Source organism: Callithrix jacchus, chromosome 18 (genome assembly GCF_049354715.1).
Source record: "Callithrix jacchus isolate 240 chromosome 18, calJac240_pri, whole genome shotgun sequence".
Taxonomy (NCBI): Eukaryota; Metazoa; Chordata; class Mammalia; order Primates; family Cebidae; genus Callithrix; species Callithrix jacchus.
The window spans coordinates 44,643,609-45,131,469 of record NC_133519.1 but is presented as its reverse complement, the minus strand read 5'-3'; the positions used below and the strand labels follow the sequence as shown (position 1 = coordinate 45,131,469).

Below are 487,861 nucleotides of genomic sequence, written 5' to 3'. Positions count from 1 at the left end.
ATTATATTCCCGTTTCTTCCAGATTATTTTAATTCAATTGATCTGGGCCATATAGACCCAAAATAAATTCTGTAATCTGACCATACATGATAGTGTTTTACTAAATGTTGAAATTTAGAAGCTACATAATACACCATCTTTGCACCCAAGAAAATCAGAATCTAGAAGGGGAAATACATGCTTAAGCCAATAATTAAATTCCAGGGTGATATACATAGCAGTAGAAGTAATACGTGAACAGAGGAGAGACTTATGAACTCTGAAGACATAAGGGAATGCTTCACAGAGGCAGGTGACTCCAAGCAATGCGGCTAAGGCGGTAGTAGGCCTTTATATAGTCAAGGAAGGCAGAGATTCCTGATAGACGGAACGCCATGCGCAAAGGATTTAAGCATGGAGCCACAAGGTTCGTGGAGGCTGCAGGTGACTCAATGCTGCTAAAGCAGGAACTGGTTAGGTTGATGCGGGTGAGCTGTGAGAGATGGAAGATGGAAAGGCAGGTGGGTGGAAGCCACGAAGCATCTTATCTGTCGTTCTCGGTTGGAATGTAGATTTTTTTTCTATGAGAGAAGAAACCGGCCGGGCGCGGTGGCTCACGCCTGTAATCCCAGCACTTTGGGAAGCCGAGGCGGGCGGATCACGAGGTCAGGAGATGGAGACCATCCTGGCCAACACGGTGAAACCCCGTCTCTACTAAAAACACAAAAAACGAGCCGGGCGTCATGGTGCGCGCCTGTAGTCCCTGCTACTCGGGAGGCTGAGGCGGGAGAACCGCTTGAAACCGGAAACCGGAAGTTGCTGCGAGCTCGGATCCCGCCGCTGCACTCCAGCTTGGCGGGGGAGCGAGACTCCGTCTCAAAAAAAAAAAAAAAAAAAAAGGGAGAGAAGAAACCATAAAAGGAAGGGGTTTGGTCACTGTAAAGCATGGATTCTGGAGGTAGGAAGACAAAAGTCAGCAGGGCCAGCTACGAGGCTATTGTCCGGAAGAAACGTGTGGAGAGGCTGAACAAAATCAGTGGAGATGGAGAACAGGATGGACGTGCACCAGGCGGACATGCACCTGAGCAGAGAAGCATCTAGGATGATGGGTAAGTTGCTGGCTCTCGGGATGAGCTACCGCGCTGGGCTGCTTACCCTGGAGGAAGAACACACACTGCATGTCAGCCCTTTTTGTTCTCTGTACTGTTCCATTCTGTTAGAAAGTCTGACCTCAGAAGCCTCGTGCTTCCTCAGGCAGTTCACTTTCAGTGTTGTAGCTCAACACAGTGTTTTTCTGTATAAGAAATACAGGCTCATATACTGCGGAGGCAGCCAGCAACAACCCAGGGCAGCTGCAAGTGGCAGGTCTCGGAACTGTAGTGGTGTAATTAAATCGCAGCACGCCGTAGCTTGTGAAGTGACTTTTCACGTAGTCTCCTTATGCAGGGACTGATCCAGAGAATCAAAATGTTGGTGGCACGGGATGAGCATGATTTGTTATACGGATGCCCCAAAGCTGAATCAGTGTTATTTTATGCTAAGCAGTTTTATTAACATTCTAGGTAAGTGATTGGTTCTATGCCTCAGATACGTCTAAGCATTCTGTGAGGGTAAGTAGGTGCCACCCAGAAATAGGCCATAAAACTAGTTTCCTGGTAAAACTCATACAAGAATGGGCTGATGTAAACTTTATATTTTTTCCCATTTTAAATTCTTAAATACCATCTTTTTTAACAAGTAGAATCTGGGTTACTGTGTCCTAGAAAAGCCTAATGGTAGTCTTCCTTAGCTGGGATGCGCCATCTGTTCACTCTCATAACTCACTTTATTTTCCCCTCAGTAAATCTCATGGGTATTGTCGTTTCTACCTAGTCACTAGAAGTACTTTTACTTATCTGCCAAAGTTATCCGGATGTTTTAAATGTTCTTCTAATACATTCCAGGGTTTATTTTGGGGTTTTCTTTTCTTCCTCTTGATAGTATTTTTTTTCTTTTTTAAAATCATGTTCTCCGTGGTCAGCTTTCTCATCTATCATTCTACATGGAGTGTAGATTACACACCCATCACCATTGCACAATGTATATCAGCTTCCCTTCTCTTTATAATTATTATTTTCATTCTTGACACATTCCTCAAGGCTTCATTTATAACAGTGCTTCCCTGAAGAGTTTACATTTCTGTCAAGGAGCGCAGAATACCTCACTTTTCCCTAGTGAAACTCAAGAATATTTATCTGTGATCCCATGAGCACCATCCTTGCACATAGCACTTAGCAGCGACGTCGGTTCCAACACCTCATCCTTCACCTCCCCTCTCTGCCCTGCCACATACGTGAATTCCAGATGCGCCTCCCCTTCACCCCCCATATGTTTCATCTGTTCCCAATGTGATCCAGATGCCTTGTATTTTCTTCCAGGGAAATGGAGGATCTTTATAAGCTGTCCCCCGTGAGTCATTTTTCTGCCTTTACATCCAAGTCTGTTGTATTTTTCCCCAATGTGCCACGGGTGCATATGGCTCTTCTTCCTCCCAGCACAGATGTACACTTCCTTCACCTTCTGTTCTCTGATCATTGCTGTTTTATGTGCCCCGGGTACACCTTTTCACCTCACATGCTGCCCAGCTGTGTTATATTTTCTCATTGCTAGCATCCATCAATATTGCTGCCTTTAAGGGAGCAAGTTGCTTCTCTTGCTTTAGATGAACAAGAGACATTTCTATTTCTCTTAGTTTAAGTATGTCTGACTTTTTTTCCTAATGCGTGTTATATGGATTTACTCTTCTGTACTGTGAGGGTTCCCCATAATCTCGACCATTCCAGTGGGAATATGAAGTGCTGTGACTTTCTTTTGAAACAGAATCTGGGGTCATCAAATGCCTTTTCATTTCTATTTATTATTGTGTTAAGAAAACACTGGTTCAGAGTTTGCTAAGAGCAAGGCCTAGAGCTACAGCCTATGCTCATCAGGATGAAGAAGACATAGTTAATGGGTTAATTGTAATATACAGAATAATCTCATCTGTAAGCTTTCAGGTAAATAGGAAAAAATTCTTATACAGTTTGTTTTGTGTCAATCAGAACACACAAAAAAGAGCTCTATATGTCTACAATGTATGCAAAGTATATAGGTATTCCTCATCATAAACTCGCTCTTCTGACTTTCTCAGGTCGTACCCTTGTTTAATTGTACTGAGTTGTCCTCCTTCCCAGGATTCCATGAAGACCTGCTTCTTCAGCATCCCTCAATTCAATTGTTCGCACATTAGTGTGACAGAGCAATGCTAGAGTGATACGATGACTCCCTCATATTGAGCACATTTGTTTGGTCTGCTCTGAGTGTTGCTTACAGTTTGTTTTTAAATAACCAAAATGCTTACTTTTCATCCTCCCTGATATACCTTATGAGTCATTGTCTGCATAAGAATTACAGCATATAAATTGCATCCATTGACTTTTCTGTCTCCCAGTCAGGTCTTCTACCCAGGTACTTCAGTTCATAATAATTAGACCTGGGAACGCTGCAACTTTTCCCTTCTGCTGCAGAAAATATCTACGAACAATTATCATTATCCCCCACAGTGCTATTAGGGGAATTGTTCTTCTTTTTAAATATTAAGTCTTTATGGATCCTGCTCCCATGTCAGCTTTGATCCATTTATTTGGTTTTGAGCTGACTAAAATCTCTGTATTATCTTCACTGTCCCCCTGCTTAATTATCCTGTGTCCTTCAGAGAGTGAAACCTTTAGTCTTTTTTCTATTTGAAGACTAAACTAGTACATTGTTCATGTTTTTAATATTCATCCTTCCTTGAAATATTTATAGGATGAATAATAAAATAAATGTTTGAAGGATGAATATTAAAAACATGAGCAATGTACTAGTTCAGTACATACTGTGTACTAGGCAATGTTATGGGCCCGATATGACAATAGTGAACAGAAGTTCCCACCTTTATAAATCTTACATCTTAGGCAGAAAGACAGGAACAAATTAATAAGTAAAATGCAGTTTACCGTACTGAGAATGAGAAGTGCTTGTGGGGAAAAAAGCTCAGCAAGAAATAGTGATAAGGAATGTGTAGATGTATACAATGGCATGTGTGTGTTAAATGGGGCCCAGGGAAGGCCTCTTTGAGGAGGTCACAAGTTGAGGAGTGAGTCGGCCCTGATGGTGTCGGAATGGAGTACCTCAGGTGAAGGGAATAGGAATTCAAAGGCTCTAACCTGGAACTATGAACTGATGTACTTGGGGAACTTGGAGAAAGTCCATGGGACTGGAGTGCATTGTGAGGAGGAGAGTACTAGGGTGAGTAAGGAGCGGTAACAGGGTTCAGATGAAGGAGAGCCGTGTCGGGCATTTTAAGTTTCACAAACCTCGCTGAGTGAGGCCTTTCCCCAAATGCAATCTTTATTTCTCATAGGTCCCAGAGGCATTGATACTTATTTCCTTTTTCTAAGGACCTCTGATTTTCCCCAGTGGCCTACACCTCCCTCCCTCTCTTTTCCTTCTCTCTTATGCAGCTCCCTCCTTCCCTCCCTCCCTTCCTTCTTCCCTTCCTCCTTTCCTGCCTTTTCCTTCCTTTCTTCCTTCCTTCCTTCTTTCTTCTTCCTTTTTTCTCTTTCTATTTTTCCCCACAGTTTATCCCACAAAACATGGCACCTAATCCTCATTTATAAATGTTTCCTCTCATCTGCAAAGATGATGCACCCCCAGGATATCAATTTTTCTAAAAACATTGCATTTCTTACTTATTTTTGAGTCACAAGAGGACATGGACGTTCAAATGTTTGCTGCAGAAATGAGAGGAAAGGGTGTTACCTCTTTCTCCACTTCAGGACCATTCTCTGTGATTTCCAGCCGTTTCCTTTCTTCCTTGGCTCTTTTATGGCTTTAGGTGCAACAGAGATCCAGTGTTCTCCTTGTGTACTTATGTTCCATTTATCCTTTTTTCTTTCCTTTTTTTTAAGTTGGCTTCTCCAGAGAAGCATACCTTTTTGCTCGCTCTTCTCAGAAGGTCGCCTTTGATCTCTGAACCTGCCAGGGGCAGCGTAGCTCACTACCTTGACTCTGTCTTTGCTTCCCTTTGGCACCCTTTCACCTCAGAGGCATGACAAATTGTATGCAACTGACTTTTTATGTATCCTCAATTGTGTGCTGCTTTCTGTTAGCTCTCTAATGGAGTACAAGGTGAGTGTAGAATCCTCGACCTACAGAACTGGAAAGGATTCCATGTAGTCCAGTATTACTTGATAACCGAAGAAAAAATAGTGTTTTCCTCTTTGCCCCACATTTAAAAAGGAAGAGGGTGTGGACTCACAGCCGTGCTGTTGTTTTTCTCATGTACATTTGCTTTAGGTGCTGTTTATTCCTCCAAGGAAGAGGAAGAGTGGTGTGATTGTAAACTCACCCTAGGTGCACCGTCAGTGTCTTTCCCATCTACTATCCAAAAGATAGTTGAAATCCCAGTTTCTCTATGAAAGCTTTCGGAATAACTCCAGGCTTTTACGATTTGACCTTCTCTGAACTGCTTTATTCCATGTGGTTGATGTTACTGACTTGACATTAACCCATACTGTCTAACACGTACATTGTTTATATTATTCTTGTTTCTTCTAGATTGATAGCTATCTCCTAGGGACATATCTTCTCTCTCTTTCTTTTGGTGCTCACCACAACACTTTAAAGCAATGGTTTTCTCAAAGTAAGTATTTAATAGTATATTTTAAAAATGTTCACATAAGCATGAGCATTTTACCCAATTTACAATTATTATTATTGTTATTTTTTTGAGATGGAATCTTATTTTGTCACCCAGGCTGGAGTGCAATGGTGCCATCTTGGCTTAACTGCAACCTCTGTCTCACATGTTTAAGTGACTTTCCTGTCTCAGCCTCCCGAGTAGCTGGGACAGTTGCCCACCACCATACCTGGCCAAGTCTTGTATTTTTAGTAGAGACAGGATTTCACCATGTTGGCAAGGCTGCTCTTGAACACCCAACCTCAAGTGATTCACCCGTCTCAGCCTCACAGAGAGCTGAGATTATAGGCATGAGCCACCGTACCAGGCCCTAAATTATTTTATTTACCCTATTGAAAACTTTGATGTTCCATGTTTAGGTACAGTTCAGATGTGCTGAACTCTTTCTTCCTTTTTGGGGAAGAATATTCATCACTGTTGACCCAGAGAAATTAACTTTGATCTCTTGTTGTATTTTCTATGTATTTACTTTTCTTCAAACATTTCCTAGGCAGTTGTTTCTCTTCATAACTAAATTAAACCAACTATTGCCTCAACATTTTTTCTTTGTCTGCTTAACTTTCCTCTTCCATACCATTATACACAGACAAAGACAGCGTTTGCTGCTCACAGGCCTTGATTCTGCAAATACCAATCTAATCATTTGTCTTCCACCTAAACAAAAATGTTTATTCCATAATATTTTTCATATCTAATACAAAAGTGATATATATATATTTTTGTATACAATTTAAAACACATCACCTAGTAAATAGCCAGACATGCAATAAGTTTCCTAGAGTTAATTATGGGGTGTGTGTGTATGTGTGTGTGTGAGAGTATATTGTGTTTCTCTTCATGAATGTATAATATACATACTGTCTTCTAACTCATTCTTTTCATGGTTTTAAATTGTACTCTAACATCTTTATTATGTTGTGATAGTACTAAAATAATGTTTTACTTTTTACCAGATTCAATATTTAGAAAATATATAAATAAGGCAAAATAAAAATTGCCTATAGCTAATTGCCCACAATGATCACTGTTTACAATTTCATCCATGCAACATATTGTGAACTCCATTACATGTCATTATATATTTTCCACTATGTCATTTTTCATATCTGTACAATATTCTTTCCTAGGTATATTGAGTGAGTTTAAAAATCAACTTGATTATTGAATACTCATTTCCAGTGATCTTCTCTTACAATTCTGCAATTTGCCTCACTGAAGGAAATTTTTGTTTCACATTCCTTGTTTCTTACTTAGGATAAATTCCCATCTTGAATTATATTTCTGGGCAAGGATGTGTGCTGCCACATTGTCTTCCAGAAGGCGATACTTCCATTTACATGTCACTCAGGTATATGTGAGTGACCATTTACATGAGATCTTGATATTACAGAGTTTTTCATGTTTTTACTTTTAGTTTTTCCAAATTGGTAGGCATAATAGGCTATCACATCATTTTTTAACTTTATATTTCCTGAAAATAATAATGAAGTTAAACTTTCCTGAAGGATAGCTTTCCTAGTTTGCTATAAATTTGCCTTTTATATTTCTTTGTGGTGATTTTTGATATGCAAACATTTTATTTAACCACGTACGGATTTATTGTTACATATAAGCTGGGGTGTTCTGTACCTGAGTCCAGAAAAACATTTACTATGCTTTCTTTTAATTACATTTTTAATATTTAAATATTTACCAAATTTGGAAGTGAATTGAGTGTTTGATATGAGGTAAGAAGATTTTGCTCTTCTCAGAATGGTCCCAACTGCATTTTTCTTTTTCTTTTCTTTCTTTCTTTTTTTTTTTTTTGAGACGGAGTCTCATTCTGTTGCCAGGCTGGAGTACAGTGATGCGATCTCAGCTCATTGCAGCCTCGGCCTCCTGAGTAGCTGGGATTACAGGCACGCGCCACCATGCCCTGCTAATTTTTTGTATTTTTAGTAGAGATGGGGTTTCACCATGTTGACCAGGATGGTCTCGATCTCTTGACCTTGTGATCTGCCCACCTCAGCCTCCCAAAGTGCTGGGATTACAGGTGTGAGCCACTGTGCCCAGCCTTCAAACTGCACTTTTTCTTAACTAATCTGTTATTAGTCACAGATTTGAAGTTTATTTTGTAGAATACTTACATGCATACAAGATACTTCTTTTAGGTTTACATAGCTTTATTTATTTTCACCTTTATATATATATATATATATATATATATATATATATATATATATACGTAAATATATATATATATATACACATACATATTTATATATTTTTGTATTTTTAGTAGAGACGGGGTTTCACCATGTTGACCAGGATGGTCTCGATCTCTTGACCGAGGCCCGCCTCAGCATACCAAAGTGCTGGGATTACAGGCTTAAGCCACCGCGCCCGGCCTTTCCCCTTTATATTTTACTTATTTAACTTATTTCAACTTTCTTCATTTGATCCCTGGCTGGATTTATTTTTTCTTATCCAGGATATAGCTGCATTCCTTTTTTGGCATTTATATAGGGAAATCTTTCTTCTCCTGCCCTCCTGCCCACCCTTTATCTTACCCTTAAGCTGTATTGTTTGGCTCCAAAATGTGAAGATACTGTGATTTTCTACCAAAGTAATTTAATGAGAATGCTTGCCTTCTGTGTGACTATTATTTCAACATCTCCTTACGCTCTTATCTTTCCCTGCATTGGCCAGAGATGATTTTTCTAAAATTCATTTTCTGCTGTGTCACTAACCCACTTCCCTTGTAATCCTGAAACAACATGTTGGCTTCCTGTGCATCTCAGATTTTTGTTTAGTTTTGGCGTTGGTCTTACCTTAGGCATCTTCTCTCTGCCCACACTGAGTGTCACCTTCACTGTCTTTGGGTCCAATGCACTGTGTACCATCTCGGGGACTCAGGCATGTTCAGGCTCCTGCCGTGTCCATATTACATGTGTTATAATCTCTTTCTTCACCTTATATGTAATGTAATTTCTTTGACACGTGCTTCATAGTAACTCAGTTCTCATTTGGGGCAGTCTGAGTGCCATATTTTTGTCAGCGGATGATTTATTCCCTTTGTGTGTCATCTGTTATTTAAGTCTTGTACTTAAATGTACCCCGAGGTTATCACTGACCCTGTTTATGTGTCTCAGATGCTTTACTTTGTCTCAGTTTCAACCTCACGTGTATCGACAGTCTTGTTCCTTTGTCCTAAGTAGCTCACCAGTTTTCAGATACTTTTTTATACTTTTGAGACAGATTTTTTGTTCTTTACACAGTTGCTTACTTTTCATCTCCCCCTTCAGCAAATGATTTGTTTTTGCCTTTACGTTCTTGTTATTTTATCTTTTCATTTACTTGTTCTTCTGTATTATGAACTCTCATATTTCACATCTCAGTGTCTCCGTATTCAGTGCCTCTTGTAGCATTTGTATCTTCGGAGCATGGTTTTGTTCCGTAACCCTTCACATGTTGTTACAGCAAAGTCAGATAATCTTCACAGTAACAAATGATTCACTTTGTTTTTTAGAACTACAGTAAATACTCTTTTTATATTCAGTTTTTAAAGTGATAGTCTGTCTGCTCTTCTATTTGTATCTCATATCCTTTTATTTTGCTTCAATTTTAATTTCAGGGGTCTTTCATCTTTTGCCTTCCTTATTTATGGATTCTGTATTTTCTTCTTTTAAATGCTTGAAACATACTCTTTATCCAATAGATTCTAAATATATTATTTTCTTCTTAAATACTAAGTTACCTTGGTGATTAAAAAAGAATCATTTAGTCAATGATTGTTAAAAAGTTATTTACTGATCTGTATACCAAAAACTCAAAGGATACAGAGTAAGTGTTGGGGGAAGACCAGTAAGGGCTAGGTCATCCAGGGAAGACTAGAAGGACTAAACATTTTAGCAAACCTTAAAGGATTCATAGGGTTTGGACCCTGAAAAAGATGAGAAAAGAGCAAGCACTACAATCTTATGGTTCAGACAGAACAATTCAGCTGTAGAGACAGAACAGACCAAACTGCAGCAATTCAAAGGCAGTCAGACATTAACAGTCACCAGCATATCAAGTTTCATTTGTTTTCCGTTGGGAGATAGAAAAAAAAGGGAGATGAAAAATGAACTGAAAAACAATCCTTAGAACTAACTCTCCATGAGCAGAGTTCATTAAAGAATTGTAGTAATATGTCCCAAATGCTTAAAGAGCTACAGCCTCCCTTCTGTTATCACCATTTTTCTTAATTTCTAAATTGTTTTTGCCATATTTCCACTTTTTAATCTATTATTTTCAAGCCATCACTGATCGATCGGTAAGTCAATAAATAGAATTCAGTAATATGTACATGGTATTACAGAGATAAGAATGACTACTTTCAAGGAGATTTTAACCTCATGTAGCAGCAAATAATTGCACCTCTAATTTTCAGAAGGTAAAGAGTATTAAATGAAGTGATGAAATAGAGGGAAGCTCTAAAGCTGCAGGAATCCGATACATATAAAAATAAGTGATGATGGAATTAGTCATTTTAAAATGACAGAAATTGAGCTGGACCTTGAAGGGTACAGATCAATAAGATAGAAGAGGTCTTAGCTCTTGAAGTCAGTGATTAGGATGATGTTCTTTTTTAAGTGATAATCAGATACTGGGTCTGTACTACATGCCAGGCTAAAGACTTTTACACACTGAGATACAATGGTGAACAAGACAGGCACTATTTGCTCAAATGAGGTTTACATGCCTTGGGGAGAGCTACTCAATAAAGAAACAAACTGGTAAACGAAGAAGTTGATATTACATAGTGGAAGGTTTATAAAGAAACTAGTGTGATGTGGCAGAGAGGGAGACTGGGAAAGGAGGCTAATTATTTTGGGTAGTCAATAGCTGCCTCTTAATGTGAGTCAGTCACATAAAGATGTGGGGCAGTATTCTCTCCAAACAAGGGGAGAAGCATATTGGTAGAACTTAGGGCAGAAATGAGAGTGGTAGGAAATGAGATCTGAGAGGTAGATTTGGGTAAACCATGCAGAGCCTTGCTGGCGGTGATGAGGTATGATGAGGTGCTTTTTGGTAATTGGGTATGTTTCTTTGTGAAGTGTTTGTTCAAACTTTTTGCCTGTTTTTTTATTTTTTAATTGTGATTTTCAAATAATTATCCTGTTTGAGTTTTGGGTCACTTCTTAAATCTGAAGCTGTATATCTTTTACCAGTTTTATAAAATTTTATCAGGCAAAGTTTTTTTGAATATTGCTTCTTTCTAATTAATATTCCTCTGTCCTTCTGGAACTGCAAGTGCATCTATGTTAGACCTATTCACCTTGTCCCCATGTGTCTCTTAAACCCTTTTTCTATGTTTTCTACCCTCTTATCTTTTGTACTTTAGTTTTTTTTCTATCAAATTTTAAATTCATTTTATTAGTCCTGTATCCTTCCTGCTATTTTATTTATTGCATTTTTTTTTATTTGTGTGATTTTTCTCATTTGATTATTTTTCTTATGGATTTTAGTTCTCCATTGAACTGCTCGAATTTTTCCCCAATTTTCCTGAATCATATTAAATAGCAACTTTAATATATATTTGCTTAAATTTATGTAGTTATTTAAAAGTGTATGTATGTTTTCTGTTTCTTTTTCTAACTTATGGTCATTTAGCCTACTTCTTGGTATGCTTGGTCATTTTTTACTGAATAGTAGACATGATGTGTTGACAATTTAAAAATCTCTGGGTAACACTTTCCTCCATTGAAGAGCGTTTAATTTTATTTTATTCAAGTGAAGAGACGGCAATCTGACCATCTTTAGCCAAGTCAAGTCCCTTTTGAGTTTGCCTTGTTTATAGAGTATAGCCCTTTAAGGGTTTTCGCTGAATGTCTGGGCTGCCTACTGTAGCCCCTTTCATGAGCCCCTTTCCAGCATTGAGAAACTACTGATATTTGTTTGATTTTTAGTCTCTTACAGTTGTTTGCCACTTTATTTTTTTTTTTTTTTTTGGAAACTGTCCTTGTATATGTGAAATTTTAAACCCAGCAAATGCTTCTAAGGGCCATTTCATATTGATTATTTGTTTCACTTATTTGTGGTTCTTTTTTTTTCAGCACATTGAGTTCTCAATACCTGCCTATTTTAAAGCTCTTAATTAATTTTTTCTCTGAGGTCAGTGAGATGGTTCCAAACTATTAGGCAACTTTTTTTTTTCTGGTATGCCCCTGTGACTAGCGCTTCAAAGTAACAGATGTTTCTGAAGCTCTCACTCACAGTGGAATTTCTAGTGTCTTTTTTTCACTCTTTGAGTCTTCAAACAGCCGTTTTGTGTTTTGTTTTGTTTATTCCAAAGGGTGTGTTAGTCTAGTAGTAGCTGCTTCACCATACCTAGAAGCAGAGACCCCTCCCTTTTTGTCTTTTCAAATAATAGTGTTATCTACACTACTTAGTATTCTACCACATTTGACATTGAACTCCTAAAGAACTTTGGGTACAGACATGTATCTGTGTGACCAAGAGAGCTCATAGCACTGGACACTTACTTGCAGAGCAGGAGAGGAATCTGGCCTGAGCACTAACTCCTGCCTTTTCTCTTGTACTGACAGGAAACTCATTTGGGTCAGTATTATGAAAGCCATTTGTTTACCTATTAGTCACAAAATATGTAATCATTCAGGTTCATTATCAAAGCAGATAGTTGCACATTAAAACTGTTGTTTCATGATAGGTGATGAACATATACATCCTTCTTCAAATTTTTATTTTCTAGGATAGGATGGTATAAATAGATTATTCAATTAATACTGGATGCCTGGAAATCCCAGGAAGCAACAGCATGAACAACGGCCTGGAGGAAGATACAGCTTTGCACATTTATAGAGTCCAAGAAGGCCAGTGTATCTGAAGAGTAGAATGTTGAAAGAGGCAGCAGAAGCAATGAATAGAGTTCGGGGCTTTATAAACCAATTTGAGGAGATTGGACTTTGACATCAAGCCAATGGGAAACCATTTAAATTATTTAAACAAGATTTAAATTTTAAAGTGATGACTGTGTTTCTATGTAATAAATGGAATAGAACAGGAAAGAAGAAAGGAGTCAATGTAGGAGGCTATTAGCAGTGTGGTTTATGGTGACATCAGCATAGGTAGTAAAAAAGGATTGTACTCAGAACCCACTTTGGAGGCATAAGTGGCTTGGTAATTGACAGTGTGGGTGAACGGGAGGGATGACACTCATCTTGTGGCCTGGGCAATGGGGGATTGGTGGGGGCATGTCATCACTAAAAGAGAAGATACTAAGGCAGAAGCATGTTTTCAAGAGACAATGATAAATCCAGTTTTCAGCAGGCTGGGTTTTAGTCACCTCTGAGATATTCAAGTCAGGATGTCCAGCAGTCGATTAGGTGTATGTTTCTGTGGTTTGGAGAAAGACCTGGACTATGGATACATATTTAGAGTCATCTTCACAGAGATGTTAACTGAAGTCATGGAGGGAGAGAGGAGTGTTTTGGGCAGTGTAAAGGAGTTAAGGTCGAGGAATAAGGAGAGACAAAACTCTAAGAAACGCCAACATTGCAGGCATGATTGCTTTTTAAGGGTAAGAAGCAAAAAGTAAGAAAGAGCGAGAGTCAGGGGGTATCAAGACTGCAGCGTGATGGACTCTGAGAGCAGAGACTCTCAGGAAGAAGGTTCTGTCTCGTTTCGAAAGCTGGAATGTGTCAAGAAGTGTCAAAAACTGTGAAGGGTTGACGGTTGTACCTACTTGCAAGTTAACAGATTAGTCAGCCAGAGTTTCAAGGATACTAACCACAGACATGAGATTCTGGAGCCAGAGCCAAAGAACTGTATTATTTGTGGCTGAGCAGGTTCAAGTAGCACAGGGGCAGTAAAGCGTGAGCCTGAGTGAGTGCTGCATACACAGAGAGCTTGCATCATGCTCTACAGCTGTGAACTTAGGAAATCCTAGTCTTTTACATTTTTCTGCAAGCAAAGATACCCATATTTGCCTGGGAGGGGGATATCTTCATTATATGGGACTGTAAATAACAGATTCCCTCTCAAAGGAGTCCCTACGTTCCAAGAAGATTCCATGTACAAAAATCCTTGAAATTACATTCCAGAACAAAAGGCTATCAGTGCCTCTGCTTTCATGATGTGCAAAAACATGGAGTCTCTGGAGAATTATCTCCCAAGGAAGGATAAAAATAATTACAGCAGAAACTAATATCTTTTCCACATATATTTTGTGCTGTACACTGTACTAATTATCTTTTCTCTAATTTACATGTCAAAACAACTCTATTAGATAAGTTCCTTAATTATTTCCATTTTACGGATGAAATCAAATACTGAAAGATTAACAAATTTGCCCACAGTCACACAGCTAGCAAGTGGTGAAGCCACAATCTGAACTCAGATACTTTGACCTCTAATCTCTATCATGTCCTGACTCATACTTTAAACAAAAAGCATATAAGACATGTTCATTGGCTGCAGCAAAATAATGGTCATTGGTGACCACACTGAAAGTCATTTCAGTGCAGTGACAGGAGCAGGATGGAGCTGGTGAGGTGGCTCAAGCCTGTAATCCCAGCACTTTGGGAGGCTGAGGCGGGTGGATCATGAGATCAGGAGTTCAAAGTCTGACCAACTTGTCTCTACTAAAAATACAAAAATTATCTGGGCATGGTGGCGTGTGCCTGTAATCCCAGCTACTCAGGAGGATGAGGCAGGAGAATTGACTGAACCTGGGAGGCAGAGGTTGTGGTGAGCCAAGAGAGTGCCACTGCACTCCAGCCTGGGAGAGAGTGAGACTTCATCTAAAAAAAAATAGGAGCAGGATGAAGATTGGAGTAAATTGAAAAATGATTGGGAGCAGCATAAACTGAGATAGGGAACATAAAAAAACTCATTCAAAATCTTTGATTGTGTAGGTAAGGTGGCAACAAAAATATCAAGAAATTATTATTTTTATTATTTTTCTTTTGAGACAGAGTTTCGCTCTTGTTACCCAGGCTGGAGTGCAATGGCATGATCTTGGCTCACTGCAACCTCCACCTCCTGGGTTCAGGAAATTCTCCTGCCTCAGCCTCCTGAGTAGCTGGGATTACAGGCACACGCCACCGTGCCCAGCTAATTTTTTGTATTTTTAATAGAGACGGGGTTTCACCATGTTGACCGGGATGGTCTTGATCTTTTGACCTCGTGATCCACCCGCCTCGGCCTCCCAAAGTGCTGGGATTACAGGCGTGAGCCACCGTACCCGGCCAAGAAACTATTTTTTAAAAAGTATTTGAAGGTATTTTTGCCTGCTTATACGTGGGAATGTCAATTAAGAAAGGAGAAAGGTAATAAGGGGTGCGGAAGAGGGTTATTGATGATACTGCAAGAGACAAGGTCAAAGAGAACGGAGTGGTGTGCACACGTGGGGAGAGAGCAGAGCCACCTCCTCCGTGATTACAGGCAGGTTTTGTAGTTGTGCAGGGAGAGATTAGGTGGATCCTGTTTTGTGGCTTCTCTTTGATCTGTGAGGCGGAAGGTGAGATTTGCTGCTGAGGTTAAAATGCAGCTGACTGAAGGAAGTGGTCTAAATTTTAAGACCAGAGCAGCTTTCTGTGATGGAGAGGGCAGCTGGTCAAGGAGTTTAATGTGAGTTTCTTTAGCAGTGCTGATTTGCCAGGAGGAGAAGAATAGGGGAAATCGGGATATGGAAACATAGTGGATGTGAATGGGCCGTGAAATCGAAGCCAGGCAGGAAAAGAAGTGAAGAAAGAAGTGAAGGCAGGAGGAAGCTAGTAGATAAGAAAAAGGCTGAGAGTGGTCCATAGACTCTATTTTTCGTTTTTTAAACATTATTTATTTATTTAGCATTATTTAAAATGGTGGGTGATGTGGGAAGCTATCCCAACGTGATCATGCAGTGGCGTAATCATAGCTCACTGCAGCCTTGTCCTCTTGGGCTCACGAGATCCTCCCACCTAAGACTGCAGGTGTGTGTAATCACACCCAGCTAATTTTTGACTTTTTTATAGAGACAGGATCTTGCTGTGTTGACTGGGCTGGTCTCAAAGTTCTGGACACAAGCAGTCATCTGCACTGGCCTCCCAAAGTGCTGGAATTACAGACATGAGCCACTGGCCCAGCAGAGCTCTAAATTCCGGTAAGACAAACGCTGGTGTGGTGAAGCAATTGAGTGTCCTTTTTTTTAAACAATTAAATTATGTCTCATGTGGCATCAAATGCTATAATCTCTGTCTCTTTACATCACATCAATCTCTGTGACCAGAGACATGAGAATTTGAGTATTAAGCTCCTGAATCTTTTTTTTCACTGAACAGATGTTGACAGTGGACAGTGCCTACCACAGGCAAAGATAAAGTAGCACGTGAGGTTGCCAGGAAGAAACCACAGCCAGGACAGACCCCCTAAATTATAGGAAGCTCTCTTCTAAAGGAAGGAAGGTTTCCAAGAAAAAGAAAATATGTGTTCTTAGGGAGTATTAAAGCGCTGGTGTTGGAAAACTGTGAAGCACACCTGTTCTCAGGACGGGCATGAAATCCAGCGTTGCTGTTGGTAAAGTCTCTCTGGAAATGAGGGTTGTTTTCATTTGCCCTTACCCTCGTCTTCTGTGATTCTTTCCATATCTTTGTAATTACCTTCCTTAGGTACTGCCTTAAACTAAAACTTAAGAGAGGATACTTGACAAGCTTTATCTATAGCATTTGATTATATCATGAACACATCCTCTTGAAATTTGCTATTGTAATTTCCCTTACCTGCTCTTCTTCAACATTTTGAGTGGTTCTTTTTCAGTCTCCTCAATAACCTTCTCTTTCTCTACTTACCGAGTGAGATTTGGTGTGCCCATCTTAATCACTAGTCGTTACAGAGAATATTGCTAATTGCTTACTCATGTCTATTGCATTCCTTTATGCTAGTTGCCTATCTGTTTTCCTCTTCCTCCTTAGTAAGGGAACTTCTGTGTTTATCTGGGTTCATTGTTCAACAGGCTTAAAAATTACTTGTCCTCTCTTGCAGCTAGATGTGACCATGTGGCAAGGGTAGCCAACTATCCTGATTTGCCTAAAAGTGAGGAATTTTCTGGGATGTGAGACTTTCAGTAATGCAACTGGAAAAATCCTAGGCAAACCTAAATGAATTGGTCACCTTACATGTGACTAACATCTAGCTAATATTATGTGAAGGAAGTGGAGTGTGGGTTAGGTTTCTCTTTTTAAAATAGATTTTATGGTGTACATTGGATCCTTGAATAATGTGGGAGTTAGGGGCACCTGGTTCTTGAATTTCTCTTCTTTACATCTCACATCCAATTTATGGTCAATGTCTCTTAATAGTATATATAAAGTCTGACCTTTTAACTCTAAACTTATATTGGTTTAGCTTCTCATGATGTCTCTCCTAGATCAATACATTGTCTCAGATATTTATAAAGTATACACTATTATTGAGAGTGACATCCAGAATCATCTTTTTGAACACATCTCTGATCACATTCCTTCCTAAAATAAAATCCCCATTATTGCCTTCAGGGTATAATCTAAAATCAATAGCTGGGTCTATGGTGTGCTTCGGAGTTGCCCTGTTCTACCTCTGCCATATCATCTTGGGCCAATCCATCATGTGGATACTGGCACTCAACAGTTCCAGTCCACAAATGCTACTAGTACTGTTGTCTTATATAGGACAAACACAGTGTCTTTTAAGCACGCCGGGTACTCTCTCATTGCAGGGCCATTGTGCATGCAGCTTCTTCTGTTCGGAACAGCCTCTTCCCCTCTGTGATCAAATGCTCAAACACAGGTTTCCAGACTTTCTTGGTTCATGACACCTTTAGTGACAGCGTCCATAGGTGCTCATATATATTAACGTACTAACAACCCAGTTGCTACTTAAAAGAAATATACTTATGTTAAAAAAATACTTTATGTTTCCTTCTTAAATAATCACCATTACTTATCAATGGGATATGTTCTTCTGTTGGGTGTTACAGAATTTCTCAAAGTTTAGCATTGGATTGGGCCTTCCCACCCTCATTTCTCATTCTACAATGATTTTTGCATGGTAACAGCTTTTCATCCAGAAACCACAGAAAACCCAGCTCTACAAAGATACTCTATCATCAAAAAACAAACAAACAAACAAACAAAAAATAAATACTATAAACCAGTGTTAAAACTGTGAAATCCCTTGAGGTCGTAGTTCATATGCTGCCTGATATTGCTCTCTTTTCCCAGCAATTTAAAAGCATCTCATGATTCTCCAGAGAGTTTTCTGCAGTGCCCTGGAGTTCCTTGGCACATAGTTCGGGAACCATGATGCTAAAAGAATGGCACTGAAAATAGTGCCGTGGGAATTTATTATTTCATTAAAACTGTATTGTCTCACAAAGAGCTCTACTGATTGTTATGTTCAACAAATGGTCATTGGTAAGTTATTGTGAGCTAAGAGTCTTTTTGTGTAAGATTCATCTTAGACTTTATTGTTAAGTCTAAAACTTTCTGTGTTACATGGTATTGGAGTTTAAAGGATGGATTGTGTGTGTCAGATTAATGAGGAAGTCTAAAATTAAGACTAAAAATAAAAACAAAAAAATTCCTCCCTTACCTGACTATATAGCATTGCAATAAATATTGAAGCATACCACCTAGATTTCCCCCTCAGGTTAGAAACATGCATTCATCAGATGCTGGGAGTATTGGCTGCTGATAGATGGTGGGAACTGCACTTGGTCAAGATGAGCTGTTTTGCACAGAATTATGTTTTTTCTCTGAAGGCAGCCTATGTCTGAGGACTATTCAACATGGCCGTACAAAGACCCAGTTTCCTTGTCTAAATTGGAACATCTCTGAGGAGCCATTGCTTCCCCACAGCTCCCCAAGGGACTGGTTTGCACCTCCGTCAAACTGTACACAGTTCAATCTCTTCCTCTGCCTCATCTTGCTTCCCTAGTTTACTCAGGTTTTGGTCCCAAGAGTGCTCCTCAGCAAACTTGTTGCTCACAAATCTCCACCTTATGGTGGTGGTAGAGTAAGACAAAACCTTACCTAAGACAAAATCATGTCAGCTGTCTTCTACTCAGTGTTAAATTACTTATAAACATACCCTGCTGAAATGTTTTTGGGTTGGTAATTTATTTGAGTTTACACTGCTCTATTAAGAAGTCATTACACTGTATTAAGTACAAACTCTTAAGAACAATACATTGAACGATGTCTTAATTCCCTGATAAATTTTTCATATATATTTTTCATATTATAATAAGGCAAAAATTAAAAAGAAAAGAAAGAGCATGACATTTAGCTTCTGACACACCTCCCCTTACCAATAAAATTAACACATACATTTCAAGATATGGGAAAACCTTGTATTTCCAGGAATTGTGGTTCACATGTTTTGTATCCATACTTTTTTAACATTTAAAAATAATAATTGTAAAGTTCTTGTTTCCAGTGAACAAATTGTCTTCACTATATTTTATTGCATGCAGATACATTCATAAATACAAATGTGACAAGTTTTTCTTTCTCATTTTATTGCCTCTCCAGCGACACAACACAATGACTTTACTAAATTGACGCAACTCAGTCTTCTGAGAAGTTGAATATATATAAATTCAGGATTTAAAAATTTCAGCATATTGATTTTTTTAATGATGAAACCATCAGGAATGTAGTAAATAGCAAAGGCTTCACGGTCTCAGTCACTGTTAAAAAAAGGGCAACAGAAAGCTTGGTAATGGTGCGCAACGTGGAGAATGGCAGAAGGTTGGATTCAGCCTTGGAGCTGCATGATTCAGGGTGGAGGGGGCATCATTCGTTAGTGGAACATCCTCTGCCAATATTGGAGGGATCTTGAGTCATTTTGCAATAGTTCCAGGCTCACATAACACAGTTTTTAGAGAGTTAGTGCTCTTACATGAGTCTGGCATTTTTGGATGGGTTAATACCATGAGCAAAAAGGTAAGATGACCCTGGTTCCACAAAACATATTTTAAAATTATATCTCTGCTGTTTAGTTTTACAGTGCTTGTGGAAGAGATAAAAAAGTTGCTCCAATCACTCATTCAAGGGTAAAGTCACTTTTAAAAAATTGACAATGTATCTGTTTCAATTTTATCTGCATTTGAGTCAATTTTAGAAGAACCACATTCAAGATAATAGTTGAAAGATAACCATTACAAAAATGTAAATTTATATTTGCCAAAAGGTGGTGCTCATTTATCTGTTAGAATTATTTAGGGAGATGTAAAAACAACATTGTTTTCATGAATCTGAAGGTATGAAACCTGGGGCTGTGGAATCATGGCAATATGCTTGCATTTTACCATATTGCATTTGAAATGTAAACAACTTAATTGAAAAGATATGCTCCTGGAGATGTGTTATTAAACAGTAGCCTATCACAAGAGTGTTAACATGCCAAATTAAGACCTGTAAATAAGGGTAAGATTCTGCAACCATTTTACTATCTTCCATTACAACAGCAATGCTGGAATGAAAGTATCAGAAAGACAAAAAGGAAATAGTAAAATGATACATCAGAGGCACATTTTACATGATAGTTTGAAAGTCAGAATTTCTTTTTTATTTATTTTTATTTTACTTTAAGTTCTTGGATACATGTGCTGAATATGCAGGTTTGTTGCTAGGTATAATGTGCCATGGTGGTTTGCTGCACCTATCAACCAGTCATCTAGGTTTTAAGCTCCACATGCATTAGGTATTTGTCCTAATGCTCTCCCTCCCCTTTCTCCCCAGCCTGCAACAGGCCCTGAGGTGTGATGTCCACCTTCCTATGTCCATGTGTTCTCATTGTTCAACTCTCACTTTGGAGTGAGAACACGTGGTGTTTGGTTTTCTGTTCCTGTGTTTGTTTACTGAGGTTGATGGTTTACAGCTTCATCCATGTCCCTACAAAGGACATGACCTCATTCTTTTTTATGGCTGCATAGTATACCATGCTATATATATGCCACATTTTCTTTATCCAATCTATCATTGATGGGCATTTGGGTTGGTGCCGAGTCTTTGCTATCGTAATAGTGCTGCAGTAAACATACATGTGCATATGTCTTTATAGTAGAAGGATTTATAATCTTTTGGATAAATACCCAGTAATGGGATTGCTGGGTCAAATGATATTTTTGGTTTTAGTTCCTTGAGGAATCACCACACTGTCTTCCACAATGGTTGAACTAATTTACACTCCCATCAACAGTGTAAAAGCGTTCCTATTTCTCCACATCCTCTCTCCAGCATCTGTTGTTTCCTGACTTTTTAATGATCACCATTCTAACTGGTGTGAGATGATATCTCATTGTAGTTTTGATTTACATTTCTGTGATAACCAGCGATGATGAGCTTTTTATCATGTTTGTTGACTGCATAAATGTCTTCTTTTGAGAAGCATCTGTTTATATCCTTCGCCCACTTTTTGATTGGGTTGTTTATTTTTTTCTTGTAAATTTATTTAAGTTTCTTGTAGATATTCTTTGTAAATATTAGACCTTTGTCAGAAAAATAGATTGCAAATATATTCTCCCATTTTGTAGATTGCCTGTTCACTCTGATGATAGTTTCCTTTTGCTGTGCAGAAACTCTTTAGTTTAATTAGATCCCATTTGTCAATTTTAGCTTTTGTTGCCATTGCTTTTGGTGTTTTAGTCATGAAATCTTTGCCCATGCTTCTGTCCTGAATGGTATTTCCTAGGTTTTCTTCTAGGGTTTTTATGGCTTTAGGTTTTACATTTAAATCTTTACTCCAACTTGAGTTAACTTTTGTATAAGGTGTAAGGGGTCCAGTTTCTGTTTTCCTCATACGACTAGCCAGTTTTCCCAGAACTATTTATTAAATAAGGAATTCTTTCTTCATTGCTTATTTTTGTCAGGTTTGTCAAAGATCAGATGGTTATAGATGCGTGGTGTTATTTCTGAGGCCTCTGCTCTGTTTCATTGGCCTGTAGATCTGTTTTGGTATCAGTACCATGCTGTTTTGATTACTGTAGCCTTGTAGTGTAGTTTGAAGTCAGGTTGTGTGATGCCACCAGCTTTGTTCTTTTTGCTTAGTATTGTCTTGTCTATATGGGCTCTTTTTGGGTCCATATGAAATTTGAAGCACTTTCTTTCTAGCTCTGCAAAAAAGGGGGTAGCTTGATGGGAATAGCATTGAATCTGTAAATTCCTTTGGGCAGTATGGCTATTTTCACAATATTGATTCTTCTTATCCATAAGCATGGAATGCTTTTCCATTTGTTTGTGTCCTTTCTTATTTCCTCGAGCAGTAGTTTGTAGTTCTCCTTGAAGAGGTCCTTCACGTGCCTTATAAGTTGTATTTTATTTTCTTTGTAGCAATTGTGAATGGGAGTTCACTCATGATTTGGCTCTCTGCTTGTTTATTATTGGTGTATAGGAATGTGATTTTTTCACATTGATTTAGTATCCTGAGACTTTGTTGAAGTTATTTATCAGCTTAAGGAGATTTTCGTCTGAGACAGTGGGGTTTTCTAAATATACAATCTTGTCATCTGCAGACAGAGACAATTTGACTCCTCTTTTCCTATTTGAATACGCTTTATTTCTTCCTCTTGCCTGATTGCTCTGGCCAGAACTCCCAATACTATGTTGAATGGGAGTGGTGAGAGGGGGCATCTTTGTCTTGTGCTGGTTTTCAAAGGGAATGCTTCCAGCTTTTGTCCATTCAGTATGACATTGGCTATGAAACTCAGAATTTCATTGTTTTGCTAGGTAATCATGAAGATTGGGCCTTCTATGTCTGCATAAGATGTGTCACTTAGCATCTCCACCAACAATTATTGAGCATCTACTCTATACCAGGCACTGTGATAAATATTTTACATTCAGGATTTTACTTTATCCTTACAGTAGTTGTAGGAAGTATTATTCTTATCAAATCCATGTCATAAAGGAGAAGTGAAGCTAGTGATGACCTCATAGAGGTTGGTTATGGTAGTAACAGTTGGAGACAGTATTTGAACCTAAGCTATCTAATTCCAAAGCTCACTGTCTTTGGAATGCTATCATACCAGGTCTGTAAATATTTTGTTTAAAATTTGAATCTCAATTTATAGAATATGTTATTTTAATTTTCTCATTGTCTATCCTGTGTGTAGTTAATTACTTTTCATAAACACATTTCAAAGGGTAGCCCTATGTCTCAGAGTCCTACACTGTTGAACAGAATGCCAGTAATGCCACCCACTAGTGGTGTCATCTTGGACTGATTTCTATATCTGGAAAATAATAGTGCTTACTTTAAGGACTGTTGTGAGACGTAGAAATAATACATTTATAGTGTTTATACCCAGTAAGTACTCAGTATATGGAAATCATTATTTTCAGAAAGAATCTAACAAAATTGTAATTTTTATTCTACAGACAAACTCTAGGTCATCAGTAAGAAAAGAAAGGTCTGTGCAGAAAATTACTAGAGCAAACATTCACCCTTCAAGTAAAATTAGAACATATATTTTTGTATAGGTATGTTTAACTTGCTGAAAATTCTTTAAATATATAACTTTAGAATTATCTCTATAAAGATGACTTTACATTGCAAAATAATTCTTTACTGAAAAATTCATCAAATGATGCATTTTGAAGTTGCAATTTGTTTTAATGCATTCATAATATAATACAAGTGACATGTTTTGTAAAGTAATTACATGAAATGAAAGTTAAAATGATTATTCCAAATCATCAAATCCTAGTATTTTCATTATCAAATCATTGATTATTTCCAACTTTATGGTATTAATTATTCTGCATATTTATTTTATGCATAAAGTTCTAGATTAGTTTATTTCCTGAGGCTTGTGACATTTCTGAATCAAAACCTTACTGAATTTAAATGATTATCTTGGAAATGAGTACACAGTAAACTTTGTAAGTGAAGGCTATACATACAGTTGAGGTAGGTCGTTTTGTATATTTCCTATTTTGAATAATATTAGATTTAATTTAAACCATATACATATTCCCAAATACCTAATTATGGCTATTTCCAGTGAGATTTTTTTTCAAGTACAATTTCAATTTGAAAGTGCCCCAAAGTCATAACACAAATCTGTGTTAAAAAACTCTTGAGTCCCTTGGTGAATCTACTTTAACGTGTCACCTCCTGTGTTTTATTATGTGGATTAGCCTTTAAAAATGAAGAACAGCTGGCTTTTACCTGATGCATAACATCCTCCCATCTTCTTCTTCAGGCTGAATAACCCCAATTCCCTTAGCCTCTCATTTTAAATCCTATTTTCTAGCATTTAAATCACTCTGTTGATCAACCTGGCCCTCTTCAAATTTGCTCACCTCTCTGTTATGCTAAGTAGTCATAATTCATTAACTGGTTATCAATCAGTAATAAAGCAGCTGTCACTCACTCTGTTCCCTGCTGTAAGGGAATGGCCCAACAGAAGGAAGGCCACTCACACATACAAACAGTTGTATCCACCTATGCTTGGGATGCTTGTTATTTGTTTATATTTTTATGTATCAACTTAAAGATTTGTGTATTGTGCACTATATGCCAAGCCTTTGTCACTCTTTAGCAGACTCTTATTAGCATCTACAGTGTTCCTTGGCTGGTGATGATGGTGACATAGGGGTAAGCAATGCAGACTTTTTCACCAGGTGCTTATAGTCTAGTATGGGAGTCATATGATAAGTGAATATAAATAAAATGTAATTATTATCAAAATAAAATATTATACAAATAAAATATTAACAGTGTTAAAAAGAAAAATAAAGCACTTAAAAATGGAAGCAAATTTAGGTGCAGGGGATGTAATGATAAATAAGAAGTCAAGGGTGTTTATGTCAGCTGGGAGATAAAAGTTTGATTCTATAATAATGTAATAATAATGACACTGATTGATAAAAGCTAATGTTTATTGAGAGCTTACTAGGTAATCATGCATTATATCAACCAGCATATGCATTATCTCATTTGATTATCACAAAGTTTTTACAAAGCAGGTATTATTGCTAGTCCAATTTTTCTAATGCTAAGACTGAGGCTTAAACAATTTGGGTAACTTTCTAAAGTCATCCAATGATTAATTGGCAAGGCCTGAAGCAAAACCGGGTTTTTATGACTGCAGAGATTAATTTCTTATCCTCTATTTGGTCAATTAGGTTAATATACATTACATATTCTATATATATGTACACACATGTACATACATACAAATCCATATTCAGGCCCAAAGCCATATTGAGATACTTAGCTGCTTCGGTTATACAAATAATTTGGTCTTCGTAGGAAGGTTAATAATTTTGTATTCTATCAAATTGATATTCTAAAGATACTAGTTTAACATTTATTTGTGGGAAAGTTAAACACTATTAGGATAAGAGTGGAAAAGGAAATTCTCTGCTTTTTCTGTAATTCTGAGAAACAACATTCAACAAATCAAAAGCTTTGTCTTCCTGTGAGAAAATTCACTCTCCCTAGAAGGATATTTTGTGATGTTTTTATTGCTCAAGAATTTACTTGGGGTTCTCAACCCATAACTAAATTCCCAGTAACTTCAAAATATTCCTTTCAGCACTGTTAGCATGCTCCTGGGATTTTTAAACAAGACTTTCCTGTTCAGGAATCATATCAGCTTAACACAACTTTTTGTTTGCTTGTTTTTCTAACAGTATCTCTTGATCATGGCAATTTGACTAGGTGCTCTTCTCCTTAATCCAGAAACTTCAGAAACCAGTGTTGGGATGCATCAGGTGCAAACTGGGGCAGAAACAAAGGGCATAAAATCTTGAATCTGCTGAAGTCTTCTCTTTACTTAGGGTATTATACATCCCATGACACAGGTTCTAATTCCCTGGAGAATTAAAAAAAGAAACATGGAGAAAAATTCAAGCTTTTATAATTGGGCTGCCCAAGCTCTCAGTTAGATTATACACACACTAATCATGAAATTATTCACAAGTGGGTGTTTTTCTTAAGTTATGAAACTGTAGCCTAAGCATATGATTCAGTTAGTTTCATTATCACTCTAGTGTGTTTGACATAGGGCTATGTAAAGAAATATGTATTCTAGAGAACTATTCTAAGATGATCTCTCCCATTGGCCATTGATGATTGCATTTAAATAATGGAAAATGACAAGATTAAGTAAAAGGCCAGAAGCTACCATCATCCCCTGCTTCCTAGTTCACCCTCAGAGGTCACGGACTTCATTCCACTTTCACTTTCTATCTTTTTGCTTGTTAATTGTCTTCAGAAGGAACTGTGCTCTTTACATAATTGCTGTTACAGCCTTCCCGCTCCCGTCCAGATCCCTTTCTTCCCCCATAGCATCTCCTCATCCATACACTTTACTACACACACTGAGAGATGAGCTTCATTTGAAAGAAAAAGTGGTGCTTCTCTTTGATAGGATGGCTGTCAGTGAAAATGCTCTTCTCTCACTCTGCTCCTAGTCTTGCTCCTGTTCCCAGGAACAATGCCCCTCCTTGGACACTCTGCATTCATAAATTGGGCTTGGCTTATTTGAGATTAGTAGCCCTCTTCTGGCTAAGTTTATGATATTCTGCTCTCTTTCTGTAAGAGACAGTCAGGCTCATTATGTTGAAATAATGTTTGCTGCTTAAAAGTTCTCACATAGAACCTTGAGCTCTTTAGGGAAAAGCTACTGTATAAATCCAATAAAAAATGAATAAATGCATAATAAAAGGCTGGTCAATGCTGAGTATAGTGAGAATTTTTTTCCTACTATGCAAGAGACATTGTAAATTACAATTTTCCAAAAGTGTGGTAGCTTATTAAAAGAAAGAAGATTATCAGATATTTCCCTTCTCTCCTGAGAATAAATGAAGAAGAAATAAGTTTAAATTGCAGAAGAAGGAATTTGGGTTAGATACAGTTTGTTTCTATGGGGCTGTTACATTTAAGCAGCTCTGGTCGGTATGCCAGGGTCATTAAAAATCAGCTGAAGAACAAATGGACCTGCAAATAATGCATGATTCTCATTTCCACAAACTGATTTCCACGCTATGGAAACATTCTTCATTTGCTGTGTGACTTTGTGGATGAGGTAAACACGACTATGTCAAATTGAGAGTGTCATTCCCAACCCACGAGATGAGGTCACATTGTGCTACAGACACAAGCTTGGCAATCAGAAAACAAACAAACGCAGCCCATGTATCCCAGATCCAGTTCAACTTTGTGAGCTTTGGCAACTTGTTTGTCCTCTCAATGCCTCAGTTTTCTCAACTCCAAGCTGGAGAAATATCTCCTACCTATTAAGATCATTAAGCAATTTAAGTGTAAAATGCCTGGCATAGTGGGTAACACATATCCAGCTCCCATACCTGAGGCCAGCATGTAAAAGAATATCTTCAGTAAACAATTCATAAAATGGTATGCAAATAGTCAGGCTGGAAGATCTAGTAGTCCAGGGCATCACGGTGACTACATGTGCTGATAGCTTTGGAACTTCAATTCCTAAAAATCCTTTCCTAGAGTTTGAACATAGATGAACTATCAACAATATTTCTCAGGAGGATTTTATATTCTGATGCTAGTGTGCCGCTTCCAGTTTCATATGTATCATCAATTGGATTTAGAACCAATAAAAGTGAGATTTATGATTAGGCATTTATCTGGATTTTCTTTTATAAACATTCAAATTAAACAAAAAGGCACAAACACATCAAGGCAAAATAAAGACAAAGAGAGAGGAGTTAACCAAAGAAGTCTACCTTCTAAAAACTGAAAAGCAGATGATGCAGGCTGACAGAGTCAGGAGACATGAGAAATCTAACCTTATGTTGCTGGGGATAAGGCAGAAATTGGAAAAAAGCAAGTTTCCTTTGCGGAAGCAGACAACTCCAGAAGACTCTTAAATTTGAGTGATCAGTTACCTGCAGAAGCAGACGTACAAGCTGAGGCTGGAACTGGGGTGCATGATCTGTCTTTAAATTTCCAGATTCCCCTCCCTCGCTTGGCATAGTCAGCTGATTCTGTCTTTCCCACTGGCAGAAACCTGAAGTTTTACTGCCTAGAAAGGTAAAATCACAAGCGTGTTGCCCTTGAGTCACTAGACCCATTAGCAGGTGGAGGTGAGACTTGCTATTAAAAGTAACAGCTTTATTTTATTATATTCGTTTGGAAAAGTATCTTATTTTATTAATTAGAGAAAATAAACATGGAGATTTACTCTGGCAGGCAACCCTAAGGTATTTTTATCTTTCTTTTAGAATGATGAAAAAATCAGAAGTTTGAGGTACAAAAACACTGAATTTTCCATCTAAGGCCATCCCTTTATTACATCCCTTTGTTACTATGAGCAAGAGCCCTAACATTGGTATTTTAATGAGATCTTCAAAGGGTACTGAGGCATAACCTTTAAAGGGGGAATAAACACCAGGAGCCAATACTTCACAAGCATCTTAGGACAACTCAGACAGGAGTAACTTGGGAGGATATCCCAGGATTCTCAAGAGTAGACGGGTGGTCTCTTAAATTCTACATTTGCCAGTAACCTTGCAGAATTTGAAAACCTTCTAGTAATTTTTCGAAAGTCTTATAATAACCGATGTCACCCAAGAAGATTTAGAGAAATGGAACATTGCTAACCAAGAATTGTCATAAGGGATCTTCTCTTTTTATCTTCTTTTTTTTTAATGCTGAAATGTCCCTTCCAAAGATATTTTACAAACCTCGAGGCCACGTTTGTCATTTCTGCTTCACTTCATTAATATAGTACATCCATCAGTCAATCAGTCAACAAACATCATTAAATTCTTTCTCTTTGACAGGCTGTAAAGGGTGTTGCTGACTAATATTTGTTCCTTCTCCACTAAGAAATCAGAGTCTAGTGCAAGTAGTTAGATAAGATGATGATTAAGAGCGTATGACATATAGTTTGATAGAAATAGGCAGAAAAAGGCCAGGCGTGGTGGCTCACACCTGTAATACCAGCACTTTGGGAGCCCAGGGCCTCCACTCCAGCCTGGGCAACAGAGTGAGACTCTGTCTCCAAAAACAAAACCACACACACACACACACACACACACACACACACACACACGAAATAGGCAGAAAATGTAACTGAACCTCAGCTTATGAATTGGTATAGGTTTGTCTGGTTAATAATAGTCTGGTTCTTCCTGGAAAAGCCTGGTTCACTTTTCCTTCCTTTCTTTAGGTAATCAGAGCGTAAGACAAGGTGGTCCAATGACTGTGGCAGACGGATTTGCAGTTTTCTTCATGCCTCTTTTTAAAATCTTTTTTTCAACTTTTATTTTAGGATCAAGGGGGTACGTTTACATGTCTGTGACATGGGTAGATTGTGTATCATGGAGTTTGGTATACAAAATAATTTGTCCGTTAGGTAGCGAGCATAGTACCTGACAGGTAGTTTTTTGACTCTTATCCCCTCCTACCCTCCCCAGTAGGCCTCAGGGTCTGTTGTACTCAATGTTTAGCTCCCACTTGTAAGTGAGAACATGTGGTACTTCGGTTTCTGCTCCTGCATCCATCTGCTTGGGATAATGGCCTCCAGCTACATCCATGTTGCTGCAAAGGATGCGATTTCAATTTTTATGTTTGTGTAGTATTTCATGTTGTATATTTATCACATTTCCTTTTTCCGGTTCACCGTTGGTGGGCATCTAATTAACTTTCATTTTAGATTCAGGGAGTACATGTACAGGTTTGTTACTTGGGTCTGTTGCATGCTGCTGAGGTTTGGCATACAAATGATGCCCTCACCCAGGTACTGAGCATAGTACCCAGCAGTTAGTTTTGTAACCCTTGGCCCCCCTCTTCCTCCACTAATAGTCCCCAGCATCTATTGTTGCAGTCTTTATGTTCATGAGTACCCAATGTTAAGCTCCCACTTTTAAGTGAGAACATGCAGTAGTTTTGTGTTCCTGTGTTAATTTGCATAGGATAATGGCCTCCAGCAAGCAGAAGATGTAATATAAATTTACTCACATGAAGATAAGACTCCATCCTGCTTCATCCTACTTTTACTCCTCTCTTCTTTCCTTGGAAGTGGATAGTTTATTTTGTTATCCTTGCCTCCTTCTTCACTCTTCACTTCAGTATTGAAACCAAGGAAATTTTAAAGATTCCTTGATTGAGTAAAATAATTGGCCCCAGGTAATACCAAAAGTCCCACTAAGATCACCTTAGAGCTAATATCTTCAAACTTGCCTGTGTTTTAGAATATCCCAGGGCAAGATTTTAAGTATCCTGATGCTTATATCATACCTCAAATCAGTTGAGTCACAGTATCTGGACTGGGACCAATGTATTGATCTTTTTTAAGCACTCAGAAGCCCAAGGGTGAGGCCCATTAGTCAAGAAACCTGGTCCTCATACAGTTGTTGCTTTGTTTTGAGTGCCTCTGTCATTGTCACTAAGGATTTGAAGAAACCTTTAACGTGAAAGAAAGAGACAAAGAAAGAAAAAAATGAGAACACGAAATGCATAGAAATGATGCAGAAAAGAGACACTCCAGCATCTCCAATGAATTTTTAAAATAAAGATACTGAACATATGAAAAAAGAACAGATTGCTTCACAAAAGACAGAATGTAAGAACTTCAGCTCTTTTCTACTATAAAATGTGTAAAGGTCACATTGTTTAACACATTATAAGATAGATCTCCACCCTTGACATCTTCAGCCTCGTCACTCTGCAGACTTGTGGCTCTTAGCTCTGGCAACCCTGGATGCTCATCTACCCGCTCCCTAGTTCCACAGTCCAGGTTATTTCTGACCTTGAACCTTGCTGTCTGATGTTCCTTTTGTGTGAATAAGTCCTCTTCTTATCCAGAAAACAGCACAGATTTCACTTCTGGTAGCATTCTTTTTCTCTCAAGTTAGAATTAGATTAGAAATCTATAATAATATGTATTATGTAATATAATAATAATAATAATGTATTATTTTTTTGTTATGATTTACGTCTATAACATGGAGATTAAAACCACGACACAGGATCAGAAAACCAAATACTGCATGTTCTCACTCATAAGTGGGAATTGAACAATGAGAACACATGGACACAGGGAGAGGAACATCAAACACCAGGTCCTGTCTAGGGGTGGGGGGTTAGGGGAGGGATAGCATGAAAAGAAATACCTAATGCAGATGACGGGTTGATGGGTGCAGCAAACCACTATGGCGCGTGTATACCTATGTAACAAACCTGCACGTTCTGCACATGTACCCCAGAACTTAAAGCATAAACAAACAGAAACCACAATTATGGAGTCAGATGGATCTTGGGCCCAGCATTTGTAGTATTTGAAATCGGGGTGTTCTTGAGCAAGCAACCTCCTTCATTTTTCTGAGCATCGGTTTCTTCATTTCTAAATGAAGCTAATAGTAAGAATAGTGCCTGTATTGCAAGGTCGTAGTGTGTACAAAATCCAGTTACCGTCCACATCACTTGGTACACAGTAAACACACACAGTGTTCGGGCCCATCTGAAAACCAGGTGTTGGGGTTTTTCCATACCACTATGGTGGTCTGTCTCTCTAAGTGAAGTTTAGTTAGAAGATAAAGCAACAAACAACAGTTACCGTAATAACCTTCTTTTAACTGTTTTTTTTCTCTTTATAATCTTAATATAACAATCCAGATTCTCTCTGACACAGTGTGAGTATAAATTTTCCTTATAAACATCTGCTATTGGTCTATACTTCCCACTAGAACACAATCCACCTGAGGGCAGAGACTGCCTCGTGGACCTTTTTGCTTTATTAGTCTTTTACCACAGTCATAGCACCTGAAATTGTTGATTGAATAAAGAGTCTGAAAACTACTGTAAGTGATGGGTGGAATAAGAGGATGCCCCACTCTCTTTAAAGTCGTTTTGTTTGTGCATGTATTATTTATTTAAAAATATGTAAGGAACATAAGTTTGCTCACATACCTTTTTAAGTTAACACAGTAATTTTAATATAATTTTTTCTTTTAGTTGAAAAATGCAGTTATAAAAGTTCTCAGACTCAGTATTCAATATTTACATTACAGAGTCCAATAATATGCATGTGGACTTATGTGCTAGGGCTAAGGGGAGTTGTGTGCTAGGATAGCATTTCTTTGACATGCATATGAGTCGCCTAGGGATCTTGTTACAGAACAGGTTTCAATTCAGCAGGCCTGAGAGTCTGCGTCTCTAAGCAGCTTCCAGATTACGCGTATCCTTCTAATTTAGGAATCATATCTTGAAGAGCAAGGTTCTAGATTTTTTAAATCCCTTATGAAACATAAAAAACAAAGCAAATAGATTGCAAATTCTAATCATGACATGAGAATAGAGAAAAGAAACAGTAAAAACAGAAACTAAAATGGCAAGTAAATAACATTGTAAAGTTTCTATAACCCTTGCTGATACTATATGCAAATAATAATCACAGCATGAGAAACTCCTTTCTCTCTTAGTGACTGGTAATTGCAAGCTAACTTTATTCATTGGTGTTGTTAAACTAACAGATGACTGTATTTTTAAAAATTTCTTTAGATGTCATAGTAAAATTTAGACAACTTATTTTCTGACATAGTTGTTTATGATACATATATTTGATTGTCATAGGAATTCTATTTTATTACAAATGACCGTGTTAAAATTATAATGATGAAATATCTAGTCCTGGAGAATCGGGTATTTGCTTAAATTATGAATCATTTACAGTTAATGTACCATATGTAGATTTATTCTTAATTGCAGTAATGAGAAACAGCGATGTGTATAGGTTTACAAAACAGGATTTAATTTTTATTTCTAGATAAAAAATATCATCATAGATTAGTTCCTATTAAGACAATTCAGTATATCCAAAATCAGGCACAAAAAATTAATAGTTAATGTTTTTAAAGTACTTTGCAAATAACAATTTTTATCGTGCTGTCATAAATTGTGTATGTATTACACAGTGGTGACACTTAGAATATGTTTGCTAGACGATAAAGTAGCATTTTGTTTTGTATTGGAGAACATCAATAGAAAAACATTGGAGTATTTTACTGCTTAAAATTTGAATTAGTTTCACAGGAATTAAGTGAACTTAATAAGCTTAAATGTCTCGTAGAAATGATTCAACAAATCAGGAAGCAAATGTCTCCTCTGATGTAAAAAGATAATTTCAAATAATGTTTAATGAATTGAAGAGAAATTACACTATTTTCTCCAGCAAAGATGCTGCTAAGTTTCTAGGCTTGTTTTCTACTTGCCCTCAGCATTTTTTACATCTGTTCCTTTTCACTAACTCCTCGCAACAAAGCAGCAGCAGGTGTGCTAGATTATACATGTGTACTTGCCATTTGAGAGCATGTGCGTACTCTCTTTCCCTCAAAGGTTACTATTTAGATCCAAATAGAATTTGGGTCAAAAAATGTATGGCTTTCAAAGGTTTGTATTTATTGCTTCAAATTCCAAAAACTTAATATTTTTTTTCTAAGTAGTTTTATCAGTGATAGCTTTGGGGACTAATTTTTGTGTTGGTTGATTTTTCTTTTTTCCCTCTTTTCAATTTTATTATTTTTACTACAGCATTCAGGTCCACACTATTCACTTCCAGGCTTCACTCGGCTGAAGGACTTACCTCATTCAGAATAGACTCAGAGACTTGAGTTTGAAGAATAATTATATACATTTTTTTGTTTTTCAAGTCTTAGAACAGCAAAAATGCAAGTCTTAACATCATGTAATTTACTTGTCAGGGAGTGTCTTGAGTTCTCATTCCAAACTCTATTTATGTAGGTGTAATCCTAGTACTAGTTGTCTGGATTTTTCAGTTGAGCAGAAGCAGCACATTCAGATAAACTTTGGCATGGGAGAAGTCCTAAGAACAGGCACATTGACAACAAGGAAAGAATGCTGTAACACATGACAAAAACAGAGTGAAAGAGAAATAAGTGTAAAAATAATTGTAGAAAAATTTCAAGAAAGCGTAACTCCAAATGTCAACAGAACTCAAAAACACCTCAGTGACATGTTGTAAATAATGGTCATAATTTTATCAAAAAGGCAGATAAAATTAAACTCAGTGCACTCTGATTAAGAAGATAGGGTGGTAATAGTTTGGAAATAAAAACCTGATTTGATTATTTCAGGTATCAAGTATATGTTCTCATCTGGAACAAAGTATCTCCTAACAAAGTCAGAGTACCGAAATGCCTATAGCTGTACGAGCCACAGCCCCTGATGTGCCCACAGTCTACTGAGACATGTAAAACATAATGGTGTGACATGTGAAACTATAAGTACACACAAAATATGGTTTTAACATAGAGGAGAGAATGGTTGAGTCAGTTGGGAGTAGGGAGGACTTTACATAGGAGAAATTATTAAATTGAGTCTTGAAGGAATAATAGACAGTTACCAAGAAAGAAAGGGCTACAAAATATGGTGGTTTTAATAAAGCTTTATATAAATATCCTTCCTTGATTTTCTTTCTGCTTTGAGTCAATTATCCATCACTCCATGGAGAATTAGGACTATTATAGCAGAAAGAAGTAAAAGGAGATTACCCCATAAATGATAGTTCAGATATGCATGCCTCCATCCAGCTACTCACCTGTCCATCATCCATCCATTTATTCATCCATTATCATTATGCGCCTACTTTGAAAGGAAAACCATCACGCCGAGGTAGATTCAGTTGGTGTTGTTCAGATGGGGAGCTGACATGAAAATCTGACAAGGTGCATTGCCGGAAAAGGCTAACATGCCCAAGACGATAGGTCAGTGTTTGGAGGGAACAGGTGAGGAGGTTTACCTTCAATACAAAGAGATGGCTTTCGTCTGAATTCATGCCACTGTCATCCAAATGATGCCAGCCATGAGATCTGAGAAACTTTAATAACTATTCTGCCATCATGAAAGTTCTTCCTGTGAAATCTACTTTTCATTCCTCAGGTTTTTTTCCCGTTATATTCAAGGCTTTGCCAAATCCCAACAGAAAAACTCCCGTTTTAAGAGGTCTAGACCATTCCATAACCCCCACTAAACTATAAAATGATGCTCCTATTAATCTAGAAGCACAGGTGGCAGTCTAAATGAGAATGAATCCAGCATCTGTACTTGGATCAATTCAAAAATTTGTCTTCAACTGACGGCTTAAAAATCAAAGCTCTATTTAATACATAGCTTCTAGTTATTCTTTTTTTTACAATGATTCTTAAAAAAAATTAACAATTTTTCATAGGTTACTGGGGTACAGGTGGTGTTTGGCTGCGTAAGTTCTTTAGTGGTGATTTTGTGAGATTTTGGGGCACCCACCACCTGAGCAGGACACACTGCACCCTATTTGTGGTCTTTTATCCCTTGCCTCCTCAGTCTTCCCCCCAATTCCCCAAAGTCTATTGTATCATTCTTACACCTTTGTGTCCTCACTGTTTAGCTCTCACATACCAGTGAGAACATACGATGTTTGCTTTTTCCCTCCTGAGTTACAAAACTTAGACATATCAGCAAGACCTCCATGTTCTCCACTTCTGTCTCTTAGTAGATGCTCCTCTGGGCTCCCACAGCAATTTGTGTATACTCTTATTAAAAATGAGAATTGATCACATTGTAAAATAACTGTTGATTTATGTATCTGAATTTCTCCCAAATTATAAAATCTCCCCAGAAAAGACCAAATCTTACTTGACCTTAGATCCTTAACACCTAGCTTTGTACTGGTCATAAAGTGGGCTTTAAAAACATGATTGTTCAAACATTGCATGTTCTCACTTATTTGTGGAATCCAAAAATTAAAACAATTGAATTCATGGGCATAGAGAGTAGAAGGATGGTTACCAGAGGCTGAGAAGGGTAGTGGGGGGCTGGAGAGGAGGTGGGAATGGTTAATGGGTACAAAAAAAAAACCGGAAAGAATGAATAAGACATACTATCTGATGGCACAAAAGTGTGACTATCATCAGTAATAACTTAACTGTACATTGTAAAATAACTGAAAAGGTATAAGTGGACTATTCGTTACACAAAGGATAAATTCTTGAGGGGACGGATAATCCATTCTCTATGATGTGATTACCTTACATTGCATGCCTGTATCAAAACATCTACCCCACAGGTATATACACCTACTATGTAGCCACAAAAATTATAAATTAAAACATTAACAAAATAAAATAAAAACGTGATTGTAAAATAACTAAGGCATGTAGTAAGAATAGCATGTCTGAAGGAAGGATGGGGTGAAGGCACAGGTGTCACAGAACAGCAGTAGTGGCCATTTGCTGGAAAGGACACTGGTGGGAAATAATGTCAGAAAAAGATTATAGGCCAAGGCATGAAAAGCCTTTGGAACTACAGTTAGGAGGTAGGGCATTTTCAAGGAAAGAATCATAAAGTTTTTTTAGGCCAAAAGTGACATGAATATGTTGATATTTTAGAAAGTTAACTAGCAGCACTGCAGATGATGAGTTCACATGGGATGAGGCTTAAGAATGAGAATGGTCAGAGCCTGTACTAAAGTAATGACAATGAAAATAGAAAAAAGGTGATTATGTCATAGCTCTTCACAAAGTGGAGTTGACAACGCTGGTGTGGTGAGTTAGTCCTAGACCCATCTGTAGACCTGATGATGCAATAGGAAAAATAGCACAGATGGATGTAACTGGGATGCAGAGTACAAGTGTTTATATAGTAACATGGCAAGCACTTGGGTGCGGTTCTGGTTCCTCCACTAGCCAAATACCATAGGTCATCCTCCACTCTGGGATTTTCCAATTGGTGGGTTTTTATAAAAATTTATTCCAAGGGGCTTGCATTGACCATCTTTTGCACAAATCTAGGAGGCATTAAGCAGGCTATCAGGCAGTTGTGTGTATGTGCTTGAGTCCCTAAACTTGTCTGTAACATCTGGACTTTCATTGCTTGTCTAATTGATAAAGTGACGGAGTATAAACTTAAACTTGGTCTTAGTGGTCTGTCTCTCCATTTCTTGTGGACTGGCTGGCCAAGCTCACCAGTACGTAATTACACAGAGGTTGTGAGGAAGACAGAAGAACTGGTAACAGCACCCATGTTCCTAATATAGATGACTTGTAGCTCCATTAATTAGAATGAGGCAGGAATGTAGGAAAAGGGACAGATTATGGAGGGATGTATACATTCTGTTTTTGATATATTAACCTTGAAGGAGTTGAAATATCCAGGAGATCTCCAGTTTAAAACTCTCGTAAGTGGAGCAATGATGAAAGTTCCACTCTGGACAGTTTTGTTTGTTTTCTTGAGGGGGCTTCTCCAAGCATAAATGTTATTTAAATTCCTAAATCCTTCTCAGCGTGCTTTCTGTCTTGCTGTATCTTTGGCCCATTTTCAACTGGAGATTAAAATTAAGCTGAGTAACATATTCTGATCACTGTTATGATTAGCACCTAAATTTGAAGACTGAAACTTTCTCCATGGGAGCTAAAGAAACAGTGACAGTGGCTACTGAGAAGGCAGCATTTGAGGAAATGACTGAAGAAAAGCTGGAGGTAATAATTGTAAAATAGCTGCTAGAGTATTCCCTTTGCAGACTGTTTATACCATGTTGTCTCTAATGATGTGTGGGATGAAGAATTTCTAACAAAAGGCTGCATAAGCATCTTCCTTTTAGATCTAAAGAAAAGCTGCAATTTCTACCTGAAACCTGCTGTTACAGGTTTGTTGCTGAGGAAGATAGTTCCAAGTCTTTAAATGCTGGGATATATAAAGACATGTGATTGTCTTTCTTTTCTGTTTAGACCTTGGCTCTCATGCCTCACCAGAAGATAATGGGAAACTAATGCAGCTGAACAAAGATGATTGACATCAAAGGCCAGTCAGAGCCCATGGTAGTAATAGAACTTCTTAAACTGCCTACAGCAGAGATGAAAGCAAGCTCCACACAGACAGGAACCAGAGTTTCTGATGTTTTTCTGGGACTGCAGAGTGTGAGTTGCTTTCCACAGTGTTAGATTGTCTCTCTGTAGGCAACTTAACACTCTGATGCCTCTAATAAAAATTGTTCTCTCTGTTTCTCTAAAACAAATGAATATAGTCAACTATAAGTTTGCTGCTGCGTCTAAAATTAGGAAAATTAGACCGTTTGGTTGGGTACTAAGAAAAATAGATAATGGCTGATTTTATCTGGCTCCCAAAAGGCATGAAGGGTAAGAGTTACAAACTCAATGGGCAGAGCATTTTCCTCCCTTAATGATTTGTTTTTAATAGGCAGATGTCCTGGTAACAAACTCAGAAAGAATTTAACTTGAAGCTAAAAAGTCACTTGGAGACCACTAAGCGCCCACCAGTATTTTAAAACATTTGTTAAACTTCATTAATACACTGGAGAGCAGTAAAAAAAAAAAATCCTGTGAGCAAATGCTGGAGGAAAAAGATTTCTCAGATATTCAAAGAAGGGGATATATAACACCTGTTTAAAAGTTCCTAGCACTTATCACAGCTTCTGCCAATCAGTAGCTAGGGTAACCAACATCTAGTCTGCCCAAGACTTTCTCGGTTTTAGCACAGAATCCCACATCTGGAGAACTGCCTCAGACCTGGGCGAACTGGGATGGTTGGTCACCACAAAACAGAATGCTTGTTGGCTGTAAGGATAAACAAAAGAAGAATCGTGCTCATTAATTTTGTAAATTCCTTCTTCAGGTGCCATATGATAAGCGCATTCCCTCAATGAGTTTATCACATAAAAAGCTACATTTGAATCACAAACCTCGTTCATGTAATCATTTTTTACCATGTGAGCAGACCTATGGGGTGGGGTGGGGGGCAGTCAGAGGTTAATTGGTGAAAGTGGAAACAGAACAAGGGTCATTGGAAGAATTTAATGTTGACGACATTTAGCTAAAATAGTCTGACACATGCGGTTCACCACCCCACCAGTGAGACCAGAAATTCTTGAAGTCCTTGGCAAAAGCTTCTCTCAGAAGGCAGAGAGCACTGGCAAATTATGTGTCAGAGACTCTTTATGCCTTCATGTTGCTGTTCCCTATCTCTCTTCTCCCTTTGTTCTCTCTTCATATATGTGAATTTGTTAAATCTGCGTTTGTCTTGGTATGAAAGCTATATTGTATTTTTAAGGGATTCACTTATCTTTTCTTTATAGATCTTCCTCCAGTGATTCACTCATTTCTTCACTTAATTATTTGTTCATCGAATACTTCCTGAGCTTCTACACTGTGCAAGGCATTATCTGGGTATTGGGATACCACGGTAAGCAATCTAGGAGTACAGAGCTCCAAGCCAAGGAAACGGCAAGTGCAATGTTCTGAGAGAGGACCTGGCCTTTTGAGTCCCATGAAAGGCAAAGTGGCCATTATGGCCAGAATCGAGTGAGAGAGGAGAGGAGGAGCAGAAGGTGAGATGGGAACTGACGGGATGCAAGCATAAGCAGAAGGTGAATGGTATGAAGTCCTACTGGCTGCTTCAGTCATTCAAAAGACACTTGCCTCTTTTCTGAGTGACTTTGGGAGGTTTGACAGAGGAACATATGAGCTAGTACACCTTTTAACAGTATCTTCTGGGTGCTGTGTTGAAAATAAGCTGAAGAGACACTAGGCAGAGGCAGGAAAACCAGTCAGGAGGCTTTTACAGCAGTCCAGGCAAGGTAAATGAATTCCTTTGGAAAAAGGATAATAGGCAGTAGAGGTGGTGATGGATTCTGATAGTAGTGATGTAGGATTTGCTATGGGATTGCAGGTGAATATAGATAGATAAACAGGAAGTAGTGAGGTCAGAGTCCTTGGCCTGAGCATCAAAAAAATAGACATTTACTTTCATAACCATATAAACCCTAAATGCAACTGTGCCCCATTGCCGTGATTTCTCATCATCTGATCCATTGTTTTCTGTTTCTGCATTGTAATGTTCAGTGGACAACACAATTTCCTTATTTCTAAATTCTTGGGAAGGGGGGCGGTCACATCAGTATAGACTCTAAGAACTTGCAAAGTAGCCAGATATTTTAATGTTAATTTCTGGATTAAAAAAGCGAAAAGTTTGGCCTTCACATTATAGGAAGCTGTGCTGACTCCTAACTTAACTTGTGTATTGTGCCCTGTAGTATTAGACATATATTACTTTTAAGCCAAGCCAACAGAACATTTTATTCTTTCAAGTTCAGCAATCAATTGTTTTATTTTAAATTTTATGTTTCCAAACACATCCTCAGGTTTGTCTTTGTGATTTGTTGATTGTGTGAAATTTCACCTGTAAAAATGTTTGTTGAGACAGCCGAAAGAGAAAAACCCCAAAACCCACAAACAAACATTCTATAATCCAACTCAGAATGTATTCAAAGCTTAGAAAATTTCCTCTTACCTATACGTCTGACAATGTAATTACCTCTAAGGAGAGTCTGGAGGTGTAGTTTTGTTTCCTCTTGATTATTATTTATGTAAAATACCATATTGAATAAATGCCATGAGAAATGGCACACTGAAGAGGTACTAACCATCAGGAAGATAATTAATTGAATAATGCACTATAGAGCTTTGTGTAATAAAAAATACCCCATCCCTGATGATTACAGTGAAGCTTTAACTCTTAAGCCCTATACGGGCCAGGCACAGTGGCTCACACCTGTAATCCTAGCACTTTGGGAGGCCAAGGTTGGCAGATCACTTGAGGCTAGGAGTTTGAGAGCAGTGTGGCCAACATAATGAAACCCCTTCTCTATAAAAAATACAAAAATTAGCCAGGTGTGGTGGAAGGTGCCTATAGCCCACCCACATGGGAGACTGAGGCATGAGAATCACTTGAACCTGAAAGGTGGAGGTTGTAGTGAACTGATATCACGCCACTGCACTCCAGCCTGTGCAACAGAGCAAGACTCTCTCAGAAAAAGAAAAGCACTCTACAAACACTTTACATATTCTATACATATTGTTTTTAAGGTTGTTGAACTTGGTGAAGCCCTCTAGGAATTCAAAACTTACATAATCAGGCTGAATAGTTTGTTTTTTAAAAAATGAAACAGAATCTTCAATAGACTTCTTGTAAATTAAGCCGCTACCTGTAATGAAGGATACATTCAAACTCTTCAGAAAGTGAAGTCAAATTGTGTATTTTTAAAGATGTGAAAGCATGTATTACAGTCTTGGAGAAATAAAATCATAAACAGATTCTATCTTTCTTAAAATAGTGGCTTAAAATTTCTTAGGATGGAATTTTAAGTAGCAATAAAATAAGAGGTGAAAGGTCTCTGAAGTATGAAGCACAGGACACAGAACTGCAATCCTCATTCACACAACTTACGCAAGAAAATTCTAACAATTTGCCTCTACTACATGAATTTGTTAATTTTTCTTACTTAACAAATTTGACTGCTACAAGTGTCTGAAAATGGTCACAATCTATTTTATATTTTAGCGTCTTTTTAGTAGGCAGTTCAGATACTCAGTGAAATCATTTGTGACGTGGTCCTATGGTGATCCTGAAGACTAGATGGCGTTTGGTTTGCTTGTTTGCTTTGTATTCAGTGTGTTATGAAACGAATTTAGTTGTGGGACACAGATTTAACAACGAAGCACTCAGTTTATTCAGTTATTAATGATCTATATTTGTTGATGCCAACAAAACGGACTAGAAAATATAATCACTTGCTATTTCACTGTTTGTAGTACCTGAGATCCTTACTGTTTTAGCATCAAGGCGATACCTTAAATGCCAATTTTGGGAGGTGCTTACCAGTGAAATCTATATTACCTCTGGGCTCCAGAACGTGTCTTCTTAACCTTTAACGTGTCTTAGACCCCTTTGACAGTCTTGTAAAGTCTGTGGGCCCTTTACAAGAACGGTATTTTTAAATGTGTAGGATGAAAAACACAAGACCGCAAAGGAAATCAAACATTGAGATTCATTTCTGTCCACAGAGCCTTTGGGACCCCACATTGAAATTACTTGCTTTAGCACAACATGTGGAAAAAACTGGAACCTGCCATTACATGTAAGGGGAAGAATTCCCTAGAGAAAAAGCGTTTACTTCTGTCTCTAGGTTTAACTTCCACGAGGAGGATAACCAATGCTGATACTAGTTTTGCATAAATTCAAGGAGAGATGTTGGTGTTTCAGTCAACACTTAGGGATGGTGAGGAATATCAACAAAGACAAAATTTTTATTATAGAATAATTATTTTCACTCTTGAAGACAAAACATGTTGCCTCCTAAATTTTTGTTAATCGGTACCAACCCCTTGGAATTTTTGTTTTACAGTTTAATACACGTGAATTGGCCTTAAAAGTACTGAAACTGGGGAAAAGTAGTGGATGTTCCATCTTTCTATTTGACATATTATAATTAGTTTACTCAGCAATTAGTTTACTATGTAGATTGTATCAAGCTAAATGAGAGAAAATGCTGAAAGGAAGATGATGTTTCTCTATATTATGCAGTTGTCAAATTAGCTTAATCATCTGTGCCTAAAGCAGCATTGTTTCTGGAATTTTATAAAGTCTGAATTTATTCAATCGATAACTACTTACCCTGATGGAATCAGATTATTTAATATTGTGCGTTTAAGGCACCAAAATAAGAATGCATTTGGGAAAAATATATCTGGATTATTCCGTTCTTCTTGTCTCTCTTCTCTGAAATGAAGCACCAGAATTTATTTTTTGGTTCCTAATTTGGTTCTATCTTAGTTTTTTCCCCTTTTCTGCCACTTTCTTACCTTAGTATAGATCATTCGTTCTCTTTGTAAGAATTCCTAGCATTAACAATTCTTTCAGACTCAACTCATCCTCTAATTAAACTGGATGTCCCTTAATGCTAACTTGCCAAGCTGTCCTTGATCATCATTTCTAAGGAATAAGAGATTACAAAAATTTTTTGTACATGACAATCTAGGATGACAACAGAAGTTGTAAATCTGGTTATATGACATGAACCTCACCAAAGTGAAAGTCCAAGCAAAATTTTCTCACTTACGATTTTGACTTTTGGAAGATGGCTGTTTGTTAGGAAAATTCTGAAAAAAGAATAAGTTCTCATTGATTTGCTCTCTGTGAAAAAACATTTCACAGGGGAAAATAAGTTCGGTTGAATGTCCTGAAGGCTAGATCCCTCATTCAGACCTTGCTGGCTTCTGTCTTTAGTTCATCTTGGCATATCACAATGCAAATGGGCAAAATAATGATGACAGATGGGCATAGGAACAATCATGCCAAAACTCCAGCCTGCATATTACATTTGAAGAGCTAATAAGAAGTTTTTACCCAAGAACATTCATGTGGCAATGTTAGGCAATAGCTTGTATGTTTGAGTTGACCTAGCTCAGAGGAGTTAAAAAATATATCAAATTGTACAATTTGGACTAACATAATAAATTATAATTTTCAGAAAATAATGGTACTAGGATAATCTTAAATCATTAAAGGACAATTAAATGATGCCATGAAGGCAGGTATTTATTAACTTCTGCTTGATGGAGATTTGTAAGACATGCCCAAATGATTGTAAGGTTTAGATTAATGTTCTGTCAAGTAGATCAAAGAGAAGCATTTACAAGGCTGAATCACACTGAGAAACAATGGAGGAGTCTATTTAGTTATTTTTTTGGTCTGGGTTATCTCTCAAAAGTTAACAGATATTTTTATAATGCATACTCAGGGATTATGGCAGAAAGTTTGCATACCATTCTTACAGAATATGCAATTATGGAAGGTGTATTTCTCATTTTTAAGTGAACTTGCTGTTCTAATGTAATTAGTTTAACACTCAAGATCTCAATAATCAGAACATAGAATGTAAATGAAGATAGCTGGAAAACATTGTTCTTGTAAGAAAGGAATCAATCAAGAGAATCATAAAAAAATTAACTTACAGAAAATGTATGCCGTGTCACTGGGTAACTTAGCTGTAGGTAAAAGGATGACTGTTTTGCTAAAGATTGAGAATTGTAACATTTGCTGTTCTTTTAACCATAAATTATTTTTTCTGCATGCCTGACTTTGTAATCAGAATGCGCCAGAATGCTATTTACATGTGCCATCATTTGCAAAAGCAGAAACACATTCAGGGCATCAAAGTTGATGATACATAAAGTAAAGGTGCTTGCTGCTTTCCTGAAACTTTGTTATTTAAGTGAAATACTGACTAAGATGAATTGTGCTACTCTAAAGTTACGTTAGTCCATGCACAATTGGACAACTTTCAGTTACCTCATCGTTGAAGCTTCCCTTGAATAGGACTAGTTATTAACACTGGCTGCACACTGAGATAAAACTACATTTTTAATCTTAAAATACTCACGGTGTATAAAGTACCACTGCGGTTAGAGCGTTTCAGGTTCCCTACTGCTCAAGTTCAGTTTGTCAGCACCATGAAAAATCTAGTCTTTGTAAATTCCTGCTTATGGCCTTAGGAGAATATAGGAGAAATGCTGGCTATTTACATGGGTAGTGCATATTTAATTTAGTCCCCGTCGTTATTATACCCATGCCTCCAAAATGCAAATGTCTTTTATGAGGATAACGCAGGCCATTATTTTTGTGCAAAAGATTCATTTCTTTCTAGAAGAATGGGGAAAAAAGAAAGCCTAAATGATCACAATGGGGATTTAGGGAAGTAATTGCAAGTAGAGGAACTACTTTTGAACTGCCTCTCTGACTCAAAAATTGATCATCTATCAATTCAATAACAAGAATTCATTAGGGTTACTGTGAGTTAAAATGTGCAGTGAAATTACTATTCTTCAAATGGGCAGTCTCTATTCTTTGTTTTCATTTGGTCAAAAATAAAGGGAAGCAGATAATTAACCTGTCATGTAGAATAAAACTCTACAAAAATTAAATGAGATAAAAGCACTTTTAGGTTTTGCTGCTCTTTTGGTTCCATCACAAGAAAATGCTCTCTTAAAGCTGTAGAAATGAAAGTATTTTTAATTCTGTAGGACTCCAGGAATAGCCATTACAAGCCTGAGGCTTTAAGGTGAACATCAAATTGAACATTAGAAGCATACTAGGATCTTTTATCATTATAAAGTGATTCAGTGAAGAGTTGAAAAAAGGGAAACATATCACAGGTGGAAGTATGCACATGTACTACAAGTGGCTACACTGTCACGAAATTAGGCTTTTACATTCAGGAAGGATTTTTACAATGTTTTTAGAAATCAGAGGCAGCTAGGAAACTGTATATCATTGATCATATCTGAATCCAGAAGACAAAGAATTGGGGCATAAAAATTTAACTGTTGAGATTTCCATGCTCTGTGGAGAATAGAATGTGCTGATTGTAATGTATTGATCCTGGTTCTTTGTATGCAATCTAATATTCTTTTGAATTCCCATGTGGGAGATGCTTGAGAGTACAGAGAAAGATAAAAATCTTGAGATGACTTTATATCAGTAGTCCAATGGAAATATTAAATAAAGTGGGTAGATTATCATGATAAAGAGCAAAAGCCAACAAGTGACAATTTTATCTTAAAAAAGTAATGTTGTTATATAATATTTTGAAGGTAGGTACTTTATTGGGCTGTGCTTACCTTAGGCAAATCTCACCACATTTTTAGTATGATTCTAATACTTACAAAGCTTCCAAATTTGATTTCTTTTCTTCAAGTATCTTTATAATAGGAAACAAGATAGCACAGGAGAAATTGCCATTCCTCTAAATTTACTGTATCTTTCATTATAAAATTTAAAAGCTGTAATTTTTCTTTATAACTAAATCATTGAGGGATTTGGTGAGAACCTAAGCATAATAGACAAATAGGAACTTAGATGATGGCCATGCCGTAATCTGAGAAACCCACCAAAATAACATTTAATATCAACATCATCATAATTTGGAGCTAAAAATATATTTTTGAATAAACTTGGTAGCTACTAAGATGGTTAAAATGTCAGCTTGTGGAACTATCCACACTTTCTACAGTAACAGAAGGTGAATGAATTTGTAGTTCTTATGTGTGTTTTTAATTTGTTTGGTCAACACAATTACATGCCTTTTGTCCAAACGTAACATTAAGAACCATACTATTGCAGAGAACAATTAATCTAATATTATTATCTCAGAAGGGACCCAAGGCTATGGAATTGTTGTGCTGCAATTATTGACTTGAAAAAAATTATACATAATCTCTATATTAGATTGTATCTATTGATCTATTTTTAAATTTACTCTTTTTCTTTTCATTTTCTCTCTACTATTAAACACAACCAGTGACATTTTTATTTCAGAGATTGCAGTTTTCAGTTCTATTATTTTCATCTGGTTCATTTTTATATTTTCTATCTCTCTGCTTAGATTTCCCATCTTTTTATTCATCAGAACAATAATTCCCTTTATATCATTGAATTTAGCTATAAAAACTATTTTAAATTTTTGTTAATTTTAATATTTGGTTCTTCTCAGGGTTCATCTTCATTTATTGTATTTTCTCTTGAAAATGTAGAATATTTTCCTGTATTTTATCCTGAACATGGTTATAGTGATTTTTGTGTAGGAACAGAATTGTGTTACATTCATTGAAGAGTCTTAATTTTTGTTTTAATCAGCATTTAATATGGTTGCATTTAAACTTCAAACTAACTCTGTCTCTTGGAAGGGAATGCAAATCAAAGTTCCGATCTTTTATCCTTGACTGGGTGTATTAGTCTGTTCTCACATTGCTATAAAGAAATACCTGAGACTGGATAATTTATAAACAAAAGAGGTTTAATTAGCTCACCTTTCTGCATGCTGTACAGGAAGCATGGCAGCTTCTGCTTCTGGGGAGGCCTCAGGAAGCTTCCAACCATGGCAGAAGGCAAAGTGGAAGCAGGTATCTTACCTGGCAGGAGCAGGAGCGAGAGAGAAAGTGAGAAGGAAGGAGCTCCACAGTTTTAAACAAACAGGTCTCAGGAGAGCTCCTCACTATTGTGAGAACAGCACCAAGGGGATACATGAGAGAAACCCCTCTGTGATTCAATCACCTCCCACCAGGCCCCACCTCTCCCCAACATTGAAGATTACAATTTGACATGAGATTTGGGAGGGGATGCAGATCCAAAGATATCACTTTGAATTTAGATCAGACATACATAGTTCCACAGTCAAAAAAACGGTTTTGGCAAATTTTATAAATAGAATTTATACTACCCCTCCTTGCCTCACTTTTCTGGAACTTTTCTAAGACTTTCCAGTGATTGTGGTTATTATGCAGTCTGTCACTTGGCTCGTAAGGCCAGAAAGACTGAGGATTTGCTATGAGACTGCTATGGTTTGAAGGTTTGTTTCCTCCAAAACGCATGTTGAAATTTAATTGCCATTGAAATGATATTGGGAGGTAAGACCTTTAGGAGGTGTTATGTCACGAGGGCAGAGCCCTCATGAATGAACGAATGCTGTTATCATGGGGGTGGATTTGTTATTGCAGAAGTGGGTTTGCTCTCTCTTGCTTTCCCATAGTGTCTCTCTCTCGTGCCCTTCTGTGATAAGATGCCTTCCACCATTTTAGGACTTAACAAGGAGGGCCTTACCAGGTACTGGTTTCACAGTCTTAGGCTTCCCAGCCTTCAGAATTATGAGCCAATAAATTCTGTTCATTGTAAATTACCCCATCTGTGCTGTTGTTACAGAAGCACAAGAATGGACTAAACACAATCTTAGCTGTCCTGCACGATGTCAACCGCAATCTTCCTTCTGGCTATAATTATTACCTTCATAACTTAAATCTTTATGAGCAAGTCCACATGGGATTTGTAAACCATAGCTAATAAGTTACTTTTAAATACTGAATTTGTAGGAACCATGGTATTTTAAAAGTGACAATGGTTTATCTAAAAATACAACAATAACTAATATAGCTAATTCTCTAAACTCCTAAGAATTCTGAAGTTGGATTAATTTGTATGGTTAATTTTCTAAAAATAACAGTGGAGTGGATTATTAATAGTTAAATCTTGGTCAGTGATCTATGGCTGAATAGTTGTGTGTTTAATTATGATGATTCAGCAGAACAGAAGGATAGATGACTACTAGAATGATTTCTCCTACCTCTTGATTCTGAAAACAGGTTTGCCTAATTAGATATTTTCTCTTGAAGGTTAGCTGTATGCTATCAATAGACCTGAAAAAGCTTAGCAACAATACTTACCTTGGTTTGAATTCCAGGTGTTGAAGAAGTTAGTAAGCCTTTCTGCCCTCAGTTTCTTTTATAAGCAAATTGGAATTCTAACCTTTATGTGGCAGGATTTTAGAATGATGTATATAATATAGATTTTTAAATGATGTATATAATATAGTGACTATGACAATGCTTAGCACTTACTATCACTGAATTTTATTTTTGTATACTTCTTGCCTCTTCTGGATAGAGATTAATTACAATGAATAATTTAGGCAGTCAATAATTATTACTGAAAAAATGAATGAAAGTGCTTTAAATTTCGTATTTTGTTCAATCTCCCACATATTCAAAAGGGATTAAAAATTACTAAAAGCAGAATTTGTTAATCCTATAATTTTAGACTTATGTCTCCCAAAGTTTTATTCTTAGTATTTTTTTAGTACTATTTTGTAGTCCCAGTAGTTTTTCTTCCTCTATCACATTCCATGATTAATGTGGCTTATAAATTAGAATCTCAAATGAACAAAAATTAATACTAACTTCAGTTTCAGTTATGTGTAATTCTAAGGGCCAAAAGAAATGAGTAACTTTTGGAATAAAGCAAAAGACTTTCTCAACTAGGATAAGTTCCTTCAAGTAAGTATTATTTATTGAGGTAATATTTTGTCTTTTCCTGTACTACATTTTAAAAATCCTATATTGAAATATAATTGAATACCAAAAACTGCACATATTTAGTGCATTAAATTTGATGAGTTTGGACATATGCATACACTTGTGAAACCATCAACCATCACCATAATTAAAATAATAGACACACATACTAATTCTAAAAGTTTTATTTTGCCTTTTTACTTATTTTTTAAAAAGAACACTCAACATTAGATCTACCTTCTTAACAAATTTTTGGATGTGCAATAGGTACTGTAAATACAATACATTAGTTAACTTAAATGGGAAGTTGTGGTTCAATAGGTATAACTAAACCTTTAAACCCACTGAACCACAGGTCTCCATTTTGTTCTTCCCCATCATGTGGCAACCACCAATCTATTCTCTGCTTCTGTAGATAGAGATTTAAATGCATGACCTGAAACTGTAAAACTTCTACAAGAAGACATAAAAGAAAAGCTTCTTGACATTAGTCTCGGCAATGATTTCTTGGATATGACATCAAAAGCACAGGTAATAAAAGCAAAAATGGACAAGTGGGACTAAACCAAATGAAAAAGTTCTGCACAGCCATGGAAGCAATTAACAGAATGAAAGGAAAACTGCAGAATGGGAGAAATATTTGCAAACCATATATATAAGTGGAAATTATCTTAAAAATATATAAAAACATTAATAATTTATTAACAAAAAAGCAAATAACCTGATTATTTAAATGGGTAAATAGCTTGAATAGACATTTCTCTCAAGAAGACATACAAATGGCCAACAGGTATATGAAAAAGATGTTCAGCATGACTAATCCTCAGCGAAATATCAATCAGAATCACAGTAAGATATTACCTCACACCTGTTGATGGCTATTATTTAAAAATGTATTAACGAGGATGTAGAAAAATTAGAATCCTTGAACACTCTTGGTGTGAATATAAAATGGTGCAGCCACTGTAAAGGTTCCTCAAAAGATTAAAAGCAGGACCACAATAGGATTCAGCAATCTCACTTCTGGATATTTATTCAAAAGAATTTAAATCATCTCAAAGAGAAATCTGTATTCTCATGCTTGTTGCTACATTATTTATAATAGCTATGATATAGTAGAAACCCAAGTGTCCTTCAAGAGATGAATGGATAAAGAAAATGTATGCTTGTATAATGGAGCATTATTCAACCTTAAACAGATGGAAATCCTACCATTTGTGATAACATGGATGAGCCTGGAGGACCTTATACTAGGTAAAACAATCCAGTCACTGGAGGGCAAATACTGCATGATGCCACTTATATGAGATACCTAAAATGTGTGACATGTCTTTATGTTTGAGAGAAAGTGACTGGGTTTTTCACCAATACAGCAGCATCAGAAATTGATTTCATGATGGTATTTAATTTCATGTTTGAGTTTATAAATATGAATGTTGAATAAGGCCATTTATAGATTGTTCTGATTGACTGGTACATTCTTTACCACTTTCCAAAGCACTTTCTAATATATTCATTACTTTTTCTTTATGTAAAGAGACACCCTACAGAAACCAGTGGGTTGTTTTCCCACTACTAAATCTGAAAGTGTTATGTAATTAACTCAAAAGCAGACATTTCACAAATATGCTTAATTGAGATCTTTTTACTTGAACTATTTATTTATATGCTGCTGTACTTAGCGGAACATGCAGCTTTTAATCATGAGCCTGAGATTAATTACAAAAATAGTTTGACATCTTGACTCCTTTTAGTAAGGTTTCAAGAAACTGTCGTTTGATTTTAAAGTATAAGTCATGAAATGTAAAATGTCTCTCTGGACACTAGATTTTTCTTTTCTGTAAAAATGTGTGGTATTTGTGGGAAGATGTGCCCTGTCTCATCAGTCAACATTATTTTAGACTGAGTCCTTGCTTTTTCCTGGGTGACACATATGCCAATTATCCAGAGGAATTCAATTCTCTTCCAGCTACTTCCAGTTCTTATTTATAGGTTTGACTCTCTGACAGACCATTTCTAAATATGCAGCTCGTAGTCTAGAAATGTCATCCTCACCTTTGCAAGACAAACAATTTTGATAAACACTGCATCTGTAGCTTCAGAAGTAGTCTGAACATGGAGAACACAAATGGCATGGGTTTTCTATTTAATTATATTTTGTGATTAAGATACTGTTGAAACATAAACACACAAATGAAAATACTAGTGATTGAACCTATTTATGGCCCTAAAATTGTATGTTATTTTCACCTCTGGAAACACTCACATTTTGTAGTAATAACTATTTGCACTCAAAATAGATTTTTTAAAATCTTACATTGTCAAACTGCAACCATCAGTCTGAATGGTGAGGTAGATAAGTGTTATATTCACTTCTTAAGGGTTTATAGTAAAGCCACTGCAGAATGCCAAGATAACCAATAAAAAATAACAGGAATCCATCAAAATGGATGCCCACTGACCACATAGCAGACATAGACTACTTTATTTCCTTGATCCATTTTCATAGATTTGACTGAACTGACTTCAGATTTGAGATACAGGTTTTAGTCTGTGATCATATATGCATGTGACAATGAGGTTCTGAGAACTTTGCTGACCTCTGTTAATTTCACCAACCATATAATAAAACTTTAAGTAGAAATGGAGAAAACCAGACATTCTCATCACTCTTTTATGTACCAATATAGAATCAGAATACCCTTAGGATGTCTATATTATTGTTTGTATAGACTTAGTGTTGATATTTAAATGCTTATACAGTATTATGGAATGTCATTTCAATGGGATAATTATAAAGAAATGTTTTTAAAAAATTTTTTTGCTGAAACTTACGTAGTGTTTCTGTAAGTTTGTGCCATGCACTATTTGAACATCTGGAAAATTTTATTTAATCTTCACAAAACTCAAAAACTGTAGATTGATAGATGTTACTATTTTTCCCATTTTACAGAAGAGGAAAAGATATAGAGCAGTTAAGTAATTTTCCCAAAGTTACACATTAGTTAACTCTTAGAATCATGGTTCTAACATAAAAGTTGCACATTGGTTAACTCCTAAAATCATGATTTAACACAAAAAAACTATTGTTAGGTTTACTAAGAAAAGCAAAACTATTGTTAGGTTTACTAAGAATGGTTTTGATAATGAAGCATCATTAAAGTACTCTCAACTTATTTTCATATTCTTACATATGTGTAGACAAGATAGTAAATATATGATTTGGCTTTTACCTTTCTAAAAAATTAAAAATAATTCATCTAGGATAAACATCATCAAGATAGCCAAATAGAGTTATGTGGTACTAGTTTCCCCAACAAAAGACACCAAAATAATGAATAAACAAATATATTTCCATGGAATAAATGAGGAAATATACTGTTCAATCACAGGAGCAACAAAATCTCTGGGGAACATGGAACCCAGGATAGCACCATAGAGAGGGCGTTAGAACCACCTACCTCTGCAACAGTCTGTTCCTTTGGCATCAGCTCAGGGTAAGGGCAGCTGCTTCCTACAGGATAATAGTAAGCTGGAGATCCCCCAGGAGTCCCCGTTTCTGCAACAGATTGAAAACTGTTAAACATCAGTGAAAGAAATTGAAGAGACACAAATGGAAAGATATCCCTTGTGCAGAGACTGGAAATTAATATTGTTAAATTGGTCATACTACCCAAAGTAATCTACGGATTTAATAAAATCCCTATCAAAATCTAAATGGCATTCTTAAGATCAACAGAAATAATCCTAAAATTCATATGGAACCACAAAAGACCCTGAACAGGCAAAGCAACTCTGAGCAAAAAGAACAAAGCTGGTGACATAAAATTACCTGATTTCAAAATATACTACCAAGTTATGGTAACCAAAAGAGTATGTTATTGGCATAAAAATAGGCGTATAGACCAATGGAATAGAATAGAAAGCCTAGAAATAAATTCATGCACATACAGTCAACTGATTTTCAACAAAGGCGGCAAGAAAATATATTTGAGAAAAGTCTCAGTAAATAGTGCTGGGAAAATTAAATATCCATATGCAGAAGAATGAGATTAAACACCCCTACTCTCACCATATACAAAAATCACCTCAATATGGATTACAGGTTTAAATGTAAACCCAAAACTATGAAACTGCTGGAAGAAAATGTAGAGGAAACACTTCATAGTATTAAACTGAGCAAGAATTTTTTACATCATGCCTCAAAAGCACAAGCAACAAAATCAAAATAGACCCATGGGGTTATATCAAACTAAAAAGCTTCTGCACAGCAAAGGAAACAGAGTGAAGAGACAACCTACTGAAATGGGAGAAAATATTTGCAAACTATATATCTGACAAGGGCTTAATATTCAGGATATATAAGAAACTCAAAAAAATTAATAGCAAAAGACCAAATAATCTGATTTTAAATGAGCTAAAAGATCTGAATAGACTTTTCTCAAAAGAAGACATATAAATTTCCAATAGGTATATGGAACAAGTTCAACATAATTAATCAGGAAAATACAAATAAAAACTATAATACGATACTGCCTCATTCCTGTTGGAGTGGCTATTATCAGAAAGACAAAAGAAAGCAAGTATTTTGCATGTGAAGAAAAGGGAAGACTTAACATTGTCGGTGAGATTGTAAATGGTACTACCATTATGGAAAACAATATGGCAGTTCCTCAAGAAATTAAAAATAGAACTACCCTATGATCCAGTGATCCTGCTACTGGGTAGACATCCTAAGGAAATGAAATTAAAATGTTGAAGAGATATCTTCACTCTCATATTTATTGCAGCATACTTTATAATAGCCAAGATATGGAACCAACCTCAGTATCCAACAATGGGTGAATAGATGAAGAATGTTATATATATACACAATGGAATACTATTCCGTTATAAAAAAGAATGGAATCCTGTCGTTTATGACAACAATGGATGAACCTGGAGGATGTCATATTAAGTGAAATAAGGCAGGCACAGAAAGACAAATACCACATTAGAATCTAAACACAAAAGCAAAAGTTTCATTTTATAGAAGCAGAGAGTAGAATAGTAGCTACTAGACATGGGAGAAGAGGGAGGGAGGATGGGAAATATTGGTTAGCAGCCATAAATTTACAAGTACATGGAAAAAATAAGTTCTGGTGTTTTATTGCAGAATAGGGTGATGATGAGTTAATAGTAAGGTATTATATATCACAAAATAGCTAGAAGACAGGCTCTGGAATGTTCTTACCACAGGAAATAATAAATGCATGAAGCGATGGATATATTAACCAGCCTGATTTGATTATTATATAATATATATATATATTTAAAAACATAACATTTTATTCCAGAAATATGTACAATCACAATGTGTAAATTTAAAAATAAAAAAATAAACTGAATAGAAAAACTAATTTGAATAAACACGCACATTTTTATTTCACTCATTCAGAAATAATTCTTCTACTTCTAAAAATAAAACCCTAAAGTCATTTTGGATTAAAAAAATGAGTAAAATCAGCATATTAGATCTTATAAGTTACCTACAAAGAGACATCTAGCTTACCTTTAAGTATTAAAACATTTGAGGGGGAAAAAATAAATGAATTAGAAGAAAGGGCCAAGGACAAAGGTTGGAACTAGCATGTCTTGTTATCTTGTATTTGTTAAGCTCCTTGTATGTACATTCTGATTTAATCTTCAATTAAATTATTGGCAGAAGAAATATTATCCCTAGTTCACAAAATAGCAACTTGGGACTCAAGGTGATTAACTGTATCATCCAAAGTTACAGAGCTAGAACATGGCAAAGCTTTGAACATGTTTGACAAAGTCCACAATTATGTCCCACTTAACCTCCAATGAAAGACAACATACATATAGTTCAACAGCAAATGTAAGCTCTTCTCTAGAGCTAAATTTTCCATGATATTTATCTTATGGATCTTCATGTAAGCCATAATGCATATAAAAGTGAACACCTTTGGCTAATCTCTTATAAAGACTAGTATGTAGCAATTACAATGAATGGTTCTTATGCCTAACCTTGATAAGTGCAGTTATATTAAATTATTAGGTCAAGATATACATCTGTCTGAGCAGTATGTGTAGGAGAAAGAATCATGAGGGAAACATAAAGAATACAATTTCTCTAAAATGACCCAAAAAATCACTGGGGATAAGGTACAGTTGAAAAGCCTATTGAAGGATGAATGAGACTTCAGATACCAGATAGCTAGAGAAAACATTCAGAGGAGAAAAGAAATGAAATACGAACAGCTAAGACAAAGCCATTCCAATATAAAAATTTAAATGATTAGTACCATTTTGAACATATTTTATATATTAATTACTTAACATATATGACTTTTTTTTAATTTATTTTTTAGGTAGGCTCTCCCTCTCTCTGTCACCCAGGCTGGAGTGCAGTGGCTCTATCTTGGCTCACAACCTCTGCCTCCCAGATTCAAGCGATTCTCTTGCCTCAGCCTCCTGAGTATCTGGGATTACAGGCATGTACCACCATGCCCTCCTAATTTTTTTATTTTTAGTAGAGACAGGGGTTTTGCCATGATGGCCAGGCTAGTTTCAAACTCCTGACCTCAAATGATCTGCCTGCCTCAGCTTCCCAAACTGCTGGGATTACAGGTGCGAGCCACCACTCTCTGCCAACATATATGCCTTCTAATTTTTGCAACTTCCCTTAATGCTAGATATCATTATCACCATTTTATGAAAGGGGAAACTAAGACTCAGAAACACTGTTAACTGAACATAGGAATGAGGTGATAAATTATTAAAACATGGAAGTACATAGCAACTGATTGGAGGTCATAAGGTGGAGCAAGAGCTAACTAGGGGTGATAATTCTAATATTAACATTTATGTTTTGCTCATGGTGTTCTAACCATGGTACATAACATTTCTTATTTAAACCTTCATGGACCTTCGAGGGGGCTATTAAGTTCACCACTGATGTTTATATAAAAAAGTTGAGTCTCAGAGAAATTAGCAAATTGCTCAATTCATTAATTTAATAGCATAGATCCTTTGAAATTATATAATTTTTATGCAGATTTGCTTATGTGCATTTTCTGGGGAAAGAGTATGTAGCTTATGTCAGCTTCTCAAAGGAGTTCATGATGCCAAAGAGAGGTTAAGAACCACTGTGCATTGATGCAGAGAGGCCGATAGTCTGGCAGAGTTCATAAGAGGAGAGCTTCTGAGCAGCATGGCTACCTGGTAGGCTCTGCAGATTGTCTACATTGATGAAGATTGAGCAAATAGATAAATATGTTAAAATAATGGGACGCTGGCTTTTCACTGTTGGAGAAGGAAGTTACATATATGAAAGAGTGAAAGCTAAAATGAACCCTATAATGTTGAAATGGAATTAGTGGTATTGGTGTGAACGTGATTTTCAACATGTAGAGATAGCTAGAGATATGAATATAGATGTATATGTACATGTATGTGTGTATATATAAATGTATGTATGTGTATACATATGTGTGTGTGTGTGTGTGTGTGTGTGTGTATTTTTAGCGCTGATCACCCCAGTAGCAATGACCATAACACAGACAAAGAAGGACTAAGAAAGTCCCACATCCAGTAATTGGGCAAAATGAGGGCTGAACCAACATAATTGGACTCCTTGTATTTCACTATTCAGCTACAATGTTATAGAAGTTAAGGGAGTCGTGGCCAGTGAGTGAAAAAAAATTACAAAAAATTTTTACCTCCTTAAAAAAAAAGACACTCTTTTCCCAAGTACTCCAATAAAACCATTTTGTCATAATGTTAAATCTTTTGATTTTTTACAGTATTGCCTCAAACCTATCACTTACAAATATTTTCCTAGGCTACTCTCTATTGTCAACTACTCCTTGAAATATAAAAGTGTACATTTTAAAGGTTAAACTAATTTAAATAAACACTTCTGACCATGAATATAATCATAAAAATTAAGCACTATATTTACAAAACTTACAAAAATGTAAGAAATCTGGTAACTGCTTTACATAAATTATCTCAATTAATTGTCGCAACAACACTCTGAATTCAGATACTGTTACTGTCACCACTTTGGTGATGATGAATCTCAGATTTAGAAAGTTGTTAAATAAGTTGCCTCAATGATTTGTGTTAGAAGACTTGATATATTACAGTGGATTACTGTGGACTCATATACATTTATCACAGGATCACAGATGTGTGTTGCTCCGATTCAAATTTCCGGAATACCCATGAAGAGGAGACTAAGGTGAAAGATACCTGTTTTTGAAAAACGAAGCCTTTTGTGGCAAGTGACTGTATGACCTGCTATTATAGTCCATTTCACCCTAAACAGAGGGAATTTTGTGGTATTATAGAGAACTATTTTGAAGAACTTAAGGATAGTTCAACATTAAAGCACATATCAACATTTGCTTTCAGACTTATTTTTTGCTTTCTAGACATTGTGTCGCACTGTCCAAAAAAAGATGTATTTTATCATACAGAGATAGGCCTAGAGCTAATGTGCTCCACACATCTGTCACTGACACAGGAACTAGTCAATTGGCAGAAATGTTAGTGAACTAAAAACAAGGCTTAGAAACGCTTTCAAGAGATCAACAGCACTGAACTTGCTGAGAAAGGTGTGGAAGTATAAGCCCCAAATGACTCAACTGAAATCCCTGTAGAGATTTGAAGCAACTGTAGTCAGAAATACAAAGTAGAAGCAGTGGAAAACAGGAAAGATGAAAGGCAAATGGTAGCATAAAGCAAACAGAGCCAAATTTGAGATCAAAAGTGTATCGTTCAATTGCAGGTGAAGAGGAAAATAGAGTGCCTCAGGTTTGATCATAATAGGGCATTTAACATGACACAAATCCCTGAATAGACAGAGATATTGAGATAGTTGAGATAGTAGGGTTTTTTTTTTTAAATATACAATGTTTACCTTATTTAAATAATCTAATATTTCTTATTTTATATGAAATTGGATGGGGAGAACAGTTTAAAGCCTATCTATGGGTATAAAATGAAAGAAATCTGTAAAATCTACATTATTAAAACATGGCTATGCCAAGAGGAGTCTGAGCTAAAAAGGTAATTCTTCATAATTGATTAACGTTTAGAAAAGTATTATTAAAACACCTTGTAATCTTCATAACTGTGAATGATAGTAGACAAAATTGTATATTTTTTAAATTGGAGACTATATTTTTTAAGAGCAGTTTTAGGTTCACAGTAAAATGGAAAGGAAGGTACAGAAATTTCCCATATTCCCCAACCCTACACATGCACAGCCTTACTCATTATCAATAACCTCCATAGGAGTGGTGCCTATAGAGACACATCACTATCACCCCAAATCCACGGTGTACAGAGTTCATTGTCAATTTCATGCATTCTGTGGGTTGGGACAAATGTATAATAACATGTATCTACCATTATAGTACCATACACTGTATTTTCACTGTTCTAAAAATTCCATCTGCTCCTCCTATTTATCCCTCCCCACTGTCTCACCAAACCCTGAAAAGCAGTGATTTTTTTTCCCACTGTCTCTGTAGTTTTGCCTTTTTAAGGATGTAATGTAGTTGGGAAAATACAGTATGTAGTCTTTTCTAATTGACTTCCTTCACTAAGTAGTATGCATTTAAATTCCTCCTTGTTTTATTATGGCTGGGTAGCTCATTTATTTTTAGCATGGAGTAATATTTCATTGCCTGGATGTATCACAGTCTGTCTGTTCATCTACTGATATCTTGACTGCTTCCAAATTTGAGCACTTATGCATAAAGCTGCTGTAAACATCTGTGTGCAGGTTTTTGTGAGGACATATGTTTTCAATTCTTTTAGGTAAATACTAAGAGTGCAATTACTGGATTCTTTGAGGAGGTTTAGTTTTGTGAGAAACTAACGTCCAAGGACTTTGCACCGTTTTGCATTCCCATAGGCAATGAATGCGAGTTCCTGCTGTTCAGCATCATTGTCAGCATTTGCTGTTGTCAAGGTCTGGATTTTGTCCATTTTGATCTCTGTGTAGTGGTACCTCACTGTTGTTTTAATTCCTTCCTTCCTTCTTCCCTTCCTCCCTTCCTTTCTTTTCTTCTTTCCTTTCCTTTACCCTCCCTCCCTTTCTTTTCTTTTTTCTTTCTTTTTACATGTGAATGTCGTTATTCTAGCACCATTTGTTTAAGAGGATCTTTGCTCTATTGTTTTGCCTTTGTTCTTTTGTCAAAGACAAATTGATTATATCTGTACAAGTCTGTTTCTGGGCTCTCTATTCTGTTCCATAGATCTGTTTATCTTTTGCCAGCATAACACTGATATGGCTAAAGTAGGGTAGTGTCAGTCCTCCGACGTTTTTTAAATTCTCTTTCCCCATTGTTTTGGCTATCCTGGGTCTTTTGCTTCTCTATAGAAACTTTAGAATCAGTTTGTTGATATTTACAAAATAACTTGCTGGTATTTTGATTGGAAATTACGTTGAATCTATACATCAAGATGGGAAGGATTGACATATTGACAATGTTGACTCTTCCTATCTGTGAACATAGACAGTCTCTCCATTTATTTAGTTCTTGGATTTCCTTCATCAGAGTTTTGTAATTTTCCTTACTTAGATCTTATACATATTTTATTTGATTTATACATAAGTATTTCATTTTGGGTGGTGTCAATGTAGATGGTATTGTGTTTTTAATTTCAAATTTCATTTCTTCATTGCTAGAATTTAGGTAAGTTATCAATTTTTCTATATTAACCTTATGTCTTGCAACCTTGATATAATCACTTCTTAGGTTTTTTTATTTTTAATTTTCGTGGGTATATGCCATATATATTTATGGGGTACATGAGAGATTTTGATGCAGGCATGCAATATAAAATAAGCACATGAAGACTGGGGTATCCATCCCCTGAAGCATTTGTCTATTGAGTTGCAAACAATCCAATCATACTCTATGTGACTTAAAAATTTACAGTTAAATTATTATTGACTATAGTCACCATGCTGTACTAGCAAATACCAGGTCTTATTCATTCTTTCTAACTATATTTTGTGCTCATTAACCATCCCTACCTCCCCACTAGACCCTCACTATCCTTCCCAGCCTCTGGTAACCATTTTCTACTATGTCCATGAATTCAATTGTTTTGATATTTAGATCCCACAAATAAGTGAGAACATGCGATGTTTGCCTTTATGTTCCTTCCTGACTTATTTCACTTAACCTAATGATCACAAATTCCATCCATGTTTTTGCAAATGACTGGATCTCATTATTATTTATGGCTGAGCATATTCCCTTGTGTATATGTATCACATTTTTCTTCATCCACCTGTCTGTTGATGAACATTTAGGCCACTTCCAAATCTTAGTTACTGTAAACAGTACTGCAACAAATATAGGAGTGCAGATAACTCTTTGATATACGGATTTCCTTTCTTTTGAGTATATACCCAGCAGTGGGATTGTGGGGTTATATTGTCGCTCAATTTTTAGTTTCATGAGGAAGCTACAAACTGTTCTTCATAGTGGTGGTACTAACTTACATTCCCAGCAACAGTGTACAAGCGTTCCTTTTTCTCCACATCCTCTCCAGCACATGTTATTGCCTGTGTTTTGGACAAAAGCCATTTTAACTGTGGTGAGATAATATGCCGTCATAGTTTTAATTTGCATTTCTCTGATGATCAGTGATGTTGAGCACCTTTTTATATGTCTTTGTGCAATTTGTGTGTCTTCTTTTGAGAAATGTCTATTCAAATCTTTGCCCATTTCGATTGGATTTTTAGATATTTTCTTGTAGAGTTGTTTGAGATCCTTGTATATTCTAGTTATTAATCCCTTGTCAGATGGGTAGTTTGCAAATGCTTTGCTGATTGTAACCTTTGCTGTGCAGAAGCTCTTTCACTTGGCTTGATTCCATTTGTTCATTTTTGCTTAGGTTGCCTGTGCTTGTAGGTAATGAGATCAGAGCATCTCAAGAAATGTTTGCCCAGACAAATGCCTTGAAGATTTTCCCCAATGTTTTTTGAAAGCAAGAAAAAAGGCAAATCAAGAAGTATTACGTTCACTTTTAATTTTACTGCATTAGCTAGGACTTGCGGTACAACGGTAAAAAACAAAGTGATGAGAGAGAGTGCACCCTTGCCTCTTCCCAGTCTTAAAGGGGAAGCTTCCAGTTTCTTATCATTGAATATGTTATTAGCTACACTTTGTGTGTGTGTGTGTGTAAATATTTTTTATCAAGATGAGAAAGTTCATCTCTCCTCCTAGTTTCCTGAGAACTTTTATTACTAATGGCTGTTGGATTTTGTCAAATGCTTTTTCTGTATTTGTTGATATGATCATGTGGGTTTTTTTGTAACCTCTATATATAATGAATGGCATTAACTGATTTTCAAATATTGAAGCAGTTGTGCATACCTGTACAAGTGTATATATTTCTGTACTTGTATTGATTGATTCTGGCATTTTTTAATACATTGTCAGATTGAATTTACTTACAATTTAATACATTTGTCGGGTTCAAACTAACATTTCGTTGAAGACTTTTGCATCTATGTTCATGACAGATACTGGTCTGTAGTTTTATTGTCTTCCAAGGCCTTTGTTTTCGTTATTAGGTTAATACTGGACTCATAGAATGAGTTAGGAAATACTCTCTGCTTCTGTCTTCTGAAAGAGTTTGTCAAAAATTGGTATAATTTATTTTTTAAATGTTTGGTAAAATTTACCAATAAACGGATCTGTAATTTGCGCTTTCCATTTTGGAAGGTTATTAATTATTGATTCAATTTCTTTAACAGACATAGGCCTACTCAAATTGTGTATTTCTTCTTATGTGAGTTTTAAAAGATTGTGTTTTTCAACAAATTTGTCAATTTGATCTTGGTTAACAAATTTGTGGGCATAGAGTTGTTCATCGTGTTACTATATTATCCTGTTTGTGTCCATGGAATGTCTAGTGATGCTCCCTGTTTCATTTCTGATTTAAGTCCTGTAGTGATGTTCTCTCTTTTGTGTTTGATATTACTAATTTTTGTCCTCTATCTCTCTTTTAGTTAGCATAGCCAGAGGCATACCAATTTTATAGATCTTTTCAAAGAACAAGCTTTTGTTTTTATTGACTTTCTTTCTTAATTTTCTGTTTCCAATTTCACTGATTCCTGGTCTAATTTTTATTATTTCTTTTTTTCTGTTCATTTTGAGAACCTGACTCAGCTCCTGGAAGTAAAACACAAAAATTTGTACACCTCACCCCATCCCCATAACTTAATCCTCCTGGAGTTTTTAACCCTCTGACTTGTCCACACTGAGCCTCCAGAAATTTGTCTGTTACAGTTTAGGTTTTTCTGTCCTCGAACTAGTTCTTGTGGTATTTTTGCTTGTGAGTCTCTGCTTTCATAAGCCATGACTCCCTGTGTTAATCACCAGTTTATCTCTCTTATCTTGAGGGCAGTGGATTGCCCTGTGTCCTCACCTCCCTTACAAGTACAAGAATTGTTAATTTAGCAGTCTCTTCATCTACTTTTTGTCAGGGCAGAGTGGCAACATCCACGCTCCTTATATGCACAACTGGAAACTGACAGTCTAGTTGTATATTTTTTTAAAATTGCTTTTCTATCTTCCCTACTTCTCAAGAATGTTTCCTGTGAGTGTCTGTGTGCCAGCTTTTCCTGGCACAGGACTCTGATGCTATCTGAACTCCAAATTATGGCTTATGAACCTGACCATACTGCCATGGTTTGGATATGGTTTGTTTGGCCCTGCCAAGTCTTATGTGGCTATTGATCCCCAGTGTTGGAGGTGGGGCCTGATGGGATGTGGCTGAGTCATGGGAGTGGATTCCTCATGAATGGCTTGTGCTGTCCTCACAGTAACGAGTGAGTTCTCACTTTTCTAGTTCCCATAAGAGGTCTCTTGAGAGCTGGTCATTAAAAAGAGACTGTCATCGAACTCTTGCTTCCCCTCATCGCACTCTTGCTTCCACCCTCTTGTCATGTGATCTCTGCATGCTGGCTGTCCTTTGTCTTTTGCCATGAGTGGAAGCAACCTGATGCCCTCACCTGAAGCAAGTGTTGGTGCCATGCTTTTTGTGTAGCCTGCAAAACCATGAGCCAAATAAGCCTGTTTTTTAAAAATGTAAAAATAAATTACCCAGCTTCAGGTATTCCTTTATAGTGATACAAGACACATACCATGCCAAAAGTTCTTTTTTAAATTTTTTTGTTTCTCCTTATAAAGAAATTAGGTCTTAAAATCAACCAGATCTAATTAGAAACTCATTATTATTATTGGTTTATTCCTATGATTAGAGTAGGTAATGTAATGTTTCTGGGTCTTCTTTTTTTATTTGGAAATTAAAATTAAAATGTCCACCTTTTCAAGTTTTTTTTTGGATTAATTAGAGTACATATCAAAACCTTGGTATATTATGTGGTATGTACTGGATTTCAGTTAATATTAGACAATAATGATAATGAGATTAGGCCATAATTTGATGATCTCGTGTTAGAAGAAATATACATTGTACAAATTTATACTGAATTGTCAATGATTTATTTCAATGGTCATTTACACTTCAAAAAAATAGAAATTTTTTTATCCAATTAAATCATTGATATATTTTTAAGAATATTTAGGAGGATCTTTTTAATGTTCTGAGTAAAACTTAGTTACAACATATATGTTTCAACTACCTTTAATATAGATAAATTATATAAACAGATAAATTATAAGCATGCAGTATATATAATGGTAAATCTGGATCTGACTGGATTTCTCTCTCTTCTTCCCTCAGGAACAAGTATAAAGACTCCAACGAACATATTAGAAAATTAAATGTGTAGGTATTTTAAATTCCTGGATATGGGAACTCTAATAACCTCCTCCATATATTTACATCCTTGAAAACAAAAAAGTATAAGGCAAAATTATATAGTTATAATTATATAGTTTGTTCTCTACCAAAATGTTAAAAGATGCCCTTACTCTACATTCCATCAGGTTAATATAAATTTTAGTAACATGACCAAAATATAGCAAGGTAAAGTTTCTAAGATGCCAAGATGCTGAAAAGAAAGAGAGGGTCCATTTATAATTAATGCACAATGAATGCATATGTATTAACTAAACAAGAAAGAATGAATAATAGCATTCACACTGATATTATCTTCCTTCCTTCCTTCCTTCCTTCCTTCCTTCCTTCCTTCCTTCCTTCCTTCCTTCCTTCTTTCCTTCTTTCCTTCCTTCCTTCCTCCTTCCCTCCCTCCCTCTCATTCTTCCCCCTTTTCCTCTCTTATTAATTGATGCTGTTGACATTTTCTCTTTTTGAAACATATCACATGTTCCATATGCAGTTTACAAATTAGTAGTAGCAAAAGTGGTAATCTGCTTCACATCCTACCTACCCAGGATAAAACATAGTTAATTGCCTGTATATCAGGAGCTTCTATGTGCCTTTGTGTAATCATATTGACACCTGTCTCCTTCTTTTATTTGTACTGTTTCTAACTATGTACATATCCTTAGTAGCATAACAGTTAATTTTGAAAAACACATGGCAAAGAAAAACCTAGTTACAAAAGGGAATGACAATATCACAGCTATTAAAGGACTGTTAAAAGAGTCCAGGAGAAGGTAAGCTGAGCAGAGTCTCTGGATCATAGTGTGACTTAATCACCTTTGAAAGTTTCGAAGAACTTCTAGGAAAGTCAGTGTGTAAGGACATAAAAAGGTCCTCAGAAACATATAACTTAGTAAAATTGGGACATATAACTAGAATATGTGCCAAGTATTGAGCAGTGGTTTGTAGTTCTCCTTGAAGAGGTCCTTTACATCCTTTGTTAGTTGTATTCCTAGGTATTTTATTCTTTGTAGAAATTGTGACTGAGAGTTCGCTCATGTTTGGCTCTCTGTTTGTCTGTTATTGATGTATAGGAATGCTTGTGGTTTTTGCACATTGATTTTGTATCCTGAGATTTTGCTGAAGTTGCTTATCAGTTTAAGAAGGTTTTGTGCTGACACAATGAGGTCTTCTAAATATACGATCATATTGTCTGCAAATAAAGACAATTTGACTTCCTCTTTTCCTAATTGAATACCCTTTATTTCTTTTTCTTGCCTGATTGCTCTGGCTAGAACTCCCAATACTATATTGAATAGGAGAGGTGAGAGAGGGCATCCTTGTCTAGTGCCAGTTTTCAAAGGGAATGCTTCCAGTTTTTGCCCGTTCAATATGATACTGGCTGTGGGTTTGTCGTAAATAGCTTTTATTATTTTGGCATATGTTCCATCAATACCTACCTTTTTTTTTAGCATAATGGGCTGTTGAATTTTGTCAAAGGCCTTCTCTGTGTCTATTGAGATAATCGTGGTTTTCCTCTTTGTTTCTGTTGATGTGATGGATTACGTTTATAGACTTGTGTATGTTGAACCAGCCTTGTATCCCCAGGATGAAGCCTACTTGATCGTGATGGTTGAACTTTTTGATGTGCTGTTGGATTCAGTTTGCCAGTATTTGATTGAAGAGTTTTGCATCTTTGTTCATCATGGATATTGGTCTGAAGTTTTCTTTTTCAGTTGTGTCTCTGCTAGGTTTTGGGATCAGGATGATGTTGGCTTCATAAAATAAGTTAGGGAGGATTCCCTCTTTTTGTATTGTTTGGAATAATTTCAGAAGGAATGGTACCAGCCCCTCTTTGTATGTCTGGTAGAATTTGGCCGTGAACCCGTCTGGACCTGGACTTTTTTCTGAAACCCAAAGCTGATCAACGGTCTGGTTTTTAGTAATATTTGCTCTCATCTTTCCTCATACAAAGCCTTAGGAAAAGAGGGCTATAGTGCAAGTTACATATCTGCAATGATTTATTCTTATGATATTAGATAAAGAAATAAAAAATGACTCAGAACGGTCTACCATCATAAACACCATAAGGGGATAGATATTTGAGATGGAGTGTGTGATTAAGTTTAAACATGGGTTAGGGAGAGAGCAGATTAATATAATTCTCTTACAGCTGGTAACAGATGACTTTTGAGAAGTCCATATCTGAGTAATGAAAAAGGAGTCTCTAGTCAATGGTGAGATAATAAGTAAAGGAAAGAGGCAGTAGCCATGTCTGGCACATTCAAGATACTTAACAATGGAAAAGAAGATAAATTCACACTTAGAAAATTTGGTGCCAGACATTGTCTGTGTGAATTCAAATGTGTTCTGACAAATAAATGTTTTATATATTACTGACAAAAATAAAATCTGGTTTTAAATGCTCAGCAGCTGCAAACCTAATGCTTCTGCTTCAGTAATTCTCTAGTCCTTCTCAAGTTTTCTTTAATCCTTTTCCCTTTAAACATTTATATGTTTTTAAAAAGGCATGTTAATATATGTAGCCACATCAGAATGGTAGGAAGGAAAAGTCAGAAATTCCTACTGGCTTTATATTGCAATGTTAGTTTGCCCAGATTTTTCATGCTGCTTAATGAAGCATCGATTTAGAAGACTAATGAGAACATTTGTAATTTGGGCTTGACATTACTATGCTAAAGTTGACTACTTAATTATCAAATTAATCTTATGATTATAACCATAGTATTGCACAATGTTTAAGATGTAAACATTTGGGACTTGTAACTATAAAAATGCTTAATATCTCTAACCTGTTCCAATGTGTAAATAGCTATCAAATTTAAAAGGTCTAAGAAACATGCCAACAGCTATAAAATAAATATATAACCTTGATATGGTGCTACAGTGTGTACAGCACCATTGCCTTAGTAATATTATTTGCTGTTGGATCTCAGTTGTGTTGCTGAAAACTCAGTGATGTCTCAACAACAGCTGGTTTGGGTCATGAGGTGATAACAGGAAGATTTCATGGCAGTTATGGTAAGGACAGCTTTCATGAAAGCTTGCTGCCAGAAGTTAGCAAACCCATAATGACTTGTTAACAGTTGGAATTTACTATCCTATTATTAAAGAGGAAGAAAAAAACCACACACACAAAAAGCCCAAGCAAACACCAACAAAAACTCTTAATTTGCTGAAGATTCTGTAGACAAGCCTGTATAATGATGTCAAAACAATAATGGAACCAAAGAATGTTTTTTCTTCTTTCTTCTTCCTTTTTTTTTCTTTCTTTCTTCTTCCTTTTTAAGTTTAATTGAAGCCTGAATTATCACAGACAGATTTTTACCTTCTTTTCCTTAATCTTTTAGCCTAATTAATTCTGTCACTAAGTCTTGTCACATTAGTTAGTCAGCTGATTATTTCCACCATCAAGAGGCTGTATATTAATGCATTTTCTTTGCATTTTTACCCCTTTTATTTTTAGGTGATTAAATGATTGTATGTATTTTTGGAATACAATGTGATATTTCTATAAGCGTGTACAATGTATAATGATCGAATCATGGTAATCAGCACATCCGTCACCTCAAAACATACACACGGGGGTCCAAAGTGGCTCCCACCGGAGGTCATGGCGCTCGCGAAGGCGAGGTCATCTGTTCAAGGCTAACCTGAGCAACCTCATAAACTCAAACTGATTGGCAAAAAAAAACATACACACAGGCCAACATTTATCATTCCTTTTTGTTGCGAACATTCAAGACCCTCTCTTCTAGCTTTTTGAAAATATACAACAAATTATAACTAACCATATCTACCTTCTGTTGTTGAGCACCATAACTCATTCCTCCTATCTAGCAGTAATTTTTTATCTGTTAACCAACCTCTCCTCATTTCCCCTCCTAACTACCCTTCCTGGCCTCTAATACCCACAATTCAATTCCTTACTTCTATGAGCTCAGATTTTTTCATCTCCCATGTATGAATGAGAATATGCAATATTTATCTTTTTGTGCCTGACTTACCTCACTTATATATTCCAGGCTATCCATGTTGTCACAACACAGGATTTCATTCCTTTATATGACTATATATATATATATATATATATATATATTCCTTTTATGACTATATGCACACACACACACACATACACACAATGGTATACTATTAAACCATAAATGATATATGTGTGTGTCTGTGTATGTGTGTATATATAATATATTCATATTTTCTTTATCCATTCATTTGTTTATGGACATTTAGATTGATTTTGTATCTTAGCTATTGTGAATAGTGCTGCAATAAACATGGGGTGCTGGTACCCTATTTATATACTGATTTCCTTTCCTTTGGATAAATACCCAGTAGTGGGATTTCTGTATTATATGATACTTCTATTTTTATTTTTTGAAAAACTTTCATAATATATTCCCTAATAATAGTACTAATTTACATTCCCACAAAAAGTTTGTGAATTCTTCCTTCTCTGCTTTCTAACCAGCATTTGTTACTTTTTGTCTTTTGAATAATAGACATTCTACTTGGGATAAGATATCTCATTGTAGTTTTGATTTACATTTTCCTATGATTACTAATATCAAGCATTTTTTTTCATATCCCTGTTGGTTCTTTGCATGTCTTCTTCTGAGAGATGTCTATGCAGTTTCTTTGTCCAGTTTTTAATAGTATTATTAGTTTGCTCACTGTTGAGTTGTTTGAGTTCTTTATATATTCTGGATACTAGTTCCTTCTCAGATGAATAGTTTGCAAGTATTTTCTCCCATACTACAAGTTGTCTCTTTATTGCATTGCTCCTTTTGCTGTGCAGAAGCTTTTCATTTTAATATAGTACCATGTGTCTATTTACATCTTTGTTGCTGTGCTTTTGAAATCTTAGTCTTAAAATCTTTGCCTAGATAAACATCCTGAAGAAATTCTTGTGTGTCTTTTTCTAATAGTTTTAAGTTTTTGGATTTTACATTTAAGTCTTTAATTCATTTTTATTGGATTTTTTATCTAAGGTAAGAGATAGAAAAACAGTTTTATTTTTCTGTGTATGAATGACCAGCTTTCCAGCATCATTTATTAAAAAGACTGTCTTTTTCCCAGTGCATATTCTTGATGGCCTTTATTGAAAGTCAGTTGGCTATAAATATGTGGATTTATTTTGGGGATTCTTTATTCTGTCCATTGGTCTATGTGTCTGTTTTCATATGAGTATCATGCTGTTTTGATTATTATAACTTTGTAATATATTTTGAAGTCAGTTAGTGTTATGCCTCCAGCTTTGTTCTTTTTGTTTAGGATTGGTTTGGCTATATGAGATTTTTGTTATTCCATATGAATTTTAGGATTGTTATTTCTATTTCTGTGAAAAATGTCATTGGTATTTTGATAGGAATAACACTGAATCTCTATATTGTTTTGGGTAGTAAGGACATTTTATCAATATTAATTCTTCTACTCCATGAGCATCAGATCTTTGCATTTGTCTGAATCCTTTTCAATTTCTTTCATTAGTGTTTTCCAATTTTCATTATAGAGGTCTTTCACTTCCCTGGTTACATTTATTCTTAGGTTTTTTTTTGTAGTTATTGTAAATAGGATTGCTTTCTTGATTTTCTTTTTAACTAGTTTGTTTTTGGTGTATAGAAATTTGATTGATTTTGATATGTCAATTTTATATCTTGCAACTTTAATGAATGTTTATCAGTTCTAACAGTTTCTAATGAATATGTTTATCAGGGATAATAGTTTTTTGCTGGAATAATATATATATTTTATATAAATAATTATATAATAAAATCTGCAAAGACAATTTGACTTTCTCTTGTCCACTTTGGATACATTCTTAGCTTAGCAATATTGTAAGGTTAACATTTGTAACTTTATTTACAAGACAGTGCACAAAATAAGAATTCTATTAATGTTTGACTCTTTGATGATTTGATGTTTCCTGGAATCCCCTGTTCTTCTTTTCTTTTGTTGGCTAACTCCTATACCTCCTCCAAGACTACAAAGTTCAAGACTTTCTCTTTTCCGCAGTTCTGTTTGTCCTGAGAATGCTTCAGAATATTTGTTTATATATTTCTTGACTTAAATTTGTAAATTCTTATTTTGATATATATTTAGTTTTAATTTTTACTTTATATTTAATTTTATAATGTCTAAAAATCTTTTATGTAATTTTATTTTTTTAAATGTAAAACATACATGGTTTGAAATTATAAAAATTTAAAAATGTTTGCTCAGAGAAGTTTCAATCTTACCTCTATGGCTTCCACCCCATTCCTTTCTCAATCTCACATCTTATACAGTTTACCGTTTTTTATGTTTCTGATTTATCAGTATAGTGCTTCGATGTGCAAAAATAAGCAATACATTAAAATATTATTTTCTTCTCTTTCTTACACAAGGAGTAGCACTCTATACATTCTGTTTTGTACTTTGATTTTAAAATTTAGCTGTGTATGTTTTTATTCTGTTTTTTATTGAAATGGGGTCTTGCTACAGATGAGATCTTGCTTAAGTTGTACTGGAATTCCTGGCATCACGTGATTCTCCCATCTCAGCCTACCAATTATCTGGGATTAAAGGTGTGTGCCACCACACCTGGCTCAACAATATATTTTTAAAATCGTTCCATATCAGTTTGTAGAAGTTTTCTCTATTCTTTTTCATGGCTGAATATAACTTCATTTTGTGGATATACTATAGTACACTCAACCCATCTTTTTTTTTAATAGGTGGGCATTTTTTAAGATATATTTTGCAACTAAAATATTGCTTTAATGATTAACCTTATATATATATGTTTGTTTTACATTGTTGGATATGTGTCTTCAAGGTAAATTTCTAGCAATGTTATTTCTGGATCAAAAAGTAAATGCACATATAACTTTTCTAGATATTAGCATATTCTCTTTGCAAGGGATTGCACTATTTTGGCACTGTCACAAGCCATGTCAACGAATATTGATTTTTGTACCAATTAACCAACAGAGAGAAACTTCTAACTTTCTTCAATCCCAGGTGGGCATGTTCCCCTTTAATATGTAAATCAGACCTTCTTTCATTTTCAGAAAGTTATATTGGATTGCATTTTAAACTAAGGTTGGCTTATGTTGTTGCCCTTATTTGGTCACTCTAGTGAAGTTTATGTTGAATTGCTTTGCTTAGCTTCTTAATGGATTACTTTATCATTGATCATTTTTAAAATATATCTTTTTTTCTTTTTCATTAACTTGACTGTCTTCAAGTTAATGTCTTCAAGTCCCCCTTTATGCTGTCAGCTAAATCTACTCTTCTATGGGCATGTGTTGATTAAGGCTTCATTTTTGTGATAATTTTAATTTTTTCTTAAGTTTCAGGTTTAACCAGCTTTCCTTTCATAATATAACTTTTAATATCTGTGTCTGTTCTGAGCTTTTTATTTTCCGATTTGAAATCCTTTAATTCATATTTTAAAATGCTTGTTAAGATAATTAATTTGAATTGAGGTGCTATGTTCCAGATTTCTTTTGCCTCATTTTTTAGGTAGGAACATAAAATGTTATGATTCTCATGATCTTTTTTTTTTGGTAACCAATATAATTTGGATATGGTTTGTTTGCCCTGAACAAATCTCATGTTGAAATTTGATTCCCACTGTGGTGGGGTTGGGAAGTGAGACCTATGGTCATTGTTGGCTGAGGGTGGATCCATCATGAATAGATTAGTACCCTCCCTAATTGGGGGCAAGTGAGTTCTCACTCTGTTAGTTCCTGTAAGAGATGGTTGTTAAAAAGGGCTGGGCATTTCCTCTGCCTTTTTCTTCCTTTCTTACCATGTGAGATCCTCACTGGGTGCCCCATCTGGAACCTTCCAGCCATAAGAACCATAAGCTAAATAAACCTATTTTCTTAATAAATTACCCTTAAATATTCTCTTATAGCCACACAAAATGGACTAAGACAGTAACATATGGATGTTACTTTGTCAGAGAGAGAGAGAGAGAGAGAGAGAGAGAGAGCGCCAGCCAGAGCAGAGAGAAATATTGAGGGCTTCTGGAATGTCGCTACATGTATAAATCATGAATTGCCCCACAAGCATGTCTAGTGGTGATTTGAAGCTATTCACCAGGTAAACTGTGCACTGGGGAAAATAAAATTAGCGGAACTTCTAGGCAGTATTAGGCACTGGCTCTGAACTGTTGTTAATACCTGGAGACCAAAATGCAAATATGGTCTGTCAGTCTGACTATGGGCTTATAGAGGCAAGGCTACAGATGAATTCTTGACTTAAGTTTTTCTCCTTCTTTTTTTTTTTGAGACGGAGTTTCGCTCTTGTTACCCAGGCTGGAGTGCAATGGCGCGATCTCGGCTCACCGCAACCTCCACCTCCTGGGTTCAGGCAATTCTCCTGCCTCAGCCTCCTGAGTGGCTGGGATCACAGGCGTGCGCCACCATGCCCAGCTAATTTTTTTTGTATTTTTAGTAGAGATGGGGTTTCACCATGGTGACCAGGATGCTCTTGATCTCTTGACCTCATGATCCACCCACCTCGGCCTCCTAAAGTGCTGGGATTACAGGTTTGAGCCACTGCACCCGGCCAAGTTTTTCTCCTTCTCGTGGAAGTTTCAGTAGAACTATTGTCTCAGCTTCTGATTACTCTGCAGGTCCAGAATATTAGTGGAGACAGATGTACTGAGTGCCTAGTAACATATGCACATTGTTTCCCTAATTTTTGAATGTGGAACTATTATAACATGAATTGTTAAGTGGGTGTTCCTGGAACTGTCTCTGCTACTGATATATATACTACATCTCAAGGGGGTTGATTAGATTCTGCAGAGCTGGTGTTTCTAATCACAAATTTATGAAGATTGACTATATTTTAAAACAGTTTAATTAGGTAACAGTGTCAGTATTTCTGGTTCCAGATGTGATATCCTTACTAGAGCCAGTCAACATTAGCCTTGATGATTAGCCTTGATGCCTACCTAATGTATAAATCCTAAAATGCTTTGAATTTATCCCATACCTATCACTAAAGAAAAGCAGACACATTTTGTATTAATGGGGCAGATGTAAGTCTCTGTTACTGTCTTACCTTGAGGCCAGGTTAGTTCTCTGGCTTTCTTTCACACTATGATTGCTATCTTGATTACCATCATATTCAATAGAACAACACATTGGTTCATTACATTTATGAGATTATTTCAGTTATAACTGGTGGATAGGAAAGAGCAAACATCCTAGATGCTTGTAAGGCACATGTACGAGAGATGGAGACATAATTTCTGTGAAAATACAGGCCCATGGCACAAGTGTGGTTTGTAAGGGCCCAGTGGTCCTCAGCATGTTGAGATACTCTTTCAAAATTTATGTTAATAGAGAATAAATGCAATACTTTTTGGACCTCTTTGGATTTTAGAGACAATACATAGGATATTTGTCATATGACGCTGGCCTATTTTCTGGATGTTTTATAAGGCTGCTGGTTTTAATATGTCTCAGAGCAAGAAATGGGTCTGCCATGAGATATGGCTGCAATGTAAGCTACTCTGATGCTTGGGCATTATGAGCTGGAAGTTCCAAATGTCAGTGGTAGATACTGTATAGAAGGCGTCAATATTAGAATAATAGCCCAGAGTCTGAGGCATTTGCAGGCAGTGTATATCATATTCTGACAATACATTTTGTTTATGAAAAGGCAGTTCTTGGTTTGCTACTGGAACGCAAAGTGACTATGCACCCCCAATTGCCTGTTATGAACTGAGTATTATCTGGTTCTGCCCAACCATAAAATGGAATGTGCATAGCAGCATTCTGATGTATATATGTGTGTGTGTGTGTGTGTGTGTGTATAATATATATAATCATGTAAATAGAGTACATGATTTTATATATATAATGCTTTTTTCTAGCATATACATATATATATAATCATGTAAATAGAGCACATGATTGTGTGTGTGTGTGTGTGTGTGTGTGCGTGTGCGTGTGCTAGAAAAAAAGGTTATCGCTAGTGAGGTTAGAGATTATTTTTACTCATTTTCACTTTGCTGGTCCTTTTTTCTAAATTTGCAGCCACAACCACATATTACTATTTTTAATTACTTTCATAATAGGAAAAATAGTATTTTTAAGTTGATTATCAAATAGCAAGTGGGAACTTGTGAAATATGCAGGGTACCAGAAAATCTAGCCAGATGAAGAATACAGTAGAAGGATAATTTGTGTGTATTTTTATCATCCGCTTTTCTCTTCTTTTTTTTTGAAATGTTTTATTTTTATGGATTTAGGAGTGTAACTGCAGTTGTGTTATACACATATATTGTGTAGCAGTGGTCCACGCTGCTAGGGTACCCGTCACCCAAAAAGTGTACATTGTACCCTAAAGATAGTTTTTTGTCTCTCACCCCCCTCTCACCCTCCCATTTTTTGGAATCTCTAATGTATATTTTTCTGGTCTGTCCGTGAGGACTTATTGTTTAGCTCCTACTTATAAATGAAAACATGTGGTTATTGACTTTCTGTTTCTGAGTCATTTGTCTAAGGGTAATAAGCTTCATTTCATCCATGTTGTTACAAAAGACATGATTTCATTGTTTTTCATGCTGACTAGTAGTCCATGTCATCCATCTATCGCATTTTAGTTCAATTATCCATTGATGGAAGGACACAGCTGATTCCATGACTTTGCTATTGTGAATAATGCTGTTATAAACATACAAATGCAGATATTGTTTTGATAAAATGATTTGTTTTCCTATGGGTAGATATGCAGTGCTGAGATTGCTGGATCAAAGGGTTGTTCTATTTTTAGTTATCTGTCAAATCTTTATATTGTTTCCCATAGAGGTTGTACTAATTTATATTTTCACAAACAGTGTATAAGAATATACTTTTCTCTGTATCCTTGCCAAAATCTAATATTTTTTGACTATTTCATAGTCATTCTGACTGATGTGAGATGGTATCTCATTGTGGTTTTAATTTGCATAACTGATGATTAATGATGTTGAACATTTTTTCACAAGTTTGTTGGCCATTTGTGTATCTACTTTTTACAAATGGCTGCACAGGTCCTTTGCCCTCTTTTTAGTGGGGTTGTTTGTTTTTGTCTTATTGAGTTGTTTGATTGTCTTGTAGATTCTGAATATTAATCCTTTGTTAGATGAATTGTTTGCAATTATTTTTTTTCTCATTCTGTAGATTATCTACTCTGTTGATTATTTCTTTTGTGGTGCAAAATCGTATTTGTTTATTTTGTTTTCTTGCATTTCCTTTTGAGGATTATTCATAAATTCTTTGCCTACAGGAATGCCCAGAAGAGTTTTTCAACTGTTTCAGGATTTTTGTAGTCCCAGTTCTTACATTTAAATCTTTAATATATCTTGAGTTAACTTTTACATACGGTGAGAGATAGGGATCCAGTTTTCTTCTGCATGTGACTATGCAATATTCCCATCATCATTTATTTATTTTGTCTTATATAAATATAGTTAATCCTATTCACTTTGGGTTTCTGTTTGCATAGATTATCTTTTTCCACTCCTTTACTTTGAGTCTGTAAATGTTTTTATCAGTTAGGTGGGTTTCTTGTATGCAGTATATCATTGGATCATTTTTTAATCTATTATAACAGCCTGTATCTTTTAAGTAGAGCATTTAATTACTTTTTAACTTAGTAGTGGTATGTGAGGCTTTGTTTTTATCATCATAATGTTTACCTAGTTGTTTTGTTGTCTTGATTGTATAATTGCTTTCTAAGAACTAAGTTTATACTTTTATGTTAATGACTGTCATCCTTTGGTTTCCAAGTTTTAAACTCTTTTGAGCATTTCTTGTGGGATCTGTCTAGTGGTTACCAATTTCTTTAGGTTTCTCTAGGAAAGACTTGATTTCTCCTTCATTTATTAAGCCTAGTTTAGCAAGATTCAAAAAGCTGATCTTTTCTTTTCTAAAAAGATAGAAAAAAGGTCCCCAATTTCCTGTGGCTTGAATGAGTTCTGCAGAAATGGCTGCTGTTAATCTGATGAGATTTCCTTTATAGGTAATAGATGCTTCACTCTTGTCACTTTTATTATTCTTTACTTCATGTTGACTTTGCCACATTGAGGTTCTTTTTGCAATTTATTTCCAGGAGTTCTCTAACTTTCTTATATCTGGATGTCTAGATCTCTAGCAAGAACAGGGAAGTTGCTGGTCTCAGCACACAATGAGGAAATGACAGTCTCTTAATAAATGGTGCTAGGTGAATAATATACAAATGCAGGCGAATGAAATTAGACCTTTATCTCACACCGTATACAAAGACAAATTCAATATGGAATAGTAGAATATATTTGCAAACTATAAATTGAATAAGAATTTAATACAAAAAATATATAAGGAACTCTAACAATTCAAGAGTAAGAAAGCAACCTGATTTTAAAAAGGGCAAGAACCTAAGCAGACATTTCTCAACAGAAGATATACAGATGGCCAATAGTATATGAAACAGTGCATGAGAATGGAGGGCAGCAAGGCTCCTATTTCAGGGAAGCAGGGTGCACTGAATACTGAATTATACCTGGGTGTGAAGGGGAGAGAGAGCCTCTGCATTAAGATCTCTGCACTGGAAGGGAGGGGTGATCCAGGTTCCTAATCTAGTCCTAATCCTGATGCATTGAATACTTGGAATTACACCTGGCTGTGGAGTGGAGAGGAGCCCTTGCACCAAGATCTCTGCATAGAAATGGAAAGGTCTTAATCCAGGCAATTGGGTATACCAAATGCCTGAAAATACTTCCCACAGTGAGAATTAAAGTAACATTTGCAGTGTGGATTAATTGCCGCTGCAACAAGGTCTTTGCATGGAGAGGTAAGGGCAACTCAGGTACCTATTCCATGTCAGGAGGTGTGCCAAGTGCCTGGAAATATGTCCAGTTATGGAGCCGAGGGGATATCACTGCACCAAGCTTTTTGCCTTATAAGGAGGATGTGGCCTGTGCTCCCAATCCTGGTGAGCAGGAGTGGGGCTTACCTGCCTCATACCCTTTGAAACTGGTGGGGACAGTCCTCTGACTGATCAAGGTAACAGGTGGGGCATCCAGCAATGACAATTGCAAACTAGTTCCAGCCCATAAATCTGGCTACAAATCACATTTCCCAGGATAAACTGTGACTTCAATAACTTTCCTGGGCTCTAGTCCATAATGAGAGATAATCCATTTTTAGCACCTACTGCTGGGATGCACACCACACTCATCTCTAAATTCTGGGCATGTTGGTGGAAGAAGTGAAAGGAGTAGAAAAGATAATTATTGGGTACGGGGCTTAATACCTGGGTGATTAAACATATACAATAAACCCTCATGACATGTGTTTACTTATGTAACAAACCTTCACATGTACACCCAAACTTAAACATAAGTGAAAACAAAAGGAATCGTGTGTGTGTGTGTGTGTGTGTGTGTCTGTGTCTGTGTGTGTGTCTATTAAGGTTGCAGGGAGTTGTAAAGCCGGGAATTGCTTTCAAGTGTGGTATTTGAAACTGGTATGAGTGGAGCCAGAAAATCTTCTATATCTCTTTTCTTTACTTTTCTAGGAATAAGTCTAATTTTGAATTCGGTTTTCATGGGGTGTCCATGGCTAAAAACATGGCTCCATAAACTGTATTTTCAACTGATAGTTATCCTCCTCAATATATCAGCCTTATTTGTTCCGATACTTCTGTGTCAACCAGAAATTTTATGTCAGCAGGTTTTCTTCTTCAATATTCCTTTTGCTGTTTTTCTGTTGTATTGCACAGAATGTTTTCAGAGACATTACCATGATTTTAAGCACATTTATATCATGTTCTGGCACTCAGAACATCTGATTCGCTCCCAGAACATAGATTTCAGGGTATTTACTGAAGTTCTTCTTTGAAGATCTGCTTCTTTCTCTGGTTCATTGAAGATGAGATTTTATTCTGCTTTGCAGTTTTTATATTAGTTTAAAAAAGGGGAGCAACATAAAAATATCTTACATGTCACTGAAAGCCCTTAAGTGTCTAAAAAATGTTCGCATTAAATCTCATGTTATACCTTCTTCTGAAAACTAGATACGACACATTGTTTTACAAATTAAAGAAACTACAGTTCAATTGCTAAGACTGATGTCATTAAAATATAACGTGGAATTAAATCTAGGATTTTATTTATGTTTTCTGTGCTTTATATAATTTTTCATTTAATACATTAGTAAAAATCCTTTACTGAATAGAGTAGGTGTGATAAAATACTCAAAAGTACTGGAGCTCTTTCTACTGTAGTTGGTCCTTATTTTGTTGTCAGGTATGGCCTGTCTCCAGTGCTTCTGATAAGGAAACTTCCCTATCAGGAAGTTAGAGGCTACTGATTCCTCGGGGCCTTGATAGAGTTGGTGAACTGAAGTCTTTTCAGATAGCAGAAGTTTCTTCACTTCCACAGCTGAAGTGTTCTTCGTGCCCAAGCTTAGGTTTTCTTTTGACCACCAGTTTGAACAGAGTACTGCCTGTGTGTATCACATAGGATTAAAATAGATTACTCCAAATGTGCTGAAAACTTTGAAAAAATAAAATCCAGATCTCTCCAATTTGACAATGAATAGGGTATCTTTATTCAGGAAGGATGCTAGATTATCCTTAGCTCTTAAATCTTGTGTTTCTCCTTCACTTTTGGAACCTCTCAATAATTAAGCTGGTATTTACAGCATAGTATAGTACTGTCCTAGAAAACTTATATATTATTTTACTAAGTCTGGGGAATTAAAAATCTACCGAGGGTAATTGGCAGGTACACCATCTGGCTGAAAATTGATGTATTTATTTTCAGCTCCCTTCTTGGTTTTCTGAGTCCCTCCGTTTAGCAGAGGACTTTTTTAGCCATTGTCCCTCATTCTGAGGAGTCTCAGAAGACCAAATACAAAAGGGAGGGATACGGGAGTCAGAAATTTTTATTCCCATTTAATAAAGAGCTACCTTAACCGTTCTGCATTCTTCTCTAAGAACTCTTATTTTCTTATTACTGATGCCAGGACTAAGTACCTCCTTTCTGAATAACAAAGAGATATTGTCTATCTTATTGACTCTAAAAGTTAAACATATCAGAGTGTATTGGAGTAAATGCAGCACATATACAAGAAGCAGTAAGTAAGTCAAACAGGATACTTTTTCAATACTCCAGCTCTTAGGGAAAAGTAACACCATCAACATCAAACATTGGCATTTATTGGCTTGTTTGCTTCCTCTGTGTAAGATGCATTATCTCATTTGATCCTCAAAACAATGACATATGAGCTGGCTATTAGTATTACCTCCACTTGACAGGTAAATAAACTAAAGCTCGAAGAGGACATACAACTTGCCTCTGGTCACACAGCCCGTTAATGGTGAGGTCAAATTTGTATTAGTGAGTTTGTTAGGCGAGGTGATCCAATTATTTCTTGCAGCCCCTTCCCAATTTTCTGCATAAGCGCTGGATATGTCTCTAGCTTTCTGCATTTTTTCTATGTTTCTGCTGGGACTGGACAAGAAATGGATGAGCAGCTTTAGAGCAGTAACATAGCTAATCAGGAAAATACTTCTTATCCATGAGCCAGGGAGCCAAAGGCTATATTTTGTGGAAGATTGTGGTAAATTTAGCGCTTGGCATGGTAGGTGAATATCACCAGCCTTTTTACCTGCATGGAACCCTGAAAGAAGTCAGAGGTCATCTTTAGGGAAAAGTTATAGAAAACGTGAACTGATTGGAAAGAATTTTTAATAAATTAATGCATTATCCCAAATCTTCAAACATTTTAGTCTTATATTAACATAAACTAAGTTCTTAAAATTAATTTTAATGAGATGAAATAATAATGATCAGGTTGATATGTATTTGGGTATACCTAAAGAAAATTCTAGGTCCAAATGGAAATTTACATTGAGCTTTGCTTTTATTTTGTTAGTATTTAATGATGAATTATTTATGCTTGCCTCTTTTGCTGTCTTAAGTTATTCTAAGAGAGACAGAAGACCTTTAGCAAGATAAATTAGATGATGAAGTTAAGATGTTTACAAAAGAAGAGATTACTTGGGTTGTATCTACAAATAATATTTACACTTTTCACTGATTAGATAAGTAGACCCAAGAAACTAGTCCAATTATTTTTTCTATTATTATTTTTTAGCACTAGGAAAGTTGAAGTGTCTAAAGAGGACATGTCAGCTTTTAACAAAGATTTTCTGAAAAACATCTCGGAAATCACCAGTCCTTACAGCTTTGGGTTCAGATAGAGTCAGCTGTGATGAAAATAAATTGATACACCATAAAAAAGACTAGCAAGATAATTTATTTTCTGCAGAAGCCCAAATACTAATTCAGAGAGAGTTCAAGATGAAATGTCTCCTGGAGTTAAAAAAAAATCTAGTAACCCTGACTACTGCATTTCTTAGCAAACCAAGCTTTGCTTTTGTATCTGGGCTACAAAGGTGGTATTACAGTAGAGTTTGATAGAGGACTTTTTTTTCATTAATATCTATAGATTTTTCAAGCTCTTGAGAGTAAAATTTTTAAATTTTCAGAGAGCTTGGGTAATTTTCCCCATTTAAGTTTATTTATGACTAATCCCAGATTCTTAATTCTTTCCCTTAATGATTACATTTATTTCAAGTCTAATTATTTCAACGCTAAAATCACACAGTTTGTATATGAAGAAATATAATTGTATTTCATTTATCTTATTTCATTATATTCATTTATTTTTTCTTACATACTGGTAATAATGCATTTTTATTTCTCATTGTCATAGTTTTACAAATCTACCGTTTGCACACCTTACTACTCCTTCAATTTACAATGCATTTGAGATGCTCTTGCCTAATAAAAACACCTGAACAAATTATAGCTAAGAGAACAATCACGCATGTTACCACTGCAGGTTTTAAATATCATAATCTTTAACTTTCTTGTCCAAGGATTTCTTGTCTTCCTTTTGTGCGAATATTTAATTGCTCAGGATAATTCTATTCATGTTGTCAGGAAGAAAATATAGTGCATTCTGAATATAACCTTCTTTATTAAATATTCTACTAGCATCCCTCATGGTTGCTGAATTGTGCAAGCTATTGAAATAGATCTGGAAGCCAACAGAATCCTGATTACAAATAACCAGCTACACTTTATTAATCTTCCAAATAGCTACACAAATATTCTTTTTCTCCCAACTTCTTGGAAGAAAAGCAGCATAATGGGTAGATCAATGAAACTAACAACAAAGAAAGGAACACCATAATTCAATTTTTAAAATTGTAATATGTTATTATAATTATTTTAATCTTCTCAACCACAAAGAAACTTAATCCTATTTCTGCTTCCTTATGATAGTGCATTTTTGAAATTAAAAGATAAATATTAAAAGATTTACACCTGTAGGGTGAATAATTACATATTTAATTATATGCGTATTATAATTGTTATTGTATTTCTAAAGAAATTTCAAAGTCTAATAAATAAGATAGAAAATTCTTGGACAAAAGATGGAAATGTTTACTTATGTGAGATGAAGACATTCTGGAGGTCTAATGTGTAGCATGGTGACTATAGTTAATAATACCATATTGTATGCTTACATTTGCTGAGAGTTGGCCTTAAGCATTCTGATCACACACACACATACACACTCAGACAAAACCCATAACTCCATGAGGTGATGAATATGCTAATTATCTTGATTTTGATATGTATTTCACAATGAATATGCATATAAAAATAACACAATGTTAATCTTAAATAATTTTTGTCAAGTATACATCAGTAGAGGTGAATTAAAGAGTGCTGCTGAATGATAAAAGTGGCAATAAAGTGGTGATTGTATAGATGGGAATAAAAGTATACAGTGTTAAAATCCCACTCCAAGCAGATGTATAAAATGCAAACAGGAAGTCATTATATCAGGGTCATATAAGACATAATATGTAGAAAGCAGTTAAAAGCTAAATTAGCATGTAATTTAAGAGTCAGCAAAATTTTCAGGCTTGAGCTTAATTAGTAGAATGGGATAATGACTAAAGAGACCTTCACAAGAAATAGAGGAAGAAATAGAGGAAGGCAAAAAGTAAAGCTATCAGGAAGAAAATAAACTCAGAGGAACCAAATATAAAGGCACATTAATAGAGAAAGAATAAACAGAGGTAGAGAGGAGCTTTACAATGATGCGATAAAAAACATACATCGGGCCGGACGCGGTGGCTCACGCCTGTAATCCCAGCACTTTGGGAGGTCGAGGCAGGTGGATCACGAGGTCAAGAGATCGAAACCATCCTGGTCAACATGGTGAAACCCCGTCTCTACTAAAAATACAAAAAATTAGCTGGGCATGGTGGCGCGTGCCTGTAATTCCAGCTACTCGGGAGGCTGAGGCAGGAGAATTGCCTGAACCCAGGAGGCGGAGGTTGCGGTGAGCCAAGATCGCGCTATTGCACTCCAGCCTGGGTAACAAGAGCAAAACTCCGTCTCAAAATAATAATAATAATAATAATAATACATCTTTAAGCATTAATAATGTAAAAAAATGCATGCATTGGTTTGGTATTTTGAACAACTATGTATTTAGGGTAATCAAAGAGTTATGGTTAACATCTGTTTTACTCAGTTTTTAAGTATGTAATTAAATATTTAGCTCAAGTTTAATTAATGTTATATCCCTTTGGTTGGTATACTGTTTTGTTTGTGTATTTTGTTGGATATTGTTTTTGTTATACCCCTTTAATTGCTATTGTGTATGTATATTCAGTATCATATCCCTTTTAATGAGTATGTATATGTAATTACCATATCTGTATATGTTAATTAATTTTGTATCCCTTTTAGTGGATATGTTTATGATGAAAGAGTAACACAAATTGTTCCAGAAATCAAAAGACTTAGATTAGTCCTTAGTCCATATAAATCAGTGGGTTTATTTATCTATAATCAAATGGAAATAATTACACCAGCTATGCTTACTTCAGAAAGTTAAGTATGCAAATTTATCATTAGTGACCACTGGTCTTTCTTTTTTAATCCACCTGAACTACCAAATTGCCCCTGCCCGTTTGTATTCCTGCCACTGGGGTCAACATGGTGTTTACTATCCTACTCTCTTATGTTCTGTTACCTTATTTCGCAGATTCTGAGGTACTGAACAGAATTAAATCCTGTAAAATTGGGATAAACTTTATTATGTCTAGGAGCTTATTGTCTGTCCCTGCTGGCTAGTCCGCGTTGTTGTTCAGTACCACTGCGTATGTGAACTTGGCTATTATTTCTAACTCGACAGTGTTGCTCCCTCAGTGTTTCTGTGTACAAACCATTTTAAAACCACTTAAGGAAAGATTATGTGTCACCTTCTAATATGATCAAGAAAGTGATGGTATCAAAATTTGGAAAGCTTAGAAGAAAGTTCTGTTGCCAGTTTATATGCTAGTCTTGTGAAAAAACGTAGACATAAATAACTCTGAGTTGAAAAACCATTCAGAAGAATCAGACTCTGAAAGCAGTGTATTTTTAAACCTTTTACTTTAGGTTCAGGAGTACAGGTGCAGGTTCGTTATATAGGTAAGCTGCACGTCATGGGGCTTTGATGTACACATTATTTTGTTACCCAGGTAATAAACATAGTACCCAATAGATAGTTTTTTGTTCCTCTCTCTTCTCCCACTCTCTACCCTCAATAGGCCCCAATCTCCATTGTTCCCCTCTATGTGTCCACATGTTCTCATTTAGTGTCTACTTAGAAGTTTATAAGTGAGAACATGCAGTATTTGGTTTTCTCATTCTGCATTAATTTGATTAGGATGATGCCTCCAGCTCTATCTGTGTTTCTGGGGAAGGGGGGGGAAACCTCATTCTTTTTCATGGCTGCATAATATTCCACAGTATATTTTTATATATCACGTTTTATTTATTCAGTCTACTGTTGATGGGCATTCAGGTTGATTTTAGTCTTTGCTATTTTGATAAAGATATGCATGTATGTATTTTATGGTAGAATACTTTATATTACTTTGGGTATATACCCAGTAATGGAATTGCTGGGTTGAATAGGAAATCTATTTTAAGTTATTTGAGGAATTAACACACTGCTTTCCACAATGGCTGAACTAATTTACATTCCCACCAACACTGTATCAGTGTTCCCTCTTCTCTACAACCTAACCAGCATCTGTTAGTTTTTGACTTTTTAATGGTAGCCATTCTGACTGGTTTGAGATGCTATCATTTAGAGCTTCATCATCTCTCAGTTAAAAAGACTACAGTAAATTTATATCAAATCCCCCTTCCTGAGGTCATAATCTCCCTCCAAATCACCCTCAATAGTGTTACTAAAATTGTCTTCACTAATGCAAATTTGGTTTTATCACCTAGTTATCAAAACATAATATCTAATTCCTTAACTTGGTACCAAAGATCTGTTGGCATTTGGACCCACCCAGTCTCTCCAAACTCAATCTGTGTTCTGGAAATAAATGCCAAAATGACAAACTGCCTGCCATGCATCCTGGATGTTCCCCGTCACTCATGTTCATGCTCTAACAGTGTGGAATGCTCATTGCCTTCTTGCCTATCTGATGTCTTCAGAGCTCTATGCAAACATTTCTCCCCAGAAATGCCTCAGAAGCGCTCTTTCTCTGTGTTGAATTATGTATCCCTCCTATGCTTTTATAGTATCCATATCACACTGCATTGTAATTGCTCAATTGTTTTACTCGTACAACTATAGCACCACAGAAATAAATAGGGTCACTCTATTTCTATGTTCTTATGAACTAGCAGATTGCCTTGCCGTGTCCATTCATGGAACTTGGAGGGATTTCTGTTCAGGCTTCTCGTATACTTAGCAAATTGCAAAGATTTTGGTGCTGATATTTGTGTCCCACCAGACCATGCTGGTTTATAATCTTCTTGATAAGGATGTTGAAAATAAAATTACAATTCCAATTACCTGTTATTTTAATGGGAGCAGGCACTCCTTTGAACAAAACAGACAAACAAAATGCCAATATGAAGACTTCATATGAATAAAATGTGGGTCTCAGCCTGGGAAAAGCCACACAGCACAGGTTTGAAGAAAAACTAGTCATTAAATGCACAGCTTTATAGGAAAATTTACCTTTTGCTATACCATCCCCATATGTTTCCCTAGGTCAAGAACCAGGACCATTGTTATTGCTAGTACTTTTTTATTTTAAATAAAAAAGGCATTTTTAAAAATAAAAAGTGATTCTTTCTAGGGAAGAGCAAAATGAATGGTCTATATCAGATAAGTATTGAGGTAATTGTAAACTACTTTTCAGAGATTTTTCTCATTGCCTAGAATCTGGTGCCAGATTTTAGTTAACATATCGTAGTTGTTTTGTCTTTGATTGATTGATTGATTGATTGGAGACTGAGTCTCACTCTGTTGCCCAGGCTGGAGTGCAGCAGTGTGATATCGGCTCATTGCAACCTCCATCATCTGGGTTCAAGTGATTCCCCTGCCTCCACCTCCTGAGATAGTTGAGATTACAGGTGTCTGCCACCACACCTGGCAAATTTTTATGTTTTTAGAGATGGGGTTTCACCATGTTGACCAGGCTGGTCTTGAACCCCTGACTTCAGGTGATCCGCCTGCCTCAGCCTCCCAAAATGCTGGGATTACTGGCGTGAACCACCTTGCCCGACCTTTTGTGTGTGTGTGTGTGTGTGTGTGTGTGTGTGTGTGTGTGTGACAGAGTCTTGCTCTGTTGCCCAGACTGGAGTGTAGTGGAACAATCACAGCTCACTGTGGCCTCAACTCCTGGACTCAAGCAATCTTTCCATCTCAGCCTCCCAAAGTGTTGGGATTATAAGCATGACCCACCTTGCCCAAACTTCTCATTGTTTTTAAATTAGCCATGGTTTCTGAGACTTAAATTCTGTCAATTTTATTAATCATTCTCTTCAGTGAATAGAATAACAAATGTCAATGATTTTGACCTTCCAAATTTAAAGGATTAGAATACAGTGTTTTTAGTCAGATATTCTGGTTCTCTTTGAAAGCATCTTTTTTCAGAAGTGGTAAAACTCATTGAGACTTTTCTGTCTGAGAAATCTAGTTTTAATTCTTACTCTGTACGTAAGAGACTTTGAAACTTTGGCTAGTTTAATAAACACATCCAACCTTAGTGTTCTCATTTATAAAATAGGAGTAAGCATATTGACCCGTGGAAGACTCTGGTGGTTTTTTGCGTAATACTCCTTTCCACCATCTTCTTCTTCCTAAAGGAACTCTTGTTTCAGATACCTACCCCATATCTACATAGCTATGTATATAAAATAAAGCTCAAGAGACCCTCACAGATAGGTCTAATTAAAACCCATTTCCTTTTCCAATGATTGTATTAGGAATTGACATATGTTCATATGTCGCAATTCCCTAGACCCTGTGGGCCTTGATACAATTTTATTCAACACTTTGTTGAAGAGTCTGATAATTCTCCCAAAAGCCTCATTGGGTAGGTAAGGGGGTGGAGATCATTTGCCTAATCACCACCTGGCCTCATTCTCCAATCTTCTCTCAATTCAGTTTTTGATCTTATAAATTCTAAAAACTAATGCTCCCTTTTAATATTGTGATTTTCTCAATTGCTTAGTTTATGGTGACTTCATAAAGTAGAGAAGGCCTATCTGATTTCAGTTTCTACTCGCTCTGCCCACATGGAGTGAAGAGGAAGGCTGCGAGTGGAATAAGTATTGGGAAGCATGGAGGGTTTGGCGAGAAGGTGGTTTTGTGGTTTCATAAATTGTATTGAAAATTTGGAAAATAACTCCACAAAAATTATATTTTTCTTATTCTACCAATTTGTACATATGTACACACACACACACACACACGTGTGCCATAGTGGCTCATGCCTGTGATCCCAGCACTTTGTGAGGCAGAGGTGAAGGATCCTTTGAGGCCGGAGTTCAAGCCTAGACAGCATAGTAAGATTCCATATTTAATTAAAAAATTAGCCAGATGTGTTGATACATGCCTATACTCCTCGCTACTTGGGAAACTGAGGCAAGATGATCTCCTGAGCTCAGTAGTTCCAGCCTGCAGTGAACTATAATCATAGCACTACACTCCAGCCTTGGTGAAGAGGGAGACCCTGTCTCAAGGTGTGCATATGTGTGCATATGTGTGTTTGTGTATACATAACTTTGGCCCTGTATCCTACAAAATAACAACTGAATTTTTTTTTATAAAGGACACATCTATCCCCACTATAGTGTCATTAGATCTCCCTCATACGGATACACAGAGTGAAACAATGGACAAATCAACACTGTCTAGCTCCTTGGGCTGTCTTTTGTCCAGGGGCCAAGGTAGCAAAGAATTCAGTTTGCCCCACCGCCTTACAGAGTGATCGCATTCTATTCTTCATTTGAGTCTTTGAAATTTTCTCTGAATGTACCCCTGTACAAATGTTCTGGGCAAACTGATTCTCTCATAGTCTTCCAAATACATTATCTGGTCTTTCCTAACCCGGCTCTTCCCTGTAGCCTACTGCCTCTTTCTGTCCTCTCTATTCACCCCACTTTATGATAACTTTTCTTGGTAAAGCTGTTTGTTGAGTAGGATATCAACAATATCTTGGAGGTAAAACTTTTGTCCCAAGCCCTGCTACCAAAAGATCTGAAGTTATGTAGAGCTGTCAGAGTGAACTAGGATGTGCCCACTGAGTGTGTGTTAGCCAAGATAAGCAAGGAATTCATGGAGACAGAAAATGACCTAAAGGAAAAGAATTAACTGGACTGGAAACCAGGGTTCAGAACACAGGTATAATAGTTCATGGGACTAGAACATTTTCTGGAAGTTAAGGCTGAAAAGGAAATGAAAGGAGACAGCAAGAGTGAGAGTGAGGAGAAAGATGGATGGAAGGCAGGCAGGAGGGAAATAATTCAACCTTAGGAAATAGGAAAAATGTGTCAGTGCTGGGCATTGAGAAACAGTGGCTGACCATGAGAGTTGAGACTTTGAAACTCAGTTGTTGGGCTTCCCTGCAGCCTGGGCAGAGATCTAAACCAGAAAGAGCATTTTGTCAGAGAGACAGGAAAGTGAAGTTCAAGCTTAAGTTTCAATTTTGGAGGAAAAAGAAGCAGTAGAAAGAAGAGACTAATACAACTTTAATATCATATCTAATTGGCATTTAGAAAAGACCTCTTTTAATCTGACAAAAATTTGGAGGTAATACAAGTTAGCCTCAAGTATTTTAATTATGGTATGTAGTGATTCAATGACTACATTAAAAACAAGTAGAATAAAGCTAGCCATGACCCAGTGAGGTTGTAAAAATTAAATAGGGGAATGTCAAAATTACCTGTGGCTAAAATATATTGATAGCAAATATATCTTCAACTTCAAACAAAACAAGGAATAGCAATTAATCAAATGATTTCAATAAATTCTATAATCAGCAAAAGAAATTGCTTACCAAGTGATAGATACAACTTTAGTAAAACTTGAAAGGAGGTTAGCTTGCTGTGAAGACATGTATAAGTCATGTCACACTGCAAGGAAATACAATTTTGGGGGAAAATAAGCATATATAAATATTTTTGTGAAGTAATAGGCAGTGAAGTTTCCATCATTTCAACAGAACTGACCTTTATCATTTGTAAAGCTAGATGCTCAAGCACTTTTCAAAAACACATTTTTTCCTTCTTCTGCATAATGTGAACCTAACAAGACAGTCTGCATCTGATCATCATAACATTACGGAAGCAGTTTCTCCTGAAATTTTCAAAACAAAAATTACAGAGGTGAAATATTATAAGTCATGGCAAGTGAGGAAACTGGTGTATACTAGAGAACAATGCCTCAGAGTATGTGTATACTCAAGGAGAAGCAGTCAAAAGGCTGAAAACAGCCAAGATTTGTCTTCATGGAATGCAGCAGGCATTTTGATTATGTTTGGCTCTTCCATGCATATTATATTAAAATTATTAATAACCTATTTCAGGTATAGTCTAATGAGAATAAATTTTTAAACATGTACTTGTATTGTAGCATAACTTTTTCCTCATTTCATAATACTTTTTTGCTAGATTGGGAAAAAAGTACCACCTTCACAAAATCTTTAGGTTAAGATTATGCATGATAGATATTTATACATTTGTGTGAGAAAATATGCTACAGCAGTTCTTATAAATGTGGGATTCATGGATTCCTCCTGATATTTGTCTTATTTTTCATGATAGTCAAGTTTTTCTGAAAAAGGAAAAACTAGTGGCGGAGGAAATAAATTGGCATGAAGTCAAAACTCATGGGCCCATTTGAAAATACCAAAGTTTTGGTAAGTGGCTTCATTTCTAAATAACAGTAGAGGGGCTGATGGTCACATTTGAATGTCTTAGTAGATTTTTTGGTGCTCTCATGTAGACGTTTTCTGAGCAAATTCATGACTTTGTGATCCTCTGTGCTATGGAGGAGGTTGGAGAATTGTCTGTATACATAAAGCGTTTTTCCTTAACTAAGCTTCAACAAGTTCATTCACAAAAATCAGTTAAACCATTTTTAGCAAAGTAACCTCCAGGGACTACCAGCCGCTTGCAATGAAGGCCTAGATCTGTGATCACATTCTAGTCAGCTATGATCAGTGTGGAACAATAGCTGAAATATCACACATTTTATTAGACCCATTGCAAGAGGATATCTCAATATTAAATAAAATTATTAATAGATGTGAACTGTAGATATCCATGAAAAGCCAAATGGTTAGAAGGGCAACTATCAGTTACTCTTAGGATGCCCTTGTCCTCCAAAAATGTGAGGGTGAGGTGAGGAAAGAGAAAATGAAAAGGAGAAAGAAAAGAAAAAGAGATTGGATTTACTAATGTGGATCTACTAACCTAGAATTCAATCAGTGAGATTATGTGATTAATGTCTTCAAGGTCACTTAAAAATAGTGTGTATTCACTTAGGGTATTCTATTGCTGAAAAATGATCTGTTATTTATTACCACATAATGCTCTCAACATCTTAAGTACATTTTTATTGCCACTAAATAATTTGCCTAAAATTCACCTGAACAAATAAAGGTAAGTCTGTTCTCACCCTGCTATGGAGAAAATACCTGAGACTTGGGTAATATGTAAAGAAAGGAGGGGAGATCTCAGAAAACTTACAATCATGGCAGAAGGCCCCTCTTCACAGGGTGACAGGGAAGAGAATGAGTGCCAGCAGGGGAAATGCCAGATGCTCATAAAACCATCACATCTTGTGAGAACTCACTCACCATCATGAGAACAGCATGTGGGAATCACCCCCATGATTCAATTACCTTTCACCAGGTCTCTCCCATGACACGTGGGGATTATGGGGGTTAAAATTCATATTGAGATTTGGGTGGGGACACAGCCAAACCTTATCAGGCAGCAACACCTTGTGCTTCTCAAATTATCTGTATTTTTTTCCTTTGATCCTTTGAGGGATGAAGACTTTAAAATAACAAAATAATAATGAATGAACAGAAAAAGGTTGGTGTTCTTGGCTGTCTCAGCAGTGTCATAACGCAATAAAGGTTTCTAAGCACTTACTCAAATAATTTACTGATATCGTCATGACTGTGTTATTTTGCAGTTCTCCGATGGCCTGCAGGCCACATTTTAAGTGCCAGTTTGGAGAACGTGGTTTTGGCCAGGATTTTTTCTGTGGTGGAGTTTTACTTGTACAATCACAGAGCTAATGCTAAAGTAAACTCATATCATCTTGTAGCACATATTGTTTAGATTTCATATTAAGGTATTCATATTTTATCACTTGATTGGCATATCCAAAGAGTGTGGGTCTGACATATTTAGGAGTGAAATGGTATTTGGGTAACTGTGTTAAGTGACAAAAAAAATTAAATGTCTTCTTTTATAGTTTAAATTTATGAACTTCTAATTTGTATGATAGTACATTGTGGCTTACAGTTTGGAAAGACCAAATTTTAATTATAACCAGAAGGGAATCTGATTAAGAAAGGATGGATCTTGATAGACTCAGCAAGGATAATAAATAGTTGCTCATCCCATCTGCATTAATACAGAGTGTCCATAACAACACAACACTTCATCTGACAGTTTAGAATGAGTATGTAAGGTTCTTGCCCTGTCTGAAAGCTTGTAGCAATTTTATATTATCTCAAATTTGCTGCATTTCTACACAAATGATCCTCTAATTGCTGCATAAATTTACATTTTAAGCTTAACATTTACTCAAACAGCTTCTAAGCACTATTGATATTCAGGATGGCATCTAAAGCTCATCAAGACAATAAAATATGTCTTGAGATTCAGAATATTACCGATCCATTTACTTCTATAAATTTATTATCTCAAATAATTATTGAAATAGACCTATTTAATCTTAGCTTCTCTTCTGGTATTTATTCATTTCTACTATAGATAAATGTTATTAGGAGTCCATACGCTAAAAAAGTTAGTCAATTTGAGGTAACTAATTAGTAGATATATATACATGTGCATATGTAAATCTATATATATGTAGATATACACAAGATACACACTATTTTAAAAACTTTAAGAGACATTGTAATATTTTGCATTTCTCTAAATAATAATTCACTTTATGAAAAATATCCTGAAGGATCAATCTCGGGGTAAATTCAAATTATAGGATAAAACATCTTTAAGAGAAATACTGAAAAACCTTAAGAATACATTTTTCTTCCTAAAATAGAATAATGTATTCTGAAAACTCAGAAAAATTTAATTCATAAAATATATTTTACCAAATTTTCATTCTTCTCAGTATCAATATGGTTGTAATATACATATGTGCATACCTGTGCATGTAGGCCTATGGCCTGGATGTATATATGTAACATATAGAAAGGCAACGTAATATGTATGTAAGTCTATACATATGTGTGTGTCTGTGTGTGTGTGTATGTGCATGGAATGCAGTCATACAAATAAGTCTTTTTGTCCTACTAAGTTTATTGGACTTTTGACGAGATCTATACAAAGTTATAGTGAAACAGTTTATGTAGAAAGTTAACTTTGATCTAAAGTCACTTATACTGATTTTTATTTTAATATTCTAACTGTATGTTTTTCTCCCAGTGTTTAAGGCACTGAATATATGATAATTGCTACACACAATACATGTGGCTACTGATATAATTAAAGAGGGAAATAAAAGAAATTCTGGCGATGAAACATGTTTCAGTATTTTAATTACTATTCTTTTTATTAAAAATGTAAGCTCTTACCCTTTGGAGCCAGCCTTCTTAAAAGCAGTCTTTGCCTCCTGGCCAATCCTAAACTTACTATACTGTGCCTTCAAACAATCCTAATAAAACCTCATTCACTAAGGTCATCATTGGTTCCAGTTCCTAACTCAAGGTTCAGTTTTCAGCTCTTAGTTTATTTTCATAGTTTGTATTTCATTATATTTTCTATTTCTTTTTTGAAAGTTCTTTTATACTTTGCTTCTGAGACATGACTCTCTTTTTAAGTTTATTTACTACTTAGTGACATTTGAGGACACCCCTTAACTGATCTATGCTTCCAATTATGGTGGTCCAAAAGTCTCGATTCTTGACATACTTTTCTTCTTACACACTCCCAGGAATCTCATTTTCTTTCATGGCTCATATCACCATGTGATATGGTTTGGCTCTGTTCCCCTCCAAATCTCATCTTGAATTGTAGCTCCCATAACCCCACATGTCATGGGAGGGACCTGGTGGGAGGTAATTGAATCATGTGGTGGGTTTTTCCCATGCTGTTCTCATGATAGTGAATCAGTCTTGTGAGATCTGATGGTTTCATAAAGGGCAGTTCCCTGCACATGCTCTCTCTTGCCTGCTGCCATGTAAGACATTACTTTGCTCCTCCTTCACCTTAACGGCATGATTGTGAGGCCTCCTCAGCCATGTGGAACTGTGAATCTATTAAACCTCCTTCCTTTATAAGTGATCCAGTCTCAGGTATGTCTTCATTAGAAGCATGAGAACAGACTAATACACCGTTCGTAAGTAGACAACTGATAATTTCTTTATTGGTAAGGAGAGACTAGGCTTTTCTTTAGTAATAAGCCAGCCATTAATATCTCAGTGGTTTAACTCAATAGATACTGATCTTTCACAGAATGGCTGGGGTGTCAGCTGTCTTTATGATCACTCAAGGGAAGTAGGAAATTACACATTGTCTCCTACAGCCTCTTTGTAGAAATGACATGGACATCCATGTTTCTCACATTTTATTGACATGACTTTGCGTACAACAAGGTAGCAAGAGAGTGTGATCCCACATAAAGGAAGATGAGATATTCGTGAATAGTTTTAATACCGTCACAGCGCTCTGGCTCAGATTTTAAGACTTGCATATTCCTTTGCTTATTGGAAACCTATACTTAAACTCGTACATGAATTTGAAACACAAGTCTAAAATGAGACTCTTATCTTTCACTCACATTGGAACATTCTGTATCAATGAATTGCCTGTTTTAATAAATGACAATGATTGCCTACCTAGATCCTTAAGCTTCAAACTTAGAAAACCATCCTTAACATTGCCATTAGAATGATCTATGTAAAATTAACTTCCTTGTACAGTTTTTTACTAGACACGCCTTGCAAATAAAATACAATTTAAAAGCCATTAATATGGCACAAGGGCTTTTATTATCTTGTTTCAGTTACCTGAGAAAACCTAAGACTCAGCACTCCACAGTTTGCAACTTTGGCTCTTACCAAATTCAACTCTGGATTCTAATTTCTGAAAATTTCTCATGTAATTTTTTATTTGGTATGAAGATCTAGAAGGTCTTTCTCAGTCTCATCTTGAGTTGACTAATTCCTGGTAGCCCTTCCCCCGATTCAACCCATGCTATCTTCTGTGGCAAACTTTCTCTGTCCCCACAACCTCCCACCCAGTGCAGTGCCTCCACAGCATACTCAACTCACCTCCTCTCTCAAATTTGATTTACTTCTATATTGATTTGTTAATCCCAAATATTTACTATCTACTGCATACATGATTCTTACCCTTATGGAAAAATACACAGAACTACTTAGGGCTTGGCACTCAAGAAATAAATAGACATTCAACATGATTATATGCCATGGTACACAGTTTTTTTTAAGACAGAGTCTCCCTTTGTTGCCTAGGCTGGAGTGCAATGGTCGGATCTCAGCTCACTGCTTCCCGGGTTCAAGTGATTCTCCTGCCTCAGATTCCCAAGTAGCTGGGTTTACAGGTGTGTGCCACGATGCCCAACTAATTTTTTTTTGTACTTTTAGTAGAAATGAGGTTTCACCATGTTGGCCAGGCTGGTCTTGAACTCCTGACCTCAAGTGAGCCACCCACGTCAGCCTCCCAAAGTGTTGGGATTACAGGCATGAGCTACCACGCCTGGACACATTTTAAGAAGATTAAAAGGGTAATATGATAGAGTACCTGGTAGCGCTTGGAGATACTTAATGATTAAGAAGCAACTTCTCTAAGGGGAATATAATTGCGCTAACAATAGCATAAAGAGCCAGATTTATTTATTTTTTTTTTAATTATGTGTCAGGAAAAGGTTTGCTATGTTCAAGGCACAAAATGGATGCCAGTGTGGCTCCCTTAGTGAACGAGAAAGAGAGTGGTTTAAGATAACTTTGAAATGAAGAGCAGAGAGATGCTGTGTACAGCCTTGTAGGTCAAAGTGAGTTTTGTCTTAAGAGTGACGGAAAGCCATTTGAAAACATGAAACTGGAAGAGGGGTTGGTGAAGAAAGGGATGAACGGACTGAAATGGTCTGATGTATAATTTTGAAAAGTTTATCGTGGCTCTTCTGTGGTATGTGGCTTGTAGAATATAAAGAAAAATAGCGGAAGTTGACTGTGGTAGCCCTAGAAAAAGATCCCCTATATTTAGCACATATCATATATGTGTTATCACCATTATGCAGCACATTGTAATATGATAAAATTCCTTAGTGTATCTATGCACATGGACTTCATGTGGATGTAATATTGGTTCCTCTATACTATAACACTTTATCTATGGATAAAAATCTCTTGATACATACATTTTAATTGAATTGTTAATTAAAGAGAAAGTGAAAAGAAGTGAAAAATTATTGATCTATCTTAAGTATATTTTTATAATGCGGAAATGTTTTTTTTTAAAAAAAGCACAGACATTAATTATAAGTTAAAGATAATTTTGAAGAGCTAGCTATTGGTTGAATATTCAGAAACAGAATTTCAAGAAAATCTTAAAATTTGCCTATGAAGTGGTTGTTGGATAACCTTAGAAGACTTATATTTTTGTTCTGGGAAGAACTGTAAGACAAAACAGAGCACAGGAATAAAGACAAAATGTATAGACTCACATGCCCCAGCGAGCTTCTTTTGAACACATTTAGGAACTCAAGTTTGTGACCATCTTTTTTCTCCTGTCATTTCTGTCCCTTTTCTTGTTGTCCTTTTCTTTTTTCACCTTCTCTTCTTTTTCCTCCTCCTCCTCCCTCTTCTTGTTCTTCATCTTCTTATTCCTCTTTAGTAGATTTACCAGTAGACATTTTTCTCAAAATGTTTTAATTGGTATTTACCAATTAAATGAACTTAGAAGAGAAGTGCCTGGCTTTTTAATTTATTTTTCAGATTGTTCACTATTTGCATACAGAAAACTACTCATTTTTATATGTTGATTTTGTATCCTGAAACTTTACTGAATTTATCAGTTCTAATAGTTTTCCTGTGGAATCTTGAGGTTTTTCCCAATATAAGATCATACCTTCTGCAAACATGAATAATTTTACTTTTTCCATTGCAATTTGGATGCTCTTTATATTTTTCTCATGTTTCATTGCTCTAGCTAAGACTTCTAGTACTCCACTGAATAACAATGGTGACAGTCTGCATCCTTGTTATGTTCCAGATCTCAGAGAAAAGGCTTTCAGTTTTTCCCCATTAAGTGTGATACTAGCTGTGGAATGATCATATATGGCTTTTACTATGTTAAGTTCCTTCTACAGCCAGATTTTTAAGGGTTTTTATCATGAAACGATATTAAATTTTAACAAGTCCTTTTTCAGCATTACTTGAAATAATCATATGTTGTTTTTTTTTTTATCCTGAATTCTGTTGATAAAATGTATCACATTGATTGACTTACATAAGATAAATCATGCTTGCATCCAGGGAAAAATCCCACTTGGTCATGATGATGATTTTTCTAATATGTTGTCGAAAAATTTGCTAGTATTTTGTTAGGATTTTTACATCAATATCCAACAGAGATACTAGGCTGTAGTTTTCTTTTTTTGATGTGTTTTTGTCTGGTTTTGAAATCAGGGTAATACTGGTTTTGTAGAATGAGTTTAGAAGTATTCACTCCTCTGTTTTTCAGCAGGGTTGGTATTAGTTCTTTTCTGAATGTCCAGTAGCAGTCAGCAGTGAAGACATAGGGTCCCAGGGTCTTCTTTACCGAGAAACTCTACGGCTTTGATCTCATGACCTGCTATTGGTCTGTTCAGGATTTGGATTTCTTCCTGGCACCATCTTGGTGGGTTTTGTGTATCCAGGATTCTGTCCATTTCTTCTGGATTTTCCAGGGTATTCACATACAGTTGATCATGGTAACCACTGATGATTCTTGAATTTCTGCAGTATTAGTTGTAATGTCTCCTTTTTCAGTTCTGCTTTGAAAACTTGTGTCTTCTCCTTTGTTTTCTTAGTTTGGCTAAAGTTTTGACACTTTTGTTTAACTTTTCAAAAAACCAATCTTTTTGCTTCTTTTATCTCTTGTACTTTTTAAAATTTCAATTTCATTTATTTCTGCTCTCATCTTTATTATTTCTTTTCTTCTACTAATTTTGAATTTTGTTTGCTATTGTTCTAGTTCTTTGAGATGCATTATTACATTGTTTGAAGTTGTTTCTTTTTTTGGATGTGGGCACTTAGAGTACTGCTTTTGCTGTATCCAGTAGGTTTTGGGGTGTTGTATTTTCATTATCATTTGCTTTATGAAATTTTTCAGTTTCCTTCTTAATTTCTTCATTGACTCACTGGTCCTTTAGGAGCATATTTTTAAATTTCTATGTATTTGCATAATTTCTACTTTTATTGCATTGTGGTAAGAGAAGATGCTTGATATTGTTTCAGTTTTTCTGAATGTTTTAAGACGTGTATTATAACCTGACATATGGTCTGTTCTTAAGAGCAATCCATGTGCTCAGGAAAAGAATTTGAATTCTGCAGCTGTTAAATGAAATATTCTGCAAATATCTATTAGATCCATTGGGTCTATGTGCAAATTAAGTCTGATGTTTCTTTATTCATTTTCCATCTGGAAGATCTTTCTAATGCTCACAGTGGGGTGTTGACATCTCCAGTTATTATTGTATTGGGGCCACTCTCTTTTTAGCTCTAATAATATTTCATTTATATATTTGGGTGCCTACAGTGAGCAAATAACAAAATATATTACATGAGTTTCTTTTTAGGCTACATCTTTTGTCATAACCTTGAAGATTTTCAATGACTTAATATGTATTAACTATGATTTCTATTCACCCTTTCTTTTTTTTCCTCATTACAAAAAAAAAAAAAAAGCCTATACATTATAGTCACAGAATAATTTAGAAAATATGATATGAGGTGTTTTTGGTAATTCTAGATTTTATAATGGTTTTAAGTTACCATGTAAACTTTTTAGGAAAAAGGTTAGATGATAACAATGTCAATAGCTGGCATTTGTTGTGCTTATTCTGCACTGGGTGCCAGGCACTGCTCTATATGCTCTAACATATATATCTCTGTGTATCTTCACAACCATCTAATGGTAGGTATTCATATCAGTTATCACAGTTCTGGTGTCCAGAAACCTCTGGAAACTGAAAACTGTTTTCATTCATTTGATTTCGTGGCAAAAATCTGAACTGAATTGATTTGGGGTTAATCATAATCTTTAACCAAATTCACTTAGTGTGAATATTTATATATTTAGCTGAAAAATACTTTCTTGTAATAGATACTGCTGAGGCTATGATATGGAATATGGAGTGAATTACCTTACTATAATACAGTTTACAATGAGAAATACAACTAGTCTCAGAGTTTCAGTAAAGGGACTGCAGAACTGTTTCTAATCCCAATTTTACTAATGAGAAAACTGAGGTTCAACATGCTTAAGAACCTTGCCCAGGATAACATAGTCAGTGTCTGGAAAGCTTTATATTGTAGTCATAGAATAATTCAGAAAATATGATGTTATATGTTTTTGGTAATTCTAAATTTTATCATGGTTTTAAGTTATCATGTAACCTAAAAAAGATGAGATGGTAACAATGTCAATAGCTGGGATCTAAGACTGAAACTCAATCTTAGATGGTTAAAAGTCGTTTTCCTGACTAGACTTCAGCAATGGCTAATCTCCCTCATATTCAAGTAATGTATGAATAGACATTAATGAATCGATGCTGTAGAGACAGTATAATTAAGAGAAAAGAGCTTTTGTCTGATTTTCTTTAAAAAGGAATTCTAACCCAAGTTTTATTACTAACTATGCAACCTTAGGTAAGTCTCATAAATTATCTCTATTCTAAATTTTTGTCCATATGATGAGGATTATTATACCTGCCTTAAAAAAGTCTTATAAAGTGCAATAATATGGCTGAAAGTACTTTGAAGCTAATTAGTTCTATACTTATATTAGATGTTATTATAAGTTTCATAATATAAAGAGATATTTTTATTCCCTTGAAATGAAAAGTGCATTGGAAATGAATACAATACTCCAGAGAAGCATTTTCCAAAGTGTGTTTCACAGAACATGAACCTATGAAATACTACAGGACAAACAGAATGTAGTGGTCCAAAAGTTGGGAAAAGATATATATTATTTCTTCCTCCTGAAGATTCATAAGACTCATGAAACTGCTAAAGACTCTTAGAATATTGCCTAAAGAGAAGTCTTTTTTATAGTATTTAACCCAGAATTTCCCAAATTCATTAAGCCACCTTCCCCACTTTAATAACATCTTTAATATCTTGTGAAACTACTTTGATGAACACGTCTTAGGACATTTCCACAAAAGAATTAGTATTTAGAAAGCTAAAATCTCATTATTGCCAAGTTGCATTTTATTTCTACATGGAAAATTATTTAGTTACTTGAGTAATAACACTTATTCTGTTATATTTAGAAAAGTATAGCCTTCTACCAAAAACGTGTTCACAAAATGTTATTTCTTATTTCAACAGGACTTCTCTCATAATGATATATCCTAGTAGAATAGCAATTTATTGGATTTCATTAACACTGCCATAAGTGTGCCACACAAAAGAACTCAACTTTCAAAGAGTTCTTATTTACTGAGTTTTTCTTATTTTTTTATGAATTAAAAAATTGCATATAGCGTTTTTTTTGGTATATTCCATTTTATCTGTTAACACGACTTGACCATAGGGTGCCCAGGTATTTGGTCAGATGTTGCTCTTTGTGCTTCTGGATGAAAATGGTACTCGTAGACTGGGATAAGTGGATAGCCCTCCCTGATGTAGGTGGACTTTATCCAGTCAGTTGAGACTTGAATAAAACAGAAGACTTAGTAAAGAGAGCACTAATGAAGCCAGGCACAGTGGCTCACACCTGTAATACTAGCACTTTTGGGAGGCCAAGGTGGGTGGATTGCTTGAGCCCAGGAGTCTCAGACCAGTCTCGGCAACATGGTGAAACCCCATCTCTACAAAAAATACACACACACACACACACACACACACATTAGCCAGATGTGGTGGTGTGCACCTGTAGTTCCAGTTACTTGGTAACTGAGTAAGGAGGATTGCTTGAACCTGGGAGGTTGAGTCTGCAGTGAGCTGAGATCACTCTACTGCATTCCAACCTGGGTGACAGAGTGAGACTGTGTCAAAAAACAAAGCACCAATTAATAATGCATGGTATGTGTTGTAGAAATCACGTTCTGCAATGAAAACAAAAAGAGTCAATATAGTCAGAATCACCCAACTTCAATAGCATTTGCCAATGACTCAAAGCAGGCAGTGGAGTGGGAAAAGTTCACAGTGAAAAAATGTGAGGGCTTCATGTATGTTCTGATTAGAGATTATTGGCATGGGAAGCTGGAGGCAGGCTGGGTACAGTCAGGGTATTGTTTATCATTGTTTTAGGGACACATATTTGCCTTTCTCTGGTTGACCTCTAATTTGAAGTAGAGGCAAAAATTAGGGAAGTTGGAAGTCATTAACCTAGTCCTGACCATTCTGGGTCAATTGCTGAAGAGGCTGTGGCTTGGCTTTCTGTATAGGTTACTCTAGAGGTTTTAGTTTAGAGTTCTAGTTTTCTTGATGGTCTATCCATTTGTACATTCAATCTCTTGGTGAGATATCATTATAATATTATAGTGAAATAATTTTAGAAGATAAAGTAAAATTTTACATTATGTACGCTAAGGAGGGCAAAAGATTTTCATGGTTGTTTCCAGCACACATAATGGTGATGGTCTCTCTAGCGAAGGTATCTCAGTGATCATCTCTATCAGTGAGATAGAGAACATGGATGCATTGGACCAACAAATCACTAGTGGTGGGAGGTGTGGGAAAGTTTCTGGAAAGTACACTCTCTGTATTTAAGTAATAAATTAAAGGCACACAACCAGCCTCTCTTTTTCTGGAAGAGATGCATGATCTCTTCATGTGCATATTGTTAGAATATACCTTGTTCTTGTCTAACTTTAATTATGGCCGCATCAGCAAATCTCACCCTGACTCCAATTTAGCAGATTTTGCTGGCTGACTTTAGCCAGTTTATCCGTGTAGTTGGTCTACTAATTTGCATTAGCTTCGGTGGAAGAGAAAATTGCACTTAAGTAGAAGAGTGATGTATTTAAATGATAGATAGATCGGTGCATACAGATCCTCTCAAATCATGAATATGAAAAGGTGAGGAGCAGAAACCTTGGTTGCCCATTTGTTTTTCTTGAGTGATCATTTGCATTATTCACTTTCAAAACATAAATGAACTCTTTTATTCTCACTCACATATATATCTACCATATATTATCTAAGAAGAACATATGCGTAGCTCTAAGAAAATGATGTATACGTTCTTGTGAAGTAGAACACTTATTTTTCAAAGATCAAGAGAAAACGTTTTCGTCTTTAGCAGTAATAATACATTGCTAACATAAAAGTGTTAGGTTATTTGCAGTCTTTTACAAGAAATTGCTAATGCAATTGTATATAGAATATGTATGCTACAAATAAAATACTTAAATATTGGTTTTGTGTCTTTCATTTAGATACTTTACTGAATAATGGATGATTATTTATGTCTTCAATTTCTTTGGCATGTCTTAGAGTTTCAGCTCTGTAGACCATAAAGTTGTAAACGATACAGCTTCTTGCTTCACAAACTGAAGTGCCCTCAGCAGCAGAGAATGCATTCAAGTCCTCAGGCACTCCATAGGGGCACTATGTGGGACTAGTGACATTTTTAAAGCACTGTTTGAAGCTTAGAATAGGGAGAAAGTTGAATATGATCTGTTTCTCACAGGTCATGTTGTTTGTGTTTTCACAGGGCTGACATAGGGTTTCTGATCAGTAATCTCAGGGAAACAATTGTAAAAGACTTTTCAGTGGAGAGCTACCCTCTAATGCTATTTATTTAACACACGTATGCTATATATGTTTCATGCAAAGTAAAGGACTAGCTCAAACAAATCAAAATTGTCTCCATCTCTCAAACTTAATTTTTACTAGAGAAACGTTGTTTCCTTGTTTAACTTCAGGGTCTCATCCACAATCTAGGGAATCAATCATTAAAATAAGGTAAAATATTTGGCTTTGTGTTGAGACTGTTTCACTTGAGAAAAAAAATCTGTTAAAAAAGCTGACATCTGCCCCTTTATCACTAAAATCATGTCTGATCCTTTGCTACTCAAGTGTACAGCGATTTCATGTCCCATGTTTCATCTTTTGACATGCAACCTTATTTTCCAGTGTGAAGAAAGTAATGAATTAACTTGGTGTTCAAAATAATGACAAAAAGCCAAGTACGTCCATTTATTTAGGCAAGTTACTAGTATTATTTTTCAATTACTATAAATTGACCTAAAATAAACAATCTTCAAATCAGTCTTTTTATACCATTTACCATTTAAAAAATTTCAGTTGGTTGGCAGAAAAAAATGTGGAAGAAAGAGAATATAAATATATAATAAAATAGCTAATGGTGCATCCTGCTGAGGTAATACCCCAGATGCAAGCATTCTTTCCCCTACTTTGCCTGTTAATACTGGAAAAAATTTTTGACTCAAAACTGAAATTGCAGTTAATGTATATAAATTAATTTATGATTATTTTTACATTATAAAATCCCATTCAATAATAAGATTTGTCTGAAATATTTTAATGCTACTTTATGTCCTTCAGTAATGTATTCCATTATTCCTAATAGCCTTATATTTTTCTCTTTGCTTAGTTTTAGGGTAGCACTGGCTAACTTGGAGGCTATCCACAAATTTAAGCCACATATGCAAATTTAAATTTTCTTGTAGCCATAGTAAAAAAAGTAAAAACACACAGATGAAACTAACTTTAATAACACATTTTATTTAACTCAGCATATCCAAAATAATGCCATTTAACCTGTAATTAATCTAAAAGTATAAATGAGATGGTTCACCTTTCTTTTTATGCTAAGTCTTTAGAATGCAGTGCATAGTTTAAATTTTAGTTTGGAAAAGCTACTTAGAAATATTCAACAGCTGCATGTGAACTAAAGCTACTGTTTTGAACAGCACAGTTCTGGATGTCTTAAGATCATATAGAATTGCTATTCTGAACAGTATATTTTTATTTTATATTTTCTTGGAAATCTTTGTTTCTAACTGGCATATACATAGCTATTTTTTGTATACTTTGTGTTCATTTTTAATTTTGTGAGTACATAGCAGATACATATTTAAGGGATATATGAGATATTTTGGTATAGGCATGCAATAATCACACCATAAAAAATTGGGTATCCAACCCCTCAGGCATTTATCTTTTGTATTATAAGCAATCCCACTGACTCTTTTAGTTATTTTAAAATGTACAACTAAATTATTATTGACTATAGTCACTCTATAGCTGTCACCAAATATTGTCCTATTGTACAATCAAATACTAGGTCTTATTCATTCTTTCTGTTTGTCGTTTGTACCCGTTAGCTATCCCTACCTCTTCCCCCACTGCCCCACTAGTAACCATCCTTCTACTCTCTATCTCTGTGAGTTCAAATGTTTTGATTTTTAGAGCCTACAAATAAGTTAGAACATTTGATGTTTGTCTTTCTGTACCTCACTTATTTCACTCACGTAATAGCCTCAAGTTCCATCCGTGTTATTGCCAATGACAGGATCTCATTCTTCGTTATGGCTGAATAGTACTTATTAGTGCCTGTGTACCACGTTGTCTTATCCATTCATCTGTTGACGGACACTGAGGTTGCTTCCAAATCTTAGCTATTGTGGACGGTCCTGCAGCAAACATGGGAAAGCAGGTATCTCTTCAATATGCGGACTTCCTTTCTCTGGGGTATAGAGCCAGCAATGGGATTGCAGGGCCACATGGTAGCCATGTTTTATGAGGAACATCCAAGCTGTTTTCCGCTGCGGTTACGCTAGCTTCTTCTCATTTTGATATCTTTTACTAATTTTAATAGTTTCTATCTATACAGGCCTTGGGTTGATCTAAGATCATTATATTATCTGCAAAGAGAGATACACATTTCTTCTTTCCAACTTTTACGCATTTTGTTTCCAGAAAAAATGTAGACACTAGAATAATGATGAGCTTCCCTGTTCTATTCCTAACATGATCAGGCATTCTGCTAATGTTTCAGCATTAAATTGGTGGTGGTTATTCATTTGAGACAGCTGTTGTCTATCTGTTAAATAAATAAAGATCCTTCTACCACTGTTCATTAAAATTTTGTTTTGTTGGCTGGGCACGGTGCCTGACGCCTGTAATCCCAGCACTTTGGGAGGCCGAGGCGGGTGGATCACGAGGTCAAGAGATCGAGACCATCCTGGTCAACATGGTGAAACCCCATCTCTACTAAAAATATGAAAAATTAGCTGGGCATGGTGACGCGTGCCTGTTATCCCAGCTACTCGGGAGGCTGAGGCAGGAGAATTGCCTGAACCCAGGAGGCGGAGGTTGCGGTGAGCCGAGATCGCGCCATTGCACTCCAGCCTGGGTAACAAGAGCAAAACTCTGTCTCAAAAAAAAAAAATTTTGTTTTGTTTACTTTGAGGAAAAGATGTTGAATTTGAGTTAATCCCCTTTGCTGACGTATTTAGACATACAGTTGAGTTCGCTCCTCTCACCTGTTAAGTACTTGCTCATGGTGGATTAATTTTTACATTTCTACACCACAGATTCTTTTTGATCAGGCTGTATTAATTTCACAACATATAGCCAAAATTGTTTTTGTTACCATTTTATTTATATTTATTTTATGTATAATAAGCTTACTTTTTCCATAATGTACTATTTTGCATGCTATATTTTAGGCTTGATGTTAAGAATATGAAAATTTATAAAATGATTCTGAAAACTTCCCATCTCTGCATCTTTGAAGCAGTTTATGAAGTGTAAGATATGTTTATTCTACATTTAAAATACACACAGTATAAACACATTGGAGGAAATCATAAAGGAGTCCTTATTGATAAAGTTCGAACCACTTGCATATGGAAACAACGGTCCTGTGCTGTAGTTACTTGGTCCTCTCAAGTTTCTCCTGGGAACATGTTAAGCTCAGGCCAGAATTATGGCACAGATGTTTTGTTTTCACATATTTTCTGATTAATGTATTTTGTGTTTTTATTACAAACTACTTAGATATTGAGTGATCAATTAATCGTCCTTATTTTAGTTATGCAGCTGGCAGCAGGGAAGGTGAACTGCCACGGCTATAGGCCTTGCAATCTCTTTCTAAGAAGATTTTGTTACAGTCCTTGCTCTAGCATGTAACTATGAATGCCACAGCCACAGCAATTAGACCAACCAGGGGCACTTGTTTCAAGGACATCGGTTGTACAGCAACCAGTGGTCTTAGTAACCTGATGAGTTAGTGTCATCAGATTTTCTCCCTTCAGAGTATGGCTGGAAACATGCAGGAATTTGATGGTCATTGTTAGGAGTTGCAACTGAAAGATAATGAAAGCTAGCTGAGCCTTAAAATCTATAATGGATTATTTATAAATTGAGGTTGCTAAGGAACAGGAGCTGAGGGGAGTCAGTTATTTTAAGTGGGAAAGAAAATAGACAATCAGAATGTAGCTTAATCAACTTAATGGTGTAGTATCAGAATGAAAACCATAACTTTCTTCTCTGCTAAGATTATTGCACTAATTCTTGACTATTGCCGTACTCTCCCTGTGGCTCCTGTCTTCCTGAGATTGCTTCACTTAAACTCCTGGCCTTGAAATTTTAGAGGGGATCCCTTGGTCTTCATGCGTCGTGCGTTGCAGAAACCATGATTATCTGGAGTAGTTATTTCTCTCTCAGCAAAAGTAGATTCATCAGATCAGTTGCCTTTACAAAATCTACCTTGTGAAGTGCAAAATGTATAAAAATGGTAAAACTATTAAGGATATCTTGGATCAGATACCTAGGTGAAATTCTCTAACTACTGTTAGATTTTTCCATACTTATGCCTATGTACTGAATTGTATGTCATAGCCTATTAAATAACAGAACAAGACATTTTAATTTATTTAATGCTGAATATAAAAAAAAAACCAAAATTTATTTTGTGAAAGTAGAGGAGACTAACCTGTATATGGGAAAATTTTTAATTTGACATGGAATAAAAACAAAAAGCTTCTTTCAAACTCAGATCGCTAGCTAACCATTTGATCGATTTTTTTAATTCTTAAATTACTTAGCGATATGTCATTCCATTCTCGGCAGACTAGTTTTTTTCATAAGACCAACATCATTTTAAAGATGAGAAAGATAGGAATGACCAGAAATGTAGATTAAACAATTGTTACAGTTATTTAAGTTACCATGACTTCAGATTGCATTTTGAATGCAATATATTTTAAAGCAATGTGAAATGTTTGCCCTCGGTTGTGAGATATCTTCCCCTGCCAAGAGCAACAAAGAATGTCCATGAAAATCTTTATGAGTTAGGGGAACATGTGTCAGCCTAGAATTCCATGAAGAGCAGTATCAAGCAGCCTTCATGCCAGAGAAAATTTCATTATCTGGAATCATCAATTGTTTTGGGTCCAAGCAGAGAATGATGTTAGCTTGTTTAGCAGTGGCAATCTAAATGGGTCAAGTCTGGTTGCTGCTGGCTAAAATAATACCTGTCCTAATACTGGAATATCTGGGGAAGAGTGCCATTTAGAGGAATGAAAAATGAAAAAGTAAAACTGAATTATAAAATGACTTTAGCTTCACTGTCTTCATGCTTTATTTACACTGGCAATTTGAAAGCCTCATATTTCAATCTTTTAGGGCACAATATCACTTATATTCGTTCTTCCCTTGTGTGCGCAGGGTGGGGGCATGGTTGTGTGATGCATTATTTTCAGTGCGTATTGGCATGATATGCAGAGACTTAAGATAGAACCCTTCTGAAAAGGAGAGGAGAGACAAAGCAGATATTAGTGCTCCCTGTGAATGTGAGATATGCCGTGTGGAGTGTTCGGCCCACTGTTGGCAAGCTATTTAGTCTTGCTAACAATGAATTCTCTAGGATGACAGCAGGCTTTGTCAGTGCAGCTGCTTGACAAGTTGAAGTGAGAGGGGCACAAGAAGATAGAATGAAATCACACTGCAGTACAGCTTCAAAAGGTCCAGCGTAGGCATGGGATACAGCACAACACGCCAGCTGAACAAGCAACTGGATATTTCACAGGCAAGACAGACGATGCTTTCCTAAGCCAAGATAGTGTATAGTATATGAGCGAAAGAGGATCCACACCTAAATCAAATCTGTTAACTGTCTTATCTTAGAACACATAGCTGTTAGGGCACACTGAAGCCCAGCACCATGAATGTCATGTAAAAATTTAAATGGCACAAATGCAAGAGTTCATATTTGGAGGTGGGGAGAAGAAAAACCAGAGAAAGAGAAAAAAATGCTTTTTGCAGGAAAGGTTATTTGAGGAGTGTTTACTCCCAAATGAATGTCACCTGGCAGTTATAAAGCTGCTATTCCTTTGGGCTTCTCATAGGTAGATCATCTCTATTTCCCTGCTCTTACTGTGCTTTTCAAGTTCAAAGATGTACACTTTATTTTTATAATAGCATCACTCCTGTAAACAGCAGCTGCTTTAAATAAGTTCATCCAATGCTGAGAGAGTAAGGTGACTGACGTGCTGTACTATTCTCTACTTAACGACCTTATTAGCTCTTTTCAAAGGCAATTTGCCCAAATATGATTTTCATCTTACACACTTACTTTAGAATGTCATCTCTAGGTAAAATGAACACCATGGTAAAAACACGTATTTCACAGGGAAAGAGAAATAGGACTTTTAAAGCATGTCACAATTTGTGGCTAACATTTGAACGGTGGCATTCTTCATAAGAGCAATGTGCACGGAAGTATTTTCATAGTGAATATCATTTGAAAGGAGTACATGGTTGATAGTAACTATCATCTGAAATGCTTACGGTTCTTAAGGGATTATTGCGTTTGTAGTAAGGTTGCCCCTAAAGATGATCACTTCAACAATAAAAGATGTTTAAAGTAACAACTTTTATTATCTCATATGTTTAGAAAGATGTGACTGGACCTAAAGGTGAATGCAAGATGACCAGTGGGGGTGAAGGGAGAAAACACTAGAATGTATTTTTTATATATAAAAACATAGTATTGGGTTGATAAGTTAATCACTAGGAAAATGTTGAACTTGTCGTCATAATAAAGACTCTTACCTGTATCGTAAGAGTGGGGCTAACCTTAGACTTTCTTTTTAAATTGCCCCAGTTGTCCTCTTTGAGTACTTCTTCTCTTTAGGATGTTCTAACTGCTTCTCTCCATCTGTCATGACTGCCCCTTAGAAGGCATGATTATCTGGGACATTTTACTCCTGGCCTAGGAAATTTACTTATATAGCCTTATATAGTCTCAGAAAGATAAATTTTATTATTCAAAGAATCATAGTCATAATTAGAGTTTCATGCCAGTTATGAGGAGAGGGGGTATCAAGGCAGATCAGTGGTGGAGGTGAGTTGTGGGCAGGGGGCACCATATTTGAGCCTGGAGACGTCTTCACATCATGGGGTATTTGGAAACTGCTTATTTTCTTTTATAACACTGACTCAGAAAAAAAGATGCACTCTCTCTCTCTCTCTCTCTATATATATATATATATATGTGTGTGTGTATATATATATATATATAATCTCAAGATGAGGTCTAGAAACATTTTCATAACATACAGAATCTTCTAAGATGTGAAAAGATCCTGACAGTTAACATAAATCCAATCTCTCCCCATATAAAATAATTATAATTAAAAGAAGGAAGATTTTAAAATTTCTAAGTGTAATTTTTAAAAAATAAGACTATGTAATTCTAAATAGATTTATGGAATACAGTTTTAAGTGTGAATAAAATGTGAATAAAAGCATTATCTAAAGAACAGCTGTTATGGAAATTTCCGAGATGGGAGAACAAAGAAAAACAAATCTTCTCTGGAAATGGAATATGTATTCAAAACTTGCAAATAGATTTTAATATCAGGTCATAAAAACCGCAGAAAGAAAGTCAGTGAGTAACCATGACAGGAAAATAAAAGGAGTCCAAGAATCTATTATATGACCATAACAATGAACAAAATCAAATTTTGGTACAAAGAAAGGATAGAACAGAAATAAAGTAATTGGAGTTGTGCACAGAAAAGTTACCCAAGAGATAAAAACAGATCTAAGTGAGGATAAAAATCAACTATACAGATCTTAATAACTCTTATTGTCAATGAAAGTAGAATCCCAAAAGAGAGACTGAAAAGTTGAACAATTCATTGGCTGGCAATAGAAGAAAATAAAATGTGAAAACAGCTAGATGGGGACTTAGATGTTATTTTAAAGTTAATGCACTGTGAAAAGGAGCAGAGAAATGAACATACCCAGCATCACTGTAATAACCAAAGTTCAGAGAAGTTGGTAAGAAAATTCAATGCCGCTTTATCATATTCTATACACAGAGGAGACAATCTGCCAAGAAATCTTTATAGTAGGTTTGACATGGAACTTTAAAAATCAGATGAACTAAAACAAGTCATTAGCAAAAAGAGGAAAAAATATGTAATTATGTAGCTGGCTCATCCTTATAAGTGGAAGAAAGAAAGAAAAAAAGATGAGAACTCGGAAACATGATGAGACCTTTTTGAATGCTGCTGGGGCCATGGGCAATGCCTGCTTTTGAAACACGTTGTATTTCTCTTTCTGTGAATGGTTTTTATATTTCAAGGGGTCATGGTTTGATTAACTCTGTCTTTTGTCACCCACATAGTCTTCCTGATCTTTGCTTTCTCCATTTCCCTCCCACCTCACATCACACTCAAAGATCTTTTTATTTCTGATCTCCTTTATTGAGAAAATTGAGAGACCCAGGCTTAAATTCTCTCAACTACCTGTCCCACCATTATAGACTTACTTATATCCACCTGAGCCTGACCTCAAACACTCCAGGTTCAGCTGAAAGGGTGTATTTCCTGCTTTTTTATTTCAACAGCTCCTCCCTTACCCTTAACCTCTGTCTTTTCCATTTAAAATAAGTACTTGGTCTTTAGAAAGACAAAGATGGGCTTAAGGTACCCTTCAACTTGAAGAAACTTTTGAAAAGCTTCTTCCCTTTAGGTTCGATTGTAGACTCTTGACTTCTCCTTACTTAGAACATTTACTTTAGAAAACTTGTAATTGTGAATCTTTTCTCTGTCCTTTTAACATGTAAAGTTTATTAAAAAAAAAAAAAAAAACTACTGGCTTTTAAAAAAGAAAACAACCGAACACACACACACACACACACACACACACACACAAATTCCAGAAATTTCTTTCTTAAGGACATGGAAGCCATTCCTTTGGAATGTAATCATCAGGAAAGATAGTGCCTTTATCACCCAATTTCTATGGGATGATAGGAGCCTAAACTCCACAGGTAAGGCAACTAAATTGTAAAACAACCTCAAGTCGTGAAGATACGAGAAAGTTTACTCTCCTTTTGAGCAAAGTGTGTGATCAGAGAAGGTCTATGATGCCCTTACCCCAGATCTTCAAAACTCTCTAGTCCTTTGTCTGAGTAGAGCTCAGATGGACTTCAAGCTCTCTCTCCTATAACAATATCCTTGAATAGAGTCTTTCTATTTAACTTTGTCCACTGCTATTTTTGCTTTGATTATATTTTCTCCAACAATTTTAAATATTTCCTGTCTGCGGGGACATTTCATCAATTATAAAAAGGTTTAGCTGTCCTACACTCCCCAAGGATCCTTCTAGTCCTCTGGTTACCACCTTTATTCACTCATACAAATTTCTTAAAAGATGAGTGCCCACACACTATCCCATTTAATTTTCTCATCTACTGTACATTTCTCAAATTACTGCAACATTGTCATTTCACTGTCACTTTTCTAGCTAATATTACCCATAAACTAGAAATTGTCAAATTTAATGAACATTTAGGTCTTATTTGAACTTGCTGTACTGCGATTGTTGACTCAATTTCCTTGAAATTCTCTTGTCCCTTTGCTTCTGTAGCAACATGCTTACCCTGGCTCTCTCCCTTCTGCTTTGCATACTGCTTCTTAACCTCCTTAGCTGGATTCTGTTTGGATTCTGTTTTTCTGGGCCTCATGTTAGTATTCTTAATCCTTTTCTTCTCCTCATGTTCCATTCATTCTCTGAGAAGAGCTTATCCAGCTCCAGTAATGTTGATAGCACAGGCCCCCTTCTGACTTGTAAACTCAAGTCTCCAACCACTTACTGGGCATCCCCACTTGACTCTTAAATACAGATGCAATATGTTTATCATCTGAATTTACCTTCCTTCCATAGGTGTTTTTCTCTCTTTCCATTCTAGCTCTGGAGGTGGCACAAAGCTTCACATGGTCTCCCAAGCCCAAATCTGAGGACCTTCTCCCTTAACCTGCACATCTAAATAATTAACACATCTTGCTTCTAAATAGAACCCTTCTCAAAAACAAGAAACCTGTATATCTGATTGATTCTTACCACCTTTCAATTGTTTCTCCAACTCTTTTTTTTTTTTTTTTTGAGACGTACTTTTGCTCTGTCACCCAGGCTGGAGTGCAGTGGCACAATCTTGACTCACTGCCACCTCCTCCTCCCAGGTTCAAGTGACTGTCCTGCTTCAGCCTCCTGAGTAGGTGGGATTACAGGCATGTGCCACAACACATGGCTAATTTTGTATTTCTAGTAGAGACGAGGTTTCTCGCTGTTGGTCAGGCTGGTCTCAAATTCCCAACCTCAGGTGATCCGCTTGCCTTGGCTTCCCAAAGTGATGGGATTACAAGCATGAGCCACCACGCCCGGCTGATTCTCCAGCTCTTACACAGTGAAAGGCAAGTTCTTTAGCAGACATAAAGGGCACCTGTGACCTGGATCATGCTAAGCTCCTAAATTATGTCAGCCACCTTGCTTTTTTTTTCTTTTCTTTCTTTCTTTCTTTTTTTTTTTTTAGAACAACAAGAGTGAATCTACCCTGGTGACCAACAGCCTGAGAGCCTGTGGGCCTTGCAGCTCTCCAGGACTGAAGGCCCCAGCAGAGATTCATCCACATATTTATCTGCTTTTTGACAGGTGATTCTTATTTATACACAGGTGTTCAACATACACACATAACTATGAATATGCCAGGTAGGCAGCCTACCCGCCTACCACCAATCACAAACTACAAGGTATCCGCCACAAAGGAGCCATGGGGGCCAGGTAAACTTAATAATTCTCAGCATCTTCCACCTTCTCTGTTTCACAAAGCTAGGTAAGCAAACACCACTCCATCTTGGTGAGCTATTTGGATCCATGTTTGCAAATTTAATCGTGATAACCGTCATGATGATCACCATAATAGGCTGTTCTGTTTTCTTCACGTTTTCCTCCGCTATTTGTGAAAGCTTCTTTAATTTGTTCCCAAGTTGGTGGTGATGTGACCCCAGGGACAAACCTAGGGACGGAACATATTCAGTTCCCCATTCAGAAAATCCCTCTGGGGCTGGATCTGAAGAATCTTCGGCTCTCCAGAGGAAAGATGAGCTTTGACATCATAGGTAAGTCTGATGTTTTTTTCAAGATCTGGGATAGAAATAATCAAATGGGCAGGATTCCACACCATAAAAGATGATATTAAATTTTCCCAACTTTTTCAGACTCTTTTTGAACCTGAAACAGAAACCTGTGCTAAAATGCTCGCCTCATTCAAATGTTCCTTAAAACCAGAGCACAGAGATTTTTGCTTTTTTACTATCAAAGTTTTAAAGCACTCTGCTTTGAAAACACCCGGAGTTGATAATGAGTTTTTAAACATGCTTTTAGACAAAGGTGCTGTGAAGACCAAAAATTGCTTTTTTTGAAATCATAAAGCCCTTTGATGAGTACATAATGAGACTTCAAGACCAGCTTCTAAAGAACGTCACACCTCTGCTCATGGCCTGCGATGCCTGTGAGCTGAGTGTCAAGATGAAGACCCCCACTAACCCCCAGACTGCAGCAATTTTAAAACATTTGCTCTCAATTTGTTACTAATGGCTCAGTTTATTCCCTCACACATTTCTCAGAATCCTTCTCTATAATTTGTTAAGACTCAGCTCAGATATTATCTCCATTGGGAAGTTTATTTCAAGCTATACACCCCTCATACTTAATGGACATTTATGCAGTGCTTGATGTAAGGAAGGCCTCAGTAAGATTGAGTAAAAATTAATAGAACTATGAAATACTGTAATGTAGTCCACCTAGAAAAATCTATATTTATAGTTCTTTTAAACTACTGAAATGTTAATTGGGAAAAGTGTGAGGAGGTAAAAATGAGAAATAAAATATTAGAAAAATTTTTGTTTATTTTTTTTCCTTTGTAAGATATATAATAAAGCTGGGCTGGGTAAAGACCCTTTTGAAACCATTCCCTTGCTGAATAATATTCACAGAATAATCACACATCAATCTTGTTATTTCCTCAGTAGCTTTAAATAATCATACAATTTCTTAAATTACAAGTAGAGCTAATTTAATAGAAAAATATAAAGGCTCTCTCTCTCTCTTTTGCTGAAGGATAGAGCAGGGTAGGTCTAATTTTGTTTTGCATATACATTTTTGTTTTTGCAATAAAATATTCCCAGATTACTTCCCATTGTAAATTTTAGGTTACGTTCTGGGATCAGTCAGGGTTTCCCTGGCATGAAAATAGATAATGACAAGACAGTGAGTTTATACTAATTAGATCATGTTTGGGGTTAACAGATACTAATTAATTGAACTGAAAACTGTGGTTACAGTGATTTATATACAGTTCTTTAAAACAAACCCTTTGATAACATTTACTGAATATTTACTATGCACCAGTGAATTAATGTACCTAATCCTTACACATTTGTTTAATATAGGTATTATTATTTGTTTCTTTTTGCAACCAAGGAAACAGAAAACTAGATTTGGTTAAGGTTACACAAGTAGAAAATGGCAGGTGGTTTAGCTCCAAAACTCATGTTAGTGTATATTTTTAGTTATATCTCCCCTCATACCATTCAATTGTAAATAATATGCTTGTGATAAATAAATATTTTTAGTTTGGGACACTAAGGATTTATCTTATTTTTATATATTTTTTTCCTTCATAATAAATATTCTCATCTTCTATCCCATTATCCTTCCCTGTTATTTCTGCTAGAGCACTTTTCTAATGCTGACTCATATTAATGTTATAATTTTTAACCACTTTTATGATACTTATTATCTGCATTTATTCTTTGAAAATATTAACTCATTAAATCTGTATAACATATCTACTGACATGTAATTATCGGGCCCATTTCATAAATGAGAAAACAGAGGCATGGGAAGGTTAGTGGATATTCCCAAGGTCACAGAACTAGTAAGTGATAAAGTGGGGATTTAAACTCAGGCAGGTCAGACAGAACCCAGGCTCTTTATTAGGTTATGTCGCCTATGTGTAAAAGTGTTCGGATTCAGCCTTTTACATTGAAAATAACTTTCTTAAGTAGAATGAAATCTCTTGTTTATATTTTTGATATATTATCACATAGATGGTATTTTTAAAAGAGTTGTAGAATTAAATTATTCTCATTTTGTACATGGAAAACTAAACTATGGATGCAAATGAAAGAAAGTAGGGATTTATGAAATTCTGTCTCTGCTTAACTCTTCTTGATACTTTCATAGTTGCGAATCTTTTTCTAAAACTTCAGATATATCCTTCAATATTTTCTGTGTTAACTCTTTTGAAGCCGTTTGTGAAGAAATAGATAACTTTCCAATTCTTCTTGGTGTAAATGCCAATTCAGATGCTTAGAGAACTCATCAAATTTTATACTATTGAGTCACCACTCAGCAGAGAATGGAATGGGGGCATTGATATCATCAGTAATTGAATTGTGACAGCTTAACATATGTTGTGGTCTTACCTGTATCACACTCTGTGCAAATTCCTTTTTCTGCGTTATACTAAAAAATAATTTCAGTAATTGTAGGGTGGTCACTTTTTTTTCATTTTATACATCAGAAAATAAAGACAGATAAATTAATGTCATTAATTTCACAAGCATATGAATATTGCGAGCTGATAAGTAGAAGAGCCAGAATTTTAGTTCATTCGTTTTGTCTTTCGATTTGACTCTAGCGCCATCTTAGAGGTTGCCAAAAATCAACTTTTACTTTTATTACTAAGATTTCATGCTGGGTTTTCAGAATAAAACATATGAATCCACAAAGGAAGGGTTATTGGAAGGGCATTCAAAGAGCCCTGGAAGAAAATGCTATTTTTGCTGAGGCTACATTTTGTAAATTTTTTCTATGGAATGTTAGGCTGTTAGATATATGTATTCACACACGTATACACCCATATACACATAGAGAGAGAAAAATTTCACCACAGAAAAGATAGAAATAAATACTAAAGGGAAATTATAACCAGAGAACTTAGAATGTAATTTTTAGCTGCAGAAGAAACAATATAGTTAATGATTAGAAAATCTTTTTTTTGTTTGTTTGTTTTTTGCTGAGAACATGTTTCAAGCCAGAAGAAAATGAAGAAAAGTAAAATAACAAGGTCAGGGGTAGCAGATGTATCTTCGTTGCTGTCATAGGGAGAGAATGACAAGCAAGTAGCTGGCAGGAAGCCCAGAAACCTGAGGTTGAAACTCCTAGCGTTATTTCATGGCATGCCTAAAATGCTGACATGAATGAGAGGCCTCTAACAGGTATGCGGAAGACTCTGACGACTCAATGACAGTGGTCGATTGCGTTTCTGTGATCACTTGTACTGCAGCAGGGTAACAAATATGAAACGGTGACAAGAAAGGACAGAGAAAAAATCAAAAGCTTGTATTTGCTACACTGAGCTTTAGGACAATGGTTATTTCATACTTTTTGTTTTTTTATTTTTCAAGTTTTTTCCTAAACCTTCGTTGTCCCTGTAGGGTAGTATTCCTTACTCCTTGTTCACATATGATTTCAAAACATGTGTTGTTTTCTCTACAGACATGGTCAGATGCTATTTTGAAACAGATGACGTTTTCTTTTTTTTTTTTAAGACGGCATTTCGCTCTTGTTACCCAGGCTGGAGTGCAATGGCACGATCTCGGCTCACTGCAACCTCCGCCTCCTGGGTTCAGGCAATTCTCCTGCCTCAGCCTCCTGAGTAGCTGGGATTACAGGCACGCGCCACCATGCCCAGCTAATTTTTTGTATTTTTAGTAGAGACGGGGTTTCACCATGTTGACCAGGATGGTCTCGATCTCTTGATCTCATGATCCACCCGCCTCAGCCTCCCAACAGATGACATTTTCATTAGCCTGTTCTGTGCAACTTTTATATTTAGGTTTCCCTGAGACACTCATTACTTGTTTTCCCTCCTTGGCATTGGTTTATGCTTGGGTAAACTGTATCATCTAAACTTAACTTTACATTTAAACTTGTCTGTTCTTTGAGAGTGGATGTTAGTGACTTGATATATTATGCCTTGTGGGCAACATATTTACATTTTTACTGGTGCTTTTTGAATGCCTGATTTCATAGAAGAAGCTTGTAATGTTAACATTATGAAGGAGGAGACATTTAGGGGCATTTTTCTTCTAGTAGTCTTTGTTAATTGTTTCCCCAAAGTAGCCCTACTTAGTAATCTAATACTTTTAGGGGCTATATTATTAACACTCAGAATATTTATTTAACATATACTTATTTCATATCTACTATGTGGCAAGTACTAAGCTCAGCAGAAGAGTGGCAAAGATAAAAAAGATAATCCCTGTAGTTAAGAAACTCAAAAGTAATGGAAAAGACTGACCCAATTATAAAGGTTATCAATTTATTCCTAAAACTTTATTCTTTTCGATGTTATTGTCAATGGGATTGTGTTCTCAATTTTTTGGATAGTTTGTTGTTAGTATATGGAAATGCAAGTGACTTTTGTATGTTGAGTTTGCATCTTGCAAGCTTCAGTGAATTTATTAATTTCAAAAGTTTTTTTGCTGGAGTCTTCAGGGTTTTCTATGTATATGGTCATGTCATCTGCAGAGACAGTTTAACTTCATTTCCAATTTGGATGCCTTTTATTTCTTTGTCTTGCCTAATTACTCTGGCTAGGTCTCCCAGTACTATGTTGAATAGAAGTGTCAAGAGTGAACATCCTTGTCTTTTTCCTAACATTATAGAAAAATCTTTCAGTTTTTCACCATTGAGTATGATGTTATTTGTCATTTATTATGTTGAGAAAAATTCCTTCAATACCTAGCTTATGCATTTTTTAATCATGAAAGTATGTTTAATATTGACAAATGTCTTTTTCTGCATCTATTAAGATTATCATATAATTCTGACCCTCCATTTTGTTAATGTGGTGTATTATATTTATTGATTTATATAGGTTGAACCATCTTTACACCTTAGGAATAAATCCTGCTTGGTCATGGTGTATGATTTTTGTAAATATGCTGTTAATTTGTTTTGCTAATATTTTGTGGAAATTTTTTGCATGTATGCTCATCGGGGATTGTATTAGTCTGTCTTCATGCTGCTAATAAAGACATACCTGAGACTGGGTAATTTATAAAGGAAAGAGGTTTAATTGGCTCACAATTCCACATGCCTGGGGAGGCCTCACAATCATGGCTGAAAGCCAATGAGGAGCAAAGTCATGTCTTACATGACGGTAGGCAAAAGAGCTGTACATGGGAACTCCCATTTATAAAACCATGAGATCTCATGAGACTTATTCACTACCATGAGAATAGTATGGGGAAAACTGTTCTTATGATTTAGTTATCTCCACCTGGCTCTACCCTTGACACGTGAGGGTGATTACAATTCAAGGTCAGATTTGGGTGGGGACACAAAAAACTGTATCAGGGATATGGGCCTTTAATTTTCTTTTGTTGTAGTGTTTTTATCTGACTTGGATATTACGGTAATGCTGGCCTCATAAAATGAGTTTGGACTCAAATAACTCTTCAGTTTTTGGAAAGAATCCAAGAAGAATTGGTATCTTTTTAAGTTTGGTAGAATTTACCAGTGACGCTATCTGGTCCTCAACTTTTCTTTGTTGGCAGATTTTGATTACTGATTCAAGTGCTTTACTCTTAGTTTCATTGATTTTTTTTTCCTATTGTCTTTTTGGTCTCTATTCTACTTTTTCTGCTCTAATCTAAATTATTTTCTTTCTTCTGCTAACATTGAGCATAGTTTGTTCTTCTTTTACTAGTTCCTTTAGGTGTGAAGTTAGTTTTTTTTGAAAATTTTTTTTTCCTCAGAGTTCCTTTAGGTGTGAAGTTAGTTTTTTTTCAAAGTTTATAGACATTTGTCACTATAAACTTTCCTTTTAGAACTGATTTGTTGTGTCTCATAACCATAAGACATTTATGAAAGAACTGAAGAAGACACAAATGAATGGGAAGATGTTTCATGTTCATGAATTGAAAGAGTTAATATTGTTAAAATGTATATTCTACCCAAAGCAATTTGTAAATTCTACTACCCAAAATGATCTACAGATTCCATGCAGTTTCTTTCAAAATTTTAATGTTGTTTTTTGCAGATATAGAAAAATATTCTAATGTTAGTTTAGAACCAGAAAATTTGTTTAACCTGAACAGTTAACACAGTCTTGAAAAAAAGAAGAGAGCTGGAGGCATCACACTCCTTAATTTCAAAATACATGACAAAGCTGTAGTTATCAAAACAGTGTAGTACTGCCATAAAAATAGACACATAAACCAGTGAAGCAGAATAGAGAGCCTAAACATGGATCCATACATATCTGGCCAACTAATCTTTGACAAGAGCACCAAAAATACACAATGGAGAAAATATAATCACTTCAATAAATGGTGTAAGGAAAATTGAAAAATCAAAAAAATCCATATATTAAGAATGAAATCAGACCCTTATTTTACACCATGCATAAAAATTAACTTTAAATGGATTAAATACTTAAATCTTTAACTCTTAAAGATCTAAAACCATAATACTTATAGAAGAAAACACAGAAAAAAATCCCCTTGACTTTGTTCTCGTTTTGATAGGCCATCAAAAACACAGGCAACTAAAACAAAATTAAACAAATGGGACCATCAAACTAAAAAGCTTCCACATAGCAAAGGAAACAAGCAAGAAAGTGAGAAACCACACATGAAATGAAATAATGTATTTGCAAACTATACATCTGGTTAGATATTAGTATTCAAAATACAGAAGGTACTCACACAACTCAATACCAGACAAAAATATACAAAAAAATTAACAATGATCAAAAAACCCAAGTAAATATTTTTCCCAAAACAATGGCCATTAGGTGTGTGAAAAGACACTCAATATCAGTAAACATTAGGGAAATACAAATCAAAACCACAGTGAGTTACGTTCTTATACCTGTTAGGATGACAGTTATCAAAAAAGACGTAAGTGTTGGCAAGGGTGTCGAGAAAGGGTATTCCTGGGCACTAGTAGCAGGAATGGAACTTAGTACAGTCATTATGAAAAAACAGTATGGAAGGTCCTCCAAAAATGACAAAGAGAACTACCATACAACCCAGCCATCCTACTTCTGGCTATATTCTCAAAGGAAATAAAATATACATCCTGAAGATATATGTTCACAGCCCCATGCTCATTGTGACATTATTTACAATAGCCAATGTAGGGAAACAGCCTACATGTACATCAACAAATGAATGGATAAAGAAAATTCTTAAATTGAAAAACATATTCCAATATAGAAAAATGGATCTTTTCTGAGTGTGGTGGCTCACACCTGTAATCCCAGCATTTACAGGTCAGGAAGGTGGGCAGATGGCTTGAGGCCAGAAGTTTGAGGCCAGCCTGTGCAACAAACACAGTGAAACCACATCTCTGCAAAAATTAGCGAGGCATGGTGATGGGACTATGTAGTCCCAGCTACTTAGGAGGCTGAGGTGCAAGGATAGCTTGAGCTTAGGAAGTCAAGGCTGCATGACCCGTGATTGCACCATTGTCTTCCAGCCTGGGTGACAAAGAGGGACACTGTCTCAGGAAAAAAAAAAAGAGAAAAGAAAATTAAAATAAAAGGATCTTCAAGTTATATATTCAGCAGTTCATCTATTCAAAGCCATGGCTTAATGGCTCATGTACATAAATTACTTTCTATCCTTTCTGTCTTTGAATTTCTTCACCACTGGTAAAACTCTTTTTACATACTCTCAGAGATGGTAACCTTCTGAATGAAGTCTTGCAAGTTCTGTAATTAAACACTGAATTGTGAATTAATTTTTCTCTTCCTCCTCACATCTTAATCAGGGCTACACCTATATATAGAGAGAGACCCTGCTTAAAAATATCACATAGGTCTATGAATTTGCATATACCATATTAGGGAGCATAAAAAATTACCTTAATAATTTTCCTTCTTTTCAAAGATGTCACTAAGTAGGTCGCCAGAGAGTATCAAGTGAAAGAAATCAAGTTCTCAAATGGGTTTCTCAAAGTCATTGGCCTTTTATTCACTTAAGGATGATGTCACATCTGTTCTGAGTGATCTCTTATAAGCATACAGCATGAAACTAACAGCATTTTGGTCTTGAGCAAGACAGTTTGGTCCTAGAGACTTTGGGTTCTTAATAAAATGAAATGTATATAAGTGTATATAAAATAATGTACTGATCTGTCCAAAAAGTCAAGGAGTCTATTCGATAGAGACCTCTGATGGATTTCTTTTTAAATCTGTTTGCAAGGAAATATTTTTAAATATTTAATTTAATATTTTATTTAAAAGTATATATATGCACATTTATCATTTTAATTCACCTACATAAGCTTTTAAAATACATTATTAAAATTATAAGCTTTTTCTTTTTAATGAGCTGTATAATTAAAATTTGTTAAAATATTACATTTACTGGATTTTAAAATATTCATTTAACCTCTGTACTTGGAAACCTATCTACTCACCGTGGTTTTTTCCCCCTTTTTAAAAAAAGTTACTGTACTTTAGAGATGCTTAATTAATATTAAAGGGGAAAAATAAAATCCTCCTTTGATTTGACTTTATTACAATCCCAAAGATTTGTCCTAACATATGCCAGAACAGAATTATTATATTTTTACACAAAAATGAATCAAAAACCTGGGTGCAGTGGCATGCATTTAAAGTCTCAGCTATGAGGGGGACTGAGGCAGGAAGATCGCTTGAGCCCAGGAGTTCAAAGCTATGATTGCCACTGTGAATACCATCTACACTCCAGACTTGGCAACCTGGCAAGACCTCATCTCTAAAACAAACAGGCCCAAAAACCTTATCAGGAAAACATTCACATACATGGCTTCTTATAATGTATAAGCCTTGTAAATGTTGAAAACTTTTACTTTTGAACCAGAATGCTCTTGGGAAAAACGTTTATATTCCTTTGTTTATTTTTTCACATAAAATAGTAATTTTAGAGATTTTCTTGTTCATTTTGTGAAAAAAAAAAAAGTTCAATCTCATTACCACTGAGACATTTTGATAGATGGCAATTTAAAAAGATTAAATGATTCTTCTAACATGACACAGAAGTCTGTATGAAGTTTGAGAATACTGAGACTATGGAGTCTGAGAATATCGCTGGGGTAATCATTAAAACATTTCTCTTTTATTTTAAAATGGATTTTAGTTTGCTAGCAAAATGAAACCACTTGTTATAAGCCATTTGTTGAACATGGGCTCTTTACCTGATAGTTGAATCCATTTCTCTGACTTTTCTGATAGAATCTAAAGTTTTAATTCTCCTCTTTAGTCAATTTAAATACATTAGCCTTTATTATAATTTTTCTGAGTATATACATGATAGATATTCATTGGTAACCAAGTGATATGTACCTATTTTTAAAAGCCCTTGCATAAGACATAGTGGCAAGCTCCTTCTCCAGGTACTTTGTGCTTCTGCCCATCTTACTGAGCTATGATAAAGCACCCAGCTTTGCATGGTTAACTATCCTGGGTAATGTTGTTTTAGCCCTGTTCACTCTGTCATCAACCTCGGCTTACCGCTTAACAAATACTAAGTGCCAAATAATTGTTTGTTCAAAATTTAGAATGTGAGGAAAACAAATTAAAAACAGTAAAGTGTTTCACGAAGTATATTTCTAAGAGATAACCAAATTTAACATTTTGTTTAACAAAAATATACAGTTTCAAATAGCTAGAAGGAGGAAAGGAATGTCCCCAATACAAAGAAAAAATGCTTGAGTTGATAGATATGCTATTTACCCTGATCTCATCACCATACATTATATTCATTGAAACATCACTGTTGACCCCATGAAGGTACACAGTTATAATATGTCCATTAAAATAAGAAAAATGACTCAAAGACAAAGTGTTATAAAAAATTTTGTTTAAGGTTTTTGGTCTAATTCATAAATATGTATATATATGCATATATTTTATCAATCTAAAATTTTTTGCTATCTTTATATATTATGGCTATAGAAATAATTAGGATATACCAATATCCAAATAGAGTGTTTATACTTCCTTTCAATTAACAATTCATTATAAATAATTATTTATTTACATAAATTTAAAGGCTACACGGAATTCAGGAAAATATAGTTTATTTAAACAATTTAATATTGTTTAAAATTGTTTTTTAAATATTTTATCTTATAAACAAAACTTCTATGACAATGTGAATGAATTGTATTTTTCAGGTATATTGGCACATAGTTGGTACTTAATACCTTTGTTGGATGCATTCATGAATGATTAAAAGTAGTAATTATTTTCTTCTTTGGAAGGACTTAATTAACTATTATATTGGGATTATTAAACATGCCTGAAAAGTTTTTATAACATTTAATTAGATTTTCATAATAAGGTACTTGTTACATCTCATCTCATAGGAATCAGGAAGATTATAAAATAAATTATTGGTTTGTAATTTCTTTGATAATATGTTCACATTTTATCACAAAGTAAAAGATTGAGGAAAAGCAAACTGTATATATTTTTCATATAGTTAGGTTTGTAGGTAGTCCCTAGCTTAGTTCTGAGGACATAGCTAAGGAGAGTTAAAGAGTATATGGTACCTTTTCTGTGTGCTACTATAAAAATAATTGATTTTTTTGACTCTACTGGGTCAGTTATGAGCTAGTGGAAAGTTTTTCTCAACACCAGTAATACTAAACTCAAACTTTGAGAATAGAGTTCCTTCTTGACAAATATAAACTCTTGGATTAGTGTTTAAAGCAATTCTACAATTATTCAAAGACTTTTTTTTTTGAGGCGGAGTCTCACTCTGCTACCCAGGCTGGAGTGCACTGACATGATCTTGGCTCGTTGAAACCTCTGCCTCCCAGGTTCAAGTGATTCTCCTGCCTCAGCCTCCCGATAGCTGGGATTACAGGCCCACACCACCATACCTGCCTAATTTTTTTTGTAGATTTAGTAGAGACGAGATTCACCATGTTATTTAACTAGGCTGGTCGCAAACTCCTGACCTCAGGTGATCAGCCCACTTCAGCCTCCCAAAGTGCTGGGATTACACACAAGAGCCACTGCAAATGGATAAATTATTCAAATAAAATATTACTTGTTATGTATGGAATCAATAAATGTGATGCTTGCCTAAAACTGCCTATTTCATCATTTAAACATATTTAAGGAATATCTACAACGTGTTAAGTCCCTGAGTTCTGCCTCTGATTCCATAACTATCACCTGAAAATTTTAAAGTTAGGTAATATATTTCAAGAGGAGAAAAGAGATATAAAATTAGTTGCATAATATCAACTTTACATTAAAAAGAAATTAACATTACAGTGCACATTAATTTTATCAGTATCATATTCATATAAACATTACCTGTTATTTTTTCAAAATAAAGTTTTATTTAGGTATCCATAGTTACTAGGAACAATGGTCATCCAAATTGGATTAGCAGAGTGATTGGCATTATGTATAAACAGAACGATTCTTTTGGTAAGAGATTATTTACCTGAACCGATCATTGTTAGTGTGATTTACTCTACACCATTTTTTTGTTATACCCATCCAATATTTTTTTTAAAAATAGAGAAATTTGTTCTTTCTGGGCAGATTATTACATGGGTTATTTTTATTTTTAAGTGTTTGTGCCTCAAAAGGAATTGTAAAATAGATGTTAGTAGTTTTCCAGTAAATTATCACATTTAAAAAAGGTATTGGACATTTTGATAGAGTTGCAGATGAAATGGGATTGACCAGTTTCCATTTAATGGTGCACACACACAGAAACACACACACACAAAGGGCAATAACCTCAGAAGATAAAAGCTGAAAGTGGAGGTGACTGAAGTCCAGAACATTCTGAGGGATGGTGTACAGTTACTTCAGATCTTTTTATTTGATCTCTAATTACCAGAATAAGGGTGACTTTTCACACTTGAAAGTGATTATAAACATAGGAAAGCCTTTTCCCAGAAAGGTGATGTTGTCCAAGAATAGTTCAGATAAATTAATTGACGGCAGATACATGTCAGCTTGTCAAAGGAAGTTAGAAATCTTCAGTGTAGCATTTTGAGAGCTCACTTACTGGAATGCGTAAATGATCCATCTGCTCCAGGAGGACTTTTTTTCTCATATTTTCACTTTTACTGGTAATAGAGACAGTTAATGTTTCTTGTCAATTTATTACAATAATTATTTGTTACACTGCCCGAGAATCGTAACCCTAGTTTTACCCCCTAAACCGAAAGCTGCGTTTAAAGGAGAGTAAAGACTCAGCATCTCACAGGTGCAAGGGCCTTATTTTTTGAGTTAGTGTGAGGGAAGTAGCTTCTCTTATGTCACTTGCTTTTTCGAAAGCTGACATCATCTCTCCTCTACACTAAGAGCATGAGCAGGGTTCCTTGGGAAAGATGCCTAACCATGTTGACCCATCCCTCATTCAGAGCGAGTTTCTGTCTTGACCCAACTTTTTAACTTTTGTGTTTTAACTTTTGTGTTGTTTCTAATGAACAATTCATAGACATAGAATTTATACTTTGTGCCACATTACTTTTTGTACTTTATTATTTCTACTTTCAATAATAATGTTTTCAAAATATGTATGCATATATCACAGTGGTGACAGTCTCTAATAGAAATCCTTTCTCAACTGATAGTTTATCTGGTGTTTCTTTTGATTCTATTCAAATCATAAGCTCCTTTTCAGGAAACATCTCTTAGAGGTCTAGAACTCTCTTATGTAAGTAGTACTTGAAGAAATGCTGAATGCATCACGAGGCTAAAAGCTAGATTTCTGTAATGCCTCTCTTCCAACACTTTGACCAGGCCACTCATGATTTCTGGATATTAGCCTCTACATTTTTAAGATGAAAGTTTTAAATTACGTGATCTCCGAAGTCACTTTCTCTCTAAAATTGTATGACTTTGTTATTCTAAAGAAATTCCAAAATATTTGTTGTACAGCGACACCAGGAAAGATAACTCTGGGAAAAGGAAAATCAGTGAATAAAGAGGTCAATTTATTTCGAATGAAAATGTTATCACATGACGTAGTGTACCATCAAAAGACTTTTAGCTCCTACTGTTGCCTAAGAAGGGGGTATTAATTGGAGAACTTCTGGGAGAATAGGACTTTGAAACTTTACTAAGAAGAATGCAAAACTTCTTTCTCACAAAACCAGTAAGTCCAGGGTAGAAATGTCCTCTTGGTCATCATTTTGATACCGGATTCGGCAGTATTCATTAGAGCTTGATTAGGTATTTATTAATCTAATTTAATGATTGGGAAGCTTTTTTCACTTCAAAACTCACAACCTGAACGTGTTGACATGTATTACGTGCAAAAGTGGATTGATTGATGAGGAGAGACTGGTTTGGTGCAAAGCAAGCGTCCTGGAATGGGAAGGTCTAGATCAGACTCAGGCTTCGTCAGACAATGCCTGCTTCATCTTTGGAAAGTTAAATAACTCTCTGCGGTGGGGGGGGGTCTGTCTTTTTGTCCATTATATGATGTCAAAAATACTTAATTTACACTGTTATTCTGAGAAGCAAATGCTAAGTAAAAAGACCTTAGACAAATTCTTATCATGGGGTAAATACACAGTAGTGGTTTAAAAAATAAAAAAAAGTTGGGGGGTGCTTGATGCAGTGGTTCACAACTGTAATCCCAGCACTTTGGGAGGCCACAGTGAGAGGATTGTTTAAAGCCAAGAGTTCAAGACCAACCTGGGCAACAAAGTGAGACACACTGTCTCTACAAAAAACAAACAAACTGGAAAAATCAAAGGAAGAAAGTTCAACACAGGTAATATCAGGAAGTGAATTTTTAATTCAGTTATGACTGGATTTTTGTGCTTACTTTTCCTTGATTTTGTATAGTCTACATAATGGTGACATCTTTCTTCAGGCAAAACAATGTGATACTGAACTCAGATGACTTCCAATGATGTTGCCCATATTTCTGTGAAAAGGAGGAAGCTCTTTTTTTTTAAATTAATTAATTAATTATTTTAATTGTACTTTAGGTTCTAGGGTACATGGGCAGATCACGCAGGATTGTTGCATAAGTACACACATGGCAATGTGGTTTGCTGCCTCCATCCCCCAGTCACCTACATCTGGCATTTCTCCCCATTTTATCCCTCCCCAAACTTACCCCCCCACTGTCACTCCATTGGATCCCCCCAACAGACCCCAGTGTGTGATGCTCCCCTCCCTGGGTCCATGTGTTCTCATTGTTCATCACCTGCCTATGAGTGAGAACATGTGGTGTTTGATTTTCTGTTCTTGTGTCAGTTTGCCGAGGATGATGGTTTCCAGATTCACCCATGTTCCTACAAAAGACACAAACTCATCATTTTTTATGGCTGCATATTATTCCATGGTATATATGTGCCACATTTTCCATGTGCACTTGAAAAAAACACTGGAATTTCCAGTAAATGCATGTTCTATTTGTGCATATCTGTAACTTCAATATCGGCTTTCTGGGTATCTCAAATCTTTCAGTGTGCTGGTTGACAAAACAAGAGCACCGTCTTCTTGGACAGACACTGCCAATTTAAGTTCCAGCTCCCTTTCTATCTTCATGCATTTCAAGGAGATCACTTCTCTTCTAATTACAAGCAGCCAGAAAAAGCAGACAGGAGGACATGGATAAGACAGCTTGGGCACAGAAGGAACGGTGAAAGTCTCTTGGGTAATCACCAAACTTCACACTTATACAATGTGCCCCGGTAAAACATGAGCTCTAATAAGCACATTCCTTTCCCTTTAGGTGCACTAAGATAGGGAGGCTAAAAGCAGACTCGGGCAGGTGGGGAGGGGGTGGAGGGCATGCCTGCAACTGCAGGAAGATGTATGGGAACAGACACAAAACCCCTCCCTCCCCGATAAGCAAGACAGAGAGACACAGACTAAAAGTTGGCCAGTGTGGTCTGGGAATAGGGTGAGAGCTGATAAAAACTCTGCTCTATACAGACAGCACGACTGGTCCTAACTGAACTGTCAGACCCTTGGAGGATAAAGCATCCCCTCCTCACAAAGCCCAAACCCTTAAATACCCTTAATCTATAAGAGAGAAAGCTCCTGACCTAACTTGGCCGGAAGCCCCTCTCACGTTTATTCTCCAAAATAAACTTGTCTTAGACTGTTGAGCCACTTTTGATGTTTCTTTCTTCTTTCTTCAACTCTTACACTGGGAATAAACTTTTTAATATGTTTAAATTTAAATGACTCATAAAACTACCTTAAATAGACTGAGAAATAGGGAGCATACATCGTTCCCCTTTGCTTCTTACTAAGATCCCTTCTTCGTCTGAATTCTCTCACTGTTTTTTCTCTGGCTCCATTGCTGCCCCAGGCTCTTCTCACCCTAGAGTACCACCTTCACACAGTATGAGCCCCAGCTGAAAGCTTATGATGATAAATTCAAATGTTACATTTAGGCATTCTGGGTTCAGAATTTCCCTGAAAATATTACCTGCTTAGAAAATACCCATTCCCATTAGCACTTTCTCCTCTCTGGGCCACTGTGAAAACTTCCTCTTTCTTCATTGCTCTCTACTCTTCTCCTCAAGGTTCCTGGAAAAATGAAATATTTTGTATTTTAACATTGATAAGAATTACAATCTATTAGAATTTTGAATAAATAAAAGATTACAGGAAGTAGAAAAAATGCAGTTTCAGTATTGACTTAATTTTTCTCTCTAAGAGGAGAATAAGAATGGGATGGCAGTCTACAGGGACAAATTCATGCCTCTGCTTGCCTTCTGAGGCTTGTGGGTAAACTAAGAGTATGAAATTACTAAAAGCTAAAATCCAGAAAGAAATAACCTTTTGTTAGAAGAAACATCTTTACTTTGGCACAGTAAATTTAGTTATTAAATGATATTGATGGAACAAAGAACTCAATTTCTTTGTGTAAAGAGATATCAAAGGTGTTCTACTTTGTAAGTACATGTGTTCATTTTATTATTCACATATGTATATGCATACATCTATTATATTTTGTTTTGTTAAGAAATGTATTTAAAAGTAAGCCAAGTCAGTTTTCCCAAACATAAATCTCAGAGCAAAATTTTTAAATAAATCCTACATAATTCTATTTTAAAACTGTAAACATTGTTGAATAGAAAGAAAAATGGCTGCAGAAGGTAGTGGTCAGTGGGAATCCAATTTTTTTATGTTGAACGAAGCAGCTCAGTACAGCGTGTGCTAGTACAGCCTGGCTTGCATTAAGGAATGAAAAAGGACTTGGGCTCTAGTGCAGGCTCAAGTTAAGAAACGGTAACCTTGAGAAGGCATTTCTCTAAAATTGTTGAAGCAAGATTCTAATAGTTTTTGATTGGTGGGAATATCTGACTTCTTGTTAGGAAAAGAAATGAAGATGAATTGATTAAGGAACTTGACCAGTAACACTGATGTTCTGATTGCAAGGCCTAGGGTAGAACCCAGATTCCAGCTTTCAGCTGTTTATCCACTAAATTGTCGTGACCAGAGGCACCTGCCCTGTCTCCTAATGGGGTAAAAGGTTAGTGAAATTAAAAGTGCCTAAAGGATTATCACTTCCTAGCCTAAAGTAAAGAGAGTTTTTACTTTCTGCCTGAGATCGGGTTGTAGTGTAGCTCTACTTGTTTCTTTTCATTTTTTCCTTTTCTATTTTAGGAATCAAATCATTAGTAACACCTGTTTGTTTCAGTGCTACAAAGTTAATCACATTTTCTGGTGAACAGTGACATCTGGTGGACACTTAAAAAAAAAACCTCTGCATTTGCTAACAGTTATCAAAAGTTCCAGAAACACAAAAGCCTTCAAGAAGCATCCAGCAGGGAGCCCAGGTTAAACTTGAGAGAGATTTGATTCCTATTGTATGTATGGGAGATCAGGAAAACAGAAACTACCAAATAAGCTTCAGCGATGATCAAGAGAGCTTCCAAATGACTAGAAGCCACCTACGTAATTTTGTTATAGACTTGAAGCTATTTCCCTATTAGTTCACTATTTTCAAAGATGGTATGTTTACTTTATGAAAATTGTATGTTCTACTTTTCCTTTACTTTTACTGCAATTAAAATATACATGCAGAGAAGGGACAACACACACACACTCACAAACATACACACTTACAGCCAGCACTTCATATCGGTAGGTTCACACATCTGTGGATTCAACCAAACTCAAATTTAAAATAGTCGAAAAAAAATTGCTTCTCCACTTAACATATATGAACTTTTTCTTGTCATTATTCCCTAAACACTACATTGTGACAATTACTTACATAGTGTTTACATTGTATTAGCTATTACAAACAATCTAGAAATGATTTAAAATACACCGGAGGGGGTCAGGCACAGTGGCTCATGCCTGTGATCCCAGCACTTTTGGAGACCAAGGCAGGTGGATCATGAGGTCAAGAGATTGAGGCCATCTGGGCCAACATGGTGAAACGCCATCACCACTAAAAATACAAAAATTAGCTGGGTGTGGTGGCGTACACCTGTAGTCCCAGCTACTCGGGAAGCCGAAGCAGGAGAATCACTCTAACCTGGGAGGCAGAGGTTGCAGTGAGCCGAGATCACACCACTGCACTGCAGCCTGGTGACAGAGTGAGACCATCTCAAAACCAAAGACAAACAAAACCCAAACAAACAATACACCAGAGTGTGTACAGGTTACATGCAGTTACTCTGGCATTTTGTGTCAGGGACAGGAGCATGCATGCATTTTTATATTCCCAGGAGGCCTTGGAACCAATATATAACATGTAAATATATATAACACATATATAAATAGGTATATATTACATGTAACATAATATTAAAAACTCCTGTCCTATTATTTCTGCTTCTCTGGAGATTGCTAATGCATAAATCCCCAAAGATTAGACACAACTCAGAATAAAGCACATTAAAGTGCATATATATGTTAGGGGAGGGAGATTAACTGATAAAATTCAATCACTCTTGGTGGAATGGAAGCACTAAGTAGAAAAGTTAATGCAAAAAATACTTTTTTGTACCTTCCAGTTTGTATGCTTAGATGCTACCTGCTACATTGGTAAGAAAGGAGAATCACAGGGGAAATGTGTTTTTATGCTGAGATGAATGAATCCAGGGCAGAACAGTCAAATATATAGTAATTTTGCTCTTCATTTATAGCGGTGGTTTTTCAAATTCATCAGCAGTATTGTTTTCAGAAACTCTTTAAATGTCATTTATCATTAAAGAAAATATACAATACAAAACTGATATATGAATGTCTAATGCTTAAACCAAAAACTGTACTCTTAAATGCATGTCAGTGACTACAATATATATTATTTCAATTTTACTGTGCTAAGCACACAACAGAAAAGCTACCCTCCTAATAACTTTTTAAGTGTGCAACAAAGTATTGCTGACCATAGGCACAGTGCTGAACAGCAGATCTCTAGAACGTACCTATCTTGTTTAACTGAAACTTTATGCTCATTGATTAGCACTTGATTTATCTCCCCAGCCCCTGGCAACCACCAATTCACTTGTTGACGCTATGATTTTGACAATTTTAGATATCTCATATACGCGGAATCATGCAGCACCTGCTACTCTGTGCCTGGCTTACTTCATACAGCAGAATGTTCTTAAAGGTCATCCATGTTTTCTCATTACAAAATGTTCTCCCTTTTTTAAGATGGAATAATGTGCCTTTGTATTTATATACCACATTTTCTTTATCCACTCAGCTTTTTACATAGACACGTAGATTGTTTCTACATCTTGACTATTTTGAATAGTCCTGCAATGAACATGGAAGTGCTAACATCACTGCAAGATCCTCATTTCCCTTCTTTTAAGTAAACACCCCAAATTGAGATTACCAGATATTTTGAATTTTTTGAGGAATCTCCATCCTGTTTTTCATAGCAGCAGCACCATCGTGCATTCCCACCTATAGTGTACAAGATTTCCAAATTCTCCACATCCTCACCAACACTTGGTGTCATATATATATATATGTATGTATGTATGTATGTATGTATATAATCAGTATCCTAACTGATTCGAGATACTTCTTTGTGGCTTTGATTTGAATTTCCCTCAACCAATTAGTGAGGTTGAACATTTTTTCATATACCTGTTGGCTACCTGTATGTCTTCTTTGGGAAAATATCTATTTAAGCCTTTGGTCCATTTTTAATCTAGTTATTAGGTGATTTCTGTTGTTTTTTGTTTTGTTTTGTTTTGTTTCTTTGCTGTTGGGTTGTAGGAGTTTTCTTATATATTTTGGAAATTAGCCTCTTATCAGTTATATGGTTTGCAAATATTTTCTCCCATTTTGCAGGCTGCCTTTTCACTCTGTTAGTTGTTTTCTTTGCTGTACAAAATATTTCTAGTTTGACATAGTCTTACTTTCATCTCAAAATATGTACCTTTAGGGTGTGTTGTTACAGAAATAACAATATATATAAAACAAGAACATGTTCAGATATAGGAGGTCTAATGTTTTATCGGGAGAAATAAACTAGTTATAAGAAGATATTTAGTTCAAGGTAAAAATTCTCATTTGAGAAGTTGGTTTATTTTTTTTTTCCAATGACTGTCAACTCATATGAGTACAAATAACCTTTTAACAGAAATTTGTAATTCCTCTTCTGTGCTTTTAGATCATATGTTATCAAATCTTCTTGCCATCTTTTAGTTTGATTTGTTATTACTTGCTTTCTAATTAATTTTTGATGCAATTCAGGAAGTTTTTTTTTGCAAAGTAAATGTTTTAAATTTATATTAAAATATGCTTTCACTGATAATTCAAAGACATTCGCCCTATAGCCATGTTTAATTTATACCCGGGTCTTGCATTTCAGAGAAGAGCTTTTATTAGCTTTTAAAACAGAAAATACCTACACCGGCAAGTATAGCCCGCGAGAGATACATTGTCATTTTGATATAAGGCACCTGTTTACTGCATCTATCTGGGAATAAACGAAACGAATACATTGGGCCTGTGGAATGTGTCAGTGGTGAGTCACCTGAAAGAAACAAGTCAGTAACAACACTGAAGCTATTGTAACAGAAGTCACAGACTGCACCGAGGGTGGTTTCAGAGGGTCTCAGGATCTCCCTTCCAGGTATGACATAACACATCTTAACACTTCAGAAAGACTGATTAAATCCTTTTGAAATAATTTACTAGAGAAAACATTGGCCATGTTTCTTTTCAATCTGCTGAGAAAAGGGACAAGATATTATATCATCTCTTGGGTTGAATCATAGTAAAGTTTTGAAAAACCATTTTCATATGCTTTATACTTCATGCCCATCCATGCTGATATCCAGAAGTGTGTCCCTCGAATAATAGAAAGAGTAGGACCTCAACTAAAAAGACACCAAAACGATCTATATCTATAAAAACACTAATTTAGTTTTGACATCTTTGTGACATAACTACCTGATAAATATTCAGTGCAGAGAATCCGGGGTCTCTTGAAAGCTTTAACAGTTATATCGTTTTGGGTTTTCAAAAAGCTGTGTGAGAATTACTTTAGTTATCTTTGTGTTTATTATTTCATTGAGACCTGGGGGATATCAAATCGATTGCTGGACGTGACACAGAAACCAGCAAATCCCCATCCCAGCCTATTGTAGGGCAAAACAGTTATCAGGAATCTCTCCCCCACTCAGAGTGTCTTGGAAATTATGCCCTAGTGCTAGAACCTGATGTCTGGACACCTCCTGCCAACAATGCAAACTGTTGTCCCGCGATGCCCAAAGCAAACACGATGACCAAATCACCCAGCCTCAAATAGAACCCAGGTTCTCCTACACTTCAACAGAAAGGGTGCATTTGTGAAGATACCATTCCAACATAGAGAGTGTCTAACAAGTGTCTGTGCCCCAGTCATGTTTACTATGCCCTGTTTTTCCTTTCATTGGTTATGAGCACTCTGGGTTTGTTTCGTTGTTGTTATTTTCCATCATCTTTGAATAAACGCTAAGAGGAACTTGCTAAGGTCAAGTCTCCATGACCATTTGCTAATTATTAACAGCAACTATTTTAGCTACACAAACATTCGGCAAAAGGCTTTAAAAATCACCAATATTCAAGACTTATTCAAATTATTAGCCAAGGATTACTCAAAAGAACAGATAACAAAGTGCAGAAAGACAAGCTTTAACTGCAAAGGAACTCTTTAGGTAGCTGAAATCTTCATAGGCAAGCACAAAAAGTTAGCCTTCATTGTCACCCCTAAGTGACTATAACCACCCCAGTCTTGTTCAATGACTTACCTGAGCCATTGAAGAAGAAAGAATTGGTTTAAAAGAATTAACATTTAGAAAGTTTCATACCTGTCTTCAAGTTACTTTTCCATTATTCCTGCTGTTACCATAACAAGTCCTCCGTCCCTAGTGCTTCATGCTAGGGCAAGCCTGGAGGGCTAATAGATGGGGAAATATTCTCATTCATTTTTAACATCAGGCAGAGGAGGACTCAAAAGTGTGAAAGGGCACAGGGAAAAATTCTGGCCAGTTGCTTCCCTATATCTAGCCCTTGGAACTGAACCTACATTGAGAAGGAGAGTACTGAGTTGAACATATGACTAGATTACTGAGAGGGGGTGAGGGAGGAGAGCATCTCTCAAGCTCGCAATTGAGTTCAGGTTGTGTGATACTTGTTGAGGCATTGGCTTGAAACAAATACAATGCCATTAGATGAGTTTAGCAAAGCTGAACTTCAGGAACACCAAGATGCTCATACTGAATGAACTTGCTGCAATTTTCTAGTTGTGCTTATGAACTTGGGAGTAGATCAGTGTGGCCAGTGCATTTTGACATGCTTTTATCAATGAAAATAGCTGTTAACGTTTTTAGGCGCAAAACTGTGACTTTGGGAAACACTGAAATCAGAAATTAAACAGATTAATTAGTTTCATGGTGAACACTTCAAAAAGTGAGAAGGATGCAAAGAAATGTAAATGGAGATCTGTCCTTCAGAATATCAAAATTATTGAGGAAATGAGCAAGATATTTCAAAATAGGAAAATGGAATAATTTCACAACACAACCGTGAGGCTGGAGTAAGGACACAGGGTGAGCAACGGATTTTTTTTTTTTTTTTTTTTTTTTTTTTGAGACGGAGTTTCGCTGTTGTTACCCAGGCTGGAGTGCAATGGCGCAATCTCGGCTCACCGCAACCTCCGCCTCCTGGGTTCAGGCAATTCTCCTGCTTCAGCCTCCTGAGTAGCTGGGATTACAGGCACGCACCACCATGCCCAGCTAATTTTTTGTACTTTTAATAGAGACGGGGTTTCACCATGTTGACCAGGATGGTCTCAATCTCTTGACCTCGTGATCCACCTGCCTCGGCCTCCCAAAGTGCTGGGATTACAGGCGTGAGCCACCGCGCCCGGCCACGGATGTGTTTAAAAATGCAGCGATACAGGAAGTAACGAACCATTCCTAACATTGTGGAAGGCACTGTAACGGTTAATATTAGGCATCAACTTGATTGGATTAAAGGACGCCCAGGTGGCTGCTAAAGCGTCATTTCTGGGTGTGTCTGCGAAGGCGTTGCCAGAGGAGATTGACATCTGAGTCAGGGAACTGGGAGAGGAAGACTCTCCGTCAACGTGGGTGGGCACTGCCCAATCAGCTGCCGCAGGGCTAGTCCCAGGCGGGCGGAAGACGGCAGATACCTGGGCTTGCTGAGGCTTCTTTCCTCGCTGGGTGTTTATTTCCAATCCTCCTGCTCTTGGACATTAGACTCCAGGTGCGTTGGTCTTGGACTCGCAGCAGTGGCTGCCCGGGGGGCTTCGGGCCTTCAGCCACAGGTTGCAGGCTGCACTCGGCCTCCCTGGTTTCAGGCATTCCAACCTGCACTGAGCGACCACCGGCTTCTCTCTTTCTCCAGCCTGCAGATGGCCTGTCCTGGGACTTCACCTTCGAAACGTGAGTCAGTTCTCCCTAATAAACTCCTATATATTTCTCTCCCTCTCTCTCCTGTTGGTTCTGTCCCTCTGGAGAACTCTAATACAGACGTTTTCAGGAAATACTCGAATTGGAAATAATCCCACCCAAAGACGTAAATATCCATAAAATTTTTCACCAGACTGACTGGTGTCTATAACATATAAGACAGAACAATGGAAAAGAATGAGCCTTGTTTAATATTTTTTCTTTTGTCGACTGAGATACAGGTGCATCAGGTTACTCAGTGGAAATTTAGGTCCCAGATTTCACTTTACTCCTCACTTCATTTACTTATTTTTCTAATCATCAGTTGGTTTATGTTAAACCTCAGTGCCATCATTTAAAATTTGCCCCCCCCCCCCCCCCCCCCGCTTTGGACCTTCAGAATTGGATTTTTCTTTTTCCTTTAGGGGAAGAACCTCTTTGTTTTAGAAAGGACATTTAGAGTGGCTCTTTGTAATTAAGGTTTTGTCCTCTGTGGTGGTTTGGGGAGGGGAAATTTTGCCTTGATAGTGACCCCTCCTACCTGAGAGAATTCCTGAGGCAGATGGAGACTTGCACGAGCCTGCCCCCGTAAGCTGGTTACAGCTGTGAAACTAGACTTGGGCTTAGTGCAGAGGAACCAGGCCCCGCACACAGGGCTACTTAGGGTCAGTGTTTGCAGGTGATGGTTTTGCTGGCACAGCTGAGTCCTGCCGCGAGGAAGCCACAGGAAGACTGTTTCTTGGATCAGCACAAACTGTGGGATCCTGGCAATTTGCAGTAGGAAGCCCTGTACTATTAAATACTATACTAATTCATTAGAGTTAAAAAAATTATTATCATTGTAACAATAAAGGAAATAGAGTCTTGTTCTGTACTCCAAGCTGAGAAAAGGGAACATACTGGTGATATTTTAGCATCTGTCAGAGTTAATTGCAAAACAATTTAGAACGTGAAGTAATAGCAGTAATTATTATATACATGTTTGGCTAAAGGTTGCCTACCTTCGAAATACTTTGCATATGCATGTATGTGTGTGTATATGTGTGTATATATATACACACACACACACATATATATATAGATTTATACACAAACATGCACATATGTGTGCTCCTCTAAACACACACACACACACACACACACTTAGTCCTCATGACAATATTACCCATATGAAAAACAAAATGCCGTGGTACAGAAGGGAATGTACGATCTGTGTTTGTTGGCCATTTGTCTTTCTCGTGGGACCCTAGTACCTGTCCCACTTGCTATGGATGAAAAGGTCAAAAGGAAGACCAGGAAATGAACGATAGTTGTAAGAGAAGAAACTCATTGCGGTGAAATAGATGAAGCATATTTCTTCCTGTGACGGGCTCAGTAGCATCACCTTTAATTAGGACGAACAAGATTGTGTTCAGGTGCAAGAAGCTGGCCCTATCATTTATGCTTTCTTTTCTCCCTCAGCTGTATAATTTAAGTTTGCAGATTTATTCAAAGTTTAGTCTTTGTCAAAACCAGGGTTTTGTTTAACTAAGAAGGCTAAATAATCAGATGTTGACAGAAATGAGCAATGCTCCCTTCAAAAATCTAATCTTTTTGGCCTTTGTTAAAGAAACATCAGGGGAAATTGATGACCATGAAGATTTATATTTATTAATCTAAGGGGATTTTTTTTCTAGCTCTGGAATGATAATAGTTATTTGAGTTATGGCTGAATAATGGAGACTATTGAATCAGAAAGTCCCCTTATGGGTAATACACATTAATCATTTTTATAATTAAAAATATATTTCTCAATTCAGTCTATTTTTCATATTTAAAGAATATTCATCAGACTAAAACTTTTGGATACCCAATATGGAAAGTTACTTTTAGAGAATGAGTAATGGGAAGGTACAGTCTATTAAATATCATCACACACCTCATTTCTGGATAGAAATATGTATGTTTTATATGTATATGATATTTAGTCTAACAATATTAAACATGATAGATTTATTTGTACACTTATGATGATTTCATTTCCATTTACATAAATTGTATGTGCTCATTGAAAAATGCAAATACAAAATATGTTAAAGTAAAAATAGCCCTGTACCTCCCCTCTAAAAGATAACTTTAATATTTTGGTGACTTTCAGATATTTCCCCAAGCATACACTCAAGCAGATCTTGCTCACAGAACACCCACAAAGTTTACATACTATTATGATACTGTGGAAACAATCAAAGACCTCCCAAATGAGTATAAACAGGCTATTTATTCAGTTTGCTATAGCGAGAGACTCAGCCATTGTCATTTGCATTTGGCAGAGACTCAAAGGGAGGAAGAGGAGTGGGAAAGCTTTGTAGTGGCAAAAAAAGTTTTAGGTATGCTCTGATTAAAGCTCTTTTGGCATGGAGAAGCTGGAAGGGGGCTAACTAGAAGCTGGGTATATTATGTGATTAGTTAGTAAAACATTTGATTTCTCTGGATGCTTCAAAGCCAGAAGCATAAAGATGTATATAGAGTCAGGGAAAAAGAGAATTTTTTAAAAGACAAGTCATTAACACAACCCTCATTGTTTGTAATTACTTGCTGCAGAGATTGTAGTCTGTCTTCCCAGGCGGGTTGCTCATAGCTAGCAGGTCAGAATGTTATTGTCATATATGGCCTGGCTATTGTCCATTTATATATTCAGGCTCTCATTATTCATAATTTGGATATAATTTGGATTTTTTCCTGGATAATAGCTTCCATTCATATTCACTATAACATTATTTTTAATGTCTAAATATTTCATTTTATAGATATGCTATACTCTGAAACTGCTATAGATATGCTGTAATACTTATCCCCTTTCTAATGTCATTTGGGACATTCCAAATTGTCTGAATTTTAGCAATGATAAAATGAACTTCCTTAGAGACAATTATTTTTACACACATCCACTTATAGTTTAAAAGTTCATTTCTAAAGTAGAATTGCATGGCTTAATACATTTACACATACTGAAGATAACTACAGAATGCTAAATTGTTCTTCAATTGAAATATTTAAATTTCTAAGTGAATGGAAGCATCGTATTACTAATATAGTCATTTTCAAAAATTGCTAATCCTACAAATAACACACTTTTATTTACTTAATATGGTGAATATCTTCTCATGTACTTATTGATCGTTGTATTTTTTCTTTTTTCATTTGCCAGCTCGTGTCTTTTGCTCATATTTTTCATGGTATAATTTACTTTCCTTTTGATTTATGATACCTTTATTTTTGATGCCACAAAATTCTCCAGCTTATCATTTAATTTTTAAATAATGTTGTGCTTTATTTTTGCTATGTGCAGTGCTTTCTTTCAATGGTATTGCAAAGTGACTAGATGCTATTGCTATTTAAGGGTTGTGGCCAGATGGCGCTCTTGTCTTTAGAGATCATGAGAATCATCAGATCCAGAAAGCTGACCTATATGTTTTTGATGTGATTAGGAAAAAAGTTCTTACTTAAAAAGAAAGTAAAAGACAAAAAAGAAAACTTTCCAAATTATTCCATAAAAAGTAACAAAATATTTTTTACTTTCTTTTAATAATAAGTATTCTAATATTCTGGCAATGCTCCATTACCTACCCACACGTTACATACTGTACACTCAACTTCTGGAAAATTTTCAGTTTAATTGATAATCTTTAGCTTGTAAGTATGTCAACCAGGTGGGTACAAACTCCTCAGGCTTTCTTTTCTCCACTCTTGCTGACAGGAAATTAGCTATTTGACTACTCCATGGATAGGCGGGTGAACAGCCTTCTGTTAATGATCTCTAAGTGACTTGAATCAGTGCTTCCTCCTCCCATGGAGAGCTTTCCAGCAGGACTTCTGAGTATCCTTATTTTTTTTTCCACAATAGATCCACTTCAGAATTTCTTCAGACTAGTGACTACTTCTTTCAGGTATCTCAGCAGTTCTTCATATTGCCCATGAATTGGAATTATCTATGAAATCCACAAAAACTCTTCTGATTTCCTCATTTCATTACTGGTAATTCTGATTTAATTGGTCTAAGTTGGAATTCCAGCATGAGCATTTTCTAAAAAGCTCTCCAGGTGATTCAAATGTGCCTCCAGAGTTAAGAATTATATGTATCTTCTTATCAATAGGTTTTATATATAGATATATCTTCTGTAATAGACATGTCAATTATAAAGTTACTTCAGCATGAGTTAACTTGCTAAGTCTACTTTTTAAAATAGTTCATTATCTTTTAAGTCATTTTTAATATAAAGTGAGAATAACAATGAAAAAGCAAGCAGTCTTCAATATTCAAATCAAATCATTGGACCTGATTAAAGCAACACTCTCAGTGTCATAGATTCAGAAATATGCATAGCTATTATATCTAAAAGGGATCCTACACATCTTCTAATTATACTTTGTAATTTGTATAAAATGAATATATTGTATATAATATTTTCATTTTTATAAAATGGATATAAATAGGAAAACTGAGACCCAGAAAAAATAAGTGATTATTACAATGCTATTTAGCCATTAAGTGTTGGATTTGGTTCTAAAATATAAATATGTACTTATATTAGTTTCAAATGCAGCATAAGAAATTACTCTGAAACTTAGCAACTAACACACACAATATGAATGTATAATCTCACAGAGTTTATTCGGGTCATGAATTCAAGGATAATGTAGCTGGTTATTTCTGGCTCACTGCATTTCATGGGGTCGCAATCAAAATGCTGATCAGCGTTGCCAGCAGCTGAAGCCTGACTGAGACTGGAAGACCTGATTCCAAGATGGCTCCCTCATGTGGCTGTTTGGAGGTGTCCGATTCTTACCACAAGGACCTTTCCTAGGGCTGCTTTAATATCCTGGTGATTTGGCAGCTCACTTGCTCCTATTATCTATTTTTTGAAATAGCTTTGGAAGCCACACTCCATATTATTTACAATATCTTATTAGTAAAGACACAGGACATCTCTTATTACACAAGACATCTCTCTCCATGTGGAGGAAAGTACGCAAGTAGATGAATATCAAAAAGTAAGAATTCATCAGGAATGATCTTAAAAACTACCTACCAAGTACCTATCTGGCGCTTCATTCCTCCATCATGGCTCATTAGTAAACCATAAATTGTAGGTCTTTGGAAGTCTTTTAAAACTCAGTTCTAAGTTTTTACCACAAATATAACAGTTCATGTCATCTAGTGAGAAAATAGAGCTTTAAACAATGTTTTAATAATTTGTGATGCTTTAATGAAATCTGCATTGATCTTACTTGATATTTTGGCAATCACCTTTAAAAGGCATTCTTTTTCTTCAGCAATCTGGGAAATGTTATCTTTCCATTTTTAAAGCATTTAAAAAATCTTAACCTCCTCCGATGAGATATGTAATGTAATGTTTTCTATGCAAAATAAGTACTTTTTTTTTGAGATGGAGTTTTACTCTCGTAGCCCAGGCTGGAGTGTAATGGCGATCTCAGCTCACCACAACTTCCCCCACCTGGTTCAAGAGATTCTCCTGCCTCAGCCTCCCGAGTGGCTGGGATTACAGGCATGCACCACCACGCCTGGCTAATTTTGTATTTTTAGTAGAGACAGGGTTTCTCCATGTTGGTCAGGCTGCTCTCAAACTCCCGACCTCAGGTGAACCAGTACTTTTTTCTTAATGATCAATCAGTTTTTATAATTGAGATTGTCATGAATTTCAAAAATGGAGCAAGATATGTATTACCAGTGTTGTTTCCTTTAATGTTACAAATAATGTAAACAGTTTTAAAGGGCTAGGAAAACAATATTGCAGTAAGAAGTTATTTTTTACTTTTCAGGAAAAGTACGATATTTAAAATCAGTCCTTAAATAATGTATAATTTTAAGAAAGATGAAATTTATAATTATCGATAGAATGATTCATTTCTCCTATCATTAAAAATACTTAATCTTGGCCGGGCGCGGTGGCTCAAGCCTGTAATCCCAGCACTTTGGGAGGCCGAGGCGGGTGGATCACGAGGTCAAGAGGTCGAGACCATCCTGGTCAACATGGTGAAACCCCGTCTCTACTAAAAATACAAAAAAAATTAGCTGGGCATGGTGGCGCGTGCCTGTAATCCCAGCTACTCGGGAGGCTGAGGCAGGAGAATTGCCTGAACCCAGGAGGCGGAGGTTGTCAGTGAGCCGAGATCGCGCCATTGCAGCCTGGGTAACAAGAGCGAAACTCAGTCTCAAAAAAAAAAAAAAAAAAAAAAAAAAAAAAATACTTAATCTTCTTGAAAAAGAAATGTAGGAATTACACTATATAAGTGTCTTGTTGCTTATATAATCATTAATACTCTATTGAAACAGGACATTAACAGCTACTCTGGCAATTTTAAGGTGTATTATACCACTCAAGTAAGTATGACAGCTATATTATTAGTAAAAATAAGTCAGAAGTAAGGAATCTCCACTCCCTGAGCCAAAATCTAGCCTCTGATTAGTTTGAGTTTTTAGGAAAATTCCAGAGGGTGATAATTTCACATGATGCTAAAATTAAATATAGCTTTAAATGACTTTAATGGCAAAATCCTAAAAGACTCCAGAGTAGGAAAGACACTATAAGACAGAGCGGTGCAGGTGTGTATTTGTGATATGTGCTTGAATGTATTTGGGTTTCTAAGTCTCTGTCAACCTTAGTATGTCTCTCTCTATGGAATTCTTAGTAGCCTACCTCACCTCCAAAAGTGTCTACAGTACTAAAGTAGGTGAGTCCTTCTGAATTTATTTGTATGGTTGTGCGCATGTGTGTATGGAGGAGTATCTGTCCATCTGTATGTAGATGGACAAATGGACAGATACTCCTTTAATGGGTATTCCTCTATTATTCTTTGTCTACATTTTTCTGTTTGTGTCTTTCTGAGTTAAACAATTTTTTTATTCCTCAACTTACACTTTATCTCGTTGTAAAAAGAGTGTAAGGCAGCGGTGTACCCTGTATACACAGTTGGTATTCCCTGTGGGTCTCTACCTCTGCAGTCTAACTTTTTTCCTTTTCTTTTCCCTGCCTCGTTCCAGGATACCAATCACCCCACATTTCATCATCAGTTTTCTTTTGTAATTCTCTTTATTAAACACTTGGCCTCATTATTCATCATAGAGGAACTTCCATATAGTCTTATCAGCACTCTGCCATCTGTTTCCTAAAACTTGGCGATCCTTTTGTTGACTGCATGGTTACTTTAGCACCCACATTGGAGTCGCAAATATATTACCACTAATCTTTTCAGGAGTATGCTTCTTAAACTTCAGATCACAGCCTCTGTCCCCAAGCTGTTTGAAGATCTATTGCTGAAGTTGTGTAATAAGTCTATTCCTAAAGCAAACCTGTCAGAGGTGGTGGTGGTTTATGAGTCATGCCCTTGCACACTGCTATTTAATCAGTACAGAAAAAAATGGGCAGTCCTCACAAGTGCTGGCCGGCTTTCTTTTGCTTTAGTTCCAAAGCCGGTACCTGCAGTTAGTGCTACCTGAAATAGTAATTGAGTATAGGAACTGAGGGTTATCTCTAAGAACTTATTCAATCCTGAAATCCAAGTATCCTATAAATACTGAAATGTGAACCAAATTTTTTGATAATATGTGTATATTAAAAGAATTTAGATAAGATGGTCAGATTGCCAAAAAACAACAACAACCTAAAAAAGCCTCTTCTATGCACTATGGAAAGATTTCTGAAAATAAGATGTAAAGAAAGAGTAGCTAATATTTTTACAGACATCCTGGGCTTCAGTCACCGGCTTATACTGAATTACTTTGGATTATGGGTAGCATTATGTAGTAGATTAAAGATGGCAGTAGATATTTTTTGCATTTCTTTTATGTAAAAGGTGGTTCAAATATCTTCTTCTTTAATCTGAATTGGCTTTAGAGATTAGCTTAATCAGTAGAATGCAGTGGAAGTGAAAAAATGACATCTCTAAGGCTAAAATATAAATAGTTTTCTCATTTTTTCTTAGTTCTTCTGGAACACTGTCTCTGAGAGCCCTGATCAGCCCTGTAAGGAGGTAGACTATCCTGAGACCTAAAGATGCCATGTGAAGGAGCTCTAGAAAACCATTCCAGCTGAGCCTTCCTTTCCAGCCTCCCTACCAAAGTACCAGACAGGCAAATTAAGCCATATTGACCCCTTCATTCTAGCCCATCTGCTGTTTAAATACTCCATGACTTGATGCACAAAGTACAAAATATGTAACTATGATAGTAATCCCACTAGGTAGACCTAATGTAACATAACTTTTTCAACACCAAGTTCTATAAAAGACATCCTTGCTTCCGCTGCAATATTTGAGAGCTGCATTTAACCTACCAATCTCTCTACTATTGTACCTCTTTATGATCAGTCCTTGTTGCTTTGGCCCAGTGTATTTGGGTTCCTTTTACTCATCCAAAAAAAAATCCATATTTCAGAAGCAATTTCTAAAAAAAAAAAAAAAAATTTACTATACTGAGTTTCATAAAGAGTAGACAATAAATATTTGTTTATTCATTGAACCTATAACCCAAAGACCTCTTTCAGTAAATCCTCATTTCCCTATGTTTCAGATGCAGAACAACAGAATAAAATGATTGTTGTGGGAATTGAGAGCAGAAGAGTTCTGTCATGTTTTACTACCAAAGTTCACTCTCTTATGGAAAAATTAGATATTTTCAAGAAAGCAATTTCCTAGATGTCAATTTATAAATACAGTGCTTAATTTTTTAAATAACTAGCAACAGGAAGAAAAATGGCTGGAGCCTGCAGCCATGTCAGAGCACATTCCCCAAGATGAATCTCTTTACATCTAATATACACTACTGGAAAATACATGCATTTCTCCAGTAATATATATATTTTGTTATGGAAAAAAATCCCTTTCCCCTCAGGGGATCAGATTCCCAGACCACAGTAATAGACTCCTGCAGGGGTATTATTCATTCTTATTTCATGGAGTTCTGCTCCAGATAGAACAATTACATAAATATTTAATGGTGCTTTTTGAATTGTGCAAACCACAAGTACTTCCTCTGCCAGATTATTCCTTCTCATTTGTCCCACTCCATCCTACTCTCTTCTGTCTACTCCTTCCCATAACCTTTTGGTGTAAGCTGGTAGCTCTCAACCTGTGTTCAGAGAAATTACTTCCACACTCTACTTGTAGGTGCCTACTGTTCTGGAGTAGATTGGGACAGATTTTCTTATCAGGAGCACTGATAGGAAAAACTGAGTAACTATTTCAAGAATTGTACTTTTCAGTATAAAACATTCCAGCTAATATTTACCTAGTGCAAGGTGAGGGTGAGGAATTCTGAGTTTCCTGTTTGGAGAAGAACTTGAGTTGAGCAGTTCGTGACTTTCTTTTAACCTCTCAGAAGCTCACCCCCAACAGGAAATATCTACTCAAAAGGTTAAACGTGAAGACATTTTATTTACAACAACAGATATAATAAAACCAACACAATTTAACTACTTTTATTGGCTGTTTTTCCATCTCAGATTTGGGGTAGGCAAAAAAGATAAATAATCAGGGAGTCTACTTATTATTCAAATAATGAATTAGCGAAATCTGTCTAGCCACTGCTGAAGTTCAGGTCACAGTAAACCTAAATCCCAGTTGTATGATGCCAAAATGAAATGCTAGCAGCCACTGGATCCATTTCAAAACTGGGAATGTCCACTAACACAAAGTAGTTGACTGTTGGAGGTCTCAAAGTTATATGACCCTAAATCAAACTTGTGAGAGTATGAGAAAATAAATGGAAGAGAGGTAGCATCACACACACACACACACACACACACACACACACACACACACACAGATACATACAGAGCTAGTTCTAAGGTGGAGACAGTCTGTGTTAATTCTTTTCCTTTAATCACAAATCATGGCTCCCGGTTGGGCCACGTTTCCTTTCTCTATTGCTCTGCCTCCACCTAAGGTAATGACTCACCTGGTAAACACAAGTACTTTGGGTTCAACCTCAGAGTGCTGAGTAGATCCCCAAGGGAAATGAGCCTATATATTCGCAGTGTCAAGTTAGCCTACCCTCTTCCATGGGGAGTAGTTTTATTAACTTAAGAATGGGACATCACGCTTGTCATCCCAGCACTTTGGGAGGCGGAGGTGGAGGCGGGTAGATCATGATGTCAAGACATCAAGACCACCCTGGCCAACATGGTGAAACTCCATCTCTACTAAAAATACAAAAATTAGCTGGGCGTGGTGGTGCACACCTGTAGTCCCAGCTACTCGGGAGGCTGAGGCAGAAGGATTGCTTGAACCCAGGAGGTGGAGGTTGCAGTGAGCTAAGATTGTGCTACTGCACTCCAGCCTGGCGCCTGGCAAAGAAACGAGACTCTGTCTCAAAAAAAAAAAAAAAAAAAAATAGGACAAACGGGAAAAATAAATGTGCATGCTAATTTCTGTCACTGTAAATAATGCTTAAAACATAGTCGGCCTTTGCAGATACAGATAATTAGGCACTGGTGAGAACATATATTGTCAGTTTTCCCAAGACAGTCTTTTCTAGGTCTACTACCCCAGCCCTGGGGACGTGGTGGCCCTCCCTGTCTATCCGAGACAAGTACCCTAGGATGAACACCTGAGTTTGTGGTATTTCATCTCCCTCTTTCACCATTCTCTCTCTGGTTTTTATCCTCATACTGCTTTTATTCTCAAACAACAAGAACTATTATCTTATCTTCCTTTTATAACTTCCCTTTTGTAATGCTGCATTAAAGCCAACATAGAATTATTAGTTTCTAGGTTTCCCTAGGTCTCGAGAGTAAGGAGATTTACATTTTCCTGTGGGGAAATATTTTAATGCCCTCAAGAGAATTAAGGAGAGGCAGAATTAGTTTGGGAAAGAAAGATAAAACAGCTCATTTTTCTTTGTAGGTTGTTTGAAGGTCTTAAGGACTATATGTTTGAATGTGACAGATGTTAGAGGTTAATATTTAGCTCTGGCTAAAATTATTTTTACTTTTCCCATGGTTGCTAGACAAAGAATCTGTTATGGACTCAATTGTGTTCCTTGTAAAATTCATATATTGGGCTGGTGGCTCCTGCCTGTAATCCCAGCACTTTGGGAGGCCCAGGCAGGTGGATCAGGAGGTCAGAATATCGAGACCATGTGGCCAATATGGAGAAACCTGTCTCTACTAAAAATACAATAATTAGCTGGGCATGGTGGTGCTTGCCTGTAATCCCAGCTACCTGAGAGGCTAAGGCAGGAGAATAGCTTGAACCAGGGTGTTGGAGGTTGCAGTGAGCTGAGAGTGTGCCACTGCACTCCAGCCTGGCCACAGAGTGAGACTTCATCTCAAAAAAGAAAGAAGGAAAGAAAGAGAGAAAGAAAAATGCATATATTGAAGCTATATAACCCTTATTACTACAGAATGGGATTGTATTTGAATGTAGGGCTTTAAAAGAGTAACTCAGTTAAAATTAGATTATTAGGGTGAACCCTAATTCAATTTGATGGTTATCCTGATAAGAAATTAGGACACAAAAGAGCCATTGGCAATGCACATGTACACAGGGGAAAGGCCATGTCAGGAAACAGCTAGAAGACTTGGCTTGCCATCTGAAAGCCAGGAAGAGAGGTCTCAGGAGAAATCCACTCTGCTGACACCTAAATCTTGAACCTCCAGCCTTCAGAACTGTGAGAAAGTAAATTTCTATTGTTTAACCCACACTGTCTGTGGTATTTTGTTATGAAAGCCCTAGCAAAAGGACTGGGAAAATGAGTAATCTTTCTAAAGTTTAGGAATAGTATGAACATTAAAAGATAATAAATGATACAACAGAAGTTTTCCATTTTGAGTCCTAGTCAACCATTTCCAGAAGAAGGACCAATTTCCTGATTGAGAGGACACTCTCTTCCTCTGGAAACTACAACCAGGTCTTGCTGGTAATTTGTAAATTCAACATTGTTCTTTCCTTCTAATTCAAATGTTCTCTTTCCTCCCCTGGAAGGATCAGTTAAGTATACATTCTCTCCCCTTACTGGAATTACTTAAGACAGCTTACACCCCAAGTCCAGTCTCACAGCAGACTCTCTATCCAAGGGTACAGATTCTAGAGCAATTCTCATTCAACTTTCTACCTTAGATCCTAATAAAAATCTTAGGACAGCTTTTCGAATTCAACTGGCAGTTTTCAGTTAACAAGATTAATTATGTAAAAAAGATGCTAAAGGTTAAACTTGATTTCTGGAATACTTACAGTCAATCTCCCCAGAAATATAATTGAACATTGGCTTTGTGCAGAATCTCTCTACTACAGCAAATTTTGAAAGTTTTATGAGGTTTAGATGAATCCTGAAAGATTTGTATTTTCACAATTCCATATTCCTTAGCTATTGTTAGTTTTTAAAAATCAATGTTTATAATGTACACACCTCTCCATTACTGTTTTCCCTACAATTTGTGTGTATTTTTCTTCAATGATTCGTTAAATCAAAAAGGAAAGCACCACTTTGCCACTGCTTGAACGTGCCGGTTTATTCTTAGAAACCTCAGATGCATGTGCTGCTTTTATCAGTTTCCTCCAGTTAACTTGATCTCCTTTTGCCAACCTCTACTGAACATGAGCATGTAATCATGGAACCCGTATCTGCTGAGAGCACAAAAACACTGAAATTCCTGTCCCTGGAATATGAGCCGTTGTAGTTCTCCATTTTTAGCAGAACAAATGGTAACGTTTGAATAATCTCAGATTCATCTCAGAGCTAGGTTTTAAATTGGGTCAATGTTAATTTATCCATTTATCAATAAAGCACATGATGGATTTAAGTTTATACAAACTTAGATGCAAAAGCCCAATGTAAAAGTAAGATATGGTGCTTATTTCCCTCATGATAACTCATCAAATGCAACATTAACTTGAATTTTATTCCTGTCTCTTGAGAATTTGACTCTTGTAAATTGAATATCTTCTAATCTAAACAATACTTCTGGATATCAAATTCAGGATTGAGAGACAGGCAGAGTAGAAGCGAAAAGGAGGAACTGTACTTCAATTCCTACCACCAAAGAGTGAATCAGGCGGGAAACTTGCAAACAGTAAAAACTGTTCATCTCTAGCCCACAATTGATACAGTTTGCTTTAATACTTGTTTGTCTCAATAGTGGAATCCCATGCTTAACACTAAGCTTAGTCTAGTCAATGTATTCAGTAAACTAACGAGAGATTTGAAAAGTCCATTTGGTAATTTGAGTCCTTATAAGGAATGATTATGTAGAATGGGTCTCCTATGGAATATGATCTGGCCTGAAAGGTACCCTGAAGTCTTTAGTTACTGCTGACCTGGAAGTGTCTGCAGTTTCCTTTTAGAGAATTATTACTCTAGGCATCTATTCATGTGAAGGGGGCTCTTGTTAAAAACCACATGTTAACCACTATTGGTCATTATCACTTCACTATCTGTAGGTTATGGAATTTTGTAGGTGGATGCAAAAAGGTAAGAGAAAAGCTAAAGTTGTCACAAAGCCTCAAAAGTACGGGGGGACATGACAGGTAGCAGTCATGGGAACTGCTTGAGAGCACGCTGCCTGCTGTAATGTTCTCGGAGCGAAGGAATCCCAATAAAAGAGGAACTAAGAAGACAGAAGTCAGCATTTGCCAAGAGTAGGCAGCTGTCACAAAGTTGATAGTCAGATAATGACACTGCTCTTTATGACATCACCTACAAATCTGCCTTTCTGGTATGACTCAATCCATTATTGTCCCATTTCCTGAATTCAGTGGCGAACTTGGCAAGTGTGAGGTTTCTACAGCTTTCTTCACAAGAATATCCCATTTTTTAGGAGCTTTGAATGTCAGGTAGTTATTCCTAATATAATGGCCAGGCTGTAAGCATTACTTCCCTTCTCATTATTGCCTTCTTTTCTCCATTTAATGCCTCCTCTCCTGCCTCAGTATTTATAGCTTCAAATAATTGTAGATTTTTATGCTCTCCCAACTAGTCTAAAGTAACTGCTCAGCTCTGATCTAACAACATTTTTCAGTAGTTGAGTGTAAATTGTCTTCTTTGTCCATTAATTTTGAATGGGTTTAGAAAACTCTGAACTCACGTATGACATAAAAATGAAGGAAATAGCCTGACATACCTAATTGGCCACACATCTGTCTTTCAGTTTTAGTCTCTCTCATCTGCTGGTAAAACGGAGATTCCAGTCCTTTGAAACAATGAATTAAGACTTTGTTTCCACCACTCAACTCATTAAAGACTTGTAGGTATTGATATAACAGTAAAGTGGCTCCTCTTTGAAATGTTATATATGTTGTCTTCCCAAGGATCACACAGAACTCTACTTGCCAACAGGGCAGCTGCAGTGTCAAAGTGCCACCATCCCACTTACCTTGGTCACAGCTGGGGTCCTCATAGAAACTGTCAAAGTAACAAGCCATCAAGATAGTTGTAGAAGCTTCCTGCTGCTGCCACGTGTCCTTCTGCTCTAGTTTTTCAGCACAATGAAATGTCAGCAATTCACATCACACCTGAGATAATAAACTTTCCATCATCCTTCTCTTATTTTTTATCAAGATGACAAAGGCCGGATACTGTAATATAAAAATGCTAGATTAAGTCTATCTGAAAGATAAAAATGTCTACCCCTCAGAATGTATTGGCTATTACAATTATATGTGATTCAAGACAGTGTGAGAAAGGGACCTGCTCTCACGGATTTACACTGGAACTGAACCAGCAGGGAGAGCAGTGAACAGTGGCAACCAGTGGCTACGGTCATGCCACTGCAGGTTACGAGAAAATGGCTGTGCCACTAAATGTTAGCTTTAGCTTTCATCTCCTGTTTTACTAAAGGACATATTAAATCTGAATCAGTGGAGCTAATAGCCTCCAAGTTCATGACCGCTTTGCCTGGAAACAGCAGCGTGAAGTATAGTCATCTTCCATTATCCATGGGAAATATGTTCCAAGACCCCCAGTGAATGCCTGAATTGGTAGATAGATAGAACTGAACTCTTGGTATACTATGTTTTTTCTATACATATACACCTATGATAAAGTTTAATTTATAGATTAGGTACAGCAAGAGATTAACAACAATAATACTAAAACAGAACAATTATAACAATATTCCAGCATTGCAGAACTTTTACGAAGTAAAATAGCTACTTGAACTATTGATGGCAGAGCGTGTGCACTGCCATCCCACAACAGTAGCTCTGATAACTGAGACGGGTCCAGGGCGCCTAAGTGACTCATGGGCAGGTAACATACACAGCGTGCATATGATGGACAAAAAAATATGATTCCTGTCCCAGGTGGGAGGGAGTGAGAGAGTCTGAGAATTCATTATACTACTCAAGCGGGCTTGCAATTTACAATTTATGAATTGTTCATTTCTGAAATTTTCCATTTAATTTTTTTGGACCACAGTTGACAGCAATTAACTGAAACTATGAAATAGGAACTGCAAATAAGAGGGGACTCCTGTAATACCATTTAATTAAGTTGACTAAAATGGACGTTAGAAATTATTGCATCTAATCCTTTCAATTTATAAAACTAAGAAATTGGAACTAAGGAAGAATTTCCTGAGACTGAATTATGAATTAATGACGGATATCATGATAAAAGGACTACAGTTTATTCCCCCCCATAACCCGTACTTGATATTGATTCTTAAGTCATATTCCCTCACACAAAAATAGCTTTCCAATATAGCACCATAGAACTGTATAGCTTTTGTGTTTTTGGCAGTTTTCTTCTTTTTGTTTTGCTTTATAGTAAAGCCAAAACAAATACAGAAACATATTTTCAAAATACTTCTGGGGGCTCAACAAAAATACAGTGATTATGAGTTATTATGAAAAACACTCATGTCTCCAAATAAATGTCTTAGGTTTAGGAGTTTGGCTGATTTTGTGGGTATAGACAGAGATCAGATGGGTAGCACCTTGGCTTCTTCCAGTTGCCAGAAATGCTCATACACCTAAACAATGCAAGATAGATAAAGAAAGCTGCAGGTATCATAATTTGGAAAGTTGCTAAATGTATAATAGTCATTTGCAAAACTGTTGCAGTAAATTTTAAGATAATTAATCACATTTGCTTTTCCTACAGCTTATTATATAGAAAAGAAGGAGCAATTAAAATCCCTCTCTGCTCCGAAATTTAGCTTCCAGTGAATTGTGTATGAAATTAGCTATTTAATATTTACGTGGGAAACTGAGCCCTCAACCTAGAACCTGGGAGAAAAGGATTTATTTCTTTTATTGTTGCTTTTTGTATATATTTACTTTTTAATTGTAAATATCTCAGATCTAAAGAAGAAGCAAAATATCAATAAAGCGTTCAAAGGTCAACAATGTTCACTCTCCCAATATTTCATTTATTCTGTGATTTCAAACTTTAGAGATTATTAAAATTTCCTCATAGAATATGTACATATCAACATTGAAAACCAAAACATTTTTCTTCAAGGGCTTACAATAGCAAAAAAAAAAAAGACATTTTGACTCTTAAGAGAAATAATATGACCCAGATCTGTCTGAAATCTAAATAACTAAAAAATTTTTTTTAACATTTTAAAAGCAGAAAAATCCTTTTCCATCTAGAATTAACTAGTCATATTGGTTTTTGTTTGTTTCTGTTTCTGTTTTTTTTTGAGATGAGGTCTTGCTCTGTCGCCAGGCTGGAGTGCAGTGGCACCATCTTAGCTAACTGCAACCTCCAACTCCCTCCAATTCTCCTGCCTCAGCCTCCTGAGTAACTGGGATTACAGGCACACAGCACCAGGCCCAGCTAATTTTTGTTTTTAGTAGAGACGGAGTTTCACCATGTTGTCCAGGATGGTCTCGATTTCCTGACCTGTGACCCGCCCATCCAAAGTGCTGGGATTACAGGCATGAGATACAGTGCCCAGCCAGATTGCTTCTTTTAGATGCTTCCCAGTTGAAGAAGGATGAGGTTTTAAAAGAGCATGCATCAGGCATAAAATAATAAACACTGATTGCTTTGTGTTATTCCCAGCTCAATGGGTCTTTTTAAATTTATGTTTAAAGTCACCTTAACCTGTTACACAATTTCCTTGGTCTTCTTACTTGTGAGCAACCAGTGGAAATCCCTGTTTTTCTGAGAATCTCATAATCTGATGTTATAAGCAGAATTTTCTTGGCAATGGCAGGCATTTCCTATATCCTCCATGGGACTTTTGGTGGGGGCCGTGAAAAGTTAAACTTTGGCTTCCTGCAGTGAACTATTGCTCTAAGTATTTCATGATTTCCGAAACTTAAAATACTCTCTTTAGCCAGTGTATGTTTGATCATTTTTAATTTTAAACTTCATGCTAACAGCGTATATGATTTACACACAACCATTACAGTATTAGAGTATTATGGATTTGATTATTTACCTCTACCAGTGAGTTTTATACTTTACATGTATTTATTATACTAATTATTATCTTCTTTTTCCACGTGAAGAAGTCCCATAAGCATTTCTTTTAAGGCAGGTCTAGTGATAATAAATTACCTCAGCTTTCACTTTTCTCTGAAGGATTTTATTTCTCCTTCATTTCTGAAGGACAGCTTTGCTGAAAATAGTATTCCTGACTGACATTTTTTTTCCTCTCAGCACTTTGATTTTTGTTTTCTGTTGTTGTTATTGATTGATTGTTTGTTTTTGAGATTGAGTTTTGCTCTTGCTGCCCAGACTGGAGTGCACTGGTGCAATCTCAGCTCACTGCAACCTCTGCCTCCCAGGTTCAAGTGATTCTCCTTCCCCAGCCTCCTGAGTATCTGGGACTACAGGCATGGGCTACCATGCCTGGCTACACTTTAAATATTATCGGGTTCTCTCCTTGTCTGCAAGAGTTTTGCTGAAAAGTCCTCTGAGAATCTAATGGGAATTCCCTTAGATGTGACTGGAAGACTTTCCCCTACTGTTTTTAAATTTTTTCTTTGTCTTTGACTTTTGACAGCTTGATTATAATGTGCCTTTGAGAGGAACTCTGCTTGAATCTGTTTGGAAATCTTTGAGTTTCATGGATCTAGAATCACTTCTCTTCCAAAACTTGAGAAGTTTTCAGCAATTATTTTTTTAATAAGCTTTTTGTCCCTTTCTCTCTTCTTCTTCATGAAAGCTCATAATGTGGATATTTTTGTTTGCTTAGTGGTGTCCCGTAAGCCTTATAGGCTATCTTTACTCATTTCCATTCTTTCTTTTTTTTTGTCCCCTGAGGAGTTTCAAAAGACCCATCTTCAAGTTCACAGATCCTTCATTCTTTTTAGTTTAGCCTACTATTGAAGTTCTCAACTGTAATTTTTATTTCATTGATTGAATTTTTCACCTTCAAAATTTTTGTGTGGTTCTTTTTTGATGCCATCTATGCCTTTGTTAAGTTTCTCATTCAAGTCATGAATTTTGTTTTATTCCATTGAATAATCTATTAATATTTATAGTTTCTTGTATTTTGCTGAATTTACTTAAGATCATTATTTTTAATTCCATTTCAGCCAATTTATACATTTTCCCTTCTTTGAGACTAGTTACTAGATAATTATTACCTTTCCTTGGTGATGTAATGTGTCCTTGCTTTTATATATTTCTTGTGTCCGTGTGTTGCTATCTTCCACCTTGTGTTTCGGTCACCTCTTTCAAACTCTACAGAGTGGCTTTCATAGGACATGACTTTCACCTGCAATGGGCTTGAGGGTGCCAGTTGGTTGAGGTGTGGTGGTTACGGGTTTGTATGGGTGCAGTGGTGTAGTCTCCATGCGCTTTCTTCATTTGTAATCAACATTAGTGATGAATGCAGGTGCCTCAGTGGTCTAGGCTGCAGAGGTTTGTGTCAGTGACATGGACTGTGTGGTTTACTAGAGAAAGGGCTTTCCTTGACTCTAACAGTGGGAAGTCTTAGCTGAAGAGATCTGTTTTGATGTTGGGTCTGACATGGCTCTGAAGCAGCCAGAGAGTGGGATCCAGGACACAGGTGGTTGAAACAGCTGTGGATCTAGGTTCCTGGACTCAATATCTTACAAAACTACTGTAGCACTTGGGAGTTGAGGTCAGGTTCAAGGTATGAATGGATGAAGTTCTGATAAGCTGAGGTCTGTGGCCCCAAGGCAAACCCCAGCAGCTCAGACCCAGGAGACTAGGGTATAGCTGTGGCTGTTACCCTGGGGAGCAGAGTACAGCACTGTCGTAACTCCAGGGGAAAATGTGGTGCTCCAGAGACTTAGGCCCTGGTAAGCAAGGAGAAGCTGCAATTCAGGACTCAGAACTGACAGAGCATAAGATACCACGAAGTGCTCACTGTGGACCCTGGGATAACAGGGTCTAGCAGTAGCCCAGACGCCATAAGGCCAGTGCAGTAGCTGCAAGGACCAAGGGATGGCAAAATGCCACTATGCTGGGTCCTGAAGGGTGAAGAGCAGCACAGAGATGATTTCAATCTTCAGAGAGGCAGAGTGCATCAGCAGCTTAAACTATGACAGTCCAGTTTTATGTAGGTGGGGTACTGTGGCTATTTGGCCAGGACGATGGAGTGAAATAGTTCAGCCAAGGCTCTGATTTCCTGGGATGTGAGATGCTGCGTATGTCTGGCCTTAGAAGGTGAAGTTATAGAGGGTAGCAGTCTTTGGATCCCTAAGGGTGGCCCACCGTTAGCTGTGACCCTGGGTGGTGCAACTGCTTCAGTGTGTCAGAATATCATAACTCCTGGGGGCTGCAGTCCTGCTGCACTTGGGGCACCAGGGTCGGAGGCAACTGCTTTGGTGTTCCAGATGCCTGAGATCCTCAGGGGCAGAGCACTACCTCAGCTGTGGCAACAGGTATGTGGCTACTACAGTGTGCAGGAGGGCTGATATCCCTGAAGGTGCGGCCGAGTGTCTTCTCTGAGGCCAGAGGCGTCACTGCTCTGGCAGTTCAAGGCTCCAGGTCCCTGGGGGTTGAATCACCACTTCAGCTCAGCCCTCAGGGGGAGATGCACTAGTGACTGTGGTAACTTGACCCTGGAAGGTAGGGTGTAGTAGAAGCTCTGCTTGGGGATGGCACACTACTGGATGAGTGTGGGTGCAGTGGCAGCCCAGCCTCAGAGAAGGAGGGATGCAGTGGCCAGCTACTCACCCCATAGCCGTAGCTCTTATTTTGAGATAGTACAGAGCATTAATAGCATGGGCCATGGTGGACGGGACACAGCATCACTTCCTTATCTGAAGGTATCTTAGTGTATCTTGAAGCCCTCTTTTGAGCTTCCAGCCTTTGAGAACTGTAGGGATCTTCAGAAGCTAAGACTGCAGGTGTCCACAATGGAGGATGCTGGAGTCCTCTTGCTTACCTTTTCCCAACAGGCAGAAGTCTCTCCTGGTTCTAATCTGATCCCAAGTGAATGGATGGAATGGTGGAGGTGAGATGTTTCCTTCCCTTCTCTATGTGGCTATCCTGGGTTCCTATGCTCTATGTGATTTCTGATGCTTCTTTGCTGTGCTCTGGTGCTACCTTTTAGTAATTTTGGTTGAAATGTAGTTGTTTATTTACTGTTTGGATTTTTGTAGGGGGAAGAGTGCTAGGAGGAGCTTTAGGTGGTCATTTTGCTGATGTCACCTTTAAATAGTCCCTTCTTGAAACTCTTCAATTAACTCAGTGGTTTTGCTATCTGTTCTGCCATGCTGACCTGTACAAAATGTGTACTTTTTCTCTCCTGTATTTTCAGGCGGGTAACTTTGTTGATTGTTTAAGCAGTTTACATACATGTTGACTAAATCAGTTAACTCACAATGCAAGTTTTCTTTTGCACAGCTTAGTTCGCTTCTAAACATAGGGCCTATGGTGCATATGTGCATTTTTCTAGAAAGACGGGCCATAGCTTTCCATAATATTGTATTTATCTTCCTAGAGTCTTACTTTTGACATTCTTATAGCTAATAGCTGGTGGAAAAAATATTGTAAGTAATGAAAGTATCATGACTGTTTTCCATGACATACTGATTTTATTTTAGAGACAAGAGGCTTTGACTTTCATATGTTTTTGAGCATAATGCTTATAAAAACATAAATGTTAACTAGTACTTATTTTATAAAAATACATATTATCACTAAGTAAAATTTAATTTAAGCAAAACTTTAGTAAATTTTATTGTATCTATATTCACATGTATTTCCAAATAGCGTGATGCATATTGTCAAGCATTTTATTGTTTTTGATAAAATGTGTCTTATTTTCCAAAAGTTTACATGCCTGTAGCCTTAGAAAGATGAAGAAATTTTAATGGTACACAATGCTTTTATGTCTAAATGACAGGTTTTTAAGTTATTTCATCATTTTCTATTATTTTTAAACATACAAGAAAGATTTCAGTGATTATATTTGAGTGTTTATAAATCATTGGCATATTGTAACAAGTCAAAAGAAAACTACTGAAGTTATTCTCCAGGATAATTAAAGGAGCATCTTACTATAAAAAACAGCATAAACAAAATTCAAAACGAATGGACTAAGTCTGACACGCATACTGTTTTTAATAATTGGACCGGAAAACTGATACTCAAGATTTTCCAAAGTGACATTAGTAAAAGCTATAGAAGAGGCATTGTTTCCTTTGGCAGAACTGATTTCATTTTCTTCCTGTCTTGGTGTACCTAATATCTGCCGTAATTGTTGAAGGCAGGCGACTTACACTGAGTGATGGAGCGACTTAAATATTAGAATATAGGCCGATTCTCTCCACTTAAAATTACAGAGCTAAAATCAAAACAGAGAAGTGCATGTGTCTAGATATGTGAGAACTAATCATTAGCTGTATACAGTATCCTTCATTATATTTTTTAAATTACGTGTAAAAATATTTTACAATTTTAGCTGATATATCCATTATCTATTTCAGCCTGCATTAATGCACCAGCCATGTTGCAGCGGCTTTGTCTTTTTTAACATAGAAATAATATTTAATTTTTATTTATTCATTTTTGTGGAAGTCGACATTATGTTGGTTTAATATTTTTATTTTAGGTTCAGGGGTACATGGGCAAGTTCATTATGTAGGTAAATTGTGTTTCATCGGGGTTTTGTGTTCAGATTATTTCATCAAACAGTAATAAGCATAGTATCCAATAGATAGTTTTTCAATCCTCAGCTTCCTCCCACTCTTCACCCTCAAGTAGGCCCCAGTGTCTGTTGTTCCCTTCTTTGTGTCCACATGTATTCAATGTATAGCTCCCAATCATAAGTGAGAACATTCAGTATGTGGTTTTCTGTTCCCGTGTTAGTTCACTTAGGATAATGACCTCCATCCATGTAAATGCAAAGCACATGAACTCATTTTTTGTATGACTGCATTGTATTCCATGGTGTGTATGTAACACATTTTCTTTATCCAGTCTACTGTGAGTGGGTATTTAGGTCTACTCCATGTTTTTGCTGTTGCAAATAGTACTGTAGTGAACATATGCATGTGTGTCTTTGTGGTAGAATGGTTTATATTCCTTTAGTTATATACCCAGTAATGCAATTGCTTGGTCTAATGGCAGATCTGTTTTACATTCTTTGAGGAATCACCAAACTGCTTTCCACGATGCTTGATCTGATTTATATTACTACCAGCAGTGTATAAGCATTCTCTTTTTTTGATTAGTGATGTTGAGCATTTTTTCATGTTTGCTGGCCACTTGTATGTCTTCCTTTGAAAAGTGTCCATTCGGCCGGGCGCGGTGGCTCACGCCTGTAATCCCAGCACTTTGGGAGGCCGAGGCGGGTGGATCACGAGGTCAAGAGATCGAAACCATCCTGGTCAAAATGGTGAAACCCCGTCTCTACTAAAAATACAAAAAATTAGCTGGGCATGTGGCGCGTGCCTGTAATCCCAGCTATTCAGGAGGCTGAGGCAGGAGAATTGCTTGAACCCAAGAGGCGGAGGTTGCGTTGAGCCGAGATCGTGCCATTGCACTCCAGCCTGGGTAACAAGAGCAAAACTCCGTCTCAAAAAAAAAAACAAGTGTCCATTCATGGCCTTTATCCATTTTTTAATGTGGTTGTTTTTTGTTCGTAAATTTAAGTTCCATATAGATTCTGGATACTAGACTGTTATCAGATGCACAGTTTGAAAGTATTTTTCTCCCATTCTGTAGGTTGTCTGTTTATTCTGCTTATAGTTTCTTTTCGATGCAGAAGCTCTTTATTTAGGTTCTATTTTGTTGATTTTTGGTTTTGTTGCAACTGCTCTTTGTGTGTTTGTCACAAAATCTTTGCCAGGGCCTGTGCCCAGGATGGTATTTCCTATGTTATCTCCAAGTATTTTTATAGTTTTAGGTTACACATTTAAGTCTTTAATCCTTCAGGATTTAATTTTTATATGGTAAAAGGAAGGGGTCTAGACTCAATCATCTGCATATGGCTAATCAGTTATTCTAGCACCATTTATTGAATAGGGAGTCCTTTTTCTGTTGCTTGTTTTTGTTAATTTTGTTAAAGATCAGATGGTTGTAGGTATATGGCTTTATTTCTAGGCTTTTTATTTTGTTCAGTTGATCTATGTGAGATCATGTGACTGTTTCTTTTTTTTCTTTTTTTTTTTTTTTTCTTAACCAGTATCAGGCTGTTTTGGTTACTGTAGCTGTGTAGTATAGTTTGAAGTTGGGTAATGTGATGCCTCCAGTTTTGTTCTTTTCGCTTAGGATTGCCTTGGCTGTTTTGGCTCTTTTTTGGTTCCAAGTGAGTTTTTAAATTTTCTTTCTCATACTTTCAAAATTACATTGGTAGTGATGGGAAGAACATTGAGTCTGTAAATTGCTTTGGGCAGTATGGCCATTTTAATGATATGGATTCTTCCTGTTCATGAGCAGGAACATTTTTCATTTGTTTTTGTAATCTCTTTCTTTGAGCAGTTTGGTAAGTCTTGCTGTAGAGACCTTTTACCACCCTGCTGAGCTGTATTCCTAGGCGTTTTATTCTGTTCATGGCTATTATAAACGGGATTGCATTCTGAGTTGGTTCTCAGCTTGGACGTTGTTAGTGTACAGACACGGTAATGATTTTTATACTTTTATTTTGTACTCTGAAACTGCTGAAGTTCTTTATTGAGTCTAGAAGCTTTTGGGGACAGACTATGGGGTTTTCTAGGCCTAGAATCATGCTATTGGCAAACAGATACAGTTTCACTTTCTATCTTCATGTTTGGATGCATTTTCTTTCTTTCTCCTAATTGCTCTGGCTAGGACTTCAGGTACTCTGTTGAATAGGAGTGGTGAGCATGGACATCCGTGTCTTGTTCTAATTGCCAAGGAGAATGCTTCCAGATTTTGCCCATTCATTATGATGTTCTCTGTGGGCTTGTCATAGATGGCTCTTATTATTCTGAGGTATGTTTCTTCAGTGCCTAGTTTTTTGAGGGTTTTGAACATGAAGGGGTGTTGAATTTTATTGAAGGCCTTTTCTTCATTAAGATAACCATGGGGTGTTTGTCTTTAGATCTGTTTATGTAGTGAATAACATTTATTGATTTGCACATGTTGAACCAACCTTGCATCCCAGGGATAAACCCTACTTGATTACGCTGATAAGCTTTTTGATGTGCTGCTGGATTTGGTTTGCAAGCATCTGGTTGAGTGCTTTTGCATTGATGTTCATCAAGGGGACTAGCCTGAAGTTTTAGTTTTTCTGTATCTCTGCCAGGTTTTGGTATCAGGATGATACTGGCCTCATAGAATGAGGTAGGGAGGAATCTCTTCTCCTCAATTTTTGGAATAGTTTCAGTAGGAATAGTAACAGCTCTTCTTTATAATCTGGTAGAATTTGGTCATGAATTCACCTGGTCCTTGGGTTTTTCTCTTTGGTAGGCTTTTTGTTACTGATTCAATTTTGAAAATCATTACTGTTCTATGCGGGGATTCAGTCTCTTCCTGGTTTAGTCTTGGTAGGTTATATTTCAGGGATTTGTCCATTTATTGTAGGTTTTCTAGTTCATGTGCATGGAGATGTTTGTAGTAATTTTCCAGGGCTTTTTGTCTTAATAGCTCGGGGTCCGTGGTAATGTCATATTTGTCATTTCTGATTGTGTTTATTTGACCTTTTCTCTTTTTTATTAGTCTCTCTAGTGGTCTAGCAATCTTATTTATTCTTTCAAAGAACAAATTCCTGGATTAATTGATTTTTTGTGTGGTTTTCCGTATCTCAGTTTCCTTCAGTTAAGCTCTGATTTTGGTTATTTCTTGTCTTCTACTAGATTTGGGCTTGTTTGCTCTTGTTTTTCTAGTTCCTCTAGGTGTAAAGTTAGGCTATTAGTTTGAGATCTTTCTAACTTTTTGATGTAGGCATTTAGCACTGTAAACTTTCCTCTTAACACTGATTTAACTGTGTCTCAGAAATTCTGGTGTGTTGTATTTTTTTTTCATTCATTTCAAATAATGTCTTCATTTCTGCCTTAATTTCATTGTTTACCAAAAAGTCATTCAGGAGCAGGTTGTTTAATTTCCATGCAATGGTATGGTTTTAAGTTATTTTCTTAGTATTAATTTCTGTTTTTATTGTGCTGCGATCTGAGAGTGTGGCTGGTATGATTTCAGTTCTTCTGAATTTGTTGAGAATTCTTTAACGGTCCATTGTGTGGTTGATTTTAGATTATGTGTCGTGTAGATGAGATGGATCTGCTGTTTTGAGGTGGAGATTTCTGAAGATATCCATTAGGTCTATTTCATCAAACGTTAAGTTAAGGTCCTGATTATCTTTGTTAGTTTCTCTGCCTTTATAATCTTTCTAATAGTGTCATTGGAGTGTTAAAATCTCCCACTATTATTGTGTGGTTATCTAAATCCCTTTGTAGGTCTCTAAGAACTTACTTTATGAATCTGGGTGCTCCTGTGTTGGATATGTATGTATTTTGGATAGTTAGGTCTGGTTGAATTTAGCCCTTTACCATTATGTAATGACCTTCTTTGTCTTTTTAATTGTTGCTGGTTTAAAGTCTGTTTTGTCTGAAATTAGAATGGTAACCCTTGCTTTTTTTCTGTTTTCCATTTGTTTGGTAGATTTTTCTTCATCCTTTATTTTGGATCCATGGGTGTCGCTGCATGCGAGATGGGTCTCTTGAAGACAGCGTACTGTTGAGCATTGCTTCTTTATCCAATTTGCCTTTTAAATGAGGCATTTGGCCCATTTATGTTCAAGGTTAATATTGATATGTGTGAATTCGATCCTGTCATCATGTTTTAGATGTTTGTCATGCAGACGTGATTGTGCTTTTGCTTTATAATGTCAGTGATCCACGTACTTAAGCGTGTTTTTGTGGCAGCTGGTAGTGGTCTTTCCTTTCCATATTCAGCACTTCTTATAGCACTCCCAGATCTCGTAAGGTAGATCTGGTGGTAGAGCCACCTGGGCCTCACCAAACCATCTGGGCCTCCACTGCTTTATCCTGAGATGGAGCTGTGGAGGAAGTGGCTTTCTTGTGCCTCCCACGAGTCTATCAGGACCCAATTCCAGTGCTGCTCATTTCCTGAATTCTTTGTACAAATCCCAAGTCTAGTTATATTCCATCGGACCCTCTTTTAAATCCATGGCCTTTGCTGTCTATACCATTCATGTGTTGATCTTGTCAAATATTTATCCTGTGATAAAAATCATCATTCATTGTGATGGTGAATATATAATGAGGTAAGAATGTTAAAATAGAAAGTCTGTTAGACTAGACACTAAATTATCGAATCAGTCCCTCATTTTATAACCGTATGACTTGGGCTAGTCACTGGATTTTTTTTTTTTTTTTTCTGAGACAGAGTTTCGCTCTTGTTACCCAGGCTGGAGTGCAATGGCGCCATCTCGGCTCAACGCAACCTCCGCCTCCTGGGTTCAGGCAATTCTCCTGCCTCAGCCTCCTGAGTAGCTGGGATTACAGGCACGCGCCACCATGCCCAGCTAATTTTTTGTATTTTTAGTAGAGACGGGGTTTCACCATGTTGACCGGGATGGTCTCGATCTCTTGACCTCGTGATCCACCCGCCTCGGCCTCCCAAAGTGCTGGGATTACAGGCTTGAGCCACCGCACCCAGCCGATTTTTTAAAATATCAATTTGCTAATTCATCAGGGAAGAGGATCCCACTGAACTTCTTACCTTAGGATATTTGGAGTTGAAATGAGGCAGTGAAAAAAATGTTTAAGATTATAAAGTGCTATGTTATTTTAAGGCATTTTAATTGAATGTAGGGGTAATAACATATATTAAACATATGTTTTACACTAAATTTATATCTTATGTCATCATTAGAACACCCCATGATGTAAAGACCGTTATTATCTTTATTTTATACATAAAGAGTCTGAAGTATTTAGAAGTTAAACCATATACTCACGATTACACCATTAGGAAATGAGAACTAGGCCTTGAACATATGCAGGTTGGCTCCTGAAGTCATGATGTTTGGCTGCATTCTGCTATATTACTTTCCATAAAGCTAAGTTTTAAGTCTCTTGAGGAGGCAATGCCCCTGGCATACCACAAGAAAATCATCCCCTCCATAATCCTCTTAAAAAATTAGGTATTCTGGAGTGGCCTGATAAAACTCAAATAGCACCTTCCTTCCCTGGAGATGAAACACTCTGTGTAATTCTTACCTTTTCTAATGACTCCTCCCTAATCATAATGATTATTAAGATAATTGATGATTGCTCTCAGTATATAAATGCCTTATTATTATCTTTTGATGTTATCAGGGACATTTCTTTGCAAACCTTGTAAACTGGGATCTTGTATTTTGCCACCATGGCATCATTGGCATAACAGGTCCATTTCCTTTACATTCAGGCCTAAAACCAATTTTGTTACATTCCATAGCTTCTCCTTTGTTGTTTCCCACACCTATCTCCCTAAGAATTAATTTAATCAGACTGTCATGTTACGGTAAGTCAACAAGGGGCCAATATATTTAGTTTTCATTCTAACCGAGAGCATGAATTCTTCTTAAGAGAATTATAAAAAATATAAATTTTCGGAATTTATTCTATGTGTACATACAAATACCAAACATAAATATAAGAAAAATGAAAGAAGCTAGGTTCAAAATGGACTTACCCTTTACTAATTGTGTGTCATCTCTTTATTCTATGCAGATTTTTAGGATTTCTTAATATTATCAGTATCTGAGATTTTCATAAATACTAAACATTCTGAGCAACGTCTCATGCGATAGGGTGTGTAATAGATTGAGAACTTTGTTGAAAACAATTTTAATTGGTCTGTTAAATTCAAAGGGAAATAATAAGAGTTAAGGTTGGGCTGAGAGATGACTAAGTGTTGGATATATGCATAAAGTATGCTGTGAAGTAGTCATCATTGCTATCACCATTGCACGCTGAGAAGAATGGGCTTAGAGAAGATCACCAGTATCTATTAGTAGAGCTGGGATTTGAGCCCAGGCTTAAGTCCATCAACAGGATCTTTAATTTTAACCATCATGCTTCTCAAAGAAAGACTACATTATCCAACTAGATAAATCATCAAGCTGTACTTTTTGTCATCTAGCTCAGCAACTCTATTCCTGCATGAATGTCATTCCAAATCAGGAATATATCCATACTTGTTGAAGATTTGCCATGGATCTAATAGTGTCCCTTTATAGCACAAGAAAAAGATAATAATTTGTTATAGCTCATTCAAAATATATAAAGTTACAAATTATAACCAGAATACTTAGGATTCATAAAACCAAAGGCTATGCTGCCTTATCCTGTTTCTCATCCTCAAGATGTCACTTGAAATAGAATTATCTCTTTTCAGGGAAAAACAATCTCCATGAAGGTTACATTTCATCCTTAATTCTGTGTGTACAGTGAGTCACATTTATTGATTTGCACGTGTAGAACCAGCCTTACATACTTGGAACAAAACCACTTGATCCACGATGTGCTATTTTTTGGTTGTGCTGCTGGATTCAGTTTAGAAAAATTCTATTAAGGATTTTTGCGTTTTTTGTTTTATTTATTTTTTAACTTTTTATTTTAGGTTTGGTGATACATGTGAAAGTTTGTTACATATATAAACACATGTCATGGGGGTTTGCTACATATTATTACTTAATTTAATTTAATACTTAAAACCAGGTATTGAGCTCAGTACCCAATAGTTATCTTTTCTGCTCTTCTTCCCACATTTTCACTTCAAGTAGACCCCAGGGACTGTCATTTCCTTCTTTGTGTTCATAAGTTCTTATCATTTTGCTCCCACTTATAGGTGAGAACGTGCAGTATTTGGTTTTCTGTTCCTACGTTAGTATCGATGTTCATCAGGGACATTAATCTGTAGTTTTCTTTTTTGGTTGTGTCTTTGTCTAGTTCTGGTATTAGGGTAATACTAGCTTTGTAGAATGAGTTGGGGGAATTTCCTTGTCCTTGATTTTTTGGAACAGTTTCAAGAGGATTGGTACCAGTTCTTAGAACGTTGGGTAGAATTTGGCTGTGGATCCATCTGGTCCTTGGTTTTGTTGTTTTTATTGGGAGAGTGTTTATTACTGATCCAATCTCATTGCCCATTATTGGTCCATTCCGGATTTCTGTATCTCCCAACAGAAGTCCAATTTTAGGAGGTTGCATATTTTCAGGAATTTCTCAGCATCAGCCATACTCTGCTGCAATCATCTGTTAAAGGTGATATTATCATTTTCTTTGTAAACCAGAAGTGGTAAGCACTCTTGGTGAGAATTCAGATCTAGTTTGTGCTGTTCCTCTGCTAATATTGAGTTGCTTATCTCTGTTGACATATGCAGCTTCTCTTCGAGCCTGGATCTAGACCTGTAAAATGTAATTCACTGTACATAAACTATTTTTTAGGAAGAGATTCAAAGATCAAATTTATCTGCAAAGTTAGGTAGAAAAACAAGTATAATCCAGGTGTAGTGGCATGCACCTGTAGTCCTAGCTACTCGGGAGGCTAAGATGAGAGGATCACCCGAGCCTAGGAGTTTGATGCTGCAGTGAGCTATGATCGTGCCACTGCAGTCCAGCCTGGGTGACAGAGTGAGACCTTGTCTCTAAAAAAGTATTATTACCATTGTTGTTATAGAGTAATTTAGAAATATAAAGTTTCATCTTAAATCCAGATGTTCAAGCTCTACCAGCTTTCTTATTGATGATCTGCCATTCCCACACTGTCTTTCCAAGAAATGAATCAAGCTTCATTTAGAAAACATCAGGTCTCACTTACTTTTTAGTGTAATCACTTTTGAGTCTTACTCCTATTTTCTGTAATTTTCTCCTTGCTTTTACTAAAAGTGTAATAGTTTTCTTACAACTTAAAATGTAAGCTTTAGACCACAGGAAAGAGAAATAAAAGAAAATATAAACTGTATGAAAGCAGGAATATTTTTTGCTTTTTGTTTGCTGATATATTTGTAGCAATTGAGAAATGTTTGCCATATGGTAGCTCAAAAACATGGCTGTATAAAGTGAACAAGTCTAATGGAATTTATTGCTAATTTCCAAAGAAATTAAAGAATATGTATGTATTGTGCCACATGCTAGATATAGTACTGGGGGATTTATGTACATTACTTCATGTAAGTAGCACAAAAATGTTGAGGAAACTACCTTTGAGAAAAAATATGCATTATCCTATGTTATGTAACTTTCAGAATCACTTTTTGATAGCTGAAGTCATAAATATTATAGTTTCCACTGGTGAGAATTCCAAACTAGATATTTTTTATAATCTCTATAATATACATAAAAAGGAGGTGCCATTATCATTTTAGAGATGAAGAGATCAAGACATGGAGAATAAGAGCTTGGGGCCAGTGACCATTATATCTCCATCATTCATTCCCTGGCATCATTCTCACATTCTCTGATCCCTCAGTCCCTTGGTCACTTCTTCTATCTGCCATTTTGAGATCTTCATTTATCTCTCTTTCAGTGCGCATGAGGCCTGCAAACTTATAGAAATACTGAATGATTTTAAATGAAGAGATGTTTTTTATCTAATATTTGAGAACACAAAGACAACTAAGATTGTGATCTCTGGCATTCTGGTGGAATAAGAAGATTATTTAAGAGTGTTCAGGACTTCTCCAAATATTAGGAAGTTTACCATATAACTTATTTAATAGGCAATATAACTCCTGTGAAAACATCTTAACCAGCTTTTCTCCATAATTATTTAACTAGAGAGCCTCATTTAAGAGTTGTTACCATCTAGGTAAGTATATTAATTTCAGTCCACTAGTCGATAATACTATCCGCTACAGGTAGATACCAATGTCTAAGGAACACATTTGTAGTGATTTTCTAACACAAAACATTTCTTTCCCATAAAATATGTCACTGCATGATGAAAGTGGTGGGAGTCATGTCACTTCTCTGATACTTTGCCACCACAGATATAAACATCATTGCATATTTTAAAATGCCTTTTTAGATAAGATTCTTTAAAAATAAGACAAAGACAAATAAGCTCTTGAATTTAACACCATAGGAAACACTTTGATGATTAGGACCTGACTGTAATATATGTAAAATATATGTCTTTGTAAACACTTAACTCATTAATACATTTTGTACTTAAAATTTGAATTACATATTTAGAAGTAAGATATTCTTGCTGAAAAATAATTTCCTAATGAGCATCGAAGTCATACAATCTATTTAGTAGAGTTATTATAGTTATTACTAATAAAATCGGCCTCCATTTAAATGTGGAGAACCTGCATTGATTCCAATACCAATTATACATTATCCCTAAATTACATATTGAAACTTAGTGGATTCATGCCAAGATGTAATCACAAGGAATCATGAGGTGGGCAATTTTCAGAGCTCAATTTAATTCAGCATCCTTTTAACTGCATCTTCCAAGATTATAATTATATTTCACAATTGGTTTGATTGAAGGGAGAAAAAAATCATACTGCTTTGTTGACCACCCTTTTCCATCCTGGTTTGAATGGCAACACATATGGTACAATTTGTAATAAGGCCGATTATGAGAAGAGAAAGAACATCAGTATTTTTTAAATTCTGGTGGAGTGTTTTAAAATTTTCATGTAAAATGTTAAAGGGCCCTCTTTCTAGAACTCAGTGTCACAGAATAGACATATTTTTCCCTGTTTGTCACAGCAATTGGTGCATTCGTTGACCAGATAGAGAATGGGGTGCTGAGTAGAAAAAAGGGTTGAATTTTGGAATCTGTTTCTTACAATCTCAGTTAAATTAGGCAAAGTATTTGGCTAATATGGCTTTTTTACATCTAAAACAAGAATTATAAGCTTCCTTTACATGATTTTTGGAAAAAGTAAACTATATATATATGTTTATATATACTATATATATTTATATGTGCCACATATATGTTTACATAGATCATATATATTTATGCTATATATATATTACCATTATACATATACCATATATGTATACCACATAGATATCATATATGTATGTGTGTATATGTTTGTATGTATATATATGTGTATCTCCTGTGTTGGAAGACAGTTCTCCGTGACTCTATCACACTTTTACACATCTTGTGACAGCTCTTATTTCAGACTATCTTTTCAAGTACATTTGTAGAGCAAAGAGCCTTGGGAAATACTGGTAATATTTCCCTCTGAGACAGAGGGAAAGAAATAGCATCATTTCTTTCCTTATGAGCATAATAAGGATATAACCTTCCTTTGAGGCAAAGGTTAGGTGGGTTTGCTATTAGCTCCCTTATAATATTGTGACTCTCCTAAGCTTGATGTTACTAGTACAATGGGACACAGATTGTGTGTACGTCACTCCCCAGGGCATGTTCAGCATTACCCCCTCCATGGAATTGGAGGGCAAGGAAGGTCATGTGAGCATGATGTTTATGTTGCTTGCTATGCCATGAGTAATAAATTCCTTTGTCTCTGACCCCCAGTCATGTATTCTGCTGGCCTCTGAGGGAATGTATTCCCTTCCCGGTCCACAAGGGGGAGTACTTTCAAGGGCAAGAATCTTCCCAGGCCATGCCCCCCAACCCTCCCAGGTCTTAGAGGTCTTTGTGTAAATTTTCACGCAGGTGGGAAAGGATCAAAGATCAATCACTCTAGCGGAAGTTTAAAGGAACTCCTTTCATAGGCCAGGGGGCTTGGAGAAGGTGGGAATTCCTCCCAGGTTAAAAGTCCTCTTCTTCCACAACCCCTTGGATTCCATATTTGGGTCCCCTTCCACAATCTTTGTGGAAGTTTTCTCTCTCTCATCTTTTTCTCTTTCTCTGCTTAAATAAATCACTTTGGGGTCCAATATTTACTTGCTAGCACACCGCACCCAGTGTGGTCTCCCCCTCCCATTCTTGGGTGAGTGAGAGACCAAGAGCCTGGAGCCCAGGGAGCAAGCTAAACCTCCCCTGCACCCTGGGCCCAGAACCGGGCAAACACATCTATGAAACTGGGGTAAGCTAACTTGTTAGTAGCAGGTAACATTTCAGCACAGCAGTTCTTGACAGCGAGGCACTTAACATAGGAAGATATTGTTTCTTTTCATTTTGAGTCATGTGATTTAGAAAAAAAAAAGACTGGCATATAAAGAAAAAGACATGAATGGTCTCACTTTATGTGTAAACTTTATATTATCACCAAGGTAGCGTTCTTGAAATTACGACTGTCATGTGTATGTCTAATAAGCATTGCCCAAACTCTCTTATTTCCTCCTTATGTTTTTCTTTTTCTTTATTTAAATCAATAATGTTAGCAGAAAAAAATTAGAGAGAATACCCAAATGCTTGACTTAACCAGAGAACCAGGATTTGGGGAGACTTAATATTTCTGTAAAGAGAAAAAACCAGGAGCTACATCCCAGTCACAGCTCATCCCACTGGCTAAGCTGGCAAAATGTTCAAATTTGTTTTTAGCCTTGGTGAAGGAAACTATAGTGTTTTAATAGTCCTTTTTAAAAAGAAAATCTGGGTAATAATTGCCACTTGGAAACAATATATAAATAGCAGGTTAAATATTTTAATTAGTCCTTCTTTCAGTAATCTATGCAGCTGTGACTAGAACCCTTTATTTCACGATCACGTTAAATTAGCCAGTATTGCTTCTGTGATCGTAAAATAATTGTAAATAAAACATATTCCACAAATCTTTTTTCTTCCTTTTTTTCTGCTTAAAAACAACAAATAGAAGAATCCTCCACTTAGTTTCTTTAGGAAATTAAAGAATGTCTGTCTGTTTCATAGCTCAAAGTAGAGATCACATCAAAACATAGCAATTCTTTCATTAAAGTCTAAGCTCTGACTCTTTTTTTCCATTAAATGCCTTTGGCATGAAATACAACGGTTTGGCTATGTTGAGGCAAGGCATTAGAACAGCAGCAAGCACACCCTGTCTGCCTACCTGAATCATCAAGCTGCCTCTTTAATACCGAAAGTCTTACCTACTGTGAGAATTCCAGGCAACAAGACAGCATGGTTGGCCAAAGAAAACCAGTCAATTATTGTTGTTTGCTCATATTTTCCTTGCAGAAACTTTTTTAAAAATAAATGCTTGATGCTAGTTGACAAAACCAACCATTATGGATTGATGAATCGGGGAGATAGTGAGTATCCACCACATTGTCAGCACTGGGTGGATACACGTTTACTATCCCCCGATTGACTGACTGATAATGCTTGTTTCTATCCACTAGTATCAGTAATTGATTTTTTACTTCCTTGAATTTTTTTCTGATAAGGAAATAAACTAAAAATTGCTAAAATTTAATACAAATATAAGATAGAGTGATATTTAACTTTTTATATTTGTGAATTGTCATCAAAACTGTTGTGAATAATGTCACTAGGGAGTTTCAACTTTTAGATTTGTGAAACAGCTAAATGACGTAGAAAATACTTCAGTAGGCTTCATGTTATTTATCTTATTTACCTGGTGTGTTAACTGTGCTATTATAGGATCAAGGTTCAACTACATTTGAATATACCTCAAAAATTCAGTTCAGAAAATAAGTCCAGTAGCTAAAATAAGAGCCATTAAATGTGACATTGTTGACATTTAAATTTGAGGGGTGGTTCCAGGATCTTTCCTTTTTCATGATTCGAGAAAACTACTGCGCTGATCATTTTAAAGTACTTTTTAACTCTCAGGAATCACCATATTTACATATTAAAAGCTAGTAAACTAAGCCTGGTGCTTCACCTCCAGTCTCAACTCTTGCAGAGGCTGAGGCAGAAGGATCCCTTGAGCTCAGGAGTTTGAGTCTACTATGGGCAACAGATCAAGACTTTATCTCTTAAAACAACAACAACAAAAACCAACCAACCCAGTGAACCAGAGAGCTTGTAACATTTACTTATGATATTCAGAAGACAGGGCATTTGTAAGAATCTTCACATCTTAGAAACACCTAGACTAGTATGTTAACAATCTAATGCCGGCCTCCAAAAAAAGTAACTAAAGAAGAAGAGGAAGAGAATGGCATGTGAATAAGCTGTACTGAGTTGGGGACGTCCTGGCGTCAGGTACTATACATTCCAATGGTTGGGTCTTAGTTCTTACCAGCAGAGTTGATGGCGAGTATATGCTGATAAATACACTAATCACATTTTTAAAAATAAATTTCTTCCATGAATTAACAGCAGTAAACAAGTTGATAACTTTGATTTGGCCTTCATATCATAGTCTTATAAATTCTTAATGGAAAGAACTTTGTTATTAATGTGAAAGTGTTAAGCACATTGCAAACAGTCACGTGATTAAATGCAGTAAACTCACAGCATATAGAATGTTTTGTCAGTTTTTCCCAAAAAAATGGAAATGTTTGTACTATAAAGTTTCTGGAAGCTTTATTATTATTATTATTAATTATTCTTATTACCTGATTTTAAAGATTCAAAAACAGTTTTACAAGTTGGTCTATGTGCTCAAGTGCCTTCTGTGTATGTTGTGATTGGTTTATTTTTAAAATGCATTTCAAGGTCTCATTTAAAGGGATGTATATCATAATTTAAATGTGTTGAGCTACTAAGATTCTCTTTCTAGTTTGAAAGGATGATAAATACAGGACAGCTCACATCGCCTTTAAAAAAAAAAGCCCAAATATTAACTATTAGGCAATCCAAAACAAATGATTCATTTCCTCTTTATAAATTTTTGGAAACAATGATATGAGCTGTATATGCCAACTTGTACTTTTTATGAAGAACTGCCACCAAGTGGAGAGTTAATGCAAATGTAGCTAGCTGTTTAATACTCTGATGAACAAGATATTTAAAATAGTCATTTATAACCTGTCTTACCAGTTGCTACTCTAAATGGCAATCTAGTAATCAAATATCAAGTTGAATACAGACCCAGAAGAAAAAAACGTTTAAAAACTTAAAATTTGAATATAACATAATTTTGCAATCATAAATATTTGCATATTTTACATTTGTAAACAAGTTCACTGTTAACAATTCTATTGCATGAAAAATGTCTAACTAAGTAAAATCTATGTTATGTGTCAGTTTCCTTATTTGTAAAATGGAGATATCATCAATGGCATCTATCTCACATGGCTGTTGTAAGAAATAATAAGTGAGTCAGCATAAGTAGAGTTCTTAGAACTGCAGTTTAGCCAGAATTGCTCAGTCCTTACTAGTCCTGTGACGAGGTCAATGGTTTTCAATGAGTGAGACAAGTCCCTTTTATGGCCTTATCAGAATTGCTTAAGAAACCCTCAAATTGAAGCCATTTCCGCCCTGTAAAATCTCCTACAAGCTCTAATGGCTAATGCTTCCATCTCCTGTTCTTCCTTCTCATACTCATATGCTGAATCAATTTCCCATAAACCTCTTGACTGATGAAAATGGGTTAAATTATTTTATTGCAAACTAATTGTTCAGAAACTTCTAGTAGCTAAAAAGCCAATTGTTCAAACTTGTTGGAGAATTTAAATAAAAGAAGGGATACTTTATAAATGTTGCAAGTAGGATATATTAGTTTCCTTTTGGTTCTGTAACAAATTACCACAAACTGAGTGGCTTTTTAAACAATGCAAATTTAATGTGTTACATATGTGGAGGTCAGAAGTCTGAAATAGGCAGGACAGGGTTAAAATCAATGTGTCAGTGTGTTCCCAGACCAAACCGAGGGTCCCACTGCTGTTTTTTGTGGTCCAATAATGAGATGCAGATGAACTGGGGAGGAAGAGTTTTTATTTCTGCAACAAGTTACAGGGAGAAGGCCTGGAAATTATCAGCAGACCAACTCAAAATTACAAAGTTTTCCAAAGCTTATATACCTTCTAAGCTATACATCTACATGTAAGTGTGCATTCATCTAAGGACATAAGTGATTAACTTCTTTTAATCTATAACTAAGGTCTGAGTCCTAAAGACCTTCCTCTGGAGCCTCAGTAAACTTACTTAATCTAAGTGGGTCCAGGTGCTGGGGTGATTACCCTTATCTTGTCTGCTTCTAAATTACTGAGGTTTGGGGAGTTCCCTAAGTCCCCCAATGAACTTGTTTGTGGAGACCTGGGGAGTTTATTCAGATAGCCAATAAAATCTGTTTAATTCTAAATGGATCCCATTAAGAATATCTTCGTTATTTTGTCATGCTTTAAGTCCCAGGAGAGACCTAGGCAAAACTCTTGGTGGGATTTTGTTACATTCTAGCCTCTAGAGGGCACTGGCTTTTTCAGCATTTAATATTCAACTTACCTACTCAGTGAGTACTGAAACAGTTGTTATGGAAGCCTGCAGTAGTGACACCTGGCCGGCAGCAATCCCCACTGTCAATTTGCACATGATTTCTATCATGCTTGTATATTTATTTACCACAATCATTGTAGGGAGTCATCTTTCTGGTGACTTCCTGCTGAGAGAGGGCCATTGTTATGGGACACCAAATGCAGTGCTGGAGTGGAAAAGGTCAATTTGTTCCTGTTCTGGGGACTTATTTTGGGGGCTTAGAGGCAGTGCCTGCTGAAACATAATAGTATGCAACAGCAACACATAAATAGGTTGCTGCTGTTTTCTTCTGAAGTTTAAGTTGTCTAGTCTTCAGGTCACATGGCTTTAAGAAAGCACAGCTCTTTGGGAGGCCGAGGCGGGTGGATCACAAGGTCAAGAGATCGAGACCATCCTGGTCAACATGATGAAACCCCGTCTCTACTAAAGATACAAAAAATTAGGTGGGCATGTTGGCACGTGCCTGTAATCCCAGCTACTCAGGAGGCTGAGGCAGGAGAATTGCCTGAACCCAGGAGGCGGAGGTTGCAGTGAGCCGAGATCGCGCCATTGCACTCCAGCCTGGGTAACAAGAGCAAAACTCTGTCTCAAAAAAAAAGAAAGCGCAGCTTAGGTTTCAGTGATTTCCAATTAGGAAAAATGGGGGGAAAGGAAAAGAAAAATGAAAAATTTGAAAACATTATTTTGGAGAATTGTAGCAAGAAAAATTAGAGTTTAATCCAAACTGTAGAAAATAATAATAAAAATTGAAAAACATCAGGCAAGCATAGAATTTAACAACAGATATAGTATAGTTTTTGAAACATAATTTTCCTCTCTTCAGTTTCCCATTTTTGTTAAAAGATAAATCCTGGTAGGAATGGTTTACTTTATTATATTTGGCCTAATTATTTGTATACAGTGCAGCAAGAATAATTATTTTTCACACAGTCCTTTTAAATTGGCTTTCATGGAACTTTGTTCAATAGAAGTAATCTGAGATAAGACCTTTTTAAAGGTGAGTCCAGCCATGGATTTGTACCATCAAATAGCTATAAGTTGGGTGAATTCCTCTCTTCTTGAGGTTCCAAGATATATTGAGGTTCCTGGCCTGTCGGAAAGTGACATTCTTTACTTTCCACAGATTAGAAACCCTGTTCAGGGACCTTGTACACAAAAGATGATGCCAGTTTTCCAAGGGCTTTATTGCCTCCATAGGTTTGATTCTCTAAGGAAGAGCATAGCATTCCAATCAAAGCCTTGGTAAAGTAACCAGGTTTTTTCAATTGTGTTCTGTTATAATATAGATTCTTATTGCACTTATCAAATAACTATATTGCCATAAATTAAGAAGACTCAAAAATAGTTTCCAAATTCTGGTAAAAATCAGGTAGAGAGAAACAAATATGCTTCAAATTTTGTTTATAGGAGTATATTTACTTAATTATTAAAATCTATTAATAGCTCAAAAGAAAAGTGTCCTTGACCCTGAAAAGAAAAACGAAGGATTTGCAACATTTTCAGCAAAAAGTCAAAATGATCACTTCAGTCTCCTGTTAGTTCAGTTCATGAAATTAATTTCTGTCCTGCTTGACATTAACAAACATTTTAGCTCTTCAAATGTTCTTCCCAAATGTTTTTCCTTTATTCTGATGTCACAATTGCCAAAGTTATCAGAAACATGCATTTAAGAGCACCTGTTACAGTTTTATAGCTGATTATAAAACCACCTTCTAGACAGGACAAAATCAAGACAACAATTGCTTATGGATGACAAAAAGTTTTAGAGTAGCAATTGACAAGGAAATCTGTTATCTCTGTGGCACACAATAATTTAACATAACAATTATAATTATTACTGATAACACACACTAAGATATATAAGAACTATAGGAGTTTCCCAAAATTTTGGTACACATACAAATAACATATTTATATGAATATAACCCAAAGAAAGCCAAAGCCCATTTTATATTTGTCAATGCTCCCTGTCTGATTTTTGGTACCAAATAAACCAAATTTCACCTTTACATTGGTGTACTATTAATATTAAACACAATTCCTAAGTAAGTCTTATAGACATATTTACCCAATTTTAATATTTGACCATAAGGTAAGATTTTTATAGACCTTTTATAATCCTTTACAATTTTTGTTAAGAGCACCTTAGTGCTCCTAAGAGAAACCTGTTATGCTTTTATTTGAGTGCTCAATTTACAGAAAAACTGGATAATACTCCTTTAACTGTAGCCAATATGTTTATACACCGAAATTCCTTTACAGTCACCCTTCTACAACTTGCTTAAACCTTCATCTTTATTTTATCCAACTTAAAACAATCCTTTAACCTTTTAATCTAGGCAAAAATCCACATTTTCATGCCTCTTTATAATCTTTTTACCAAAAGTATATTTTGCTTTCTTTACATACCTTTCATGTAAACTGTTTCTTCCATAGTCTTAAATACACATTACACTGTTTACTCTTAACAACCTTTACTTTTGGTGAAATCCTTGGTTAAGTTTGGGATTTTAATTATGTACTAGGTATGTACTGGAGCCTAGGACCTAGTCAGAAGTACTGATAAGGTTTGATTTATTCCAGCATCTAACTCCATGTGTCCCAGACCTTACCTAGCTGTAAAGCAGGCAAATTATACAGGTAAGAGTGATAGTGACATTTTATAAAGCATTTAGAAGGCCTAATCTCCTTTAAATTGTACATTTCTTGCACAATTTCCAAATTCTTTTATGACTTACACAGACAAGCTATGACATGCCTTGACTTTCTTACTTGTCCTAAATGACAGAACAGGAGCACCATCATCTTGAACAAATACCACCACTTTAATTTCCAGCTCCCTTTCTAGGCTCATGCATTTCAAAGAAATCACTTCTCTTCTAAAAACAAGTAGCCAAAAGGAGCAAACAGTAAAACACAGAAAAGACATCTCAGGCACAGAGGGACATGTGGGGGAAGTCTCTTGGATAACTGCCAAATTTCACCCTCATACAGTGGGCCCCAATAAACAGTAGGCCTTAATAAGCACATTCCTTTTCCTTCAGGTGCACTAAGATAGGGAAGCTAAAAGCAGACTCGGGGTATGCCTGCAGCTTCAGAAATATGTCTGGAAACAGACACACAACTCTCTATCCCAGATAAGCACAACAAAGAGACAAGAAGCATTCCAAGCCTGTGATCAACTCTCCCATCCTGAATTCTCAAAAACTCTTAGTCTGTAAGAGAAAGGGCATCTGACCTAACTCAGCCAAAAGCCCCTCTCAAGTTTATTCTATAAAATAAACCTCTCTTTAACTGTCAAGCCACTTTTAGTGTTTCTTTCCTCTTTCTTTCTTACACTAAACATTCCTCTTTTTAAACAACCAGTTGTTTTACTTTAGGACAAGAATTTACCCTACAAGATTTTTTCTTATATAAAATCTTTTTCCTTTATACCTTTCTGCATAGCTAGGGGCATGGCTAATTTTATATGTCCCCAGGCCTTATCCAGAATTTAACACTGCAAAACAAATTGAACAATTTTTAAGTTAAAGAAACAGTTTATGATCTAAAGTATTTAGCAAATCTAATATTGGACCTGCATAATTTAGACCAATTTTTACATTTTTGAAGAAATTTTTATTTTACCAATTTATTTATTTATTTTTTTTGTGGCGGAGTTTCACTCTTGTTACCCAGGCTGGAGTGCAATGGCGCAATCTCGGCTCACTGCAACCTCCACCTCTTGGGTTCAGGCAATTCTCCTGCCTCAGCCTCCTGAGTAGTTGGGACTACAGGCATGAACCACCATGCCCAGCTAATTTTTTGTATTTTTAGTAGAGATGGGGTTTCACCATGTTGACCAGGATGGTCTCCATCTCTTGACCTAATGATCCACCCACCTTGGCCTCCCAAAGTGCTGGGATTACAGTATTTTACCAATTTTTAAAACTCTCTTTTTATATCTTCTCTTATTTCCTGGTTTTCTTTACCTTGTTTTATATATAAAGTTTAAATAAACTTTGAATTAGACAAAAATTAGTTATCCTTTTAAAAGGACACAATTTATAGAAAGAATATTTTTCTACAATATATTTTTATTGAAAAATACCCAAATATTGAAATACCTGTTGTTTAATTTAACTTTAGATTCTAAATTATGGCGCTTGTTTACAAATATTTATCCCATTACATTTATCTAATTATTTATTTTAATCATTTACCTAGACTATTTATGAAAACTGCAATAGTCATTATTTAAAGTTATGAAACCACCATTGCAAAATTATAACTGAGCAGTGAAAATGATCTGAACTCAATGACTCCATCTTGGGTCTAACCTTGAAGCTATTCTTGTTCATTAACTTAGCTTATAGTTTAGCTTTGAAACAAAGGCAATAACAGCCCTTTCCTAGAACAAACTTCCTTCATGTCTGTGGACTAGACTGCCTAAGGCCACAAGATTAGAAGTTAGGGTATTTTACTAAATAATTTGAGATGTAGCTATCTTCATTAAACCAGTACTAATGTTTTATTAATTAAAAATTACACAAGAAAAGATCATTCTGTTTGAGCCTGAGTTATAGTTGTGTAGCCTTTATGCCAAATTTTGACACCTTATAGTATTTGGCAGAGGTAAGTATGAAATTGCTTGATCAATAAATGCAAACAGAAATGTATGCTGGCAACTCTTAAGACATTTCTAATATTATTTTATTAATAATTGTTAAAGCTAGCTTATTGAAGATTTTAGATGACATAAACTTGAAAAAGCATTTGATTAGTCTTTCATTTTTTATGTTAAAATATTTAAGCACGTTTATTTTTCTTTGAGACAATTAGAACTCTTTTATATATTTTCAGTAGTGAAACATGGTGTACACAAGACATAAATACATAGACATATTAGGCATGCCAATAGATATACATTTTATAGATTCATAAGACCTTCTTTTTTCGATCTTAGACTTGCAAACTCTTGATAACCTGGTTTATTACTCTGGCAGTTGTCAGCTAAATAGCCCTAAATCTGCATATTGAAGGAAACAACTCTTCAGTGAAGAATCAAATGGCAAGATTTACATCTCAAGGTACACAAGGAAAAAGTCTGGCGGGGCTAGGAGATAAATATGGACTCCAGATCAAACATAAAACTATAGAAATTTATCATAGGACTGTGTAAGGAGATTACACAGCTGTGTTTAGGCATTGACTACCTGTCTTTTTACTGGATCTTTGAGCTCTGAGCAGAGCCCACACTGAATCGTGAGTTTTTCTTTTTTTTTTTTTTTTTTTTTTGAGACGGAGTTTCGCTCGTTACCCAGGCTGGAGTGCAATGGCGCAATCTCGGCTCACCGCAACCTCCGCCCCCTGGGTTCAGGCAATTCTCCTGCCTCAGCCTCCCGAGTAGCTGGGACTACAGGCACGCACCACCGTGCCCAGCTAATTTTTTGTAATTTTTAGTAAAGACGGGATTTCACCATGTTGACCAGGATGGTCTCGATCTGTTGACCTCGTGATCCACCCGCCTCGGCCTCCCAAAGTGCTGGGATTACAGGCTTGAGCCACGTGAGTTTTTCAAAAAGGGAGAATTATTATGACACTAGACTAGGCGATGTTTTTATAGTGCACTTAATTTTTTTTTCCAAAGACATTTCTAAGTGTCTAAATTACATTTTTTCTTTAAAACCCCAGTACAACTTCTATTGCAATAGCTGTTAACGAAGAAAACAGAATTGAGTTAACTGAGAAGAAAAAAAGTTTTGCTCAAAAAGACAAGGTCCTAGGAGAAAAATAAAAACAGAAACATGAAGGCCTTTTAAATACAAACATGCACACATGCACACCTACATACACATATCTTGGATGTTAGCTTTTAATTAAGCTGACTTGTAACCATTGAGCTCCTAAAAGAAAATTTTTTCCTTCCTAGAGGCCTCTCAGCAGGAATGGACCCAATACCTCCCATTTTCAAGTTTACATGGTATCAAAAAATAATAATAATACAGATACACAAACAACTGGAGACAAATTCAGCCAACACAAGGGAGGTTGCACACAGGCAAAACAGACTCAAAACCTGATCTCAACGAAAAATGCAAAGAGAGTGTATGAGCTAGCCCTATTGCCTCCCTTGGTGTTATGGGACAAACGGCTTAACAAGTCCAGACAGGAAAACAGTAGGCTCCTAGCCCACCATCCAGTTAACTCACCCTTTAAGCACATCTCCTTCTGATCTCTGTCCTTCCCCAGTAGTGAAAGGGACTTGCAATTTTGTACATGAGAGCCCTCAGGAGGGTCCCCAGGAAAATCTCACCAGCAGCTACTGGGTTCCTCCTGAAGACTGTCTCATCATAAGCCACTGGCTGTTGAATGCAAAACCATCCCAGTCTCTCCGGGCTGGCTTGCCAGATTTTGTTTCCGGACCAAACTGAGGGTGGTGCTTTTCTCGTGGCCCAGTAACAAGATGCAGATGAACTGGGGAGGAAGAGAGTTTTTATTTCTCTAACCTGTTACAGGGAGAAGGCCTGGAAATGATTGCCAGACTAACTCAAAATTAGTTTTTCAGAGCTTATACACCTTCTAAGCTGTATGTTTACATATAAATGTGCATTTGTCTAAAGACATGAGTGATTGACTTTTCTACTCTGTAACTAAGATCTGAGTCCCGAAGACCTTCCTCTGGAGCCTCAGTAAATGTGCTTAATCTAAATAGGTCCAGGTGCTAGGATGATCCTTATCTTGTCTCCTTCTAAATTATGGAGGTCTGGGGAGTTCCTTTAGATTCCCAACAAACGTGTTTGTGGAGGCCTGTGGAGTTTCTTCAGCTCTCCAATAAAACTTGTTTAATCCTAAATCGGCCCTGTTAAGAATACCTTCATTATTTTGTCATGCTTTCAGGCCCAGAAAGGCCTAGGAAAAACTCTTGTGGGCTTTTGTTATATTCCAGCATTTGTATAAGGGCACTGGCTTTTTCTGCTTTTAACATTTAACTCGACTACTCAGTCAGTACTGAAACTGTTGTTAGGGAGGCTTATGTTAGTGAGACCTGGCCTGCAAGAAACAGAGGAAGCAGAAAAGAAAGACATTACTTTTAGGGGGAGAATCATTTCTTTGTCTATTCCAGCTTCTAGAGGCAGCCAGCATTCCTTGGCTCATGGCCTTTTCCTCTATCTTTGAAGCTACCAATTACATCACTCACATCTCTAATCCTCCTGCCCTCTTCTTTCAATTGTAATGACCCTTGTCATTACATTGGGCCCGCCCAGATCATCCGGCATAATCTCCTGTTAATTTAATCACATCTACAAAGCTATTTTCCTCCCACATCAGGTTAATATAGTCACAAGATTAGAGCATGATTTCCTTGGGGTTCTGTTATTCCACCTGACATTGAGGGTAAACTATCTGAATAAGCATCAGGAGGAGTAATATGTAATCTGAGCTCCTGGGAAAGAGAAATCAACATGAATTTCATGACGTAATGGAAATCATCAATAGTTTGAAACAGTCAAATCACATGGAAAAGTAGCTACCTGTAAATTAGTAGGCACTTAGTAGCCCAGAATCTCATAATCAAGGGATGATTTCAAAACTTACTATAAGCCAGTGTGGTAAAGTAGAACAGCTTCTATCATTCTTTAGCTGTGTGAGTTTTGGGTCATTACAGCCTCTTTGACCTTTGCCTTTTCTCATCGAAAATATAAGAACAATTGTCTAAAAATATTATATATAAAAATAGTATATGCAGAATGCCTCTCTTAGTGTCTGACATATTCACTATTATAACTGTTAAAATTAATTTAAATGATCTAAAGTTGATTTATCAGTGCTTTGGCAGAACATTATATATGTAAAAGAACTGGGTGGGTTGATGTTAAAATCATCATCCTTCTTGGGTTCTTTCATATTGGTCTGTGCTTCTGTAATTGTAAGGCCATGCCACTGGGTAGGGTCAGTCTAGAGTAATTCCTAATGGTAATGTAAGACTATTAATAGCTAACAAGCAGCAAGTGCTTAAAATTATGTTACACACTGTTCTAAATGTTTTACAGGCCTCATCTCTTTCAGTCCTCACAATGACCCTGTTATTAGCACATGGTTTGTAATTTCTCATCTTCTTGGCAGGGTTCTTCTCATGCTAAGACATGACTCACTGGCGTGTTACGCAAAACTGATTTGCTAATCAAAGGAAAAAATTAGAGTGAAATGGAATGTAATATCACTTTAGAAAATGTCTGAAATTACTTCATCAAAAATGTGTAGCTGAAAGATTGTGAGTTATGTAAACCCACTTGCCTGTGTAATGCACTTTCCAGTATAACCTACTTTTATAAATTGTTTAAAATCTTTGCCAGCAGAGTCCCAAAAGGCAGGACGACAGTGTAATTTCAGCCTTCAAATCAAACGTATGTGTTTAGAGCAGGTCGCTGTAATATTTCTCTTTTGTCCTGCCCTATTCTTTTCGTCAGTGGCTGCTTCTGTTTAGTGACTCCAACCTCTCATGGCTGCCAGATGGGTCATTCTACCTAAGTGCTGCTCGTAGTGATTTGAGTAAAACAGGGACCGGAATTGGATACTCTGATATCTGACAAGTAGATGAGAGTTACAGGGGAAAAAAAAACCCTCCAGCATAAATACTATCTGTAGAGCTGAACCCAAGGTGTGTCTAACACGTCTTATGTCACTGACTTCGGGAAATCCAAACCCTTACTGTGTGTCAATGAGCAAATCAAAGATAGATAAATAAAATATGTACTTTCTTATCTGTGAGTGCCTAAACAAATGTGACCTAAAAGAATATCAACGTACATGGTTTTCTGACAGCCAGTATTTATTTGTGATCATTTCTAGTCCAGAAATCATAACCATAAATAACCCAGCAAAGGACACATAATATGGCCACAGGATTATAAACTTTATTTTTCATTCATGTGATAAATGGAGCTTTGAAGCATGGGGGTGCTTCAAGAACTATTAGTTAGCAGAAGTCAAAATAAACCTTTGCATAAATTTTAAACAAAACAATTATCAAAAAGAACTTTGAGTATTTCCTATGGTTAAAAAGATCAAGAACAAGTAGAAACATCTTCTTCTCCCCTAATATTATCTACTTCGTGTTATTGCTAAAGAAAATTAGTTGGAAGAGCTGTCCATATGTGCAGGCAAAGTAATTAGTAGACTAGGGTGTAATTTCAATGTCGTTGAATGGTTAAATGGAATAAAATTATTTAGTCCTAAAAATAAGACTGAGTATTAGAAACTGTGGCCACAAGGTCAATTCCTTCTGAAAGCAACTGCGTATTTACTGGATTCAAATTAACATTTCATATGCAGGTATTCACTCGTTTTAACTACCTATTACCGCTTGGCAGAGAGCATTCTCCCAGAAATTTGAAAACAGAAACAAGTGTGATTTGATAGGGAAAAGAGCGGGGAAACTCCAAGGGAATAGACAGTATGGGAAACATACTCCCTGCCCCGGGAGACCCTGACCATTGGCTCTCAGGAGGGAAGGTTCTCAGTTGAAATGTTTTAGTCATTTGCTCACTTTAATCATTTAGCACAGCATTTAAAACATAAATATGGACTCAGTAACTATGGAAAAAACGATGGTGATGATGACGATGATAACATTTGAATTATCTACTAGTGTCAAAAGTTATTTCAGTGTTCTTCACACTTAATTTTTTTTTTTTACTCTTTCAAACTACCCTGTGAGGTAAGTCTTGAAGTATAGAAAAGATAGATACAGAGAATTTGCCAAAGATTATGCAGCAAGAAAATATAAATGCTAGATTTCAAAAGGAGGCAGTTGGGCTTCAGAGCCCTAGTTAGAACAAAGGCAGGCCAAGGGATGGAAAGGCAGGGAAGCCAGGGGGTGGGGGCAGGCAAAGGGATGGAAAGGAGGGAAGCCAGTGGGTGGGGGGCAGGTAAAAGGATGGAAAGGCAGGGAATCCAGGGGGCGAGGGGCAGGTAAAAGGATGGAAAGGCAGGGAAGCCAGGGGGCAAGGGGCAGGCAAAGGTTTGGAAAGGCAGGGAAGCCAGGGGGTGGGGGGCAGGCAAAGGGGTGGAAAGGCAGGGAAGCCAGGGGGCGGGGCACAGTTGAAAGGATGGAAAGGCAGGGAAGCCAGGGGGCGGGGCACAGTTGAAAGGATGGAAAGGCAGGGAAGCCAGGGGGCGGGGGGCAGGTGAAAGGATGGAAAGGCAGGGAAGCCAGGGGGCGAGGGGCAGGTGAAAGGATGGAAAGGCAGGGAAGCCAGGGGGCGGGGGGCAGGTGAAAGGATGGAAAGGCAGGGAAGCCAGGGTGCGTGGGGCAGGGCAGGCAAAGGGATGGAAAGGCAGGGAAGCAAGGGGGCGGAGAGGGGGAGCGGGAAAGGAGACAGAAAAAGGGAAAAGGAGAGAGTGGAAGCCCTGCGGACTGCTTGTCGGTCTCTTCTAAAGCCCAGCATCCACGCTGCGATTTCTCACTCAAAACCTGAGGGCTGGGCAGATGGCATTCAGAAGGTAAAGGAAGCGCATAAATAGAAACTGTCCAGGCAGATGCCTCACAAGCCAGAGTTGAGAAATTCGGAACCGACTGGTACTTTACTTCGTCTTGGGGCTGGTCTGGCTCAACATCTCCTCTCTTGCCTGGATTGTGGGAATGGAGAAACCCTGAGGCATTCACACAGTTCCTCAGGGAAAGGGTCTCCCCAACTGCCTGACACTCCAGCATTTTGTTTAACCAAAAGCACTCATCCAGCTGGCGAGCTGCGTGGTCCGGTCTTCTTATGAGATACATTATATCTCATGATACAATGGAAGGTAGTTTAACCATTCAAATTTGACTCCATTTTTCTCTTCCAACTCTCTTCAAAGGCTTTTTGACATATATCATAGCGTAAGATTATGCTGGGGATGATTTCAAATTCACTGTGTCATCCTTTGCTCATTCATAAATTTAAATACCCTTTCCTGAAATGCCAAACACTGGGAAACCATTTAAATAAAAAGAGTAGAGGTTTGCTTCTGCAGTGCGATTTCAGAGTTGGAGAGTCAAGATGCCTCTCCAGATCTCTCTCCCATCCACTTGCTTAAATCTGAAATTTCTAACAGAAACAAAGCCTTTTCTTTCTCTGTGAGATATACCGTGTAAAACATAAGTCCTCCTGAAAGAGGCAAACCACGGACTTGCGATGATCCTAAGTTGTAAATAACAAATACTAGCTTTTTCTGAGGATTCACAGACTTTGAGGGTGATAGAGCAAAGGAGCCCCTGGGGGCTGCAGGAGGAGGATGGACAGTGGGCCACAGGATAGAAAGGAAAAGAGCAGGACAGGAGCAAGTGGCTGTCCCTCTGTGTCACCCACCCCCCAACTTTTCTTAAGCTATGTTTGCGCCAAGATAAATAATACTATTTTTCATTCCTTGGATGGAAAAATATGCAGAGTATCACATACAGTTAAGAACTTCAATTATGATCTAGAATTTATGTAGATTTCAAACTTTTGCTCTGCCATCAACCAGGATGAGCTAGAGCAGTTTCCTCTCCTGTGTTACCACTCCTCCATCTATAAAATAAGGTAGTCATGGCAGCATTTTATAGGCCTGCCAAGAGGATTAAAATAAATAAATATGTAAAGCACCTAGAAAGCTGACTTCCATATAGTAACTGCACCATAAATGTTAAGTATGATTGTCGTCATCGGTATCTCTGTTTTGTAAGCCTGACTGATAAATAAGAGGAAGAACTTCTCATAGGTTACATTTCTTTAGGTATTTCTCTAGGTCTTGCTAAATCAAACACCCCAGTAGTAACGAATAACATAAAAAAACTGTTAGAATTGCTTTTCTTTAAATATTTGTTCCACTGGCTGCCAAGGTTTTGCCGACTACACTTAGAGGCTGTTTACTGAGCCAAAAATGCTAATCTAATCACAGATTGCTCTGAAGCTAGAAAGTATTAATTACTCTATGTCACTAGGCATTTTTAAAGTTATTTAATAGGATTTACAAATATTGACACACAAGTCTTAAAGCATAAAACTTGTCTCTCTCAGATAAGGTTATTTATAATGTCCTTGTCTAATTTGGCTAATGTAAATTAGGATTCTGCAATTCAGTTTTGTCCTCCTTGAATCATTCATTCTGACATTATTGAATGTTAAAAAAATATGAAAATAAATTACTTAGAGAATGAATTCAGAATCATTGAATTTTCTAGCTGAAAGGGACCTTGGAAATCCTATACAGCTCAATCCAAAGAACTCAAGTATCTTCCTAAGGTGTCACATCTTCAGGAAGAGAAAATCATACTTCTTACTTCTAACACTGTCTTTTTACACATCCAACCCTGCACGTCGGAAAAATTTCTTATAATTTATATTCCTGAGAGCTCAAGAGTCAAATAATGTCCTGGATTTTCCTCTGGGGTAAACAAGAAGTCACAACAGAATCCATGGAGCTGCGTACTGTTGCTACTCAGAGGCTATGTCTTCAAAAAGTCCTTTCTTGACCTCACTACCTAAAATAGCCACTGACAACCACCCTTGCAACTCCACATAAGTCTTTACTCCATAACCTGCTTCATTTTTTTAAAGCCCATTTACAATATAGATTATTATTATTATTTTGATATAGAGTCTCGCTGTGTCGCCCAGGCTGGAGTACAGTGGTGCAATCTCGGCTCACTGCAACCTCTGCCTCCCGGGTTCAAGCAATTCTTCTGCCTCAGGCTCCCGAGTAGCTGGGACTATAGCTGCGCACCACCATGCCTGGCTAATTTTTCTATTTTTAGTAGAGATGGGGTTCCACCATATTGACCAGGCTGGTCTTGAACTCCTGAGCTCATGATCCAACTGCCTCCGCCTCCCAAAGTGCTAGGTTACAGGTGTGAGCCACTGCGCCCGGCCAAAATTATTACTTCTATAGTAGTAGTAGTCGTATTGGAGATCATCAGTTGGCTAGTTTATTTCCTATCTTCCTCAAAAGAATGCATACCTCAGAAGACTAGGGGCTTCATTTTTCTTGCTCCCATTGTATTCCCACTGCCTAGGATGATACCTGGCAAATAGTAGGTTCTCACAAACACTAACCCCACCTTGACCCACATCCTAGGTGTGTAAATCCCACTTACACTCCACTATGCAGCCCTGAAAGTTGATATGCAGAATCTGGGAAAGAGTCTCTGTGCCCATAACTCAAAGGCGTGACATAGGAATTATGTGATAATGAGGGAGTTTTCTTTTTCAGTGGCCAGATCTTTGTCAACTATAGGGAGTTCTTGAGAAAGATTTCAAAAGAATGAAAAGATACTGATGACATGTTTCATATATCTGATCCAAATAAACCTGAAACTAGAATCATTCTCAGTTGTACAAGCTCTAATTTTTTTATTTGCTTACCTTATCTAAATCTTGGTCTTAAAATTTACATCAGAAAAGGTCTCAACAGTGAAGACTGTCGTCAGAACAATTTTGAGGCCTCAGCTCTGGTTTGTGTTCTTACTGTGATATTTTAGCAGATGTGGTTTTGAGATGTCTCTTGATTGTCTGTAGGTTTTTTAATTAAAAGAGTACAAAAATCAAAAGGAGTACTTATTAATCACCAGGAGGATTTATTTATTACAGAGGCAGTTTTTTGAAAAATCAATTTATTGCAAATGTTTCCTGCAGGTTTGCAGATTTCAGGCAATTAACAAAAGCTGCTATAATTCACACAAAGAGAACATTTATTGTATTGACAATAACTCATTTTGATAAATTAGACCTTGATTATGTTGCACTTTATGAGAAGAATAGGTTTAAAACTGCAGAGCAGCACAGGGGCTATTTGTAGTAATGACCCAATTGACACAGAAGCTGACCATGTTGTCTGAATGCATGTTGCATAGAGTCTGTCACGGTCCCTGTGGGTTTGTGTGTGTGTGTGTGTGTGTGTGTGTCGGTCATACATTTGGGTGTCGGGTTCTTGGTACTTAAAGATGATGAAGTGAGCACCGGAAAACAGAACACATATTGCAGGAATTAAGAAAGCTGAAAAAAATCAAACGAAAACAGACTCCATTAGGATTGCTCATTTACTATCTCCACAGACTTGGGTGATACCATGGCAACAGATGAGGCTACTAGCCTCTTTGTGTCTGTCGTTCGGCCAATTTCAAACACTTTCTCAAACTCTTCTCTCATTTAATCAGCTCAAAAAGAATTATCACTGATTGTGGGCCAGGTTCTGTTCGAGGAATGAACTGCTCAGTCAGCCTCAGGAAGTGAGAAAGCAATGTCATAGAGAAAGTGATGTCTCCATGGCTCCAGAGGAGGATATGTGTTTTACAGATTGCTGGAGGCATGCTTTAAAGTTAGTGGGATGGGAATGAGAAAGGCATTGCTGATGGAGTTACCAGCAAATACAAAGGCGAGGAGTTACGGGAGAGAATAATGTAGAGTGGCGAACTGGAATATAAATTGCAAGAGGGATATGAGTTTAATGGAAAAGGACAGGAAATTTACGATAAATGAAATAGGTAGAAACTAGATGGCAGCACGCTATATGTGTCTCTTTAGAGTTTTGCCTATTTCCTGCGGTGAATGAAGAGCCATTAAAAGCTTTTGAGCAGGTAAATGACAATCCAGTTTGCATTTTAGAAAGGAGACTCTGATAACAATACAGGGGCGAATTGGAGGTTGGCGAAACTTCCTTCAGCCTTCAGTGACACCTGTAAGAACGGTCTTCTGTCCTCCTGTGCTCCATTGAACCTAGAATTTATTCTAATGTGGCTTCTGTTGGGGACTTGTTCCTTTCTCTCCATTGTTGTTCTATGTTTAATATGATTATATGGTTGTTCCACTAACCTCATCTCATCCTGGTTTTTTTTGGAGCTGTTGAACATCATCAGTATTTCCTTTCATGCTTCGCAGTGTTTAGTAGAGCATTTTGCTGCAAGTAGATGTAACATAAATGCTAATAGCTATGCCAGGAACTAACTGAATGGGAAGTTACCTGATGCATGTCAGAAACCAGGACTAGGATGGGGCTACGGTTTCCTCTGAAAGTATCAGCATACTTAGAGACACGATGGTTAGAGCATGCGTAGAGCTAAGGGGCGTGTTCACCTCTGCAGAGGGAAACTTGAAACTTCACTAAAGAAACAGTATTTCGACTAGATCTAGAAGAACAAACCAGAAGAGAAAGATGGCACGAAGGAATTGTGAAAGGGCACAACGCGATGAATGATCAGAACATGGTGAGAAGCGTAGCTGAAGGTTAGGGTTGAGTGGGGAAGGAATGAAAAGAGATCAGAGAAGAGGAGACTAGGAACCGGCAGTGAAGGGCCTCGTAAGCCACGGGGTGTTTAAACGCACTGTGTCAGCCATGTGTGTTCACAGGGTTTTCCATACGCAGTCCTTATATTTCCCACCGTGTTTGTGTTCACTCCACATAAAGTAAGAGGAAGTTCGCTGTGAGTAAAACACTGGGGGAAAGGGATTATAATTAAAAACTGCTTATTCAAAAGGTGCAGATAATAATTTGCATAATGAGTTTTAGCACAGCGATGGTTGACTCTTGCCTAAAAATATTTCCCTCTCCAACTCGTTATCAATTTAAAATATCACCAGAGGTTTACTATCATATATTAGCAAAAATCGTCATCTAAAATAGTAACAGAGCTACAGCATTATATACTGAGTAGGAAAGTATCGTGAACGCATCTAAACTGGCCCCTACTACTCATCTAGTAAATGAGTCCCCCAAACCCATCTCCTGTGAATCTGTGAATAGCCACAGCGATAAGTTATTTGCATCACAGATTTTATTTCTGAACAATCTGGTTAGTAGAAACTTCTTATTTGGACTCACATAAAGTCTTATTCCTCTTCCACTACATACCTAGTCATAGTTTCTAATTCTGCCAGTCCCAGTCAATTGGCATGACCGACCTGGGGCACTCGGCTGAGCAGGAACCCAAAACTATCTCCAGATTCATGAGTGAAAAAGAAATGATTCAATGGCTGTATCTGCCAGGAGCTCTGGAAGGGAAACTGGCAACTAGCGTGATACGTTTCTCATTCCAAGCCGAGACTATCTGAAGACAACTGTAATGGCTCTACCATCTGTGCTGTGAAATGGTTCCCATGTAAATGCCTAATACAAAGCATAGCCTTAATAAAAGTCTTTTGAGTGGATTTAAGAAACTGTTTCTAGCCCTCTAGGAGTCGTTTTATTCTTGGATATTCTAGACAATGCCGACCTTAAAATTCTAACGTTCTGCATCTCCTTTCCCACTTGACTGCTGGCGCATTGAATTTGAGTTCCGTGTTCTCCATTTGTTGCTGTTAAATTTCATCTGGTTAGATTTAGCTTATTGCAGCATATTTTTTTAAATTACTTTTCAAAATACTTTGAGGTTTTAAGAGTTCTCAAACATAATGTGTGTCTGTGGATGGACGCCAAAACAAATCCTAGAGTAATGTTGAAACGCATGGAAGAACATAGAATCCACAACAAGGAGGTAGTGAGCTCACTCCAGAAGAGAAATGACCTGTCTCCTCAATCCTATTTGAATTTCTCCTTATCTTTTAATACTCAACCTAAAAGCCAATTCTCCATGAAAACTTCTCAGAATTACCCCAGTTTTAATGACTCAGTGTGTAAAACCTTAGAAACAAGAATCGAGTCTCATGCACTTTTGTATCTGTCTTAGGTCAGGTTCTCACGTAACACGTTGAAGGAGTGTGCAGTGATGAACCTCATGAGGAGAGAAGAAAGATAACACAGGGAGAACAGCTCAGCAAAGAAATGGTCTAGTTGAAGTCTTACCTCAGCCTGATCCCAGGGAAAATTCTTGAGCATGAAAAGCACCAGAGAATTATCCTTCCTTATAATAAATACACATTACAGGCATCAGAGCTCTTTATAACCCCTCATCAGTCAGTCACTGGTTGCAGGCTTCCTTAGGAGGTCAAAACCAACCAAGCATATCTCATATTAGGAGAACAATTCTCAGAATAAGGATACAGCTGTAGACTTTTAGTGGCCAATATTCAGCTGCTTGTGGATGGGTGTCTGACTGGGAAAGGGGATCTGGGCAGAACAGCAGCAGTATCTGCTACAGTTTCTTTCCAGAATTAAGTATGGCACCTTACACATATAAGGCACGATAGATGCTTACTGATCTGTATTGTTCAGAGAATTCAACCAAAAAAGCAACTTTTTGTTTGGAGAGGTAGTCTCTCTGTTGCCCAGGCTGGAGTGTAGTGGTACAATCTCAGCTCACTGCAACCTCCTCCTCCTGGGTTCAAGTGATTCTCCTGCCTCAGCCTCCCGAGTAGTTGTGATTACAGGCATGTGCCACCACACCCAGCTAATTTTTTTATTTTTAGTAGAGATAGGGTTTTACCATGTTGGCCAGAATGGTCTTGATCTCTTGACCTCGTGGCTCACCTGCCTCGGTCTCCCAGAGTGCTGGGATTACAGGCATGAGCCACTGTGCCCAGCCAAAAAGCAGCTTTTCTATTCACCACATTTTTTATTATTGGCTAGAGCTTGTTTTGCTCTTATGCTTATGCAGCAAAAGGTGGCATTGATTGGATTTTTAATTTGGTATTACAGTAATAGAGGAAATATAAAAACCACTAGGGTGTCACAAAACTCTATCCCTTAAACTATTTGGTGAAAGCAGTTCTATGGAGTTTTTAGCTTTATTTGATTTTATTTAATGTAGAAAGGGTAGCATTTGCATTGATCAGCTATAGAAAAAAGTGTTAAAAGAATACAGATATGAAATGGGAGCCATTGACGTAACCTCCTTTAATTTGTTTAGAGAATCATCCAACTGAAATTCTGTTGCAAATTTTAAATAATTTTAACAATATAAAACACTGTGGCGCTTTCAGAAAAGATGCAAGTACGATCGGAGAGATGTTTTTCTCCTCTGAGCTTTTTAGAAGTTACCAGCATGAAGTCCTATCACCCTGAATAGTTTAATGTGTACTTACTACAGATAAGTATCATCTGCTACATATCCACAGTATCAGCATCAAAATCAGGATATTAGCATTAATACATTACTATGACCAACTCTTCAGAGACAGTTCGTATTGCACCTGTTGGTCTGTTGGCATCTTCTGTCTGTCAATAGAAAACACTTGGTGAAACATGAATGGAAGAATTCAGGTCAGATTGACATGTTGCCTTCAGTTGTCATTTATCCTTAGTCTTCTTCAGTCTGGAACAGTTCTTCTGTCCTTCCTCGACTTGCCTAATCGTTACCATTTTGAAGATGACACATGACTATACTTGATGTTTCCCACAATTCGAGTTTGCCTGGCACTTCTTCATGATTCGATTCAGGTGCTGCATCCATGGCAGGTTATCACGGAAGCGATGCTACCTTCTCATTGCATTCTACCAGGTGGGGCAATTTCGGTCTGCCTCACTTTGGAGAACATCGATTTTGATTACTTAGTCTGCCAGGTTTCTTTACTAGAAAGTTACTTTTTCCCCTTTGTAATTATTTTATAAAAGGAAGTATTTTGAGATTATGTAAATATGTGATTCCTTATTAATCTATCTATTTACGTAAATATGGGGTCATTGTTTCTATATTATTCAATGGATCATAATCTGTTACTAACATTATTTATTTGAATCTTAATTTCCCAGAAAGAGCCAGCAGGTGTCCCTTCAAGCTGGCTTACGTGTCTTCTTGACATGCCCTTATCATTCTATGAACACTTCTGCTCTTTGGCAAACAGTTCTGCTCTGTGGCAAAATAAAACGGTCTACTGTCATTTTATACTTGTTCTGCCCCAGACCTAGAATCAGCCACGTCTGTGAAGATCCTAGGTTTCTGTACACAATGGGATTTCAAAGCCACATTCTGGTACCAAGTGTGCTCACTGCTGTTGGGATATCACTGCTCCCAGAACCTCTCAATGACAGACCGGCAGAATCTGTACACACACCCAGTGGCATGTCTATTTCTTCTGTATATCTCTACTTCTATTAAAACCTGTGAATTCATACTAATTCCTCCCGCCTCAACCTAACACCACACAAACCTTCCGTTATTCATTTTCATATTTGTAGCTCCATTCCAGTGAGAAACTGGCACCCATTATATTTATTATATGACATATATTGAATCACTTGATTGGTTCCCCATGTGTGAGCACACTGCACTGTCAGTGCCACTCCTTCCTCTGCGTGGATGCCCTCCTGACTCAGGTTTTCCTGTCCAACTTTGATCCCCTGTTGATTCCCATGGCTTTGGGATTAAATTGTTTAAGGAGGTAAAGAGAAAGGGCAACAAAAAAGAAAGAGGAGCTACACTTGAAGCTTTTATAAAGTGTTTTCCATGTTAGAACAAAAGTATTTATGAAAAGTTTAAAATTTTATACTTCAGAAGAAATGAAATTAGTTACATACACACACTGAGCTTTTATTTTGTTGCTTTCATGGCTTACAAAAAATAAATCGTCTGAAATTGGACAGCTTGTACATGGATGAGGTAAAGCAGCAGCCCTGTCATAGGTGTGAACAATGAACAAACTAGAAAGCTTGTGCTCGCCTGAAAATAGGCAAAGAGCCAAGCCAAAATTACCGGGGCACAGTGTTGATTTGGGGGGGCACGGTGTTGATTTGGGGGGGCACAGTCTTGGGGGAACACTAAGGGGCCATCTCGCTTGTCAGTCATTCTTTGAAACAAATAATGAAAAAATGAATGTACAGATTTAATTGACCATCTAATGTGTTTTCATGAAATCAGAACTCTAGTAAATTCATAAATGAACAAATGGCAAAGCTGAATTAGATGAAAAGCCTGCTATTGTAGTCTAGAAACTAAAAGCGTGTGAACGAAGCGAAAGCAAGTGTCCTGTTTGGTCTCAGCTTTATAATGACTGTCACTCAAGTGTTCATCTGTTTCTAGAGGGCACCACAGATGGTGACATACAGGCCATAAGGTCCAGGGCATAGGGATTGGGTTCAGAGTTTAGCCATCTTGGGCATAGTTCTTAACCTCCCTAGTCTTGTTTCTTTACAGGGGTATTTGGAAGGATAAATCAAATACAAACGATACTGCCAATATTTGAACAAATAGAGAAAATTAATTGTACACCTCCCACTCTGCCTTAGGCCCGTTGGTCCCTTCTCTGTTTCCAGAATATGCTTGGTGCTGCACCTGGGGAACTTTTGTTACTTCCTCTGCTGGCAACGCTCCTCCATTGGATAGCCACAGGTCTTGCTCCGTCCGCTCCTCACCTCTTTACTGTGATGAAATTACACACCTCTAACACTTCCCATCTGCCTTTTCCCTGCTTTAATTCTCTTCTTAGTGCTCAGCACTCTCTAACATTCTACATACGTCTTTGTCATATCATCTTTGGCCATCTCCACCAGAATGCAATCCTTGGGACTGCTAAGCAAGGTTAAGGTACAGTCCACGTGCTGTTCAGCCCCCTGCCACAGGCAGGAACACTTGGCAAGTCTGAGCAGTTCAGGATGCTGTGGCCTCCCCCCACTCACAGTGGCAGCACTTCCGTCAGGTTTCACACTGTTGTGTCTCCAGATCCTGAGCTCCTGCAACGTGCCTGGCAGCACGCGGCGGGCACTCGTTTATTGTAGGCATACGTCAGTGAACAACAGAATGAACGCTCAAGGCTTCCCTATATTGTTTTTTGTCTTTCCTCATAGGCAGGAATGTGAAAGGTCAGAGGATAAAAAGACAAATGAATAAAGAGCTTAAACAAAGGTAATTAAGGAAAGAAGAATGGCAGAAGGTTAAGAAGAGGAAGGCCTTAGCTTTGGAACATTCTGAACCAGGTCAGTTCAGCTGCAGCTGAAGCCACGGTGGTGTCATACAGTGTTCGCAAGACAAATCTCGCAGATGCAGAAGGTAAGCCACTTATTAAGCTTGATTCAGCCTTGCCACTTTTTTGGGGTTATTCTCTGAGGTCAACTACACTGGTATTGGATAAGCGGTCCAGCATATCAGCAAAGTGAAACATTACATTAGAAGTGGTTGTGTATCTATTTTCTACTTAATGAATAAACATATACCACTTGCTGAACAAATTATATATTCCTCTTTTCAGAAAACACCCATGATTTAAAATTAAAAGTTTCACACTTGAGTTTAGGATGAACGCCTTTTGCGTTTGAAAGCAGTAAAAATGAGAATCTTTCTTAGCAATAGTGCCATATCTCATTAAAAAGAATAACAGGAAACTCAGTTATCTCATGCTTATTTGCACATTGATGTATTTATTTCATGTGTGTCTATATATGCATATATAAATAAAAATAGTGTTGTCTCATGGGATGAATAGTCAGTGAATATCATTCACACATACTGAGATTGAACGGTTAAATATTTTAAAAGAAAAAACATTTTTAAAAAGAACACACATAAGAACGTTGGTGAGAAATGTTTAAAAATACAGTATATATCCCTACATTTGTATCAGGAAATTCATACTGACTGAAAATGTAGCTAAGTATGTCCTTACATCATCAACACTGTCTGTCAACATAACCACCTTATAATAGTCTTATTCTCATGCAGCTAAGTCACTGCGACTCAGTATCGGTCAGTCTCTCATGAGCAGTACAACTATCTGTACTGTACTTTTAAATCCAGTTGTCACGGAATTGCAAACTGCCTCAGCATCAGGAACTGCTGCCCTTTCCAGTACATGAACTATGCTTTGGGTTTACTTAGAAACTCCTTGTTGAAAAATCTTCTTGCCTCAACATTACTGAGGGAAACAGAGCAACGAGATGGATTCTGTCTTCTGTAGTCAATGCTTTCCATCATGGCTTCCTTTATGACCTGCAGACAGATAGAAGCTGTATCATCAGTGCTGCTGTTAACTCCTTCATACATTTTTTAATCAAAAGTCTTAATCTTTTTATTATTTTTTTATTGCATTTTAGGTTTTGGGGTACATGTGAAGAACATGCAAGATAGTTGCATAGGTACACACGTGGCAGTGTGATTTGCTGCCTTCCTCCCCTTCACCTATATCTGGCATTTCTCCCCATGCTCTCTCTCCCCAACTCCCCACTCCCCGGCTGTCCCTCCCCTATTCTCCCCAACAGACCCCAGTGTGTAGTGCTCCCCTCCCTGTGTCCATGTGTTCTTATTGTTCGACACCCGCCTATGAGTGAGAATACACAGTATTTCATTTTCTGTTCTTGTGTCAGTTTGCTGAGAATGATGGTCTCCAGGTTCATCCATGTCCCTACAAAGGACACAAACTCATCGTTTTTGATAGCTGCATAATATTCCATGGTGTATATTTTCCCTGTCTAGTCTATCATCGATGGGCATTTGGGTTGATTCCAGGTCTTTGCTATTGTAAACAGTGCTACAGTGAACATCCGTGTGCATGTGTCCTTATAGTAGAACGATTTATAGTCCTTTGGATATATACCCAGTAATGGGTCAAATGGAATTTCTATTTCTAGGTTCCTTGAGGAATCGCCACACTGTCTTCCACAATGGTTGAACTAATTTAAACTCCCACCAGCAGTGAAAAAGTGTTCCTGTTTCTCCACATCCTCTCCAGCATCGGTTCTCTCCAGATTTTTTAATGATCGCCATTCTAACTGGCGTGAGATGGTATCTCAATGTGGTTTTGATTTGCATTTCTCTAATGACCAGTGACGATGAGCATTTTTTCATGTTTGTTGGCCTCATGTATGTCTTCTTTTCAAAAGTGTCTGTTCATATCCTTTGCCCACTTTTGAATGGGCTTGTTTCTTGTAAATCTGTTTTAGTTTATTGTAAATTCTGGATATCAGTCCTTTGTCAGATGGGTAAACTGCAAAAAATTTTTCCCATTGTGTTGATTGCCAATACACTCTAATGACTGTTTCTTTTGCCGTGCAGAAGCTGTGGAGTTTGATTAGGTTCCATTTCTCTATTTTGGCTTTTGTTGCCAATACTTCTGGTGTTTTGGTCGTGAAGTCCTTGCCTATACCTATGTCCTGAATGGTTTTGCCTAGATTTTCTTCTAGGGTTTTTATGGTGTTAGGTCTTATGTTTAAGTCTTTAATCCATCTGAGTTAATTTTAGTGTAAGGTGTCAGGAAGGGGTCCAGTTTCTGCTTTCTGCACATAGCTAGCCAGTTTTTCCAACACCATTTATTAAACAGGGAATCTTTTCGCCATTGCTTGTTTTTGTCAGATTTGTCAAAGATTGGATGGTTGTAGATAGGTCGTGTTGCCTTCGTGGCCTCTGTTCTGTTCCATTGGTCTATATCCCTGTTTTGGTACCAGTACCGTGCTGTTTTGATTACTGTAGCCTTGTAGTACAATTTGAAGTCCAGTAGTGTGATGCCTCCCGCTGTGTTCTTTTTGCTTAGAATTGACTTGGCTATGCTTGCTCTCTTTTGGTTCCATATGAAGTTTAAGGTGGTTTTTTCCAGTTCTGTGAAGAAGGTCATTGGTAGCTTGATGGGGATAGCATTGAATCTATAAATTACTTTGGGCAGTATGGCCATTTTCACGATACTGAGTCTTCCTAACCATGAACATGGAATGTTTCTCCATCTGTTTGTGTCCTCTCTTATTTAGATGAGCAGTGGTTTGTAGTTCTCCTTGAAGAGGTCCTTTACATTCCCTGTTAGTTGTATTCCTAGGTATTTTATTCTCTTTCTAGCGATTGTGAATGGCAGTTCATTCTTGATTTGGCTCTCTTTCAGTCTGTTATTGGTGTATAGGAATGCTTGTGATTTTTGCACATTGATTTTGTATCCTGAGACTTTGCTGAAGTTGCTTATCAGTTTCAGGAGATTTTGGGCTGAGACGATGGGGTCTTCTAGATACACTATCATGTCGTCTGCAAGTAGAGACAATTTTTGACTTCCTTCTTTCCTATTTGAATACCCTTTATTTCTTTTTCTTGCCCGATTGCTCCAGAATAGGAGTGGTGAGAGAGGGCATCCTTGTCTAGTGCCAGATTTCAAAGGGAATGCTTCCAGTTTTTGCCCATTCAGTATGATATTGGCTGTTGGTTTGTCGTAAATAGCTTTTATTATTTTGAGGTACGTTCCATCAATACCTAGTTTATTGAGTGTTTTTAGCATAAAGGGCTGCTGAATTTTGTCAAAGGCCTTCTCTGCATCAATTGAGATAATCATGTGGTTTTTCTCTTTGGTTCTTTTTATGTGGTGAATTATGTTTATAGACTTGCGTATGTTGAACCAGCCTTGCATCCCCGGATTAATCCTGCTTGATCATGGTAAATAAGCTTTTGGATGTGCTGTTGCAGTCGGCTTGCCAGTATTTTTTGCATCTCTGTTCATCATGGATATTGGCCTGAAGTTTTCGTTTCTTGTTGAGTCTCTGCTGGGTTTTGGTATCAGGATGATGTTGGTCTCATAAAATGATTTGGGAAGGATTCCCTCTTTTTGGATTATTTAGAATAGTTTCAGAAGGAATGGTACCAGCTCCTCTTTGTGTGTCTGGTAGAATTTGTCTGTGAACCCATCTGGTCCTGGGCTTATTTTGTGTGGTAGGCTCTTAATTGCTGCCTCAACTTCAGATCTTGTTTGTTATTGGTCTATTCATGATTTCGACTTCTTCCTGGTTTAGGCTTGGGAGGAGGCAAGTGTCCAGGTATTTATGCATTTCTTCCACGTTTACTAGTTTATGTGCACAGAGTTGTTTGTAATAATCTCTGACGATGGTTTGAATTTCTGTGGGATCTGTGGTGATTTCCCCTTTATTGTTTTTTGTTGCATCTATTGGTTATTCTCTTTTCTTTTTTATTAATCTGGCTAGTGGTCTATTTTGTAGATCTTTACGAAAAACCAGCTTTTGGATTTATTGATTTTTTGAAGGGTTTTTTTTTGTGTCTGTCTCCTTCAGTTCTGCTCTGATCTTAGTTATTTCTTGTCTTTGATTAGGTTTGGAGTCTTTTTTGACCTTGCTCCTCTAGCTCTTTCAATTTTGATGATAGGGTGTCAATGTTGGATCTCTCCTTCTTTCTCATGTGGGCACTTATTGCTATATATTTTCCTCTAGAGAGTGCTTTAGTTATGTCCCAGAGATTCTGGCATGTTGTGTCTTCATTCTCATTGGTTTCAAAGAACTTCTTCATTTCTGCCTTCATTTCATTATTTATCCAGTCAACAATCGAGAGCCAGTTGTTCAGTTTCCATGAAGCTATGCGGTTCTGAGTTAGTTTCTGAATTCTGAGTTCTAACTTGATTGCACTGTGGTCTGAGAGACTGTTATGATTTCCATTCTTTTGCATTTGCTGAGGAGTGATTTACTTCCCATTATGTGGTCAGTTTTAGAGTAGGTGTGATGTGGTTCTAAGAAAAATGTATATGCTGTGGATTTGGGGTGGAGAGTTCTGTAAATGTCTATCAGGTTTGCTTGTTCCAGGTCTGAGTTCAAGTCCTGGATAACCTTGTTAATTTTCTGTCTGGTTGATCTGTCTAATATTGACAGTGGGGTGTTAAAGTCTCCCACTATTATTGTGTGGGAGTCTAAGTCTCTTTGTAAGTCGTTAAGAACTTGCCTTATGTATCTGGGTGCTCCTGTATTGGGTCCATATATATTTAGGACTGTTAGCTCTTCTTGTTGCATTGATCCTTTTACCATTATGTAATGTCCTTCTTTGTCTCTTTTGATCTTTGTTGCTTTAAAGTGTATTTTATCAGAGACGAGAACTGCAACTCCTGCTTCTTTTTGCTCAGTAAATCTTCCTCCATCCCTTTATTTTGAGCCTTTGTGTATCCTTGCCTGTGAGATGGGTTTCCTGGATACAGCACACAGATGAGTTTTGGCTTTTTATCCAATTTGCCAGTCTGTGTCTTTTGATTGGTGCATTTAGCCCATTTACATTTAGGGTTAATATTGTTATGTGTGAATTTGATACTGCCATTTTGATTCTAGTTGTCGGTTTTACCCATTAGTTGATGCAGATTGTTCATTTTGTTGATGCTGTTTAGCATTTGGTATGATTTTGGAGTGGCTGGTACTGGTTATTCCATTCTATGTGTAGTGCCTCTTTCAGGAGCTCTTGTAAAGCAGGCCTGGTGGTGACAAAATCTCTGAGTACTTGCTTGTTCGCAGAGGATTTTATTTTTCCTTCACTTATGAAGCTTCGTTTGGCGGGATATGAAATTCTGGGTTGAAAGTTCTTTTCTTTAAGGATGTTGAATATTGGCCCCCACTCTATTCTGGCTTGTAGGGTTTCCGCCGAGAGATCTGTTATGTGTCTGATGGGCTTCTCTTTGTGGACAACCTGACCTTTCTCTCTGGCTGCCCTTAGCATTTTCTCCTTCATTTCAACCCTGGTGAATCTGATGATTATGTGCCTTGGGGTTGCTCTTCTTGAGGAATATCTCCGGTATTCGCTGTATTTCCTGGACTTAAATATTGGCCTGCCTTGCTAGGTTGGGGAAGTCTTCCTGGATAATATCCTGAAGAGTATTCTCCACCTTGAATTCGTTCTCTCCGTCACATTCAGGTACACCTATCAAACGTAGATTAGGTCTCTTCACGTAGTCCCACATTTCTTGGAGACTTTGTTCATTCCTTTCTGTGCTTTTTTCTGTAATCTTGCCTTCTCGTTTTATTTCACTGAGTTGATCTTCGACCTCTGATATCCTTTCTTCTGCTTCGTCAATTCGGCTGTTGAAACTTGTGCATGCTTCGTGAAGTTCTCGTGTTGTGTTTTTCAGCTCCATCAATTCACTCATATTCCTAAGTTGTCCATTCTTGTTATCATTTCCTCAAATCTTTTTTCAAGGTTCTTCGTTTCTTTGCATTGAGTTATAATATGTACTTTTAGCTCATGGAAGTTTCTCATTACCCACCTTCTGAAGTCTGATTCTGTCATTTCATCACACACATTCTCTAGCCATCTTGTTCCTTTGCTGGTGAGGAGTTGCGATCCCTTGTAGGAGGAGAGGTGTTCTGGTTTTGGTGTTTTCCTCCTTTTTGTGCTCTTTTCTTCCCATCTTTGTGGATTTATCCACCTGTCGTCTTTGTAGTTGCTGATTTTCAGATTGGGTCTCTGAGTGGACGTCCAGTTTATTGATGATGAAATTATTTCTGTTTCTTAGTTTTCCTTCTTACAGTCTGGCCCCTCTGCTGTAGAACTGCTGAGGTCCACTCCAGGCCCCGCTTGCCTGGGGATTACCTGCAGCAGCTGCAGAAAGGTAAGGGTTGCTACCAGTTTCTTCTTCTGCTATCGTTGTCCATGAATAATGCCTGCCAAATGTCAGTCTTATCAGTCCTTTGTGAGGTGACTCTTTGGACATTACAGGGGTCAGGGAGCTGCTTGAAATGACAGTCTGTCCTTTATAGCAGCTCAGTTGCTGAGCTCTGAGCTCCGTTGTTCATTCAGAGCTGCTGGGCAGGTATGTTTTGCAGCAGAACTCATAAACTGCCTTTTTTTCCCCAGGTGCTCTGTCCTGGGTAGTTAGGGCTTTATTTATGAGTGTCCGTTGTGTTGCTGCCTCTTTTTTTTTTTTTTTTTTTCTGGGTTGCCCTGCCCAGCAAGGAGGCCGCCTAGTCACTGTCTGCCTGCAGAGGCTTTGCTGAGCTGCTGTGGGCTCCACCCTGCTGCCGTGTGAACTTCCCTGCAGTCCTGTTTATATGGCTGTGGTTAGAACTGCCTCAACAATGGTGGCCTGCCTCTGTAATGGCGGACTCTCTCTGTTGTGGCGGGTTGTCTCGGCAACGGCAGGCTGGCTCAGCAATGGCGGACTACCTCCATTGAGGTGGAGTGCCTCGGTAATGGCGGACAGCCCTCCCCCACAGAGCTAGACCATCCCGGGTTCAGCTGTGCTTGTCATGAAACTCTCAACCCAGAGAGTTTCCAATTGCGTTTTTTTGTGTGTGTGTGGGGGGGTGGGGCCTGCCAAGCCTGATCACCTGGCTCCCTGCCTCCGCGCCCTTTTTTTAAAGTTGAACAGTTGAGACTCTCCCACGTGTTGCAGTCGCCTGATGAAAAGGTGCCGGGATCTGTGCGATTTCCCCTGCGGTGATCCACTGCACCAGCTGAAACAAGGGCGCTGAGATTCGTGGCACTTTTTTGCCCAGGCAACTCTGTCTTCCCAGAGCTCCCATCACCAGCTTAAAAGGGCAACCAGATCAGTGTATTTTGTATGGAGAACCGACAGGCCGGGGCACCGGCAAAACAGCCACGCCAGCAAGAACAGCTGCGCTGGTGTCCCACGGGGCTCCTCCACCTGGGAATCTCCTGGTGTGTGGGCAATAAGCATCCATCTGGAAATGCGGCGTCCACTCACACTCTGCGCTTTCACTGGGATCTGCAATCCTAAGCTGTTCCTAAACGGCCATCTTCCCCACATGTCATGACTCATAGATTTCTATTCATATATGTGAAAAAGAATAAAAGAATAGGATGATCCAAGATGGCCCTTTAGGAGCAGCTCAGGATTGCAGCTCACAGTGAAAGCGCAGAGGGTGAGTAGACGCCGCATTTCCAGACGGATCTTTATTGCCCACAGACCAGGAGATTCCCAGGCAGAGGAGCTCCACGGGTCGCCAGCTCGGCGCGGCTGTTTTGCTGGCGCCCCGTCGCGGCGGTTCTCCATACAAAATACGCTGGTCTGGTTGCCCTTTTAAGCTGGCAATTGGAGCTCCGAGAAGGCAGATTCGCCCATTCATCTGATTAAATAGGGGTCTGAAACAGGGAGCCAGGCCAGGAGATTCCCGGGCAGTGCCATTGTTTCAGATGGTACAGTGGGTCGCCGCACGAGAAAACACACAGATCCCGGTGCACTTTCAGCAGGCGACTGGAACACTTCGGAGAGAGTAAACTGTTCAAGTATTAAAAAAAAAAAAAAGGCTCTGAGGCAGGGAACCAGGTGATCAGGCTCAGCGGGTCCCACCCCCACAAAAAAACAAAACAAAACAAAAAACAGAAATAATTAGAAACTCTTGGGGTTGAGAGTTTCACCGCAAGCACAGCTGAACCCAGGATGGCCCAGCTCTGTGGGGGGAGGGGCGTCCGCCATTACTGAGGCAATCTACCCCTACAGAGGTAGTCTGCCATTGCAGAGGCAGGCCACCATTGTTGAGGCAGTTCTAACCACAGCCATATAAACAGGACTGCAGGGAAGTTCACACGGCAGCAGGGTGGAGCCCACAGCAGCTCAGCAAAGCCTCTGCAGGCAGACAGTGACTAGGCGGCCTCCTTGCTGGGCAGGGCAACCCAGAAAAAAAAAAAAAAAAAAGAGGCAGCAACACAACGGACACTCATAAATAAAGCCCTAACTACCCAGGACAGAGCACCTGGGGAAAAAAAGGCAGTTTATGAGTTCTGCTGCAAAACATACCTGCCCAGCAGCTCTGAATGAACAACGGAGCTCAGAGCTCAGCAACTGAGCTGCTATAAAGGACAGACTGTCATTTCAAGCAGCTCCCTGACCCCTGTAATGTCCAAAGAGTCACCTCACAAAGGACTGATAAGACTGACATTTGGCAGGCATTATTCATGGACAACGATAGCAGAAGAAGAAACTGGTAGCAACCCTTACCTTTCTGCAGCTGCTGCAGGTAATCCCCAGGCAAGCGGGGCCTGGAGTGGACCTCAGCAGTTCTACAGCAGAGGGGCCAGACTGTAAGAAGGAAAACTAAGAAACAGAAATAATTTCATCATCAATAAACTGGACGTCCACTCAGAGACCCAATCTGAAAATCAGCAACTACAAAGACGACAGGTGGATAAATCCACAAAGATGGGAAGAAAAGAGCACAAAAAGGAGGAAAACACCAAAACCAGAACACCTCTCCTCCTACAAGGGATCGCAACTCCTCACCAGCAAAGGAACAAGATGGCTAGAGAATGTGTGTGATGAAATGACAGAATCAGACTTCAGAAGGTGGGTAATGAGAAACTTCCATGAGCTAAAAGTACATATTATAACTCAATGCAAAGAAACGAAGAACCTTGAAAAAAGATTTGAGGAAATGATAACAAGAATGGACAACTTAGGAATATGAGTGAATTGATGGAGCTGAAAAACACAACACGAGAACTTCACGAAGCATGCACAAGTTTCAACAGCCGAATTGACGAAGCAGAAGAAAGGATATCAGAGGTCGAAGATCAACTCAGTGAAATAAAACGAGAAGGCAAGATTACAGAAAAAAGCACAGAAAGGAATGAACAAAGTCTCCAAGAAATGTGGGACTACGTGAAGAGACCTAATCTACGTTTGATAGGTGTACCTGAATGTGACGGAGAGAACGAATTCAAGGTGGAGAATACTCTTCAGGATATTATCCAGGAAGACTTCCCCAACCTAGCAAGGCAGGCCAATATTTAAGTCCAGGAAATACAGCGAATACCGGAGATATTCCTCAAGAAGAGCAACCCCAAGGCACATAATCATCAGATTCACCAGGGTTGAAATGAAGGAGAAAATGCTAAGGGCAGCCAGAGAGAAAGGTCAGGTTGTCCACAAAGAGAAGCCCATCAGACACATAACAGATCTCTCGGCGGAAACCCTACAAGCCAGAATAGAGTGGGGGCCAATATTCAACATCCTTAAAGAAAAGAACTTTCAACCCAGAATTTCATATCCCGCCAAACGAAGCTTCATAAGTGAAGGAAAAATAAAATCCTCTGCGAACAAGCAAGTACTCAGAGATTTTGTCACCACCAGGCCTGCTTTACAAGAGCTCCTGAAAGAGGCACTACACATAGAATGGAATAACCAGTACCAGCCACTCCAAAATCATACCAAATGCTAAACAGCATCAACAAAATGAACAATCTGCATCAACTAATGGGTAAAACCGACAACTAGAATCAAAATGGCAGTATCAAATTCACACATAACAATATTAACCCTAAATGTAAATGGGCTAAATGCACCAATCAAAAGACACAGACTGGCAAATTGGATAAAAAGCCAAAACTCATCTGTGTGCTGTATCCAGGAAACCCATCTCACAGGCAAGGATACACAAAGGCTCAAAATAAAGGGATGGAGGAAGATTTACTGAGCAAAAAGAAGCAGGAGTTGCAGTTCTCGTCTCTGATAAAATACACTTTAAAGCAACAAAGATCAAAAGAGACAAAGAAGGACATTACATAATGGTAAAAGGATCAATGCAACAAGAAGAGCTAACAGTCCTAAATATATATGGACCCAATACAGGAGCACCCAGATACATAAGGCAAGTTCTTAACGACTTACAAAGAGACTTAGACTCCCACACAATAATAGTGGGAGACTTTAACACCCCACTGTCAATATTAGACAGATCAACCAGACAGAAAATTAACAAGGTTATCCAGGACTTGAACTCAGACCTGGAACAAGCAAACCTGATAGACATTTACAGAACTCTCCACCCCAAATCCACAGCATATACATTTTTCTTAGAACCACATCACACCTACTCTAAAACTGACCACATAATGGGAAGTAAATCACTCCTCAGCAAATGCAAAAGAATGGAAATCATAACAGTCTCTCAGACCACAGTGCAATCAAGTTAGAACTCAGAATTCAGAAACTAACTCAGAACCGCATAGCTTCATGGAAACTGAACAACTGGCTCTCGATTGTTGACTGGATAAATAATGAAATGAAGGCAGAAATGAAGAAGTTCTTTGAAACCAATGAGAATGAAGACACAACATGCCAGAATCTCTGGGACATAACTAAAGCACTCTCTAGAGGAAAATATATAGCAATAAGTGCCCACATGAGAAAGAAGGAGAGATCCAACATTGACACCCTATCATCAAAATTGAAAGAGCTAGAAGAGCAAGGTCAAAAAAACTCAAAACCTAGCAGAAGACAAGAAATAACTAAGATCAGAGCAGAACTGAAGGAGATAGAGACATGAAAAACCCTTCAAAAAAATCAATAAATCCAGGAGCTCGTTTTTTGAAAAGATCAACAAAATAAGACCACTTGCCAGATTAATAAAAAAGAAAAGAGAGAATAACCAAATAGATGCAATAAAAACAATAAAGGGGAAATCACCACAGATCCCACAGAAATTCAGACCATCATCAGAGAATATTACAAAATACTCTGTGCACATAAACTAGTAAACCTGGAAGAAATGGATAAATTCCTGGACACTTGCATCCTCCATAAACCAGGAAGAAGTCGAAACCATGAATAGACCAATATCTGAAGTTGAGGCAGCAATTAAGAGCCTACCACACAAAAAAAGCCCAGGACCAGATGGGTTCACAGACAAATTCTACCAGACACACAAAGAGGAGCTGGTACCATTCCTTCTGAAACTATTCCAAATAATCCAAAAAGAGGGAATCCTTCCCAAATCATTTTATGAGACCAACATCATCCTGATACCAAAACCCAGCAGAGACTCAACAAGAAATGAAAACTTCAGGCCAATATCCATGATGAACAGAGACGCAAAAATCTTCAATAAAATAATGGCAAGCTGATTGCAATAGCACATCAAAAAGCTTATCCACCATGATCTAGTAGGATTTATCCCGGGGAAGCAAGGCTGGTTCAACATATGCAAGTCTATAAACGTAATTCATAACATAAAGAGAACCAAAGACAAAAACCACATGATTATCTCAATTGATGCACAGAAGGCCTTTGACAAAATTCAATAGCCCTTTATGCTCAAAACCCTCAATAAACTAGGTATTGATGGAACGTATCTCAAAATAATAAAAGCTATTTATGGCAAACCAACAGCCAATATCATACTGAATGGGCAAAAACTGGAACCATTCTCTTTGAAATCTGGCACTAGACAAGGATGCCCTCTCTCACCACTCCTATTCAATATAATACTGGAAGTTCTAGCCAGAGCAATCAGGCAAGAAAAAGAAATAAAGGGTATTCAAATAGGAAAGAAGGAAGTCAAATTGTCTCTATTTGCAGACGACATGATTGTATATCTAGAAGACCCCATCGTCTCAGCTCAAAATCTCCTGAAACTGATAAGCAACTTCAACAAAGTCTCAGGATACAAAATCAATGTGCAAAAATCACAAGCATTCCTATACACCAATAAGACTTAAAGAGAGCCAAATCAAGAATGAACTGCCATTCACAATTGCTAGAAAGAATAAAATACCTAGGAATACAACTAACAGGGAATGTAAAGGACCTCTTCAAGGAGAACTACAAACCACTGCTCAACTAAATAAGAGAGGACACAAACAGATGGAGAAACATTCCATGTTCATGGTTAGGAAGACTCAGTATCGTGAAAATGGCCATACTGCCCAAAGTAATTTATAGATTCAATGCTATCCCCATCAAGCTACCAATGACCTTCTTCACAGAACTGGAAAAAACCACCTTAAACTTCATATGGAACCAAAAGAGAGCAAGCATAGCCAAGTCAATTCTAAGCAAAAAGAACACAGCGGGAGGCATCACACTACTGGACTTCAAATTGTACTACAAGGCTACAGTAATCAAAACAGCACGGTACTGGTACCAAACAGAGATATAGACCAATGGAACAGAACAGAGGCATCGGAGGCAACACAACATATCTACTACCATACAATCTTTGACAAATCTGACAAAAACAAGCAATGGCGAAAAGATTCCCTGTTTAATAAACGGTGTTGGAAAAACTGGCTAGCTATGTGCAGAAAGCAGAAACTGGACCCCTTCCTGACACCTTACACTAAAATTAACTCAGATGGATTAAAGACTTAAACGTAAGACCTAACACCATAAAAACCCTAGAAGAAAATCTAGGGAAAACCATTCAGGACATAGGCGTAGGCAAGGACTTCATGAACAAAACACCAAAAGCATTGGCAACAAAAGTCAAAATAGACAAATGGGACCTAATCAAACTCCACAGCTTCTGCACGGCAAAAGAAACAGTCACTAGAGTGAATCGGCAACCAACAGAATGGGAAAAAATTTTTGTAGTTTACCCATCTGACAAAGGGCTGATATCCAGAATTTACAAAGAACTAAAACAGATTTACAAGAACAAAACAAACAAGCCCATTCAAAAATGGGCAAAGCATATTAACAGACACTTTACAAAAGAAGACATACATGAGGCCAACAAACATATGAAAAAATGCTCATCATCACTGGTCATTAGAGAGATGCAAATCAAAACCACATTGAGATACCATCTCATTGCCAGTTAGAATGGCAATCATTAAAAAATCTGGAGAGAACCGATGCTGGAGAGGATGTGGAGAAATAGGAACACTTTTACAGTGTTGGTGGGAGTGTAAATTAGTTCAACCATTGTGGAAGACAGTGTGGCGATTCCTCAAGGCCTTAGAAATAGAAATTCCATTTGACCCAGCAATCCCATCACTGGGTATATATCCAAAGGACTATAAATCATTCTACTATAAGGACACATATACACGAATGTTCATTGCAGCACTGTTTACAATAGCAAAGACCCGGAATCAACCCAAATGCCCACTGATGATAGACTGGATGGGAAAATGTGGCACATATACACCATGGAATATTATGCAGCCATCAAAAATGATGAGTTCGTGTCCTTTGTAGGGACGTGGATGAACCTGGAGACCATCATTCTCAGCAAACTGACACAAGAACAGAAAATGAAATACCACGTTCTCACTCATAGGCGGGTGATGAACAATGAAAACACATGGACACAGGGAGGGGAGCATCACACACTGGGGTCTGTTGAGGGGAATAGGGGAGGGATAGCAGTGGGTGGGGAGTTGGGGAGAGATAGCAGGGGGAGAAATGCCAGATACAGGTGAAGGGGAGCAAGGCAGCGTATCACACTGCCGCGTGTGTACCTATGCAACTATCTTGCACATTCTTCACATGTACCCCAAAACCTATAATGCAATAAAAATAAAATTAAAAAAAGAAATCTGTGAGTCTTGCATACTCATTTAAATTCAACATCCCACCACCGCTCTTGTCAAGCTCATATTCAGCTACTGTTCCTTCCCTCGCCGGGGAAGGAAGTATTATGAAAATGTTCTAGGTTTTGTGCCGATACATTTGGGAATAAAATGGTAACATGGTAAAGTTATGTTGGCTCTTCCCTTTACCAAAAATGAGATAACAGGGAAGAAACAAGTAATTACTAAATCTATAACCTGTGTTCTTTGTAACTAGTGGGCACGTAGAAATGACGACCACCAGGAAAGTAAAAGCTTGTCCTCCCCAGTGGAGGAAGAAGGCATTGCTGGAGAACTGACTTGCTTCCTCAACTGAACCTACGCGGTTATAAAACGTGAGCCTCCTCCATCTAGGAAACACCACGCTCTGTGATTTCACTGGTGAGAATGAATTACTACTTTTTATTCAGAATACATATACCCGATGTATAGTCTTTACATATACCCGTGTTAATGGTAACCAGAAGAACATACAGAAAACTACAGCCTCTAGGAATTTCACTTGTCATACACTGATTTTGGTATGAAGTAAAACGAGTTAGAATTTGGGGGGAAAAAGAGAACATTCAGAATTTGGTAGATGCAGTTACTGAAGAGCAATGGAAATGGGCTTTGGAAGAAGGCCTGAAGAGTAATCTTGTCTCCGCTCCTGGTTCAGAACCTTGTTAAAATCAGGAAGACTCCATTCCCCAGGACAGTCCTCATTTCTTCCCAATAACCAATGAGGTAAATGTTTCTGAGCACCAAGAACAGAGTTATTCCACAGTTCCCTTTATTCTCTACCACAGGGATTGTTAAGCAACATTAAGGTATAGTCCATGTGCCTTTCAGCCTCCTGCCACAGGTAGGAACACTTGGCCAGTCTGAGCAGTTTAGGATGCCATGGCCTCCTCCCACTCACAAGTGCTGTGGGCCACTTGGCCCTAGAGATGCATGCTCAGAGGGATTCTCCCCTTACCACATGCAAGCTCACTGGGAAAGTGTGGCTCACTGCCTGCAGGAGAGCGTGTTTTGCATCACTTAAACGTGATATCTAACATGCAATTATTTTTCTGTGACTTGATTTCACAGACGCCCAAGAAGCATTTTGGAAACAGGGAGCTATCACAGGAATGTGATTCTTTTATATGCCTTATTTTAAAATGTAATATATGTAGCTATCTTCTGGGGAAAATGGACTCAAATGTGACTGAGTCTATTTTAGTAAAATTGACTAAATTTTACTAAAATTTAGTTTAGAAATATCAATTTAAAGTAAAATTGATATTTGCTGATCCCATTTTTCTTATGAATAGGGAAACATAATCCTGTGATGACAAGAGATGGTTCAGACCTATGAAGGAGACTTAGACCAAAGGCCGCCAGACGTAAACATTCTTGGCTGTGTGAGATGGAGGGGAACTAGTCTAAATATATGAGCCCGTTTCCTCTTCTTTAAAATGGAAATAATGTACTAATTTGGGGTTCTGTGGGGATTGGAGATCATTTGTATAAAGCACTTTGCACAATGCCTGGTACATAAACAAACTTTCTATAGCAACTATTACGCTTGTTATTTTTTAAACTGACAATATGTGATGAAAACTGGGAACTCTATATTTGAAGTGAAGCCATAAAGTTTATAAGAAATAAACACACCAGGTATATAGCCAAGAATTAGTGTATTCCATTGTGTAAGTCAGAGAATTGATTCTGCTATTCAAAGCGTCCTACTACAAGTTCTTTTTAACATCTCCCTGCGTTTCTGGAGATCCCTATCAGCGAGCTTATCAGTTGGTTTCTCCTTCTCACAACAATCCAAGAAACATCAACCCTCACTGCATAGAAGTGTCCAAATAAAATATAAAAAACAACTGTTTGCTTTCTGAGCACCCAAAAAAGCATTAAAATAAAAGGGACCATAGAGAAAATTAAACTGCCAATGACTGCTGCTATCAACTCCTTCATCATGAATTCATGAGCATAAAAAATCAGCAACATCAGCATCAGGAACTAGTGGGTTTATTATAATTGGAACCCAGGTGGTGTTCCTAGTGAGCAGGCCCTTCTGAGAAAGGAAACGAACACGTCCAACGCAGAAAACCCCAAATTAGAATGTGCAAGTTGAACCACTAGGTGGCATATTAACACCATGAAACCATTAACCAGGTTTTCCAGATTACTGCAGAAAATGCGCTGTTCTTGAGAGTTACAGTTCTGTGATAGAAAAAACCAAGCCCACCACTAGATCAGTTATTAAATTCAAACCTTTTGGCATCCTATATGATACAAATACATACATCCCAAGAGACGTTATGCTAAATTTAAATCTTTCTTTTTTGTATACAAGAAGTCATCTTAAATGATGTGTCTCTTTGATTCTTCCCTGAAATTCGCCGAGATTCCAAATCCTTCCCTTCAGTGTTTCTCCATTCCCACCGCCTATCCCACCTCATCTTTCACTTGTGCCATTCAACAGCCTCCTATTTTTGAACCAGATCCCTTAAGCCTTTGGTAATGAATTAAAGCAGAGAATAAGAAAAACCAGCACATAAAATGTAATCGTACCCCCCACATAAGAAACAAATTTGTAGAGGTAAGATTATAAGCAATTTACAAACAAATATTGAGTTATCACAATAGAAAATAAGGAATAAGCCCAAGAGAGAAAGTTACAATATATTTTGTTAGAGAAGTAAAAATGACAAATACAGGAGAACACAAGAAGATATTTAGGTGTAAATTACTGTGAATTTACTGGATAATGCCTGCCTTTTTAATAAGAACTGAAATGTAAGGAAGACAGAAAGTTCATCAGGCTTGTCATTTTTTTCTTTTTTTAAATCCCAGCACTTAGAACATGGAAGGTACATAATAAATATTTGTAAAACTCAGAAATACACAGAAGGTGCTCATTAGAGGTTGACTGACACAGGACAGCGTAGGGACAATGAGACCAGATGAGTTAAAGGACAGGCAGGGTTTTATAAGTAGAGCAGAACACGGGGCATTCTCCGTAGAAGAACAGCCATATGAAAAGGCTGCAGACGGAAGGCTGTGGCATGCGTCAGAGACATCTGGGAATCGGTTGGCCTGGCTAGAATGAAGGCTTGTCTGGGAAAAAACAAGAAATAAGGCTACTTGAGAGACAGATGGTTCAAAAGTAAGGAATGAAGGAGAAAAGACATCGGCCTCATCTCAGCTCCCCCACGTCATGGTGACCCTCCAGCAATCTGCCTAAATAATCCATGACTTAGTTTCCTAACATAGAAATAAAAAAAAAAATGTTAAACCCCAACCTCATAGGCTAGTCTTGAGTGTTAAACATTTGGGGGAAATATTTGGCTTATATGAAGCACTCAAAGCTTTTCATTGTTATTTCTGTGTGGTACCCTTAGTTCCTAATACAGTTGCTGGCACACTAAATAAAAAATAGGTGTTGAATTAATAAATGAGACAGAGATTATAGGCAGCATTAAAGATAGGTAAGTTATGGCCTAATTAGGGAATAATACATAATAATCAGCTTCTAAATTATTTCTAAAAGATAAGAACCTTGACTTGTACCTACATACCCTTATCAGGATGAAGAAATATCAGTAAATTAAGAAATAAGTACCAATATTTCTGGATATGGACATATCCTCATTTTAATTAACATCTAATGTTTAGCACTTTGTATAATTAAGAAAGAGGAAATCTCATTACTTTGCATCATTGGCGTATGCTGAATAAACTGACACATAACTGGTTCTAAGAATATGCCTATCAAGTTAATAATTTGCATAAGTGAGAGTGGGAAACAATATATTTTCCTGTGACAGCAAATTAACAGGTCCTAGAAAAGAAATCTCAGAAGGCATATTCCTTCCAGATCAAAGTGCTGGTTTAAGAGCAGAGTATGTAACCAAACTGCGTGGGCAGGCATGTACCGTATAAAAATTCCCCATGACTGGGACCTCCGCCTCCACCCAACCAACAGCACCTGTGTCCTGGGACTTCCTACCCACAGCAAGTCAATGACATTTTAAACAACCATCATGAAAACTGTACTGCAGACTGACTTCAGGTGTCAGGCATTGTGATCAGTGTGTCTAAAGCATACAACATAAATAAAGCAAGTCACTGTTTTTAAAGGGTTTATAATTTATAATTAAAAGCCAAAAACCAGGAACACCAATAACCATTATTGTCATTATTATATTAGCGGCTTCAATCTACTGAGTGTCTATTACATGCCATGCCCTTCAGTTATATTCTTTTACTTAATCCCCATCCGGATCCTACGTGATATGTACCATCACTTCCCTTTACAAAACGGGAAAGCAAAATTTAGAAAGGTTAACCAGCATGTCCAAAGTCAACCGAATACCCAATTTGGTCAGACTCCAACGCCTCTGCAACCCCCCCAACCCCCCAATCACATGTCTACCAGTGTAAGTCACTATCTGTTAAGTTTCTGATAGGGAAAAAAAAGGAAATGCTCCTGTAATTGTAAAAGCATCGAGACAATGTTCAGTGAAAAGGAATGTGGGAGGATCGAGTGAGAGCAGAAGCCTGATGCTACGAGAAACCCAGGCCGCTGTCATGATGTGAGCAGAAACAGAGCAGAAACCCGCTAAAGATAATCGGAAATGCAGCCTCGGCGAAGCAGGCCAGCTAGGATCTCTTGATAAAATGAGGCAAGAGGAGGCTGCAGTGGCTGATACAGCATGGCCTCGTCAAAAAAATTTAGGTCAGAGTGAGCTGAAGAGGAAACGTTGCCTTAAGCCACAGTGGTCACAGTTGCAAAGTTGAAAACTGTTGTCTATGAAATTGGCAGAGAAGTGACTTTGCATTGTAAGAGTTTATATTCACAATATCCATTCACTATTTACAAAGAACTCTGATGGTCTGTGGCAATAAACATACGCTGTGTTGCTGAAATGAGAATCAGCATCCTACTTTATTCAAATGGTGTGGGAGTGATGAGTTAATCACTGAGCCTAATGAGCTCTCCAGCATCCTAACCTCAGCAGAGTTTTGTTGCTCTTTAAGTACCATCATTTATAAAGAAGTTTTAATTCTGGGCCGGGCACGGTGGCTCACGCCTGTAAACCCAGCACTTTGGGAGGCCGAGGCGGGTTGATCACGAGGTCAAGAGATCGAGACCATCCTGGTCAACAAGGTGAAACCCCGTCTCTACTAGCTGCGCATGGTGGTGCGTGCCTATAATCCCAGCTACTCAGGAAGCTGAGGCAGGAGAACTGCCTGAACCCAGAGGCGGGGTTGTGGTGAGCCAAGATCGCGCCATTGCACTCCAGCCTGGGTAACAAGAGAGAAACTCTGTCTCAAAAAAAAAAAAAAGGATTTTTGATTCTGATAAAAATGCGTTTTCTTGAAGTGGAGAAGGAGGGAGTCACTAAGGAAGAGGTAAATTGTCAGCTATTCGGTATTCAGTGAAAACTGAAATTTTCATCTGTTTTTTAAGTATGCACACACGCACAAAGAGGAATGACTTGAACGTGAGTCTCAATGTTCATGTTATTCAGGAAAAGCCTACCTTCATTTGTTCACTCAAAAATAGTTACTTACTGTCTGAGCTGGCATGACCTGTACAAATTTGTCTATGTTGTTAATCTGGGGCATTTGCAAAGGTCTTCGGATGTAATCCCCACGAACCTTCAGAGGTACAAGACACGGACATGTATAGGTAAGGTTCCCATTTAGAACAGCTTCTCTGATCATGCCTCACCCAATTAAACATTCACTATTAAAATTATTATAGGTCCCACCACGCCTGTTTCAGAGAAGACAAAGCTGAGGCTCAAAAAGTTTAAGCAGCTTATTCAAAGTCACATGAGCGGCCCCCGTGTGGGATTTAAAGATGATATAAAGCCCATGACCTTGTCTATACATGCTGTGATAGAAACAGTAGTAGAAGCAATTAAAAACTGCTTAATTCTCAGAACTGAAGGACTTGGAGAGAGGATTGTCCTACATGGCTAATGCTTTATCCTCAAGTTTAAAAAATATTTCCCCGGGTCTAAGTTCTAAAGATACTCCCCGGTGTTGTATTCTAGAAATTTCGTTGACTTTCATACTCCAATCTACCGTCTCTCTGGAATTGGCTTTGTTGATCATGTGAAAGATGTCAATTTAATATTTTTCCTTGTGAATAATCATCTGATCACTTTTTCCTTATAGATAGTCACAAATTTATTCAAAGATGATATTATTTAGTGCTACTATCTGTCCTTGGACAGTCATGTTTCCTTAATTATGTTACCTTTCTTTCTATTTGGTAAAATAAATCTAACTTTGCTTTTCCTTCTTCAAGTTGAGTTAGGCTGCTTTGGTCCTTTCCACTTTCATATTATTTTTAATGAACTTATCAATCTTCTTACAAAAACCTAACGGTATTGTTACTAAAAGTGCAAGGGAAATGGGGACTCGCTGGTTAGTGGGTACCGAGTTTCAGTTTGGGAAGATGTAAAACCTTCTGGAGAGAGATGGTAGGGATGATTGCACGATGATGCAGTGCACTTAATGCCACTGAACTGTACACTTAAAAATGATCGAAATGGTAAATTTTATGCTTTATACATCTCATCACAATAGAAAGTGAGCACAGATTTTTTAAACTGCCAAATTAATGGCTTCCAAAGAATCAACATCTGATGAGGTGTGTAAGTTGGGACAGTTGTTCTGGGATTCGATCTATTTTTGTTCAGGCTTTAACTTTTACATCTATGTGTCAAACAAACTACTTTGAGGAATGTAAAATATATAAATAGAACTATATCATTCCTTATTGCAAATTGTTTAACAGACTTTATATAAACTAGAACAGCAAGACAAATATAGTTGGTTAAGATACACTCCTATATATGTATATCTATTCCCAAGTCCAATATGGTATTTATATATTCCTACAATCTATTTTTTTTTCCATTTGCAAAAGGCTTATCAATTAATAAATTTCATCCCAAGGAATGTGTAGTTTTGAGTTTATTGGCTCATACTGGAAAAACAGGATGACTGTGATATTAACTCTTACCTCTCTTTTAGTTGCACAAGGTTTTATAAACGAAACTAACTCTATTTTGATAATTTCTGTTCACTCCCTATAAATCACAAATGAATCATTTTTCTCTTAACCTTTCAATTTTTGCCACCAGCACAGAGATAATGCATCATGTGGATTTCAGATGTCCACTGCTTGAAACATTTTTTTCTAAAAAGGAAACAAATCTATGGAGAAAATGACACATGCTATATATTTTGATACATGTGTTTTGTATGAATTATCATCTATTTGTAAATGAAGACTGGAAAAAAAGAATTTTAGAGTTGTAAGAACAAAGCTTATGGGAAAAACTTGCACACGTTGCAAAAAGTAAAGATATTGATTAACACGTATATTATGGTACAACTGTGATGATTCACACAAGTGATCATTACTAGCCTCAGGACAAACAAAACAAGCAAGCAAACTAGATGTGTGGGGTTCCATAAGCCCACAAAATCTAATGAAAGCCCATAGAAGCAGAACACTCATTCACGTATTCTGAGTTCCTCTGTGCCATTTACATAGTCACCAAAATGACTGGTAAATCAGGCATGATGCCTTTCCTTCTCCATTTAATTTCTTTCTTTTTCCCCCTGTTTTTCTAATGCACAAAATCCAACTAGGCTAATGAACTTCAGCTTGCACAACTGATGATCATTTGTTAGACACTATGATTTAGAACCACGAGCCAATGATTTCAGTTACAGAATAGTGTTCCTAAATGGTAAGTTAAAAATGAAAGAATTTCACCTAGAAACAGAATCTTAGCAGAAGATATACTAGTGATAGGAAGGATTGATACTGAAGACCGTGACTTTTTCTGTCTTATTTACTTATTTTTATCGCATTTTAGGTTGTGGGGTACATGTGAAGAACATGCAAGATTGTTGTATAGGTACACACGTGGCAGTGTGATTTGCTGCCTTCCTCCCCTTTGCCTATATCTGGCATTTCTCCCCATGCTATCTCTCCCCAACTCCCCACCCCCTGCTGTTCTTCCCTGATTCCCCCCAACAGACCCCAGTGTATAGTGCTCCCCTCCCTGTGTCCATGTGTTCTCATTGTTCATCACCCGCCTTTGAGTGAGAACATGCAGTATTTCATTTTCTGTTCTTGTGTCAGTTTGCTGAGAATGACCTTCTTCACAGAACTGGAAAAAACCACCTTAAACTTCATATGGAACTAAAAGAGAGTCCGCGTAGCCAAGTCAATTCTAAGCAAAAAGAACACAGCAGGAGGCATCACACTACCAGACTTCAAACTATACTACAAGGCTACAGTAATCAAAACAGCATGGTACTGGTACCAAAACAGAGATATAGACCAATGAAACAGAACAGAGGCATCGGAGGCAACACAACATATCTACAACCATCTGATCTTTGACAAACCTGACAAAAACAAGCAATGGGAAAGGATCCCTTGTTTAATAAATGGTGTTGGCAAAACTGGCTAGCTATATGCAGAAAGCACAAACTGGTCACCTTCCTGACACCTTACACTAAAATTAACTCCAGATGGATTAAAGACTTAAACATAAGACCTAATACCATAAAACCCCTAGAAGAAAATCTAGACAAAACCATTCAGGACATAGGCGCAGGCAAGGACTTCATGACCAGAACACCAAAAGCACTGGCAACAAAAGCCAAAATAGACAAATGGGACATAATCAAATCCCACAGCTTCTGCACGGCAAAAGAAACAGTCATTAGAGTGAATCAGCAACCAACAGAATGGGAAATAAATTTTTGCAGTTTACCCATCTAACAAAGGGCTGATATCCAGAATTTACAAAGAACTCAAACAGATTTACAAGAACAAAACAAGCCCATTCAAAAGTGGGCGAAGGATATGAACAGACACTTTACAAAAAAAGACATACATGAGGCCAACAAATATGAAAAAATGACCGTGACTTTTTCTAAAGCAAAGTATACTTGACATCCCAAGGGCTAAAAATAGGGGAGGCTGTTCCCTTTTGTGATACTGCCCAAATTCACAAAAGAAAACATGTAAAATCATAAATGTATGTGTTAAAATTCATGCATATTTTTGCAGATTAACTACACTTCTGATTACATTCATTTTCATATATTTCCTTTTTGTCACTTTTCTTTCTTATTTTATCATAAATAGATACTTTGGGAAAGAAACTGATTATTAACTAATCATTCAATAAAATAATAAGCATAGAATAAGCTTCCTTATTTGTTAGATTTGTAGGGTTCTTCTGGAGATTAGCAAAATAATTCATGAAAAGTAAAGTGGCACATTTTGGGTGGTGTCATTCATAACACTTTTTAAAATGTTTAATTGCAAAGAGGTATTGGTGTATTTATGTGGTATGGAAGTCATTTGAAAGAGTGGCCATAGGAGATACTTACATCAATGTTGTTCAGGGTATTGAAGTGCATGAGATCATGTAGTCTTTTGAACGCTTGATTTGGATATTGAAAATTGAAGGTTGAAAATGGTGATTCTGGGTCATCAAAAATATCAAAGTCAGCAATTTCTTTCTCTTCCTCAGTTTCCCTTGGAACGCCTAAATACCAGAAGAGTCATAAAGGGTGTTATTTTGAAAACTACAAAATATCTCTAAAACTCGAGGAAGAAAACATACAGACATAAAGACAGCAGTGGGAGCCCCGCAGAGCCGGGTACTCTAGTATCTCTGGACTTATCATTTCGGTGTGTTCTGACCAGGTGACATCCAGCTGCCGTATCTGCCATCTCTGTGCCTGAGGGCTTTCTCTTCTGCCTTGCAACTATAGAATTCTGCTTGGCTCACTGGCAGCAGGCTGGAAATTTGACAACACTGTATCCCGGGCAGTGGTCAACCAAAGACTCTAGGGAGTTAACATCTGAATACTCCATTCCCCCGCCTGTTGGTGTGTGTGTGTGGGAAGCATGACTGCAGGCCACAGGTCTATTCCATTTCTTAGTCTTTCCCAGCAGGTCAGGTTCCTAACGCAGTTTTGTTGTCTGCCTTCCTTCCCGTTACCACTTCCCCATTTCTTTACTAATAAACTAGCGTGTTCCCCAGCTCTTCCAAATAAACTATTTGCACTTGAGTCCTTTTCTCAGAATCGATTTCTGGGAGCACCCAAACCAAAACATTATGTGACTGTCTTCATGCCATGGAAATCCCCCACATGCCAACTGCTCAGGGAGCCTCTCGTTGAGAATTCACAGTGATAGGAAATTCACTGGGTTCCAAGTGGTCTGCTGCCTGATAACTAAAAGTGTCAGCAATTTCTACCTTCTCCTGTGCCGAACTCTATGCTTCACAATAATCTTCACGCCAATCGATTCTGAGAAATCGAGAAAAATGCCATTGTCTTCAGCATCTTCCCATTGCTCATCCCCCCCTATTTTTTTGTGTCTTTCCATTCACAAAATGGAAAATCCATTTTGTGGTCCTAAAGTAGGGTTTTTAGAGCTTTAAGCAGCCTGCATGCCAATCTTCAGATCTCCTTTGTTTAATCAACATTTTCCAGGATACATGAGAGTCAAGACACTCCTCTAGATATAGTAAACAAAACAAAACAAACACAAACCGGCTGCATCTCAAACTTGATTCCTGTTTTCTATGAAATACAACGTGGCACACTGAAATTGCTAGCCGTGGTGCACTGCTAGATTATGTTAATCTTGTGGTCAGCTAAAATTCCCAGAAATTTGCATAATTTTTCTGAAATAAGAGCTTTCTTACAAGGGTGATAGTCAAAATATTTGATTAAAAATCAGTCAGAACAAACATAACTCAAAGTACTGAAATAAAGTCCCAGAGATTTTTGTTAAACTAGTCGTTGACTTTTTAGTCTCTGGACTGTGAGCAATTCAGGGGATCCTGGGGTAAGAAAGAGGGGACGTACCTGAGGTCCCAGATGGTATCTGCTTATCAAGGTAAGGCTGGCGTTCAATGGTGTAACAGCCGGTACGGGAGTGCCAGAGTGAAACAGTTTAATATCAGTTTTGCTCCCCTACTTAATTTCTATTTTATGGAATACAACTTACTCCCAACATACCTGGAGCCTTGTACTTTCTGAAGTTGATGTTGGCCAGAACAAAGTGGATGATGGTTGGACAATCTTTCTCCATGTCAGGATTCTTGGGTTTAAAGACATAGCACTCCTTTAGCCCTTCCCGATCAAACACATAAGGATCGATCTTTGGAAAGGGGAGCTTGTTCATTTTAGCCCACTTTTCTGCAAGAAGAAGTTCCTGTAGGAAAGAGGGAAAGATGCATTTGGAAACTGTCAGTTTTCATTGATTCAGTTGGTCTGATTCAGACAGCCAGTTAATACTGAATTCATCTGATTCAGTATTAACTGGCTGTCTGCTCTGTGCCAGCAATGTACTCCCTGCTAGGATGAATCCAGACCCTGTTCTCAGGAAGCTCATCAATCTCAAAGAAATAGAAAACAAACTCAATATTGTTACGTTAATTCTTGGCACAAGGCTAGTCCACAGCAGGCATTTGAAAAATTTTTGATGAACCGAACTGAGCAAAATTAATGTTGAAGAAGCTGTTAGAGAAAAAAAAACCATTATGGGTTCAGAGAACTTATAACCATGTGAATGTTTTTTGATCCCTCAGGAGTTAAAAAGGAACCTGTTGATGCAGAATACATACCTGTCTCATCTCCACCAAAGTGTTAAAAAGTACCAGTCAAAACTTCATTCATTTTATGTACACAAAAATATTTGAATTACTCTGAATCAGCTTTTTGCCTTCTTTTTATGAAAAGAAGTTGAACCTCTGGCCTGAGTGTTGCTATTACATGTAATGGCAAGAGAGGACTGTAGGATGTACCAAGAGTTTAATGGCTGTTGCAAATTGTATGATGGTTCCCGCATATTAGCTCCCTTCCTGGTAAAAGGATTATACAGTCCCACCAGATTGAGAAGACACATAGAACGGAGTCTCCACAGGTGACTTACGACTGCTGGCATGGAACTGGCCCAGAAATACATGCTCGTGGTCAGCCACTGAGATTTGAGGTTGGTCTGTCTCTGCACCAAAGCAGGCTAACTCAGTGGGAAAGCGCCTCCAAAATTAAATTTAAACTGGAGAACATAAATCAATATGGAGAGACGCAGTGACGAGACCTCACTTCCATTTATGTGCCTCTTCAGGGGGAGTGGAATGAATAAGAAGCAGGATATCATAGTGGTAAAAGCACAGACTCTGGGACCTGATGCCTGAGTCCGAATGCAAGCCCCGTGGCCTTGGGCACATTTCTTAACTCAGTGTCTCCATACTCAGGTATAAAATGTGGATGATAAAAATCCTACCTATCTCATAGGATTGCTATTAGAATTAAATAATACTAGGCAACACAACATATATACAACTATACAATCTTTGATAAACCTGACAAAAACAAGCAATGGGGAAAGGATTCCATGTTTAACAAATGGTGTTGGGAAAACTGGCTAGCCATGTGCAGAAAGCAGAAACGGGACCCCTTCCTGACACCTTACACTAAAATTAACTCCAGATGGATTAAAGACTTAAACATAAGACCTGGCACCATAAAAACCCTAGAAGAAAATCTAGGCAAAACTATCCAGGACATAGGAGTAGGCAAGGACTTCATGAACAAAACACCAAAAGCATTGGCAACAAAAGCCAAAATAGACAAATGGGACCTAATCAAACTCCACAGCTTCTGCACGGCAAAAGAAACAGTCACTAGAGTGAATCGGCAACCAACAGAATGGGAAAAAATTTTTGCAGTTTACCCATCTGACAAAGGGCTGATATCCAGAATTTACAAACAACTCAAACAGATTTACAGGAAAAAAACAAACAAGCCCATTCAAAAGTGGGCAAAGGATATGAACAGATACTTTACGAAAGAAGACATATATGAGGCCAACAATCATATGAAAAAATGCTCATCGTCACTGATCATCAGAGAGATGCAAATCAAAACCACATTGAGATACCATCTCACGCCAGTTAGAATGGCGATCATTAAAAAATCTGGAGACAACAGATGCTGGAGAGGATGTGGAGAAAAAGGAACACTTTTACACTGTTGGTGGGAGTGTAAATTAGTTCAACCATTGTGGAAGACAGTGTGGCGATTCCTCAAGGCCTTAGAAATAGAAATTCCATTTGACCCAGCAATCCCATTACTGGGTATATATCCAAAAGACTATAAATCGTTCTACTATAAGGACACATGTACACGAATGTTCATTGCAGCACTGTTTACAATAGCAAAGACCTGGAATCAACCCAAATGCCCATTGATAATAGACTGGATTGGAAAAATGTGGCACATATACACCATGGAATATTATGCAGCAATCAGAAATGATGAGTTTGTGTTGTTTGTAGGGACATGGATGAATCTGGAGAACATCATCCTCAGCAAACTGACACAAGAACAGAAAATGAAACACCGCATATTCTCACTCATAGGCGGGTGATGAAAAATGAGAACACATGGACACAGAAAGGGGAGTACTAAACACTGGGGTCTATTGGGGGGAAAAGGGGAGGGCCAGTGGGAGGGGGAGGTGGGGAGGGATAGCCTGGGGAGAAAAGCCAAATGTGGGTGAAGGGGAGAAGAAAAGAAAGCACACTGCCCTGTGTGTACCTACGCAACTGTCTTGCATGCTCTGCTCATGTACCCCAAAACCTATAATCCAATAAAAAATTTAAAAAAAAATAAAAAAAAAAATAGAATTAAATAATACTTTACAGTGCTTATCACCTACTAAGTGCTAAGCAAATTGTTTAATAAATAAATGCCAGTAAAGAGAAGAAAAGAGATGGAAAGAAAAAAGTAAGGAAAACAGAAGAGGGAAAAGAGATAGGAACATTACAGAGGAAAATTCCTAGAGAGACGAAGTTTTGGGGATACTGTCACTAGAATCTCCACTTGTTTTTAACTACTCTTGTCATCACATTGATGCGTTCAGCAACAATCGACAGTGGCCGATCTAGGTTCCATGTTAGAAAACGGGAGACGACAGTGAGTACAACATTCATGGTTCTTGTTGTTAGATTTATGGCCCTTTGGGTGAGAGATAGCAATCAAATAACGCTTTGTGTTTAAAGCTGTGATACATGCCAGGAAGAAATCCAAGTTGAGACTGCGGTACACCTGGACTATTTCCTCAGAGTATCTGTTAATTCATCCAGCAGTTATTAGTGAGCATCTGCTATGTTCTAAGCATTAGAGACGGGCTGTCCTTGAAGGTTTGGAGTTTATAAGTCAACAGGAAAGATAAATAGACATTACAGTAAAGTATGATAACGGCAGGAAGGTGCTGCATGATTGTGGGCCTGGGTTGTGCCGTGTGAAAGGCTCAGCTCCAAGACAGACATCCGAAACCTTGCTAGCTGGATGGCCTGAGACAAACTAATGAAACATCTCCGCTCAACAAGAAACAGATTATCTTTGGTGGCTGCCGTGTGCAGTGATAATCCCCCACAGGCAACACAGACCAGATTATTCACTCTCCCTGACAGAGCAGCCTCCCAATCCCATCTCACCTCTATTTCATCTGTTCCTTACTTATCAGCAATTCATTTTCTACCTCTGTAAAATAAAGCTATTACTATTGCCTTTCTCATAGGATTGCTGAGAGGATGACATGATAAAATGTATGAAGACCCCGGTAGTTTACATTAGGAGAAAACAAGTACTTTAACATAAGGCCTTCCATTCAGAGAAAAATATACTTTTCCTTGAACTCTCACTGCTATTTTTGATTCCGGAATGTTATGAATTTTATGGTAATCAATTCTCTCTCAATACCATTTATGAATAAAAATCTAGGAGAACAAAGGATGGAATGTATATGAGAGCATTTGCTTCATAAACTATTATTCTAAATACAATTACATTTCACTGAAAATCCCATATGGATATAAATAATGTTTTGTTTGAAACTTGAGAAAGCTTTTATCACCAATCTCTTCTTTTTTTTCTCTACTCAGCTGAATTAATCAGCTTGTTATTTCTTGTCTAGCACTGTTCACAAGTGTTCATTCACGATTATTCAACATCAAAATAAAAGCAAAAGTTCACAGTGTGGAGCAATTGCGTGAGGGCAAGGAAAAGAAAGAGCTTTCTGGTGTTTACAAACATGACTCAAGCGTATGACCAATGATGTGTGGATTCTGGGGAAAGAGGAAAAGGGAAATACGTGCGGCAGGAGCGAGGCTATTTTTAGATAGATCACTTCATGACAGAATTAGGAAGAGATGGAAACTTTCCCTTTCCTTATGTGACCCTGATGTGGAAAAGATTAAAAACGGATGATGGCAAGGACAGTGATTACAGAATGGATAAAGCATTTCCTCTCCAGTGTCTCGTTTCTTTCTGTAAAGGCCAAGAAACAATGACACAGACTACGAGTAAAGTGCATTGGATTTTAGAAAGTGTTTTAAAAGATCTCCGTGAACAAAAAAGTTCCTGCTCCACAGACTACAGCATGTGCCAGAACCGTGATCTGTGATAATTCTCCGTTTCGGTTACTGTTTGACATGGCAGACACTTCACATTTCCATAGACTGACTTAGGACAAACTAACATAGTACGAACCACAGTGACTTTCTGTGGGGTAAGATTTGACGGTATCCTTCAAAGAGGTACTCTGTAAGATGTCTGTGCTCATTTTGCTGTTTGGGGTTTTTTGTTTGTTTGTTTGAGGCAGAGTCTCGCTCTATTGCCCAGGCTGGAGTACAGTGGTCCGATCTCGGCTCACGGTAACCTCCACCTGCCAGGTTCAAGTGATTCTCATGCCTCGCCCTCCTGAGTAGCTGGGATTAAAGATGCCTGCCACCACACCTGGCTAATTTGTATTTTTAGTAGAGATGGGGTTTCACCATGTTGGCCAGGCTGGATGTGCTCATTTAGAATACCACTAAGAAATTTGAAAGAGAAGAAAGACAAATAAATAACAAATAAATGAATGGTATAGGTAAATGTTATTTCTAAATAACAGAAATATATTCAAAACATAGTATGATAGCATTTATATGTTATTTAATTTATCTACATACAAAAATATGTAAGTATATATTTTAAATATATGAAACAAATACACAGGCCAGGCACGGTGGCTCACACCTGTAATCCCAGCACTTTGGGAGGCCGAGGCAGGTGGATCACAAGGTCAGGAGATCAAGACCATCCTGGCCAATATGGTAAAACCCCTTCTGTACTAAAAATACAAAAAAAAATAGCTGGGTGTGGTGTCACGTGCCTGTAATCCCAGCTACTCAGGAGGCTGAGGCAGGAGAATTGCTTGAACCCAGGATGAAGTGAGCCGAGATTGCACCACTGCACTCCAGCCTAGGCGACAGTGCGAGACTGTCTCAAACACACACACACACACACACACACACATACACACAAAATAAGTTGTCTTGCCATTAGAGGAAGTCAGATTTCTTTTGGCTCTATGCAAACCAAGAATATGTGCTTTCCATTCTACAGTGATTCTCATTATATAAAACCTATTTTTAAGATTAGGGAGATGGATGGCATGTAAGCATGTAAGTAAACCTCCAGAATCTTCAAAAATTATTGAAGCAAGTAATAAAAAAAATACAACAGATGGAATTAATTATTTTACAGTTATAGTCACTCTTAATAAAAGACATGCTGGTATTAGGCTCTAAGAGCTTTATAATGCAATAAGAATGAAAATAATTTTCTGTATCTCATGTTGTATAGAGTTTGCATAGCACTTTGTAATTCTGGCTAGTTATTCACAAGAAGGTTACCATAAACTCAGAAAATATGTAAAGGGAAATTAATGCCAGTTAACATAGTATCTACTCATCACAAGACATCTGATTCTCAATATAAGTGACCAGTATGACTGTAGTAGGTTGAATGGCAGCTCCCCATAAAATAACCCATTCCCTAATCCCTTAGCCCTGTGAATATGACATTATTTGGGGAAAGACTCTTTGCAAATGTAATTTAATAAAGGATTTTGAGATTAGATCATCTTGGATTATGTAGGTGGGCCCTAAATTCAATGACAATTATATGAGATACAAGAGAAGACATGCACACAAAGGAAAAGGCCATACAAAAATGAAGGCAGAGACTGGAGAGAAGAAACCGCAGGGCAAGCAATGCCTGGAACCACCCAAAGCTGGAAGAGGCAGGAAGGGTTCTACTGTGAAGACTTCAGGGAGACAGCGGAGCTGTCGCTGCCTTCATGTCAGCTTCTGCCCTCCAGAACTGCGAGAGAATCTATTGTTGTTGTAAGTTACCATGTCTGGGGGCATTTGTTACAGAGGCTCCAGGAAGCTAGTAGGAGAACTAAAACTGGAAGTACCACATTCAATGCTGTGCTCTTTTCTTCACTAGACATTGTGGACCGGTGCCCAAAGCCAGCACTTAGACCGATTTGGCCATGATGTGGGACCACCTTAAGCATTATAAGTAAATAATATGCGGAGATTCTTAAACAGGTCATGCCCTTGTTCCAATAGATAAATCAGGTGATTGTGGAAGAAATACAGATTATTTTTCCCCATTGGTGGGTTGAAATGGAATTCTGACCCTAAATGAAATATAGGCAGATCAGTTTAATGTAGACACATGGCTTCCATCATTTGTGAAGACTGCCTCGTTTCAAATTTTCCTTTCTTCTCTCCTTCCCTCATTGCTTCTTTCTCTCTTTTTTCCCTCCTTTCCTTGAATAATTTTGAAGAGAATAAACCCATTGTTCTGCCTTCTTGTCATTAAGCATTTAAATGAACACTGAAAACCTCAGCCAGATTTATGCCTAACCTGTGGCAATACAATACAACCTAATTTATGGGATAATAAAACGATTACTCTCCCTAAAAGTCAGTAACATAAAGGGGAAAGTAATTCTTCTATGTTCCTTGCTTTCTTGCTCCCCAGTAAAATCCAAAGTCCCTTCATTTTCCCTAATTTCACAGCCTGTCAATTTTGCATGCTTCAGTATGAAGACTTTGGCTTATTTTCATAACCGACAATCAATCTCATTGATTGTCCTTGGATGAGCCCTAAGGACACACAAAATTTACCTATTATAAATCTAAAATATTAAATAGTTAACAAAAAGAAACTTAAATTGAAACACAAAGCTGCTTTTGTTAGATAAATTAATAGTAACACTATTTAGAATCATGAACACTTTATATTGGATTACTATTAGGGTATGTGCTAACTAATCTAAAGAAATTAGTGTCACTTACATTGACGTCACTGCCTTTCAAGGCCAGTTACAACATAGACACAACATAAACTGTGGTTGCTTTAATCAAAAGACATGATCTCCATCTTTCGACATCTTCTTGACAAAATATGACATTTAACTATATGAAATGCTAGAATTATCTGTAAATGTGAAACAAAGTCAGTAGTTCTAATTTTTTCCCAGCGTTTATGCACTAGTATTTTGTGAAAGGCAGTATCCATATTTCAGTCACAAAAACTATTTTCAAGTCTTACTATGTTATATACAAAACAAATATTTATTTTTTTATTGAAAGTATAACATCTTTATCAATTTAGAAATTCTACTTTGGCAATCTTTTAGACTCATTTAGGAATACATACTTTGGTAACAACACTTACAGGTTTAAAGTACTTTTAATATTCTAAGTCAGCCTGTACATTTTATTTGATTTACTTTGAATTTGCTGAAGTACATACTTAGAGACACAAAAACCTATATTATGGATGACATTTTGCAATTTCCTTTATATTAAATCTATGAAAACATAATTCAGTATTTCCAGAATGGTAGGTTTCATGTTATGCTAAATAAAACAATAAAAGGAAGTATATAAATTTGGAAAAAGGCATGGGAAGAAAGAATTGACAAAATGATTTTAAAACACATCTAAGAGAATGCACAAGTAGAAAATGCCTTATGTACTATAGCAGCAGTGACTGGAGATGTGCTTTCGAATATAGCAGGCACATAATAAAGCTGTGGTTAATAACATGCAGTACGGTACTGACATAAGAACTGTCATTGTCAGATGGATACATTAACACAACAGATTAAGAAAAAAAATCCTCGTGCCCTGTAATAATTGTATAGTATTTGATAAACTAAGTGTAACAAAATAATGCTGAAAAAAGTCTATGGGGGATTGTGTTGTTACAAATGCAATCTATTAAAAAATATTAATGAGTTAAATATATTTAGAAGAATAATATAAAAATCAAGATATCAATCCATATTTAACTGATATTGTTAAGACTGAATTTCAAGAACATACTACCAAAGCAATCTACAGATTCATTGCAATCCCCATCAAAATATCAGTGACATTATTAACACAAATAGAAAAAGAATCCTAAAATTTATATGGGACCACAAAAGACCCCAAATAACCAAAACAATCCCGAGCAAAAAGAACAAAGCTGGAGGCATTGTATTACATGACTTCAAATTATACTACAAAGCTACAGTAACTAAAACAGTATGTTACTTGCACAAAAACAGTCATATAGACCAATGAAACAGAATAGAGAACTCAGAAATAAATACACCCATTTACAGTTCAATTCATTTGCAACAAAGTTGCCCAGAATGTATACTGGGTAAGAGACAGTCTCTTCAACAGATGTTTTCTAGGAAAACTGAATATCCACATGCAGAAAAGTGAAACTTGATTGCTATCTCTTGACATATATAAAACTCATATCAAAATCAATTAAAGACTAATATCTAAGTCCTAAAACTATAAAACTACTAGTATAAAACACTGGGAAAACACTCCAGGACACTGATCTAGGCAAAGATTTCTTGAGTAAGACCTCAGGAGCACAGGTAACCAAGGCAAAAATGAACAAATAGGATCACATCAAGCCAAAAAGCTTCTGAACAGCAAAGGAAATAATCAACAAAGAAAACAGATGAACCACAGAATGGGAGAAAACATTTGCAGACTATCCATCTGACAAGGAATTAATACACAGAATATATAAGAAAATCAAACAATAGAAAAAAACCATCAGAATTAAAAATGGGCAAAAGATCTGAATATATATTTCTTTTGGGCAAAAGAAGACATACAAGTGCCCAACAGGAATATAAAAAATGTCCAACATCACTAATCCTCAAAGAAATAGAAATTAAAACTACAATAAGATTCAATCTCATCCCAGTTAAAATGGCTTTATCCAAAAGATAGGAAATAACAAACGTTGATGAGGATGTGGAGAAAGGGGAACCCTCCTGCACAGTTGCTGGGAATGTAAATTAGTACAGTCACCACAGAAAACAATATGGTGGTTCCTCCAAAAACTAAAAATAGAATTAATATATAATCCAGTGATCCCACTGCTGGGTACATATCCAAAAGAAAGGAAATCAGTATATTGAAGAGACATCTGTACTCCCATGCCAATTGCAGCACTACTCACAACCAGGATACGGAATCAATGTAAGCGTTGATCAACAAATGTATGAATAAATAAAACGTGATACTACATACTATAGAATAGTATTCAGCCATGAAAAATAACGAAATCCTGTCATTTGCAATAACATGGATAGAACTAGAGGACAGTCATGTTAAGTGAAATTATCCAGGCACAGAAAGACAAATATTACACGTTCTTATTCACATGTGGGAACTAAAAACGATTGAATTAATAGAAAGTATAATGATGTTACCAGCTGCTGGGAAGGACAGTGGGAAGAGGACATAAAGAGTGAGTGGAGAATGGTAGACAGAAGGAATAAGATCTAATGTTCAGTCCACAACTGGGTGACTCTTGTTAACAACAATTTATTATATATTTCATAATAACTGAAAGAATGGGGTTGGAATGTCACTAACACAAAGAGGAGATAAACGCTTGAGGGGATGTATACCCCAGTTACCCTAACTGATCATTCCAGTTAGGGATTCTTAATTACAAATAATGAGGCAACATTTAAAAACTACTGCAAAGTATAATGATTCGTTTTAAAGGTACAAAGTGATATTCCAAAACCTCCTTCAACTCATTAAGGTGGTGAAGCTCTGATTCATGCATAAAATGATGGCTTTGACATTTTACACCCCCATTAGTGAAATGAATAATACAGTGTCTTCTACCACTAGAGCCAGCTTCTAAGCTCTCATCTTAGAGTCATCCATTGAAACCTGCCTCCCCACTGTTTCTCACAGGTCATCGAATTCATAGTCACTCACTGTGGTGCAGTAGTACTTCATTACCCTGTGCTGGGATTACGATACGTTCCTCTTAATGTTAATTCCTTGCCTTCCATTCTCCAATTCATCCTACTTTCCATTGTCAGATTAATCATCCTCAAATTCCAATTTCATGAAGTCATTTGTCTACTGAAATCCTCCACTGATTCTCCATTTCTTAATGTCCTACCTTAAACTCCCTCCTTAAGCCTTCCTAAGGGAGCTGGGTATCTGTTGCTTCTAATCAGATCACTCCAGCCCCTCGATGTGCCCATTGCCTTCTCTGTGCTTTCTTCACCCCGTTTCGTTTATTACCCTATTCATGAACTCCAGTAGGCACCAACGTATTTTTATATTTATCCCCTATAATACACATACTTATATAAACTTATATCAAGACTATTTAATAATAAGTTTCTCAGTTCCCCTGCAAGTGGCTCTTGTGAATAAAAGTCTTTCCCCCAAAAAACCAAAATGTTATGGGAGATCAGGAACCCTATTTTCCCACTAACTGCTGCACATAGCACAGTACACAGAAAAGAGTTCATGAACAGTGAGCACAAAGGAGGCAGCTGGCAAAGGGTAAGAAATTCTCATTCTGTAGCTTTGGAGTCTGGTCCCATCTCACGTGTGTGTGTGTGTGTGTGTGTGTGTGTGTGTGTGTGTCTTTCGTTTTGTTTTTTTCAGAGTCTCTCTCTGTCCTCCAGGCTGGAGTGCAGTGGCACTATCCTAGATCACTGCAAACTCTGTCTCCCAGGTTCAAGTGATTCTCCTGCCTCAGGCTCCTGAGTAGCTGGGACTACAGGTGCATGCCACCAGGCCTGGCTAATTTTTGTATTTTTAATAGAGACAGGATTTCACCATGTTGGCCAGGCTGGTCTTGAACTCCTGACCTCATGTGATCTGCCCACCCTGGACTCCGAAAGTGCTGGAATTACAGGCCCCAGCCCCATCTCACCGTTTCTTAACTAGCACTTCCCTAGCCAGGTCGTGGGCTTTGCTCATTCCACGTATTATTTTATTTGTTGATAAGGTTTTATCTCATAGTTACTTGTTTCTTTGAACACCACTGCCACCTCAAAAATAGATCAAGTATGAAAGCACTTTGAACATGTAAGGTTTTCTATATATTTAATGGTCTTTATAACCATTATTAGTCTTGGGAGCAAGTTAATTATACGACAGAGAAAAAAATCAGATATGCTGTCAGAGGACACGGGCTATCACTGACTCCACCTGGTTGGGAGATCATGAACTGCTACATTTAATCGCTATGAATTGCCACTTCTTCACCTATGAAGTTGAAAAATAACTCCATCTCTCTTAGAGCATTTCATTTATTCACCTACAAACAAAATCCTATATGCTCATATTTTGGCCAGCACTTAAATGACAGTTAGGATCAAATGATTAAAACAAAATAAATACAGAAGACAGAGTTCTAGTCCCAAGGAGTTCACAGGCAGTGAAAGCAATATATATAAAGGCAAAAACATACAATGTACTATGATCATTGCAGTAGAAGAATTTACTGAGTCCTGTGCACTTTAACCACGCGACTGGAAGTCAAGAAAGACAACTCTTGAGCTGTGTCTAAAGAATGTGTGGAGCATTGCAGGCAGAGGGAACAAAGCATATTTACTTGAGGGCGAGGCCAGAGTTTGCCCAGCAATTTTCCCTAGTGTTGCATTCAGAAGCTTTTCTCATTTCTTCAGAGAGGTGAACCTGTCTGACTCAACTACCTCCGTATTTTCATCCTCACGAGATAACCTGGACTCCTGATTCCTATAAAACTTCGAAGTCATTACATGAGTACTTCCTGAACTTCCTTTCTGCATACTAATATGAAATCGTCATCTGCTGCCATTTCCCCCAGCGTGGACATTTCAATACTGTTCTCCACTTGCATCCTTGATTCCTTTCCCACTTCCCACCCCCACATCCTTCCCAGAGATGTGACTTCATCCTGTATTCATCTCTCCCTCTTCAGTCATACCTTCTTCATTAACGACTCCTGGCCATCGGTATGTAAACACACTTGCCTCTGCTATCAACAACCCACCCCCACCACACACACAGTTTTCTTCTTCCCCACTTCCTCTTACAGATTCAGTCTGTCTCCTTCCCTGATCAATCTCCAAGATTGTCTCCACCCCTCAAACCACTCTGATTTCCGCCCTCACAGCCCTATTGAAGCTGTCCTTGTCCACTTCACCAAAGACCTCCTTGTTGTTACTTATCTTCAGTTCTCCTAACACAATACTTCCTTTGCTCCCCTCCTTTCCCCTTGACAGCGCTCTTTAAAGTACTATTTACGTCCACCTCCCTTCTCAGGGCACACCCTCTCCATGCAGTTTAAATGATCAGGTACTTGCTAACTCCCAAATCTCAGCCTCATTTCCTTTCTAAACTTCAGACTTACTGTATTATTCTTGTCCTGCTCAGGACTCTGAACTTTACTGAGCTCATTAGAATCATTTAAAGGTTTCTTTAAGCAGGAGACTGACTGAATCACATCTGCGTTTTAGAACTATTACTCACGAAAATGTACAAAATACAGTAAAGGAATAAGAAGCCGGAGTCAAAGGGACTAAGACATCTCTAAGGCAAGCAAGAGAATGTGGTAGAGAATGGAATGCCGTATTAGGTCTCCTTACCTTGAACGGAGGGCTGGAGTCACTTGGCCTTGCCGAAAAATCAAAGGAGATAATGAGATCAACCCCTCTCTGAGGTCTCAGTATCAAGGGATACGGCAGGTTAAATGTGAGCCCACTGTCCACTACGTGAATCTTTTTACTTTTGACATCCAGGGGCTCATATATTCGCTCAAATTCATCGGGATCTTAAAAACATAAAGGAAAAACAAGAATGAATTAAATGATCATTCATCCGTATTTATCATCTAAAAACGTTTGTTTAAAATGAAAGACAGAATTTCATATGATTAGGCCCTTAGGCTTTGGAGACAAATAGAGCTGGGCATGAGACCAACTTTAGCAATTGTAATATCATATTTAAGTCTTAGTTTCTTCACCTGTAACATGAGGACAAAAGTAATTATCAAATAAGGTTGCTGTGAGGTTTTACTGGGACAAGGCATGGAAAGCACTTAGCTCAGGTGCTGGTATTAACTCTAAGCTGTGATCACTTTAATAGAATTATGGTACACTACATAGGTCTTTACAGGTTTCTAAACATTTCCTCATGCACCATCTTGTTTAATTCTTATAACAGGTGAGGCAGAGGACAGCTGTAGTGGAGGGCGAAGCCAATGAAGAGTCTGTCGAAGGTGGCATCACTGGGAGGTGGCAGACTCTGTATGGATCCCATGCCGCCTCTCTCGGGGGTGAGTGTGCATTCCACCACAAGGTGGGAGCCCCGGAAAATCATCCAGGCAGCACACTGCAAATGGTGGTATGTCTACCACCATTCAGATTCGACTCTAGATAGATACCCGTTCTTCTCTGCTAGACTTCATATTGTGAGTACACGGCCAATAGGTAAGTAAATGTATGAGGAGGGCAGTTCATAAAGCCATCAGTGCAATGAAGAAAACGATCAAGGACACTGTCATGAGGAGTCACTTCAGTTGGGTGGTCGGGGAGATGTGTCTGAGAAGGAAACCTGACACCGAAACAAGAATAATGGTACGGAACTGCCATCGAAAGATTGGGAGGGCGCGATCCAGAGGTTTGCAGAGAGAGGGAGGAGCTAGAGCAGCAAGGGTCCGAAGGCAGAATCGGACTGGGTGTGTTTGAGGAGAGACGGCAAGGAGCCCGCAGTCTGAGGACAGTATGAGGGGAGATCAAAATGAGATGGCAAGGGGTCTGAGGACACAGAGGGCCTAGAGATCATTAACTTCATGAAGAAACAGTACTGATAACATACTCCCCTTCATGTTTATGTGTGGTGCTCCTAATTCACTTGCCGGGAAAACGAAACATGACCAGAAGAGAACTGGTTTGAACTGAACTGAATAAAACGCCATGCAGCTGCTTTTCTCCGTTCCCTTGTCCACACTCTTATTTCCTCTGCTGTTAAGAAGAAGGCTGGCTAAGCCCAAGAGGGGGGCCTATGACAGTAGAATGAAGTGAAGATGGTCGCACCAGATACGAATATGTACGTATGACCTTATACATATGTGCACACATACACGCTCAGCACACAGCAGGAACCGAGTGTATGTTAGTTTCCCTCCATATGCTTCTAAGTAAGAATAATACTACCACTCTATAGTCGATTTTACTTATTACATTTTAAGAGCATGAAATCAAAAACGAAAGAAAATCTTTCAATTCTTCCTGTCCAATTAAATCCATAATCCTCACTGTCAGTAAAGGTTGAAATAAAACCACCAATGCGACAGTCATAATATTTTCTTCAGTGTAAAGTGAAAAATAAGACTTCAGCATAGTTATTAATACTAAGAAACATTAATATCCTTCTAACTTTCTACAGTTAGCAAAGTCATCTGTTTTCTCATGTCTATTAAAAATTCCCATTTCTAAACTGGGATAACAAATAAATGCTACAGACACTTCCTAGTGATGCTTATAAATGAAGAAGAGTAAATTCTATGACTGAGGCAATTCATACTGCCCAGATAGGTGACGCAAAGAGGAAAGGTGTGAATAATGGTCTTGAATTAAAAACAAACACGCTGAGAATAAAGCTGTTTTTAAAAGCAAGGATAAGGTAATATGGCCAAATAATAAAGGCTTGTGTCCAAAGCTAACTTACAGGGCAACAAAGAGAGAGAAGAGAAATAGTTCTTTAAATAAGCACCTGTAGATCAATTCTCTTTTCTTAATAAGTATCTACAGACAGTCGTGAGAATGCACTTTGCCACCAGCCATGATACTAGACTATCTGTCACAGAACCAGGAATGTAAAGATGTAAGACTGAAATATATCAAGAGACTGTGAAGCCCATTTTTGACATCTATTCCTCTAAAATTTTAACAATTACTATCTTAAAGGTAAAAATGCTGAGTCTTTGGCTTAAATTCATTTTTAAACATTTTACTAAAAAGTTGGAAATTCATTAGCTGGTTACTCATATTTCTCCTAATGGTGACTTCATTTATACTGAGTCTATTATGTATCCAAAATTTCATATATACCATTTATTATTCTTACAAAACTCTTACAAAGGAGACTAAAGATAAGAAAACAGAATCTTACAAAGGAAGTAGCCATTTGAAAGATAAGGAAACTGAGGCTCAAAGAGGTAAAATAAATGGTCTATATTCAAACAGATAGTGAGAGTCGACATTCCAATCCAGGTTCACAAGGTCTAAGCCCTAAGCACGGTGTCACACTATTACTTTAGAAAGTGGCATGACTGAATAAGAGGGTTTAAAATGAGCAATATAAAAAATAATAACTACAAAGTATAGAGGCTCTCAGCACATAATCCTGTCACTTATTTAAACCTAACATTTAAAAACACAATCATGGGAGCACATTAGTCCCTACTTACTTGGGGGGTTATGTTTTAAGACCTACCCAGTGGATGTGTGAACCTGTGCATAGAACAAATCTCTACATATACTATGTTTTTTTCTTACATATACATACCCATGATAAGGTTTAATATGTAAATTAGACACGGTAAGAGATTAAGAACAGTAGTAAAAAGAGAACAATTACAACAATATGCCAGTATCCCTATTCTTGCACTTTGTGGCCATTTTTTTTTTTTTTTTTTTGAGATGGAGTTTCGTGCTTGTTACCCAGGCTGGAGTGCAATGGCGTGATCTCGGCTCACCTCAACCTCCGCCTCCTGGGTTCAGGCAATTCTCCTGCCTCAGCCTCCCGAGTAGCTGGGACTACAGGCACGCACCACCATGCCCAGCTAATTTTTTGTATTTTTAGTAGAGACGGGGTTTCACCATGTTGACCAGCATGATCTCAATCTCTTGACCTCGTGATCCACCCGCCTCGGCCTCCCAAAGTGCTGGGATTACAGGCGTGAGCCACTTGTGGCCATTTTTAAGTAGAAAAAACAGGGTTACTTGAATACAGAGACCGATACTGTGACAGTCAGTCTGATGAACTAAATGGCCACTGAGTCACTAACGGGCAGGTAGCATATTCAGCCTGGACAGAGAGATGTTTCACATCTCGGGAGAAATGGCATGAGGGTTCTTTACGCCACTCAGAACTGCATGCAGTTTCAACACTGAACTATTTATTTCTGGAATTTTTTTATTTTTTTCAAACTGTGGTGAACCTCAGGTGACTGCGGGTAAGTAAAACTGAGAAAACTGAAACCTTGAGGAAGGGAGGGAGGATTCCTGTATTTTTACATGCAATGCTTTTCCCTACTCTAATGCAAGTGTAATTACAATTCATAAATTTGGGGGCGCTTCATAAACTCAGTTTTTAAAACAGTTTTAGCCGAAAGTGTAACCAAAAACAGATCATTTCTCTCATATCCTGTTTGGTTTGTCCCTTAGCAGGAAACAGTTAGTAACCTTTTATTCTTTCTAACATCCAAGACGGAGTGCATTTGAGAGAAAAATCATGTGGACCAATTCCCAGCTTTGGTTTGTAACTAAACACCACCATTCCCACCTTCAAGATAAACTAATGGTAAGTAGTGTTCCTTTTATTGTCTGTTTTGTTTTGTGTTTAAAACGATTTCTATTTCATAGACAAATAATGATTGTGTGTATTTATGTTGTACAAATGTATTTTATTACATGTATACATTTTGGAATAATCAAATCAAGTAATTAAGATATAACATCAAATATTTATCACTTCTTTGTGGGAAGCTCATATAAATCCTGTTTTAGCTATTTTGAAATACACATTATTCTTAACTCAGGCACCATGCTGTGCTGTAGATACACAGAGCTTATTCCTCCTGTCTCACTGAAACTTTGTACCCTTTGAGTAAGGCCGCCTCTTTCTCCATCTACTTCCTCTTCCACAAATTACTCCCAGCTTCTGGTAACCTTTATCCTATTTTCTACTTCTGAGTTCAACTTTTTTAGATTATACATTACCAGTGATATCATGTAGTGTCTGTCTCATTTCACTTAGCATAATGTCCACTAAGTTCATCCGTGTCATAAAAAACAACAACAGAAAAAACACAAAACCAGTAAGTAGTGTTTCCTAACTGTGTTGCAAAAAGCATAGTTATGCAAGATATAAACTGATGCCTCATGTACAAAATAAGAGTGCCCGGATTAAATAAGGTCACGTCTACAGAAAGGCAACGATCAACAACTTAAAGTACTGGCCACTGATATTGCGCATTCCCTATTCTCCTTCCTAGGGCTGTCACTAACAGCACTTCATATGGGAATGCTAACCAATCCTCAGAATACTCTGTAATATAGTTACCACTATTGTTTTTCTTTTATAAGTAAATTGAGGTTTAGGCTAAGTGATGGGCTAAGACTGCCTGCCAGTAAAGGGTCCAACCGAGATTCAAATATCGGCCAGTCTCCTTTTAATGTACTGTCCTCAAGCACCTGTAAGTAAGACTTAAACTCAGGAGGGTATCTCACTGTATTTGAAGAGGGAGATTGAGTGGTACATTTTTCCAAGTTTAGTTGAACTTGAACCCGATGTATTGTATAACATCTACTAAAATGTCGTAGAGTATTGGGTAAATGCCATTATGGAAGAATATCCACCCATAATTTAAAAACATACAAGGATTCTAAACTTGTGAATCAGTTAATCGGGTTCTCTGATAAAACAGAACTCTGTTTTAGAATTATGTAACAGTTCCTTAAAGCAGATCAGCTTCGGTTATTTGTAATGGTCATTTTAAAAATACATCACACAGCTTCAATGTTCAAATATTTGGATGTCTGTGTTTTGAACTCTGGCCTAAACTAACTCATGTCTTTATTTCTGGTTTCCAGATGGTGTGTGTCACAGTAAATAGGATAAACACAAAAGTAAACAGGAAAGAAGTCATATGACTCATGAAAAGCTCTCCAAAATTTGTTTCCACAGGTACACAACTATTTGGCAGTAAACTCAGGAGGGGAATTTTATCATATTACAATTTCTATTGTTTACAAAATACAGTCTGCAAGGTGAAGCAGCAGGCACAAAAATAGTGCACTTCTACTGATTTTAGGTTGAGAGACTGATTAAATTCTAAGACACTCAAACTTTAATTTATATGAACATTTTTCTAACATAATATCTAGATTGGATTAAATTTTTTTTGCATGGGGGCTGTAAAATTTAAAAAGAAATGTGCTTAATTAATGTTTTAAATAAATTGTGGCTAAAAATTTTAGTTGGCATTCTTTAAAATAGGAATTTAAGGAAGACCTTATGAACCAAAATGATCACAGTTTGTCATAAATGTTTTAACTTTTCATTCCAAACATATGATTATTCTAAAAATTGGAAACTACCAGAGGGAGGTAAACTAGATCTACCTTTGTAAAGACCTTTCCTGAAAAAGCACTAGTCAATTCAGTATAAAATGAAATTATTTTTAGCAATGTTGGCCTGTAAATAATAAAGTTGAATAAATCTGTGAACTGACTGAACTGACTAAATTTTTTACTGAAATCAATACCCCACATACATGTTTTTCCATTAAATACATAAAAATGAATAAAATGTAATTTAAATAAAATGCACACTGAGGAATAAAATTTAAAGTTCTTTCCAAACATCATTAATTTAAAATAATTTTAGTTTAGAACATTTTCAAGAATCTCAAAAAAACTGGTTTATAAAGTGCCACATTTGGGGATGATTGATCGTTTGTAAAATAAGGAAATTATGTTATTTCATGAAAACTGTCTGTAACTCTTCTTTCAAAGGGCATTAAATGAAGAAAGGAGTCAGACAAGGTGATATACAACGATTATTCTCCAAATACGAACACCCTTAAGTCATATTCCTTTTTTGTTTGTTTTTGAGAATGAGTCTCCGTCTGTTGCCCAGGCCGGAGTACAGTGGTATGATCTCAGCTCACTGCAACCACTGTCTCCCAGGTTCAAACATTTCTCCTGCCTCAGCCTCCCAAGTAGCTGGGATTAGAGGCATGTACCACCACACCCAGCTAATTTTTGTATTTTTGTAGAGACAGGTTTCATCATGTTGGCCAGGATGGTCTTGAACTCCTGACCTCAGGTGATCTGCCCACCTTGGCCTCCCAAAGTGCTGGGAGCCACCGTGCTCATATACTTAATTTTGCAGTTGTATCCTCAGTTAATGCTGATGTGGCCTCACTAATTTACTGTTCCGTCAGAATCGGCATTCTATATTTTAGTTTTACTCTACTTTTCCATCATTGTTAACGAAACTAAAGTACTCAAGTCCTTCCATGAATCACAACTTTGAGGAAAGGCCATTAAATGATTTTAATCTTTATGAGGCCAAGGAATGTATCTATCTTACTGACTACTGGATCCCAAGAACCAAGCACATTGTAAGTACTCAATAAATAAATCTAAGTGAGTGAAAGAATGAACAAAAGACAGAAGGAAGATGAAAATGCAAAAGAATTTAAAAGGAAGAGGCATACTTCCTAAAGTTCCCAAATTTAGCTAATAAAAATACAGGATGCCTGGTTACACTTGAATTTCAGATAATCAACAAACAATTATTTAACGTACATCCCAAATGCTGCAAAAATCATATACAATTTATTTATACACATATCTAAAATTCAAATCTAACGGGGTATTCTGTATTTTATCTGGTTACCCCAACACCACTAAATCTACATAAAATATTCCAAATCTACCAGGAAGTTTTTTAAAATGTGAAGTGTAGACCACATGCTGTGAAAATTTCATTGCGTTAACTATAATGACATTCTAATTGAAATTGAAATTCATTCGAATTTAGTGACCTTTGGAAGAAGAGTTATAGACAGTTTTCATAAAATAAGGAAATATAAACTATCAATCATCCCCAAATACGGCATCACATAAAGAGCTGTGCCAGCTGATGCAACACAAGTAATAACGTAAAACAGATGGAATAAAGTATACAGAAAGAAAACTTCCATTTTTACATAAGTGGATGACTAAGAAAACCAAGGGCAGCTATGGGGAATTGTATGTGGCCAAGGGAAAGGCTTAGAAGCAATGTCAAGAAACCCGTGTCCCAATCTCAACTCTGTTGGGAAATTTCAGGCAAAGATAGAATTAACTTCTTTGATCTTCCTTTTCTATAGAGTAAAAGAACTGAAGATTCTCTCGATGTCGACATGCTGTTTGAGTTTGTAGTTTTTTTAAGCTCATTGTCATTCATCTATAAAGCACACATTTCTGGAGGAGACATACTTAATTGGCATTGCGATGGCAATAAGCAGAGTTATGTGATTAAACGAGAAAAATAATGCCACTGAATGTAGAGTTAAGTGTATTCTTATTTTGGATGAATTTAAAAATAGATCCTGACTTGATGACAGAATTTCATTAGAGTTAACAATAGTTAGTATACTATATAACTTAGTGAATCCTATTGGAATTACAGGTATATAATCAGACATACTTCATATCCTAGTTTAATGTCATAAACATAAAAAAAATAACGAGTTTGCACTAATCTTAATTAAACAATAAGGGTCATTTTTGCCTCTGCAATTCCTTTTAAGGGGTCAAACAACAGAAAGAAACAACAATACCAAAACAACAGCAAAATCCAAAACCGTATCCTAAATTTCACAAATATGTTTTAGGTATGATGCTTAAACAAAGGGCAATAGAAATTTTTTTTGGAAATAGCCCATTTGAATTTTTCCTGCATCTAGTCAAAATGTCTTTAGACAGATATGATTGAGGAATAACATTTGGACATTAAGGAAAAGACGATGGTGTAGTGAACTGTAAAAACTTAAGATGACAGAATTATCACCAAAAAATTGTTATGTATTGATTGGTCACCAAAGGAAATTTAACTTTAAATCTGTAACAGGCATGGAACTGAAGCCCAAAGGGAATTATTCGTGAGGATTTGGCTAAGTGACAAATCTGAAAGTGACTAGGTTCTTGCTGGGCAGCTTTAAGAAAGTTACCTAACCTTTCTGAGAACAGGAGAGACAAATCCAATAGCCCAGTGAACAGGGCAGGCTGGCTGACTGACTCAAGCCCTATGTTGCACTAGGGAGTCGGGCTAAGAAATGTGTTTGCCAGATTCCCTTGCAGCTCCAGTTCTCCTGAGACCTGGCCTCTGCCAAAGAGAAACACTTGCATAAAATCTGAAAAAAAAAAAAGGAGACAGAAGCTACATTTCTGCTATTTCTTCTGCCAAGCACAGTTGCCAAGGCATTTATGGGGATGATTCTGAAGTACTTTTTGAGTCATTCCTGAAAGCTCAGCCTAAAGCGTGCTCCCTCAAGGTTTGGAACAATTTTATAAGCACTTAATTCCCTTCTTCAAATCCCTTTCAGAAAATAGGAAATAGTTTCCTGATTTCTCCAAATGAACTGTGACTAGTACAGAGAAAATCTAAAGTCCCCCTCAATATTTTTTTGTTTTTGAGACAGCGTTTCGCTTTGTTGCCCAGGCTGGAGTGCAGTGGCATGATCTCGGCTCCCTGCAACCTCCTCCTCTGGGTTCAAGCAATTCTTATGCTTCAGCCTCCTGAGTAGCTGGGATTACAGGCGTGTGCCACCACACACAGCTAATTATTTTGTTGTTTTTTTTTTTTAGTCGTGACAGGGTTTTACTATGTTGCTCAGGCTGGTCTTGAACTTCTGAGCTCAGGTAATCTGCCTGTTTCATCCTCCCACAGTGCTAGGATTACAGGCGTGAGCCACTGCACCCAGCTCTCCCCCTCAACATTTTAATGAAAACTTTCTATACTGACATGTCTAGACCATTTTCCATCCAATGTAAATTTTTCTTTAAAAAAAAAAAAAATCCAGGTACAGTGGCTTCGGTCTGTAGTCGCAGCACTTTGGGAGGCCAAGATAGGAGGATCACTTGAGCCCAGGAGTTTGAGACCAGCATGGGCAACATAGCAAAACCCTGTCTCTATGAAAAAAAAAATTAGCTGGGTATGGTGGCGTGCACCTGTAGTCCCAGCTACTCAGGAAGCTGAGGCAGGATTGCTGCAGCCCTGGAATTTAAGGCTGCAAAGAGCCATGATTGTGCCACTGGGCGACTGAGTGAGAACCTATCTCAAAAATACAAACGGAGGCCGGGCGCGGTGGCTCAAGCCTGTAATCCCAGCACGTTGGGAGGCCAAGGCAGGCGGATCACAAGGTCAAGAGATCGAGACCATCTGGTCAACATGGTGAAACCCCGTCTCTACTAAAAATACAAAAAAAAATTAGCTGGACATGGTGGCGCGTGCCTGTAATCCCAGCTACTCAGGAGGCTGAGGCAGGAGAATTGCCTGAACCCAGGAGGCGGAGGTTGCAGTGAGCTGAGATCGCGCCATTGCACTCCAGCCTGGGTAACAAGAGCGAAACTCTGTCTCAAAAAAAAAAAACAAACAAACAAACAACAACAAAAATAATAATTAATGCATTAATATTAATTTTAATAACAATTAATAATATTAAATGCAGCTTGTAATAATGGAGAATACACAAGGGTTAATAATAATGAAAACACTTCTCTCCGGAGAAAGAATACATCTCCTGAGTTAGCTCCCGCTGATTGTACTTTGTGCACTGACCTGCGACAGCTGCATCCAGTTCATCATCATCAAAGGAATCCTGTGTGGCAAAGTCACTCAAAGGAGACAGTGGATAAGATGTATTGAGATTCAAGCCCAGCATGAAGTTGTGCACCTTCCCAGCACGTCCTTCTCTGGTATTGAACAAAGCTGAATCGCTCACCAAGGCCATTATCATACGATGAATCCAACTTGCTTGACTATCACTGTGATAGTCCCTTCCAGCATCTTCATTTTCAGTGCCTAGGGAAAAAGAAAGCATCACTACACAGACTCCAAAGTGCACGTTTAAAAAGGGAGCTTCTTTGAATAATGAAATGTTAAAATTCACAACGAAGCTCTATGTTTAACATGTTTCTTTGCCTACATTAATATAATAAATATTGCACTTAATCATTTTCGTTCTTAAGTTGTTCTTAGTTCACCTTTTACCTGCAGTGCTTGTAAAGGGTATATTCCTGACAGTGCCCCCCGGTGTACGCTTAGGTTTCCAAGTAAATTTCTTCCATCTTCCCCTTTACTTCTTTCCTGCATTGTTTTTTTTTTTTTTTCCTTTTCTCTGGCTTCGAGTGCACACACTTGCACGCACACATAACTTACATACACACAACATCCACAGGGGCTAATTCTATCCTCTACATTCTTAAGTTTCCTTAATTAATCTTATCCTGTTTAACAAACATTCAGGAATCGTGCAAAATGAGGAGAGAGAGCTAAAGGATTCAACATATATTTGCTACGAAATAAACACCTTTATGACCTATTGGTCTTCTGACCTGTCATTTCATCCTTGCTTATACAGTTTGGGGATTTAAAAGCCTTTAATTTAAACAAATGCCTACGCATTTTAAAATTCAGTGATCACCCCAAAGAAGCAGTTTTAAATGACTTTTTCCTTAAAACCTATGCATACACCATTACTACTGGGAAATTATTATGTGGCCATTTATAGCATTGGCTCCAGAATCAGACTCCTTGGGTGCCAATCCTCTCTCCACGATTTTCTAGTTACTTGCCCCTTCTCCTCCTTCATTTCCTCATCGATAAACCTCCTCAAGTTGTGAGAATTAACCGTGTGTGTGCATCTATGCAGTGTTCTTAGGAAAGTGCCTGGCTCATATTCAATTCTTAATAAACACTTGCTAGTAGCAGAAACAGTTGTAGCAGCAGCAGGCGAAGCATCATCATCATCAGTCTTATTTATTCATAATTAAAATCGAAGAGCAATTTATGGTAGAATATAACTTCATCTGCCTAAACCCTGTTTGTTCTGATTTCTGGGAACTCTGTACATAAATATTCATGCATTTACAAAACTGTGTGTATGTGTATCTGATTGTATGTGTGTGTTTTGAGACAGAGAAAAAAAAGAGACTCTAGGGTCAACTTCATAATTTTCAAATGTAAACTAAACATACATAAAACCATAATAAATATTGATTTTTATCTTCACAGATATTTGTTTAACTGAGCCGAGCCAATGAAGAGCTCTTTCATTCAGTAACCAATCCAGGTAACTATATTGTCACCAAAAACAAATACGCTATTTTCTGCTCTCACACTTTCATAATGCCAAATAGGACAAAAAATATCTGTTACTAGAACAATTCAAGCTTTAAAGTGAATGATTTATGTCTCCAGTTTCACAGGATATGAATGAGATGCACAATTATTTCCAAAGATTTGGGGCTGCAGCTTCTCACTTTTCTTATTATTCAGTAAACTCCTACTTCCATACCAGCAGAGGACTTATCTTAGGATATCTTTCTTTTTTTAATTGCATTTTAGGTTTTGGGGTACATGTGAAGAACATGCAAGATTGTTGCATAGGTACACACGTGACAGTGTGATTTGCTGCCTTCCTCCCCTTCACCTATATCTAGCATTTCTCCCCATGCTATCTCTCCCCACTCCCCACCTCCCGCTGTCCCTCCCCTATTTCCCCCAACAGACCCTAGTGTGTAGTGCTCCCCTCCCTGTGTCCATGTGATCTCATTGTTCAACACCCACAAAAATTATCTTGGGATATCTCTGATAATGGCATCACTTGTGGGACTAACCCAGCAGTCACCACATAAATGTTCTATTTATATGTTGACTCAAAAAAGAAAAGTTGACTACTTATAGCTTATGAGCCCTACCAGTAATAGTACATTTCTATTTGCACACCCTTTATAACTTAAAGCCCCTTTGTATGCATTTGCTAATTCAATGATTGCGACGATTCTGTGAGAGAAGGCGAATGGTCCCAGGATAGATTTGAGGAAACTAAAGCTGAAAATGCTGAAAACCTTGTTCAAAATCACACGACTAAACATGAAAGAGCCTCAAGAGACTAAAAGGACAAGCCACAGATTGGAAGAAATTATTGGCAACAGACATATTTGATTAAAAACATGTAATACAAAACATACAAAGAACACTTAAAACTCAGTAAAAAAAACAACCCCAATCCAAAACTGAGCCGAAGGCCTGAATTGATACCTCATCAAAGATATACAGATGGCAAATAAGCATATGAGAAAATGCTTCACACTAATGTCATCTGAGAAATGCAAATTCAAACAATAAAAAGAGACTACTACATACCTTTTAGAATGGCTGATATCCAAAGCATAGATAATAATAATACCAAATGTTTACAAGCTGTGGAGCAACAAGAACTCTCCTTCATGGCTGGTGGGGATGGTTTGGCAGTTTCTGACGAAACTAAATATACTCTCACCATATGATCCAGCGATTGTGCTCCATGGCGCTCACCCAAATGAACAGAAAAACCTACGTCTACACAAAAACCTGAACATAGATATTTCTAGCAGTTTTATTCATAACGTCCACAACTTGGAGGAAAGCTCGAGGTTTCAAAGTTCACCTTCTTCAGTAGGTGAATAGTGGTACAACCAGACAAGGGAATATTATTCAGTAATTTAAAAAAAACACACACACATGAGCTATGAAGCCAAGAAAAAACACTGAGGGATTTTAAATGCATACTGCTAAGTGAAAGATCTGGAAAGGCTACCTCATTGTATGATTCTGAGCACATGACATTCTGGCAAAGGCAAAACTATGGAGACAGTAAAACGATGAGTGCTTATTAGGGTTTGGGGAGCGGAGGACAGAGAGGCAGGAGACAGGAGTTTTAGAGCAGTGAACCTATTCTGTATGACATGTCTAATGATGAATACATGTTGCTACATATTTGTCAAAGCCCATAGAATATATACCAATAGTGAGTCCTAAAATAAACTATGGACTTTGAACGATAATAATGTCAATTTAAGTTCATCAGTTGTAACAAACGTACCGCTCTGGTGTGGAGTGTTTATAGTGGAGGAGATGGGGGGGGCAGGGTGGACAGCGGACATGTGGGAACTCTACTTTCTATTCAGTTTGCCTTAAAATGGAGCAGAAACTGCTCTAAGAACTGCTCTAAAAACTCTACGTAAAAGAGAAAAAATATATACTAACAGCCAAAAAGAAAACATTAACCACATACTAAATATTATGCTGTAGGCAAGGCTCGTCCTGAAACCAAAGCAGCCATATTTAACAGTCCTTGAACTTCTCAGCCTTAAGACTCAGCTGGTACTGTAGGGGTTCTCACATGTACTGACCTTCTAGAGAAATACTTAGTAATGGAGAAACCGTTATTCTATCTCCTCAGTGCTTCCTAAATCAACACAAAAATAATTCTAGAGAAGCTAGGCATCTGATATCTGTCCCCTTTACACTGCTAGTTTCCTTCATTAAAAGGAAATTCAAAACAAAAAGGACTTAAACAACTGAAAAATGTAGACATTTTAAAAATGAAGGAGCAAGGATGAAGACTTGCTTCCTTCCAGGGCAGGGTTCTTCTGGGGTTCGTGCATAACAATCAGGGCTGCTGGTCATTATTTGATTAGGCAGATCATGGGCTGCATAACTCAGCAGGACAGTGGGGGCAGATGAGGGCTGAACCCAGCATGTGCTCCTATGGCCAAGCCTTGTGCCCAGATGAAAGCATTGTCTGTGCAGGGAAGGAATCCTCTTTTTTAAGGTTCACAGGACACCACACACTAGCCAAGCCTTGGTCGCCTGCAGCTGCATTCCCCAGAGAAGGCAGCTTTTCTCTAATTTACATAAACACATCTTCTGAGGAAGTAGTAGCCCAGCTATCAAAAGAGAATTTTAATCTTAGTAGTAATTAAGCAAGGTTAAAACAGGCTCTTCCATGCCTAGCGGAATTAATTAAGTTTTAGACCAGGAAGCATTTAATAACTTCTAAAATCTAGACGGTCATATTCAAGCTGTAATAAGACAGATACATCCATTTCTTATAAAGTCTTCCCTTTGTTTTTTTCTGTTTTTGTTTGTTGGTTTTTTGTTTTTTTTTTTTTTACTATTGGGAACACTTTTATAAATGGCTATCTCAAAACACTGGGTCAAAATAATCTATTTTACCATGAAATATTTACAACAAATGCGACCTTCATATTTGTTGCAAATCTGATCCTCACCTTATCTCTGCCCCATGTCCATCACTATCACGATCCACACCAAACTGAAAACAGCCTCGTCAAAATGTAAAAGGACCCATTTATACTATCAAATAATATATGCCACAAGTTCTTGACACTTTGACCCACATCATCACTAATCCCTTCTCAAGAGGTAGAGTGAAGGCAGTGGGGTAAGGCTCAGGAGTGGAGCGAGAATACAATTTTTCACGTTACTTAATAACAAAACTGTAAAAGACCAAAATTTTCATTTTTAAAGTCATCTAACAAAGGTTCCCAAATCACAGTAACTATGCTGAGAAGCCCAGTGCTCTAATCAGACTTAAAAGAGAATTCAGCATTTCCACCATCTCAGATCTGTTCATTTGTTCAACTTATAGTATTTTTGAGGTATTAAAACAAATTGGGGATATATATATATATGAATATACATGTATGTGCTGCTTATTTTATTACACATGTAATATGCAATCCTCTCTCTCAATAGAAAACTACAATGTCAACATTTCCATTTCTGAAGTGGAGATTACCATCAGCATCTTGAATGAGAAAATCAGACTAAGTGTTCATATCCTTTCCTCATGGATCTCGGCCAGAGAAGTTTCCGGCTCACTCACCTTTGGGTTCGTGTGATTCATCATCACTATCCGAGCTATCATTACTCACAATATGCTTTGTTGTAATATTTTCTGTGAAAAGGAGACAAGACAATTGAAGCATCTTAGGTGTCAAAATTCACAAATTTATTATAAAGAAGTAATCCGAGCAAAACCACAGAATGAGACCTACTAGCTCTGCTAGTCTAAATTTAAACCCGTTTAATAAATACAGATGTATTAGATTTAATCTTGTTTTCAGATTTCTCACCAGAAACAAAATTTCCTAGGATATGAAAAATTAGTGTATATTTGTTAATTCATGATTTAAAGAGGATAATTTTTATGTTAATCATGATTCCAACAAAAAGCACAACTTGATTATAGGAAGCTCTTGTTATACCAAAAAATACTTGTTTTTCTTCATTATTTTTAAGTGGTGTTTATGAAGGTAGCGGATAAAACCAGAACCTACAGGGGAGTACAGAACAGTTTTCTTTAAATGAATGAAAGATATTAACATATATTATCTTTTGATTTCCAATAATATTGTAAAATTGTCAGTTGAAATTCACCTTCTGATGTCAAGAATTTGTGCTTTCTGCAGAACATATTAAGAGAACAGTTATAAAAACTAAAATAACAACCAGAAATCCTTAAAACAAAGACAGCAGTAAAATCTAGCATGATGACTAGTTATCTGTTTTCTGTTTTTAAACGGTTATCCAGGCTGGGCTGCAGCAGCATGACCCCTGCTCACTTCAACCTCTGCCTCTGTGCTCAAACAATCCTTCCACCTTAGCCTCCTGAGTAGCTGGGTCTATGGGATGGACCATCATACTTGGCTAATTTTTTTATTTTTATTTTTTGTAGAAATGAGGTCTCACTCTATTGCCTAGGCTGATCTCAAACTCCTCCACCCAGGCAATCTTCCTGCCGTGGCCTCCTAAAGGGCCGGGATCATAGGCATGAGCCACCGTGCCCAGCCTAGTTGTCTGTTTCAAGTAAAATGTCATGAATGATCAAGGCTATGTAATGGAAGGGTTAATAAATGCTTAAGACAGTGGATTGACATTTTTTTTTTTTTTTTACTGGCATGACTATACATTTGATAAAATGTTCACAAGCCAATATTATTAGTTTCATTTCATGACTATTATCAATAGTAATTTTGTTACACGAAGGTATGGGAGATGTTAAGGAATGATCTACTCCAGGTGACATATAATTAGATGTGTTTCTAGACCTACACGTATTTTGTTTTCCTTCCTTTTGCATTTTCTTTCTTCCTTTCTCCCATCCATTTCTTCTTTCCTTCTTTCCTTCCTTCCTTCCTTTCTCTCTCTTTCTTTTCTTTCTGTCACATTTGATAGTTTGATTTAAGAAAACAGTTCACCAAAATAGTGTCTTATTTGTAAGGAAGAACTTCATGATATGAATAGCTAACTATCTTGAATTTACATATTTTTCATCCTAGTATAATGTACAACTCTCTCTCTCAAAAGTGTAAATTTTTCACATTCATTCAAAACTCCTTAGAGAGTAAATAATTTCAGAGTTACCTGACTAGTCCAATTTACCTTAAAGTCTTTCTTCAGAAAGAAGAAAACAGAAAAGCAAAAATCATCTCTGAACACTCCTTTAGGAGGTAGACGTTAGTCAGCCAAAGGATAGAGTAGTCACCAGGAGTCCTCAGAGTCCTCTCAGTCACCTCTCTGGTTTCATTTCTGGAAATCCTTACTTAATCTGAGGTAACATGCTTCCTGCCGACTGGCGGATCACACATACACGATATTCCCCCTCAGTCTGACACACAGTGCGAGTAAATAGGCTGCCAGACTGCCGGCCTCTAAGGAAACTTCTCAACAAAGAACCTTCTCAAAACTACTTCGTATAAACCTCCTCCTTTTCCTTGGCCTTTAGCCACTGTCTCACCCACATTCAGATATGTTATTTCAGTCCTATTCTCTTCCTGCCTTAAGAAGAAAAAAATAACAAACCCTAGGTTATCTGGGTTATTCAACAGAGGAGAACAGGAAGCAAGCCTCAATATGTGATCTTCTTTCTTCTTTTATTTTTTTCTTAAAATCTTCCCATAATTTAGAGAAAGGCTTTGTTATTTCCACAAATAGCTGAGAACAGGACATTCATCTGGGATATAACGTTCATTAAATAAATCAAGGAAGATCATTTTATCGTGATACACTTTGCCTTGCAGTTACTGGTAAGAGAATGTGCCCCACAGTACATGTCACAGCAGACTCATGAGTGCCACCTGCCTTGTCTGCTCATTAACTGGGTGATGAGCAGACAACAGTAAGTAAACAAGCACAAGGTGCCTTATTTGTTTGTTTTTATTTTTATTTTAAAATCTTTGGCTCCAATGAAATTATAAGATCACTTTTCCATTATTCATTAAGAACTAACCAAAAATACAAATGATACTCTTGAAAATATTATAAACTATAGGAGTTTACTGCACTAAATATAAATATCAAATAAATTATCAAATAACTAAAATCAATTCTTGTAGGCACAGTGGCAATACTGCTTATAAGCCACCTTAAGGTTTAAATTAATGTTACACTTGTATTCTCTCTTGCATGTAAACTTAATTAAATCAATTGGCATTGCCTGAGATACCAAGGACGGCTTGTTTAAAATTCCTGCAGTAAGCTTTTTGTATGCAAGCATTCTTCAAGTAAATTAATTATTTAAAAAGTCATCAGTGTTATCCTGTCAACTCCTCTGTTCTCAGATAGATCTGTGCTACTTCCCGAATACAGAAGGGATAGCAGGTAGCGGTGCTGATACTCCGCCAGGGGCTTCCCCTGATCCCTGCTGTTATGGCTCCAAATTCAGATTTAGCATTCCACCATTTCTTTATGCTATCAGTCAAAACAAAAATTAGTCTTGATTAAAATACAGGTGGCAGGGCTTTTGGAAGATACTGAAGGTAATTTTTTTTTGGCTTTTAGCCAAAATTTATTCATTTAAGAAAACATGTTTCTATGGTATTATTCTTATAATGAATGAAAACCACTGGTCCCCAGTTGAGATGGTCTGCTTTCTCAGGTTTTGTAAATGTTTGTAATTTATTGTAGGCTAATGGGTTCGATTTAATGAAAATCATTAGTTTAAGTTTACTAGAGGTAATTTGATTTCTTTTCCTTCTTTTGGATATAGATTAGTATAAGATACTAACAGAATTCCGGTGAGTTAATATTTAAGGGTTAAATAAACTGTGACAAGCATAAACTTAAGTGTTACACTGTATTTAGCTGTTGGTGAAGCTAATCTTTAAAAAGCTATTCTTATTTGATAAAAAGAGGACTTTCTAATAAAATAATATGTTTAGCAGTGTAATGAGAAAAAGGAATAGAGCTGCGTTCTATTAAAAATTACTCTTAAGAATTAGTCATTTTTATGAGTTCTATAACCTCAGTGTCAAAATAATACTTGAGAAGTAACTTACATATTATTTTTAGGAAATATTTAGGTTGAGTCAACCAAATTATTAATAAATTTAGAATTAAAATATTTATGAATATTTAATAATCTATGTATGTTAATAAAATGTATTAATGTAGCAAGATTTTTATCAATGTAAGCACATCTTTAGGATACCTAATTCTTCCTCCATTGTGGAGCCTCTACTCTGCGAACCAGAAACGCCCAAAACTCTGTTGAACAATATGGAAAATGCACTGCCCCAGACACCTAAAATAAAGCAGAAACAAAGAATAACTTAAAATGTACCAGGATTCAAAATGGTCAAACAAATCAGTGATAATATCTTTATTTTGATCACTTACCCATTAAGAAATGCAACGGGTTTTCTTCATACTTCTTAACAACTGTTCCCATAAAAAATTTGCTTCCAAATAAGTCGGGAGCCATAAAAGTACCATATTTAGCCATGCCAATTTCGTATGGACTAAATTCAACCCAATCTGAAAGCATTTAAAAACAAGGCAATCCATTAATAGGAAAATGCTCCAGCATGGTGTACACAGCTAATGATCACTCTAATCATGTTATGCTTATTCTCATTCATTTATTGAAAATGTTGAAAACATTAGCCAAATGCCCATTATGTATATGACATTGTGTAGAAGTTGGGGAAAAATGCTTAGACAGTAAGACAATACAAAAAGATTCCTTCTAATTTGCAGAAATTGGTTACACTTTTCTATTTAAAAACTCAGATGTCTTTTTGAAGTCAGTTTTCATTCTACAAAATAGAAAACTGAAAACTGCTAACTAGATATAAATTTCATGGAGCAGACAGAAGAAATTAAACTCTTCGTTAACATTGCAAGCATCTGTTAAAATGAAATAAAATGTTTCCTAGCATTTACCTTTTCTTCATCTTTAAATTTTGCTTACTAACCATCGATTCTAATTCCACGAGATTGCAATACAAAGTCTTTGGGTTGAATGCCTTAGAAAAACATGGTAATAATGTCAGTGACATAGCCGGACTGTCTGGGATCAAATCCCATTCTGCTGCTTACACACTATGCTTAATGACTTGGGAATATTATCCTTTCTCTGTTTTAAGTCCCTAATCTGTAAAATGTGAATAAAATTAGTAGGTAGTGTGTAGGGTTATTTTGAAGATCCAATGAGTTAAGAAATCCTGGTCAACATGGTGAAACCCCGTCTCTACTAAAAATACAAAAAATTAGCAGGGCATGGTGGCGCGTGCCTGTAATCCCAGCTACTCAGGAGGCTGAGGCAGGAGAATTGCCTGAACCCAGGAGGCGGAGGTTGCGGTGAGCCGAGATCGCGCCATTGAATTCCAGCCTGGGTAACAAGAGCGAAACTCCTTCTCAAAAAAAAAAAAAAGAAAAGAAATATAAGCAGCTTAGAAGAGGGCATAGCACATTTTAATTTCTCAATAAATAGTAGCCACTTTATGTTTCATGTGTCCCCATGAAACATATGTCTATAACTATGTCTAATTATCACTGCATCTTACTGTCTTCAGCAAGAACTCCTGGTTTCTGATTCCCATTTTCTACACTGGCCACTCCTTCATTCTTCTTCTTGTTGGTAAAGGATGCTATTGTTCATGCCACTACTCTCTTTAAGATGACCCTTGATGGTTCTCTTTCCTTTTAGCTTACAACTAAAAGATCAGTGCTGTAGGCTCCATCACCAGGTAAGTTTAGCACCTGGTCACCTATCCATTTGCCCACCATGACCATACTGATACAAAGTGCTTTATTCTCTCTCTTGAACCTTCACGATAGCCTCCTAAAATGCTTCTATACTCTGTTCACCTATTACCTTTTTGATATCCCATACCCAGAAGAAATCTTTAAAAATATAAATCACAGCACACCAGTGTCATCTGAAAGCTTCCCATTACATTGAAAACAAAAACAGCCTACAACGTTCCATCCTGGCCTAGCTCCCACTCGCTGTGAGATTGGCCACATCTCCTAACAGTGTTCTGTCCCATTTTGTCTTGCGTATCCCACTTCAGCTGCAGTCTTTTCGCTGTTCATCAGAGACGTCAAGCTCATTCCCACTTTGTATACACTTGCTATTTTCTTCTGCTGTTACAAGGCTTGCTCCTACTGAATCTTTAGTTTAGGGTCTTTGCTGATGGTCGGTTATAAAATCCCAACATCGTCCACCCCTGCCCAACTCATAATTCTCTGTCCCATTTCATTTGTTTTTCTAGTTTTTCCCTTTCTGAAATTTTATGTTGGGAATCTCTTATCCAACAATACAAAATCCAAACAATTCCAAAATTCATAAGTTTTTTCGTTACTCATTTGGTGGTAAAACCTGATCTGAAACCATTTGGTGGTAAAACCTGATCTGAAACCATTTGGTGAGAAATCAGTCTTAAATGTCGGTGGGTACTCTTATAATTCATTTATCCCACTCGATATGAATATTTAGGTAGCCTATTGAAGAAATATCACTGTTTGATTATAAAAACCCACTGGGGTATTAAGTAATACACAATATGAGTACCTTTATACCTTTAAAATCCGAATATTTTGAATTCTGAAACACATGTCACCAAAGGTTTCAAAAAGGAATTGTGGATCTATATTTATTGTTTGTTCAATGGTAGATCACAACATTCTCCTTTCACAAAGGAAGGAATGAAATCACAATTTTGATAACATTATAATTCATTGTATGTCAAAGGCAAATGGTACCTATACTCTTCATCAGAAAGTGGTGCGATTTACAATGATTTACATGGAGTACTTGAGACATGACTAGCAATGAATCAGAGTCTGTTAGGAAAATTCCTGTATTCATACAAGTTATTGCCCTATCTCTCAATTTCACACCCTATCATGGGAACTGAAGCGTAACAACTTCCTGGTCGCAACTTTTCTAGCGAGTTCTTCTTTATTAGTGCTGTGGCCTGGGAACACAGTAACTACGGGCCTTCTCAAAAGCTAAGATGAGCCCTGCGCTCTTCATTGAAGAACTCACGGTATTAGTCTTCAACTACTTCTCTCCTGCTGGTGACTCTACCTGTTGACCCCAACCTCTCTCCTGACCTCCAGATACTGCCAACTTCCTCTGGGACCCTTACACTCAGATACTCTGTCATCTTCTCCCACTAGACTTCCCTAGATAAGAACTCCTCACTCTTCTTCCGGGCCAGCTTAGCTATTTCAGTAAACCGTGCCATCACTGTCAAATCCATCATTGCACCACACCGATGACTCTAAGGCCTCTCATATCCGTCTACTCTTTTCATTCTTTATAAGCAGGTCCCTAGTTCCAGGCCTTTATTTATCACTTCATTCCTTTCCCTTCTGTCTTTAACTGGACACGAAAGTACTTTTTTCAAAAACACAATGTAAATAATTTTATTGCCCTGCACAAAATCATTATTTCCTATTATCATCAAAAGTAAATAAAAATATTTCTGTCTAGAATTAAAATCATTCCATAACTTGGGACTAATGGTGTCTCCAAATGTAACATCTTTCTTCACCACTGTGTGCATAAGTCCTAGGGTAGTTTTTTTTTTTTCAGTGATGCCCAGAACATACCTCTGCTTCCCTTATGAGTGTTTTCTCATCTTGTTTCCACACAAAGATGTCTTTTTACCTGTACTTGATAGATCCTTCTACGTTCAACTTAAATCCAAGCTTCATCACCCTCACGAAGTCCTTCTTATGACTATACTAAATCTCTATGAGAGCTCACCCTTCTGTCAGGTCCACATACTTCTGTCATGTATAGGCATATTATAGGAATTTTTCCATGCTTTATTTTCGTCTCTTTAATAGGATTATAACTTTCCTGAAGAAAAGTACTATCTTTGTACTCCTATAGTGCCTTGACAAAAAATGTACCATGATGCTGAGTTCATAACCAGAAGGTGTCATCCCTAAATGCAGTTCATTCACCAGTGGAAAATTTTAAATGAACGTTTTAACTCCTCTCAGCAAGGTGATGTAGTGGAGGAGTCAAGAATTTCTAACAGTTTAAACACGAATGTTTATTTGTTGAAAATTTCCAAGGAATTTCTAAATGAAACATGTTTAAAATTATTCCAAGAGGGATGGAAAATGTTATCTGGTATTGTTAAAGTAAAATTATTAATAAAGCTTCTGTAACCTAATTTGGTTATTTGGCTTTTTAAAATATAATTCAGAGACTCTCTCAACTTTTCCCTCTACAGAGCCACCTTCATTCTAAGCATATATTAGAAGAATAAATGACAGACATGTCTCTAGTCTTTTTTCTCAGTAACTCATGTAAAGCTACTTGAACCTCAAGACATGTACCGTAAGATGCCTTATCTGGGTACAAGATTCATATAATTAATGTTTAATGATTTTGTCTAAATCTGCTGGAAGGCACAGCTCAAACCTCCTCATCACAGAAGCTTAACAATGAAGGTGTACCCCTCATCTCAGTAGCAGTACTGCAATTAGGCAGATGTCGGAATCAAACACATGCAGGTTCAAAGACTACTAACTGAATGTAAGACAGCCTTTCCTCAGTCTAGAAGAACCCAAAATACCCACTCACCCAAATATTATTTATTAATTATTTTAGTTAGGTTTTCTTTGAAAATGGCTATTGACTAAAAATTCAGAATAAAATATAACCACTGTGAAAAGTCCAGAACAATCAAGATAATAAAAATAAACCTATTATATCTTTATGCCTTTTTATAGTTTTCAGTCTTATCTTAAGCACATTTCATATTATTGTATTAATATCTCTGTAAGATAAATCCTAAGGTTAATATCCTTTTTAAATAATGAAGAAAATAACGAATCAGAGATTACATGACTAGCCTGAGGTATTCAGCTTAGAATTATTGTGAGACAAGGCTTCTAAATTACAACCTAGTGCTCTTTTGGCCATATCATTATTCTTCCTGGGTGAAGGATGATTTATTTGGCCATGCAAAAATCTGACTAGCATGCAAGTGTTATAGACCAACGAATTCCAAAAATTTCAAAACTTTACAAGATAATAGCTATGGGGGGCAGGAAAGCAATTTCATTATGGCGCTTACTTTGCTTATGTCATAAAGTCTCAACTCTCTACTATGAACTCCATTAGGGCCCAAGGTGTGTGTTTCCTTGTTGCTGCCGACCATACCGGATTTATCCCAGTCCCTGCTGCACATCCCCCTCCATAATCCAATAATTAAATTTGCCTTTCATATTCAAATCCTATTCATTTTTAAGATCTAGAGCTCTGACTTTTCTTATACAGCTTTCACAGAACATTCTAATTTGTTAAAATTTCCTGGAAACGTATTATTGGGGCCTGCCATTGTTTTACAAACTTTATCTCACTTCCTTGCAAAATATAGTGAGCCGTTGCATCTTCATTTAACAGGTGAGAAAACTGGGTCTAACAGAGGTCCTATCGCTTGGTCAAAGTGACAATGTATAGGAACAGTTCTGTACTCTCTTGTGCCTTAACTTCTTTAATAAGTACTGTAAATTTTCCAAACATTATAAGGTCTTATAGGGTGGGGGTGATATATTGTGGTGAGGAAAGGAGTTCATCCTTAGTGCCTGCAGAATATAACCTACATAATCAAGTATCACTGTATACACATCAGAAGTCAATATAGTAAAATAAAAAGAAAAAAGGATTTTTGAAACCAATTCTCAGCACTTCTAATTACTTTCGAAGTGGTAATGTGCAAACTATTTAATCTATATGAGGTTCTGGTTTTTCTTCTGTGGAACAGAGCTAAAAATACCTACTCCAGGGTTGTAGTAAACATGGAATAAAATAATAAATGTGCTAAGTGCCTTATGAACCGTAAGTATGACAAACATTTTAGCCAATATTTTCACAAACACTTGAATGGATGGATCCCATATGTGTTAATTTTTGTAAACTCTTCAAAATTCTTGTCTGAGAGGCAGTGGAGAGAATAGTGAAAATTACAAAAGGATCCTGGATATATATCTGCTAATAACACACCATTCACGATGATTTGTTAAGCTCATGGTGTGTCTGAAGTCCCTGAGATACTTTTCCTAAAAACAGAATGAAACCCACCAGCCATGGTAGCCATTGTGCTGCAGACTGATCCTGACAGAGCCCGGCAAAAGTATGATGTTGTGTACTTTGAAAACATTCCACAAAATGTAACGTGGTTGACATGTACTGTGCAGTTAACCCTACTAAACATATACAGACTGTTTTCCTTGTAATTATTCCCTAAAGAATATAACTATTGACCTAGCATTTACACTGTAGCAGGTATTGTGAGTAACCTGGAGATGACTTAAAGTACACAGAAGGAAATGTAGAGGTTACCTGCAAATACTGTGCCATTTTCTATAAGGGGCCTGAGCATCCACTGAATTTGATATCCACAGGGAGTCCTAGAGCCAAACCCCCGTGAGTACCCAGGGACAACTCTAGATCATATTACCCAATTAATGAAAAGATAACCAACAAGTAAAAGAACTTGCATTGCCTCAAAGCACTAGGCACGTTATTTTGTCAAAAGTTGTTGAGAAACAGATAACTAAAATTGAGGTATTGATTGTATTCCTGATTATTTTACTATATTAAATGAAAATATATTAGTTACTAGTGTCATGGAATATTCTCTACAACCAGCAAATTGTCTCGCTTGATACTGTCTTATATTTTCAAAGTCTTATGTCACAGAAAATACATTAAAATGAACAACTGAAATTGCTTATGACTTTCTTCTAAAGAAAATCATGGGACCCTGCAAGTCAGAGGTTCCAGGAGGTGTTGTGAGAAAGGAAACGGCATACCTGCAAACATCAGCTCTGAAACGTCGGGTTTGACATGAAGACACGTGAAAAGAGGTAAAGGGCACTGTGCAGCACTGACTTTTTCCTTCAAACTACTCAGGGTAGTATTCATCCTCTGTCCACAGAAGAAAGAAAAAGCTGACTTTAAATTTATAAGCAGATACCTGTTTATAAATAGAATGCTATTTAAAATAGCACTTCCAATCAAAATCTCATAATTTTACAATAAAAATAAGTCTTATTACTTCTAGAAATTACTAGGTCCTGAATGAACAACAAAAAGTAAGCCCTATGGAAGTAACTGTCTTCATTTTGAAAATAATCTTAACTCTAGAGACTGTGTCTACATCTGAACTGGAGAATGAATTAGCAACTATGGAGCCCAGAAGAAACTTGGCCCCTGGACTCCCTGTCTCAGGCTCTCCTCTGCTCCATCTGTAACAAAACATCTCACTGCAATCACATATCAAGTGGGTCTCTTCTATATGATCTCCCTCCTTTCTTGACTGTTCAGGCTAAGTTCATTCTTCCTCATCTAAAAATGTTATCCTTCTTGGAGGGAACGGGCAGTTAAGGGTTCAAATGTGAATCCCGCCCCCCCCAGAAAATGAATATTTCCTCAAAATGAAAAGCACTTCCTCACACATTCAAATCCTTTACATCATTTGAATGAATTAGTAAGCACTAGTTTGAAAGGTAGAAGAGTTACGATATCTGGTGGGGAGAATGGGTGCAGTACACAGAGTTGGAAGAATAAGTAGAGTCCAGTGATTTTTATAAAATGTATTGCATTTTCTTTTATCATATGCTTCGTCTACTTGTTTTAAAAGTAATGTAGAGTGAACTGTAACTTACATTATGAATTAGTGTTTCTCCTATTAGCATCCCAAAGATATCAGTAAAGGTGACAGGCTGTCCAGAGCTTTTCTTCTTCCATAAAGACTCAACGTATCTTTTAACTTTCTGTGGTGTGAGAAGTAAAAGGGGGTTGTGGCTAACATTTTTCATTAGTTCTTCATTAATCTCCTCTGGCCCTTTCTCTGGAAAATCGGGGTGAGAATACAAGGTTGACATGTACCTACACAGAAAACAAAGCACAATCAGTAAAGATAAAGGGCATTACACAGCCGTCTCCAAAGAAACCAGGTACTCTGTAAATGAAGAATGGTGGTTAACATTGGTTCACTTCATTATCTGATGGCAGATATTAACAAATGTAAGAAAAGAACGTGTCAATCAGAAAGGAGTTGGTCTACCATGAAGGCAAAGTCAGAAAGAGGTATCAGAGGAAACACTGAACTTCCCTGCACAGTCCAAGAGAGAGGGTGCCTGACTAGGCCCACTGTCCACTATTTAGTGTGCCAGGAATGAGGATCTCCATCAGACTATTTGAGATTGATGACAGAGCACATCTGAGTCATGTAAATGAACTGACTTGTCTGGCTCCAAGACTAGTCAAGCAATCTGATCATCTAAGTTTCCATGATGCTTATCTTCAGGTAGAAAATGTGCTGTCCCGACTATGGTGAATTCCTAATTCCCTTGACAAATGCTTTTTTCCCCCTTAATTATTCATTGGCCAGTTAGACAAAATCTCGAACCTTGTTAACTGCAGCTCTGAAGGCAAAATCCTAAAGAGCAACAAGGTCATTAGAGTAAATGCTTTCTTCTTTTTTTTTTTTTTGAGACGGAGTTTCCCTCGTTACCCAGGCTGGAGTGCAATGGCGCGATCTCGGCTCACCGCAACCTCCGCCTCCTGGGTTCAGGCAATTCTCCTGCCTCAGCCTCCTGAGTAGCTGGAATTACAGGCGTGCGCCACCGTGCCCAGCTAATTTTTGTATATTTAGTACAGATGGGGTTTCACCATGTTGACCAGGATGGTCTCGATCTCTTGACCTCGTGATCCACCCGCCTCGGCCTCCCAAAATGCTGGGATTACAGGCTTGAGCCACCGCGCCCGGCCAGTAAATGCTTTCTTATGAAGCCTCTTGGCTGCCAGCCATTTGGCCACTTCTGGTACAACTGGAAATCACCATGAGCCTTGATATTTGACATCTAGACAATAAATATTCGGTTATTGTGCTCCTTCCTGTGAACCAATACCTCTAGTATGGTAGATCTCATGCTGAATATTAATTACTTGTTGACTTATCTTTTTCCCTCAATAAATTGTGTCCCCTTTCTTCAGGAAATAAACTTGGTTTATTCATCTGTTTTAGCCTCAGTGACTAGTTAATGTCCAGCATATGACAAGCACAGCTTAGAAAACTCACAGAACAAACAGAATATGTAAACACTTCACCACTTCATCCAACCAAGGAGAAAATAGCACATGTTTTGATCTCTGACTTCCCTGGGATTCAAATCAAAATGTCTATTATAATGGTTATTGTCCCTTCAAGGGGAGAAAACTAATTCTTGTTGGGCCCCTACTATATTCTGGACATTGTGTTAGTTAATTGTTCACAAGTGGTTGATTTGAAGACTCACAGTGGTTTTCAGTTTTTAATTATCAGGAAAAAGAGCATTGGTGAATTTAAATAACATGCTCATATTCCCCAATATATAGCAACAGAACTGGAATTCAAAATTTGTCCTCTCCCCAATAGGCTTTTTTTTTAGTCTATTATACAAGACTTCAGTTTTTAGAGACCAAACTATTCCCATTAAAATAAATTATAATTCCTTATTGGGTTCAGAGTTACTTGGAGACAAGCTGAGAATAATGATCAGTTAATAAATGGAGAGTAGCAGACCCACAATGGAACACATGCACAGGAAAAAACTTTAATATACTTTTATGCCACAAATTGAATTAGAAACAATTCTCTCAATATGTGGTAATGATAAACCAAATGGACTTGCCCAACTCAACCTAGTATAATCACCAAATATCTATAAAAATACAGCTTTGAATCCTTGAAAGATACACAGTTCATTTATTCCTATAGTTATTCCAAAGTCTACCATGTGATCCATCCAAATCAATAAAGATCTGATATTCTGGACCTTGTCATACTTTTAACAAATGCACAATGTACTCTCTGAAGGCTGAAGTAAACTGGTGTTCTCTCTCTCTCTCTCTCTCTCTCTCTCTCTCTCTCTCTCTCTCTCTCTCTCTCTCTCTCTCTCTCTCTCTCTCTCTCTCTCCCCCCCCCTCCCCTCCCCCCTCCCCACCTCATAAGCAGTTGGCTTGGAAATACAAGCCCTGGTGAGAGACAGAAAATCGTAGAATACTTCAACCATTGACATTGGGTTAATGGTCTCTGCTTGTTCAGCATTTATGACATATATTCCTCAGAATTCACTAAATGAGTTCGATAGTCTTTTCATGGTGTCCGTGCAGTTACATCTGAGTGAGACTGTCTCAAAAAATAAAAAATCAAATATACGAATATCATCCGAATTTGTAACTTTATAGTTAAGCCTTTATTTTCATCTCTTTACCAGTAATGTTTCCCAATTATACCAATCAAGTTTCAAAAAGAGAGTACTTTAGACATAGGAGGGCCTCTATAAATTAGTTAATGAATGAAAGGGTCTTAGGTTTATTTGTCGCTAAATCTGTAAACATTTGCCTCTACTTTTTCAACGTATTTATAAGAGACGACACCTCTTTTTTTTTTATCTAAATGCATTTCAGGTCGTGTGACATTTTAGATGTAAATCAGCCAGAGAAGAAGAAATGTTCAGTTCAATGCCCATCTCCAAATCAAATGGTCAATGTTCTAAAACATCAGTAGCTAACCACCAGGACTTGCTGAATCCAAACCTTCTGGGGTAAACATTTAGAATTTTGGGGCTTAAAGAAGTGCAGAAGTGATTTTCATCTGCAACCAAGATCTGGAATCTCAAATCTTCTTGAGAAGACCCTCAACACCTGTTAAGCAAATATCTTAAAATCCTTTAAAAACTCCTAAACTAATTTTCCCATAAAATGCAGCTGCTTACACATTTCTTCATTTAGTGATTAAGCAACTGTGTCCTAAAGAAAGTCAGGCACTGCGCTAGGTAAGAGAGGTTCATTAGGGGACAAGACCATCTTAGCCCTTAAACAACAAATTTTCTCTAACAAATATTGACCTTTGAGTCGGTTACACCTTATGTGACCCCTTCTGTTAATGCTATTTCTTTTTTCACCGTTGCAGCAATTTTCTGTACTACTAAGCTGAATGTGCTCACTCTCAAATTCTATTTTAGTTAGTTCAGTGAATTGGGCCATTCTCACGTCTTTTTAGATGGCAACGCTGTACAAACATGGCACTCAACATCCGGTAGCCCCTGGAAGAACAGTTGAGGAAGAAAGCTGTGCTCATCCTGAGCGAAAGAACACAGGATTACTGTGCTGACTTTTTAATGCACTCATTTCAGGTCTCCGGGTTAGCTAACACTTACAGCTAAAGAATCACAAGTATCATCCAAAATTAATCTCAGAAGTAATTACCATAAAGGTAGTAGCAGCTATAAGGGAAGCTTTGTCCTACCTAAAACTCTCTTTTATGATCACAGAAAACTTTCTGGGAGGTCCAGGGCTTCTCCAGGTATTTCCGTATTACCTCACTTACGCCAGCTAACGGCCATGTGTCAGCAGAATATAAAAGGTTACACAACACAGAAGCGTAATTTGTTTTTCCAAGCCTTTCCGAATTCCTTCCTTTGAACTTTTTACCGTCTTACTTATACTTTTTAAGAGAGAACTGTGACCATGAATCATCCTGACCACCTTTTCTTGTGCCTCAGGGAGCGTCTCTTCTTTCCTTGGCTAACACCTCCACCTGCGCTTTCCATCTGTGTCCTGTCTCTGCTGGTCTTTTTCTATCCATGATCTTTCCATTTCTTTATCTTCCATCTATCCCTCGACAGTATTTCCTATACCTCAGACATCTACGCAAATGCTCAACTTTCTTAAATTCAGAAAAAATAAATAAAAACCCTTCCCCAGGCCCTATGTTCCCCTCAAACAATGACTCCGTCCTTCTCTTCTAAACAGAGTACTTGAAATAATAGATGGCTCTTACGAGGTCATGTTCCTACTCTTTGTACTTTAACGTTTTATTGGGCCCTTATGTTTTGCAGTTTCATGTTCAAAATTATCTTTTAATTACTCTAACCGGTGGTTCCTGCTAAAACCACTAACCAAACTCAGTCCTTTGCTAAGCTTTTCACAGATTTTCAACATTGTGAAACATCCCTCCCTCCTTGAAAAATCCTTCCCTCTAGATCTCATTTTTCACTTGATTCTCCTCTATGACAGCTTATTTGCAGCCTCCATTAGGGTTTTCTTTTTATCTATTAAGTTTCAGAGTGTTATAGGATTCCATGAATTAAATTCTTGATGATAAAAGCTAAAATGGCAGAAGTTGGTGGAATTACCTGTGGAGGACATATTGATATAACAGACCAAAAGAGAAGCCCTGAGGGAAAGCCCACATTAAGGAGAAAAACTGTGGAAGTGGGAGGGACAATGTATGCAGGAGAGGCCAGAGAGGATGAAATAAAATCAAAGAGTCCTGATGGGAACAGTCAGAAAGAAGCTCAAAGCAATGTGCAAAACGTCTCAGGCTCCAGTCTCTCCCTCCTCCATGCCACGCACCCAAAGGACTCAAAGAAAACAAGAACTTCGCAAATTAAGTGGCCTGTGAATGAAACTCGGTTACCAGGAGTGAGCAGCCTGTTAAGGAAGCGAAATGAAAAGGGAAAAGCTGATCCTTAAGGAAATAAGACTGTGAAAGAGGGAGTAGAAATATATATATATATATATATAAAATATAAGTATATATATAGTATATATAGAGAGAATATATATACTTCTCTCTATATGTATCTATATAGTTCTATATATAGAATATATATAGATATACATATATACTTCTTTATCTTTCACAGTGTATATATATATATACTTTATCTTTCACAATATATATAAGTATACATATAGTATATATAGAGAGAATATATATACTTCTCTATATGTATCTATATATATAGTTCTACATATAGAATATATATAGATATACATATATACTTCATCTTTCACAGTATATATATATATATATACATACACTATCTTTCACAATATATATATAAGTATACATATAGTATAGAGAGAATATATATACTTCTCTATATGTATCTATATATATAGTTCTACATATAGAATATATATAGATATACATATATACTTCATCTTTCACAGTATATATATATATATATACATACACTATCTTTCACAATATATATATAAGTATACATATAGTATAGAGAGAATATATATACTTCTCTATATGTATCTATATATATAGTTCTACATATAGAATATAGATATACATATATACTTCATCTTTCACAGTATATATATATATATACATACACTATCTTTCACAATATATATATAAGTATACATATAGTATAGAGAGAATATATATACTTCTCTATATGTATCTATATATATAGTTCTACATATAGAATATATATAGATATACATATATACTTCATCTTTCACAGTATATATATATATATACATACACTATCTTTCACAATATATATATAAGTATACATATAGTATAGAGAGAATATATATACTTCTCTATATGTATCTATATATATAGTTCTACATATAGAATATATATAGATATACATATATACTTCATCTTTCACAGTATATATATATATATATACATACACTCTCTTTCACAATATATATATAAGTATACATATAGTATATATAGAGAGAATATATATACTTCTCTCTATATGTATCTATATAGTTCTATATATAGTATATAGATATACATATATACTTTATCTTTCAGTGTGTATATATATACACTTTATCTTTCACAATATATATATTATATAAGTGTGTATATATATAGTATATAGCGAGAATATATATACTTCTCTCTATATGTATATATATAGTTCTATGATAGAATATATATAGATATACATATATAAAACTATATATGTATATCTATATATATTGTTCTATATATAGAATATATATAGATAGACATATATGCTTCTTTATCTTTCACAGTATATATATATCTCATATATATAAATGTGTGTGTGCACATTTAAAAATCCTTTAATTACATTTCACAGGACATGTTTACTGACAGGAGAATATAAGAAGATATTGCACCAAATCTATAACCAGAGCAATAACTGCAGTTCACATATAGCTCACGCATACAAAATTATATCCCCAAATCAGCACTCAAGGTCTAGTCTTGCTTTATTAGATGAGTTTAAGAAAGTGAGCTTCTTACATTTGTCAGTGATGGACAACACGGAGCGAATAAATAATGAGTATAAAGAAAGAAAACCACTTGAAGATTAATAACAAAATGATTGAGTAGGCGAACTAATGGAAGGGTCCAAGATTTTCTAACACATTACTCACTAAACAGGCAGATGCCTGCTCTTACCTTCAAGGGAAAGAATGATGATGGGCTACTCCCTTCTTTCAGAAGAAATAAATCATTTTGAGGGTACATATAGAGAAGACAGCAATGCTGACTCTAGGTTTTCGTCTCATAACTAGTCTGATTCTAAACATTTAAAAAAACTGTAGATTATTTAAATGTGATATTCTCTATGAAATATATACGTACAAGAAAAAAGTTTGGTTTAGTAGAAAGAACTCAGAATGACAGATCAAAACCCTGGGTTTATATGCTAGCTCTACTAGAGATGTTAGACAAGTCATTTGGCTTCTATGTCAAATTTTCTTTAGCATGAAAATGAAGAAACTCCTATCTGTCTCACAAGATAAAATGACACAGAATCTTTAAAATGCTAGACATATATGATAATCTGATAGATGAATTTTGCCATGGCCGAATGAATAAAAAGGCCTTGTAAGTCCAAGACAGATCTTCATTAATAAGGTGATACTCTTATTTGAGACATGTGAGCAAGGATTCCATTTGATTTTCAGTGTGCTTACGTGAGGCAAGCAAACCAAAAGTATGTAGTGTCATTTCTGAAGATGTTTTATAAATATATTTGCAAAAATCTAGAAGGTACAAGTATTATACATATGATGTTTTAAGTCTCCACCTAAATACATTTAAAGGACTAACGTCATATTTATGTAGATGAAAACCAATGAAATATACAGGATTTCCATATTCAAAATGGTTTTGTTTGTTCTGTGTACTATGGTATCTTGCATCTTATTCTATTTGCCCTAAAGAAGAAAATGAATATGGAGTGAATCATGTAGTTAGACATGTTCACTGAAGGACTACAAATCAGCAAATTATAAGAAGATTAACTTAATTATGGGTAGAGTATGTTGTTCCACTTCTATATTTATCTAGAATTATTTTCAATTTGTCTTTTTTATGTTTTAACTACATTTTAAGCTACAAAGTGGCTTCAAAAGAGTAAATTTGCAACAAAATTTACTATTAGGTATGAATTTGTCTTTAAAAACTCTTTTAAAGCATATTGTGGCATCAAACTGGAAAGTTTCAGTAATTTAAAGTTAATGTTCAATTTTCTCAACCCTCTTTTCTAGTGCTTGAGTTAGTTAAATCCTAAATATTTAAAATTATAGAACTAAAATTAAAAATGCATACTGACCATGTGGAGCCGGACAGACCAGCAACGTAGGTAGCACAATCCAGAATTCCTGATTCGTACAATGCCTTCATCACACCAGAGAATCCCACCATGGCTCGGAAACCCCCACCTGAACCCAATATGGCTACCACAGGCACCTGAAATGATGTGACACAGATTTGTACACAAAGTAAAAATCATAAAATACGGTTCCCTTTAATCTCAATTTTTACATTATATATCCCATATTTTGTCATAAAGAAATGCAAGTTAACTTCATACTTTAGTAATGGCCTAATTTTTTAAAGGAAGAAAATAAGGCCGGGTGTGGTGGCTCATGCCTGTAATACAAGCACTTTGGAAGGCCAAGGTGGGTGGATCACCTGTGGTCAGGAGTTTAAGACCAGCCTGACCAATATGGTGAAACCCTGTCTTTACTAAAAATACAAAAAAAAAAAAATTAGCTGGGCATGCTAGAAGGTGCCTATAATCTGAGCTACTTGGGAGGATGAAGCAGAATTGCTGGAACCCAGGAGGCAGAGGTTTCAGTGAGCCGAGGTCGTGCCATTGCACTCCAGCCTGGGCAACAGAGCAAGACTCTGTCTCAAAAAGAAAAGAATGTTCCATATAAGAAAATTAAAAAGCAATGTCTATTGGAAAACAGATATTATGAAAATGACCAACTTACTCTATTTAATAATAACAACAATAGTCTATATTTGTTCAACCTTTTGCAAATTTTTGGCTTGCTTTCAGGAATATTGTTTTATTTAACCCCCAGAAATCATGTAAGGTGAGCAGAAGGGAAGTATTTGTTGGTTTTGCAAATGAAAGTTCTGTAATGATGCCTGATGTTACTTGTGTAAGATCTACTAGCAGTTGATAAGCACCTTGCCTTCAAGTTACATTTACAGAGAGAATCTCTAACATCTGGTGACCGAAAGGTGGGTGGTCACACTTAGGGCTTCTAGCTTTGCTCTTAAGCAGATGATGCTATCATTACGCAGAACAAGGTTCCCAGAGCAAGAAGTTAGGCAAAGGAAGAAACAGTGTGCTCGCTCTTAGAAATGCTGAGTATCTTTGGGAGGCCGAGGCAGGTGGATCGCAAGGTCAAGAGATCGAGACCATCCTGGTCAACATGGTGAAACCCCGTCTCTACTAAAGACAGAAAAAATTAGCTGGGCATGGTGGTGCGTGCCTGTAGTCCCAGCTACTCAGGAGGCTGAGGCAGGAGAATTGCCTGAACCCAGGAGGCGGAGGTTGCAGTGAGCCGAGATTGCACCATTGCACTCCAGCCTGGGTAACAAGAGCGAAACTCCATCTCAAAAAAAAAAAAAAAGAAAGAAAAGAAAAGAAATGCTGAATATACAACATGAATATATTATGTTTCAAGTATTGGAACCTGAACCCTGAGTGGCCACTTACCAATATGATGTATACATATATTCGTGGGGTGATTATTTTACAACCAGAAGGACCAAACAGATTGTAGTCGTAAGATATAGTAGTTGTAAGGAAGCCAGATATGAATTTAGACAAAGAGGAAGGATTTGAATTAAGCCTTGAAAGGGGGTTGAGTATATAGGCAATATAATAATAATAATAATAGCAAATATTTATGCTTTAAATTGAGAAAGAGAAATCTGCAGAGGCTGGATCTTATTAGAGTTAGAGCAGTGGATAGCAGAACACCTACGACTAAATTCCTCACCTAAATCTGTTCTCTAACAACTGGTCTCAAATCAAAAAACATTAGGCATCAAGCTACATGCAAACTGGAAACCTCATAATGAGGTTGTGCAGTGCAATGGAAGGATCTAAATAGCTTTGAACCTGTGTGTGTGTGTGTGTGTGTGTGCGTGTGTGTGTGCGTGTGTGTGCACGCGCGTGTGCGCGTGTCTGCGTGTGTCTGCATGTGTGTGCGTGCGCGTGTGTGCGTGCGCGTGTGTGCGCGCGCGTGTGTGCGTGCGTGTGTGCGCGCGCGTGTGTGTGTGTGTGCGTGTGTGTGTGTGCGTGTGTGTATCTTTATTTTGATGTATATAGGTTCGCATAAACACCATGCTCTCAAACAGATTTTAAAATTGTAAATAAAGTAAAATATGTAAGTCCTTAAAAGCTTGTCTGGAGGGGGAATTAAAGCTAAGATAGGAAACTAAAGTACGTTATAGAGAGGGTGAATAGAGTAAAATAAAGTACTAGGTGCAACAGCAGTTGTAAGGAAGCTAGGTATGAAATTAGAAGGAAGGGGAGGGATTTGAATTCAGCCTTGAAAGGGGGTTGAGTTTACAGGCAGTAAAATAACAAACGACAATAATAATAATAAGAGCAAACATTTAACATTGCCGTGTGCTCAGTTCTGGGCCTAAGGTTCAGACGAAGACAGTCATAAGCAGGAAAGGGTATGAGATTTGGGAACCAAATTAGTATTGTAGCAGGAGTGTACCAGGGAGTTGGGAAGACAGGATTATGAAGCGCATTAAGGAAAAACAGTTTCAAGGTTGATACTGCAGGACGCAGAAGGTTGTTCATCTTCAAAACCTCTTTGGGGGCCTCTGAGTCTGTAGGTACGGTTAATTGTAGCACTGTATTATTAAAAATAACCAACCCAATACAAATCAGGTAGTTTAGAATAGAGGAAAAAAGTTCTTAGTAACATTATACCGTTGACTTCAACACACCGCAAATAGCCTGCACTGTTATTCAGCAGAAGATTTAATAAGAAAAACTGGGGAAATGAACATAAAAGCTTCTCTAATCCTAAGAAAACAACTTCCCAGATGTCCTTCTTCAAATGCCAACAGCACAACACATACTGAAGATGCTCATTGTATGTTGCTTGGAATTTTCTGGAAACAGCCTCCTATTAAACTGGAATTCATGTGTTAGGGAACCTACTGTTCTCATTATTGCTTTGAAGTAACTCTACAGGAGGTTTTCAGGTAAGGGTGTTAATTCAGATACTTCTGTTGTCATCAGGGGAAGGAAAATGTCAGATATTTGTACGTAAAGTTGAATAATCAGATTATAATTACCTTCATTTGTTGAGCTTGCATTTACATTATATCATCTAATTTTCGTAACATATCAGTACATATTATTACACCTTTTTTTGTTAGTTTGTTTTGTTTTTGAGACAAGGTCTCTCTCTGTCCCCCAAGCTGGAGTCTCTCTCTGTCACTCAGGCTGGAGTGTAGTGGAATAGAGACAGGGTTTTTCCATGTTGCCCAGGCTGGTCTCAAACTCCTGAACTCAAGGGATCCATCAACCTCAGCCTTCCAAAGTGCTGGGATTACAAGCATGAGCCACCGCATGGGGCCAATAACCCCATTTTTAAAAATAAAGCATTTTAAACACACACACAGAGACATTTTTTCCAATATCTCAAAGCTAGAAAGTGGTATTTGGAGTCACAGCTGGATCTATCATATAACAAAGCTATTATTTCATGAAGCTCCACTTTGTCTCTCAAAACAAACAGCTCCTACTTTTCCCCAACTAACTCTGCGTCCCAAGGCCAAGAAAATCCTCTGTGGGCTCGGTTTACCTATGTATAAAAATATTGATCTTGATATATTGATATATAAAAATATTGATCTTGATATATTGATATATAAAAATATTGATCTTGATATATTGATATATAAAAATATTGATATTGATATACTAATATATAAAAATATTGATCTTGAAGCTTTTAGCCACTAGTAACATTGTAGATTCCATAACATCTATAGAAACATGAATAATAAAACTATAAAATTCTAACTATGAACTATAAAAAGAATGGAAAATTAGATTTATTAAGAACATATTGTGTGCCTTGCACTCTCTCATGGACCCTTTGATACAATTTATTTCATTTAATCTTCCCAACTCTCAAAAGGAAGTCATTGTTTCATTTTTCAAGTGAGGAGTGCAGACACCTTGTCCATAGATACCTAATAAGTAGTACAACCAGGATTTGAACTGAGATATGACTGCCACCAAAATTCCTTGCTCTTTCCTCTTTGTCATTGCTCAGAAAGAAAGGGGTAACCTTTATGGAGCGAAGCCATTGATGTTTAGTCAAACTGTATTTCAAATTATGTTTCACTTCAAATAATATTGGAAAATTTTACACGATAAACAAAGCCCACATTTGGAGATTTAATAGCCTTGCTCATTCTGAAATAATGTTCAAAGAAATAACACGGAAGTTATAAGGTTCGGCTATTAGTCATGATTCTAATACAAAGAGAATCAAACAAGTGTTGCTGAGAAGGTTTGGGGTTCGCTAGTATTTACGTATAAATGATGTCAACAAATATTTCCCATACTTCTTTCATATGATTACGGGAAATGAATTTTCATTTACCAAAAACCCTGTGTTTTGATTTACTTATCCTGATAAGCTTACTGACATTACTGCCTCCCTTTCAAAAGAAAATTCTGAAGTACTCAAGAATATTTTTGTTTTTCATAGACAAGTACGTTAGAACATGTCTCTCCTTGGCTCCTGTATTAGTCAGGGTTCTTCGGAGAAACAGAACCAACAGGATGGGTGGACATGCGGAAAGCGATTTATTGTGATGAATTATCTCATACCAACGTGGAGACTGGCAAGCCCAAATCTGCAAGATGGGCCGCTGAGCGCACATTCTAATGGTAAGATAATCTGCTTATTGAAAGTAAGCAACAACCTCAGCAGGAAATCTAGCACCTTTACTTTTCTTTTATATATATATATTTTTTTTACTGCACTTCAGGTTCTGGGGTACTTGTGCAAAACATGCAGGATTGTTGCATAGGTACACACATGGCCATGTGGTTTGCTGCCTCCATCCCCCCCATCACCTATATCTGGCATTTCTCCCCATGTTACCCCTCCCCAACCTCCCTACCCCCTGCAGTCCCTCCCTTATTCCCCTGCAACAGACCTAGTGTGTGATGCTCCCCTCCCTGTGTCCATGTGTTCTCATTCTTCAACACCTACCTATGAGTGAGAACATGTGGTGTTTGTTTTTCCTGTTTTTGTGTCAGTTTGCTTCTGAGGATGATGGTTTCCAGATTGATCCATGTCCCTATGAAGGACATAAACTCATCGTTTTTTATGGCTGCATAGTATTCCATAGTGTACATGTAGCACCTTTTCTTATATGCCACTCCATTGCTCCTGATGTGTGGGCATTTGCTTGCCTCTCCCTGACCCGGTTTCCCTAACAGCTTATTTTTCTCAGCAGTCAAGGGCTCCAGGCCCCCTCAGGGTGCACCACCTTACTGAGTTCAGTCTGGGCCTCTTAGATATGTAGCTCTCTAGACCAGTGAGACCAGTTTCCAACTGTTTTATTCTTTGCCTGTTTATATCCCACCACTTATTCAGATAAGGAAACTTCAGCTTCACCTCTTGATTCCTGAAACCTGACCCTTGGAAACCCAGGCCTGCTCAGTCCATCTTTCTATACATCACTAAAGGGAGCCCTTCACTGCCTGCCTTTGACCTTGACCATGTAAAAGAGGAATAAAGATTGATAGTACAAAGTGCCATTGTCAGAATGAAGGTGGAAAAATATTCTCGATGAAGGAAACAGCAGAAACACAGGAATGGCCATGCTTATTGACAACTCGAGGTTGGCTGCTCTTATCTCCTTCAGAAACCGTCTTGCTCTGTCTCTCCCTCCCTGACTAGATGACGTCTCTATCTCTAGTCTTTCACTTAACTTATATGACAAGTGGCACTCAGAATTAATTACTTAAGGTCCCTGTTGTACTTCTGTTTTCATCCAAAGCTGTCTGTTTGTTTAAACTGAGGTACGGTCTTTATAGTCTTCCTTAAGAAGAAAGATTATCTCTTTTACACTCTGATGGAAAAAGAATGACAAGAAGAATCTTTTCTTCTTTCATTTCTCTTTACTATTCTACTTCCAGATTTTACTCCCCCCGACCAACCTTGTTAAGTTATAGCTAGTGTTTAGGGGACACAGAGACTGGATAGTAGCATTTCACTTCACAGACACAACTGTAATCTGAAAACTTCATCTGACCAAAAACTATTTTAGAACAAGAAAATAAATGTAAAAGAGTGGCCTCTGAACCATCAAAATACATCAAAAATCCTTATACACAAAGTCATATATCTTGTCCCCAGAAAAACATCTCAGCCCTCTTCTCATAAAGAAATTATATTAATTAGAGACACTGTTCTAACAGCAGGTTTGCTTATCAGATGTGAATTCCAGAGCAACACAGTTGAAAGAGAAAAGGGAAGTGTGAAGACATCACTTCAAGCAGCCAACCCGGGGCACAGAAAAACGGCAGCTGGACGCGAAGGAAGCAGGCCTGAGAATGCCCGGATGGGTTCAGTCTCAGCAAGAAACTACACATTTAAGAAAGATTTCTATCTACATAATCAAAATGACTATTTTTTAAAAAGTTTTTAGTATTTAAGAGAATAAACCGTTAGATTGTAGAAAACAGTAACTATTTGACTAGTTCATTACACAGGCAGAAAAACTAATTTAAAAGTAAGGCTGTAGTAAATGGAACAATTAGTGACCATGCCTGCTATGCCACAGAACGGTGGCGCCCGAGGACATGTGTAATATGACTGCTTTACTGAGTCACCATGACGTGCCGCTATACATTTCGCTGGATGCTTTACGGGCGTTCGTACTCATCTCCTTACCCCAGCAGGAGACCTTATCATCATTTTACAAGTGAAGCGCAAAGGGCAAGCAATGTGCCCAAATCCATTAAATACTCCATTCAACATTGAGTTCCAGCCTGGATGCTGTTCTTGTTCATTGCACAAACTGCCACAACAGCCCACTCTTCCGTACCTCAGAGAGGCCAAGTGGCCAGTACTAAACAGAAAGTGAAGGCCCTGACAGGAAGCAAAGGATGTGGAAAGCTAAGAGATCCAAGAAGTAACATAAAAATAGAAAAATGTGACTTTTGTTATGGGAACGGGTGGTGCTGATAACTTCTAAGCTGATTATTTCTGCCAAGAGAAAACAGCGCAGACTGAAACCAAAAAAGCAACAACAAAAGTTTTCATTCTAGAAATGACTTCCAAACACACGAATTTCATGTTTTTTGAAGGACAGCCCAGAGAAAAAGCATAATTAATTACCTCATTCCCCATCTGTTGCAGAAAACTTATTATACTGTCATTATATGAATATTAGGCAAAGTCATATTTTCCCAGGAAGACTTACTAATCCTTTCCACAAAAGGAGGAGTGACTAGAGGTGGCAGCAGAAACTTATTTTTGGAAAAGAAGAACCTAAGAAAAAATGCCAACCAATGTGTCCTACATAAATTTCTAACTCAAGAGTCTAAGCCAAGATCTCATCAAAATCTCCTCCTTAACTGGTGTCTCCCTGGCAACCTGATACTGGTGCTCCTGTTTCAGAACCATGATCTCTCTCCCTTTAGCAAATTTCCTCCATGCAGGCAATGCCTAATTTGTACCCTGACTCACAGAACAAAATATTCACCAAGGATCGACCATACTAGGAGCTATGCTAGGTGTTTGGAATACAGAGATGAATAACACAGATATTGCCCTGGTCCTCATAAAACTTAAATTCTAATGGAGAAAACAGTCACCAAATAAATATTTTTACAAGAAATTTTTAAAGTACCAACCATGCTAAATGCTGAGGAAAGAATGTGCATATGTGCCCTAAGAGAGTACAACTGAGAGAACTAACTTAGACCAAGGGGAAAGGAGGGAGGAGATGATCTGGAAGAGTCTCAGAAGAAACTGCCTGATTAAAGCTGTGCTGATTGAAGAATGGGAGAGTGTTAGCTATGAAGCAGTTGAAGTGGAGAGCGGGGTTGTACGGGTGAAGTGGAGAGCGGGTTTGTACGGGTGAAGTGGAGAGCGGGGTTGTACAGGGGAAGTGGAGAGCGGGGTTGTACAGGGGAAGTGGAGAGCGGGGTTGTACGGGTGAAGTGGAGAGCGGGGTTGTACAGGGGAAGTGGAGAGCGGGGTTGTACAGGGGAAGTGGAGAGCGGGGTTGTACAGGGGAAGTGGAGAGCGGGGTTGTACAGGGGAAGTGGAGAGCGGGGTTGTACGGGTGAAGTGGAGAGCGGGGTTGTACAGGGGAAGTGGAGAGCGGGGTTGTACAGGGGAAGTGGAGAGCGGGGTTGTACGGGTGAAGTGGAGAGCGGGGTTGTACGGGTGAAGTGGAGAGCGGGGTTGTACAGGGGAAGTGGAGAGCGGGGTTGTACAGGGGAAGTGGAGAGCGGGGTTGTACAGGGGAAGTAAAGAGCGGGGTTGTACAGGGGAAGTGGAGAGCGGGGTTCTACGGGTGAAGTGGAGAGCGGGGTTGTACAGGGGAAGTAGAGAGGGGGGTTGTACAGGGGAAGCCCATTGGAGTGAGAAGCACCACCATACTGGAGACCTCCAGCTGGGAAAAGTTTCTTTAGAGACAGAAGTAAGAAGTACTTACTGGGAGGGGGTGTGGGAATTCAGGATAAACTGTCAAAAACGAAGCTAGAAAGAATCTGTGCAGCTAAGAGTTGAAGAGCAGTGGAAGAATTTTAAGCTTGGCATGGGTGGAATTTGATTTCTGTTTTGAAACGTTCACTCTGAATTCATTGCAAACAGAAAGTGGGAAGAGGGAGACAAGTACAAGTCGTCTCAATACAGAAACATATGTAAGTCCTCTCTATACAAGGCATAAAGACAAGACTTGGTGCTCAGCTTTAGACAGGCAGAGTGTGAGATGTAAAGAAGTCAAGTGAGTGTAGATATTTAGATCTGAAGCTCAGAAGAGAGGTTCTAAGTTGTTGATCTACATGTGAAAGTCCTTAGCACACAGATGTTAGGTGACATCATAAGCCAGAGAGAAATTGCTTTTTGTCGTTGTCGTTTGAGACAAGGTCTCACTTTGTCGCCCAGGCTGGAGTACAGTGGTACCATCTTGGCTCACTGCAGCCCCTACTTCACAGGTTCAAGCGATCCTCCTGCCTCAGCCTTCTAGGTAGCTGGGACCACAGGTGTGTACCACCACGCCTAATTTTTTTGTATTTTTTGTAGAGATGGGTTTTCACCATGTTGGCCAGGCTTGTCTTGATCCTCCTGCTTCGGCCTCCCAAAATGCTGAGATTACAGGTGAGAGCCACCACACCCTGCTGAGAATCCTAGATTTAAATCCCAATTGCCTAGAAAAGTGTATTTCTCATGCAGCATGGTAGCATGCACCTGTAATCCCAGCACTTGGCAGGCTGAGGCAGGAGGATCACTTAAACCTGGGAAGTCGAGGCTGCAATGAGCCAAGATGGTGCCACTACATTCTATCCTGGATGACAAAGCAAAACCCTATCTCCAAAAAAAAAAAAAAATAGAAAATAGAATGGAGATAAAGAGGACTTAGGACTATGACTTGAAGAACTACTATATTTAAGAAATGCTCAGATGATGAAGAGCTGGTAAAGGACACCAAAAAGGCATGACGAAGATCACGAAGAGGTAGTAAGTGAAGGGCAGACGATGTTTCAAAGCGTAAGGAGGCGTGTCATTTGCAGCTGCAAGGTTAGGTAAGCTAGGGCGAGAACAAGATCCTGTGCGTTTAGTAGTACTCCTGACTAAAGGAGGTAGAGAATGAGCTTGTACAGAAAATTCTGGAGACGTTTGTGAAGGTAAGGGGAGAAATAGAGCAGAAGGGAGGAGAGAATACAGAATCCAAGAAATGGTTTTTGTTCTTTTTTTCTTTTTATATCGGAGTTTAGAACATGTTTATCTTTTTATAGGAAATATCCACAGGTAGATGCTGACAATACGGGTTAAGAGTGACCTGGGAAAATATGAATAGTAGCTACATCGGGGTTCTCAAGAGGAGCTTAGGATCCGTATCTGATGGCCATCTGCATTTGAAAGCAAAGGGAATAGTTTCTCCATTGAACTAGGAGGGAAGTTAAAGGACAGGCATTGGTTATGGAGTATGTCAATTCCATAGAAAGAAATGAAGCATTCTTCATCTCCTAACTTTTTATTTCTCTTTCGTTAAGAGACAGGACTATCTGTTGCGAGGAGAACAGGAAATATTCAGCTGTTAGCAGTAAAGAAAATAACTGTTGCAAATAATGAAAGCAATTAGGCAGGGAAACTCTGAGATTGCAAGGCACGATCTCACAAAGTTGACAATCTTGACTTAAAAGAAGTATGAATTTCCTAATTGTTCTTCTAGCAAGCTCATACCTCAAGGCATGGCCAACAGTCTTCAACTCTGAAAGAAATTTCTATCATCTCTACTGCAGACAGAAAGTGAGTCACCTTCTTGCAATTATTCATATCCCTCAGTTCACATCTCTTTATTAAGAACTTAACACATCGTTGGTTTTGTCTGCTTAAATATCATTCTTCCAAACAAGGCTTTAAAAATCACTAAGGAAAGTAACCCCTCAGGGCTAGCTATCTCAGCTTTATTCTTTTCTAGCACCTAGCACAGTACCTCAATAAATAACCAGTGTTAGAAATGAAATGAATTTGTAATATCATTTTTCTGTTTTGAGGGTATACCAATACCAAATAAGGATGGAGACCAAAAAAAAAGTTGTAGAATTGCTACTGAAACGTTATCTACATTAAAAGAAACACGCATACACACACTAAAAGCTTCAGAGAAGCTAGAAATTTCTGAAGAATGTATAGAGAAAGCAGTTTTTTCAAGAACTAATTAGCCTGACAAGATAACCACACATTCTAACAGGGATCTATTACAGTGACAAGCAAGATACAGGATTTGGCCAGGCATGGTGGCTTGTGCTTGTAATCTCAGCACTTTGGCAGGCAGAGGTGGGAGAACTGCTTGAGCCCAGGAGTTTGAGACCAACCTGGGCAATATAGCAAGACCCCACCTCTAGGAAAAACAAAACAAAACAAACTATACATATATATATATATATATGCACACACACACACGAATCATCTGGGTGTAATGGCATCATCCATAGTCCTGGCTATGTGGGAGGCTAGGAGTTTGATGCTGCAGTGAGCTATGACTGGACCACTGCACTCCCACCTGGGCAACAAAGCAAGACCCTTTCTTCAAAACAAAACAAAACAAAATGGTAGATGCAGGATTGAAGAGAAGTCTCCCTCTTTCTAAAACATAAACTTAAATGAAGGTTTCACTTCTCTCCTTAGTTTCCTTTAAGCAAAAATTCCCCTTAAACAGCATCTTAACTTAGAATCTACTCCCATAACAACGCAAGCCACTCTGGCATTAGTAGGTTGGCTTCTGAACCCTACGCACACCTGAAACATATTTGGAAATCTGCAACCACATGTGGGACAGGCGTGGTCATTTGGCTCCCTTACTCAGAATGTATGTCTTATTTCCAGTTGTATTCTGCCTTTAATTTGCAATAATCCTGAATTCCTACAAGAATTAATTATGATATTATTTTATGAAAAATTTAAGGAAATTAATTCCTACAATAAATAATTCAAGAGTATACTATGCATATATGTTTACTGATGTATTTGATTAAAACATTATTTTTATGAAAATAAATTATATTCACTTGATGTATTCAATTAACAGAAAAGCTCAAATAAAAAAATAAGTAAAAAATTACCTGATATGCCACTAACAAGAAACTTCATTATCATTTGATGAGCGTCATTGCAGCAATTAATCTTGGTAGGTTTCAGATAGAAAGATGGACAGATAGAGGGGGAGGGGGGGAGAGAGAGAGAGAGAGAGAGAGAGAGAGAGAGAGAGAGAGAGAGAAACGTAGATAAGCGATTTGATAGGTGATTGATAGATACATAGAAGAAATAAATGAATGGATAGGTACCAAAAGTAGATTATAGGTAGCCAAAAGACATATGACTGAATACAAATCATGTTATATTTTACTGGAATTTAAGAGAAGAAAAAGAAACAGAATTGAAGGATAATACTTTAAATATTTGTTTATAATATATGTGTATTCTAATATTTCTCCATAATTAGAATTATAAATCATTTCTTCATCTTAATGATTTTTATAATCCTAATTATGGAGAAATATATAATATGGAGGATTATAAAAATCATTAAGAAATGATTTATAATCCTAATTACGAAGTCAAATACACATATATTTATAAACAAATATTGAAAGTACGATTTGGTCAATTTTTGATATCATTTAACTTTACTACAAAACATAAAGAATTTGGACCATTTTCTTTTTTCTTCCATCATGTCTGCCTACATTTGTTAATTGCATTATTATTAACAAGATTTACGGCATTTTCTTCTTGTTCTAGAATGATGATTTCCAGTTTAATTTTAGCCTACATTTAAATTAAGTAAGTTTAATCCTTTTACATCTGAGACTAAACTTTTCCTATTGATAAAATAAACACCATTGTATGCATATATAAGTGTGCCTTTGAAAAATACATATATATAAATAAGTAAATAAAGTGTGGTGCATTCAGACAATGGACTATTATTTCGTTCTAAAATAAAATTCACTATCCAAGCCATCAAAAGACAAGGGGGAAACTTAAATTCACATTACTAAGTGAAAGAAGCCTATCTGGAAAGGCTACATACTGTATGATTCCCACTATATGATATTAGGCAAACTGACAAAAGGCAAAGCTACGGAGACAGTAAAAGCAAAAGTATCAGTGGGCCAAGGGGGAGAGGAGAGATAAATAGGTGGAGCACAGAGGATGTTTAGGACAGTGATCTACTGTGTATGATACTATGATGGTAGATGCGTGTCATTACACCTTCGTCCAAACCCCACAGAATGCGCACCACCAACAGTGAGCCCTAAGGTAAACTACGTCTTGGGTGATAATGATGTGTCAATGTGTTTTCATTGATGGTAACAAATGTACCACTCTGGTGTGAGATGTTGATAGGGAGTATAATCGTTAATTTTATTTATCAGCCTGACCAGACTAAAGGATACTCAAATCACTAGAAAAACATTCTTTCTGGGGGTGCTCATGAGGGTGTTCTCCAAAGAGATTAATATGTGACTCAGCACACTGAGTAAACGCCAACGGGTGCACATCATTCCATCCTTGAAGGACCGGAGGGGAACAAAAGGTGGAAGGCGGGCAAGTCTCTCTCTGTGCTTGAGCTGAGACATCCCTTTTCTCCTGCATTTGGACACCGTTGTTCCTAGCTCTCGTACCTTCAGACTCCAAGATGTCCACCTCTTGCCCCCACTGCCCCGTCTCTGACTGGGAGTCACTCCCTTGGTGTACCTTAGTCTCAGACTAAACTGCACCACTGGCTTTCCTGGTTCTTCAGCTTGCAGATGACATATTGTGGAACTACTTGGCCTCCAGAACCATGTGAGCCAAGCTTCATAATAAATCTCATATCTACTGTGTATATCTTTGGGTTCTGTTTCTCTGAAGAAGCTGAATAAACTTGGGAGGTTGTGCGGGGAGAGGAGTATATTGGAACTCTCTGTGCTTTCTGCTCAGTTTTCTTGTGAACTTAACACTGCTCTAAAACATAAAATAAAAATAAAAACTATAGCTGATAAATGTTACCAAATAGGGCATCATTTGCGATGATCTTCCTTAGAGTTTTCATTGACAAATCATTACCCTACCTTAAAAAAACTAAAGGAATAATGCTCAATCTCAAAATTGCCATATTTGGGTAAAATTCTTGGAGAAATTGTCCAAGCTAAATTATTATTAAAGTATAATAATGTGAAAAGTTTCCAACTCACATCACGTGCAGAATGCAATCCTTCACTATTCTTTGGACCCAACAGTTTCTTCATGCTTTCTCTTATGTTTTCTTTCCTCTGTTGTCTGAAAGTCTTCTCCTGATCACACAGAGCCATACTAAATCGTAGGTCTGGGCATGAGCTGTAATACCAAACAGATAAAGTCATGAGCCAGTGCTCCCAGTAGCCTGGTTTTCCATCCAGCCAGCTCCCCAAGTCCCTCCGAGCTACACGGATGTATGCTGACTGCTTCCCTCAAGCCACTTCCTAAGAAGGGACCTAAAATAAGAGGATAAACTCATGCCTGTCTTAAAGCAGCATTTTCCACAGCATGTTTTCAGAGAAAAAGGAGTTTTCAATTTTTTAGATAAAATAAACAAGCAAACAAACAGTCCCTGATAAGTTGAATATTATAAAAAAGACTGGGAAGTGCTTCAGTAAAGAATCCCATTGATATCTGTTTGGTACAGGATCTCCGAAACCCACTTGACCAAGAACTCCTTCCCTTATCTCTCCACCCTTCACTATTCCACCATCATAATTACTTCCTAACACCTCAAAGAGCCTGCATTCTGAGGAACATACTTGCAGAAATACCGTCTTAATTAATTGCCTTGTCTGATGGATGCCCCCCTCTGACAAAGAAAGGAACTTCTAATTGCAGAACTTGAGATAACCAAAAATGAGTTTACAACTAGAGGACTTTAGAACCCTTAAATTATATATACTTCTCCTTGTTAATAAAGGCAACGGCAATTTCTCTACACTATGCCAGAAACCACATTAGGTATTACATATGAATCATCGCAAGAACAATGGGAGTAATCACTACACATTATTATATAATCTATTATTATATATTGCAGCTTTATAAATGAGAAAACCGATGCTGAGAGGGTAGGACCACATAGCACACATGTGATGTACTTTCACCATGCAACAAGTCAGACATATCTTAGTACTGAAGTCTAAATACCAACTACTGAATTTAAAAATACTTAAAAATATATCAGTCTATTTTGGAATATCAATAAATCCAAAATATACAAGTCAAGAATTATCACCCATAAAATATTTGTCTCTTTACCATTCATAAAAGTCCTTACCTTAATTGCAAATCAATTTTAAATCTCATATATGTTAGTTCAGTATATTTCCTCCTTGTAAAATATAGAATGAGACTGCTAAGCCTCTGAGCTATTTTCTTTATGATCATATATGACCGTTCCAAACAATAATTACTACTTCCCAAAGGACAAATAGAGAAAGTACAATTAATAACAAAAAAACAATTTCACTAGTGAATTTAAATGATACTATTATTAAAATATTTTAAATACTTGTTTTTTAGTGCTAGAAAGCTAAAATAACACTAATATTCTCATGCATACGTTTTGGGAATATAAGTTTGTTAAAAAGCAATATTCAAATTATGCATATTAGCAATATAGCATGTTGAATTATAATTAGAATATGCATTCCTTTTAGCCTAATTCTATTTCTGGATAGCTACTTTAAGGGAAGTAACCAAAAATTTTTAAAGATATTTTAAAGAAATGGTTGTTGACCTGTATATGAAAGTATTGGGTTATATAATCACTAAATCTGATTTTGGAAATTATGTAACAAGGGGGAATACAGTAAGATAGTGAGTTAACATTTTTTAAGTCCAGTCTTGGGCTACGCTCTTTTCCTATTACTATTCTTTATAATAACATATTAGGTTAGGTATCTTCTAACCACTATAAGAAATTAAAATCTTGCCTGTACTGTTGCCTATATGAAACCTCCTCAATTTTATTTCCTTTTCTGCTTCTTAAAGGTAACCACTTTTTAGATTTCATCTTTATCATTCTAATATATTTGTTTATGCTTTTACAATGTATACTTACGTCCCTAAATAACAAAGTCATTTTGAAGATTCCTAGTTTTGTCATAAATGCTATCAGGGCAAATCATTTTTTCCAATGAGCACTTTGTTTTTCGAGAATCATCTGTGCTTATATAAATAGAAGTAATCCAAACATTTTTACCGTTGTGTAGTATTTTCATTATATTAGCATACTAAAATCTATTCATCCATAAACACTGAAATAATTTCCAGTGTTTTGTAAACTATTACCATTATTAGCATGTGGTATACCTGCGTGAAAGTTTCCTATTGTATATATACTCTTTAGAAAGAACATCTCATTTAATCACAGTAGATATGCTTAGAAAGTATTCTCTTCTTATTTCATCAGGGAGTAAAAAAGTGATTAGAAATCTATCAATGATTAACATAATTAGCAACTAGCCGATTTAAATCTAGGTCTTATTGTTCTGGAAGCCATGTTCTCTGTAATATACTGTGCTGTTATATATAATTTTTTTTAATGATCCTGATTTAAAAATAATTTTGAACAGTATAATGACCTAGAAGTTCTAAAGATACCAGCTTTTAAAATCTAGATGAAAATTCAAAAAATTCTGAGTAAGTTTATAAATGCAGTAATGGAATTATGGTTATTTCTTTTATGCCTTATTTTTAACTTTCTAATTAATTCTTTCCTGATTTTGTTATTTTTAATAGAAGGTATTATGTAGAAAATTTTTCTTTGAATAAATTGAATTTTTCCTTGAAAACAATTTCTATTACAGAGCTGACATAAATTAACATATAGAAAGAGAAGTTTTTAACATTATAAAAATATGGTTCTAATTACCTCGTGAAGACTATTTCCCATTAAACAAAAGCATTACTTCCATAGTCAGTCAAATAAAAAATGTTTCTAATCTTATGCCATAATATACCACTTTTAAGCAAGAATGAACTTAATACAAAATATGCCACAATAACCTGGACTATCCTTTGATATTTGCTGACATATATTAATAGGCTGTAGAAATAAATGCCAATCATTTACTAAGTCAAATCAACATGTTCCAGGGATCAAAATAAGACAAATAAATTCCTAAACCCAACGTACCCATTATCATACATTTGGCAAATCACCAGATGTGAAAATGTTAATTTTCGTGGCATTTGTGTAAAATATGTACTAGTAATTTTGGTCAAATCAAGTTTAACGGGGAAGTTCAGAGAGATGCAGAGAGGTTAAGGGAACTCATTATTACATCAGAGATCAGTTAGATCAAAGCAGACCTGCCTCCCCTAAAATTCACCGCTTGAAAATAAGTCCATGATTTCTTAATATTCATTTTTGGAGGCCACTTTGAAAGAGCAGCATGATTCATGGAACTTTATTAGTAGTGCTCCTGCTGGCTTACTGTGAACAAAATCAGTCTCAATTTTCAGGTTTTTCTCTATAAATATGATTATAGTTTCCTGTTTATGTTCACTTCTGGGTTTTTGAATAGCTACCTGAATCAACAATAGAAGATGTGCTTTAAAAACTACATTCATTTCTATGGGAGTAGAGGGAGGACTCTTCCAAAAAGCACTTGCTCTGACATTATTGTATGACCACCAAACTATTGGAAAAATGAGCAAAGCATATTAAAATAAAAGAATAATGAATATAAGAATATGTTTGTAAAAATTCTGCAGCTATCAACAGATAACAAAAAAGGTAAATGTAATACACTTTTCTATGTTCAAAGCTGTCAAAATTGTATTTATATAAAGTATATCCTTTAACAGTTTAAATAAATTAGTGGATCACTCATATTTCTCATCTAATTAAATAAATGCACTTACCAAACTTCAAGAGACATTTCTAGAATCATTTCAGTGACCTGAAAAAAGATATATTAATCAGATTAGATCATAAAGTAGATGTGTGTTTTATATAATAGAAATAAACTCAAAATAAATTTTGAGTGCCAGATTATTTTTAACCTTAAAAAACAAAACCTTCAAAATAAAAGTAACACAGCTCCATGAAGACCCTAAACTACAGGTGCATATCAGTAAACCAACTTTTTTTTTTTTTAATAAGTCGACTTAGCCATTTTAGCAAACATAAGAATTATCTCTGCCTGGTTGTTTTCCTCCCTCAGTAAAATAAAGTAGTTCACAATTACTATTTATAAAACATACAAAGTGCCTGAGATATAAAAGCTACTGCGATGTTGTGTCTATTATTTAGGAGCTGTCTCAGGCCACAAAATCAGAAGCTGTAATGGCCCTGAGGTTAGAGACAGCCTGGGTGGAAGTTTACGCATGTGTATTTGGGACAAGTGCAGGCCGCAGTAAGCTGGAAGTAAAACACCCATTCATGGCAGGCAGTAGGACCTAGGGTCCAGCCAACTGTGGTTAGCTCAGGAAACATCTACTAACAAGATATGGAGCCTCTTGGTTTTATTTATTTCAACACTATTGAAGCCTATTAAATATATTAAAGGACTGCGTCCTGCCAGAGAGACAATTTTGGTCTAAAGGAAAAGAAAATGACTAATATCTACTTAAGATATTAAGAGTTGTCTTTCCAGAGACTGTAAATCTGTTGTACAGAAAGGCCTTTTCAGTATTATCCCTAGCATTAGCTATGAAAAATGTAACTGTAGATTGTCATGAGAACCAAATGAGAAATGCTTTGGAAGTTGCTATACAACTCTAACCATGTTATTTTTATTACATCAACTGATATAAGACATAGAGAGAGCTAACTGGTTCAAGTAGAACAGAACTAGGATATACCTCTTGAAATATGAAGAGGAAATTTTTAGAATCAACATAAAAAGCTATAGGTTATTAGATTTACCCTCTTGAGTTTCAAGGAATGGAAAAAAACAAACTAGAAGCAGGTTTCCAAAAGGTTAAAGTAAGTTCATAGATGGCTGATTCTCAGTGCTGAATTCTATGAGTGAGCAAATGGTACTGAAGTCGTCCCTACACAAATTTGTCTCTCTCACTAAACTGTAAGCTCTGTCTTGTATAGGTTCCTATTACTAGTTTATCGTATAGTATTTGGCACACAACAGATAATACATATCTGTCAAATTACTGTTCGTGTGTGTTTGTCAGAAGGAGCACATTGGGCAACCTTTTCTTGTCAAACAGCTGATGATTACCGGAGGCAAATCATGGGATGGTTGACCCGGACAGCAGTTCCTATATATAGAATTCTATGAATCTTCATTCATCAAAGAAGCATATACATATATTTAAAGTTAATAAACTAATTGAGAATCCCAGGACAAAAGGAAGTCATGCATGCCCAGATGAATGTAATGTCAAAGGGTGGCTGGCTACCAGACAGGGGTTGCAGTTGCTGTCAGTTCTATCAATGGAAGCACCGCTCAGCTCGCAACCCAGAACATGACATCTGTTTCCCACTTCAAAATGTTAACTGGAGTATGGCAAAGAGGGCTTGGAAAACATTTTATATTGAATAACGTTACTCTGGATATTTAGAAGAAAACAAGATGGGTAAAGTATGGTCTGTTTTTTTTCCCCAAGAAATACATAAAAAGTGCCCTTAAAATGACACTACATTTAATATTTTTATCTCCAGAGGGTAAAGCCATCATGATTGGATGGAAATAACATGAACAATATTACAACTCCATGTAGAGTTTTCTAATAAATGGAAAGATTCAAGGCCTCTTTCATTGTGCCACCTCATGACAGAAGGTGTTCAAGAAGACAGTGGCTTCCCAGCTGGCAGGCCTCTAAGCAATTTGTAAATTACATATCCAGTGCTTGGCCAGGTGCGGTGGCTCACACCTGTAATCCCAGCACTTTGGGAGGCCAAGGCAGGTGGATCACCTGAGGTCAGGAGTTCAAGACCAGCCTGACCACCATGGTGAACTCCCGTCTCTACTAAAAATAGAAAAATTAGCCAGGCATGGTGGCACGCCCCTGTAATCCCAGCTACTCGGGGGACTGAGGCAGGAGGGTGGAGGTTGCAGTGAGCTGGGAAAATGCCACTGCACTCCAGCCTTGGCCACAAAAGCAAAAACTCTGTCTCAAAAATAAACAAAACATATTATATTATATTATATTATATTATATTATATTATATTATATTATATTATATTATATTATATTATATATATATCTCCAGTGCTTGAATATATCCAGTGCCTGTTTGTTCTGACAGCTCCACAAATAAAAGGAAAATCAACCATGCTACGTTCATAGTGAAATTTGTCTTCTCCGTTAGCACGCGCTTTCTGTATCTACCAACATTTCTTGGCTAAGACATTCATGATCCTGGATGGACTGACAAGACTCTTTAAACAAAGGCAGGAGAACAGAAGAGAAGGCACAGGATTCTTCCGCCATTTTGAATGTTACAGGCTGTGCTGCAAGGTTCTTGTCACATGGATTAGGATCCTCACTTCCACATTGCCCAAGTGGGTCACCCACAACCAGGAGGAAACTTAAACCCTCTCATTTGGTGCACTATGTTCAGACCTGCTATGCATGATAAGCTAGACGTTAACAGTCTCTCTACACCTTTTACCTAGAACATGTCATTCAGATAAAAACACGTACTTCCTGTGAGTCATTAAACAACTACTGTAAACTTCTTCCCACACACTGCATAAAGCACCTCTGCATTACAGGCTTCCACCCTGCTTGTATTATCACGGCAATTAGAAAGAAGAGTGACCACCTCTTCCAGGCTCTCCCCAGAACCCTAATACCTAAATGAGAACTAATTACAACTCCACCTTTTTTAGGAAGAAGTAGGCTGTGTCCCTGACGTGTTCTTGTGAAAAGCAGCAAGGACACCTTGCAATTCCCCATGGAAAGCAATTTTAGACGTTCACAATGGGAGATTTTCAGTTAGAGGAGAACGGGGAGAACTGGAGGGGACAAACGATAAAAACGAAAAGGCATTTCAGCCTTTAAAATAATTTTTAAAGGATCCAATCCACTAATTATCTGGAAAACTTTCCAGAGCCATTTTGAAATAATAAAGCTTAAAGCAACAAGCATCGTGCCTGACAATAAGGAAGCGCTTTAAAATAGCAGTCCCCAACCCTTTTGGCATCGGGGACTAGTTTTGTGGAAGACGATTTTAACATGGACCAGGGTGGCGGGTGGGGGATGAGTGGTTTTGGGATTCAAGCGCATTACATTTACTGTGCACTTCATTTATATTATTATTACATTGTAATATATAATGAAATAATCATACAACTCCCGTAATGTAGAATCGGTGGAAGCCCTGAGCTTGTTTTCCTGCAACTAGAACTTCCATCTGGCATTAGATTCTTATAAGGAGCATGCAACCTAGATCCTTCACACGTGCAGTTCAAATAGGGTTCACGCTCCTGTGAGAATCTAATGCCACTGCTGATCTAGGAGGCGGAGCAGCCATGGAAGTGATGGGGAGCGACTGTAAATACAGACGAAGCTTTGCTCCTTCGCCCACCACTCACCTCCTGCTGTGCAGCCAAGGTCCTAACTTGCTGTAGACTGGAACCAAGGGTTGAGGACCCCTGCTTTAAAATGATTATTATAAAAAAAGATGCACAGAGCAAAATAATTTCAAATTTAAGAATCTATCCTATTAGTAAAAAGTTCTTCAAATATGCTATGATTTCTCTCATATGTTCTAATATTTACATCATTTACTTTCAATAAAACATTATTTTGAATTCTGATCCCTAGAGTTCATTTACTCTTTTTTTTTCTAGGTAGAAACGAACAGCAACTAATCATCATATTGATTCAATCATTATTCACACGTTTCAAGAGTATTACATAATATTTTCGGCCTTGTCCGTATTTACTTGACCTGTACAGGATAATAAATAAAGTCATTTTTAAAGGGTTGTTTTTAGTTAGAATCATGTTTCTGTACATTGTATCTCGATCCTGTAAAGAAGGAGCAGGATATGGATCCGACGAGGAGGCGATCCAAGCAGAAAGTGGAAATTACAACCCTATCAATACATGCAAACGACACCTAATAAATTCTGCATGTTTAGAAACGGGATGAGACACTGGTAAAGTGCTTTCACCTCTCAGACGTATCCCCTCCCAGTCTCCCCACCCCTCTTTCTTCGTGCTGGTAAAATGCTTCCACCTCTCCGACTTATCTCCTCCCAGGCTCCCCACCGCTCTTTCTTTATGCTCCAGCCACTCTCTCCTACTGTTACTCATCTTGCCAGGCGAACTGCTTCAGAGCCTTTCTACTTGGAGTGCCTTCTGTCCTCAGATATCCTCGGAGATGCCTTCCGTAGCCACATTTGTGGAACTGCCTTGGTGACTCCTTCACACACATACACACCCTGCCCCATTCTCTGTCCCCAGTTTAGTTAGCACTTGTCATTATCATCACCTAGCAGGAGTGTCTTTTACTTATTTACCTTGCTTTCCATCTGTCTTGCTACGTAGAATGTAAGCTCCATGAGGGTATGGAGTCTTGTTCATTTTGTTCCCTGCTGAAATAGGCAGTGCCTAAAGGTGTCTACCACCTACCTGGTGAGGGCTCAAGAGTTATTTGTAAAATTAAATTAATGAATCAATAATTTCTCCTTATCTCACTGCACATATTACCTGCACTGTCCATTTATCATCCATAAATATTAACCTCTAGTTAATGACATGCTGAAGTTTGTAGGGGTAAAGTATACTGTTGCCAGCCACTTACTTTTACATGCATCAGAAACGTCAACATTTTTTGTAAAATGTTAATTATAGAGTCTAGGTGGCAGTCATATGATGTTCACAGTATAAATCTTTCAACTTTTTATACGTTGAGCATTTTTATAATGAAATTTAAAGAACAATAATGCTTTAGAGAGGCCTTCTCTGACTATACGAACTTTTGTTGCCCACCAACTGTTTTCTATTGCACACCTTTATTTTCCTCATAGTCTTTCTCACTAGCTGACGGTGCGTTGATCATTCTTTTGCCCAACATCACCTGTGTACGTTCCCTATTAGAATGCAAGCTCCCTGGAGAGTCCCCAGGATACTGCCTGTCACCTAGAATACCACTTGGAATATAACAGTTGCTTAGTAAATAACTTCTTAAGTAAATCAATGACTAGATGCCTCATGATACTAATTATTATTACCTGTCAGTTTACACACGAAAGTATACTTTCCAAATAAATTCTTAGTTCCTTGAAAATTGTACTTTTGTGCAGTTTTTTTTTTGATGTTCAGCAACATTTTAGGAGCACAATAAAGGCTTACATTCTCATATTAATAAATAACACAATATATTGACAAGTCAGTATTTTAAAATTATATAATACTATATCAATGATAGATGTTTATTCTTGCAGTATTATCATTTAGCTTCCATATCTGTAAAATGAAGAACCGAAAGCTTTTGGGTGCAGAAGGTCAAATGAAAATAAGGTATTCTGCTTATAAGTTTCTAAGCGTGAGCTAAACATTGGGTACACAGGAACATAAAGATGGGAAAAATAGACACTGGAGACCCCAAACGTGGGGAAAGGAGAGGAGCGAGGGTTGAAAAACTACCTGTTGGCTACTGTGTTCACTATTTGGGCGACAGGATCATAGAAGCTCAAACCTCAGTATCCTGCAACATACCCATATAACAAACCTGTACACGTAAATAAAACAGGCTGGGTGTGGTGGCTACCACCATAATCCTGAGGCCAAGGCCTCCCAAAGTTTGCGACCAGCCTGGACAGCATGGTGAAACGCTGTCTCTACTAAAAATACAAAAATTAGCCAGGCATGATGGTACGTATCTGTAATCTCAGCTACCTGTGAGGCTGAGGCACGGGAATGGGCTTGAACCCAGGAGGCAGAGGTCGCAGTGAGCCGAGATCGTGTCACTGCACTCCAGCCTGGGCAACAGATCAAGATTCTGTCTCAAAAAATATATAAATAAAAATAAGATGTTTTAAAAGAAGAGAAGGTATTCTTTCTAGATCATAAAATTTTACAAATTAGAAAAGAGCTTAGAAAAAATTCAGCCTAAACCTTCATTTTACAGATGAAGAAAATGAGACTCGGAAAGAAAGAATAAGAATTCAAACATTCTGGAGAGATATGAATGACAGAGACAAAATGAGGGTCCATTCTCCCAATTCCCAGTTTCGACTCCAAGTGAGTAAAGCAGGGCCCTGGGAATCTGCCCATCTCCATTTGGAAGCTCCTGTTATTTCTCCAGCTGTCTCCTGGACACAGAAATCACTCTATGCTGACTCAGTATTAACTTTTGGATGATAAAACTATGCAAGAGTTTTTGCTAATACTATTTTGCCTTGAAGAATGTGTTCGCTCTTCACCAAATCTAAGTGCTCTTTTTCCTCTACCAGATTACCATAACCATCTTCAAGGCTCACATCTCTTCTCTCCCACTGCTCCCTCACCGCCTCCTCTCTCTTACGACCTCTGTAAACACTGCAGAAAGATCATCGGGAAGACTGGGATTCTGAGCTGAGGACAGAGGCTGGATAGCTGGGTGGTTTGCACAGGGCACTCCCACGTGATCTGAGGAACAAGCAGGGGACTGTCCCCTCAGCCACCACGCTTCCTTCTCTCCCAACTACCCCGACAGCTCAAAAGATCATCATTCAGATAAAAATACAGAGAGGCTGAAAACAGAGTAATGAAGAAAAGCTTGCTTGAACAACTATTTTCTCAGGCACACCAAAAAGAATAGTTACATAAGCTTCTTTAAATTCAGGAATGTGGAAAGCCTCTCTAGAGCCCTGGGGATTACACATCCAGCCATCGGAAATGACAGAGGAGAGGAAATGAATGCTGTCCACAACATCTTCTCTTATAAGCAGTCTTTGTATCATGGATTAAAGTGAACCAAGTAAAAAAAAAAATTACTTTGGAAAGTCCGAGCCATGCTTGCAAAGTCCTCAACAGACATTTACTGAGAGACATTTACAGGCTGGCAACATGCAATAGGTAAGCCTGCAAAGTGCAGCCCTTGACCCCCTCTACACTCTCTTCCCTGTGATTCAGCAACATGGACCTGCCAAGCCATTTACCTTGCTGTGCCCCAGCTTGCTTTCTCCTTTCAAGACTCTGGCCTTTTGCAATACGCTCTGCCCAGAATGCGCCTAACTTCTTTACTGATGATATCCTGCTGTTTTCTTAAGGTGTAATAACAGCAAAGACAAGTAACATTTATATACTGCCTGATATGTGCGAGAAACTGTTCTAAGCCCTGTATGTATACACGCATACATCTGTGTGTTTAAAGTATTGATACATTTTAATCGCTTATTTTAATTACTTTATAGTATTAACATATTTTAATCACTTTCAATCACTTATTGAATTATATGCTTAATATTAAGCTAAGTAACATATAATGTATATATTGAACCATAAAATATATCTAATTATAATTATATTTATATATAATATACAGTATATTATATATTATATATTATATACACATAAATAAAATTGACTTGTTTAATCATAACGATTCCCTTAGGAGATATTATTTCCATTTTACAGATGAGTAAACTGAGGCACAGAAGGGTTAAGTGTTATTTTCCCAGAATAAAACAGATGGCAAGTGACAGAGCTGGAATTTAAACACCAAACAGCCTGTCTTTTAATGCCAAGGTGTTAACCACAGTTCACTGTTCAATTTGTTCAAAATCAGCTACTGCTATGGAGCCAACACGGGCCTCCTGTCACAACACGATTGTTCTTTACTCTGCCTTCCCACAGCACTCTATACATGCCTCACTGGTACTTATCTCACTGTCTGGGGATTTCTTTTTATCACATGTATGTATCTCCCTACTTCCACTTCTCATTTCAACGCTTACTCACCTCCGTGTCGCAGGGAGATAATGGAGGGAAGAATTTCCTGTACCTTATTCTTTACATTCCTTGCACAAAACACAATGACTGGCACACAGCAGATCTTCAGTAAATGTTTGCAAAAGGAATGAATGAAATCGCTTTAAAAGGGGTTGACAGAACTGTGGGCAGTGTGTCTCTTGACATAACACAGAAGAAATGCTCTCTGCAGCAGGTGGAAGCATCAAGGAGTGCGTGGACCAGAGTATCCTCAAGGTACCTGGGCCATTCTGATTACATGGACTGGTTAAGAAACTCCTTTGGGCTACGCTGGTTTCTAAATAGGTATACATTCATTCCATAAACGTCATCTATGTCATTAATTCTGTAGGCACGTTTAATCAGTGTTTCAGGTTTCCTGACCTAGAGGATTTTAGTCTACAAGAGGAAAATGAAAAACTGAACAGTATAGATAATTTAGTCCCAGTAATACCATGGAGAGTTATCACGGAGACTCAAAGGAGGAAGAGTCATTTGGGATCGTAACAGGAAAGGCAACATGGAGTAGCTGAGAGTGAAGGGAGGGGTGGTTCTCAGTGAGTGGAGGGACTTGGCGAAAACACATGGTCTCTCCCAGGAACAAGAAATTAGCACGTTAACCAGCCTTACACACACAGGCGCACCAGTTATTTACTTTCTTATTATAAACTACTAAGTCCGTTTCTTACAGCATTCAAAATCCAATGAGTTTATTCTGCACACAAAATTTTACCTAAGGTTTATTATTCCAAAATACACTAGCAAAATTTCAGAAATGCAGCAAACCTAGAAAGTGAAAGGTAACAACAACCTCCAATCATTCCTTCCGGCCTTTTGCTGCTTTGTCCTCCAGAGAGATTTACTACCAAACGTGATCTTGGAAGGCTTTGAATTTCCTAATATTTTTCATTGAGTTTGTTTACTCGTTCTCTCGCTCTCTCCTATCCCTCTTAGGTTTTTCATCTCTCTTTATCCTCCCAATTTTTTTTTGCATAAAATCTGCCAATGGAGCCCAAAGGCACTGCTGAAAACCAGTGTCATCCTTTGGAGAAACAAAGGAGATTAACGTCTTAGCACTGTTTGGTATAATCCCTAAACCAAAGTTTACAGATACCAGAATAATCTTACAAATTAGGACACGAAATAAAAACAAAATTTTCTCTTAAACAGCAAACATTCTACAAACAAATACAATTTTCCAAGTGTTGAACTTTCCAGAATCAATAGATTTTGTCTAACATAAGGCTGGAAAATAATTCTGCAGTGTTACTTACTTGGTTGAAAATAAAAGGAACTTCCTTCTTCTCTCCCACCTTCATAGAAGATACAGGAAATGTTGCTGTCCCTAGAGTTTCATCCATGACATAATTGGCATCCATTAACGTAATCTATAGAGTAAAAGGTAGAGCACAAAAATAAAATTTCCCATGGATCCTTGGAAATTACATCTATAATTTCCACCACATTTGAAATAATGAAGCTCTCAAATGATTTAAGAGTCATTTGAAGATCTCAGTATTTAATTGGTAATAATACTTTTATTTTTTCCTTCTTTTTTTTTGAGACAGGGTCTCACTCAATCTCATTCACCAAGCTGGAGCGCAGTGGGGGGATCTCAGCTCACTGCAACCTCCACCTCCCAGATTCAAGCGAATCTCCTGCCTCGGCTTCGTGAGTTGCTGGGATTATGGGTGAGCACCATCACATCCAGCAAATTTTTGTATTTTTAATAGAGACAGGGCCTTACCATGTTGGCCAGGCTGGTCTTGTGCTCCTGACTGCCAGTGATCTGCCTGCCTCAGTGCTCTGAAAGTGCTATGGTGGGAGCCACAGTACGCAGCCAGTCTTTACCTTCTGAGTACTATGTTTGATATAATACTTTTTTACATTTTCCTGATTGATTTATTCAATTATCATGTTTTCAAAAATGAAACTTTATCTCTTCTCTACTTTGGAATATAAGAAAGATATTAATGTAGAAAATCAATACAAATATTTTGGAAAAAAATAATTTTCACTTTTTTGGAAGGCAATTTAAAATATTTATATTCTGTTATACAGTGATTCTCCCCTTTAGGGCAGAAAATACATTTTCTCCAAAGCACATGGGAAGAAGGAAAGTCTCTCCAACCCTGCCTAACTCCTGTGTGTCCTGATAGACACTCATGTTACTTGACAGACGCCATTTAGATTCTAGTCGACTAAGCTGCCCAGACCAACTCCAACTATAGCTAACAGGAACAAGAACGCAGTAGAAGAACAAGGTCAAGCGTATCTGTCAACATGAATGGCAGCCATCTAACAGCATCCAAATGGTTCACTTACCTCCAAAACATTTTCCTGATTAGGATCCAAAATAAATTCAAAGGTCTCATTCCACACAGGGTTTATGTCATTATTGAAGTGTCTTGTTCTCTTCCTGCTGTCAGGGGTTGTAGAGATAAAAAGTTCCACATAGGGATCTGGAGTATCAACTACAGAAACACAAACAGCAAGGAGGTAGAAATGTGATTTATCCCTCCTAATATTTTGTATTAATAAATATTGTCAGGTTTTAGTCAATGAATCTGTAGTGATATATTTAAACGTCTGAGACAAGATAACATACACATAATGGAAAAACATTATAGGCCAGATACGTTTTAGATATGTCGCTGTCCTTCATAATAGTCCTGTGAGAGGGAGTCGTTTATTAAGCGATTTATTCAAAACTCCTCCATCCATCTAGAGGACAGGTCCACAACAGTCAACATTTCAGTCAAGCTGCTACAGGATGACAGTCTCACCCAGCTAAGGCCAGCGTGACCTTCACAGGAACAAGATCACAGGTTTAACCCAGAAACAAATACACAGACCTACAGTGAACTCATTTTTTACAATAAGCATACACCAGGCAAAAAACAGTCTCTTCAATAAATGGTGCTGGGAAACTGTATCTCCCTATGAAGAAGAATGAAGCTAGACTCCTATCTCTTGCCATATACAACAATCAAATCAAAATGGATTACAATTTAAGTCTAAGACCTCAAACTATAAAACTACAACAAGAAAGCATTGGAGAAAATCTCCAGGACGATATTCTAGGCAAAAATTTCTCGAGCAATACCACACAGGCACAGGCAACCAAAGCAAAAATGGACAAATGGGACCACATCAAGTTAAGAAGCCTTTTACACAGCGGAGAAAACATCAAGGAAGTGAACAGACAAGCCACAGAATGGAACAAAATATGCAAACTACCCACCTGACAGGGGATTCTGACCAGAATATATAAGGAGCTCAAAAAACTAGAAAAACATCTAATAACCTAAACAAAAAATGAGCAAAAGATTTGAATAGATATTTCTCAAAAGAAGACATACAAATGGCAAACAAGCATAAGAAAAGTGTTCAACATCACTGATTATCAGAGAAGTGCAAATCAAAATTACAATGAGACCTCATCTCGCCCGGTTAAAATGGCTTACATCCAGGCAATAGCAAATGCTGGCGAGGATGTGGAGAAAAGGGAACTCTTGCGCACTGTTGGTGGGTATGTAAATTAGTACAACCACGATGGAGAGTAGTTTGGAGGGTTCTCGGAACCCTAAAAGTAGAGCTACCCTGTGATCAAGCAATCCCACTGCTGAGTATACACTCAAAAGAAAGGAATCAGTATATTGAAGAGAGATCGGCACTCCTGTGTTTACTGAAGCACTATTTACAATAGCTCACATCTAGAAGCAACCTAAGTGTCCATCAGCAGATGAATGGATAAAGAAAATGTGTTACAGATACACGGTGGAGTGTTACTCAGCCATAAGGAAGAACGAGATCTTGTCATTTGCATGGATACAATGGGAGTCATTATCTTAAATGAAATAAGCCAGGCACAGAAACACAAATATCACATGTTCTCACTTATTTGTGGAGTCAAAGAATCAAAACAATTGAACTCAGGGAAAGGGCCGAAGGATGATTACGAGAGGCTGGGAAGGGGAGTGGGGGATTAGAGGGGAGGTGGGGATGGTTAATGGATACAAAAAAAAATAGAAAAATGAGTAAGAATTGCTATTTGATAGCACAACAGGGTGACTATAGTCAATCATCATGTAACTTTTCATTTAAAAGAGTATAATTGGATTATTTGTAACACAAAGGATAAATGCTTCACAGGATGCATACTCTATTTTCTGTGATGTGATTATTTTGCACTACATACGTATATCAAAACATTTCATGTACCCCATACATATAGACACCTACTATGTATCCATAACTATTAAAAAGGAAAAAGTCAAAAAATACTTTTTAAAAAAAAAGATTATATTGTCAACGTTAGAAAACTCATCCTAGTTACTTTATCAGATAAAATAATGAAAGTCATTGTGAGAAGAATATCATTTGTTGTTACATAGTTGCCTTGTATGGTTGCACAGGTTGTGCACTGAACAACTTTAAGGGGTAGCACTCAAATTAAAAATCAACATGTATATATGATGGCACTACTGAGGTAGAAGTGAGGTGTCCTTAGGCTAGGAAGTAACAGTTTCCCCTCCCCTCCCCTCTCCTTTCCTTTCCTTTTGTTGAGATGGAGTCTCACTCCGTTGCCAGGCTGGAGTGCAATGGTATGATCTTGGCTCATTGCAACCTCCACCTCCTGGGTTCAAGCAATTCTCATGCCTCAGCCTCCTGAGTAGCTGGGATTACAGTCATGCACCAGCAAACCCAGCTAATTTTTGTATCTTTAGTAGAGACAGGGTTTCACCATGTTGGCTAGGATGGTCTTGATCTCTTGACCTTGTGATCCACCTGCCTCAGACTCCCAAAGTGCTAGGATTACAGGCATAAGCCACTGCACCCAGTTCACATAAAGACCCACTTGAATCGGGGTATCATATGTGTGCCCATTAAAATAGAATAAAACAATTGCGAATCAAGAAAATATTATAATTTCCTCTCATTACGTATACACTTAGCAACAAAGTGAGTGACCCAAACAGTGCAAATATTGATCACTCCTTTTTCAGGATTCCACCGAATCCTTTGCAGCACTGGACACACTGTATTTTATGGATGAAGTGGTACATCTATCTGTCTTTTCCTACAAGACTATAAACAACTTGAGGGCAACTTGCCTATAAACAACTTCAGCTGTACATCTTTCAGAAGCTAACAACAGAAAGCAACTGTCACAATATTTAAGGTCCCCTAACCTAAGGACTTGACTTTGCTGTTTAACAGGTGCTTCTCCATGTGGCCATTATAATTAATAACAAAAGCAACAAATAGCTAAGTAATGACGACAGGGATCTGTATCAAACACTTTACACACATTAGTCTCATTTAAATCTCACAAAAGCACTATAACATAAGTACTTTATTTTAGTGTTGAGGCAGCAGAAACTGAGAGATGTTAAGCAATCTCTTATAAGCAATGTCACACAGCTAATAAGTATCTGGTCAAGATCTTGAACCTGGGTCATTTGACCACAACAATCATTCTCGTATTACATAATGTTCCTCAGTAACAAAAATTAGATTATAAGATACGGGTTCTATAGAAAGAGGAACTGGAATTGGAGAGAACAAGAGGATGAGCACAAGAGTGAGGTGGGGGAGAGAAGTACAGAGGTCCAAACAAAAGATCCAAAAAGTTGAGGATAAAGGCAAAGTAAAAATAATAGTTTCTGACCAATTGATTGGATTTCCAAAAAAGGTTTTTTTTTTTTTTTTTTTTTTTTTGAGACAGAGTTTCCCTCTTGTTGCACAGGCTGGAGTGCAATGGCACGATCTCGGCTCACCGCAACCTCCATCTCCCAGGTTCAAGCAATTCTCCTGCCTCAGCCTCCTGAGTAGCGGAAACTACAGGCGTGCGCCACCATGCCCAGCTAATTTTTGTATTTTCAGTAGAAACGGGGTTTCACCATGTTGACTGTGAGATGGTCTCCATCTCCTGACCTTGTGATCTGCCCACCTCAGCCTCCCAAAGTGCTGGGATTACAGGTGTGAGCCACCGCACCCGGCCCAAAAAAGTTTTTTAAATAGATGTTGTCATCAACAATAGCTATGGTCATCAAACAACTTATCAACGCCCTTCACTTAACTGTTCAGTATTGCTCCTGGTTCTTTATGTGATCTTCAGCTTCTTTAGATGCACGCCTATGTTTGGTGGTGGTTATTGAAAAATGGGAGGATCTACAAATGAAGTATCAGCATTGAGACTGCCTTTAATTTTCTGGCTTGGACCTTATACATCATTGGTCAAGAGCAGTGGGGCAAAAGAGAGAGGGCAACACAAATGCTCAGGGTCATTGAAAAAACACACACCCCTGACCTTCCCCGAGACCCATTATCAGCGTAGCTGTAGCAGAACGAAGGGCCTTCAATTTTTAACAAGTAGTCTAGCTGACCCTGATGCAGATCATCTCCTGGTCACACCTGATTTCCTATTTTAGAGAAAAGGGAATAGCCAGTCATCATCATTTCTAACCCAGTGCTTATATCTCTCAACAGGACAATGGAATACAAATTAGACAACACAAAGATTGAGTGGGAAGGATGATAAGGCGGAATGGGCCACAGAAGAAGAGAACACGTCACAGGGTGCCTTTATCACATTCTCAACCAGGAGGTGATGGCTTCTTTTCCTTGACCATGTTTCTGCCGTATCACCAGCGCTCAGGGTTGCAAACCAGAAGCCAAACTCCATATTTAGAATAGCAGGTAGTAGAAAATTATCAAGAAAAATACGTAATTTTAAGGAGAATATTCAATGAATGCTGCAAATTATGTGTTAAAAAGCACAGCCCTAGATCATCTCACAGGGCCAGTTTTTTTTTCATAAGGCCAATACTCTTTTTTTTTTTTTAAACCATTTTCCAAGAAATAGTAGAAGAAAAAAAAAAAAAGCCAAGCAAAAACCAACCTAGAATACAAGAAGTGTGTGGGCAGGGGAGGCATGCAGATGGTAAACATCATTCATTCATTCATTCAACAAATATGTGAGTGCCGGGAACCAGATGCCAGGAATTGCTCACCCACAAACAGTTTAGCTTTGGTAGGGAGCCATACCCTAAATTGAAAATTCGAATTATGGAAGTGAGTCAAATGCTAATAGCCTAATTTTAGAGGCAAGGTAAATTGAAGATAACCAGATACACTACCCCTGTGACTAGTAACTCAGTCACCCAGATTATTACACACAAATAAGGTCAAGTCGTAGGTGGGGAAATTGCCTTTTCAGATTTGATCTTTACTTGACTCTGAGAAAGAGGTGAGTGAGGTCTTCTTGGCCCAAATAAGAAAGAGCAAGATGCAAGTGAAGTTCCTTGGAAGGCGCCAGATAGGAAAAGGAAGGGACGAACTGAAGCAGCATGAGTCACACGATCATCTACCCATCTTCTCAGTCATGTCAGACTCTCAGCGGGTCAAACATTTAACAAATTCTAATTCTGACAAAATGAAGAAGAAAATACCATAAAAACAAGATGCCTACACCATGTTTATATGTTAAGAGATCCACAGACTTTGTTTAAAAAATCAGAATCCTGTTTAATTGCTGTCACGTTGGATTTTCATTATTTAATTTTAATTTTAAAGTAAGTCAGCTTTCTAAAATATATGTCAAGAGTGGCTGTGTTTCTAATTTCTCCTCTTGCTTCTTTCCCAAGAGACTTCAGAGTTAAGACATCAAAGGATGCTGGACAGTGGAAATCCAGCGACAGCTCCAGACTTCGATTTTTGTAATCTGCATCAGCTCTAACCACTGCAAGCTGAGAACCATCTGCAGCAGTGGTAGACAGGATAAAAAGAGGTTTTAAGAGGGCGGTTTAAAGTTGGATTACAGTAATCACATAGCTCAGTTTCTTTGCATGATCTATAACCATCACTGGCATGGTAGCAGAGTTAGAAGATTTAAAAAGGAACGCAGTCCCCTTTGACAGTAAACACAACCCAGAACTTGGGAGAAGTTTCAAGAAATGAATTAAAGAAAATGTTAAATGTAGAATTTGTTTTTCCCGCACAGTACACTTATTTCATGACTTTGTGAATTAACGCCTATAGGGAAATTGGGTGTTGAGTCACTAACTCAGCCTCACCTTGCTTATTTTCAGCCAAGCAGGTGGTGAATCAAAAATCTAATATGTGGGCAAAATCCCCTTTTAAGATGTCATCCTTTTATCTAAATCTTGACAAACAAAAATGTCAGGGGTGGGGGATACAGATCTTTTATCTTCCCATAAAGTTGACATGAAACTACATGTACCAGAAATAGCTTCAGAATTCCAGGGTTGTTAAAACTTACTACCAAACTTCAGGAGTTGAAGGAGCGCCTGCCTGAAGTCCTAACAGGCCCATCTGTCATTTCAGCTTTGTCCAAGTAATATATCATGTGATTCATGAACTCATGGCAGCTTCTAAACTCCTAGTCTATTTTAAATATTCTCCATTTGCTTATTTCCCTTTCATCAGTAGCAACTTAAACCTCTTGCTTGAAATAAAGATTACAAGTAATTTGTTACCATTCTTGTGATACATAGCAAAAAAAAAAAAAGGCCTCCTAATGTGTAATTAAAATATTGCACTCTGAATAGCTATAGTACAATGACGGTGAGCTTAAAACAGTGTTTCCCTAAATGTAGTCCATTGAAATACCTTCACAGACTCACCTGCAGTGCCTGCTAAAAATGCAGGACCTCAGCACCTTCAAGCAGATTCTCCAGCATGGACCTGGAAATCTGCATTTTGACAGCTTGGCCAGGTGATTCTTATGCATACATGTGAAGAACAGGGGCTTAAGGCATAATATTACAAGGAACTAAAGAACAGTAGTATAGTAACACCCACAGAAAAATTAGAAATGTTTTGACACTAAGAAGGCCACGAAGTTACTGGTCTTCTGTCAAGGAGTCATTCTGCCAATAGCCTAGATTAAGCCCAATCCAGTCGTTTACCTCTATTTCTCTCCAGACATAAAATACATTTTCAAATGCACATACAGATAAATCAAAGAATAAAGCAAATGTGGGTGTGTTCGTTGGCAAACCTCTTTAAGGTGATGGACTGATGTTCAAATGTCATGCTTCAATTATCACCAAAGCAGAAATGACTAAACTAGAAGCAGTAAGACCAAAAAGTAAATGAAATTTTGTTGAAAGAAATGCCTCTGAGTGCTATTCTCAGATGTGGTCATTTCTTTGATACATTTATGACACTGTAACATTGCTAATTACACATGGAGATCTGAGAGCAGCTTTTACGCTCTCAGCCTTTTCACTGCCCATGTACTAAGCTGGCTGAGGTGTGAGGTAGGAGTTTAGAGTCATTTGTTTTCCTGTGTAACCAATAGTCTCAGCATTATTTCTTGGGAATGCCGCCTTTAACCCTTGCATTGCAGTATAAACTTTGCATTAATCAAGTGGTCATATAAGTGTAAGTCTGTTTCTGGACTTCCATTTGCCTATTAGGCATTAAGCTATTCATTTAAGCTTGCATCTATGCCATGCCAATACCAAACTGTCCTAATTATAGTATTTTTATAATAAATTATAATATCAGGTCATCTCAATCCTGGAACTTCGCTCAATATCTTCAGGATTACACCAGCAGTTACTTTATTTCCACGTCAATTAATACCTTATGGTTCCTGTCTGTTTTGTTGAGAAATCCACCCTTGGTCTTTTGTTTTACTTTACTGTACAGATAATACTCAGCCATTATATTTTCAAATATTACTTTTGCCCTATTCTCTTTTTCTTCCCAGTGCTTTTCATCATATCCCAGATATTTCTTATCTTTTTTTTTTTTTTTTTTTTTTTTTGAGATGGAGTTTCGCTCTTGTTACCCAGGCTGGAGTGCAATGGCGCGATCTCAGCTCACCACAACCTCCACCTCCTGGGTTCAGGCAATTCTCCTGCCTCAGCCTCCCGAGTAGCCGGGATTACAGGCACGCGCCACCACGCCCAGCTAATTTATTGTATTTTTAGTAGGGACGGGGTTTCACCTTGTTGACCAGGATGGTCTCGATCTCTTGACCTCATGATCCACCCGCCTCGGCCTCCCAAAGTGCTGGGATTACAGGCTTGAGCCACCGCGCCTGGCCTCTTATCTTTTTATTCTATATTCTATTTCCTTATTTTGTCTTTTATGTTTCAATCTGGATATTTTCTATGGACCTATTTTTCAGTTCAGTAATTCCCTTTTTAATTGTTTTCAAACTATGGTGAAACCATCTACTGAGTTCTTAATTTGTTGTGTTTTTCAGTTTAAAATTTTCCACTTGATTATTTCCCATATATCTGGTTTCCTAGCAAAAGTCTTCCATCTTAGCATCTATTTTCTTGAACATATTACTCTCAGTTATTTTAAGATCCACATCCAATATTTGCGGATCTGTTTTTTTCTTGATCTTATTTTTGTTATGTTCATATTCTGCAAGCCACTGGGTATTTATGATTCAGCCAATCTCTGACTGAATGCCAGACCTTTATGACAAATTATGGAAGAGCTAATCTGCCCCACAGATGACCCACTTTATTCTCTGGCAAGCAGAGAGACTAGGACAGTTATCCTCTATTTATTTGAAAAAAAAATCAATTGACTTCATTTTTTGTAAGGTTAGTCTACCTCTTGTTCACTCCCACTCTAAGGTCCCAACTTAGACTCAAGGGTATTTATCACACCCCTTTTAATTTGGTCTTTCTGATCTTCTTGTTTGTTTCCCCGTATGAGACTACCAATATCTCTTCAAGGTTTCAATGGCTACAGTGCATTCCTTCATTTCCTCAAGGCTATGAGGGGGAAGTAATGTAAACATGACAAACATGAGGTTCTTGATTCCATGTTAACATATAATCTATTGTTAGGCACTCTATTTGGAAAGAGTTCAATCCTGTTTAATCTGAATCAATTCTGGATTTTCTTCAACCCTCCTTTAGTTCTGCCCTGCACGTACATGTCAGTGTTTCCCTAAGTGACATCTGTGAGCCCTACCTCTATTGTAAGATCTTAAATCTGCTCTCAAATGCCTCAAAAATACCTTAAAAACCTTAAAGATCCCTCAAACGCAGTATTTACAAAGTACATTTATTTTCATCATCCTTTTCCTAATGCAAGACACAAAATACAAAACCAAAAAAATCTAAAAATAAAAACTTGCTATTTTTCCTCACTTTCCTACTGTATTTAATGATGTCATCTTTCCTACCTGTCTGGATAGAAACATCAGAGTTATTATCTTTTCCTCAAAATTCACATATCCAATCTGTCCCTAAGCTTTAGCTTTTCACTTCTAAAATGATGTTAACATCTGACTCCTTCATTTCATTCAACATAATTGGCCCAATTCAACTAACCACCACCTCTTACCTAGACTATTACCAGAGTCTCTTAGCTGCTTATTTTCAAGCTGCCTTCTATAATGCAACCACAACTGTCCTGAAACACACTTCTGACCTTCAGTGCCTACCAAGTCAGGACTAAATATGGTGAGAAAGACTTAAAAGTCTCCCTCCCCACCCCTCATGAAACCCAGGTTTTCCTTCTAGTCAGTGACCCTTCTCAGCCACACACTGGAACATCTTTGGAATCTACACATTTCAAACATTCCACACAGTCATACTGATGGCAGAAATACTCATTCTGTCTAACAGAACATTGCAGAACAACTTTTACTTGTACACGTTGTTATGTTTTCTTTTGACGTTTTAGCTGATAACTAAAGTTTATTCAAATTGTTCTTGTCCTAAGACTATCCAAGATAAGGGCCCAAAGACTGAACAGTTAAGGAATATGGGGATGAGATGTTCTCTCCATTCTCTCCTTATCTAGTTCCGGCTTCCCTAGTCAACTAGCTGTTTTGTTTTCCTACTGGGCGAAACTGGCAACTTTAAATCCAGTTCCCCAGAGGCTTTATCTATATACATCTGCAAACAACCTGCTGATTAGGTATTATTATTTCCATTAGAGGTGAAGAAATTGAGACTCAGAGGCATTTAGTTAGTTGAACAGGTTCATTCAGAGACAGAGTTTTAACCCAGTCTTTCTGAAGCCAGAGTTCTTGCTCAGTCAGATATTCTAATACTAACAACTTTTACCTCTTTTTGTCTCTAAGAAACTATAAACTCCATGATAGCAGTGATCACAACCTTCCTATTCACTCCTGTATCTAAGAGTCTCTCATAGAGTCCGATACATAGGAACAGGATACACATTACTAAAGGAATGGATGATGGCCTAGCCCTGAGCCACACTGTGGAAGAGGTGACCTTTATCACAGGCACACCAGTCTCCACTCAAGCTTCATTTTACTCTTTGGTAACAGGTCTCAAACCTCCTGGTGTTTGTCCCCAACCTGTGTATTTGGATCTTAATATAAATCAATGTCAATCATTTCTTCCAAGTGTATTTGTAACTAACCTTTATTTCTAACTATTAAATTTATATATTTTTAAAAACCTGAACCTCACCTTTCCTCCCTTCATAATAACTCCGAGGAACAGGCAGAGTGCCACAGGACTTCTTTACATGTAGCAGCCCCTGCTCCCTCCAAACAGAGCTCAAAATTAGAATTGTTATGGCTATAGATATTGAAAGACAATTCTTGGGAACTGCTGGAAGTGCAGAAGCTGGAAAAGTTAGTGAAGAATCCAATGTGATTTGGTAAACAAAACTTGGGCAGTAATTCTGTGGGGAGAAAGGAGTAAAGCTCTTAGGACAACTTGAGCAGTCTAGGAACTCAAGTAAATACGGAATGCCTTTCCCTTATTTGAAATTACAGTGCAGGTTTATTAGCACTATGTTGAAATCCCTTTCTCAGGCAGTGTCCAATCTAAGCTCTACATTCCATTTCCTTTTTCCTCACAGGCTGAAAATGTATAACATGACACTATCAGAAAGTGCCATCAGCCAAATGGATGTCATGGAGATGACGCAATGGCATCCACTCACGATCGACTCGGTACATTTTGTACTAGCAATTGATGTAGCAGATTAATGAATAGTTAGCTGACGGTTGGCATAAAATAAAAGTGATTTATTGTAAAGATGTTGATGTTCATGGGAAAACAGGGAACAACACAGAGAAGACCAAATGTAGATCTAAAACAGAACTCAAGGTGTCATTGCTGCCTGCCCTGTTACTTTACTTAAACCTCTATGATACCTTCTTGGAGGGAAACAAAAATATCTTTGTAATCTCTGTCTATGCCTGGAATGTTTTAAATGCTTAGAATGTATGGATGTTGCTTGGAATCTTCCTAGATTGAATAGAAAGAGTAATTTTCCAGAAATTCTTATGTACCATAATAAAATACATTAATTTATTCATATTATTCATTTCAGCTATAAGGATTTAATTATATATGAGTTCCACTTACTGTAGGCAAGAAAAATTCTTCTTTTTCATTAAAAAAGAGACTCTTAACCTTAACACTATTGACATTTTGGGCCAAGTAACTCTTCGCTCTGCAGTGCTGTACCTGGCTTCTAGCTGCTAGACGTCAATAGCAATACCCAATTTTGAAAAAAAAGTCTCTAGAATATTGCCCAATTTGCACCTGGGAGCAAAACTGTTTCCCAGTTTAGAACCACTGCACTAAAGCAAGACAAAATTCCCGATATTTACTAGCATAAATCATAAAACATAGCTAAGTTCTCTAAATAGTATATATTGGACAGATTATGTCAATCTCACTTTAAAAATCTTTCTTATGATTTTCTTTTCAAAACTGAAATGGCCCCCACCCATTCCATATATTAAAAGGCTACCTAAGTTACAAAGCCATCTAAAATCTACACTCAAGCTGTGAAGTCTGCTCTTATTGCCAACACTTTTCCAAAGGGTTATTTAAGCCCATTTCATCTTCCCACCTACACACACACTGCTCACAGGCAAAACTGCTGCACGAGTAAACATCAAAGTGAGGCAAGAGTTCCAGCCTCAAAACATAACAGCTCTGTGATTCTGGACTACATGCTTAACTAAACTTCTTCACCTGTAAGATGAAAATAAAGACAGTACATATCTCATAGTATCACTGAAATGAAAAAAGTATACATAATGTAAAGTCCTAAGAATTTTTGTTTAACAAACACATTGTGCATGCTATGCCAAAATTTTATTTAATCTTCATAAATAATAGTATAATTATTACTCCCATTTAACAGTTGAGAAACTGAGACATAAAATAGTTAAGTAACTTGTCCAAGTTCACATGGTTAATAAGTAGTAGAAAGGAGATTTGAACCCAAGCAAGGCAGTTCCAGAGTCCTTGCTTTAACCACTAAACCATGCTTCTTCTTTGTTATAAACTACACACTACATAAAGTTATCCACAGTAGATATTATGATTACTTTTCTCGTAATTTTCAAGGTAATAAATAAGTACCAACTACACAGCACATACTCAGCAATCATTGGTGTGGACATTAGTAAAGTCTTGCTGGAATAAGCTCTGGGTTATAATTCTTTAATATTTCATTTCTGAAGTTAAAATCTCAAAGTTGTCCTTTCATTTTGCATCTGGAAATTTGAATTATTCTTTTTTCTTTTTTTCTTGAGATGAAGTCTTGCTCTGTCACCCAGGCTGGAGTGCAATGATACAATCTCAGCTCACTGCAACCTCTGCCTCCCGGGTTCAAGTGATTTTCCTGCCTCAGCCTCCCAAGTAGCTGGGATTACGGGCATCCACCACCACATCAAGCTAATTTTTCCATTTTTAGTAGAGATGGGGTTTCACCAGGTTGGCCAGGCTGGTCTTGAACTCCTGACCTCAGGTGATCCACTAGGCTTCCCAAAGTGCTGGGATTACAGGCATGAGCCACCCTGCCTGGTACTTCAATCATTCTTACACATCTACTAAAAATGGTTTTGTCTGAAATTTTTTCTAAATTATTTCATTAAAGTATGTTGATATATTAAGTGAGGAGTGAGAATGGAAAAGTGCATCCAAAGAGCCAGTAAAATTTACAAAGACCCTGAGACCACAGCTCAGCTAAGTTCAATTCATCCGTTCAGTCTCTACATTACCTAATTTATATTTTTAAGAAAGATTGTATCACATCAAGATGTACTAAAATAACATATGGTAAGCATTTTCCCATAAATGTTTAAATTTTTAGAGCAGCAGAGGTATTCTCTTAGACATAAAAACGTTAAGAACATACTTTTCCTTGGTAAAGAATCACTTAGCCTCTGTTTAATTCCATTCAATTTTAATCACATACTTTCTCTACAGAAGTGGCATATGGTTTTTGATCAACTGACGTTATTGAAATACTGTAGAATATTATTCACTGTATTCATCAGACCTAAAAACCTAAATACAAAAAGAAAACCTAATAAAGTATAGAGGCAAAAAGGATTAACTGTATTCATAAAACTACTTAACAACTTTGTAAACTACCTGACAGTCTGAACAGATAAGGAACGGTAGTGCCTCACTAACACATTCTATTTCTCCACTACACAGAAAAGACAAGATAAGATATGTGAGAGAGACATGCATTATGAAACACTTTCCTCATCTCAAAATTATCTTCCATGAAAAGACCATTGGGAAATAATTTCATTATGCTTAGAATTTTTTTAAATCTTGGGTGGATACTCTAAAACATTCCAAAACCATTAATAAAGAAAAACTCATGTTCAGTCATAACTTTAAGACTGATACTAAGAAAATATTTATATCAGAAGAGATATATTTTAGGGCTGCTGGTCTATATTTTAACCAAAGTGTAGACCAACAGCAATGCCATTTATAAAATATAAGATTTGAAAATCCGTAATTAATGTGAAAAAAAGATTAATTAATTCACTCAAAGGTGTAAAATTTCCTGTGCATCGAACATCAGAAAAATTCTAGTTAATGTTGGATAGAAAGAAATAACAGTCATTTATAATCTTTAAAAAGTGAAGTACAAAATTGTTTTTTAAAATTGTTTTTTTATAAAGCATAAAAGGAAGCAATATCAAAAATAAAGTAATAATCACACACTTGCATATGTTCTATTCATTCATCCAATATCCCCTGAGACCTTACTACTATGCCAGACTCAGAATTAAGCTTCCTTTTTTGTGTGTGAGTAAGCCACAGGCCTTAGTCTTAACAGTTGTGATTACACTCCCATGTGGCAAGTGTTACAAAGAAGTCTAGACAGCCGCCAAGGAGCACAGGAGTGAGATGCACCCACATGTTTTCAGAAAAGGCTTCACAATGGAGATAGCATTCTCCATTTTGTTCTCTCAAGCGGAGAAAGACGGGTCCAATAATTTGCTCAACACAGGAGTTCATGATGGGAATGTCTTGTCTCTAAGGTGAAAAACTGAAAATTAGTCCAGCGCACAGACTACCCAAAAGAACATTCTTGGTTCACACAAAGATGATGTTGAAGAAACAGACGTATTTTTATATTTGTGTTTGAAATAGCTGTGATAATAATAGGTCACATGTATTGAGCACTTACTCTGTTAGGCATATAAGTACTTTGCATGCGTCCACTCGTTCAGTGCTCACAGATCTCCCAAGATGGAGGAGCGGAGAGACAGGAGAAGTAATCTGCCCAAGGGCACAGGGCTCCTGAGTAGTCTGCCCTCTCCTTTCCCGGAGCTTCTGATCACCGGGAAACAGATTGCCAAACAGATAATCACCAGATACTTAATTTTCATACTGATTCCTACATGCTCTTGTTGCTAAAGAAGACCCTTAAAAGGTTAAATAGAAAATGTTTCCTTACATACCCAACACCTTGCCTCTCTTACCCCAATATTTACAAACAGGCAAAGTGAGTTCTAAGCTCCTTTTTCCCGGGGAATGATTAACACTTTGCATTGAGAGGTGGGACCTCTGAAAAGCATTAGGCCGGTAGCCCTACAGGTGAGGGGATTGAGGCTGCAGCTTTGAAAAGATGGCTGAAGGAAAGATGGTTACCCTTCCTGAAAATATTATGCATTTGGGTTTTCTTTAATTTCTACAAGTTTTAGAAGCCTGTGCTTCTTGTGCATGGTGCCTGGCATGGTGACTACAGGATGGCCAAGGAGTCTGAACTCTAAACACCATCATCCGGAGAACAACAGATCACCCTGGTGTGCTGCGTGATTGCTAGGGAAGACTGCTCCGAAAGGCATTTCAGCGCCTGCCAAAAAGTGGATGGCCAGAATCCACGAAGACAACATTTAACGGAAGGGTTGATGCCAGTGATGGCAAACAGCAAAGATTATGCAAGCCCTACTCCTAATTTATAGGCAGTTATAGATGCCTAGAATTCCTGTAGGATCTTGGAGAGAGGGAGATCACTGACAGTTCCCCCACCTTCTCTAGGGAATGGGGCTCAAAACAAAAATTAATGTGATTTGGAAAAATCATGTAAGGGGAGAGTTCATGGCCCTAAGCATGAATATAGAGACTATCCACACCGTTATATGGTGATGTGTTCACATTTAGAAATTTCTCCACAGGACCACAAAGAATAAAGAATAACACAGCACAATTTAAAAACAACTCAACATTTGCACATATTTACAACAGCTACTTTCTATGTGAGCATGTTGTCGAAATAAACTGTTAAACAACTTTCATAGTTATTACATGAGTGTTATAAATGTTCAACATGCATCCCTCACATCACAAGGCCCACATCAGAACTGTTGCTGACTCATCCTAGACAACACATCCCCACCTAAGGAGAAGCAAAGGCACCATGGGTTCCTTCTTTCCTCAAGGCCACAAGGCAGTACAAACTCAAGTTTTCCTAAGTCCCCATAAGAAAGCATGTGGTCTAAAACATTTGAAAACCTTTTTCATTCTGTTTGGAATCACCCTGGTTTTGTGTTTACATTCTCTGAAAATATGTGAAAGGTGAAAATGTAAACTTCCCTTTGGGAGAACAGCCACGTTTTCATTAACAGCAAAGATTTACCTAAACTTCATACAGTGAAACGTATTATACCACAAGTGTGCCACATTGAAACCAAAGCTCTTTGCAGGCGAGAATAAAACACTATTGTACCATGTTGTAGTGGTTAAAAGCAGGGTACCGCTGGGCACGGTGGCTCACGCCTGTAATCCCAGCACTTTGGGAGGCCGAGGCAGGCAGATCACAAGGTCAGATCGAGATCATCCTGGCCAACATGGTGAAACCCCGTCTCTACTGAAAATACAAAAATTAGCTGGGCATGTGGTGTGTGCCTGTAATCCCAGCTACTCGGGATGCTGAGGCAGGAGAATTGCTTTAACCCAGGAGGTGGAGGTTGTAGTGAGCTGAAATTGTGCCACTGCACTCCAGCCTGGGGATAGAGAGAGACTCCATCTCGGGGGGGGGGCGGGGGGAAGCAGGGTACCTAGAGTGGTGCTGCCTGGGTTCATAGATCATAATATCATACAATCAAATATCACACAATCACCAATTGAGCTCAGAGAGAATTACATATTAAACTACTTATGGAAGGTATCTATATGTATGAGGCAAAGACTATATTTGTTAATGTGTATGTGCATAGTACATTTCACGCATTAATCATTTAACTTGAAGTGAGCACTGTGACTTTTGAAACAATAAAAATATATGTTCTCCCATTCTCATGGCTTGTACTCTGGTATTTTCATGATTTTAGCATAAAATAATTTCAGAATTTACTAATGCAATGGTGGTATTGTTTATTTCTGTCATTCTCATTGATAATGTAACCAGTCATGTAATTAAGCATCCTTTTATAAGAATTTCAAAAATAAACAGTATTAAGGTATTTGTGATTATTCCATTTAAAAAAGTCAAATCAGCCAAAAACAAAAGTCGTAGAAACTTTGTTCTATCACGGATTTTAAAGTCTGTTCTGCTGAGAAGTCTATAGATCTCGGCGTAAGCAAACATAAAATAGAAGAAATTGCCTAGAGCTTGTCTTTCAAAATGTGGTCTGCAATGTCTGCATCAGTTGTATGTTAGAAATTTGGAATCTACTCCCCAAACCTACAGAATCAAAATCTGCCTTTTGAATAAGAACCCTCAGTGACTCATATGGACATTAAAATTTAAGCAACACTGTTTGGGGAAGATTAGGTCCAGCCTTAGAACTGCAAATGTCACAACCCTTTAAAAATTAGAAACTTGATCCAGATCTTGCCAGGAGGTTATCAGAAATAGAGTATCATTTACCTACAGGTACAGACTTTTTTAATAGTAAGAGCTTGAGACTATTGAGAAAATCTTAAAGGAGTACATTACGATATTAATCAATACGATCTTATAAAATTGGCTCAAATACCATGAGTTCATAATTTTCCCAAGCATGTGTATTTTTATTAGCGTTTAAATGTGGACATTAAATACTGTTGTCACCTGAATACTTAAGTAAAGTTAGATCCACCTGCAATCCTGTAACCGTTCTTAGAAGCTCTAATGTTTATGATGCTTATTCTGTGAAGAAAAAGAGTTGTGTGTCTAATAAAGGGACCCGACAGGGAAAGAATCCTCAGTATATACATCCATAATTAGGGTAGTTCTAAAACATTCTGTGGTATTTTATCATTTAAAAGGCACTATGGCATTTCTTATCTGATCTCATCGCAGGGAGTGAAACATGGCTCTAACAGTTCTGAATTCCGAGGCTAGCCTCCATTATCACACAGGATCTGTGTTTTCCCCAACGCTTTCTAAAAGAAGCAGAAATTCAGTGAGGTAGCTATTGCATTTGTGTCAGCGATTTCATTTGCTTATAAAATGAGCTTTGTGGCCAGAGCTGTGTGTTCTGTTTCTTACAGGCACAAAGAAAATTCTGTGGCCAAGTGAAATACCACTCTCACTGCACCCACTCTGCAAACGTATCTTCTGTTAAAAGAAGGAAGGCACAATAGAGAATATAGAGTTTAACACACATTCACTCAAAATTTAGCACCCAACATGATGCTGACATGTAGCTTGTTATATATGCCACCTTCAACTTCCTGTCGGTTAGAGCTTAACATACATGCACCCAACATTTAGCATCTAACATGATGCTGACATGTAACTTGTTACATATCATGTCTACGACAGCTTCCTGTAAGTTTAAAAGTAAGAGTTACATTAATATTGCCTAATTAATGCAAGACACATAATTCAAAGATAAGAATAGAGCAGTGATTTTGAGTCAGGTGTAAAAGTGAACTTCAGACGGCCTCTTCCTATGAACTGCAAACATAAGAATGCAGGAGTCAGCACTAGAGAACTGGGTGTACATGCTACATTTGAGTAATACTGAGATTAGCAACCATGTCTGGGAAGGAACTGGCAGCTGTCTTATTCTTAGCTTGCCATTGCCCTCAAGTGAAAACAAGGCATGAATGAGATGCTATAAATTAAAATGTCATCTCTGACCCTTCAAAAGACAGTTCACTGGGTGTTGCTGATTTTATTCTGATGTTTTAACAATGCAGGAACATATTTCTAAATGTAGCTAGTTAAGGTAGCATGATTTATCAAAGCACAAAATACAAAACAGATATAACCTTAGCATTATCTTTTTTAAAAGGAGATCTGACTATTTTACCAAGAATTGACTATTTGATTTTTGATTTGCCTTGGACCCTTGAGAAGGCCCTCACACACACACGCAAGGCAGAAAACTCCAGTAGTAATCTGTCACTCTTCGTTACCAAGATGTAAAGTTTATGGAACTCCACCTCTTAAATAAATGCAGACACTGTGAACAACAGAAGAGGATGTAGTGTTCCGTGACCCTGGTCTTTGCAGATCTGAGGACTTTTAAAAATAGTTCTTATAGTTCTATTCTTGTCTATGTTTAAAGAACGGCTATATACAAACACCCCAAATTCAGCTACTTGGTAATTTGTATAGATTAAGCTCTCCAAGCAGTATCATCAAAATTCCTCTCAGAAAAGTAAACGCTAATATCTATGTCTTTTCCCACTAGAATCTCCTACAGCTTCTCAAAAATAAAGTGGTTGGCACTGTATTATCATCTGTTCACTTTTCCCTAGTAAGTTTATCATTAAATGTGCATGTCTCTAAACCTCCTTCTTTTTCTTTCTGTCTCTTCCTGACTTGTGTAAACTCATTAAGGTGATACAAAGGGTTGGCAAAAACTCCCTCCCCACTAAATAAATATGTAATAATTCAAAAAAATCCTATTACAAATGCTGAATAATAATTCTAACAGAATGCCATAACGCTGTCCTTTCTCACACAGCAATGAATCTCCAGTGGCCATTCCTTCCACGGGTCCTTCAGTTTAAGAAGGAAGCTTCTAAAACTAAGAGTCTCGTCTGTGTTATGTACATTGTAGGGATCCAAAATCTAAACGTTCCCTGTCCCAGGAGATGAATTAATATCTTACGTTCATTCTTTTAGTAATATTATCAATATCAATTCAAAGAGATTTAAAAGAAAACTTTCAGCATTACATTTTTCCCTATTCTAATTATAATAAATAATCATTGCCAAAGTGCCTGGGCCTTCTGTGAGAAGTTGCTGGAAAATCAAATCCACATCAGTTGAAATAGACTCTTGGAGTACAGAGTCTGAACTGCTGTTGGACTTATCTCAAGCACAAAAACAGCCATTGTCTCTACACAACAGAACTCTGCATTGATTAAAAAAAAAAGGCTGCTGCTGCTTTATCTAAGAGATAATAACTCTATTTTTAAAAGTCAAATTAGCTCTGTCTTTTGCATGCCTGAGTTACTGACATAGAATTTAGATGAATTAAGAATGGCTTCTCCAGGCTGGGCTCAGGGTGGTTCAAGCCTGTAATCCCAGCACTTTGGGAGGCCGAGGCGGGTGGATCACGAGGTCAAGGGATTGAGAACATCCTGGTCAACATGGTGAAACCACGTCTCTACTAAAAATACAAAAAATTAGCTGGGCATGGTGGCATGTGCCTGTAGTCCCAGCTACTCAGGAGGCTGAGGCAGGAGAATTGCCTGAACCCAGGAGGTGGAGGTTGCAGCGAGCCGAGATCGCACCAGCGTGGGTAACAAGAGTGAAACTCCATCTCAAAAAAAAAAGAATGGCTTTTCCAATTCACAGTGTGACCTCTCTTCGGTTGTAAAACTCATGCCTTAAGAGTATGGTGGGTAATAGTCTCTAAATACAGCTTCTAATGAGACTTCTCTTTCACAGGGGCCTTTCTTTCAATAAATTCTCATTTAAAATGGCGAATATGAAAAGAATTGTAAAAAGCAAAATAAGAATAACTTCAGAAAAATATTAATAAATGGATGATAATGAGTTAAACTGAAGTCTGAGATAAAATTTATAATGTAAACCTCTGGTTGAGGCTACTTTGAAGAAATTGCCATTGCTTTCCTCACCCGTCATGAAAACCACAGCTCAGCCAAAACTCTTGCCATTAGCTTCTACCTAACAATCCTCTCCTTGCTCCGGCATTTACCAACTTCCTGAACTCTCCTTATTCACTGAGGGTATGAGCCTTGAGCTCACATTCTCTCTTTCCTTAGTATCTAACTCCTCCCTCTCTATTGGCATTTTCACTGCCATTTAACAAGGTGAAGTCCCTCCTATTCTTTGAAAACAAAAAAGAAACAAGGTAAAGTTATTCTCCACATTCCTCTCCAATATATTTAATATACTATAATCAGAACATTTAGAAAAATTAAATTTCAGTCATGTGACTGACTACTTAACTGCCATCAAATTGTTCCCATTGCATTTATGCTAAAATCTGAGTCTTATTAGGACTTACCATCCTAGTCTCATCTGCCCCTCCACCTCCACCTCTGTTATCTATTCTCTAGTAATGCTGGGTCTGTTCTAGATCCTCACAAGCATTCTGGCCTTTTTTGCCTTGGACCATGCTGTTTTCTCTGCCTGGGACTTCTTGCTCTCGTCACCAAGATACTTTTCCTGTAGGTACCAGTTTAAATGTCATTTGGTCTGGGAAGCCTACCTTATTTCCTGGTTGATATGCTGCAATCTCAGTTCTTTTTCCAAAAAGACTGGTTTTGAGATTTAAATAATCCATTCCTATATCAACAATCTAAGACCTTAATAAATCTAAGGCGTTATTAAATCTAAGATGCTATCAAATCCATCGGCATAATATTTATTAGTATCCATTATTCTTGTTATTCCCACCTGCATGAATTCCAACCATTTAAATAATAAGATTCCACAAGGAAAACAGCCTTTTTTAATACCATGGAGAAAGATACTGTCGACAAGTTAATTCAGCATTATTCAGCAGGCTGTGGTTGGCACCATTTCAGCCTGTCCCATAATAATTTCTATGGCTATTCCATACAAAATAAATACACTCAAAGCCATAAGAACTAGAAAAAATTACATTTTAATAATTCTAAATGCATAATACCTCACAGAGGCAGCTTGTTTAAAGTCTTTACTCAGTACTCTTTTAGAAGCAGAATTTTTAAAATGTTATTTGAATTCCCAAGATGTGTATGTCACAAGAAAATCATTTGGTCTGACTCCAAGTGATCTCGGCTAATTGAAGACCTAGGCACAACGTTATTCTGACAGATAGCATCAGAGAACTATTCAAAATGTTATCATTCAAAGATCTAGGCAAACATAACCGCATTTGAAGAAGGCAGAACCTCTGATTTGTCAAGGAATTCAAGCAATTAAAGAGTGAACCATAGTTACACATGTTCAACAGCAAAGCAAATAAGGGAACTTACGCATGTCACCAAAGGCCCCCTTTGTCACTTTGGTCGCACGTAACACCACTACCGTAAGCTTGTGGGAATACTGGTGCTCCACCTGGAGATAAAATGACAGTAAATTTAAAATAAGCTTCCGGTAGAGAACCTCATTTTTCCCTTGAGACTAATTAAAAATATTCTACTTAAAAACAAGTAGCATGCATACCAGAAACATTCTTCGATCCTAAGGCTGCTCCTTTTTTGACTCTACTGTCCCATCACGGAATCTTTGAGAAGTTTAGATTGTGCCTTGAAATGTCGCTACAGCTTGACTATGAGCACTTCTTTGCAGTCCGGTTTACCAAGCACTTGGTGAAAAATGTAAAGCAGGACTGCAGGCATTCTAGGAGCACAATCAGGCTTTGTCCTCCTTGACTAGGAAGCCCCGGCTTATAAAGGTGAACTCAGAACGCGATGTTTGAGGTGTGTTTGTTGTTGTCGTGCTGTTCACTGAAGCAATCACTCAAAAGACTTTTTCTGCATGACATTTCCAGGACAGCTTTCAAAACCCTATGACCCGCCATAACCAGCAAACTAACTGCACTCATTTTAACTCATCTGTTAGAAATCACATGCAAGAATATTAAAATTTGCTATCTGCCTAATAGCTTACATAAACATAAGAAATATTAACAGGTAGAGAACTTCATTAGACACTTTACCTAAGTGGAAAACAGTAATCAAACAATCCTCACTAAAGCAGAATGAGGAAGCGGGAACTCACATAATTCTTGGAGCAGCTGAAAAGTTTACAAAGTCTTTATCTAAAACGGAAGCATGTCTTGTTTTAATCTTAGGAGAGGTAACTTCCCTTAAGTTTAGTAGGCTTGTTTAACTGGTTAAAAAGTTCATAATTAATTAAAAAGAGGCTCAGGTACTGACAATACTGAAAAGTGAGTAGTGACAGTCTAAATGCAAGGAGGCAAAAAAACATTGTCTAAAGTGTAGACAGATTCATAAGGACCAGCAGTAGTAGAACAGAGGGACAAAAACTAGAAAGCACTCAATAGCTCCTGTGGAAATCACTCCATCAATAGTATAATTAACATTCCAGTTTATAACCCAGCATGAAAGAGGTGAAGACACGGATAATAAGCACACCTTGCTAAAAAGGCAGAAAAGCATAAAGGTCTTTCAAAATGAGGCTTATTCAATTCTATTTTAAACAAGAAATACCTTCAACATCAAAGAGTTCTGAGTAGCCACTTTTATTGTACATAAATGAAAAGATCAATCATAAAAATATTTGGAACTAAATGAAATTGACAATACAAGCTGTCAAAATTTGATGCATTGAAAGCAGTACTTAGGGAAATTTATAGCACTGAATGCTACATTAAAAAAGAAGAAAGAATAAATTCAATAATCTAAGCTACTACCTCAGTACTAGAAAAAGAAGAGCAAATTAAATCCAAGGTCAGCAATAGAAAAATAGTAAAAATTAGAAGAGAAATCAATAAAATTTGAAACAGGAAATAAATAGAGAAAAATCAATGAAACCAAAATTTGGTTCTTTGGAAAAAATCAGTAAAATAAATGCTAACTAAGAAAAAAAAGAGAGAAATAATAAAACTACTAATACCAGAAATGATAAAGGACATTATTACAGATCGCATGGACACTAAAAGGACAACTAGAAATACTACAACAGCTCTATGCTCACAAATTTGATAATCTAGATGAAATGAACCAATTTTTTAAAATGACAGAATATCAAAATTTACATAAGAAATAGACAATCTAAATAGGCCCATATCTATTAAAAAATTGAATCAATAATTAATAACCTTACAAAACAGAAAGCATCATGTTCACATGGGTTCACCATTAAATTCTACCAAACATTTAACATCAAACTGTATCAATTTTCTACAACTCTTCCAGAGGATAAAAGCAGAGGGAATACTTCTTACTTCTTTCTTGGAGTAAAACTAGAAATAAAACATCACATTACCCTAATTCCAAAACTAGAAATAAAACATCACAAGAAAAGAAAACTACAGACCGATATTTCTCAAGAACATACATGCAAAAGTTCTCAACAAAATATTAGCAAACCAAGTCTAACAACATATAAAAAGAATTATACACCGGGCCGGGCACAGTGACTCATGCCTGTAATCCCAACACTTTGGCAGCCCAAGGCGGGCTCATCATCTGAGATCAGGAGTTTGAGACCAGCCTGGCTAAGATGGGGAAACCCCGTCTCTACTAAAAATACGAAAAAGTTAGCCAGCCGTGGTGGTGTGTGCCTGTAATCCCAGCTACTTCAGAGACTGAAGCAAGAGAATCACTTGAACCTGGGAGGCAGAGTTTGCAGTGATAGAGATAGCCCCACTGCACTCCAGCCTGGATGACAGAGCGGGACTCTGTCTCAAAAAAAAGGAAAGAAAGAAAAGAATTATACACCATGACCAAGTGGGGTTTATTTCAGATATGCAAGGTTCAGCATTCAAAAGTCTATTAATTTAATCCATCATATCAACCAGCTAAACAAGAAAAACTACATGATCATATCAACAGATTAATAAAAAGCATTTGACAAAATTCAACACCCATTCCTAATTTTAAAAATCTTTTAGCAAGCCCAAAATAGAAGGGAGCTTCATCAACTTGATAAGACATCTTCAAATAAACTATAATTAATGCCGTACTTAATGATGACAAAATAGAAGCCTCCTGGAAAAGATCAGGAACAAGGCAAGGAGGTTCCCTGCCATCAACCCTTTTCAACATTGTACTGGAAGCCCTACTTAAGGCAATAAGATAAGAAAAGGAAATAAAATGTATATAGATTGAGAATGAAGAAATAAAACTTTGTTCACAGATAACATGAATGTCTATTTAGAAAATCCAATATAATTAATTTTTTAAAAAACTTCTTAGAACTAATATGTGAATATAACAAGGTTGTAGGAGATAAGATCAATATACAAAAGTTAAATTGCTTTTCTACATACCAGAAATGAACAAAGAGACTTTGAAATTAAAAGCACACTTAATTAAAAATACTTCTATTAGCACTCCCCAAAATAAAATAGTTATAAATCTAACATAGTATTTAAAAGATCTATATGAAGAATACAAAACTCAGATGTAATAAATCAAAGAAAAACTAAATAAATGGAGAGATATTCCATATTCATGGATGGGAAGACTCAATAATGTAAAGATGTCAGTTCTTTCCAAAGTGATCTATAGATTCAACAAAGTCCCAATAAAAATCACAAACTATTCTGTGAAAATGAGAAACTGATTCTAAAATTCATATGAAGAGGCAAAAGACCCCAAAATGGTGAACACAAAATTGAAAGAGAAGAAAAAAGTTAGAGGACGGATGCTATGCAACTTCAAGACTTACTATAAAAGCTACAGTAACCAAAACAGTGCGGTACTGGCAATAAATAAATAAATAAATCAGGTCAACGGAACAGAATAGAGGAGAACATAAATAAAGTCAACTGATCTTTTACAAAGGAGAAAAGACAACACAATGAAGCAAAGATAGTCTTTTCAACAAACTGTGCTGGAACAACTGGACATCCACATGTAAAAAATAAATCTACACAGATTTTAACTGAGCTTGAAATACAATGAGAAAATGCTCTTGAAAATCTAACTTAAAAATTAGCTTTCTCCACTAAAGAAACCATCTCAATAATAATTATTATACATAATGATGCTCCCCTCCCAAAATCATCTATGCTCTTATTCCATATCTAAGAGCTTCTAAAATTACATGGGTTTTCAAATACCTAGAAACTTCCTTGTATCATAAAAATTGAGCAATATTTTAATCCACTAATTAATATTTGCCATTTGAAGTTGTTGCAAATATATTCATATATCAAATATTTCTTAATAAAACGTATAGAAAGATTGTTTTCATTACTCATTGAATGTAAGCCATATGTCATACATTCTACTAGACACCAACTGTCGTTTAATATTCCCAGCAATCCTATAGAATAGGTGTTATTATTTATATTTATAAATGAGTAAAATGAGATTCTGAGAGGCTCAGTAATTTCCCAGTAACTCATAGATAGTAAATGGTGACAGCCGGGCATGGTGGCTCACCGGGCATGGTGGCTCATCACCCAAAGTGACGGGATTACAAGTGGGTGGACCACGAGGTCAGGAGTTAGAGACCACTCTGACAAACATGGTGAAATTGAGTCTCTGCTAAAAATACAAAAATTAGCTGAGCGTGGTGGCACATGCCTGTAATCCCAGCTACTCAGGAGGCTGAGGTAGGAGAATCACTTGAACCCAGGGGGGCGGAGGTTGCAGTGAGCTGAGATGGAGCCACTGTACTTCAGCCCGGGCCACAGAGCAGAACTCAGTCTCAAAAAAAAAAAAGATCGTAAATGGTGACCTTTTACTATAATTCAGGCTTACTGTCCTGTGTCTGTGCCTATCTCTTTCTAAGAGCTTTAAGGATTAATAAGAAAGCATCTATAATAAAGTAAGCACATACTCTTGGAGAAAGATGTTCAGTTTCAATCAGTGATTATCCAAATAGTCTTTTGAGAATCATTTACCATGTTTCCTGGGGCCACAATCACAAGTAATTTCCAACTAGTCCAGACTGAACCAGGTCTCAACTTGGATAGAAGATGTTTGATTTTATCTCAGGGATAGTGCCAGAGGAAATTATATTACTGAATTCGCAACCAGTGTTCTCCAAGGGAAACTAATGACTCAGGAAGCTGGTGGCTGGTAGTTGACAGGGAGAGATGTCATTATTTTAATTGAGATGTCAAATCTAAGCTCAATCCATCAATTTAGTCATGAAGTTTAAGCTTTGCCTTCAGGTCTTGGATTACTCTGAGTGTATTTCTTCATCCATAATAGTTTCCATAGTAAAAACCAAGACTTTTTTCTTTTCAAAATTATAATTTTTTTATTCATTAAGAAAAAAGTTTTTTATTCATTCTGGATCAGTATATTGATATATGTAACAATGATTGGCATTGAAGAAAATAACCACTTTATACCAAGTCAATTTAATAATTACCTGGTCTGTTTAAAACTCTACTGATATAAGACATGAACCAAAGAAACAATTACAAAGTAAAGCTGATGTAGATTCTGCATACAAATATTGTTTTCTCTATTCAACCTAACTTTGCCTAATTTTAAAAACTAAAAACCATTAGTATGACAAAGACTATGATACATTATTATAAACTTAGAGATAATCATCAAAATTGGGAACAGGCACTTTCTCAGAAATTTTTTTTAATGGCTACATTAATGTCATTAATAAATCATGAGATTTTTTGGTAAGATACTTATTTTCAGTTTCACTTCCTGGGGAGTTTCATTCTAATATTAACTATGAAGCATAGGCATTTTGCTATTATTCACCAACGGTTTTAAAAAAATAATCAGCATTATCTCTTTATAGTCTAACAATACTATCTAACCGTGCTTTCAAAATTCTCAGTCATGGGTTGGCTATGTGCAGAAATTATCTTAATGCTCAAAACACCTAATTGGCACAGAATTGGTTAGCTCTAGAAGACATCGCTAAGAGAAAATCAAAGGCAGAAATATGACTTGAGGTTCTTCTTTTCATGAGCAAGAAATTTATCACCTGCACAGTAAGTTTATACATTGTTTGGCAATATATTATATTATATATATTTTTTATTTTATTTTATTTATTTATTTGAGACAGAGTCTCATTCTGTCACCCAGGCTAGAGTGCAGTAGCTCAGATGACCTTCCTAACTCTTCCTCCCAAGTACCTGGGACTACAGGCACGCACCACCACACCCGGCTAATTTTTGTATTTTGTTTTTGTTTTAGTAGAGATGGGATTTTGCCACATTGCTCAGGCTAGTCTCAAACTCCTAGGCTCAAGTGATCTGCACACCTCAGCTACCCAAAGTGCTGGGATTACAGGCATGAGCACCACACCTGAGCTACATATGTATATGTAGCTTTTAAAAATAAAAGCAAATATAGAGTGCATTCTTACTGCAGTCAGGAGATTTTTAAGTCCTCTTTTAACCATAAGTATAGAGACTGGCATCCAGAATATACATAAGGAACTCAACTCAATAGCAAAATAATAATGATCTGATTTTTAAAACAGGTTAAAGACCTAAATAGACATTTCTCAAAAGAAGACACTCAAATGGCCAACAAGTATATGAAAAAATGCTCAACATCATTTATCCTCAGGGAAATGCAAATGAAAACCATGATGAGATATTACCTCATTCCAACTAGAATCACTATCATAAAGACCACAAAAATAACAAATGCTGGCATAGATATAGACAAAGAGAAACATTTAAACAGTGTTGGTGGAAAAGTAAATTTGTATAGCCATTGTGTAAAACAGTATGAAGGTTCGCCAAAAGAATTAAAAATGATACTACCATATGGTCCAGAAATTCTCCTACTGGGTATATATCCAAAGGAAATGAAAATAGTGTGTCGAACACAAATTCGCACCCCCACGTTAAGTGCAGCACCATTCACAATAACCAAGATACGGAATCAACCTAAGCGCCCATCAATGGATGAATGGATAAATAAAAGTGGTGCATATACACAATGGAGTACTATTCAACCACAAGAAAGGAGGAAATCCTGTCATTTGTTCTAACAGGGATGAACCTGGAGGACATTATGTTAAATAGGTATATATTTGCCACTGGGCATGGCAGCTCACACCTGTAACCCCAGCACCTGGGGAGGCTGAGGAGGATGGATCATCTGAGGTCAGGAGTTCGAGACCAGACTGACCCATATGGTGAAATTCCATCTCTACTAAAAATACAAAAATTAGCCAGGCATGGTGGTGGGCACTCGTAATCCCAGCATCTCGGGAGGCTGAGACAGAAGAGTGGCTTGAACCTGGGAGACAGAGATTGCAGTGAGCCAAGATCGCACCACTGCCCTCCAGCCTGGACAACAGAGCAAGACTCCATCTCAAAAAAAAAAAAAAAAATAGTTATGTATTGGCACAGAAAGACAAATAGCACAAGATCTACCCATATGTAGAATCTGAAGAAGTTGATGCCATAGAAGTAGAGAGTAAGACAGTGGCTACCAGAGGCTAGGGAAGATAGGAGGGAGGGGAAAATGGGGAGAGAATGGCAAATGGGTAAAATGTTAGGGAGGCAGAGTAAGTACTGGTGTCCTACAGCACAGAAGGCTGACTATGGTTAATAGTAAGGTGATGCGCATCTCAGAAGAGAAGAGAAGATTTTCAGTGTGCTCACCACAAAGACAGGATAAATGTATGAGGTGATGAATATGCTAAAAATCTTGATTTGATTATTACACCATGTATAATATATTGGAACATGATACTGTACCATACAAATATGTACAATTACCATGTGTCAATTAAAAACAGAATTTTAAAAAGTGAAGTGTCAGACAAAAAAGGAAAAAGATTGCAGGGGCTGCTCTAGCAGTGGAAACCAACAAAAGAAATTAATAACAGCTTGGTTCTAAACTTATAATTTATCTGGGGGGTGCAGTGGTGCACACCTGTAGTCACAGCTACTCGAAAGTCTCAGAGAGAAGAATCGCTTGAGCCCAGGAATTTGAGACCAGCCTAGGCAATGTAGCAGACCCTGTCTTTAAAAAAGAAAATGGTAAAATATTTATTTAATGATATGTTTACCATGAATTTGTAGTGACTATAATATCCTTAAAACACTTAAAACAATCGCTCAAATATCTGGCACCTAAATTGTAAGTGCAATATAGATTCTAGTCCAATGGTAACTAAATAGCTATAGCATCACACACACAAAAATTGAACATCAGCCTTTGCCTACCTCAATACTTATGATGAAATCTACGCTCTCCTGGAGTATCGGTGACTCAGTGGACTGGGAAGGACATGTGCAACACCCCCTTTCTGGAGGAGCTCATTAGAATACATGAGGTAGCATGTGCAGTTGAAAAGTTTTTCCCACACATCCTTGGCACTTTGGGGCAGTCATATTTATTGGGTTTAGACTTACTGCCCGAGATGATCATGTTCATTCAGATCTAAGACGTGTTTGCACAGATGGTTTTCAAATGTGAACTTTAAGGCCAATAAATCCAATACACTTGAAAATCTGGATATGCCAACAAATGCTATTTTAGATATTTTATCCCTATTTTAAGGAACTTCTTAAAAACCTCCTCCCTGACTTACCTGTTCTGTTCATTAAGCAACAAATAAAAGGTTCAGGCCAGGTGTGGTGGCTCATGCCTATAATTCCAGCATTTTGGGAGGCTGAAGAGGGTAAATCACTTAAGGTCAAAAGTTCCAGACCACCCTGTCCAACATGATGAAACCCTATCTCCATTAAAAATGCAAAAAATTAGACAGGCGTAATAGTGCATGCCTATAATCCCAGCTACTCAGGAGGCTGAGGCAGGAGAATCACTTGAACCTGGGAGGTGGAGGCTACAGTGAGCCGAGATCATGCCAGTGCACTCCAGCCTGGGTGACAGAGTGAGACCCTGTCTCCAAAAAAAAAGGTTCATAACTAAAAGACACAGACTCACTTGGTATATTCTCAGGAGTTTTAGGTTAAAAAAAAAAGACAGAGACAGAAGGGCATTTACAATCAAATTTTCTGTTTTTTTGTTTCCTCATATATAAAATGGCAATCAGAAAACCAACTTCATATGACTTTTCTGAGAACTAAATGACTATATATAAGAATAATTAAAAACAGAAAAGTAAAGGTTTCAATATTTGTATATTATACTCATGTTAATATATTAATACATTTTTATATTATACTCATGTTAATAATATATTACATTGGAATATAATTATATATAAATTAAATATATTATTTTACTTAATATTATACACTAAGCAAAATGATACAATGGGTAAAATGAGGTTTCCTTACTCTCAGCATATAGCCTTTGATGGGGAGGAGACTCCCTTTACCTATCTCATGTCACTGAGCAGTGAAGATCCATATTCTGGATGTAGAAAAAAACCTGTCATATGGTGAAGAACCAACAGTCCGGCCAGTAACACAGGATTTTCTCAAGGGTTCCCTGGCACGAATCCAGACTCCAACATTAGAACTGCACATAGGGCAATGCTGAATGTCAAGTTTAGGGGATAACCTTAGCATGTGTGGAAATCCTTTAAAATAGGATGATTATCCATCTTTTTGGGATTGTCTGGAGGCATTACTGACTGTGAAAGAAGTAATTAGGGAGTTCCACTTACGGTAACAGCAGAGTAAGTAATCAAGGTGACCACTGCCCACTCAAAGTAACTATAAACTGGATAACGTTTTAATAAATAAACAAACATTTGTCTAAAAGTAGGAAAGCATTAACTACCAGGACAGAGAGCAAAGATTAAAAGGAGCACAAAAAACCAGAGAGGTGAGCTCAGTGTTACCATGGTGGCATTTCCTGATTCAGAAGAGGACAGGACTGAGAGACTGTGCAGCCTGGAGAGATTCATGAGCATTCATAAGGATCCTGGTAATCCACACTCCTGCTTCAGATTAAAATCTCCATAGTCCGTGACATAGGAACAACCATGAACATCCCTTCCATGGACTGACAACCCATTTTAGTGTAATCTAAGCAGCTCTCAGAAAACAACCCATCTAGATGGGATGACATTTGTCCCAAACTGCTACTTTCCCCAGGGGCCTGAGGGAAGTAAGTAACTTATCTCTAAAAGATGACTTCTATTTTTCACCACAATGTTCAACTCAAAATCAGAGATAACTGGGAATGTAAGGAGGCATGACACCAAGACTACAAACCAGCATAATTAATCAACCGCCACAGAAACCAACGCATCCACTCATCAGCTACACTACACTTACGACGTTCAAGGAAAATAAAGTCAAATTGAAACATGACTATATGGAGCTGGAAGTATTAAAAAAATGGCTGAGAAGATTTTTAAAAGAACCAAAAAGAAATTTGAGAACTGAAAGATAAACCTGGTGACCTTCTAGGGATTTCTGATCTATGCTGTGTGGTAAAGAAGCAGAAACACGGGCATTACTTTAAATTAGTGCACAGTTGCCTCCTACGAGAGGCTTGTGGAGGGCAGGGCTGATATCCAGGAAAAGTAAGACGTTTCTCATTAGTGGTGATGAGTAATTTTACACATCAATTCCAGTAGGCCATGTGGTGTCCAGATTGAACACTGTTTCTAGGTATGTCGGCGAGGGTATTTCTAAATGACGCTAGCATTTGAATCAGTGAGCTCAGTAAAGTAGACTGCCCTCCTAGATGCAGACGGGCATCACCCAATCTGCTGAGAGTCCAAACAGAACAGAGGCGGAGGAAGGAAGACTTCACCCCCTCTATTCTCCCCTCACTGCTGGAGCTGAGACACCTCCTTGCATCTTATCCTGCCCTCAGATTGGGATTTACATTATCAGCTCCCCTGATTCTCAGGTCTTCAGACTAAGACCAAAATACACCCCAATTTTACAGCATTTTCAGCTTGAGATAGCAGATCGTAGGACTGCTCAGCCTCCATAATTGTGTAAGCCAATAATTAATCAATTAGTTAGCAGTAATTAATGTCTCATAACAAATCAATAAATCAATATCTCCTATTTGTCATAACAAATTAATACCTCATAATTAATACATTAATATCTCCTATTGGCCCTGTTTCTCTAGAGAACCCTAATACACTAGCTTTCTTCTTCCTCATTTTTCTAGATATTGTGAGTTCTCAAAAAATTCTATTTGCCTAAAAACTCATTAAGTCATTTATAGTCCTCTGCTTTTGTAAGTATAGTTCCATCACTTTTATATTTTTCATTTTCCAGTAGCAGCCTCTCACCTTCTAACTTTTCTAAAAATATCTTATTATTTCAAAGGAATAATTTTGTGCACATAACACTTTACTATTAATAAAAGCTCTGTGAAGCAGACACAGCAGGTCCCATTTATACCCCGTTTTCCAGATGAGGCAGGTAAAAGTCAGAGTCTACGTGTTCGTGAGCATATAACTGGGAAGACCAGAACTGCCGACAGAACACTACTTCTTTGATTACCTATTCCAGTGGTGGTTTTCTTTCCTGTATTACTGTAATAATCTGAATAATAGCTTTCTACATTTTTGGTAAAATTTCTAGTCATCCTACAATGGTATTTTTTTAAAGCCCTTGTATTTTGGTATGCAACCATGCTGTCATATCCATGTGGTTGACTGTCCCTAATGTGAAGACAACCTTAGTTTCTGTGGGATATGGGACAGTGCCCCCCCATTGTTAATAGGTGGTAGAAAGAGGTATGAATTTTTTCACTTCAGGGAGATGACTCATCTACTCAGAGTAAAAAGATGGAAAATGTTATAAATATTTTATATTTGATCTCTTGTAAAATTGATGGCTCCTGGTCAAAAAAAAAAATCTTCAATAAATTCTGAAAACACAAAATCCTCAAGGTTGGAAGGCACCTCATAATGATTCTAGACATATGAGAACTAAATTCTGTTATATATGTGTCACTCTATTTTCCTACCAGCTTCTTAACATCCAAGCCCCATCAGAAGCCAGAGAGCTTGCTGGCTGCAAATTGCTGCATCAGCCTACAGGATTCTCCAACATGTCCCTGCATCACAGGAACGGTGAAAATGAGCCCCGTCTTCTGGCCTTGAGGCAGCCAAAACCGTAAGCCTGTTTGGCACCAAGAGCTCATTACTATTAATAGTCAGCTGGCTTGATTCACCCCAACTTTCACTTTACTAATATCACTCAGTGTTGAGTGTGCTTGCTCACTTACATATTTTGGAAAATATCTTTCTGTGAAAACCTGAGCAGGAAATTTTGTTTTTAAAACAATTTACACACACACACGCGCACGCACGTGCGCACTCACAGTTGGTTTTTTTCATATACACACAGCAAGAAGAAGAATGAAGAAAACTGTAAAGCTCACAGATCAAGAGATCACTTAAAAGGGCTGTAACTCGGCTTCGCACCCAAGAGATCATTTAAAAGGGCCATAAATTAGAATACTAGTTGATGTCTACGCCTGATGTTGGAGAAAGTAAGGAAAAATGTGATACCAATATGTGTTTTTTCATGTTTTGTAATATGGTATAATATAATATTACCACATTGGTAATTATTATAGCCTAAATCTGTTGCTAGAGTTAACAAAATTTTCAAGAAAAGGTACCAGTGCTGAATCTCAGATGTCTGGATGCAGTTTGATTTTTAAATATACTCTGCCAAGTTAAAAGAAGAAACTGAATGCCAGTTCACAAGATCATCTGACAAGACATATGAGTGGGCTACGTGCCCGTCAGTAATAAGGCCAGTAACAAGTAGAAGAGTGAAAGTCATTCCAAATAATCATATTCTTTGAAATGTTTTGTGTTCCAACCATACTGAACTTCCTTCATTTCCTTGAATCATGTACTATTACATCTCACCTTCAGACTAATTCACATATGCCTGCTTTTTCCAGTTCAGAAAAGTCATTTTCTCTCTCTTTAACTGACTAACGTCTGCTAACCTTCAGGTCTATGCTAATGTGTTACTTCCCCTAGAAATTCTTTCCAGAAGGATTCATGTTATCAATTCCTCCTGTGGTATACTACTCCCAGAGTCATCTTCACCGTCTCTTGTCAGAGCCCTCATATTGTGGGCTTACATTATCTTATATTATGGTTATTATCAATAATTTTTTCATATTTTCTGCTAAACATAAACTCAACCAGGAGTTCAAGACCAGCCTGGCCAACACGGCGAAACTCCATCTCCACTAAAAATACAAAAAAAAAATAGCCAGGTGTGGTGGCAGACGCCTGTAATCCCAGCTACAAGGGTGGCTGAGGCACATGAATTGCTTGAACCCAAGACAAGGAGATTGTAGTGAGCCGCGATCCCGCTACAGCACTCCAACTTGGGCAACAGAGTGAGACTCCATCTCAAAAAAAAAAAAAAAAGGCAACGGCTAATTGGAAAATAAAGTTTGCAGATATCTTTACCTTTACAATTACATTAAAACATCAAATATCAAAAAATACATTTAAAAATATATATATACACACACACACACACACGATTTCTTACAGAAAACTATAATACATTACTGAGATAATTAAAGATGAAATTAAGCAACATTTAGTTTTGGATAAGAATCATGGTTTGTTAATGGATTGAAAGACTCAATGTTGTTATCATATTATCTCTCCTCTATAGAATCATTGCAGTCCCAACAAAAATCCCAGCAATTTTGTGTGCATGTGTGTGTGCATGTGTGCGTGTGTGTGTGTAAATTGGCAAAATGAATCCAATTATATGGAAATGCAGAGAACTAAAAATAGACAGGATATTCTTAAAGAAGAAAAAATTTGAGGATTTACATTACCATAAATAAAGACATACTTTTAAGCTACAGAAATTAGGATAGATTGGTCTTGGGGCAAACACAGACTATTTGACTAATACAACAGAAAAGAAAAGAAGCCACACATATATGGTTGCCTGATTTATAGGAAATCACCATTGCCACTGAATGATGGTATTCACCATTGCCTTTGAAAGAGAATATAATGGTTATCAGTAGACTAAATAAATAGCTTGTGATATAGTCAAATAATGAAAAACCATATGGCAATGTAAAAGTGTGGAAGTCTGCTACTGACAACAACATGAATGAATCTCACAGATACAGTGTTGAATGCAGAAATCTATGTGAAGGTCAAAAATAAGCAAAACTTACCCATGATAACAGAGGTAAAATACTGGCTACCTTTGAGGCAAGTGATTAACCGGAAGGTAGATGAGCAAGTCTTCCTGGGTACTTATAATCTGAGTGATGTTTTCAGGGGTGGAATATATATGTAAAAATCCACCAAGCTTAACAATTAAGATTTATGTACTTCATGTATATTATACCTCAATTATTTTTTTTAAAAAAGAGAGTCAAACAGAAATAAGGGCTTGCATAAGAAAACTGAGAAATAGGCCGGGTGCGATGGCTCCCACCTGTAATCCCAGCACTTTGGGAGGCTGAGGCAGGCAGATCAGAACATCAGGAGTTCGAGACCAGCCTGAACAAAGTGAAACCCTGTCTCTACTAAAAGTACAAACATTAGCTGGGCGTGGTGGCACACACCTGTAATCCCAGCTACTCAGGAGGCTGAGGTAGGAGAGTTGCTTAAACCCAGGGGGCGGAGGTTGTGGTGAGCTGAGACCACGCCACTGCACTCTAGCCTGGGCAACAGAGCAAGACTCCATCTCAAAAAAAGAAAAAGAAAACTGAGAAGTAACCAACAGCAAGGAAACAGAAGAAACAAAACCAGAAAAATCTGAGGATTTAAGAAAACAACAATGAGCAGCAGAGTGGGATAGGAGTGTGGGGACTGAAAAGTTTTCTGGATTTAGCCCCAAAGAAGCCAATTAATTAGACCTTTTTGTGAAGTGGAAGGGCTGAGTCCAGGTCAATGGTTCAAGTTATGAATGGAGGGAAATAAGGCATTACAAACGATAATAATAAACTTTTTATTTAAGGAGGGCCAGAGAGAGCATGGTATCTAGAAACGAATGCAGAGTAAGAAAACAGCATTTTATTTCAAGTAAATATGAGGCTATGGATTATTCCTTAAATATCCATTAAACCTATATCAACCTCATATAAACCTGAGTCTCAAATGCTGAATTCAGCAAGGAACTCTCTCTTCTATTTATTGACCAGAAGAGAGTATATATACTTCCACTGGAGTTTGGAAAATTACATACGGAAATTGGAATTACTTAACTCTTTACTAAAACTAACCACCCATAGAAGAATTTGCTTAAACATATCTAACTAAGGGAAAGTTTACAGAATTAATTACCCTAAAAATGCAAACCAAAATATTGCCCTGAACTCAGACATTCTTTTACTTTCATTCTTCTTTCCACCAAGTCATGTGAAAGGTGCAAACTACGCAGGCTGATGATTGCTAAGTGATAACAACAGTTTTTATTGTTCCATTATTATTACAGATCTTTTGGTATTTTTCTTCCTTTCGATTTCCTCTTTTCTGGAAACTTAAAGTAATAAAACGAAAAGTTAAATTAGTTTTATGGTGTTCTGTAGCCTCCTGTACCACATTAAGCTCATATGACTAGAATAACAAATGGAGAAGCTGTCGCAGTTTTACTAGCAATGCCCGCGATACTCACATACGGAAACATACCAGCCCCCCTCCCAGAAAGAATTCGTAAACAGTGAATGACTTACTATAATGTGCTGATAAGGATCTATAAATGACATTGTGGTTTCAATTGCAGGAAATCTTTTCACACTTCAAAGGTCTTCTTTGGCACTCTAGCGTCTGTAAAACCTACAAAATAAACAATCACTATTGTTAAGCTTCCTTTTGGATGCAGTTCTAAGATTTGAAGGATTATGAGTATGTGTCTTAGGAAGAAAAAGTCTACCCTAGGACACTGGATAGGTTGAGTTCCTTAGGTATATGAATGGGTATCATACATAACGTAGGGGAAAGGTAAACATATTTTGATGATACTGTTTAATTTCCATATTTACTTCTTCAAATTTACACTGTGAATAATTATTAGGAAACTACACGGGCTTGTGTTGTTTTTCATTTGCCAAGTACTTTAGAAGAAATGTGTTGAAATTATGGAAAATTAAAATTATTTTTGTACTATTTATAATTAAGCTACATGTCATTGTTTCCTCAGTGGTGTCAGCATTATCCAAATTCACAAGAAAAAGGAAAGCTTTTTTTCACCTAGCTGTTTGTTAGGAATTATAAAAGTACATTCATGTTGAATTTGAACTTTAGCAATGATATTTTTTAAAGAAATGTTTGTTCATTTGAAGATGCCAGTTTACTTTAGAAGCAGTTAATCGAAAATATTTTAATGGAAAAATACTCTATTTTCCTTTTCTCTTCTACAATTATTCTTCATTATTTAAAATCAAATAAAAACTATTTAATGAATAAACATCTTTGCTATTTCATTATACCAAGTCCTTGAGACTTCATAAAACAACATACACTTATATTTCAGTATTCTATAAGTTACATCTAATTTGGAATATCTTCCCAAGTATGCTTATTATTTATCTTGAATATGTAGATTATACCATGTTTTTATTTCAGAATAAATCAAAGTTGTTTTAAATTTTTAATGATCTTTCTTTCTAAACATCAACTTTTAAAAAATTATAAAAAATGATTCCTGCTCATTGTCACAAACACCAACTGCTGAAGTGAACAAAGGATGAAATGCAATCACCGTTTTCATTATGAAGTGTATCTTTCCAGGCCATTTCACTGCTTTTTCATGATACTTAAAGTAATGGGAAAACAGAGGATTGGAAATTTTTTTACGAAAATGGGATTTTTCTCATATGCCCTTCAGTTTTTAAACTCACTTTCTTCATCATATTTGGTTGTAAAAAATATGAAGCAATATTATGTGAATGGTAAAAATCACCCATAGTTCTCTACTTAAGAATTATAAAAAATAAAGATGTCCCCTGTTCTTCATTCTGGTCCATCAATCATTTTTATTTTTACCAACAATAAAAAAAATGTGTTTTTAAAGTAAAACATCTATTCACTCTCATCACTTCTTAAGCTCCTAAAGTACAAGTATTTTTATCTTATCATGAATATTCATCAGGCTGAAAAGGTATACAGCATTTTAAATCAACTTTTTAAATAAAAACGAGGCCAAACTATCATTCTGATTTATCATAATAAATTACTGTAATCTTGGTTTTGCATTTTCTTATTTAAAACCTAATAGAAAACTTTGCTGATAACATTAACCAATTATCAACTGCTTTGATGGTATAGTTTGATTTTTCCCTCCAAAACTCATGTTGAAATTTAATTGCCAACGTACGGTACAGGGAGGTAGGGCCTTTGAGAGGCGGTTAGCTGATGAGAGTTTCACCCTCATAGGTGGGTTTAATGCCTTTTTAAAGTGGCTTGTGGAACGGGCTCTCTCTCTCTTAGCCCTTTTGCCTTCTGCCATATTTTAAATCCAGCCTTCCTCTTCTCTGGACAATGGCTATCTTGAAAGAAAAGAATAGCCTCTCCAGGAACCAAAACTGCTGGCACATTGGCCTTTGACTTCCCAACTTCCAAAACTATGAGCCAATAAATTTATTTACTTTATTAATTACCCAGCGTGTCATATTCCGTTACAGTGTGCAAAATAGACTAAGGCACTCAGATTTCACATTTCTGATATTCTGGTTGGATCTGCTATTAACTTTCAGGATTTTACTCCAATACCATCTTTCCAGTGAAGTCTTCTGTACCCATTTCATTTAAAATTGGCAAAAACCATGCTTTTTTGCTTTATGGCCATCTGACATCTACGTAGATAGCTTTTGTTGTGTTTATCTACCTCTTCTCCTTTCTTCATTAGAACATAAATTCCATGAAGGTAGATTTTGTGTGTGTTTCGTTCACGGTGAAATTCCCAGTCACTATGTCGGCACATGTGGGTACTTACTACATATGTTAAACAATGAATGAATGATAGGCTATATGTATACACGTAAGAGGCGTAATTTTCAAGCCCAGTTACGCCAAAGCATTCTGCTCAAGTCAAGGGAAGTTCACTTACTATTTATCCATAGGCTGTATTACCCTCATTCTCTATTCTACCACATCATCTTACACTGTTAATCAATACCAGTATGAGTTTCTCTTTTATCTCTTATTATTTTTCCCTAATTATCTACCTATACACACATCAACCAAACATGGTTATTCCTTTACTACTATAGGATACTGTGCCTTTGCTTAGGCTCTAAGTATTTTTGAAATTATGTTTTATATTTAATGGATGATATTATAAAACAATGCAGACAAAACTACAATCATTTTTTCTGATATTTATGTTTAAATTTACAATACAAGAAATATATCTATATTGAGTGAGATGATCCTTATGATTGAGCACTTCCCATTATCAGCATTTTCTGAGCTATTCCTATCACAACTTTCAAAAGTGATCGGCAATGACTTAATCTACCAGTATGGCTGATATTTTTATGCCAACTAAATTCAAAGTGTGGCTACATCTGTTTCGGAGTCAGAATGTAGCTAATACTCTAGCACTGTGGGCGGAATATATTTTTATTAATGGTATAATATAAAAATCACCTGCCTCATTCTCATCTTAACCATCCATATTTTCCTTATATCATTTCCCCTCAGAAGTGATTTCTTAATATGAAGCCTTCTACACATATGATAGTTCACATAAAGCTCCTGGGCCCAAGAGCAAGAGACCTTTCGATTGCTGCAGTAGCAGTAATTCCTGAGAGGCATGTCTTCCCTCTCCAGAAGCTGAAATGTCTGTGTAGGATGATGCCAGGGCAGTGCTATCAGGGATCCAAAGGCTGAAGGAAAACCAATTATGTTCTGTATTGAAGCAGCATAATTTAGTGAAAACACCATTGGATATGAGATCTAGAAAGACCTTAATTCAAGTTCCAGTTTCATATTCTAAGACCCAGGTTACTTGCTTATAAATGTGCATAACACTATTGTGAAAGGCACCTAGCCTGTAATAAATATTCAATGCATATGATTCACTTTTAAGATAAAGATTACATAAACTGGGCTGGGCATGGTGGCTCACACCTGTAATCCCAGCACTTTGGGAGGCCAAGTCCTCCCAAAAGTGATCACGAGGTCAAGAGATCGAGACCACCCTGGCCAACATGGTGAAATCCCGTCTCTACTAAAAATACAAAAAGTAGCTGGGTGTGGTGGCACGGGCCTGTAGTCCCAGCTACTCAGGAGGCTGAGGCATGAGAATTGCTTGAACTGGGAGGCGGGGGTTGCAGTGAGCTGAGATCGCTCCATTGCACTCCAGCCTGGTGACAGAGCAAGACTCCATCTCAAAAAAAAAAAAAAAATTACATAGACTGATTACTAATCACTAATAACATCATATATGTACTTGAAAGATGTACTATCTTTTGTAATTGTTGTGACAGCAGAAAATCAGAAATTTTTGATATATTTGTCACTTACAAATAAATATCTACAATATGCCTTTTGATATGCAGGGTGCCTGGGAGCAAACTAATGGTGAAGCAGGCAGGTGTGTACCACGAAACGTTGTGGCCTTACAGACTTTACACTTGACACTCTCCACAGTGGAACCTCGAAAAGTAAACAAGACTCTGGTAGCTATTCTCACCAGAGTTTTCTGTGAGTAATACTCAGAGTGGCAAAGCATCTGCTGGGACTTACAGCAATTCCATTCACAAACAGTAGCTTCATACAAGCTCTTTCGTTCATTCAACACAGACGTCTTTGCTATCTACTTAGTCTACACTAGGCACTCGGAAAACAATAGTGAATAAGGCATAGCTCTCACCTTGAAGAAACGGAACGAGGCAATCTAGGGGTAACAGTACATGCAGCCTAGCCTGATTTTTCATGCATACATGTTGCTAAAAGTAGTAACACTTTTTATTATTACTAACATCTCCAATTGGAAGGAAACCTTGAAAGCGACTCTTCTGGAAAAATATCATCAATGAGTGGCTCCATTCCCTTAGTAGAAAACCAGAAATCCTTAACATGGCCTACCATGGTGGCTTTTATATCTGTTTACTGCAAAGCAAAGTGGGGAAATCTTTGCATATCTCAATATGATACAGAAATACATACACAGACATATATCAAAAATATAGAAGTAAGTTTGCTGTGATACTTTTACTAAGTACAATGCACCCTGATTTTACTCTATTTCTTTTGTTTAAATGCTGGTAACAGCCCACTGAATTGATTTCATGACTCACTAATAGCAATTTGAAGAATACTAGCACAAAAGACCGCAAAATTGAATTTCCATCTACTTCCTCAGCCCGATGTCACTACTCTCCCTTTTGCTTTCTATGCTAAAGCCATGTGGTTTTCTTTCCTTCAGATGCATCAAGCCGTCTCCCACTCAGAGCAGTAGCTTATCTCTTCTATTCATTCATTTATTCAACAAACATTTAAGGCATAACTACCATGTGTCAAACATTGTTCAAGGGACTGGAGAAGCAAAAATGAGGAGCTAGATACATTCCCTTTCCTCTTGGAGACTGCATCTCTAGAAAGCAATCAGAAAACAAGGGATCCAAAAAATGAAAGAAACCCTTGGAAACAGAGTCGTATAAAATGATGGAAACAGGCGGAGGCAGAAACAAGGATAACTGAGGCAGAGCACTACAAAGGAGTCATCCACACAGAGGGAGGAGAGAGTGGGTCTAGAAGACGGCGCTCCAGGCAGGCAGTCTGAGGAACTGAGAGAAGACGGGGCTGGAGGACGGTGAGCAAATGTGAAAGTGGCTCATGATGAGGTTGGAAACAGAGGCCGTGGCAGAGCCTGCGGAACCTCTTAGGCAACTGCTGTTTACCTAGCTAAATCTGACCCATTCTCCAGGATTCGGTCTCAATGTCACTTTCACAGAGAACCCTTCTGTGACCTGCAAAGTATATCTGGTCTGCCTGTTGTTGGTTTCGTGTGTTCGCTGGGCTCCTCCTTTAAGCCTTTCATTCCACTCACGCAATGTCTGCCTTTCCTGGGAGAACTAAGATGCATTAAGTCAGTGGCCATTTTTATCTTATCACAGAGGCATCCCTAGTGCCTAATACTATGCCTGACATACGGTAGATTCCGGATAAAGATTTGTCCAATGGTTGGATGAATGGCATTATTCCAAGTCGTGCCAGGTTTATGCATGAAAAAAATCCACAGAATAGTGCTACACTCTCTTTCGATGTCTCTCTTTCTTAATCCTAACAATTATTAATGTCACATGACGCTAAATTTCTCTCAACTTATTTAAAAAAAAGCAGAACAAAGAAAATTCCAGAGGGGGTGAAATTAGTACTCAAAATGTTTAGAGGAAATCTGTTGCCGGGGCCCAAAGTTTGTGTCAGCGACTTTACTTCCTCTTCTCACTTCCAGCAACTTTATTCATAAGCACTCTGTTCGCCTCCTATTATCCGCTGTATCCTACAGCAAGGCTTGGATGGAGACTCCTGATATTAAAGCCAAAAGCGAGAAATTGGCTTCAGATAGCTAACTGTCCAAGTCGTCTCTCTCTCTCCCTGTCTGCCCGCTTTCTCTCTCTCTCTGTGTGTGTGTGTGTGTGTGTGTGTGTGTGTGTGTGTGTGTGTGTGTAAAACCACTAGGTTAGGAACTGCAAGATAACTAGAGAGCAAACAAACATGACTCATGGCATTTAATCTCTAAGCAACTTTCTTTTGTTCTTTGATTCCATTCAGGATTAACTCTTCTCCTGCCTTGATGAAACCTCAGGCAGCTTCAGAACTTTGCTGTTAACTTGCGTACGAAAAGAAGAAAAGAAAAGGAAGAGAGAGAAAGAATTGACCAGACACTGAAGACATTGAAATGCCAGGTTCCTTGAGTTAAAGTCTCTCTCCTGCTCAAGGTAGAGCTTGTTGCAAGAAAAAAGGGTGAGGTCATTGACTTTTCCCCTCCCCTGCCTAGAGTGGAGCCCTGCCACGCTTCAAAACTCTGGTTTTTAAACCTTCATAGTTGGAAAAGGACACAGAGAGAGCAGAATAGGGGCAAGAAGGTATGACTTCAGCAGTACTTTTAGAAGCTGTTTTGTGACTTCTGGGCCTGGTGCATGTCAAAGCCGAGCCTTTCTGTCACAGATGCTTTTTGTAGATTCTTCTGAGACTCTCTGTTTTTGAGATTTTTTTCCTTGTGTTTTCAGACATGCACAAACTATCTCTACTCCAGCTGGGGGCTTCTGTCTTCTTCCACAGCCCCAGCATCTTGTGATGCCCTTAGTTTTCTTTTTCTGAGGTTCTTTCACTCTTCCAGGCAAACCCTTGTATAGCATTTAAGACTTTTTCCCAAAATTCTCTTCAGTCCATGGACAATACTCACACGTATTTTCTTTCTTCCAACAAACCCTGAGAATGCAATTACTTCCTAAATGAAACTCTCTACTCCGCTACTTGTGTCCTTCTTATTTCCCAAGCATGACTAGACACCAGCCTCCTGCAGAAGACAAATGTTAAACCCTCTGATGAACATTCTCAGTGTCTCCTTAAAACCCCTCTCTTGTTTGGGGATTAGCAGGCATATCCCTCTCCAGATTTCCACCCCAAGGGAAGAGGGGCTGTAATCACAGCAGGGCTCTCCAAAACGAAACATCAACACTTTCCTGAAGCTCCTCCCACAGCACTTCCATTTCAATGCTTTTCTAACCGTGAAATGGGTAAGTCTTCGGTTTACATAATGTCCTTGTCCATCTGCTTTCTTTAAAACATAAGGAGCAGGCTGCTTCACTATCCATTTTAGTACTGGATATCTTAAGTCTTATGGCTTAAGGTCTTGGCCAAAGCTCCTACTTTAAAGTCCAATAGGTGGGTGAACCAACTTCCAAAACGGCAGAATGAGGAGCATGGGAAATTGTCTCCCAGAAAAACAACACACTGACAAAACTGGGCAGAATTCTCTCTCTCTCTCTCTCTCTCTCTCACACACACAGACACACACACACACACACACACACACACACACACGTATGAAAATAACAGCACAAAAGAAAGGAGATAGAGCAAGGAAATGATACCAGACCATAATTGAATCCATAGAAAGAAATGCAGGGTACCAGTAAATAGCTCTTTGACATTTTCAAATATCAGATCAGTTATTTACCATTTCTCTGAAGTCTTTTCTATTTAATAGTAACAGTAAATATGTAGATAATATAAAATATTCTATAAATATTATATTCTTCAAATAGATAATATGTAGATTAATATAAAATATTCTATAAACATTTCCTTTTCTTCTCTCAACTTCTTTAAAAGGGATAGCATTTACATAGCAATAAATTATAATCCTGTCTAATGTATATGACAATAATAGCAAACAGGAGGAGTGGTCAGGGATTAGGACTAATGGAAGCAAAGTTTTTATATTTTACTGGAATCAAGATATTATTGATATGAAGTAGACTATAACAAATTAAGGCATATAGTTTAATTCCTAGAGCAAACACTAAGAAAATGACTCAAAAACATAGTTAAAATATCAATGAAGGAATTAAAATGGGCCATCAGAAAATATCTATTTAATATAAAGAACAGAAGAATTTTAAAAAATGAGAGACATATGGAAAACAGCAAAATGGAAGATGAACACCCAACTATGCTTCCAATAACATTAAACGTGGGTGACTTAACTTTCCAATTAAAAGGCAGAGGTTGTCACACTGGATAAAACTGAACGTATATAAAAGACTAATGGAACCCAAATAAGGTTTGTAGTTTAATTAATAACATTGTACCAATGTCAGATTCCTCGTGTTGATAATGTACTATGGCTGTCGGATGTTCCGCTAGGGAAAGCTAAATGAAGGGTACATGAGAACCCTGTAATATTTTTGTTATTTCTTAAATTATTTCAGAATAAAGTTTATTTAAAAAATTTAATACATGTGAACAGATCTAATTTATAAATGTTATTCCACAGTTACGTTCAAGGAAGAAACAAAGAAGTCCTATGAGAAATTACTTAGAATCACTTCCTTCAGGATAAAATCATAGCCATTATTGTCAGACAGTGGCTGCATTTTCAGTTCCAGTTAGGAATAGGCACTCGTCCATCACTTTTTCTCTCATAACTGTTAATAGCAGCAGCAGATATTTTAGGTCTCTGCAAAATTAAGGCATTTCTGTCCACCCAGCCACATGAAACAGTAGGAAAGTGTTTTCTGTCCCAGAATTAGCTCAGTTCTGGAAACCTTATTGCAACTAAGTTTGCTCAACCACTATCATGAGTACTCACAAAATAGCAGGGTTTCTGTTCCTCTGTTTCGTATAACTAAGCTAAATAACCAGCCTTTGTGAGTGCACACAGTCTCTTAAGTCTGAAGTAAAAGATATGAAACTCACAGCGTTTTTTTCTTTCTTTTTTTGTTTTCCCTGCCCTGTAATTAGAAACTTTCACAACATGAATGAGAGGGAATTCGGATAGACTTTTCAACAGATACTTGCCTATGCAATGCAACTGCTGGCATTCAGTGGCGGTTTAATAGTGTGTGGTCCTTCCAAAACTTTCAGTTATGTTGTCGAGGCAAGACAGACTTATCAGGAAAAGTGAACAGAAACAAAAATCCAGACTAGAGTGTTTTGCTACTTCTCTCTCTGCGTACAGTGATATGACAAGGGGAAAAGAAGGGGATATGATTAGAGTTGTGACATCTGGAGGAAAGAGGGATAGGAATGCAGAAGATTCTTCTCTCTTTCCCTCCATTTCATTGTATAGACATGTGGAGATATGAAAAGGTTCAGCATTTAAGTGGCAGCAACTTCTCGACTGCAGCCAGAATGACCCAAGTTCAAGCTTGCCTCCTCCTTTCTCTATCTGAGGGATCCTGATCCTCGGTTTCCTCATCTGTAAGTGGGGAAAATGGTTCCTGATCCTCACAGAGACACTGGGAGGATGAAATAAGAAAATACCTGTAAATCACCAAGCATAGTACCTGGAAGGCCATAAATGTACAAAATAACCATTATCATTATTTTTCATGAAATTGGTGATCATTCCCCACAAACTGCCTCGACTCATACAAGTCACTTAACTCTACAGTTTCTTTTCTTTTTCTTTTTGACAGAGCCTCACTCTGTCACTCAGGCTGGAGTGTAGTGGTATGATCTCAGCTCCACTCCTGGGTTCAAGTGATTCTCATGCCTCAGCCTGCCAAGTAGCTAGAACTACAAGCACCCACCATCACACTCAGCTAAGTTTTGTATTTTTAATAGATATGGGGTTTTACCATGTTGGCCAGGCTGGTCTCAAACTCCTGATCTCCAGTGATCCACTTGCCTTGGCCTCCCAAAGTGCAGGGATTATGGGAGTGAGCTACCTCACCTGGCCTCTATGGAGATTTCTAAGAGATTCAAGTAAGCAAATTCACTGAGCACCTTTTATAAAGACCAAGTACATTTTCATACACAAAATGAATTTCTAATAGAAATACTGTTGTTTTGATCCAGTTTTTTAAAAGTAGAACATATTGGGACACTAACTTGTCTGCTGCCAAATTCAAAGCCTTCTCCATTACACCTGATATGGAAACATATTCTAACGCAAAGAGAGCATTATATTACTATGTTTTCATCCTCATTGTTCTTATAAAGATATATAGTTACTAAGGCATCACTAAAGTTTTAAATTTTTTAATTAATTTGAGAATGCTTTTTTTCTTTTTGTAAACCAAGACTATACAGAGAGTTTGATATTGCCAACAGGCACAGAGGAATAAAGAAACAATAGGAATTTAGGTGGGTAAATGAGCCATTTTAAATTAAAAATGTCTCTCAAACCATACTCTCAGGTTACTATAGGAACAGCTCCCTGTTCCCAAAGAAAGGTAAAAGCATGACTCCAGACACAAAGGCGCAGGATAATTAATGATGTCTGTGTCTTGAGCGAGGAACCCAATGGTACGGAACCGGGCACTAAGTCCCACAGTAGTGACAGGTGTGCCATATGGCTTTTAGCCACACTATTCCTTTTAGGTTTTTCCTCTTCATTTGCATTCCCAAGTCACAGCTTCTTAATCTATCAAATTTGTATTCTTGAAAGCTCATTATAATTACATAGGCAAGTATATATGAAATGCATACTGGAGTTTGAGAGAAGGGAGAGATTCCAGTGGCTTAAGGTAGAGAAATGGTAAGTAACTGACCTGACATTTGAAAACATGAAAGAGCTTAGATCTATATATAGTAAGAGGAAGAGGAAACATCCCCCCTCTAGGAGAAGGCCACACTTCATCCCACCTCAGGCTCTCACTGGCGCTGTTCTAATCCACACCTCTGCAGGATCATATCCATCTGCCATTCGGGGTTCTGCATACATTTACTCTCTAAAGTCAGTCATCTCTTAATTTATCTACTAGATTAGGACCCCTGTACCTCTCCCTGAAATCTCTTATCACAATATTGTATGCTAGACTACCATTATGCACATGTCACTCTCCCACAGCTGTGAGCAGCACAAAGAAAGTTCTGGCTTCTCCCTTTATTCCTGTTGGACCCAGAGTGATTATTCAATTACTATTGACTGAAGGATGAATCAGCACACTTGGGAATTTGATGTACTGGAGAAAACTGCCTAGATCATAAAGCGCTCTTGAGAAACAAATGGAAGTAGACTACATTTATAGAATCTAGAATGCGAAACTAAAAGACATCTTAGCAGCTGTTAATATGAATACTTAATTTTGAAAATTCACACTTGTTAAACATTTTCGACGTACTAGGTACTTCGTTAAGTGATTTAGATATACCATCTTGTTAAATTTTTGTAACAAGATAGGGAATGTTATCACTAATTTTGAGATTAAAAAAACAGGTTTGGAAAGGTAAGTAATTTGTTTAACCAACAATGCAAACAAGGCAGACTCCCAAACCCAGTCTCTACAAAAGAATAACTATCTGAGGAAGAATCAGAAAGTTCCCAGGTCATCTGGGTTAACAAGGGCTGTGCTGACCCTAGAATCCTTTCTTTCTACGTCACTTTTCCACTCTACAAAAGATTCTGAAGCACATGGAGAGTTTCTGAGAAATTACACAATGAGCAATAGAGTTATTAGAGTCTTAGCAGGGAGGTGGCATGATGAAAGTGGCACTCTGTGTTAGGTGCGATACTATGTCGCCATCACAAAGTATCGCAGACCGAGTGGCTTAAACAATGGAAATTTATTTTCTCACAGGTCTGGAGGTTGGAAGTCAAGATCAAAGTCTGGCAGGTTTGGTTTCTTCTGAGACCTGTCCCCTGAGCTTGCAGATGGCTGCTTTTTGCTGTGTCCTCACATGCTCTTTCCTCTGTGCACAGAGACCCCTGGTGTCTCTGTGTGTGTTCAAATTCCCTCTTCGTTTAAGAGCACTAGTCAAAGGCTGGGCACGGTGGCTCACGCCTGTAATCCCAGCACTTTGGGAGGCCAAGGCGGGTGGATCATGAGGTCAAGAGATTGAGACCATCCTGGTCAACATGGTGAAACCCCGTTTCTACTAAAAATACAAAAAATTAGCTGGGTATGGTGGCGCATGCCTGTAATCCCAGCTACTTGGGAGGCTGAGGCAGGAGAATTACTTGAACCCAGGAGGCGGAGGTTGCAGTGAGCCGAGATCGTGTCATTGCACTCCAGCCTGGGTAACAACAGCGAAACTCCGTCTCAAAAAAAAAAAAAAGAGCACTAGACAAATCGGATTGGGACACACCCTACCAGCCTCATTGTAACTTAATGCTCTCTTTAAAGGCTTTATCCCCAAATATCTTTCCATTCTGAGGTACTGGGATGCAGAGCCCAGTGCATGCATTTGGAGGGGGCATACTTCAGCCCATAACATGCTTTAATGACATACTCACAGCAGTTAAACAAAGCAACATACAACTGTTAGGGAAGAAAAGTGGTGCTAGAGGAGAGAGGGACAAAACTGGCCAGAGATGTCCAGATCTGATATAAGACATGATATGCAGCCAGGTGTGGTGGCTCGCACCTGTAATCCTAGAAATTTGGGATGCCAAGGAGGGTGGAGTGTCTGAGCTCAGGAGTTTGAGACCAGCCTGGGCAACATGGTGAAACCCCATCTCTACAACAATACAAAAAAATTAGCCAGCATGGCGGCATGCACCTGTACAATCCCAGCTACCCAGGAGGCAGAGGTTGCAGTGAGCCAAGATCATGCCACTGTACTCCAGCCTGGGCAACAGAGTGAGACTCTGTATCAAAAAAAAAAAAAAAAAAAAAGGTATGATAGGCATCTCAACTAGGATGGTAAAAATGATAAAGGAGAGAGCATAGTTTCTTTAAAATGGAACAGATTCCCTCATCTGATTATTTAAAAAGCTCCCCGCAACCAAACCCCCACCAACACACACACACGCGCGCACACACACACACTCTCACTCTCTCTCTCTCTCTCTCCCCCCCCCCCCCCCGCCCCATAAATGACGCACAAGGATAACGTCGTCGTTTCTTTAACCACTTCACATTTTGGGAGGTACTAACCCAGATAAGCCTGTCCATCTTAAGGATCAGGAAACTGGCCAGCCCAGTTTCACACAGTGCATTACAAACAGAGCAAGAATGTCTCCTCCTTCCCAAGCCAGCGTTCTAGTTTTCCTTCCTGGACCACTCTGGTTTGCTGTTATTTTCCATTCTTCACCTCTTGGTGGTCAAAACCAAGTGGCCCTTCTGGCCATATTTTAAGGTCAAGAAATTTTGGAGTAGGAGGAAATATTCATAATCACCACCTAGAAAGTACTTTATTGTACAGATTTGTAAGCTGAGTCCTCAAGATATAAATAAACCTCCCCAAGTTACCCAGGTAGGGGAGCGGCTGAAACGGAACATACTCTTCACTTTCAATCAGGCACTCTTTCTTTATACTCTACTGGCCCCACCTGCCCCACACACACTGGGGCAAAATTAAAATAATATATAATTGTAGTTTGGCTAAAATTTTAAGTTACCAAGTTATTGTTCGGAAGGACAAAGTAGACCCAAGATAGGAATGTGCGGAAAGCAAAGAACTGAATTTCTCCTTGGGATTGGTCCAATAAAGCCGAAACGGAATCACTTTCATCTTTTGTCATGTTCTAGGTTTGAATCATAGTTATAAATTGTTTACTTTCCAATATTACATTGTTTAAAAAAATTCCTCTTCCCACACAGACCATTATAGAATAATATCACGTTGATAGGTGTTAAATATATGATGTGCGTTTTCAGAAAATATAGAATAATAATGTTCTGCTTTCTACCTAAAAGAAACGGACAACGGTGATGTACTTATTGTTAACACGTTTAAAATATATGTAACAATGTGGCACCAAATGCTACGAAAAGAAGTGTTTTTTGACAACAGCACTAATTCTACAGCTTTTTCTCTCTAGACGGGACGTTTTGAAAATATGCTTCCAGGGGAGTATTTGTGTTTTGTTGAGAGTTCCACTCCCTCTTTAATTGCTGCTTTTTTTTAAGCGACAGAGTCAGTCAACATTTCCACAGCAAGGAAAGCCATATCTTTTTTCTAAGGTAAACAGTTCAGGGAAAACCCCAGGAAAACCATCAAACTGGCTTAAACATTTAACGAGAGCCATTTTATTACTGGATAAAGTTATCAGCGTTCACGGCTTGCTTTGCTTTTCAACGAACGCAGTAACTATTTCAGGCAGCTGGTGAGATTAATCTGGCAGTTTGAAATATCGAATTACTCTGATCTTTAAGAGGAATAAAGTGATGATAAAATGTATCGTCAGGAGTTGTGGAAGCACAGAAGGGTGTACACCACTCCCAGGTGTTACTGTAAAGCTCAACCACTAAATACAATACCAGCACTGTACAAGTCCTGAACCGGGTAACGTGTAGGAGGAATTCAGCATTACCATTCTCTTCTCAGGTCGTAAGAAGTTTGAGAAATGTGCTCAGGACACCGTGACGGCAATTCACAAGAAACCTAGTCTTTTGCAGGATTAAGGGCAAATAGATTACATGCATTTGAGGGGCGTAGCCTTGGGGGCTCTTAATCTCCTTTTGTGCCATGGATCCTTTTGGCAATCTAGTGAAGCCTAGGGACCCCCTTAAAGAGTATCACATGTTAAAATACATGAAATAAAATGTTGGCTTATAAAGAAAGCTAATTATGACCCAGGTATGATGGTGGGCACCTGTATCTCACCTACTCAGGGGATTACAGGAGAGGCAGGAGAACTGTTTGAACTTGGGAGGCGGAGGTTGCAGTGAGCCGAGATTGCCCCACTGCACTCCAGCCTGGGCAGCAGAGCAAGACTCCGTCTCAAAAAAAAAAAGCCAATTATGTTGAAATACATGTAGTCATGGCAGTCTTCAAACCCTTTAAATAAAAGTTATGTGTGCGCTGGAGTGTGGCAGCACATTTTCCCCCTTCTACTTCTGTGGGGTACTTCAACATAGTTCCAAAGTTTCATGTAAAATTTTTGAGGATAGAGGAACTTACATCACTAGAAAGAGTAAAATGATAGAACATTTTAAGCTGCTTTTGTACTACCTACTTCTGCTAGCATCATAGTGAACGTGTGGCACTTCCTGAATATTTAGGGTTACATAGACTAAACTCAGGTTGAAATGAACTGAAAGTGCTGTCATTGGCTTCAGAATGAATTTGTTTCCTTTACCTTTGAGTAACAAGCTGAAGAACTGTGTCAAGAAGACATTAATAAACCCAAAAAGCAGGTTTCAGTTAAGCTTCTGCAGATGAGATATAATGCCTCAGTGGGTTCTTTGGAAAATAGGAAATTAACAAAAACAAGGTTATACTCTCCCCTTCATTCTGCCAATGAGATATCAGACAGGAGGAAGTTAGACAGCTGCAGCCAAACCATAGCCTGACAAATACGGGCAGGACCAGGAATAAAGTGCAGAATTACTTTCCAATTCATGGCATGTCTCCGGGAGGTAGGGAGAAACAGAGGAAGAAGCAGCAGCTACTTAGTGTCAGGCAGAGAAGCAGATGAGGGGCACGGCCAGAAGCAGACTCAAGTCCATCTGAAAACAAAAAGCACCCTCTCTCCTCACCAGGCTGCCTGACTTGACCTGCACAGACTCACTGCTTCCACCCATGGAGGAGCCTGGCCTTCATTTGTGTAAAACTAAAGCCTTTTTATGTGAAGAGGATTTATGAGAAATAACAATGGACTTTTAAATTTTAAAAGGGCTTTTTCCTTTTAACTTTGAGGAAATATGAGTGAATAGTTCAATAATATTATTTTAGTCGTTGAAAAGATATCATTTTGATCATGGTAACCAGCTGTTCTCTAAAACTCTTAAGAATTGGAAGAGAAAAGGAAGTGACTTTTAGATGCAGAATGAAAGATTTATGTCAGGGTGAAGAAATACATCCTGATAGCGGGGCTGTGAAAGATCCTCTTTTTGGATAGTCTTTTATTAACACAAAATGTTTTACACCTCTTTACATTGTAGAATTTTAATGATTCAAAGTCTGTAAACCCTTCTCTCAGCGAGCACAAAGTGTGCCCCAGCTCAGAAACAAGTACTTTGCTAGGAGTCCCAAAGAGGCAGGGAGGCAAATAGTTAATCATTCAGAACTTCAGAGGACAATAGCAACAAGTCCACTAACTGGAACATGAAGAAAAAAAGACCCCAGAATGATGGCACCCGGAGCAGCTAAGTGGGCCTCGCTGAAGTGTACAGTCAGGCCTCCCAACCGGCCAGGTCAGGAACCCAAGAGTCTGGAAAGAACAAAGGCTCAAGCCCCACCTACATGGATGGGCTACTCCCTTCTAGCCACTAATCACTTTAGATAAAGGGATCTCTGTTCTGTAGACTATTCGTGTTTATGAACTTTTGTTTGGGTTTGGTTTGGTTTGGCTGTTGGTGATGTTGTTCTGGGTTTAGTTTTGGCTGTTGGTGATGTTTTGCTTAGTGCACTGCTTATCCATTTTATGGGTCTGTATCATTTCTCTTTCTGTCTTTAAAAACTCGTACCCTAGAGGAACCATCTAGCTTCTCTGCTCTTAGCATTTAAACATGGTTGCAGAAAAAAAAACGTACCCGGGAAGGCCAGTTTTAAATTAAGTTCCTATTCTCAAAACCCACAGAGGCTCTGGACGCTGCAAGGCATCTGAGTTTCTCTGGTGAGCTTGTATTCCCACCGGCAAAAGTCGCTTTATTCCCTTCTCCCACTCAGGTTTCTCACTCCACCCCAACTCCCACTCTCAGCAAGCAACCTTATCTTCCTTCACTGAGAAAGCAGAAAGTACTAGAGGGAATTTTCTCATCTTCCCACCACCAAATCTGCATATTCCCCTGCATGTGCACTTGGGTTCCCCTTCTCCCTGACACAAAAGAGGCAATGTTCCTCTTACTGCTGCAGACCTGGCACCACCCATGGCTCTCTGGATACAAAATCCCTCTCCTCAAGGGCTTTATTCTGATGGTCATGTCTCTCTTTTCTGAATCGTCAAATTTTACTTTCAACTGGCTAATCTAATTGGCAAACCTGTTACAGTCTCTCTGCCTACTCCATATTCCTTTCCCCTGCTATGTCTCCATTTGGATGCTGTGTTTCACTGATAGATCGCTCCCAAGGTTTATTTGCTTGCCCTGTATCCAGGAGCTAGCTTTTCTCACCACGCATCCCTCCCATCTCATTTACACTTCCTTATTCTGTCTACCCACACCACTCCATTGAACGTGCGCTAATCAGTATCATCCATGATCTCCAAATTTCCAAACGCAGTAATCACTTTTCCATCGTCATCTTATTCAGCCTCTTTGTTTTCTCTAGAACCATTTTCCCTCCATTCCTCCCACCCTAATCCCTGGTTTTCCATCTAATTTCTTAGTTGCTTCTTTGCAGGCTCACTGACAAATGCCATTCTCTGACTGGAACTTGCAGCATGAGCCATGCCGTTCTCACTCCGCTTACCACCTACCGTATCTGGCTTTTTATCCCTCACATCTGTGCTTCAATTCTGTGCCTCAGAGAGCCCTTCCCCTTCCCCCTTCCCATGTTACTCTATCATCGAAGCCCATTTGCCTCCTTTGTACTATTTATTATCTGTTTTTTGTATACTTATTGTCTGTATCCACTGAGATGGAATGAACTATATCTGCTTTATTCACCCAGGTATGCCCTAAATGTAGCACCGTGCGTAGCATGTAGCTGTTATTGATTAAAACTGACTGAATTAGTGAAGGAATAAATGCACACTGCTCAGCGACCAAAAATCACTGACTGACATTAACATCTGCATTTCTTGACATAGGAGGTAAATTGGTAAGTGAAGAAGAAGAGGGCGTATCACCTCAATTGCTTTGTACAATACCTGTTCTTTTTCTAAGTACTAAAACATCCACTTTCCCAATACTTTTCCAAGTATACTATATGTATTAATATAATGTTATCTAGAAATTATTTTTTTGCAGAAACTTAAAATATATATGAGAGCATTCTTTTCATTGTGATGATAAAAAGTGCTTGAAGTTCTGCACATGTACTCCAAAACCTAAAATGCAATAAAAATTTTAAAAATAAATAAATAAAAATAAAAAATTTTAAAAAAAGTACTTGAAGATTCTTGCTGTTTAAATTACATCTTAGATTGACAAATTGGCTTCGTTAATACCTTATGTATTAATACATATTAAATAATGATCTTATCAACACATATTAATATATAGTAACAGTTAACATTATTTAAGGCATATTAATATGTCATATATATTATATTGAATAATTAATGATTTACATGGATTAATTCACATGGATTAGTTGTATTAATACATAGGGTATATATTAACACTGGGGAACTAATTCATATAAATTAATAGCTTATTAGTACTTATTAATACATAAGATATTGATCAACCAAATCAAATTTGTCAACCAAAAACATGTCTTCTTATAGATCCAAGAATTCTGCAAAAATGCTTTTTCTTTGCACAAGGAGTGAAACACCCCCGTTTACTGCCTGTATACTACATTTAACTAGCTTATCCTGTCAACGCTGTGGGCATAAAAGCATGGGGCAAATAAGAAGTGTGTCAATTTATTGACTGAAATTCAGAAGCCATATACTGACCTAATGCTTCTAGCGGCACAGTTGTAACCAGCAGTAAAACCTGATCTATTTATTATGCATTATTTATTACAACATCACTGTATATATACTAAGTCAAGTATATAACTAACACTGGGTTTGACCCCTGAGAAGGAGCATCTGCTCTGTCATAAACTACCGAATTATTCGGAAGAGTAAAATAATAATGATTTTTTGTACTAATGATAAATCCAAGGTCAGAGTAACCATCTTGATGCAAATGCTTTATGCCAACTGCCAGGTTTAATAAAAGCCAGAAAGAGCCATGGGTTCTGTAGGTTATACTTAGAAAATGCTAAGAAAATTCTCTACTACCAACCCGAAAGCAAAACCTTTGGTAAAACCAGTACTTTTTATATAACTCATGAAATGTGTCCACTTTGTATTTTTAGATAAAATGTAATATATTTTACTTTCTTAAAGCAGTATACATATCACTGTACAAAATACTGTGTAGTTCCAAGGCTGCACAACCTCCTATATTACGTCAGTCAGTAATCAAGTTATAAGGGCAGAACAATTGAGTTATTATGGAAACATGCACCAGGACAAGTGGACTTCCTGGGCCTTCTCTTATAATTGTTCTGATGTTAACTCCAACAGAAAGAGTTTGACAACCCCAAATAATACATATCAAAACTAAAAATATAAACCAATCCATGTAAGCATTTAAATATATCAAAATGGAAATCATAAGGCAGACATTATAAAAAGAATTTGACTTTTGCACAGCTGTTTTTCACATCTGTAAAATGTTCATGGTAATACCTGTACTGCTAACTTACCCAGTTATTGTGGGAATAAACAAAGTTCGTAAACAGTCTCTTTATCAACCACAAAGCCTATGCAAATAAAAAATACTGGGCCTCTGATTTTTTTTCAAGCTAGATAATGAGAAAACAGCTTGTAAATTAAGTAACAAAAACCTAAGCAAGTATAAGCTGAGTATTATAAATACATGAGTTTTCTGTACTGCAGAAGAATACCTATTACGTACATTTCTTTACTAATTGGAAGCACACAGTTACCTCAAATACCTAATTTTTTTCTGAAGACCCCAGAAGTCAAGCAAATGAAGAAGACTGAGGAAAAGGGAGCAGCTGATTCACAACTGTATATGCCAAGAAGGAGTGGGAGGGAAAATGAGGGCCAATCTGGTCTATCATCTTCAACGGAGTGGTGGCTGAATTGTGACGCTGATACCTTTCATCATCAGGTGTCTGCTGAGTTTCTCTACGCTCATTTGAATTCATTTAATAAGTGATTAGACTGGTAGGGTAGCTTTACAAACCTGCTAATGGTGAGCATTCAGTTGTTTATGCTTATTTCATTCTTGTATAAGGAAAGGTAAACAGTATTTTCAAGGTATGTTGTAAGATTTGCACTAAGAATCACAAAGAATAAACAAACTTAGAATCACACAGCAAGGGTAGCGCATATATAATGCATCCTTTTTTATCAGGCAAGTAATGGTATCACAGGACCAGAATAACCTCTGCTCTATTTGCTGTCTTCTTTGGAAAGAACTTCAGAAGCCCCATTCTGTTCCCCCAGCTCTTTATTGCCCTAATAGTCAAGGGGTAGAAGACGAGGAGTTGGCCAGAACCGAAGTTCATTTTCTCTAAGTTGGTGGTTCACAACCCCAAGAATATTATTTTCCTCACAACACTTTTTTTTTTTTTTTTAATAAGAAACAAAGTCTTCCTCCATCACCCAGGCGAAATTTTGAACTGGAAGTAGAAATTCTATAGACATTGTTTTTCTAGGTTTTGGAGTGTTATTTTTAGTGTTTCCTTTTCCCTTAAAAATGGGTGAGAATGCATAGAAAAAATGAGAGTAAATTATTTTTATTCTCAGAGACTAATAGTTTACAAAAGATGGCAAAACTGAAGAGGGTTCAGAGACGATGGCCAAAACTTAGCCCCAGAGACCTCCTGGCCTGAATGATGTGTGACCGCTCACTGCAGCCTCAAACTCCTGTGTTCAAATGATCCTCCTGCCTCAGCCTCCCAAATTGCTGGATTACAGGTACATGCCACTATACCCAGCTGATTTTTAAAAAATTTTTTTTTAATTTAATTAATCTTGCTGTGTTGACCAGGGTGGTCACAAACTCCTGGGCTCAAGCCTGCCACAGTGTTGGGATTACAGGTGTAAGCCGCTGTATGCAGCCTTACAAGGCTTTTTATAAACAGTCACCACACCACCCTTAGTCCAAATTATGTTTTCTTTACATCATTCAGGCCACGAAGTCTCTGGGGCTAAGTTTTGGCCATCACCTCTGAACTCTCTTCAGTTTTCCCATCTTTTGTAAACTAATAGTCTCTGAGAATAAAAATAATTTACTCTGATTTTTTCTATGCATTCTTGCCCATTTTTAAGGGAAAAGTTTCAGGCAACAATAAAAATAACCCTCCAAAACTGAGAAAACAAAGTCTATCAAATTTCTACTTCCAGTTCAAAATTTCACCTATATTGTTAAGATTCTTAATACTCTTCAACCCCAAAAGGGCTATTATGATGTAAATTATATCCATTGATATCTACCATATTTGAAATTAGAACAGAAATTTTTAAAAAATCACAGTGAAAGAGGCAAGTCACAAACATAGACATATAAGTGGCCACAATGAAAATTGTTCAACTTTTGTTTAAGAAAGAAATGTAAACTTTAAAAGGATATCATTTTCATGTCAGTTATCCAAGTTGTTAGATTTGTTGTCATTTGTTCTGTTTGACAATGACACTTGGTATTGACATAGAAAACTCTACTCCCTTACATTGCTCTTAAATGGATACCATATTCCTCAAGAGCAAAATGTCAAAAATAATCACTAGCATTCCATGAGATTTTGCTAATTATTTCTGAGAATCCTCAAAATACCCAATTATTATTATTTCTGTTTTACTGCTGAGAAGACAGCATTTCAAGGAGATAAAGTAATTGGATTATCGCCTCACAACTTGTTAAGTAGTACAATTTTTGTTAGAACCTAGAAAATAAGCTTTTAAGAATCTACCGTAAGTAAATAAACAAAAATTAATACAAACATCTATATAAAAAGTTCTAGATGAAATATTATTTAAAATAGAGAAAAACTGTTATCAATCTAAATATCCAACAATTACTTATAATAGTGGAAAACTGTAATCTATCTAAACAGCCAACAACAAATAATTGGCCAATACAACCTATATACAGACTAAAAATTTCATATAGTAAGAGCCATACTCTCTTGCTCATTGATAGATTGCCATTACTTGCATTATACACAGTAGGGACTTAATAATAGTTTTAAAAGATGTGAATAAAAAATAATGCATGATTATTTTAAAATCATGTTTTAACGGCATATTTCATGAATAAGGGAGAAGCATGTTACAAAACAACATGAACAGTGTGATCACAATTTTGTAAATCTACATGTAAGCATATGTATAGAAAAATATCTAGATGTACAAACACTCATATATGTGAACTTCTTGTCTGTCTCTGTGCTGATGCATACTGGGTACTCAATAGATATGTATTGATTGAATTAATGATTGAATTACATTCTAAAAGTACCTTGGAGTAATAACAGGTAATATTTTCTTTTTCTTCCTTGCAATTTTCTATATTTAACAAAATTTTAAACAGTGAGTGTGATTTACCTTTATAATAAACAATAATATTATAAAAAATAATCATTCTGGAAAATTTTATTAGAAATTTTGGAATAAAATTAATAAATACAGACACCCCACAATCCAATAAAAATAACTTGCATCTTATTTTCCTATTATGTTTCACTTACTGCCTTCAACAGAAAAAAGAACAGGTGTTACAGAAAATTGTAAAGTGTAATATTGTAGTTAATTATTATTGGGGTTGGGTCTAGAACCTAGGTCACTTGGTTAGATTCTAGGCAAGTAGTTTTTTCCGTTACATTAAGTTGTTTGAAGTTCTAGAATACCAATGAATACACTAATTCTGCGGGTGCTGCAATATCCACTGTTAGTTCCTCACTTACAAGTAAAATGATTTTCTAATTAATAATTTTATATTATCAGAAAAGTCCAAAGTTCTCAGAAATACCACATTTTTATGTCATATGAATTGTCTTTGGCGATTTGTGAACTTCTTAAAGGTGTGTTTAAATTTGTGTGTGTTGGAATGGCATAATGTGCATTATTCTAGGGAGGGGTCCATACCTGTCACAAGATTGTGAAAGTGTCTTTGATGGGGAAAAAAAGCAAGGAGAAGAAAAGAAAGAAAAAAATGAACAAAAGAAAGGAAAAAGAAAGAGAGGGAAAGAAAGAAGGAAAGGAAGGAAGAAGGGAGGGAGGGAGGAAAAATTAAAAATAAAGCTCTATCTGCAAGCAAGAAAGAGGGAAAAAAACTAGCAGTAAATAAAAGCAAACAAGAGGAAAGGGAACCACAACTAATTCTGTCTTCCTCTTTTTTATTCCTGAAACATATTTTCTAATATGTAGATGATTCGGTTTTATGACTACTTTCTAAGTAGCAGCACTAGAAAAGACAATGGGTTAAAAACATACTCCAGATAACTTCTATAGAATGAACATTTTCAGTTGCTAAAAATCAATTTAATGACTTTTTCTTTTCCTAATTAAATATAAATGCAAAATACTTCAAAATAACTTTTTTTTTGAGATGGAGTCCTGCTCTGTTGCTCACGCTGGAGTGCAGTGGCGCCATCTCGGCTCACTGCAACCTCTGTCTCCCGAGTTCAAGCGATTCTCCTTCCTCAGCCTCCCGAGTAGCTGGGATTACAGGTCCATGCCACCATGCCCGTCTAATTTTTGTATTTTCAGTAGAGACAGAGTTTCACCATGTTGGCCAGGCTGGTCTCAAACTCCTGACCTCAGGTGATCCGCCTGCCTCTACCTTCCCCAGTACTGGTATTACAGGCATGAGTCACTGCGCCCGCCAAAATAACTTACTTTTTAAACGTACGTTAAAAAAATGTAATCTCTTATCTCAAAAAATATGCTTCCCCTACGGGAAGTCTGTAAAACAACTTTGAGCAAATGCACATTAAACACTTCTCTATGCATTTCACAATTATTGCTTAATTTAAAATTTAACTCTTCCAGAGCTCAATGAAAGAAGTATACACCTGTTTCTTATCCCAACCTTTAACTTGATTGGCAAGGTATAGGGACCTCTAGAATGTAACTTTAGAATTCTTAACAGAGCTTGTTTCACTCCAATCCTCTACAAATATCCCTTGAACTACAATGCCAAATTTACGCAACAAAGAGAAACGAAAATACAAATCCTCGTCGAACCCAAATTACATGGGCAAATATAACTTTAGAATTGACGCTCATTCAAACAGTACGCCTCCAACACTCCATCTGCCTTAGCTGAATAAGTGCTGACATCATCAACCCATATAAGGAGTATTTCTTGTTCTATTTTTGTAGGCGACTTTATTTTTAAGACTAAAATGATTATAAATTGTAGGAGACAGATACATTCATCCACTGGTATTTCAAAGTCAAATTACTTCTCTGTTTTTTTTTAATACTAAAATATCCACACTCAAAATTTAACTATATAATTTGATTAAATCCTTTCAAGTATCTAGTTTTGAGCTTTTCTTTCTTCTGGCAAGCCAAGTAACTTAGGGAAAGAGGGATCATCAGAACACCAGTCCGTTTACAATTGATTTTTCAAATTTTTCACTCTTTCGCATAATTCTGCAAAATAGTGAATAGCCAGGAAGGCCTTCCTTAAGTAACTAAAATGACCAATTTTTAGAAAGTAAAGGTTGAGTGGACAAAGTCAGTCGCTGAAGATCCCTAGGGCTGTCAAACAGCACCGCGTGCTGCTGCTCGGGTTCGGAATCAGTAACCACTGCGTGTCATCACGTGGAACGCTAATAAGCGCCACCTCACTGCCGTTTTGAACGCTAACTTTCTGGGACTCCAACCCAAAGAAACACCTCCTTTGACTCCACAGTGCATTTAGACCCAGGAAGGCAAAGCTGCGTGGCTTAGAAGAAAACGGAGGCCCCTAACCTGTGTTTTATTTCACAAGGCAGAGGACCTGCTGACTTCTTAAAGCAGCGAAGTTTCCCCTCCGTCCATTCTTCCTTCCAAGCAAAATACCAAACAGAAGCTAAGGAGGGTGGGAGAGAGAAAGGGAGCAGGGAAGGAGTAAATACATTGCTTACGGTTCCCAGTTACCTGAGAGTCTCCGGGTCCTCAATTCCTCTGGCTTTCGGTCAGGATCCCTTTCCAGCTCCGGACTCGGAGAAACTCAGTCTTGGGTAGGAGGGGCTAAAATGTGGGCTGGTCCCCTGGAGCTTTTGCAGAGGTTTTAAGGTGGAAATAATGAGTAAGAGGGAGAACGCCCTCTTCTCATAGAAGGTAATACTGCAAATGTAAACGCTTAGTTATTAGAACCAGGAGTCTGAAGTCAGAAAATACGTTTAAATAATATGTAAATTAACCAGTCCTAAATTCCTTAAGAGCTGTTGTGGATTTCTGTGTGTGTGTCGTGTGCGTGCGTGCATCTGAAACTAATACTTATCCTTAAGTTGTAATTACTTCCTCCTTTTTTTCCAAACAAGAACAAAATTGAAAAGACAGTGAATAACGTGGAGCATTTTTGCATTATTTAAAAAGGCAAAGTTCATAACAAACCCCAAATATAAAAATGTACCTTTTAAAACAAATATCAGACCACTTTAAAGATCCAATCTATTTAAATAGTTCCACTCCAGACTCAGAACACCTGTGTTAATAGTAAGCGCTTTGTAAATTTAAGATTAAAGGCATGCCAAATAATGTTGAGATTTAGGGAAGAAAATGAAATCAGGTTGAATTCCAAACTGGCAATGTAAATTCAACTATCTGATAGCACTGTCATGGATAAGGTGCACTGTTTAAATATATCCAAATTTCATAAGAATCAATTCATGAATTTAAAGATTGACGCGTTCACTTAGTATAGCTTGTTTTGCAAACACAGGTTCTTCTGTTTTTGCCTTTAATTAAATACTAAACTCACTCTTCTGTCTTAAAACATTTTAAAAAATACATAATTTCATTAAATCTGGATTATCTGCTTTCTGTAGCCCAACATTCAACTCTTTTTTGTTTTTATCTTTTCCCCCTAAATTCAACCTGGCATATTACAAATCTCTCCTTGCAAAAAAAAAAAAAGAGAGAAGAAAAAGCCAATAATGTCATTTTTAGGAAGGAGAGATTTATAATAAAAAATATTTCTCTTTCCAAAGAAATCCCTGAATTTCATGAAAGGAGGTGTATGTTAAACAAAGGAGCAGGCGCACACCAGTAGTCTTCATCTCTTTTCCCCAGACGCAATTGGTGAAAGAATCTATACTACAGTGCATGTTCACTCTAAGAGTCTGATAAAGAAAGACTCCCTGGAAAAGCAGCCTCACAGTGCTTATAAGAGCACAAAAAAAGTGCTCTAGTACTTTTTGATAATAAAAAGTTACAGCTGTCAATATTTGCACATGATATCCAACCGTGTCACACAATGAAGACTAAAAAAAAATATCTAAACACGGTAAAAGAAAATGTCGTTATACATTATGATTAGGGTTAAAATATACGGGGAACAGTTTGCCTCTTTTCGGCCTTACTAAATGAGGCTGACTTATCTTCACCTTTATGATGAATAAAGGCTGCTGCAGGCATGTCTTCTCCTCTCTGGAATCAGCGCAGATCACATCCTATTTACCCATTTTGTGGTTCGGTGGCCTCCTTGCCTCATCTATTTTGGCTTGCTACTTGTGATCTCATTGTTCACAGAGACCCTTGGGTGGATAGTACAAGTTCAGATTTGCCATCTTCTCTTTATCCAATTTCCTCCAAAAATATTCTCAGCACTGACCTACTGGCTTCAAAAACCTGTGCGTCCACCTTAGGCAAGACAGACCCTGCCTTCCATAGTGTGCTTCAGTCTACAGGAGTCATTAGGACTGAAGACCCTTCACCTGATCTGTCCATTGACAAAGATTAATCATCTGGGACCCAGCTGAAACCAAGCAATCTAATACCAGCTTCTTTACATCCAATTCCACCATTTGTATATTTCCAGCTAATAAGTTTCATACAGTTTGCTAGTAATTTTCAACATCTTTAAAATTTTAGACAGAGAATAATAAACTAAGAACTAGATAAGTAATCAAAAGGAACAACCCCAAAACTGGCCAAATTGACAAAGAATACCTACTTGTCAAAAGCCATGGCTCAAAAACCCTGGGGTGTTAGGAGGGGGAACCCCAATGTTTGTATGATTGATTTTTCTTTCTTTATATGTGGTTGTTTTCTGTTGTCTGTTTTACTATTTCCAATTCATCTATCCTGTGCTCTAACTATATGAAAGTGCTTTGTTTTTCATGAACTTGAACAAGGGTCATGAGATACTACATGAGAGTTAAATCCAGATAGAAACTGAAGATGATTAGCCAGCATCAGGTACTAAGAGAGAGTTGAGTAGGGAATCTAATCCAGATTGCAGGTAAAATCAGAAAACGGTTACCAATCAACTAATATAATAATGTATCCTTCTATTCCGCAGGCTATGCTTGGGTCTTCTGGTCCGACTATACTTTCAGTAAAATAATAAGTTGATATTTTTGCTACTTATTTGTATCTGTGAATATAATTAACATGAATTATTTCTCTTTTTATGCATTAACAAAATCAATCAGGTTAAGAAAATAGTAAAGCAAAGAAAATGATTTTCTCACCTTGTCAAGTTTTTTGGCCTCTCACTAACAGACCTCTACCTTTCATTCAAACTAACACACAGACTATTCTCCTTGCACATCGTTTCCCTAAGTCCCACTGGAATAATCCTACTCATCTTGCAAGGCTTAGCTCAGTGACTATCTTGTCTGGAAAATTTCCCTACCTCTTCCCTCTCCATCAGAATTCATTATTCCTCTTGTATGAGAACGCTCATTAGAGCACTGATCCCGTATTATATTTGGCTATACAAGAAAAAAAAATTTCATATTCCGTGAGGGCAGGAGGCAAGTCTGTTTTAACATCCTCTCTTTCCACCGGAGTTTATAACACATTAGGAGCTCAGTGGATGTTTGCTAAATTTGTTTTCCATGATATCCGGGCCAAAGATATCTTAAACCTGACACCCAAATAGCACTCTACTAGCCACTGCCATCTCCATTATTACTAAAGAATAGACATTTTATGTTTATAATACCCTCCGATACACACACTGATACATTACTGACAATCTAAGCTTACCAAGAAGTAAGGGTGAAATGGAGCCTAATTAAATGTATTTACCATGAATTTAAAATTTGGATGTTATGATGAAAGTACAGCTCTCAGAAAAGCGTATCTAGGAACAATGAGACCTTTATTTTAATAGCTAACTATCTACTCGTAGATACACATACATTTGCAAAGATGTTTTGACCTAACCAATGAAAGCAAGAATTCTCTTACTTATCCTTTTCGAATTGAATGTATCAAACAAATCATTACTGCTTACTTAAACTTACTACATTCAGAAAACTATAACAAATAAAGTACTGCTAATAATTGATTGTTACTCTTTATATAGAGCCTATAATGGGCCAGGTACTTGTGTTAGTGCTACACTTGTTGTATCACTAACAATTATATTCACAAAACGAGACATTAGTATCTTTATTTAGAATCTCAATATTAAGGAAGCACATAAAATTTGCAGTGAGGCTAGGATTTGAATCCAAGTATGTCCAACTCCAAAGCCCACAATTTTTCTAGTGTATCACACTGTCTCATAGCAAGTTATTTTTGGCCATCTTTTCAGCCTTGTCCCAAGTTAGCCAAATCTCTGACTGTTAGACAGCAGTGGTAGTGGAGATAATGAAAGCCCCCATTATCCTAAGCACCTAGGCTAGGAACTTTCTACTATTCTCTTCCACATCAGCAATGGCCATGGTCTTGCCCTTTTCTTCCTTCAACACACCCAACTCCTTTATTTATCTTCTGGTTTCTATCTTCACTTTTTTTTTTTTTTTTTTGAAACAGAGTTTCGCTCTTGTTGCCCAGACTGGAGGGAAACCGTAATCTCAGCTCACTGCAACCTCCACCTCCCCAATTCAAGCGATTCTCCTGCCTCAGCCTCCCGATTAGCTGGATTACAGGCATGTGCCACCACGCCCAGCTAATTTTTTGTATTTTTGTAGAGACAGAGTTTCTCCATGTTGGTCAGGCTGGTCTTGAACTCACAATCTCAGGTGATTTGCACACCTCAGCCTCCCAGAGTGCTGGGATTACAGGCATGAGCCAACATGCCCGGCCTCAGATTTTTTTATATCTGTATTTTTCTGTCCATTTTACTATCGAAATATTAACTTGGACTCTTGCTTCACTTTCAATTACATATACTACCATACGATCTTTACTCCTGGAGCTCCTTTGCACTCTTAAATCATCCTAGGCTTCACTAAGTAATTTCACTACCCTACCCACATCATCCACTTTTCTCTACTAACTGTTGATTTATAACACTACACTTTAAAAATACATTTTTTTGGCCGGGTACGGTGGCTCACGCCTATAATCCCAGAACTTTGGGAGGCCGAGGCGGGAGGATCATGAGGTCAAGAGATCAAGACCATCCTGGCCAATACAGTGAAACTCCGTCTCTACTAAAAATTTAAAAAAAAATTAGCCGGGCATGGTGGCACGCACCTGTGGTCCCAGCTACTCGGGAGGCTGAGGTGAAAGAATCGCTTGAACCCAGGAGGCAGAGGTTGCAGTGAGCCAAGACTGTGCCACTGCACTCCAGCCTGGTGACAAAGCAAGACTCCACCTCAAAAAAAAAAAATACATTTTTTTCCTTTTGCTGAAAAAGAAGTAAAAATTAAATCAGAATACTCTCAGATTTTATCACAAATTACACATTTGTATTATACCAATGGAAATAGTCATCATGCCAACAATAAATGTGACTTAACAGATACTAGAAAATTTCAGCTACAGGCAAACCATGTTCAGGACCTTTTGATAAAACTGGGTTGTCCTAATTCATTGTACCTACTTGTGGCAAGGATTTTACAAGTTGTTTTCTGTTCCCTAAGAGCCCTCTAAATTTGGTAAAGCAAATGCATGTCTAGTTTTAGTAATTCTGTAGGAATGGGCACGAGCTCAATTACTCACCTCAGAAACTGACTTGCAGGCACTTTGCAAGGTTTTAAAAATACTTGTGCTCTTGGAATTTAAATTTACTGACGACAGTGAGAAAGGCAGAGCCTGTGTCCTTTGCTTTGAGGTAATCCTGAGTAGGAAGAATTACTGCTAAGTGAATTCCCAGTGTCTTCCATGTAACTGAGCTCTGATGGATGTCAGTAGAGGGTTTTTATAGAACATGTGGTTATAAGGCTAAGATAATAACACCATTCCTATACTTATATTTATAAAACCAGTGACTAAGCAGCTTTAAAAGTATTTCTGCTATTTGATTTTTTCAAATACATTGTCAGATCCAACAGTTTCTCTTTGGAAAATCTATCTTCCTTCATTCCAAATATATATATATATATATATATATATATATATATATAAAATGGAACTTTTCAACCTTCATAATCCCATGAACAAATTCCCATAATAAATATTCTCTTACATGTGTTTGTATGTATGTGTGTGTATATATATTCTATTGGTTATAATTTCCTAGAAAACCCTGACTAATTTCTTTAATGCCTGAAATTAAACTTCCTAGTGAGATGGAGCTTGGGAGCAGTTTAGAACAGAAATCTAAACTCGAGTTTTCCTGATTTCTGATTTCAAAGCCCATGGTATTTGTTTGCTTGTTTACTTCACCATTTGCACAAGCAGGACTTAACCCAATAATAATACTGTTCATGCAGTTTTTAAATATGTAATGAATGATGAAGGAAGCAGTAAGTTTAAGCTTCTGCAAAAAAGCTCTTCTTGGCATACTAGTAAGAGATGTGCTTGTCTTACTCTTCTCCAGGTTAATACTAAACTCACAAACCTTCCCAAACCTGCTTTATACAGAGATGTCATTACATTTGCCTGTTACCAAAGCTCTCTTCCACCAGATGAACGAATGAGGAATAAAGTTAAAAGGGAATCATTACTCGTCAACTTTTCTTAGAACCTATTACTTCTCCTTGCTTCTGTTTGTAAAGAGGAAAATGCACTGCCTGCTATATGAAACAAACATGTTCTCAGGGCTCTTCACTTGAGATTTGCTTTCTAAATAGTTTCCATTTAAATGAAATGATCTCTTTCAGGGCCAGTTTTGAAACAAGAAGACAGAAGGAAAGAGAGGGTTAGGCAGAGGAAAGAAATGGCTCTAATTCAAAGAAGATTACGAATTTAGAGAGGACAGTGATGCTTTAGATCACCTAAGAAACTCTTACCAGTTTACCGGTGAGGTGAGGAACTGAGACACGGATTGTGCACTGATCTACGTTCACCCATTTCATGATTTTTAAGCAGACACTAGAATGTTTAAAATTTGTAATGAACTTTGTTAAGCAGCATTTAGCCCTTCCTCAAATTAGATGTTGTACCAAATTTCCTAATGCTCATGAAATCCATGGGCTCATATTCCTGGAGTTATGTTTGAATGAACTCTCTGTTATTTCACATCTAATGAGATTTTAAGTTCTGTGTTTTATCCTACTCAGTATCACTTAAATTATTCTTTTCTTCTTTTCTATTTCCAGGGCCTCACCCTGATTATTCATAACTCCACAACTGGAGGATGTCATAAACTCCTCACTGGTTTCTCTGTAATTCATTTTGTAAAAAGTAGCCAGAGTAGTAAGAATAACTATCTCAAGAATAATTTTCATCATAATATATTACATTTATCCTACCAGTCAAAAGTTTACATGGCTCTTCATTGCCTACAAAATAAAGAAAAAAAAAAACATTCATAGCAATCAAGAACTGCCTGCTCTCCAGCTGGAAATTTTCCTTTATTCACACACATTTTTTTTTTTTTGAGACGGAGTTTCACTCTTGTTACCCAGGCTGGAGTGCAATGGCGCGATCTCGGCTCACCGCAACCTCCGCCTCCCGGGTTCAGGCAATTCTCCTGCCTCCGCCTCCTGAGTAGCTGGGATTACAGGCACGCGCCACCATGCCCAGCTAATTTTTTGTATTTTTAGTAGAGACGGGGTTTCACCATGTTGACCAGGATGGTCTCGATCTCTTGACCTCATGATCCACCCGCCTTGTCCTCCCAAAGTGCTCGGATTACAGGCTTGAGCCACTGCACCCGGCCTCACACACATTAATGTATTCAACCTCTGCCCACTCTGTCCACTGGGCAAACTGGATAGAATATGTAGGTAGTGGGAAGACCCCAGAATTGTTTCCCAGCCTTGCCTATCACCAGATGTATGAGCTTTCATCCATTCTGACCTGAAGTTTATCCACATCTAAAGGGTTGATGTGTTTACTTTCTACCACATTGACTTATGGCGAAAATTCATAGACATAATTTAAGTAAAGTACCTGCCATATATTTTATATATATTTATATGTATATATACGTGTGCATTTTAACTGTTGCTATTTTATATATTTGCTCTGCCTCATTTCACAAAAGATTTCAGTAAATCATCAATTACTTATGCTTTCATTCATTACGTGATCAATAAACATACACTGAGTACTTTTTCATTTTAGACACTAGGTTAGTTACTTGGGATACAAAGAAGAATAAGACATTGTCCTTCACCCTGAAAAACCTCACATAGGTGCAACATATAAAAATACAGACATAAAGCAATGTGACTATCTATGAAAAGTAATATACTGTGTATTAGCAGATTGCTGAGTAAAGATCCCGAAACTGCCAAGATCTGGGAGCTGGGATACAGTTTCAATCAGTGGGCAAAGGTGAGTAAACTCTATGAAGCCAAAGAAAGAAAACAGGCTATCTATCACAAGCAGATGCATAGAATACTCTAATAGTCATTATTATTATTTATTAAAGATCTACATCAGAAAACACTGCCTCGGTTCTAAGCTAACTTCCGGTTAGCTTTCTTACAGCAAACTACGTACTAAATTCTAACTTTGCCCCAATGTATCCATGACTGAGTCCTTACAGCTATGCCCACACCTTGGCCCCTGGCCCCTGGTATTCTCCTCTCTGAGCTAGTTCTCAGCTTCTATACACCTCAGAATTGTGTTTTAAGTTCCCGAAGTCCTTCCTTCTTGGGCTCCTTATTCCTCTTGCTTGCTTGTCCATTTTGTTTCTTGTCTTCTCCTTGACCACACTGGGCTCCCAGGGTTGTGAGTTTAGTCTGTCTTCTGGGAGTAGTTCCACCAGACTAGGATCTTCCCAACCACACATCCCTGTGTGTATGACTTCAGGTCTCAGTTTAAATGCCACCACTTCAAAGAGCATCTCCCTACCCTCTTCCTTCCCTCACCCCCAGATTTAAAAGAACAAGTCAGTCCCTTTCTTCCAATATTATTCACTTTCAGTCTTTGCATTGCAATAGTTATATCGTGATTTTTTTATTTTTTTCTTCGTTAGTTGTTTGTTTTCTGATTCCTTTTCATAGGATATAAGTTATATATGGTTTGGGGCCTTATCTCTTCTGCTTAGAATACCTCTTGGAACATAATAAGTGATCAATAAACATTAGATTAATGAATGAATAAATGAATCAATACCCCTACTGTGCCAGCTGACTCCTGACCATCAATTTCTGCCTTCAGACTCTCATAGCCCCTAGATTTCTGTTTCACTAGACTCAGTTTTAAAATCTTACGCCCTGCCCACTGGTTGTCACCCAAGTCCCTAGATTTACACGAGCCTAAATTCAAGGTGACTACCTTCTCCATCCCAACCCTTAACTCATATTTTATGGATCAGCAATTTGACCCTCTTACTTTAGCCAATAACATTTGTCACCAAATTTACTGATAGCATGAACTATTACCTGGACTTAGCTGTAGGGTCACAATTTATTTCCATTATTACCTTAAGGTTCTGGTTTAAAACTCCACTATTTTCAACGTTTTTCTCTAATCACTTTCAAAGAACAGTTTCTTAACATTAGGCCTTTTATCAGTTTATTCAAGCTGAACCAAATTGTAATTATTACAGTGTTGATTTTGTTTTTTTAATGTCACTGAACATAGGTATTTCTTTTCCCTAGCTAAACTGTAACAGTTTTAAATTAGAGATTACTATGTTTTTAATCCTTATATTTGTCTTCCATCACAATTTCGTTACTTCTCCTCAGGAGATTAAAAAGTAGACTTTCAAATAAGATTGTATCCCAATCATAAATGACATTATGCAACTTTGTTGTAACTATTCAGAGTGGCTGAATTTCACCAAATCCCAAAGTTCATCACCTCCTCACTGCAATAATCATGTATTAGCACAATTCCTTCTCTCTTCTTCAACCAAGACAGTGGGTTCCTTGAAGGCAAGAGTCACCTCAGCGTTATGTATTAGCATAACCCCTTCTCTTCTCCTCAACCAAGACAAAAGCCACATCCCATTCATCTAGGGCTCTCTAACAGCTAACGTATCGTTTGGCATATTGCAAGGGTTTAACAAAACTCTATTGAAGACCTAAGTAAATTAATTGCGTTTCCAAAGGTATGGGAGCACAGTTTAACTGTTTCACTCCACGGGTAGCCTGGAATTTGACACTGAAGTCAGGTGCCCAATGGTCAGGTGCAGATGGGTTTGCAGTGGATCGCGTGCTTTAATGCTGAGATGTAAAAGGTGCGACGTCCTTCTTTTCTTTCACTTCTTCTTACAGAATGCCCATTCTTTCCTCAGTGGGAAGAAAATTTGATTTGTAATATTTTAAGTGTTCAAAGCCTTGTAATCTATTTGTCTATATTTGCTAGCAAAGCAAATGGAAGAAGTGGTTGTGTGTTTAGACTCGTAAGAATTGATTGTATGTTGTGGCAAAGAGGGAAAGGGGTGAAAGTGAGATGCTCCTGAGCAGGATCCTAAAACAGCCCAGGAACAGGAACAAAAGAATCAAAACACAAAGGCGGGACCGACTCACTTCCATCATTTAAGAAGCAGAAGATAAGAACTAGGCAAGGCTCAAAGTCAGAGAGGAATTAACTACAGCTTTTACTTGAGGTTGGGCCAATGAACACTCAACTTAGGCTCATTACCTTTCCCCTGATTTGGTTCCAGCATCTGAAACCAAGCCAAGTACTGCACACAGGGTCAAGTAGGTCCAGGTATAAAGATTGGAGAAAACAGGCGGGACATCATCCTCTTAGGTGCACTCGCAGATTTCATCACACCCACTTGAGTCCTCTGTTTATGAGGCTTATTTACTGTACTTTCTCTTCCCATTTATGTACATATGCGCGGTGCCACACTTCTTTCCTTTCCAGCCTATTTTTAACCATGTACATTCCCATTGGATAGGAATTCATTATAGTTATAGTATATGCTGACTTGCAACAGCAGTTTATCATTGGAAATTTAATAGCATTTCTTATTCTGAAAATGCATTAATCTCATTGTGGTTTCTATGTAGTACCACAATCTTTTTTATAAACTGCGAATCATTCAGTTGATTGAATATTAACAGTTTAACTATATAGATGACGTCATGGAATGTCAGTGACTTAACTATATAGATGACTTCGTCTATAATCACTTCAATAAAGTTTCGTGTGTGTGAGAGGCAAGCTACCTTCCCAGAATTTAGCTAAACTTATTTCTAATACAGTTTTATTTTTATGTTGATTCATACTTACGCCTTCTCTTTTTTGTTTCATTTCTTCCCTGCAGAATTCTGGCCTCATTCTAAATTCAAGACAAGAACTATTTATCTTGGAATCTTTTAAAAATGACTGTGGTTTAAAAGATTTCAGCAGTAAGACTTGTTCGTCACTGTGAGACAGTCCCTCAGTTACTCGCCATCCTGTATTTTTTTTCCTTAACAAAACAAGTGAAAATCACTCATGGGTGACCCAGCCCTTCTTGTTTTTCTTTCTGTGAAAATTCACTTATACATCCAAGAAGCCTTATTCAAATCTATTACACAGTAATTACTCAGGAGTATTCAAAGTAAAGAATGACTTAATACTTCATAAACTGAGGACATAAAAATCACACACACACAAAAATCTATGAAACAAAAACGGTTAAAATAACAAATGTGATAATGAAATAACACGCTTTCTTTGCAAGAGCGTCTGCCTCTGTCACCCAGGCTTAAAGTCCTAAGCTCAAATGATCCTTCCACCTTAACCTCCCAAGTAGCTGGGACTACCATGGGCCATCGTAACTATTTTCTTTTTTTTTTTTTTTTTTGAGAGAGGGGATCTTACTTGTTTCCCAGGATGGTCTTGAACTCTTGGGCTCATGCAATCCTACCATCTCAGCCTCCCAAAGTGCTGGAAAATACGGGCTTGAGCCACTGCCCCTGGCCATTAATAAACACTCTTATGGAGCATGATAATAAACTTTATATCATTTTGACTTTGTGAAATGATACCCACATAGGTAATAAAACATTATATCTGGGTATGTCAGTGAGGGTGCTTTGATTCAAAGCACCCACCAAGAAGATCTGTCCTCACCTATGCAGGCAGGCATCAGCCAATCCATAAAGGGCCAAAATACAACAAAAACGTGAAGGAAGAATGAATTTGCTCTCTCTTCTAGAGCTGGGACATCTACTTTCTTCTATCCAGGGACCTCAGAGATCCAGTTTCTAGGGCCTTTGGACTCTGGAACTTACACTGGCAGCCCCTCAGTTCTCAGGCCTTGAGCCTTGGATTGGGGCTTATTCCACAGGCCCATCTGGGACTCAGAACTCAGGTCTTGAACTGAATTGCACTACTGGCTTTCCCGGTTCTCCAGCTTGTACATGCCACATTGTGGGATTTCCTGGCCTCCGTACTCATGTGAGCCAATTCTCAAAATCAGTCTCTTCCTATATATCTATATACAGTCATCCCTCATTGATCCACAGGGGATCAGTTTCAGGACTTCCTGCAAATACCAAAATCTGTAGATGCTTCAGTCAGTGATATAAAATGGTGTAATATCTGCATACAGTCTATACATGTCCTTTTGGAACCTCTAGATTATTTGTAACAATACAATGTAAATGCAATGTAAATAGGCATTGTATTGCTTAGGGAATAACGGCAAGAAAAAAAGTCTGTATATGCTCAGCACAGGCACTGTACTGAAACAACTCTGATTTGTAGAGTGAAGAAGGAAATCAAAGAAATGACTCTTATGAAGCTAGCATCATGGACATAATCTCAAGCATCTTCTTTAAAAATTGTCAAACATACTGAAATGCATGGACATTCCTAAATTTCACCATGGATATCTCCACTGATAACTACCCTTACACTGACCAGAACAGTAAACAATAACTTCACAACTCTCTAGATGAAACTGAATCACAAATAGCCTCTAAAAAAATTATTAAATACTTGGTATGTGCCTATAGTCACAACCAATTGTTTCTTTCTCCCTAACTCAAAGCAAACAATTCTTAGAATCAGTTTCTCGTGATCATTTTATTGCTATATTCCAGTTGATTTTTCGTACGCAATTATAGTCCTCATCCTATTTTCTAGAGTCCTAGACTGAAGAGATGACATGTTCTAAACAAGAGCATGATAGGTAGTTATTGAAACTGTTTGGTCTCAGAAATCATTGAGACTCTTACAAACTATTGAGAATCTTAAAAAGCTTTTGGTTATATGGGTTATAGCCATTGTCTACTACAGTTGATATCAAGACAGAAATATTTAAAACAATTGTCCATACATTTGTTTTTAAATAACAATAATAAATCCATTGCATTAAGTGTATTAAGTTTAACACAAAGTATTAAGTGTATTAAGAAAATAACTATATTTTCCAAACAAAAAGACTTAGTGAGAAGAATGATATTATTGGACATTTTTGCAAATCTCTTTCTAGTGTGGATAAGTGGAAGACAGTTGGATTCTTATACTGCTTCTGTATTGTATTCAGTCAATTGCAATATATTGTTTTGGTTGAAGTATATACTTCAGAAAATTCAGCCTCACAGATATAAATGCCATTGAAAAAAGAGAAGTATTTAACAGCCTTTTTAGAAAATTACCAGAACTCTTCTTTGATACCAATCAAAACTTAACAAGTGGTAGTTTCTTAGAGATGAGCTGAAATGTGGAATCTTAAACCGAATGGCAGTGAACTTTTGGTCCTTTTTTTCATTAGACTCCACTAGTCTGTCTTGTAATGGGAATAGATCTTTTAACTAAGCAGGATCTTGTAGCATAATGTGCTCATCATTTAAAAAATATTGGTTTGTTTAGTTACATAACTGTAAAATATTGATGTATTTCATTTATTTCAGGTTTTCTGTTTTGTCTCTGCTGCTTGAATAAGAAAAATGACACATTTTATTACAGAAAGTGAAACATCATGTTTGATAATATCACTACTAATTTCATCAGGAGAGTAAGTATTTAGAAGCTAGCAAGGCTACAGTGGAAGATACTGGAATATTGGAAGTTTCTCAATATTCTAACTTTCGTGTGAAACCTCAGATGTTATTATTAGGACCAAATCCTGTTCCTTAAGGTGACAACAGACTCATTCCATTGATTTTTGAGAAAATGTCTGCCAAATACTAAAGTCTAAATAACCATAGTTTGTCTGTCACTTGGTCTTTTGAAATGGTAGATGGAGCACAACTCAAACAACAGCACGTGTGCTTTCCCTCAAAACAGCACCATGCTTCAGTGTGAGGCAAGTGCTTTATGCCTTCTTGCCTTTCATCACATAGAATATGAAAAAGATATGTATTCAACAGTTTAGATTTAATAATGTTACTAATTTTTATTAGTTCTCAAGGGCATTTTTTTCCTTTGTTTTCTTTTCTTTTTTTTTTTTTTTTAATTTAGACAGGGTCTGGCTTTGTTGCCCAGACTGGCATCTGGAGCACAGTGTCACAATCACAGCTCACTGAAGCCTCAAACTTCTGGGCTATGGGTGCACACGACCATGCCCAGCTAAATTAAAAACAAAAATTATAGCTATAAGTTCTCACAATATGATGGCTAGTTTCAAACTCCTGGGCTCAAGGGATCCTCCCACCTCAGCCTCCCCAAAATGCTGGGATTACATGCGTGAGCCACCACGCCTGGCTCTTAAGGGCATTCTTACTATTTTTTGTTTAACTGAGATTGTGTGGTGGTAAATAGTGCAATGCCTGCTAAAATTGGCACCAGTACTTCCAGTAAAGAGTACAGTGACTACTAGCGATGGTAAATAGTCATGGCAAGGCAAATAATACCTTAATGTTATGAAGATATTTTGCCTTGTGACACTCCTGATAAGAGTTTGCGACTGCCCAGGTATCCACGTGTCACCTTCTTAGAACTACTGTTCTGGAATCTTCCAATGATAGCTAATGTTTATGGTCCCTTCCCATGTGGCAGCTCCTACTCCAAGTTCTGAGTTACTTTATCTGAGTAAATGCTGAGATACCAAATCTAAATTTAGCATCTTTTTTTGATACAAAACATGAATGTGCCCAAAATGAAGGAAGAGAGAATAGAGGATAGATTATCACATTAAAATATTTTTCAACAGAACATGTTAAGTAAATGGCTTTCAGTAACTTGAGATCTAAAATATACACTTTTAAGTGATACGCACTGGCAAATATAATAAAGTCAACGTTTTTGTGGAAGTTTAAAACAAATTCTTAACACAAATTTCTAAATTGGCAAAGAAATTTACCAAACATTTTAGCGAAAATTATTCCTACTTGGCGATATAGAACTTTGAAGAAGATGTAGTTCCTATCCTCAAGTTTACGTAAGCTTACGATCTACTTCCTGTTTCTTTAAGTGCTGCGCTGTGTAATGCAAATCACTAAGTGTTGGGGGCTTTGGAGAATTAAGGCAAGAATTTAGACGGACAGAAAATGATCTCACATCTGTGTCCATTAGAAGAAAGCCCAAAGCTGGATCAAATTCTAGGCCAACAGTTATCTGAAGAGGGGCTGACATTCCTTTCCGGAAGTGGCCAGTAAGAGACCACTTTTGGTCTCTGGTCCCTTCTTGTAGGCACTGGAAAAATAGAAAACGCTCTAACATCCTTTAGAGATGTTAGTGTATACCCATCCCACTAATCTGAGTGTCTAAACAATAAACAAAAACCCAACAAATAAAAAACTAGTTTCACTGGATTTAGCATATATCATTTCATCAATCTGGTTTGCTAAATTTAGTTCCTGTGTCTGTAAAATTGATCTAATATACTTGGTCCAAATAATTTAGTATAATCCAAGACTGACGACATAATTCCAAGACAACACGTTCATTGCTGGAACAGTTTGTGTTATAAAAGCCAAGAGTAGGCCGGGCGCGGTGGCTCAAGCCTGTAATCCCAGCACTTTAGGAGGCCGGGGCGGGTGGATCACGAGGTCAAGAGATCGAGACCATGCTGGTCAACATGGTGAAACCCCGTCTCTACTAAAAATACAAAAAATTAGCTGGGCATGGTGGTGCGTGCCTGTAATCCCAGCTACTCAGGAGGCTGAGGCAGGAGAATTGCCTGAACCCAGGAGGCGGAGGTTGCGGTGAGCCGAGATCGCACCATTGCACTCCAGCCTGGGTAACAAGAGTGAAACTCCGTCTCAAAATAAAAATAATAATAAAATAAAAATAAAAGCCAAGAGTAAAAGCTAAGAATAGGCCAAGTTCTCAAACCAACTTCTAAGCTTTCCTGAAATTACCAATTTTTCTTGTCATCTGAGGTGAAGGAACATAATATATCATCAATCACAATAACTGATGGAAAACGCCTAGAGACTTGGCAGTAAATGCTCAAGGATAGCGACATAGCATTCTCCAGCAGGTCAGCAGGGGGTGTCACATCACCAGCCTTTTTGTTGTCATCCAATAAGCTCCTATCGTTGTAGAAGAGATCTTTAAATAAACAAGACATTCAAATGAAGCATCCACAGAAGCTCTTCTCACTAGTTCCCTCCATTCATATAACGTGTTGTTTTGACTTTCAGGCTTCCCTTCCCAGAAGTCTGTAGAAAAGTAATATATTACCACATATACATTTCAAATTCTTAGCTTATATTTTATGAACATGTCTTTACTGCTATCAAAAAAAATCAAACCGTTTTGAAATAGGATTGAATCAGATTTCTCATGCTTTTCAAAAATAACAGAAAAATATTAGCTCAAAAAAGCAAATAAAAAAAACTGTAGAATTTTCCATGTGACAAGGAACATATAGGCTAAATGCAGTGGCTCGCACCTGTAATCCCAGCACCTTGGGAGGCTGAAGTGGGAGGATTGCTTGAGCCCAGGATTTCCCAGCTGCAGTAAGACATACTGCACCACTGCATTCCAGCCTGGGCGACATTATATATTTGTCCATAATGCAACTACTTTTCAAAGTAGTTCACACTGCTGCCTCCTGATTACCTGTACCTCCAAACCCCTTGTCATAGTTTGAAATCCAGTGTGTACATGTAACACGCGTAGCAGTGTCCTTGCGTGCCCTTGAGAAAAGGACTGCGTAATAACCATGTCCCACCTTGAGACTGAAGTTTCAATCGTAACCACAGCATAGTTCATTAGGTTTCTGAATACCCTAGTCAGCTATTTCAAAGCTTGTCCATGGTTAAAGAATAACAGCACCAGTATTTCCCTTTCCCCAAGGGAATTGTTTAAATTGCAATATCCTGTGAAGGGGGGATCCAGGACACTGACACCCATACTGAAAAGCACGCTAATCAACCTGCAGCCTGCTGCCTTTGAATGTGGCCCAACACAAATCTTTGAACTTTTGTAAAACATTATGAGATTTTTTTTTTGGCAATTTTTCTGGCTCCTTGGCTATCATTAGTTTTGGTGTATTTTCGTGTTGCCCAACACAGTTCTTCTTCTAATGTAGCCCAGGGAAGCCAAAAGATTGAACGTGCCTGCTGAAAAGTAAAATGTCACTCCCTCCAAGTAACTGTAGTGTGGCTGTGTTGTTCTAATAGGGTCTCCAATGAGCTTTCAAAAATACTTCAATTTATAGATTCTTTTGAAAAAAATAGTGGCTTATTAGTTTCCAGTACATCTGCCTTATTAGTTTATGAACATGTCTTTACTGCTATCAAAAAGAATCAACCCGTTTTGATTTTTTTTATCAAAAATCAAGTATAAGAGCTTATATCAGTAAGCTCTTATACTCATAGTTTATACCATGGTTTAAGCAGTGTTACCTCAGAAGAACCAGACACAAACCAATTTTTTCTTTAGAAAATAATGAGAATCAGTAACAAGCAAAATTACTGAATTTGAAGTTTGGATATTTGTCTTCAGGATCTCCAACTCCTTCATTATTTTTCCCTCTCCTTCAGTAGCACCTATTCTTCCCTCTGGTGATTACTAGGAAAACATTTTCTAATTTTATCCCTCTATAAAGAAAGAGTAGGCTTAAACATAAGTAAAGATGGACAGGCACTCATTGACAGCAACCTTTTAAGTTCCGTGAGTTACCAATGTAACATACAGATGGTCCCTTCTTTTAAAAGTAATTGTAGGTGATAAAAAGCAGAATATAAAGAAATACATCAAATACTGCTACAAAAGTTATGTCTAGGCCAATGCTTTCCTCTTCTCTATCTTCCCCTGATACGTCTTCTCTTCCAAAGACTTCACATAGCGGGATCCAAAGTCAGCTCTCATTGAAAACACTCCCATCCCTGGTCTGTGCTTCCTCCTTGAACATTGTATGGTCTGATTTACAGAGTAGTATATAGTATTCTATTTGGTAAGTGGTTAGGAGCTGGACCAGTTGGTGTTAGTAGGAATAAAGAAAAAAAAACATAATTAATAAAATTAAGGAAGTAAAACCGCTGAGACTTGGCAACTGAAAATGGAAGGTAGGAAGAAGATAGAGCGCTGGAAAAACACCTGAGTTTCCAGGTATCTTTGCTTTCTGGATAACTTTCTGCATATTTTTGTACCTGAGTTATACCAAGTATTCAATATGTACTTTGATTAAAGGATGGGTAGATGAATGGCTGATGGATGGATAGATTAATAGGGGTTAATTATGACACTTTACACAGAGACATTAGACCTCAAGTTAGAGGGAATGTACACAGACTTATTGTGCAGATAAGATACTATCATTTTGTTGACCTAATTTTCATTCATATTCTCCAGCTATCCTCCACTGGTTTTGGAATTTCTGGTCTACACTTCTGGATTTATACTCAAAGATGACAATCTGAAATGTTATCACACTTGTTGTCTTCAATCAAAAGTATATTTCTGAAATAATCTCTCATGTTTTTCTTACTCCTGGCAGACAAGATTTTATCTAGTTGATGACTTTTAACTTGCACTTTTTTAGTTGATGGTATGTTGATGGGAGAGATACAAGTTCACAGCTTTAATGTGAAATTTGCACAAGATATTATATCTTGACTTCATTTCAAATAAGGGAAATGGCACATTTTGGTGAGAAATGCGGCAATTAAAATCTTTAATCCATGATAAGTCTTTATTGCCTTATAAAAGCCTATACAAAACTATAAAAACTCTTAACACACAATACTGAATCTGAACACAGCATGTCAAACACTGAAGGCATTTTGAAATCATTTATTTCATAGCTAAAAAAGAAATATGATGGTAATCAGCACTTCCATTACTTAGAAAACACCACAATAATGAATAAAATGTTGTGGTATTTTGAATTTGGTATGTACAAGGTATAGGGAATGTCATTTGCTCTAACTCCTTTCTAGAGGTCATACCGGGAGATGATACATACTTGTACACATCTGCATCACTAGCCAGGTAAGAAACAAAGCAGCACTTTTAGTAATCCGTACGGTTTCCGAGCACAGCTTCTAAGAGCCCACAGCTGAGGACTGTGCCGGAACTCTTCCTCCGTAACCTACAAACACCATGCCTGCAGCCACTTGGTCACAGACAGGTGGAGCACAGTGAAAATCACTGCCCGCTCTGTATACCAGGGGTCAGGACTGAAGGTAGGGAAGGATTTGTCATGCACATCTACTGCTTGTTTGCCATCACTCGCTTCTGTGTTGCCGTCACAAGCAAAAGAAGCGAGTGATGGCAAACACGAGGCAAATCTCCTTAGCACCCTGATGCCACTCACTGGGAAATGCAACCCAATGAGTGCATGTTAGACACAGAGAACACCCTGCTTCCTAAAAGAAGAGGGAGGCCAGAGGATGCAAGTGTTCTTTGAAAACTTCCTTAAATGAGGGCGGCTCAAGCCAATGATCCGCTCAGGAACCATTTCCCCAGCTTTAGCAATCAGGAATATCTGGTTTCTCTCTACATTTCAGGATTGGGGGATACTACCCTATGTAGCAGGTCAAGCCTTTTTGTCATTTGCTAAATGACAATTCTTTTTTCACGTGGATAAAGAGGGATATTACAAATTGCCACTGGCTGCTCTTTTCTAACATTCTATTGGAGAAGATGAGAAATCTGCCTATCAGAAACCCAAATGAGAAAAAAAACTTGTAATCGTTTCATAAGAATGAACCTCTCCGACAAAGACAGCAGCCCCAAAGGCAGAGAGCTAAGGAATCAGAGTCGGTTATATTTGATAATTAGTCTTAATCTTATCTTGACTAAAATGTAAAAGAAACAATAGTAAAAATATTTTTGTTTGATTATTTTTTCCTTGGAGTTCTTAATATTTTTATACCCAAAATGCAAATAAATTATTTTGGGGTTCAGTAAAGAGAAGGGAGTTTCTTGGTCTGTGAACAACATTCCTTTAAAAAAAACAGGTGTGGCATAAATACATCACAAAGTAAGTATTTTTTGGTCTACTGGACCAAATAAAGAATGAAAAGAGAATTCATCATCAGTGTCTTTTGATATTTTGCAATCAAGCTCACGTAGGTACTTCTATTTCAGCATGTGTCTTGCCTGTAATGACTTCCTCCACCTAAGTTTTTATTAGTAGAACAGTAAAACGAAGAAAACAAAATAGACCATGTGGATTCAACTCATTGGTCACTGATATGTTTGTATCTAACTTTAAGATTGGACGTTTAAAAATTATTCTTGGTCATACCAGGCATGTTTCAGAAGTTTCAAGATTATTTATATATTTTTTTTATTTTATTGTTCAACACTGGGCTTGTTCAGACTCCAGCAGGGCATCTAAGAAACAAATTGTGATAAATAATTTTAATGTTTTATGGTATATTAATTTTATATGAAAATATAACATTTGGTGTTTTTGCCCAAAATTTTGTTTTAATTATCTCAGATGCAAGATGAAAGTTGTGTGTGTATGTGTGTGTGTGCGTGTGTGCATATATATATATATTTATAACATATATATATATATAGAGAGAGAGAGAGAGAGAAAGCTCTCTCTCTCATTTTTCTGGTTATTTAAATAGTATTTGTTAAATATATTTCTGGTTTTTTCTCCGTATTTAAAATAATTTCATAGTCTTCAAGGTCTGAAATACTCAGACACTACTTTACTTCAAGAATCAGGTATCTTTCCAGATGGCTAAAAGACCAAAGTCAAGGCAATAAGTACTCTAAGGAATTCATTCTTTGCTCAGTTTCTAACTCTACCTTGAAACAGATAGTCTGTGCTTTGAACCAGAGTTAATGAGAAAGGGGATTTGAAATGAGGAAGGTAAGATAGAATACCTTGTCAAAATTTCACATTTATTAACTTTTAACTTGTACTTTTTTGGCTGGTGGTATGTTGATCTTGTCTGCCAGGAGCAAGAAAATCATGAGGGATAATTTGTTAAAATATTTCAAATTGAATAGAATAAGTGTGGTAACATTTTCAGATTGCCAGCTTGGAGTGAAAGGTGTGAATCCAAGAATGGAGACATGAGAAATTCTAAAACCAGTTTGAAAGAGAGTTGGAGGATGTGAATGAGAACTAGGTGAACAAAACGATGGCATCTTCTCTGCACAATAGATCGGTGCATGTGTGCTCTAATTTGAGGTAAAATTGCCCTCAAAGCAGTAACTAACAGTAACAGTGGCAGCAGCTGCAGTCAGCCAGGCTTCGTCATGCTTTCATACACAGCAAAGATTCGCAGGTATGTTGATCAAAGAAAGTCTCTCCTGACAATATACATTGCTATGCTTTGAATACCATGCAAGATTTCATATCACAATCACACTTTTCCTGTAAATCAAAAAATATTTTCTATCGATTACGTTATACTTGTAGAATATCTGTATATATTGGGTGTGCCAATATACTGAGATATTTATATGATAAACGCTTAAAACACTGGTGGGAAGTCATCTATGTAAGAAATACAAAGCCCTGGTTTGAGGCGAGCGCACCTGCAGTCGCCTCCAGTTTCCTGAGCCTCTTCGCTTTTCCTCATCCATGGTGCCTTCTTCTCTGATCCAGCTTCCTCGTCATCACAGCGTATCTCTTTTTACCCTATTCGGGTCAGACGCTTCTGTTAGGAAATTATTTGATTCATAGAGTCGTACTAAGGTATATTTCAAGGATGAGGTTTTTACTAGTCACCATTCCTAGAAGTATTTGCATCAAGAAATACAAGCTTTAGTATAAGAAAATTTGAAGCGCTGTAGGTGAAAGGGTTGGAAGACTGGGTAGAGGCAGTGACAGAGAAGAAGAAATGCTAAGTGGGGGCTCCAGGTGCACTGCACAGACATCATGACTAGAACATGTATATAGACTCTAGGGGTCTTGGAGGCTGTTTTTTTTTTCCCCCCCCGAGACGGAGTTTCGAACTTGTTACCCAGGCTGGAGTGCGATGGCGCGATCTCGGCTCACGGCAACCTCCGCCTCCTGGGTTCAGGCAATTCTCCTGCCTCAGCCTCCTGAGTATCTGGGATTACAGGCACGTGCCACCATGCCCAGCTAATATTTTGTATTTTTAGTAGAGACGGGGTTTCACCATGTTGACCAGGATGCTCTCGATCTCTTGACCCCGCTATCCACCCGCCTCGGCCTCCCAAAGTGCCGGGATTACAGGCGTGAGCCACCGCGCCCGGCCTGGAGGCTGTTTTTGAAAAACGTCTAGAAATTGAGGTAATGTGTATAGTATAATCCTTTCCAAAATAGCAGATATTACAGTTCAAAGGCATACTACACTAGTGCCTCTTGCTTAAATCAAAGTTTGGCTTCTGAGACTGATAACGTTTCCCACTGCCGGACACTGTCAAGAGATTCCTTTATAAATCCAATGTCACCATTTAAAATGAGTTATGATTTCCTACTCAAACTCCCCCAGAGGCTTTGACCTTGATAAATAATCATTTGAAAGAGACGATTTTTCCTCTCAAGAGATTTAAAAACTAACAAAGATGAATAAGATAACTAAATATTTACTGATGTTTTGGAAACCGAAAGCGGGCTGAGCCGATTGAGTGGGTAGACGAAATGAGGATGATAATAATATGACATCAAGGTTTTTGCGTTACATGAGCTATTGGATTTTCTGTTTGCTTGATTTACTGTATTTAAGGAATTCTAATTTTTCAGTGAAGGGTCTGTTTCCTATTTATGATTATATAATTTATTTAATAAATAGCAACAACTTTGCTACTCTACATAAAGTTTATAATATAATGGAAAAAATGTAGAAAACCATAAATACACAGAAACACACCTGACCCACACACAAACTTGTAAATGACTAAAGTTTTGGAGTGCTTCACAAAAATACCTGACGAGCAGAAAGAAAAAGAATTAGCAGATCAGGAATAGAAGCCAAAGGAATTGTGAATGAGAATAGACAGACAAGTATGACTCCTTCATGAAGGAGTTAAGTATTAATTGTGGATTTTTAAATTTTATTCTTCCACCCTAACATGAAAGTCCAGAAATTTTGTTATAATTTTGTAAATGGTTATAGTTAGTCTTGTATTTAGTTTTGACAGGGTAATTACTCATTGTAATAAACAGGGATTTTTTTTCTCATTTATGAGATTTAGTAGGTTAAAAGTCTTTCTCCTTCATTGCCCTTTCAAGGTATCTAAAATTCCAAGCTTCAGACCTATGCATTTACTTTTCTACTTGACACCTCCGCTTAAATATCTTTAGGTAGATGGTAGATAGATAGACAGACAGACAGATAGATAGATGATAGAGATAGATAGATAGATAGATGATAGATAGATAGATAGATAGACAAAGGTATTTATTATAGGCATTGTCTTACATGCCATTTGCTGAGAGAGATGACAGCAGGAATAAATCAGCTATGAGATAAAAGTTACAGCTTTAAGGACCAGTCATATCGAATTTGAGGCTTACTCTTTCTTTTGACTAGGATATCTCTTACACCATATTGAATTCATCCAACTCAATGCATATGCCATATCAAATGTATATGTCATTCACTGAGAGGTGACCAGGTATGAGATAAAAGGTACAGTTATAAGTACTGGTCATAATCAAAGTCAAATTGATTTTGTATGGGTCAAATTCAATATGACCAGCACTTAAAACTGTAACTTTTATCTCATACCTGGTCCTCTCCTGATGTCACCTCTCTCAGTAAATGGCACATACATTTGATTGTCATCCCTGACATTTCATCCCTTGACACTCTCTGTCACCGAGCCATTGATATTAACTCTAAAGTACCCTTTTGAATCTACATACATCTTTCTCTCTGTCTCCCCACTGTCACTACCCTAATTCAAATAACAAGTTTCCCACAGTAGCTGTCTGATCAATTTCCAAGACTAGCCCTGTTCACTACAATTGATTCTCCCATAGAGCAGTCTCTGTGAGCTGCCTCAAATACAAATATCATCAAATTATCTCTCTTCTTAGAACTCTTAAAAGGCAATGCATGGCTCTTAAGACAACGAACAGACTACTTAGCATGCCCTCTGAAGCTCTGAGTGAGGCAGCCCTGGGTCACCTCTGCCCTAGCTTAATTACCGGCTACTTTCCTTCACTTTCCTCCTCAGATTTTTTATTTGAGCTTACTGGCTTCCTTCAGATTTTGAATATATCATGATACTTGCACTATAAGGCCATTCCACTTACTGTTTCCTCTGCCTAGGATATCTCTTACATGTTATTTCACCTAATAACTTACAGTTTTCTCTCAAATTCTCCCAATATCTCTTCCTCAAGAAATGTTACTCTTTCTTGGTTCTCCAGCCTGCAGATGACTATTACGAAATTTCTTAGCCTCCATAATCACGTGAGCCAATTCCTACAATAAATACCCCATTCTGTTCTATTCCATTCCACACCATTCTCAGTCAATCAATCAGTTATCTATTTATCTGTCTGTCTGTCTATCCATCCATCTAGCTATCCTGTTGGCTCCCTTTCTCTGGAGAGCCCTGTCTAATCCAAGCCACAAAGGCAAAGAGAATGGCTGAAGGTCATTCATCTGGACAGCAGTGTTAGAGTGTCACCCTGAAGACACTATTCCGACTGCAAGACGGTGGCTTTGTTTCCTGTTCATCAGTTTGCCGGATCTCTTCTGCTCCTAGATATTGCCAAACCCAATTGTCTGTCTGGTTGATTCTGGGAACGTTCCCTGTTTTTGCAATAAATTTCTCCTTGCTTAATTTATCAGAGTCTGTTTCTGTTGCTTACAACCAAGAACTCTGATGCAGACAGGAAGGGACAATGCACCAGGATGCTTTGGAAATCTGGGAAAGAGTATAAGGCCGCCCAACAAACATCTAGGGAATTTCCACTATTGTTGAGAATATAAAGAAAAGAAAAGATGATTCCTACTCTTGAGAGACAAATTTTGAAGGTACACATATACAGTGCCTACAGATATCTCCATCCTAGAATAAGAGAATCAGAGTAAAAGCAGAGTGACACCAGGGAAGAAACTATCAATAACCATTGTCTGAGGAGTATTAAATGTGTCATCCCAGAGGAAGAAAAGCAGAAAGATATAAGTGATTAAGAAACAATATATATAATTTACCTAAACTTTTCAATTGTGTTTAGAGCAACTGTCTTTTAGGAGTTATGCATATTTCATAACAGTTGTTTACCACACACATATGGAAAAAGTGGCAAAAGTAAAAAATCATTTCTATCACCCCAGGAGGACCTCATTATGTCTGGTGAGAATATTTAAAATACAATGTGTTTATTCATAAATTATATATATAAAGGGATTTCCACCCAGAATATATAAAGAACTCATAAAATTCAATAAAAGTCAAATAATCCAATCTAAAAATGGGCAAAGGATTTGAATAAACATGTCTCCAAAGAAGATATGCAAATGACCAATAAGCTCATGAAAAAAAAAACTCAAAACCATTAGTTATTAGGGAAATGCATATCACAATGACAGTCAGATACCACTCCACATTCAGTAGGATGACTTATCAAAATAATGACAACAGCAAATGTTGGCAAGGAGGTGGAGAAATTGGTACTTTCACAGACTGCTGGTGGGAATGTAAAATGGTGCAGTCACTTCGGAAAGCAGTTTGGCAATTCTTCATAATGTTACACATAGAGTTATTACATGACTCAGATATTGCACTCCTAGATATCTACCCACGAGAAAGGAAAAGGTGTTCACAAAAAGGCCTTGTACATAATGTAAATAGCAGCATTCTTCGTAACAGCCAAAAAAACCGAAACAACCCAAATTCCCGTCAACTAATAACAAATTGTAGTATATCAGTACAATAGACTATTATCTGGCAATAAGAAGAAATAAGGTACTATACCTACTACAACATGAATCAATCTTGAAAATATTGTGATAAGTGAAAAAAGCCTGGCCACAAAAGACCACACATATTGTATGATTCCATTTACATGAAATGTCCAGAATAGGCAAATTCATAAAAGATATAAATTCATAACTCTTCTATTACTAAAATTAGATTAGTAATTGTCAGAGGCTGGAGAGAGGATGAAATGGGATACACTACTGAGTATGGGATTTCTTTTCAGTGCTTAAAATGTTCTAATGATAGATTATAGTGGTTGAACATTTCTAGGAATCTATTAAAAACCACTGAAGTATACACTTTAAAGGAGTGAATTTCATGGTACATGAATTATATCTCGATAAAACTACTAAGAAAAACAAATGAAAGGTACTAATAAGTGCAAAGCTAGTAACATGTACAACATGCAGGAGAGGCACAAACTGGGAAAGGTCCGGGAGAGGGAAGCCTTCATGGGAGAGATGTTTAATTATGAATGACTTGTCTTTCACCCAACCTTACCTGCCAACATGTAGAGAGTCAGTTCTATCAGGCTTTGGCTGCCCAGATACATAAATATTAAACAATAATTACTGTATTGAGTTTTGAATGGAAAATATGTTCCAGAACTCTCAAGCATATCAATCCCAAGAGATGAAGCTTCAGGCAAATCCAATCTCCACAGCCAGATCGCTAATAAAGGTCACTAGTGCAGTTTAACTACACTTGAATTTATTCAATGACGTATTTTTCTTCTCTGTTCAGACTCACAAGCACAAGAATTGCCAAAAGACAAGAACCCCTCAAACAACATTTTATTCTCACAGGATGCTGAAATGAGTAGATGTTAGAATCCACTTCACTTATCTTGTTCTTCACTGTGTTACCAAAATAATCCAGGTCTCCAAATGCTTATTCACATACTCGAAACCTAAGCAATATTAAACAAGCACACTAAAGACAGGAAGTGTCTTCTGAAAACTGTTACAGTTTTCAGCATTTTGCTACCACATTCAAGCTTCACAGAAAAATATATTAAAATGCCTGTTTTATCAATTGACATACCCAGAAATTATACCAAGAAATCTGCAGATTCCTTGCCTTCCCTTTATAGAATATTTCTGTGTAAAGTGAAAAAAAAGTTTTAGACTGTAAATCTCGGAGTTCATCTACACCACTAGCCTAAGAAACAGTTTCTATGCTACTCTGGTTACTCATTAGTACTTTTCAGGCAATGAGTAAATAACATGGAAAAATATGCACAACACAATAGGATACTACAGGGCAGTTTTTGTTGTAAGCTGGGAAACTAAAAGCTCGCCAATCATTTCTCCTCGTGTGCCACTAAATCAAAGAGAACATGATGAAAATGTATTGAGGAAAATAAAACCCTTCACCACAGATTATATCTAAGTCTTATGACCTTAGCTTTTAGGGCAAAAGATACGTCGTGACCTGACCACAAAAGAGGAGTAAACTACAGAACAGGAAGAAATGTATCGTAGCAATACAGGCTTAGTGACCAATCCCTGAATGATATCAGGAAGTCCTATTGTGTAACTGCATAGAAGTATGCTGAATCAGAGTTAACGTTCACCTATAATGATAAACTAGCACAAAGGAGGTGATCCCCACATTTCCAGGGACTTAATAAGGTAGACTGTGTATCAACCTTTACAATGGCATCAGGCATTCTCTGTTCTGTATAAATCTACCACTGCATGCGGAGACTGGAAAAACAAGATCCCGAAGGGTTCGGGGTGCTGAGGGGCAAGAAAAGCCTTTATGACAGTCTGCTTGCCTGGTAGAATATCTAATATTAATTTCCTATTAATATTTGCTCTGTATCATTTTTAAAGATTATTGAGGGTTATTTTACTTTGGTGAATTAAATACATCTTAAGGGTACAGTATCATCGGTTTCAACAAATGGATACACTCATATAAGTCACATCCTATCAAAATATAGAACATTTTCACGACCTGAAAACAGTCATTTTCTAGGCAATCTCTTTCTGCCCAGGAGCAACCAAATCAACTTTTCTGATTTCTATCACCATACTAGGTTAATTTTTCCTGTTCTATGACTTCATATGAATATATTTTTACATTAAGAATTCCTTTACTCTGTATAATTTTGTTGTATGTGCCTATAATTAATTCCTTTTGATAGCTGAGTATTATTCCATTATGTATTTGTTTATTCGTTCTTTTGTGGATGGCAATTAGGCTATTTCTCGGTTTAGACTATTATAAATAAAGTTGCTGTGAATGCTCTTGTACAAATTTTTATAAACACATATTTTTGTTTCTCTGGAATAAAAACTTAAGAAGGAATGTGGGTCACGAGGGAGAAGTATGTTTAAGTAGTTCAGAAATTGGCAGAGTTTTTCAAAATGATAGTATCATTTTACACTCCCACCCAGATATGTATGAGAGTTCTATTCACCTTCCATTTTTGTCAACATTAGATTGTCAGTCTTGTTTTATTTGAGACCTTTTTTCATTTTATCCATCCATTTTGTAGATGTGTAGTCGTCTCACATGGTAGTTTTAATTTGAATTTTTCTAATGATTAAGGACATTGAACATATTTTCATGCATGTATGAACCATTTGTATATCTTTCTTTGAGAAGTAAGTGTTCAAGTCTTTTATTTGTGCTTTTACTCGGTTGGTTGTCTTTTTATTATTGAAATGTAGAAATTTGTTGTATATTCTAAATATCATCCCTTTTTTCAAATATATGTGTCGAAAATATTTTTCTCCCAGTCTGTGGCCTCCATATTCATTTTCTCAATAATGTCTCCAGGTAAGCAGAAGCTTTAAATGTTGATATTAAATTTTTTATTATTTTTTATTATTTTCTTTTAAGTTTAGCTTTAATTCTGTGTCATTTCTAAGAAATGTTTTCCCAGCACAAAGTTGCAAATATATTCTCCCATGTTTTATTCTAGAAGCTTCATAGTTTTGACTTTTGCATGTATGCCTATTATTTGTATCTAATATTTGTGTACAACTTGAAGCAGACATAAAGTCCTTTTATTTTTTCCATGGATATGTTCACTGGTTCCAGAACCATTTATTGAAAAGCAAAACAAAATTTTCTTAAAAAGTTGTTTTGTTTCTTCAAGGTTTTCTGAATTTCAGTAGAAATTTTGCAATTACCTTCTCAAATTCTGCTTTTAAAAACTTGGCTAGGATTATGATTACAAAGGCTCAATAGATAAATTTGGGAAATTTGAAGGCAGTTGAACATCATAACAATATTGAGTCTTACAATCCATAAACATGGCATGTCACTCCACATGTTAGCACTTTCTTTAATTTCTGTCATCAATATTTTATAGATTTTAATATGAAGATTTTATGCAACTTATTAAATTTATTTCTAAGTATTTTATGTTTTTTTGATGTTACTGGAATACTATTTTTAATCTAATGTTTGAATTTTGAAAATGTAGAAATACAATTTATTTCTGCATATTGACTTTTACATTTAAAATTGCTAAATTTATTTATTAGCTCTAGTACGTTTTGTATGCATTACTCAGGAGTTTCTACATGTACAATTACGTTACCAATGAAAGAAAGCAACTTTATTGTTTTCTTTTTAATTTGTAAGTCTTTTGTTTTTCTTGCCAATTGTAATAAATAAGACCTCTAGCATAATTTCAAATAACATCCATAAAAGTGGGAACCCTTTAGGAGAATGACAAAGCAAACCACACACCAGAAGAAAATATTTCCAAAAGACATATCTGACAAAGGACTGTTTCTCAATATACACAAAGAATTCTTAAAATTCAATAACAAGAAAACACACAACCCAATTTAAAAAATGAGCGAAATACCTGAACAGACACTTCACCAAAGAAAATGAGCATATAAAACGGTGTTCCACATCATATGTCATTAGGAAAAGAAAAATTAAAACAATAATGAGATACTACTACAAACCTATGAGAATGGCCACAATCTAAAAATAGTGACATCATTAAATGCTGGCAAGGCTGTGGAACAAGAAGAATGCCACTGGGAACGCAAAATGGCACTACCACTTTGGAAGGTAGTTGACATTTCTTACAAAACTAAACATACTCCTACCATACAATCAAGTAGTCACACTTCTTAGTATTTACCCAAGTGAACTGAAACTTAACATCTACAGAAAATCTGCACACAAATGTCTACAGCAGCTTTATTCACAACTGCCAAAAACTCGGAAGCAACCAAGATATCCTGCGGTAGGTGAATGGATAAATAAGTTAGTATATCCCGACAACAGACTATTACTCAGTGACAAAAAGAAATATGCTATCAAGCCATGAAAAGACATGAAGAAATTTTAAATGCATATTATTAAGGGAAAGTAAGAAGCCAATCTGAAAAGACTATATACTACATTATTTCCACTATGTGACATTTACGAAAAGGTAGGACTAAGGAGACAGCAAAAGATCAATGGTTGCCATGGGTTGAGGGGAGAGGATGAATAGGCAAAAGAACTATTCTGGGTGGTAATTGATAATTTCATGGCTGATACATGACATACATTTGTCAAAACCAATAGGATGTATGTATACCAACAGTAAATCGTAATGTAAACTATGGACTTTGAGTCGTAGTGATGTGTCAATGTAGATTCCAGAGTCATAACAAATGTACCACTATCGATCAGGGAGGAGGCTGTGTATGCATGAGGAGAGAGGGTATATGGGAAATCTCTGTAGCTTTCTTTCCATTTTTCTATAAAACTATTACTGCTCTGAAAAGTAAATTCTATTTTTTTTTTTGAGATGGAGTTTCGCTCTTGTTACCCAGGCTGGAGTGCAATGGCGTGATCTCGGCTCATGGGAACTTCGACCTCCTGGGTTCAGCCAATTTTCCTGCCTCAGCCGCCTGAGTAGCTGCGACTACAGGCACACGCCACTGTGCCCAGCTAATTTTTGTATTTTTAGTAGAGACGGGGTTTCATCATGTTGACCAGGATGGTCTCGATCTCTTGACCTCGTGATGCACCTGCCTCGGCCTCCCATAGTGCTGGGATTACAGGCGTGAGTCACCGCAACCGGCCTGTAAAGTCTATTTTTAAAAAGTGTACAACCATTACTGTTACTTCTCTTTGAGGTGAAGTGCGTTCGGCATTTCACCATTAAGAATAATATTAGCTCTACATTTTCGTACATGCCTTTCATTAAACTGAGAAATTTTCCTTCTTTTTATTTCGCAGAGTTCATATCATGAATTAAACTTGAATTTTGATAAATGCTTTTTCTGCACCTTTAGAATTATCATATAATTTTTCTCCTTAAATTAATATGTAAATCACATTGTTTGGCTTTAAGTTAAACCAAAAATGCATGATTCTTTTTCTATATTGCTGTATTTAATATGCACTATAGATAAAAATTGGCTAGAAATGTGTCAGTGTAAAGATGCACACTCAACTGCTTACAGTAGTTCATCATAGGTACTTCTCTACTTTCTAATTCTCTAAAATGAGATTCTGCTTTTTGTTTTTAAAAAATTAAGCAATGTGGAACAGTATCAAATGCATAAAGAGAAACTGAGTTTTTTTTCTGAACTGGAAAGTATCGCTGATTTTGGCAATAGTAAAGTCCTCTCCATCTTTAATAAGAATAGTTTGTGAGGAGGGTTTGAAGCTGAGGTCAGCTTCAGAGTAGGGAAAACCAACTTTTTTAGAGCTGTGAAGGACATGAAAAAGATAAGTATGAATGATATGTGAATGAAAAAGAAAGTTTAAATTTTATCTTTGCTTAGTTTGAGAGAAAAACTAACATGCTTCTTGATAGAGTGGAAGAAAGAAGATGACAACAGAAGGCCAGTTTACTGAATGAGGAAAATAAAGGCCTCAAGAGCACAGGCGGTGAGTTGGTCTCTTAACCAGCAGAAACTGCACAGAAGAAAGTAACACTTGAATTCTGAAAATTCCTTTCAAACTGTGAAATCAGAAGACCAGTAGTCTGTATTTACAGATAAGAGGCAGACGAAACTGGTTCCAACTTGCTAATTGTTTTTTTTTTTTCTGAGTACAAAAACAAAGGCTCCCCAAGGCATGAGTTTATTAATAAAATTAGAGAAATCTAGGCTATATTTTGTTTTCTTAACTGAATAATTGCACCAGTTCAGTTGTTATTTCTAACTAGACTCAGGATCACTAACGCTAAAATCTCCAGGAAAATATAAAGTGTGGATGCTCTCTGTCAGCCCAGCCTAAAATGGAAATGAGCATTAATTGTTACATGTGTGTTATATGTAAGTTCCCTTAGTTTACACCGAAAGCAGCCATTAAAAAATGTATTCATAATAAAATTTAGTTTATTTTGTGTGTGGTTTGTTTTAAAGAAGTTGTAACTAAAGACATGAGACTTTGTGAAGAAAAACAAAGGGAAAGGAAGAAATCAAAAATATTTTGTGTTCAGTAATAGGTATAAATGCTATCTGGGTTTTTATAATGATTTATTCTGCGTGTGTGTATATATATGTGTGTGTTTTTGCATATTTCATGTATGATGAAACTAAACTTATAGGGAGTTTATTTACCAAAGCTCACACGCTAGAAAGTACAAGTGCTCAGATCTGACTATGGAATCTATACAGTTCCAACTCTCCCTCTCTGGCTACTAGTCTGATTTTCCAGTGGATAAAACTAGTAGCTGATCTTACAGCTCAGCAAAAAAAAAAAAAAAAAAAAAAAACAACTGGTGAACTGAGAGACATAGTGGTTTTCCAGCAAAGAAAGCAGGCCTGTCGCCTCAGGTTTGCCACATACTTAGGATGGGACCTCAATCCACTCATAACTGTCTCCAGACCTCAGTCTTCTCATCTAAAAAATGGGAGATGTTAATCAAATGACCTCTAGGATTCCCTTCTAGCTCCTCAATGCAGGGCCACACCACAGCTACTTTCCACATTGAAGGCGCAGCCTATCTGTAGGACTTTATGTAGTTCCCAAGCTTCCTCAAGGTAGAGGGCTTAACCCGCAGCACCTGGAAAGCAAGACAGGGCAAGATGCATCCTGGCAGATCAGAGTCCCAGCTGCAACCAGTCTTAAGCGAAACACACCCGACAACCAGTCCAAGTTAGGGACCGCATATATTAGCATGGGTTCCTTTTTCGGGTAAAGGATTTTTTCACTGTATAACCCTATCCTATTTTTGACTTTTGGAATTCTCTTATGAGATTGTAATGTAAATAACAATTTTTAGTTTGTACAGCACTTACGAGATTATATATATACATATATATATTACAGCAAATTTTCGGTTTTAAGACTCAGTAAGAAGCTTTAAAGAAAGCGTGTATTGTGGACTTGATAAGCACACGCGGCCGGCCGCGGTGGCTCACGCCTGTAATCCCAGCACTTTGGGAGGCCGAGGCAGGTGGATCACGAGGTCAAGAGATGGAGACCATCCTGGATAACACAGAGAAACCCCGTCTCTCCTAAAAAACACAGGCGCGTGCCTGTAGTCCCAGCTACCCAGGAAGCTAAGGCAGGAGAATCACCTGAACCCGGGAGGCGGAGGTGGCAATGAGCCGAGATGGCGCCACTGCACTCCAGCCTAGCTACAGAGCGAGACTCCGTCAAAAAAAAAAAAAAATAAAAAGATAAGCATATGCACATACATTGAATCAGAGACAGTGTAAGAGGACATGGCAATGGGTCATCCAGTCCACACCTCTCCCATGTCAAGGGACCCACTCAGGCTCACACACCAGAGTGCTTACAGAGGACTGGCAGCGCAAGAAGCCTTCTCCCAGAACCTCTACCTGTGACTTGCTATAAGGGCCTGCCTCTCACTGCAGAGTGGGCAAAGCAGGAAGAGGTCACATAAAGGAGCAAGGGCTATAAGGAGAGCATCCTTCTTCCCAGTCAGCAGCAGGGCCAAAGAGCCTTTTAAAAGTACCCAGGACCTTGTGGAAGCACAATCAACTCCCTATACAGAGTTTCATTGTATTCGTTCTCCTAAGATGAAATCTTTCCATCCTCTTTTCCAAATATGCTGCCCAAATAGTTCCCCAAAATATGTTTAGTTCATTTCATTGTGCTCTAATAATAATGTAATATTCAATCACTGTATTTTCTACTGATATTGAATAATGTAATGAATGGTTTTCAAGTAAGACCATCTTGCGGATGGAGTTGATATCAGGCCCTGTATTACACAAATGAGCAAAACTGTGGCTTTTCCTCATTCTTAATTTTGGCTTAGCTATTGCTAGGTGTGATGAACAAGTTGATGACACATCTGGCTGCTGAATTTTACAAACTCATCTAATAAACACTTCCAGGACAGGAAAAGACTGCAAATGATATAGTCTATTCTGATGTTTTTAAGATATAAAGACTAGAGAGCTCATACTTGAAGTGTACCCAGGTACACTGTGGATAATTATAGCAAGATGCAGTAGCATTCTTTGAATGGCTGAAAGCTGTAATTCTCCCCATGTACTAGAGTGAAGCAAGTAGGAAGTCTACCTGGGTTGGCAAAAACAAACAAACAACAACAAAAAGAAAACACTAAAATAGACGGCAAAAGAAAAACAGGAGATAGTTCAAAGAAAAACAGTGAAAAAAATCAACTGTAGAAGGAAGGGCTGTTATTCCCATGTCTGACAGCACACAGAACTAGATACCTACAGGATGAGGTGTAACTTCAAAGTTCAGCAAGGAAGACTAATGCGCTATATTCATTTGTCAGGTTCCGGCAGAGGGACCAGTCCAGAGAGGGAAACTGGGAGAACCAAAGGAAGTTCTCAGCCACAAAGTGACTTCGGCACCTGGAAGTTGTCAGAATTTGGAAATGCAGTGGGGCTAGATCACAGCAGAAGACTGCTGTAGAGAATGGAAACTGGGGCAAGAGTAACACCAGCAGAAGGGGTAGGTGAGTAGGCTATTTATTCTGTCCCTTCTGCTGACAGTGAGGATGAAGTGAGGGTCTACGTAGTTTCAACTCTGTGGGGAAGAGGTCTGGCAAACCAGAAAACAAAGGGAGCAAACCTGAGGCACAGGAAGCCGGAGCAAGTTATCAAGAGGTAAATAAAGTGGAAAAAGAAAGAACTGTGCCCAGACTCCATCTCTAACAATTTTTTTAAATGTCACCAAGCTGTCACTGGCTTATAAATACACTGTTTTACTTTGGAAGGTAACTATCGCTTTTATTATTCTAACTAACAATATCAAACTTGATGAAGTTTTTTTTCTGCGTATTTACTGTTTAAAAAGGCAGCAGTTTCATGATTGATTTTAGCTACGTCTGGTCTGAAAAGCAACGATAATTCATTTAGAATAGAGCAAAATGAATTATACATCTCTTCCAATTTAACACTTTACAAGAGAAGTACAGTGGTTTTATACTGTTCATTTGTGAACGCAGAGAAGTATATTTGTTTAATTTCAGCTAGACTGGCAGTAAGCTACTTGCTCTTTCTATGTTTTATTCTGCCCATTTACTCAACAAAAACTTACCGAGAGCTTACCATGAGCCAGACACTGCACTGGATGCCTGGGGTACAGTGGTGAGCCAAGCAGACAAAGATTCCTGCTGTCATGCACCTTTCATTTGAATAGGAAAAGATGGATGACCAGAGATACAACAATTATTTATTTAGTATGTAGAAGCTGTAGGAGTGAAAAGGTGTGCTAACCTTTCCATGGCTGACACACCTATAACAAAGGACACCGTAACAAGAGAAAACCAAAACAGATTTGTTTAATCAAAATTTTATGTGTCATGACATCCTTTAGAATGAAGGCCCAATGATACATTTTTTTTTCCTGGTTCAGTGAAGAATGGAGAACCTTATAAAAATTTGGACCAAAAAGGATATGGTCTAATATGAGCAGACTGAAAAGAGAAACCCAGCCAGGCTTATCTGTTCAGATTCTTTTTGGCCGATTTGGTGCAGCATTTCTTCCTCCCAGCTATTGGTAAGACCCCTCTGGAATGAGGGTGTCATGACCTCCTCTCTGACATGGTATGTCAGAGAAGTTTTTTATGGCCATTTCTACACAGAAAGGTGGGCAAAGATTACACAGTAGTTTCGGTTTTTATCGCTTGCTTTGGGGAAAAGAGGTTCTCATTTCTACCCTGCCTTAGGGAAGAAGAATGGTTTCTATGACTCACGTTGGCGGAAAATGAGGGGGACAGAAGGATGGGAAAACATCAGAGAGAACTTGGTTCTGATGCTGCTTCTGAGGTCTTCTGATGGCCTTTAGTTAAAAGACCTCAGCATGACAAAGTGCCATACTTTATTTCATTTTCTGAGTCCCAACAAAGATCATCAGTGCCATGGAAAAAATTAGAACTGAGTGGAGTAAGGGTGATCATGAGTGTGATGTGGGAGGTAGGTAGTTTTTAAAAAGATCCACAAAGTACTCTCAAGTAAACTCAATGATAGAACGTCGAGCCAAGGTTTTAAAAAGGTGAGGGAGTTAGCTAGTAGACTTCTAAGGTGGCAGCTGTGGTTTCTTCAAGGAACAGAAAGGAGGCCAGTGTGACTTGGGTGGAGGGAGTATGAAAGAGGGAGAGGAAGAAAAACAGAAAAGACGGTCTCGTTCCTAAAGCAATTCACACAGCGAAAATGTACTTTATACTGACCTAAACCTCTGGAAGAATCACGCTCTAAAAAGCAATAGTTGCACCTAAATAGATATGTATTATGGAAAACAATACTTCAGACCAAATAACATTTGCTGATATCTTAAATGCATGTGCTAAGTTGGAAAGCTATTTGGGAAAGGGAGAAAAGGAAGTTCATTTACTCATCATAAGTAGCTTAGCAGAGCTGAAAAGGTTTTTCATCTATCTACCAATCATCTCTCTGTTAGGAGATGAACAGTTATGTCTCCCCGAAGTTCACATGGTAAGACCTTAACCCCCCGTGTGATGGGATTTGGAGGTGGAACATGTGGGAGACAGTTAAGTCTAGAGTACACCATGAAGGTGGGACCCTAATGATGGGATCTGTACCCTCATAAAGACAGAAAGAGACAGAGAGCTTTCTCTGCCTGTCCACAAAGAAGAGGTCATGAGAGCACAGAGCTGGGCGGTAGCCATCTGTGTACCAGGAGGCAAGCCCTCACTAAGAAACAAATCCGTCAAGTACCTTGACCTTGGACCTCCCAGCCTCCAGAATTGTGAGAAATAAATGTCTGTTGTTTAAGAGACACACACACACACACAGAGAGAGAGAGAGAGAGAGTCCCTTAGAGCAGCCCAAGTGGACAAAGGCATTACTATCTATTTCCTTCTAATACCCCAAAGCTGCAGATATCTGTTCACCTACCTATGACACTGGAGAAGGTTGCAAAAGAACAAAGGCACCAGATCTGCAACATTTTAAATGAAACTGGAACTTACTAACCTGCATCTATCTGATGCCTCAGAGACTCAAATAGCAATTTCAAGAATAGGGAAATAGAAGGTATCATTCCCTGGAAACAAAGATACACCTGCTGGTGTGTGGGCAAGTAGCTATGTCTGCAATGCCAGTTTAGAAGTTAGCTGGTTTCCTTCTGCTGCTTCTTTTTGCTTGGAGCAAGCATAATAAGTTTAAATTAAATTTAATAAAATTTAATTTAAATTTACAATAAAAATAATAAATGTATGTGGAAACGTGGTGTTTAAATACGCAGGTGCTGACTTGCCAATCTAAATAACACGACAATAAAATTAATCAGACTTAACAACATGGAGAATTCAACATTGGAAAAAGTCGTGAGGGTCTCCCCTAACAGAAAGGAATTTTCAATTAACAATTTCACTGAGCATTGTCCAGGCATTAGCTCATGCATTCCCCATCACAGTTCTATGAGGTGGGTACTATTATTGTCCCAATTTTAATAGAGGAGAAAATGAACGCACAGAGAATCTAGGTAACTTGCCCACAATCATACAGGCAATGCAAAGACTGGGATACAAATTCCACAGTCATGGGTCCAGAGGTGGGCTCTGTGCCAATACCCTCTGCAGCCGCTACAGCAGTTACTGTGTGATTACACGACTTTCACTATATTAAGTATTTTTTCATATATTGTACTCTAATCCTTTTCACAAGTTCTGAAACTCTGAAACAGGTACCATTATTAGATCCTTTTTTCATTTTTGAGATGGAGTCTTGCCCATGCTGTAGTGCAGTGGTACAATCGTGGCTCACTACAGCCTCTACCCTCCCTGGTTTCAAGTGATTCTCCTGCCTCAGTCTCCTGAGTAGTTGGGATTCCAAGTGTGCACCACCATACCTGGCAGATTTTTGTATTTTTAGTAGAGACAGCGTTTTACCATGTTGGCCAGGCTGGTCTCTGACTCCTGACCTCAAGTGATCCACCTGCCTCAGCTTCCCAAAATGCTGAGATTACAGATCTGAGCCACAGTGCCAATCATATCCATTTTTATAGCTGCATTAACATCTTAAAGTGCTTCAGCTAAGAAATTAGTAAACTTCAACTTGGTCCTAGGCAGTCTGGCTTCAGCACTCCCCCTTGTTGCCACCACAATATGCTGCCTCCTTACCATACTCCCTCTTTTTTTTTTTTTAAATACAGTTGCTTTTGCTACAAGGAGAACTGTCACTAAAAGCTATGTGAAACAGTGATATGGATGTGGGATTTTATTAACAAACAGATGTTAGTCAAAAAGAAATTACCAACTTTGAGTTGGGGAGAATAACAATGGGAATATGCTTTGGAAAAATTGCCAGTTCCATCCCTATCTAGCTTATGAAATTGTAAGGAAAAAATGCATTAAATCATGTAAAACAATTTTATAACCTCTAATATACTCAATTACAATTATCAACTGAGCTAAATTCTAGTAATAATATCCACTTTTTTTACAACACAATTTTGAGAATCAAAGTAATTAATGTATGCAAAAGCAACTTGCAAACAGAGTTACAGAGTGCTACAGAATGGAAAGGACACAAAGCTTTCCTACAGAATCAAACCTTGGACATAATGTAGGCAACTTACGATGCCACAGCCAGGCAAGGTTATCAAGCACCAAGTCAAGAAAACGAAGGATCAGTTCTCCTTCTGCTTAGAAACTTAGATGTCATGAGACAGCTTTTAGAAGAATGAAGGACACACCAGTCTGCTTCAGTATAAGAACTCTCGAGGTTAGAGACTTAACAATATGTTCACAGTAGAAAAAAATGTCATAATGCTTTTTGGCCATTTATAGATTTGCTGAATAATTGTAGAGTACTCACTCTGCCTAGATTGTATACAAAGATTTCAAGTTAGGATCTGTGGGACAGAAAAATTAGGTGAAGATTTAGTGTAGTTCCTGCCCTCATAGAAAAAAGAGATACAGAAAATATTTACATGTCAATGTTGTCCATGACAGGTATCGTGCTGGAAGAAAAATAACTGAATACTATATTGCAATATAAAAATGGGAAACCCCACTGGGGTGAGGGGAAAGAAAAGTTCTGTTGAAGAGAGGGCATAAGATAAAAGTCAGAACTTGAAAATTGGCTGCAGTCCTCGTATTCGTATCATATTTCTTTTGCCAGGCCTTTCTTGAGTTAACTTCATGATTGTTTCTGGAGTCTCATAAGATGAAATCCTGTTAGCCATAGCCAGTGTCATTTACAATTAAAAGATTCTAACAGTAGTAGGAAGAAACAGGGGAAAGGAAGACCAGTCAGATTACTGCAGTGTTTCAAGATGATGACATCCTAGACAAATATGAATACACTGGGAAGGAGAAGAAGCTGTATTAGTCAATGATATCTGAGGCGGAATTGATAATTCTTACTGGTTGATTTGACAGGACAATATGGTAGGGATAATTGCTATATGTTGGCCAGGTGCGGTGGCTCAAGCCTGTAATCCCAGCACTTTGGGAGGCCGAGGCGGGTGGATCACGAGGTCAACAGATCGAGACCATCCTGGTCAACATGGTGAAACCCCGTCTCTACTAAAAATACAAAAAATTAGCTGGGCACGGTGGCGCGTGCCTGTAATCCCAGCTACTCAGGAGGCTGAGGCAGGAGAATTGCCTGAACCCAGGAGGCGGAGATTGCAGTGAGCCGAGATCGTGCCATTGCACTCCAGCCTGGGTAACAAGAACAAAACTCTGCCTCAAAAAAAAAAAAAAAAAAATTGCTATATGTTTACTAAGCTGTTACATTCTTTTGAGGATGCTGATAAACCAAATTATTCAGCCCCATCTATGCAGGTGGAGTCATTTGATTAAATTAATTCTCACCAGTGAAATGTGAGTGAAAGTTATGTGTCACTCCCAGTCCATGGAAACTAAGAGCAGGTACACTTTCTCCACTCATGCTCCTGTCTACATAGTTAGAAGAAAGGGATCCAAGATAGAAATGTTCCAAGACAGATGAAGCTTGAATCCCAAGCCACCAATCTGTGGTTTGTGTCTTTTATTGTGAAATCACCTTCAGGAGGGATTTGCTTCCAAGGAGTCCAAGGTACCCCAAGTGTTTTAAATGTTGCAATCTTTTCCTGATTGATTGTTCTAGAACCAGTTGTTACTTGTTTTATAGAGCTAAGCTCTTACTGCACAATTTGTGTTCCATAAATATGAAAGTGCAGCCTTCAGGTATGAGTTTTCCGCGTTTGTCTTTTTTTCCCTATTCAGTACATTATGTCTCCTCATCAAGGAGGTGGCCTTTTCAGTGTTCTGCATATCTGCAGGCATCGCATTTTTAACTGCTTGCCTTCTGCACGTCCAAACCGTGTCTGCTTTCTTCACATAGACATGAAAACCACAACCACTTAGACATTAAAGAAAATACTCAGGTTAGCCTCTGAATCTATAGGGAGGAGGCATAAGCTTGTTACTGTTAACTTTAACTGCCCTTTTCACTACCGGCACTTTTAAAAAAAATTGTTTTGAGCACAGTTGTGCATATATGTACACACATGTCCATATGCCTATATCTGAATATATTTTTATATTGTGACACATTTATTATTTTTTAATATTTTTTGGTAATGGGAAAGGCTCCCTATTAGCCTAGTCATCAGAAACAGAGGTACAGGAAATCTGTTTCGGCCACGTTTGCTTGAGGGGGTCTATCGGAAGCACCAACGGAAATGCTTAATAATGTCGTGAGCCATATGGGTCTGAAGTTTGGAAAACAGGCCTGGAGTACATAGATGTAATTACACAGATTAAATACATAGATTTAATATAAATAGAATGTGCTCATCTGGACTGACCAAAGTAAGAAAGGAAGAAGATAAGGATAATGGGACTCTAAGGAAAACACGAGTGAGCTGAAAAAGAATAATTAAGGGAAAGTTAGAGAGGATAAATTGGATATGAAAGAGTAATAGGAGAAATAGTTTGGAATCACGAAATCAGTTTCAAATGCAAAGTGAATTCAACTTACAGCAAAGACTTAAATGAGAAATCAAAAATAATGTGGGTTGGGACAGAAGGAGGTTTTTGGCAGTGGCAATAAATGTACTAAAGAAGATAATTCAAATTTCTTGGGCCAAAGGTGATTTCCATGACTTTGTGACGGCTACCACATGAGCTTGCCATTGCCAAGTGGCATTCTATTGCCGTGTAAGCATACTGTTGTCTCTAATAGAACAGATAACGACCCCATAAATTACAGGTCTTTGTTAGATTTTCTCGTTCTTTTTAATCAGCCAGGCTCTCTTTCCCTCTTATTCCTGGTTCTCTCCGTTGAGAACTTGAGATCAATCTGAGTATGAGCAGCAGCAACTGCTGTCCTAAAGACAGACCATCCTACAATCCTTAGTCCGATAGAACGTTCCATTTTATCAGCCACTGTTTCTCCCACCGTTCCCTGGGTGGGGCTGAGTACAAAGGCATCACCTCAGTTTTACCATTTCAAGGACAGCAAGGGTCAAGAAGTAGAGATGGTTTCAGAAGTATCAGGTACTGCTGGGAGCACAAGAAACTTTGAGATGAACTACCTACATATATTAATAAAAGTTTCTCAGTTATATTACTGAACAGAGTTTCAGCAGGAAGATAGATGGAAAACAGACTGTAGCATGTGGAAGAACAAAAAAGAAGTAGAGAAAATACAGAAGACAGAAAAATATAGCCATCTAAGTAAGTTTGTCTGAAAAAAATGAAAAGAAAAATAGACTGATGTCCAGGAGAGGAGACAGGGCCAAAGTTTTTTTTTTGGTTTTGTTTCATTTTTTTATCTTGATGATTGGTTCATTTGAATATGTCAGCTACGAAGGGGCAAGAGTCAAAAAACAGGCAAACATAGAGAAAAGGGGGACAGGCTGACAGAAAATCATGTAAAGCGAGATGAAGGGTAAGAGTAAAACTCTGGGAGAGACTCAGAATGTTATTTGGTCAACCCCCTCTTCTTCCAAGAAAAACAAACCAAACCAAATTCCTATTATAATAATAGATTTCAAGGCTGCTTCGCTGAATAGTCAGCTGGTTTTAATCTCTTGCCTAATAGATTTTCCTAAATTTCCCTTTGACATTATTTTTGTGATGAATAGGTCAGTTAATAATAAGTTTTGAGATTTATTTGCAGAAAACCCCCAAATTTCCTGTTTTGAAGGATTTGCTTTTCAGCCCTAAATTCCTCTAACCGCTTTCTCACCTCTGATGTGTCCCTCTTGTGTAAAAATAGGTCACAATTCAAAATCAAACAAATTAGCTGAAAGGCAGAATAAGGGATTAATGTTTTATACACACACACACACACACACACACACACACACATATATATATATATATGTATAGTATCAGTCTTGAAGATTAAACAGAATTTAGGCTAAATGTTAAGTAAGCTGGGTTTATCTTTAAAAAGCACTTTGGAATGAATAGAACCAATGCTATTTCCAAGAACTGAAATGCTAAAATGTCAAGGTAACGCTCAACCTTTTTACACAGTTTGAAACAGATGGAGTCAAGATTCTAAAAGGGTCAATTAATCATGCATTTAAAATATATTTATTTCTAGAAGATATGGGGAAATTTACATTGGTATATGGAAGATTCTGATGCCTGGGTGCATTAAAACATTTCAAAAAAAGTCACGATGTAAATATCTAACCATTTAGTTAGATTTACTCCGGTGCTGCAGACAAAATCCCACTGTATCCAAAGCTACATCATCCTGAATTGAGGAAAGCAATTAGCTTCCTAGTTTATATTAGTACCTAAGGCAGGCAACTATATTAGCTAAAAAGGAGTTTGCTATCTAAAAAATGTTTATTTTTATTATGCCAATGAAAAATCTATCTAGTTAAACACAGGAAGTGAGAACTGTGTAAGAACTGGTTCATTTGGTGAGAACTGTTAGGCACTATTGAGTGTTAATTTTATGTTAGCATTACATCCTTATCATAATTTTGCATATTTTTCTATGGTCTTACTGGATCCTATGTATTAACCTATAATAGTATTGTCAAAGTATCTGGAAAGTTCCTCAGGAGCATGGGTGTTTGTTAGTTGTTTGTTTGTTTTAGACTGACTTTTAGTCTTGTTGCCCAGGCTGGAGTACAATGGCATGGTCTGGGCTCACTGCAACCTCTCCCTCCCGGATTCCTGCCTCAGCCTCCCAAGTAGCTGAAATTGCCGGTGCCCAGAACCACATCCAGCTAATTTTATTTTTAGTAGAGACAGGGTTTCACCATGTTGGCCAGGCTTGTCTCAAACTGCTGACCTCAGGTGATCCACCCGCCTCAGCCTCCCAAAATGCTGTGATTATAGGCGTGAGCCACGATGCCCAGCCAGGAGCATGCTTTTATCTAAGCTATCAAAGGACAGTTATACACTGCAATATGGAGCACAAGAAAAGTATCTGACCCAAACACAAAAGATATGTGGAGGTTGGGCATGGTGGCTCACACCTGTAGTCCCAGCACTTTGGGAGGTCAAGGTAGGCACATCATTGAGGTCAGGAGTTTGAGACCAGCCTGACCAATATGGTGAAACCCTTTCTTTAATAAAATACTAAAATTAGCTGGGTGACATGATGTGTGCCTGTAATCCCAGCACTTTGGGAGGCCATGGCGGGCAGATTACTTGAGGTCAGGAGTTCGAGACCAGTGTGGCCAACATGGTGAAACCCCATCTTTACTGAAAATGCAAAAATTAACTTGGCATGGTAGCGCACAGCTGTAATCCCAGCTACTTGGGAGACTGAGTCAGGAGAATCACTTGAACCCAAGGGGCGGAGGTTGCAGTGAGCTGAGATCATGCCACTGCACTCCAGCCTGGGCAACAGAGCAAGACTCTGTCTCAGAAAAAAAAGAAGGCTTCTAGAGGAAATGATTTCTAAACTGGGATGTGAGTGACTAGCTTGCTTTTTAGAGGAGTTTTGGTGGTGGTTATGATGGCTTTAGAAAGGGAGACTGAAAGTCACTGTACTGGTGGTGGCAATCTGCAGTCAAGGACACATGGTATATTAGAGCTTACAAAGTAATGTTCCCTAGTCATGTTGCTGTGTTGTGAACAAGCTACAGACGTGTTTAAATATTGATTCTTTCATCCTTGGGGGATGGGTGAGATGTTAGGCTAATTGGATTTAGACACAACCAAAGTTACTGGTTTACCCAGTGTGCCATGAGTGTATTCTCATTTTCTGTGTATTGTGAAGTAAAGTAAAAGAGGTTCTTGGGAAGCACGGCCTTGAGTAAATAAAGTAGCTGAGGTGCCTACAGCACTGAGTGAAATTTGATCAGTTAGGAGAAATGAAGATAGGCAGTTAGGCATAGAAATACCACGAAGAGCCTTGTTAGTTGTTATAAATATTTTTGGGAAGCCATCTCATAAATTCAGGCAGGAAACAGACATGAAAGATTTGCATTTTAGAAAACCTCTCTGGATGCAATGAGAAAACAGTTTGGAAAGAATTCAGCAAAAAAGACTAGTTAATGTGTTATTTTCTATTTTCGCTCTTTCTTTTCTTCTTCTTTTTTTTCACACAGTCTTGCTCTGTTGCCCAGGCTGGAGTGCAGCCACCACCACCCGGGTTCAGGTGATTCTCATACCTCAGCCTCCCGAGGGGGCTACAGGCATGCACCACCAGGCCCAGCTAATTTTTGTAGTTTTAGTAGACATGGGGTTTCACCATGTTGGCCAGGCTGGTCTCAAACCCCTGACTTCAGGTGATCCACCTACCTTGACCTCCCAAAGTTGTAGGATTACAGGTGTCAACCACCACACCTGGCCTATTGTGTTATTTTCATAAGCCAAAAGAATAGTAAATATTGACCTGAGCCTGGATAATAAGAAAAAGAAAAGAGAGTGTAAATCAGCTCCAGAATGTTAAAGAAACAGAAACTACTGAATCTGGAAATTAAATAAATCCTACAAAGGAGGGAGAGGTAAAGTCCAAGGGTTACTTGCAGGTGTTTGTTTTAAGTAATTAGGTGGATGTGATCATAACAGCTGATGCTTATGAATACTGTTTTCAAAATCACATCTGGCACTGCTTTAAGAATGAAATCAACTCATTTAATCCTCACACTGTTTCAATAAGGTAGATTGCTAAGCCCACTTACAGATGAAATAACTGAGGCCCAAGGGTAAACTGTTAGTCATAAGAGCCTGGATTTTAGTCCAGAAAGACCTGTTTTCTTGACCACTACTTTGTACGATCTCCGGTGCTAGTCACTAAAATTGGGAAGACAGAAGATGGAGCTGGTTTTAGTGTAGACCTAATGAGTTCAACCTTGGTCATTGCCATGGACTGAATGATGTTTCCCCCAAATTCATATATTAAAGCCCTATGTAACTGTGTCTGGAGATAGGGCCTTCATGGAGGTAACTAAGGTTAGAGGAGATCATAACTGTGGGGCACTAATTCATTAGGTCTATGGCCTTATAAAAAGAGAGAGTCAGGGGGTGGGGGAGAAGGAGGTGGGGAGAGAGAGAGAGCGAGAGAGAGAGAGAGGAGAGAGATATGTGAGGACACAATGAGAAGGAATCTGTCTGCAAGCTAAGAAGGGAGCCCTCACCAGAACCCCATCATGCTGACACCCTGATTTCAAACTTTCGGCCTCCGTAATTGTGAGAAAATAAATTTCTTTTGTGAAAGCCACCCAGTCTATGGTATTTTGTTATGGCAGCCTGAGCCAGCAAAGACAGACGTAGACTTGCGGGAACCCCAGCTAGAGCTATGTACGTGAATCCACATTCAGAACAGCCACTGGAATAAAGACATAGATTCTTTTCCTTTTTTTTTTTTTGAGATGGAGTCTTGCTCTTGTCGCCCAAGGTGGATTACAATGGCACGATATCGGCTTACTGCATCCTCTGCCTCCCGAGTTTAAGCAATTCTCCTGCCTCAGCCTCCTTAGTGGCTAAGATTACAGGTGCCTGCCACCACACCTGGCTAATTTTTGTCTTTTCTTAATAGAGGTGGGGTTTCACCATGTTGGCCAGGCTGATCTAGAACTCCTGACCTCGTGATCCGCCCGCCTCGGCTTCCCAAAGTGCTAGGATTACAGGCGTGAGCCACCTCGCCCAGCCAAGATACAGATTTAAGAGTCATCAGCTCATGGGTATAAAATTAAGCCATGGAAGCTAATTAGATTGAGCGCGAGAGTATATGGAACAAAGAGAAGGCTAAAAGTAAAGCTCACAGGAACATTAGCATTTAAGAATTGAGCAAAGGAAGATAAGCTAGCAAAAAAGCCTGGGTAAGAAGCGTTAGCAAGGAAAAATGGAGAAATCAAACAAAAGAATATAGAGTCACAGCCACCAAGAAAAGAAAAGCTTAAAAAGAGAGGAAGAGAGGAACAACATTAAATGCTACAGAGAACTGTAAGGAATTAACAATTATCCATTGGATTTAGTCATAAGAAGTCATTGCAACCCTTAGTGAGAATAATACACATGTAAATGTACAGAATAATAGACATGTAGAAAGTGTAAAGAGTAAACAGAAGTGGGGAAGTGAAAGTTGGTACCTCATTGAAAAGGTTGGCCTCAATGGAGAAGATAGATGAGAACAGATGTAGGCAAATACCGAGTCAATGGAAGTTTTTGATTTTAAGATAGGAGCGATTTCAGCAAGCTTAATGTTGACAGGAAGGAGCACATACAGAATGAATTTCAGAGACATGGGATCATTGGCAGACAAAGTGCTTGAGAGGTCACATGGGATAGAAACACGGAGAGCTCACATAGAGATTGAGAAGGAAAGACGCTGCTTCTTTTAAGGAGGTAAAGCAGTGAAAAGCGAGTAATGATGCAGGAGAGTGTTTACATTTAGAGACGGATGTTGAGAGGCTCTTTTTTGATGGCTTACATTTTCCCTAAGAATTAAGTAGGAAGGTATTCTAAGAATAAGAGGGAAGCTGAGGAGGCACTGGGCAGAAGCTTACTTTGATAAAACCCTAAGATACTAGCTCTGGAAAGGGAGAAAGCGAGCTGATCAGGAAATGTGAAGGAATCCTGGACAGAATTGCAGGCTACTGCTGTGGTTGCAGATTTACAAACAAAACAAACAAGCACAGGGTAGCATCTACTGGGAAGCTGATACCACTTTCTCCAGTGGCGCTTATCTACAACTGATAAAGCGATAGAAGCTTATCTCACTGATAAAGCGATAGAAACGTTGAATTCACCGTATCTCAGGTTTTGCAAGTCACTTGTGACAACAGATTAGAGTCTAGATTATTGGTGAGAGGAGAACCACATCTGGAAGGGAAGGCTGTAAATTACTGAAAAAGATAAGAAGTAAAAGGTTCTGGAATTGCAAGTTCCTATGGGGTAAGGCAGGTGGGGGGCGGGGTGTAACGGACAAAGACGTTATGGCCGGATAGTGGAATGACTGAGTTAAAGATTTCAAGTTCTGCAGCTCTGGATGGTGACAAGCTCCAGAGTGTGGTCACTGGGGATGGAAATGAGAGATTTTCACAAAAGAAATAAGAACGTGAAAGAGTTTATAAATAGGTAAAGTCCTTTTAACAAGTAGTCAAAACGTAATGTGAAGCTCTCACATCGACCTTATCCTGTTCCAGCTCAAGCACGCATATTACAGAGAGAAATAAACCATTGTCCTCTAACTCAGTAGGAGGTAGCCTCAGAAGAAAATTTCAAAATCAGGGCACCTGGACCCACACCCTTGACAAACCTCTGGTGTTATATACAGTTTCCATGTCCTTAGCCCTTTTAACTCCTGCCAAACACGGCCTTTTCTCAGCAGTGAGATAACATTTCCGCTGTAGTCAAGGAGCCTTGTGGAGGACAAAATTCAATGAAATTTCTGCAGCCTTTTTTTCCACCACCACCTCAACTAAAAGCCCAACATGCTGACACACCCAGTGGTAATATACGGATCAATGGGAGCACTAATGCCTTTGCACTTTCTCCCTGTTATTAAAAAAAACATTATCTTCTGACGGTTTTGTAACAATATTTCCAAAGCTTCTTTTTGTATATGTGTGTAACATCATTAAAGGTAATGGGATAATTCCAGTCCATAGAAAATTTAGAATCAAATTTCAGAAAATATCTGAAGGGAAAACTGATTTTATTACATTTTTTTAAAATCAGAATTGTGAAGACAGCCTAATGAGTTATTCTGTTACTGCTTTTAAGAGATTAAAAAAGGCCATTCTGACTGATCTCTTCTATTTCTAAAAAACACTACACTATACTCACTTTCCCCCTAAGCTCCTCCCAGAATATGTTTCATTCTTGCCTTAGACCTCTAAATATTCCCTGTGTTAGACGTGAAGAATATCATCGCTAGAATTTCTACAAGGATTATCACTCTTCCTTATATTTAGAGTTTAGGTTTTGTGGGCTATTCATGAGCAGGTCTCCTAAAAACCACTCTCTATTCTACACAGTGATCATCTGTTCTAGACGTTATTCAAGATTCACTTAAGTCTTTCGTTGTAGTTTTGGAGACAGGGTCTCGCTATGTGGCCCGGGCTGGTCTTGAACTCCTGGGCTCAAGTGATCCGCCTGGCTCGGCCTCCCCATAGTGCTGGGATTACAGGTGTGAGCTACAATGGCCAGCATCACTTAAGTCTTATCTCTTTCATAAAGTCTTCTCTGATCATCCCAACCTGCAGAGAATTCTCCCTCTCCTTCCATGCAATACGTATTGTGAGGCACCTAATGAGATGCAGCCACTCTGCTAGGTGTTGGTAATACATTGCTGAGTAAGATGGCTTACATAAGCAAGCAGGAAAGAACACAGTATTTGAACCCATTTTCTTCTTACTGCAGAATTCAAGATCCTAACCATTTTATTTTGATCAATGCCTAACTGATGTCGACACTTGTGAGTTGTTTGAACATGTAAAAATTTCATGAGTTTCTACATCTTGGCTTTTCAAATGAGAAAAATCATGTCCATCCTGCTTTTTTATAGGAAAGCATGTGGCTTGAGTAAGGATCTGTCCTAAGGTGCTTCATTAGTAGTAGGTAACAAGGATAAATTTCTGTTTAAGAAAAGGATTCAGGCTAGGCAATTTCTGAGAAGTGACCTATTACCAAATTAATTACTCAAGGAGTCGCTTCACTTAGAAGTTTAGAAAGGACAACTGATGTATAGTGAGTGACGTCTCAAAACTTTAATAAAGGGTAACAACAACTTTATTTTTAATGCAAGATATTTCTGAAAATTCGATGGTAGATAATATGGAAAACTGTCTAACCATAGCAGTACATTTCTAATGCCATTATCCTGAGATTTATCCTTGTATGTGGCTATCTAGTGATTTTTAAGAGAGAGTTGGAAAATTTAGAACAGCAATGCAACCACGCTCTGATGTTTCCAAGTGCAGTGAGGGTCTCAGATTAATTAGAAGTAATAGCCTGAACAATCCAGCATATGGCGGCAGTGCAGGAGGTAGCTGTAGCAGGGCACTGAGGCTGAGATAAGAGTAAAGGGTTTGCTCCACATGGGTGAGGACCCTCACACTGAGGCATCCTGACCATTTGTGTGGAATCCAGTGCCTTGGGGCATCCTCTCGAGTCCCTGGCCAAGGAGGTTGAAGGGTGCCATAGCAGGGCCCTGTTGTGTATTGGGATTTTTGCAGGTTCACACCAGCAGGCACCAAGCTCTCTGCTCAAGCCAGGCTTAGAGGGGCACAGGCACCCTGGTTCTCAACTCTGAAATTCCAGACTCCAAAATGGTTTCTAGAGCAATCTGGCATTCAGAGTCTTGCTCGCAGTGCCTGAGGTGTGGGCAGTGATTTATTTTGGGAGTTTTTTAGCTCTGGAAAAGTCAGGTAATCTTCATGGGTAAGGGCATAGGCTGTGGAGGCCAACAGAACCATTTTACAGATGGGAGTCCAAGGAAAAGAGAGACTAAGCTATTTGCAGATCACCCGGGTTAGTTTTGGGAACCATTACATGTACAAAGTTGGCAGACATTGCTGACGCAAGGTGATTAGGACGGAGATGGGTGTGCTTTGAGCATAAATTGATCCTATGGAGGAAGCACTCCAAGTGCTGCTAACTTCTGACTTGCCCTGTCCACTACACGGAGCCTGCAGAGCGTATCAGACAGTTCAGGCAGCCACTGCTCAGGTATTGGAGGAACTGAAGGGCTGTGGACATACGCGCTCAGATGTAGCTGACGTGTGGGAGGCAGCACAGGGGAGAGGAGCATTAGTCAGGCAGGAGGAGACTCTCTGGGTGACTTTGGGTGACTTCCTCTTCTCCTGCAAGGCTTCATTTCTCCAATGGTAAATGGAGGGGTTGGACAGGAGGGCCAGCCCTGTGGTGGGCCACAAAGATGGCTCTAGCCATGTCCTTGGCATCAGTGGAGTGGGAGAGGAGACTGGAGGTGACAAAGTTTGTGCCAGAGACGGCAGGAAACAAATAGTATCAACAGAAAATGACACAAGAATGAGATCTGTATAAAGAGACCAACACACCTGGTCTGAATTTTTGGGCGTTCTCAACCAGCGCCTGGCCTGGGGGAAGCTTAGGAAATGTCTGTTGAGTAAACGTTGGAATGAAGATGCTGTCCCTGTCTTCAGGGGCACCACAGTCTTGCTGAAAGGAGTTCTTTCCATTTTTAGTCTCTGTTGATTATAGGCGAGGCAAGGGATGATCGGAAAAACTAGAGCTCAGATTGCCCTGATAGCCTTCAGCTTCTTCTTTTGACCCGTGCCTGCTTCAGGTCTTCTCTTGACCCATGTTTGCTTAAAACTCTTTGCCTTCAGGATAAAGCACACATTCTTTAGGAGATGAAGGCTTTGCATAATCTGACTCTTTTCTCCAGACTGGATTGGGATTTTTCAACCTCAGCCCTATTGATAATTTGGGTGAGCAAGTTCTTCAGTGTAAGAGGCTGTCCCTGGTCCCCACACATGAGATGTTAGCAGCACACACTCCTCTCCAGTTGCGACAAACCAAAAATGTCTTCAGACACTGCCAAATATCTCCCAGAGAGCAAAATTTCTTTTCCTTGAAAAGCACTGGACTAGAGGAGGGACAGTCATTGCAAGCCTCTTTTATTCCCAACAGTTTGCCCCACCATCTCCTTCCTCCCAGGTTTTGCATATGTTTCTTCTCTCTTTACCTGGTGGATCCTTACTAGTCCTGCATATTTCGGATGTTCCCTTTCCTGGGAAGCCCTTTTTGAACCTCTCAGACTGGTCAGATGCCACCTCTGGGCTTCCATGCCCACCCCATCCCCGCACCATGATTTCCCACCCCAGCCCTGCTCATTCTGAGTGGTCACTATGTGGTGACAAATCTGTCTTTCTCCCCCACACCAGACTGAGATTCCCAGGAGGGCAGAGCCAGGACTGTCTCAGTCACCACCCTGACAGCGCTGTCTCCAGCACTATCAAGCTCTGGGTCAGGCACAGAGCAGTGCTCTTCACGCATGTAAACATCTTGGGATGAGGTGGAATTCTCTGATACTCCTGGTATATTCAGATGACCAGGGAGGACGTACTAGACAGCCTGGATTCCTGTGGCCCCTGCACATCCCTCATGGTCTCAGCTACCTCCTGGGGCCTTTAGGGGATGTCCTTGGAAATTGTGAGATGAGATATGCAGGCCCAAGATCAGAAAGTGTCTTAGCCATTGCTGTGTCCACAGCTACCACCATCCTCCCCTCCACCTCCATGAAAACAAGCGCAGATCTGGCAGTCCCTGGGCCCAGACTCATGCCCTTTCCCACTTGCTCCTGCTTTATCCAGAGGTTCAGACACAGAGACCACCACTCTGCTATTCATTCCCTCAGGTATTTTGAGCACCTGCTACATGTTAGGCTCTGGGCTAATGCTGGGGACACAGCTATGGACAAAACAGGCCTCGCCTTCTAGGAGCCCAGGTTCTAGTTGAAGGCAGGAAAGGGAGGTGGAAGGTGGACAGGGACAAACAGTGAACAAGATAAATAAGAAAAATGTACAGTACACATGTAAAAATGCACACATGGTGGTGAGTGCCACGAAGAGAAACAAAGCTGGGGAAGAGCGTAAGTGGGAGGGTTGCAATTTAGTAGGGGGGTCTGGAAAGCCTTCTCTCGGGAGCTGACACTTGGATGAAGACTTGAAGGAGGTAAGGAAGGAACTCACACAGATACAGAGATGAGTGTTTAAGGTGAAGGGAACAGCCAGTGCAAAGGCCAGGAGGCAGGAGGTGGCTAAGAGGGTGAGTGAGGGGAGAAGGGTGAGAGCAGAGAAGCAGGAAAGGGGCCAGATCACACCAAGCCTTGGGGCCATGGTGAGGACTCTGCCTTTACTCTCACTGAAGTGGGAGCAACAGGAAAGTTACCCGTTTATTAAGGTTAACTTAGAAACCTTGACATCTGCCGGTTGTTAGCATAGAGTTCAATGGCTTTCAGTGCATGGATGCAGCTGCACAGCGCAGCCGTCACGACTTCCTCTGAGAACACCCCTATCCCCTCAGAACATTCCCGCTTTCCTTCTGCAGTCACTTTCCAGTTTAACCATCAGCCCCAGACAAGTGCTTTCTATCCCTGCAGCTTTGCCTTTTCCAAACATTTCTTATTAACGGAAATAGACTCCCTAAAAATCTTGTCTAATACAGTTTTTTAGGACTTATCCTCCAGGGGTGAATGTCAAAAGTACACAAAGAGACTGCGATTCAAAACCTCAGCAGTGTTGTGTCACAGTCTGACTTCAATCCTTCCACTGCTTTGGCATCTAACTTTGCATCTTCAGAACTAGAAGCCTCAGAAAGCAAACTTATTTCTGAATCAGCAGGCCAATATGAAATTCGGTTAACTACAGCATTTACAATCATTTTCAAACAAGCAGGACATGGTTTTCTGGAACCTGCGGCATAGATAGGTCAAGTAAGTCACTGCAGTCATCAGATGAGTCAAGCACAGCAAGGAAAGAAAAACAGAGGATATGATATTGAGACTTCTCGCTCCCACTATGCATTACTTCTTCCTGTTCAGACTTTTCACCCTACTCAACCTCTCTCCAATGAAAACAGCCTTAGGTAGGAAATCCCAACGTTTGCTGATTAACCATGGAAAAGTATGCCTTGTATATTTGTGTTTGATACCATTGTTGTAGTTACAATATCAGCTCATGTTTCTGGAATTCTCTAGGATTCTCCAGCGCAAAGGCAAGTCTCTTTGTGCACACAAGCTTCTTAGTTTAATGTTTTCTTCAATGTCAGGTTGCTATGGAATAATATAAATCAGTGAATTTCCTTAATACCTAAGCTACTCTAAATTGGTTTTAAATATGATTAAATGTTAACAAACGACATGGCACAGCAATTTTTCACCTTCTTTTGTTTTACAAAAGAAGAATACGTAGATGTGACTGCACAGGCACCCTTCAGAAACAAGAATAGAATTTTAAAAGGTAAAGAATTAAAAGTGGTCGCCTCAGCCAAGGTGTCTGATTAGAAACTTCAGTCTAGTTGTTCCCTTCATCAAGCTTTCTGCTTGCCCTGCTAGACTGTGATTCTCAGGGCAGGAAATTCAGTGACTACTAATAAATGACTGCTGAATGACTAGGCCCTATTTCTGTACATAATGATAGAAATTCTAAATTTGAATCTATGACAGGGAAGAAATAAAAGAAAGCAGAAATCTCAACCACTTACTTAGTCAATTGATTTCGTCAACCTTTACCCTTCCACTTATTTATTTATTTATTTTTGTTAGTGTGATCACCAAGACTGTATGAAGTTCTGCAAGGTCTTACAAGACGAACTTTCAGATACTGGTGTGTATGGTCTATTTTCCAGCAATTCATAGCATGGTCAAAATATATTAATCTCACAGCCAGAAGGAGACAATACACAGATTAAATGGTCAGATCCAAACAGAACAGGGTCTTATAGGTGCTCTGTAAAAATTGGTAAAAAATAAACAGGAGCCATATTTAAAGAGAATATTAATACTAATGGATTATACTCTCCATTAAATTTCAGATGTTGGAATTATAAAAAAATTTATATAGAAGTATCTGGTGCCAGTATTGATAGCCCAGAGCTATCTTGGTCCCGTAGTAGCAGCAGCCCCCAAAGAGCATGAGGATAGAGTTTATTATTGGGGTTACAAGAATTTCTGTGTTTGAATAAAGTGGGATGACCAAAACCAACACAACATTTGCAAGCACAAATTTACGCAAATGTTACAAGTTTCATTAAATTGCTCCTAGTATTTTAAGATCCAGAAAGAATGATCCTTTGGCTTTAAAGTACTGAAGACGAGATGAGTGATTTATTCCTAATAGAGAGAGGTATGCATTGTGCTCTTGAAACAGGCGACTTTGGACATACGGTCAGATCTAGGAAGCACACAAAATAAAATTGAGACTATCTGGGGGACGTTTCTCAAGCAAAAATGAGTAATGTCTGATATTTAGTAGACAGGAGATGAAGTATCTTTTAACAACATTATAAATCACACCAACCATGAATGCATACAACTGGGTTTTTGATCTTCTTGACTTTTTTCCACCTGAAAGACAGAGGGTACACCCAAAAAACAACAAAACTCACACAAGACATAAACATGAAAGTAAATCCATTTGTTTTCACTGAAGATACAACTTGTCACTATCCCCTTTCCAATAACAGCATCTATTTCCTATGAGAGGCAGGATACTGCGTTAGTTAAGATCAAGGAATTCAGCATCAGATAAATCTATCTGAAATTCAACCCGCAACTCATCAGCTGGGTTTCCAGTAGCCCCCGTGTGCAAAGTCATTTCCTCGGTGTGATTCTGAGTTTCTTTGTCAGCAAAATGGAAAACTGAGAGTTGTGAGAAAAATAAATTAACTCATTCAAAGAGGATAGAATAGTGAGTGACTTGTGACAAATACTCAATGGCATGGCCCAAATATCTCTTAAAATTAATAATCAGAATTACAATGAGAGTAAATATACTGCAGAATGGACCTGAAGAATGTTGTTAAGGTCTGAGGTTGATTTGTAGCTATAAATCCTAAATTTAAATTGACTAAATCCCCCAATCAAAAGATGCAGCCAAAACCCAACTGTATGCTACATCCAGACCCATTTCACATGCAAAGATACACAAAGACTCAAAACAAAGGGATGGAGAAAGATTTACCAACCAAATGGAGAGCAAAAATAAATAAATAAATAAAAAGCAGGAGTTGCAATTCTCGCATCTGATAAAATAGATTTTAAAGCAACAAAGATATAGTGGTAAAAGGATCAATGCAACAATAAGAGCTAATGGTCCTGACACCCAGATACACAGAGATTTAGACTCAATGAGACAGAAAATTAATAAGGATATCCAGGACTCAAACTCAGATCCAGAACAAGTAAACTTATAAATATTTATAGAGCTCTCCACTTTAAATACACAAAATATACATTCTTGTCAATACCACATCACACCTACTCAGACGTTTAAATGAAATATTGATTGGCCATTATTAATACCTATTTTTTAGAATAAAGTAACATTTCCGTTCTCTCTCCTACTTTTTCTTCCTTTCTTCCTCTCCTTCACTCCTTTTTTTTCTTTCCGTCTATCAAAAAAAAAAACGATTTGTAGCTATAATTGAGCTTGGATAATAGAGTACAGAAAGTGTGCTGGTCATTAATGGCCATGTGCAGCATGTTATAAAAAAATAATAAGCTCAGGCAAGAAGTAACTGGTTAGCAAGCCGATATTAAGAATAGAGTACCATTATATGGGATCTCAGAGTGCTGGAAAAGTGGGTGAATCTAGAACTCAAGCAGTGAAAAATAACATTGGACAGATTTTTGTTACCAAGGGTATAGTAAGACTCAGCCCTGCTTAAAGAAGAAAAAAAACAAAACAAAACGCTAAACTAAGGGTTTGGCCTTCCCTGCCCCTATCCTCAAGCCTGATGTTCGTTCTCTCAATTGCTGCCACTAAGTTGAGAAAGAAAGGAAAGTCTGAAAGCAAAGCAATAACTTTAACAAGTCTAACTGTGGTACCGACTGGAAGCAAATTGGTTAGGAACCTGCCTTCCTTTTTTTTTTTTTTTTTGAGAGGGAGTTTTGCTCTTGTTGCCCAGGCTGGAGTGCAGTGGCGCAATCTCAGCTCACTGCAACCTCCGCCTCCCAGGTTCAAAGGATTTTCCTGCTGCAGCCTCCCAAGTAGCTGGGATCACAGGCATGTACCTGTAATATTTCTGTATTTTCAATAGAGACAGGGTTTCTCCATGTTGGTCAAGCTGGTCTTGAACTCCCAACCTCAGATGATCCACCCACCTCGGCCTGCCAAAGTGCTGGGATTACAGGCATGCGGGACCATGCCGGCCAGGAGCCGTTCTTCTTAAGGGACTTGCATAGCCAAGAACCATGAGGCCACTCTAAAAATGCCTGCAGTGGCTCAATGCCTGCAACGACCTTCAGGTATCCAGAGTTGCATCACATGAAGTGAACTCTGAATGCTGTAATGTCCAACACTTCTTTCAGGGGCAGCCAAAGAGGAGACTGGGCAAGGAGTCACTTCTAGAAAGGCAGAGCCAGGAAACAAAAAAATCTTGGCTTCCAAAGGGGTAAAAATAGCTTCTAATCAAGGAAAATCCCCCACCCTCAGGGGTAGGGGAACTTCACAGAGTTTGCACAGCAGAATTTTGCAATTTTTATGGACTTTGATTCTTCTCATTACTGGGTGGGAATTTCTATTTCTGACTATACTTTCCTTAATCCACTGTGGTATATTAGCCAGACAGAATGGTACAGAAAACTTGTCCTTTATGGCTTATAGATCACCAGAAAGTAAATTTCCCAACTAAACTAAGTGGAGAGGAATTCATTCACATTACCCGGAGGTACCGAATTTATACTCATGATTGATCTTTCCTAGGTAGCATTTTTGTGCTCTATTATTCAGTCTGAATAATATCTGCCTTTTGTTTTAGATATTTCATACATTTTCTTTAGTGTAACTACAGACATGGTTGTTTAATGTCTGCCATTTTGCTATTTGTTTTTGATTTGTCTTACCTGTTTTTCTTCCTCTATCCCTTCATTCTTGAATTCTTTTAATCAAATGAGTCTACTCTATATAAATAGTTTTTAGTTTAATGCATTGTTAGCAGTTTCTCTGAATATTAGAATATGCATCTTAATTTTATCTAAATTATTGTAATCAAAGCTAATATCAAATTACCCTTATTAAAATATAGAAAACTTGTCATACTAGATTTTCATTTACTATTTCCATTTTAGTAACATCATTGTCATACATGTTGCATCGACATACACAACAAACTCAGCAATGCTATTTATCTTTTAAGAATTAAGAAAAGAAAACTATTAGGTATGTGTGTATAAAGAAATGTGCGTGTGTGTGTGTGTGTGTGTGTGTGTGACTATAGTCTTTCATAATTCACGATGTGCTATTTCTGGAACTCTTCATTCCTCTTCGAGTTTCCATGTGATGTCACTTCCCATCAGCTTCCTTTAGCCTCTCTAATACTGTAGACCTGCTAGTTACAAAATTTCTCAGCTTTTGTTTACCCGAAATTGTCTTGATTTAGCCTTACTTTCAAAGAATAGTTTCTCTGATCATAGAATTCTTGCATGACTTTTTTTTAAATTCAGCATCTTAATAATTTTTAAATTCCGCATGTTAATAAGCCATTTGGCAGTTTTTATTTGATTTTTATCATTTTATTATTTTTTATCATTAATCCTAGACATAAAAATTGTATTTCTTTTTTTTTTTTTGAGACGGAGTTTCGCTCTTGTTACCCAGGCTGGAGTGCAATGGCTCGATCTCGGCTCACTGCAACCTCCGCCTCCTGGGTTCGGGCAATTGTCCTGCCTCAGCCTCCTGAGTAGCTGGGATTACAGGCGCGCGCCACCGTGCTCAGCTAATTTATTGTATTTTTAGTGGAGACGGGGTTTCACCATGTTGACCAGGATGGTCTCGACCCTCCTCGGCCTCCCAAAGTGCTGGGATTACAGGCGTGAGCCACCGCGCCCGGCCTGTATTTCTTTATATACTGATATCCAGGTCCTTTCTATCAAAGCCTTCACAGATGTATTGTGGAGCATGTCTTGTAATCTTCTGCATAGTTCTGCATCTGTACTAACATCATCACGCGCGCTGAACTAGTAAAATAGTTCAAACCGATGTTAGCGTATATAAAATTCACCCGCTATACAAGATGAATTTTGAGACCTGTATTTATAAATGAGCAATTTTTGCATCTTTCACTCAGAAAGCATCTCAGAGGGGTTTTCAGGCCCAATATATAAAGAGGACGGCTTCTATCAGAAATACAGAGGAAATTATGGCACCGCAATAAAGCTAGGCCTACCAAGAATTCAGGTCCTACTAGAAAGAAGGCTTGAGTAAGCGTTGGGTAAAGTGCTCTGGCCAGCTGAGGTCCCGGCAGCAGGAGTAAGTGGTGGAAGATGTAAGCAATCATTAATAGCGTGAAGACTTGTGTCAGCCATGGAAGCAAGAAGAGTAGTTGTTTTACGTTCGTTTTTTCACTCTCACCCGTTTCCCTTTTGTTTCTAATACTTTATTTGAAAAGCCCTGATTGTGTTTTTTATGTTTTAGGTGGCAATATGACAAAAACTGACATCACCCCACAATGACACAGAAGTAAATAGGACTTTGTCTCTCCCAAGTGTTGAGGATGTAAACTTTTTTACCCACACAAGAATGATGATGAAGAAAAGAGAAAGAGTAGGGAGGAAGGGTTTGGCATGTGACTACAGATACAGTGTAAGATACCCATAAGGACTGACCGGATTCAGCCCTTGGGAGACACTGACAGGGATACAAAAGGCTTGAGAAAAGTGAGCTTAGAGTAGTTATCTCTCGGGTTTCCTCCCAGCCAGTTGCTCCAAGGTGATTGCATTCCCTTAATAAAGTCAAGAGGCTCCTCTAAATCTCTCTCAATCAATCTCTCTCTCTCTCTCTCTCAATCAATCTCTCTCTCTCTCTCTCTCTCTCTCTCTCTCTGTCTCTCTCTCTCTCTCTCTCTCTCTCTCTCTCTCTCTCTCTCTCTCTCTTTGTGCAATCTATTTTTTACTGGGACCTGTCTGATATACAAATTATAGTGATGTGCCATTAATGGCAATTCCTATACAGAGTTCAGCTCACAGATGTCAGTGTGTGTGTTTGTGAATGAATGGTGTGTGTATGAGGTGGGGGATCCCTTCTTCCATATATCCCTGGGTCTAGAGCCAATATTTAGTTGTTTCATTTGCTAAGAAGGCAGGAAATTCTGAGACCAAGAGATAGGAGCAGCTGTTCTCAGGATGTTCTGAGCCCAGGCTGCCCTTGCAAGGACCATTGCTTGGGCAAGGAAGATCCAAAAAAAATAAAGCTTAATAGTCAAGGCCTTTTAACAGCCACAGACTTCAGTACACTGGCTGCTTTTGCCACAAATACAAATGTAATAGCTTATATATTCTTCTCAAAATAAAGAGGTCATTTAACGAAATTTTAATTATTTTTCTAATAAGTTAACTAAGTTACATAATTAACCAGAAAACAAATTAAAAAAGCAAAATCAGGGCTACAACTTAAAGTTCCATTACTTGACTGATACATAAACCCCAACAAGGCTAGAGTGGGAAGGAGGAAACACGGAAGTAAGTCTACACTTGCCAATGTCTATCCCAATTTCTGCAGCTGTAAATCAGCATGGCTGTCATTTATTGAGTAGTTATTATATACTAGTTACTGTTCTAAGCATTTTAGTTGTGTAAACTCATATAACTTTCACAAGTAGGTGGACACTACATCTTATCTCTGCTATTGCAGAAACTGGGACACAGGGGCTTAAGCAAATTAAGCAGTGGAATTCAAATTTGAACCCACAGAGTCTAACCTCAGAGCCTGTGCAGGAGCTATGGGGCTGTGGAGCTTTGGCCTTCATTGAATGAATGCAGTCTCCTTTCGCTCTAAGTCTCTATGCTTTTGGATGGGATTCGTTCCCTACACAGAAGGTTAATGAATTCTCCCTTGACATTGATAGTGCCCTAATTTCTCATATCACTATTAGACAATACCGTGTCAAAGAATCAACTGGGCTCCTCCTCTTCCCCTGCCTTTCCTGGGAGTCATTCATCGTACAGCATGGTCAGTTTTACGTGCAATCACTACTACTAGATCGTGAGCCTCTTGTGATCATCGACTGCTCTCATATTCTCTGGAGCTCAGTTCAAGAAAAGCCCTTTGCACTCTACTCCAACTCCACCTGAAACCTCGCCACTCACTGAGCTGGACTTGCTGTGATACCAAATTTCAACTACAGCCTAAAGGGCCACTCGTTCCATGGTGACACACATGCCTGTCACCCTTAGTCAGTGTTCAAGTGCATTTCCTTTGCATCATCCAAAGATTTCCTATTTTCCCCATCTCTTCCTCTTATGATATCTTTCTTCTATCATTTGATCTGATCTAGTCTTCCATTATTTCCTCCTCCAGACTTTTCCATAGCAACCCATGAAACTCTCAATTCAGGTAAACAAATTCTCCCGCCTCCTCAATCTCAGTTGAGTGTTTATTTTTTTCAGGAGATCATCTTTGATCTCAAGCTATGTATACACTGTGAAATGCAGCAGCACACTTTCTAGCGAGATGAAACTAGCATAACTGACATTAAGTCCCAAGTGTCGTGCTCAACTTTACAGTCAGTGCAACTGCTCCTTAGGGACTAGATTAAAACTAGCTAGCCCACTGATTAAAAATAACTCAAAATATTCCTCTTCCTTTTGAATCAGCTTTTACATATGTGCCCCAGCTGAAATAGCAGTCTGGAACTTAGTGCTTTCTGGAAAATACAGATAAGCAGCCAGATATTCAGTCTGATCATACTTGAGATAAAGAAAATATATTTTAAATGTGAACAGATGTTTTTTAAAAAAAAGTTCATGAACAAAGATTGTCATTGATCGTAGAATGATTTGTTTACATTCTCCAAGTTTCTTTAGACGTGTGGCCAATACTGATCTGCATATCTTCCAGCTCTGGCAGAAAAATAAGTGTATCACATGCTGGAAAGTCTAAAATCTTATTCAAAATAAAAGTTCAAAAAATAGGGTTTTATGCTAAGGCCCTTCTATTTTGGAAAGATCAATTGTAACTGTTAAAGAGAAAAAAATTATTTGAGATTTAACAAGAATTGTAAGGTTTTAATTAACATTCTTCATCTATTTATGTCCTAGCTTACTGAAGTACAAATTGTCTGAGAAGCAATCTAATTTCATTTTTGTTATAAAAAATGCTATCCAGAACTTTAATTCATTTGCTAGATTTTTCTCGAAAGATAGTCCAAATTTAGAGTATTACATTTAATAACATATTTACTACATTAAATGGATAAATATTTAGGGGTACCTATGATATGTTAGGAATTATGAAAGAGCCTAAGAACACAGAAGCGAATGAACCAGAATGCTGAGGTTCACGTTGGAAGAAACTGACGTACACCTGATTCGCCATAATGCATGGTGCGTGTGCAACAATGGATGAACAAAATGATGATGCATTGACGTCACAGTGATTATTTTAGGCAGGTGGCAGGAGAGGGTAGAGAAAGTTGCACACAGAGCTCAAAAGTTTTAGGTAAGTTTTGAAGGAAAACTAGGAATCCTCTGGTTGGACAAAGAGGTTAAGAGCATCTAGACACAGGGACCATCATGTGTCCTGTGATAGCATGTAGCCTTTTAGAACCAGACGTTTTGTTTCATTCAATTAGTTCTCTCCAGCACGGAACTAGATATTCTAATAAGACAAAAGACTTGGCCCTTGCATTCCAAAGAGAAATCAAGGTGAAAAAATTCAAAGGAGTAAGAAAGCAAATGCTTGCTTATTTTTACACATAATATATCTGATAGAAATTGAAATTAGTTGGGACGAGGTTCTGCTTTAACCCAGAGCTATAGTATGACATCCATTGGACCTAAGCACTTTGCCTTTGGGGGCCCCTTACTCCATTTTATACAAACACACACAATTTTATTTTACTATTGTATTGGTAAAAAAGATTAATATGCTGCTTTTACATAAAACGTTTTCTTCTACCTAGAAGTTGTTGTTTCTGATTTTAAAGAACCTTAATACATTTTGTTGGGCCCCTAAGCGCTATGGCTATTGTGCCTAATGGACAAATCACTTTTGGGAACTCCTTCCCATATTCCACTCTTCATTTTATTGCTAGAGAATATTTCTAAAAGTTCTCCTTTCATTGGATCACATAGAACCATCGAGGATAGCAACTCGTTCAGCGTAATGATCCGCAGATCTCTGCTTGGATAAGGTTTCCTTCAATCTTGTTTTGCCCGGCAACCTGACTCCTAAATGCACCTTTGCTTCTGTCAGGCCAGTCTCTCTAGTCCAGTGCTGGGTATTTGAATAACCTAGGGAGGTTTGGGTTTTTTTTTGTTTTGAAATTTTGACTCCAAAACCAATCAAATTAGAATTTCTGGGTGTGTGACCCAAACATCAGTACTCTTTAGTGCTCTTCAAGTGATTCCAATTTGTAACCAATTTTGAAAACCAGGGCTCAAAAATGCAATAATCATTCTCCTATAATGTGCTGTGGAGCACAGGAGAAAGAGAGATACAAACACATATACAAGTATCATATGCGTTGTAATAACTTGTTTGTATGTGAATCTCTTTACTAGATAGAAAACTTCAAGCATCACTGCTCAATTACATTTATTTTACCCACCACGCAGTTCAATAACTAGCATCAAGTAGGTACTCAATAAATGTTTTTATTGAACAAAGTGCCACATGTTCTTAAACTTTTACTTTTTCTCTCCCTTTTTCCTTCCTCATTATCTTACTCCAAAGTTCTCAACCCTGCCAGCACATTAAAATCACTTGCGGAACTTTGTAAAAAGATCATGGGTCCCACCCTAGACCAATTACGTCACAATTTCTGAGGGTGGAGCCTGGGTAGTTTTTAAAAGATCCTTAGACAATTCTAATGCACAGACAGAGCTGAGAATTATTGACTAATTTTTACTCACCTTTAAGACTCCCTTAAAGAGCCAACTTATTCAGGAAACTTTTCCTGATACTCTTCCCAAATATATCTTTCCTAATTTCTCAAATTCTTGTCCTTGAGAATATGCAGTTTCTGTCTTAAACATATTCTTGTATCACCCATGTGAATGTGAAGCTAGCACTTGAGGGCAAGAATCATGCCTCCTATTGCTTCGGTTTCCTCAGAGAGATGATGGCAACAGGGCTGGGCCTAAATTCCAATACTTAGTGACTAAAGGCAGTTACATGGATTCCCTGTTAGAAGATCATGTTTCTTAATCTAGCATTGACACACACTATTCATTAAATCTTAAGCAATCAATAAATTGCCTAAAATTGTGAATGTGTTGTAGCAGTCCATTTGTCTTCTCAACTTGTCCCTAGTTTTAAAGGTTTTGACTTAAACTAGAAGTTGAGTTTGACTCCACACATGATGATCAGCTGCCTCAAAGTTTAATTCAACTTACTTATCAAATGAAGATCCACAGGTAGATTTCAGTTTATGAAGAGACAAGGAAAGGAAATTCAAAATTCGAATTACACTGCACTCCTCTACATTTTTAACCTTTTAGTGATACTTTCCCTGAGGAAGTAAAGGTGGTGCAAGAATTTGGGAGGCACCTATTAGCCCTCACCTTAGGCATGTGAACACCTGATTACTTTCATTCCAAATCAGAGAATACCATAATGCTTATTAAAAATGCTGATTTTTTATTAGTCAGCATTACAGTGCTGCTGAGTTGTTATGAATTTGGTAACTTACCAGTTAATGGATATGCATTTACTAATGACTGTGAACTGTTAGTGCAGTATTTTCTATACATATTTCAACCACATATTTTATTGGACTCTAATGTTTTGAAATGTATTTTCTCAATTTTTTAGTTTAAAAATAAATATTAAACAAATAGGTGGTTCTCCAGCACATGCCTCATCTGTATTGAACAGACAAAACAGAAAAAAATGAATACAGATTTGGTTGTCTGTAATTGATGAATAAAAGGTGTTTAACACTTGAGGGGTAAAATACGTATTTATAATTGCATAATGCAGATGCAGAATTTGAGTTCATTAGCATTTTAAAATTTTGCTTATCTAAAACTCTTATTAAATAAAGTCAGCAGAATAATGACTTTGATAAACCTCTATACAGTCTATATGTTCTCATCAGGACTAAAAACACTATAATTTTTCAAGAGGAATTTAGTGAGCTACTTTTAAAAATAATAAAGGTTTTTTTTTCATCTATAAATGTGGCTCTTAAAGTACAAATTCATGGAAATAGCTGATGAACATCTACTGGGGAATGAAAATCTGCTAAGTACCAAATATTTGTAAAACATTCAAGCCCACACAGACATACACAGACACGCACAAACACCCCCCAAAGAAAGGTTTTGGTTTATTTTCGGAGATCCAAATGGAGAAATGATTATGTAATAAATAAACCAATCGGGCACCAAATGTGCAGAAGTGATTGAATTAAATTACAAATCTAAATGCCTTATATTGTTAAATATTTAGAATCTGATATCTTTGCAAACCCACAGTTTGCAAATACTAAAAACACAGAGGTCTCTACTGACTCATTTGTTTCCGTTTTCTTGAAAGAGATTAGCAATGGATGATTTTGTTCATGATTGAAAGAATTTAGCTATCTTTTTTGTTAGTATTGTATTCATATGGGTGAAGTGGCAAAAGTCGTAAAACAAAACAAAACAAAAGGATGAAAAGCCAATTTATTTCCTCATCCTTTTCCTGTATCTATTGGGTAATATCAGGAGGAAAAGCCAACAGATGTTTATTAGTCCGTTTTTACATTTCTAATAAAGACATGCTGGAGATTGGGCAATTCACAAAAGAAAAAGGTTTAATTGGACTCACAGTTCCATGTGGCTGAGAAGGCCTCATAATCATGGCAAAACGCAAAGAGGAGCAAGTCATAAGTTACATGGATGGCGGTGGGCAAAAAGAGCTTGTGCAGGGAAACACCCCTTTTTAGTACCATCAGACCATATAAGACTTACTGGCTATTATGAGAACAGCACAGGAAAGACTCATCCCTATAATACCATCATCTCCCAGCAGGGCCCTCCCATAACACAGGGGAATTACAGGAACTACAAGATGAGATTTGGATGAGGACACAGAGCCAAACATATCAGCATGCTGGACACTTTTAAAAGCGTTTTTATATACATTCAAAACCTTTTTCTTACAGTGACCTATGGGATTTGTGTTGTTTTCTGCATTTACTAGAGATGAAGTGAACAATAATCAGAAAGCCTCAGTGACTTTCCCAAGTTTCTACACTCCTTTTAAATCGATGGCAAAAGATATTACACCTAGTACATGTATGTAGCTGCTGTGTAACAGAGAAATGAAGGTAACCCATCTTAATTTCTCTGTCATAAGAAACATAATGGCATTTGAATTTCAGATCCAAGCCTGGCCACTTTATCATTGTCAATACTTCTCACTTCTGAAATACCATGAGATGAGCAAAGCCATTCACCAAGATTCTCAAGCAGTCCTGGAACATTTGGGAATAAACTGGCTGCTTTAGTTCTCATGGACTGGCAATTGCTGTGATCACTGCTAAATTAACGTCTAGGCGAGTCCGGTAGGTAAGAACAAAGCTCATTCCTGCTTACCGCTAAATACTCTCTTCAGTCTCAAGAGTTGGCGTGAAGCTGACAGTATTTTCACACAAAGTGGTTTTTAATAAATGTTGGTTCCTAACATCATGGTGGTTATAAATGTTAATAAACTTCCTACAAGGGAAGTAGAAGTGGAAAGTTTCATTTGTTAAACGTTTTATCACTCTTGGTTAGCATGGACAATTACCCCAGTTCCCTGAGGCACGTAGTCCCTGAGTGTTTAGCAGTTAATGAATATAAATAGTAGCAAGCCAGCAATTTTCAAAACCATGAATAATTGTTCTTCTGAAAGCTCATGTTAATGGAAAAAATGTAAAAAAAAACTGACATAGCAAAAAAATTACTTATTAACTAAGGCCAAAATTGAAGTTCAAAATCTTAGTAACTTGTACCATCTTAGGATACTGTGAATCTATTCAATTAATTCACAGACAGAGTTATATAAATGTCCATTTTAAGCAATTGTCTTTCTTATATCTACAATATTTATTCATTATATAATCCCCTATAAAACAGACTGACCACAGTTAATGCTTAACAACAATAAAATTTCCACTGATGCTCAGTCAATTTTATCTCAACTGATAACCCTTCTTTACAACTTTTGTGAATTAGCGATATTCCACTAGAATACAAGTTTATGAAGTAAATCAAACATCAGAGAAATTAATTTTTAAAAGCTAGTATCAGTTGACTCTGAATAACAGGGTTTGAATTGTGGGGGTTTACTTACATGTGAATTTTTTTCAGTAAAATCCTGTACTGAGTGTGCCTACCTCTTCTGCCTCCTCTTCCCTTTCTTCCACCTCTGTTACTCCTGAGACAGCAAGACCAACTCTTCCTCTTCCTCCACAGAAGACCCACTGTGAAGAAAATAAGGATGATGACCTTTTTGATGATTCACTCCATTTAATAAATGGTAAATATGTTTTATTTCTTATGGTTTTCTTAGAAACATTTTCTTTTCTCTAGTTTTCTTATAAGAAAACAGTATGCACAGCTTAATTCCTCTGTCATAAAAAACACAGTACCATTTGACTTTCAGATCAAAGCCTGGCCAGTTTATCATATTGCCAATACTTCTCACTTCTAAAATACCTCGAGATGAGCAAAGCAATTCACCAAGATTCCCAAGCAGTCCTGAAATACCTGGGAATAAACTGGCTGCTTTAGCTCTCTCATGAATTAGCAATCGCTGTGATCACTCCTAAATTAAAATCTAGGTAACTGCGGTAGCTAAGAGCAAACAAAACACACAAACATGCGAATTAACTGTTTTATTGGTAAGGCTTCTGCCAACAGTAGGTTATTAGTTACGTTTTGGGGTGGTGAGAAGTTGTATGTGGATTTTTGACTATGCAGAAGGCGGTGGTCTTAATCCTGAATTGCTCAAGGGACAACCCTATTTTCCCTTTTTTCTCCATCAATAAAGGTAGTAGTCATCATCTCACCATTGTTGATTAGGAATTACGTGTTAAAGTATCTAAGAGATAGTCAAATGATATGTTAACTCAGGATTTTAATGATATCCTAACAGTCGCTGGAGAAACGGCAGCTACCAACTAAATATAGACAATGGCGTGGGGTGGGGAGCTGGGGAGAGAGAGCATGGGGAGAAATGCCAGATATAAGTGAAGGGGAGGAAGGCAGCAAATCATGCTGCCACGTGTGTTCCTATGCAAGAATCTTGCATGTTCTTCACATGTACCCCAAAACCTAAAATGCAATACAAAAATTTAAAAATAATAATAAATAAATAAATAAATAAGAAAATGGGGACAATGGTAAAAATGACAATTCTTGCAAAATGTTTTAATTTGTTAAGTTCATTTGCTGAAATACATGTACTAGATTTTTATATGTGTTACAATGCCACCAAAAGTCAGACTTTAAAATTCTGATTCCCATACAAACAGGATTATAAAGGAATGTAACATTTTGGCAAAATCTCTGCAAAGTTGCAGGAGACATCAAGCTGGAATTTCCTAGTTGCTTTTTTAAAACAAAATCTTTTTATTTCAGAAGAGTCGTAGATTTACATAGAAGTTGCGAAGATAGTATACAGAGTTTCCACATCCAGTTTCCCTTATTGTTATAACCTCCTTCATAAACACCACAGTGCATTCATCACAACAAGCCCAGCTGGCATGTTACTGTTAACTAAACTCTAGACCTTTTTTGGATTTCACCAGTTTTTCTCTAATATCCTTTTTCTGTTGCAGGAGCCCATCCACAAAACTATATCACATTTGGATTTCATACCTCCTTAGTCTTCTCTGGTCTGTGATATTGTCTTGTCTTTCCTTCTTTTCGATGACCTTGACAGGATTGAGAAGCACTGGACACATGTCGTGTAGAATGATCTTCATTCTGTCTGTGGCAGACGCTTTTCTCATTCTTACACTGCGGCTATTGATCTGGGGAAGAAGATCACATAACAGAACCACCATTCTCATCACATCGTATCAAGGGTACATAGTATCAAAATGATACCACTGGGAAAGTTAACCTTGATCACTTGGTTAAGACAGTGACTGACGATTTTCTGCACCATAAAGTAACTTTTCACCTCTTCCTATACTCTATTTGGAAGCAACTCACTAAATGCAGCCTACGCTCAAGAAGAAAGGGAGGATTATTTTGTAAAAAAAAAATGTTTGCTCAATTTTCCCGTAGCAACCATAGGCAATAGAAATCAAGCTATTACTTTTTCCCATTATAAAGTCATAATTTATTTCCTCTAATTTGATGAGTTTTTTTTAATCTGTTGCCTGCTGTAGAAGAGAAAGCTTTTGACTCAAGGGAGGAAAGTAGGAATGGAAGTAAGGGAAAGAGGGAAGGGAAATTGGTGAACAAAGGTGAAGTATCAGAGTTGATCACTTAGTATATATTAGGCATTATTCTCGGTAGAAAGGGTGGAGAGTGACAAGATAAGTTGCAGAGGTCACATGCTTTTATGAAGAAACAACTCTTAGGAAAAAGAAAACTAGGATGACAGAAATGGAGAATAAAAGAGTAAACAAATCAGTAAGTTAGATGATTTTGATAAAAATAAGACTTAAAAATACTATGGATAATAAAGCAGAGGTGGGTGTAGCAAGAGCCTACTTTATGTTGGCTGACTGAAACGCTGATAATAAGGGCCTACTGTGAGTTGTTGTGGGTGTTTGGGTTTGTTTTTTCATTTCTGGATGTTGTTGGTTTTGTATTATCCACTTTATTGTGCTATGAAATAACATAATATTCATAAATAACATAAAATAACATAACGAAATATTGTTATTTCATAGCACAATAAAGTGGATAATACAAAACCACTGTTATTTCATAGCACAATAAAGTGGATAATACAAAACCAACAACATCCAAAAATGAAAAAACAAACATCCAGAGATTAAAAAAGGGTAATACAATTGCTTATATTACCCTTCTTATTCAGGACTTTATTCACAAGTCCTGAAAAAGAAGGGTAATATAATCAATATAAATCCTAACGTGAATTCTAGCCATAAAGCTTCTCGATCTTATGCAAGTAGAAGGATTACAGAACTATATTATCAAACTAAGACCCCATACAGAGTTACTTTAAGAAATCTACATTACTACAAAGAGGTAAAAAGATTTTTAACACAAGTACCAATGTACCCAAGTAAATATTTTCTCGTAAATTGATATCCTGAGCATATTAAACATTTAACAAAATGCTATCACTTTCAAAATTCTCATAGAAGTCAAAAAATGTTGAACGATGAACTAACTTTTTGGCCACCAAAGTTACTTTTTGCAGGAACCAGTGCTCATTCAGATGAATAATTCCTGATAATTTGATGTTTTAGAAATTAGCCAGGTTATTTTACCACTTTGTTTTTACTAGCCATTCTTCATATTCTACTATAAGCCATTCTTAAGAAGCTTTAGAAATCTTTTACTTCTATGTTTTGTCATTCGTGTTACACTGTATGTTTATATTTAAACTAGTGAGAGTTTTCTAATCCTAATTTTAATTTATATGCACTATCTCTCCAATATTATTTATATAATAATATATTGGCCCAATGGCACAGATATGAAATGTAAACCTCAGTATGTTGAAGAGGCTTTTTTTTTTTTTTTTTTTTTTTTTGCCAATCAGTTTGAGCTAATGAGGTTGCTCAGGTTAGCCTTGAACTGATGACCTCGCCTTCGCGAGCGCCATGAGCTCCGGCGGGAGCCACTTTGGACCCCTGAAGAGGCTTTTTTAAGAGAGTAACTTAGTAATTAGTAAGTGTGATCTCTTACAAATATAAAATTAACTTATCATGTAAAAGTTAAAAATTAGAGGTCTACTCTTGCCTATACAAAGAAATTTAATTTAACTAGTCTTCTAAAAATCCTATAAACATTGTCTCTATTTGCAGATGACATGATTGTATATTTAGAAGACCCCATTATCTCAGCCCAAAATCTCTTTAAACTGATAAGCAACTTCAGCAAAGTCTCAGGATACAAAATCAATGTGCAGAAATCACAAGCATTCCTATACACCAATAAAGACTAACAGAGAGCCAAATCAAGAGCAAACTCCCATTCACAAGAGTTTGCTACAAGAAGAATAAAATACCCAGGAATGCAACTGACAAGGAATGTAAAAGACCCCTTCAAGGAGAACTACAAACCACTGCTCAAGGAAATAAGAAAGGACACAAACAGATGGAAAAGACATTCCATGCTCATGGTTAGGAAGAATCAATATCATGAAAATAGCCATACTGCCCAAAGTAATTTATAGATTCAACACTATTCCCATCAAGCTACCAATGACCTTCCTCATAGAACTGGAAGAAAACCACCTTAAACTTCATATGGAACCAAAAGAGAGTCCGCATAGCCAAGACGATTCTAAGCAAAAAGAACAAAGCTGGAGGCATCATGCTACCTGACGTCAAACTATACTACAACGCTACAGTATTCAAAACAGCATGGTACTGGTACCATAACAGAGATATAGACTAATGGAACAGAACAGAGGCCTCGGAGGCAATGCCACACATCTACAACCATCGGATCTTTGACAAATCTGACAAAAACAAGCAATGGGGAAAGGATTCTGTTCTTTAATAAATGGTGTTGGGAAAACTGGCTAGCAGTATGCAGAAAGCAGAAACTGGACCTCTTCCTGACACCTTACACTAAAATTAACTCCAGACTGATTAAAGACTTAAACATAAGACCTAACACCATAAAAACCCTAGAAGAAAGCCTAGGCGAAATCATTCAGGACATAGGCATAGGCAAGGACTTCATGACTAAAACACCAAAAGCATTGGCAACAAAATCCAAAATAGACAAATGGGACCTAATTAAACTCCACAGCTTCTGCACGGCAAAAGAAACAATCATTAGAGTGAACCAGCAACCAACAGAATGGGAAAAAAATTTTGCAATCTACCCATCTGACAAAGGGCTAATATCCAGAATCTACAAAGAAATAAAACAGATTTACAAGAAAAAAACAAATCCATTCAAAAGTGGGTGAAGGATATGAACAGACACTTTTGAAAAGAAGACATATATGAGACCAACAAACATAACAAAAATGCTCATCATCACTGGTCATTAGAGAAATGCAAATCAAAACCACATTGAGATACCACCTCACACAAGTTAGAATGGCGATCATTAAAAAATCTGGAGACAAGAGATGCTGGAGAGGATGTGGAGAAATAGGAACACTTTTACACTGTTGGTGGGAGTGTAAATTAGTTCAACCATGGTGGAAGACAGTGTGGCGATTCCTCAAGAATCTAGAAATAGAAATTCCATTTGACCCAGCAATCCCATCACTGGCTATATACCCAAAGGATTATAAATGGTTCTATTATAAAGACACATACACACATATGTTCATTGCAGCACTGTTTACAATAGCAAAGACTTGGAACCAACCCAAATGCCCATCAATGTTAGACTGGACAAGGAAAATGTGGCATATATATGCCATGGAATATTATGCAGCCATAAAAAATGAACGAGTTTGTGTCCCTTGTAGGGACATGGATGAATCTGGAAACCATCATTCTCAGCAAACTGACACAAGAACAGAAAATCAAACACCACATGTTCTCACTTACAGGTGGATATTGAACAATGGGAACACATGGACACAGGGAGGGGAGCATCAGACACTGGAGTCTGTTGGGGGTGACTAGGGGAGGGACAGCAGGGTCTGGGGAGGTTGGGGAGGGATAACATGGGGAGAAATGCCAGATATAAGTGACGGGGGGATGGAGGCAGCAAACCACCTTATCACATAAGTACCTATGCAACAACCCTGCGTGATCTGCACATGTGCCCCAGAACCTAAAATACAATTTTAAGAAATCTTATAAACAAAACCTACAGAGTTAGGGTTCATTATTAATGTATACCATTTACTTTTCTTGAAATTAAAATATCCTACTATAGTTACTATTTAATCATGTAAATATTAATAATATCACATAATTACTAACTTAACTGCTATAATTAGTCTTATAGCCTATTTTTAGGAATGTTTCTACTCTAAAAGGAAATGAGAAAAAAATTTAGAAATAATAAGGAAACCAATTCATAATCTTTGATTTTAGCAACAAAAAAAGACTTGGGATCCCTTGGCCAACTGTATAGTTAGTAAATGTATAGAACTGAGCTATGCACATTTCATTCCCTTTGTTACCAGCTCTTCCATGAAAACTGTAGGAAAATTACAAGTTATCCATTGATAAAATTTTGTTGAAGTGGGCATGGCTGACTAATAACAACTGCTCACTAACTTGCTTAGCTGACTTTGGGCTGTTCTCCTGCCCTCAGGTAACCGGCACACCTACATATTCCATCAGAAGCTCATTCCGGATTGTCCTAACAAGCTTCTCTGAACCTAAAGTAAACCAAATGAGGTAGCAACGTTAGTCTTTGTCATCAAAGAATGCATCACTAATACCACCTAGACCTGGCTACTCCCTGCTATCTATCCACCCTCTTTTTGTTCTCTCTTTTTAACCAGCCAGGGGTGGACATCTGGCACAAATGACAGACCATTCAATTCCATTTCATCTGGCAAAGGTTGCCTCTACCCTTTGCCAGGTACTGTGCAAGGCGCAACAGTGATCAAACAAGCCTTGCCCTTGCATATGTTGCTGAGAGAAGACAGATAAGTAAAAGGACAATTTCAAAACATTAGTCTGAGTGTAAAGTAACAGGTGTTACATGATTTACATTAAGGGTTTATAAATCCAACTTGATAGTCAAGGAAGACTGCCCAGAGAATATAAAGCCCAAATAGTGATCTTAGAGTAAACAGAATTTAACCTAAATCACCGTCGTCTTCCAGGTTGCTAAATCTGGTGGTCCATTCTCTACCTTCGTCTGACCTGAACTCTCAGCAGCCTTGACAGATGCTTGCTTCCCCATTTTTGTAAAACTTTCTTCCCTGGAACATCACACTTTCCTGGCTTTCCTACTCACTCTCTCACTCAGTCTTCTTTGGTTGGTCTCTCTTGTGCTTCAGATACTCTCATGAATATCGAAGTACCTCTGGGCTCAATTCTTGAACTACTTCTCGTTTCTCCCTACTCTCAATACCTTCATTTTACATCTGGTTTCATGGTCTTAGATGTCATCTATGTTCGATGATTTCCAAATGTGTGTTTCCAGCTTATCTTCTCCTCTAAATCCAGAAGTGTCTACTGAGCAACCTGCTTAAACTCTCCACCTGAGTTACTAACAGACATCATGAGTCTAACATATTAAAATAAATTTCTGACACTTCCTCCTAAAACCTGCTCTTTACATAGTCTTTCCTCCTATCAGTTAATGGCAACTTGGCACTTTCAATTACTCAGGACCGGAACCTTGATGTAGTCTTTGATTCCTCTTTCTCTTTCATCTCAATGAGTGCATTAACCAATCATACGGGTGCGTTCTTAAAATATAGCCAAAATGCAATCACTTGCTTCCAACGTCACTGTAACAACCCTGGCCCAAGCCACCTTCATGGTTTGTCTACATTATTTTAGTAACTTAGTTTGTCACTTCTCTTTTGTCCTTCCTTATCATCGGCCTTTTATTTACAAAGAAGCCAGGTCATGTTATGCTTTCACTTCAGTGCCACCTCCTCACAATCTCCATGGTTTCCCATTTCATCAAGACAAAAGCCAAAGGATATAAAGCCTTTGTGCTGTGACTACATCTTACTGCTCTGACCTAAGCTCCTTCCTGTCTCTCTCCTTGGCCCACTTTGCTCCAGCCACAGTGGTCTCTGTACTACTCCTGGAATTTTTTGACAAGATCAAATGATTGATTTAGATATGGGTCGATGAAGGAGAGATGGAATTAGGATAACACCTAAACTTGCAACTTTGGCCACTCAGGGAATGGTAATGCACTCACTAAGAAAGAGAGTATGGATGGAACACTGGTTTTGGAATTGCTAAAAGGCAAAATAATTAGCCAAGTTTTAAAAATGCTGAATTGGAGTTGCCTCTGAGACACCTACAGAAATACCACAATCATTTGCTATGTGGGTTTGGAGTTCAGGAGGGAGATCTGTATTGCACTTTTACATATGGGAATCGTGAGTATATTGTAAATAAAACCATAAAATTTGAGCTAATGAGGGAGTGGGCCTAGCAATGGAGCAATTATAAGCCAAGGCATTGACACTACTTAATGTACATTCAAATATGATAAAGAAGGAGTCAAATACATATAAAAGAAAACGCGGTGAGTGAGAAGTATTAGTTTGGATGCTTTTAGTTCAAAATAAAATAAAAGAATATCCGATCTGGTGTGGTGGTTCACATCTGTAATTCCAGCACTTTGGGAGGCCATGGCCCAAGAGTCACTTGAGCCCAAGAGTTCAAGACCAGCCTGGGCAATATGGTGAAACCACATCCTTACAAAAAATATCAAAATGATCTGGGCATGATGGCACATGTCTGTGAGCTCAGTTACTTAGAGGGGCTGGGGCCACGGAATCAATTGAATCTGAGAGGTCAAAGCTGCAGTGAGCTGTGATCACACCACTGCACTCTGGCCTGGGAGACAGAGCTAGACTTGGCCTCAAAAATAAAAGAATAGCCTACTAAAAATAGCTTTAAAGGCAAGGATTTATTATTCACAAGACGAGTTACTGGGAAGTAGTTCAATGGCTCAATGAGGCCTTTAGAGCACAGACTCCTTCCTTTGTTCTATACTTCACTCTACTGGGTTTTGTTCTCAGGTATATTTATTTTTTCCTGCACCAGGCTCAATGCTTCCAAAAGATCAACTTATTTAAACCTCATCATAACCCTCTTAAAGTTTTATTATTACAACCATCATCATTCCAACCCTACAGATGGAGAAACGTCACCACAGAGAAATTAAGTAATTTACTCAAGTCTAAGACAGCATGTCAGGGAACTAGAACTTGAACATCAGGGTCTAGAGTTCATGCTCTCAATCACTGTTATACTGCTGATTCTTTTTACTTATAAGATGACTATCAGAGTTATAGACATCACTTCCTCATACAACTCATTTGAGGACTAAGACAGTTAGAGGCCATAGCCCTCTAACGGAGCTCTCCCTGTGCCTTATTAGCGAAAACTATATCCCATGCCCTCCCCTAAACCAGTTACTCACAGTGGAAAATGGGGTTACCTTCCTGGAATGCAGTGCCACCGATACTTGAAGAAACTCTGGGTTAATTACAAAAAAAGAAGCTGATGTTTATAAGGAGATGCTGTTATTATGGAAACCTAGAGAAGACTGCTTCAAAAAGAAAAGAATAATCCAAAATGTTAAATGTTATCATGAGGTTAAGTAAGATAAGGCTAAAAATATTAGTTGGATTAAGTGACAAGAAGATCATTGGCGATCTTTCTGACAACAATTTCTTTAGAATTTGGGGTTAGAGCAGCTCAGCATGCTTTGATAAGCGTTACAGACAGAAAGAGAATAAAACTACTCTTTGAAGTGGAGTAAAAATCAAAAGATTACAGTAGATAAATGGCACTATGTAGTCAAAAGGGATTTTCTTATTTTAGAAGAATAACTTGACTTGAGTAGATCTAAATGTTGAGAGAAGAGAATCAGGAGCAGGTGACTGAAGAAGTAAGGAAAGAGAGGCTGGGATCCGAAGTACCAGTGGAGAAGTAAATGTCGGTTACTCACCCCTTCCACCGATGGGATGGAAAGTATATAGGTTCAAGACATTTCATAAATGTAAGATCAGGATTTGAGGTGACTCCTATCTAATGACAGCCCTTGCATCCAGGCAGCAGTATTCAAGGTAGCAGGACTTTACCCACACTTGGCTCAGAAGGTCAGTATTGTAACAGCCTGTTAAGAATTCTCATCACAGAGCCCACAGCATTTATAAGACTGATCTCGGTTGAATGCAGCATCTAAGATCTCAGCAACTGCCTTCTCACAGATAACTCCATTGACACATTCATTTATAGCTGAATATAAATATATGTATTTTACTAATGTCACCTTTTTTGTGTGTGACGTCACATGTTCCTGAGTGGATTTCAATTCTCTCAAAGGAGAATTTATATTTGTCATATCCTAATACAGGACTATGTCATAGGAGGATGGCCAACGGTCAATAGCATCAAGAGATGGGTGACAGTGATAGTGATAGTTCATTAATGACTCTCATTTTATACATATATAATATATGAGGGTCATATATGTGTGTGTGTGTGTGTGTGTGTGTGTGTGTGTGTGTGTGTGTATATGAATACTGCTGCCTGGATACACACACACACATATATGTATACATATATACCCAATACACACATATATACATATATAATATATGAGGGTCATATATATGTGTGTGTTTGTGTGTGTATATATATATATATATACACACACACACACATATATGTATACATATATGCCCAATACACACATATATACATATATAATATATATAATATATGAGGGTCATATATATGTGTGTGTGTGTGTGGTGTGTGTGTATATATATATACACACATATATGTATACATATATACCCAATACGCACATATATACATATATAATATATATAATATATGAGGGTCATATATATGTGTGTGTATATGTATACATATATACCCAATACACACATATATACACACACACACACACACACATATATATATATAGAGAGAGAGAGAGAGAGAGAGAGAGAGAGAGAGAGGGATGAGACAGAGTCTTGCTGTTTTGCTGTGATGCTCAGGCTGATCTCAAGCTCCTGGGCTCAAGAGATCGTCCTGCCCTGGCCTCCCAAAGTGCTGGATTATAGGTGTGAGCCACCACACCCTGCCAAATTCTCCTATCTTTTACAACAATCCTGGGTTTTCTACATAAAGCTGAATTTTATAAATTCATTTTACATGTTCAATAAATATTAATAAGTTCCTGCTGGCCAGTAGCCATAAAACCGGTGATTTAATGGGATTTACATTCTGGACAAAACTGGGCAGTGTCAGAATTGGAAAAGGATTCTGAAGTGACAGATCACCCAGGTGCAGCACATATTTCTGAGTCAGATAAGGGTGCCAATCTGAATCATCATTGACCTAAAGTCAAACTATGGCCAGGTAGAAACAACAGTCTTTACACAACTAGAATAGGTGGGAGTGGAGGATGGGTGAAGCATAAAAGGAAAATTTCTCCCTATTTAAAACCAACCATTCTTTATAAAAATTCATTGAGCAATTAATTGACAGAGGCTCTCTCATGCCTTGAATTGAATTTTAGTCTAACAGTTGGAGATGAAGTTTATTGTTTTATTGTACTGACAGGTATGTCACTTCCAATTCTAGAGCAGGCAGGAAGCATGACATTCATTCATTCACTTACTCATTCACTCATGCATGGTTGATTCAGCAGATATTTACTGAACACCGATTTTACATCAGGAACCAGGAATTCAGACAAATATGGACATGAAGTTTGTCTTCAAGTACTTCACAATCCAGTGTACCATCTCACAATCCAGTTGTGAATGATTTTGATTGGACAATGGCCATGTAGTTAATAATTTCTACTTAAAAGGTTAATTGCTCTGAGCTTATGTAATTAATGAAATTCTTCCATTTTTTTGCCTTCTCATCTTTATGTAAAAGGTAGCTAAAAAAAAGGAAAATGTAGAATACTGGTGTTTTTTTTTTTTTTTTTTTGAGACGGAGTTTCGCTCTTGTTACCCAGGCTGGAGTGCAATGGCACAATCTCGGCTCACCGCAACGTCCGCCTCCTGGGTTCAGGCAATTCTCCTGCCTCAGCCTCCCGAGTAGCTGGGATTACAGGCACGCGCCACCGTGCCCAGCTAATTTTTGTATTTTTAGTAGAGACGGGGTTTCACCATGTTGACCAGGATGGTCTCGATATCTTGACCTCGTGATCCACCCGCCTCGGCCTCCCAAAGTGCTGGGATTACAGGCTTGTGCCACCGCGCCCGGCCTGAATACTGGTTTTAAAAAGAGGTGCTGCTCTTTCAATGACGGTGTACTTCATGAAAAACATTTAGGTACCTCTGAAAAAGGAAATGCATAAACCAGTGGGAATTATACACGAGTTAGTTCAGATACAGAGTAAACATCTTATAAATAAGATGCCTAATGAACAGTAAAAATATAAAAATGAAGCAAGCATCAAATAAATGATTTTGACAGACCCAAAGATAAAACCAATTTTTACATGAGCTTAATACTCTGGCCTATTTCTGTAACATTTTTCAAAAATCTCATAAATATAAAGAAGGCTATTTCAGTGAGTTCATTCAGTAAAACCAAATACATTTATTTGACATCTTGTTTTCTAGGAAAATTAACTAATTTGAATATTTTCGGTACTTCTGAAATTCAAATACTTTTATACTTTCTATGGTTACTAGTAACTGTAGCTAATTATCTACAAATAGAACGATTAGTTAAGCAGGGTGAAGTTCCTCTTATGTTCTCATTTATTTACATGAAAGTGCAACTGCCTGACAGGAAAAATCTGCAAGTAAAAGAAAAAAAAAAAAAGTGCAACTACCTTACATTCTTTTTAAATTATTTTCCTTATTCATTTGTTTAAACAATATTGCTGAGCATTAAATATATACACTTCAATATTCCAGTCCAATTTAAAGAGGAGTAAGAGATGATTTGTTTTCAACAAGCTTGTAATTTAACAGAGACAATAACATAGGCAGACACATTGCCATAAAATTGAAACGGAATATCTGAGAATTCAGTCCAGAGATTTAATGCCTGACATGAGTTGAGGGGAGGGAGGATCTCTACTGAGGGCAGGAAACACAGAAGGCTTTAAAGAGGTGGCAGTTAGCTTGTCCTCGAGCTTGATATTGGCCGGGGTGGCTGAAGGGACATTGCCAGCTGAGGGAAAAGATGAGAAAAGACAGAATGCTCCAGTTTGTCAAGAGTATAAGATAAAACAGAAGATTTGGAAGACAACTTGGGGCCAAAGAATTCATTACTAAGTAATAGAATTTTGAGTCGAGGCAACAGAAAACAAATAACAATTGAGACAAAATCCTGCCAAATTTCATCAAGAAAAACAACGGGTATCTAGGAATTAAACACAGTATTTCTAATTGGCTAACGACAGAGTGCCCCTCCCCCAGCTCTTCATCCTATAAAGCAAAAGATTACAGAGATAGTCACTAATCACCCAAGAGATGCTGCTTAAGGTGTGGTTGGGAGGGGCTATCAGAAGTCTCTTTTTCTTGCCAGATATACATTCATACTAAAATTATTCTAAATCATTGCAACGTCTACGTGACAGGACTCATCTCAATGATTCAGCAGATGAGTCACGGCAACTCACGATCAGTGCTTTTCATTGCAAATAATTTAATATTTCCATCAATACAGGGCATCCCACAGAATGGTACGGGCACACCTCACTTTACTGTGCTTCACAGATACTGCATTTTTTGCAAACTAACGGTTGGTTTAATCCTATGGCAAGCAAGTCTAGCGACACCATTTTTTCCAAAAGCATGTACCCACTGAGTGTCTTTGACTTACAGTTTGAAAATTCTTGTAATATTTCATAATTTTTCATTATTCATTATTTTCATCATTATTAACATATTATAATTATTAGTCCATTCATTATTTTCACTATCTATTCTGGCAGTCTGTGATCGGTGATCTTTGATGGTATCATTGTAATTGTTTGGGGGCACTGTGAGCCACTCCCATATAAGTCGGCAAACGTAATCAACAAATGTTAAATGTGTCCTCACTGTTTCACCTACCAGTCACTCCCCAGTCTCGCTCCATCTCCTTGGGCCTCCCTTTCCCTGAGACACAACAATATTGAATCAAGACAATTAACAACCCTACAATTACCTGTAAGTGTTCAAATGAGAGAAAGAGTCACATGTCTCTCACTATAAATCAAAAGCTAGAAATTAAGCTTAGTCAGGAAGGCATGTCAAAAGCTGAGGTAGGCTTAAAGCTGAGCCTCTTGTGCCAAGTAGTTAGTCAATTCAGGAATCAAAAGGGAAAGTTCTTGAAGGAAATTAAAAGTACGACTCCAGTGAATACATAAATGATAAGAAAGTGAAATATTACTGTTTATATGGAGAGAGTTTGAGTGATCTAGGTGGAAGATCAAACCAGCCACAACGTTCCCTTAAACCAAAGCCTAATCCTAAGTAAGTACCTGGCTCTCTTCAATCCTATGGAGGCTGAGAGAGGTAAGGAAGCTGCCGAAGAAAAGCTGATGATGAGGTTTAAGGGAAAAAAAGCTGTCTCCATCACGTAACAGGGAAAGTAAAGCAGCAAGTGCTGACGGGGAAGCTGCAGCAAGTTATCCAGAAGATTTAGCTGAGATAACGGATGAAGGCAGCCACAATAAACAACAGATTTTCAGTGTAGGTAAAACGGCCTTACGCTGGAAAAAGATGTCATCTAGGACTTTCGTGGCTAGCAAGGAGAAGTCAGCACCTGGTTTCAAAGTTTCTAAGGACAGGTGGATGCTCTTGCCAGGGGATAATGAAACTAATGACCACGAGATGAAGCCAATGCTCCTTTTACCATTCCAAAAACCTTAGGGCCCTTAAGAAAGATGCTAAATCTACTCTGTGCTCTATCAATAGAAAAGCAAGGTCTTGATGATGGCCTATCTGTTTACAGCATGTTTTTTTTTGAGATGGAGTTTCACTCTTGTTACCCAGGCTGGAGTGCAATGGCGCGATCTCAGCTCAACGCAATCTCCACCTCCTGGGTTCAGGCAACTCTCCTGCCTCAGCCTCCCGAGTAGCTGGGATTACAGGCACGCACCACCATGCACAGCTAATTTTTCTGTGTTTTTAGTAGAGACGGGGTTTCACCTTGTTGACCAGGATGGTCTCGATCTCTTGACCTTGTGATCCACCCGCCTCGGCCTCCCAAAGTGCTGGGATTACAGGCGTCAGCCACCGCGCCCGGCCCTTTACAGCATGTTTTACTGAATATTTTGTGTCTGCGTGAGAGAGCTAATGCCCAGAAAAAAATTCTTTTCAAAACATTTCTTCTTATTGACAATGCATCTTGTCACTCAGCAGCTCTGATGAAGATGTACAAGGAAATTAACGTTTTCATGCCTGTTAATACAACATCCATTTTGCAGCCCATGGATTAAGGAGTAATTCTGATTTCCATGTCCTATTCTTTAAGAAATAGAGTTTACAAGGCTATCGCTGCCACGGTTAGGGATTCTACTGATGCATCTAAGCAAAGTCGATTGAAAACCTTTTAGAAAGGATTCACCATTCTAAATGTCACTAAGAATATTCATTATTCATGACAGGATGTCAAAATACCAACATTAATAGGAGTTTGGAAGAAGCTGATTCCAACCGTTAGGGCTTATTTGAGTGGTTCACGACTTCAGTGGAGGGAGTAACTGCAGTTGTGGTAGAAATAGCAAGACAACTAGAATTAGATGGAGAGCCTGAGATGTGACTAAATTACTGCAATCTCATGAAAAACCCGAATGGATAAGGAGTTGCTTTTTATGGATGTGAAAAGAACATCGTGTCTTGAGATGGAATCTACTCCTGGTGAAGATGCTGTAAGTGTTGTTGACATGACAACAAAGAATTTATGACATTACGTACATTTATTCGGTGAAGCAACACCAGTGTCTGAGAGGACTGACTCCAATTTTGAATGAAGTTTTACTGTGGGTACAATGCTAACAAACAGGATTGCATGCCACAGAGAAGACTTTCATGAAAGGAAGAGTCAATAAATGCAGTGAACACGCTTGTTTTCATACTTTAAGAAACTGCCTCAGCTACTTCTGCTTCAGCAACCAAAACTCTGGCCAGTCAGCAGCAATCAGCACTGAGGCAGGACCCTCCACCAGCAAACAGGTTCTGACTTACCAAAGGCTCAGGGGACCGTTAACACTTTTCAGCAATACTGTATTTTAAATGAAGGAAGCAATGTACACTGTTAGACATCATGCTATTACACACTTAATAGACTACAGTATAGTGTAAATGTGTCTTTTACATGGACTGGGAAAATGTTTTTTAATTGAGTGACTCACTGGCTATATTCACTTTATTGCAGTGGTCAACTTCTCCCAAATATTAGGTCTATACAACTCCAACGCCCTGTTATCCTTCTCATGTCATTAAGCATATCGTTTTAAAACATGTTGACCAGGCTTTCTCATTATTCTCAGTGAAAGAACGGGTTCCATTTTCGAGTCCGCCATTACTGGAAGTGAACACCGTACCTAGAACTTTAATTTTTCTTCACCCATTCACTAGGCTGCCTCTGATTTGTCTGCAGTTTTTGAAGGGATGGAGAGACAGCAGAGGTAAGAGGTAAGAAAAGTCTTACTTAAGTGACACCAGTATTACCTGCTACTGGTTTTCTTGTGTGCGATGCCGGTGTTAAAACTGTCTCATTTTCTCTTGCGCACTCTAGTGGGCTTATCCTAGCCCCTCTTGCCTGGCCCCATGTACTGTCCCTCCCTGGATTTAAACTACACTCTTCACTGACCATGTGTGAGCCCCCTCTGCATCCAAAGTTTCATTTTAGGATCTTTCTGCTGAGGCTGCCTGGCTTCTTACAAGAAGCCTTCTTCAATGGAGTCTTTTCCAAAACAATTACAGGACAAAGCTCCTGCTTCATAGTCCATATCTGATTCCTAAAACACCATACGTCTTTAAGCCACCCTCAGAGGGATACACTTCCCAAACCTTTCCTCAGCTCCTCCACCATGAAATGCTTTAGCCAGCTTCTGGCCTTTCTCCTTATTCACGAATGAGTCGGACACGGCTATGTCCCTTTAATCCAGGCTCCCAGTCACAGCACTCCGAGTGATCTTTAGAAATCCTTTCTCCTTAGGCTCACCGTGAGGAGAAAGAGCCCTCATACCATCCGCTTGGCAAGGGTGGGCCTCGTTGTGCAACAATTCTTAGAGAAGAAGCCTCTTCTCTAAGTTTCTAGCAACTCCAAGCCTCTTTGCTTTCGGCCATTTTGTATCTGAATGGGAGTAGAGGCTAAGAATAGCAAAACTACTTTATATCACTTATTTTGAAGACTGGCAAAAAAGAAATCAACTTCTCATTTTAGAATGCAGGGCCCGTTTGCCCCTATTGCTTGAGGTTTCAGACAAAATGGAGACATACTGGGTCCCAGCGCGATAGTGCCTTGGAAAGGACGAGGAGACATAACATTTCTAGGTCACATACCCTATGCCACCTCCTATACTATGTACTTTAGAGTACGTATTTTTTTCATCTTCTTTTCCCAACCTTGTGAAGCTACAATAATCACAATATGATTGAAAATTCATATTAAATTAACCTGTATTTTCATCTTAAAGTTGAATAAAACCAGATTTTTTAATGTAGTAAGAAAAGCTTCTAAAATTAAGAAACATAGTAAGTTAAGAAAATGTGCTTTATATATTTGACTTAGAGAAATAGGATATATTATCAAACTTCTTCCAACTTTTCCATAAACTGGAAGTGAATTTTCTGTCTGCATTCTCGTCTGGTACATAATGGGTACATTACATGAAATAATATTTGTCTTGGTTTTTAGTCTTTGTTTCATGTAATCACAGTGCCTTTTTATATTTCTCATCTAACCTCCACTCCCATGTATTCACTGGTTTATTCCTCATCCCCGTATTCTGCATGAACAATACAAATTTCTTGTTGCTGTCTCATTCCTAGTATTGTCCTCTTTTACTTGCCCATGAAAGCTGCTAGGAAATGAATCTTCACCGCACACTGTTTTCATTGTATCACTATTTAATCCAAAAAGTTTACCAAGATCTCCTACTGGTAGTTATAGTTCCTGGGAGAGGTAAGGCCAAGATCATAAAGTTTTGACTTGCAAAAATGAATGACACCACAGCTAAATCTTCAAGAAACATATAGTCAAAAAAATCCATTCTGTTATTTATTTTTAGCTCAAGTCCTTGTTTCCAAGCCCCGGTCTAGTTCTACTCTACTGCCTGCCGAACTTCTGTTTAGCATAGACTACCTCTGGTCTATACTGTATTTTTCTCCGCTTCTGTTCAGTTCCTTCCCAGTTTTGTAAGAATGCGAATGATTAATCGGAAAGGGAACCTACCGATAGCTGCCTTAAAAAGATGAATTCCAAGAGGAATATTTGGGGGAAAGATCCCAGCCCGGTCAGTCCTCTATACAATTCCTTTAGTAACCCTGCTAAAAGCCCCAGACCTAGAAGAGGGTTATGTTTCCCTGAGCTCCCCCTAGAGGTTGGAGTGCTCATTAACACTAGTCATCTACCAAAGCAAACTCACAATCCTCATTGTATTCAGAATAGATCATGTTCATCCCGGCATCATTTTGCTTGTAATTCAGTAATAAAATACAAACAGATGACATAAGAAATTAAAAGGTGTCTTAGGTATTCAGAGAAAGGTTTGACTGGTTGTTTCATTCACATTCATTCATTCAATGAATACGTTGGGCTGGTACATCAATTTTACCTTTTAATTTTAGCAGAGTTGTCATTCCAATAGGTACAAATGATAGGGCCTAGAAGAAATAAAGGGCACGCTATGTCTTTGGAAAGAGAAGAGTACCAAAGAAAAATATCTTTAAATAACAAAGACTCAATTTGCCTGTTTCATTCATTCATTTAACCATTCAACATTGTTGAATGCTCATTATGTGTCAGAATGCATTTGGTACTGGAATTGAACAGTGAACAAGGTATGACATCTGCCCTTATGAAGCTTTCAATTCAATGGTTGCTGACAGGTCAGATAACAAAAAGAAAGTCACATGAAAGGATGTCAGTGGAGAAATAAGAACAGAAAGCAAAATGGGATAAGTATTCTAGCAGAATGTGAAATACGAGTTGAATTTTAAGGGATAAATAAATTTGGGTTAGGTGAAGGAAGCAAGAAAGAGCACTGGATAATGTCAAATAAAAGCATCTGAGATGTATCCTAGACCAGTGAATAAACTGGATATTTACATTTTGACTTTAATAAAACTTTTATTACAGAATTTTTTAACTTCAGAGGAAAGAGAGACAAATGCCTGGAGACCTAGATGGCCCAAATTTGCCTCAGGAGCCCAAAAAGATATTTTGAAATGGAACAGAAACTCAGAGGATGGATGCTTACAAGGGATGGGGTGCTTTAATGATAAAATTGTATTTAAATTATTATTAGAAACACCTTTTTGCCGGGAGCGGTAGCTCATGCCTGTAATCCCAGCACTTTGGGAGGCCAAGGCGGGTGGATCAAGAGGTCAAGAGCTCGAGACCATCCTGGTCCACATGGTGAAACCCCGTCTCTACTAAAAATACAAAAAATTAGCTGGGCATGGTGGCGCGTGCCTGTAATCCCAGCTACTCGGGAGGCTGAGGCAGGAGAATTGCCTGAACCCGGGAGGCGGAGGTTGCGGTGAGCTGAGATCGCGCCATTGCACTCCAGCCTGGGTAACAAGAGCGAAACTCCGTCTCAAAAAAAAAAAAAAAAACAAAAAGAAAAAGAAACACCTTTTAATTATTGTAATGCTGTCTTAAAGGCCTCAAAACACTCAACTAAATTCATTTCATACAATAAGTATACAACAGATGAGCTTCCTTCCACCAGCTCAACATCATCTTGCGTTTGAGGAAACAAAGATCCAGAGAAGTTAAGTAAACAAAGTTACACTAAAATCGGTGGCAGGGGCGTGTACGTAAGATATCATTCAGTGTTGTATGTACTGTACCAGAAGGAATAAATCAAAACATTACAGGTGGGAGATTACACAGAGCTCCATTAAAACCATTTGCTTTCCACACTCTGTTACTAAGATTTGTCTTAATCCATAAACTCTTATTAAGAACTTCTAGAGCATGTCGGTATAATAATAAATTTTTGACTGACATTATTAAAAGCATCCAATTTTATGAATCGAATAATTTTTTAATCTCTTTCCTAAGATTTGGAATTCTCCACTTTCCACGTTCTCACCATGTTCAAATAAGAGTGGAAAAATACAGATTAGTTGAAAAACCTCTTCACAGAGATACTACATTACCATTCAAAATGTGTAAAGTTGGGCCTCTTTCATTTGAAGCTAATAGTTGTAAAACATGTAATTGAATAATTACACATTTGATGAAGATTTACTGAGCACTATGTGCACGGATTGTACCAAATGCTAAGGATAAAACAGCAAAAACAAATATAAAACAAAAACAAACATAAAACAGAAATAAATCTTGCTGTAGTGGCAAAAGCAGTGCAGTGAAAAGCATGTCAGGCATGCTATTCACTCTGTTTTCAAAACTGTTTATTTCACACACTACGTTTTCAAAATTCCTTATTTCAGTGTTTCAGTGGCTTTTATTGAAATTAATGCAGACTCAGATTCTATAATTCCAAACACATTAGTTCCACATCTTTGCTCTCAAGGCAGTGACTTTTTAATGTTTGACAATCTGATGAATGTAAAATGGTATAGCATTAGGTTTGTAATTTGCATATACCCGATAACTATTTCTTTCACATATTTATGGGCCATTTGTAGTTCTTCTGTGAAATGTGCCTTTTGTTTATTGAGTTGTGCCTATATGTTTATTGAGTTGTTGATCTTGTTCATATTTAGGAATTATTTCTATATTATGGATATTCATCCTTTGCTGTCGTTTGTATTTTGAGTGAGACACAAATGGTTCGGCTTGATTTTGCCTGTGTCCCTTAGTGAATCTGCTCTCACATATATTAGCCAAAGCTGCTCTCACCTTTGTACGCTGAAATCTCTTTCCTGCACTTCCAACCCCTACCCCAACTAAAACTCCTGCCCTGAATTTGCAACTTTCCGCTGAGGATCATTCATCCTGTTCCAGAAGTTCTGAAACGACTTCAGATCCACCATTACGTTTATATAGCCCCAACACTTAGAAGAGTCTCTGACACACTGGGGTTTTGTAATGGTGTAGATGACAGTTTCTTCTATTCCTTCACATGGTAGAAGGGTCAAGGGGGTCTCTCAAGCTTCTTTTATAAGGGCATTAATCCCGATCATAAGGGCTCTGCCTCGTGACCTCATCACCTGCCAAAGATCCCCAACTCCAAATAGTATCACACTGGAGATCCGGTTTCAACATATGAATTTGGAACAGGGGAACATAAACATTTAGACAATAGCAGTGGGAAAATAAGACAAACATAAGTACAAATGAGGACAAGAATCAGGGTTGCGTGGAAATCTGAGCTTAAAGAGGTGATAATTACTATGACATTTCACCAGAGCAGCACCTTTTTGCTTCAGAGTATCTGCTGAAGTTTCTATTTCATGCATTTACCTACACTGGTCTTAAAGATTCCTTCTTCAGAATATGGAACGTGCTACTTCCTCCCATTCTGTACTCCTTAGTACCAAGCTGACTGGGTCAAATTGTATTTGAGAAAAAAGAACATGTATTTCTATTCACTGACTTCCTATTAAGCATCAGACATTTTTCATGCATTATGACATTTAATACTAAAAACATTACTTTATAAGAAGGTTCATTTTGCAAAAGCAAAAATAAAAAGGAATTATAAGTTAATGGTTAATTATTTCCCAAGATTATGGTGAAGAATTTAATTGAGTAAAGTAAAGCTAAAAAAAGGAGAAGCTATTTGTCCAAGGTAACCAACGTGTGACCTGGTGGAGCCAAGATTTAAAGCTAGGAAAATGTTAAACAATTACAACATATGGCTGTATTTGGCACTAATCCATTCTTACTGTAATCTATACCTAACCTGTGCCCCAAGTTTTCTTTAACCAAACATAGATTAAATACCTGAGACTGGGTAATTTATAAAGAAAAGAGGTATAATTGGCTCATGCTACTGTAGGCTGAGTTGCATGCATGGTGCTAGCAACTGCGTGGCTTCTGGGAGACCTCAGGGAGCTTTTACTCATAGCAGAAGGCAAAGTAGGAGCCAGTTTCTTACGAGGCAAGAGACGGGGAGAGGTGCCACGTACTTTTAAATCATCAGATCTCGTGAGAACTCACTATCACAAGGACAGCACCATGCCATGAAGGGTCCAGCCCCATGACCCAAACACCTCCCACCAGGCCCCACCTCCAAATTGGCCATTAAAATTCAACTTGAACATGAGATACGGTGGGACATGTATTCAAACTTTATCACTGAACTATATAAAAATTCAACATGAGATTTGGTAAGGACATATATTCAAACTATATCACTGAACTATATTACCATATCACTTTCCCCCTTAGAGTATTGGAACCCTGAGTGATTGCCCACTTGGTGAATTAAAGTCTTATTTTTTGCTTTCTGATTTTCCAACAGATTTCTAGGCAGCCAGGGTTTTCAAACATAGCATTTCTTTGAGCTCCCCATTACTATCCACTTCCCATCCTTAAGAACCTGGGCTAAGGTGTTTCAAAACAGGTTGCTATTTTCCTGAAAAAGCTGTGTTTCAATGTAGAACACTTTGGACACCACACCTTGTCTAAAAGTTGAATTTTATATCAGTGCTTCTAGGAGAAACACAGTGTCTCCCTACCTCATAGTTGACATATGCCACAATAAAACTCACTCTAATCCTCAGACACAATGGAAATTCTTGTTAAAATTAATTTTATTAGTATCAGGTAAGAAATTGTAAGGAAGATGTATTTTCTTAGACATTGAATAGTGTAAGAAGTTAGGATCTAGATTGGTGAGCATTTGATAAATATTGCATAGTGAAGCTCATGAGAGTCTAAATGTTTTATAGCAGTCATAATCTTTTTTTTTTTTTGAGATGGAGTCTTGCTGTGTCACCCAGGCTGGAGTGCAGTGGCACAATCTTGGCTCACTGCAACCTCTGCCTCCTGGATGCATGTGATTCTCCTGCCTCAGCCTCCCAATTAGCTGGGACTACAGGCATGTGCCACCAGGCCCAGTTAGGTTTTTATATTTTTAGTAGAGACAGGGTTTCACCATATTGGCCAGGCTGGTCTCGAACTCCTGACCTCAGGTGATTCACCCGTCTTGGTCTCCCAAAGTGCTAGGATTACAGGCATGAGCCACCAGGCCCAGCACTATAATCTTTTAATGTAAACTTAAGCCACAGTAGAGAAGATGTCCATATTCGCCATTACTATTCAGCATTATGTACATTAACAATCAGCATTTCAGTTTATGTAAGATATTTTCTTTCATTCCTTTACCAGCCTCTTCCTCTCTGTCTCATTTCTGATATAAAGTTATATTTTTCATACTATTTTATCTTGAGATAAAAATTTCACTAGAATAACCAGACTCGGGCCATTGAGCTGGGGTTGCGGGATGGGGAATTCCAGATGGTTTATTGCACTGAGTTCTCAAAGAAGGACAAACTAAGTCATAGGAAATTTGGTACCTATTAGCTGGGTAAGATAAATCTTAAAAATGATATTTCAAATATTTTTCTAATTGTGACCTATTCTAATCAGTCTATCCTCTAGACTTTGTAAGTAGACTTGGAACTTAATTAAGTTGCTCAAAAAATTTCAACAGCTCTAAATTTTCCCGTAAAGCAGTTGAATTCTGGGGATGGTAGCAACTGATGGGAAAAACAACTTTTTTACAGAGAACTCAAAACTTTGATTCTTTCTGTTGCTTATATCCATCAATTTTTTAAATGCAATACTAATTTAACATAGAGACATGAGTATACACTTTAAATATTAAATACAGCCTAAAACGATTAGGTGATCTCTCAAACCCGTAAGAAGCCTCTGAAAAATCTAACCGTCTGTCATTGCTAAACTCTGGTCTTTTAACCTAGCATGTCGCAAAAGACGGCAACTTTAATCAAGATTCCCCTCCCTCAATTCGTCATAAATTTAGTATTAAATTTTGTTACTGGCTAATGTGAAATGTCTAGTATCCACTCCTCCCGAGCTCACTTCCTTCCCCATTCTTTATCTAGGAAGAATGTGGTTTCTGTTTATCTCAGAGGCAATTAATGTCTCCAGGAAGTGTGCACCAGTGTCTCATTATTATAGCACACAGCAGAAATTTTAAGTTTAAGGAAGACCTTTGGACATCCTTATAACTTAGTTTGTATTTAGCTCTCTGAAAGAACGATACATGATGATATGTAAAAGTATACTTAAAATTTAACCAGCCTGTTTCTAAAGTCTTAGGAAATGCTTACTGGTAAGAGAATGTTAAAACTGCCTGACAGTTAAAGTGAGAGCACACGCGCACATGCACACACGTGCGTGCACACACACACACACACACACACATTTCTCTTATTATACTATAATAATGCCTGAATAAATGAAAACATAAATCAGGAGCCATATTGCTTTGCATTTATAATTTACCTTAATGGTAATGCTTTACTCCTTAATTCCCAAATGATATGAATGAGAGGTAGCCACATACAGATTTCCATGATTTACAGAGCCATATAGTACGAACTTATATAGATGTGGCATTTCATATTACATTCTCTCATTATTACTATAAACCTCCTGGGAGCATTCCTGCAAAATCATGTGTTATCTATGTTTTTCAACTGAGTAAGATCAGACTCAGACAAATTCATAGATTTGCCCAAAACTGCAAAGCTAGTGTCAGGAGAGACTCATTCCCGGTCTTCCACCCAGAATCTGGTGCTACCTATTCCATAAAGAAAGCCCCATGTTCTCTACCGCCAGGATCAGACAGGTTCTTAGATAGCAAGTTGCCCAGAATAGGTTTTTCAATTATGGGGGTGATGTTGCTACATAGCGGGAAATAAAATGAGCTTTGAGGTCTATCAACACTGGATAGACCTTGACTTGACTCTTTCCCTATCTCCTGAACTTACTCTGGGAACTTAGACAAATTATTTAACATTTTTGTACCACAAAAACTTTACAGAATTATTGTGAGTGAGAAAAAGAAAATATCTGGTTCCTCAAGGACACCCATTAATGGGAGTTATACAAGGAGTGAAATGCCCCAGCAGAGGAGTAAACATTTGGTGAATCAGCAGAATCACCTGTGGAGCTTCAAAAACACTCATTTCTCTGAACTAGGTCTATAAGAAGGAAACCAGGCCAAGCACTTGATTACAACTTACACCACCACCACTACAAGATAGAAACTATTTTTCCCAAGTTCAAGAAAACAAGACTGATACTTGAAGAAACTAAAAATGATGGAGCCAGAATTAGAGCATAAATCTCCCTAAATCCTTTCACTGCACACTTCAACTTTCTGCATATTCGGGTTTGCTGCTACTATGACATGTGTTGTCATTGAAGCTGCCTTCAAAATTAATGTGATTATGGCAATGACGTACTTCTGAACCATAAAATTGTTGATCCTGATTAATGCCACATGAGGTGAATAGAATGGAAATACACAGCATTGTGTAAATCGTTAGATTTTCTTTTCAAAGACCATGGTTGTTTACTTATTTCTCAAGACTGGACTTCTGAATATAGATCATCTGACTACAGTGAATCATCTCTTATAATAATATTTACTATGAATGTCATCTTCAAGTAGAAGATTTTATGATTTAATCCCCTTTTAATGAAATTATATTTTATATCCAAAGAAAATCACCCACACAATTACTTAAAGTACATAGTTGTAAATTTACATGTAATTCCTGCTTTCAGAATATCCATTATTTTGTAGAAAGTGTAACTGATATGATGACATATTTGTGACAGGAAGCTTCAGTATGATAGTTTAATGTCTACATGAATAGAACTCACAGTCATTTATCATTCACTCAATTATTCATTTAATCATCAGATGGAGTATACACATGGTGTTCAGAATAAAATGGTGAATAAAATCATCAGGGTTCTCTTTACGAAGCTTTCATTCTAGATAGAGAGATTGACCTTACTCAAGTAATCACGTTAAGTGTGAACATGCAACCATCTTAGGAACCAGGAAGAAAACACAGAGTAACACAGGACGTCATAATTGGAAGAATTTTATGATAAAATGACAATCTATGAGGTCTAAACAATGAATACACTTCATTAGGTAGAGAGGGTTCGGAATAACATGCAGGCAAAGGAAAGAGTCTGTGTAAATTCCCTGTTCTAAGAACTCAAAGTACTAACTGGGAGACTAACAGCGAAGGGGCGCTGAGGTGGGGACTGGATGAGAGCCCATGATGCAAAGGTTTTCTTTATCCTAAGAGCATGTCCAAACATGGAAGGGTTACAAGTCAGAGAATGACTTGTCAAATATTTATTTTATTTTATTTGAAAAAGATAGTTTTGGCTGCTTCGGGTGATAGATAGGAAGATAGACAAGGAGAAGGTATATGTAGGAGTAGATTACGGTTGGAGCCAGGATAGTGGTGGTAGAAAAAATTACACAAATGCAAAACATACTTAGGAAGCAAAATCACAAAAGAAGGACTGCTATAATTTGCTGAAAAGGGGAAACAAAGACAAGCAGATTTGGTGAGGTGAAAGGGGAGAGGGCAGAGAGGGCTTAGATCATGAGTTCCATTTTGGATGCGCCAAGTTTGAGGTGTCACTGAAACATCCTGGTGAAAAAGCAGGCCTTTAGCTGTTCTAGTGTGGAGCTCAGAGGAGAAGTCTAAGTAGAGATATGAGTATTTGAGCCATTTGCTGATAATTGAGCCTAGGGGAAGAGCACAAAAGGTGAGAAAAGAGCCAGGCGTGGTGGTTCACACCTGTAATCTCCCAGCACTTTGGGAGGCAGAGGCGGGTGGATCACGAGGTCAGGAGTTCAATATCAGCCCGGCCAATATGGTGAAACCCTGTCTCTACTAAAAACACAAAAATTAGCTGGGCTTGGTGCCACATGCCTGTAGTCCCAGCTGCTAGAGAGGCTGAGGCAGGAAAATCCCTTGAACCCAGGAGACAGAGGTTGTGGTGAGCCAAGATCACGCCACTGTCCTCCAGCCTGGGCAACAGAGTGAGACTCCAACTCAAAAAAAAAAAAAAAAAGTGAGAAAAGAGGCCCTAAGATCCCATTTGGAGGCAGTATAATATAGGACAGGGGAGGATGAACATAAAGAGATGAGTAGTAACAAATACTCAGTAAAAAGGGAAAAGCCATGGGGATTATGTCAAAAAGTGAAGGAAAAGGTAGTTTAAAAGAGGAAAAGATGGATCACAACTTGTGCTGCTCAGAGATTAAGTATCATGAGGTCTAAAATACATAGCCAAACCTCTTGTATTATTTTGCACCATTATACACGCCGCCTGCATTTTACTACTTTAAATATTTATATACAGATATTTAACTGCCAAAACATTTTATGGTGAACCAAGCATGTGAAACCTTTGTAAACAAAGGCATTTTGTGATCCTCGGAGGCACCAAGTCGATAATAAAGCCATGCTTCCTGATTATATTTCTCAGATTAGGTAATTAATTGTCACCAGGTACTAATCACACAGGCACGTGATCGTGGAATCACAATTGAGTGCATTGTAAAATGTCGTGTGAAATCAAAAGCACTTTGGAAACCATGAAAATGAATTTCAAAATTTCTCAGAGCCAAGTACATTTGTTATCTAAAAGTTAAAAGATGTATAACCTCTGTTAGATCACAAAAACAAAACCTATCTATTTTCAACATGTAAAACACATATAAAACAAAGCAATTAAGAAAGACTAATAGTAAGAGAACAGGAGTGGGCGAGGTGGCTCATGCCTGTAATTCCAGCACTTTGGGAGGCCAAGGCAGGCAGGACAATCACGTGAGGCTAGAAGTTTGAGACCAACCTGGCCAACATGGTGAAACCCCGTCTCTACTAAAAATACAAAAATTAGCCAGGCAGGGTGGTGCATGCCTGGGTCCCAGCTACTCAGGAGGCTGAGGCAGGAGAATCTCTTGAACCCAGGAGGTGAAGGTTGCAGTGAGCTGATTGTGCCACTGCACTCCAGCCTGGGGACAGAGCAAGACTCAGTCTCAAAAATAAATTAATTAATTGAATTAAATTAAAAAAAAAAAAAACAAGAAATGACATGATAGGCAAATGCAAAGAAAAGGATACTTTCAATCAAAATGAAATGCAAGACCAAAAAGAGCATTACATTTTAAAAAAGAAAAGTTTATTAGGATAGAATCCAAGTATAAAGATCCACTAAATGTGAATATCTATAATGAAATAAAATTGTATTGAAAAATATAAAGCAAAATTAAAACAAGTGTAATACAAGGATGAATACACAGAAAACGATGTGGAGAAACTTCACTTATCTTACTATACTAGTTTTCTAGGGCTACTCTAACAAAGTACTACAACTGGGTGACTAAAACAAGAGAAACTTATGATGTCACAATTCTGGGGGTTAAAAGTAAATGAAGGTGTCAGTGGGTTTATTACTTCATATAGCTATAAGGGAGAAGCATGTCTGTCTGCTTGCTCATGGTGGTTTGCTAGAAATCTTTAGTATTCCTTGGCTTGTAGCAGCATAATTGCAGCCTTCAAATGGTGTTCTTTCTGTGTCTAACATTGCTTTCAAATTTTACCTTTTTGTAAGGAAATAGTCATTCTGGATTAGGACCCACAATATTGACCTCTTCTTAACTTGATCATCTGCAAAAATCCTATTCCCAAAAAACATAGGCACTAGGGGTTATAATTTCAACATCTTTTTTTGGTGGGGGCAGGGGACATAAGTCAACCTATAATGCTTACTCCAACCTGTAATATATAGGCTAAAAATATACAGACACCAACTAATGTAACTAAATACAAAATATAACTTTTAAAAATTATACTGAAGTATTTGTGAAAACTGAAAAAACCCAAGAGAAATGAAAACATATGTCCATAACTAGATTTATATAAAAATGTTTTCTAGCTAAATTATTAATTAAAAGTCAAAACTAAAAATATCCAGGTGTGCATCATAGGAGAATGAATAGATGAAGAAATTCCATCGATTCCTACAATGGGATACTTCTCAGGAAAAAGAAGGAAGTCATTACTGATACATGCAACAACATGAGTTAATCACCAAAACATGCTCAGAGAAAAATACGTCATACGCACAAAACAGCACATACTCTTAGATTCCACTTAGAGAACAGGCAAACTAAACTATGGTTGAAAAGTATCAGAATAGTGGATGCCTCTGAGGGTGACAGGTGGAGACTGACTGGGAAGGGCATGAGAGAACTTTCTAAGGGGATAGTACTATGGCTTGAATACACAGATCCCTCCAAAATTCATGTTAAAATTTAACTACTAAGATGTCAGTATTAGAAGGTGGTACCTTTAGGAAGTGATTAAGTGCCCTCAGGAAGTGATTAAGTCATAGGGCAAGCCCTCATAAATGGATTTAATGACCTTGTAACAGAGGTATGAGGGAGCTTTTTGACCTTGTTTTGCACTTTTGTTTTAGCCACGTGAGGACACAGCGACAAAGCACCATCTTGGGAGCTAAGAGCAACCCTCACCAGACAATGACTCTGCTGGCACCTTGATCTTGGAGTTCCCAGCCTCCAGAACGTGAGCAATAAATTTCTGCTGCAAATAAATTACCCAGCCTTGGCTGGGTATCATGGCTCATTCCTGTAATCCCAGCACTTTGGGAGGCCAAGGCAGGCAGATCCCCTGAGGTCAGGAGTTCAGCCTGACCAACGTGGTAAAACCCTCTCTCTACTAAAAATATAAAAATTAGCCAGACATAGTGGCAGGTGCCTGTAATCCCAGTTACTTGGGAGGCTGAGGGAGGAGAATCACTTGAACCCCAGAGGCAGAGGTTTCAGGGAGCCAACAGCAGGCCACTACACTCCAGCCTGGGCGACAGAGTGAGACTCCATCTCAAAAAATAAAAAATATTTTAACATTTGAATTGATCAAGCAGAAGAAAGGATATCAGAGGTCGAAGACCAACTTAATGAAATAAAACAAGAAGACAAGGTTAGAGCAAAAAGGCTAAAAAGGAATGAGCAAAGTCTCCACCAAGAAATATGGGACTATGTGAAAAGACCTAATCTACATTTGATAGGTGTACCTGAATGTGACAAAGAGAATGAATCCAAGCTGGAAAATATTCTTCAGGATATTATCCAGGAAACCTTTCCCTACCTAGCAAGGCAGGACAAAACTCTAGGTAATAAAGAGAACACCACAAAGATATTCCTCAAGAAGAGCAACCCCAAGGCACATAATCATTAGATTCACCATGGTTGAAATGAAGGAGAAAATACTAAGGGCAGCCAGAGAGAAAGGTCAGGTTACCCACAAAGGGAAGCCTATCAGACTTACAGCAGATCTCTCAGCAGAAACCCTACAAGTGAGAAGAAAGTGGGAGCCAATATTCAACATCCTTAAAGAAAAGAACTTTCAACCCAGAATTTCATATCCAGCCAAACTAAGCTTCATAAGTGAAGGAAAAATAAATTTTTTTGTGAACAAGCAAGTACTCAGAGATTTCATCACCACCAGGCCTGCTTTACAAGAGCTTCTGAAAGAAGCATTGCACATAGAAAGGAACAACTAGTATCAGCCATTCCAAAAACATACCAAAAGGTAAAGAGCATCATCATAATGAAGAATTTATATCAACTAAAGGGCAAAGAAGCCAGCTAGCATTAAATGGCAGTATTAAACTCATATACATCAATATCAATCCCAAATTTAAATGTACTAAATGCCCCAATCAAAAGATATGGACAGGCAAATTGGATAAAAAGCCAAAACCCATCAGAAGGCTGCATCCAGACCCATCTCACATGCAAGGATACACAAAGACTCAAAATAAAGGGATGGAGGAAGATTTACCAACCAAATGGAGAGAGATAAAAAAAAAAGCAGGAGTTGCAATTCTCGTCTCTGATAAAATAGACTTTAAAGCAACAAAGACCAAAAGAGACAAAGAAGGACAGTACATAATGGTAAAAAGATCAATGTAACAAGAAGAGCTAACGATCCTAAATATATACGTACCCAATACAGGAGCACCCAGATACATAAGGCAAGTTCTTAATGACTTACAAAGAGACTTAGATTCCCGCATAATAATAGTGGCAGACTTTAACACTCCATTGTCAATATTAGACAGATCAGCAAGAAAGAAAATTAACAAGGATATCCAGGACTTGAACTCAGACCTAAAATAAGTAAACTTAATAAACATTTACAGAATTCTCCACCCCAAATACACAAAACATACATTCTTATCAGTACCACATTACACCTGTTCTAAAAGTGACCACATAATTGGAAGTAAATCACTCCTCGGCAATTGCATAGCATTTCACAGGTTAAAATGAAATATTGGTTGGCTGCTTGTTTGCTATTTTCCTCCCTTATTCCTTCCTGTCTCCATTGTTAAGCACATTTATTGACATAAAAGAGGTTTTTAATACCCATTTTTAGACTGCATTCTAGCCTGGGCAATAGAGCAAGACTCCTGTTCTCTCTCCCTCTCTCTCTTCCTCTTTCTTTCTCTCTCTTTTTCTTTCTTCTTTTCTTTCTTTTTCTTCCTTTCTTTTTTTTTCTAAAAAAAATAAAAATAAAAAATTACCCAGCCTAAGATATTTTGTTATAGCAGCAGGAACAGACTAAGATAGATGGTAACATTTATATCAGTACACCAACATATGAATTTCTTAAACTTCAGCTAATGTATATTTTTTAAGATTTTTGTATTTTATTATACATAAATTTTACTTCAAAACAAGGAAAAAAACCGGAATAAGTACTGAGCACTAGCTAATGATCCACATGCTGAAGTATTTAGAGAAATGTGCACCAATGTTTACAATTTACTTTAAAATGCATGAAAAATAAGATGAATCAATGTGTAGATAGATGTATAGCTAGATCGATAGATATATGAAAAAGCACCTATAGTAAAATGTTAACAGTAGAATCTAGAGGCTGGGTGTATGGTGTTCTCTGTAATATTCTGTCATCTTTGCTGTATGTTTAAACTTTTTCATAATAAAATGCTAGAAAAATAGACAAAATTTAATAAATTTTAAAGTTGAATAAATTATCGAACTGTTTATTGAACATCACCTAATCCAAATGTAATAAAATTTAAAAGTAATAATACAAACAAAATAAATATTCTGGCCCACTAAAAAACTATAAAAATTTTTTTAAAACTCTGAAATCAAAATTGTAAAAATTTAGAAAATAAAAATTATATGCATGTTACATACAAAAATCTTTGGAATACAAGAAAAAGAAAGAGCTATTTCAAATACATGAATGTAAACAATCTAAGTTAGAAAAAGACTGATAGGAAAAAATGAGGAAAGCAGAGAGAAAAAATCGATATGCTAAAAGCAGGAAATAACCAGATCACAGGGAGTGTGATGGTTGATTTTATGTGTCAACTTGACTGGGCTAAAAGATACCCAAATACCGGGTAAAACATTACTTCTAGGAGTGCCTTTGAGGGAGTTTCTGGAGGAGATTAACATTTGAATCAGTGATCTGAGTGAAGCAGATCCATCAACAGTGTGTGCGAACATGATTCAATCTGTTTAGGGTCAAATACAAAGGTGAAGGAAGGGAAACTCCTTTCTCTTTTCTTGAGCTGGGACAATTATCTTTTCCTGCCCTTTGGACATTGTACCCTTGTTTCACAGGTCAAAGGACTTTGAGACTTATACCCTCTATTACATCCTCTATTCCCTACTTCCTCGCTTCCTCGCTTTTTTTTTTACAGTAGCCACAGTAAAAAAAAAAAAATTAGGAATAAGCTTAAAGGGGAAAGAATTATGTGATGAATAGCCAAAGAGAGATATTTTTAAAAGTTGAATAAATAACAAAGCTTGCATTTTTTAAGTTTCACTGCTATAGGTGTAATTCTTCCACCTGAATTACACCTCAGGCTCTCTTGGGTTTCCAGTTTGCAATGACATATCATGGGACTTTTTGGCTTCCACAGTTGCAAGAACCAATTCCCATAATAAATTTTCTCTTCAGCTGGGCATGTTGGCTCATGCCTGCAATCCCAGCACTTTGGGAGGCCAAGACTGGCAGATCATGAGGTCAAGAGATTGAGACCATCCTGGCCAACATGGTGAAACCCTGTCTCTACCAAAAATACAAAAATTAGCTGGGCATGGTGGCATGTCCCTGTAGTCCCAGCTCCTCGGGAGGCTGAGGCAGGAGAAGCCCTTGAAATAGGGAGGCAGAGGTTGCAGTGAGCCGAGATCTTGCCACTGCACTCCAGCCTGGTAACAGAGCGAGACTCCATCTCAAAAAATATATATATATATATCTTCTATGTATATATATTGTAGATAGTAGTGTCTCTGTTTCTCTGAAGAATGCTAATTGGGGGAGGGCTCCCCCAGTGGGATGTACCCACCCAAGGCTGTGTACCTACCAAAGACTGTAAGACAGTGTTTCCAGAACTACGGTTCATGCCAAATAAAATCTGAAAACAAGCAGCAGAATTGGTGGCGTTCATGTTGGATTTCCATAGGTAGCAAGGGCAGCAGATCTGATGGTACCACTGAGAGTCCGTTGAGTACACTGGCAGCACAAGCCACATCTGGTGATCAGCTGCGCTGTCTTCTCCATGCTGTAGAGGGCGTGTAGCCTCCTCTCAGCATTCCAAGAGGTTCTGGGAGCCTCCCAATGCTTTCATGAATCCATTTTCCACTTGTAGCAGTCAGAATATGATTTTATTTCTTCCCGATGAGAATCTGGACTGACACACAATAAAATGTAAATAAGCCCCGGCACGGTGGCTCACACCTGTAATCCCAATACTTTAGGAGGTGAAAGCTGGATGATCATTTGAGGTCAGGAGTTCAAGATCAGCCTGACCGACACGGTGAAACCCCATCTCTACTAAACATACAAAAATTAGTAAGGTGTGATGGCACGTGCCTGTAATCTCAGCTATTCAGGAGGCCGAGGCAAGAGAATCCCTCGAACCCGGGAGGCAGAGGTTGTCATGAGCCGAGATCATGCCGTGGCACTCCAGCCTACGCAACAGAGTGAGACTCTGTCTCAAAAAAAAAAAGTAAATAAAAGCTGATGAATACATCTTTTAAAAATATAAACCCATCTTACGTATAAGTATCAATGTTAATATAAAATCAATTAATAGAATCCAGCAACTTCTTAGGAAAATACTTGACCATGACTCAGAGGGGTTTTCCCAAAGAAAGATTTTCAGTATCAGGAAATCTGCTATAATTAATATAATGAAAAGGTCAAAAGAAATAAGCCATTTAATCATCACTGTAGCTGCCAAAAAGATGTATGATAAAATATAATATTTATTAGTGATTCAAAAGAAATCTTTGTAAAACTGGAAGGACAGATTATTTCCAACAGGTAATATTTGTCTTCCAACTCAAATTGCATCATGCCTAAGAGGGAAGCTATATATTCTGACTAACATCAGGAACGAGATAAACATCCCACTACCTTCATATTAATTACTATAATTTTGAAGAATTGAACAAAGTAATTAGAAAAAAGAAGACATAAGTCACAAAAATTAAAGAACATGAAAAAAATGTCGTTTATTGTAGATGATGTGATTGTATACCTGTAGACTCAAGGGCATCAACTGATATTCAATGGTAAAGTTAAAAAAGAATTAAGCTGGCTAGATATAAACTAACATACAAAACATCACGGCTCTCCTACACTGACTTTCTTTACAACTAGTTAGGAAAATGTGGTAAAGATTTTATTTACAGTAGCCACAGTAAAAAAAAAAAAAAAAAATTAGGAAGAAGCTTAAAGGTATAAGAATTATGTGATGAATAGCCAAAGAGAGATATTTTTAAAAGTTGAATAAATAACAATGCTTGGATTTTTTAAGTTTCACTGCTATAGTTGTGGAGACTTTCACAGTGGATGCTTATCAAAGAAGGAATGGTCTGGGAAAGAACATCCATAGTGGTAAAGGAAGTAGTATTGCATAGAAAGAGGTCATGAACTGCAGGAAACTCGGAGCAGCCAACCCTATCAGCAGTTGAGAAAATGAGTTGTTTAGTCTCAAAGGGCAATCAGGGCAAAGTCTCCACAGCATCTACCACAGACAGCAAGAGTGCCCCATATGCATAAAAATTCTTCTCTAAGTGTGTGTGCGTGTGTGTGTGTGTGTGTGTGTGTGTGTGTGGTTTGTCATTCATGTCTGTTTAGTGTTAGGTCTTAGGCTTATATTTTGTCTACTGCTATATCCTTGTAGATACTTACATAGAACAAACCTTTAGAATCAGTATATGACCGATTAATAGATGTTGAATGAATAAATACATAAATAAATAAATGACAAATTTTAATTTTCTTAAAATATAAAGAATTATTTCAATCAATTGGTGAATATCTGTCAATATTCTTTTTTTTTTTTTTTTTTTTGAGTCGGAGTTTTGCTCTTGTTACCCAGGCTGGAGTGCAATGGCACGATCTCGGCTCACTGCAACCTCCACCTCCTGGGTTCAGGCAATTCTTCTGCCTCAGCCTCCTGAGCAGCTGGGGTTACAGGCACGTGCCACCATGCCCAGCTAATTTTTTCTATTTTTAGTAGAGACGGGGTTTCACCATGTTGACCAGGATGGTCTCGATCTTTTGACCTCACTAGGTCGGCCTCCCAAAGTGCTGGAATATTCTTAATGTATAAATCCTTTGGCTTTATAATTGCATATCTAGAAATTTTTCTATAGTCATATTCACGTAGATGAGCAAAAACATGAGTGATACAACATTGCTTGCTGCATTATTTATGCTATCAAAAGACTAAAAACAATGTAAAGTCTATAAATATGGAACTGACTAAAAATTAATCCCAGATTGATACAACGAAGTATCATGCAGTTGTTCAAAAGGGGGTAATAGAATGTGCTTGTAAGTAACTACCTCAAACATATATTTTACAGCGATAAAAGGAGATACAAAACAGTGGATATAGTGTCCCCACATTTGATTAAAAAAAAAGTATACATAGATAAAAATAAAAATCAAGTAAGAACGTGATAAAAAACAAAGTGAGGATTTTCTGCTAAATTTCTCTGGGTTTATCAAGGATATTGTCATGTTTTTTACCCCACGCATTAAAAGGGCCCCAGAATTTTGAGGAGTCTAAATCCTCTCTAGAGTATTCCATTGGTTACTTGGGGTACGCTACATAAACAGAGAGGCTGAAGTAAAGTTCAAAGTTATTTATACGGTGTGCCCTATGGAGAGGATGTTTCCTTCACAGCTGAAGTGTGAAACTGCCTTATGTTCCCTGCCTCCAGACCTTATTTTCCTGCCTCAGCGCATGCGGCATTTTCTTGGTATTTTTGTGGGAATCCTTTTCATATTCTAAATAAACATTCTCTGTTCTGCCTAATTTGATATTTTGTGTTAGATTTCTTTAAAAGAACCATTTTCATTATATAAAAGCTTTAGGCACCAAAAACTTTATTGTTCAAACTTCAACAAAAAAATAAATATTATATGCACTTGGGTATTTAATATAGAGAGAGGAGATTTCCTATAGGAAAGTGATAATGGTTGATTGTGAACCCACCCAGATCTCATCTTGAATAGCAGCTCTCAAAATCCCCACATGTTGTGGGAGGGACCTGGTGGGAGATAATTGAATTTCCCGAGCTGTTTTTCCCATGCTGTTCTCACGATAGTGAACAAGTCTCACTAGATCTGATGGTTTATAAAAGGCAGTTCCACTGTACACGCTGTCTTGTCTGCTGCCAGGTAACATGTGCCTTTGTTCCTCCCTCACCTTCCACCATGATTTTGAGGCCTCTCCATCCACGTTGAACCATGAGTCTATCATACCTCTTTATCTTTATAAATTATCCAGTCTCAGGGATTTCTTCATAGCAGTATGAAAAGAGACTAAAACAGAAAGCCTAATTAAGATCCTCAAATCAATGAAGAAAAGGACATTAGAACACATGGGCAGAGTATCTCATCTAGGGCTTGCACACAGAAAAGAGTAAAATAGATTTCATCTGTGATGAACATTAATAATACCTAAATATATATAAATATCAAATGACCTAAGATTCACAGAATGTTGACTATGTGATAGGCACTGTTCTAGATGTTTCACACATATTATATTTTTATGCCCACTAAAGATCAGTGTAATTTAAAATGCTTTATCAACCCTATGATCAGAAAACTAAGGGACAGAGAAGCAATCTTTCAATGACCGGACAACGAGAAATTAGCAGAACCTAACCCAGAGTCCATACTCTCAACCATGCGGGGTCCTACTGCTGGGTAGCTTATTTTGTACAGCTGGGAAACAAACAAACACAACAAACAAAAATGTAAATAATTAAATCTCAATTTTGTAACTCACTTGCTATGTGGCCTTGGTCCTCTCTGAGGCCCAGTGTTGTTATCCATAGAAAAGACATTAATATATATATCAGACCTAGCTTTAAGAAGATTAAATTACACTCTATACTATGAGTCACCTGAAATAGATATTCAGTGAATACTATAATAGAATAAAGAATGGGGCCAGGTGTGGTGGCTTATGTCTGTAATCCCAGCATTTTGGGATGCCGAGGCAGGCAGATCACCTGAGGTCAGGAGTTCGAGACCACCCTGGCCAACATGGTGAAACCCCATCTCTACTAAAAACTACAAAAATTAGCCAGGTGTGGTGGTGGGTGCCTGTAATCTGACCTATTTGGAAGGCTAAGTCAGGAGAATCGCTTGAACCTGGGAGGTGGAGGTTGCAGTGAGCCAAGATTGTGCCACTGAACATCAGCCTGGGTAACAGAGGGAAATGCCATCTCAAAAAAAAGAAAAGAAAAGAATGGCACAGTGTTCATGAAAGCATTGCAGTCTGACTTATTTCTATAAATTATTTTAAATTTACAGAATACAATAAATATTTGATACTGTATATTTTTCTCTGTTAATTATTGGCTTAGAGAAGAATAACAACTCTTCTATATTTTTTCACTGCACACAATGAAAAAATATAAATTAAAGATTTAACTTAATGTATAAGAATTAAAGTTAAATTTTGAAAGTGAGCAATAGTCTAGTAAATATTAAATGCACCCATTAAATCATTTTTGCCATTATTGCTTTGTTTTTCCAAGTTATTTTTTTACATTAAAAAATTGGTAAGAAAAGATAGGGTGGTCATCTTTAAATAAAAATTTCCCCATTTGTTTCTAAAATAAATCCCATGCAGAATTTGTAAGTGAAAACAGCTGATTTACAGAGTAAGGTTTTACTTAAATGTCAAATGAAAAACCTAAATTTAAAAGTAGTATTTGCAACTCTTCCAACAGTACCAGAATGGAAACTAGGTAAACCACAAAAAGAAGACACGTTCTGGACCACCAAATGTTTCATCAGCTCTATGTTCATCTCTGTAGAAGATAAAATTTTGTGTAATAGCCAACAGCCCAAGGGCTGATTTGAAAACAGCTCAAAGTATAAAATTTAAAAGATGAAAATGGAAGACCGGAAATGAAAAGACATGTTAAATCTCAACAGCAGAGCACAATAATGACCAGGTTGCATTTGAAATAATGGGTTTCAGGAAGCCTGAAGATATTAGACTTAGATCTCTCCTGATAACTCACAGAAATCCATATGTTTTATTTATTATCAGGGCGAACATGAGTAGATAAAGAAACTGATGGATAATAAATGTATGCATTAGCCTAAGGTGATGTGATCGGTGCCTCCAATTGTGTGCTTCTTTCATTGAACTCTGTTGGCAATAAGAAGGTCTTTGATCTAAAGATAATTTAAATCTCTTTATATCAAATTACATAAAATCAAGTTAGGCTATGTAAGTAAGAAGTACCTGATAACTAGATGAAAGGAAGAAAAGAATTTCATTTCATCTATGGAGAAAATGACTCATTTTTAGTATCTAACAGAACACAATCTATTATCTCTTTTTGTTTGATTGTTTTTTTTATAGAGACATGGTCCCACTCTATTACCCAGCTCTTGATGGTAGCAATTTTTTGGCATTTTTTTCCTACATCACTGATAAGTTGACTTCTTTCTCAGGTGCAAGATGGCTGCAACAGCTCCAGTTATCACAGTGAGATGACTCCAGCAGGGTCTCCAATGACAACTGCATTTTTAAAAGAGCTTTTTAAGTCTTACCCCTTTACATCTGTGAAAAACATTAAGGGCTTCAAAAATGCTGAAGCCTTTGATTCAAAAATTTTATTTTTAGGAAACAGCTACCTGACGAAAGGAAGGTCATCTAATTTTTGAAGTTGATTTCACAAAAGATAGATTCCCATTTATTCAGTAAGTATTGAGCCCTAGTATATGCTAGTCATTGTTCTAGGTGCTTGGAATATAACAGTAAACAAAGCAAACAAAAACTATCTTCATGGAATTTACGTATTTGGAAGAAGAAGACAGGTAATCAACAAAATATAGTAAAATATGTAGCAAATTAGACGTTGATGGATACTAATAATAAATCTTGATAAATTGCGAACCTGTTCATTTTTATGCAGAATATTAAAGGAAAATTTTTTGTTAAGAAGATGAGTTGAGTTTTTACTATGGCCATATGAAAAGATTCAGGGGCCAACTGGACAAAGGGTTTTGAGTATCAGGTAAGAGTAAAGCTTTGGAAGCAAGAAACCCTGAAGTGCTTGTTGAAGCTATTGAGAAATACGTGAACCTCTAAGAGAGTAGTGATTCAAGAAAGGAAGAAAGAAAGAGGCTTCACATAAATGCCATCTTTGGAAATGAGGGGAAAGAAGGAATAAATTGTTCAGATGTTTGCAAAGCAATCCTTGTCCTTAGGGTAGACTGAGCTTTTAGTTAAGAAAGGAAGTAAATATTCCATGAGTACTTCAATGACTGTTTGACACTATTCAATTTACAGCATTTAACCTTGAGGCTTTTCCCCAATGATTATTAAGAATCAGCAAACAAATATGCATCGCCTTCAGCAAAAGTCTTGTGGCTCATGTGGTGGACATTGTTTCCACACATCACTAAAAATGAAATGTAATATCTATAAGAGGTAGAATTAATATGTGAAATGGGTTCATTTTTAGCCCATTTCAGAGACAGAGCAAAATTGAGCAGAAAGTATAGCGTTCCCATGACCTTCTACACCTTTACAAGGCAATTTCATGTACTATCAACATTCCCCACCAGAGTGGTACAACTGATATATCAATGAACCTATACTGACACATCAATATCACCCAAAGTCCCTAGTTTACATTAGGGATCATTCTCGGTATTGTGGATTCTATGGTTTTGAAAATTTATAATGACATGTACCCACCATTGTGGTATCATATAGAATAGTTTCACTGCTCTAAAAGTCCTTCGTATTCTGCCCTTTTATCCCACTGCCAACCCCAACTTATGGCAACCACTACTCCTTTTACTGTCTCCATAGCTTTGCCTTTTCCGGAAGGTTATATTGTTGGAATCCTACAGTAGGTATCCTTTTCAGATAGGTTTCTTTCACTTAGTAATATGTATTTAAGGTTCCTCCATGTCTTTTCATAGATGGTGCCTTGTTTTCTTTTAGTGCTGAGCAATGCTCTACTGACTGAATGTATCACAATTAATCCATTCCCCTTCTGAAGTACATCTTGATTGTCTCTAAGTTTTTCAAATTAAGAATAAAGTTGCCAAAAACATCTGCATGCAGCTTTTGCATGGACATACTTTTCAGCTCAGTTTGGTAAATACCAAGGTGTGTGACTGCTGGATCATATAGTAAGAATAGGTTTACTTTTGTAAGAATCTGCCAAGCCATCCTCCGAAGTGGCTATACTATTTTGCATTTCCACTAGCAATGAATGAAAGTTTTGCTTGTTCCATTTCCTTACCAATATTTTGTGTTGACAGTGTTCTGGATTTCGCCCATTCCAATAGGTGTGTACTATCTCATTTTTTGCATTTCCCTGAAGACATGTGACTTTTTATTTTGAGGAGAAGGCTTCTCAAATTATAAAAGTTACTAGAATAACTGCTGTTAACGAAATGAATGAGCCTACAGATGAGATGATATTTCATGTTGTATATGCATCGGGATAATCGTAGTATCGTAGGGGTATTCCGGATAAGCCAAGAAAATGTTGTGGAAAGAAAGTTAAGTTTACGCCTACAAATATAATGGAAACATGAATTTTAGCATAGGTCTGGTCAAGTGTATAGCCTGAGAATAAGGGGAATCAGTGAATAAAGCCCCCTATGATAGCAAATACTACTCCTCTTTTCATATGCTATTTGCCATGTATTAAATGTGGCTTCTTTAGCACTGTGTCTTTTAAGGTCTTTGACTTATTTTTTTTTAACTGGATTGTTTGTTTTCTTATTTTTGAGTTTTAAGACAGCTTTGTATATTTTAGATAACAGTCCTTTATCTGAAATGTTTTTTGCAAATATTTTCTCCCTTTCTAGGACTTGTCTTCCCATTCTTTTTTGACAATGTCTTTTGTGAAGCAGATGTTTTAATTTTACTGAAGTCCAAATTGTCAATTACTTTTTTCACGAATCATGCCCTTGTGTATCTAAAAAATATCACTGCCATATCCAAGGCCATCTAGATTTCCTTCCATGTTATCATCTAAGACTTTTATAATTTTACATTTTACATTTAGGTCTATAATCTATTTTGAGTTAACTTTTATTAAAAGTATAAGGTCTGTATCGAGTCTTCTTTGCCTGTTGATGTTCAGTTGTTCTAGCACCATTTGTTGAAAACACTATCTTAGTTCCATTGTATTGCCACGTCTTCTTCGTCAAAAATTAGTTGACTATAGGGCTGGCGCAGTGGCTCACGCCTGTAATCCTAGCACTTTGGGAGGCTGAGGTGGGAAAATCACAAGGTCAGGAGTTCGAGACCATCCTTAAAAAAAAAATTAGTTGACTACATTTATGTGGTCGTATTTCTGAACTCTACCTATCTGTTGATCTATTTGTCAATTCTTTTGCAAATACCATGCTTTGAGGTAAGACAGTGTCAGTCCTGCAACTTTGTTTTTCTCCTTCAGTATTGAGTTGGCTATTCTGGGTCTTTTGCCTCCCCATATAAACTTTTTTTTAAGACAGAGTTCTCACTCTATTGCCCAAGCTGAACAGCAGTGGTGTAATCACAGCTCATCGCAGCATCAACCTCCTGGGCTCAAGCAATCCTCCCCACCAGCCTCCTAAATAGCTGGGACTACAGGCATGTACCACCATGCCTGGTTAATTTTTTTGTAGAGATAGGTTTCATCATGTTGCCCAGGCTGGTCTGGAACTCTTTGGCTCAAGCAATCCTCCTGCCTCAGTCTCCCAAAGTGCTAGGGTAACAGGCATAAGCCACTGTGCCCAGCCTCCATATAAACTTTAGAATAAGTCTGTCAACATCCACAACACAATGTGCTGGAATTTTTATTGAAATTACGTTGTATCTATAGATTAATTTAAGAAGAACTGAAACTGGCCAGGTGCAGTGGCTCACGCCTGTAATTCCCACACTTTGGGAGGCTGAGGGGGCAGATCACAAGGTCAGGAGTTCAAGACCAGCCTGGCCAACATGGTGAAACCCCATCTCTGCTAAGAATACAAAAATTAGCCAGGCATGGCGGCAGGTGCCTGTAATCCCAGCTACTTGGGAGACTGAGGCAGGAGAAGTGCTTCAACCCAGAAGGTGGAGGTTGCAGTGAGCTGAGGTCATGCCACTGCACTCCAGCCTGGGCAACAGAGCAAAACTCTTGTCTCTTGAAAAAAAAAAAAGAACTAAAATCTTGACAATCATGAGTCTTCCCATCTATACACATGAAATATATCTTCATTTATTTAGCCCTTCTGATGTTTTCATCCGAGTTTTGTCATTTTTCTCATATGTATCTCATATATATTTACATTTATACCTAAATACTTCATGTTGGAGGGTGCAAATGTAAATGGTAATGTGTTTTTAATCTCAAATTCCACTTGTTGATTTCAGGTATACAGGAAAGCGACTGACTTTTGCATGTTAACCTTGTATGCTGCAATGTTGCTATAATCACTTCTTGGTTCCTGGAGTTTTTTGGTCAATTTTTATGAATTTTCTTCATAGACGGTCATATCATTTGCAAACAAAAACAGTTTCATTTCTTCCTTCACAATCTGTATATTATTTGTTTATTTATTTTTGTCTTACTGCATTGGTGGAAGCTTCCACTGTGATGATGAAAAGGAGTGGTAAGTCAGGCACAGTGGATCACACCTGTCTGTAATCCCAGCACATTGGGAGGCCGAGGCAGGCAGATTACTCGAGGCCAGGAGTTCAAGTCCAGCTTGGCCAACATGGTGAAATCCCATCTCTATTAAAAATACAAAACTTAGCCAAGTATGGTGGCACATGTCTGTAATCCCAGCTACTCAGTAAAATTGCTTGAACCTGGGAGGCAGAGGTTGCAGTGAGTCAAGATCAAACCACTCTGCATTCCAGCCTGTTCTATCCATTAAAATTAAGAAAAATAGGCCAGGTGTGGTGGCTCATGCATGTAATCCCAGCACTTTGGGAGGCTGAGGTGTGCAGGTTGCTTGAGCTCAAGAATTCAAGGTCAGCCCCACAACATGGTGAAACCCTGTCTTTACTAAAAATACAAAATATGCATAGATATAGATATAGATATGGTAGCATGGGCATGTGGTCACAGCTACTCAGGAGGCTGAGGTGGGAGGACTGCTTGAGTCTTGGAGGTAGAGGTTACAGTGAGCCGAAATTGAACCACTGTACTCCAGCCTAGGTAACAGAGTAAGACCGTGTCTTGAAAGAATAAGTGAAAATAAATATTTTTATTTATTTTCACTTATTTTTTCTCTAATGCTCTTTGTTTCTTTATTACGTAGATCCAAGTTTCTAACCCATATAATTTTTCTTATCTCAATAACTTCCTTTAACATTTCTCACAAAGCAGATCTACTGGCCACAAATTTCCTCAGTTTTCATTTGCCTGAGAAAGCCTTATTTCTCCTTCACTCTCGAAAGATAATTTTGTAGGGTACATAATTCTAGGTTGGTGGGTTTTTTCCTCTTGACGTGAAATATTTCATTCCACTCTTTGTTTGTATGGTATCTGGGAAGAAGTCAGATGTAATTCTTATCATTATTATTTAAAACATTGCTTCTGTTCCTTTCTCTCTTCTCCTTCTATTTGTCCCTTCTGTGTATGTGTTTTAGTTGCTCCATGTTTCTTGGATTTACATTTGGTTTTGTTCCCTGTTTTTTCTTTGATTCTCAGTTTTAGAAGTCTCTATTTATAGACCCACAATCACAGGGATTCTTTCCTCCGCCATGTCCAGTCTACTCATGATCCCTTTAAGGCATTCTTCACTTCTGTTACAGTGTTTGGTCTCTAGCATTTCTCTGATTATTTCTTAGAATTGCTGTCTGTCTACTTATATTACCAACCTATTCTTGTGTGTTGTCTTAGCATAGCAATTGCAGTTGTTTTAAATTCACAGGTATTGTAATTTCGACATCTCTGCCATATTTGAGATTGATTCTGATGCTTGCTGTCTTTTCAAGCTACGTTTTTGTCTTTTAGTGTACCTTCTAATTTTCTGTTGAAAGCCAGGCATGACGTTCTGAGTAAAAGAAACTCAATAAATAGTAATGTGATGGTTAAGAGGTCAGGGGAGGTGAAGCACTCTATAGTTCTGTATCCGCTGTCAGCCTTTGAGTGAGCCTGTGCCTACAACAGTGACTTTGACAAGTACCTTTCATTCCACTCTCTTCCTCTCCCTAAGTGGAACAGGTTCGCTGGAGGGGGCCGGAACTGGGTATTTCCTTTCTCCTATTTAGACGCTGAAGAGAGGGCTGGAGTAGGGTATTTTTCTTCCTCCTTACGGAAGGCTAGAGCCAGTTAAATTTGGGGATTTTCCTTCTTCTAGTTCAGTTAGGCTCTGACAAAATCCCAATCGTTTAGGCTTTGATATTATAAAATAGTGTCTACTGAGTATAGGCCTTGTTAACAACACTCTATTCTGATGGAGCTGAGGGGGAGTTTTCTCTGATATCCACTGTGAGAACCTAGTAGAGCTCCAGGAAGCAAAACTACAAGAGTGTGGGAGTCTTCCAGAGTTTTTCCTTCACACACTTATCTGCGCTCAACCTCCAGCAATTCATCAACTACAGCTCAGGTTTTCCTACTCAGGTACTGGTGTTCATGGAGGCTTCTTTTCACAGAGGGTTCTGCTTGTGCATTTCTGCTCCAGTACGTTGTTCTTCTTGTATGGTCTTTCAAACTCTAAGCAGTGGTTTGACCTGTCACTTCGCTTCTCTTATAGAAATGGACAGTTCTGTAAGTGCTGATTTTTTTAGTTTGCTTAGATTTTTACTTGTGTTTAGGATGAAGTGACAACTTCCAGGCTCCTTCCCGACATGCCAGATCAGAAGCTGAAAGTCTGAAAGCTCATATTCTGTGGGTGAGTATGTTCCCGCTCCAGTTCACCCCCTCAGACTCTCTTGCCCTTCCTTGTCCCCGTGTGAGATTTCTAGGTTCAATAAAAGACTGCATTCAACTATTTTGGCTTATCTGAGTATTGTGATAACCATACAAAAATGAAGGAAAAGAAAAATTAATCAAAGAATTGAGATATTTGAGAAATAGAAAGATCAATGTTTTCTAACACTTAAAAATCGATTTTTAAAGTGTTTCTTCATTGACTTATATGAAAGGACTTTTTAAAATTTAACAAATTATATGCTTTTGTTTACAGCCTCAAAACTATCTTGTGTAGCTAATAATCAGGATTTACTAAAGGACTAAAGAAGGAATCTTCTATAAGCAGCGTTTCTGCTACTCAAGGAAGAGATATACTTCATGGCATAAATTGCCGACGTATATTAAGAATAACCTTGATACGAGACAGCAAAGCTCTTTTACTCAGCCAACATGCCATGAATGAAAAAGACAAGGGGCAATCTCCACCCTCTAGGTGAATCATTCAACCTACCAAAGTAGAAGGGAGAGAAACAGAGAGAGGACCTTTGCCTGAGATGCTGATCTCTTACGTCTGAGTAATAGAACACTGCTCAAAGTACAAGAAAGAAAAAAAAAGTTAGTTTATTTGGAATTTTGGATATTAAGTGTCTTTATTGTTCATTTTCTTTTAAGTCACATGAATAGCCTATCATTTCAATTAGTAAATATTTCATTTCTTTTCAGCATATTCATGAAACTTAAAACTAAAATGAACAGTGTTTAGGAGCATTATAAAATTAAACACAAAATCTGGTGATCTTCCCAGCATCTTCAGAAACAAGTTGATAAAAATTCAAGCAGCAGAAGGGGGCAGTAAAACCCAACAGAATGCTCTGGAAGATTTTTAAGATTCTTCCTTATTTTCTCTTTATGTAGAGTATTTTCCAACAAATTTCATAGGCTAATGGAAATTTTGTGCACCAGATCCATAACAGACACAGAAACACTGAATATATACAAACATGAAAGCTGTAAGTTTTACACAATCAAACCTTATCTTTTTATGGTACACAGTAGTCACAGTACTTTTCCATATAAAATAGGTTTAGCTGTCTTGGATTGGCACATTTAATGTCCTCCCATGACCAACATCCCAAATGTATCTGAATTGTCAAAGTGATTTAATAAATTACACAATTTTTTTCCTTATGCTCAGACTTGCACTTCTCTTTAAAATTCTGCCTATCCTTAAAGTCTCAGATTCTCCTTGAACTTTTTTTTTTTTTTTTTTTTTTTTTTACTGTCCAGGTACTTGGAACTCTCTTCACTCTATCCTGTTATATAAGTGACAGAATTTCCACAATGAGATAGATGGAATTCAATTCCTTTGAGTTTCAAATAATCTAAAGATGATTATTCTTTATGCCCTGTTTTTCCCTCACCTTTGTATTCCAAATCTCTTTGCAGACAACAGAGCACACTTCTATATGTAATAGGTATACAATTAATGTTTCATTAGGAAGACGATGACGATCACTTCAAAATGAATTCAGGATTGTAACATAAGTACACTCTCACTGTATGGATTAACACAGCTTCTAACCCAAGCTGACATTAGTAGCTCTAACTATAAACTTCAAATTTCAGTAGATGCAGCCTACTCCTTTAAAATGACAGAGAAAATTGAAATTATTAAAAGAAATCATTAAAAGGAAAATGATCTATGCTCTTAGTTGAAATATCATGTAAGATTCCATGCAATAAATGGGAGTGCCATAAATGGAATGATTAAATATGACTAGAGGAGGAGAAAGGCTTCCTAGATGAGATGGAATTTTAGTCATTGTGTCTCATGTAGAATCAGATGTGTACATTAAGCAAAACGGTTTAAAAATTTTTCCAAGCTAGTCTCTTTTTAATTTATTTTCTATAAGACTTCTAGAAATTGAGGTATCTGGTGTGGTGCTATTTCAGGTTTTATGCTGTCCTATTTCTGTAATGCTAAGAATTTATGGTATAACTGAATTGTCTATTTTCCACTTCTTTTCATATATATATATATACATAGATATATGTATATATATATATATATATATATATATATATATTCCTTCCATCTGATTAATTCCCTATCCAACTATGTTCCAAAACGAGAATAGAAAATTAGCCCCTATAAGCCCAGACAACTGAAAAGTAAATGTCATGTTGTACTTTGACCCATGGGCACAACTCATAATCTTGTAAAAGTGGAGAGAAAAGACAAAAAAAAAAAAAGTGAACTTTAAAAGTGGAATTTATTTTACCGGTACCTCCTATGAAGGGCTGGTAACCAAACTAAACCACGCGTCAGAGAGAGAAATGCTTTAAGACAGACGTTTTGGACATTTAGCGTCCTAGCAAATTCCCGCCGTCGCTGCTTCCTTAGTCCATCAGAAGGCAGAAAACTACATCGGTGACCTCTGGAGCTCAAATTAACTATTTACACGGTAACTGCTTAGGAGCAGTATTATGAGGAGAATTTACCTTCTCTTCCTCCCTCTCCAAGAAAAAGGAGGTGGTGATGGTGCGGAGAACAACTTCTGCTGTTAAAAGCATCTTAGCTACAAAGATAAATTACAGCTATGTAAACTGAGTGTAGCTATTTCATTCCGCAAAGGGTATGTTTTTTAAAGCTAGGTATGTATGTGCCGCATATACAGCAGATATACAGCAGATCAGGCATCCTCACTACAACGTAGAGTAAGTCAGCGTTTCTTAACCTTACTCGCCCCAGTCGGTCCGACGTGACTTCCTCGGGCCCCCAAAGTACAGCCCAGGCGCGGCGGCGGCGGCGGGCGAGGGGATTCCCGAGCCCGGGACTCCAGGGCCGCCCGGATTCCCGGAGAGGAAACCCAGCGTCCTCCCGCCTTCCCCATCCGAGGCCATCACTCCCGGACCGGCTCTCGGAGGCGCTCGGGCAAAGGCGCGGAGGAAGCAAAGGCATCTGGCTCAAAGCTGCGCGCCGCCAGAGGCAGAGGAACGGGCGGACGGGAGGGCGGCGCCGGCGGGGAGAGCGGGGACTACCCGCCCGGCTCCCACCTCGCGCAGCTTCCGGGGTTTCCGCTTTTCTCAGTGCGTGAGTAAAAGACCCTGCCCCTACCCGGGCTGACGCAATTTTTTTAAGTGGAGAGGAGGTAAAAAGTTGTAGGGGGTAAACCGAAAGGCGGAAAGAAACTCATTTCGTCACCAGGGGCTTGGTTTTCTTTCAGGGCATAAAAGGACGGTTCTCTGGGCTAGCGACCAGTTGTCAAACGACTTGCAGCGAGCCTCGGGAGCACGCCCAGGAACTCCTCAGCAGCGCCGCCTGCAGCCCGGCCGCCAGACGCCCGCAGACTGCACAGCCCCCGCCCGCGCCTCGCCTGGCCCGCCACCGCGATGCTCGCCCGCGCCCTGCTGCTGTGCGCGGTCCTGGCGCTCAGCCGTGCAGGTGAGTACCTGGCGCCGCGCACTGGGGACTCCGGTTCCACGCACCCGGCCGGAGTTTCCGCTCTGACCTCCTGGGGCCATCCCGGTACTCCGACTTCTCTCCGAGCAGAGAAGCTGCGGGACTTGGGAAAGAGCTTGGACCACTAGAGTCCCCGAGAACTCAGTGGATATTCCAGCTTTGCCCCAAGTCCTGATGAGCATGAGCCGGTGACTTAACCGATCTGAGACACTCTCAACTGAATAGGGATAGACGATACTGATTTGCAGGTTGTCATTCATGATAACACAGGATCTGATCAACACAGGTGAATTGTTTCTATGTGGAACCTCGTTTTATTGCGTGGAAAAAGCCATTTAAATACTCTAGTCAGTTCTTTCCTCCCCCCCAGAAAAGCCCGGATTATGTTTTAAGATAGGCAAAATGTCTTAAAAGTAAATAGTTTTACTTTGAATTTTTTCCTAAATGTTGATTAGTGTACTAGATCCATTTTAATTTGGAAAGCGTAGTGCTCCTTATCTCAGCTTCGTAAGAATGCTAATTTTAGAGTTGACTAAAAAGCTTAGTAACATGATTTACCAAGTTGAATATGCATTTACCCTTATTTAGAATAGAAAATTCATATTTCTACGTTTTATCCATTCTGATGCAGGTTATTTCCATGACTACCTATTTATTTTTTGACTTTATTATTGTAAAGTTGATTCATAGTCAAACAATTACATGTTTAAATTAAGATTAAGACACTAGAGAATGATTTATTTGCTTTCCTTTTATTGTAGCAAACCCTTGCTGTTCCTACCCATGTCAAAACCAAGGTGTATGTATGAGCGTGGGATTTGACCAGTATAAGTGTGATTGTACCCGGACAGGATTCTATGGTGAAAACTGCTCAACACGTAAGTTTGTCCTTTGGCTGCCTCATTAGGAGTGGGGCTGGGTACAGTTATCGTTGTAGAGATTTATGTCTTATGAGGAGTCCTATTCATTTCTCTCCCCCTTTCTTCCTCTTCTTGCAGCGGAATTTCTGACAAGAATAAAATTATTTCTGAAACCCACTCCAAACACAGTACACTACATACTTACCCACTTCAAGGGATTTTGGAACTTTGTCAATAACATTCCCTTCCTTCGAAATGCAATTATGAGTTATGTGTTGACATGTAAGTACAAGTGTATTTCTAAGGTTTTTAGCTTTCTCAAAGAAAAATATGCTTTATAACACTGTAAGCTTAATCTAAAAACTTATTTCCAAGCTTATCAAAATGACTTTTAAGATACCTTTTAAGTTTGTCTTTCATCTTAATGGCCAAAAATATTGACATTTAGTCCCATCCAGTTTATATGGTCTCCTCACAACCCTGTATACCTCTTCTATCCTTTACCGTTTGGTCAATTTGTGAAGGTAGCATGTTCCAGCTGTTTATTGAATGCCCATGGGCCACAGAATTGTTCTGAACAATTATTCTGCACCCATTAAAATAAATTTGGATTTGGATCAGCAATAAAATAACTGTGATTCTAAAGTGGGTGCCATGCTCAGCTATTCCTTTCATAGGCTTCTTGGATAGTGAGCAGATGGCTACCTGAAAAATCCATATTGCCAGATTATAATGTGCAGAGTATATGTATTTTATTAAAGATGTATTTTAAATGGCCATTAGACTTTAAAGTATAGTTGTTTTAAAATAGAGTATTTTTTATTTTTGGAGTTAAATTCAAGCTCTAGTGCCACTTTCCACATTTTACAATAAAAATGATGGTTGATTTGCTTTGCATATGAGAACAAATAAAACAATTTTTTTCCTTTGAAAATTTCAGCCAGAGCACATTTGATTGAGAGTCCACCAACCTACAATGCTGACTATGGCTACAAAAGCTGGGAAGCCTTCTCTAACCTCTCCTATTATACTAGAGCCCTTCCTCCAGTACCTGATGACTGCCCGACTCCCCTGGGTGTGAAAGGTGAGTAAGAAGAATACCTTAGAGATGTATTAACTGTTAAGAGGGGCTGCATTGCTGCCCAAAAAATTTCTGACCTCAGACTACCATTAATTAGTTAACAAAAGTAGTTTTTACTTTTATCATGGATATCTATGGATATTTTTAAAGTATGAGTCTATGTAAACTATTCCATAAAAGTAAATGAACATCTTGCTATAATGTCTTAATATTTTAAAATTCTTTCATTAGAAATGAAAGAATTCTAATTAAAATAGATAAAATCTTTCAGTAAGAAGTTGCTCCCCCACATCTTAGAACTGTTGTTTACATTATGATCCTATTCACAATTGTATTCCTCCTGGAAATACAGAATTTCTGGTGGATTGAAAGTCACTAGCTGCTTTCTCGAATATATGGATGGATTCTTATCTTAGCTTTCTCATTTTTCAGGTAAGAAGCAGCTTCCTGATTCAAGTGAGATTGTGGAAAAATTTCTTCTAAGAAGAAAGTTCATCCCTGATCCCCAGGGCTCAAATATGATGTTTGCATTCTTTGCCCAGCACTTCACGCATCAGTTTTTCAAGACAGATCATAAGCGAGGGCCAGCTTTCACCAAAGGCCTGGGCCATGGGGTAAGACAGAGTTAATATCTTAGAGTTGGTAGAATTATAGCAAATCATAGTGAAGGGCTAACTTAAAGGAGATAGATAGATCGATCCTAATAACTTACTCACTTAAAAAAGTCTTATCTATAAAAACCTTAAAGGAATTTTCCATTTACTTCACTGGTCTAGTAAAATTATACACACACACAGACATGCATATACATATATAAACATTCCCAGACATATTTTACATATTATTATGTAATTTGGCCCTTGTATTTTTAGTTTAAAATATTAATACTGTGAAATGTTATGTCTTCAAAAACACATTTTACCCTGATTAAATCTGCTTTCAATATTGTAAGGTGAGGTTTTTGCAGCATTATTTATTATCTTTCGTTTCAATAGTGTAGCTTCAAGTTATTCATAATAATTTTTATAAATACTACTTTTTATGCATTTTTAGAATTATGTATCATCATAGTGAAGTATATAATATATATGATATGAGCTCCATATAGTATATTAATCCTATTAAACACAAAGACACATCAGTTTGTAGCTTTGGTGGATAAACAAATTAATTTAGTAATTTGTGGCTATGAAAAAATGTAATTTTATTTAAAAATTCTAAAGAAAGCTGAATCAAATTATTTAATGATGAATTATATGATAGATACTTTAAGAACAACTTCAACAGCAACAAAATAAAATTTTTTCATAATTTTCTAGGTGGACTTAAATCATATTTATGGTGAAACTCTGGACAGACAGCATAAACTGCGCCTTTTCAAGGATGGAAAAATGAAATATCAGGTATGCTTCCTTTGAATACTAAGATTTAGTTATTACTTACCACTTATTACACCCATATTTTAAAATTCCTAAAAATGTGTTCCTTAACTTTTTAATATTTATTTATTACTGTTATTTTTTTAGATAATTGATGGAGAGATGTATCCTCCCACAGTCAAAGATACTCAGGCAGAGATGATCTACCCTCCTCAAGTTCCTGAGCATCTGCGGTTTGCGGTGGGGCAGGAGGTCTTTGGTCTGGTGCCTGGTCTGATGATGTATGCCACAATCTGGCTGAGGGAGCACAACAGAGTATGCGATGTGCTTAAACAGGAGCATCCGGAATGGGGTGATGAGCAGTTGTTCCAGACAAGCAGGCTAATACTGATAGGTAAACAAGAAAATGATGTACATCAAACCCTCTTCCCCAGGGAAAGCTAATGTGCTACCTTTGTTATGTTTTGAGTAACTGACAATATGTGGTAATCAAAAAATCACATACTCTATATTCATTAAATATGTAAGCATGACCCATCATATAACTATCTTTTGATATTGACAAGGAAGAAAATAGAAATGAAGGAATAGCAAATTAAAATTACATTCCAATTGCTCGAAAGCTTGTGATCAGAAACAAATAATGTTTTTCTTTATTTTGTACAAATAGGAGAGACCATTAAGATTGTGATTGAAGACTATGTACAGCACTTGAGTGGCTATCACTTCAAACTTAAATTTGACCCAGAACTACTTTTCAACAAACAATTCCAGTACCAAAATCGTATTGCTGCTGAGTTTAATACGCTCTATCACTGGCATCCCCTTCTGCCTGACACCTTTCAAATTCATGACCAGAACTACAACTATCAACAGTTTATCTACAACAACTCTATGTTACTGGAACATGGAGTTACCCAGTTTGTTGAATCATTCACCAAGCAAATTGCTGGCAGGGTAAGCATTATTATTGAAAAACAAAACAAAGGACTAGTCAGTATCTTTAGAATTTCTGCACAGAAATTATTTTTCTTAAACTTAATAAAAGAGTAGTTAGTTATATTGCTAGTAACATTGTTTTATTGATATAATAAACCTAACTTTTTACTTTTGAACCAATCTGGAAGAAAAATTTTTTAAAAAACAAAAAAAAAGAAGCTTCACTTTTTTTGAAAAGTCTAAACTTCTTAGTCTACAATTGTCAAACAAACAGCAAATTGTACCCCTACCTTAAAAATAGATGTTTTCAAAAGTATCTATAATCTTCTAGGAATAAATATTTTAGGCTTGAATACTAGTTTCATTTCTGAAATTTAAAAAGGCAAATTAGTTCTAGACTGCTGTCCCATTGAATTTTAGGCACAGCTCCTATTGAAATATATGTAAGCATCTTTCCAGGAAATAAAAATTGTCTCAGCTGGGAGTTTTAGTCTTGCCTGATTTGTACCTAAGGCAAGCTGAATACAAACAGTAAATATGCCTAAAATTCTCGTTTTACAACTAATTTTACTTTCCACAGGTTGCTGGTGGTAGGAATGTTCCATCTGCAGTAAAAAAAGTATCACAGGCTTCCATTGACCAGAGCAGGCAGATGAAATACCAGTCTTTTAATGAGTACCGCAAACGCTTTATGCTGAAGCCCTATGAATCATTTGAAGAACTTACAGGTAAGAAATGGTTTCTAAACTTCTTTAAAGAATCAGGGGGTCAAATGGAAACAGAGAAGTTAGAATCAAATTATTTTTTATTTTGTGAAGTTTGACATTGGTTGTATCTCTGTCTTCATCGCTGTCACAGGAGAGAAGGAAATGGCTGCAGAGTTGAAAGCACTCTATGGTGACATCGATGCTATGGAGCTGTATCCTGCCCTTCTGGTAGAAAAGCCTCGTCCGGATGCCATCTTCGGTGAGACAATGGTAGAAGTTGGAGCACCATTCTCCTTGAAAGGACTTATGGGTAATGTCATATGTTCTCCCGCTTACTGGAAGCCAAGCACTTTTGGTGGAGAAGTGGGTTTCAGAATCATCAACACGGCCTCAATTCAGTCTCTCATCTGCAATAACGTGAAAGGCTGTCCCTTTACTTCATTCAGTGTTCCAGATCCAGAGCTCACCAAAACAGTCACCATTAATGCCAGTTCTTCCCGCTCCAGACTAGATGATATCAATCCAACAGTACTGCTAAAAGAACGTTCGACTGAACTGTAGAAGTCTGACGACCATATTTATTTATTTATATGAACCATGTCTGTTAATTTAATTATTTAATAATATTTATATTGAACTCCTTACGTTACTTAACATCTCCTGTTGCGGAGAAAGGAGTCATACTTGTGAAGACTTTTCTGTCACTACTCTCAAGATTTTGTTGTTGTTGTTAAGTTTGGAAAAGTTGTTGTTAAGCGTTTATTCTCTTTTGTAAACCAGAGAGAAATGAGTTTTGACTTCTTTTTACTTGAATTTCAACTTATAAGAACAAAAGCAACGATGTTTGAATACTTAAATGCTGTTACAAGATGGCAAAATGCTGCAAGTTTTTACACTGTCAGTGGTTCCAGTGTATTTTCCATGATGCATTAGAAGCAACTAATGTTTGAAATTTTAAAGTACTTTTGGATGTTTATCTGTCATCAAACTAACAAAAATAGGTACCAGTGCATTACTAAAGGAATATTTAAATTAGACATTACCAGTAATTTCATGTCTACTTTTTTAAAGCAGCAATGAAACAATAATTTGAAATTTCTAAATTCATAGGGTAGAATCACTTTTAAAAGTTTGTTGTTTCTTAAAGTTTCAAACTTGTACATGTACCAAAAAGAAGCTGCCTTGGATTGAAATCTGTAAAATCAGTAGAAATTATACTACAATTATTTGTTAAAAGATTGTATAAGTGCTGTTCCTTTTCCACCAAAAAAGAGTGTAAATCTTTTTAGTGTGACTGTTACAACTTCCTTTTAAATCAAAATGCCAAATGTGTTAAGGTGGTGGAACCACTGCCGTCTTCTCTTAAAATAAGAATATTTGTTGTGAGATTCCTGAACTTGTTTATACGACTGGTAACATGTAAAATCTGTAGCAGCAAGAGTCTACCTTTAAAATAAGCAATAACAAAGAAGAAAACCAAATTATAGTTCAAATTTACGTTTAAATTTTTTAAAAGGAAACTTTTTTTATCCTTGTGCACTGCAGGCCTGGTACTCAGATTTTGCTGTGAGGTTAATGAAGTACCAAGCTGTGCTTGGATAATGATGTTTTCTCAGATTTTTCTGTTGCACAGCATAATTTAGCAGTCCATATCACACTGCAAAAGGCAGCAGCTGCCTCATACAATACCTCTTCAGAAATGCTTAAATTCATTTCACACGTTAATTTTGTCTCAGTCTTGAGAAGCCAATTCAGTAGGTGCATTGGAATCAAGCCTGGCTACCTGCATGCTGCTCCTTTTCTTTTCTTCTTTTAGCCGTTTCGCTAAGAGAAGGTGTCTTCTGATCACTTTATTTCTCCTATTTTGTTTTACTGGTTTAAGATCAGAGTTCACTTTCTGTAGATTCTGTCTATATTTTCTTACCTGAACTTTTGCAAGTTTTCAGGAAAACCTCAGCTCAGGACTGCTATTTAGCTCCTCTTAAGAAGATTAAGAGAGGAAAAAAAAGGGCCCTTTTAAAAATAGTATACACTTGTTTCAAGCGAAAAGCAGAGGATTTTACTTACAGCTAATTTTAGCTATCTGTGACCAATATGCCTGTAAAGAGGGTAGTGCCTCAGAAAGAACTGTAGGGGGTTTCTGACTGGAAGAAAGTTACCTTCCTATTCTAATTAATGCCCTTTCTTATTTAAAAACAAAACCAAACAACATCTAATTAGTTGTCAGCAGTAATAATAATGGTGATAATATTTCTTTTCCACATCTCATTGTCGCTGACATTGAATGGTACTGTATATTACTTAATTTATTGAAGATTATTATTTATGTCTTATTAGGACACTATTGTTATAAACTGTGTTTAAGCCTACAATCATTGATTTTTTTTCATTATGTCACAATCAGTATATCTCTTTGGAGTTACCTCTGGATTATTATGTAAACAATCAAAAGAAATGATTGTGTTAATATTTGTGAATAAAATTTTAGAAATCTGATTGGTATATTGAGATATTTAAGATTGAATGTTTGTTCCTAGTATTGACTTATGTGCTAGCCCACAAAGAATACTGTCTCATTAGCCTGAATGTGCCGTTAAGACTGACCTCTTAAAACTTTTTGAGGGACCTGCGGATGCTTCATTAATTTGTTCAGCCACAACTTATTGAGAAAATATTCTGTGTAAAGCACTGTGGGTTTTAATATTTTTAAATCAAACACTGATTACAGATATTAGTACTTATATAAATAACTGAAAAAAAATGTGTCTTTTACGAAGAGGGAGAAAATGAAATAAAAAGCATAAAAGAGAAATAACTCAGGAGAATCTGCTTTATGATTTTATGTTTAGAAGGTTTAAGGTTAAGAAAGAAATAGTCAGTATGTTTTATAAAACACTGTTCACTGAGTTTTTTTTAAAACTTGATTTGTTATTAACATGGATCTGCTGACGGAACCTGGGAATTTGGGTTGTATATGTGAATGTTTCAGTGCCTTAGACAAATGTGTATTTAACTTATGTAAAAGATAAGTCTGGAAACAAATGTCTGTTTATTTTTGTACTATTTAAAAATTGACAAATCTTTTCTGAAAATAAACTTTGATTGTTTCTATGTATCTTTGTCATATGGCATATGATTTCTCTGAATCATTATTCTTAAAGTAAACCATTATCCTGTGTTCTCCTACCTATTCAAAACTATGGCTGGCCCTTCATGAAATGGTTTTGCCCTCAGTTACACAGAGGCTTCCTAGAGTCACTATTTAAATCTCATAATCTCTTATTCACTGCGACACTGTGTTGGAAAGTGTCTACTTTGTGTATCTTTTTTTGTTTCTTTGTTTTTGTTTTTGTTTTTTTTGAGACGGAGTTTCACTCTTGTTACCCGGGCTGGAGTGCAATGGCGCAATCTCGGCTCACCGCAACCTCCGCCTCCTGGGTTCAGGCAATTCTCCTGCCTCAGCCTCGCGAGTAGCTGGGATTACAGTCATGCGCCACCATGCCCAGCTAATTTTTTGTATCTTTAGTAGAGACGGGCTTTCACGATTTTGACCAGGATGGTCTCGATCTCATGACCTCATGATCCACCCGCCTTGGCCTCCCAAAGTGCTGGCATTACAGGCTTGAGCCACCACGCCTGGCCTTTGTGTATCTTTATAGAAGATGGAAAACAAGTTTATTTTCATTGCCTAGTTAGGAAGAAGAAAAAGATACACAATAAGACGAAGAATAAGACAAATATTATGAAGATGGCACAAAATAAAGACGATCAAAGAGGAGGAAATGATACAAAGGTGGGCAAATCATTGATACAAAATCTCATAGGCTTTTGTCTACCTCTATCCTTGACACCTTGGTGATTTCAGTATTTACATGGACTGCACACATTTAGCATCCTCCCTGGCCTCTCCTCTTTGGCATTCTCCCTTCCGGTGATGCCTTCTTCCACCATATTTCCCCAAATTATACATATCTTGATATCATGATCATTCATTACAGTACCACTTCCAAAATCTTGATTCCAAGCATCTTTCAGCTCACCTATTCTAGTGCTTACACTCTAACATCAAACTCTCAGTTCCACTGAACCTGCTGATCTACCAACCTCATCACTTCACTATTTATCACCTCTTTTATATTTCCATTTGTTTCCATAGGCACCTAGCTCAGATTCTATCGTCCATCATTTTAATCACTCCCTTACGCTGTCTGCTCTCCCTCTATTGTGCTGAATTGGTGCAACTTGATTAACTCCAGCCATTCTCCTAATCTTTTCTATTTGGCTTCTCAGTAGTATTCAACACAAATAGCCATAGTCTCTTTATTGAAAGCACCCCCCCCAGCCACCTTGGCTTCATGGTTTGATACTCTCCAAACAACACCTAAGTAGTCGGCAGCAATTTTCTCTACGTTTCTCACACTGCTGCTACTCAGTCTTCTCTCTCTCTTTTTAAGCTCTTTTCCTTCCATTGTATCTACATGTTTAAGACTGTTGATCTATTCTCTGTCTGCATGTCTCCAGATTAATGACATTCGAGCTCATTATTTGACTTAATAAGCACTCCCAAATTTATGGCTCCAGGACCAATGTCTAATTGTCAGTGGACAACCTCTTCACTAAAAGTCATCAATGTAATTGCCTATTTTATATTCTTCCCTCCCAGCACCGTATATCCCAAATAATAATTATCCAACGTTAAAGATACTACCATCCCCTGGGATTTAAACAAGAAAGCTCTTCACTTCCATTGCCAATCCAACAGCAATCCTATTGACTACTACCCACAAATAAATCCTAAATCTGTCACCTTTTTTCCAACTTCACTACTACCAACCTAGCAGTGTAACAGTCTCTTAATTGGTGTTCACTTACCTATTCTTTCCTCAGTCCCAACCATTCTCCTTATGGCAGGGGCAGTAATTTTTTTTTAATATACTTTAAGTTCTGGGATACACGTGCAGAATGTGCAAGTTTGTTACATAGGTATACATGTGCCATGGTGATTTGCTGCACCCATCAACCTGTCATCTATATTAGGTATTTCTCCTAATGCTATCCCTCCCCTACCCCCCAATGCCTGATAGGCCCCAGTGTGTGATGTTCCCCCTCCCTGTGTCCATGTGTTCTCCTTGTTCAACTCCCACTTATGAGTGAAAACATGCAGTGTTTTGGTTTTCTTTTTCTGTGTTAGTTTGCTGAGAATGATGGTTTCCAGCTTCATCCATGTTCCTGCAAAGGAACATGATCTCATCCTTTTTTTATGGCTGCGTAGTATTCCGTCGTGTATATGTGCTGCATTTTCTTTATCTAGTATATCACTGATAGGCATTTTGGTTGGTTCCAGGTCTTTTCTATTGTGAACAGTACTGCTTTAAACATATGTTTGCATGCATCTTTATAGTAGAATGATGTATAATCCTTTGGGTATATAGCCAGTAATGGGATTGCTGGGTCAAATGATATCTCTGGTCCTAAATCCTTAAGGAATGGCCACACTATCTTCTACAATGGTTGAACTAATTTACATTCCCACCAATAGTGTAAAAGTGTTTCTATTTCTCCACATCCTCTTCAGCATCTGTTGTTTCCTGACTTTTTAATGATCACCGTTCTAACTGGCATGAAATGATATCTCATTGTGGTTTTGATTTGCATTTCTCTAATGACCAGTGATGATGAACTTATTTTTGTATGTTTGTTGGACACATAAATGTCTTCTTTTGAGAAGTGTCTGTTCATATCCTTCACCCAGTTTTTGATGGTTTTTTTTTTCTAGTAAATTTGTTTCAGTTCTTTGTAGATTCTGGATATTAGTTATCTGTCAGATGGACAGATTACAAAATTTTTCTCCCATTCTGTAGGTTGCCTGTTCACTCTGATGATAGTTTCTTTTGCTGTGCAGAAGCTCTTTAGTTTAATTACTTCCCATTTGTCAATTTTGGCCTTTGTTGCCATTGCTTTTTGTGTTTTAGTCATGAAGCTTTTGCCTATGCCTATGTCCTGAATGGTATTGCCTAGGTTTTCTTCTAGGGTTTTTATGGTTTTAGATTGTATGTTTCCGTGTTTAATCCTTTAATGCAAAAAAGGCCATCAATAGAATTCAACACCCCTTCTTGCTAAAAACTCTCAATAAACTAGATATTGATGGAACATATCTCAAAATAATAAAAGCTATTTATGACAAACCCACAGTCAATATCATACTGAATGGGCAAAAGCTGGAAGCATTTCCTTTGAAACCTGGCACCAGATAAGGTTACCTCTCTCACCACTTCTATTCAACATAGTATTGGAAGTTCTGGCCAGGGCAATCAGGCAAGAGAAAGAAACAAAGGGTATTCAAACAGAAAGAGAGGAAGTCAAATTGTCTCTGTTTGCAGATGACATAATTGTATATTTAGAAAACCCCATCATCTCAGCCCAGAAACTCCTTAAGCTGATAAACAACATCAGCAAAGTCTCAGGATACAAAATAAATGTGCAAAAATCACAAGCATTCCTATACACTAATAATAGACAAACAGAGAGACAAATCATAAATGAACTCCCATTCACAATTGCTACAAAGAGAATCAAATAACTTGGAATACAACTTAAAATGCATGTGAAGGACCTCTCCAAGGAGAACTACAAACTACTGTTCAAGAAAATAAGAGAGGACACAAACAAATGGAAAAACATACCATGCTCATAGATAGGAAGAATCAATATTGTGAAAATGGCCATACTATCCAAAGTAATTTACAGATTGAATGCTATACCCATTAAGCTACCATTGACTTTCTTCACAGAATTAGAAAAAACTACTTTAAATTTCATATGGAACCAAAGAAGACCCTGTATAGCCAAGACAATCCTAAGCAAAAAGAACAAAGCTGGAGGCATCATGCTACCTGACTTCAAACTATACTACAAGGCTACAGTAACCAAAACAGCATGGTACTGGTAGCAAAACAGATATATAGACCAATTGAACAGAACAGAGGCTTCAGAAAGAACGCCAAAGATCTACAACCATCAGATCTTTGACAAATCTGACAAATACAAGCAATGGGGGAAATAGTCCCTATTTAATAAATGGTATTGGGAAAACTGGCTAGCCACATGCAGAAAACCGAAACTGGACCCTTCCTTACACCTCCTTATATAGGCAGTAATTATTTCAAAACACAATTAGATCATGCTTCGCCCATGATTAAAATCTTCCAGTGGCTTCCTACTACACAACGGATAAATATAAGCTTCTTGTCCTACCCTACGAGGATTGCAGTGGTCTATTTCCTGCCCATTTATCTGAGCTTATCTACTAAAATTCCACACTTATTCATTATGCTTCAGACACAGTGGCTTTCTTGTGATTTCCTCAGTAGCAGCAATTCTCAGGTTTTGCCCCTATTGTGAATATTTCTTATGCAGATTTTCATATCCTTCTCAATGTTCAGATCTCAACTCAAATTTCTTCTCTTTAGAAAGGGCTTCTCCAACCATCAAACTAAAGCAACTACTAAGGCTGTTTCATTCTCTTTATACCGTTTATTTCTATCTAATGTTATCTTATTTGTGTGTTTACTATCTCGATCCCCTTTCTGGAATTTTATGTCTGCAAAAGAAAGGACCTTGCCTGCATTCTTCACTGGTTCCAGAACAGTGCCTGACATTTAAAAGGCAATCAAAAATATGTGATTAATAAATAAGAACAGGCTTCATGAAAGAAGTAGAATATGTGGTGAGTCTTGAAGAAAGAGTAAGATCTCAGAGAGCAGAGACATCAACAATGAAAAAGTTTGTAGTTTCTTCTTGAACTAAAAATTCACTTACTTATATGTAATGCCTTTCTGCTTATGTTAACAAAATACTGCAAAATTATGAGCTAAAAGAGCGCAAATTCATTATCTAAAGTTCTGGAGGTTAGAAGTTAGAAATAGGTCTTATGAACTAAAATCAAGGTGTCAGCAGGGCTGTGTTTTTTCCACAAGTTCTAGGGGAATCTGTTCCTTGTCTTTTCCAGCTTCTAAAGACTGCCTTGGCTCACAGTTCCTTTCTTCATCTTCAAAGGTAACAGGGTAACATCTTCCAAAGTCTCTGACTGATTCTCTTACCTTCCCCTCTCATAAGGACCTTTCTGATTATCCTGGGTCCCATGCAGATAATCTAGGAAATTCTCTCCTGCTCAAGATCCTGAATTTCTTCACATTTATAAAGTCCCTTCTGCCATGTAAGGTAACATTCAATGGACATTTTGGGAGAGTTATTATTTTGTTTACCATACCACACAACCCAGCTGTATTTGCACTCTTGACCAACTATCCAAGAATTGTACTCCTGGGCATTTATCCCACAAAAATAAAAACCTGTGTTCATGCAAAAACCTACACATGAATGTTGTAGCAGATTTATTCATGATAGCCAAAAACTGGAAACAACCCAAAGTCCATCAATAGGTGAATGATTAAACGAACTGTCGCAAGCTGTGGTATATCCACACAGTGAAACAGTACACAGCAAAAGGAATCAGTTGAAGCCCTTAAGAGCAAAGAGTAAGGTTTCCTCAAAGGAGAGGAAATTCTCCTTAAGTCTGTGCTCTGGTTTAAATGATGGAGTTTTATCCAAAATTCATGTTGAACTTAATCCCCAATGCAACAAACAGTATTAAGAGGTGTGTTCTTTGGGAGATGATTCAGTATGAGGGCTCTATGCTCACAAACAGGATTAGCACTCTTATAAAGGGGATTGTGGGAGTGCGTTCCCTTCTTCTGCTCTTCTGCCATGTTAGGATGCAGCAAGAAGACCTTCACAAGACACATAAACTGCCAGCAACTTGATTTTAGAATTCTCATCCTCTGGAACTGTGAGAAATAAATTTCTGATGTTTATAAATTAGCCAGGCTGTGGTATTTTGTTATAGCAGCTCATTTGGACTAAGGTTGACTGAAACATAAAAACCCTGCCTGAGGGAGAGATGCAATGGTGCACATCTGTAATCCTAGCACTTTAGGAGGCTGAGTTGGGTGGATCACGAGGCCAGGAGTTTGAGACCAGCCTGGCCAACATAGTGAAAACCTATCTCTACTAAAAATATAAAAATTAGCCAGGTGTGGTGGTGAGTGCCTGCAATCCCTGCTACTCAGGAGGCTGAGGGAGGAGAATTGCTTTAATCCAGGAGGCAGAGTTCACAGTGAGCTGAGATCATTTCACTGCACTCCAGCCTGGGTGACACAGCAAGACTCTGTCTCAAACAAAACAAGACAAAACAAAACAAAATCCTGCCTGAGTTTCCAGCCTGCTGTCCTACAGAGTTCTGACTCAAAACTACATTAACTCCTACTTGAATTGTCAGCCTCCTGGCCTGCCCTACAGATTTCAGACAATCCAGCCCCCCACAATCCCATAAGCCAATTCCTTAAAGTCACTCTCTTTCTCTCTTTTTCTTCATACTCAGACACACACACACACACACACACATCATTGTCAAAATCCTGCAACAGGGTGGTACATTGATTACAATTGACAAATCTACACTGATACAGCATAATTATCCAAAAGCCATAGATTACATTAGAGTTCACTGTTGGAGTCGTACATTCTATAGGTTTGTACAATGCATAATGACGTGTATGCATCATTATAACAGAGTACAAAGTACTTTCAGTGTCCTAAAAATCCTCTTTACCTCTCCAAACTTCCCAGCACTACCCACCAACTCCTGTCAACCACTGATGTTTTTATTACTACTATATCCACAGTTTTGCCTTTTCCAATGATAGTCAAAATTCCAGAGAATGTAGCCTTTTCAGATTGGCTTCTTTCACTTAGTAATATGCATTTATAGTTTCTCCTTGTCCTTCCATGAATTGATAACTTATTTCTTTTAGTACTGACTGGTATTTCATTGCCTAGATATATCACAATTTATTATCCATTCACCTACTCCAGGACATCTTGGCTGTCTTCAAGTTTTGGCAATTATTAATAAATGTGTTATAAACATATGTGTGCAGGTTTTTTGTATGAACTAACTTTTCAACTCCTTTGGAAAAATACATGTTACAGGACTACCATTTTTGTATGCACGCTGTGTGGTAATATACCAATACACTGAGATAGCAGGGTTTGCAGCAGAGAGTTTCTCACAGGGTAGCTGAGTGAGGACATATTTGAGAAACCCTCAAATATGTCTCCCTGAGGCATTCTGGGCTGAGATTTTTAAGGAGATCATGGAGAGCAAAGCGCTGGAAAATTAGGGTTGTTTTTTGATCAGAGCATGGGGGATGAATTAATCAAGATATAAAAGATGCATTATTTTGTGAGTAAGCTTCTCATGGGGTCTTTTAGACCAGCTGATGCCAGTGGGTTTCTTCAAACCAGCTGGTATCAGCAGTTTCACCAGCATTCAGAACCTGAAAGAATATCTCAAATGGAAAACTTAATATTATTTAAATTGCTATCTATATATTTAAATTGCTATCTATAAAGCAGTTAAGGGAGCTACACTCTTGTGGCAGGGCTTATATGATTCGAGGGCAATAGACAAAAAACTATTGGGAAGCAGGTCAGACAGCAAGTTGACCTAATGATTATTGCTGAATGTGCTGCAAGCTTGTTTTATTTTTGTTTCCCCCGTTCCTTGATTGGTTTTATGAAGTTTATAGGAATGCTTTCACAAGGAATACAATTTTATGGTATTGAGCTCTATGGTAAGAGTATGTTCAGGCTACAGTAACCAAAACAACATTGTATTGGTACAAGAACAGACACACAGACAAATGGCACAGAATAGTGAACTCAGAAATAAGACTGCATACCTACAATGATCTGATCTTTGACAAACCGGATAAAAACAAGCAATGGCAAAAAGATTTCCTATTTAATAAATGGTGCTGAGAGAACTGACTAGTCATATGCAGAAAATTGAAACTGGGCCCCTTTCTTACATCTAATACAAAAATTAACTCAAGATAGACTAAAGATTAAATGTAAAACCCAAAACTACAAAAATCTTAGAAGAAAATCTAGGCAATACTATTCAGGACATAGGCACGGACAAAGATTACGTGACACAAACACCAAAAGCAACAACAACAAAAGTAAAAACTGACAAATGAGATCAATTAAACTAACAAGCTTTTGCAAAGCAAAAGAAACGATCATCAGAGTGAACAGACAACCTACAGAATGGGAGAAAATGTTTTCAATCTATTCATCTGACAAAGGTCTAATATCCAGAGTCTACAAGGATCTTAAACAAATTTACAAGAAAAAAACCCAACAACCCCATTAAAAAGTGGGCAAAGGACATGAACAAACATTTCTCCAAGAATACATACTTGAAGCCAACAAACATATGAAAAAAAGCTCAACATCACTGATCATTAGAGAAATGCACCAGCCTGGCCAACATAATGAAACCCCATCTCTACCAAAAATACAAAAAATTAGCTGGGCATGGGAGCACATGCTTGTAATCCCAGCTACTCATAAGGCTGAGGCAGGAGACACACTTGAACCTGGGAAGCAGAGGTTGCAGTAAGCTAAGATTGCCCCACCGCACCCCAGCCTGTGTGACAGAGTGAGACTCCATCTGAAAAGAGAGAAAGAGAGAGAGAGAGAAATGCAAATCAAAATCACAGTGAGATACCATCTCATGCCATTCAGAATGGTTATTACTAAAATGTCAGGAAACAACAAATGCTGGCAATGTTGCAGAGAAATAGGAATGCTTTCACATTGTTAGGAATGTAAGTTATTTCAGCCATTGTAGAATACTGTGTGGCAATTCCTCAAAGACACAGAAGCAGAAATACCATTGAACCAGCAGTCCCATTACTGGGTATATACCTAAAAGAATATAAGTCATTCAATTATAAAGCTATATCCATGCTTATGTTTATTACAGCACTATTCACAATAGCAATGACTTGGAATCAACCCAAATGTCCATCAATGATAGACTGGATAAAGAAAATGTGGCACATATACACCATAGAATACTATGCAGCCATAAAAAGAAACAACATCATGTTTTTTGTGGGTAAATGGATGAAGCTGGAAGCCATTATCCTCACAAACTAACACAATAACAGAAAAACAAACACTGCATGTTCTCACTTCTAAGTGTGAGCTGAATGATGAGAACACATGGACACGTCGGGGAAAACAACACACACTGGGACCTCCAACACACATTGGGAGGGGCAGGGGGAAGGAGAACATCAGGAAGAATAGCTAATGATGCTGGCTTAATACCTAGGTGATGGGCTGATTGTGCAGCAAACCGCCACGGCACACATTTACCTGTGTAACAAACCTGCGCATCCTGCGCAGGTGACCCACAACTGAAAATAAAAGTTGAACCAAAAAAAAGAACAAAATATGACTAAATGTAAAAGAAACCTATGGCCTAATTGATGGTTCTAAATTACTGAAGAGAAGATATTAACTGAAGAAACATGTTCTGTCATCCCGAAAGAGGCAACTCAACAAAATTGTGTCCATGCACCTGCAATATTGTTGGCACAGTTTTAGAATAAAATAGAACTCTGACCCACTGGAGGATTATACTCCCAGAGCACCAGGATTGTAAGTAAATTCCCCCAAATTTGTGAATCTACTAAGAAACTCAAATCTGTATGTTATCAAGGAGAAAAAATGAAGTTACAATATTGAGTTTTTTTTTTTTTAATTTTTTTTTTTTTTAAAGACAGGGTTTCACCATGTTGATCAGGCTGATCTTGAACTCCCGACCTCAGGTGATCCACCCGCCTTGGCCTCCAAAGTGCTTGGATGACAGGCGTGAGCCACCACACCCAACCACAATATTGAAAGCTTACCAGAAGACTATTAAGTCTAATTTGCAGACACTAAAAATTACCCCTAAAAAAAGGACATGGTGTATGTGCATGAATGTGTGTTACATATGAAAGTCAGTCTGAGTCTTCATTCATTTACGGGAATAGATGTCAGCAGAACTGAAAGAGTTCTGGTAGCAAAAGGTCTCCCCTGGATGTTTTCTTAGCTTCAAGTAGTTAATTCAACTCTCTCAAACCATATGGCTTCCTGGATTCTAGGAGGGAGAATCCAATATTTACAAAATATTGTAAGATTATGGAGTCAGAAGAAGAAATAAATTTTGGGATCAAGGGAGCTGTACATCATCAGGATTATTTTTATAATTTTCACTACATGTTATGAAAGGAAAAAAGCAGTCCTAGAATCCGCACTAATCACTGGCACGGATCACAAACATAGGACCTCCCATGAAGAGCCAGAATATGTTTGTTTTTAGTATAATTGTTTTTCTGTGTGTTGGGGGAGGAGGAAGGAGTGTGAATGGTTTAGGTAAAGAGTGGGAGTGGGAAAATTTATTAGAAAACATAAATAAATTTTGTTCTTAAGTAACTTCCTCTGAATGAATCTGACTAATCTTGCCAGTGTTTTCTTGGCTTCCAAGAAATCTTTATCAAACAAGGAAGTGGGTCAGCCAGACCTAGGCAAGACGAGACAATTGGTTGGTATGTAAATAGCTGAACGGTTTCTCCTGTAAATCAGTAGGGGATTTGTAAAATTTCTAGACTTAAAATGTTGCTTGTCATATCTCAGAGGCTCTCCCCACCTTTTCATCTGCCTTCACCCTGAATTCACTGATATACTTACACATGCACACAAATTAAGAGGTGGAAATATCCAGGAAAATCAGTTTAATAAGAAACTCGAGATTTTTCAATGCTACATAGATAAAGCTAAACAGAGGAGAAATACAGTTACATTAAATACAACAAATGATCCTTTGTTAAAAATATGATTCCTCCTAGATTGATCCTAAGAGCTATCATTTATGAAGAGAAAGTTTTAGTTACAGGAGAATCTGATTGCATATGTCTGAGAATAAAGTAGCAACTCTTAGAGGTGTGGTCTATAGACTCCCTAGTCCATACTCTCCTTGAACAATCTGTAATTAGACATTGAGGGCTCTGCACATGGCTCAGAGTTTCGCACCTCTCCGCAACTCTCGTCCACCTTCTAGATGATTTCGGAGGCTGTGTAGATACCCCATTCAACGGTCTACGATTTTCAGTTCTACTCCATTCAGCCACCCTCCGCCCCTTTCCAAGTCCACCTTTAATCAACATTCGGCACCATCCCATCTCATAAAGTTCAACCCACAGCCTTTAACCTGACTCTTGGACCAACAATTCTCTCCTATCTTAGCTTATGCCACATTACACTCACACTTCATGTAGGCCTATCCCATATTCCTCTATTTTATTTTACTCAACCAGTCTGCTTTTGACTTTTCTTTCTTCTCCATCATATATTCTCTTTTCATAAATTATTTATGTATTTATTTATTTTAGAGATGGGGTTGCACTATGTTGGCCAGACTGGTGTGAACCCCTGACTTCATGATCCACCCACCTCCATCATACATTCTCATTGTCTAGTGATAACTGTTCCTAATATTTTGAAAACTAGGAATATTAAAATGTTCTAACTTGAATAGAA

At 37.5% G+C, this 487,861-nt stretch overlaps 2 protein-coding genes and 2 long non-coding RNA genes across 6 annotated transcripts; 3 read left to right on the top strand and 1 right to left on the bottom strand.

Moving 5' to 3' along the window:
* Positions 1 to 808: 808 nt before the first annotated feature.
* LOC103789074 (uncharacterized) lies at positions 809 to 249,466 on the top strand. The gene is made up of 8 exons (XR_013529017.1): positions 809 to 1,088; positions 192,671 to 192,872; positions 207,079 to 207,242; positions 231,305 to 232,189; positions 234,574 to 234,667; positions 235,960 to 236,053; positions 242,156 to 242,213; positions 245,687 to 249,466. It is a non-coding gene; the product is annotated as an uncharacterized LOC103789074 (long non-coding RNA).
* On the top strand, positions 30,840 to 67,318 carry LOC144580100 (uncharacterized). The gene is made up of 3 exons (XR_013529018.1): positions 30,840 to 37,635; positions 38,811 to 38,917; positions 63,202 to 67,318. It is a non-coding gene; the product is annotated as an uncharacterized LOC144580100 (long non-coding RNA).
* Positions 193,213 to 353,598, bottom strand: PLA2G4A (phospholipase A2 group IVA). 3 transcript variants are annotated; one of them, XM_002760284.7, is made up of 18 exons: positions 353,524 to 353,598; positions 328,904 to 329,006; positions 313,661 to 313,742; positions 292,353 to 292,501; positions 291,302 to 291,415; positions 282,021 to 282,058; positions 278,321 to 278,462; positions 264,656 to 264,792; positions 256,916 to 257,138; positions 256,061 to 256,175; positions 249,611 to 249,748; positions 249,423 to 249,515; positions 245,817 to 245,888; positions 240,701 to 240,943; positions 230,728 to 230,912; positions 217,923 to 218,118; positions 216,279 to 216,436; positions 193,213 to 193,808 (listed from the first exon to the last, which is right to left on the bottom strand). In XM_002760284.7, the coding sequence occupies exons 2-18, from the start codon at positions 328,934 to 328,936 to the stop codon at positions 193,677 to 193,679; spliced, it is 2,250 nt and encodes a 749-aa protein (XP_002760330.1). In that variant the 5' UTR covers positions 328,937 to 329,006; positions 353,524 to 353,598; the 3' UTR covers positions 193,213 to 193,676. The 3 variants fall into 3 exon arrangements, with proteins under 3 accessions (XP_002760330.1, XP_078211260.1, XP_078211259.1); XM_078355134.1 differs by lacking the exon at positions 313,661 to 313,742; XM_078355133.1 differs by lacking the exons at positions 328,904 to 329,006; positions 353,524 to 353,598 and adding an exon at positions 313,851 to 314,052.
* A 114,595-nt stretch (positions 353,599 to 468,193) lies between these two features.
* On the top strand, positions 468,194 to 476,477 carry PTGS2 (prostaglandin-endoperoxide synthase 2). Its single transcript, XM_002760298.5, has 10 exons — positions 468,194 to 468,378; positions 469,158 to 469,274; positions 469,395 to 469,538; positions 470,197 to 470,340; positions 470,770 to 470,951; positions 471,657 to 471,740; positions 471,864 to 472,110; positions 472,387 to 472,673; positions 473,236 to 473,383; positions 473,514 to 476,477. Exons 1-10 carry the CDS (start codon positions 468,327 to 468,329, stop codon positions 473,921 to 473,923), a joined length of 1,815 nt encoding a protein of 604 aa, XP_002760344.1. The 5' UTR covers positions 468,194 to 468,326; the 3' UTR covers positions 473,924 to 476,477.
* Positions 476,478 to 487,861: the final 11,384 nt, after the last annotated feature.

What these genes read in the sequence shown, in the direction of transcription:
- PLA2G4A (XM_002760284.7), bottom strand. Translation starts at nt 328,936, where the DNA reads ATGTCATTTATAGATCCTTATCAGCACATTATA. An exon ending in GAGAAACACTAATTCATAAT is followed by an intron (nt 256,176 to 256,915) that starts GTAAGTTACAGT and finishes TTCTGTGGACAG; the next exon opens with AGGATGAATACTACCCTGAG. An exon ending in CCCGTTGCATTTCTTAATGG is followed by an intron (nt 249,516 to 249,610) that starts GTAAGTGATCAA and finishes GCTTTATTTTAG; the next exon opens with GTGTCTGGGGCAGTGCATTT.
- PTGS2 (XM_002760298.5), top strand. Translation starts at nt 468,327, where the DNA reads ATGCTCGCCCGCGCCCTGCTGCTGTGCGCGGTCCTGGCGCTCAGCCGT. An exon ending in CCTGGCGCTCAGCCGTGCAG is followed by an intron (nt 468,379 to 469,157) that starts GTGAGTACCTGG and finishes CTTTTATTGTAG; the next exon opens with CAAACCCTTGCTGTTCCTAC. An exon ending in TGGTGAAAACTGCTCAACAC is followed by an intron (nt 469,275 to 469,394) that starts GTAAGTTTGTCC and finishes CTCTTCTTGCAG; the next exon opens with CGGAATTTCTGACAAGAATA.